This window comes from Pempheris klunzingeri, chromosome 2, assembly GCF_042242105.1.
Source record: "Pempheris klunzingeri isolate RE-2024b chromosome 2, fPemKlu1.hap1, whole genome shotgun sequence".
Taxonomy (NCBI): Eukaryota; Metazoa; Chordata; class Actinopteri; order Acropomatiformes; family Pempheridae; genus Pempheris; species Pempheris klunzingeri.
Genome location: NC_092013.1, coordinates 17,838,758 through 18,415,473, shown reverse-complemented (window position 1 = coordinate 18,415,473; position 576,716 = coordinate 17,838,758). Strand labels below are relative to the sequence as shown.

The 576,716-nt window shown below is 41.3% G+C and overlaps 27 protein-coding genes across 32 annotated transcripts in view; 15 read left to right on the top strand and 12 right to left on the bottom strand.

Moving 5' to 3' along the window:
* The window catches only part of cyp24a1 (cytochrome P450, family 24, subfamily A, polypeptide 1), a 6,452-nt gene extending 941 nt beyond the window's left edge, over positions 1–5,511 (top strand). The window contains exons 4-12 of the mRNA XM_070846746.1: positions 64–157; positions 544–635; positions 1,000–1,111; positions 2,141–2,286; positions 2,886–3,052; positions 3,624–3,702; positions 4,032–4,229; positions 4,400–4,511; positions 5,093–5,511. Coding sequence (XP_070702847.1) covers positions 64–157; positions 544–635; positions 1,000–1,111; positions 2,141–2,286; positions 2,886–3,052; positions 3,624–3,702; positions 4,032–4,229; positions 4,400–4,510 — 999 coding nt within the window. The 3' untranslated portion in view covers position 4,511; positions 5,093–5,511. The remainder of the gene's footprint in view (positions 1–63; positions 158–543; positions 636–999; positions 1,112–2,140; positions 2,287–2,885; positions 3,053–3,623; positions 3,703–4,031; positions 4,230–4,399; positions 4,512–5,092) is intronic.
* A 5,597-nt stretch (positions 5,512–11,108) lies between these two features.
* On the top strand, positions 11,109–21,468 carry LOC139219116 (nuclear factor of activated T-cells, cytoplasmic 2). The gene is made up of 10 exons (XM_070850918.1): positions 11,109–11,421; positions 12,192–13,173; positions 13,325–13,496; positions 14,067–14,269; positions 14,787–14,959; positions 15,229–15,369; positions 16,619–16,674; positions 16,991–17,123; positions 18,452–19,093; positions 20,920–21,468. Exons 1-10 carry the CDS (start codon positions 11,295–11,297, stop codon positions 20,964–20,966), a joined length of 2,676 nt encoding a protein of 891 aa, XP_070707019.1. The 5' UTR covers positions 11,109–11,294; the 3' UTR covers positions 20,967–21,468.
* A 569-nt stretch (positions 21,469–22,037) lies between these two features.
* On the top strand, positions 22,038–25,183 carry manbal (mannosidase beta like). 2 transcript variants are annotated; one of them, XM_070847896.1, is made up of 3 exons: positions 22,038–22,189; positions 22,530–22,721; positions 24,677–25,183. In XM_070847896.1, the coding sequence occupies exons 2-3, from the start codon at positions 22,572–22,574 to the stop codon at positions 24,785–24,787; spliced, it is 261 nt and encodes an 86-aa protein (XP_070703997.1). In that variant the 5' UTR covers positions 22,038–22,189; positions 22,530–22,571; the 3' UTR covers positions 24,788–25,183. The 2 variants fall into 2 exon arrangements, with proteins under 2 accessions (XP_070703997.1, XP_070703988.1); XM_070847887.1 differs by having other exon boundaries at positions 22,526–22,721.
* Positions 25,184–26,227: 1,044 nt separating this feature from the next.
* On the top strand, positions 26,228–45,393 carry LOC139208610 (proto-oncogene tyrosine-protein kinase Src-like). The gene is made up of 12 exons (XM_070838336.1): positions 26,228–26,597; positions 34,842–35,117; positions 36,380–36,479; positions 38,696–38,794; positions 39,083–39,186; positions 40,989–41,138; positions 41,241–41,396; positions 41,617–41,796; positions 43,082–43,158; positions 43,255–43,408; positions 43,597–43,728; positions 44,182–45,393. Exons 2-12 carry the CDS (start codon positions 34,850–34,852, stop codon positions 44,388–44,390), a joined length of 1,629 nt encoding a protein of 542 aa, XP_070694437.1. The 5' UTR covers positions 26,228–26,597; positions 34,842–34,849; the 3' UTR covers positions 44,391–45,393.
* Positions 45,394–76,422: 31,029 nt separating this feature from the next.
* On the top strand, positions 76,423–89,067 carry apcdd1l (adenomatosis polyposis coli down-regulated 1-like). Its single transcript, XM_070845943.1, has 4 exons — positions 76,423–76,943; positions 85,783–85,966; positions 86,776–87,295; positions 87,541–89,067. The coding sequence occupies exons 1-4, from the start codon at positions 76,859–76,861 to the stop codon at positions 88,312–88,314; spliced, it is 1,563 nt and encodes a 520-aa protein (XP_070702044.1). The 5' UTR covers positions 76,423–76,858; the 3' UTR covers positions 88,315–89,067.
* An 8,097-nt stretch (positions 89,068–97,164) lies between these two features.
* On the bottom strand, positions 97,165–121,965 carry vapb (VAMP (vesicle-associated membrane protein)-associated protein B and C). The gene is made up of 6 exons (XM_070846825.1): positions 121,729–121,965; positions 114,486–114,638; positions 105,320–105,423; positions 103,891–103,971; positions 101,485–101,664; positions 97,165–99,867 (listed from the first exon to the last, which is right to left on the bottom strand). Exons 1-6 carry the CDS (start codon positions 121,784–121,786, stop codon positions 99,712–99,714), a joined length of 732 nt encoding a protein of 243 aa, XP_070702926.1. The 5' UTR covers positions 121,787–121,965; the 3' UTR covers positions 97,165–99,711.
* Positions 121,966–123,646: 1,681 nt separating this feature from the next.
* Positions 123,647–137,243, bottom strand: rab22a (RAB22A, member RAS oncogene family). Its single transcript, XM_070837271.1, has 7 exons — positions 136,890–137,243; positions 135,334–135,413; positions 134,444–134,525; positions 129,485–129,556; positions 128,718–128,824; positions 128,081–128,190; positions 123,647–127,247 (listed from the first exon to the last, which is right to left on the bottom strand). The coding sequence occupies exons 1-7, from the start codon at positions 136,923–136,925 to the stop codon at positions 127,150–127,152; spliced, it is 585 nt and encodes a 194-aa protein (XP_070693372.1). The 5' UTR covers positions 136,926–137,243; the 3' UTR covers positions 123,647–127,149.
* A 52-nt stretch (positions 137,244–137,295) lies between these two features.
* On the top strand, positions 137,296–154,416 carry ppp4r1l (protein phosphatase 4, regulatory subunit 1-like). Of its 2 annotated transcripts, XM_070837261.1 has the most exons (20): positions 137,296–137,514; positions 139,385–139,429; positions 139,923–140,052; positions 141,637–141,743; positions 141,957–142,099; positions 142,273–142,419; positions 142,990–143,097; positions 144,092–144,157; positions 144,385–144,543; positions 145,301–145,425; positions 145,982–146,493; positions 146,591–146,922; positions 147,762–147,848; positions 147,984–148,169; positions 148,879–149,040; positions 149,283–149,383; positions 149,545–149,665; positions 150,331–150,465; positions 151,808–151,949; positions 152,274–154,416. In XM_070837261.1, the coding sequence occupies exons 1-20, from the start codon at positions 137,508–137,510 to the stop codon at positions 152,417–152,419; spliced, it is 2,961 nt and encodes a 986-aa protein (XP_070693362.1). In that variant the 5' UTR covers positions 137,296–137,507; the 3' UTR covers positions 152,420–154,416. The 2 variants fall into 2 exon arrangements, with proteins under 2 accessions (XP_070693362.1, XP_070693354.1); XM_070837253.1 differs by lacking the exon at positions 137,296–137,514 and having other exon boundaries at positions 139,339–139,429.
* Positions 154,417–154,603: 187 nt separating this feature from the next.
* Positions 154,604–156,411, bottom strand: bcdin3d (BCDIN3 domain containing). The gene is made up of 2 exons (XM_070849510.1): positions 156,207–156,411; positions 154,604–155,656 (listed from the first exon to the last, which is right to left on the bottom strand). The coding sequence occupies exons 1-2, from the start codon at positions 156,408–156,410 to the stop codon at positions 155,105–155,107; spliced, it is 756 nt and encodes a 251-aa protein (XP_070705611.1). The 5' UTR covers position 156,411; the 3' UTR covers positions 154,604–155,104.
* A 591-nt stretch (positions 156,412–157,002) lies between these two features.
* On the top strand, positions 157,003–159,540 carry cox14 (cytochrome c oxidase assembly factor COX14). Of its 2 annotated transcripts, none has more exons than XM_070847468.1 (2): positions 157,003–157,105; positions 159,051–159,540. In XM_070847468.1, exon 2 carries the CDS (start codon positions 159,061–159,063, stop codon positions 159,235–159,237), a length of 177 nt encoding a protein of 58 aa, XP_070703569.1. In that variant the 5' UTR covers positions 157,003–157,105; positions 159,051–159,060; the 3' UTR covers positions 159,238–159,540. The 2 variants fall into 2 exon arrangements, with proteins under 2 accessions (XP_070703569.1, XP_070703577.1); XM_070847476.1 differs by having other exon boundaries at positions 159,043–159,540.
* A 35-nt stretch (positions 159,541–159,575) lies between these two features.
* On the bottom strand, positions 159,576–183,648 carry cers5 (ceramide synthase 5). Its single transcript, XM_070847458.1, has 10 exons — positions 183,403–183,648; positions 172,278–172,383; positions 170,223–170,353; positions 169,862–169,919; positions 169,688–169,738; positions 167,981–168,073; positions 165,442–165,570; positions 164,976–165,082; positions 163,938–164,094; positions 159,576–160,688 (listed from the first exon to the last, which is right to left on the bottom strand). Exons 1-10 carry the CDS (start codon positions 183,573–183,575, stop codon positions 160,527–160,529), a joined length of 1,167 nt encoding a protein of 388 aa, XP_070703559.1. The 5' UTR covers positions 183,576–183,648; the 3' UTR covers positions 159,576–160,526.
* A 1,943-nt stretch (positions 183,649–185,591) lies between these two features.
* Positions 185,592–190,629, bottom strand: gpd1b (glycerol-3-phosphate dehydrogenase 1b). The gene is made up of 8 exons (XM_070846625.1): positions 190,550–190,629; positions 188,824–189,001; positions 188,590–188,730; positions 188,097–188,235; positions 187,617–187,729; positions 186,983–187,219; positions 186,778–186,884; positions 185,592–186,219 (listed from the first exon to the last, which is right to left on the bottom strand). The coding sequence occupies exons 1-8, from the start codon at positions 190,594–190,596 to the stop codon at positions 186,123–186,125; spliced, it is 1,059 nt and encodes a 352-aa protein (XP_070702726.1). The 5' UTR covers positions 190,597–190,629; the 3' UTR covers positions 185,592–186,122.
* A 1,570-nt stretch (positions 190,630–192,199) lies between these two features.
* Positions 192,200–209,991, bottom strand: smarcd1 (SWI/SNF related BAF chromatin remodeling complex subunit D1). The gene is made up of 13 exons (XM_070848009.1): positions 209,768–209,991; positions 202,993–203,168; positions 202,114–202,156; positions 201,071–201,193; positions 200,458–200,580; positions 200,162–200,278; positions 199,761–199,862; positions 199,434–199,595; positions 198,367–198,464; positions 198,102–198,237; positions 195,945–196,067; positions 194,695–194,796; positions 192,200–193,794 (listed from the first exon to the last, which is right to left on the bottom strand). The coding sequence occupies exons 1-13, from the start codon at positions 209,951–209,953 to the stop codon at positions 193,741–193,743; spliced, it is 1,545 nt and encodes a 514-aa protein (XP_070704110.1). The 5' UTR covers positions 209,954–209,991; the 3' UTR covers positions 192,200–193,740.
* A 3,825-nt stretch (positions 209,992–213,816) lies between these two features.
* asic1b (acid-sensing (proton-gated) ion channel 1b) lies at positions 213,817–364,746 on the bottom strand. The gene is made up of 11 exons (XM_070845225.1): positions 364,370–364,746; positions 356,531–356,726; positions 240,947–241,097; positions 229,909–230,036; positions 223,651–223,801; positions 222,628–222,684; positions 221,936–222,089; positions 218,392–218,483; positions 217,978–218,057; positions 217,189–217,290; positions 213,817–216,384 (listed from the first exon to the last, which is right to left on the bottom strand). The coding sequence occupies exons 1-11, from the start codon at positions 364,729–364,731 to the stop codon at positions 216,289–216,291; spliced, it is 1,569 nt and encodes a 522-aa protein (XP_070701326.1). The 5' UTR covers positions 364,732–364,746; the 3' UTR covers positions 213,817–216,288.
* A 17,074-nt stretch (positions 364,747–381,820) lies between these two features.
* LOC139219045 (elastase-1-like) lies at positions 381,821–384,191 on the top strand. Its single transcript, XM_070850822.1, has 8 exons — positions 381,821–381,929; positions 382,190–382,287; positions 382,421–382,521; positions 382,899–383,024; positions 383,133–383,269; positions 383,364–383,506; positions 383,740–383,889; positions 384,063–384,191. The coding sequence occupies exons 1-8, from the start codon at positions 381,890–381,892 to the stop codon at positions 384,072–384,074; spliced, it is 807 nt and encodes a 268-aa protein (XP_070706923.1). The 5' UTR covers positions 381,821–381,889; the 3' UTR covers positions 384,075–384,191.
* A 404-nt stretch (positions 384,192–384,595) lies between these two features.
* Positions 384,596–387,565, top strand: LOC139209206 (elastase-1-like). The gene is made up of 8 exons (XM_070838840.1): positions 384,596–384,636; positions 384,777–384,880; positions 385,433–385,533; positions 385,692–385,817; positions 386,167–386,303; positions 386,398–386,540; positions 387,147–387,296; positions 387,454–387,565. The coding sequence occupies exons 1-8, from the start codon at positions 384,597–384,599 to the stop codon at positions 387,469–387,471; spliced, it is 819 nt and encodes a 272-aa protein (XP_070694941.1). The 5' UTR covers position 384,596; the 3' UTR covers positions 387,472–387,565.
* A 3,071-nt stretch (positions 387,566–390,636) lies between these two features.
* On the top strand, positions 390,637–395,295 carry LOC139219033 (elastase-1-like). Its single transcript, XM_070850810.1, has 8 exons — positions 390,637–390,745; positions 390,861–390,964; positions 391,847–391,947; positions 392,592–392,717; positions 393,320–393,456; positions 393,617–393,759; positions 394,841–394,990; positions 395,192–395,295. Exons 1-8 carry the CDS (start codon positions 390,706–390,708, stop codon positions 395,201–395,203), a joined length of 813 nt encoding a protein of 270 aa, XP_070706911.1. The 5' UTR covers positions 390,637–390,705; the 3' UTR covers positions 395,204–395,295.
* A 4,021-nt stretch (positions 395,296–399,316) lies between these two features.
* gls2b (glutaminase 2b (liver, mitochondrial)) lies at positions 399,317–410,493 on the bottom strand. The gene is made up of 18 exons (XM_070838512.1): positions 410,220–410,493; positions 409,577–409,676; positions 409,359–409,480; positions 407,636–407,765; positions 407,183–407,262; positions 406,870–407,033; positions 406,381–406,439; positions 405,639–405,671; positions 405,463–405,521; positions 405,236–405,302; positions 404,289–404,339; positions 403,996–404,172; positions 403,700–403,831; positions 403,048–403,140; positions 402,842–402,903; positions 402,360–402,436; positions 400,612–400,675; positions 399,317–400,229 (listed from the first exon to the last, which is right to left on the bottom strand). The coding sequence occupies exons 1-18, from the start codon at positions 410,396–410,398 to the stop codon at positions 400,073–400,075; spliced, it is 1,806 nt and encodes a 601-aa protein (XP_070694613.1). The 5' UTR covers positions 410,399–410,493; the 3' UTR covers positions 399,317–400,072.
* A 1,644-nt stretch (positions 410,494–412,137) lies between these two features.
* rdh5 (retinol dehydrogenase 5 (11-cis/9-cis)) lies at positions 412,138–415,893 on the bottom strand. Its single transcript, XM_070846485.1, has 6 exons — positions 415,729–415,893; positions 414,800–414,878; positions 414,351–414,673; positions 413,977–414,235; positions 413,260–413,423; positions 412,138–412,659 (listed from the first exon to the last, which is right to left on the bottom strand). The coding sequence occupies exons 2-6, from the start codon at positions 414,829–414,831 to the stop codon at positions 412,439–412,441; spliced, it is 999 nt and encodes a 332-aa protein (XP_070702586.1). The 5' UTR covers positions 414,832–414,878; positions 415,729–415,893; the 3' UTR covers positions 412,138–412,438.
* Positions 415,894–417,050: 1,157 nt separating this feature from the next.
* bloc1s1 (biogenesis of lysosomal organelles complex-1, subunit 1) lies at positions 417,051–420,639 on the bottom strand. The gene is made up of 4 exons (XM_070845931.1): positions 420,463–420,639; positions 420,263–420,335; positions 418,794–418,926; positions 417,051–418,124 (listed from the first exon to the last, which is right to left on the bottom strand). Exons 1-4 carry the CDS (start codon positions 420,521–420,523, stop codon positions 418,014–418,016), a joined length of 378 nt encoding a protein of 125 aa, XP_070702032.1. The 5' UTR covers positions 420,524–420,639; the 3' UTR covers positions 417,051–418,013.
* Positions 420,640–421,575: 936 nt separating this feature from the next.
* On the top strand, positions 421,576–438,574 carry itcha (itchy E3 ubiquitin protein ligase a). Its single transcript, XM_070840434.1, has 24 exons — positions 421,576–421,662; positions 422,728–422,798; positions 423,127–423,268; positions 425,720–425,844; positions 426,836–426,967; positions 427,570–427,618; positions 427,778–427,956; positions 428,188–428,431; positions 428,645–428,740; positions 429,001–429,175; positions 430,061–430,130; positions 430,298–430,382; positions 431,181–431,309; positions 431,724–431,796; positions 431,967–432,038; positions 432,147–432,235; positions 432,414–432,573; positions 432,809–432,942; positions 433,777–433,917; positions 434,325–434,445; positions 434,605–434,709; positions 434,811–434,907; positions 435,244–435,316; positions 435,842–438,574. Exons 2-24 carry the CDS (start codon positions 422,774–422,776, stop codon positions 435,939–435,941), a joined length of 2,616 nt encoding a protein of 871 aa, XP_070696535.1. The 5' UTR covers positions 421,576–421,662; positions 422,728–422,773; the 3' UTR covers positions 435,942–438,574.
* Positions 438,575–439,441: 867 nt separating this feature from the next.
* pxmp4 (peroxisomal membrane protein 4) lies at positions 439,442–441,305 on the top strand. Its single transcript, XM_070848429.1, has 4 exons — positions 439,442–439,565; positions 439,805–439,867; positions 439,951–440,149; positions 440,258–441,305. Exons 1-4 carry the CDS (start codon positions 439,453–439,455, stop codon positions 440,525–440,527), a joined length of 645 nt encoding a protein of 214 aa, XP_070704530.1. The 5' UTR covers positions 439,442–439,452; the 3' UTR covers positions 440,528–441,305.
* A 3,278-nt stretch (positions 441,306–444,583) lies between these two features.
* Positions 444,584–449,740, top strand: tgm5l (transglutaminase 5, like). The gene is made up of 14 exons (XM_070837304.1): positions 444,584–444,638; positions 444,772–444,954; positions 445,050–445,283; positions 445,627–445,745; positions 446,132–446,260; positions 446,564–446,741; positions 446,997–447,132; positions 447,295–447,398; positions 447,517–447,756; positions 447,880–447,942; positions 448,037–448,246; positions 448,344–448,501; positions 448,790–448,926; positions 449,356–449,740. The coding sequence occupies exons 1-14, from the start codon at positions 444,584–444,586 to the stop codon at positions 449,507–449,509; spliced, it is 2,100 nt and encodes a 699-aa protein (XP_070693405.1). The 3' UTR covers positions 449,510–449,740.
* A 371-nt stretch (positions 449,741–450,111) lies between these two features.
* Positions 450,112–477,727, bottom strand: eya2 (EYA transcriptional coactivator and phosphatase 2). Of its 2 annotated transcripts, XM_070841190.1 has the most exons (16): positions 477,648–477,727; positions 466,962–467,041; positions 466,445–466,483; positions 465,779–465,904; positions 464,797–464,913; positions 461,027–461,103; positions 460,692–460,875; positions 460,067–460,203; positions 459,855–459,938; positions 456,180–456,269; positions 454,031–454,089; positions 453,083–453,243; positions 452,206–452,320; positions 451,934–452,055; positions 451,671–451,771; positions 450,112–451,306 (listed from the first exon to the last, which is right to left on the bottom strand). In XM_070841190.1, the coding sequence occupies exons 4-16, from the start codon at positions 465,879–465,881 to the stop codon at positions 451,226–451,228; spliced, it is 1,431 nt and encodes a 476-aa protein (XP_070697291.1). In that variant the 5' UTR covers positions 465,882–465,904; positions 466,445–466,483; positions 466,962–467,041; positions 477,648–477,727; the 3' UTR covers positions 450,112–451,225. The 2 variants fall into 2 exon arrangements, with proteins under 2 accessions (XP_070697291.1, XP_070697300.1); XM_070841199.1 differs by lacking the exon at positions 477,648–477,727 and having other exon boundaries at positions 466,962–467,061.
* A 33,540-nt stretch (positions 477,728–511,267) lies between these two features.
* Positions 511,268–526,154, top strand: rtf2 (replication termination factor 2). The gene is made up of 9 exons (XM_070844067.1): positions 511,268–511,417; positions 511,800–511,894; positions 512,109–512,202; positions 512,296–512,435; positions 512,756–512,834; positions 523,017–523,127; positions 523,323–523,377; positions 524,504–524,578; positions 525,468–526,154. Exons 1-9 carry the CDS (start codon positions 511,349–511,351, stop codon positions 525,662–525,664), a joined length of 915 nt encoding a protein of 304 aa, XP_070700168.1. The 5' UTR covers positions 511,268–511,348; the 3' UTR covers positions 525,665–526,154.
* Positions 514,997–520,538, bottom strand: gcnt7 (glucosaminyl (N-acetyl) transferase family member 7). Its single transcript, XM_070849343.1, has 5 exons — positions 520,456–520,538; positions 518,448–518,703; positions 517,383–518,124; positions 516,152–516,247; positions 514,997–515,611 (listed from the first exon to the last, which is right to left on the bottom strand). The coding sequence occupies exons 2-5, from the start codon at positions 518,652–518,654 to the stop codon at positions 515,370–515,372; spliced, it is 1,287 nt and encodes a 428-aa protein (XP_070705444.1). The 5' UTR covers positions 518,655–518,703; positions 520,456–520,538; the 3' UTR covers positions 514,997–515,369.
* A 3,036-nt stretch (positions 526,155–529,190) lies between the features above and the next one.
* Positions 529,191–540,389, top strand: tfap2c (transcription factor AP-2 gamma (activating enhancer binding protein 2 gamma)). 2 transcript variants are annotated; one of them, XM_070844553.1, is made up of 7 exons: positions 529,191–529,233; positions 533,219–533,680; positions 534,152–534,203; positions 536,057–536,279; positions 537,593–537,711; positions 539,089–539,230; positions 539,478–540,389. In XM_070844553.1, the coding sequence occupies exons 1-7, from the start codon at positions 529,204–529,206 to the stop codon at positions 539,770–539,772; spliced, it is 1,323 nt and encodes a 440-aa protein (XP_070700654.1). In that variant the 5' UTR covers positions 529,191–529,203; the 3' UTR covers positions 539,773–540,389. The 2 variants fall into 2 exon arrangements, with proteins under 2 accessions (XP_070700654.1, XP_070700646.1); XM_070844545.1 differs by lacking the exon at positions 529,191–529,233 and adding an exon at positions 532,455–532,526.
* The last annotated feature ends 36,327 nt before the right edge of the window (positions 540,390–576,716 follow it).

Below are 576,716 nucleotides of genomic sequence, written 5' to 3'. Positions count from 1 at the left end.
AGACCGATTTAAAGTTGGTTTATTGGTGATGGATGACTGACAGGCTTTTGTTTGGACATGCAGGTGTTGGTGGACTTCGTCGGCAGGATTGGAAAAATGAACGTGAATGGGAAAATTGAGGACTTGTACTTCGAACTGAATAAATGGTCCTTTGAGAGTAAGTTCAGCAGCTTTTTTCTTATTTAATCTGCTGATTATTGTCTCCAGCATTGTTTAGTCTGTAAAATCACCCAAAGAAGTGCAGATATTTGCGTTTGTTTAGCAGGAAAATCCTTACATGAGAAGCTGGATTGTGGAGATATCTGGCATTTTTGCTTGAAAAATGACTTAATTGAATTCCAAAATAATTGCTCTGTCGATTGACCAACTAATTAATTAAGTTGTATTTTCATGACCTCTAACTTCAGAAACACTGTAGATAATATAGAATGCAGAAATATTAAAGCAAAACATGCTTTAGTCAAATTCTATTCAACCTAAATGTGTCTCTGAACCTGTAAATACGTTTCAAAATCTCATTCTTTGCTCTTCCTTGTCATTCAGCCATTTGCCTGGTCCTCTATGACAAGAGATTTGGTCTGCTGCAGGAGAAAGTCAACGAGGAAGCCATGAACTTCATCACAGCTGTGAAGACAGTGAGTATATCCTGTTGTTGCTCCTCTCATAGCAGCGCTGTGGGACAGTCACGATGATCTGTGACTGACTGACTGAACCTGTAGAGACATAGCAGTTCATCAGGTTCATCAACTGAACTGCAGCCAGTGATGCAGCAGGTTACTGTATTTACTGGGGTGTACTGGGCCAGGCCAGTACATCCCACAGTCAGGAGATGATAAGTGAAAGCTCACAAAGGTCTCACAGGGCAGCGGGTGCAAGAAACAACACAAGACCCTGGAAAAGATTGCATCAAAGATTTTCACTGGGGGTGACGATGATTAGATTTGACATCTAATCCTTTCCCCCCTTGCTTTGTTCTGCCCCCGTTGCCTTTCACTGTAGATGATGAGCACATTTGGCATGATGATGGTCACACCGGTGGAGCTCCACAAGAGCCTCAACACCAAAACATGGCAGGACCACACCGCCGCATGGGACCGCATTTTCAGCACAGGTACAAGCACATTTTTGTTACACTACAAATACAACCACAGAGCCCCTCCACAGATTACTCTCATTTCACAAAAAGTCTGTCTCCACCTCTCTGTTATGTACAAACCAGCTGAGCTCAGTTCCAGTCAGACGACAGATAGAGGAGAACAGAGGGAGGGTGGGTTTGAACTGGGTGCCTCACTGTTTTTTGTGTACTTGGCACTCTGGGTAAATTATGGCCAGAGTTGTAGTAAACCGCATGACCTAAGGGGGAGAAATCTGCCAAATATTTGTAGTAGCAGGAGGTTTTGGGGGGAGGGGGGGCATAGAGGGAGGAAGAAGATCAATCTGTCACTCAAAGACACATAACTTCAAACTTCACACGAAAAAAAAAGTGCTTGCAGAGTGTGTGAGAGCGAGTGCAGTAGGTTTATCATTTTTTTAGAATATTTTTAGCAGCAGTCAGACATTAAGTTACTTCTTGTTTCTGTGTCATGTTAATGACCCTTAAGCCTTTATAAGATTTTGACTCACATAAACAGTCAGCGATTAAACAAAAATAGCCTCACACGATTCAGATCATATAGATGCACAAATTTAAAGGGAGAAATTCAATTTCACACATTATGTGCATGGTGTTACAACCCAAGGCATAAATCATACAGGGCATAGACAACCCTGAGAAAAGGACTTCAATGCTGGCATAACGTAATCCACCAGAAGAAATGCTCTTGAAAATGTCCTACAATCCAAGATGAAAGCTCCAGAGAGAGAAGAAGCAAATTTTCATATTGGAGAAGTAAATATTTAGCATTTTTACTGGATGACTCAAGTGACTCAAACAATTCATCGCTCATTAAAACTGCTGCATATGAATGTTTTGTTAGTCAACTAATCGATGAATCGATGTGTCAGCTCTAGTTGTCAGCCATAAAAGTCTAAACAGCTGAACAAACAATTTGGTGTATGTAAAAGTATCACAGAAAACTTAAAAAAAAAAAAACGTAGCATGAATATGTGATTAAATCTTCGCTGCTTTGTGTTTCCTCAGCCAAAGTCTACATAGACAAGAAGTTGAAGAGGAACGCCGACAGAGCTCCTGATGACTTAATCGGTGACATCTTACACCAGAGCTGCCTCTCCAAGAAGGAGCTGTACGCTGCCATCACTGAGCTACAGATCGGCGGAGTTGAGACAGTGAGCAGTATTTTGTACTACAAAGACGCACATTTACGGGGATTGTTTGACATTTCTATCTGTTTCCTGTATTTATGCTAAGCTAAGATAAGATACCGTACAGATACTGTATGAGAGTGATATGAATCATCTCATCTACAGCTCCCCAAGATAGCAAATAAACACATTGCAGTTATTCAGTATCCAACATTTGCTTTAACACTATTTCTATTTCTATTCTTATTCACACTTCATGCTCTTTAGATTCACACATAGCTGCAGCACATCTGCATGATGCTATGAACACAGGTTAACCTTTTAAATGTTTTACCTTTCGCCTATTTTCGTTCGAGTAGGGAAAGGGAAAAAAAAAACTGTGCAGCCTCTAAAACAAACAGGTGCTACAGTTACAGTGCTTCAAAGCGGAAAATTAATGTGGTGTGGATGTAACTGAGGAGCCTTTGAGGAACCCCAAACATTCCTCAGCACCTTTCAGGACCCCACTGAGGAATGCACTTAGAGTAGCTGCCCCACTAAGTGACATCTCCTCTCTGGCTTCTCTTTCCTCTTTTCCTCCCTCGCTCTCCCTCTCACTCTCTCGCTGTGTTTACGTTTCTCAGACCGCCAACAGTATGCTGTGGGCTATTTTCAACCTGTCACGTAACCCCGGCGCCCAGAGGAAGCTGCTGCACGAGATTAGAGAGGTGGTGGCTCCGGACCAAGACCCATGTGGAGAGCACATCAAGAGCATGCCCTACCTCAAGGCGTGCCTCAAGGAGTCTATGAGGTACAGCACGACAGGGTCAAACTGGAAAAATGAAAGAAAGCTCACACTATGAGAAATAATACGAAAAGTAATTACAAGACATAGCTATGTGGATACATGACCTACCGCCTTCCGATAAATTAGGTTTTTCTGAACAGTCCGCAGTTTCAAATCCGACTCACTGGCTGCATCATGATTTCACCCAGTACCACGGAGATTTAGAGGAAAAACTCACACACATGACTGGCTCAAAAACAAGCTTCATGAGATATGTAGCATGACCTTCAATAAGCAGTGGTCCCAGCTTAAAATCCACCGTGCGGTCACGTTCAAATCACTTCCCTGCCCTTATATGGCCCACTGTCTCCCTTCTTCTCATGCAGTCACAAGTTGTCGAACATGTTTTGTAAGGCTAATACCATAACCACATCACTCAGGGAATGTATATGACCTCTGACTGGAGATTATATCACACCTCAGCTGGCACTGTGAAAAACATCGGAGCATGTTAAACAGCTTAGACGAGTGTGTCATGCTATACTATAGCTTCACTGAGGTCATATTCCCATATGCTTTTTTCAAATTCTTACAGGTTATCGCCATCAGTTCCATTCACCAGCAGGACCCTGGACAAAGACACTGTGTTGGGAGATTACGCCATTCCCAAAGGAGTAAGTGGCTTAGTTCTCGTTACCCATACACTTTACATGAGCAGATTACATTCCTGTATTAATTTACATTTGACTTATGTCTGAATGAAGCGTGTAACAAAAACACCCTCACATAACACCCTCACAAAGTCTAAATGGAGCAGCTCTAATAGCACGTGCAATTTAGCAAATTGCATTGAGCGATCAGACTTTCAGTAACAAAGTCTTTATTGTACTTAATTCTTGTAATTTACTGTACTATATGTTTCACTTCTCTTTAGGAACTGGTGGGAAAATGCTGCCACTTGTGAGTTTTGAGTGCTTTAATTTATAATTTCATTCATTTACAGACAGTTTTGATGATAAACAGCCACGCTCTCGGCTCCAATGAGGAGTACTTTGACGATGGGAAGCAGTTCAAACCTGAGCGCTGGCTGCGGGAGAATCTCACCATCAACCCCTTCGCCCACGTCCCCTTCGGCATTGGAAAGAGGATGTGCATCGGCCGACGGCTGGCAGAGCTGCAGCTGCAGCTGGCCATGTGCTGGGTAAGATCAGATAAAGTTTAATTCAATTCATAGTTTCAATCAAACAGAACCAGCCAGATGGAAGCAGTGTGGGTAATGGGTAGTTCAGACTGGGATCTCATATCACTTTTCTGTCATATGACTCTCTTTAAGTTTTGGATCAACCCAAATTCTGCTTGTCTTTCTTCCAGTTGGTCAGAGACTATGAAATTGTGGCGACAGATAACGAGCCGCTTGATGTGATCCATTCAGGACTTTTGGTTCCCAACAGAGAACTGCCAGTCGCCTTCATCAAGAGATAAGGTCAGAAGATAACTTGAATCTCTCTATTTGTATTTCAATGTTTATATGCTCATTCTTTCTTGCCAAGACTGAAGTGAGAAGATTGGTACCACTTTCATATCTGAAGCTAAACCCAGCAGCCACTTAGCTTAGCTTAGCTTAGCATAGTATAAACCCAGCAAACAGCTGGCCTGGCTCTGTCTGGCTCGGTCCAGCCAGAAGGATTAGGGCTGCTGTTTTTTGGGGAGTTATGAGTTGGACTATTTCTCCAGAAGGTTACCAGTCATAGCCAAGAAAAAGTCTGTCATTGGATAGGACTCATTGGACAGGACCAGGCTAGCTGTTTCCCCTTATTTTCAGTCTTTGTGCTAAGCTAAACTAAGCTAGGTTAAGCTAAGCTAGCTGCTGCTGGCTGTAGCTTCATATTTACCATACACACATGAGAGTGGTATCAATCTCCTTTTCTAACTCAAACTATTGCTGCAAGTCTGACGTGTCTTTCTTGGGAAATTTGGTTTCAATTTAGCTCTCTTATTCACTGTAAGGGGACATCCAGACTGCGACACGCTGATTAATTATTTCTTCTTTTCCTCCACTCTCAGGCTCCATATTCAACTCTTCTGGACGTAGTGACAGCAAGACGATACCTCTGTTGCCATGGCCCTGATGGTCCAGTGACTCCCTGTATTGCTGCTCTGTAAATAGAAAAAAGGAAAAATAGTCTAAATGTAAATGTAAATAATACCATGAATACCTCAAACCTATTTAAAACTATTACTTATGACTGTTAATGACTGACCAAAATGCCAGTTATGTACAAATTGAATGTTGTACCAAGGCAGCTGTCCTAAAATCTTTATGTAATATCCTCACCTCAGACATGTGTATGTAAATGTCAGACTATTACTTTTTGCTTTTCCTTAACATTTATATATATATATATATTTAGGTCACATATATGTTTATTTTATATACATTGTGTATATAAAGTGCAATTATAGTATTGTAATATTGTACATTGTTTTATTTAGAGACATATTTTATTCACTGAAATAAATATATTATCAAAACATTATCCTTCCCCGTGGCTCAATGAACACACTCTATGGCTATGAAAGCCTAATAGCTTGCAAGTCTTAACATTAATAAACTATCAGACTGCTGCTAAAGAGGCAAAATGAGTTTGTTTCTCCAGTTTCATTTCCTAAAATTCACACAATCTTCCCACAGTCTTATTCAAGGTCACTGATTGTGTCGTGAGCAGTTCCCCCACCTCTAACACTGAAGAAATCTCTGAATTGTTTCATTAGAAAGGTGGAGAAGAGTAAGAGAATTATTAACTGCTCTTTGGCCACTGATATTTTTCCTTCTTATTTTAAACATGCAAAAGAAACTTTAAAGGTTAAAAAGGTTAAAGAAACCTAATTTTCTCTTTCAGCTCTATACTGTACTGTACTAAGGTGACAAATGACTTACTCCTTGCTGCAAATAAAGGTGAAAGCTCCATTCTGGTCCTGCTAAGCTTTACACCAATCCATCTTTCTCCCACACTGTGAAACTTGGCCTGGTCTAAAAGGGTCTGAGCCAACTTATTCTATCTGTCTACCTTTTCTGTTGCTGTTATAAATTCCCCATCTTTTGTTTACAAAAACAAAGAGTTCATATAACTCCTACTCTGGCCTCCTTACATTGGATTTCCCCTCATTTCTGACTTTAAGATTCTATTGCTGACCTTCAAGGCCTTACATCACCAGGCCCCTAATCATGATCTCATGAGCCTGGACACCTTCTCGGATCAGCTGTGGGTGGCTTTCTAGTCATTCCCAGAGCCAGACTAGAGAGCATAAGGGCTATCAGGCATTTGCCTTCCATGTCCAGGAGCGAATTCTATTTTGATTCATTTTATTTTTTATATGTTGTTATTTTTGTTTTGTTGTATTCTGTCTTTTTGTGAAGCACTTTGTAACATTGTTAAGAAAAGGTATATATATATATATATATATATATATATAAAACCATTATTACTGTTATTGCTGTCATTGTGTTTATTTCTCAAACTGGTGCATTTCTAAGACTTCGTATTAAAGGAAGGTGATCTGATTTTTTACAGCCTGACGAACTAAACAAGTATCAAAAAGCTTTGTTTTATTAGCTGAATGTAGGCATGTTTTTCTTGTTTTTGTTTTTTTCTTTTCTTTACTGTATTACCTCTGCTTTCTGTAGAGTTGGCCCAGTGCTGGATTTAAATCACTATAAACTAATTTGAGCTAATCTGTGCAGTTGTACATGAAATAAATCTAAATCCTTTTCAGATAAAGAAACACTTTTGATTGAATACTTTAAACAAAGCTAAATGGTCACATGTGTTTGGCACGATGTATTTTCTTTGTAGAACCAGAGTTCCCCACCTTGTTGACTTGTGACTCGTCTTAAACTGTCACCAGTCAACTGAGACCACCCTCCTTGGCGTCACAGAGGAACGCCACACTGCTAGAGCAGCCTCCCGCTCCTCCATCATCATCCTTCTGGACTTCTCCACATCTTTTTACACAGTGACCCACCAGATTCTCCTCTCCACTTTCCAAGGACCGGGTGTCTCAGGTTCCTGTTCACATCCTACCTGAAGGTCCATTTACAGGATAAATGTGTCTGAACCTTGTAGCCTCATGAGGTCCCTCAGGATTCTGTTCTGGGTCCTCTCCTCTTTTCTCTTTACACCAAGTCACTTGGCTTTGTTCTTCACTCACATGGCTTTTCCTACCACAGCTATGCAGATGACAACTCCTTCTTTTCTGGCTGACATCTGAAATACTGGAAACAGATTGATTCATTGGAGTGGTGTGGATCGTGGGTGTTAGTGGGTCATCCCCTAATCACAGAGTTGATGGTTCAATCCCCCATTTGTCCAGTCCACATGTCTAGACACTGAACCCCAAATTGCTGTGGCTGGTCAGGCCAGCATTTTGTGATTGATGTGTAAATGAGTGAACTAGAGTTAAATAGTAAAAGTCGTCATAGTTTCCCAGAGCAGATAATTATGACTCGTTTGTCCAAACAACAGTCCAAAACATATCAACTTTAGAATTACTCTTGACAAAGAAAAGCATCAAGCTTCAAGCTCTTATTTGAGAAGCTAAAACTAGGAAATATTTGGTATTTTTGCTTAAAATTACTTAAATACTTATAATTTATCATAATTGAACAACAAACTGTCTCAGAAAAATTCTCACAGTGCTGGTAAATTCTTTACAGACTCAAGTTACAAGCAAAAATAACTTGATAGGAAGCAGATTTTTGCAGTGATCTTCTGACCCCTCAGAGGCCCCCTTTGCCGGTCCTGATCTCCAGATTGGGAACCACTTGTGTAGGTGATAAATTCCATCTACAAAGTAAACAGGGTTACAGGGTTAAGTACTGTAATTATGTACAGTTATGAGGTATTTTCAGTTAACTTGAAACATTCAAATTTGCTACTTTTTTTACATCCAACATTCAAATAAAGAAATCTCGACTTTAAACCTTATATAATCTACTACCTTTGGTTCATAATCAGAAAGGGGCAGTATTTTAATACAGCGTTACTATACTGACCTAATCCTACAATCTCAAAATCATGTTACACAATATCATTGTCTACTGTTACTCTATGCTGAAGTTAACAGTGTTGCTTATGTTAAGAAAGTGAGTTATGAGGTTAAGAGCTTATATGTCATGTTACTATAATTGAAATGAAAAGTAGAAGAAGAAGTAAACTATGGCCACAACAATAAAATGCTGCTTACACACTGATGCATCAATGCTTTTAATCTGTTAAGGTGATATATGATAATACATCACTCACTTGCTGCTGGAGAAGCATTTTTACTTTTTGCTGATAATAGTCAATGATGGACTAGACTGTAACGGACTAAATGTACATTGCGATCCTGGTCTGAGTACTTCTTCCAATACTGCGTTTACGTTAATCTTAAGGATGAGTGATGCTCTTTTGAAAACAGCCCTGAGCACGTACAAACGGTCTGAAAGTCGTTGTGACGTGCCCTCCCTGGCAGTTTTACACAATTTCACACCTTGATTCATGCAACTCTGATGACTGACGCATGACTGCCACGGGACCTGAAGACTCACGTGACCTCAGGTGACATCAGCACGTGAACCAGTCAGAGGGGGTTAAAATGCCTCCAGTCTGACAGGCTTTACCAGTCAGGAGGAATGATGGAGCCTGTTGAATGAAAGGCAAAACAGCTTCCAGATGATTATCAAGATGATTTAAGGTGATCTTTGTTTCTGATCTCGTTTTTATCACTGACACAAGTAATATATCGTCTATGTTTTTAACCCTTTATGGGTAATAATTGCCAGAAAATTCTAATTTTTTGAAACTGGAGTGTTTATTGAACCTTCTGACAAACTACAAAAAAAAATTCTTTTTAAGTATAAAAAGTTTTAATTTGTATCATTTTTGCTACATCCGGCATTTTTGTGCAATTTATTGCTCACAGTTTGTTTATCTTCAACAAACAAAACATATAAAACACAGATAAAATACAAAAAAATATCCCACTGATGATGTAGAGGTGTATATATCAGACTTGGCATTCAAGGGTTAATCAATGGCTTGGTGGGATATCTGCTGATTCTTTTCCTCTGTGAGTAAAACTCCCTCCTCAAGTACAGATAATTGTATCAAGAGAGCAGATATGCATGGAACTTATCAATATCTGTCAAGGGTTTGTTATCATATCAAGGACTAGCCCAACCAAATCATTGCATTACACATAACTCCAGTGATATGGTCATACACTGAGTTTGAATTCCTTGTTATGTCACAAATGTGCCAATTATTAAGAAGTAAGGCCCCAGGGAGGAACTCATGACCCCTGGTTTACAAGACCGGTGCTCTAACCACTGAGCTATAGAGCCAGAGACAACCTCATTGGGAGTGATACAGAGAAAGTGATATAGCAGCATGGAAAGCACTAAAGGTGACTCCTTAACCACAGAATGGGGTACAGGCAGAAATCCACATGGTTTTTATACAGCTTTGTTTTTTAATTGGATGAACTGATCCTTTAAATTACAGCACCAGAACTCATGTGTGGATGGAAATTGTACAATACTGCCACCCAGTGGCTAAAAGCTGCTTGTACTGACTTTTTATTTGTGTATTTTTTATGTTAGACAAATCATGTGTTAAAACACCATATTCATTTTAAATTTAAATTTTTTTTTTAATACACAAATTAAGAGACAGTCAATATGTCACTTATGTAACTTCTATAGTCATGTAGACATGCACATACTGTACATAACCACCCAGGTATATACAGTACAAAGCAATCTATTTTTTTAAAGAAACATACAGAAAAACTTGACTTGTACATAAACGTTGTATGTTGTTAGACAATAAACATAGTTAAATGTTTATTTTTCTATCCTTGTACTGCTTTGTTGTACTTAATTTTAGCTGTATGTCTATTTCATATCTAATGACCACACAGAAATTAAACGAAATACAACTTTTATTTGTTCCCGCTTACCTTTACTTAAGTAAAAGTTCTAAGTAAAAGTCTTGCATTGCAAATGTTACTTAAGTAAGAAAATATAATCAGTATAATCAAGAAAATGTATTAAAAAGTATTCAAAGCACAAAAATGTCCCCTGTTACTGTTTATTATACAATATATTTCATTAGAAGATTATTCATGTACCTCAACTTCAGCTTTCTTTATGAATTAATCTGGTTTGTAAAAATCCAGAAAATACTGAGAAATGGCATCACATTTCCTCAGAGCCCAAAGTGACGCCTTCACAGCGCTTGTTTTGTCCAACCAACAACATTAAAATCCCAATTATTAAAATAATAAAAGGAAAATCAGCAACTCCTCACGTTTGTGAAGCTGGAACCATAAAATCTTTCCACATGAAAAACGACTTGAACGATTATCAAAATAGTTATCGATTAATATTCTGTCAATCAACTAACTGATTGATCAGCTAATTGTTTCAGCTGTACTTGTGACCTATATGCTGTCAGGTAGTTTCATTTACAACAAAACATCATATTTTATGAGCTCTTTGTGTATTTTGCTGGAAATAAATCTTTGTCATTTGTAAGGTAACCAAAGATAAGAGTAGTAATGTGAGTAAAAAGTATAATATTTCCCTCTGAGATGTAGAAACACTTTTAAAATTGTACTTAAGTGTGTACAGTAGTACGGTAGATACATACTAGGCCGCTTGGTTAGATTCCTCCATTGCACAATAGGTACAGTGAAAGAAGAATGAAAAAAAAACAGTTAATCATAATGTTATGAAACTATAATAATTAGAAATAATTACAACGTCAGCTGTGCTCAAATATATTGATTATATTCCAGCTGGGAACAGACTGCTGCATATTAGGCTTCCCCTTATATTTCATAACAGGTTCACTGTGACTCTGACGGGAGGAAATGAGGCCTGCGTTTGAAGGCTGAAGCTCTCAGTGCACGCGCACACGCGCACACACGCACACACACACACACACACACACACACACACACTCCTCCTGTCTGCTTGTCACCATCAGCAGTGACAGGAAGCGTCTGTCGCCGCTCGTTTTTTCATGTCGCGGTGCTGGATGGTTTATTTGAGCAGCTGCCTGTGTTTTCAACGTGTCTTAGGAGAGAAAAACTGTCACATCGTCCGCATCGTTTCTTTCATTTTTCATCATTTGCATACGGCTTAATTTTGTTGGCGGGTTTCAAAGTTATTAGAAAAGATATACTCGTCGAGGGAGGATTTCTACATTGAGAGCTGGAGATGACTTCTGGAGGTTTGGGCCTGGCCGAGGGTCTGGGACAGGACATCACTCAGGAGGAGTATGACTTCTCTGACCTGTTTCTGTATAATCCTCCTGGGGAGGATTTCCCTGTGGGCTGTGATAAAGGTGTGTATGCAGGAGTTATTCTGCTTTGGCAGAGACTTAACATAACCTCTCCTCTCCAATTACATCATGTTTTATTTGCAGTATTTTATCATGAGCGTGTAGAGATGGTGGCTTTATGGTGAGTTTGCAGGAGTAGGAATAGTAGTACAGTTAACATTTTAAAGTCCTCCTGCAGTCACAAAGTGTGTTACTTCACTTGTTGTTGAGCTTGATGTTTGAGCTTCAGTGAGTGTCACCAAAGAGAGGCAGCTGAGAGGGGAAAGTTTCTCTGTGATGACCATAAATCTGAGTTTAAGGCTTGGATGCACAAGATGATTAAGTGAATCAGATTGGCTGCCAAGCAGACTTTCATGTATATAGAAATGTATTTGGTCCTATGGTGCATAACATCATACAAAGACCAAACAAAAAAAGTACTTCACAAGTCAGAAATCTTAAATAGGAAACAAAAAAAAGTTACAATAGAAATTGTGAAAAATCTGTTTAAACATTTTTTTTATGTAGGAATGTACAAAATATTGACTGAGGAATGTACAAATGTGCACAGGATTTTTCACTGGAGCCGTAAATGTAAGTTTATGAATTTTTAATGGCGTAACTGAACACTTTGTGCAAAAGTTATATGATACAAGCTTTTACTGCATGAGCAGTATTTCTATGTCTTGTAACATATCCGGAGTGGATCTTGGAGTTATCTGAGGATGGTAGCAGAGGTTGGGTACTTTGCAGTAATAAACTACATAATTAATCCTCACTTTGGTTATTGACAGAAGACTCAGGTGCTCTCCTTCAGAATGACAACCAACCTCCCCTGCTGGTGGTCGACCACCACGCTGTCTACACCCCCAACCAGCCGGCCTCCACTCAGGACCCCTCCCCTCACAGCCCCACCGCAGAGCACCTGTCAGGGGCAGTGTTTGACTCTCTGGGGCTGGCATCTAGACCAGAGACCATCCCTGCTCCCAGCCCCAGGATTGAGATCACTCCATCTGGTGACTCTCTCAGCTCTCAGACCCTGGAGCCGAGCCCCGGCACCAAAGCTTTGGGGGCCTACAGGGAGTGTGTGAGCCCTGCCAGCAGTAACTCGTCCACAGGCTGGCCGGCAGAGGCGTGCTCTCCTTTGGCTTCACCTTGCGGCTCGCTCTCTAATGGAGGCAGCTGTGGCATGGTGTTGTCCGCCCTGGACCTCTGCCCGGGCCTCCAGGGCATCCACACTTCCTCGGCCCACTCCTCTCCAGGAGCTTCGCCTCGCAACAGCGTCACGGATGAGACCTTTCTCCTGCCTCAGGACCAACGCACCGCCTCGTCGCTTCCCCACCAGCGGTCCCGCTCTGCCTCGCCGCACGGAAAGCGGTCCTATGATCAGGCCCACCCCTGTCAGGGAGGCACTCCTGTCAAGCAGCGCTCCCGGAGCCCCAGCCCCATCCCCTCGCCCCACGAGCAGCAAGGGTCCTACATCCACCAATACCAGGCCCAAGCTGAGTTCCAGCCCGAAGCTCAGGCCTCCTCTGGAGTTCTGGAGGAGATGCTCAGCAGCCTCAGCTCCAGTCTACCCAGAGTGATTCCCTCTGCTGTGGTGCGAGATGCACATGGGCAGGCCCAGAGACAGGACTGTGTGTATGCAGAGGGGTATGACTGGGCCACTGAGCAGCCGAGGATGGGCAGGGCAGGGGCCGAAGTCAAGCCTGAAACCTTCTATATGCTCCCAGCTGTGTGGCCTCCTCCTCTCCCAGTCCATCACGGAGCAATGGGGTGTGTTGTTTGTCCTTTTTATTGCTAACAGAGAATTCATGTCTCTCTATTAGGCTCAAATGTAAGCTCAAATGACCAGTTATGAAGTACACCATGAAATGTGTTTTTGTCCTCCTCTACATTGTTCCGCCGTGTCGTTTCTTTTCTCCAGCGGCCTCTCCGTGGCTCCACTTCCACTTTTAGAGTGGCCGTTGCCCGGTCAGTCTGGTCAGTACGAGCTTCTTATCCAGCAACAGCCCAGATCTCACCACAGAGCTCACTATGAGACAGAGGGCAGTCGCGGAGCTGTAAAGACGTCGAACGGAGGGCACCCGGAAATTCAGGTGCTTTTTTTGTGTGTGTGTGTGTGTTTGTGTGTCGTGCCTGGAGGGTGTGGGGTGTGCAAAGGAGGAAAAAGCAAGCAAGGGAGAAAGATCACCCTCACCTCACATCCGCGTCACTGTCAGTTTTGTAAAGGAGAGATGAAGTAGCAGGAGAGATTGTAAATATAGGATGGTATTTCCTGGTTTATGCTGTGTTTATGTAAAGCCGGCAGCCATGCAAATGAATTAAAGAGCTTCATGTCACCCACAAGTCATCCCACAAGTTATTAGGACATGCACTGTTCCAGTGCTAAACAATACACCAACAGTTATGAATCAGGTAAATTATTGGTACATGTCTCTGGCTGATTTGCTCTGGTGAGTACATTTATGAGCCACTGCTGTTGCTTTTCCTGCCACTGTTGCACAAACAGACTATGCAAAGCAGTGTTCTTGCCATTCCAGTTAGATAGTGACCCGTTAAATCATCCCCACAGAGAAAAGAGATTTATTGTGCAGCCATGGACATTAATGGTATTAGTTTAATTCAGTGTGAAGCAGGCATTTAATCGCCTTTGTTGCCCGTACTAGCTCCGCGGTTACCAAGGCACAGCTCCACTGGGGCTGCAGGTCTTCATAGGGACAGCCGACGAGAGGCTCCTGAAACCCCACGCCTTCTACCAGGTCCACCGCATCACCGGGAAAACCGTCACCACTCCCAGCATGGAGAGGATGATCAATGGGACCAAAGTGTTGGAGATCCCTCTGGAGCCCAAGAACCACATGAGAGTGATGTGAGTATCCCAGAGAGACTGTGGGACACATTTCAACCAACAGTCACACGTGTGCAAACATTGTTCACTACCTCGTGCCTATTAAGTAGTCCTGCAGTCACAACTGTGGTGCTTTTACCCTTCATACTCCAGAGTCACAGAGACTGCACTGTGACATTTGTCTTCTTTGCATTTTCTATTGATAAAGTCTGAGATTCTGCCCATATCACTTTTTTTTGCCTTTTTTTGCTCCCAACAAGTTTCTGTTGCTGCAGACGGAAACATAATGTAAAATGCATCACTTCCTGTGAGCCAGGGAGTTTTTCCAAGAAAGACCTACCAGACTCTGGGTGTTACAGCAGCAAATGCTTTGATGAACTTGATGTACGATGAACCGCTGAAAAACAGTAGCAAAAACGTCATTTTTTGTCAAAATGTGAGAACAAAACCAGGTTATAACCGACTAACCGAAACAGAAGCGCTTCGGCCTGATTTCAGAACACGTTTTTCTTATGGGTTTTTTTCTGATATTTCACAGGATTGACTGTGTTGGAATCCTGAAGTTAAGAAATGCCGACATTGAGCTGAGGAACGGTGAGACGGACATTGGACGAAAAAACACACGCGTGCGTTTGGTGTTTCGTGTCCACATTCCTCAGCCTGGAGGACAGCTGATATCTCTTCAAATCGCCTCTGATCCTATTGAATGCTGTAAGGAGTGTTTGATTCTTGATTGGTTGAATTTGCTTCCTTTGGCTTAAGTCGTTACATCTAGTTTTGTAGAACTTGAAGTTTTATCTTTATTTTTCTATAATGCCACATTTCATCAGTCAATGACCAGGCAATTGTTGGCTTTAACATGGATGTTCACCAAGCTGTAGTAGTGAATATTGCAATTTCTAGAGGTAAATCATCAAAAGCCTGAGAAGCCACCTGCCCTGGAATTCTTTCCCACTAGATGTGTTTCTCCGTTTTCACAGCCCAGCGCTCAGCTCAGGAGCTCCCTGCAGTCGAGAGGCAGGACCTGGACCGATGCTCAGTGCTTGGTGGTCAACAAATGGTCCTTACTGGACAGAATTTCACCTCCGACTCCAAGGTGGTATTCTCGGAGAAGACACAAGGTGAGCACCCATACCTGTTTTTGATCTAACTGTAATCTAATTGTCCTCTCATGGGATGTTTGGCCATCTGAACTCTCACCTCACCCCAATTAAAGAGGCCTTGCCTGAGAGGTTAGAGGTTAGTAAGCTAACGTCGGTAACGTTAGTAACGTCATATTTAACGTACAAACGTGAGAGTGGTATCAATCTTCTCACTTAACTCTTAGCAGGAAAACCAACGAGCCTATGTCCCAAAATGTTGAACTGCTCTTTTAATACATCGTGTTGCGCGTCTAATTATCATGAAACCTCTTGGTGTGTGTGTTACGCTGATCTGGGATTGTTGTGTGTTTGTAGCTTTGGACTCCAAACAGGTTTATAGAATTAAGATAGACACCCAGATATGAATGTGGCCCTCTAATATCCTGCTCGAGTGTATCCACCTACTCATTTAGTATTTGTATTTTGAGATTATTTGCATATTGCCCGGGCGGCACCGACTTTCAATGACGCACATCCTTCCTTCTGCCCCCACTTTTAACTTTTAACAAAATGAGCCATTGTTTTAAACTTTTACTGTTATACTGGAGGTGACAACCTCTATTTATTTTTGCATGGAAATTTCTCACCCCTTTACTGCTCCTTCTGCCCACACAACGTTCTTTGGTTACATGGTTTGAGAGCAGGATGGGCACAGTCGACTGCATATAAGCCTCCCTGTTGCTTGGTGTGGGGTTTTATGCAACAGGATGTGGTTTGGCAGACTGATAAAGATTCAGACCCAGAGCCGAGGCTTTGTTTTTTTTTTTCGTGTTTTTTTTCAAAGCGTGGGTAGAAAACAGAAACAGCAGGTAAAAACTGAGGTGGGATTGACATACTAAACCAGACATAAAAGAGAAACTTGTTTTCCACTGTTGGTGTGTACAGTAAATGTGCTCACACTCTGTACTGTGGAAGGATTGGCGCCATCAGATTACATTTTTTACAAATTAAACTTTTTAAAAACAATAGTTTAACATTATAAATGTGCCTGGTTACTTTTCTCCCGTGAGTTTGATGAGAAGATCAATACCACTCACGCATCCAACCACCTTAGCTTAGCCCAAAGACTGGGAGCAGTGGGGAACAAGCTGCCAAAGGTTGTCTGCACCTTTCTTAATCCATCTAATCCCTGTCATGAAAGCAAATCAGTATTTCCCAACATGTTAAAACTACTGCTTTAAACTTCCACTACTTTAATGTCTGTGCACCGTATTCCTTCTGCTTTCAGATGGGCGGCAAATCTGGGAGGTGGAGGCCACCGTGGACAGAGACAAAACACAAGCTGTGAGTTTACTTCCATACTGACACATGCAGAGAGGCAGCAGCATCATTTTACACAAGCTATGATTTTTTAGCTGTATTTGATCATTTAGACAGAACAGGAAGCAAAACACTACACCTAGGACCATACTTTACTGACCTTACCCCTTTACCTCAACCAGCTTCTATGTGTATCCTATTAAAAGAATTTTATTTTTGCTACTGATTCTGATCAGAAACACACACAAGAGAAATTTGCGGCAGCCTACGCCTCTCTGTTTCGACATGACAGTTTGAAGTGTGATAAGCTTTTTCTCTTGTGCCTCATCTCCATATCCAGAACATGCTGTTTCTTGAGGTCCCTCCATACCGAGACCGGACCATTTCCCAGCCAGCCAAAGTCAACTTCTACGTCATCAACGGGAAGAAGAAACGCAGTCAGCCTCAGCACTTCATCTTCACTCCTGTGATAGGTATGTATCTGTCAGCCATCTCAGCTCTGCCATCACAGGAGGACGAGGGGGTACCTTGAATGTCTGAGGCAACTGAAAGGTCGACAGCTTAAACCCTGGGGTCAGCGAGGGGAATCAGGACTGTGGGTCTGAGAAAATATAATTCTCACCTCTATTAGTACAAACATCCTGCTGACAGACTTGACGCAACGCACTTCACGTGTCTTTGGACCTTTGCTGTTACAATGATGGCATTTAATGTCTAAACGTTAAACAGGTTGTAATGTTGCTAATGTGGCAAACAGGTACTAAGTCATCCATCCTTTGATCACATCAAACTTAGAGAAGACAGGAAATCAAAGCACTTTAATCAGATTAGATCTAATTGCTATACACCGTCTGTCTATGATTCTCATTTTACGCTGATCTTACAAGAAACCAGTCCCAATAACGAGAAATCAGTCAGTCAGTAGCTGTTAGCAGTGAACTGTAGCCACAACACAGGTTTGTATGTAGGAAGACAACTCTCACTTGCTTTTAAGCGGGAAAATCTGTCACTCTGCTAACTGCTTTTGTTTTCACTAACGCTCTCTCCACCTACATGTAATGGCTACAGCTGAAATGCAGAACAACACTTTCACTGATGATGATAAGCGTTTTAGGAAATGTCACTAACTGAAGGAGGAATAGATGAGGCAGGGTGAGGGGAAATTGGTACATGAAAGAAATGTAAATTTTGGTACTTTACCATGAAATGTATATATATATATCGGTGGAATTAAATCACAACAAAATCAGTCATTATAACAGTTTTTAAGCTGTGCTAGCAGCATGGCTCTTTGAATGGCAGTGTCGGTCCACCGCATTGATAAAGACGGAAATATCCCAACAACTATTAGATGGATTGAAGTCACATTTAGGGCAGACGTGCATGGCCACCAGAGGAGGAAGCCTAATAACTTTGACGATCCGCTGACTTTTAATAGCGCTATCCTCTGGCCACATTTTTAATTCACCCAGTATTTCGGTGTATTATCAGATTACCAGGATAACTAATGCCATTCCCATCAGACTCAGCTGCGCTCTGTGGTTAGTTGTCAGTAATAAATGTTAGCATACAGGCTAAACTAAGATGGCGAACCTGTTAAATATTACCAGCTAAACATCAACATGTTAGCATCGTCACTCATTCTCACTCACTCACATACAGTAGAGCCTCTCAGAGATGCTAGTGTGGATGCAGACTCTTTATCCTATTTCTGTATTTGTTCTCCTGTCAGTGAGCTAATGATGTATCATTATTGATCGCTCTCATCTTCCATGATCAAATAATCTTTTTTGTATTCTAGCCATCAAAGCAGAACCACAGGACGACTACCAGTTGAATTCCTACAGCTACTCAGATAATCAGTCTCTGTCTGGCCTGTCAATGAAGTCGCTCTACCATCACCTGGAGCATGACAGCAACCTCCAAGCCTGGAATGTATCTCCATCTATGTACCATCTGACCACCGTAGACCCCAGAGCGCATGCGCTAACTCCTGATCCGCTGGACAACCAATCAGGCTATTACCAGTCCAGAGCCACCACTCTGATCAACAGCCCCGTGCTGTACCACACTGCAAACCAACGTTACGGCAACTGTGGTGCCGCCCTTCCCGGTGGTTCCCCAATCGCTTCCCACTCTGCCTCCATTCCTAGCCAGTGTGTCAGTGCCAGAGCCCCTGTGGGCAAACGGGGCGAATGCCCTCAGGTCGGCGATTCATTCGAGGCATGTTTGATGTCAAGACATCAGAGTTTTGTGCAGGCAGCGCTGCCACTGGGAAAGTCACCACCTTCAAGATACATCCAAGGTCATGCTCAGGGGAAGGCTGGAGGACGGGTGGAGCCAGGCGGTCAGATCGGTTCTGGTAGAGGAAACTACGAGGAACGATGTCCAGAAAGGGTCACAGTCAAACAAGAGAACCTCCGCTATGCTTACCTGGAGGATGGTGAGTATTCCTGTTCTGTACTGCTTTCCTAAAGGAGTCATTCGTTTGAAGCGCTGGTTACCAAACAGCATCTGAGGAAGCACGCCCACCTAATGCAGAGATCAGCGAGAAAGTATTCAGGGTTTAAACGTCTCTCCTAAACGGTTGCTTTTTCATTCATCACATGATTACTTTTGTCATTTTTCGTGCACTCAAAGACCTTTGAGGAGAGACTAATTGAAGGTCTGTGTCATTTTCTCTCTAGACACCGCCTTTTAGTGCGACTCTTCTGAATAGCTCAAGCAATTTTTCCTTCAGACATGTTTGGACAACAGGTCATATGAACTTGTTTGTTTCAAGTGTACCACAGCTGTAATCAGTGAGTCTTTATGTTCTGTATTTGATAGTCTAATATACAACAGTGTCAAGAGAGTAATTGGCAGCACATTTGCATTCTGCCTCAATCAGTCAGTAACTCAGGGTCTGAATCTTGTCTGTTTGGTTTCTAATGGATCTATTTCTGTCTCTGCTTCAGCCTTTTTTTTGGTTTGAAAAAGTCCTCCACAATCCAACAGATCACTGAAATGTTCAGCTGAACTGTAGAAGATACTGTATTAACTGCTTCACAAGAAACAAAAAAAGCATTCAAACTAAGTTTGATGTGCCATATTGAAGCTTGGGGGATGGGTAATTGTGGTCCAGTGTGCAAATGCACACAAGCACACTGCAACTGTACGCTTGCAAATCCTTTCCTGTGGTTTTCTGTTGGGCTTTCTATCCACTTTCCTATCTCTCTTTCGGTCTCACTCACTCTCACACACATGCAAACAGGCGCTTTGTGAGCAGCCCAGCCTCATTTGAAATAAGGCAAATACAACTTTCTTGTGATTCCTGACGTATTTGAGGATGATCAAGGAGAAAGAGGCAACGCCACCATGAAGTGAGAGAACAAGTGGGGTACCTTGACCTTGTTTGCTGTGAGGCCATGGTTTCTGTTTACACCTCTGTGATAGAAGACCGTACAGGAAGTTTGCTTTATTGGCAAATGCATGCAGACACACCTGTGATTATAAAGAAGCAGCAATGTCCTTTGTTCTGACTGAGGTAATAGAGTTTAAGTGACTACAACAGTCTGTTTTACTGAGCATCAGAGGCAACCTAACCAATATTTAATATCATGTTCATGTTATTGTGTCCATTAGTTACAGTTTCTTGAGATAATATTTAATATGGATAATATTTTTATTCTGTGAAAAGATTCCCATGCCACAATTGTGCTTATTTTTGTTAGGAAAGAGATCAGACAGTCATCCATCCAGAAACTATCAAACATAAATCTGTGGTGAATAAAGTAGAGACATCTAGTGTGCATTAAAGTCATTGCAATATTTTACATCATCACTGTAGAGTTATTATTGTACTGATTTATGTAAATGCATGTACAACATTTTGAGGGATGTAAACTATGTCCCAGGTTCATGTCTGGCTGGGAACCTTAGTTGTCTTATCTCTCTCCCTCTTTATTTCCTTTCATCTCTTTACTGGCTCTCATAAAAGCATAAAATGCCCCAAAAAACATGACTTTGGCAACTCCAACTGGTAGCATTAAAGCAAACCCCTGTTGTAGACAGCATAATCCCCTGATCCTCCAACAAATCAAACAAGGAAGCTGAGGATGAATGAGGTGAAAGCAACAGCAGATTTGACTCATTTGACTTACGTATAAAAAAGAAAAATGTAGATGATACATTAAGCATACAAGATGATTTCCTTTAAAGTGTTACATTAAATAAGCACTGTAGCTGTGGACGTTGAAGTTTCTGACCACTATTTGTAATGTTTTCCAGTGAATGACATCATCAGAAGAGACCTGAAAGGCCACAGTGGAGAGTGATCCTGGAGGCCGGCAGCAGTCCTAATCACATTTATGTTTAAAAGCTGTTAACAGAGCATGTGGACTTCAGGAACTATGAATATAAAGTCCTGATTGTGCCTGAGGAAGTTTGTACTATTAAGATTTGCTATAAAAAAAATAAACTGGATTGGTGGCTGACATTGAAGGCACGTATTAGAACGTGATCCACCTCAGGCTTTTGTTGATTTTATTTCAAATAAGACATAGTGTTGGTGTGAAGGGTAGCCGTTCACTAGGCACTATTCACCTTTCAAACTCAGCAAGTTATAACATTATATTTCAAGAAACAGGTCAGCTCTTTGTTAGCCTTCAATATTTTCATATCTTAGCAAAGGTAGTAGACAATGTCTTATACCTTAAACTGTATCTATTTTGTCTTTATTTTAAAGTGTTTGGCCTCTTTCTGTTCATATATTTGTACAATTGTGCCTTGTGAGCATGTATAAAATATTTTATATTAAATAAACTCTGTTTATATGAATCTGTATGGTTGCATTTTGATCAGGAAAGGACTGAAGAGTACATCAAATATTCTCAATTAACACATTTCATCTCATTTCAAAGCTTTTGTCTTTGAAATGACATGAAGTTGTCTTTTATGAAAAATAACTTACTCTTCAGTAACCAGTAATACAAAAATGTCAAATTTTTGGTATATTTAAAAGGTACTCATTCTGAAAAATCATTTTTGAGTGTTGAGTTGTTGATCCAACACCATGTACATCCAGTTTTTTTTATGTCCAAATACTGAACATGAGTAGTTTAACTATTTTCATGCATCACCTGTAAGCTTTAAGTAACCAAGCTGCTTGCTACTGCTGTAAGATAAACACAGGAAAGTGAAATATAGATCCACAATATCTAACACTTTCCTCTCAAAGTAGCGAGAGCTACAGTAGACTTTTTTTCCCTATTTTTTAAGCCCCACATAACGATAAAAGTCAGTTTAATTGAGTATTGAGTAGAGTTGAATATGAACACTAGGGGGCGATGTTTTCAAACCAATCATTTACCGCACCGGAAGTGAGTCGCTGGTTTGCGGCGTCACTTCCGCTCCGTGGAGGAAGGGGTTTGTTTCTTGTGTTGTTTAGTTAAATTAGCATCTTTCCTTCTTAGTGTTTCATGGCTTTATTTTTTTCACTCTGACTTTCATGTTTTACGTTGCTGCAACAACAAAGAAGAGCCAAGTATCCGCGCCACTGGTACGTTTTTCTTCCTCACATTTACTGTGTTCATGCATATCAAAGTGTGAACTGTAACGCTAGCTAGCCACACTGCTTTGCTACGCTGTAAATCTGCCCCAGCTTGGTCTGTTGTCCGTGCTCTGTCTGCAATAAACAATAAAAAATATGCAGTGAAGCGTGACTATATGATATTGATTCTCCAGGACTGTCTTTTGTTATAAGTTACATGTCCATAGTGTGGGTGGGGCTATAGCAATACTGGGATGTGCCCCGCTAAAACCCCCTTTGACACCCCCAAACACCACATTTTGGGATATATTATTCCTGCTAACTGTGACCTTGTTGTTTGCACAGGTAGGTCACTGAAGACTAACCGACTAAACAGCCAATCCGCAGCATCATGTCTGTAGATCTGGACCTGTCCACCCCAGAGGTCCCTGAGCCCACCTTTCTAGAGAGCGTGCTGCGCTACGGGCTGTTTCTGGGTGCCATCTTCCAGCTCATCTGCATCCTGGCTGTCATCTTCCCCACATCCAAGGGACATGAGCAAGTAGGTAGACACCAAGGCAGGGAGAGGAGCAGGCCTCCCCCCTTTACAACAGTGTTTCCCATGCTTTGGGGTTGGGTGTGGGTCAGGTAATGTACTGTGACTGGTCAGGGTCAGGGCATATGTGAGAGCAGAATGAATCCCCATTAAGGGCTTGCTTTGGCGTACCTGTCAACTCGGTGCTAATATTTAAAATGATCTAAGTATTTCGATTGAATCACTTGCTCTTATGAGGTGTTTTTCCTTTTATGTGATACCTGACATTAGAGGATGAAGACATGATGGGGAGAAATAGGGTACTGATGTGTAACAAATGTTGCTGTCGAACCCAAGATGTCACATTTACGTTCTGCACGCATTCATCTACTTTGCCATAGGATGCATACAGTCAATTTACCCTGTTAATCAATCTGAATTTGTTCTCACTGTGCTGTTGTATTTAAGTAATTGATAAAAGGTCTAGATGGGGGCAGCAGTTTACAAGTCTGGAACCAGGTTACTGCCAAGTTAATAAATGACCAAATCAAATTAATATCTTTGTTGTACTCAAGGAAGTTTCTCCACGCAGATTTCTAAATCTTATTTAGACTTTTTGTGATGGGGTTTGAGTGCCGTATGTGTTTTCTAAGTGTGATAACATGAGCATTTCTCACAAACTACCTGAAATGTGAAATGTTAATGTTTACAATAAGTCAAGAGTTGCACGTGTGTGTGTTCGCTCACTGATCTAATTAGACTTTTTCATTGTCACTTGAATTGGGAATGAAAGATGTCTTACTCAAGAAGAGGTGACAGTTCTTAAGACTGCATTGACAGCCCACAGTCACATTCACTGATTAAGCTGCCAGTCCGTAGGCAGTGCAAATGACTTGTGTCTTAATCATACACTCATTTGGCTTCACATAATGTATTTTGACAATACACACACGCCTTGCCTGTTTGTCCTGAAGAAACCTTACAATTTTGACATAACATCTCAGTGGAAGACTGAATGTTTTGTTTTGTAATAGTTTCACTAACAGCAGAAGGGGTGCAACACATTATTCTCTATAGTGGCCACATTTGACATTAGAATAATACTAATATCCATATATATAAAGAAAATTAGAAGTATTTGCAGTGTGGCACAGCTGCTGAAATCAGTCTAATTAGGAAAATGGTTAAATTAATATCTTCTTGTATCATCTTGCTGACAGCTCTACTGATTCAACAATGACACCTTTTGTGTAAAAAGAATTCCGGCAGAATGTCACCACTCAGTATTTCTAAAAGACGGAGAAAGCAGACGTCAATTAGCAAGAGTAGTGCTGAATATCTTATTTTTGAAACTCCATGAAGACGGAGCCACCAAGGGCTACTCTCACAATCTCCGTGCTAACAACTGCCAGGAGAGATTATTTATAGACAAGACCAATTAAATCCACTGTCTAATTATTCTATTTTCAGACGTTGTCATCAGATGCACTGATTACACTCCACAGTATGTCGCCATTCCATCCGTCACAGCAGCCTGCCGGCGCTCTGCCTCACCACAGGAAAGAAAGTTGCACTCTCAGAAACAGTGCTGACAACAAAAGTGCTGAAGCACGTCTGAATTTCTTTTGTTTCTCGTGCGTGTATAACTCTGCTCCAAAAACTTATTCCATTCAGCCGTCCATTTAACTGAGATAAGTAGAGTCTGAAATATCTGAAGTGAAAACTGTAACAAACATATCACTTGTTATCTCTAATCATTGACCCCTTTTGCACAGTATATTGGATAAAACACAAACGGTTTCATGACGAGATTCACTTTGAAAACAATACAGTGGAAAATGCTGCAAGTGCGAGTGTCAGACAGCAAAAGCATTATTGGAACACATCTTCAAAACTTCAAAGCTTATCTAATCATGCTCATGACTCAGAGGGTTTGTTGTGAAGTTTCAGGGAATCTAATGTTTCCTGTGTTTGCTCTGCAGGAGGAGACCGAGTCCACTGATGGCAAGGCCGCTGAACAGATGAAGAAACCTAAAGGACCAGCAGCTCCAATTCGACAGAAACCAAAGAAAGAGAGCAAAAAGAAGCGATAGATAGCTGTGTGTGTGTGTGTGTGTGTGTGTGTGTGTGCGTGCGTGTGTGTGTGTGTGCGCGTGTGCATGCGTGTGTGTTACCTGCTTGTATGAATGGGTGTGTGTGGTCATGAGTGACTCAACATTGACAGTTATCAACACAGTTACATGAAACACTTATGTCCATTATGACAATACGAAATGATGCACATTTAATTTGAGAGCCTTCAGAATGACCTCGAACGATTTGTCCTTTTCATATTCAACACAGTATTACAAAGAGCGAATGGTCATCGTGTTATGCAGCTTTACATTTTATTGGGTATATTTGTTTTGCTTTTAATTTCTTTTCTAATTGAATGTCATTCATTGAATAATATGTGTATTGCATCAGACAAATAAATGCATAGTGTAGTCATTCACCTCGGCTGTTTATAGTCATTACTAAGTTTCAGTTTGGTTTTAAGTTAGTTAGATTGAGGTCATGTCCTGTCCTTACATCCTTACATCCACTGCGTTTGTATGGCTGAATACATCATGATTTCCTTGTAAAGCAATAATTTAGTGGCACACGAATAGCCTGTTTCACTGCAGGTAAAGTATATATAATATTTTTTGATAGTCAGACACAGTTGGTGATACCTGCAGTAGTTAGGGAATCCAAAAATTAAGTTACATGGGAAGATCGAACCAAATAAGATGGTCATAGTTTAGAAAAAAATAACTCCCATTCACTGAAAGTATTTGTGTGTTTGTCAGTCATTCTATACTTATGAGGGTTCTTTTTAACTGTAAAGATCAATAAATAGGCTCTAAAAGTCAGCACTGGTCAGACTTCATTATGACCTATAGGCCTACCTGGATGTGACATAATCCCGATTGAACAAAGAAAACACTGATTTGTACCGTTTTTTTAAGGAATTTGGACGAATTATTCTGGTTTTATTTGAGAAATAGAGTGATTTTTTTCGTATTTCTAAACTTGAACTTCAGATGTTTGAAATTTGTTTCCAAGTAGTCCCGGTCCTCTCCTCTGAGTGGGCTAGAGTTCTGCAGCGGATTAAAATCTCTGATTACCGGACACCTGTTCGGCCTCATAACGGTAAAGTGTTAATATTAATGCGCCAAACGTTAAACTGGCCGCTCATAAGAGGAAGTGTCTGTCGCTTAGCAACGGATTCTGTTAGCTAGCACTGAAGCTAACTTCTGGGTGACGGGAGGGATTTGTGTACATTTTGTGGCGTGTAGTTGGGGTTACTTTTCAAAAAAAAAAACCCCAACAACTTCTCCATCGTGACTCCAGGAGCTAGTGGTGCTGTCGTGCCTGCAAACGGCGTCGAGTTACGCAACACGACGTGAATCTTTTCGCCTCCGCCGCTGCTGCGTAAAAAGCGTAAAGTCCAGACTCATCATATTTGCGCTCTGGTGTTTCGTCAGTGATCCACTATCCCGTGCCTTCCCCCCCTGCGAGGCATGCCTTCTCCACACCACACCGCTCCTGCCTCCCCGCATGAACCCACCGCGCCGTCGACTCTCCCCAGCTGAACAGGCTGCCGCCGCTGCCTCCGCCGTAGGGTTGGCGTTAGGTCCGGCCCACCGCAGCCGCTCCGGCAGCTGTGCCCTCTGCTCCTGAAGCCAGTCCCCGTCATGACCTCCCCTCTCTGCGATTCTGCCGAAATGCACTAAATGGGATTCGTGGCTGGCCCGAGGTTTCCACAGCAACTGGCCGTCCGCTTCCATTATTTCTCTAATGAGGACAGCCATCAGGATTTAACACGGTTCCTCGCTGCGCGTCTCTGATTGTTGGGCTGCATCTCAAGACGCGTCAAAGGTAAGCTAATTGGAGCTTGTGATGTTTTAATGCGAGGACATGAGATTTGTTTTAAACATGTATGGATTTTTTTTATTTTTTTGCTGCTACGTATTTTCCCACACTGATGTTGCACACACACACACACACACACACGCAGCCTACGGTAGCTATCCCCCTCTCTCTGACTTGTATTTCATTGTTGCACAGGCCATTCAGTCAGCGCTGCTCGCACATTTGGTCAGTGCCCCTCAGTCTGTGTCAGGGCTACGCTGTTGACGATTTACTACACCCCGCACAAAATGCGCACCGTGTTTGCAAATGTCTTATTTCTGACTTCCTCACGACCCCCCCAAAAAAATGCTGCGGGGAGACGCGTTAGATTGACTGCGCACAGAAAACAAGAGCCAACAACCCATCGAAATTCAAAATGGAGCTGTAACAGCACCTGTTTTGATTCATCAGGCCGCATATGCGATGTATGTGAGCCGAAGCCCACGACAGCCACAGCAGCATTGTCGCCTTTTATCCCTGTTCCCATTCACAAATCCCTCTTTACGTGCCTAATGTGGATCCGTTTGGCAATCACGGACTGTTGAGGTGTGTGTGAGTGTGTTTTTTTTAGTATTATTTTTTTTTATCCCCCCTCCCATAGCAAAGAAGGATATCATCCTGACAGCTGCTACTCCTGTAGGCAGCTACCACCCCACCCCTTGTTTCTCTGAAAGCAGCTTTGCTGACAACCGGTGTTTAATCCCGAGGAAATAGAATTTTAATTATGTGGCTAATCTATTTACATTTGGTTTGGGATGCTGGATCAGTTCCAGCAAATTTCCATAAGGCTGTTGATTCAGGTTTGCTGAAAATAAGACGCATGCATCGTGGGAAAGCTCAACACAGGACTGTGAACACTGGACAACCTTTAGAGGATGCAACAATATGCTGCCCTCATGTTTATCACGGGGCTAGCATAGCTGGAGAAATGGTTTCAAAATACTGAGCTGGATTGTTGCATGACTCAAATAATGTTTTACAAGCTGAGAGCACATACAGTGGCTCAAAATATATAATGTTCCCTTGCAGAGGGCAGACACTGGCTTCACAGCTGCGCCCCAATATTATTTTCATCATCAGTTCATCTAAAGTCTTTTCTCAATTAATTGTTTGGTCTATAAAATGTCAGCAGATGTTGAAGAATACTCCCAAAACCCAAGGTTACATCTTTATATGTCTAGTATTGTAAATTCAACAGTTTAAAACCCAAAGACATTCAAGTTACTGTGAAAAGACAAAGAACCAGAAAATGTTTCAATTTGTTGAGGAATACATTTATGTATTATGTTTCTATATATTTTTTTGTTGCTGGTTGTCTGAGCAACAGACAAACTGATGAATCACTTAATTGTTGCATCTCTAGTCTAGTTATCTAGATAACAGGCTCTTGTATTCCTGTTTCTGTCAGACACACACATGCACACGTTTGATGGGGGAACTAATATTAGTTTGTTTTAATTTCCCAGAGATCACTGCTGTCATTAATAAAAGTCCTACGAATTAGTAGAGCTAATAATTTGCTAAGAGTGCGGCACCTCTAGAATAAAACATGTCCTCCTTCTCCATCCTCTGCCGTCTTTTATTGAATCAGTTGTACTGTAGCAGCTACTTCTTGTAGCCCAGATCAGCCAGAGCCACCAGTTAATGAAGGACAGAAAATGGAAGTGGGTTTTATCAGCTGAACGCCACAATCCTCCTCTCTTCTTCCTCTTGTTGTTGTTGTTGTTGTTGTTCTTCATCTTCCTCTCGTCCTCCTCTATGTGTTTGTCACTGACGAAGAGGGGACATGAGATGGTACAGCCAGACACAGAGAGCAAAGTGAGTGCGGTCAGCAAGACATTTGAGGAAAAGGTAACAGAATATCTGATTAGGGAAACGCAGCACCAACATGGGACAAGACTTGATAGTTCTAACGCTGTGCTGTCCTTTCTTCTGCCCTCTCTCTGTAGCCCAGCCCGTAGATGATCTGTGTATTACACACGTGTGTGGACTGGGCTTGTTTCATGTTATCATCCAGCATATAGCAGGATAAGACAGTGATGCTAATGTGCACATTTCCTCTTGTTTTGATCTTGAGGAACCATCATTGCCCCCACCCCCCTCTTTCCCCTTGCCTCTCCTCCCCAGGGCAAACTGTAATTTTCCCATTTGACTGAAACATTGGCTCGAGCTCCTCCGCTCTCTGCGGCACAGTGGCAACTGTTACCGTCTGTTGTGACTCAGTGAGGTTTGTCGTGGCCAAATGTGCTCATGTGCCTGACCAGAAATATACAGCATGTGTGTGCACAGCTTCAGATGGAGGATTACAAGTGCCAATTAGACAGGAAACATGAGAAATGATCAAATTCTTAGTGCAAAATGATAGCTACTTATCAGCATTAAAATGTTGTCCTTAAGTGTTTCCATGTTTTTACACACATGGAAACATAATCTTCCACTATTTATTCTGTGGAACTTCAGCGTCTTAGATAATTGTTTATTCAGTTTGTATTAAACAAGGAAAATAATCACTAGCAACTTAATTTTCTTGAAGACTATGGTGCAGGGAATTCAGCTTCTGATTATTTGAAGGCCTGAAGGAAAGTAGCTATGCCCTGCAGCACAATATTAACTGTAAATCATCAAGAATTTAAATGATAGGTTCATATTTTTTCAAGTCTTTGAAAAAGTGTTGTTATTCTGGGCTAAAATGCCCTCGCTAATTCATCTGAAGCTAATATGAGGCTTCATAGTCTAATCAAGTGGGTATCCTCCTAAGTAAATAATTTTAGTATCACATTCCCTCATTGTTCCCTTTAACAATGGCTCCTTGTGGGGCTGTGGTGGACGGTCATACGAAAACTAGGGACTACAGTCTGCAGCCACTGCGGAGGCTCTGTGAGCTGCTTTGAGCTATATGCTAACATCCGCATGCTGAAATTCTCACAATGACAAGGCTAACACGCTGGTGTTTAGCAGGTATAATGTTTGCCCTGTTCATTGGCTTAGTTAGCAGTTAACATTTGCTGGTTTCGTAGTAAATAAAACACAGCTGAGGCTTATGGGAATGCTATGAGAGTAGTTTTGCAAGTATTTGGTGAAATGGGAATTTTGACTTGATGGCACTAAATGAAAAGCCCAACACTTCATCCTGATGGTGACATGAATGTCTGATACTTTGCCAACTGTTGGGTGTGAGATTGTGATACATTTTGGTACAGTCAAAGCTGCAAGTTGTGGCGTTAGTGGAAGAATCAGGGGATTCACAAACCCAGTAGGATTCATCACCAGGGAACCATGAATGTCTGCATAAAATGTCACAGCAATTCATCTGATAGTTGTTGAGATATTTCAGTCTGGACCAAAGTGGTTACTTTGACTTGGCTTCAGATATGTTTACACCAACTGTTGATTTTGACCTCCATCACTCCCAGTGAATCGCATTAAGCGGGGATCTCTTAGCGGCCACCACAGACAGGATGAACACTTACAGCAGCTAACCATTTCAGTGTCAGCTAGTGAGTGCTAGGAAACATTAAACACCCTAAGTTCACGAAAAAACGTGAACCTATCTTTCCATTAGAGTCAGATTTGGTTTTATGCCATTTTCCAATGACGCATAGTGAAAATACTGGTTGTGATGCAGTTTCAGTACCTGACAGGTGTTTGGACTTGCCTGCTTTAGTAACTTACACTCCTTTCAGCCATCTGAGCTCTCCTCCTTTATGGTCTCTTCTTTTTCCTCCAGTATTCACCTCACGTGTGGAGAAAGTTTTATAGACTTTGTGAGATTCGGTCAACACTGTGAGGCACAGGTTAGTGATGAATGCACTGCAGAAATTCACGCGCTCTTGAGCTCCATGGTGGTTCTGAAGTAAATACCACTCGGAGAGCAGCCTTTGAACAAGCCTCTTATTTGCCATGATTCATATCTAATCCTTAAAATCTGCTTTCCCACAACAATACCAGGCACAGCTGTATTCACTCATTTAGCATGTCTGTGCATCGTGGTTGCATTTCTGACATGATTAAACCACATGTTACATAACTTTATACTCACAGTACAGTTCATACAAAAAAATACAGCTTACACTGCTTAAAATTGTCAAGTAAGTATCAATGGAAAGCATCTTACAGCGTTCATGCATGCAGTACAGTCAAGTAAGATGAGTAAAAGTGATATTAATAATGATAACGATGATCCTATTTTAAACTTGGTGCAAGGCAACAAGAGTTTCTCTTGGAGCGATATTTTGATTTGTATCGTGGAGAAAAATAGAGCTTCTTTGTAACCCCCCCCATCTCCCTCCACGCTTCCTTCCTCCCATCCCGCCCTCCCACTGCTCAGGTGCCTGTTCTTGTTGCAGTCGCTGGCAATCGCAGCAGTGTGGCGCAATCTGGTTCTCCCCCATTCCTGCAGAATGGAAAAGCTCACAAGAGACTGAAATCTCTCTTCATCTCCCTTTTCCTCATATTTTCTTTTTCCATGATTTTACTTCTTTTCCTCCTCTCGAATGTTCCAAGACGTAACTGTATCTTCTTTGGTACTTTCATTTGTCCAGAAAACTTTGGTCTCCTTCGCCCTCTTCCATTTTATGTCAGTGTTGGAAGTAGTCACATCTTAGCGCTTCTTGATATTAGGGAACTCTGACACCATATTAGGAAAAGGCGTGAGGCTCAGCTACAGTGCTAGCCCTGTTGTTTACACATGCAGGCTCTGAGGCTTTCAAGGGTCCTCTGGTGTTTGCAGCGTCCTGGAGAGAATCGGGGGGGAAAGTGACTCTCATAGGACATGGCTTGGACATGGCTTGTGCGAAAGCTGTATTGAGATATGTTTGCAGCGCTGGTCGAGGATCATTACCTCCCCTCATTGGTGTGTGCTTAAAACTGATGATTAGTCAGTTTTCCAAATCGACTTGACTTTCCTTCAACCGGAGGATCAGGGTTAAAATGGCCCGTCCTGCCAGCTCCTCGCTCTGCTGAACTGTCCAGGAGGAAGTTATCAGCTGTGTCTGCATTTGTATGTATGCTACACATGTATACCAGTGAGATGGAAGTATTAAGGCGTGCACATATAATTTGTGAACGTTATGAGTGCTGTATGTTGACGTGTAACTTGGACCAAAATTAAAAAGTCTCTGATCCATGATGTATGATCAAAACTGGGCCATCAGTTCCTTCTCTAAAGAATCTAAGGGGGCCACTTTAAATTAAGACCTCCGTAATAAAGAGGAAATTGAATTGACTCATTTCCAGCAGCTGTGATAGAAGCAGAACATTATGAGCTTCGTAAAGATGGACGTTAGGGAAGTCTGTTGTATTAAACTGTACAAGTGTACCTAATAAAATGCTACTGAGTGTAAATGTATACATTTGTCTGATTAAAATCTATCCAAGGTAAATGGGACTGCAGCAAAACCATCAAAAGGGCACCTCTGCATGGATGGTAAAGTCAAATCTTAGTGCGCAGTGCGTACCAGAGTACATTCAGCTTTACTTTTCAGTAGGATTTGATAATAGTACGTTATAACTTACAAACAACTACCATCAATTTCAGGACAGACACCATTTTCGAACTTGTCCTGGCCTCCTCAACACAAGTATCACAGTGTTTTTATACTTTCATACATCCTCACTTCAACAACCAAAGTGACCCGTCTGGGAGTGGTCACTTCACTGATGAAAATGTCAGTTGAAACTTTGCTGATGTTTTGCTGTATCTTCTCCATACTAATGCTTTTACTAAATGCTGCGCTTTGGTTCAGGTGCTCTAGCTTTGCACCATTGATGGCTCGAGTCAGGACTCCGGATCCCCCCTCACAGCATGAGAAACCTTTTCTGGCAGGCTTCTCTTCTGTGATCCGTGAGGGTCACGCTGAGGTGACTTGACATTCAGTAAGAAATGTGTAGAACAGGAGCACGTGAGGTTGTAACAGTTTGATGCTTAAAGCGTTCATCCTCACATACACATCGCCAACCAGTTTTTAAGTAGCAGTGGCTCTTTCAAGACGATCATTTTACTTTTAGTTGTTGTGTGGATTTAAGCACTTCAAGGATCTGTATGCTTGCGTATATTGACTTTGTGGACTGCTAAATATATCCGTTGCATAAGCATAATTGTTTAATATCTGCTCAGACTGATCAGTCTGAAAGTTTTGTCCTTTTTTTAAACATTTGGCTGTTTGTGATCCTCGCTGAGCTGGTGGCTGTTTGAGGCAGCAGCAGCCTCACAAGTCCATTGCTGACATCCAGACTAGTCAGCCAAATCGAGTGGTGTACTCGTCACACAATCCGCACAGGCCTGTCCACCTCTCCCGCAGGCCAAAGGGCCCATCTCTGTGTGACTCAGTGTTGCACCATGGGATACATTAAACCCCCCGGTGCGCCAGATTACATCCTGGCAGGGGTTGAATCAAAGCTTGCGTGACGGTACTTGTGTGCTTAAAATCGTTCACTCTCGTGCACATTCACACAGCTCGCACGCCCACGCATCTTCACAGTGGGATCCTTCCATAGCTTTGAGAATTCCCATACCTGTGTAATTATATTATGCTCACACATTACACTTAAAACTCCCACTAAGCCTCAGCTGTCCGTGCAGTACACAACAACCACCTACACGATCTTTTTACAGCCACTGCCAGTTCCTTCCTCCTTCTCTGTTAATAACCTTCTCTGAATCTATCGGACTCACACAAGCGTGCTGGAAACACACGGATACATGCATGTGCTGGAAAAAGGATGTGAGACGCAACTGTGGCTGAGTGTTAGTGTGCGATAGAGCCTCGTTTCCCAGAGACCAAGGAACAGCTGCTCACGCACTAACGCACACACAAAGACACACCTACACACATGGTGAATACACTGTCTGGAACTGAGAGTGCTTCTATTCACCAAGGAACAAGGCTGTTTCATGTGCATATGACTCTGTTTCAGCTGGCCTGAAATAGCTGGTCTCACAGTGAGTCACTCAGTCTGACTGGAGGGCTGGATTGGACTTGGTGTGTGAACACAGCACTCCAACGTTCTGTGGATGCACTTGACTGTCTGAGCGTGTTTGTCTTTGTCTGCAGTCATGAAGACGGGCTGCTCTTGTTGCATTTATCAGGCCATAATAGATGTGTTGGGGCATCAGGAGGCGGTGGTATAATTACCTGTTGGAGGTGAAACAGTTTCTGTCCTTGTCAGCTCACCAGTATTAGCTCTCAGTTTCATTACAGCCCACTGCTCCTTTTGTTTGAAGCTTTGTTTTCCTTGTAGATGCGTATTGATTCAGAGCAGATTGAATCAACGGATAGGAATGACCTTGAATTTATGCGTGTTGACTGTTTCAAGGTGTCCTGTTCTCAGTATTTGCATGCTAAATGGTTCTAACTGAACCTGGAACAGCTCCAAGGATACACTGTGGTGGATTAGGAGAGCACGCTCACAGCACACATTGCTAAGAGGAGGATTTTTTATTTGAGAAAGGTGAATGAATAGAAACTGAAATAGGGTCAGTTCCTGTTCTTGAATGAGCAGCTTTCATCTCCTGTCAGGTTGGATTAAAACGGTCATTATGTAGAAACGTTGCTTGAATTGTTTGCCCAGTCACCCTGAAACGAGAGTATTTATCAAACGTGTGTGTAAATGAACACTGTCTCATATTGACTGTAAGCTTATTATTTATAATTTTCCAGTGAAAAGATTTCTTTTCAGTGGTTTGTGAACAGGATGTGTGGGGGTTGGACCTGATTTAAATATTAAAACTGAGTTTAAAAGTAGACATCCACATGCCCTCCTCTAACGTTACTGCTGCCAGGATGAAAGTAGACAATGGGCATTAAAAGTATAAAATGCATCACACCTTCAATTTTACACTTTTTGAATTGGAAGAGTTCAAAGATTTTTATATAGAAATTAACAAAAATGGTCTTTTGAAACTTCAAATAATTATTATCATTATTGATGTAATTTGTTGATTATTTAGTTTACAGTATAAAACAGAAGTGGTAAATCCTCACAATGAAGAAGCTGAAGAATGATCTTCTGATTTGGTGTTTGTATTTTGGGGAAAAAAAGACAATCAATTTGATTGTTTAGTCAGTTAATTTATTATTTTTGTCGATCAACTAATTTATTGGTTCTACCCTGTCTGAATGGAAACAGAGATGACAACCCAGAAGAGCTGTTTTTTTTTTTTCATCTTTTTTAAAGTACTGCATCCTTACTCATCGTTGGCTCTCTTCCCAGGTCTGCACATGGGGGCGGGCAAGAGCAAGCCCAAGGAGCCGGGCCAGCGCTCCATGAGCCTGGATGGCACCATCGGCACAGACAGCGGGCACTTCCACCACCTGGGCCCCGCCCAGCAGACCCAAACCCCCAACAGGAGCCCTGCCGTCGGGACAGGCAGGCGGGGGCATCAAGGGCAGCACCAGCACGCCCCGACAAACACTCCTGAGCTGGCTCTCTTTGGGGGGGTGGACCACACAGGCACCATCACCTCGCCTCAGAGAGGACCTCTGTCAGGTAAGCAACCCTTGGTGAGATCAGTTAGGTGTGGTATAGTTCAGTTAAATAACAAATGCTACTCAATAAGGTTTTTTTTCTTGCTGTAAGTTCAATGAAAAGATCAATACCACTGTCATATCTGTACGTTCAATATGAAGTTGGTTAGCTTAGCATAAAGAATGGAAACGGGAAACAGCCAGCCTGGCTCTGTCCGAAGGTAACTGGAATCTGTCTACCAGCACCTCTGAAGCTCCCTAATTAACACATTAAACCTCATTTGCTTAATTAATGCAAAATCGAAGTAGAAAAACGATGAATTGCAGTTTCATGTGCCAGAACATTTCTGGCCGGGTGCTGTGACTTCCATATGGATGTCATACTCCACTCACTTATTAGTGAGAAGAGAGGTTTTGTGGTTTCCCTGTTCCTGCTCTTTGTGCTAAGCTAAGATAATGATTTCCTGACCCCAGCTCCACATTGATTTAATAGGAGAGATCAATCTTCTCATCCAACGCACATATGTATACGCACAGATAAATGTATTTTTCAAAATATTGTAAAATTGCTTTAAATGTGAGTGTAACAGCAAAGTGAATACTGTGGAAACTGACTTATTTGACTCATTTCTGAGTCGACCTACATGTTTTCAGCATGACTTCACAAAAGTCTTGTTTTGAAAACTGTTTCCTTTTCCCACCTTCAGCTGTCAAACAGACATAAAACCCTCTCTCTGACTTTGAAGCTCGCCGTCCCACACTGTCCACATTTTACTTGACATTAGCTGTAATGTGTCTAGACTGGCCAGATGGTTTAGGTTAATGTTGCTCTGCACAGAGAGCGGAGAGCCGATGGTGTATCGGCAGCAGCTCTGCCGGCCGCCTCCTGCCATGCGTCTAATGAGCCGATCGATGATTGGCTGGAGAGTTCCCAGGTTTAGATCACAGGTTCATTAAAAGGAAGGGATAGAGAGCCACACAGAAGACAGGGAGCCTTTGGTACGATGGCTTTGTCCTTCACGGGCGATCAGTCACAAGCAGTCTGAATGTCGATATTTCTCATTAGGCCTTGGTGAATTGTTTCATACAGATATGGAGCAGAGGCAAAATAACTTTGAGATTTATAGCCTCACAGTGGATGGAGCTAATTATCATCAAGGGTTAGACCTTTATTATTGAAATTTATGGAAGTAGATTTGAATAGGACTTAAGGGGGAAGTACCATTCTCTTTAACGACATTGTTCCTTAAAATATATGTGTGTGTGTGTGTTTCTTTCTTGCAGGAGGTGTCACTACATTTGTGGCGCTGTATGACTATGAGTCACGTACAGCGTCTGATCTGACCTTTAGGAAAGGCGACAGGCTGCAGATTGTCAACAACACGTAAGAATCAGCAGTCATCTGCCTCTCTCTCCCTCTGATGCCACAACTTCACAAAAATCTAAATGAACAGATTTGTAGATTTGTGTGTGTGTGTGTGTGTGTGTGTGTGTGTGTGTGTGTGTGTGTGTGTGTGTGTGTGTGCGTGTGTGTGTGTGTGTGTGTGTGTGTGCGTGCGTGCGTGCGTGCGTGCGTGCGTGCGTGCGTGCGTGCGTGCGTGCGTGCGTGCGTGCGTGCGTGCGTGCGTGTGTGTGTGTACGCAGTCAGGGCTGGTATCTGTGGAGCGATCCAGACAGAGTCTGATCCTCTCCATCTGTTCACTAAAACAGAGCAGAATGACACTTTACCAATGCATCCTGTCCCTCCTAGGCAACTATCATCATCATCATCTTCATTTTCGTCTTCAAGACACTTTATTAGAGAGCCAGACATAACAGCATCTACATAGATGGCACCTAAAAATGCGTTTGTGTGTGTTGAGGTGCAATTTAGCGAGAATGATCAGAATGAAGATTTCAGCAGTAGGAAGTGAAAAATTATGTGCATTTAAAAGCTGCTGTTTTCAAGTAAAAGCATCTGGAGCATAATTCCCACGCAGGTGTTAGAACAATGGTGTTTTCTTTTTTTTGTCCTATGAGCTCTTTCCATAACTTCCTGCCATAAGTCTGGTCTGCTGTTCTTTATCTATAGTCTGGCACTACACAGTGGGACTAAAGGATATAATTATTAGTGCAAGATGAAACCGTTCCAAAACCAGCATTACAAAGCAGTATTTTTATAATTATTTTTAACACAAATACTGAATTAAAAGTAGTGAAACTGTATTTGAGTCCAGAAATCCCACGATGATAGGATCTGATCATTTATGGATACTAATTGGGTGATTTTTTTCTCTGTTGTAGAATTATTTTTTTAAAAAGAAAACTCAAGTGCAACTTTAAAACTTAGGAAAAAAAAACGCTGCAGCTCGTGCACCCCCACTGTGTAGTCCCACAGCATACTCGGCTCCTTTGCTATCTGTCTGTGCTGTGCTGCTTGCCTCGCTGTGTTTTGATGTGTCTGCTGTATCTGTTATCTCTCCCTCTCTCCTTTCTTTCTCATGCTTCATGGTTTCTCCTAGGAAAAAGTACAGCTTCAGGTCAGTAATTCTTATTGCAATTAAAATCTCACGCAACCTTTTGTTCGCTGTCCCTTAGGTGCTGCACTGATTTGTCTGATCAAGCTCATAACTGCAACATATTTGTAAATGTTAGTGGTTTGCAGAGTGATTGGCGCTTTAACTTGCTCAGTAGGTAGCACATTGTAAGTCTCTGGATAATGAGCAGCAGTTAAATGTCTAATATCTAAACCGAGCGACTACAAGTGGAACAAAAGGTTGTCTGTGTCTGTCTTCTTCTCCTAACTGTGTGTTTTTCTTCACATCACTCTTTGTACTTAAGTGTGGGATCATCTTTTAGGTTTGCTCTTTGCTTAGTCAAGAACATTATGTGCCAAATAAAGTGGAAGTTTCAGCTTGTATCAGAAGCAGACTTTCTTATCAAAAAGCACCCTGTGGTGCAGATGCAGTAATATCTAATGGAGAAGTCTGGTAACGTTCTGTACATTTCTAATTGATAACAAATCCTATTAAAAGACCAAAACCACCAATAAATGTATTAAACTAAAAAGTATTAGCCTGGTATAGCCTGATATAGCTCCATGACATAACTGTTGTCCAAAGTCTATTAAAAACACAAATGAGCCGCACTGTTGTACCGGCTGACATCTTCCTTCATTATGATGAGATTGGGCACTGTAGTTTATTTTGAGTCAATCCCACATACACTCCTCCACTTTTGACCAAAAATAGTGTACAAAATGTATTAATCCACAGCTGAAAATAGTCCCTAATGACCACTGCTAAAACCACCACTAAAAACCACATCATTTTTTAAACAAGAAACTATTCGTGATTCGTGATTGTTCTTGATTTGATCGGGAATTTGTGGGCTCGGAGCTGGGTGCCAAAGGGAGTCACATCAATTGTTTTGATCTTTTCGTGGCATTTGATGACAATTAGAAAAATATACCAAACCGCCATTCTTTCCTCCTCAAATATATTGTGTCTTAAATGGGAATACACATAGAGATCATTGAACCATGAAATGTTGTGGTTGCGTCGGCCACTTTTCTGATTCTGGTTGACTCTCTCTCGGTCTCTGTGTCTCTCTCTGCCACAGAGAAGGGGACTGGTGGCTCGCTCGCTCCCTGACGACAGGAGAGAGTGGTTATATCCCCAGCAACTATGTGGCTCCATCCGACTCCATCCAAGCAGAAGAGTACATTATCCTCTCCTTGTTTCACTCTTCTAGTTTGTTTTCCAGTTTGTTTTTTGTTCCTGCAGAGATTTAAGGCATTTTTTTGCCTCTTCAAAGCCTGAATGTAACTTAAGTCTTGATGCTATATCTTTGTCTACAAGCTGATATAAAGAGTAGAGAGAATATTTTCTTCTATACCCTCTAGTACAGTCTTCTGCTTTTCCAGTCAAAGAGTATTTCAGCCTGCCTCCTCCAGACGCTCAGTTGTAGCTTCTTACTGATCTCATTCTCTGTGGCCCACTTTGGCAGGTGGTATTTTGGGAAGATCACTCGGCGTGACTCAGAGAGGCTCCTTTTGAACTTACAAAACAGACGAGGAACCTTCTTGGTGAGGGAGAGCGAGACCACTAAAGGTGAGAGAGCAGACGTTTGCATCACTCCAGAGGCTACAGTGCTTATCAGGATGGTCCAATTAGCTCTTCCTCAATTTTCTACATGCCTTAAGACCTGCATGCAAAACTGAAATAAGTAATCAACCAATCAGTGGCACGATTAACAGAAACAGATTTCCTTTTTCTTTTAAGCAAAATGCCCAAAACTCACTGTATTCAGATCTTCAAAAGAAAAAATGTGTTGGTGTTTTTTTGTAGTTCTTCATAATACACTGATATCCAGAGAAAATTAGAATATTCTAGGAAACATGTTTCATAGAACGTGAGCTTTTTATGTGGCACTCCCTGGGTATTTAAAATGTATGACACGTTCTCTGCCTCCCTAGAGTTTTCTTCACACAGCAAGTGTGATCTTACTTTGAAATAAGTAGATCTTTAGGGACTCAATTTGAAAGAGGCAGAACCTCGTAATTAAGTCATTTGTTACCTTTCACACAGGCCTAAAGCTCAGTGTCTTTGTTCTCTGGGCTTGTTGAAGAGTTTGCGTCTTTCTGTGAAACTCTGTCGTCAATAGTCCCTGTGACGTAGATGGGCTCTTTAGGGGGTTGTTTTGGAGGAAGTGCGGGGGAAATAGGAAAAGAGCACAGTGGAGTGGAGTGGAGTGAGGCTGTTGAATGGATAGGGGTGAATCACTCTGCCAGAACTAGGTCAACCTAGGAGGGTGCTGGATTTCCCCCTGGCTATAAGTCTCTGTTCTCCCAACATACACACTCACACTGAGAGAGGGGGAAGAACAGCAAAGGGGGAAAATAGGAGGAGCTCTGGCAGGAGGTGCGTTGGCCTCTGGGTGCGCTCTGTATTAGATGTCAAATGTGAGCTTCATAGAGTGACGGAGAGGAGCAGAACCATGATGCTCATAAGGTGTATGAAGTGTAAATCATGTCAGACTGTTCATGACTTGATCAAATGCGCGGTTCAAGCTAGAGGCACACAAGTCACAACCCACTTCAAATCCCTAAACATGGGAGGTGAAAACATTCATCTCAGCTGTTGTCAGAGGTGTTTGTGTGTCTGATCTTGTGTATATACGAGGGGAAAAGGGGAAAAATGTGGACACCTTTCATTCTGCACAAATTCAGACAATCACAGGTAATGTAGTTTAGGCTGTGTTATCTCTGCCTTTAGGTTAGTGCGGGTTGGTCTGTAAGTTGAGATGAGTCATACTAAGCTGATAGAAGAGCACTGTGGTACAACAGTTCAGTTACTGTGCGGATTTGGGAAGTGTGTCTTTACTGTTATAGATATTCTCTCTGATGAGGGAAGAAGAGGGAACATCAGTCAGAAAAACTCCAGATCAAAGAGGATTGATTTCTGATTTCTCTGTGGAGCTTATGATTGTTGATCAGTCTGTGCAGTCTTCCCAGTCACTTATTAAAACACAAGTTTGATTCCTCTCATAATGGTGAGGTCTTCAACCTTTTATTTGTTATTTTTGACCTTATGAACATTCGTTTTAATGGTTTCGTAATTTTCATTGTATATTTCTTGTCGTAGTGCTTGTGAAGGTAGTTGTCTGGAAAATGGCTGTACAAGAAGAGTCAGTGATTATCACTATTTTACCCAGTAAGATCAAACATTACTTAGTAGAGTGCCACGGACAAGGACACATAGGCTTAGTTAAATTTCCACGGCCATTCAAGGGGCCAATAGAGACTTGCCCAGCACAGCTGCTAGGAAACTCCACAGAGCAGCTGTCACACAGGCCCAGATATGCCTGGTTTTATTGTTCTAACCTGTCTCTGTCTGTTTTGTCTTGTTCACAGGGGCATATTGCCTGTCAGTGCTGGATTATGATAACACCAAAGGCTTGAATGTTAAACATTACAAGATCAGGAAGCTGGACAGCGGAGGTTTCTACATCACCTCCCGCACCCAGTTCACCAGCCTACAGCAGCTAGTCTTCCACTACCGCAGTGAGTGCTCAGACACGTCTGCTCTCTGATGGTGAAGAAATGGCAGCAGCTGTGATGGTTAACCTTCTGCACATTCACTCTCGCTTCTCTGCCCCCTTTCAGAGCACTCTGATGGGCTGTGCCACGCTCTCACAGAGGTGTGTCCTGTGGCCAAACCTCAGACCCAGGGACTGGCCAGGGACGCCTGGGAGATTCCCAGAGAGTCCCTCCGCCTCGACCTTAAACTGGGACAGGGCTGCTTCGGAGAGGTCTGGATGGGTAAGAAAGCAACTACACACCACTGCTGTTCTGTTACTGATTCCTCTCACACCATGGCAGGTTATGAATTCACTGTCCAAAATATGTGTATATCAGTTGCTCTTCTCTTCTACATCGTATCGGAAGGAGATCTAAAAGAAGCAATATAATTATATATATATAATATAATAATAATAATATATATATATATAATTATTTATTTTGCTGCGTTTTCTGACAGGCACTTGGAACGGCACAACACAGGTAGCCATTAAGACCCTAAAGCCTGGCACCATGTCTCCAGAGGCTTTTCTTCAGGAAGCACAGGTCATGAAGAAGTTGAGACATGAGAAGCTGGTCCAGCTGTTTGCAGTTGTGTCTGAGGAACCCATCTACATTGTGACAGCATATATGAGCCAAGGTAATACAGTCGACTGACCGTAACATGCACTGGGTGTTAATATTGTAAACCATCAGGTACTGAAAACTGGCATCAAATGCGTGTTTAGTGTTTGAGAAATGTGAGTTTTATTTTTGCGTCAGAAGATTTTTAGCACATCCGCTGACTCTCAGACACATATCTGTACACAGTTGTAGATGTCAAATTACGTTTCATAAAACACTTCTAGACCAGGGCTGCCTACCTGTACCTTTTGGTTTAGAGTTTTGTTTGGTATCAGTCAAGTATTCCATAACATTACCCATCTCAGAGGTCGGGGTCATCACTTCTCAACCCCCAGGAATTTTGTTTAAAAGGTCCAGCAGCCAAAGTCACAATTTTTAAACGTGTAGTATAGTCAATGATGAGCAGCAATAATAATGGTTGATCAGCATGCTTACCAACCTCCAGACATCAGTCTAAATCTGGAAACCAAACCTAACCAGAGTGTCCTGGGGGTCTTCTCTCAGAAAACTGTTCATTTCAGACAGTTTTCCTGTATTCTAGTGAATTTATTGGGATTGAAAAATTGCACTCTCAGGAGAATCTGTAGGGTTGGCAAGTAGCCACATCTACAAACAGTGACACTGAAGGAAAAGTAAATGAAGGAGCAAAAGACATTGTTCAAAGACAGCAGATCCCGCAAACTAGATAATATTAAACCAGTAAGTCAGCCAAGAAACAGAAGAGCGTAAACGAGTTCTTAGCTGAATACTTTGTTTAAATTTGTCATAGTTTTCCTAATGAATTGCCTTTGTAGTCTTACCAGTAAATATGTGAAAGCACCTCTGACATAATCATCGTCTGAGGGCTTGGCAGCTAAATTAAGCTATTAACCAATGAGCTAGGATAAATACCAATGCGTGATGATCTGTTGCAACATACTGCAATCATCAGACAATGGCCTGCCTGCTGGACTTTAACCAGCCTAAATGATTCGTTGCACCAAAGCTGTCATTTGCTTGCCAGCAGAGTTAAACTGTCAGAACTATTCATCAGGTTCATGCAAGATCACGTTTCGTCCTTAAATGTTCAGAGTTATTCATGCAGAGACTATTAACACCCTGAATCTGTCTGATTCAGTACCAAGTGCCAACATACGGTACCAACATTTCCCCAAGTGTAATAAACTCGCCATCAGAACCCCCAGATTATTTATTTACATAATTTATAACAGGTTGTTTATTTAGTTTGCGTGGTTGGTCTTTCATTTGATGTGTTATCTACAACTCTAAACTTTTTTTTTTTTTAATCTTTGCACTCACAGGTAGTTTACTGGACTTCCTTAAAGGGGAAGCAGGAAAGATGCTTCGTCTGCCTCAGCTCGTAGACATGGCAGCTCAGGTAACATGACTCACAGTTAAGCCACACTACACTATAACTATACAATATTCTGTATTTATCATGAAATCTCTGTCTCATCTTCCTCACTTCCTTCAGATTGCAGCAGGCATGGCCTACGTGGAGAGAATGAACTATGTCCACAGAGACCTGCGTGCTGCCAACATCCTGGTGGGAGACAGCCTGGTGTGTAAAGTGGCCGACTTCGGTCTGGCAAGACTCATCGAAGACAATGAGTACACTGCGAGACAGGGTAAGACCACACTTCCTCTTTCCACAACAGATTATTCTTCAACTTCTGTTAATGTGAACCTGACCAGACATTTTGTTATCAAGCGCTGTAATTCCAAAAGGAGCGACAGAATTGCAAAGACAGGTTTATTTTATTTACACCATGATGCTTTCAAGTCAGGTCTCACTCGTAGCTGTTTGGTTTCTTAGGAGCCAAGTTTCCAATCAAATGGACAGCCCCGGAGGCCGCTCTGTACGGTCGTTTCACCATCAAGTCCGATGTCTGGTCCTTCGGTGTGCTGCTCACAGAGCTGGCAACTAAAGGCCGAGTCCCCTATCCAGGTAAGGCCTGCACTAATCAAATATTTATTTGTAAATTTTCAAGCAAAGATGCCAAAAGTGTTCTCAATCCAATTCTCAAATATGATGATTTGATAGTGTTTCTCATCGTATGTGTTGGTGAACTGAATATTGTTTTGTTTTGGACTGTTGGTTTGATAAAACGAGCTATTTCAAGACATCACAATTTATGGACTAAACAAAAATAATCAGCAGATTGATTGATTATGGAGATTATTGTTACTTGCAGCCCTAAAAATTGTAAAACTATAGATTATCGATAACTGTAGATTATTTGATATTTTATGAATATTAAATGATAAACATCATGCATTCTTTACCATAGAACATATTTTTGACGTTGGTATTTTGCTAATTAAATCATTTCATCTGTCAGATTTCAATCAGTGTTAAAATTGTAAATGTAAAAATCTAACTTCCTGTTTCTCTCGGCAGGTATGGTTAACCGCGAGGTGCTCGACCAGGTGGAGCGCGGCTACAGGATGCCGTGCCCGGCAGAGTGCCCCAGCTCCTTGCACGAGCTCATGCTTTCCTGCTGGAGGAAGGACCCAGAAGAGAGGCCTACGTTCGAGTACCTGCAGGGCTTCCTAGAGGACTACTTCACCTCCACAGAACCCCAGTATCAGCCTGGGGAGAACCTATAGAACCACACGCTGAACTGAACCTGGGGGGGGGAGAACCTCAACACAGAACGATCTGCACTAACCGACCTCAGAGGAGCACCTGCGGGAGGATCTGAGCCTGTGAAACTCACCTGGGAGGAACTCGAGATTCTTCTGTGGAAGCAAAACGGAGATGGAAATCTGCAGAAGTCCCATCACGTGCCATAAAGGAACTGCTACAGAAGAACCTGGAGAACCTCCTTTCGGCAAGCACTCACTGTTTCCTGAAGGTTTTCTTGCAGAAGTGAGATTCGAGGCTGTAATGGGGAACTCCTGCTGGACAGACTCTGGCTCTGATTTGACGGAGGGACTACACTTGCAGGTGCGACTTATGTGGGAGGAACCGAATCAGGATCTACGGACGGAGTGAGAGGGAAAGGATGAGCTTCCTGCTGAAGAGAGAAAGTCAGGGGAGGATATTTCAATTGGACACGAGCCGTTTAGCGAAGCCTCCCTCTTTCCTTCTTCCGTCGTGTCTCTTTTCCCTCGTATGGTACCTTTCCCGCCCACAGAAGAGCACTGCCACTGTGGCTCAGGTGCCAAAGGAAAGTCTGTCTCTCTTAACGTCCTTTATGTCCCTTCTGCCTCTCTCCTCTTCCTCTACTTCTCCTCCACTTTCAGTATCTCTCTCCAGTTTTCTCAAGTGCTGCTTCTTAAAAGTGTCTCCAAATAACTCAGATCTGGAACTTTTCATCTTTCTTTATGTTTACTCAGAGGATAAGCGTCCTGTGGTTTAAAGGTTTTGCTCAGTGGCAGACAAACGATTCTGATTTTCCTTTCCTTTTTTTTTTTCTGTGGTTATCGGTAGGCAAGGTTGTTAGAACCACTATCATGGTTGTGCCAGGGTAAATGTACTCAACAGGCAGGTTCTGTAACACTGAAAATTAGCTAAATTGAATTTTTCTCAACCCTCCTCCTCTTTTCTCGCTGTGCTTCTTGACATACGCCAAACGGCCATTCAACCTCGATGAAGAATAGGATTTTTTTTTTTGATGCAGGTCGTGTTTGAATGCTCTCTGTTTTGACTGACCTTGATTCCAGCTGGTAAGTTTCATTGAAAATTATCAACACAGTTATGGTGGCACTAAAGAGCAGCTTTAACAGTTATGAGCTCATTCCCTCAGAGGCACAAATGGAGTTAATTTCATCAAACATTTATGTGACCTACTAAGAGGCTGATATGGCTACCAAACTACACATTACTGTTTAATATCTAACTTGACTCAACATGTGAAAACACTGAGTGTAAAAGCCTACATTACTGTGTGCCAAACAAATCACATTTCCTTACTGCTGTCCATGTATATACTGTTTTATTATCAGGGGGCGTACTCGGGGTGTTTTTAGTTCTGAAACAGGCAACTGTTTACTTACAATCTACAATAAAACTCTGCAGCATTTCCCCAGTGAACGTCCTGTTAGTGACTAAACAGGACACATAAACCCGTTACTCTTTGTTAAAGGATTCAAAAGGTGTTAACTCACTTTACAGCTGTTGTGTCCATAAAAATATGCAACCAGGCAGCCCTAATGAAACTGTAAAACTTTGATCAGGTAACCCAAATAAAACTGTGTTTATGACTTTACTGTAAGAGTTGATTTTAAAACCAGTTAGCATGCTTTTTGTGCCGTTCTTCTCTTGACCATTGGCTGGGTTTGTATTTATGCTGTACTGTACATCAACACGTGTGTGTTTACTTTACTCAAGGTTCGGGTGAGGCAAGGGGATCATAAACAGACTTCTGAACATTTGTGCCATCAATCTATGGTTCATTTTTTTATTTTATTATATCTTACCCACTGCTGCCAGTTCTCACTGTCACACTGTACATACTGTAGCTCTGTAGAGTTGGTTTTTGAATCATGTAAGCCACTTTTCAAATGGCAGGTATTTATGTTGGGTGTCACACATTTCACAGTGGTTTGGTTAATGAAGTAGTCGACGGTAAATATAAAGTTAGAGATTGTTGCCAACAAATACTATGAACCCAGTAACCAAAATATGAGCCATGCAGCCATGAGAGAGATGGTCCATGCCCACCAACACCATGAAATTATTACTATCCAGTGATGACGAACCCTGATGGCGAATTTAATCAAATCAATGTGGACGGTTCCGACTCCAAAACGAAAACGGAGTTTGGCTTGTGATAGGATATGAAAAATGAGGTCAAAGATGTAAATAGTATCTTAAACAAATGACTGTGACTATCATGTGATTTGTTTTTGTGTAGTTTTTCTTTAATTGCTCCTCCATGTTGAGGTTTTTACAGTGACGCACGCCTGCTCCCAAAATGTTTTAATAATAAGATGCTACTGTAAATGGGGCTTGAGGAATGTTTTCTTTTTTTAATATTGGACTTAATATAAAATCGTATTGTTTGAAATCACAATTGCAAGAGACAATTTAAAATTGGGCTTGACGTATATATTTCCGAGAACATATTCTCAGTGCTTTCCTCTTTTAGATTGGGAAATCCCCTGTTTGCTGTGATGCACTGAACCGCCTGTAAGTCACTGGGACGATGTGGAAGTTGATGGGCTCATGACATGTATGAGCAGCGCCAAGGTCCGATTGGATTTTCTGTGCCATATTAAAGAAGTGTCTCAGCCTTTTCTTTTTTTAATGTTTAATTTTTTTATCAATCTATGCAGTCTCGGTCTGGTATTCCTGCAACTTCATGGCCATATTGTTCTAAAGTCAAAAACGATGATCATAAACAGAAGGTGTGAGCATTTTGTAAGGACTTCTTTTGTCTTTTTTTTTTATTCCGATGTAACAGGATTGAAATGGGTATCGTGCCACTTTATGTTGATCTTTAAATGTGCAATAAATTATATTTCAAATGTGTTTTGATAAGAGTGTGTGCTGGTGTGTGTGCTGTCCTTCGACCCGGAAGGGTCATGCTGCTCGGACATGACTCAGTAGCTTCCTCTTAAAGCGACGAGCATGCTGCACCGCAAGATGAATGTTTAGAGAAGTGAGAGTGTGATGCCAGAGTCGTCACTTCAGGTCGCCAGAATATCTGGGACATTCAGGCAGGTCAAGAGAGAGTCAAGAGAATTTCATGAATGAAATGATGTGGAGAAAATGTGTGTGGTCGCTGCAGTTGAAGTTGAAGTGGCAGCTAAAATTAGAACAGGAACTTAAGTAGAAATTCAAATGGAAGTGACGAAAGACGTCAAGTTCAAACACTGAATGAAGTTAAAGTGTAAATGTTGAGTGAGACATCAATATGAATTGTCAGTGGAGGCATCGGCAATAAATAGGCCTGGAAAGTGAAGTGGAAGCAAGTTAGCAAGTGTGTAAACTGAAGGATGATATCAGTTGAAGTTGAGTGTCAGTGAGTGAGATTTAATCTGATCGTCAGATCAATTTACCAGGACATTTACGTAAAGAGAGTCCTCACATCAGATTAAGATGGACAATAAATCAATATATTTATCTATTAATTTTAAGTGGTAATATACTGTGACAATATAGTCATAAAATTAGTTTTTATGCCTCTGGCCCATTCGAGTGAGCATGATATCTTGACACAAATATCCACCTCATACAATAACTATGATAACTTTGTGATGACATTTTATATCCAAAAGGTCAAAGGTCAACTTCACTGTGACGCCACAATGTTCTACAAAAACACTTTTCTGGTCAGATACTGATTTGGTGACACTAATCGTGGGTGTCCATCTTGAAACTGCGCTGATTGTACAGATCTTCTGTGCTGCCGGGTTGAAGATGTGTTTGAAGCATCCACGTTTCAGAATTTGTAGCTTTTTTGCAGCGTCATCCATATTTGAGGCGCTGTCTCCTGTCATAGCTGTGACTTTGTTCTGTCAGAATCTGCTTTATTTTATTGGTCGAGAACAAAGATAAGTCAAATCCACTTTATTCTTGTATCAAAAATGAAAAATTTGTCTCACTGTGCTTCACAATCTATACAGCAAACAACAGCCTCCACCTATAAACCCTCGACTTGGATGAAGAACAGTCTTCACTAAACATAAGAGTCTAGACAGACATGGATACGAACTGCAACTTGACTGGATGGCGAAGTCAAACCACAGCGAGGAAGTAATTCTAGTGTCTGATGTGATGAAATAGGACACAACTGATGGTATTCATCTTCAGTCTGGACCCCAGAATAATAACTTTAACCAATGCATTTTCAATCCCTGTTGATGTGAAGGAGCTATTATGGAGGGTGAGAAACCTTGTAAAGATTATATACCCCCCACACACACACACTCCTTCAAACATTTACCTACAGTGACATCATTTTATATGTGAATTTACCTTTATTTGCTATATCATGATATGAAGAAATACCAGGAAAATATTCTTGTTATTAATTATTATGTTATTAATCATTTCCTTAAATTCATTTTTGAATTTTTACAGTGGATCTGTTTACATGACAGTGAGTGAGGAACACGTACTGTATGTCGAGGGCCTGGTTCGCCGGCCGGACTGTTTTTGTCCACATGGGGGCAGTGTTTGTCAGGAGTGTGGAGGACGCTCAGTGGCCCAGGAGCAGCAGGCCACATGGAGCTGCAGGCCAGCAGATAGTGACCCACCTGCTGTTTACCCCTGGTCCACATTAACCCTTGGCTGTCATCTGTTAGACAGTATGACGGATGGCGGCCAGTGTCACATTTTTTATAAAACCCCACTCATGGCTCCGTACTGTAGTTTATTCATCACATGTGGGAAGACCTCATTGGCACAGTATTCGCTTTTTCTCTCTCTTATGTCAAAATTCCCTGAAAGAAGCTGCAGCTGTTAATTGATTACAGATGAGCTCTCCCTATATTGGCTAAAATCTGTGGTTGTATTGAGCCAATCAGCAGCTGACGTTTCCCCACTAATGAGTAGCTACTCTTTTCCTGCGGTTTTCTGCTCCGCTGTGATTAGGAGCAAAAATATATCAGTTGATAAAGTGCTTCATTTCTAACATATAGAGTGAGTGAGTGAGTGAGTGTGTGTGTGTGTGTGTGTGTGTGTGTGTGTGTGTGGTTGTGTGTGTGTCTGGCTGTTGTTTTTCCCATCTGCTGTGCTGGAGTGCGAGTCATTTATCTCAGTTATCCAGACAGTGTCAGAGCTCCATCTGTGAAAACAGTAAACACACTGACTCACACTCTCTAAGTGACTGCCATTGATACTGAACAAGAGAGCACTGCAGATATACGCAAGGATATAGTATGTCTGCACGCACACACACATGCACACACACACGCACATGCACACACACACGCACGCGCACACACACACACACACAGGGCTACAGTTACTGTTTGTTTTCATCTCATTACAGTGACAGACGCATGGCAACCCTAGAGAGAAGCTGGATAATAGTGGTGTTTTGTTTTCCTTTTTTTCCCCCACTAATGGTCCAGGTTGCCCCTCTCCTTTAGATGATCCCTGATTTGTCTGCATACAGTTTACACAGACAAAGACATCTGAGCTCTTTGTTGCTAGATGATCCATTACAGTGAAATTACACTTCAGTATGTTTGCATCAAAGTTTCTGTTTTGTGATTTCCAGTGTTTTTGCTGTCAATCATCTGAACTTCCTGTTTAGTGAACGTTGGTGGAACAATAATTGATGCGGACGCCATAAAATGTTGCATGGCAATGCAATAGAAAACAAGAAAAAATAATAATTTAAGGCAACATCCACAGCTAAATGACGTTGAAAAACCAGAATACATTTTTTTTGACCGACATCCAGAATTATCCAGAGGGAATACACAGAAGCTAATGGTGCCAGTAACACCAGTATCCACTTATAAAACTCTGGACCAACAGATTATTGAGTTTGTAGGCATCATAGGGGCAGCTTCTTGTCTGGCTCATATACTTAATGACTGTGCTACAATATAAACAGTGGTGGACAGTAACTAAGTAAATTTAATTTTTAACCGTTGTGTCTTTGCTCCAACTTCTCACGTTTGCCTCCCTTTCCCATCCCTCTCTGTCTCTCTTTGCACAGTTCGATAGCACACTTTGAAGGTAAGACTTACTCCAGGAGGTGGAAACCGACCCACATGTTCTCCATCAACTAACTTCAAACAGCGGGAGGATCACTCGGCTGCATGTACGAGCAATCCATTCACTTCCCCCTTGTGCTGGCCCGCTCCTAATGAGTCTCGCAGACTCTGAAGGATTCACGGAGTGCAGCTCGTGAATGGAAACAGGAGATTCTTTTTGATATCAGAGGATGAACAGGTGTTTAGGCGCCCCCCAAACTTTAATCAGTCTTCCTTTGTTGTGAAGTGCGGTGCGGTGCAGTGTTGACAGAGCTGTTTGGAGCCCATCCTGCATGACCGCCTGACAAGTTGCCTGCCAAGTTGCCAGGGGTTATGGAGCTGTTTGTGGCATGAAGTTGCACCCTGCAGCTATTACTGATATCAGTCACCCTGGCAGGAGAAATGATGCCTGAGGCTCAGTTGTGACTTGCCAATGAGAACTGCACTGGGGCAGTTTTGATTTGCATGAAACGTTGTGCACACATCTCCAAGAGACCTGAAGATACGCCTCACGTTTTAACGCCGGAACGAGCAGAGGATTTAATCTCTCCTCAGCGGGGAGTCAAAGGAGCTGTTTTTTTCTTAAACTGAGTTATCTCATACTTTTTCTCTGCCTTTCAGTGGTTTGTTTTTAGAGGTTTGAAGTCCTGGATGAACAAAGAACAAATTTTTGTTTGTAATAATTTGTTTGCAGGGTTGCCAGGCAAATGTTTCTCTTTTGATTTCATGCTACTCTTCGCAGCGCGTTTGTGGTGTTGTGGAATACAGTGGATGGATTATACAGGTAATGTGCTCAATGCAAACATCCCATCACCACACCCTCCTTTCTTCTGCCTTTTCTGTTAGCTGGCAGCATGTCTGGGGATGCCAATGTTGGTCGGCCACCACAGTCATAATACTCAGAGGGGTGATCCCTTGACTTTTTATCTTGGATAAAGCTGACATTTATCGTTTCACGGAAGTATTTCAGTGAAGCCACTGGATGGATTACCATAAAACGTTTCATGTGTCACCAACATCAGCTCAAAGTGTTACTTTTTCAAGTACTTTTCTTTATGAATACATACTCACAAAATGAACAATGGAAGATGAACATGATTATAACTGTTAAATATCAGCATGTCATTCAGCCCGATGCTTGCCGAGCCTCTAGCGTGGCTGTAGATTATTGCTTGTTTCTTTTTTTTCTGGCCTTTGTTTCTTTTTTATTTCCACCCTCTCTGTCCACTCTTCTCCCTGCTCATAAATCCTCCCTCCCTCTTTCAGCTCTCCTCCCCTTGCTAGCACTTTGTCACATTGCTCCTCTCCACTCTCACTCCTTTTCCCCCTCACTTATCACACACTCTCCCTCTACCTGTCTCCTATCTCTCTCTCTTTATCCTCCCTCTCCCTCTCTTCCTCTTGTTTTTAACGTCTTGCTGCTACATTCATGCTCCGGCCCTCTCTGAGACCATCCGCTTCTCGCCTACTCCCTCCACTGTTATCCATCATCCTCTATTGGTCCATTCATCACCTAGCCAAGACGCTATTGGTTCATTCATCAACCAGCCAGCAGCCCCGCAGCTGCAGACAGCAACCAGCACACAGGCCCAGGAATGTATATGCTCAGAGTTTGGTCCCTAATGTTGCACGGCACTTGAAGCTGTGCAGTAAGGATCCTGGGAAATTTTCCCCGAGGCAAGACTCCTTTGATGGAGTCCTTTATGAAGTACACGATATTTTGAAATAATAGTCTGATAAAGAAAATAACTGTGGTTGTGATACTGCAGAACCTGTTTTCACGCTTTCGTAGGAAATTGAGAGATATGCAGCTGATGAGTTTGTCAGATAGAAAGAACCTTCCGTGAATTTCCCTGAAGCCGACGTGAATGTGAGTGTAACACTGGGTGGTGTGAATTTTTCTGTATTTATACAGTGGCTGCCAAAAACTACTTATGATTGGCTGCCAGGCATCTGTGAAAATCATATTATAGAACAAACACCTCAAACAAACTCTTTCTTCAAATCCAACTAGTGAGGTTGAATTTTTGACATGCAGAATTGAATACAAAATATGCCGGTGTTAAAGTCACCGTTGGTTTACGACAGTGTGCGACTACAGTGGCCAGAAATGACGGATTTCTTTGCTAGTTTTATACAACAGAGTGTGGTGTGGGCATATTTCTGTCTGAACCCGACCACAATCCAAGAGAGCAGCAGTAACTGAGCGCAACGAACGCAGTTATGCTAAGCTGAAGCGCTGACATTGTTACCCTACAATGCAATTGTTGTTACCATGGTTACAGCTTGCCTAATTATCCTAATTACAAGTATGGGCACCTTGTAAATGACTCCTCTATTGCAGGCTAGAACACCAGATCAAAATATTTGATATAACTGATGACCAAACTTTCCGACTTTGGTTCACATTTTCAAATCTTTTATTTAGTCGGATACGTAAGAGTCAGTAAGAAGTGCTTAACAACCTGTTGAGTTCAACAGTCATTAGTTTGGCAGGAATTTGGTCATGAACCAAAGTATTGGACAAATGTAGGATTTGACCTGATAATGGTGCTGGATAAAGAGTTAGGGGGCGCCAAAGATAGTATTCTTCATCCTGAGGAGACATGAGTGTCTGCACCAAATAACAGAGATATTTCTGTCTGGACCGACTAAATGACAGACGTAAAAAATGAGAAAGGTAACGCTGATGATGACATTTTTACAAAACACCAGCAGACATCACAGAATGTGAACACTGAGCCTGAAAGTCCCAGCAGTTCAATGCATGCGTGTCCAGTCTAACTATCCATCCAAATCAACGTACAAGCAATATCATTAAGCTGCAGGTCGCCATAGAAACACAGCTTCTTCTTTGTGCTACATTAACTGGTGCTGGTGAAATCTACCTAAAAATAACAATTAACAAAATGGATGACCATTAAAACATGCATGAATACATTCTGCGGTGTTCTGATATAGAAAATAATGAACTCTCCTCCATCTAGTCCTTCAATGTAACATGTACATGAGGGCACCTAATCATGCGTTAACTGTAAAACAGACTCATACTGTCGACAGAGAAGTTTTACGGAAGCTAGAGACCCATCCTCAAATAACCAACACACACACACACACACACCATGACATGGATCAGAGAGGCAGACTTCTGAATAAGGCACAGCTGCCTTCCTTTGGTTACACATAAATGTTTGCACGTGTTGAGACCAAACACAAACACACACATATTAAGGCACAAGTACAGAGGTTCAGGTCCATTGTGAAGGTACAGTACATACACACACACACACACACACACACACGACAACTGAAACTATTACAAAGGGTGGACACGACTGCTAACAAGCACCAACACAACCCAGTTTCACATGCTGCACACAGACTGTAAACTACCCCCTTATATCACCATGTGATAGTAATTAAAGTGTGAGCATTTTTATGCATCTATCAACAAGCGCCACTCTCAGGGGACGCAGCTGTCCGAGTCTTTTTTTGCCAGTCCCTGTCTTCTCCTCATTCTCACCGGCTAAACCTTGTGTCACCCTGAGAGCACGAACGGAAGACGGACAGAGAAATATACACTCTCACATGTGTGTGAACGTATAGTTTAGGTATTTGTCAGCAGAACTGTCACACTGGAAATTAGGCTCATATCGTCATCATCAGCTGATAAGCCCCTATAACCCCTCCATCACCTCATTTTGATGATTTTTATTATTTACCTTCAGTTGGAGCTGGAGCTTAATGGTCCACACTGAAAGCTGCCAAAATTCTTCAACTCCCAGGTTTATTAAACTCTTTCATAACTAATTAATTTTTTTTTTTAAACGTGTGGATGTGAAACTCAAAACACTTAATTTTTTTTTCTCTGCAGACATTTTGGAGTTACACAACCTTTTTTTTGCGCCCCAATGACAGTGATGTGTTTCTGTGATTACTAAATGGGGCCACAGCTGTCAACTCCATGAATGAAATATTAATATTTACAAAGTTTCAACTCTTGGTGATTTCTTTGAGCTTAAAGGGTCAATTCACCCAAATTACAAGAAAGCATGTTCTCACTTACTTTATGTGTAGCAGTGTGTGGCCATGGAGCTTTTGATTGCACCACATGATCTTCCTCAGCAGATGGACTTCAACAGCAACGTACCTCTCTCTCTCTCAAGAAACACTGACCCCATTATTTCGGAGAATGCCCAGACCTCGCTGTGAGCAGTTTTCACTGGAACTACTTTGTGCTGATGAAACAGTCCCAATAAAAACTGTTCATGCATGTTTTGTGGCGCTCACGGCAATAAAGTATTTTAAGGAGCAGTAACGTATCTTTCCGGAAACAGTGTCACTTGAAATGATCCACACCGGGGAGGAGGCAAAGAACTGTCTGTGTGGCTGGATACCGCGGTGAACTGACCCTTTAACACATTAATAGGTTAAATATTCTGAATTTGGTGACATATCGGGGTCAGTGCTTTCTTTTGACACTTGGACAGAACGCAGACTTATTCTGCGCTCGCTCCTGCGCTGTTACTCTATAGTGGCTGAGTGTGATGGCATGTCTGCTCCTATACAGCTGCCCATATATCAGCCTGTGACCACACAGCCTCCAGTGGTGCGACAGGGCACAGCTGAGATTCTGGTGCCAACGATAACAAGCACCTCCTTCAGTGCCACGTACACTCTCCTGCAGTCCCGCACCTGTTGCCATGCGTGTGTGTGTGTGTGTGTGTGTGTAAAGCATGTAACTGGAAAGACATGTGGTGCTCATACACATTCCTTCCACCCCACTCATGAATCAATCTGCCCCCACCGCTGCAGCCACCGGCCAGGGGTCCTTGGAGAGCGAGAGAGAGGAAGGGAGATGGGAGGGCGAATGAGGAGAAGTGTAGGAGGCTGAAGTATGTGGAGGGTAATAGGCGTGCTTTATGTATGTACAGTATGTGTGCTATCTGTGCTCATCTGGGTGTAGGTTCACTGCTTTGATACATGTGTACTCGTCGTTATACTGATTTTGTTTGAAGAAAGGTTTATCTGTGAGGGATGAAGAACAATCTGATTAGGGTGACGTACAAAAACACACATGTATACCTACAGTTTGAGGCTCTTAAAGGGTGTTTACTGTATGGGCTGTTACGCTGCCTGAATAGTGGGTGATGAAAGCAGATGCACTCTGTTCTTCCAATACTTCTTAAACCCCTAACATCCACTGTCCCGAATTAAATATTCAAACCCAACACTCACACTTTTTTGTTGTTGCACCAAAACAAGAGACATGCGCTTCATTTTAGCTTATTTTGCTGACATATTTGGTATGTTTGAAAACTTTGAGATCTCCCCAAGAACTAAAATGAAGTTTTGTAAGTTTGAACAGAGTTTGGCTGCGCAACGCAAGCTTGTATTGGCAGATCCGTCCACAGGAACGTGGGACCGAAGGGATTCAGTATTGCTTTGAGGTCATCTGCACCATTTTTAGTTTCATTAAGGTCATTTAAGAAATTAACAAACACACACACACACACACATACAGAATTGTAGTGATGTGCACATCCAGTCCCGTATCTAGGACAGGTACATGATGGCAGATTCAGTATGAAAAATTCTATAATATCTCCTCAACAGTTTGTAGCTCTCAAACTTTATTGGACTGAAACGTTTTAACTCTACTTCATCAGTGACACCGTGAGTAAGAACAATATTGATCACATCATGCTGACGTCATGGTCAACCAATGTAAAAAATTTGACGGTCAAGATATGATATCAAAAATAAATTCTAGCAGATACAAATCGTAAAAATATACACAGAAAATATTGAAACATATTTAATAAAAGTGGTGTACAGGACAATGTTCCAGTTTCAGAGTGACCATTAACTGCTTCACTATTTATTTTTTCCAACAATGTACCTTGAGTGCTTTCTTAAAAGTGTTTATCTACACTGTGTTGCTGGATTTGTCGACCATGTAACCTTTTATTTTCACCAACAAATCCATAATTAAGTATTGTTAAGTATTAAAAACAGTTATATTAAGGGGATTTTCTTTATGTTGATGTTTAGGATTCGTCTTCACTGATGTTTTGATCTTTTCAAGAGATCTATAATTACTAATTAGAAATATAACAATGCCAGCTTTACCCTTTAAACTCTCTGCAGTTACTCTTGATAAAAGTCATAACTCATAAAACTCCAGTCCAGGACTGTGCAGCTCGCTCTGGGAAACCCTGACACACTGACGCTGTCTCCTGTCCACTCACACTCTCCCACCGGGGGCCCGACGTGCCCAGGACACGATGTCAAATTCCTCATGGCTGAGCTACCTGGCAGGGCTATTATAGGACCACATGCCTGACAGGTCTGCAGGAGTGGGTGAGAGGGTGGAGGGGGGTGGGGAGGGAGAGACAAACGGCAACTGTGAAGCTGATTAGCGAGGTGCTGGAGACGGACAGGAGGACGGGCAGCTTCCTGTCAGGGAGGAGACAGAAGAGAGAGAGAAAATATAAAGGACGGGTCTGAATGAGGACTCTGAAATCTGTAGTCAGTGGGATCAAAGTGATACTGGAGGTCATTCAGTGCTGCAGCATCACTGTAGTGAACAGTGCAGGCATGATTTACATGTGCTGCTCTGCTGTGGCTACCAGAGCTTTGAGTCAATTACGTTTTCATTTATTTCATTAATTGATTGGTGAGAAAGGAAATGGCTGAAGCTTTATATTTCTGTTTACACCTCATTTTAAACATTTAACAATATCATTTATTGATATATTGGTATATTTTTGATTGTCTGAACCTTTTAATACGTTTATCCATTTCCACGCAATGACAGGATCCCTCCTTAGTAAGAACATACTTTTTCTTTGAATTACTTTTAGTAAAGTGTTCGTTGTTTTTGTTGGTGCTCGGTTGATTTATTTCATTTGCTTCCAGTCGTTCTTTCCACGGAGGTGGCTCCACCAGTTTCCAATAAGATTTCTTTTAAAGTTGCTATATAGCAGAATTGTTTTGGTGAATTCTTGTGGCAGGTCAGATATTAACACTTAAGCCGACCGCAATCATTTAATATTCCACAAGGAAAGTATTTTCATAAAAGCCCTATTTACGCACTTTCAGCAATGTTTTCACTGGACAGACAGTTAATTTCTCTGTGCTTCACGTGTCCAGAAAAACAAGAATCTGAGATGCAGCGTAGGACGGCTGGAAGATAATGCAGTGCCAGAGGAGCATGAGATCATCACTGAATCAGCAAAGCTATGATCCCTAATAACCACACGTTACAGCCAGACTGCTGTTTTGTTTGGACAAATATGTGACGAGCCAATGCTCTCGTTTACGCAGGGCAGCCACTTCTCACAGAGACACTCATACAGAGCCCCCCCACCCTCACCCACAGGGCCTCCTCATCCTCCTCTTCATCCCCCACCCAGGTTAAGGATCTAGGATGTGCAAGAGAGGGGTGAAACTGTTTGTGGGAGGGAGAGTCAAATGGTTTGTCAGAGAGGTCGGCTGAGGAGGAGAGGAGGGGTGAGGAGGGGTGAGGATGGGAGGAGGCTGCCGCAGCCAAACACAACAGATGTTTGGCTGCGGACGTTTGGTTTCAGCTGCAGCGGGGTGTGAAACAGAAAGATCTCAGCGTGATTTACACCCAGCCCTCCTCTCCTCCTCCTCCTCCTCTTTTACTCTCTTCCTCCTCTCCTCTCTCCTATCTTTTCTCCCTCATACCCTTCCTACTCCTCTCCTTTTCTTTCTGTTCATCCTCTTCTCCTCTGCTCCCTTCTCCTTTACTCTCTTCCTCCTCTTCCTCCTCTCTCACCTCATGCTCTCATTCTTCTCTTCCCCCTCTGCTCCCTTCCTCTTCCTCCTCTCCATCTCCTCCTCCCTTCTCTTTTCCTCTTCCTCCTCCTACCCTCTCATGCCTTCCTCCTCTCCTTTTCTCTTCTTTTTTCTTCTCTCCTCTCCACCTCCGTCCCGTCTTCCTCTCCTCCTCTTTGATCTTTCATTAGCGACTGCAGGAATCAGAAAGTTCCAGTCTTCCTCCGTCAGCGACAGCATGTTGTATTTCTGGGATGTGACTACGCTGCAAACATTTGTTTATTGGTTTTGGTTAAAAAAAGAAGAATGTTTCAGACCAGTTCATCACTGAATTGAGGGTTGAAGTTATTTTGGGTTCAGTCGGGGGAAATGATTTGTGTTGAGATAGACAAAAACTCTGCCTGCAGCTAGCAAATGGAAATCATTATGTGTGATTGGAGGGTTTGGCTGCTGGAGAAAAGAGCAAGTATCTCTGTGAGTGACACAGCGGACTACCCAACTCCTTTCAGATGGAATTTGTGATAAAGCAATCCTCCCTGTGGATTGCAAAGGCCTCTGCGCTCTCCATATCGACCTGGATCACTGTTAAGTTTCAGTATTGTGTTTGGCAGGGATTTATCTGCTTTTATCCCAAACGCAGCGATGCCTCGTGATTCCCATCGAGCAGACAGTAATGACTACATGCCAGAGTCTGATAATATCTGTAAACAAGGTAATTAGCTCAGACCTGTTGTTTTCTTGTCATGCTTACCACGCAGCCCTGCTCCTGACCTATACTTTCTCTCATTCTCCTCCATCAACCTAATCTCTGTCCTCTCCCCCCCCTCCCGTCCGTCCCCCCTCCTTCCTTTGATGTTCCTTGTCAGCATCACTCCTCCCTGTCCACCCCCAACCTCCCCAACACCAGACACCCCGGTTAGCCCAGATTACTGGTTTGGTGGAGGGAAGCACTCACACAAAACCATCATTTCTCCACTGTTGTCTATACATGAAAAAGTCAAACTCATGTTTTACTATGTTCAAAGGGCGGCTTCACTCAAATTAAAAGAAAAACTGTAAATACATATAAATATTCTCATTTACCCTTAAGTAACAAAAAGCCATGCAGATAGTTGGTTTAATTGCCTGAACACAATAGAGGTGAATGAATTTTAGTTTGTGGTGCTTGGATATTGGAAAATGACATTAAAAAACATCTCTTTCGAAGAACTATGTCCTTTTTACTTTGAATAACCCACCTCATATTCATCTTCCTCATGCTCGAAGAAATTGTTCCTTCAATCGGGGGGAGTTGGTGGTGTACAGCTGTTAACACACAGTCACTGGCTTAGGGTGAAAAGGTCACACAGGGTTGAGATTCAGGAGCAAGTGGGACAGGAAATGGAGCAGCGGAAAGTTGACTCACAGGAGAGCGTCTGTGTTTTTTCATATTGTCTTAGAATTATATTAATTGCTTACAATTTTCAACAGAAAGGTATTACAAAAATGTGTAAATGTGATCATTTTGTTTTTGCTGTTTTAGGAATCTGTTCAGCCTTTTTTTCGAAATAAAAAATGTATTTGATCCATTTTATGTCTTTAGTAGGACCTATGTGACTAAAGGCCACTGTAAGTATTTCACAAGGGATTTGCTGACAATAAGAAAAATAAAAATAGTACTATCTTTGTCTTTTAACTACAAAGAAACTTTACACTGCTGCAAGCGATATAGGTTATATACGGTACATTTAATTGTACTGTTGGCACTGCTGTGTTGGCAATCAATACTTTTTAATGTGAGATTTCTGAGAAGCAGCAGTCCCCCATCTGTCCCCAGCATGCAGGTGCATCAGGTAAAAAAAAGCTATGATCAATAGAAATCAAACAGTTATCAGGACAACGTTCACAACTTTACTGGACAAGAAAAAGAGAAACTGTAGACACAAGTTAAAGTCAACCAAGACAGACACAACCCCTACAGATGCAACTAAATGGCACTCAACTTAATACGATCCTGTTTACCTCATTCATTTTCCCCCTGTATGTTATTTTGTTAATGAAATTCCTAAAATGGGGCCACAGAAACTCTTGTTCCACAAATCCCCTTGTAATAATGCAAAGTCTTGTAAACGAACAAGTGGGATTTCTTCAGTGGCTAGACTGCTACCATGGAGCCTTATCCCCCGAAAATCCCACAAAAATCTCCTTATCTTGAAGTGCCCCCCGCCACCCCATCTCGTCTACATCATCCACTCCACCCCGACACCCTAATCTTGACCCCAGCCTGCTCTGCCCCACTCCCCTAATCCTGACCTCCCTCTCTCCCCCTCCGCCTCCCGCCCCTCTGGCCGTGTCAGTATAACGAATGCACCCCCATCCCGAATCCCAGCATGCCGCCGGGCCGTGATGGATGTGCACATCACAGCCGCGGTTTACAAAGCCTCCGTGAATACAGTGCAGCCACCCCAGATCCTGTCAGCTCAGTCCCTGCGCTCGGCCCTTTACGCTGCACGCAGAGGGGCTCCATGCTTGTAACAACTCTTAAAACCTGATAGTAGAGATGGTGGAGAACCTCATCCATAAATGTCAAACCGCCCCCACCTCCTCCACCCTTCCACCCCTCCACCCCCCACAACACCAACAGCAACCATGGAGAGTTTTAGTTCACTCAAGCACTTTATGGGGGTCCTATACGGGAAAACTCTGATGTGAAATTGAAGATGAATTGTCGTCACTTAAGAATGTGCTACAGAGAGGCGGAGAGAGTGATTGCTTATTTTGTTTGTGCTATAAAATTCTCCCTCCCTAACACACACACACACACACACATTTTCCTCTTTAATGGCGTTATTCATTTCTACAGCAACAGGCCGTTAAACTGTAAATCAAACAGGAATCCTGCGGCAGTCAGGCATATCCCTCAAACAACAAAGCCTCCATCAATAACCCTTCACCTCTGCACGAACTGGCAGAATATTACATTGACTATCTATTTCATCCCATTCCTCGCTCTCCACAACCCAGAGCTGTGCACCCGGACAGTAACCTGAGCTCTGCCATGATATTGCAACTCCCCGGACAGGAATTGTGTTTGTGTAGCTGTGTGTGTGTGTGTGTGTGTGTGTGTACAGAGTAGGAAGTGGTGGATTGAGGGACAGCGTCAGACTCTAAGCCCCAAGATCAGCCACCTGTGTGTTATCAAGGGCAGCCTGATAATCCCCCCTGCCCGGTATCTGCCCTCTTTGCTTCCACACACACACACACACATACAGACGTACATGCCGTTTGATCTAACGTCGCTGGTTTACTCCTCAACACACTCCTGCACAAAACATCACTATAACTCATCTCTGGAAACACACTGCAGATGATGAAACATGATTATCTTTGCAGTCAGGAGGTGCGGAGTCTGTTTTTGTGATCCATTTATATTGTAGGGTGTTATTATCGAAACGCAATCAAAATATTTCTCATGTGAGAATCTGAAGTTCAAAAACCTCCATCTCCTCCAGGCAACGGAGAAAATAAACCCACTTCACTTCTAATGAGGGGGAATTTCTTGCATAATTCAAACTTACAGAGAAGCATGGGAGCAGGTGAAGACCTCGAGATGCAAATCAAGAAAATGTGAGCCCGGCTCTAGACTATAATTTCCTCATCAAAAAGAAAGACATACTGTCACAAGAGCTGCTTCAATCCAAACCACATCTCAACAGGTAATTAGACATCAGCCGTTCCCTCTTTAACCGGACCTACAGCAGGGTCTTTTGGAGCCCAAAACGCAGGAGCCAACATGTCAACCGCATGCTGCACCCGCAAACCACCTCGACACTTAATTTGGAATTTTTCACTTGCTCCCTCCGACCTGTTTTTGCCATTCACTCCTGCAGACATTTGCAAAGGGGGAACTCCATTGCCGAAACATAGGTAAACCTATCCAACAAGGGAGCCCATTCTTTTGAAGGCTCACTAAATTTCGGGTGTAATTTAATTCCTGCATGCCTCCGTCCCGTATCACGGCTGCGTGTCTCCGAGGTAAAACACCACAGTAAATAATGGCCGGGGGCTCCACCTCTGCTTGCCAGGGTGTTATTCCTTTACAGTAGAGAAATCATAAAGAGACTGCAGTCATAAATATATATTGTCCAACAGCTCTATAAAGGCTCCACAGAAGGGAATTATGGCCGAGCAGAGGCGTCTGCATAGATTAAATACCATAAAGCATAAAATAGGATGCCTATTGTTATAGTGAAGTATAACATTATACAGTAGGACGGTTGCAGCAACCAAGTATGGACCAGATGGCTCTTTTACGTCTTTTACGTCAAGTAAGATGTTTGGGAGATAATTTAAAGTACGGCCCTACCCCTTGACCATAGTGATGAATGCAAATCAATTTGTTACTTTAGGGCGAAATGTAAATAAACATGAAGCCTAGCCAGTTTGCTTTTTATAGCCCCAAATCACAATGTGTTATATGGCTTTACAGTCTGACACCCTCCATTTTAAGACTGTAGGGGAAAAGTCCACAAAAAACCCTCTAACAGGGAAAGAAGAAGGAAGAAAAACTGAACATCTTTAAAGTTACAGAAAAGGTTTTTTTTAATATTTGGGACAAGTCATTTTCAGCAGATCCACACAGCTTTTAACAACAACTTTACAACTTTAAAATCGTGGGTTGGACAATGAATAAACAATACAAGGAGTCTACAGCCATGCCAGCAGCTCTGCTGTGCTTAGAGCTAAAGGATAACATCAGCATGCTAACATGCGCACAATGATAGCAGGGATGCTGCTAATGTAAGCAGGTATTATGATGATCGTGCTTACCTGTCCAGGTAAATGTGTTAGCATGCTAACATGTGCTAATTAGCACTAAATACAAACTACAGGCAGATGAGAATGTGTTTAGTTTGCAGATATTGAATTGTAAACTGTAGCACTAAACAAATTCAAATTATGACTGCAATGAAAAGTTAGAGGATCACTAAAGTTATTCTAACAGCATAAATCTCTGTGCCAAGTATAAAAACAATTGATCCAATAGTTGTTGAGAGATTTCAGTCTGGACTTCAGTTGTGAGCTGGCTGACTGACCAACATGGAGCAACATGGAGTCTCCTGCACGATTAAAAATAATACCAGTTGCATTAAAATTTCTATATGGAGGATCCTTTCATATAGTCACCTTGTATCTTTTAATAAATGAACACAGCCACTGATGATGAATATATGTCTCTGATTGCTTTCTTGAATTCTATGCAAATCGGCGAGACGTTGGAGTTAAATCTTAATGAGAAACTGGCCTGCAGATGTAACATTGCTCACTTTTGATTTTGAGTGTCCAGACGATCCAAACAAGTCCTGCATTTTGGTCTTAGTTCCACATCACATCCTCGGGCCCCACCCTGATAATCTGACACCACTTCCCCTCTTCAGGAGCGAAAGCAGGAATGAAATCTATCGTTTCCAGATCAGTGGAGGAGGGAGAGCGTGAGGTGGGGGAAGCAGAGGAGGAATAGCGTGACCTTCTTTGATCCCCTCTGAAGGTCTTCCTCATTCCCACCCTCCCTCTGCCCACCTCCTCCACCTCTCACGCGCATGTTCTGCCCTGCCAAGCACCTGTCTGCAGGTATGAAATTAGAGCGAAAGAGATTCAGGGCTTTTGTCTGCACACAATGTCTTCACTGGTCTCACCTGCCTGTCCTCATCCTTGCCTCTGCTTATCTCTCCATCCTTATCTGCTCTCACCACATCTGTCATCATCAATATCTCAAATTAAATTACAGACTTGGAGTGGCGCAAAATGGAGGCAGTGATGATTACAATCGGACAAGGCGATCCACAGTTCAGAGGCGTTTAAAAACAAACACACGCTCCCTCTTCCCTCTTTTCCAAGGGCCTAAATGACAGGAATTATGACCTCTCCTGAAAACCAGTCACTATGTTCAACAAAACTCTTTCTCCAGCTTCTTATCACCTCCTGAGTCCAAAGAAAATCCAGAGGATGGAGAGGCTTTGTACTGCAAAACTCACTCACTCAAACACTTAAACAGTCAACGGAATAATTACTGCTGGTTGTAGCTGGAAAAAAAAGACGAAAGCTACAGATAAAACTCAACAAGAAATTGCATCACTGGATCAAGATAAAGCCCTGCCAGTGTTGAGACAAATCCAGTCATATCAGTGTCCATTTATCATTTTTGACAGTGCTGATGTTGAGAGTAATTACAGCCAAAATTTGACTCCATCGCTGACCTTCACGATCAGGCCACATCCACACTACACTGGAAATATTCCACTGTAAACAAGTGTTGATTGTTTAGTGGCTTTTTGTTGGAATTGATACGGACTGAAGATATATTTGTCCACTCCTGGAATAATTTAACTCTGATGTGTTTGGACTTAAAGAAGCTGTAATTGATTTTTTGGCTAGTTGGGGGCATAAATACCACATTCATCTACTCCCACTGTTCCCAGGAACATCTGTCAGCACGTTATTCCAAAGCAACATGGCGGAGAAATCTCGTATAAATGCACTTCTGCTCTTGTGTAACCCTGCCACATATATGGCTCCACAAATTTCTACTGCCATTAAATTACTATTGGCGTAAGGTGTATGTGTTTTGGTTTTATGATACTGGAAGCTGTATATTCCAATTACACTGCACATGTAAAAGGGAATGGGGACAAGAGCTTTAAAATAACAAATAGCTATAAACCCTCTGTGCTACACATCATTTTAGTGCTGCAGTGTAAATATTTTAAACAGCATTGGCCCAATCAAATGAAATACAAATAATTAAATAACAGATTTATGCATGAAAATAAATAAAAGTATTAAAGTTATAAAATGTAACAAATATCAATACATTTGCTTTACACTAAACTGGCACGTGTCACGTGTCAAAAAAAAAAACACAGAACAGAAAAGGAGCCAGTCTGCAGAAGTGTGACACACAAAAATCAGTTCATAACGTTAAACAGCTAAATTTCCTGTTAAAAAACAGAACATCCCCTCTTGCAGAAAAGTGCATGAATTATAAATTACAACACGTTTGCTCTCATAAAAACACTTTTGGCAACAGAGAAAATGTAAAAAGGCAACAGCAGAAGTGTCATCGTGTACCTTTCAAACTAAAATCTCCACTTAATAAACTGTTCATAATTTAGCACAACATACAAACTACCACTTTAGGAACAGTTGTCTCTGCACACAGACATGGAACAACATAAGCACTCAGTTGGACCTTGTGATTTTCACTCTCATTTTAGCTTAGCACTAACTCTTTAGCTGCTAAAAGCTCCACAATGCTCACCAGCTTGCTACTCTTGGTCCTGAATTACGAAATGCATTACCTGTCCTGTTTCGTATACTTATATATAATTATTATGTGTGGATTTTGCATCAGATTGGTGATAGTCTTTGACCGGCTTCTGTCATAGAGAATCAGGAGTGCACCTCCTGACAGTAAATTCAGTTAAGCTGTATCTCTGATCGTTTCTGCACCTTTATGTCAGCCACAAAAATAAACATTCTCCCTCAGAGATTTTTCCATCCTGTTTTTATGACTGACTCATGACTTCAAACACAAGGGGAGAGCTGAAACATGATTTTTTCACAATGATTTATTTCACATGATGTACAGTCATTAAATCCATTGACGATATGTATTTGTGCAGCTTTGATGAAAAACCAGTTCCTCTTTTTTTAATAACCATCAGCTCATCGAACGCTGATGATTTTCAAGGGCAGAAATCACTGCCTGAAGCTTCCCACCAGACCACCATCGTAGGTAGTGAAACTGCTGCCGATGCCCCCAGAGGTGCTATCTGTGGTTGGGATCAGCTCTCACCTCAGACGCCGGCGTCCTCATGTCTTTCTCTAATCTCCCATAGTGGGACCAGAAGCCCCCTGTAGAGACCGCCTCTGGAATGTGGCAGGTCACGATACCGCCGCTGCCGCATCCCTCCCTCTCCTCTGTTTCCCTCCCTCTTTCATGCACAAGCTGCAGAGTGCAGCTATAAACCGGAGGATATGAGACACAATAGTAGCTGACCCGGGTCACTTGAAATACTCGAGGTGTGTTTGATTTACCACACAGGTACAATGGCATTGCTGTAAAGCATGAAGGTCTGTGTGCCAGGCAGGATAAATCAAGAAAGCCTCACATGCTGTAAATCGAAACACATGTTCATATCCAGGAATGGGCCTATTTTTAAAGTTTAAAAATGTGCTGCACACATTACATAATCATCTACTTGTGCTATTTCATGAGAGGTTGATGCTAAACGAATGTGATGATTACGTGTTACATCGCTCATAAATCATCAGCGGCAGTGGGTGGGTGGTGTCAACATCTCAAGTTAGGCTGTAACAGGCCTCACTCGGCCTGTAGATTTAATCCAACATGACTTTTGCATGTCAGGGTCCCATTTGCAGCCGGGGACGCAATCTCTTCTGCCGGCTGAGGTCGAGTAAAATAATATGTGGGCAGATTTGGGAAGGCAACTGATATGGATCCAAATGGCAGATGACAGCAGCAAGAGCACTGAGCGCTAATCTGTGCGACTGTGTGTGTGTGTGTGTGTGTGTGCTCAAAGAGAGTGTGTTTGTTCAAGTGTTTCCTTTATACGTGTCCACGTGCGTGCGCCCACACATTCCCTGTAGCAGGAGATCCATCATCTGGGTCATATTACAAAGCAGTGGGGATCCTCGGTCGATTCCGGCTGACGGATGAAAAGAAGACCAAAGATGGCAGCTATGTCAATAACAGGCGTGGCCTCTGCTGACATCTGCCAGCCTCAAACCCTCACTCTCTCACCCCATTAGCTCCATTTTGTATGCTATACCAACCAGATGTGACTCACATCTGTCACAGACGTGACCCCTCACCCTCACCAAGGTTTGGGTCGGTCAAATTTTAACTCACTTATTTATAGTTGGATTAGTTTTAAAATAAGACCGTCACTGCTTACACTCATCTCTGACTCATTCCTTCACCTTCACAGTCCCCTGCCAAACTCCTAAAATAGCAGCAGTGAACCGTGCTCTGTATATTGCTGTAATCAAATTACCTTTGCTGTAATGCTTTCTCTAAATTGCAGCTTGGACGCGCTTCATGAAAGTGTTTGCGGACAACTTGACTTGATTTTCCATTTTTGGGGGACGATGACATTGCAAAGTGTGTGCGCAAAGCAGCATAAATCAAGAAAACCTCACATAGCATAAATTGAAACACATGTTCAATCCAGGCACGGGCTCATTTAAGCATTACACTAACAAGAAACACTTGTATTCAGTTACAGGACGCTGCATACATGATAATGTATCTCAGCTATTTCACAGGGGCTTAATGTAACTTGAGATATGATGATTAAATGTTGAAGAACAACAACCTGGGAGGCTCAACGGAGAAGGTTTAGGAGAGAGCTGGGCACATTTTTGTTAGGTAGCACATTCTTCTGCAAGAGGAGGACTTTGCTATCTCTCTTTCAACTGAAAAGATACGATAAGTAAAGCCAGAGAAATGTCACATGCCACGATATTATCCCACTCTTAAGAAGTGCAGATAGCGATAGAAGTGCAAAGTTTCCACCTCCTCATCCTACTCTAAATGTACATGCTGGTACAGATTTACTCCTATTGTTGATACAGTACGCTGAGAAGAAGGGAACAGGTTTCAATAAGTAACGCATGATACACAACAAGATGACCTAATGGAACTGAACAGGGACGAACCAGATATTCATAAATCCATCACCAAGTCTTAGTAAATGTGCTTCTTCACAAAATCGTATTGCACCATTACAGCTTCAGAAATGTCCCTGTCAAATGAGCTCAGAAATGTAGGAAAGTAGAAAAAATGTAAGCAAATAAAAAGAGACCTGCATCACTCCAAAACAAATGACTCCACACTCCCTCACCTCCCGCCATGTCTCTGCAGATGGGTCTCTCATTCTTTCTGTACGCATCGCTGACTGACAATCTCTCTTTACATATTAATTACATATTACACATTAATAATAAAATAAAACACAAGCCAAATAGCACGAGTGAACGAGTCTGTTGCTGAGCAGCAGCTCTCGCTCTGTCTTGGGCTCAGAGGGTGTGTAGCCTACTGAGGGTTAGCTCACTGAGCAACTCGCGGCTATCAAAACAAAAGGCAGAGAAGAAACACACAAACACACACACACACACACACAGAGGGAGAGTGACTTCATTCACTGCTCAGGACGTCGTTAGTGGATTTTGTCAGCTTATGTTAGCTTGTTAAAATGAGTTGTATGTATTCTCCATGTCCAGCTGACTAAAGAATAAGGCTAAAGTTTAAGTTTCAGGTAATAAGTCTGCACCCACTGTTGATGAAACGTAGAAGAATTAAAGGAGCAGCTAGCATCTTGGCTCTGACACAGTGGATATTCCAGTCCTGAAATGATGTGTTTTTCTAACATTACCAGTAAGTCCACATAATATTATATTGGCTAATGACATGCCAATATAACATTATATCATATGATATAACGTTATAATATTATGACTTGCCCCTTGCCTTTGGAAGCAATACGAGGTTACTACTGTAAGTTCGGTTGTAACCTAGTAAGCAGGGCATGCTAACCATTGGCAGCTCACTTTAAAGCCAATAAACATATAATTGAATCCATTTCTCACACTTTTGTTATCGTACCAGAGCTCCATACACACCATTTGTGGCATGTGGAGAAATCTAAAGCACGATGGGCACAGTTGCTAAATCATACAGTTTGAAAAACTTGTCGGGTCGGGGGGTTTATTAAACAGTCAATTATCGATTTAGACAGAAATGAACAAATCATTCTGTTATGTCACGGTGGTTCGACTTTGTCATCATGCAAACTGTGCCAAACCATTTTTATACTTTTCACTTCACTAATGGAGATGGAAACTTTTCAGTATTGGAGTGACAGTGAAGAAGTTGTGGCAACCTGCAGCTTGGGGATAAGTAAGGCTGTGGCTGATTATCATCTGTTAGTGATCAGCACTTCTGAATATTTGCTCAACTTTTCCCCGAGTGTAAATATCTGCCAGGGACGCTCCATGTGGCTCACACAGTCAGAATAATGATGAGACACTTTGCTCCAACATGCAAACACTTAACCACCATATCTGTGTCTCAGCTGCCAGTCTTTGAATCAGTGTTTGTGGTATGTGTGTGTGTGTGTGTGTGTGTGTGTGTGTGTACTCTTGTGAAACTATTATCTATAAGTCTGTATGCGTTCATGTATGGTCCTGTGCCTTTTGCATTCCTCGCAGGACTCCAGTGACTGGTTATACTGCGGATTAACACCTGAGGAGTCCAGTTAGCTGGTCAGGGAGCTTCACTGTGACCTCCATATCTATATGATGACAGATCAGCGTGTAAAACCAACATGCAGCTTTCACAGCTGCTCCATTTGCCAACATCTGGAGTCCCAGTGGTTTGTATTTGTGTGGGTGAAGGGTGATTATTTGACAAAGCAGCACAGTAGCAAAAAGAACAACTGTGCCACAAACAAGCATCTTGTCAGCAGCTGATTGACTGACAGCTTTATTATCATCTCATTGTCCCTCAGTACTAAGATCACACTTGAAAACACTTGAAAGTCAGACTGAGCTGGTTGGCTTATTCTAGTTTTTGTGTCTCTTTGATTTAAATGTTCCTCTACCACTAAGTTGTTAGACCACTCAGAGCCAAAGTGAGTTATCTAATGTCACAAAAACTTCAGTACAATACTTGATGTGACAAATTCCACTTTCTATATCTCACTAGTTACTTTGGTTGATATAATGTTATCATAACTGATACAAATGGTGGCTACAAACTACAGAAATAAGGCCAAAACAGACACAGATGCTTATACTTACTTATGTCACATTATAGTAGGTGCAAGACGACAGCTCTCTCTGTTTTTTTAGCTTCTGCGTGTAAAACAACACTTTCATGAGAGTATTCCTGTGCTCCCTGTTTGCTGCAAGGATGGCAGAAAAGACGGCATTCCTCCTCTGGCTTGCACTGTAACGTGTTTGGACATCTGCAGCAGGGTGGGATTACAACATCAGACTCAAACACGGAGCCTATCTTTTCATCAGCACATTTGGGAAACATCAAAACATCACAGTATCTCAGACCTCACCTGGCTACACCACCCAGCGCTGTCAACAAACCCTAAGTCCATGAATGTGAACCGCACTGTTCAGATGTGGGTGACAGCTGGAGCAAACTCTGACACCAGTGCACACCAGCGCTTAAGTTTCTTCAGCAGAGTGAAATCTTACGGACAAAAGGCAAAGAATAACGTGCAAATGATGTGGGTGTTTTTCCTTTTTCTGGCTGTGTGTTTGGAGTCATGCGTCTCGCAGATAAGAGGGAGGGATGTGAATGTGAGATGATTAAAGAGCAGGGTCCTATCTGCAGCAGGATTAGCATGTGTGTGGCTGTGTGTCGGGAAGGCGGGTGTATATCCTGTTTGTTAACCATACACACACACACACACACACACACATATATATATATTTATATTTCTACACACACACACACACACACACACACACACAAAGACACACTGAACCAATGTCCAACAGCAGATGAAGAAGGCAGGTTGGTCTGTAGGTGTTTTCATTTGAAAGCAAAACAGAAGAGAACATCCTGGAAAGAGAACATAACAAAATACAGAAGTACTGAACCACACAAAGAAGCCACACCATCTGATTCTATACTACTGGAGGTTTTTTTGTATGGTTACACTCTTTTTTGGCAGTTTTGGCCTTTACTGAGAGACAGTGAAGTGAAAAATAGGGGAGAAGGACATATGACATGCAACAACCAGCCACAGCTGCGATCACGCGGTCATGAGGCATGCACTGAAACCGCTCCACTACCAAGGCACATTGTTGAATTTTACCAAAAAAGCGACCATGAAACTGCTGATCTCTTCCACAATGCAACATTTTTAGAGGGATTAAAGGGAGCTGACACGGTTGTTCAGTTATTTTGAAAAAAGCCTCAATGTACCCAGAATTAATTGCCAATTAGTCCTATTTAAAGTAGTCACCATCTAGAGAGCGGGTGAATGTACCTGTAGTCTGACTATGAGTTTCATGTAAGCCTCAGTAAAAGTCTATCTCTGTTCTTTTTTTCCTCTCTTCTTTACTCTCTTCTCCCCTCGTTTTCTCTTATCTGGTGTCTTTTTCTCTCATTATTGTTGGATGCACACTGACTTTCAGCCCTACTGGGGGCGCTATTAGCCCGCAGAGGGAGCAGAGATCGCCTTGATCCAACCAGCCCAGGACATAAAATTACCGGCATGAATGAACCCAGTCTAAAGTTCTGTGTGAATATGCAGTCCATGCGTGTGTATATGTGATTATTCAAGTGTGTACGTATGTGTGTTGACGTGTAGGATATGTGCCCAAGCAAACACACACCACACACATAGCCCACCGTAGTTGATAGCTCACGCTCAGTGGAAGGGTATTAGTTACAGGATTGAGAAATTATTTGATTATAAAATACCGTTGACTGTGGGTTCTTAGGCAACTCATGCCAACTCCTGTATGTGTGTGCCAGAGGGCCGGGGCCAGTAGTTTGTGAGGGAGTGTGAGTGTGTTTTGGGAGGGAGGGAGGGAGGGAGAGGGGAGATGGATGTATGAGTCTGTGTATTAGAGACAGGAAAGTTAAAAAAAAAAAAAAAAAAAGGGGAGTGAGGTTGAGATTAAAAAATTGTGTATGGATGCATTTACATATACACTTTAGTGCATTCAGTGATCACTCTTGAGTTGTGTGTGTGTGTGTGTGTGTGTGTGTGTGTGCACGAGCGTGTGTGTGTGCATTCCTTAGAGGACCCTGAGTGGATCAAAGCTGCGGACACCCCAGGCAGTGTCCTCCTGAGAGAGCCAGCTGTCAGATCTGGGATCAGAGATCAGCGGTGTCTGTCCTCCCTCCTCTTCGCTCTCTGTGGGGTCTGTCACAGCAAGTTAGCAGTAGCCAGAGGCACCGATAAACAATCAGATTAGACTCTCCTGAAACAATAGCTGTCCAAAGAGAGAGAAACCAAAGGACTGTTGTTGTTTCTTTTTTTTCCGCATTAAAGGATAACAGAGAAACAAAAGCCCGTCTGACAATCACACTGTAAACAAACCAACAGTTTACCTTAAGATAAATGGTTCTCTTACATAATAACTTTACCTATTAAATCATCTTATTACTCAAGCTGACAGTTGCTATTTCCTCACCTTGCCATCACCAATGTTGGTTGCATATTTAATGAGAGTTTTTAATATGATGATTTCAGTGTTTTTTTGCTTAGTTCTTAAAAACGTAAAAATTTCACAGGCAAGTAAATATTGGTCTTATGCTATCCCGTCCCCAGATAATTACATTCATACAATACTAAATCACAGCAGTAGTGTTTAGTATGTTTTAAAGGAAACATAATACCAAGGTTAGGCACCAGGTTAGGTTTTGTATCAACATAATGAGGAAAAGCTTACGTTTATCATTATGAAGTGATGAAGTATCTGAAAACATATTTGAGACCGAATACACAATTTGGCAAATCTAAACACAACCAAATGATGTCTCTTGCCACTGATTAACAATCTTAGCAAAGCTCCAGGAAGATTTGCATTACCTCCATAATCTGGCTGGTGAGCTGCAGTTGGCTCCCTGGGATGGACGGCACAGAAGCTGAGCGGTTTACTGGTGGATTTACAGAGCGGAGGAGGATGATGATGCCCTCCACTAGTTCTTGCTTTGGAGAGTTAGCTAGCTAACTAGCTAGCGGCAGTATTAATCCATTTGTCTCTGCGACAGCGTAATACTGCTTGGAAATACTGGGGGGGGGGTGAAAAATTGTCTATTTCCATTAAACATATCTGACAAGTCGCAAATGTTCACTGAAAGTTAATTCTTGCTTCCCAACAACAACTTTTGTTGGCTAAACCTTGGGATGAGTTTTTCCTGCAGTTCTCTCTGAGCTGCTTTTAAAGAGAAACAAATTAACTCGATTTGCAAGCAGAAGAATCAAACTCCTGTTTCTATATGATGTATGTTCAGTTGTGCAGAGCAAAGGTTAACCAAGAGAGTCTATCTGAGCTGTAATATTACTGTGTTGTTAATAAAGTTATTTTATTTCAAAGAGTCAGAAGTTCGTTCGTTCAGCACATATCCATGAGTGAGAGCTGCTGCTCAGCGACAGACTGTTCTTCAGTAAGCTAACATAGCAGCGCAAAGTGCACCCAGTGATGGCAATATTAATTGTGATTTGGGGGGAGAAAAGAGTCGTTTCACTAGTAGTAGGTGAACAACACACACTAGTCTTCTCATCGCTACTTTGGCGTCAAAATCCAGTGCTTTTTACATCAAATATCCACCCCTACCTGGGGTTACAAAAGTGTAGCACTTCCTTCACTTGAAAAACACTTCCAAAGAAGATCATATAACAAACAGTATAATTTCTTACTAAAGTGTAACTGGAAAGACAAATTACAATGTATAAGCATAGTTTAGGTTGTTTTATGCGGTGAAAAAATATTAAAAAGGTACAAGAAAAAAAGGAAATTAACAAACCAGCTTGTCCCCAACACTGGTATCCACTGGTCTAAACCACTTTGGAAACCATTTTTTTTGGAGTCATAACTAAGGGCAAGTGCTCCTGAAACATCCCAAAGTATTTTCTTCATCACACAAGAAAACTGTGTGCCCACAGCAACAAAAAGTATGTTATGCTGCAATTTAAGAAGGAAATCTGTCTGTAAACTGTTTGGCTGATAGGTTCAGTCATTTCTTCCTCCAAATATGTTTTCATATCCCGGTTTTAAAAATTCTCACATTGTCTGACTGCTCATGTTTCTTAACCTGTCAGACTTAAGCATGTTGCAGTCTTCCCAGACCGCAATAAATTTGGGGTGTGTAGCATCATTATTACAGTTGTGACTGCCGGCAAAAACAAAAAAAGATTGTATAAAAACAAAAAGCAGACCAGAATTATTCTTTAATGCCCGTCCATGTAGCGTTTGATGACTCTGAGAACATGGCATAAAGACTGTGAGAAACTTTGAACATGCACAGACTTAGGCGAACCAACAGTTGGCAAAAAAATGTTAGTACAAGCAAGATGATGCATGACAGATCTGCCATATAAAACACAGTACTGGTGGTAAAATTACTCAGCCCAATTGCATTGGCCATCAGCTGTGTGTGTAATGGTGTCGGGAGCCTACGCACCCCCGACTGTGTGCCACGGCTCTGGTCAGCCCACCCGTCGTAGATGTGCTGCCAGCTCTCGCTTGGCAGGCACTTTGAAACCCATCTTTACCTCTGCAGCGGTCAACAGTGTCAACAGCTCCGTCAGACCACATGTATACGCGGAGCCTATGAATCAGTGTGACTGGAGCGTTTGTGTGTGTGCATGTGCCTTTAATGGGGTGTGATATGGGTTTGTGCAAACTGCGTGTGTGCGCAGCTGCTGCAGGTTTGAGTTTTAGACATTTCTTGCTGCTGAACTTCAAATAATTTAAAGGGCTGGTACACACAAATTAAAAAAAAACAACATACTTTCTCACAAATCTACAGTGGTATCTAGCCATGTAGTTTTAGTTTTACTCAGACGTCTAGAGGATTTCTGCCTCCGCCCCAATAAAATGGAGGTGAATGGAATTTTATTTGTGGTTCACACAGCATTAAAAATGACATTTAAGAAAGTCAACAGCAGCATCTCTTCCCAGAAACAGTGCTCCCATTACTCTCAATAAGCCACAGACCTCACTGTCCACAGTTTTCATTGGTAGAACATAGCTCCAATGAAAACTCTCCACAGTGAGGTGGATTATTTAGAGTAACTAGGACGTTTAGGACACGCTGCTGTTGACTTTTTCATTACTTGTTTAATACAAACTTGTGTTGTACAACCAAACATTGTTCAAACCAACAGAACTTCATTTTAAATTCTGCAGAAGATCCCAAAGTGTCCAAAGACCAAATAAGTCTATAAAGTAACAGACAAACAAATAAAAGACAAATATTTCGATGTGATTGAACATCTCAGGTTTTAATATTCTGCTAATTAAAAAAACGTGACAAATTCTTACTTAAAGTACATGTCTTTACTACTTACCCAATAGTTACATTATTCTTGATTTTACTTTTGTTATCAACCCATCTCCATCGAAGCTTTCAGCTTCTCTAACTGCTGTGACATAGTCTGTATGTAACATAGTCTGTAGAGATATTTACTGTCCAAATCACTGGATACCGCTAGCAAGCCAGCTAGTTACGAACACACAAAATGTAAATGAGATTACATTGGTGTCAGTGGGAGGTTAACCAATAGCTCTGCATGCCTCCACCTGCCGTGACAGCTAGACCAGCAAGTCCCATGTTCTGCCAAAAAAATACTCTTTTTGTCAATGGAGTCTGGTGGACTTGAAGAGAGCAATGTTAACAGCTGTTTCTGGTTGAACAAAAAGGATTTTATTAAGGTCAAAATCAGTGTAGAGATCCTCTCCATAATGTTGTCAGACACTGAGAGCAACAATCTGAGCCGGTCAGTGGCTAAAACAAACCCTTTTAGTGGACGTTCTCTGATTGGGTGCAGTTGCCAAAATAGGATTATGTTGCAGCCATCACGGCTGCCGGCTGAGGCGATCTACTGGACCAATTCCGAAAACTTCAGGTCAAAGTCATTTAGACGCCAAAATATCTAAAAATATCAACCATGTTAAAAAATACTGGAGTTCTCTTTAAGTAAATATCATTTTTAATGCTGTAAAAACATTTCATTAACCTCAGTTTTATTGGGCTAGAGGCAGGACTCTCAAAACACACACAAATAAAAACAAAACTGTGTGAAAACATGTTGTGATATTTGGGGTTGTTTTAATTTGGGTGTACCATCACATGTGGTGTGGCATTGTGGCTGCAGTGTTAACTCCTATTCACCACTGCCCTTTTGCACCTTGCTCTAAAAGCTCCCCAGAGCCTTCACTTTAGGAAGTTTGAAGCTCAAGCCCCCTCCACACACACACACACACACACACACACACACACACACACACACACACACACACACACAGAAATTTTCTCCGTCTCTGCCCTCCCTCCATCTCTCTCTCCCTCCTCTCAGCTCAAAACTATAAGAGCCAGACAGGAGTGCTCACACACAAAATCCTCCTGCTGCACATGCACACACACACACTCGCTGCACATGCATCCAGTGGAACAGATCCACAGGGCTGCACAGTAGTGAGGCAGCGGTGTGTGATTGAGAGGGGGGTTGGAGAGAAAGAGAGAGAGAGCACTTACTCTCCCTCTCACCAACTAAAAGAAAGCACCAGTGTGGTGAAGTTGCATGAAGCGTGTGGCTCCAACTGAGGACTTTCTTATCAGACCATGGAAGCCAAGAAGTGGAAGTAGAAGAACAAGAAGAAGAAGAAGAGAAAAAAAAAGCTCCCTGCTGGCTGAACAGGAGAGCAGAGTTTCATCTGAGGGATTACTGGACTCTTCATATATGTGCTTTTGGCATGGTGATATCCTACATGCCCGTCTCTTGTTGACAGGAGCCCCTCTGTGTCTTGGATTTCCCGGGGATCAAAGTTTGTTTTCTGAGCAGAGCGTGTGAATGAAGTGCGCGGAAGCAGGAAACATGTCAAACGGACGTTTTAGTCACCTGTTGAGGGGAGTCTGGCTGCTGTGGCTGTGGCAAGGTGAGTTCAGGCACTGTCTGCAGGATGACTGTGTGTTTTTAAGGCTTCCAGCTGTCCAAGCAGCTCTTTGAATAAACAGTTTGTCCTAAATTAGTCCCATAAATTCACAGATTTCTCTCCTGTGAATTTGTGCAGATTTCATGGGAGTGAATTCGTACAAAGCCTGTTTTTTGGTTAGAAATTTTAAAGATAAATCTTTTAAAATATTGGTCTACAATATCTTGAACTGATACCAGTGTTTCATATCACATGGTCCATGATTCCCAAAAATACCTGTCAAAGCTGTCTTATTTTTTACGCTACTACTAAGTGTGGGAATAAATCTTGTGCTTAGAATCTGATTTTAAGAGACTGAAGCAGATTTCCTCCTCTAATCCAAAGCTTTTCCAGTATGAAAAAAATGAGATAACACTCTCTCATGTGAGAAATCAGCTGAACACTTGCGGATTTAGCTTAAAAGAACACATGGCAGGACACGGAGTCAAAAAGGAAGAGATTATAACAGTACAAACTCAAACTAACTAGGAAGTCATTATGTAATTTGTCACAATTGAAATGATTTGCAAAGTTCAACATGTGGATTCGCACGCTGAAAAATAAAAACACAACCTAACGCTGACGCTCGGCTTATGAATAGCCGGTCTGTGTTCCCCTTCTCCTCCTCTGTGTGTCTTCAAAGCGTCAGCTGAATCTGTGGCCAGTGGAGGAGTCTCTGGCTGGTGCCTTTAAACAATGGTTCCCTAGGAGCAGGGAAGCGTGGCCCTGGAACTAATGTTGCCATTATGTTAATGGTTAGAATAACAGGAGACAGCCATTACTGACCTTACCTCAGGCTGCTGGCTGTCCAGCCGCCACAGCCTCGATCGCAGCATTTTAGCCATCAGGGCTGGTTAGGGTGATGAGCGGCTGGAGACAGACAGGAGGAGGCATCTGCCCAGTTATAATCATCATCAGGCAACCCTACGCCAACCCCCTACGCCAACCCCGCTCCTAGCTGCTTCAGCGGTAGACTGGTAGACTGGTATCTGTGAACTGTTTTCTTTTTCACCACTCAAGTCTAGTAGAGGAGACAGGCGAGGTTGAGTCGCTGGCCCTAAACACATGCCGTAAGGAGCTGAGCAGCTCTTCAGTCCAAACAGAGCAGAAAACTGATCATGAAATTATAAATAAAACGGACCATTACATTTGTATTCAAATGGATTTTGACGTGTGTAATGTGATTTCTCTGAGCAGGAGGCTTCTCGCGCCAGTGACTGTGAGATCAGACGAAGAATATTTACTCTCTACTTTTAAGCAGCTCTCATTTGTAATTAACTAAGCACCCTTTGAACCCAAACTCTGACTTTAAAACTACAACCGCTCCGTTTTTGGAGTCCTGCCTCGCTTGATGAAGTGTTTGAGAAAGATAAAAGTGACCAGTTTGCTGAATGGAAGAGACCACACTGAATACTTGGATGAAATCTGGTGGATCCTTTTTTTCCCCCTGTGCTTCCTTAGCTGAACTGAACTGGAAGGGAACCTTTTGCGATCCCACCCTATCGCTGCTTAATTTCACCGTACAGAAAAACCCTTGATCATATTCATATAAATTAAACCTTGGATGCAGTGTTCTAACGGTCCTCTCCAAGTATGTGAACCATCATCAAGACATCAACCGGATCTGCCAAAACGTCTCCAAACCAAGCTTTTGGATTAAGGTGAAACCGATGTAATCTCAGCTCAAACACATCAATGGACCATCAACTTCCCTTGTCCGCTATCTCTTCAATCAAGAAGAGACACCACAACGCCTGTCAGGTGCTATTACAATCACAAATTCTCTCTCCTGCCTGAAATCACTAGATCCAATGGTGGAATCCACTGTGCAGTACTGCGCACGGCAAAGTGAGAAAATGGTGGAGTAGGTGGATGTGTTGGCTTGATGTGGCAGCTGTTTCATTCATGGGGAGGGTGAGAGATGCAGCAGGATAATGTGTGTGTTGTTGCTTTGCGAACAGAAGCCCAAGTTTGCAAACCACAGTGGAACTGACAGCAGCGTCCACTGGGCCAAGCCCTGTAGATCTCTTGTCTAAATAAACGAGGCCGCTGGATTAAACAGCTTACACTGTGATGAAAAGACAACAGTGGTCGTCCATGCGCTGCCCCAGGGACAGAGGGATACTCCTGGTCCTGGAGACCGCTATGAGATGCTGGGGTTAAAGCCCGAAAAGGGAAGGCGGGCTCAGGGTTAGAATAACACAACAGACCTCATGTTCTTTGAAAAACCTCTAAATCAACCTGACCTTCGCCTGACTTTGGCGACAAGGGTGGAGGGAAGGAGGCAGAAGCGGGGAACTGCAGCATGGAGGCCTGCGCCAAGTGAAATTTAAAAATGCTTTGCATGGTTTCTGTCAGACTCGGACAGTGCTGATCAGCACCACATTACTTTTCTTTAGCGACGTGTAGCGTAAAGGATTACAATTTAAATGCTATAATTACATTACTGTCACAAATCTCAGCAACAATCAAGGTTATTAAAATGAATTAAAACTAAAATAAAACTCAGTGTGAAAAAACAACCCTGTTTCCTAGAAATTACCTTAAAATATAATTTACTGGCAACAGCAAATGTGTTTAGAGGGAAACATAATGACAGATGATGACTGAATTATGTTTGTTATTAAGATAACGAGGACATTTTGCTAATTGACATATAAGACACGTTGTAAAACTGTTTATACTGAACACAACAGTAAAATGTACATCAGTACACTATCCACTCATATTGAACACAGAATGATTCGAATTTTTATGGTTATGTTTAGGCACTGGCAGCACTTGGTTAAGATAACAGAAAGATCCTGGTCTGTTAAAGTCAGCAGTCATTTGAGACATAAGATTTTTTTTCCATTTATTTAATTTATCATTTAGTCAAAAATCTAAATCTCTTCCTAATCGTAACCAAATTCCTTTTGTTGCCTTAAACCTAACCACAACCACGTTGTCCTCACAACGTGTTGTGTTTGTATTGCAGGACTAATTCTGAATTCTGAACTAATACTAAAAGTAATAAAAACTGAATTGAAAACAAAAATTTGAAAAACAAAAGGTGAAAACACAAAATTCTAATAATTCTGTGTCCAATATGATGACAGGGGCCGACATGTTTACAGAGCATTTGATCAGGTGTCTGTGTGCATGAAGGTATAAAATATTGCACCTGCCTGTGTATTGGTTGGATTGTGGGTTGTCACAGTATCATTATGAAAACTTGGTGCTAAATTTCTGACCCTGTCAGCATTTTGACACAGGCTGTCACCAAAGTCCTCGGCGTGTTTCGGATTGGCAATCAAAGGCTTTACCAAGTTTTACTTAAAACTGTCAACTTTCATCCTTCACGCCCAAAAACCTCCACAGTGTAAATGAACCTTTGCTGTGTACTGAAGGGTTAGTAACTATTTCTACAGGAGTGAGACGTGTTAGCTCGCCATAGGGGCTGAAGGAGTGGAGAAATGCGCCTCTCATGCTTTAAAGGGGTGACAGTATAAATCTGAGAGCTTGTGAGATAATAAACAAGGATAAGAAAGATGAAAAACTAGCAAAATCTTCCTAATATTTTCCTTTCATTGTGTTTTTTTTTACATTTTTTTTACTCTACTCGCACTCTCACTTGCAAAATGTTGAATAGTTTTGCCTCTTTTGGCCTTTGTTAGAGAAGCTTGGTGGAAATACAGTTTGATGAGGAGTTTCCAGTAGACAGTCCTTCAGTGTAAAAAGTTGGGAATGGCTGTCTCATAACACCTATCCAAGGACAACTCACAGACTCAGAGCGCCTGAGAAAGCAGCTGTGAAGTGAATAATGCGAAGCAGTCACCTAAATATGTGGAATGAGCAGGATCTCTGAGCTACGGTAGCAACGCACAAGCACTTCACAAATCTTGTCATTCCAGCTCATGAAGACACTTTCACCCCACCCTCATCCTCCCGACCACCTTCATTCACCTCATCAACCACTGACAGACAGAGAGAGAGAGAGAAAACGAAACAAGGACGGAAAAAAAAGAGGGGAGGAATCTGAAATCCATCCAGGAGAAATGAGCCGTAAACATCATGGCTTTTTCATCAGGGGAGGGGAGCAGTAATCAGCGGAGGGTGAGGCGGGCCAGGAGGGCACGGGCACTTCAGGGACAGTTTCAAGGGTTTTGTCCTGCTTAACAGGACACAGGAGGCAACCACACTGAATAAAATGGGGGTGAGGATGTTGTTAAAAACAAAAAGGAAGTAGTGAAAAATACTGTGACATGGAGGGATTGGTCCTGCTTTGTCATCTTTTCTCTCTCCACTTTGGCAAGTTTAATGATTGTCTGTTAAAAGCCTCCACAGAAGCAGCTACGAACCAGACAGACGTCTCTCACTAATGAAAGAGGGACTTAAACGTCAAGCACTTGATTCTCTCGGCCTGCCCTGAATCAAAAGTGCCTGGTTCTTGTTTTTACAGGATAGCTCCAAATAAAGAAGTACATAAAACTGTATTTTGACTTTGGCGCTGCAGATGAGACATGAGAGAGGAGAGTGAAGGCTGCCAAACCGTAATCACAAATACAAACAAACAAACAGGGCGCAGCCTGGAGGTCCTTTATAAATGGTATCCCTTCTGCAGTGTACTGTAAATCAATGTGTGCAGTGTGTTTTTGTGAATGTGCTTGCAAGTGTGTGTGTGTGTGTGTGTGTGTGTGTGTGGAAACGGGATGAATATGGGAGCTCAAAGACAGGTAGATTACTTTGGCCGGTCATCAGTCGGCTGAAGCGAGGGCCAGTGGCAGCAGCAGTGTTGGTGGTGATGACAGACTGACCGTCCAGACCACACGAGGGTCACAGGCTGCTGCACTGACCCCTTGTGGCAGAATTGCAGCATCGCACGAGAGCAAATGTGGATAAGTGTTGTCTCTGCATGTTTGCAAACTGTGGTGTGTGGTTCAGCTGCTCTTGAGAGTGAAATCAGGTCTGATGTGGCTGAGCAGAAAGGCTGGAAGACATAAAGAAAAGGTGGCTTTAACACCAGCAGTAATGCTCGCTTCCCGCCCACAGTTTAAGTAAGGCTTGAACGCAAAAACCGATTGGACAACCTCGCTGTCAATCAGCATATTATTAGCCAATGTCCCTTACAAGCAAAATGAGCTATCAAATATGGTTGGAACCTCTCGTTTTGTGTGCCGTCATGACAATCCAAGCGACATGAGCGCATCAAAATTCAGTTTCATCTCATTTTCCTTAAAGGAGGTTCACATTAAAATGCCTATATGAACACTGAAGCAGGTTCTGCTCTGTGTTCATTCCTCCTGTTCATACTGGCCTGTAAGAGATCCTAATGTAAGTGACAGGGGACCAGAGCAAATACCCATTTGACTTTATTAACTCAGACATCTGAAGCTTCATATTAGTTTTAAACACGTCTTTGCACAAGTCTGTAGATTTTGTCCCCCATCTCTTACACTCGAAACACCTTATTAAGGGAACTAGTAATGGCCAGTTTTAACCTGCTGCAATGCTCATGTGGGCACCTGACTGTTGTTTTAAGACAGATCTGAAAAAATATGAACATACCCTTTAATGTGGGGAGTGCCTGTAAGGTGTTCTTTATTGGCTTTGATGCTTTAGTGAACTATTCACATGCTACTGTACGTGTTGACCTTTGACCCCTATGAAGTCATGGTTTGATTTAAGTAAAACTTGCATCAGAGTTAGTTTGAGTAAATGTTTGTTGCTGCACTTTTAGTTATGAGGCTGTTTGAAGCCGATAGTTGCTGTCAGTTGCACCCAAAACTTTACAGATGTCACAGAATAAGTTGTATAATTGTTTTGAGATTTCAAATCCATAAATTTATTAGCTCTCCATATGTGTGTGTGTGCACCTGCCAATTTATTACACTTAACTTCTCTGCATTAAATCTGTGAAGGTTACAATGCTTGAAGAGGTGTTGATGCATCTGCAAGGTCATTTTGCAGTTTGTGGTGCTGTTGAACTATAGTGAGGTGTTTATTATTTAGTCTACTCTCATCGATATAAATGGAGTGGAAACAATAAATATAATAAACTGGGAACTCAGTCAGCATAAACCATAAATGTACTATTCACATCAGAGTTAAATCAGTCCTACAGTGAGTTTTATTTGTAGAAAATGCATGAAATCTGCTTCTGAAAGATGCACAGAGAACTATTTTGAGACATCAGGGAGGTGCAGACTTCATCAGGGGGAAGTTTTAGGGCCCATAGTGGGAAAATAAATCAGTGGGAACCATTGCAGGGTAAAACTAATGATATCTGACTGCCTGTGTAGGAAGTGAATCAACTAAAATGGTCCCCCACCTCCTCCAAATTGAGATGGGGGTTGGATATTATCATATGTATTACAGCATCGCCTCACTTGTGGTTGGAGTAGGCTCTTTTGTAGAAGAATACTTAAAAAAAACCCAAGATGAGCAATTTTGTTTTACTAAGCTCTGCTTTTATGAGTACTCTGTCAGTAAATGCAACCATATGCCCAACTGGAATGAGATCCAAGAGAGGGAAAGGGGCTGAATGACAAGTGACCTCAAGAAACATTATAGAAATGCTTTGGCAAAAACAGAAACTCAAATATAGCAACGCAAATGACTCCACATCACATACTCCGACTCTTGCCTCTCCGTCCATTCATTGCGCTGTGTGCGAGAAACCACTTTAGGCACCATGTTGAACGCATCTACAGAGGGTGGATAACACAAAACAGGCCGATTGGATGACTTGCAAGCAGCAGTGGAAATTAATTAATCCTGATTAGTATTCCTGCTCCGAGCACTCCTGTGGGAGCGCAGCTGGGTCCGAATGACCCGGATCCCTCGCCAGCTGCAGTGACATGGAGAATAAACAAACACATCACTGCATGGGGAAAATTGCAAACATGTTTCAAAGCCTATGACAGGAAAAAGGAGTATTAATCATATCAACAAATTGAGCGACTGCTTAAAAGAGGGGAAATGTGCCTTGAGCTTAAATCTGGTTTTGTGGTCGACTGTACAGTTCAAGCAATCCAGGCTGTGTGTGTGTGTGTGTGTGTGTGTGTGTGTGTGTGTGTGTGTGTGTGTGTGTGTGTGTGTGTGTGTGTGTCAGGTGGAAGGATGCTAGGAAATGACTGAGCTGCACACATGTCTGTGGTTGTGGTCAGCATATGGGAGGCACTCCAAGAGTGAAGGGAACAAAAAATATCCTCCCCCTGACACTAACAAGGTTAATAAACGCCCATCACTCAGCTGCCATCTTGGAGCCGTTTTCAGAAAAAAAAGGAAAAAAACCATCAGCAAGTCAATGTCACACACTTTCCTTTCAAAGTCCCCATTTTCCTTCAGCTCCATCTGCTCAGTCACAAGAGAACAAACTGAACTGTGGCTCGACTGAGGTCTTAACCGCTGACATTTCCACAACCAACTCCCAGCTCAACCGGAGGCTCGACAGGTGATGCTCTCCCCAAGTGCATCTAAAGTCAAATGAGAGAAAAGTGGAGTGGGATTACACCCATAAAGCTGTCTACCACAGATGAGCCTGAGGAAAGCTGAGAAAGTGAGAGGAAGAATGTGAAAGCTGTGAGGACGAGGTGGAGCAAGAGGGAATAAGAGAAGCAGAGAGTTAGATGAGAAAATTGATAGCACTTATATATTTATCAACCAAATTTAAGTCAACAGTCAGAGTTAGCTTAGCTTAGCATAAATACTGGAAGCAGAGGGAAACACTAGCCTGGCTCAGTCTGCAGCTCTAAAGCTCACTATTTAACATGTCATGTGGAATGTGTTCAATCCATACAGAAATCGAAGTGCAAAAACGTCACTGAGAATAAAAGTGAGTGTGCAAGAAGAAAACAAGAGAAAAACCTTCAGGGGAAAACAGGACATGGAGGCGTCTGTGAGAACTCTTCCCCCTTTTGTTCTTTAACATTTGTTTTGGGAGGATGAAACTGAAGCCATCGTTTTCACACACACACACAAAAGTGTGCACGCTGCCAGGACAGATCTCAGTGGGTTTCCTTGCATTGAAACCATGAGGGTGTAATCATAAAATCCCTGTGTTGTGTTGACAACACACACATTTCCGTGCAACAGGTGGAGGGAGCAGAAAGTGCATTTATGACCAGTGACAGGCCGACAGATTGCAGATGTCTCAGATCAATAGATGTTAAAGAGTGAATAATGCTCTCATTTGGAACAACTTAACTGCCAGAGTTTTGGGAAAACTCAAGCGAAAACATTCATCATCTAAGTGTTTTTTGAATCATATTATCAACAGATGTGTTTGGCTCGGCTGGCCTGCACTTATACATGGGGCATACACTCATGAAGGTGCTGATGTGCACACAATCACCTCCACACACACCTCCTGCCTCCAAGCGAACTCCAACAACAGCCGCTGAGTGCGCTGCAGCTGCAGGCTGATCGGAGTGACAGGCGAAAGCTGTCTGCACTGTGGCCAACATCCTGATTCACAGCTATGTATGGTTTCTATAGCATCCACTCACCACTCATTACATGGAAAACTTACCAAAATTACAGCCCTGAAACAGCTTGCAGTCAACCAGAATTGTGTTTAGATGGAACAGAGAGAAGATGTGGATATAATCCCTTATGGCTGATAATTGTTAACCTTCATTTTATGACGAAGGAGGCCGATAATCATGTCTGAACTGAAATAATTTTGATGCTCAAATTTCCTGCAGCCACCCAAAACCAGTCTGGGAATCTAAATGAAGTGTAATGGAGCCTGTGTGCAATTGTCCAATTGGATAAGTGTGATTATTTACTCACAGTTCTCTGGCTTTGCCCTCCTCTGTAGCTGTGTCTGTGGCTGGAACAGGGAGTAAACTGTGGGAGGTGCCCACAGCCTCCTTCACTTCCTCCTCCAACCTCAGTGAGACCCTGCAGCTGGAGTCCAACTGTCAGTACCGCCACCTCCAGGACACAGTGAGGATCACAGCGGACGTCCCCCCAAGACTGGATGGCACATGGGTGTCAACAAGGTGAATTTCTTTGAAGTTGTTGTAGCAATGAAATGGCCAAGGCTTAAATGATTATTGATTATAACACTATTTGATCCCGTTTTGGGAACTTTTAACCATGAATCTTTGAAGCAGCTATAATCAGTATTTCTATAGTAACAGTGGATCACATGACTGCTTGTATGTGAGGGGAATTGCTTGAATCACTTTGTTTTTTCTGGTCTGTAACTTAACTGTTTTGGTTCAGTCTTATTGCATTTATTAGTGTTGTCTCCAGCAATGGAAGACAAAAAAAAAGTGAAAAAGAAAAAAGATCAGTTAGCGACGAGCTGTTGAATGTAGTAGGCAGATATTTCCCTCACGAGCTGGTGGAGACCAAAAACAGTGAATATTGGACTTAAATTCATCAGGTGGCTGCAAACACAACTCCAAATGAATGATAATGCTGAATGATACCAGCTGGATGTGTAAATAATCAACTATTTGTCAACATGTTCCCCTTATCAACTCTTCAAGGTGATAACATGTCGTGTTGTGTTTACAGCTTGAATTCGACTCCCCGCAATGAACAAAAATGAGTTAGTGCAGATTCAATTATTAAGCCAAAAACAAGGACAGGATTCAGATTCAGCAACGTAAAAACACTATCAACAGTTTCAGAGACATAAAATGCTTGAAGGCTTGTAAGTTCACATGCACTGAGATTTGCCCCAAATGACTTAAAGCAGCTCTGGAAACTAATCTGTGCTTACTACTGCCTGAAATCTACACATACCATGACTAATCACTAATCTTTCCTCATTTTAACCATTTCACTCCTCTGTGTTCAGATGTGAAGTTCGGCCTGGTCCAGAGTTCCTCACCCGCTCCTACACCTTCCACCTCAGCCGTCACTTCCAGGCCCTGCAGCACTACTACACAGACAGCGGCTGCGAGACCCCGGCCTACTCCCTGATGATCAGGGGAAAGCTTCGCCTGCGCCAGGCTTCCTGGATCACCCGCGGGGGCACCGAAGCCGAACACCACCTCAGCAAAGTAGGCATTGTGGTCCACAGCCTGGCAGCCAAGCAGAGGCTGGCCTCCAGGCTGCCTCAGACCTGCGTGGGTCTCACCCTGAGTCGGGTGGTTCCGGGGAAGCTGTTTGAGCTGTACAACACCCGGGCAGGGAGGGGATGCCTGGCAGCGCTGGGCTTCTCCATGATGGAGATGGGACTGATGCGGGTGGAGACACAGCACCACAGCCATGGAGGGAAGGTCCAGGAGCTGTTCTTGGGGGATATTCACACTGACTGGACACAGAGAACTCAGTACAGACCTACAGGGTACCAGCAGCCACTGCAGAACGCCATGGTGAGATATTAATGTGTATTTATCAGCTTTTATTCACCAGAGAAAGTTTCTAAGGCCAGTAAGTAGTTTGGGGTTCTCTTTCCTGAACAAAAGCCTTTTAGGATCCAGAAAATATTAGTCTATCTCAGTTTTCTGACATTATAAATGATTAATTATTTAATTGAACAAATCGACAACCTATTGGCTAATAATCATTAGCTGCAGCCGTAAAAGATATTGTCTCACCTCCTCCCTAATCTGTGCAGCATCACATCCACCCCTGCCCTGTGTGCGCCCTGGTGTACCGCTCCTCTGAGCAGCGTCCCCCAGTGTTGCCCCGCAGCCCTGCAGCCTCTCTGTCTCTGGCCGGCCGCTGGGTCAGCCAGCGCTGTGAAACCCGTCCCAACGTCCTCTTCCTCACCAGAGACTTCGCCTTTGACCCTGACCAGCACGCATGGGAAGGCATCTACCGGCACTACTCAGATCCTGCCTGCTCTCAGCCCACTTTCACCCTGAAAGCCTCGGGCCACTACGCTCAGGGGAACCCCTCCGCCAAGGTCTCAGGAGCCACTGAGTTTGTCTTCAAGGTCACTCAGGTGAAGGTCACAGCTGCAGAGGAGCCCACAGCGAAGCTGCTGAACGGCACCAGGCCAGGAAAGTGCGGCCAGGCGGGGGGCTGGGTGGTTGGGGTGGAGCAGGACTTGACCCCCACAGATGGGTGCACCCTGCTGGGCATCAAGCTGCCACATAAGGAGTACGAGCTCTTCAAGACAGAGCTGGACCACAGGAAACACCCGCTGCTCTTCATCGGAGAGCGGCCGACCGACGGGTCCAGTCCAGACCGACCGCTGAAGAGGCCCACATCCTTTCAGGCTCCCATGGTGCTTTGCAGTGGGGGGGAGAAGCAGCCTTCTCATCGCTTTGGATCAGGTTTTAACAGCAAGCAAGTCCAGTTAGCAGCCAGTGGGACAGAGAGACTGGAACAGCTGGTGTTACTGGTGCTGGGATCTGCGCTGTTCAGCTGGTTCTGTGTTTATTAGAGACATGTTCACAAATCGAGCCTGTTACACAGCTGAAGTCATTGATGGACATTGTTTTCTGGCAGCTTTCTTTCACTCTTCCTCCATATAATGATGACCACATGTGTGATGGTCAAAAAAAAATCAAGAGACACTCAGGAGAGCTGAATAATTTCTGATATCTGGCTTTCAGATGCTGCCTGTAGGCTCAATTTAATGACTATTTCTACCTAAAACGAATCTATACCTGTATATAAACCACCAATATATACAAGTGCCATCATTTCAGTATGCAAGAATATATTCTTTAAACCGTGTTCCTTTTGTATGATGATCAGATGTTCTCACTTCACAGTTTTCTTGTCATGCTATTATTACAACAAAGCTAGATCTCTGTGTTGAAATGTGGATCACTTCTTTCCACATCAACACAAGGACACACCAGCGGGCTTCACAGGAGAGCTCATTTTCAGCCGAGATGCAGTATAATTAATGCACTTTGTACAGAACATTGTTTTCTCAACATATTGGAGAGAAAAGAGGCTGCAAAGTAGAAAATGTGTAATGAACACTCTAATATCTGCCACCTTTGTTTGTCCAATGCCACTGTGGTGAAATGTTCCTTTATCTCTGTCCTCTTTCAAAGCTTGTGTATTAGTCTGCTTTTCTATCAGCAGTCAATCTAAACAAATCAAATGAATATTTATTTTAACCATTTATACTGTACTTTTTGATAAGAGGAAGATTTTGGTCAAATATGTTAGTTAGTTTAAGAAGTGATTCTTTTCTATGTGTATTAAAAATGGCTTTCATAACAACTTGCGTTCAATAAGTGTTTAAAACAAGCGTCGACAGCCATGCTCAGCTCTGTGAGGCTGCACTCAGACTGCACTCAGTTATGGGCTAACATCAGCATGCTAACATGCTCACAATGACAATGCTAACGTGCTGATGCATAATGTTTACCGTGTTCACCATCGTAGTTTGGCATGTTAAAATGCCTAAATTTGCCAATTGGCACTGAAAATTTCGATCACCAAATTTGTGGAAAGTCCACATGAATTTCATGGCGTTCCTTGTCGGTCACAAAAGTCAACCTCATGGTGGCGCTAGAGGAGAGGTCAAGGGGTCACCAAAATCAGAGGGATCCATCCTCTAAGGACCACGAAGTCTGTATAAAATTTCATGGTTATCCATCTAATAGTCTGTGATATATTTCAGTCTGAACCAAAGCAGACCGCCTGACCGACACACGTAAAAATGAAAGTTTATTTGTGTGTCCCAAAGCTGCTGTTTTATTTCAGGAATCAAACAGAAAATTGGGACTGTAGCCTCAGCTGGATTTTGTCTTTTCTCTGGTGTTCATACTGTGGTCTGAATCAGAGCCCAGAGAGTTGGTGAGCGTACTGCCGTTTGATAAATAACTGTCATATGGCTCACACATTACACAAGGCATTCCAGTGCAGGCTCAACTGCTGAAAACACACGGAGGGATATCAGATTGGATGCACAGTGTTTCATGAGAAAGCACAGCCATTAGCCAACAAAACAGATTCTGCAGTCGATGTGACAATAAATGAGCCAAGAGGAGCAGCAGTTAGGAGATGATGGAGGAATATATATATATATATATATATATAGCTCCAGATTTTCAGTGTTATGACTGAAGCTAGTGAAGCGTAGTGCTCCACAGACAGATATCCTCCATTTGTAAAATCCTGACACCTTCTCCTGCAAAATGACTGCAGGCAGTTCAGCTCAACTTAGTGCTGAGTATCACCCAAAATAATCAGCTCCGCCACGACTTTTCCATTCAAAATATTTTGGATTTACATGCAAGTTATCTGTAGTTTTCAACCAGCGAGGAATGAAAACAAAATCCTGAAAGTCTGTCCTTTATTTTTCCATGAAAAGACGCATTGGAGCAAAATGTTTTAAATGCCCTGAAGACACATTTTCGTACTGTGGGATCCTACATGAGCACACAATTATCTGTCAAAGTTACAACAGTTTTGGCTATTTCACTTGACAGGATTTCTTTAGGTCTTTATTGTCTGTGCTCATGTCATTGATTTGAGGTGGGAGCGGAGGCAGTTTTTGGGCTGTTTGGTAATCGAATCTGATCAAACCACACCAACACCTCCCAATGAAGAAATTTAGCTTAGTTTTTTAGTTTGCAAGCATTTTCTTATGAACACATGCAGCAGACACAGTAAGTCCAGTATTCACTCTCTTTTTAACTCTGGTTTGGGTCTCCACCCACTCCTGAGGGACAGATCTGCTAAACGTGTTCACAAGCTGGTCACTAACTTTGTCTGTAAGACATATGGGCTTTGTCGCTAAACTGATCAAGAAGGTTTCTGCACACTTAGTTCTATGTAATGTGTCGCTTTATATGTGAGATTTGTAGGACCCTCATCAAACAACAATGGACAGGCAGGTAGAAATAACCAGTGCTACGGAGCATGCTACACACCTGTGTACACCCTGGTGTCAAAGGCTACAGTTCTTGGGCAATGTAGCATTTAAGTACTTCATTTAGATCTGTAGAGCATACAGATGGAAGCCAAACGTATACGCAAAATGCAAAAAGGGGGGAACACAGGACAAACACATATATTTATACAACCAGGAAGCACCTTACAGTGTTATCATACAACTTATATAGGAAATGGGGTTTTGAGAAGGATCAGGTATGAGTTATGATTAATCAGAGATCGGCAGGTCTATAAAAAGAAAGGATCTAAAAGACAGAACTAGAACAGCTGAAAACAGCTGCTTGCCGCAGCTGGAAAAGATGCTGGAGAAAATCTGGACAACAAAAACAATGAGCTGAAAGATTTTATAAAGCTCCATAGAGCTGAGAACTGCCAGCTGAGGCTCTGGCTTAGGACAACAATATTGATTAGAGCTGCTGAAAGATCTGAAACCAGTTTTTGTAACATTACACAATTCTGCATTGTACGCTATCGCCTGTGATGCAGCTTGAAAAGGAGGAAATAAGGGGGAGGAATGAAACTGTGGTCTCTGAGAAAAGTTTTTAAAAAAAGAATAAATAAATAAGGCAAAATGATGTTAGTTGGCTCTATAGAATTCAAATAGTGGGGACAGAAAGAAAGAAAGAAAGAGGTAGTCCTTTCCAGAGGCTACATGCTGTTCCTATTAACTCCTGCGAGAATGGTGATGGCAGCTGCGAGCCCCATGAGGTCATCCTCCAGGCTTGGAGGGAGAATATGGGTCTGTATCCCCACCAACACAACACTAAAAGAACACAGACGGAGACACAGATGAACCGGGAGCGGATGGGCGACATTTATCTGTACAATGGTGTGTAGAATCTGTCATTAAATGGATAAAACCTTTCCCCTCGACCACTGAATGCAGCAGAGAACACATGGATCCGCCCAGGCTGTTGTGTGCTGAAGATGGCTGGGTGGTGATGATGACAGGGAGGAAGGCCTGGGGCAGCGTGTAGTTTTTCATAGTCTGTTTGTGGTTTCTGTTGCGCGCCATAAAGTACAGACACTGTCGAGGCAGAGAGGAGCGCAGGGCCAACCTGTTAGTAATCAGGCCTCCTGACTTGTTGAATGCAACCATTGAACAACCGAAACAAAAAGGAGAAAAGATGAAACACAGACCTTATTTAGGTAGTAAAATAAAAAGCAAGCATGATTGCATTCTGGATGTCAAAAACAAAAAAATGATATATTGTGTTAATTGGTGCTGTTAGGCTGATTTTGTTTCCTTTAAATGGAGCCAGGCTAGCTGTTTCCATCTGCTTCCTGTCTTTATGCTAAGCTAACTGTCACCTTGCTGTTGCTTTATATTCAACAGACAGATTAGAGCGGCATCTCCTCATCTAACTCAGAAAGCCAATAAACGTATTTCTCAAAATGCCAAACTATTTCTTTAAGAAAAACAATCCTGTGGCATTTTTATTATTCTTCAGTATTTTAACAGGAAACCAAGTAAAAGCAACACAAGAATTAAGGGACACATGTGGTCAGGGTTGAGCAGAATGGCCAAAATTCCTTCAGTGAATAAGCAGTTGAAATCCTCCAGACAACAAGTTACGTCCAAAATGATGTTAGTCCAGCAACAAATGTAATGAGGAAACTCTTGGGGGCCAAAAGTGCAGAGGGAAAGCAAATATGACGAAGCTGTCCACACGTGTCAAATGTTAGGGTTTAGCTGACATTTGAAAAAAATAAATCTCTTAAGTTTGTTGATTGACTTTCCGTTGCCTTCTCTGAAGGACCATAAAAAGTCCAACCTCTTAATCCAACTTTAGTAAAAATGTTCCTATAGACTGAATTAAAAAAAAGAAAACAAAACAAGCCCTAAGGAGTTTCCTTTCAGCTAAACCAAGTTTCCAAACCACCAACAGTTTTGGTGGTTTAGTCTGACAAATGTTCTGGTAAAAGAAAAGACACAGTGCTGCTTTTGGACAGAGACTCAATAGAAAATACAGCAAAGGTCCCATCCCCTGCCTTCCCATAAAAATCTTGCATATGCAGTTAATGCACACACACACACACACACACACACACACATCACTGAGATGACATCACTGCAGTAGTACGAGTAACTTCCAACCTTGCCTCACTCATTCAAATTTCAGGCTCTGTTGAGAAAATCCCATTATTTCTATAAGACTATGAGCTGCAGCTGCCCCATAAAAGATAACATCAGCCATAAGTTGGCCGGCTCAGTTGAAACAAATGAGTTTCTATTGAAAAATGCGTCTTTCTTGGCTGTGGGACAAATGAACAAAGCGCCCTGTTTTGCCCGCCGAGCTGCAGCACGGTGCAGCGACTGCACTTTCCTGCTTGATGTCGTGCCAAACAAAAAAACTGGCTCCTTTCTGTCATGACCTCATGCTCGTATAGTTAACCAACTACTGAACAGACCGCGCCAGTCCAACACCACATTCCAGCACACAGTTTTCTCTTTCTTGAAATGAACTCCTCATCCATCAGGGCACCAGTGGTGGAAGGAGTACTCACATCTTTTACTTGGGTAAAAGTACCAATATAGCCATGTAAAAATATTACATTACAAGTAAAAGTCCTGCACAGCAGCATGTACTTTAAGTAAAAGTACTTGTTTTTAGAAAAAGGGCCCGTGAGACTGATATACCACATATTACAGTCATTACTTTACTACAGCTGTCAGATAAATATAAAATATCATGAAACAGAAATAGTGGCTGAAATTTGTACTGAAGTGCAGCACTGATATTCCACACTACTATTCCATCATTTTGTCTAAGTGACAAGAGCTGGCTAACGTGGAGCTCGTTTTAATTACTTTATTTACAGTTTGATAGTTTAGTCCAGGGGCTGTGGCCGTTCTAAAGGGCCATGAGTTAATCTGAGGGGTCGTGAGATGATTCATGATGCAGGAAATAAGAAACACAAAAGTCATCAGTGCAAACTTGTATTGATGGTTTTGTCTTTTTCTCTCATATTAGCTTTTTTGTGAAATATTGGATGATTTTACATCTTTGGGTCTCTAGCAGTTATTTAAATGGCACCATGTGAAAAGCTCTGAGGGGGAATCATTCATGTCTGAGTAGCGATAAGAGACTCCAACTGGACTCTTCTTTGGAAAAGGGTCAGAGCGAACAATGTATGTGTATGTTTCTTATGTAATCTGGACAGCTGTCGAATGAAAGTAGTGGAGTAATAAGTACAACATTTGAAGTGTGGTGAAGAAATTTAACGTATCATAACGTGGAAATGCAGAAATGTGTTGGAGTATTTTCTAAACAGATGCCAGAGAAAATCCACTACTTTCCTCTCTTTTGTCACACATGAAAACGGGAACGTGTACAGGACAAATGGACGGGAACGTGCATCGGTCAGTGTGAGACAACCTTTTGAACATATTTGTTGCCTTTGGGGCTCATTTTGACAGAAGCATTCCCCCAAAAGAGCTATCTGTCACATCTGGTGGCTTATTAAATCAGGTCATGTTTCTGTTCTAAGGTTAAGATCACACAAATGATTGAAAAGCTTTTTGCTGGACAGATCTGCCACAGACCGATTCTTCCAGACTGCGTCCCTCGCTGCCAGTTGTCCGTCCTCCAACCTCTCTGGCAAGCATGCGGGTCCTTTTCAAACAGTTACGGCCCCAGAACTCTTACAGGGACTTCTTGTAAGTAGAAAATTTGCATGAAATTTGGCTTATCTGTGTGCCAAACAACTATGCCGTGCCGAGTATTTTGTTTCACTTGTGCAACCTTGTGAAGGAAAATAAATTAGGGGTATAAATAAACATGCCAAATATGTAAAACCTGTACGAAGCAGGAGGTGGATTGTTTTCTCTGTGTGCTTTAACAACAGTGTAAAACAATTCTCATCACTTTGCCAAAAGTGATTATGGCACACAGTTAACACCAAGAATAGAGTGTGTCAGGCTGATGCGTAATTAAATGTTTTATACGTTTTACAGCACCAAAGTGCGGCCAGACATCAGGTTTATTGTACAGACCTCAATGAGGACCAGATCCACTGAAACAGGGCGGCAGACGAAGGATCAGAGAAATCCTCTGGACAGAGGTTAAAAGGACACCCAGCACAGGGGTCAGAGGTCGGTGTCTCATGCGGTCAACATGAATAATAAGAACCACCAGTTCAGGATAGTGCAGGGAAAAGTCAAGGAAGAGTTAATTAGGTCATCAGTACCTTGTTTTGTGGGGATGTCATATCATTAACGTATGCCAGGTCTCTTCTAAGCAGTTTTCTAATGCATATTTGAGCTTTGACCATTACGATATCCTTATAATCTGGGACTTCACCTTCGCCAATGAACATGTCACAGAAAAGCAGCTTTTAGCCAAAAAAAAATCACGTCTAACATTGTTTTTTTTTTTCAGCTTGAGATTTTTCTTAATCTTTTGAGAATTGCTTAAAAAATCATTCTGAGCTAATGATGGTTTCTTCAGTCTGTTACAGAAAATGATCAGTGTGGAGTCTCAGAGCTCTAAACTGTAAAATATGGTGAAACATTTTTACATTTCTGTTATTATAGTTTTCTAACAATTTGTACTTTGTTCATAAGGAATATGAATATATGGAAGGGAGTTTTCTTTTGATCTCTAATTGACCCCAAACTTTTCTTGTCTGTGGCAAACATGTATATCCCTTCATGCACTACCATAAAACAGTATGAAATGTATCCTTTTTTGATGTAATAACAATGCTTTATTGCTATTTCTGTACTGTGTGACATGTGGGGAGGACATTTTATGGCCACATTACTTTTCTCTACAAATTGGGTTCAATAAACTCAGAAGAAATGCAAAAAAATAATAATTTCTTCTTACACATATGGCATAAAACAAAAGGGCTAAACGAAATGGAGGAAACACATTAATCTGAAGTGCTGGATTTGCGCTGTGCTTTACACTCGTGACATCACATTTAGGGAAAATAAGTATGTTTAGTTTCTTGCTGAGAGTTGGTTGGGAACACTGACACCTCTCTCATGTGTGGAAGGTAAATAGAAGCTGGCCAGTTAGCTTAACGTTAGCATGAAGACTGGAAAGATGGGAAACAGCCGTCCTGGCTGTCCAAAGGTAACAATATCTGCCCACCAGCACCTCTAAATCCCCCTCATTAACACGTTACACCTAGTTTTTTTAATCCGTACAAAACCCTAAATGTTAAAAAGGATGAGAAAGTTATGGTTTAATGAGGGAGATTTGCACAGGACCATATCTTGGCTGGGAGCAGTGACTTCCTGGAGCCTCTGCTGGTTGCCTGGCAACCTAGCTGTCAAGACAAAAATGTCCATTTGTGCCTCTTTGACCTCTTCTTCAGGTGAGCAGCAAGCCCTCGTTATTTTCACCTTTTCAGTATTTCTGAGACATTCCTCCATGATTTACCTTGGAAATGGATTATTTCCCTGCAGAATGTAGAAATGTAAATTAATATTGGTTGGTTTCCACCATTAAGTTTGCAGCTGTGTCTTGCTGCGGCCAAGCCAAACAGCCAAGGAGCTACCGGGCCCAGGTGCACACCAGGGGGTTCCTGACATGAACTCCACTCCGCTGCCTCCGACCACAAGGTGCAGACAGAAACACTGTCTGGTTGTTACTGATACAATAACACTGGATGAATCACCAGGATTTTATTCTAACTCGACACCACAACTGCAGAGGTAGAAATCCAAAAGGTAATTAATTTCCCTGCAGCTATATATTTTAACACTCTTATCCCACTGCAAATTGTGGTGCTGCCAAATCAAGCAAAGTGGTAGCGACTAACAAGCCAGCGTGGCCTTGGATGTCAGTGGCAGCAGGTCTGGCTGTGATGAGAGGAATAAGAGCAGAGTAGTATTTCTCTTTTTGTGGTGGGAGCCATCAGCTGATGACCAAAAGCAACCATCAAGCCAAGAGCATCGCTGAATATAGGCCCAGCCTGCCCCTCGTGTGTATTAGCATTAGTGGTGGAGTCACAGCGGTAAACATCTGCTAATCAAAAAGAGAAATATGTCTGTGCAACATTTAGCCAGATGGACCTCATCTGGCACTGATATCACATCTATTCTTCAAGCAGCGTTTCACAGTTAGTCCATCTCGAGTTTTCCTCTCTTGTTTTGGCAGCAGCAACAGCTTTTCCTTTAACTGTTGCATTGTGTTTCTTATTCCTAATAGTTTGTTCATCCTTGGACCCGATGAGCTGAACTTCTGGAGCAATAGTTGGCTGAATTGATGCCCCACCGAAACACACGTACAGTACACCACACCTTTCAGTGCATAAATCAACCTGAACTTTTTTTTTTTTTGTCCTCCGCTCTGTGATGTCTCACATGCTCTGTGATGTCATACATATATGTGAATGGAAATAACGTCACACAGTTAGGTAGGGGCTTTATTCATTTAATTTATTAAGATGCTACATAGTCCAACCAGGTTGGGTTGTTTTTATACACCAGAGAGACTACTTGACTAGGAATATTAATCTTCTTCTCAGATAGACTTATTTATTTATTTATATACATACAAAACAGTTTCCCGACTGCTTACATTGATCACGGTGATGGTCAGAGACTCCAGAACAGGTCAGTGTAGTGCGTTTTACAACAGGGCCTGGATCAATTAGTATTTACATGTCATTATTATTGTTTGTTTAATCCTACTTGGAGTAGCACATTGGTGCAGGTTTACTGTGGTAAATTCTTACATTGCATTATAGTACTCTTTCCTTGTGTTAAATGTACTCCAACTAGGACTCAATGAACAAGAAGAATTTTCTGCAAGTACTATGTGACACAGGTCTGCTAACCCAAGACGGGACTGTAGCTCAGGTCTGCTCTGCCCTCCCTCTAAGCAGCAAGTCATCCTCAACCCAACGACTTTACAGAAATACAGTGGAAACACAAGCTCATGTTTATTTCACCCAACAGTCACAGTCCATTGTCTTCCACTCCACTCAGCACAAAAAGATGGTGGCATTTTGTCACTTTTTCATTCAGTTTACCAAAGGGGAATACTCTCCCGCTTAGTCGTCTTCGCGTGGATACAGTGACATAAAAATAGGATTTTGCTGTCAAATAATGCAAAGGATGACGCTCTCCACTGCTGTTTTTTCACTCACGCTAATTTGGAGATGAAACAATTTGAGAGCATGTCTTTTGGTTTGTTTATTTCTGACAAAAAAAAAAAAACATTGGCTCTGGAACAGTACAATGCCATCGTGTGGTCCCCTCAAGGCTATATATGCCATATGCTCCCCCCCTCTCGCCTGAGGAAAAAAAAAAAATTGTTGTATGCTGCAGGAAGATCAAAGGAGAGACACTCAATCTTAGTGCATTAAAATTGAACACGACTTCAAATGCAGTGAGGATATAACATTAATAAGCAACGGATAAACGCTGAACAAGCACCAAAACCTGAACACAAGCCCGCAGTGGAGTGAAAAAAGCAGAGGGATAAAAAAAAAAAAAGCTAAATCACCAGCAGTGGAGAGCTGGAGCAGGCAGCTTAAAACCCTCACTTGATCTCTGACATACAGTTGCCCCAAACAAAACAGAATGTCAACAAATGTATGGCTCAGTAGGAAAATATGAGAAAACAAAAAAGAGCTGGAAAAGACCAAGGTCCCTTTGTTGGGACAGTGTAACAGGACCTTAGTGTTGATGTTGTCGAGGAAACACGAAACCATTCGCCTCTAACATGCACCTTCAGACCATTTATGTTTGTTTCTCACTATATGTACGCATGCTTTGTGTGTTTGTGTGTGTGTGTGTGTGTGTGTGTGTGTGTGTGTATGTTAATGTCTGTATGTATTCCTCCATCTTGGCCTGAGAATAACTTGCCCAAACAGGTCACAAGGCAAGACTTTCATCTGAACAACATTTACAGAAATCCTACAAATCTGGAGCTCATTTCTGGTAGCTGCAATATTCTTAAATGCTTCAACCCTAACAACGAGAAAAAAAATTTACTTTAAAATCATAAAAATGCAACAAAACACAGAAGAGAGAAAGAAAACAAAACAAAACAAAAAAATCTGAAAATGTAGTTGTGCAAACCTACAGCCAAATGACATATTATTATTATCACCATTATAAAAGCAATTAAATTAGGTTCAAAAGTCCAGATGCAACACTCTGTGAACGCATGCAATCAGACGTCACCCTCTGACAACTGGGGACGTGGTGAGCACTGAGTGACAGGTGACTGAATAAGGTAGAGTGAAAAGAAAAAGGACACGAGGAAAGAAAATACCTACACTATGGTGTAGTGTTTCATACACTGATCAAGGTTGCTCTACAATCAAAGATGAGCTGATTTTACAAAGCCTCTGATTGGAGGAGTCAGTTTGATAGCCCTGTGTGTAACCCCGACTGTGTGGATCATCTCTCCGGTAAATCCCTTCCTTAAAGGGGGTTTAGCTGGAAGGAACACCTGGATAAACTGTACAGTGGGGGATTACGTATACATGTACATAGGCTCTGGCCTCCATCGTTTAGAAAAAGAAACAACAATACACTAAAATGACATTCGCACAATAGCAAACTGACTCAGTCGCACCAACACTACCTCGCCGGTGTTAGAAAATCCATTGGTCTGAATCACTAGCATTAAATCATGTTTCCATTACCCCCCCGCCCACAGAACCAGTCATCTGTATACTTGAAACTTTGAGAAGAGGGCCAGAATGATTATGTGGTGATTACGTAGAGGCAAGACCTGTAACAGTAGGTTTGTTCATAAGATGATGAATCGTTTTTTCTTCTTTTTTTCTCATACATTACTTTTGAATTTTTTTTACATAAATGAGACTGAATCAAAACTAGTACCTCCCCCCACCCAGCGGATATGGCGTTTCTGATCCAAAATCCCAGATCCCGTGTTTGTTTTCACCCCCTGAAAGCATGCTGCGGCCGACCGAACTGCGCTGCCGTCTACAAGACCAACTTGCCCACGATGACGCCCACCACGAAGAAGAGCATGATGAGGGCCACCGTGCGGGCGCTCAGCCCCTCATCTTTCTTCATGCCGACTGAGGGGTGCTGAGATGACATCATGTTACTCTTCCTCATCCGCAGGCCGTCGTCCTCCTGAGACGGGGAGGAGAAAGAGGGAGTGGAGTAGAGGTGTGAGGATGGTAAGAGAAATAACGGAGAAATAAAATGGTAGAGAGAAGGTTTGTGTGAAAGAGGAAAATAAAGAAAAGGAATGCAGAAGTGGAAAAAGAGAACAGAAGACGACAAGGGGAGAAGAGACGGTCAGTTTGTCAATCAGTCAACAAGATAAGACGTATTTATTTACTAGCTTAAAGAAATAGGATCTGCTTAAATCTTCATCTGACCCAATCCCCCCGAGGACCGCAGAAGGCGCCAGGCTTTCACACACTTCATTTCCCAGCAGCGGGTGGGGGGGCTCTCTGTTAGTTTAATCTCAGCCGCAGGAGCAGCCAACAGTCGTTCTGCCTCTGGCAAGAATTTAAAGGGGCGGAGGTGGTGGTGTTTGAAGGGAGGACGACTTTCTCTTAGCTGTCTGTGTGGAGTGTGTGTGACTCATTTCCAACCAAACCTTGACAAAACCCAATTTTAAGCCTTACTCATTGATTGTTGTGATTGATGTCATAGTCATTTATTTGCAAAATTGCCTCACGAGCTCCAAACCCTGAGGTCTGCCACTGATTATAGATATGAGCACTTAATACAAACCTCAATCCTGAGTTACCGTCTCTGTTTGAATACGGCAAAGGGTGGGGGACACCACAACGTCGTTTGTGTGGATCAAATTTCCACTTAATTTGCTTATTGTGAACATCAATCAGTGGAAAAAAGAAGAAACATGAATGTGACTCTGGATGCTCAGTCATCTGCTCATTTTGATGATCGATTTTCTTTGCTCATTCACTGTCTCTAAAGTTAGACTGGTAGTTTGAACTGAGCCGCATGTGTTACAAGATTCAACCTACAGAAGTCATTAGAGGTGAAACGACGATTAACAGCACCTTAAATGTGAATATTTAGTGGTTCTCCTGGGCTGCTGGAACAGTAAACTGAACATCTTTAAATTTTCACATATGAGGACTTACGTTAAGCATTTTTCCTTCTTCTCTCACATGTTAACCAAACAATTAGTCGATTAATCACAAGAACAGTCAGCACCCTGACTGATAATGATGACAACCATTAGTTGCAGTTCTTGTACATACTGACTGACCATTTGATGCTTGATTCAAACAGCAACATATCCAGTAAGCAAATATACTGAATATATTCAATGGCTGTTTTTAGCGTCACCTCAATAAATTTACTTTACAGTTAATGTGAACAGCAACATCTGAATGCACATCACACAGCGAAGGCCCCGTGTCACTAATGAGTGAGGCGACTGCTGACTGACGGCGGGATGAGATGCCTCAGGATCTGTGCGATTCGGCTCAGCAGGTGATTGATTGATCGTATCACCAGGTTGCTGTGCATTAATTATTCCAAGCAGCAAGTTGTGACATTGGGAGAGAGGAAGTTTGACACGTTTTAGCCAACAGAGTCAGCATCCATTTGGAGTTAGATTTAAGTTTTCTATCGAAAAGCTGTACTTGTGCCATCGACAGCTTACCACCTCTGCTGACCAACAAAGGGGTGTATTTGTGAGACTGATACTACAATGATACCTGTATGTTTACTGTCTGTCTGTGGTCCTCAGGTCATCTCACTCACCCTGATCTGTTTGTTTTCTTCCCGTAGCCTCTGAGCCTCCATCTGCAGCCTCTTACACTCCTCCATGATCTTCTTTACCTCCCCGTCATCAAGGGTGGAGCTCATTGACTTTGGGGGAAGTGTGGAGGACTCTGACTTCAGCAAGCTGGACGACATCATCTTGTTGGACTCCATGTCATGCTGTAAGTGGGTTACAGTGGAGCAAGTTATAGAGTTGTCTGTTGCTGCTTTGTTTCCATAGTGACTCTGACTGATGACTTGGCTGGCACATGGGCGCAATTTTCTGCTTATGTTTGAAGACTTGCACACTTTCATATACAGCTATGTGCACACTAGAGCGGAGCAGCTAATCAAATTCAGACCAACACTGCAATGTAGTGGAACGCAATTTTCAAATTGCTGCTGCTGTAATTGAAAAAATAAAAATAAATTAATACTACACAATCAAACCAACCAGAAAATCATAAACGCCTATGTATGTACACATATGGGAGAGTGAAAGTAGATGAAGAAAACAATTTGCTGGCTGTGCCGCCGTATGAAAAAGGCCTCGGATGAGCTGAACGCCAAAGTGCAACAGATGACTTTATGTCAAAGGAGAACAGTACATCAGTTGTCTGGACCTGTTTTGGGTCAGGTTGGTATCGTGCAATAAAATCTGATCGTCTAAACAAGCATCACAAGGACGTGTCTGACAACTACCAACACCTGACTACCAGCCTGTCCAGTAGGCCGACTAACATCTGGCAGGGATCACTGGCTGAAATGTTAAGAGAGGATAACTCTTTATGGAGAGTTAAATACGGCACCGTACCGTTACACAGTCAACAACTTGTTTACAATGAGGCTTTGAGTTATCTAAATATATTTGCAGTGGTAAGTTAGAGCCATAGTGCGTCTGCACTTTAGTCAGTGTGATTTGTTTACAACACTATCACTAACTGGAGATCAGTAAGATTCATATTTACCTTTTAATGTTTAAATGAGGGGGCAGGTGTTGAGATTTTGTTTACAAGTTAAATCAAAATGTTGACATGTTACTATTGGGCTTTGAGTTATCAAAATATGTGTGCAGAGCCATAGTAAGGTGTGGAAAGTTGTTCTTTAATGTATTTCTGCACTCAAGTTAGTGTGATTTGTTATTGAAACTCACTGGAGATTTATTTTTCATTTATTAATAATCACATCAGGCCTTTCGCTCTGCACTGCTTTGTTGCTCTTTTTACAGATTTTAGTAAAAAGCCAAGTCATGATGTTTATATGAAATGTTTGCGGGGCTAAAAATTATCAATATTCTACAGTGACTGAAGCTAAATAAAGACATGTAATTCATATCAACTCATGCATCAGTTCAACTCATTTCATCATAACACACAGGCCGCGCCTGCAGGGAAGAGAAGTTTATGTTGACAGTGTCCAGTGTTGTGTTGCTCAGACTATATAATGATTTATTGCTTGTGCAATAAAAATAGTGAAAAACACAGACGATAAGGAACCTAAACTTAAAAGAATTAAAATAGAATAAAATGAAAAATAATTAAAAAAAAAAATCAGACTGAATCAAAAGTGTCATACTGGTCTCAAAAAGAATTAAACAAACCAAAAAAAAAAAAAATCACAATTAGATTATTTTCCCATATCGTTCAGCCCTAATACATAAGTACAGGCGTGCAGGAACACAGAGGCTGTACCTCTATGCTTGTGGGAGAGTTCACCCAGGGGTGCCTGTCCTAAGTGGATCAAGCTGGTTTCTATCAGTGTTATCTCTAACGGACTCTGTGGTGCACAGTGCTGACTGGTAGACATGTACATGTATTGCTCAGCTCATAATGAATTGAAAACAACTACTAGGGGTCCTTTTCCCTCCCCGTGGTCATAAAGCTGGTGGACTCGGCTTATATCATAGCGAGATAATGTCTCTACAGTCGTGTGGGGTCTGAAAACAATCACAACAATAATAAACTGCGTGTGAGAATGAACAAAGCGGCCCTCTGAAGGCCAGTTGATGCCTCTCTCAGCTACACTGAGGCACGGGGACAGAGGTGAAGAACAGTGATGAAGAGGAAGATTAATGCTAAAACAATTAGACACTGCATTGACAAGATCGAAAGAGTGAGAATGAGAGAAGGAGAGACGGAGATGTTGAGCCTGCATCAGAGTGCAAAAAGAAGAAGAGAGATGAGACAAGTGCACAAAGCATGTGTGTTTGGTGAAAAACAGCAGCATAATAGAACAATGCATTGTGGCACCCTGCTGAGGCCAGTGAAGTGTGATTTTGAAAATAATAGAAGGAAGTACTGAGATGTATCATTACCTGTGGTTTCTTTGATATATAAAAATCTGTTGTGACAATGAAACCTGACATCGTGAGGCGAGGAGAAAAGTGGAGCAACAGCTTGTGCTTACCGTTTTTTCATTCTCCGTTGGCATCTCAAAAACACACCTCAGCTTGGAGTCCATCAGCTCGTCTGGCTTAGCCTCCTTCCACTGGAGGCACGGTGGACCAAAAATAAACAAAAAAGACATGTAATATATTATCCCTTCGTCCTTAAAAGAACTGGAAAAGGGAATGTTGCCACAATCAAATCAACAGCAACATCAATGTATTTCTCTGTGACGTGTTTAAATCATTTCTATGGGACGACATATAGACTAAAGACAGAGGGAAGGATGTTTTGAAGTACATCGGAGCAAGAGCAACAAAGGGAGTGTAAGGTGGTGGCCGGCTGCTGATAAAGGCTCTTCACAGGAGGACAGACAGCTCAGATACCTGTCCTGGTGTCGGAGGGTCTGAAGCCGTGGCCGCTGAGCACAAACATTACTGTAGTCCCTTTATTCAGTTTTTTCTGTGTGAAGTCCTCAGAATCTTAGGTATGATATGATTTAGGGATTTAAATAACAGGCTTCTGTACTGTCTGGCTCCAATATATGCAATGTTACAATTATCATTTAATGACCAATGCCCATTTTTCTCTCTAAGAGCACCCAGATGAAGGCAGTTTTAACAGACCTCATGTTTACTACTAAGCAATTCTATTCATAGTTAAGAAAAACTCTGTACTCTGGACTTAAGAGTATTGTAACTTGAGTTTGACAAACACTTTTTGAGTGTGAATGATGACGTATCTGTGAGTACCAATCTCCCTTTGCAAATACTCCTTCTGGCTGCGGCTGTGTCTTTGCATTTTTAGCATTTTCCTCAACAGCTGGACTGTTATCTAGGAGATCTGCACTGTCATTGTACGCTGACTCCACATCTCTCACGAAACAACAATGGACAGAAATTTACCACCAGGAGCACTGCAGTCTGTCTCGATCATTCGTTTTACAAGCACACCTCAGAAATCTGCTTTCAAGTCTGCCTTCTGTGACAGTCACAATCTTAGGCAATATTCCACCAGGATTGAGGCTCTGCATCAGTGCAGCATCTCTTTTGTAAACGGCGCTCAGGTTGATGAAGTGTGTCTGTATGTATTTTTATTCGTAACACTTGTTGACATGTTAATGATGTGTTCCTGTAAGTATATTGGCCAGTGATCGAAAAGATGACTTTGAGACCACACATGCTGTTACGACTAAACTACGTTCATTGTGTTTTCCATTGCTGTGTGTCAGCACTGCCTCTCATCCAGGCTGGAGACTGCCAAACGATGGCCTCTTTCCTTAAAGTTGTATGCAGCAGATGTATTTCCTGTCCTTTAAATGGTGTTGAGCACTGTGTGTGCTGTAGGAGTGGCTGAATTACATCAGTGTGTAAAGCATTTACGTTTTTAAGCATTTGCTGCTGAAAACTTACTGATGGTATCAGATTATTTTAATAATGGGAAACACTCACCACTCCCTCCATGTCGGTCATGTCAGGAGGTGCTAGCATGGACTGGACCATGAACTTGTGTTTGCTCTTCTCATTGGGATCGTAGTCAAAAGGCTGCAGCATAACTGAAATACAAAATTTGAGTCAATGTCAGCATAGAGAAGAAGAAACAGGATTTTTTCTTCATCTTTTGAGAAGAAAATCTCTGTTGCTGTTCACAATTCACAGAAACACACACACACACACACACACACACACACACACATATACATGAAACTAGTGCAGTCTAATATAACAGCCCCGCAATAAATCCTCCTTTCATAAAGGTTATAATGTTTGTTTGTATGGTCATTAAGGAGGATGCAGTTTAAGTGTACTGTGCCATACTGTCTGGGTGTCTCGACTATTTTGTTCACCCCATTTATTTCCATGAGGGTAGGCTAAATAACAGAAAGTGGTATTCGAATGCAAATTTACATAGATATACAGTTGCTTATGTGACTCAAAACAACTATAATTCACTTATATACACATAATACATACAATATGTGACCTGCGATGAGCGGTCACAAGTAAAGACTGCTTCTTTTGAAGATGTAACAAGCTTTAGGTCGGGGCACGCATGATACTACTCCTATAAGTCACAACCAATTTTAACAAGCCAAAGACTTCAGGAACATATTTTAAGGTTACTTATTTCTGTTTACTTAACAGCTGAAAATTAGGATTAACAGGGAGCATGGGGAGAGAAAAGGGGCTGATAAGATTGCACACCGGCACCCACAGTGTGAACAGGAAGTCCCCACATGATTAGTATAGTCATTTTGTTTAGTTCTGACTCAGTTAGTTTTATCTTCTGACTTCCCATCCTCAGGAGACCCAGACCAAGTGTCTTGTTAGCATCCTTCAAACTACAGAGGGAACAGGAACAGAGTATGATTTGTGGGTAAAACCTGCTGCCACAAATTCAAAACGAACACTCACTGAGTGACTAAGCCGCTACTTCTCTTTGTCAGCAACTTTCCATGTCCCTTCCTTTCACAAGTCTTGAGTCCATTCCTCGGATTTCAGAGGAATTAGTGAGTATCAAGTACCCATGTATTTGTAAAACAGTAAACTGGGGCCTCCACGTCTTCAAGGCTCTGGGTTTGCCTCAGCTGCTCGGAAAAAGTGGTGGAGATGATTTATTTCCAAGTTCGTGTTACTATGACGGCGAAACAGTGATGGATCTACAAATACCCGAGGGGGTAATCTTTCTAACAGCTTCCAACCCTGTCTCTCTCTTTCTTAACATTACATATCGCTCTAACAAAGAGCAGGTGTGGGGTTGGAAGTCTACTTTAACCCATCACCACATCAGTGCTCTCAGTCAGTGGCGTGTTATTTGATGTCATTCCAATGACTGAGGAGGTATTTTCAAGCTGTAACGATGATTTACAATGATCACTTTCTTATGTCAGTATTCAAGTTTAGTCAAGGGGGGTGGAAGTGCAGAGGGGATGAAAATGGCTATTGATTGGTGATCTTTTACTCCTCTGACTCCAGTTTTTAAATGAGGGTGTAATTGAAAGGCATATTTTGACATCAGTACCAACTATGTCTGCAGTGCCTGCGTGATTCTTTGGCTTTCATTAGAAACAAATGACCTCCTAATTTCAAAGCCGGTGTAGCTATCAGGATGGTTTTCATATATGGCACATGCCAATTCTCCCTAGAGTGGAAAACCTCAGAGATGTAGTGCACTATTACAGCAATCAGGGCAGTTCAATATCGCAAACCAGAAACAGACGGCATGAACAGATTGAGAACGTCCTGTTTGAGTCAGACCCAATTTGCACAGCCATCTACCTTAGGTCCAAGGGGACAATACGAGAGAAGGGAGGCAGGAAAGCATGTAAGTCCTTTGAGCAACAATGAATAACATAAAAAAGGTTCTGAGCCAAAGCCTGAAATGGAAAAAGCACAGCAACAGTAGGGGAAAAAGTGATTTAAATCGCCTTTGATCTACACTCTTTGAACACGCCTTCACAAAAAGCTACTTCAGCTAATGGCATGATTCAGTATTCTTACTTCACGCTTGGCAATCATTTATAAAACTCACAGAGGCTAATTGTAGTCAACACGGTCAAGCAGGATGGTAATCGCCTGCCTGCTTGTTGATGATGAATGGAACCATTAGAGGGGTGAGGGAGGGAGGCAAGAAAACTTTCCTTTCCTGTAGCTAATTAATTGTGTCCCGTGAGACAAGATGCTCACAAGCTCATTACCTATTTACCTTGAAGTGTTTACAAAGGTCCACCCATGGTTCCTGTTCCTTTGTGATGCCCATACATACAGAATACAATTATCACAGGGTCTGCACAAGGTTCTCTATTGCAGGACTGCAGCCGATGATTAAAAAAAATGCTGTTCTCTCAATTAAACACTTCATTTCTTTGTCTATGACATAGATTATATGTGTTGTTCAGCCCAACCAAAGGTAAAACCCGCTATGATGAATTGCAATCATATAAAACAGATAAAAAGCAACAAATCATCATTTTAAGATGCTAGAACAACAGAAAGTTTCGGCATTTTTGCTTGAAAAATAACTTAAATCATTAATCGATTATCAAAATAAATAAAGGGTAGATATCTGTCAACTGGCTAACTGATTAATTGATTAATGAAGTGTAAATTGATTCCAATCTCTCTATAACGTTTGGTGTAATGATTTCATACAAAACCATGTGTCATGATGATGACATGTCCTAAAATACAGGAAGAATAACCAGTGCCTGACACTGTGCCTCATATTTTCCTTTTAAAAGTATTCTGTCACTAAAAGAATCAAACTTGAGACCTCAGTGTTTCTCTGACCTATTTAATGTGAATTCTCAGCAGCAGAGCAGAAAAAAATGACGTGTGACAATGTCACAAAATAAACAAACAAACAGATGTGCCAAAAAACAACAAATCATGATAAACATGATAATGTTCAACAACCAAAACACTGCCTTGAGCAACTATTCAGAACAAGATACGAGGGGAATTCACATTAGACGTTACGACACAAAATGAGATGTGATATGACACACAACACCATACGTCTCATTGTTACACCGCTATCTATAACAGTAACCTTTTCACTCTGATTCAGACAAGCCTCACTTGTAAAAGGGCGCTGCCCGTCTACTTTGCTCAATAATACTCAACACAAAAACCTGGTCAAAGATCAGCAAACCTACTGAGACAATATAGCGTGGGAGTGAGGAAGAGAGTGAAGTCAACCAGAGTTGTTGAGATACAAGCCTGGAGGGAAAACTCACCAGGACGTAAAAGCTAACTCTCATAAAACGTTTTCATATTCAGGGCTGCCAGGATCTCACACTTTTGATTGTGCTCTCCTGGCTGGGTCCAATTAATTCAGTATATCCCAGCAAACACATTTCAGATAGAAAGATAACTCGGCAGTCAACGACATTCATTTCACCACATGAATCAGCTACCACTTCCAGCTTCTGTCTAGTTGGTGGGTAAAATAACCAACGTGGCTTTTAAATGCTGGAACGGACCATGTGTGGAGCATATTAACAGAAATGTTTCATGAATGTGGTCAGTTAAGAAGAATCCCTTGTCCTGGCATAACAAAGGCACACTAGATGTGAGTGCATGGTCAAGCTAATGAAGCTAATAACTAATAATAATAATAATAATAATAATAATAATAATAATAATAATCTAATAACTGCAGGGGGGGGGGGGGGGGTCATTTGCTTTGGTTTTGCGATATATAAATACAATTTAACTTGACTTCACTTGACTTGACAGAAGAAGCTAAATATTTGTGGACACTAGGATTTTTGAAACATTCACGCCACATATTTTTCCACTGGATGCTGCTACATAACACCAATCAAGCTCAGCAACATTCCTGTGGTCATGGCTACATTAAACATATACAGTTACAGCTGGGTTGAGCTTCAAAAGCACTGTGTGTATCCTCGGCTCAGCCAAAAAATGACACATCTCGAGTTTGTAGGTATCCTGTGGCAGACTGTTCCCTTTTTCGCCGCGATGCACGTGGAAGTCTACGTAGCTTTTGTATTGCTTTGATAAAAATCACAGACCAGAAACACAATAAAAAATGGACTGTGACACGCTACAGATCCTATGAAGTCTTCTTAGATGGAGGATAAAAACTCTGCATGACTATCCCACGTTGTCCACATTTATTTGCTTGCAGTCATCTTCTTCAGTGCTTTTGTTGTTGCATTGTTACATTTATTGGTGCATTACTGCCATCTGTAGATCAGTGGAGTAGTATTTAAACTATTGGCAGCACTACAATGCATCATCTGTATGCTTGTCCTTGTCCCCTCATAGAAAACTGTTCCATAGCGATACTAGTGACCAAAAGCTCTGCAGGCTTCACGTGAACTATACTCTAATATCACCATAACAAAACAAATGTGCATAAAAAACAAAACAATATTTATTCCTATGTCACATAACTGATACAGTACAGAAACCAGTTCCTTTGCTACTCGTTATGACTTGAAGGTTTGGCACATCCTTGTACAAATATGGCTGCCCTCCTTTTCGCCAGTGTGGCACTTGTTATGTAGAGGCAGGACCAGTTTTAGAGAAACGAGGAGATCATGTGGTGAATGTTATTTACATAATTTGACAGCTTTTAAGTTCTTAAGAACATTCCAGTATCTTAACCATTTGGATTCAGCTACCACAAGCCATGTGAAATATGTGTTTAATAGTCTATTGTTTACAATGCTGTTGTGCACGTGGTGTTTTGCTTACATGCCGCACAAAGCTGTCAGTTGTAGATGGGCATGTACAGTGTTGCATGCAGAACTGAAATGTAGCGGAAACTGTGCCCCACCGACACAAAAGTTGGAGCACACCCACTGATAAAGGTGCATTTAGTCCCACCCTGTTAGGTGCGACGCTGCGAAGAGTAGAATCAGGGAGATGTCAGTCAGTGCTGTACACACCCACACACACAGAAGAGGTCAAATCGACCAAGATATGTGAAAGCAAACTAACTTAATGTGTGCTCGCAAAATAGGATCCCACAACCCCTTGTTATCCTGTTAAATAGTCTGGTCTCTGAGTTCTCCCTGGAGAAATATTGGACAGAAAGACGTACAGATAGGTTTGCCTTTAGTGACTACATTCTCAGAAAAGCAATCTTCTTTTGGGACTCAAACCCTTGACCCCTCAGCCTAATAAGGGTGAAAAATGATGGCAACCAACAGAGAGGACTGTGCTGATGTGTCTCCCACTGCTGACTGCAGGCCCCAGTGACACAGTTTGCAGTTGTTGACACCAGATAAGGCGCGTTGTAAAATGAGTAGGTGGCTGTAAATGGCAGAGGTGGCACAGTGTGGAAACACTACCCTGTACCTGTCTCACCCTCAAAGTGCACGACTGGGAGTGCACTGTTTTCAAGATGGCGCCGCGAGAGTGGCAGCCAGTTGCAGCAGCTCCTCAAAACTTTTCTTGTTTCTTCCTTATTTTTGTGTGTTTCCCGTGTTTTTTGTTGCTTTTCAACCAACAACTGGGCAGAATTTTTGCACATCAACCACTGATGTGCAATTTACGTCGGAATCAGAATGTCTCGCACCGTTTTTGACATTCTAGAGTCCGCATCTGGTGACCCGTTCAGCCACGGCTCCATTGTTTACACCCGGGAACAGCTGTTGGCGCTGCGCCAAGCCGGGCCTCATCTGACATGGGAGAAGCCTGACATCCCCGCTGAGCTCCGGAGGAGGAAGAGAGGATGCAGAGCCGGAGTAAAGCGTCGGGAGAGGAAGAGACGGTACAAACCATCCATACCGTCTTTAATTATGGGCAACGTGAGGTCTCTCCCCAACAAGATAGAGGAACTAACGGCGCTGACAAGACTGCAGCGGGAGTACCGGGAGTGCAGCATCATGCACTTCACGGAGACATGGCTGAACGAACTCACTCCGGATTCGCTCGTAACTTTGGACGGTTTCCACCTCGTCAGAGCGGACCGGAGCGTGAGGGAGAGTGGTAAGAAGAAAGGAGGGGGACTGGTGATGTACGTGAATGAGCGGTGGTGTAACCCGGGGCACGTCAGCGTCAGAGAACAGCGCTGCACCAAGGATGTTGAACTGCTGGCAGTCGGCCTGCGGCCATACTACCTGCCGAGGGAGTTTTCACATGTCATTGCGTTGACTGTGTACATCCCCCCCTCGGCCGACGCGGCTGCCGCCTGCGAGATCATCCACAGTGTTGTGTCCCAGCTGCAGACATCCCACCCCCAGTCCCTCATCCTCATATCAGGAGACTTTAATCATGCATCGCTGTCTACCACTCTCCCCAAATTCCGCCAGTATGTGGACTGCTTCACAAGAGACAATAAAACCCTGGACTTACTGTATGCAAACACCAAGGATGCATACAGTTCATCACCCCTCCCCCCGCTGGGCCGCTCAGATCACAACCTGGTGAGACTGCAGCCCATTTACATACCTTTGGTGAAGAAACAACCCCCCACCAAAAGGTATGTGAAGAAGTGGTCGAAGGAGGCCACTGAGGCGCTGCAGGACTGTTTTCACACCACGGACTGGGATGTGCTGTGCAGCCCCCACGGAGAGGACATCGACACTATGACCCACTGCATCACGGACTACATTAACTTCTGTGTGGAGAACACCGTACCCACCAGGAAAGTACGGTGCTTCTCCAATAACAAACCCTGGGTGACCTCAGAACTGAAGGCCCTGCTGAAGGAGAAGAAGAGAGTCTTCAGATCTGGGGACAAGGAGGAGCTGAGGAGGGTGCAGAAGGAGCTGAAGAAGAAGATCTGGGAGTGCAAGGCCAGATACAGGACCAAGATGGAGAGCCACTTGCAGACTAACAATGTAAGGGCAGTCTGGAGAGGACTAAAAACCATCTCTGGTCACAGCAGAGGCCATGAGAGGGGGCTGGAAGGAGACCAGGAGAGGGCAAACGAACTTAATCTGTTTTTCAACAGATTTGACTCTGCCCCCGCCCCTCCCCCCACTCACCAAAGCACGGACCATCCCAGCACTCTGACACCCCCCTCCCCCTACACCCCATGCCTCTCCATAACAGCTAACCAGGTGAGAAGTGAGCTGAGGAAGACCAAGGCGAGGAAGGCCGCAGGTCCTGATGGCATCAGCTCCAGACTGTTGAAGGACTGTGCAGACCAGCTCTGTCAGGTGCTCCTGCACATCTTCAACCTGAGCCTGAGTCTGGAGAGGGTACCAGCTCTGTGGAAGACTTCCTGCGTGGTTCCGGTCCCAAAGACAACGCACCCCAGGGAGCCCCACCACTTCAGACCTGTGGCCCTCACTTCTCACCTGATGAAGACCATGGAGAGGATCATCCTCAAAAACCTCCGCCCCCTGGTGAGCCCACATCTGGATCCACTGCAGTTTGCCTACCAACCGAGCACTGGAGTGGATGATGCAGTCATCTACCTGCTTCACAGATCCCTGACTCACCTGGAGAACACCGGCAGCACTGTGAGGGTCATGTTCTTTGACTTCTCCAGTGCATTCAACACCATCCAGCCGTCACTGCTCAGGGTGAAGCTGGAAAGAGCGGGAGTGGACTGTCACCTGGCTGCATGGACAACAGACTATCTCACCAACAGACCGCAGTACGTGAGGCTCCAGGACTGTGTGTCTGACATGGTGGTCTGCAGCACAGGGACCCCACAGGGGACAGTACTCTCCCCCTTCCTCTTCACCCTGTACACCTCGGACTTCAGTTACAACTCTGGGAGCTGTCACCTCCAGAAGTTCTCCGATGACACAGCCATCGTAGGGTGTGTGTCAGAGGGGGACGAACAGGAGTACCGGGAGGTCGTCTCCAGCTTCGTAGACTGGTGTGAGCTAAACCATCTTCAGCTCAACACCAGCAAGACAAAGGAGATGGTGATTGACTTCCGCAGGAAGACATCCCAGACTGCACCGGTGAACATCCAGGGACTGGACATTGAGAGGGTGGAGACCCTCAAATACCTGGGTGTTCACCTCAACAACAAACTGGACTGGTCTCACAACACAGACGTCCTGTACAAGAAGGGCCAAAGTCGTCTCCACCTGCTGAGGAGACTGAGGTCCTTTGGAGTGTGCAGGACTCTGCTCAGGACTTTTTATGACTCTGTGGTGGCGTCTGCAGTCCTCTATGCAGTGGTCTGCTGGGGAGGAGGGAGCACAGAGAGGGACAGAAAGAGACTGAACAGGCTGGTCAGGAGGGCCGCTTCTGTCCTGGACTGCTCCCTGGACTCCATAGAGGAGGTGGGTGAGAGGAGGACACTAACAAAACTCAAGTCCATCATGGACAACCCCTCTCACCCCCTGCATGAGACTGTGGGGGCCCTCAGCAGCTCTTTCAGCAGCAGGCTGAGGCACCCACCCTGCAAGAAGGAACGCTACCGCAGGTCATTTCTCCCATCAGCCATCAGACTCTTTAACACCAGCATCACTGGCTGATGTTAATATACTGCCTACCATCCATGCCATTCCATTCCTGTAAATATCCTATGGTGTAAATATTTATTTCATTTCATCACAATCCATATATTTATATCTATATTTATATTTATATTTATATTTATATTTGCTATTTTTTGTCTTTTCTATTGCTTTGTTCTTTCACTGTCCCTGTTTATATTGTTGCTGCTGCAACAAGAAAATTTCCCCCTATGGGGGATAAAATAAAGAAGTCTAAAAAGTGAGGCCTGCCATGAGGGGCTGGGGCAAGAGGACGAGGGAATACTGGGTTGCAGGAGGGGAGAAGCCTGTGTGTTTATGTAAAAAGAGCAAACCCATTTAGGAAAGAGAGATACTCTCAAATACAAACAGTCAGAGATATTTAGATGGTCTCATGAGTTGCTGCTGTAGTGACTAGAGCTGCAACGAATTATCATATTCAATATCACTCGAGTCTCAACAAAATCAACACAAAACAACCCTCACATTTAAGAACCATGAAATCTTTGGTATTAAACTTGATAAAGGACTGAGATAAAATGTGTCACATTATGTTTCACATAATTTCACATATTGTTTCAGGCACCATAGCAGCTACACATTGAAGTCTCCTGTAGGTAAATAAGACAGTGAACAGAGTGAATTCACTGGCAACTTTAATGGCCCCTACTCAGTGTGACTTCCTCAGCCTTTACCTGATACGTTGATTGAGGTGCCAGCATCGATGATTCCGCTGTTTGGCCGTACGCAGTACCGGCGCGGCGCTGTCGTCTTCACCTTGAAACACACATTCCTGTCTGTTGGGTTGGAGAGCTTGAGATTTGTGGTGACCACGTCTGAGAATGGACCTGTGAAGGAGGATGGTAAAGTGGACACTTAAAAACTGTTTTTGACAGGACTGTCTTTAGGTAGTTCAGGAAAACATCTTTAAGATCTCTATGACAAAATATACTTTATATTCAGTGTCTTCCAGAGAGTGTAATCTTCATTTCAACAGAAGTAAAAAGGATCATCAAAGGCAAAGAATACAAAAAAGCAAAGACAAAACTAACTACAGTCAAATGAGTCGGATAAAATGGCAGCAAATCATAGTAACATCAATTAAAACTGGACGAAGAACAATTTTAATTTTGATGTTGGCACTCTGGGTTATGACGGTTAAATTGGTTGAGTGTCAAGTGATTGGAGAAAATGACACAGAATGATGGAGAATAAAACTGCCCCTGGCAAATAAACTCAAAGAAACTCTTAATGTGTGTGAGCTGAGCTGTCAGAAAGTGACAAAATCAAAGCGAATGAGTTTCTCGTAGTCAAGTGATAAAAAAATACTTAAAAATATGAATCTATCATCTACTGCTGCAGAAAACATCCAGCTCATATTTAAAAAAAAAAGAAGGAAGAAAGTAGAGGGAGGGAGCCTCATTTGATTATATTACCATTAATATTAAAACACTTTCCCCAAATTTAAGGAAATTTTACTAAACACAGAGTTTACCACAAGCACACTGTTATGCTGTATATACACACACACAGCTGAAACAGGCTAATCTGAGCTTTTCCTAATCATGGGAATGTTACAATAAGTAAGATGACTGAAATACCAGTGGGCAAAGCCTATTAAAAATATGTGCCATGTATGTTAACACATTTAAATGTGGTCTTTCGGAGCTTAACTGGATGTGACTCTAATTACAACAAATTCAATCTACTGCCCACAATTTGAACCTTCTGTCACATATTTTCTTTATTTGACCCGACACTTGGATAAACAGAGTTTCACTGCCAACGCAACTAATGCAGGTTTTTTATATGTTTGACTGGAAGTTGTCCTCAAGATAAATAATTCCAGTCTGTTTCTCACATTAAAACCCAAATACTATGTCTCAGTGACACCCTGGTGAGATCTGGCCCATTGTAAATATGTCAAGGATGCAAACTAAGCCATCTGTTTTTTCTTCTTCTTTTAACATAACTCTCTAGGTGGATGTCGACTACTGAAGTCTGGTCTGTCCTCTTGATTAAGATAAACAATTCTAGTATCAATTTGCCAAAACCTTTAAAGAGTAAGCTGTGTGTACAAACCTATAAATCACAGGCTTCGACTGCTGCACTACCATGATCAGAGTAGCTGATGCAGTTTGGCTTCAACTAATTACAGCTATCATTGTTGATGCAGGCCACATCTCTCTGAGGCTCTCACAAGGACTGATGCATTAAGCTGCACAGATTTTTCAATAATGCAGAAAATCCTCACAGCAAAATGACACTGTGCCAAATCTAGAAGGTTAGCGAAGGTTAGGTGAGTTATCCATCCAGACTGCAGCTCTAGACTGCAACCCAAACCCTAACCATAATCCTATAAGTCAGGCCACTTTTTAATGTCAGATTTAAAAAAGAAATATGTCTCTGTTTTGTTCTTGAACATGTCTAAACTACTTGTTTAAGTAAAGTAAACTGGTTGATTTAAGTTTAAATATTTCACAAACATAGGAAGTTCTGATTTGGCACATTTTCCTCAGATCTTAACCTCACTAAAAAGCCTTTCTGGACAGCAGCTATGTGCAAGTAGTAATAGTTTCTAATCATTTCTATTGGTTGTGAAATTATATGGTGGTCAAGGTAATGCTCCACTTTGAGTAATGTCTGAGGTTGAGGTAGTAAATAGAGATGTCCACATCACTGTGTGAAATCACTCCGTTTAGCCATGGCAGTCAATATGGTGCAGGAACTCTCAAAATACGACAAGTAGGGAAAACACATTTGTTGGTGATATACTGTCTGGGGCCCAGTTTGACAGTGTCACAAATTTGATATTTCTAAACCTAAAAGGGTCGATAATTACCTAAACAAATGGAGATATCTGGCAGGAGACTTCTCTTCTGTGAGAACCCGACTCTACACATCCCTCAGTCCCCTTCAGCCTCAGCTGTATTCTTCGATGCAGCAATGACACACTATCGTCACATTTCCATAACAATCCTTTTTGCTAAATGCATGTTCAAGAATCACGAGGAAATAACAGACTTGTGGAGGCAGAGGACTAATGGTAGCTAACAGATTAGTTAGCTAAGCATGCAGACATTATCCAAGCAGTCTACCCATCCTGTTACCCTCTGCTAAATGGACAATCCAACAGCTCAATATTAAATAAATATTCTTCATTGGTTGTCTTGAGTTAATGCCCTTCCCTTTCGTTCATTAATTGTCCATATTGTTACAGTGATCATGTCATGAGTTGTCTTGACACAGGAAACAGACTGACCCAGTGGAGGAGACTCTTGTTTTGTGTTGTGGAAATCTCAAACAATAGGGGAGGCGCCCCTATCAATGTTCCACATAATTTTTCTTTGGAACATATTCTCAACATCAACAGCATTAACTTCGATTTACTTATGATACTGCAACCTTAGTGATGTCGGAGGGGGTAGATACATCAGTCACAAGTTGTTGGTTGAAAATCAAATGAAAAACATCTGAGAATGAGAAGGTGATAATGTAAGAGGGTAATACAGGAGGTAACATATTGGCCACTCAGGCTAAATATCAGGCTTGCAGGCCAAATTAATCAGTCCCATAGTGATTGTAATTATTGTAATTTTTGGGACAGGTGGATTCACACTGACTGGATTGCATTTCAATGAGACTGAAATGCAATCTGTTTTCACTTCATTCTTCAGTCTGACATTGTCCTGCATCTTAATCCTTTAACCCTCTGCTGAGATCTGATTGGCTCTGTTGTTTTCTCCAACCTGGGAAACAGCCCTAAATGGGCATGACAGCAGACCAATCTGAGAGATGTGGGTAGCGATTCAATGGTCCAGAGGCACCAGAGTCATACGTTAAGTTATTACACTCACATTCATAAGCACCACAAGAGCAAGCAGCACCTAACACTTTGATTCATCCTACAATGACGAATGAAGCAAATGGATTTCCACTTTGGTGTAAGGTTTTCTTTTCCCTTTAGTAGTAATGACATTAACAGAAAAGTCAAATCTCTTAGATGTAGGAGCTCTTGCATGAATACAGTAAGAAAAGTACCAGAATGAGCAAACCTAATCTGGCTAATGCATTGACCCTGGAGAAAGCCAAGAGCCTAATGAGTCTTCTTTGACATTATCGGCGCATATTGTAGGGGTTGCACCGTCGCTGGTATCCCCCAGTTTGATTCCTACAAATCTAATTCTATACATTACCTGAGTGCTCTCTCAAAGAAACCACAGATGCTGTTAATTTATGCCTGTTATTTATGGCAACAGCTTCTTTATTGACACTCCAGAAACTGCGTAGCAAAATGTATCCGGATAGCTAACTGGCAAACGTTAGTCACTCTTGTGTTTTTCCAGTACTTCTAGCAAGAGCCGAGCTCATTCATAGTCAAGTGAGGGGCAGTGACGAATGAATGTATGACTTCCCAAACTTTGTGGACACAGCGCCAATACCACACACTTTACATCACTCAGACTTACGGAAAGTAAGTTTCATTTTGGAACTTTACAGTATCGTTAAAAAAACATATAAAACTAATATTATTCATAAATGATTCTGTCTGTGAGAGGGGTCCAAATTCAGTTGCAGCCAATGTTTTTTGTGACTTTGCTGCTGCATATTAAGATCTATTCAGATCATACACATCATACTTAGTGACCCACCGATATATTAGTAGACTACTATATTGGTTGGTTTGGGTTTTGAGACACTGATGGTCTGGTGATGTGCTGTGAAAATATTCGTAAGAAAACCACTACTCCTGACTACTTAAAAGTGTTGACAGTGAAAAAGTGTTTGTTGACTAACTATCAGTTATCAAATAGCGCTTTAACTTGTGATTTTATCCTATTACAAACCCAGGCCTAGTTTCCTGATCAAGTATATTTCTCTAACAAAGTAACAAATTAGGCCACTCCAGTTGGCTCTGGTGAGGCAAACCGTTGCAGTTGAAGAGGCACACTCACTGTGCAAGAAAACATGGAGCTATTTCAGAATTAGCACATACACCAGATTCAAGATAAAGTTTCAGCTCAGCAGACATCCAGAGCAACTGACACTTCCCCTCTCCTTTGAGCAAAGACAGAGAGGAAATTCAGACCCTCACAAGCTTGGCTTGACTTCTAAAGGCTTTTAATAAAAGGGACTCACGCCACCGACTACTGTACACCTGATCTACTACTTCCTGAAAGTTTCTCGGGATAGTGTCCAACTCACGAAACCACAAACAGCAGTTAAAAACTATTATGAAGAGCTGATATGTGAAGCTGTCGTCTTTCAAGGTTAGATTTTATAAATAGCAGATAAAATCTGGGGATTTTTTTGTAAAGATCTGTTAATAGTACCCCTGACGAAGATGAAAAGTAATAAAAGATGAAAAAGTCCAGAGACTAACGCTTAAGATGATTTGGCTCATAGTTGGTCTGAGCCCAGGGCTAACAAGTTGCTACTAACAGACCTACCCTCTATTTCCTGAAGTTTCACTCTGCGTGCCTACATGCTACTTAGGGCCTGAGTATTGGCATGTGATTTGTGGTATTGTCTAGTATCCTGAGAAGGCACAAAGTTCCTTCTGTCTGGTTACCACTCATGCATCAACACCTCTGATGAGAAGCTTCATCTGTATCTGTGTAACATGCTCGCTTCTGATTGGCTGTTATGACGTTCATTTGAGTCATATGGTTGAACACATCAACACCTCTGCTCTAAATCAGTGGGCAAGGTATATTAAAATACAGGTGACCATAGCAACAGTGTTACTGCTAGGTTACCAGAAAAAGGAAAAGCCTACCAATATTATCAATGAACCCAATGTAAACACCAGAGCCACAATTAACTGATCCTGTTAACAAGTATTGCCTCAATGGCCACCACCTGATATAACTTACTCCCTCCAAAACTATTTAAAATATATGAATAAGCCACACGAGTAAATCCTGGTGCTGTACGTTTACACAAACGTGCCAAATGTGTATTAATCTGTGAATGAAAATGGTCCCAAAATTCCCAATAATTGCGGATTTGTCTTTTTTTTTTTCTTCTTCTTTAAGATTAATGTCTTCAGTAAGCAATAAAGAGCTCGAAACCAAGAGCTGTAGACAGGGCAGGGACGTTGAAAAATTACTGAGACAAACACATTGTTCCTTTTGGGCCTTCCCATAGCATTTGTTAACAATATGAAAAATGTAGAGTAATTGTCTTATTCCCACACTGTCACTGGTGAAACAGACCTACCCACAGGTTGAACTGACAACAAACAGACTCGACAAACAAACTGGTAACGAACACAGCTTCTGTTTTTGCCTGGGGTATAGTAGTCTACAATGCACTCTGTCTGACAGTGGTGGATAGGAGAAAATAACAGACTTGGTGCAGCATTTTTTGTCTGTGCTTTTCCATTATTTCCACATATTAGGGCACCTCATTATATACTATTGCATATGTAATTTACAGGCTCACAGTGGACTCTCACTCTGTGAGCCTGATACAACTGAGACATTTCAATACTATCTGCAACACAAAGGTGGCTGACGCATAACGCCTTAACAGGATGAGTACACGTATAATGTGGCCTTACACTGTAATCATAGTAAATAACACAAGTTAGCAAAGCAATGCCTTAGTTGCACATGTGGCATGTAAGGGATGTTGTATTATTACAAAACTAACCCCCCCAGGGTGAAGCAGGACCCACAAAGCTTATTACACAGCTTCGTATGAAAGAGAAAAATCATTTGACTCAAGATTCTGACTTAAAAACAATTTTATTGGTTTAAAAATAATTTTACTGGTTCTGCCACCAGAACTGCGTCCGTAACAAGGGTCTGTTATACAGAGCCACAACGCTAGAATCGAGTATTCAACAAAGCTGTGCAATAAAATAATAAAATAATACATAAAAACACAGCATAACCAACTTATCCATGCTATGATCTGTCAAATGCTGAAGCTCATCACATCATCACAGCTCATCACAGCTTTTAGGGAAAACAGGGCTATACTTTTTTGAGTTGCTGGTTCTTTAAGGTGTAATTTCATGGGGTGCTTTGAGCGTCATAAACCAAACACCACTGGCCTACAGCTGATACCTACAAGCCTCATTACTATTAAGGGTAAAATGTCACTGTACTCTGAGGGCAGCTGTCCTTTAAACAAACAAAAAAAAAAATGTATGAAACGATTTAGCATTTTACTCGACATTACAAGGTGCAATATTTGAAAACAGTGGCAGGATCTCTGTAATCTGTTGCAGCACCAACACAATGGTACCATATGTGTTTATGTAACATTATTTGGGCCTAAACCAACGTGACATCTTGCAGCCAAATGCCGAGCTGACACTACAATGTCTAGTGGCGCTAGTAAAACCCAAACGATGAGGATGGAGGGCGTATTGATGACCGTAGCTACAACATATCAAGTAGCAGAGGTTGCCCAGTCAAGTCGTCCTGTGAGCTGTCAAGTTATTAAATGACAGCTGGCTGGCCAACAGAGCGAGACAGCCAATCAGAGAGCGAGCTAATGTTAGCTAGCTAGACCTGCTAAGGATGTTGCAGCCTAGGCGCAATGAAAGGTTATGAATTTAGGCGGCAATTACGTGTACACATATTCATTGTGGATTTCTATATCCCGGTGGACGTTCGCTCCGTGTCTTGCACTTGTCAAGTGCTTTAGAGGCAGTTTCTGCAGCAGAAACGTGTAACAGGGCCTGGCTAGCTTAGCCGTCGGAAGCTAATCCATTTAGCTAGCTAGCTAGCTGTCAGTTGACCCGCCGTCCTTTCAGAGCACTCCTCTTCTTCTCAAACGGGAGCAATATTGTCAAGATGTGCAGCACGGCTTCTCCCCGGTTTGGTTACTGTAACACTGGCCTGCCTGCCTGCCGGCCCCCCTCCCTCCTAACCCTGCTGGCAGCTCCCCCCTCCCGTCCAAAGCCGGGCCCTCCCCTCTTACCTCTGAATTTCAGTTCGTGCTGAGGCTCCAAGAGCAGAACCTGTTCCGGCCTGGCCATATCCCAACAGCTGGAGCGGGGTTATCGCACTGCAACCAGTTCCTGTCGGCTGTCACCCCCGTGTTAGGATGTTGTTAAGTGCTGCAGCGCCAACAGAGTTATTTTATCAATGAATTAGCTGTGGATATGCTGTCCCCCCCGGTCACTGGTGCTACTCGAGCTACTCACGGCTGTTGTGATGCAGCAGGAAGGGACTGAGAGACAGCCCGGTGACGTCACTGCCTCTGCATAGCCACCCACCCAGCGGGGAGGGTGACACAGGGTGGTGGAGGACGTGGACGAGGTGGGTGATCCTCCAGGGTGCATCCGGGTGGGGTGGAGGGGCCACCGCCTCAGCTTTCAGGAGAACTCAACCTCAAGTGAAAGTTCTGCATTTAAATTTTCCCATCATCACCTTTCTGCCTGAATGGGAAATAATCATGAAGCATGCAAACTTGCACACTCTTGATCTCCAAAGTGATATTATTCTGGTGGATCGCTTGTTTAATCGGGAATGCACATTATTTACTTTTGATCAGTGTTTATTTTAATAAAGAATCATCAGCTGTCACCCTCTCCTACTCCACTGCACACTTGTTTTTCTTCACATCCCCTGAGAAACGTAAGAAATCTTTTCCTTTTATTTTCAAAAATGTTATTACACTAAAATATTTATTCTCATACTGGAATCGCCTTGTGGATAACTTGGCATGAAAAAAATCTTGTTATCTGATGACTAACAAAATGAAGGAAATTTCTTTTAATACTCGTTCTTGCATCTACGTGAAATATATTTTACAATTCAGAAAAGATATTAACAAAAATTGGGCTTTTTTTTGTGCCTGTTGTGACTTTTTTATATAACTTTTGTGTTTTTACCAAAAGCCATTTTTATACATTAGATACATATTTTCTCATATTTGAAAAATTCACTTTTTGGCAGCCTAGAATACAACATAAATTTGAGTTGTAAACACATTCAAAATGTGTTTTTTTCTTTGATCATTTTTGTTACAAAAAATAAATAGATAATACATCATTCAAACACACTAAGTAACACACACAACTAAGTAACTGAGAGCTGTATGTACTGACATTAATGATGGCTCCATTCCGGTTAATTGGATCAATGAGACAATATACACAACAGGAGCACCCTGGGACACCAGAGCGTGACCCCATGATTAATGTTATTAGTTACACCTTTGTTTGACAGGTTAAAATTATGGCAACAGCATAACGACACTGTGAAACAATGCTTTTGTGGATACCAAGCAGCTCAACAGCAAAAATATGTAAATGTGTCCGAGCACCTTCAATTAATTTCATAAATCAATTTATTTTTCACTTGTCAGGTTATTTTTCATTGTTCTCGCCTCATTTACACAAGCTCTCATATTATTCTCTTATCACCATGTAATGACTTATTTTAATGTAGACACCTAACAGAAAGCTCGGCCCTTAATTATTACAGGTGAAATAAATGTACATGTTTTTCATAATCCCCATCAGCTACATAATTTACTAACATGCTTTATAAAGACAGTAATTTGGATTTTCAATTGAAGCAAAAGCAATGCAGAATCAAAAAGTTTCGAATGTTTGATTTAAGTTTGAAACCTACTGGGTTTCAGTACTGTGGGGGACTGGGAAGTTGTCAAAAAAGTATTCTGCCCTCTCAGCACCACTCAGAGTGCAGTGAAAAGCCCTCTGCCAGTCAAACACGCATCTCAACTGTCACATTATTATATATAGCCAAGCATTTGACTGCCAACTGAACAACACGACCAGTCACTAACAACATTGTCACAGTATCCCCAAGGAGCAAGTTAATGCATATGTCTCTCTTAGGCCTAACACCCACACAGGAGGAGGGGAGAATATATTTGTCATTCTTTTATTAGTAAACAAATTGACAATTCCCTTTTTACACATTTGGAAATACACTGCAAACAAGTGTTTTCAGGCATTTTGTTACAATCAATATGAAACATAGTAAAAAGCTAAATATGGTAACTACAATGCTGATGGAATTACTGCATATGGTGTACAAGTCTACTGTGGTCACACAAGTGGCTTGGAATAGATTATAGTCACTAATGTGTGCAACCGGATGGTATAAATCTACACTGAAAAATATACATAATATAGATTAATCACATTCCCAGGGCCAGCCCAAGACTATTGTTATTTTTCAATGCAAAACTGGCACACCATGTCTATCCATGCCCCCTGTTTCCAAATAAAGGAAAAACATTGTGTCTATCAAGCTTCAAATATTTTTAAGCATTTATGTTATTAGCACTTTAAATCACTATATTACGTCGACAATAAAAAAAAGATTAATTATACATGGTGTAGTAAAATGGCTTTGACATTATTTGGCAACATGTTCTTCATACCAAACCGAGCAAACAGTCAAAACCTACAATGACATTGATGGACGTTAAGAAGCTTTACAAGAAAGATTCATTGAATGATTTCACAGAGATAATAACAGACTGCAGACAGAGTGCTAGTTATTCATAAGGGCCACTTGACATTAATACTCAGCCAAAGTGCAGCGTTCAAAGTACCAGAGTCATTCCCTTTTGATAGAATTGCTGAAGCTATATTAAATACTAGCTAGATTTAGCATTACAATGTGGGGAAGTGTGGACTATCAAGGATAGTCAAAATCAATTGCAAGTTTAGGTTTTGACCTAGAATGCCACTCTGGTTATCAAGGGGTTTGTTTGGCCCCATCACACTGCTCATTTCATCAATGGTATATGAGCAAAACTGTCATCAAATCAGCATAAAATTAGGTCAATAGAAACCTGTCATTATCATCTGTTGGAGCCTGTAGGGACTTGGATCACATGTTAGCAGTGTGTGTGCTCTACTGTGTGAACATAAAACACTGGAACTGATTTCTAGGTCACATTTTACCTTTGTCATAATAATAACAACAACAACAACTATTGCACTCCATAGGAAAATCCTGAAAAAAAAAAACAGGCAGCACTGCTCTGCGCACAACTCATCAATAACACATACATTTAAGATGCTTAAAGGCAATTAAAGTGGCTTACGCTCACAGACAAGCATACAATCCAAATTTTGAAAATCACTCTTATTGTATGTTTTGGCAACTCTGAAAAGGAGGTTTAGGGGCTAAAAGGGCTCAAGACATACAGACAATAACAGACACAGAATAAGTCTGTGGGAGCCCATGAGTCAAATGCTGCTTAAGTTCAATTAGGCCAATTTAAGAGGTAAGAGGCAAACTACTGTAGCATAAAGTTGATAGAGCTCTGTGAAAGCAGTTGTACAGTGCAGCATACATCGCCAAGACAAAATGAAAACTGTACCTAAAATAAGTGCTTGACGTTTAGAGGAATGAAAGCAAAGGAGGTTGGGAGAAAGTCAGAAAGCAGACCTTGGACCAAAGCGCACTCAGTTATTCGGAGCAGAATGGAGACTAAGGTTCATGAAGGGGTCAGCATGTCGACACAGTGCCACGTCTGATTCTGCACCCACAACGTTCTGCTAAGGGGAGATTTAACTTTCCTCTGAACGACGTCTAGTTTCCAGATCTCTCTGTTTTCACTGCAGGCCAGGTAGTAAAACAACACTGCATGAGTGAGCCAGTGCTGATTATGTGAAGAAAAAGGAAAGAGGAAAAATGTTATGGGACAATTAAAGAATCTGGTAAGACCTCACAAATATCAGCCTCCTCTGTAAAATTGTTGTGAAGTAGCAGCAAAGGATTGATGACAGGCGGGCTCGCCACGGACACTTAAAATAAGATTAGAGAGAAACAAAGCTGAAGTATTATTGTGAGACAACAGGCAGCATACTGTGTGCAATATGGGGATCTTTCAGATTCAGGATTTAACTGTTCATATTATAACAAACGCAACATTTTCAGCCCGGATTATCATCACAGAGATGAGATTTTACAACATTGTTCCTTCTCAGGGGCAACATATAATTGCAAACCAAACAGAGAAGAACAAAGTTGACTATTAAAGGAATAGTTTGTCTTGGGAAATACTTACTCGCTTAGACGAGAAGAACGATACCACTCTCATATTTGTCCATTAAGTATAGGGCAACAACTAGCTGCTGGTTGTTGCAGCTTTGCATAAAGACTAGAAACAGGTGTAAACATCTGGGCCTTTCTTGTTTATTTAATCAGAACTAAAATAAAACTTTAAAAGCAATAACTTACCATTTTGGAAGGGGTTATGTGCTGGACTATTTCTGTTCAGAGCCAAGAAATAGTCCAGCACATAACCCCTGTAAAATGCAAAATGATTGTTTTTACATTTCTGTTCTTGTACAGATTAAAGAAATGAGATATATTGTGTTAATTAGTGAGCTTTAGAAGAGCTGGTAGGGTGTGTTACCGTTAAACAGAGCCAGACTAGCAGTCACCTCCTGTTTCCAGCCTTTATGTTATGCTGTGCTAACCGGCTTCATATCTACTGCACACACATGAAACTGGCTTCAATATTCTAACCTCACACTAGGCAAGAACATCAATATGCATATTTCCAAAATGTCAAACTATTCCTTTAACGTAAAGGAAGCAGCTTCCCACGCATCTTTCATTTCTGCATTTTTGACTGTGTGATTGCAATTTACATGAGAACACCCACTGCATCCTGATGAAAACAACAATCACACAATTAAACTTCAATTTGGCTTGCTCAGTCCTTCTTGTTTGGTGATGAATCATCAGCATTAACATCTCTCCAGATATCCTTACAAAAATAAAAAAATACTGACATGACAGATTGGTGCAAACACTGGTAACTACCATGAGCTCTTTCATCAAAATATTATGATACATTAGTGATTACTCTCATTATCTGTGTAGATGGATCCTTCACAAAGTTGAAAATCATCAAAAGGCAATAACTTAGGTAATATCAAAATAATTTGGTGAAATTTATCTTCAGTCCATGTTTTGGTTGAAAGATTTGTACAAATGACTTCTGAATCCATGAATCTGTCGCTGTACAGTTCCTCTGATCAACCTGGGGCTATAATACACCAAACAGAGGTTGATGTCCATAATAGAAGCCAGTAAAAAGAAAATATATGGGAGTCTTTCACTTACACATTAATGTATAAATGCAGGCAATCTTTTTCAATGCTCAGTGAACTTGAAGTATTTCTCCTGCAGCAATTTTCAGACAACATGACAATTGACTGTTGTTGAGTGCCGCAAAAATGCATTTGCTACGGCCTTCAGTTTGGCAATGTTGCACCGCGGCATCAGTGCCGGCAGGGTGTTTGAAGGTGTGTGGTGGCTGTAAGCTGAAGCAGGCCGGGGACACAGAGGGTAAGCATAGGTCAGGTCACAGGTCATGTGGGGACAGTCACCGGCATCATCAGCAGCACGTCCTGCGAGACTCTGAGGCCTGCCGTCCCAGTTTGAAACCTTTTCCTGAAGTCCCCCCAGCTGTGTCTGCAACGGGGATGCGCTTACCTTTGAGGAGACACACACACACACACACACACACACAGGTCCCCAGGATTCAGCTTCCGCTTTCTCTTTCAAACTCCATTTTCACACACTCATTTTCTTACTGTGTATGAATACTTTGATTTTACACACAGGTGTTAAACGATATGTGATATCGTTAAAGAGAGACAGAGAATATAAGTAATAAATATTTTGAAACATTTTGCTCTCTCCTTGTGAACTTCATATATACATTTTTAAGTCTCTGAAGATTAAAATACATATTAGAATCCCGTACATACTGGATGCAATTAGTGACTGAAATGGGGAAACAAGCTGTGTCCCAATAACATAATGAATAATGATAATACTATACTTTTGGCATTGGATGCCAAGTTTTTAGTACGCAGAAAGAAATAGGTATACTTCTGTTCTACCTGTACGACCACACTATTAATCCAAAACCTGCTTGGAATTGATGTGTAGTATGAAATTAAGACACAGCTATTGTGCATATCTCTTATCTATCTTATCTTTAGCTTGTCTCTTAAGATTTGTGTTTCAGTGTCAAGATGTCATTATTAAGTGGATTCTACTTTACTTCCAACGTGGCATTATCTCTAGTTTATTCTGAACTAACTTATCGCTGTAAGAGATCTGACACAAACACAGAGATGAATCATTAACTCCTCACATATTTAGACACTGTACCTCTACTAGACAATATTGTTCACAACATAGTGTGCGAGCTTTAAAACACAAAGGCGGACAAGATAATTATCTTAATGATTAATTTGTCACAGCTTAATGAAAACATGAGGAAGTGCAGGCCGATGGCACCAAACGCTCACACTCACTTATCTCTATAAACACCTCGTTGATGTTAATGGCATTCTTGGCACTGGTTTCTACAAAGATGGCATGGATGGAGTCAGCATAGTCCTTGGCATCCTTCTCTGGCACTTCCCTGTAAACACAAAAGGTATGTCAAAACTATTATGTTGCAATAAGCAAACAGATTCCCCAAATTCCTGAGTTACATGATAGTAATCAAATGTACTTATACAGCTGTTGTTTGGAAGATTTCCAAATTGAATGGATGATCTTATTAACAAATGTGTACATGGAGTCTTCTGTGACAGATAACATATAACAATATCTGCAAATATTGAAATATGAATGATTGTGTTCTCCACTATAGATAACCACAACACCTCATAGCCACAAGGATCAAGATGAACAATAAAGGCCAAAAGAGTCGAGGATCCTTATATTCTACAGCAGACGAATTAAACAGAATACTAATCAGTGCAGACACAACATTCCTCCTTGCAGAGCACAATATACCTTAGTTCCACTCACAGTTAATTTCTAAGCCAAACATCAGACACTATTCCAATGCCAAAGGGTCAAAATTTCCTTTCAAGGGGAGGCATCTACACACGAGCATTGTTCCATTACACAGACACAATATCATCTCTAATTCAGGGTCACCTGGCGTCTGACAGGTCACATTTGTTGCCAGCGATGGCGACCACTATATTAGGAGGACCATGCTGACGCAGCTCCTTCACCCAGTTCTTCAGTGTTTGGAAGGATTCCTGGTTAAAACAGGTAAACAGCAGGTTAGACTGAACCAATAAGCCAAAGAACCAATTAGCAGACAACCACAGTTTTTTAAGGATTAGAGTGATTTTTTAGGTAATATTCACATTTGCTTTCTTGATGAGAGTTAGATTAGATATAGTTTACATGGTAAATACAAAGCTGGAGCCAGCAGCCAGTTAGCTTAGCTTAGCATAAATACTGGAAACAGCTAGCCTAGCTCTGGCTAACAAATTCTTATACACCTCTAAAGCACACAGATTAATGCAATATATCTTTTATTATATCTTTAATCCATGCAAAAACTAAATCTATAAATTTACCATTTAACAGGGAAACTTGTTGTAAACTTAGATATTACAAGATATAATGAGATATAGGAGAGCTTTAGATGTGCAGGTAGTGCGACTTTATTACCATTGGACAGAGCCAGGTTACTCGGTTTCCAATCTTTAAGCTAAGCTAAGATAACGGCAACTGGCTGTAGCATCACATGTACCGTACAGACATGAGAATGGTATCAATCTTCTTATGCAACTTCAGTAAAGAAAGCAAGTGTGTTTGAATGAATTAAAATTAAACAATGAAATTAAACAATGAATCTATACATGATGTCCTCAGTGACTTGTTGGTTGTGGAGAAAAAGTAAATAATACCTCTTTTGTGATGTCATAAACAATGATGGCCGCTGCTGAACCTCTGTAGTACATTGGTGCTAGAGCACGAAACTATGGGAAGACAGAGAAAGAAAGCAAAGATGAGTAACTGTCCCTGCTGGACAGGGAGGAGGCTTACGTGTCTAAAGCCTCTGAATGACCCTCATCTCTGCCTAAACTATATAATATGATCTACGGCCACCGTAAAGCCTGCATGTAGCTTTGAAACCATGCGAAACTGAACATGATGATCAAGGTACAGACCAAGAATTAAAAGATCTTTTTCAGAAACAATCAGTCCCCTCTCATCTTTCAAGACTGTTTACCTTGATCTCCTTCCAAATTTGTGGTTTTTGGATACGAAAAGAGTACTAAAATATCACTGCAGTATAATTGTACATATTTTCACACCCCCATAGATTAAGACACAGCTTGTAGGCTTTTCATAGACTGTGGCTAATCAGTTACATGGGCACAGACCATGCTGATTGCATCACTCTGGGTTTCATTCAATACTCAATACTGAGTACTGACTGTACAAACTCCAAACAAAGTATATGAGCAAAAAAGATCTTAAATGGTGTGAAAATCTTCTGATGCATAACTGGGGCACATCAGTGATTTGCTCTTGGGTCATTGGGTATTTTGGGTCTAGCAACATCAGACACCCTAAGCCAGACGAACCAGCTGAAGTTGATCGGGCCGCGACCTAATCTTCCATGGATCAGCTTTCTTTATCCAGAGTCACCTGGAGGCTCCACAGAGGGACTGCCCTGCAAAGCTTCTGCTTTCTGACCTCCACAGTGAAGAACCTCACCCTCCAGCCCTGTCTGTAGCAGTCGCTGATATAAGCCAGCATCCGTTCCGTTCTTTTTTTTTTTTTTTTTGACGGCCTCCTCCATGCGTTCTTCCCATGGCACAGTTTGCTCCAGGATAGTGATTGTATCGGTTTCTTTGGACACCAGAAAAGGAGGTCAAGGAGGTCTTGACAACCTGTTGGGGGAACTTGAGTTGTCCTCCCAAGTCCGCTAACAGCTGACAGTACTGTGCCGCTGAAGGGGTGTGCCTGGCACCTCTCCCACTCTCATGATGCTGACGGTCTGTTCCTGGTGTTTGGACCGCTGGGAACTGGTGATTGGATTGCAGACGGCTTCTCTGATGGTCTTGAGCACCTGGTCCGCCCTCTAAAAATATCAGCCGTCCCCAAAAGCCTTTTGGCAGCAGGGTGTGCTTTAGGGCCCCCTGTCTGTGGTGTATCCACACCCGCATAGATCAAGACACGGTGTCTAGGCTTTTCACAGACTATGGCTAATCCGTTACATAGGCACAGACCATGGTGATGACATCACTGAGAGTTTTATTAGCCTCAAAAATACTGACTGTAACTAACTTAAAACAGAGTACAAAAATGAGCAAAAAAGACAAGTACCATTTTACTAAACCAAAGGCCCAGTGCTCTGAGCTTATAAGCCAAGTGGCTGTATTTAAAATGGAAGTATGGTAAGAACTCACACATGTGGTAGCCATCTAGAGAAAGATGAGCAGAATGTGTCAAAAGCTGTTAGCGTTTTGATATTTATGGAAGACTATACATTTGATCTTAACCCAATAGATCACAAAGCGCTGCGGAATCAAAACAACATGTGCATTTCTACATCCGTAGCTGCCTGGGAGGCCGGGGGTTCTTTTAAAACCACATTTTGGTATTTTTCTGGTTAAGTACTTTCCATTGCTACTTGAAACCTGGCTTCAGCATTTAGCCCGCTGTCATGACCAAGAAATTTGGTGCATATATTAATTTTGGCCAGAGGACAACACTTACTAACTTTGGTGATCCCCTGACTTTTCCTTTAGTACCACCATGAGTTTCACATTTATATTTTTGGTAAAATGTCAACTATTGGATGTATTTTCATGAAATTTGGTGCAAACCCTCATGTCCTCTTCAGGATGAATTATAGCAACTTTGGTGATTTCCCGACTCATATTTCAGCATCTGTGCCATCATCAGGTTACTTTTTTTTAAATTTCTCCAATACTTTGGCTTATGACCAAATACCTGCAAAGCATTCCAAGCAGCATTGCACACTAAACTAATATGGTGAACATGGTTAAAATTCTAACAGCCTAAAATCAGCTTGTTTGCATGATGAGGTGAGCATTTAGCTCAAAGCACTACTGTGCACTTAAGTGCAGCCTCACAGAGCCACTGGCATGTCTGTAGACTCCAATTTCATTACGGTGGAAAAAAAGGGGCTTGTGCATTCCATGTTGCTTAAACGCATTATTAACCTCTCTGCTATTCTCTGCTAGCGATCTCTTTTGTCAGGTCTCAGTATAAGGGGACTCTGTTATTGTCTGGAAGCACTGTGTTTTCCATCCATCTTTCAGCTCAAACAGTGGTCAACAGAGACTGGCTGCTCTCGCAAAGGTCACTGCATCACGGATTAAAGTTCAACAAACTTGAAGTTTTGGCAAACCCCTGTTCCGCTGGGCTCACTGGACTTTTGCGCAAAGCTGCAGCAGCAACAGCGCATCAACCTATTTAGGTAACGTTCTAAGGATGTTTCTGCTGAAACAAATGTGGACTCCTAGCTCTTGATCTCAATTCAGTTGAAATTATAGCAATGACTTCCAATGGGATTTTGATGTTATAACCGCTTCAAATTTTTTGTCGTGAAACAAAACCTACAGTATTTTTCAAGATATCAACATTTAAAAAGGGATTAGTTTCCCTCTTCAACTACTAACCTCTTTTTCTGCCTTCTTGCAATACACGCTGGACTGAGGCTTTTAACAGACTAATAAAACCATGTGTCATGTATTAACTAATGATATTTATTTTAAAAGAAACAACCCATGACTGAAAAAGACCTTCACTTGGAATGACCCGGCCTTCCCGCCAATTCTATTTTCCTTTACAATATGATGGAATAAACTATCCATCTTGGAGTGACACTGTTACCTCAGGAAAGCACACATTCCACATAATTATAGTTGTTACTGGCCCCAAGTCCACCAACGGGAATCCGACTTGGAGATATTTGGCAGAGGCACTGAGGAGAGTGCTGTCTGTTTCATTGGCTAGTGTTGGGCTGCACCACCACCAATCCTGTGTGGTCTATCTCTGCCTTAACCCAAGCAAGCAATCACTGCGAGGCCAGACGTCTGGCCACACAGCAGCCCAGAAAACAGCCCCAGTGATACCCGGCGAGCTCTGATTAATTGCTGAAACCACAAGCTGGGTGCAAAATGAAAGGAACCCTCGTATTCCAGTAGGATGCAAGGTTCCTCTCGTTTGTTTTCTGTGAGAGGGAACAGTCAGAGGGGGAGGCCTCGATGGGCTGTTGACAGCTGGGCTCAGATGTACTCGTAAGGCCACATATGGTCTCGAGATATGGATTGTGGATAGTGGAAATCACAGAGCTTTCCTTCTTACCCTTGTGTCTCCTTCCATGTGTATTGGCTGGCTTTGTGTTCCCCTTTCTCAACTCAACAGATTTGGATAGGCCAAAGCTCCACAGAAGTTAGAAAACAAGCCTTGAAGGGCTTCAAAATACCACAGCAGCTTTGTATGAGAATGAACCACAGACACATGCAAAACCTACCAAAGGAATGTTGCTGCTTTTTCCCACACAGATGTGAACCCCTTAGGAGGCTGAGAGGCCACACGAGAGTGAGAACGTGGATTTGTGGGAATGAAAAGGTGGAGAAAATGGAAAAGAACACAAAAGAATCACAGAAAAATACATCGTTGCCAAGAAAAGAAATGAATAGAGATAGTCCACAGGAGAAAGCACAAAGGGGGAAAAAAAAGAGGACACTGATGAGGTACAGAGACTCTCAGATAAGACATAGTAGCAGCACACGCCAGTGGGCTGAGACAGCTTGGGTTTCATCCTCTCATCTTATCTTAAACAGGGCTGCATTGATGTCCCCTCAAGGCCATGAAGAAGCCGAAGCCTCCAGGGGAAGGAGGATAAAAGACACACGGCATCTTATCTCACCTCTCTGGAGAGGACCGCAGCAGGGATACGACATTACAACAGCAGATTGTGCATGAGAAAAAGAGAAGGGCACGCACAGACAAAAAAAGGAAGTGATGTGGAGAGCCGAGGCAGAGAAATGTGTGATGCAGGCTGTGAGTCAAAAGAGAAAGTAGTTCCTTGCACTACAACAATCTGGGGGTATTTGTTGTCGTGGGCAGGCATGAATGATAAAATTCATCCATTCATCCTGTTTCATTTATCACAAGTTTCTGTCCTAACCTTTGTGCAGGTATGTGGGCTCTTCAAACACAAAGGAATGTAGATTACATAAGATGCAGCACCTGAACAAGCTCATAGATGCTGACAAAAAAAACATGCATGCAACATTGAAATAACACAAAAGGAGGTCAATGGCACTCCTTTATTTGTCTCAAAATGTATGAATGCAATGAGAAAGAGGGAGTGAGAGGGAAGGGAGAGACAAGACAGCAACTGAAGGAAACAGATGGGACAAATCATGACATACTTAGTGATGTTTCAACTAAACTAAACAGATGCCACTCACTGATCTAAAGAATACAAATCCATTACACCACACATGGCACCACACATTTCAAGTATTTAAAAGGGGACTCCTAAAACAAGAGCACTAAGTGAAGAAGGCTGTTGGTTCGGGGGCTGAGCTCCACCTATAGAAAGGTAAATGTTGCCCCCTATCAGAAGTAATGAATAACTGCACCAATAATTTCCCCCAATGGTAATTCTGGGAGTGGTAAATGTCCATGTGAGTGGCCTTCTCACTTCCTTTAAAACTTCATAGTAGGAACCAGTAGTCAAACTGACGGAGTACAATATCAAAACTGTGTGCTGTTGGCCGCGCAAAGCCAAAACACAAAGCCTGAGTTCGCCATCCAGCCCGACCAACTAAAGAGGCAACGCTGAGGCCAAAACCTCAGTGGATATTACTAACCCGCTCCTGTCCTGCTGTGTCCCAGATCAGGAACTTGTGCAGCTCGTTTTGGTATTGCACTGTCTTGGTCATGAAGGATGCCCTGGTGAAGAAAGATATTAATTACATTTTGCTGTTTTACAAAATATAGACAAAATACAGAAATGGAACTAAAGCTTACATGTTTGATCTCTTTTCATCTTGTTTTCAAGAGTCTGAGATTGTGAAAAAAAAACTCAAACGTCTTTATTTGGATCATCAGCTGGTTTAAAGATTTCTTAAATTGTCTTCCAGCTTTAGTAAACAGCAATGACCAAATAATCATAAAACATTCAGAGTCAGAAGAATACTGTACTTTTAAGGTTGTCAACAGTTAATTCTAAAATAAGATTTTGTGATTAAATATCAAAAAAAGTAAAATTGGTAAATACTATTGGCAATGCGGTTATATTGGTTGGGCTCCAATACTACTGGTACTGACTGATTATATCATCTTTAAAATGTTAAAAATAATGACAATGGCCTGTCTACAAAGCAAGGGTCTTTAAATTGTTTAACTGAGTTGATCCAACAGACAAAACACAAAGTATTTCATTTCTAATCTCATGACACAAAAAAGCAAGACACTTTTTGAACATGTGAAGATGGAACCAGCAAATATTGTGTAGTAATAATTCATAAATGAATAAAATTACTATTATCACATTTGGAATTAGAGCTTCAAATGTTCTTTTTAGTATCAATAATTGTTTATCAAAATCTTAAAAATCTAAGGCTTTCAACTGTCATTGGAACTGAATAATCCATACCGTGTTGGACAGAAGTCCGATGTCCCAGAACAACTCTAAACACAAACCAAGTAAACAGAGAGCAAACATAACTTATGGCGTGGAGAGAAAGCAGGAACTTACCCAATTGTTGGGTTGATGTTTGGGTCAAAGCTGTCCTCAACAAATCTCCAAACAATACTTGACTTTCCGACGCCGGTGTCCTGCAAGGACAAAATAAAGACAGAGCTTATGAAACACTGCCAGAAACCACTACTAGAAGTCCGATGACCATTAGAAAAACACATTCTCTGGCAGTATGCCCAGACATTATTGATGTTTGTAGCATCTTCCTCCTTCCTGCTCCTCTTATAGGCCTATAACTTTGTGATAGTTAAACAGGACAGACGTAGTTATGCTCACATTGTTTTTTTTTTAAAATGCATTAGCTAATGAGGAATGTTACATTAGGAATGTATCAATGAGATACTGGTAGAGAAAATGACTTTACGCTGTTGTTATAAGCAGCCAAGACATGCATGAGTATTGTTCCTGTGACTGATTTCTAAATACAGATTGCATCAAAGACTTTTAGGAAAGTTATGCAAGTAAATAATTAGAGCTTCAACTAAAAGTTATTTGCATCATCTATCAATCTATTTTACAAAATAATAATCTATTGATATGCAATGGTTCCTTTAGTCTATTATATATAGACATGTATGAATCTAGAATGAAATAAAAGATGCTTAATTTACAGTGATATAAAACGTAGAAAAGCAGCAGTGCGGATGTTACAACATAAACATATTAATCAGATGCTGGCAAAGAAAAAGATGCCTGTTGTTGTCTAAACATTCATAAACGTTGTTTCTGTAACGCATTTTGAAACATGGAGGGCAGCAAAAACATGTAATGTTAAGATTAGATATAAAGATTAGAGCTTCAACTAATGATTATTTTCATTACCAGTAAGACTCCGGTCAAATGCTAAGTCTATAATATATCAAAAACAGTGAAAAATGCACAGCACTAGGTTCCAGTGGCCCAAGGAGACAGATTGAAAAGACGTTGTTTTGTCAGACAAATCCATTAGAATCACATTTCAAACTAGGAATTCTTCAGCATTTTAGCTTAAAATGACCAAAACAATTGATCGATTATGTATCATATTGCACATATTTGCAGATTCTGCTGGTCTAAGGGCTGGTTTGTTAAATTGTGTTTCTGTGTTCATGTGTGAGTGTTTGTGTGTTTGGGGCTTTGCACTTTTGCTGTTTTTTTCTTCTGTTCCTCTTTGTGTGCAATTTGAATCTTCCTTATTGCCTTTTTTCTTTTCTATGTTAAGAAATGACTCATCATGTCATCTAATACCGCCACACACCTAATAATATAATCACATACAAGTATGCTTATACGTATAGTTGTTGTTTGTTATATACAGACCAGACATACAGACATGTTGCTTCTGTGACTGATTTAAAAATGTTAAAGTGCATAAACGAAGAGTAACATTATTTGACAATGAAATGTACATACTGTCAGCCTCCTGATCACAGATCTCAGCACATTTGGCTGATGTAAACAGACCTGTCTGTCAGTGTGGTGTAGCCTGATGGAGCAGAGGCTGATGCCACAGGTCCACTTAGATGTAGCTACAGTCTACACAGAGAAAACAACAAACATAGATGCTGACTTACCCCCAGGAGACACACTTTTAACTCTCTCAGCGCCATATCGATCTCCCCTCTCTCTCTCTCTCTCTGTCTCTCTCTCTCAAAATGAGTTTGTGGTGATGATCATTGACAGTTTTCTCCTCTGGCTGCCTCTTCAATATCCTTCAGGTGGTCCACGTTCACAAACGACTCCACTTCATCGTGGTCGACGGCTGCCAAATGCACATCTCAGGTTAGGTTATGACTCAGCTTTAAACCGTCCAGCAGTCCGTCGTCTTTGCCATATTGTGATTGTTGTCAGCAGCTAGCTAGCTAACAGTGAAGCCACCAGATCGCTCCGTCTCCATCTTGAACTACGGCGTGTGGTCACGTGACTGTGTCGGCTCTGTTTTTTTTTTTTTTTTTTGTCGTTTTGTTTGCAGACACACAATAGAGACACACCGGCTGTATTCACGCTCAGTTATGTCGAGTTTGTGCCCAAGCTGACCAGCGGTTGTCCGACTAAGTTAGCTGCTTGAAATAAAGTAATCGTCAGGAGGAAGTAGTTTCAGGAAGTAGTTTTCTGCCTTGTTTGAGTGACAGCTGTGCGGTGGTGACAGCCCACACGGGACGGCAGCCCGCAGAGCCGAGCCGAGACTCAAGATGGCAGGTAATGGCACTTTTAAATATAGTGTTTTCTCTCATAGTTTGAGCCTGTGTTGGCACCTATAAAGCGCCACTGTGGTCCTCGGAGTCAAAATACTTAAAATAGCGGCCTCTACGTAACTGCATTTGTGCTAATCTCAGGCGAAGAGCTACTAGCTAAGGCAACTCAACTCAAGCGAGAGGGCTGGACAAGCCGCTTTAGCACACTTAGCACCACTAGCCAGCTAGCTAGCTAGCTACCGAAAGCTTTTAAGGGATCTCCAAATATGTGGCCACATTTAAACGTACAACTGCTCACTCGGCGTAGATGAGTTTTTCAGTCAGCAGTCTCTGTTGTAGGTAAACATTATCAGACGCCTTCAGCCGTGTTTATTATCGAACTGTTGTCATAGCAAAGGCTAGCGAGTTGACCTAGCTAACGTTAGCATAGTCGCTAAAGTCATTTTCAGCCATAAGCTGACCAAATCCTCCTTTATACCATAACAAAGGGCAGATGTTGTTCTTTGCTAACATGCTTTTTGGGGTGTTGTTTCACCCATCGTAACGATGGACACTCCACAGACGAAACACCACATTTAATTCGTCTTTTCGAGGCAGGAGTTGTTTTTATATTTGGTGCACATTCCCTTGCTCGTCCAGCTGTAAACACTGGCATTAGCCGTCCCACCACATGCTTCTCCTTCTGGGACCTCTTTCTGGGCTCTTCTTTTGACCGCACTCCGTGTTATTGTCCTATATTCAGGGCTGGTTTTGAAAACAAATCCCGATAGAAAGTCTTCTGTGGTGTCGGTATGTTAAGTTATAGTGCAAACATTTGACAAGGCTGTGACAATAATGTCTAGTTTGTGTTCATCTCACCGGACTGCGCGATATCAAGTGGAGATGTCATTTTCAGCCAACCAGATTATTAGTATTCTGTTTTAGTGTCTGCTTTGTAGTTTAGTAAAGCTAACAAAATATGCCCTGAATGGTTTAATTAAGTAGATAACTATGTATTTAAAGATAAGCTTCAGCGGGCATTAGTCAATACATCTGTGGTGTTCCCAGTTTCTGGGTGAAATGCCTGCGTGGAATGGAAATACAAACTTGAAATGTAATGTGTAGCCACACACCTCAGAAGTTATTCTGGGAGAATTGTGATTTAGTACCTTAGATTTGTACTTTTTTTCAACACAGTTGTCTGAATGATGCATCAAATTTTGAGGAGTTCGATACTTTTGTGAACAGATCAAAAAGAACGCAGATGAGACGAACTTATCTGATCTCATGCAGAAAAATATAAGCTGCAGATATACGAGAGCAAATGTGTAGTGAAGATGTGAAACTTTAAGTACACATGATGAGCACCTATTATCTTCAAAATGAAACATTAAAAGATGAAAATGAACAGCGCTAACTACGATACACACAGTATACAGAAGATTCATAGATGTACAACAGGAAAGTTCCCACATACTGAAATCAGAGCATCTTGTGTGATCCCACACCTTCATCAGTGAGGTTTTGTGGATGTCCACACAGCTCTTTTGTATTATCTCTACTTTACTGACTAAAGAAACCTTGTGTATTCAAAAAAAACAACAACAACCAACAAACATAATTGTGTGAGATCCAGGAAACAAAACTATTATTTATGTTTACTGACTTGTTTTGATTTCTTCCTCTTACATGGCACCACAGAGATGATGATACATGAAGTGATTTATTGTCAATTTTATAGAAGAAGACTTTGTCCCCTCTTAGTAATTGCCCGCTTGTAAACCTGCCAACCCAGAGGTTCTTTCATTTTGTAGGGGGTTGGTGTATAGAGTGATGGTATGTTGATGACATGTTTGCTACCATGGATTTCTCCTCTAATTGCCTTGTCCTTGCAGGTCTGTCTTTATACTTTGAAGATGGCCATGATGATCTGGATGACTGTGAGTGCACTGCTTATTATATTTCGTAACGAAACCACATAAATTAATTAATTTGTTGCATACTTGTGAAGCTCTGTTTACCCTCCCTTTAGCAGGGAGGTATATGGAAGTATCATCTGCCTGGGCAACCTCGTTCACCCATGTGAAATTTAAAGCTGTCAACAGTGTTTCAGGGTTTCACACTATGCTATTATTAGCTATTATACAGACCAACAGTCCCTGTTGTCTGCATTAGCTAGAGTGATGAAACATCATTTTGATCCAGCGGTAAAGCCAGCGTGTCGTTATGGCTGGAACATTAAATGGAATAATCAGTTAGATTTGAACGTTTCTGCGGTATTCACATATTGGAGGTTCTTGATGCCTGACATTTAGTCTGACTCAGACATGGCGCTGTGACTACTGTGGTGCATCTGTCAGTCCTCATTTGAACGTTTTGTTTTTGTAGGCATTCGCTGTGTGCTTCAGAGAGTATTTCTTTTCTATCCCACAGTTGGATTTGATGACTATGGTTCAGAGTGTGACGGCATCCGCATCACAGCCTTCCTCGATGCTGGACAAGACAACCTAACTCCTCTTGGGAGGCTAGAGAAGTATGCCTTCAGTGAGAATGTCTTCAACAGGTAAGTAGAGCCGTGTGGTCAAGCTGCTAACGATCTCTCTGTCAGACAGACAATGGGATGTTCATGTGTAATTTTTGGATTGTGAAAATACATTATTAAAGAATATAGTGTGATTTAAACACATAGTCATGCATATTGTAGTGTGTAAAACATTCTGGTTTTAGTCACATTTTAGCTTGCTCTGTAAATCACTCCAACCAGAACTCTGATTAGTCTTCATTAGCATTTTCTACTGCTACTTCAGCTGTTTGTAGCTTTACTCAAAACTTACAGCTGCTGCTACTTTGATTGAGTTAGAAAATTAAGGTATGAATTCAGATACGGTTTCCTTTCTGACCATGCCCATTAAAATAATTTGACACAGTGAGGTTCAGATCAGTGTGAGCTGATCTGTTTGATCAAGATGGCCAAAAACATTTGAATGAGCACAAGCTTGAAGAAAATGAGAAAACGGTTCATGTGAACAGACCTTAATTGGCACTTAAACCATTGTTTCTAATCTATCTGTAGTTGTCTTCATGCTGATGCTTTTTATTGAAAGCATGATGTCATCCCAGGTAACCCCCCTTAGCAACAAGGAAACATCTGCAGCCTAGTGGAACTTGATATCAAGGAAACATCTGGTGAATGGCATAGAGGTGTCACTTCTTGTAGAAAAAGTGATGAGACGATGTAGCGAAATATTCAAACTACATTTGGGTTTTGGTTGTATTTTAAGCTGTTACCTAAAGTTTGATTGATTATTCACTGATTGCAAGGAAATTATTGCTAAAAGGCTTTAAACTGTATTGAATAATGGCTAGAATGCCATAAACACTGGATCAGAACATTTAGATGTCAAATAAACATATCCCCTGTTCTCAAGGCATCTCCAGATGTGTTTTGTCAAAGTCATCTGGATGACTGTCTGCGTTCCTGTGTATTTACTCATCACGTACCTGGTGTAACTCTGTAGTGCAGGAATGCCATAAAACCTAATGTTAAGCCATGGGTGGATGATGTCTGTCTGAACATGGCATTAGGCTGACAGTGCTAGTTTTAGTCTTTTGCTGTTTCCAACTGAACAAATTTTGCTTTCTGATATTTTTATACTTCTGATGTATGATGTGTTTTGCTTGACGTGCTACTTTGTGTGTAGGGAACAGGAAAAGCCTGCCAGTGCGTTTTTGCCTTAAGATGTGCTTTTTAATAGTTTTAAACACAGTGCCTCTGCAAACACTTATTACTGCTCTGCTGTTCTCACACAAACGTATTTAGTTTCTGTCTTCATGCTTTTCATGCTCTGCTTCTCTGAGTGTGTGAGAGAGAGTGTGTGTGAGAGAGAGAGAGAGTGTGTGTGAGAGAGAGAGAGAGTGTGTGTGAGAGAGAGAGAGAGTGTGTGTGAGAGAGAGAGAGAGTGTGTGTGAGAGAGAGAGTGTGTGTGAGAGAGAGAGTGTGTGTGAGAGAGAGTGTGTGTGTGTGAGAGAGTGTGTGTGTGTAATGTATTTGACAGCTCTGTCAGTCCTGGTTTTTTCGCTGTGTGCATTCAGCACTTGTAGGTATTGGCAGGCATTCTACTAACTTGATGCTCCTGTTGCTTTCTAGGCAGATCGTGGCTCGTGGCCTGCTTGATGTGCTTCGTGAGTTCAGTGACAATGAAAATGACTTTATCAGTGTGATGGAGACAGTTGCCAGAATGTCAGAAGATGGAGGTAGATGCATTTTCCTTTTCCCCCAATTTCGCTGTCAAGTTTAGATAATGTTGCGCGTTTTGACTGTGGTTTCTGTCTCTTTTATATTTCTCTTAAAAACTTCTCTTTCAGAATTTAATCTTTACATGGTTGGGATCACTTACCACTTGTTGCACTGTAATGCACTTAAATTATGTTTGTACATTATGCTTGTGCTTTAATGTCTGTACTCAGAGCCCACAGTGCGAGCCGAACTAATGGAGCAGGTCCCCAACATCGCCATGTTCTTACACGAGAGTCGGCCCAACTTCCCAGCAGCTTTCTCAAGATACTTGGTGCCCATTGTTGTCCGATATCTCACTGATCCAAACAACCAGGCAGGTTTCAAATTCACCACCTTTCTAGCTGGTGTTTTTGTGATGAAAACAACTACTAAAAACATCACTACTGGTCAAGAAGGCCAAGGTGTACTCTTAGTGCAGATTCAGTAAGACTGAGATTTTTAAAAATGCTTTTTTTTTTTTTTTAATCTCGCTCCCATCTTTTCTAGGTACGGAAGACCAGCCAAGCAGCACTGCTTGTTCTGTTGGAGCAGGGCCTCATCTCTAAAGTTGATATGGAGACTAAAGTTTGTCCAGTTCTGCTTGAACTCACAGAACCCAGCAGTGACGATGACTATAAAATTGAGGCAGTTGCTGTAAGAAACCTGTTTCTGTTTTTTTCTTCTGTTTTTTAAGCTCTGTTGTTTATTATCAGACTTGAATGAATTTTAGCTGAAAGCCACGTGGTACTAGACAAACTGGTTTTAAACTACAAGCATAGCTGCTGGCTCAGCTATTTAGTCCATGCAAGTTCACTCCAGACAGAGAGGCCCAGTGGGCTTCTTTCATTACGTTGCTGTGATCAGTCGGTGTCATCCAGCCACTAGTCCAAAATAATAATGTTTTGATGCAGCATGATTGATTCTAGCGGATATTGTTTTTGGACTATGTTAACTGTAATTTGTCAAGCTTTATTAAAGTGTCAAAGCTATAAAATGCTTTTGTTGAATCAGCGAATACAGAAATTTTATTTGAAATGTCAATTTTCAAATGGAATGGAAAGGCACAAAGGTGAATGTGATTATTGTTTGTACTCTATTTTATTTATATTATAAATTTTACTTACATTACCCAATTTGCATCAAGTGTTCTCAAATAAGGTTCAGCCCTCTGAAACACACATAACCTGCTCCTCATAACGCTCTCCCTACGTCTTCCTCTGACAGATCATGTGTAAAGTTGTCACCATGTTGAGCAAAGACACAGTGGAGCATCTTCTGCTGCCGCGCTTCTGTGACCTGTGCAGTGACGCCAGACTCTTTCAAGTTCGCAAGGTAACAACCTTCAAACCATTGTCATCTCCTCCTCCATCTCAAAGGTCAGGATACTTCTAACAGTCTGAAACCACTCGTGGTTACGAACCTACAAGATATTCTGTTTCAGTCACAACTGAGCAAACAGTTCAGTAAGATAGAGGTCAATTGTGTTCCCTCAGGATAAATTCAATAACACTGAGCCAGCCTTAATTCTGTTTAGCGCATCATCTTAGCTACACTACTCCGTTGTTTTCTGCAAGGAACGTGACCTCTCTGACACAAGTGGTGCCAGTTGGGGACGGGTGTGTAGTTGCAAAGATGGTCAAACATTGTGAATATTTTTTTGAGCTCTCTTGTAATTGTTTTTTTCCCTACTGGAGTTCATTGTTTTGCTGCTTTAGCCCAGAACCCAAAATAAGCATATGTGTTGTCAACAAAACATACAAATCCTTATTTCATACAGTTCACCTTCAGATATGCAGTATGTCTGAACATTGGACAAGTGGAATAGAAGTTTACATACGTAACATAAATGATCTATAAAAATGACCATAATGATCTGAAGTAGCAGTTTGTTGTAGTAATAAATGCTTGAATTAAATGTTTTGTTACAATCGTAACACAAGTTAGCGCTATGGGAAATGTGACCTTGATTATAAAATCTGGTCAATGAACTGTTTTAAAATCACCATAGTTTATTCTGATGAAACTCTAGATGCCAGAATATAGGGCACTTTTCTCTTTATATGGAAATTAAATTCACAAGGTCACGTAAATACTTCCTGAAATAATGCACACCAGCCTCAAGACATCTCACAAAAACAGATGTGCGTGGCTTGTGTTGCCAGGTGAGCAGTAAATGTATACTGAAACACTGAATGACTACTTTCTATTAGTGTTGTTGGCTTATTGATGTTGCCTGATGGATTAAAATAAAGATTATTTATTATTCATTTGGCCCTTAAACTTTGCCTTGTTCATTATTTTGTTTTTTTTTTATCATATATTACAGGTGTGTGCAGCCAATTTTGGCGAGTTTTGTTCCATTGTGGGTCAGGAGGCCACAGAAAAACTACTGGTAAGACACTCACAGAAAAGACAATCTCATTTATATCTTTATTGTGTAACAGAGTTTCCTGAGAGATGTCTTATAACAGAGCATTAACTTAACTGTGTGTGGTTGTAGTATAGTAAGTGCTGTCATGTAACTTCACTGTCCATCACAATTTTCTTTGCATTAAGAGGTCAACAAGAGTCCACATTAGCTTCAAGATATATTAACTTGGTTCTGTTAATCTAACGTAGATGCCCAAGTTCTTCGACCTCTGCTCAGACAGCCTGTGGGGCATCAGGAAAGCTTGTGCTGAGTGCTTCATGATGGTCTCCAATTCCACCTCTCCAGAGGTGCGGCGTGCAAAATTGTCCCCCCTGTTCATCAGCCTCATCAGTGATCAGTCTCGCTGGGTAAGACACACACACACAAGTAAAACTGGCAAATCATATGGTTGCATAAATTTACAAGCACATTTGTGTAACTTCCTCTGTACTAGACCAAAACAGAGCAGCTGTTGGTTAGAGCTAGAATCAAATATTGAGGGTTTTTTTTTTTTCCTCATCACTGTCTACATCTTCTTGTTCCTGATTTTGAGCTATGTGCTTCATCTTCATTTGGATTACATGTTTAAATAGGAAACTTGAATTCTGAAAATCTAAAAAGTGGCAAATTCATACAGAAGAACAAATCTGTATTGGTGCAAAACAAGTGGTTGCCAACTGTTTTTTTGCATACTTTCAAATTGGGTGCGAAATTAATTATCAATGGGGCTTGAAGCTTGATGGATGGTGTTTTGGTCTTAAAGGATCAGCAGACTGTACAGACCATCTGTACACAAATCCTTGTGGGTCCACATGATGTAAATTCTGGCATTTACCCATGACCCCTATATGGAATCCAAAATATATGATCATGTGGACATTTTATACCAACAAATGTGTGTACACAGACACCCAGAGTACTTAAAACAGGACTGCATGCAGTTCCACTGTAAAATAGCAGTTCCACTATTTTGGACTGTATCTGGCCGTTAAAGTGGTGTCCTGTGCAAATAACCCTGTTCGTGAATAAGTTAAGATCTTGAGCAAATGAAGATGGGCTTTAAAGTTATGAAAACTATCTGTTGTCACAATGAAACTCACAGATTTCTCTCTGCCCCTCTTTTAGGTGCGACAGGCTGCTTTTCAGTCTCTGGGGCGTTTCATCTCCACCTTTGCCAATCCCTCCAGCACAGGCCTTCATTTCAGAGAGGACGGCGCCCTACTGGAGGTCCCCAGGTGTACATTGGACAGGTAAGACTACCTGACTTTCAACACTGACATTTATTTACAGCAGCTTGTGTACTTTGATGAATTACTTGCCTCTTTATGGTAGGTTTGAGTAATACTGACATTGGCATAAATTGTATTGTTATTCAATTTAGATAACTGTATTTATGTTCAGGCAGTGACCATAACAATATGCTGTGGCACTACAACAGTATGCGTTTGAGTCGCATCATTTGTCTGATTAATCTTGTTTATAATTCACTTGTGATCAGATCAGAACAGTTTTTTCTTGCTGTTCAAAGGTTTACCTGCAGCAACAGGGAACTGAAAGACGCATGTTTGAACTCAATCCCTTTTTGACCAATAAAGTCATATTACCTTTTATAGAGTTACTTTGTAGAGTTTGAAAATTACTATTGAAAGCTTTAATTCACACTTTGACTAGGTTTTACCAATTCTGAATTAGGTTCAAGGTTTGTTTGTTTGTTTATTTTCAACTCTCAACAATGGTGAGAAATTCTGTTTTTACATGTAAGGACTTACTTGAGCATTGCCGTACATTTTGTTTCTCTCATTCCAGCGACTGCTCCCTAAACTCTCTGAACTGCTCCGACATTAGCGGCTGCCACACAGGAAGAACCATCGCTCACACACCTCCCAATCAGGATGGCCGCGCCACACCGTCCCCAGAGCACGTGTCAACAGCTGACAGCGAGGAAATGCACAGCTTTGATGACCACCACGCATCTGTTCCCAGACAAATGCACGACAGTCTCACCCACACAGACTCAAAGAGCAACGCCAGCCCCACGTCTACAAACAACGCTAAGAACACAAAAGAAACGGAGCAGACAGACGAGAACTTTAATTCTTTCCACTATTGGAGATCTCCTTTACCAGACATCAGCGGTGAGCTGGAGATGCTAAGTTGTCCAACATCAGAGGGAGTGATTGAGAAAGAGGAAGTGGAGGAGCATAGACCTGAAGATAATTATCCTGATTCCAAGTCCAGTCCTGGTAAAGCTACCAGCGACCAGATCCAGAAAGTCTTGGACTGTTTGCAACCGCACATGGATGACCCTGATGTACAAGGTGGGTAAACAGAATAGCCAGAATATGTATGATTACCTCCACACTTTTGGAAAAGCATAGACCTGTAATTGAGCTGCTTATGTGAATTTATCTCCAGCTCAAGTCCAGGTGTTGTCAGCAGCTCTGAAGGCAGCCCAGCTCGACAGTCCAGGGGACGATAGCCCGCCAGACGACTGCCCAAATGAACCCCAGCCAGAGGAGCAGTGTGATAACATCGCCGACAGCCCGTTTGTGGAGAGCAGATCTGTGGAAGTTCAGTCAGAGGCGGAAGAGAGTCCCACAGCAGAGGAGCAAACGGTGGAAACTCCCCCTGCCTCAGAGTCGAGCCCTGTCCAGGAGCAAGGAGACGAAGAGACACAAACGGAGTCCCTGGAGAACCGGGAAGAGCAGAAAGACCAGGAAGAGTCTCCTCCTGGCTCCCCTGCTCTAGTATGAGGCATTCAGATCTTTGAAGCGTCTTAAGTCAGCTGTTTTATGTTAAATGGTTGAGCAGATACACTCAGTAGCTACATATACTCAACTTCAGCTGGATTTATACTTGACACATTGGGGTTAATGTGAGTTCCACTGTAGATACTTAGAGCACCGATTTTGATTTCTTGCTCAGCTTGAGATTTCTCCCGTTGATAACACCACAACAACAACCGGATGTATCAAACATGATCGGGCCGCATCTTGGTTTGAGCACCCTGAAAGTTTGGTTTCAAACTTTTATGTATTTCTAGATATTTATTATTACATCAAAGACAATGTTTGAAGTTTGAATAAGAAACATTGTTCATAATTAAGAGCTTAACAGTAAAAACTCGGTTAATCTGCTTAATCGGGACTGTGCAAATGTGTTATTGAATAGGAGACTACAGCCGTGAAACTGCTGTATTTATGCTGTTTTATTCACTGTGTTTTAGAGCGGTGATCACGGTGAGGAGCAGTTTGTACATGTGTGTACACACTTTGTACATGTGTGTTGCTAAAAGGAGATCACTGAGCCTTTTTTTCTACTTCTTTAAAGTTCTCTGAACTTGCAACAGCCTCCACCGGGATCTGAAACACAAGCTCCAGCTCCTGCATGTTATTACACTTTTAGGAAGTACATGTCAGCCATAGTCAACGTGCAACGGCTCTGTAGCTAGGCCACAACCCTTTACAGCACAGCTATAAATCCAGCTTTAGGTCTTGTGCTTCTACAGGGAATTCAGAAGAGATGATATATTTTAGCTTCTTGGTTGTTCCCTAATGGTGGGTGTATGGATGTGTGTTTTCCTCAGGAGTCTGAACTAATTGAGAGTGTGGAGGAGGAGGCAAAGGAAGACTGTGCTCACAGCCCAATGTCTGAGGATAAGCCTAAGATCCAGGTCAGTCAGCGCTTCTATCACACATCCCTGAAATATTGACCCAAACCTTTCACTTGGTATTTACTGATGCAAACATGGACCCCTGTGCATCCCTATTCCTCTTTGATCATCATCGATCTCTTGCTCTGTCTCCAGAATGTCATCCCCCAGCAGCTGTTGGATCAGTACCTCTCCATGACGGACCCGGCCCGGGCCCAGACGGTGGATACAGAAATAGCCAAACACTGTGCCTTCAGCCTGCCGGGGGTAGCGCTCACTCTGGGGCGACAGAACTGGCATTGCCTCAAGGACACATATGAAACTCTCGCTACTGATGTACAGGTGGGCAGAGAAATGGGAAATAATGATGGTCAAATGAGTGATAAACCACATAAAGACTTTTTTTTTTTTTTTTTTAGCTCTGGGATTTTTGTCCATAAATGTTTGTATGTTTTTGTTATATATTTGTCATAAAAACCTGAAGTGGTGTACTTGTGCATATATAGATATTGACTGCTTAACAGTGTTGTAATAATGTGATATTTTGTTGGAAAATCATTGTTTAAAATGTGGTGCCAGAATTTTTCTCAACCATTTTAATAAGGAACCCATCCACAACAACATGCATGGCTTTCTTTTTAGTAATGTCCTTTGCCTGACTTTAATAGCACAGCACTTGTTGTACCAATGTGGTACTTGAGGACATGAGTAAGAAAGTGAAATGTGCAAGGGGAAGCATTGCTTCAGCGACGTAGAGACTGAGTGGTGTCACACTGTTGCTCATTACTTCATCACAGCATTGAATATCACTGTTAGCATGACAACATGGCTCTGTACAACTGTGGAGTCAGACCAGTCACTGAAGGGGTTCAGATAAATGTTTCTCAGTAACATGTTTTGGTTTACTGTTCCCGCATTTATCACTAATTAAGTGTCTTTTCATATTCAAGAAGTAACCTAAAAGGTTTGTTTTTCACTAAGATGCTTGCTTCTTCATGGCTGGGTGTTATAATCCTTTTGTGTTTCTTTTCCTCTCACCCCCCACCCCCAGTGGAAGGTGCGGCGTACGCTGGCTTTCTCCATCCACGAGCTGGCAGTCATCCTGGGAGACCAGCTGACAGCAGCTGATCTGGTGCCCATTTTCAACGGGTTCCTTAAAGACCTGGATGAGGTCCGCATTGGCGTGCTCAAACACCTCTACGACTTCCTCAAGGTGAGAGTGCAGATTTATACACTGAGTCAAGTAAGTACGTTTCAGTGTGGGACATTACATTTCCTCATTGCTATTGGATGGATGACGAAAAAGATTCACAGCTCCGTTAGGATTTGAGTGTGCTGTTTTGCAGCAGTTTTGGTTTCCACTTAAAAGAAGACTACATTACAAGACGTTACATCAGTTGCTTTGCGCGTTGTATTCGATAACTCAGCTGGTTCGTGTGTATCTTCTTTTTGCAGCTGCTGCATGCAGACAAGAGGAGAGAATATCTGTACCAGCTGCAGGAGTTCATGGTGACGGACAACAGCCGCAACTGGAGATTCAGATATGAGCTGGCAGAGTACGCATCGAGAAATAATTGCATTTTCATTTTAGCAGTGTCTCTGATCCAGACTGACTTCCAGTCGGTGTCTCGCTATGACGTTTTGGTCATTTGTATTAATATTTACAGGAACGGTCATGTTGGCCTGACTGACGTGCTCTCTCTGTGTCCCTCTCCAGGCAGTTGATCATGATCATAGAGTTGTACAGCCACTACGACGTGTATGACTACCTCAGACAGATAGCGCTCACACTCTGCTCTGATAAAGTCTCAGAGGTCAGGTGGATCTCATACAAACTGGTACGTTTATTATGTTGAATTTGTTTTGTGAGGGGAAAAAAGATGGACTGATGCATGATGTGTATGTGTGACAATGTCCTCACTGTTGGATGTATTTGATCATCTTACCTCAGCTGCAAGGAGACTGGAGATGAGTTACGTAGTCACTTTGAGGACTTACGTATACCTCCTAAATTCTTGTTTGTTTAAGGAGTATTTTGGCATTTTGTGAAACCCTCCTGCTCCATATCTTGCCAAGAAAAGCATCATTAACATGCTGCATGACAAGACTCCAGGAATTCAGCACACCCCTTTAAGAGATGTTGTGGCACATAATCATACCACAATCATTTTTACACTCTGGTTTCTGTGCAAATTAAACACACAAGATGCAACGTGTTAATATGTGAACTATAGTGGTTCCGTGGACTTGGTTACCTTTGGGCAGAGCCGGGCTAGCTGTTTCCCCCGTTTCCAGTCTGTACGCTAAGATAAGCACAGCTAAGCCAACTGGCTGCAGTTTTGTCATCTAAATCTTTTAAAAAAAAAAAAAACATGTAAGTATCTTTCTGAGAATCTTGAGCCGTTCCTTTTAACAACAACTTGCAGTGAGACATTGTCAAGCTATGCAGCAATCATTATATGTACCACTTGAAACACAGTACCATCACCTCTTGTGTTCTCAGGTTGTAGAGATCCTCCAGAAGCTGTATGCATGTGGGGCCGATGATCTGGGTCTGAACTTCATCAACGAGCTCACCGTCAGGTTCTGCCACTGCCCCAAGTGGGTGGGGCGGCAGGCGTTTGCCTTCATCTGCCAGGTCTGTAGTGCTTCTTCCACATGGCCTCAGATGAAATGGTGAAGCAGCAGCTTCCTCATTGTCTCTATTTTTCACCTCCTTAGACAGCTGTGCACCTGTTCGATTGTTTGTCTTGTGGTTGTTTCAACCGACTTGAAATGGTAAATGACGTATTCTCTGGAGCGTTGGAGCAGAGCACGTTTTTAATCTCATTTATGGTTCTTGGAACATTTTTAATGCCATTTCTCCCAAAAGTCATACTTCTAGATTTAAAATGGTCATAAGTAAAGGTAACATATCCAGATTCCTGAGTAATACTTCACACTAAAGTACAATATTAAAGATAAAAAACACTGGCTGTGTTCATGCTGTGGCCGGAGGCATTATGTGATCCATCAGTCTGTCCGATTCTTGTTATCTCAACAATACCAGGAAGGCACAAACATCCACTTGAACTCAAGGATGAACTGGTTAGATTTTGATGGTCAAAGGTCAGTGTGACCTCACAAAACACGTTTTTGGCCATAACTCAAGAATTCATACAATAATTATGACACAATTTCTGTCAAATGCTTAATGGAATGAAATGATGGCATTTGATATTTGAAGTCCAAGGTCAACTTCTGCAAATGTTCTGCAAAAACACTTTTCATGTTATGGCTCAGGATGTGACAGAAGTGACCATGTTTCGTATGTGGTTGGATACTAAATTGGTGACGCTAAACGTGGGTGTCCACCTCAAAACTGTGGTGATTATATACTTCCTGTGCTGCGTAATTGAAGATGTGACGTTTTAAAATTAGAACATCCATTTCTGAAGCGTTGTCTCCTTTCATGGTTGTGACTCTGCTCTGTCAGAATCTGCTTTTATTGTATTTGTTTCTCTCAACAGATCAAGAACAACAAAGCTTAACAAAATAAAGTCGATAGATTTTATTTATAAATCCAAAAATTTGCCTCACAATCTATACAGTAAACGGCAACCGCTGTTCATAGACCCTCGACTCGGATGTGGAACATTTCCTTCAAACTTTCCACTACACACATCACACCAGTGTAGACAGACATGGATGTGAACTGCAACTTGACTGGCTGGCGCAGTGATACCACAGCGAGGCAGTAAATCCAGTTTCTCATGTAATGTACATGTTAGACAACCAGCTGACCGATAAGAACTTATCTATATCACTGGGGTAATACTACAGTGAAAACCACTTTGTTTGTGAGCCTGTTTGACAACTTCCCTGTCTGCTCTGCTGGATCTTGTGACAGAGATTCACACTCATGAATGCCTCTTGGCTCGCCGTCTTTGACACCAGCCTGCCCGTGTGACTGTGTTAATGTTTCCTCGTATTGTCTGCAGGCCATAGTGGAGGAGGACTGCATGCCCATGGAGCAGTTCAGCCAGCACCTGTTGCCCAGCCTGCTCAGCCTCTCCTCAGACCCAGTGGCCAACGTCCGCGTACTGGTGGCCAAGGCTCTGCGACAGAGCGTCATGGAGAAAGGTAAGATGCAGAAAAACTACATGTCTGATGTAGTCTTTTAGGAACATGGCCTTATATTTGTTATTTCCCACAAATCCCTTGAAAAGACCAAAACTGACAATGCATCAACTAGTCTGAATACTTTTCCAGTTTTAGGACAATAATGGAGGTTTATGGCACAGAAGAATAAGACGTATTAGGGTTTGGCTAACAACACTTAGACTGATACACCATAGTATCATCAATTCATTTGCTGTTTTTGGTGTTTTCATGGGATTTATTTACAATAAGAAAAACACAGAGCATTGCCATCCTCTTAAACTGAGTCTTGTGTTCTGTGTGCAGCATACTTCAAGGAGCCTGGCTGTGCCTACTCTGACGAGCTGGAGGAGACTGTGATGGCTCTGCAGTCCGACAAGGACCGAGACGTCCGCTTCTTTGCCAGCCTGGATCCCAACAAAGGCTTGATGGACACGGCTCCCTTGATTTAGCCTCAGCTGGCGATTCCCATCACAGCCCACCTGCCTGTCTACCTACCTGTCTGTCTGACTGATGCGCAGTCAGCGTAACCTGCAACACCAGCACCTGACCAGATCCCCAACCACTCGCCTGCTGGGCAGACCTGCACCGACGACCACTTGAGAATCATGTCAGATGTTCAGATTACAGTATAAAAGTATGAGCATGCTCAAAAAAAAACACACAACCCAGTCTCTGGTTGGGCACTACATAACGCACATTGCATTCACAACAAAAAAATGCATTTTTCTCAGAGTTTTCAGAAAATGAGCAGGACTCAGAGATCAGCTGCTCCACTTTGTGGGAGCTGCTGTAGTTACGCCTGAACTTTTTCCCTCCCTCCTCCACACTAACATCGACTCAATCCTTCCCCAATCACAGACTTGTAAAACTACGACGGGCTCTCTCTCCAAAGCTAATTGTAAGCTTGATATTAAATTGCTGATTTTTTTTTTTCTTAATGCTTCTTTTTGTGGATTTCTTAACGAACAAGCGGGCGAAGCCTGCCTGACTCTGACGTGTGCACTAACTCAGGGGGACTCATCTGAACCTAAACAGCATTATTAGCTACATGATCAGCATTAGCAGCAGCTCCTGGATCCCTGGTGAAAAAAAAAAAGAAAAAGAAAAAAAAAAAACCTCCAGCTGTCTGAGCAACAGACCAGCCAAACCAAGTAGCTCTGCTGGTGTCTCGCCTCATTTCCTCCTTAATGCCTCTGTTGTCTCAGATGTTCTTCGTCTTCTGAGATGTCCTCTGGGTTATTGTCTGTTTCCCTCCTACTTTATCTTACTCGCTCTTTTTCTCTGCATTTCTCCACCTGGTCTTCATGGGCCACTGAAACCACTACTGCACAGAAGGAACAGTGATTCTGCCACTCAGCGTAACTCTCGATTTTAAAACCATATCTTGACTTTTTTTTGACAGAACACCTAAATGAACTGTCTCCTCTCCCTCGTGTCTGTTTACCAAAAATGTGACACAACGCGTCTCCTGAACGGCAGGAGACCAGTGAAATACCTCTGTGTGGACGTGACTGGCCAGTGTGTTGTACATGTAGAGGGACATCCGCAGTTCAAAGAGGCTCTGAGTGTCCTCGATGGGCGGTTCTTTTTGAGCGATTCTGTGGTGTTGACTAAAACATCTTAAGGGCTCATGACGAAGTGACACAGGGTGACGTAAATCTAAGAAAGAAGAGGAAGAAAGCAAGCACACTGTTGGAATATGCATGTTCCCCCCTCCCCTCCTCATCCTCTCCCCCATTGTGTATAGTCTATTCCAGCTCCTTAAGGTTGACCTCCTGATATCGAATTATGTGACCATGGTAGCTTTCAGTGGATCTGACGGACCAGTTGTACGGTAGGATGTGGGAACGGCTGTGTTATGAAACTGAAAGACCATTATTTCCCTGTCTTGGTGGAATGATTTTAAGTATGAATTGCAACTCTTGTACAGCTTAAACCTGTGGAAAACGGTGCGTGTTTATGGAACCAAGGCCAGTTTAGTCGGGTTTTCACCCATCGAGATGTGTGTGAATATTGGGAGCAGCCACCAAGTCACTTTTTGTAGTCTTTTCAAACTTGTTGGTTTTCCTCTGTTGTAAATGGTAACCCTTTTTTTTTTTTTTTTTTGGATCATAGACATAACTTGAGAACTTAAGCTGATTGTGGTGTGTGCTGTGCATCTCAAGTCTTTCTTCCTTCGAAAGGAGAGCTCACTGCGGTAATGGCGGTGTCTACTCATCTCGTCTGTCTGCAATTTGTGTCCATCTCATTTTTTTATGTAGTAGAACAGTTAATATATACATTTTATGAAAATTATTTTTCTTTTCAATTATGCACCACTGTTCAAAGATTTTATATCCTAACTTTACAAAATTTACAACCTTTGTAATATTCAATGGTTTCTTTTAAAAAGACATTTTATGTAATGTTATTTTTAGTATTCTGTAATTAAAATGATGAAAATTAATATGTTGCGCTAAGTTTTTGTTTTGTAGTTATGCATTATTGACCACTGTGGTTCAGTCAGCTCTGATACAGACCGAAGTAGCTACTTCATTATGGAAAATGTTCATCATTTAATCTGCACACATATATTAAACTGTTGTACAGCCGTATCTCTGGCAAACCTATTGTTAAAACATCAGTGTTGAGGCACAAAATGATGCAAACTATGTATTTCAAAGTTTTAGCTACAAAATATCCATTTAAATGTGCTTCAGCCTCCAGTTTTCCTGCAATGATTAGTCCACAATCACTTTGATAATCGATTAGATGTTACATTTATTTTATTTTTTAAGCCAAAAACATCAAATATTCTCTGATTCCAGCTTCTCCGATGTGAGAATTTGTTGATCATTTGTTTGCTTTCTTCAGTTTGCTTGTTTGGTCCGACCGAGAACACGAAACCCAGAGATTCTCCGTTTACTATCATTTAAGACAAACAAGTCTTCACATGTGAAAAGCTGGAACCAGCGAATATCAGGAGTTTTTGCTCGACTCAAATGACAAACTGTCCATTTTGTTGCTGATTTATGTCAATCAACTAATCAATTGACCTTTACTGTCCTCCCAGTCTGGTTTCTTTGGTGTCCTCCTGATCATGTCCCTGCAGTTCCTTTGCAGCAGATGGAAACTCTTGACCTTCTCCCTCCGCCTCACCTCCGTTTGAAGAGCAGCAGCTCACGGTCCCACGCAGTGCTGCCGAAGCTCTTGATGAGCTCCATGCCACAGTGTCTCTCCAGGTGCTCCCTGGCGTGTTCTGCCACATCTCCACGGATCTTCAGGGTTTTGAAGTGGTCGAAGTCTGAGCGGCCCAGCTTCCTCAGTCGCCGGGCCGCAGAGCGGTAACACTTCCAGGGCTGTGCCTCCAGCAGCAGGTGCTGGCTGATGGAGGCCAGGCGAGACAGCAGCTGCAGCAGGCCCGAGTCTCCGTGGTTTAGGTGGACCCACATGGTGACAGCCAGGCACAGACACAGGTGGAAGTGGGAGCAGCCGTGCTGGTTGAGGTAATCCTGCAGCTGGTTGGAGCCCTGAATGATGTCCAGAGGGATGAAGGAGATGCTGCTGGGCAGAGGGTTGGTCTGCTGAGCCCGCTGAATGAGGATCTCATCCAGGTCGAAGCCCAGGAGATGAACTTTGCTCCTTTCGGGGTCTTCTTCGCACACGGGCTCCTGCACCAGATGCTTGTAAAAAGCCACACTCAGTTCCTGCCATTCACAGGAGGAAAGAAAACAGGTACACTTTCACACCACGGCAACATTAATTCTCAGTTTAATATTCTCAGACCCAGCAGCAGTATCTTCTTCCTCAGTTTCACCCAGTGTTGGCAGCAGGAGGGCGGTCGGCTCACCTCCCAGAACCTCACACTTAACCAGTGGAGGCTGACTTGGGGACTGTCAATAAATTAGTATTTGACATAAAACCATGTTTTTTCATGCTGATTTGTCAACACTAGTAAATTATGATTAAAATATAATAAAATGATGTCATGTAGCACGCTTATTTCGATATAATTAATTTCTTCTGCATAATGTCTATATGCAGAATAGAAAATTAATTTAGTATGTTTTTTTAAAAAAACACAATTTTCACTGATATTGTGAAATCAGCATGGAGGTACAGAATTAGCATTGTTTTTGTGCCAAATGAACACTTATTGATGACTTTCCTCCTGCTGCTGGGTGTCCAACCTCACCGCGGTATGTGTCACTGTGAACCCAACAGACAGTGGTCACCCCCTGTCCCACAGTCACGTACCCCTGAGTTACACCCCACGTCCAGGATCAGTGTGGTCTGCTGCCCGTCGTTGTAACCTAAATCCCGGAGGAGTGAGGCAGGGATCAAACTCAGACGGTTCTCCGGAGGGTTGAATGTGTAATAGTTTATAAAGTTGCCAAACGGAGCGGCTCCTGGCTCATTCATCTCATCCACTGCATCGCTGCTTATCGGACACGCTGCCATTGTGCCGTGTGCGTCTCCAAAATATGTCCGGGTGGTAAACATGGGCTGCAGCCAGGTCTGGCTAGTTTGCGGTAGGTTTAGCTTATAGTAACTATTTTTTTTTTTTTTTTAATTAAATTAACTTTAAAAAAGTTATAATCAAATTCGGAGCGACATCGAGAACAGTAAACATTTGTATGTTTGTAATAGAGGATGTATCTACATCCAAAGTTAAAAATAACCACAGAAAGGCCGGATCATGAGCGGCACAGGACGTATTCAGATGGTTAATTAGTATTCAGACGCTCATGTAGCGTTAAAAAGTAACAATAAAACAGTTTCATTCAGAATATAATTTAGATCCATAAGTACTATCAGCAATATACTATACAAAATACTAATATATACTTTTAAAATATACTAAGTGTACTTCCTGCTACCTGTTAGCTCACTCGTACTGGTATATATATATATACTACTATATACTACTAAAAAGATGTGTCTACAACAGTGAAGTAAACAATATGTTGTCCTCCTGCTCAGCAGGTGACGCTCTGAAACCGGTCGCAGCTTTGTGAGCAGAGGAGAAAAGTCCCCTCTGGGTTCCCGTACCTTACGAAAGCGAAGGTGAATTAGCCGTCGTGCTAACGTCGCATGTTGATGTGCTGACATTGAGGGCAACAACCTGCGCTTGTTATCGCATTTTAAGACAAACGGTAAGAAAACAGACAAGTGTTTGCTCCGACAAGAGGCGAAACTAAGACGCGAGTTTGTTTTTTTCAAATTGATAAAATAGCTCACCAGCAGCCAGCTGTCGGTCAGCTGAGCACACACACACACAAGCTGACTAGCATGTAGTGATAAGGAGTGAATGTTTTATCTGTAAGAGGGAACAGAGCGCTTCACTTACATGGACATTAAATCAGACCGGCTGACCTGTTGAAAACAGACAGAGTTTAATAGGAGTTTAATAAGAGCGGTGACTCCTAATGGAGATAATGGTGGGCCAGCAGGCTCAGGGCTAATTTAGCTCCATTGATCTGATATCAGATTAGAGTCATCATCAGTAAATCACTGTGTGTAAAAAATCACAAAGCTCCAGTCTCCAAGTGTTTGTTTCATGTCGTCCTCGGAGAGTTTTCACAATTTGTAGTTTGAGTAGTGATGAGTAAATCAGGTGAATAGATTAGTGCCATTTAGTAACTACAGCTGTCACATATAAGATCATTTCATTTTAAATGCAATATAATAGACGTATAAACAAGTTAAAAATGTAAATTATCAAGAAAAAGATGCATGTAACTTTTTAAGTATTGGTAATATAGAGAATATTGTAATATATAGAGAGGCAATATGGAGAAAATCAGCTATTTTCTAGTGCATCATTTATGTAATGTGGAAACACTTCTTGAAAAGCCACTGAGAATCTAAATTTACTGACATTTGTTCTGATTTGATCTGATTAACAATCATTTTGACAATGACTCCAGGTTTTAGACATGTCCCACCTCTATTTTTGCCCTTTTATTTATTCCGTTGTGTTTTATTTTTCATCTGTCCATATATGCTTTGGAATGTGTGTATCCAGTTGTGAGACAGACAAAACGTGTCTGTGTGGCCTAACATGCCTGCTTGATGCTGGCTGTCCTTGAGAGACAGAGGATACACCTGAGCGGCCCTTATCTTCTATTGCCTGATCGCTGTAGGTCTACCAGATAATTAGGGTTCAGTTAGAGCTCAGAAACAACAAGGAATGATATTTACTAATAGCAGGGTATAACCTGTCTTGTTATTTTCATTATTAATTATTGCGGTCTTATCTTGTCCTTGTTGTTTATGTTTACTGTGCATGCAAAAAACACGTGTATGTATTTGTCGCCTAATGTCTGATGCTGATCATGTGGGGATTCTTGATAAGATAAGATAAGATATTTATTTATTGATCCCTCAGTGGGGAAACTTTGCTGTTACAGCAGCTCAAAGGGACAGACAAGAAAAATAAAAGCACACAGTTAAGAATTAGAAAAATTAAATAGCAGAATATAATAGAATTAGAAAAATTAAATAGCAGAATATAATATAATATATACAGTGGTAAAAACCTATGTACACAAAAAAATTTAATTGCAGAGACAACAACAACAGGGTGAAGTGAAGTGGGGTGAGAATTATTGTACAGTTTATGTTATAGTAAAGTGCACAGGTGGTGGTGGTGGTTGGTGCAGCAGACTATAATGCAGCATTGTACAGTCTGACTGCAGTCGGGATGAAGGACCTGCGGAAGCGCTCCTTCTTACACCTGGGGTGTATCAGTCTGTGACTGAAGGAGTCCTTAATTATGAATTCTTGAATCATTGTCTCTTAATTAAAGAGTTTGGTCTAGACCTGCTCTTTATGGAAAGCGTCTTGAGATGACATTTGTTGTGAATTGGCCCTATATATATATTGATTGATTTTTATTCATAATTGTTAAGAACTGTTCTAAACATTCCCTAAATAAATAAATAATCAGACATACTGTCTTTTGGAAAATCCCCCAAATTAACCACAATTAAACACTTGAGATTTTGCCACAGCATTTATGCTTGGGAAAAATTCAAGTCAGATTGCCCCTATCATCTTTGGGTAAACATAATTTGTTTCTTTCCACCAGTCCTTCAGGATCTCCACCATGGTGTCTGGAAAGCGCCTGGCTGACATTGGCTATCGAACCTTTACTGCCTCCATGATGCTGCTGACAGCCTACGGAGGCTACCTGTGTGCGATGCGAGGATACCGCTACATGCAGCGGCAGAAGCAGCTGAAACTGGCAGCAGAAAACCAGGACCCTGAAGTCATCAAAGACTGATGTCGGATGGACTGCGCTTCTTTTTGCACAGTTGTGGACATTTCCCATTCCTCCTCCTTTTTTTTTTTTTTTTGTCCATCGCTAAACCATGAAGATGTTTATTCTTCTCAGGACGTTTGAGTGATTTCACAGAGGGTATTTAAATCCTCTTGAGGAAGATGACATCACCAAACAAATTATTCAAGAACATGTTATCTGCATCAATGGCCTGAGTAAAACCCAAGTTGTCAGTGGCACCGTTTCGGGAGTGAAGGTGGCTGTAATTGTTTGTATGATATTGTATTAAATGCCTTTAACCGCTCAGAGTAATGCAGTGTTTATAAAGAGGACAACAGAGGGACATGTTTCAACAACAGAATATATTTGGAAATACGCTTTTACAAGGCACTCAAGTGAGAACGTGATACCACACATTTAGTACAGTCCTCATACCTGGATTCCTCTATAGGCAGTGTCAAACAATTTCATAAACATTTGGTCTCAGAAGAAGAAGTAAAAAAAACAGTAAAACAAACAAGTCACAAACAATTTGATTAAAGGGTAAATCCACAAAAATCACAATCGGTAGGAACTGCTGCTTTTTTTTTACCTTCAAGTGTGTTGTACTTCTGGTCTTTCTCTCTCTCTCTCACACACACGCACACGCACACGCACACACACACACACACACACACACACACACACACACACACAGAGCAGGTGTCCTTTGTAGGAGCTGATAAAATCACAGTTATTTCTATGTGTAATGCCTGCTGTGACATCACTGATTAGAAGCGCAACACACCTCAAAGTATAACCCCCAACCCCCCCGACAGTAGTGCTGCAGCAGTTTTCTTCCCTTTCGTGCTTCAGTGTGAATTTACCCTCAAAACAAAAATAATCAAAGTTCATCCGACCAATAAAACTGGGAGAGAACATTGAAACCGACCGAAATCTGGCAGCAAATAAATCCCATCTTTTGAAAAAAATAAGGCTACGCAAATCACTTGCTTCAACTCATTTCCATGTGGTTTCAGCTTTTACATGTTGCCTCTTGAGTTGTGTCCTACATGTCATTACAGGGCTCTTCAAAGCAGATGTCAGTGTCTGTAAATCCAACGTCAGTTCACCAACGTGTGTATTTGTGCGCACTCACTGTCAGTAACAAGTGACGGTAGACTCTGTTTGTGTGTGTGTGTGTGTGTGAGTGTGTGTGTGGGGCGGGTGTGAGCCTTTCGTGTCCAGGGAATGTCACAGGACAAACGTTGTGAGGGACGAACTGCAGGGGGCTCCCAGCTTCAGGCTATGTGTCACCAGCTGCTGTGGTTCTGCACCCGAGCTTTGGCGGCAGCGCAGTGGCCATTGGTGCCGTTCTCTCCCTTGGGAGTGTGAGAAGCCTTGAGGCCTTCTGTGGGCGTGTCGGGCTCTTCCTCTGAGCTGCTCTCAATGTCGCTGCGGACGTCGTTGCACACCTAGAAGGCAGATGGAGGAGGAAACGTCGAAAAGCTCTTGTTTATTCCGTCTTATGACACTTAAAGAATAAGCACAAACTTCAGAGATCAGACAAAATAATGGAAAAAACTAAATGAAAAATGTCCATCTTTCATCTATCACCATTAAAAACACTGCTATAAATAAGAAATGAGTAATTTAAAATGGGATTAGACTAGTTTTAGAATAATAAATACATGCCCATATGTACATTCTGTGTATGTGTGTGTGTGTGTGTGTGTGTGTGTGTGTATATATATATATATATATATATATATATATACTTTTTGGAGTATCCTATCATGTTCCTGGATGGGCGGGACTAATTCTGTATGGTTCACCTTTGCTGGGTGGTGACTTTACAAAAATAAATAATTAAATAAACCAGTGCTGAAGTGTTTGTAATATTTACGATTGGTGTAACCACCTACTTGCAGTTGTATCTGAATCTGTATTATTAAAACTGCATTAGGAAACCTCACATGCTGCTGAGTCTAAACTAGATGTGACTTTAATCCTTAAATACTAAGAGGTCATTCACTGTACCTCAACATCAGCCCAGTACACAGAGCTCACATTCAAAAACCCAGTTGGTCAGTGATCAGATAATACCACGATGACAATAGAGACAATGCTCGTTACTGTCCATAGTCCATCTAGCTCAGACGCAAGATGAACCATAAAATCATTGACCAGGTAAGCAATAAGAAAAAAATGCATTCTGAGACAATGTTTATTTGTCTGACTTTAGTCTTTGTTTCTTTCTTGTGACATGTTGTAGTTTTACAATGTATCTATGAACCAGCTGCAGGTGTCAGTTCAGTGAGAGCAGCCAGTCAGGAGCCACACAGGAGAGAAACTCTGTGGTGTGCTAGGATTTTATGACTGAACCGTGACCAGGATGCACTTTTTTTCCTTTATTCCTGTGACTGTGTGGAAATGCCATCTGTGGTGTGAAAACAAAGGCTTCAAAACGTGAGCGTCACTGATAAAACATGAGACTCGTAACTGATATAGGAGTTGTGTGTGAGGCAGCTGCTCGGCAGGTGCGCTGGACAGACCAAGTGAATCATATATTTCTCCTGATTGTAGGTGAGGTGTACTGAAGGAAAAACTGTGTATTTATTAGAATTAAAAAATATTTATAGATAAAAAAAAGCTGACACATCGGTGTTGAGTCTGAATATCCTGATTCGGGTGCAGTCCTGGATTGAAGCGCATAGAAATGCAACCAATGAGCAGTTGCAAGGAGGTCACAAGCAATAAAGTAGTTGTGGTTGTGAACCACTGTTTAGTCTGATGAAAGGTGTGTTTTATAGTGCAGCCTCATGCTCAAATATGCAATTCGATATGCTACTGTTGTTCTGTTTGAAATAAATTGAAACTATGATGTAAAAAATAGATATATTATTCATGCAAATCACCTGTGTTCATCATAACCACACGGTGGTGGTGCGAGACAATGTTAACACGCTCCTGCCTAATGAGAAACAGCTGGACATACCTGACATTCATGCCACTATTGCCACATTACTCATCATTTATAACTCTCCCCGTATTGCTGTCTCTCTAAGTGCTGATCTAGTGCAGCAGCTGTCAGATTAAACCCACTGCAACTACACTGAAGCCCGCAATGGAAACTGACGGGACGGATGGAATCAAGATATGTGAAGGGCATCACAGCGGAGGGAGTCAACAGAAACTTACAGCCAAAAACAGAGAAGGTAAAGGTTTCAAGTGGACAAAGCAAACGGAGAGAAGCGAGAGAGTAGCGGAGAAGGGCTCAGTGGACAAAGACAGACAGAAAGACAGGATCTCCCTCTCTCATCCCAGAGGGAGAGGAAACAAACGGCGTCTGCAGAGAGAATGAGACAGGGAGTCAGGGACAGCTTGGAAAAAAGTATAGAGGCAGCAAATTCATCACCCAAAATAGCTCGGCTGTTATGTTGTACAGTTCAATAAACATTGTGCTCGTAGATAGATGACTGGTTTGGACTAATGTTTATTTGGTGTTCTTCTTCCCTTCCAACACTCTTCTAATTATTAAAACCAAACCAGGGGTTTCGTCAGTTTTTAAACTGTTTAAAAAATGTAAGCACTTTCAAGGTAATATCAAATATTTCCAGACTCTCAGAGCTTTTATCATCACATCTCAATTTTTACTATTAATGCAATTGCAAAAAAATAAAAATCGATCTCCTTCCTGCTGGTTGGCACTACGCCTTCCTCTCTGTGGCTCCCCTCCAAAGCCATTTTTTACAATAGTTTTCATTAGCGAGCCAGTCGACATTAAAACGACAGCAAGCATGTTGCTAAAGCGATGACAAAATCCACCTCTTCTCCAGCTGCTCTCATGAGCAGGTACCATAGTTAAGTAGCCTCCCTCGATGTGCAGCATGCGCAGGGTCAAAGGTCAGAACATCTAGATGAGCTTCGCTCTGGTGTGAGACGACAACAAACAAATCTGATAACAGGAGCGTTTCCTTTTAAATATTAAAAGATTTTCGGTTTACATGAGTGATTGTTTAGATGTAACAGGATTATGTTAAAGATCAAGCAGTTTTTTTTTAACTCACCTTGAAAACATGACGGTTAAAATTAAGCCTTGTTATGTTCCTGCGAAGTTTTAGAGTTTATGTTTTGGAGTCAACAGATTTTTGTTGACACAATAGTATTAAAGTGTTGTGAAGCATTGTTTTGTTTTTTTTATTTAAGCCACTTTGGACTTTGGAATTGGAGCTGCACTAAACCTCATGAAATTACCCTGCACAGAGGTGAATCTAACAGACGCTTACATCAGAAAATTAAAGACACCTTTGTTAGAAGATACTTATTCGTATGTAGATGGAAAACTGTTGTTTTTTTGTTTTTTTAACCAAATGCTCTTTTGAAGGAAACGCTTGGATGTGTTGGATGTCAAACCATTCAGCAGGTCATAACAGTGGGGCTACAACTAATGATGATTTTCATTACAGACAAAATGAATATCCATTACAGTTTTTAAGAGCTCAGGTGGATATCTTTAAATGTCTGGTTATGTTTGACCGGAAGTCGACAACCCAAATATATTTAATTTACTATCACATACGACATCGAAAAGCAGCAAAACTTCACATTAGCGCGACGGGAACAAGTGAATTTTAATTTCAAATTGCAATTTAATGGACTAATTGTTTCAGCCCTACGTTTCGGTACCCGTCAGTGACCTCCAAGTCTGTGCGGTGACCCACCTTGCCCCGCAGGATGGCTTTGAGTGCTATACGGGCTATGAGGTAGGACCAGATGATATGCAGCACTTGGAGGACCAGCAGTAAGAAGTTGAAGAGCCACCAGGACGGGTACGGCCCGACTATGGTCCAGCTCTCAAACATAGTGGAGTTCAGGATCCTAGAAAACGAGGAGAAAAACAGATGAAGGCATATGTTGCCTTTATGGTCTTCGATTTATCCCGGCGACACAGTCAAGCCGTACTTTAATCACATCATTAAGCAGCACTTGTCCAATGAGGCTCAGTACAGATTGTAACTCCCATTTGAGACGCCAACAGCAACAAGTGGGCGAGTAACATAGATCTGCTGTCATGTCATGTGAGGGGTTGGTGAGGTCATGTCTTCCTTTAAATCCCGGTGAGTGGCAGGAGGTTATCAACAGGCACACCTCCCCCAGCAGAGGTATGGATTTCAGCCCAGGTAGCTGCACCGGCAACACTAGCTTTATCACTCATCCACACCAAGACACTGAATATAGCTGCTCAGGTTACTTTCACCAGTGACAGGTTCCCTATTGTCCGTCTCTCTAGAGGTTACGCTTCAACATTCAGGTCTCTGTCAAGGAATATTCGCTATCTAGCGTTAGCACAGATCTCTGCAGTGCTCCTGGGCTGAAGCTGTCCTGGAAAATGTCGCATTTGATTCACTAGCTGGTGGCAGTTACATCACTTTCTAGTTATTCCTAAACAACGAAGCATGGTGGTCTCAACCATGTTTACAGAGTCCAGGCTGTGTGCCGCTGACCAGCCTTACAAACTGCAGCTCCTGGATATGGGAGCACAATGTTTTTTGTTTGTAACCATTAGCACATAAAGACAAAGCTACAAGAAGTTGCTCAGCAAACATTTTCCAACCTGAGCTCAGCCACCTTCAAGATTATCATTATTCTTGACTTCACATTTCCTCCATATTGAAAATAACATAAAAGCCTTTTATTTGCCATATTATGGCAGAGTAGTTATATTCACTCTGAGGTTGGAGGTGGCACTGAGAACTCACCATATAGGAAATATAACAAGTCGTGTGATGAAGAACGCCACACTAAACACAATGAAGAGGAAGTCACACAAGCGCTGGTACTTGGCGTAGTTGGCCAGCTTTGCTGCCTGTGGGAAAAGAAAATTAAGTCTGAGTTTGTGGTAAGTTTTGTGCAGAGTGTAATCCTTTACCATCTAATACCTGGGCTCATACTAATCTGATTGGATCTGAGCCAAGAGGAAGTGACAGGAAACACTAGACAACAATCAGAATTCATCTCTATTCAACTAATGTGAAGGAAAAGGAAAGAAAAGTTGCAATGGCAATAAGACATCAATCTAAAATATTCGAGTAGGCTATGACCCAAACATTGGTCTGAGGTAAAGTTAAGTACATGCTATTTGAGTGTGTAGACAGCTGCTCAAACATGAAGTGGTTTGAGCAGTGCAACTCAAATTTCGCAATGAATGATGACAGTCGGTCTGACCTCTAGCAGGAAGTCAGAGGCATCGTGCACGCACATGACGAGGCTCCCGACTCGCGCCATGTTGTTCACGTAGGAAAAGCTGATCAGGCTGACTGTAGCCAGGTGATGGACGAACATGATCAGGAAGTCCTGAAATTATAAAGATAGAGAGGAGGTTAGAAGACAGGTTCGCTGAATGCTTACCTGTAAACTTGTGTTGCTGTGTGGAGTTTCTTTTTTTTTTTTTTTTACACAAATCCCACAACATTGCCTTTGAGGGCAGAAACTGTTACAGTAGCGGCGTCTTGGCGGTTAAGACACATACAACCACAACACCTCCGGTTTGCTTCCAGCTCTTATTGTGTGTCACATCCCTCATTCTCTACAGGTTTCCTGCCTGTACTGCCACTATTACATAAAGAAGAAATACCAAAAAAAACATTGCCCTCAGAAAATAAAGTTACAAGTCAAGAAAAACAACATATTGAACAAATGGCAGATCACTAAAACAGAAAAAAAAGGAAGTGACATAGTGATCGAGTACACAGAATAACTGCCTCTAGCCTCAGTGAGAATAAAGTGATCTACAGAAAATGTAAACAGATAGAAAATAAGTCTACAAGTACACAAGATTGTACAAATATCCATTGAAGTCTTGAACAGACTGAAGGTAGAGGCTCTGATGGGGATAAAAATTCATTGAAATTTGTTTTAATTATGTGGAGATGTTAAAGCAGTCACAGTGGAGGAGAGATGCGTTTTTTCCAGGCCAAGTGATCCAGTGTTGGGAGCAATGACAACAAACACACAATCATCTTAATCAAGGGCCTGCTGTTACAGAAGCTAGACAGACACCTGGTGGAGTGGACATAAGAGCCGCTAATCTATGCCGACACCAGCCTGTTGAAAGGTTTATGAGTGACACGTGAACTTAGCATTATAATTAAATGATGCACAAATCATGTGCGATATGACTACGTATATCTACGAGTGTTGTTTGCATCAGCCAAGCAAAAAAAAGAAAAAGAAAAAAAAAACCTCACACAAAAACAATTTATTCATGTCACAAGACTGAAAGCCAATGAAACAGTGGATATACGTCAGTGCTCTTTGCACCGGATGTAGTTCTTCTCTATAAATGTTTTATTACTGTGTCTCCTTGGCAACCATTCACGACACTCACACTTTTACAAAGTGGTAACAAAAGCCCGATGTGTGACCGGTGTGAGAGGGTGCATCAAATGTTGCAGCAGTGTGAACAAAAGTGCTAATAAGTCCTGGATTTCATCCCCGTTGTTTCTTAACAGACAACATTTGTTTTTTTAGAGGAAACAGATGCGGTTAAAAGTGAAGTGAAGTGACGCAGTGCTTGTGCCTGATTTATGGAGCCAGACTAAAAAAATTTACATTTGGTCATCAATACATTAAATGGGTTGAGGACTGATTGCTCAATATTTCCTACCAACTTCAGATAAAGTATCTTAGTCTTTACATTCACACATTCAGTTTTAATAGCCTGTTGGTCTCTACAACAGCAAGGAAACCAAAGAGTGTTGTGTAAAATACTCTTTTTAACTCCAGACTGAGCTTGTAAAATGCAACATCCATCCTGACTGACTCTCTCTAAAATATCTTCTTCAGTCGACAAGTTCCAATTTTAAAATCACCATAATGAAGTATAATGAATACTGGCTCCCTTGCATGTTTTGGAAAAACCGTCTCGTTATCTTTGTGGTTTGATGCAACCAGTAAAGTAATCACAGTGAATAACTAGACGGCCACTCAGAGAGCGCGGACCTCTGCCAAGGCCAATAGTTCAGTTTTCTATGATACGCAAACGTGCAAGCACAACCACTGTATCTGGATATATTTTAAAGACTATAGGAATTATATTAAAAAACATGTTTTGTTTGCGTGTTTAGTCACACCACACCATTCACTTTGCCATAGACACCAGTGTTACTATGTGGTCAGTATCACTGCCTGTTCGTTAGTCGGATCTGATCCAAAATCTAATGGTAATCCTGCTGACAAGCAGACAAAACTGAACTGAAAACATAACCTTCTTGGCAGAGCCTTCAACTTGATAAACACAAGCCTACTGAGACAATACAAGCTGAACATCTTATCAGAATCCAGAATCACATTCCAGATATTTGCTGTAGAAAACATCTAAAACATTAAAGGCAAGTGGCTGTAGCTAACTCCAGCTCTAATACGCTGGAATTTCTCCATATAGCTCTAATAGAGTTAGGCCGGCTCTATCCTGCTCCATCACATGACAGTGGGTGCCCTCGTGCTGAAAATACAAAGCATTCACAGACTGAGCAGCACCAGCTGTGCCTCGCCCCCTCCCAAAAAACAAAAACATGTGACCTTTCCAAAATAAACACAACTGTAAGAGCTTGTAACAAAGCATGCGTTTGAAAAACACACAGGCACACACAATCTGTGCCACAGCCAAATGAGGAACAATGGACATATTAACTAATGTCTTTACAGGGAGGCGTATCCAGTGTGGTCTGACAGAGACAGAGTGAGTGTGCTTGGTTGCTCTCACCTTCCTCTTAATGTCGGTGAACTGGGAGAACATGAGTGACCAGTAGAAGGCCAGTTCTGTCACGTAGTAGTGGTAAAGACCTGGAGTCATGACCTGAGGAGACAGACGGGACAGAAGTGTTCGTCTTTAAAAACAAACTACACAGGATATCACACAGCACTGAGTGAAAGAATGACATCCTGGCACACGTCCTGGCTCAGTGAGAGCCAAAAGTTACTTAAGCAATGAGGCGCAATAAGGCCCTACTCTTCAGTGAATCATGTCATGCGTGACGATGTGCCTTCAGTCCACACAAGCCCTCATTTCATTGGGAAAAAAGGGTGTTAATGACGACGGACAGTCTGCAGTTTGTAGTAGTGGTTTAAAATCTCTCTCTCTCTACTCCCGAAAGATCAGATGAAGCCTTTGACTGTATGAAACATGTTTCAGCTGTGGCACGTTTCCAGCTTTAACCATTATAAAATGATTTGAAACTGATTCTTTACATTTGTTGATTTTTTTTAATGGTTACTAAAATACATACTAAGCATTTACAGCTGAAAAATGTACTCGTGTGGGCTCTGATGAAAAAGTTATGTAATGTTGGAATTGTTTCTAAATTGCCTAAAACCTAACTTGGCATTTCTGTCGTACAATTTTTTGCTACTTTTCAGCCAAAATATACAAAAATAATTAAATATCTGGATATCGACCGACAAATCCTATCTACTGATTTATCAGTCAACCGGTAATTATGATATTGACATATATATGGTGATGCAGCATATTTCCTGGAAATTTAATGGAGATTAACTGGAGAGATACAACTGAAAAAAACAGAGGGAAACATTTTGTTTTTGCTGATCCACTGAATTTAAAAAAATAAATAAATGTAACTCATCACATCGCTGCAAAAATGATATAAAATCCAATATTGCCATAAATCAGTCCTGCCCACTGACACACAACATAGCCCCTAATGGTCTGATACAGCCAGAGATATTAAAGGGAAAGACTTGGAGGAGGAGGAGGCCACCACAGTCTAGTGTCAGGGGGCCAGGGAGTTTTCTAGCTTTTTATTAAAAAGGAAAACCACAGCTCTTTTTCTCTGCTTTCTCTCATCATGTAGCATCCATTTCAGAAATATTTGCACCTTTCTACTGCATACACAGCCGAGTTTTAAGAAAAGCCCATCTTTGCAAAGGTAAAATACATCTTTAAGTGATGATAATACAACCATGACTAATCATAGCTCAGCAACGTGGTTGCTAAACACTTGAGTATCTGAAAGGGTGTAATATTGATTGAACACATGTGTAAAAGCACATTTCTACTGCGCATTTTAGGGGTTAGAGTCACATATGTCTCATGAACAAATGCTAAAATCTAGCCAGCCAATCAGAGCTGAGGACCAGAGGCCCTTTTTTATAAACTAAATAATAATTGTGTCTCAAAATGATATTAATATTGCGTTTATGAAACATTTTCATTAATACAAGAACCATAAAAAGGCAGTGAGGTGAAAGCAAACGCTGTCGTCTACTCAAGTGTGAAATCAGAGAAGAAAAAAGTCAACACAGGCTGTTTTTCATCACAGCTGTTCACCAGTCAGTGACTGTTACAGTTCTTAATGTTTTTGGTTCAATTCTAAGCTAATTTGTGAGGCTGACGTTGTCGCATTGGATAGGATTGTAGACTATATAGACAGGGATCAGAATGACATCATACCTGATAGGGGTAACCGTACCAGCACTGCCTTGTATCCCACATCCAAGGGGACTAGAGACAAACATGTGTTAGTTCAGCAAACAATCAAAAACGCTACTATCCACAGAATAGACCCAGCAAACATTTTCAATGAAAGAACTGCTAACAGAAAATTTCTCCTGAAGGTTAGCTCACCTGCCACAGAAACCGAAACCCATAGGTAAATATGCACAAATAAAACGTAAACCTCCACCTGGAAGTAAAAGAGGAGTTAGCAATACATGAGTTGTCACAATCTTAACACCAAAGTGACCTGATCCTGATTCTTATTTCAAATCCAAATCCAAGTCTTAAAAGATAAGCAGGCCGTGAAGAAACACGGACCGGCCGACAAGCTCTCACTTGGATGGTCTAAGATGGTCCTCACAAAGATAGCAATTCAGGACCATACACACAACATCATACCACACCTACACAGAAAACACAACCATTGTCAAGGCAACCATACTCAAGGCAGTAGACGGGTTAAAGGTGAACACAACAGGCATTAACCTACATGCTCTCGCAGAACTTAGTGTGTGTGCTGGGTTTGTCCTGGTTCCTGCGCTGTCTGAACCAACGCTGGACCTTCCGCACCTCCCAGTCCAGCTGCTTGGACAGGCCATCCAGATGGCGAGAGTCTGGATTCTGTGCAGAGAGAAAAGAAAGATAAAAGATAGATAAAAGCCATAAGATATTATATACACACACTGTGTCCAGATCTAGCATTGGCATATTGCGATTTTGCTAATAAATCACTATTTGGGCTTTAATCTCTGAGACTCTCAAGATAACAGAGTCAGCGAGAGTATGTGAAGTCAGCAAACACGGGTTATCGGGAGAACTTCGGCACTAAAAGTTTCAGTGAAAACTGCAAGCTGCCACAATAGAAGTGAATTTTTTTTTTCTGCAAATGTTACGATCAGGACAGAAATGTGCTCTTGTATAACTGTTTCGTCACACGCTGCTCTGCCCAAGTTCAGTTCCTTTCAGGGAATTTCAACCAACCAAACAAAATCCATGTGAAATCTACTTTTCAGCTCGTTGCCAGCAGCAGTGATTTCACCTATTAACAATAAATTACCGTGCCTCTATATGTAAGCCCTCCACCCCTTCAACTCGTCTAGAGTTATACAGAATGTGAAGCACAAGAAAGTAAATTCAGCACCTGGAGAAAAGAATTCACTTAATTCTTGCATCTGATTTTATGACAGACGAGTTTGGTCTTGCTCTTGTAAAGTGTATACTGAACAAGTCTTACTGGAGGTCTGGGAAATATTATATTTTATGTTATAATATAACATCTCACATATAATGCCTGTGTTAAAGACAATTTCCATTTACTCAATAGCGCATCCTGAACTGATTCACCAAGGACAGAGAAAGAGTAAAATTAACAGTTTCAGCCCAGTGTACAGTGTTATTTTCTCTTCCGCTATGGTCGCTGTTCTGTCTTATTGCCATAGACGCCTGAGGAATGAAGCAGCCAGAGCACCTGCACCCTCACTATCATACTTTCATATCATATCATACTCAACTTTGTTTATTTTTAGTTTTTTTTACATTTGAGCAAATCTGTATCTGTGTGTCGGTACTCTATGGTATTCTATGGTAAATGTACAGTATTCTATGGTAATATATGGCAACGTATGGTGATGTACGGTAATGTATGGTGATCTACGTGTTCTATGGTATTGTACGGTAATGTACCGTATTCTGTGATGAAGTACGATAACATATGGTATTGCACAGTAATAAACGGTCTTCTATGGTAACAAATGGTAATGTACGGTAACATTTAGTGTTCTATGGTAATGTACAATAAGGTACAGTAACATGGTAATGTGGTTAATGTATAATGTATAGTAATGTACAGTAACATATAGTACTCTATGGTAAAGTACAATATTCTGTGGTAATGTACGGTACTCTATGGTAAAGCATGGTAATATACGGTAACGTATGGTAATATATTATGATACAGTAATATGCAATATGTAATATGTATTCTGTGGTAACAAATGGTAATGTACAGTATTCTACGGTATGGTACCATACGGTATTCTGTGGTGATGGATGATAATATACGATGACGTATGGTAATGAAACATTAAGCTTTTTAGACATGCTTATCTTTAGGCAGTTAAGCAGTTTTTTTGTGAATACTTTTACTATTTCATTAACTGAACAGCTGTATTACTGATAAACCTCTATAAATAATCCATAACATAAATCTCAGTAGCACATTTAGCCAAATACTGACAGTAGTGGATTATTACTAACTGTCTTAGTTACAAGTGTCCAACTTGTGAATAGGATTCACATCGGCATCCAACTTTTCTGAACAATATATGCAATGTCACATTAAAAAACAGGGAATCACATCATCCTGAACATCTGTCAGTTTAATGGATGCAGTGTTATGTTGTGAAGCCACTGTATGTTTGACACTCGTGACTCACTTTGTGACCATGCATCCATCTTGAGTTGTCAGATGATGTGAACGATGTGGTGTAATATGAGTCCTTAGGTTACTGAATGATTCTTTAGAGGAGAAAGGCAGAAGTCAAACCTTTGTGATGGATGTAAACACTTTCTCCAGCACTGCATTGGGCTGAGCTCGTCGTCCAACTCCTGGATTAATGTGGAGACTCCGGGCACATGTACTGGCAATAAACCTGTGTCAGAGGTGAAAATGGGAGAGATTAATGGTGTTGTTGAATTATGCACACAAGCTCTGACAGGAAAACATACAGGACTGGTTTGGCCCTGGGTTGAAATAGCATCAATGATCAGACAGATAACCACGGCCCCTTCACACATTCAAAACTGACAAACACGGGCCTCATGAGGGACGCGACACACGATCAGATTTCCTCTTATTCTTGTTTGCATTGTTTGTATTTATGATTTGTTTTATTTCGTTGGTACCCATTCATTTCAGGGATTCACCAATGTTTTTTTTGTTCTTCTTTTAGGTAAGAAAAAATATTACAACTGGCCAAAAGCCCTCTCAGATAAGAGACGAGAGGAAAACAACTTTGTTTTCACAATCCACAAATAGTTTGGTGCAACGCAAGAGAACATACTTTTTAAATTTGAGGAACACAAAAATAAATAAAACACATGAATATCATATTATCCAAATTTTAAAAAAAATCAGCCTCTGAATGGTTTACATACTTCCACATCAGATAGCGCTGGTGTTGACCACCTTGCATATGGTTTTGTATACATGTGGGCTTGCAAAGCCCTTTGAGACTGTAAACAGTGATACTGGGCTTTAAATAAACTTGAGCTATAAAAGGTGGTGAATAACAACTGCGAAACTCCACACAGCCCTGTTACAGTGTCACATTTTATTATTATATTATTATTATTGTAGAGATTATTATTCTCCTACGCCATCACATTTTTAGTTTTGTATACTAGAAAAACCATGATTGGCACAGATCAGAACTGGTGAACATTTCAAAGTTCAGCAGTGATTGGACTTAAGAGTAGCTATCAGGCTCCACAGGGCCCCCAAATGCAGAATCAGCAGAATCTCAAAACCTTCACGGTTTTCCAATTTGGGCTTTTGTGGAGTGGTGTGCTGTGGCAGGGCAGGCAAATTACATGTTTTGCCATGACAAAGGCAGCTGCTGTAACTTGACTTAACATTTTCCAATCTGCCCCAAATATCACATGCTGGATGGAAGTCCAGGCCTGACGACATCTACATGATGCAACCCACTTGTAGCGACTTCAACGAACAAGAGACGCTGAGGGACTGAGGTTGGGCCTGTTTGTCTGACGCGCGTAACCAAAGAATTCACTGGGATTTCAAAGAATAAATTTTGCCTTTTATTTGACAGAAAAAAAGATGATCAACTCATGATAAAGTGCATAAACTCATAATCAAAGTAATCACAGCGATCACAGGAAAACAGCGGTCAACAAAAATACGGCGACCCAGCACACCCCCCCCTCTCTCCCTCAGACATTCCCAAGTGAACAGGTGAGTCTATTAGCCTAATATCCCCTCCCATATCCATGTGAGTATCCAATATAATCAATCACAAAATAATATCATAGCCAAAACCTAACAACAATCAATATGCCCCTTAACCTTACAACAAAACAATTTACTCATGGCTCCTACACCACTGATTAACAAGAATATTAACACGGTGGGGTCTAAATGATACACAGCAAAATGATTAGTGTGTTCTATAGCGCCACATAGTGGACACAAGAGTCGATATTTATCACGTTAGTTCAATGTCCAACAGTCTTGAAAATTCAGAGCTTCCACCTCCACTAACTGTGCTGCAGCCGTGTGGGGCGACGGCCCCTTCATCACTGCTTGCCGCTTTAATTTAGACTTTAGGCTTTTGGGTGTGTCATTAATCCTTTCAGGATTTCCAGTTATGTTATTTACCCCAGAAGTTAATCAAATTAAAGTTGTGTAAAAATCTGTTCTTGTTTTTGTGATGTGTTGCATTACCCTGGCTGGTTAAATGTCTTCCTCATTATGGGAACATTATGACCCCGTATGACCCCCGCCTGCAGTACTGTTCTACATTATGACATAACTGTCACGTTCAGCTGGCAGAATCTCTCTTAGGTATCATAACTGTCTATCTGACCAAATTTGGGAACGCTGTACTGTGACTAACAGGTAAGAGAAACAGTTTATAGTGTCATAAGTTAACCGTCTTAAATTAGCTACTACCACTCAACATGTACATGTAAAAAAAGACTGATTAGCTATTATAGGTTTGTGTTTTGTGCTGGTGGATTGCTTTGTGACCATGTAGGCTTAATATGTACTATGATCATGCATATTATATTTATATTTTCCATGTCCACAGCAGCCATTAATCCTTCTTGTAGCTCAAATATGAGACAGGAAAGAACACAAGTTAAAATTTCGTAGCAACCTGTGAGTCAGGTTCGGTCAGGTTGCGTCTTGCAGACAGGGTATGAGCCAGATTTTGTGCAGATCATGTGGCTGGAACAAATGGGCCTTTGTGTATAGTAATATACTGACCTTGAAAAACAAAGCCTTACATCATAAAGAAAAGAAAGTACTTTTAGTGTTATATTGTGAGTAGTTAGTTCTCTTTGAGACCTCTGAACACATGTCACAACCACCAGTGTAGCTAAGTATGCATTCATTTCACTACTAATGAATAACTCATATCTTCTTCTGTAGAAAAACAAAAATAGATTATTTCTAAAACAACTATCCCTTTAAATACCATTTTATTGTCAAGCAGAATAAAAACAGGCTCAATAAATCATTCAAGAGGTTGTGCACTGTCAGTGTGGCTGCTGCATTTCTGTGGTCTTAACCTGAGAAATCTAGATGTGTGAGCATGAACATGTAAAAGTGAGGAAAAACAGACCCAAAACCTTCTTTTGTCAGACAAATATGTGGAGCTGCTCCACTTAAACTGACCTCACAACACAAGCACTGTGGTACTAAGTCAGTAAGTAACCACAGTGATGTTACACGCTACAATAAAATTAAGATTTGTGGACATAACCAGCTCTGAGTCCACAAGGTCAATATCACATCTGTTTCTGCAGGGCAGCTCAAGGTTTAGTTAGCTGTTGATTTAGAGTCAAATAGTCACGCTTGCCCTTTAAATGAGGCTATATAGATAAACAAATATGCAAGTAGGTAAAGAAAATCCAGACCTTCTCATTATTTTTAATGACTGTCACAGTGTTTCTAAAATCACACCATTCATTTTCTTATATATTAGAAGCAATGAAAAATACTGTGCTGCAAACATTTAGGCCAGTTTGCAGAGAAATGACTTGTGATGATGACAAGTGCATGAAAACAAGCTGCAAAGTAAATTCCAACGATTCCCTTAAAAATCCCACAATACTCTTGAGATGTGTGAATATTATGCCCTGTGGACGTGTAATAGCACAACTCTACGACGCTGCATTATAAATTGTAGTTTGGGCTGAACTATCGACCTTTTGGCTGGCCATACCCCTCAGTGTTAAGGAGGAATGCAAACTATGTTCATGCCTCGGAGAAAAGTGTAGACTCGTGAAGGAACTTTGAGACGAGAAGTGAGTCAGAAAAAAACTTGAAATGTCACGGTATTACTTGATCATGTGATCATACATGTCTCAGAATACAGCTGAAAGAGTTCTCTGTCTGAAGCCTAAAATAAAAATACATATAAAAAGCACAGTTTACTATTAGTTTTGCTGTGGCTTTACTATTCAGGAGCCTGAGATGAGAAACTCTAATTCACAAATTGCAAGTGCGTACTATAACCAGTTTTTAAAAATATAATCGGTTCATCATGACAATTTGTTCTTTCTACAACCATTTTATCTCTATCTGTAAGTGCTGATCATCATGCCAGCAAGATGTAATCAGTTTTGTGCCCGTCTGCTGTCTTGCCTTGCCCTACATGTCACCATTTGCTGAATGGAGACCTACAGGATAAGATTGTTTCAATTCAATCAAAGTCCGGAGGCTATAATCCAGTATGCTCTGCTTTTGGCTTCACTAAATATAATATTCTGAAGATGGCCTGAACATGGTAGATTATTATTATTATTACTATTATTATCAAACACAAGATTTGTACAACTATTCTGTATGTTCACTCTGTGGCATAAAATGCTGGTGAGCCAAATTTTATCTAAACAAAGTGCTCACTTGCTCCAGAAGACTATTTCACTTTTTATACGTTTCTATGTAACGAGGGCAAGACCAAATGCCCCACTGATGCAGAACTACTTGTGGTGTGGGCAGATTAAAACTGCTGCATTTTACCTTATAAACCTCACCTGGTGCCCAGTCAATAATGATATAATCAGGTGCTTCAGGTAGTTGCTCAGCAGAATGAATACTAACTAACTAAATACTAACCCGTAGTAAATTCCCTGAAACCTCCATTGTGTAAGCGGTGTACAAGGAGAGTTACTGGTTGTGGGAATACGACACTCACCACAAAATGCCTGAGCCATTGTGTTTCATTCTGAGAAAAGCAGGAAAATAAAAACTGAAAAAAAACAAAAAGTCATTTGTCTGATGTAAAACCACTTGGACTTCTTGTCCTCCCTGTTTTTTTATTGTCTCCCTGCAAAAAACAGCTTTACTTCTTAGCACTTTCCTCCTTGTCCTGACGGGACCTTTAGAGTAATGACATCAAAGTGGCTGGTAACACAATGTTCACACCATCCAGACTACCAAAAGTTATTTATAGTGATCATACACTCCAAAACTGTGTTTCTAAAAATATGATTGCTGATTTAGGTTTTGAAGTGGCCTATAAGAGCAGTTTCACTTCACATTTTTAATGACTTTCATGACACTGAGAGTAAACTGGTCCAAAAACGTGGTGTAGTGATCGCTCTGATTCATGTGGCATGATGATGATCCAACAATCCATATTTCACTGCTTACGTGCACCTTGAGCTTAAAACACTTCTAAATTTGCAGCACTTCACAAAATGAAGCAATCAGTGTTCGGCATTTTGATCCACCTGAAAGATCAAGAGCAGCACGGCTCTGAATGTGATGCAGCGTGTTCACCCTGAACCTGATTCACCCTGAATTGACTCCGTCAGGAGGCTTTGAGTGCCGACATTAGCTCTCTAACAATCTCTCTATTAAACTGTTTAAACATCAAACATGGGTGAGCTAAGAGATGAGCTGATGTGGCACAGATTCAGGCCACAATCTAGGTTCTCTTGAAAGCACAGGCCGCTCGAATGTGTGACAGACAGGAGGCTGAACCGACAGAAATAGCCCATGCAGGCCCGAGCCTGCAGCGCTAATTGGTGAACAGCAGCAACAGGAGGGAAAAAAGCGAGACACGCAAGCTAATCTATTTATGTAAAACGTCACAACATCCCTGTTCCTCCTCAGAACGTGATCATCCCAACATGCACAAAGGCTGACAGGCTCAGTCTGGGCTGTGCACACGGACGCTGGCTGCCCTGACGGGAGGGCCGCAAGCTGCCCACAACCTTGACATTGGGAAAAATTCCCAGTCCCAGGGCCTAGGCTCTATTCATAGCAGGGCACTGGATGGAATTGTGGCTTTCGTTTGATGAGAAGTGGCAGCATGTTTTGAAACTGACAGTTACGTGGAGGAAACGTGACTTCAGGAGAGACAATGCCAGATTATGTGGGTGATAAACAGAGCAGTGAACAGGGAGGATGTTTAATGCATCACATCAACACTTTGTTCCAGGTCCACCCTCACTTTCATAACACTAGAACGGCCATGACGGTCACTTTGACCCTTTTCAAATTTATATGTGCAATGAATTCGTTAAATTGAGAAATACAATGCTGCTGGTATCTGACGTTTACAAAAAAGTCTGTATTTTCTCTAGCAAACATAAAGGTCTCTTTACCAGCCGTCCTCAGTTTCATTTGCATATGCTATTTCTAAAACAGGTGAGCTTCGCTGCCCTGCACCTGCTATGCTCTGCTGTCCTGAGCTGTGATGTAAGAAGCAGGACCCAAACTGTCGGGATGCTACTTTTAAACGTTTAAACGTTGCTTTTTACATCGAGAAAAGTCATAAAAACTTTTTCACTTTTTTACAGCACATTAAAACACCTCTTTATAAGCTGTAAAACCCAAGAATGTTCCAGAGTCTCCAAACCATGCCCCCTACAAACAGTTCCCATTTCAAACCAACTGTCCCAAAGCAGACACCAAAATGGAGGCAGTGTCAAGTTAAAAGACTGAAAACAAAACAGATAACACCTGCTGGAAATGCAGCAAACCCCCATGTGGAAATCACACCAGGAGATCAGTCACTTGCATGAAATATGTTATAAATGTTAAAACAAATGTCTAATGATCTAATAGCTGATTTCTCAATAAATTGAATTGTTATTTTCTCATTTGGAGTAATGCTAGAGTAATCAAAATGTGAATGGGATCTCTGATGGTCATTACCCAACAGAAAAACACTGCTGTGAATATGTGCAGTGATTATGGTTTACTATATGTGATGGTCTGCATATTCATAAAAACATAATTAAACTTTTTAAAATATATCCTAACAGACTAAATGCATTAATGCTTAACTGAGTAATTATCACGAGAGATTATATCATTTGAAGTACAGTGAAGGCTAATGGCAGCTGTAGAAAATACCTGGTAGGTACTTTATGAGGAATCTGGGCCACGACAGATTTCATGGCAGGTCAGGCTTCTCATAATCTCATACACATCACAGTTTGTAGTCTTAACACTGTCAACTCATGACACGGCTTAGAAGGGCCAAGGCCTGCGCACACACACACACACACACACACACACACACACACACACAACAGCCTGACTGCTCTCATCCACAAAGTCACTGCCAGCAGCAAAGCGATGATTACGATCAAACAAGAAGAAACTGGTCTAGAAGGGGAGGAGTTGACAGAAAGAGGAACTGCCTGTAAGCAGAGGTGGAATTCTGCAGACACGCTTGATGATTATGTATGAAAATGAGAGGACAAAGGCAAACATGTTTGTTAGTGGCATCTATCTGGCTGTGAGGTTGCAGATTGGGACCAAATGGACACCCCTCAGCTCACCTTTACCTTCACAAGTGTGCAGGAGAAGCTACGGTGGCCAACAAGATTTCATGCTCCTTTGCTTTTTCTTGTGCAAAACAAGTACAATCCTCCACTGGTGGATATTAAATGTTGTCCCCATTCATATTAGTGGAGGGCTAGCTGGCTTGCCAGGATCGAGACGCTAGTACGCACGCTCTGTGGGCCCAACGATGTGGAAGATTAAGGTACTTTAACACCCAGGAAGTCAAACTTTTTTTGGCTTCATGTGCCACTGAGCAACTATCATAGGAATGAACAGAGCCCCACCTCAAACACTGCATCAAGTTCCCTGTGTACATCCATGGAAACAAGCCTCCAGGAAGTCCACTGGGCTTTTAAGCCAATTTGACGTACTGGCCAAATCGTGTAATTAGAACAATGGCATCCCTCATGTGATACCAATGGGCCCAAAAGGATTCTTTCCCATGAACTTACTTGGTGAAATAGACGTCAGTAAAACTGTGGATATCAACCAAAATGTGAAATGGAACGTTTTGCTATAAGAATTTGATCCATTTGGTCTGACTACATTTAGAAAGTCGAGGAGAGGAGGAGCCGCAGAGATACATCATTTTATCCCAATTCAAGTTAATGGAGGGTTAAACCAACACAAAAGGGCTCATTCTAAACTTGTGAATATTATATAAATATGATCCTCCATTTCACCAAATAGATCCCCCGTAATCCAGCACACTGCCCACACTGACTGATCCAGCACAGCACAAGATCATGTGTGCCTGAAACAATCCTACCTGACTGATAGAAGTGATGAAATATCTGATTTATCACATACTGCAGGTGTCGAAGATAAAACTGTAAGACAAAGACTGAATAGGATACACTTCAGTTACAACCTGAACATTTTGTGTGAGAGGATTCACGTGTGTTCACTGCTGAATTATTCAAAATAGTTGAAACAGTGAAACAGTGGAAGTTGTGGTTGGAGTGGCAGTCGAACAACACAAAATGAAAGGAGTTGAAATAGCAGTTAAACTGGAAGTGCTGCAAGAAGATAAAGTTTCACTTTATGGTCAGTGTCAGTGTCATTGTCAGTGTCGGTGTGTGCGCTGGCCGCAGCTGTGGTAAAATGTGTAGGAACAGTCAGAGCGGTTCAGAGAACATTTTTTTATGTTCAAAGACTCAGACCTGAGCCCAGATAGAGCCAGAAATGAGGCTGCAGCCAGCGATTATTTTCATGACTAATTAATGTGCCGATTAATTAATTGTTTCGCCTAGAAAATGTCAGTGAAAAATGGCTGTTAATGTGTTGCACTGGCCGAGACGACACATTCACATGTCCAAAACCCAGAGATATTCAAGTAACTCTTATTTATGACAAAAAGTGTCAGTGGAAAAAAAAACGACTAAAGCAACGAATCAATTATTATATAGTTACAGGTTATTTTTTTGTCGATTGAATAATCATTGCAGCTTTAACTGGAAACGCCAAAGTAAAAGCGCTGAAAGGAATGAAGCCAGTTGACGAGTGAGTGATGATGAATGCAGCTGAATTGTCATTTGATGAGAAAGCCGGTGTTGGAGCACTTCTGCCGACTGGATCGGCATGAAACTCCTCTAGTTAAATCACAATGTTGAAATATTAAAAACTATGTTAGAAAATATGTGGTTCTAGTTTGAAGGTGTAACCCTGCGTACATACAAACTGAACTGTGACTCCCAGGGTGCATTTCAGAAAGAAGCATCCAATCTCTGAGCCTAAACTTCTGTTACGTGTGCTAATAAAGGCGGGAGAAAAGTAAAGATTACATTGTAGAAAAAGCTGAAAGCGTAATCTGCAATTTGGTTTTAGATTCCAGGTCAATTTTGGACTAATTCAACAACTCTGGCACCAAGTTTTGTTCTCAACTGCACCGATGAAGCGTTCTGTATTCGCCAACTACTTGATTCCCCACAAAAATGTATTTTTCATTAAAACAGGTGGCCCAATCATCAAAATATAGGATTGTTACGTTATCCAGGAGAGTCCCACGATTAAGTGACATCGAGGCTTTTGTTTTAAGAAATAACTGAAATGGGAATACAGAACTAAGAAAAAAAACAGGATCCACTCCCACTTTGCAACTTCATGAAAAAAAAAAAAGGTCATAACTAGAATTAGGTCACGAATCAAAAGCAGTCTGTGGCAGCATGTTTCTGAGAGAACACCCCCATCAGAGCTCAACCTCATCAGTGTGTGACCCTCTCACTGTCTGTCTGTCTGTGTGTGTGTGTGTGTGTGTGTGTGTGTGTTAGATCAAGAGCACAGGCTGTGTTTAGTTTCTGCAGAAAGAGGAGCAGGAACTCAAGCTGTGGTGTGATGTCTTTTTAGTGATAAATAAATAAATGAAGCAGGCAGGCGGTCGGCCAGCTCACAGTGTGAGGCGGTGACAGAGTAAATGCTCTCTGATAACATCAGGAGGAGGAGGACAGCATCGCGTTAGAGAGGTCAGCTTTGGCACCTGAGACAGGTGGCACGGCACTATGTGAGCATCTTACTGATTGCTCTGTATTTGCAGCCACTTGACCATTTCCAAATAAGACAGACAAAGCCTGACACCCTGCACGGGGCGGGCCCTGTAGGCGTCAAGTCTGTCTGCAAACCATGCCTGAGTGACAACGAGCCACCTCCTGCCACCTGCCCAATTCAGATTTACAGGAATATTTATTACTGCTGACTATCATCTATACCGGCAGAGGTGTGTTTCTGTTTGTTGTCAGACAACTATAGGAAGCAGTGTGAAGCACCTCTATGATTCTATCGTGTTATACGGTATATCTAAACAGTAGCTGCCTCGACCTGGACATTATACAATCTCCAGACACATTCCTTTTGTCATGTTGCTCAACGCTGACTGAAGCTGTGCACTTTTCTTTTGTCCTGTCTCACAATGCCACAGAGATATCCAACTATTATATCACACCTCCCGTTGCTCCAAACCTGACCTCCAACTGGCTTCGACGCTGTGCAGGCAAAATACTGCAGTGATTTTTAATAATGCATTGACTGAATGAAAAGTATTAGATAACAAATGCAATGAAAAACTAACGCTGGGTGTAATTATAATAGTAATATTCACAAAAGTCGCTATCTGACATTTGAGTTGAGGACTGTGTGTATACTCTGCTGTCATGTCCTATTTACTGGATGCACAAACCAGCACTTTCATTATGGTTTGTCAGGATGTAGAAAGAGGAAACCGCTGAGGATTAGAGAAGGCATCAGTGGCTAAACAAACACTTTAATGAAACTTGTATGGCCTCGATATCGGCTGTAACCACTGTGGCAGGTCTTTCGGTCTCAGAGAGTTTCAGAAACGAGTGACAGTGTTTTCCCCCTTTCTGACATCTTCTAACAAGCTTGTCAGCGGAGCAGCCTTTACTTTAATGCCTCTTTAATGAACTCAGGGGTTGTAAAAACTCGCTCGTCAGCATCCTCATCATCCCCCCCGCCTGCCTGCCTGCCTGCCTTCCCATAACATCGAGCTGAATAAAACATCAAAGCTTTCCAAAGAGAATCTGATTTGATGAAGCAATCGTGGGATCGACGTCACCTCCCTTCACCCTCGCCTGACCCACCTACAACTGCATTAAAGTGTAATTGCACTCTTTCCCTCCTCGTAAAGTGGTGTTAGAGCAGTAGGCTTGGCCCTGCGTATCTATGAGTGAGGGAAAGGATCAGGTCAGTAATAAAAATGACTTTATGAAATCTCAATTATGCAGCAACAGTGAAATGAATGACACCAGGACATCTTCTCTTGGTTGTGTGGCAAGGCCTGCAGCTGGCTGGCATCCAAGTGTGTATTAGTATGTATTAGTGTGTATTAGTGTGTATTAGTGCGTGTTGAGTGCCATGTGATCACATTATTACCTTCCTCACTTTTGCAGGCGGAACAAAAAGCACAGGGATGGAAGTCTGGTTGGACTGTGCTGTGCAGGCACAACAAGTGACACTGAGGGAAATAATGGTGTAAAAGTTTGGGAGAAGCTGAGTCACCACACACTGGTCCTCTCACTGCCACCAAACCATCACTGTGTGGATGTGAAGGAAGGGGGGAAAAAACTCTTCTGCAAAACAACAACAGGCATGGGCGGCAAATACGAACCTTTCGAACAGTATCCTGACGGCGAAGATCCCCAGAGCCAGCGGCAAGGCAGTAAACAAGTGTCCAGCTTTGGGGTACTCCACCCCGGGAGCTGGGTCTGCCAGGTCCGCCCAGGTTACATTGTGCGGCAGCCAGAACCTCTCGTTCCAAAACCAGGCTGAGAGAGCAGCCATTTTCCCCAGAGCTCGGTCCCCCGGAGCAGACAAGAAAATCCGTTTCTTTTCCGAAAGAAAGGATGTGTGAGAACTTGCCTCTCCTCCCTCTGGGCTCACTTGTATGATGACTTTCCGCCGTCAACTTTCAGCGCAGCGCCGTTAAGACGTACGGAGGAGCCGCTGCACTTCCGCTTCAGCTTTTCACAATAAGAGCGCCTGGACGGTGATCTGTCCATGTGGATGAAGCTTCGAGCCGCTTTACGGAGCGAAATTACTTCAATGTCTGCTCAGGTTGAATAAATAATCACTGTTTTCTTCAGCTGGGTTTTTAAGATACTGGTCCTGTTACTTATTCTCAAACCCCAACAAAGCACATTTATTCAAACTGGCCTTTTTCTCGCCTCCTGCTGATTAGTGTGTTTTAGATCTGTTCCTTCTTTTTGTTGTTCTTTTACTGATTTTATGATCTTACTTGTGATTTTATCACATATGTTTTGTTTTTCTTGTTCTTTTACGCCTGTGAAGCACTTTGTGACTTTGTTCTGGGAAAAGTGCTACACTAAATTAACTTTACTTGCTTATTTCGAGACTTGGCTCCTGTCTGACTTGAGTCGCAAAGGGGTATGGCAAGTCTAAAGTGTCAGAATTAAATATATAGTCGAAGGTTACCTCCCGATCTTAGGTTAAGAAATATAGCAAAAACTCATAACAATTTATCCTCACACACCCCCACGGCTGTTAATTTTACTCTTTTATTGTGAAGGTCGGGCACAGCAGCTTCCTGTCTTATGCGGCTGTCACCGGCCAGCTTGACCAATCTTGGCTGCCGCCCTGAGATGAGGACAGGAATTGAGGAAGTGAGGCGAGTCCCTCCTCTCTCAGTGCTGTTATTACATTAGCCTGTCACTCAGACACTGACACATGTTTCACTTGTTTAACATTATTATAGATTTAACAACTTCCGCTCAGTGACAGTAAACAGACAAGTTAGTCTCGTCTCAAAGGTGCCAAAGGAGGATAAAGTGAGTGATGGGCTTGTGATTGATGTGGTGGCACAGCCAAGTGGTCAAAGGGAGTACTGCAACTACAAACAGTCCGAATATTATGCAACACCTTGACCTATGCAAGTACAGGCTATGTCACTTCTCTAAGTGCTCACACACACATTGAAATTCACCATAAATGTTTGTAATCATTCATTTAAATTTATATTTACATTGTCTGAAATATGACGGTCACATTCTGATCTCTGAAGGCACCACATCGGTGTTTTCTTTCTAAAGAGAGGCATCCTTCCCTCTGTGTTGTTAAGCAGCTGCATGGCTGTCTGCTGTCTAATAATAGATGCACATTTGCCCCTTCGGAGCGCGTTATTATTAGAAGTAGCACAGGGCAGTTGACTCAATAACTATGCAAGGGATTTCAGCGAGGGAATCAAATTTTAAACAAGTGGCAAATGATGTAACTTTGTGGTCCATGACATAACTGAGCAACGCAGCCGATAAGGATAAAGAATCAACACATTTGTGGAGCATGTATGGAGAGGAGCTTTTTGCTCATAGTTTCAGGTGGAAAGTACTTGCAAGGCAGGGAACGTACTACACCACTGCAAGGCCAGATGAATTAGACTACCCCCTGTCTTGGGACTGAGCATTGATGGGATACACTGGCGTATGGTGATGGACAGATGGCCAGTAATGAGCACACAGTGCTTTCTTGCATTTTAACAGGATCCAGACAGCGTTTGAAATGAACCACCAGAGTACAGAAAAGCTGTAAATCAACAGAGCTGAGAAACAAAAGGACAGATTGTTTGATGCTGAGGGCAATCGATGAGCCATACTGAGGCAGGACGTGCCCTTAATGAAAGGTTGAGGCAGACGCTCTAGAAAATGGTAAAGGTGAAGAGTTTAGAGTGGCAGCCTGACCGAGCTCAGGTCAGATTACAGTGAGGCTGGAGGGGATGTACCAGTGAGTGCTGCAGGCAGACACCAGCGAGTGATAAAGAAGGCATTACGCATGAACACAGGCACAATGAGTTCAATAATTTATTCCAAAATAAATCTCGTTAGGTAGCTGGCTGCATCATAAGAAGCCCTGAAGTAAAAACAACACAGTGGGAGTCGTTACCAGTCAGTGTGTGCAGTGCTTTTGTTTAACACTGAAAAACATACATGTCAGTGAAAAGGCAAGTTGAGGCACTTTTACCCAAGAAATTATGCAAGATTTTGTAACACTCAGGTCGGGGTTTGTGTATTTTTAAAGGCAGACTCGTTCAAATTCTTCAAACTTTTAAGACTTGGCAGATTAGTGCAACAATTTGAGACATGTATGTTTATGCATCAGTAGAAATTCTTTTATCGGTAAATAGAAGCAGCTCAGGTAGAGAAGGCAACTCTGCTCCGCCTGTTTTGCTTTACTGACGTTCAAACATGGAAGTAGTCAAGATCGGGCACAGACTTCACCCGTCCTCCCCCCTCCTGTCATCACCTGGGCTACACAGTGGTTTCAGTGTAAAAGTCCATTCTCATCTCCCGTCCGTTCACCCGTCCTCACGTCAGCCCTTCACATGTGCTCCGGGTGGTTCTGCAAACACTTCATGAACTCTGTGACTGGGTGGCCGTTGAAGCAGATCTGGTAAACAGCGGTGAAAAGAGGAAACCTGGAGAAGCACAAGAATGGTTTGAAAGTGAGGAAATGTATTAAAGGAATAGTTTAACATTTGGGGAAATATTCACTCCCTTTGCCAAGAGTTAGAATAGAAGATTGGCAAGAGGAGTAGCCTCTAAAATCTCTTGCATTTTTGCATAAACCTGGAAAACTTTGAGTATTCTGAAACATATAAAAACACACTTTGTACAAAAGGGGGAGTAGATCAAATCCACCAAGTGCTTCAGTGGATACAACCCAAGCAGGGAGTACAAAGCACAGAAGGGCTTTTCACAGATTTCCTCAAATTTAATTGCAAGAAATCTGTCGCAGAATCTCAAATATTTCCTCTTCATTTTACTCATGTCATAATGTTGTGTGTTTTTACATGTTTCTGAATCCTCAAAGTTTCTGATCATTTCCAGGTTTCTGTGAAAATATGTGAAAGACTTCAGCAGCACCGTGCCATGTTCACTTTTGATGTGAATGCAATCAAATCATATTTTCTAAAGACACCAATCGAATCCTACTTCAGATGCATTCAGTGAATATAAATCAGGGAAAAACTTACTTTTCCACCATGTTTTTCTGTTTCAAGACCTGGTGCACCTCAGCTGCAGTCGCTGGGCCTTGAAGCTTCTGTCCGTTCAGCAGCTCATTCTCTAACTGCTCGATGGTCTAAACACAGAGACGCATTTAATGTCACCTCATCGTGTTTTCATGACAAGGCAAGTGACAGAGAGCATACGAAGGGAGACACGATCTGCTCCTCCTACTTTGCCTGTTTTGGCGAAAGCTTCCCCGATCCTGCGGTTGCGTCCGCCGTAGCAGGTCGTGATGAGGTCAGCGATGCCGCAGCTCTCCAGGAAGGTGGCGGGGGAGACCGGGCAGTTTGTGCAGAACACCTTGGCGAAGGCGATCATCTCCATCAGGCCGAGACGAATCACAGCTGCCTTGGTGTTGTCTCCGAAGCCCAGGCCGTCGCAGAAGCCTGCTCCCACAGCCACAATGTTCTGCAGCAACGGGGAGGAAGAGGCGCCGCTGTTATTGTGATGCACTTTTCAGATATCAGGGGTTGGACTGATGCATGTGAGGAAGATGAGGAAGCAGTGCCTCCAAGTAGATCCTTTCTGAGTCACTCTTGCCTGGTGTCTGCCAGCAGATTCAACTAGGCTCTTTCTCTCGTGGTGAATTTGAAGAGAAACAGATGTCTTCAGCAATATACATTTACAAAAAATGATCTTTTAAATACCATTATTTTCACCAATACAACATTTGACAAACTGCTGATCTGTTTAATAATGTATTTTTCAGGACTTAAGCCCAGAGATGACACTGGCATTTCTACAAGTGCTCAAACGGTCGTGAAAACCAACGAACAAACGTGTTTGAACGAGGAGAAAGGCCAACCTTGAGCGCCCCGCAGATCTCCACAACGTCTGACTCCTCCACCACAGTCACACGGAAGTTGGTGGTTTGCATCAGCTCCTTCAGCATGGGGCCGAAGGTCTTGTCTTTGCACCCTGTGTCCAAAGACAACAAACACATCACGAATCAGTTTACACAGAGCAGGAAATCTTCTGCACAGGACAGTACAAATAACACTGTACTGTTCTGTCAAAACATTTCAAGATAAGTTGCGTATGTGTCTGAAATACTAAGGATTTCATTTTTGTGAGGTGGGATGACTAAATCTCAGGTTTGACAGTACATGGGGTTTGATGACAGACACCAAAAACCATACAGACATGTCCTTATTAACTACAGCTTGAGCCTGTCTCAAAGCCGCCGTGTGCATCTAGTTTCACAGCAGGTCATTTGTCATTTCGGGCCCCGAAATTGTGGACGTCGAACTCAAGTATTGTCAAACGTCCATCTGTTCCCTCATACCGATGGTTGTTTCACAGAACTTCTCCTCGGCGACCTCATTGGCGATGTTCGCTCCCATGAGCACCGTCATGGTGATGCCCAGCTTTCCTCGGATGACCTCGGAGATCAGCTTCAGGCCCTCTGGACTGGCATCCACACCCTGGAAAAGGTACTTTTACTTTTGATATTTTAAGTACATTTTCCTTATGATACTTTTGTACTTTAAATGAAGTAGAACCTGGAAAGAATTACTTGTAATACGTTGTTTTACTTTACTTTACTTGAACACTGTCGTTCACCATCTCTTATGCAGTAATGAACCTGATGGGATCATCTGGTTTTGCACCAAACATGAAAAAGCCCATCCGAAGAGGCCTCAACAGGTTTCAGATGATTTCTGGGTATCTTATGTTACTTTGACTTTATTTTTCTCTTTTAAAATAATCAGCAAATCAACACAAATTTCTGTGAAGAATGGATACAAAGATGCTTTGCTTGAACAAAATAGTGTTACCTTGATGAGAGACATTCCTACGACGTCCTTCTTGATGTGATCTTTAATGGTGTCGCACACTCTCACAATGAACTGGTGAGGGACCACAAAGATCAGGATGTCGGCTCCTTTCACAGACTCCGCCAAGTCTGGAACAGCCAGCTGAGGAGCACAGAGAGGAGATCTGGTGAGACTTCAGTCAAACGGTGGCACCCAAACGGGGACAAGACGGCGTTTGAGTGTGTTCATGCTCACCACGTTGGGGGGCAGCTTGTGACCGGGCAGATATTTCACATTTTCATGGTCTGTGTTGATGATTTCTGTGAGTTTACGGTCGTTCACCATCTCTTCAAACACCCACATGTTCACCGTGGTGTCAAACGTGTCGTACTTGGCTGCGTTGGCACCCACAATCTTGGCAATGGCAGAGCCCCTGTGGACACGGAGGCACACAACGATCATCCTGACTGGTTGAGCTTAATGTTTCCCACAAACGGTTAAACGTCCTCTGTTTTTGTTTTTTTTTTTCTCTGATAAGTTAGTTTCAGGTGGACTTCAGTGACTTTCATAGTGGCCTCTGGGAGTTTCTCAGCTCTGGGATGGAGCCACAGTGATATCAGAGGAGAAAAGGATCACAAAGTTGTCATGCATGTGGCCTGGAGTTAGACAGCTCATACCGACTCTCTGATGCTGCTCCTGCTCACACTGACAGTTTGTTTATCTGTGAATTTGTTTTACATAAAAAGTTTTAGCATCAACTATTGAAGATATGAAGGAGGTCACACACTGACAACATCTACAGCAACTTGATATGAAAGCTGATTCTAAATATTTCTGCTGTTAAACAACTTCTCATGGTTCATTTAAAGACAGCGATGCTTCTCAAAGCTTCACTAATAGTGAAGCAGATGTCATGTTGACCTGTGACACACTGAACTACAGTGAAGACATTTCACAGTTCCTCAGAGGCTTTTCCTGAAGACAATGACACTGAAAAACGAATACCAGAGGACCGTAATTATGTAATGAGAGTCTCACTTAAAGACCGGCTATTGGATACACACATAACATTAACTAGGGGCTCTGACAAATCCCCTACATAGGATCATATGTCAGTATGTGGTATGTGCTACCTTATACGGCCTTATTACACCACATCTCACAGGAATATTGTACTTTTGACTCCACTGCATTTATTTGACAGCTATAGTTTCTCTGAGATTTAAATTAAGATTTATTTAAGAAAATGATCTCCCTGACGACTGCCTACAGGAGAAAAACATGTTAATGCGTGAATAATAATTATACATTTTAATATACATTTACAAGGGACACACTGTTACTTGATGAGCACTTTTACTTCTAAAGGTTTAGTTACATTGCTGATCCTAGCACTTCCTTACTTTACAAGCACTTTTCTAAATGACTTTCACAAGTAATGGAGTATTTTTATGTTGTGGTGCTGCTACTTTAACTAAAGTGTCATCCACCTCTGACTGATCTAAATGTCATGCTGGCTGACAGACATCAACACCACACGAAGGCTGATTCAGCACAAACACTGCTGAATAATAAAAGGCAGGAGCTGCTTCTTTAATAAAGATTTCAGGGTGTTGATGCATGAAATGTTTATTATAAACTCTCAGACAGTCAGTGCCAGTCTCAGCGGACCTCCACTCTGCGAAGCAAAACCCACTCTGCAGTCTTGCAAAACAGCAGGCGAGTTTATTAACTTTATGAATTATTTATCTGCTGTTAACAAAAGCTAAAGTTGCCTTCTTTCCTCAGAGTTTGCCAACTTTTAGACAGCATTCACACACACACACACACACACACACACACACACACACACTAAACATCCTATCAAGAGCACAAAAATACAGATATGGTGCCTTTAAACTCACTGTGCACACTCCCCTGGGAAAACTCTAGACTGGAAGTTGGTTCAAGTTCATTCAAACACCCTAAAACCTTCACTCACCAGTTACCAGAGCCAACCACACAGACTTTCTTGGGCGCTGCCATCATGTGTTTGACCGTCCAGACGGAGCTGCTGCTGCTGCTGTGAAGACGGACTGAAACCAGGACAAAAGGTATTTATACCAGACACACAGCTGAGGCTCGGGAACACCCTCTGCTGTTGGTTGGTCTGCTCTGCTGCCTCTCACACACAGACTCTCTCTCTCCTTCACACACACACACACACACACACACACACACACACACAGAAGCAACAGGATACTTTATGTAGCCAATGTGTCACAGTGAAATATAAGTATCAGTAGACATTAAGCAGACATTTTACCAACTTGAAATACTGATGAATTGATGTGATGATTTAAATGATGGGGTTGGTGAAATCAAACTGCCTCCGACTAATGAAGCTCTCACAGGAAATAACACATTGCTCCAAATACATTACAAGTTAAAGCTGAAATCATTAGTAGTTGATTGATGAATCAATTAACCCGCAACAATGTTGATGACCAGTTAATCATTCAGGTCATTTTTCAAACACAAATGCCACATTTTCTGGGTAAAGCAGCTCAAGCGTGAAGCTCAGCGGTAGAGAGTTCATTTATTCAGGTTCTGTGCTTCAGGAGCAACTTTGAGACACTTTATTTTCAGTTTTATGCTACTTTATACTTCTACTCCATTAAGGTGAAATATTGTGCTTTATACTCCACCACATTTATCTGACAGCTACAGTTACTTTACAGATTTAGATTTCACATAAAAACATGTAAGCACATAAAATACGGTCCATTTAAAAAAAAAAAATTAAACCACAGGTTTCCAACCTTTTCTGCTTGTGACCTCTTCTCTGCAAAAACACAAACAAAAACAACAAAAAAACAGTGAGTGAGCCTCATTTCCACTTCTATGAGTTAATAGCAGATTCACTTGCAAGACATTTTCCCCTCTTAACATCTCAGATGATTTCACCTAAATGACTTTTCAGGGTTCCAAAAGTTAAAATAATTCATTATCCCACAAAAAACTAAATATTTACCTCCATAAAACAAAAACATGATAAACATAATCATGTCATGAGCCCCTAGATTTATCTTATGACCTTTAAGAAGGGTCTGAACCTGAGGTTGACCCCAATTACTGAACTGTATATGTAAAGTGTGGCTCCAGCTGCAGCAGCTACAGCAGTAAAATACTGATTACAGCCTGTTGCATCAGTATTAACAATCTACTGGTGCAACATTTTAGCAATAATAAGCAGCCTCAGGGGGCATTTTTCTGTGGAAAAAGTACTTTTACTTTGGATACTTTAAGTACATTTTGCTTATAACTTGGAAATAATTACTTGTAATACATGGTTCTACTGGTACTTTTACTTGAGTAAATGTTTTCTTTGTCTTATGCAGTAATGAACCTCATGGGTTCATCTGGTTTTGCACCAAACATGAAAAAGCACCTCTGAAGAGGTTTCAGATGATTTCTATGGGCACCTTACGCTACTTTTTTCCCCTTTTAAAATAACTGCTTGATTTAGACAATAATTATTAGTTGCAGCCCATTTGTAATCCATACAGGATTATTGAAAAGTGTTTTTTGCATTATGTAGAGTTAAATGCATGAATGAATCACTGGCAGACAGAAACTCCCATAAACGTGCTTGTTTTACATATCCTTTATTATAACATAATAAGAACATACAGAAAAATAGGTTTGGTCCATGAAAAAGTCTGCAGATAATACTACAGTTCCCCCAGTGTTTTACACCCCAGAGGTTCCCACCGCTTGTTCCAAATCACGTACCCGCCAAACCCGGATTAGTGTATTCTAGGAATTCATTAATGAAATGCACACTCAAAAGTTTCAGCCAGGACACTCGTCTTCACCTTCAACTGAGAGACGACGAGTAAACTCAAAAAGGTGTCAGATCTTCAGAAGGTGTACGAAGAAGCTACGACTCTTTCAATCTGCTCGGCCGCGTGTGTGACCGAGGTTGTTCAAGTGTTTATGGCTTCTCTGCACGTAATTAAAATACACAAAACTAAAAGCAGGAGACTTAACTTTTCCCAGCTTGCAGGTGACATGAATGCTGTGTGCACGTCGTCCTGCAGAGCAGCGGCCTGTCGATTGGGACTGCCGCCTTCATGTCGTGGAGAGCTAAATCACTGCGCTCTGACAACCAGGGCCAAGTAATAATATAAATACTGATTCAACTATCTGAGCATAGACAAAGAGTTAAGAAAAACATCTGCAAGGATAAGAGATACAATTTTACTTCACATCCATCTTCAGTTTTTTTCTGCTCGGTATTTACAAAACTATATAGACTAGAGGTACTCATACTAGCTACTTCCTTGATAATCCGTACTAGCTAACAAGACAAGTACTGATATAATACATTTTTTTAAAACAAAGATCATTGATAATAACAAAAAAAGAGAAAAAAAAAAACAACTTCATTCTAAATGCAAACCTTTACAAAACATGTATATTCTGCCATAATTGAGCTTTTAAGAGTGTCTCACACAACAGACTGTGGCACAAACCGTCAAAACAAACTAATGAGAACTTAAGACAAAGTGACAGATGGAGAGCCAATGTGCAGCAAAAGAGGCCTGATTGATTACAAACACAAACACAATCAATATCTAACTGAACAGGCAAGCGTTTAGGGGCCGGAGTGTAGAATGTAAATTTACTTTCCAAAAAAAGGGAACAAAGAGCCGGGGCAGAATCAACACATTCCAGCTGATGTTAGATATTTTTAGATCCAGGGTCAAAAATACATTAAAAAGGTACAATCGGCCCTCTGCGTTTCATTTGTGTACAATCTCTACTTTTGTGTGGGCACAATGTATTAAAAAGAAAGGAATGCTTCCAGGTAAGGCTTAGACATGCAAGAGAAAATGCATTGTGCTCATGGAGCTCTGGTGTGAGGACAAAAAAAGTGGAAGTAGCAACCAAACCGCAATAGTAGTCGAGCTGCAAGGTGATGATTAAAACAAAATAAACAAACAAAAAAAACAGAAGGACATCCTATATGATGTAAAGCCATCTAGTATCTACGTCTCTAAGTTTGTCAGAAAACTGTGGGATGAATTTTGAGCTTCCCACACACTCGTACTCACACACACACACACACACACACACACACGCACAGAGTCGTCTCCAACAGCTATTTGCCGCCTGTGGACTAATTGTTTAGGTGTTCCTGATGCCGAGCGCCTGCTCCAGCTCCTGTCGCCTCTGCTGGACCTGAAAGATGTTTTCACATGGAAAAGATTTAATTACCAGAAGTCAATGCTGTGACAACACAGCTAACATTTGCTCATTGGTGCAAGAGATGAGTAATCGATTAGTCGATCAACAGAAAAATCACCGCCGACTATTGTGATTATTGAAGGTAATAAATTAAATCTTCATGGTACATAATGGTCAGCTGAATACTTTTGGGTTTTAGGTTGGTTGGACACATTAAGCAGTAACTTACATCATCTCAGGCTCAGGAAACAATGGGCATTTATCACTTTTCTCACATTTAATGAAAAACAATTCATCAATCAAGAAAATAATGAGCAGACTGACTGATTACAAAAATATTTTTCGCAGGCGCAGAAGTGACTGATATATTATCAGTAGTGTTTCTACATCAGATAGCAAGAGCTGGAGATATTTTCATAACAAAAAATCCAGCCAGTTTTTTCTCTTTTATAGGCAAAAAAAAAAAAAAAAAAATCAGCATCAAGGTCAAATGAGCACTTTTTCTTTGCTGTTTCCTGACATTTGACACAGTTACACAAGAAAATAATCAGCAGATGTATCAATACTGAATTATAACTAGTTGAGCTCAATTGGCACTGAACACAAAAACACAGCTGAGCATCAAAGTCATTACAATTCATCCTGTGGACTCCACCAATGTCTGGTCCAAAGTTCAGGACAATCCATCCTATAGTTGTTGAGACATTTTACTCAAAGCCACAAATGTCAACCTCATTGTGGCGCCAAAGCAGAAGTCAGAGGATCACAAAAATAGATATGATTTATTCTCTGGCAAACAAATGTTTGTACCAAATGTCATGGTAATTCATTGAATAGCTGTTGAGATAATTAAGTTTGGATCCAAGACGAATTTGTGGAGGAAAAACAGATTACCTTGGAGTAGAAGTAGCGACAGACGGCCTCCTGAGCCCACGGCTGGTAGTAAAACTCGGCTCTTCGTTCCTCCTCTGGGTTTCCAACCACGTCTGTCATGGTCTGGAAACAGAAAGACATGATCAGACAAAGCTCCATGTCAACTACAGCAGAGAAATTAAAGAGCTCGGGTTCCTGTGAGGATAAATAACACCTATCAAAGCGGCTGAATCAGGCGCTTTTTTGTTGATAAAGTTGAGCGGGCTGCAGCTGTGGAAGCAGCCGGAGTGTTTTGCACTGAATTTGTTCAATTTCACAGAGACTCAGCTGAATAAACACTGCAGGTGGGTGACAGCTGGTCAGAAGTTAATCTGCTCATGGACAGAGGGGAGTCGAGCGTTGCATCCAGTCAGACACATCATTAAATGTTTCACACTCTACTTTGACTCTGCCCTCTGGTGTTTCACCTGAGTGAGCAGCTTGGGCCTTGTGTTTTGACGGAGATCGATGTTCACGCAATGAAGTCCTCTTGTTCACGCAATGAAGTCCTCTTTTCCCACACTTGAACCTTGAGTTGAAACCCAAGTTACCGTGTCACAACTAACCCCTGCAAGATAACCTCTAACTTGCCCTTCAAGGAATTTCCTGAACTTGAAAATTAGCTCAGCTCAGAAATGTTTATGATTGTTTTGACATTTGATATCTGAGATGAGATGTTAATGCACCTTAAGTGGCTGTCGACAGTTCAATAGAGAGTTTCCTTCATTCTGAGATGCTCCTCTTTATCGTATCCACTTTCCGGAAAGTACCTCAGTGTTTTTCTGCAGTCCTTAACGTCTTGGCATAACGTCTACAGAATGTGCTTATAGCTGATGCATTCAAATGCATTTTATGGGTTGTCAAGTCAATTTTATTTAAATATCCCAAATCTGCCTTAAAGTGCTTCACAAATCTGTACCGCAAGACATCCTCTATCTTTAAACCTTCATTCAAATACAGAAAACTGATACTGCTTCCTTTCCCTATTTGTACCCATGATGGATTCCTCTCTGAAGAACTGATGAACAGCATGTTTACTCTCCCTGAACTTTTACCAGTTTGAAACATATTCTCTTGTATGCATGTAGGGATGCACAATATCCATGGTATACTGCACAAGCGCTTTTTTCTTTGTGTGTTGTCTAGCAGAAGCATGGTATCTGTGGTTATACTGAAACCAGATAAAAGTGATCCTGGAAGATTCAGTGCGAGGTCATGACGGACGGACTCACCTTGAGGTCTCTGCACTGGGACTGCAGCCAGTCGTTGATAAAGCCCTGAGGATCTCTGGCAAAACTCAACATGAATTCTCTCTGGGTCTTCAGCTGGTTAATGGTCTCAATGGTTTCATGGATCTGAGAAGAATTAAAGAGAAAAGAGAAGGGGCAATCAATTCAAAGTGAATAATGAGGTATTAATTACATGCGGTTAAGTAGACGCACAGACACTGAAAGAGTGAGAACACGTGCCCCCTTTTATAACCATCTTCTGTCAAGTAGTGATAGATCAGTGATTCTAAAACTGCTCTAAATTATGACACCCCTTCATGGTGATTTTAATGGCACCACAAGACGTTTGAGCACTATTTATAGCGACACATCTTTCCATCACTTGCTCTGACATTTGTCATTTCTGACTGTACTTGGAAAACCAGAAAGTGTGCCGTGTTACCACAATAACAACCAGCTGTGGGGAGCTGTCACCAGTCTTTCATGTAGTGTAATTGCATACATTTACCAAGCTTTCAGGGCAGTGATTCTGATGCTAATTGCTAATTTCTTCAGTTTTGATCATTTCAAAATGTAGGTAATTTAAATATCTCCTATATATAATTATCTTTGGCCTGTCCTTAGAAGTACACTAAGATTTTTTTTTCTTCCAGCAGTGATGTGGAGCACAAACGTAAGAGTGCACTGACAAAGGCAGGGAAGAAGACAACTACTAGCAAGTAATCATGGATGTTAACAGCACAGGTTTCAAAATGTTGAACATTTACAAATGTTTTATGAGGAAGAAAAAGCATTTAACATCTTTGTTAGATCTTAACGATATACACATTACATTTTGGTGAGAAACACTGAACTTTTAGTTGTTTATAAGAAATCTTCACATGGAAACTTTGATGCACCTTCTTTGGGAAGTGTAATCTTTGATGTAAATATTATTATAAATCCCTCCTCTCTGGTTTAATGACTCTGTAGCCGAGTGTGATGCATCTAAACTTCTCTGCAAAGTGACATTTATGTATGAAAGAGCATCACTGCAGTAACAGAAATAATGACATGGTCAATATCCACTCCATGCCGTCATGTCTAATATCGTTTTACGACAAGCTTGCTACCATATTAATTGTCAGGTAAAAGGAGGGCAACAAGCATGGCCGACACGCCTCATAATCAGGGTCTGTCCCACATGTGCAATGCAGGCTAATCTGTCTAATAGGGTACGGGACAAGTCCTTAACTGACCCACTACAAAACTATGATGAAGTATTCACTGGTTACATAGCCTGACCACAGGGAAACTGCAGGTCATTATGTCTGGGGTAAAAGAGCCAGCTCCATGTTGGAAGAACAACTAAACAGGTACAAGACGGACATAATAGGAATCTCTGTCCTGTCCCACGATTACATGGATCTGACTTTTTCTGGAGCGTCAAAGGACAGAAACTGTTTCTGATATCAGGCTCGCAGGAACTGGGTGTATATCAGTAATCGCCACCAAAGCCTAAATAAAACAACAAGATGAAAGGCGACTATAAACTAAACAACCTCTCTGTATTTACATTGTTGACTTGTCTCAGAACAAAGGCGACACAGGAGGACGTCTTTCGGTGGAACGGCTCTGTGCCTTATCAATGTGATTACAGCCATCCCAGCCAATGTAATGGCTGCTAGCAGGAGGTCAAGAAGACCTGACTGACCTCAAAACTGGCTAGAAAGAAGGCAATAATTCATGGGCAACAATTTGGAAGAGCAGACATGTGTGAAATTGACCTCAGCAGGCTCACAAAATGGCAAAAAAAAAAAAAAAAAATGTACACAGTGGCTCAATGGAAAAGCTGCCCCTTCACATTACATCTAAATTGAGTGTGCTTAAAATGGCATTTACACAGCAGTTGGAAGGTGTCACAAAGAATTAAGTGCCATTTTAAACTACTTAACCAAAAAAAAAAATTCCTCCTCTGTGTCACGTTGGAGTGCAAGTTTTTCTTTTACAGATGGAAAGAATTTAATCATTTAATCCATCAAAACCTCACAAAAAAACACAGAAATATGGCAGGAAACAGGAAACAACTCCCTTTCATTACACCGGCATGGGATGTGCCTGTCTGAAACCCCCTGGGACAAAAAGAGAAAAAGGGAAAAACAGCTGGTGACTTGTTTGTACCTTGTTGTCCAGTCCTGCTATTTCCTGCTGACTGGCCGTGGAGAGCAGGAAGGAGTTCATCTGGGTCTTCAGCGTGTCGTCCACCTCCACGTCAATGTCATAACAAGCAGTCTTCTTTTGATCATTGGGGTCCACACTATAAAGGAAGACAGTAAATTTAGTTTTAGTAGGATGTGGACACGTCGCATTAGCAGCATGCGATGAAATAACCCATGGAGACCTGTGCCACCGATGGGGACTCATGCATTCACTGTAATGACGTTACCTGATCACATGGTTGATGATGATGGGCTCTGGGGGCATCAGGAGAGCATGCAAGCGCTGTGGGATCTCAGAGAACTTCATTCGCTGAGTCTCAAAGATCTGCAAAATTAAACCAAAGCACTTAATGTAGCAAATGCTAACTGGACAAACGGGGAGGCCAAACAAAATTACAGTACAGCCTTTCAGTCATCCAAAGTTTTAGCTTGAAAATGGTCTTTGGACTCAAGTGGCGAACAAATGTGGACCCTCCAATTATGAAGGCAATTAAGCTAATTGAGCTACTTTGCTTAATTCATTTATTTCATCAGGGGCGACACACATTAATCATCATCAATATAATGGAAAAATGTCAGATTTAGCCAAAAGGCTAATGGGGCATCTTTATGTTCACAGTGCATTGAATTGCCCTTTTACGCACAATACATTATATTCCAGCTGCATTACCTATTCATGAATCACTAACAACTGAGCTACTTGCATGTGGCAGCCCTGTCTTTGCTTTGCAACTCAGCCACTAATGTGGCAGTTACTTTGTTTATTTTTAGAGAGCATATCGCATTAACCAACCTAACCTCTGTACAAACATCTGCTATAATCCACTCTGTCCTCTCTCCTCTCTTGTCCTAGGGAGTGTTGTCTCTCCCATATCAGCCTATTTTTACTGATTGTGGATACAAGAGCAAAAAAAAAACAATCCCATCTTTAGCACAATCCAAAAGCTATTAATTTAGTTAAAAGAAACTGTGATCTAATTTATTTCATGTGTTAACTTTGAAGAAATTCACTGTAAGCCTTTCACAAGCCTCTGTTTATCTTGACACAGTAGAAAAGAAATGCACTGGGAAACCAGTCCGTGACCCAGAAAGCACGAGTCTCCTTACAAGGACAGCGAGAAGGGTAGAGAGACAGACTGTACAACATGAGCAGGAATGAACCACAACAGTTATGTGACTGTCGACCATTCCAGCTTCATGCAGCTTGAATTCAACAGGTTTACAGAACGGAGAGGCCTTGTTTGTTGTAGAGTAACAAAATGGATCACTTGTTTTACAGGAGGACTCCTCTCACCTGCTGCAGATATTTGTCACAGTTGATGAACTCGCGCTCATGGGGGTCTTGAAGTTTGTGGGTCTTGACGTACTGCCACAGGGCCTGAATGATGACTGGTCTGGTCTGGGTGTGGATACCCAGCATACGAGCCAGCCGGGGGTCCAGCTTGAACTGAGGGGGCTGTTTGGTTCACAGAGAAAATGCGGGAATGTAAAGTGGACTGATGCAAGGCGAAACTACTGAAGCTTTGGGTCTCAACAAATGTTTGAAGAGCACTTCAAGGCAACACTGCCACATTACAATGACCTGCCTACCGACAGGCAGAGTGAACCCCTGAGCATTTACCTGGTAGTCAAGCATGAGCAGGACGGTGCAGCGAACACCCACATCACCGGGCCTCTTCACCTGGAAACCATCAGTCTCCTGGGTGGTGGCAGTCCTGTGCCACTAAAAGGACATCAAAACTTTTTAATAACACATAGTTATGTACTGATCAATCTACAAATCCTGGTATTAAATTACCAATAAAGTAAATGTGATGAATAAATCATTTGCCTAATTGTTGCCAATGTTGTTTTAACTACAGTAAAATGTTTAGAAATTTCCAAATGAAGGGTCAAAAAATGCACAATAAATAAACCTAGAGGGGTTAAACATGTGCAGATATATATATATATGTATATATATATATATATATATATATATATATATATATATATTCAGAGAAATAAAGTAAGCCATCTTACTTCCACAAGGTGATTATCTGGGCCGTAAAGGTCCTTGTCCAACTCAATCACCAGAGACTTGAAGAAAGAGGAGAACTTCCGCTTCTGCTTGGTGGCTTCATACTTGGACACGGCCGTCTGCAAAGCAAATTTCAAGCAATTCTGTTAAAATATCTGTATAAAATTTGTATCAGTAAAACTTTAAAACTTAAGTTTTAAGTGTAAAGATGCTCTGTTGCCATAAATAAATACTGCACACACAGAAAACATGAATATTTTAGAGAATAAAACCGACATATTTCATTAATGAAGCTTACATCTTCGAGCAGACGCCCTTCAACACGCAGCTCCCATGATGCAACTGTGCCTTCTCCATCCTCAGCATCTGGCTTTGCTGGGTTGAAGGTGTTTGATATGAAGATCCGGAGCTTCCTCTTTTGCTGGAAGTCAAGAGAAACTTTAAATTGATGTGCTTATCATCCTTAAAAAAAAGTCACGTTCTGTTTCATTTGACAAAGTCTACTGTCAAGGGGAAAGATGAGATATCTGAACTGTGACAGTGTATATTTAAGGTTACATCAATTCAATGGTTTGCTGAACATGAACACTTAGGAAGTGCATCAGTCAGTATAACAACATCTTCTTGTTCACTACATGAAAACAATCGTCATTTATCTTCTGCAGAAATGAAAACATAGTAGCATCAGTATCTTACGCCACAGTAAAATCACAAAGAAGAAGCCCACCTTCACTGGATTAACAAGGGTTAAAAAAATGACTACTATTAAATGTCAATTTACAGGGAACATGGAGGCCTCTTAAGGGTTCTGAGTGGTTTTGAAATAAATTTCAGGTCTGAACCGCATTGACTGAGGAAATCCATAGGTGAGGACTTTATTTGAAATCCCTTAAAATGAAAAATTGAAATACCTTAATGGGCCTCTTGAGAGCCTCCTGAATGTCCAGCCTCTTGCGCATGATGGTCTGGTCCAGCTTCCTCTCAAAAGCCAGCAGATCCATGTAAGCCTGAGACTCTGGGACTAGTTCCCTGATCTGGGACACGACAAAAAACACTGATGAGCACTGGTGCAACACTCAACAAATATAAACAGAGAACGCTAACAGGAACAAACTGTCAATTTTCAATTTTATCTCAATAAAGTGCTCTTCAGTAACCATTATAGCACCGGTTTTGTTGACCTGCCCTGTTGTAGTGACAAGAATATGACAGTGAGCAGATCTTTGTTTTTTTGCCACAGACTAATCTGTACAGTACCGTCCGGTGACTACGCAGGATTTCACTGAATAAAACTTGAAAAACTACCAAACAAGCAGACAAATAGTCACGACAGAGCTCCGTACAATGTTTTTATCTGGTAGAACCCTCCATAATTACCCAATCGGACTTAAGTTAAACTTTAGAGGACAAAAAGTTAAGTTTAATGGATGTTCTATTGTTCTGATTGTGGTGCCGCTACACTCTCGTTCATGGGCTCTGATTATCCTCCAATCGGAGCAGCTGAGTTATGTGTGACGCCTAGTGGTACAACCCAGTACTACTGTTCGGAACTCGGGTTTTATAGTAAGTAGAAAACATCTCTTATCCAATAAAGGGTAAATTTGGGGGGATTCAGTTCAAAAACAACGTACAGGAAACATTAAAAATGGAGCCAACGTGCTCAATTATGATAAAAAAAGCCACAAAATTCTTCGAAAAATCTTTCCTGATGTTAGAGAAAAGTACAAGAAAATTTTAGTTGTCCAGTTCTAAAATGTCAAGTAAGTAATCTCAAGCACTCAGTCAGTGCACTCTTAATTCTAGTACTTCAAAAAAGGGCCCTCTAAAGACCAACTTCCCTTTGTTTGGAGCCACCTGAATTAAAATTCAAATGACCAAGCAAATGTAATCTCTCCAACACAATGATGGCCAGAATTAATGGATGTCCATGGACTGCTGTTTGCTTAATGCTCACCCTCTGAGGTAGAATTTTATCAGCCATCTTCTTCTTCTTTGTGCTGTAAAACAAATTATTAAAACAAGATAAGTTAGTGTGAGTCAGTGAAGCAATACAGCATTGACAATATTTCAGTCCTTGATCCAAACGGCTGGTGGGATCACACAGGTGACAAATGTTTCTCTTGTGCACGAACTATCTGATAAGTCCGTTACATAAATCTAATTTAAATGCAAATAAAAGGGCTCCTGCTTATTAATCTCACTAAATTTATCTATTCATGGTTTAGTCAACAAACTGTCAGAAATACAGCAAAATACCTGCTAGAAGTTTCTAAAGTCCAAGATAATGTATTTAAAAAAGCTTGTTTTGACAAATCAATGGGCAAAAATCCAAAGATATTCAATGTATAATTACACAAAACAGAGAAAAGTGTGTAAGAAGCCAGAGAATGATTCGCATTTTTGCTCATAAGAAACCTAAAATGAAAAATTGATTAAACTATCAGGATGGTTGCCTATTAGATTTCTGCTGTTTTGCTTTGTAATTGTTTCAGATGTAATCAATAACATTTAACAAAATCTGGTTTGAGGTGATCACAATTTCATCCACCTATAGGTCCCACTGCATCAAAGCTTAAGTACGTTTAAAGACATTTAATAAAAACAATTTTCAGTTTCCATTTATCAAGTTACCGTTTCTTAACTGTAAAATCTTTTATTAAAAAAGCTTCACGTCCCTTTTTCAGTCTTTGGATTTAAGTACAGGCTGATAATCAAATGCTTCTGTTACATCAACTGTCGTGTGTAATAAAGAAGACAATCAAAGTTTAGCTCCACATATTGATCTTGTTCTCTTTGAGGTGCAGCACTGCTTCTGCATGGGGTGCGGACTTACTGCTGGTTGCGGTTCTGCTGCTGCACCTGCTGAATCTGTTGGGGGGCAGGCCTCTTGCGAGACGGGTCCATCACACCAGGCATTACAGGACGAGACACTGGGCTGTTGCCATATCCTGGGGGTCCCATGGCTGGTCCCTGCGGGGTCATTCGGCTGGATGGAGGCATGCCCGGTCTCTGCATAGAACATATGGAGACAATTCATTTTCTGAAAACTTCAGATATATTGGACAGAAAGATTTCTAAGACTTCTATTCTACAAGTCACTTTACATCATGCATGTCTGAAGCATTGAAGATAACTGATGGCCATTTGCATTGCCAGGTTTGTTCAGTCAGCAGGAATCTGGTCTGTGCACCGACGTTATGCGTTACAACCAGACCCAGTTTTAGTAGGTGTACTGAAAACTAATCAACAACTATTGTGATAATCAACTGATTGGTAAAGATGTTTGATGGGTTCATCCTCTCAAATTTGAGAATTTGCTGTTAGTCTTTTTTTTTTTTTACCGTTTTCAATGTAAACCAAATCACATCAATGTAAACAATGTACAACATTGTAATGTAAATCCATTGCCAAAGCAGATCAAAGAATATTCCATCCCTGTACAACATGTCGACAGTCACTAGGACACGACGCCTCCCTGGCTTCCTACTCAAACACGGACACTTATACCGCTGGCAATGTAACCCCAGGAGTCCTGGTACCACCCCTTGCACAGCAAACCTGGATTTCCTTTTTTGAAGAAACAGATCTAGTGCTGTGGCTGCAACTAATGCATTGCATCTTAATAATGTTTCACTGAATGATGCTAACTGCTGTTGCAAAAAAGAAACCGCACACCCCGTTGAAACGCAGTGTGTAAAAAGCCAAAGAAAACAGATACACATCAGTCACAGATGCAAAGTATTTAGGAAAAGCAAGTAAATACTTCGTCAGTGACATCTGTGGACATCATCATCACTCAACTGGGCAGACAGGCCAATTATGGCTGCAAATCAGCAGATTAATTAAAAAATAATGTCTGTATTTTTTATTTACTTTTCGGGTCCATCAGTTGTTATGCATCAGCATAACACTGGTTGGCTTGTCCAGATAAAATCTGCATTACAATTTGTTTTAATCCCCCCCAATGAAGACATGCAACTGTCATTTCACACACACAGATCAGTAGACCCCTCCCTGCCTTTTAAGACTATGCGTGTGACATAGTGATTCACTTGGTGTGTCAATCACAGCGTTTATCGTACTTGTTATGTCTAATTTAAGTGGCCAGAGAGGGGCAAGCGACGAAAATAAATCAAACCCCTGCAGACATTCCCACTGATCAGCAGCTTGTCATTGGTTATTGGCCGATCGGAAGAGCAGTTGGTGGGAATGAAGGCTGAACTGCTGGTCGTCCTACCGTTGAATCATCATCAGTCTGACCAACGTACCACCCGGCTGTGCACTGATGATGCCACACCTACGGCCATATTGCCTGTCTGTGTCTTTCTGGTGTACGACAAAATGCACTTCTGTTAAAGCAAATCCTCTATGCTCCCATGCTGTGTAAAGTGGGATTCACATACTGTGCTGGATGCTGAAAGTTTTTTTAAAAGGCTGTCACCAAAAACAAATGTCACTCCTATGTAAAACTTGGCAGCCATGTTCTTGAAGCATTTCATTACATGTAATACGACATCTATAACTGCGTACAAACGTGTGTTGAGCCTTTGGTGTGTCAGCAGATGCCCTGAATATCTTCAGGTGGCACAAAATAAAACATATGCTCTTCTGCACCACTGCTGCAAAAAATAAATAAATAAATAAAAAAATCATAGGGGAAACACAAACATTCTTAAACATAATTTACATTACACACCATGCCACACATCATTCATGCATCTAAAACACTCAAGATGCTAAAAGTGCAAAGCCTCCTGATTGGGCTGCTGTCAGACACAGCAGTTCTTTTCTGAGCCAACTGCCTGCGATTAAAGGCTGATGTCTGTGATCAAAGTCTAGAAAGAGCTTTTGTGGAAAAAGCAGATCAGTCTACCATCCTGTTGTCCTTTCATTTTAGTCTATACGGATGTTGTCTCATGCGATGGTTATGTTTACTGCAAGACATAAAATTAACTAAATACCACACAGATTAGTTTCAGAAATGTCAACAAAAATGTGGCAGCAAAACATTGGCATACGATCTCCAGATGTAAATGATTAATTCTAAACTAATCAAAAACTGTTTTGCATCAAGACATTGTTGAGTACACGAAAAAATAGCTCAGCAGCACATAAGAGCCCTGTACCTACAATGCAAACCTTGCTTTTTACCATCAAATCCACTTCAACACTAATAAAAAAAGGTAGCAACAATGTGCATTTTGACAACTTCAAACAAGTTAATACAGAACAACCTCCACTTCCAACTCACCAAGCCAAGCGCCAAGAACTCAAACAAGCGACTTCGTGTACCTGACTGCATGAGTGCAGGTGAGAAGAACAAATAAGTCACTGATTGCAGCGTTCTCTCCAGCAGTCAGTTCGACAAATGAGAGATGAAAGCAAAGCACACTCTCTCCTCAGCCTACAGTGGAGGGTGGAAGGGAGAAAGAGTGACGGACATCGATGTTTCAACAATAAAGCCTGGATGAATGTGCTCTGCCTTTTCCACACAGCGCAGTGTGGGCAGTAATCTCCTGCGTGTTGATCATTAAGTGCTCTTTACGCTATACATCAGTACAACCTTGGTTTACTTGACAACAACTGGAGTTCTGTGGTATTCAGAGTATGAAGCCTCTGACTGTGTTGTTAAAGGCAGTTTGTGTGAGCGAAAGCAGTCAAGGACGTCGGAGAAAAAAATGTGTAACATCCTTTCACTGAACCATGTTTCTGGTTGGCAGTAACTAAGCAGCAAGGCACTGTAACTGCTGTGGACCGGTGATAAATGATGGATCATTTTTCTCGATAGATTTAACAAATGTGCCATTCTAAGGAACATTGAGCATCTAGAGCTAATTTGTTATTAGCTTGAGCTCCAAATCAACAGTAAACTGGTAAAAAAAACAAGCATTAAAACAAAGATCAAAATATAAAAGACCGCAACAATCTGCTAGATGAAATGACAAGAAAATGGCGGCTGGCAACATTTTCTCAACGACATGAGTGAATCGGATCAGTGGCCGTGTGTGTTAATTTACCAATACCAAGTCTGCAGCCTTGATTATTAAGATGATAAGGACTGGCACAGCAAGGGCATCTACATCCCATTTAAACCTGATATTAAAGTGCAACCTGTATCTTGACTTTGCCTTTACATGTGGCATTTTGTATGAATTCAAGTTATCCACATTGAGACAGCTCCAGAGCTGGAGTGGGGGAGGGCAGCGTAACCCTTTTTATTAACTTTGCCAAACTGAGCAGTGCTCTGAAAGTGGGCGAGTAAACATCTGAGGAGCCTGTGTGGACACTGCCAGTGATTAGCCCTCCCTGCCACTGTGAGCCGAATGCTCGCTCTACACAGCCCATGGGAGGAAACTACTCTTTGTGAGGTGGTTCAGCAAACAGGTCGGACCAGGTGCAGGATGGATGCCCGCTTCTGGCAGAAAAGTGGTGCAGAGCATTGGCTGCTGGAGAAGGATGCTGAGCAGGAGCAGGGTGAGACACAGCAACAGCAGTGGCGGGTTTCCCCATCAGAATAATAACACGGGCACAGGTGCCGGCATGCCGTGCAGATTGTGTTTACATTAGGGCTGAACGAATAATCTAATTCAAGCCAACCATGCCTTGTAATAGAATGCAATTTTCAAACTGCAAACGCGGCAATTAAAACAAGCTTTTTTAATGAATGCCAAGTGTTGAAAACACACGATCCTGTGGACTTCACATGCACACATGCTGCTGCCACCACGCTCCACGTGACATATGAGAGAGCAGGTGAAGAAAATAACTTGTATAATGTGTGGGTATGTTTTGATTCTGTATTAAAAAAAACAGCAGAACCAAACAGCAAGAGATGACTATTGTCCAAGATGAACAGGATGTTATTTATCTGGACTTGTCTTGACCTGCATGTCAAGTAGACTACCACTCGTGTGTGGACATTTGTTCTTTTGTATATTTCTGCACTTTAGTTTGTGTGATCTGTTACTGAAACTGACTGGAGATCATTTCTATTTTTCATATATTCATGTTCAGATTAATATAGGCCTATTTTTTTTTTTCACATTAAAAAGTTAAGTCATGATAATTAGTGGCTTTAAGTTATCAATATTCTGCTGTGATTGCTTTACAAATCAGTATGTTGTTATGTCAATTCATGCATCAGTTTCATCATAAGATGTAAGCCTGGCCTACAGGAAAGAGCACTGTATCCAGTGTTGTGTTGCTCAAATTACAGAACGATTTATTGCTTGTGTACAGTGAAAAATACAAAAGGGGGAAAAAAACACTGAACCTCAATCACAATACCAGTCTGAAGAGACGCAATCAGATCATTACCCACAGTGACTGAGATAGTGAGGATGGGAACCCCCTCTGTGCAAGATTACTTTTGGGAATGCTCAGTGGTTTTTTTGTTTAATATTTTTGGCATTTTTCCCCCTGCATATAAATGAATCATTTTCCACGAGGACTCACTCTGCTGTGCAATCAGCTGTGATGACAGACACGCTGCTAACCAAACAACTGAGTCTCAAAGACTGGGGGACAACAGAGATTGTTACTGGAGCTGATTTGTTATACATTTGTAAATTATTTAACAATGTGAAAATGTCTGTCCATGTGGAAAACCTCTTTTAAAATAGCTTGAGACAAGACAAATGAAGGTTGATATTTGTTGTAGGTTAATAACTGTGACTCATTTTCTAAATACAGAAAGGCCGCTGGTGGCATCAGGCTGATTATGAGCTTAAAGACGAGAAAAGTCACATCAGCTAGTTTAATTTGGTTTAAAGGAGTAGTGACACCAATCACACACTTGTTTCATCATCAGAGAGCCTGCAGCGTCTAAATAATTTAGCACTCCAAGTTCTGCCATTCGTTTGCAGTTTATTGGATATGAACAAAACTTGCCGGGTACATTCAAGCTGTGTGGGATGTCGCCGGTGACTTTCATCTGGACTGCTCAAAGACATTTTGAGTTATGAGCAATGATGTGATAGGCCACGCCCACTCGCAACAGTCAACTGGCCATTGCAGATTTTGGCACCCAGAAGGTGCACACCAGTTTAGGTAATCTAGGTTCGTGGTGCCCCACAAATGCCACATACGGGTCGGGCTTTGTTTTGCTTTGGCAGACCTATTCCCACATGAGTTCTGAACATATGTGCCAAGTTTCATGATGACTGGACCAGTGGTTCATGAATTATTTTCTGCCACCTCCCACCTTTTGCAAAGATGATGTTTTAGGACCAATCTTGTTAATTTATGATAGAAATGTGTGTCTCAGTCCTGCAAAGGTGTACACCAGAACTGCTGTTGATCCAGTCAAAATATAAAAATATATGGGTAGATGTATATGGGTATGTCACTTTCACATTATGCCAATTAACAAAAATCCAACATGGCAGACTTTAGTGATCCAAGAAGCTTTTTGTAGAGCCCACTGTGCCGGACTCGTGTGTCAAATTTCTAGTCAATCAGAGTCACTGTGTGTGAGGGGTTTGGCCTTTCCAAAGAAGTGTTTTTGGGCCTTAAATACAGCGCCACCATGTGGCCATTTGGGCTGTTGTTTCTTGGGAAGTGAATGCACATCATGTTCAGATACCTGGTCAAGTTTTGTGTTTGTAGCTCGTTCCAGCTCACAGGAATTTGAGTTGAGGCAGAAGATGGCAAATAATACTAAATCAACAGGAAACAACAGGTTTCTGCCTCATGAACCCTGACTTACAACAGGGACATAAAAGACAACTATATGCCACGTTCAAGTCCCTGATACAAAACACAATACATTTGGATTGATGCATGTAACTGGAAGCATTTTAACAAAATGTACTCAGACTCGTGGCAGCTTAAAAGTTACAGCACGTGTCCACAGTGAAAGCTTTAAAAGTTCAGAATGAATTTTCTGTCTTGTAACCATCTCAGTCCACCCATTTTATTGTATGATACCTTTACAAGCCAGGCGATAGTGAGTTTACCAAATGCGGGCACTGGTGTTGCCCACAGCTGAGTGGAAAACAAACAGCATGAACTATCTTCACACACAGAGAGAGACAGTTCAGTCTGGTACCAGTTTGAGCCTCAGCTGAAAACCGTCGTTTTTACTTGTGATAATTTGCAGGGACACAAGCTGCAGCTTAATGCAGGCTATTCATTCAGAAGTGGACAGGGCATGGTGCCTCTTCAGCAAATCAATGAATCAAACGCTACAGCTTTAACTTTCTGAAGTACGAGACAAACACTGAAGGCTTCCTTCATCGCGGTGTTTAGAAACTACTCAAACAAACTTCATGTTATTTTAGCAAACTGAGCGAAGCAGAGTGAGCAGCTAGCAGCGCTAGCAGGCTAAGCTAATTGGCCACCGTGACTAAGTAGCTAACCTCACTGTTAGCGGGCGGGAGGGTCAACGATTCAAACAACAAACAAACTTTCACGGTCGCTCAAAGTGTCCGGATAAAACGCCTCTACCGGGGGAGCACAGTCCGGCGGGGCTGCTGGCCGCTGTGGGCCGCGGCCCGCACCGGGGACGGCTGCTACGGTTAGCCGCTAGCAGTGACAAAGCAGCGGTGAGAGGCTTTGTTCTAGCGGACTGGCTAACGCGTCAGCTCAAAGATGGAGCGATATCTCACCGGGTATCCAGGCCCGGGCATCGGGGAGCGGTACATGTGGTTCTGCGCGGCCGACGACGGCCCCATCCTCCCAGAAGGAGTCCCGGGCCCCATGCCTGGTCCTGCGCCCGGTACCGGTGGTCCAGGTCCCATTGCTCCACCACCACCTCCCGTCGGTGCCGACTGAAACCCCCCTCTGGCCGCCATCTCCTCTCTGAGTGTCGCCGCCGGTGGAGGCACGGAGCTACCGCGAGAGCGGGAACAGAGGTTTGGCGGTGGTGGCGGTCCCCCAGCGACCCCTGCGGCATGTCGGTGGTACTACAGCAAACCTGTGGGGGCTGGGCGGTGGGTAGGCACGTCTCCTAGTAGAAACTAGTAGAAAACATAAAGGAATCCAGTTAAAACAGTGTAAAAACCCCAAACAAGCCACAGCAACGCTATTCTGAAATACAGTAAGCTACTGCACAGAAAGCACAGCACATCAGAATGAATTATATCCACCGGATTACAATAAAAAAACATCAAAATTAGTAATCAAACAAATTAATAAGGATTAAAACATATTCATCCCATTGCTACTTTATAAACATGCATGATTATGTTTATATGTATACAGTATGTACAGCGCTCTGTTACATGCACTTTATTTGAACATTCAGATGCAGCTTACACTTTTTTCATACCTTTATTTTGTTATCCTAACTTTGTTTGAGACCCAACTCTGGTGTCAAATGATGTTATACATATAAGAATGACAGTGGGAAAGTTAGTTGATAAGTTTGCTTCCACAGCATGCAGTATGACTTTACAGAATATTTTTCTATTCCCTTGAAATATGACTTAAATAAATCAGTCTGCTCAGTGCCCGCTTGATCTGTTGATGTAAAGCAAAGCCGACCCAGACAGGCCTGTCTGGGTTTGTCAGAGGAGCACCAAGAGGTTAACCTTCCTCTGTTTGTAATGTCACCGAGCACACCTGTCTGCTGAACCCAGCAAAAACTGAATTACAACCAAACCAAACAGCTTCTGAGGCTCTCACAGACACCAGTAGAAGAAATGTTCACCTCACAGGGGATATAAGGGGGAATACACTGAAAGAAAAATGGTTTTGAAAGTTAATTCTAACATGTGACATCTTAACATTTAATGGACACAGAACTTAATGACAAAAAAGGAAAAAACATGACAGTAAGTGTCTTTTATTTATTGCTGAGAGGTACTGAGCAAACACAACCGAAATGCCTGATGAGGAGGAGGAACACTCTGAACATGTGGAGTGTTTATTTTATTTTTGGTTTCATAACTTGAATGTCAAGTCACTTGTATCAACACGCAGCCTGAGTCATCACAAAAATCACAGACATTATATATTCTGGGGAGTTAAAATCAAAACTTTTTTTTTTTTCCCATCACAGTTGGGGATCATACATTAGTACATCAGCTCCTTTCAGGATTATTAGCTGATGTAAATCACAACCGCTGCACCTCCAGCCTGAAGTAAAACAGTTTTACACGGCAGTCTTTGAATGCACATCATCAATATTATGTTTATGGAGAGAGACACCGAGGGAGGAAGTTGGTCCTCTGAAGTGGTTTATGCATTAACAAGTAAACAACAAGCTAAGAGTGGAGCGACTGGGGTCCTGTAAGTCAGCCACAGAATCAAACACTTTCTTGTTTCCAAACTTTGATGTCATTTCACTTCCCCCCAATTAGTCTGGAGCTACAACAGTACAAAACATGGCAACCCATCTGGTTGCATAGCCCTGTTTGTGTTTGATCTGAGTGTGCTTGTGTGAGTGTATACGAGGGAGGAGGGGGGGATGCATTATGTTTTTTTGGAATTAGTAGAAAAATCCTCATTCCAGGGACAAGAGAGAATCAGATCTCCTGCATTGTGCTTCAGATCCCCAGAGAGGATTTTACATCCTGTGTGTGTGAGATGGCTGATCATGTCTACTTTGTACAGGCCTCCTGACAGCCTGTATATTAAACAAATTAACAAGGGTTCATACTTTACACAAAGAACAACCATCGAATCGAATACAGCGTCTTTCAGCGCTGAGAAACTTGACTGCGCTGTAATTATTAATCCTCTTAACGAGCAGAATGTTAAGTGGAGCCCAGAGGAGCTGGCCGCAGCTTTATCTATGACAAACGTCTGAGCATCCTAATTGCACTGTGAGATCTGACAGGATAAATTTATACCAGAAACGTGACTCATCTGACATGCTGGCAGGAGTGAGAGTGAAAGCGAGCCGGAGAGTCTGCTTTAAGAAATGATTACAGATCCAGCAATATGATGCATTTAATGTACAATATGTCTAACACACGCTAAAGATCATTGGGTCAAAACTGGCCATAGTTGGCCATAGGGTCAATGTATAGGTTAACTTTACCCGTTAACCATGGGGAGAAAATGGGTTGTTTTGATCCAGTGTTAGCATTATTTAAAAAAAAAACTTAAGTTGTGGAACAAATATTCAGAAATTTTACTAATGTAATGCAGTAAAAGTGAGGAAATAGTATGTTACAAGTCAAAATACAAAATGTACATGAGTATTAGTATAAAAATATACTTAAAGTACCAAAAGTAAAAGTCCTCATGCAGAGTAGCCCAGGTTGGAATAATACTGTATGTGCTTATTATATTACTGGTTTGTAATCACTGGTAAATGAATGTGTAAGCGACATCCTGTTAATGTTGCAGTTGGTAAAATTTGAAGTAATTTAACTATTTTATATACTGCCATGTAGCTTAATCTATGATGATACATCCTAATCTATTTGTCGATTATACTTGGTCATAATAATCTAAAGGAGCAAAATAACTAAAGCAGGCATATACATGAAGCAGAGTCTCGGTTTTCACGTCTCAAATGTAGTGGAGCAGAAGTATAAAGTAGCATAAAATGGAAGCACCCAAGTTCCTCAAAATTGTACAGTACTGAGTAAATGTCTATCCAGTGTCTGCACATTGTGTTATTCTCATCTTGTCGGTGGTTATTAATGATACGTGTTTGCACTTTTGAACGCCGACAGTGTGAAGGTAAATATTGAGCTTGCTTTGTCTAACGGTGGGTCAAAATGGTCATATTTTCTGTTCATTCTAAAATACCAGCAACAGTAAAATAAAAGATAAGACCAACGCTGGGTCACAACAGCCCTTTGGTACTGGGTAAACTGGCTGACCCAGTATTGCCTCAGAGCTGCAGTATAATGACACAAAACTGGACCAGTGATTTTTAGTGTGTGCTCGTCTAGTTACTGAAAATCAGGCAACACTGTGCAGCACATTAAGAAATTGTAAAACAAGAGCATAATCTCCTTGTTGGTGTAGATAACAAGGTGTGATAATAGGATTAGCAGGAAATTACCTCCTAAGATCTTGAGTGTGAGTGCATGTTCAGTGACAGCAGAAGGCATGATTAAACTGATGGATGCGAGAGCAAACATGCGCACAACAAGACTCATTAAAATATAACAAACATTATAAGTTCACTGCATGAAAACAGCCCCCTGTAAATCACATCCAGCCGTCTGAGGTGATTAGCGGAGGGTGTTAGAGCCATTTAAGAAGGGCAGGCAGTTTGGGATGGATTTCATTACGGGAGCGTCTCTCTTGTGCTGTCCGCACATTGGCTGTGTGTCAACCAGCAAGGTGAAAGCGAGCAGGGTGCAGTCATCTCTGAGATGTTTACTAGGGAGCTGAATGAGGGCACGTAATGATTTAACCTCATTCAGAGAGGAAAAGTGGTGCTGCCAAAATTTTTGGATCTGCTAACGACATGCGGAAACTAACAATTAAGATCAGAAGACTGCAGGAAACCCTTGCAAATCCAACATTTTTGGAAAGATTTCCAGTGGTATTGCCACCTCCAACACTTATAAGGCAGCAGGGGAAAAGCAGGTGGGGTCCTGCTTTGCCCTGCAGCCTTATCAGGATGCAGCAAACACCTTCTGCAGGATCTCTGTAAGTGGGAGGCAGCTCTCCTGTACTCTGACCCTCCCCTGCAATCTTCTGAGCCGCAGACTGTCGCTCAGACAAAGACACGAATGCAAGCGGGAAATAAACAGCATCATCTTTTATTTCTTGATTAATTTGTCTTCTTGGCAGGTACAACAGAAAATAATAAAACCATTAGGGAGCAAAATCATGTTTCAGACATTCAAAACAGGAAAAATCTTCATTAGATGCTGGAGCTGGTGCCCAGGAAATTTAACACTTATATTAATGCGCGGCTACCAGCTGAGGTTTCTCCTCTGAATAATAAAACATGAATGCACGCTCACATTTGATGAACAATGTTGATGTTTGGTTTCCCACTTTGAGAAACCATGAAAAAATGATAAGGCAAAAGTAAACTTCTCGTCCTAGAGTAACCCTCAGTGTCTGGTAGCCGTGGACTGATGTGCAGCCGACTGAGCAACAAACATGATTTCGAGGCAGACCATGTTTCAGGGCGGATAACTGGGCTCTAATATTCAGAGTCATGCATCACCAAGCTGCTTTTCTAATATGAGTGAAGCAGTTGGCAGCACCAGATGTACAGTGGAATACGAGAGAAGCCGTCCATAATGTGCAGCTGCTGACTGACAATCTAGATAAACTTGTATTGGCTTTGCAGGATATTTCTCATCCATCCTTTTGTCATACAACAGCTGAAACTGTAATTACATTTTAAGAGTGTGGAGCTCCCAAACACCAATGTTGTGGCTTGCAGCCCAAATGAAGGGTTGAAGAAGATAAGTAATATCTATTTTAATGCCAGGCTCCTGCCCCAAAACCTTTCGCTTAATGCTGATTTAATTCCAAGAAAATGTCGTATGAAGCAGAACAAGAGATAACATGTTGATTAGTGAAAATAGAGATAGCAAAATGCCTTCATTGAAGGGCAGAATGCTTAAACAGATTTTCTGAGAGCTACTTGTGATTAAAAATGAACATTTGCACAGTATCTGGTGTTGAAAAATACATTGCTTTGCCTCTGTTTACCTATTACCAAACAAACAAATAAAGGCTTCGGCGAGGAAATTCACTGATAAGAATAAAACTTCAGAAGAATAACAATTTCCAAAATGATATTTACATTTTATTTATGCTTTGATAACTAAATAGACCAGCCTATTACCTGGAAGATGGAGACAGGATTATCAGGCAATATCCAGTATGTTTTATATGAAAGAAAAAAACAACCAAAAAAACAGTCGGATCAACACGATATTAATTATATGACAATATATCAAGAAGAATAGTACGTTGTCTTTTACATCACCTCTACATACTGGCAATATTGTGCTTTGATAAAGACTTTTGCAACTAGAACACAGATACAGAAATTTTTTTTTACCAGCCCCACAAAACTCCAAGGATTTCACCAATCAGAATTCACCTCAGCTCATCCCGGAGTCGAGATAAGAGAAAATGAAGTTGAATGAAAACTCCTCCACTCATCGGGCACGCCGGAAAACGATCAAATGAACGGATGAGAAATTAAATTAGGTGCAGCTCATTCATTTGCACAATCAACAAACACGCGCTGGACCTGCTTGGGCACTGATGTTTGGCACCCATCAATACAAGTGAGTGCGCACGCAAACACACACACACACACACACACACAGATACTCACGTCCACAGAAATATATGGGATGTATTTTCCTTTTCCTGTATATCATTGAGGCAAACTTGGTAATTATAATATTTATATATATATAGATATATATATATGTGTGTGTATTTATGAAAAAACTAAATTATAAATGAAATGAGGAACATGCACTGGACAAATACAAGCATGCATTTACATGATGAGACCTGAAATCATCACCAGTACATTTCAAACGGTAGATGATGCACCTCTACCACTACCACTGCCGCCACGACGCCCCGACCTTCTTCCCAGCACACCCGACTACACTCATTGCGAACATTGATACATTCTCTTACGAACGACACAGAGTCCAGCTGTTGTTTCATGGAGCGCTGCAACAGTTACAGATGTTGCTACATGTACAGTGGAGTAAGCAAGTATGAATATTTGTCCCACTAGCAGGCCGGCGTTGTGTGAAACCATCGTGTGTTGCTGTGTTATATAAAGGCATGGGGGCTCTTTTTCTGATCTGCTGTCTATGGTGAGATAACTGTACATTTTCCCTTGTTTTTTTTTTAATACACTTTTTTTAGTCTTTTGAAACAGAGGTCCGTGTTGGCAAGGTTTCTCCATGAGCATCCTTTGCGGCAGTATTATTCCAGAGGGAAACACAGAGACAGAAAGAAGAGTTTAGAGTGCTGCGTGAAATATTCTCAGAAAAATTAAGAGATATTTTTATTTTTGGGATATCCTCTCCACTTTGCCTCTGGTGAAAGTTCTTTCGCCGTATTTGTCGTATTTGATTTGTCTGCTTTGCTCCGTTTCTATGTAAAAAGTGCCTCTGTTAGACTTTGTATCAGTTCCTCACACTCCCCGTGTTGGATAGTTCTTGTTGTATGGTTGGCTTTGGTTGCATAACACGCACTTTGATTCTTCACCCCGGTCTGCTCAACAAGTGAAGTCTTCAAAGTTGCCCTGGCCTGGGTGATGAGGTAGCATGTTGCCAGGATATGTTGATGGTGTACGCAGGTTCTCGCAAGGAGCCTGAGAGAGAAATGAGGTGAGAGAGAGAGAGAGAGAGAGAGAGACAGACTGTAAAAAGGCTGTTAAGATAAAGTAGAGAGGAGTATACAGACAGAGGAGAGAAATGATCACCAGGAGAGGAAACACTGAGATAGATTGAAGGCAAATGCGCAGAGGGGGAATCATCACACCCAAAATAAAAGAGAAAATAAAATGCATTCGAGGAATCCTTGAAGTCACAAACATGACATGAGCAACAAGCTGGGCCAGAAGGCGAAAGGAAATAGATTCCTAAGAATCACTCAAAAAAGCACCTCACGAGATGAGAATAATGAAGGTGGAAGGAGACAGTAGACTACCAAATAAGTCAGTAGAGGAGGAGGATCTTTGCCTTTTTCTCTGCCCGGGCTCAGGCTTACAATTAAAGTGAGCTGACTTCATTTACACTTGGAAATAAGTGAGCTGTCACACCTTCCAGAGCTCTAATTCCAGCCTGTCCCTGCTGGTCCTGTCCCCCAGCTTTGATTAAATTCAAGCCACTTTCTGCTCTCCAGCTTCTCTCTCTCTCTCTCTCTCTCTCAATTTTCTCTTCTTCTCATCCCAATCTTTTTTTTTCGCTCCCTTTCGCATATCTCAAGTCTTCCCCTTCCTGGCCTCCTCCGTCTCTATCTCTTCCCTCTCTTATGCTTACTCTTCCCAACCACCACCGTCTCGTCCTCCTTCTCCCCGGCTGCAGTCGAGACAGTGAAGACAAGGAAGAGAGTGTGCCCCTGTCAAAGCAATGTAGCCTGACACAGTGAAAGTACTTAGCAGCAGCCTACTGACATGGCGTTTCACATCATCCAGGCTCAGCACAGCTCCCCGGTCATTGTTGTTGCGGCCTTTGTGTTTCTTCTTCGCGCATCGGCACAGCTTGTACTTGATCACCTGAAAATAGGCGAGGACACACACTGCTGACCTTGTGCGATCCAAACACAATATTCAGATTCTTCTTTTTTTCTTGTCGAGAGCAACAGAAAACTATGAAAGATCGGGCAACCTCAAAAGCAAATTCCAATTAGACTGATTTTATGCATCTAAAAATATGTCCATTGATCCTACACATGAACAGGTGTTGCTTTTTGCTCTATGTCTCTCTCTCTCTCTCTCTCTCTCTCTCACGCACGCACACAAACAAGCACACATGCACACACACATCTAAAATCAAGGACTAACAGACACATGAAACGTCTTTCTGCATTGCTGGCAGTAGCGAAGGCACAGAGGAAGCATGCAACACAGAGTTATTCTAATGAGAACAGACAGAGACATCCTGACTAATCTAAAATATAATACATCCAAAATGTTAATGTATTCAGCGTCGCTGTGGCTGAGATATGTGTGTGCGTGTGTGTCGCACAGAGATGGGCTGCGGGGTTGTGAGGGACAGAGCGTTCGTCACACTCACTAGAACACGTCCTTGTGCGGATGGTAACATTGTGTGAGAAACTCCATTTTGTGAGCAAGTAGCGTTAATTCCATAATATTGGAGCAGTTTGAATATCCATAAACAAGACATTGCACTGGATGTTGTGTCTAAGCGAGAGGCTCCCACTGAGAGGAGAACTATTTTACCTCATATAGATAGTCAAACAGTTCGAGAATAGTAAGGATGCTGGCTCCGATGAAGAGACCCATCTGACCCCCAATATCACCTGGAAAGATAAATGAGAAACCACAAATTCTAAGTTAATACAAGACACAGGCCGAAGGCATCGCTGTACTGTGAGGTCAGCTTTGAAACCTCTCTTTTGTATTTATTAAGGTCTGAAGGTGAGAAATGTAACAAAAAAAAGCAGATGTTTGCAAAAATGTAGTTGAAAAGCCACAATAGATTAAAGGGGCAATTTGTTTTTTGTCTTCTGGGACCTGAAGACTTTTGAAAATGCAAGCACTTGCATTACTGTCACTTTGGATACAAAGCATCTGTCATGTTACATCTTGCATATTTTCTACTCCCATGAAAACACTTGACAGCCATTTCCTTACCCAGAAGGCCTGCCAATTCGTAGGCTTTCTTTTGCTCAATGGTTTCATAGTTCAGCGCTTCAAAGTAGATATCCAGAACCAGAATGTTATCACTGTAAACAGAGAGGAAAAGCATACAGTCTTATGGCCACATATTCAGATGTCTTCTGTCTTTATATCTTGCACAGCTTTCTATCAGAGTGTCCTCAGGCGGTGAGTGACTGGTGAGCCTGCCACTTCCTGCAGATAACAGAGCAGACGCGTCAAGTTGAGCAAATAACCTGCCGCCACCGACTAATTTCCCTTAGGTGGGTCTGGTCATTGAGGAAAACAAGGGAAATGATTACAGCTTTCATGATTATATGATTTCATACTGTGGTAATGTCTAAAACTCGTGACTTAAGCAGAGAGAAAAAGGCTGAAGGCAAGGCAGACTATTACTTTGATTCCTGAATATCCTCTCTGTGGGCCGAATCAGACTTCACATCCCATTAGAGTTGAGATCAAAACCGTAATTTGACTTTGCGCTGTCTTTTTGTGTACTCGGCGCACTATTTTATTACTTCATTTTAAGTCACGACAACGATGATCTCACAGTATTAAAAGAGACTCTGGTAAAGCCGAGGGCTCAGTTTAAACGACTTAATTCAAATTGGTAACGTAGATGGAGATGCACTGATACAAAATGAACACACAGCATCTGCTCGTTTCATGTTAAGTGTGGGGGATATACTTGCAGCTCCTGCAGTTTGACTGCGCTAACTGTATTAAAAGCACATCAAACATTCCTAGTAAACACCATGAAAAGCAATCATCATGCACTGAACTCCTCGCGTGGTTCAGTATTTTTTGTTCATAATCTTTTTTATCACACGCACAGCCACAGACCTGTCAGATGAGCTCGAGTAGCCCTTTACGGACATGTTGACATATCATAAGAGGAAAAGCACATGTGGAACAACCAGCTTTAGTGATGGCTCTGCTCCAGCGAGTGTCCCAGGAAACCTTTCCATTGAGCCAGCATGTACAATACCAGGACCCTGGACCTGGCTCACCTAAATGGCATTCAGTCCTCATAAATGCTAATTACACCTGTGTATCATAAATGTGCCCGTTTGTGTTAAAGTAACACTGGATGTAATTTAACACTATTAATTATATAACAGTGGATAATTAGTTGTTTTGATCATGTTTGCAATCGTAGACTTCTACTTCTGGAAGCTGATGCTTCAACCATTTATTCATACATCATTTTTATCCATTTCAACTGTCTATCCTCTTGATGAAGTAAACAATTTAGCTAACTTTTAGCTATTTTCATTTTCATTTTCAATTGTTTATCCAATACATTGTTATTTTACATTTCTCACAGTGTTTCTATGTTGTAATGTTTTTGGTTTTATCTGATATTTTCTGTAAAGGACTGTAACCTTTTCTAATTATTATTACTACTTTTAACATTAACTAACTATTTCAACTCTTTATGCATACATTTCAGGCATTTGAAGTGGTTATCCATTTCTTTTAGCTATACATTTCTACTGTGTGTCCATTACTTTGAGCCAACTGTTATACTTCTCTCTGTATACCTCTCTCTGTTTGCTAACTAGTTTTCATGCATACAAAATTGCAGCACATAGTGTTCAGGTGTTACAAGCTAACTCAATGCGTGGATATATTTTTTAAATGAGCTGAGCTTCTCTACAGTCTTTCCACGTACCCCCTGGCAGCTGCAGAAGTAGTTACCCTCTAGGTACTAGTACCCTGGTAGGGAATCACTGATCTAGGTGTTTTTCATCTTGTTATTACTGACATTCCTGAGTCTTTTCTCCTGATTTGTGGGCCCACCTGTTGTGAGGTGTCAGCCTGCAGCTTGAAGTATGCGTCCTCGCTGTTTGTTGTTCTCATTGCTTTGTGCATAACCAATATGTCTGATCAGAACTGCTGTCAAAGAGCAGATGAAGCTGTATGCCTTTGTGCCTCTTTCTCTCTGGCTGTGTTTATGGTTCCCGGTAGACAGGCAGACGGACAGACAGACAGTCCACTGTGACAGACTTCAGCTTCACGCCAGTAAACCCTGTTCAGCCCAGATACTCCCTGCTAATGTTCATCAGACTGACACTGCATGGAAATATGGCCAGTCAAAAAATGAGCTGGATGGACTCATCATCTATCCACAGGGAATTAGAAAAATATTCTGAAGGGAGAAGTGAAAGGTTTTTGCACCACCATGACTACATATGGTGTAATTATCTTGTCCTCAAGAGCTCCGATGGGAATGACAGATAAAAGATTCAACAATTCTTCCACCCTCTCGTTTCCTTAAACTACTTCTGATTTTTTCCTCAAAGAAACACTTAATATTTGGCTGATTAATCACGTTAAGCTCTGACTGGAAGCTCCTTACTTTATTACCCCACCTCAATAAAAAAAAAGAACAGGTGAACTGGTTACAGCAGTTACTGTGCAACCATTAAGCAAGTTATTTTAAAGGAAATCAACCTAAAAACACTTAAATTCTGTTATATAGAAAATGTGTGGGGAATCTAACTAACTGGTGACTGACAAAGATGTGGTTTGACGCCCTTAAAACAACAGTAAACACCAGGTTCCTCAGGCTACATTTGAGATTTGTCAGCACTGTCTGGCAGCAAGTGTGCAGCATTAACCCATAATATGACGGAGCCTTAACAAGTTACATATTAAGAACAACCTGTTTTTAAAAAAATAATTATTCCCCAACAATGAAAAGCCAGAGAAAAGTACATTTTCTTAAATCTCTTGTGATTTGTTTAAATCACATTATGGCAAATGCATGGAAAACAACACGTAAAATGATCAAATTGATACAAAATAGACTGAACACAGTGTCCCAGTATCATGCATTTAATCTAATAAATTCATTCATCTAGTAAAGCCATAACATGATAGTACAATATTATCACAATATGATTCCACTGAAATTTGATTAACAATAATTAACATAATTAAAGTCCCGCATTACCCCTCTGCACTAGAAAAGGCAACACTTCACCATCCACTCAGAAATGTGTTCTGTTTATTGATACTTGGGTGTTTGAGCTTCATGGTGCAGACTAATGTGTGTGTGCAGAATTTGACACTAACAGGCCGTTTTCATCACCTCAAATCTGAGTTTAAGACGTGGACCTGCGGCTATGACTTTGTAACATCACGACCAGTTTGGAAGCCAGTCGAAGTCTAATATGCAACTTACACAACAGCGATGTGGAAACTTGAAACCTCAAGGAGACAAACACTGAGAAAGGACTTTTCAGTGACAAAAAATATTTGCATAATCATAGATTCTGGATTTTTCAATAGTGCTTTTAGGAATATTTAACAAGGCGCAAATTATTATTCATATATATATAAGCAGAGTATTTTTATACTGTGTCATGTGTGGCAGCTTAGCAGCCAGTAATACAAGACTGGTTACGCTGAGTAGCACCAAGCTGATAATATGTAAAACTGGGAAAAAAAGTGAAGCAGTGCTGCAAAATTCAAGCTCTTCATTGGATAAATAAGACATAAAAATGTGACTTACGCTATGTACTGCTCTGTCTTGTTGAATTTCTTGGCAAGGTACTTGGCTGACGCTTTGCTGGGTATCTTGACAAAGGACATCTCTTTACCGTACCGTGTCAAGTTGCATGGCGTCTCACACACACAATAGTCATTGTCTCTCTCGACAAGAAAGTCTGGAAAATAAAGCACACAGACAGGGAGAGAGAAGGAAGATGGAGAGATTGAAAGAGAGAAGACTCGGGGATGGATAGATGTATCGTCACCCGAGGATGACAAACGAAATGCCAAGCAGAGTGAAAGGCGTCAAAGAAAAGTTGCGGAAAGACGCCGTGAGGAGACACCCCAGAGACCCTTCAAAGAAATACAAAAGATATAAGACACACATTGACAGAGCCAGAGAGACAGCAACAGCCGCAGGCTGACACGTGAGTCGATGTCATGAAAGAGCGAGCGATTGCAAGTTAATAAGAAAACAAGCAACAGACATGAAAGGCCTGAAAGGTATCAGTTGATGGAGAGACAGGGGAGTGTGAAAAGTAGAGCCTCAGTCTGAGGTTTACTATTTGAGAACGGCTATCATCAGGCTGAAGGCTGAAGACTATTATCCGTTATCAGCTTGGATCAGGGGCTCTGAACAGTGGGACATACACATTGGGCAGTGTAGACACACACACATGCACACACACGCAGCATGCTGGGTTATCTCCTTACCCAAGGCAGGATCTGCACACTCCTTGTACTGCTCCGGGGTGCAGTATGGGGCATCTCCTAAGGACAGGCAGAAGATACACAATGTTCTCAGCCTGAACAAAAACAACCAGCGAGGACGGAAGAAGATTTCAGAGAAGCACAAAAGATCACCAGATCTGCACTTATAATTAATTTTGTCTTAGACTGTCATTACGGTCCTTATCGCGACTGGATATTTGTTACAAATTAGATTCCATCTCGTGATTGGTTTAATTAACTTTTGTACTTTCGCTGCCTCTCATTACCACTTTCAGTTCAGTCACCCTTGTATCCATCCCTCTCTCCCTCTCTCCCTCTCCCCCTCTCTTAGGACAACACAGGAAAAACACACGTCCTAGATGTAGAGAGGATTATTCCCCAGATGCAATGAATCACTGCATTTTAGTTCATACTTGTGAAATCACTCTAATGGCAGGGAGATAGGGGAGATGAATAGGAGCAGAGCCCAATTCACTGGGCAGAGTATTTTAGCGGGAGGGTTCTCTATAGACTCACATTAATCAACTGCACAATCACTATAAGATAGCAGCTAATCCTGATTATCACACAGAGACAGATTGTCAGGCTATTAATATGCAAACACAGAGCTGAAAGTGACCCCGACTGAAGTGAGAGACATTAACAATCATTGGACAGGTGAGCGCGGGTTAACGGAGGCCAAATCCAAATGTTTCCTCTGTGCCAAACTCTGTTTCAATTTGATGCCACACAGTGATTAAATGTAGGAGGTAGACAGAAAACACCAGCAGTAATCACAGCACAAACACAAAGTGAAAATAGTGGAGTTTTCCAATTCACTGGAGTGTGAAAGTGTCTGATTTTCTGCAGTCTCTGGCAAAAAGTTCCTTAAGGACTGTTATTGTCGCCATGATTTTAAATGAAAGCACTTCAAACCGCAACGACAGGCACCATAACATCTACATCATCATTAGTTCATGCAGATACGCAGTGTTTCCAACACTGAGATGCCCTTGTGGTTCCTACCAGGCATGTGAACCATCCTGCAGTTGCAGTTCTCCACCAGGTACCGTGTCTCACAGTCAATCCGGCAGGCTGTGATGCTGTAAGTGCTGAAGAAGTCTGAGTCCATCGGCGTGGCCTTGCAGTCCCCCCACGGTGGAGGCAGATACGTCAGCTGAGAGAGAGAGAAGCAAGAACGCAGAGCCACTTTAGCTACAGAGCAAAATATCTGTTGAACGTCCTCTCCGGCGCCCGCTTTAATGGAGCCATTTGACCTTTTGCTTTCCATCAATATGATGATAAACTTATTACTCTGCCTATATCAGCGGCCAATGTACATTTATTGAATTTGGCACAGAAAAGGAATCTCGTTCTTACTCCATGGCGAGTACATGCGCATAGCAGCGCTTATTGTGGGAGCTTCTCTCCTACGCTTGTACTATTCTCCATCTGTGGTTTCATTGTTCTGCCCACTCTCCATGCAGGAACTGAATAGTATCAGCTGTATAGAGGAGCTGTGATGTGAAGAAGTTACACTCTTGCTTTGCCGGAGGACAGTGCATTTCTTCTGTTTTGATTCAGAAATGTACATCTTCTCTCACTTTTGTGCAACCTGTACAATGAAATATTCGTTTGATGTAGACAGTCCAGCACAGAGAGGCTCAGAAAAAGCTTTTTCCGTCAGAGTGGACACGCACTCCAGGGTATATTACACACAGTTTGCTAAACAACTGTAACATAAATAAAGGTAACATTTTTATATACTGAAAAACAACAACCCACTTACAACACCGGGCCAACATAAACTCTAGCAGTTAAGTTCTTTGTCTTTAAATTTTTATTATAATATTAAATTTCAGAAAACAGTAAAAAATGCCCAACATATCTTCCTAAGGCCCAAGTCGACATAATCAGATTACTTGTTTTGTAAAAGCAATTGTCCAAAACCCAAAGACATAAAACTATAAAAGAAGGCTCAGAGAACCAGCAAATATTTCCTTTTGAGAAGCTGATACCAGCGAGTTTCTGGCATTGTTGTTCAAAGAATTACTTATAACAACTAATAAGATCAAATAATTGATTCATTGTTTTAGCTCTTCATGTTGGAAAGACAACTTTTGAATATATTTTTTTTTGTCCAGTTTTTACAAATTTGGCCATAACTGGTAAAGTTAGAATAAAGCACACAGAGACCCACTTAAGCAGCATATATTCACACAACCAATAAACCATTAACAAAAACTAATAGAAGTCTGGGCTAGAAAACCATCCAAAAAATGGAGATGGATAATGAAGAGCATACTGCTTGACCCCTGGAGAGATCACAACTACAGGCACCAAAAATCCCTCACCTCCATCATCAGGGTCTCTGTGCATGGTGCGAAAACAGGGAAAAAATACAGACAATAGCAAGAAAATAACCAGGTAAAGAATTAATTTAAAAAATATGTTGTTATCATCATATATGCAGTAAGACATATATAAAAATATGTACCTCCTACTCCAAAGCAAGCCAATGAATCTTGTTAACACATGAAGTTGCAACAGAGTGATCATGTAGAAAAAGTAAAGTCCATTTTTTCAATTTGCATATCACATTAAAATATTGGCAATATTAATTTACAGTTCGGCTGCATTGAACAAGAAGGGCAGATTTTGATGCATTAAATGAAGTACGAGGCTATAAAACAGCCCCTGTGTGTTTCCGTCTCATCAGTTCAAACAGTGCATCACTGAGTGCTCACACAGCAATAAATTAAAGGCCACTGTCATGATTTAGAGAGCTGCATTTTACAATTTGTACTGGAGTGCAGAGGGCAGCCACGTGTGTCAGCACACTGGATCTGGTTACTAATAACCCACGGCGATGTTCAACATGCACATACAGTCTTCATACATGCGCACATGCAGACAAGCACGCTTAAGAAGACCAGATAGCTTTGACTAAAGTCTAATCAGGAGACTGTAACGATTCCTCTGCTTATTTTCACATCAAGGACGTCCCACAAAGTCAAACAGAACATAAAAACCATCAGAGCTGGGTAAGATGTGGTAATCAATAATAGGAACTTGTATATTTATTCACCTCATCACATGGATTAGACAAACGGGAGGAGCTATATGAATGGCTAATGGCTCTCGTGCTCAGAGTTCAGCTATTTCGATTTGTCTGCACTTTCAAAAGCTCTACTCAGCCATCCTAAGCCACCTTGTGGGAACATTACGTACCACTGGTTAAACCTCTGTGAAAGCCTTAATTCTGCAAGTGTGGACAAAAGTGAATCTCCCGCAAGAGACTTCAGGACATGTTAGTGTTAGCTGTCTAACGACCATGAAGATGAAAACAAGTCATGTTAAGATAGTCGCCTCAGTGACAGTTTGGCTTTCTGAAAAGACCCCGGCAGTTTTACACTACAGGACTGCTGAAGCGGGGAGTTGAATGAAACTGCATTAGATTAATGAAGAGTGAGCCTGCCAGCAAATGAAATAAATAGATAAATAGAGACAGACAGACAGAGATAGAGAGACAGAGACGTGGAGAGAGAGAGAGAGAGAGAGAGAGATAGAGAGGATAATTATATTAGAAGAACTGTATTACAGGAATTGTAATGACTGTTGGAGGGGAAACAAGTAAGGGAGCGAGTGAGAAATAGACAAAAACAAAGAGGGACAGTTTCCTGCAGACGCGACATTGGCAGCATGCAAAATCCTGCTGCAGCCCGCCGACACTGGAACACACTCTCTGGTAGGGTGGACGTGGAAGGACTGAGATCACTCCCAAATCCATCTCTTTCTCTCCCCCGTCCATTATGCATGGTTCTGTAGCATATTAGGGGCAGGAGTGTATGATTTGTCTGGCTGTATGCTCGCTATCACACCCGCAGAATTATTCACATTTCAGTGGAATTGATTCACTGAGCACGACAGGCTTCCGCGAGCTGACTGGGTAGAGCTTGTGTTTCTGTAATAATGTTGAGGCCCCAAGTGTGTAACTATCAGAACTGCATACAGGCCAAGGTCTCCAAGGGACTCACAGTCATGAACAGTCCCTTCAATTGTGCTGTAGGATTGGTAAATTTGTGCATATGTCTTAACAGTAAAGGCTCAGCGTTCAATTTCCAGCTAAAAAAAAAAAACCCACCCTTTTCAACTGCCATCATTTTAAAGGACAATAAAAAGTAGCAGCTTGCGTTATTGATGGGCCTATGGCAGACTTTTTTGCCTTCTATGTGAGGCACTGATTGATTTCCTACCAAAATTATGTTTTTAACCTCCTTTGTGTCAAAGCAGACTAGCATTTATCCTTAAAAACACGGCATAGTGCAGTGCCGTGGGACACCTCATTTCTACTCCCTGGGGTCCAACTAAAGCTTTGAACATGCCAGCTTCTCTCCTGGGTGGCTCAATCGTTGAGGCACAAGCACAGTGTGACCTGACCACGGTGAATACCCAGATTCAGGAAAGTGGTGAAAAAAGTATTCAGATGCTTTACTAAAGCAAAGGTATCGATACAGAAACAGTAGCAAAAGACTCCCCTACAAGTAAAGTCTTCAGAATCTTGTCACACGTGTCACAAGTAAATTATGTGTGTGTGTATGATTACTATATATTACACTACTGTATTGCTAATACCGATGTAATAATGTGTAAGTAGCAATTTACTTTTAACTACTTTATGCATCATTAGGCAGTTTAGTCCAGTGGTTCCCAGCCCTGGTTTTTGTCCCTCTCCATTTATTCACAAAATAAATCGGAGGGCTTGTGAGATGATTAATGGTGAAGGAAAGTAGCAAAAGCAAAGTTCTGTTGCACAAATTTGTATTCATTCTTTTGACGTTTCTGTAATCTTTGCTGTTTCTGTGAAATATTAGATCATTTTAGCTCTTTGGTTCACAAAACAGCTATTTAACTGAACCCATCTAAGGAGTTTAGAAAGGAAATCACTTTTGGTGGAACTGCTAACAACCGACAGATGTCTGATATGAACCACGGGGGCTGAGCTACGTACTGCATTTAAGATAACAGGTCACAAGCCAAAAATAGTCTTCTAAGCTTGCCACCAGCTGTAAGTTAATTGTAGTGGAGTAAAATGTACAACAGCTGCCCGTGAAATGTATATAATGGAGGAAAAAATCCTTAAGTTAATAAGCATTGTCACTGACAGTGTTTTTCATTTCAGCCCTTCTAAATACTGCCAAGCGTTCGGTTCATAGATTACTTGTTATATGAAAAGTGGTTTGCAGTCAGCACCAACAGCCTGCTGTTTGTGTACACTGAATGCAGCGTGTGTTCAGTGTAGAGCAGAGAGTTGGGTGATAGGTCTCAGTGGTCTCAGCACTAGCTCCCCATTTCAGATTACAGGGAGTCATTAGATTGAATATTTATATAAAAATATCACTTAGGGGAGCTTTAAATAATTCAACATGTGTCCCATTTGCCTTGACATTGTTAAACCCACAGAGAGGGGTTCTGATAAGCTCACTAACTGAACAGCTTGAGCTCACTGTTTAGATTTCAAATGACTGAGATGCTGAGAGGCCTGTGAAAGTTCAGCAAAAGCCATCAGAAGTACCTCAGGGGCAGCAGAAAGATCCTCCAGATGGTTGTAGATGAAGGGGAATGAGCAGTCAAGTGAGTGCTACTGGGACACAGGCCAGGGCTTGATCAACCCTGGCAGGGTTACCGGGGCAGTGCAGGATGTCTGACATAGAAAGCCCAGAAAACCCCCAAATAATTGTGGGATGCATCAGTGATGATTAGCAAGTGTATGTTCACTGTAAACAAGGGGTTTGCACGTGTAAACATATACAGATTGTGACAAACATCTCTGGACGCAAGATTTAAAGCTGAAGACTGCAACTATGCAGCTGGTGGTGTCACGATCTCTAGACAGGTTTGTATTGTGAAGACTTTGCTCAAAGACGCTTGGCAAAATATTATGCAAAATAATTTCTTTTCATTGCTATGCCGATGACACACAACTTTATGTATCTGTAAAATCAGCATATGCTCGGAGAAGAAAAATCTGATATGATCCTGTTTGGGTCTTTAAACTCACTGAAATGTAATGATAAATTTGCTTCTCTCCATTAAGCCTGGAGCCAGAAATAATTTCTCCTACCTTTGTTATCATTATCATATTAAAAAGGTAGTCTGTTTTATTTAAAAAAAAATCAGCTACTTTTTTTTTCAATTCTCTGAAGTCTTACTCATTACTTTTAAATCACTCCATGCTCCAGCATACATCTGTGTCCTTCTGTGACCATATGTACCAGCACTTAAGCTCAGATCATGCAACACAAGTCTGTTCTCTTAGGGGACTCCCATCATCGAGACTAAACTTAAAGTGACTGTGCATTTGCTGTCAGGGCCCTTAAACTTGCTTGTTGAAATGCATCTTACTACCTCAGTGACTTCAATTAAAGGTTCCATATATTGCAAAATGCACTTTTTAATGTCTTTTCAACATAAATGTGTGTCCCTGGTGTGCATAGAGACTGGCAAACTCTGACAAAAGGTCATCTCTCTCTCTCTTTCTCCTTCTCTCAATTAACGTGTGTGAAAATGCTCCATCTAGATTTGGCTCCCCTTGTGATGTCATAAGGGGCTCTGTTGATCATGTGACCTCCTCTAGCTCCACAGAGGGTTGACTATCCTTGCCCACTGAAAACCTCCTGAATCCACCTCGAAGTCCACCACTGTTATTTCCTCACTAACGCTTTCTCGCGGTGACATGAAGATGTAGTTAGTTTAGTTAGTTCCACTAAAACGGAGCATGAAGACTGAAAACAGCTGCAGTAGCCATGTCTGATACGGGAAAGTTAATGTGTTTTTTGAACATTAAACCAATTAAACCTGTTCCAGTAGGACCTCCATGAACTTTAAAATGAGCAGAACATTGGACCTTACAGATCTACTACTAAAAACTCAGGTTGTTCAACTTGCTGCAATAATCTTTACTCTTTGCCACATTAATGTGTGGTATTTTTGGATTTGTGAGTTTGGTTGGTTTTGTAAAGCAATTCGTAACATTGTTTTGAACAAAAAAACAAACTCTTACAAATAAGGGTTATTGTAATTTTTGTTGTTAAAACAGGAGTGGCATTTTATGTTTGCATCCTTTTGTCAATGCAAGGGGTTATTTGATGTATAGACAACCTCTCGTAAATCCTTAAAATAATGTGCAACTATAACAACTTGTGGATTCTCTCTGAGAAAATGTGCTGAGACGTATTTTTGTGTTTTCTGTGTTTCATTTCTGTCATCTTTCCGAAGACGTACCCGTTGTTCCTGACAGGAGACAAAGGTCTGAAACCCCGGCGCCACTCCAAATCCCAGCTGATCTATGAACGGCGGCTCGTCCTGGGTGTGGATCTGAACTTTGATCCCAGCTTCAAACGATGTCTCGTCTGTTGACAAGAAGAGGTTAGGACATTTACAACAGGGATGATGATTTGTATGCAAACATTGGCCTACATGATCTACCCTGCAGCAGTTGTTACTAATCAAATAGAGAAAAAGCTTTGCAGTGGTGGAATATCTTTACGCCAGTGAGAAAAAAAAACAAACCAGAAACAGAGGCTAAAAAAATAAATGAACATGAGAAGGTCTCATTTGAGCTGGATGGGACCATTCCTAAGGGACAACTGCTTATTCATTAGTTATGTCGATGGACTTCCAGGGAGTGTTATGGCCTGTGAGGAGTTCAATAGCTGGAGCGAGGAGTGAAAGGATAAAGAAGATGGACTTCCTAAGTATGGCGGTTGATAATATGTGCAATAGGTGTCCCACAGGAGTCTTATTTACTGCGGGGGGGGAATGAAAGTGAATGGATAAATTAATAAATAAATGATGATGAGGATAAAGGAAAATCAATACAGCTGACAGCTTCCTTTGCTACAGCAGTCTGCTGTATAGATTATAAATGAAGCAGATGGGTCTGTTTGATACTGAGATTGGGAGAACGTCACAATGACACGGTGACTCAAACCTTTACTCACTATTACTATACTAAACATATTTCTATCACATATGCAGAGACCTGGTACTGCTTATCATGGTGATGGCAGGTTGGATTCAAGAGATTTTGTTCCTTTGAGCGCTGGCTTGGGGATAAAGTAGGATGTCTGTTTCCTGTCGCCTTTCCTCCTGGCTTGTCACTCGGTAACGTCTTCTAAGTGCCAGGCTTTCTCACGATTTTCAATTAAAGGGCTCAAGGATGCGACTAGGATTCAGCGAGAGAGCTTCGACAAAGAGCGACAGACTTTAACCGTTACACGTTGCTCTTCTGAGACTCGATACAAAGCCATTTTCTGTTGCTGCCAAGACAAATGCTCGAGGCTTGGAGCAGCTACATATACATAAGTAGTGCCCAAGCTCCTGCTCGTAAGAGCGCATGTCATTTTTAAGCCATGGCCATCTGTCATCCTTAAAGGATTGGAACAATGATTTTTGGGCTGAACCTTGGACTTAAATGAAAACTGGATCATACTTACAATATATAAGCATGCTCAGCTGCATCAAAGTTCACTCACTGCCTCTGCTTTGTTGTGAAATCATTTCATGTATGCAACAATTTCACAGAAATGTTCTCATTAAAATAGTCGATATAACCTCAAGACATACTATAGCTATCAAACTGAATCATCACACGTGCCCACTCGCATTGTCTAGGGTTTCTGTTTTCAATTTCATCATCATGCTGAGCTCTCTTGGTACTACTTGATCAGGACAGAGCCACTGTTGCCTCTCAGCACGAGGGGTGTGACGCTCCCAGTGGTGTTATTTTTGTGAGTAGTTTGCACGTTCTCCCTACGTCTACCAGGGGTTCCCTCTTGCTGCTCCTGTTTCCGCCCATAGTCCATACAGACGGTGTGAAACTGAATTGTATGTGCTAGACTGAGACTTCCATTGACTGACGTCCAGTCCGGAGAATAACTGACCACTCACCTTATGCATGCTGAGACCTTGTGAAGAGGATATGTGGGCATAAAAATTGGAAAGGATGGAATATCCAGGATTTTTTCATTGGCAGCTATTCAGACCTGGGGGCTCGTCTATCAGCTGTGCAGACTCACAATTTTAAACCACGCACGCACTCATTTCTACACACAGAGTCTGATTAATCAACTTTGTCTTATAGTGATTAAGACCGTGCGTTGGCTTAGAAACACTCCTGACCAGGCATACCAACAAACCCTTAGTGGTGCAGAAGTGTAATCATGGGCAAACCGACTCTTGAATTAAGACGCACAAACCCACAATCTATTGTCAACCATGTAATAATAAATAGATTGTGAAAAAGATTTAGAAAACAAGGTAATCGCTTTTTTCTCTACTACTGGATCAATAAGCACATATAATAAGAGACCCAGAGGATCTGTTAGTGAGATTCAATTGTAAAAAATTTGCAATAATGATCAAAAATCGTGTTTTGATTTTAATTATTTTAACTAAGCAAGGTATATATTCACTTATGTATATTTTCTGTTACAGGGTACAACATTTAAAAGGCAAGCTAAGTGCACATTTGTGAGTGTTATCATGTCTAATGTCTAATTTGCATACTGTAGCATATGTAAATGAACAATACTTAACTTTTCTCTGTGGTGGCTGCAGCCAGAGCTCCCTGTAGCTCCCCACTTGTTGTCCTCGTCATCTGGTGGTAATTTACCAGCTTTATGGATGATTGAATAACTGACTTAACAGAAAAGTAACATCCATATTTATTTTGTAAACTGATTATTCAATCAACTTCAATCAATTTAACAACCCTAAAGCTGGTAAATGTCCGCCAAAGCTGGATGACGAGCAGGGAGCTCGTTAAACACTGTTCATTTGCATATACACACATATTGTAATGACACAAAGCTGATTGAAAACAAGTTTCCCTTTAAGGAGCAACACTGCTCCTATAAAGCAAGTAGGTCTTCATACACTGTTAAAATCATTATGAGGCAAAAGCAGCGTGTGTATATATTCAGTATACCTTCAGTAGCGAACATAATGTTAGAATTGAAGTGCTGGAAACTAGAAACATGTGTCTCCTTCCTCCTAAAGGGAAGTCTGAAAGCATAGCATGAAAGTCTATGGAACACAGACGTGCAGTAGTCGGACCCTAGTCGGAGCTGGCTGCTGTTACATTATGCTTAACTAGTCTGAGTAATGAAGGGTCAGTGCTGTAGTTTGTAGTAGTAGTTTGATTTACTACTTTTCATCTATACTTGTGGTTATCTCAGGTTCTCAGCCACGAGACGTCATGTAAATTAGCCCGTATGTACTGAATGAATAGGTGAGTGTTGGGCTCCACTATACAGTGAGGACCGCATGTTTCTTTGTCCTTAAAACTATTGGGCTCCTTTCCCCAATGCCCCCCAGTTTCACAGATAGGTGTGAAATCACCCCCGCGCCCAGCTCCACTGTCACCATTGGCCGGAGGGGACACATGATTTTACGACCGCAGGCCCACAAAACCAGTTCACCCCCACTGAGCTCTTCCCTGCTCCCTCTCCTCCTGCAGAGGAGAGACCAGCTCTCTTTCTCATCGTCTCTCCTGAAGTGGAGAGACCAGCTCTCTTTCTCATCGTCTCTCCTGAAGTGGAGAGACCAGCTCTCTTTCTCATCGTCTCTCCTGAAGTGGAGAGACCAGGTCTTCCCTGCTCCCTCTCCTCCTGCAGAGGAGAGACCAGCTCTCCTGATCTTTCCTGAAGAGGAGAGACCAGCTCAACTCAGCTAAGCTCTGCCTCAGTGTGGTCTGTCCAGAGCAGCCACCTCCTTCATGGTAGCGACACAAGGTCCTGCCTGAAGTAAGCAGATCAGCGCCAGCAGGCACGACCCAGAGTCTGCCAGCTGATAACCAGAACCAACAACAGGAGCACACCAGCAAGTTAGCACAGAGCTGCTAACTAACAGGAACAAAGGAGCGACCGGATTCCTCCAGCCTGCAACCACAGCACGGACACGAACCACACCTTTCCTCCAGCAACAAGCTGAGAAAGCAGCACCCTCAAGGACACTTCTCCTACCCCTTTAAGGACTGGTAACAAACTCTAACTGGGCATAATTAGCATAGCATTACTGCATACATGGTTTACCCTTGTTAATGTATTGACTTGTTTTAATGTTCAGTGAGTTTGATTATTGTGATGTGTTGTAGATTACTGTGCATCCATTAAGTTTAGTTGATGTTAGCCTACAAACTAACCATCCTGTCTTAACCTGCACCTTTATCTCTCTCACACACACAGTCTGGCAACAGGCCACTGAGGGACAAGGCTAAGCTAACAGCACTTAGCTTTCCTTTGTCTGCCTCTGACCCACACCCCAGGGGGTCTGGCCATCACCATTTGGTCTCTCTCCCCCACCTTTGTGGGACCCATCTCACATTCCTCAGCCTTATCACACACACACACACACACACACACATACACTCTTACACTCATATTATTTTAGTTTAGTCATAGAGATTTAGTTAGATTGTTTGATTGATTTTGTTTCTGCAACAGCAGATGTCTTCAACACCTACTCTGCTTCAGCCGTACTTACAACCGAAGTACAAGTCCTTAATGCATAACAAATGATGTCCCTGAATTTTGCTCTGTTTTAATAAATGTTTTAATACTTGCTGTCTCCGTTAATGTTGTACAATTGTGGACACTGCCAACCTCTACACTGTCAAGAACTCCAAAAATCCTTCAGCTAGCTATCAATGTGGTAATTTTGGTAGTAATTATTAAATTAATTATAAAACATAATTCCAAATTGATAGTTTAGTATTTTTATGAGACTAAATCAATTAAAACGGCTGTCTTTTCCTCGTTTTTCGAGGTGGTGCCCCAATCGAGGTGGACTTTAATCAAAGTTCATTTATTTTAATAATTATTAATTATCTTTGATAATTATTAATTATTTCTGATAGCCAAATTGAACATTACCACTTGTTAAAGCACAACAAATGGTGCCCCGTGTGAGGCAGAGTACTGTTGGCAATTGTTCATATTTGTACAATATTAATTTTCAGCAAAATTTTGGTCAAAACCAAAATTTTTGAAAAAACTTTAAAACGAGCAAAATTATCATTTTTAACCACTAGTCAGTCACAGAAGTACTTCCAGCTGTACTTTCAAGTGCATTGTGGTGAAAATCAATCTAACTAAATTAAGCTAAAAGCAATTTGAAGAGTTAGTGTAGTGTACTGTGAATTAAGGCTAAAGCTAATGCTAATACTGGTGCCTATGTTTGAAAGCAAACATTGAAAGCCCCATAGTGTTACATTTAGAGCTTGCTACTGCTGCTAACCTTTCAGGTAAACCTATCCTGTAGGAAGAATTTGGTTCGGCATTTGAATGTCACACATTCAATGCAATCTGTCCATTCGCTGTTAACTAAAGTGCTTCCTGTTTGTTAAGACACAGCGTGCCACCGGCCCTGTGAACTTAGAGCTTGAACCTGGCTGTTACTGCCGTGCATTTCAGCCTGATTAAGAAATAGAGCCTGAGAGAGAGCCACAGTGTGCTATCAGCCCTGTGAAGTTAGTACCTAGCTGCAACTGCCACGTGTTCCAGCTTGAGTAACTTAAAGAGACATTCCTGACTGTTACTGCCGTGCATTTCAGTTAGAGAGTCATAATTTTGGTGAGTAAACTTATTTTGTGTAAATCTACATTTACCTTAATTGGCCTCAGTTTGCTATCCCCACCAGTTCCACTAGATAGTGTATAGCTACCTTCTAGTGTAGGCCACCACAGTGTTAGGCTAGTAGTATTCCCCAAGCTACACTTCAAGGTGTCTGCTACCGCAACACCACAGCCAACCACTTTTAAAATCATCGCATTTTAACTTGTTTTACCTCACCCCTTTTCAGGCAACAATGGAGAACCCCTGTGTAGAACAGTTTATTTCTTCCCTAGCACAGAGCCTAAAGCCTGGCTACCCCGAATTCATTAACAAATTGAATTTCCGTGAGTGTACAGAAGAGATAGACTCCCTACTAAACGACAGGTGTGATGCACAGACTGCATCCAAGGGCTCCTTGTTAAAATGCTTGCTTTTGACTTTCCACAGGCAAACCAGCCTCGCCCTTCAGAGCAGAGCAGCCATAGAGAAGGAGGTAGAAATCCTGAGAGCGCAAAATGCTAGCCTCTTCCATGAGGTTCAGATGGCTAATAAGAAAGCCCTGCGCTACTTAGAAGACCTGCACACAGCAGAGTTAGATCTCTGTTCGCAGAAGGAAGAAATGTATAGACTGAAGTCAGAACATTTGGCCCGACCAGAGTCGATCAGCCAGTGTGATTCCGGTTACTCCGATTCACACTCTTCTATCAGTGACAGGTTCAGTTTTTCTCCAAACAGAGGACATGAGCTATTCCCACCTGAACACAAGTTCTTGGGAATGAAGTCAGCTCCTCAGCCTCCGCTGAGAGACCGAGCTCAAAGCCACCTGACTTCCCATCCCTCTGAAACAGACATAGAGGAGTTGTCTAGCATATCTTCTAGAAGATATTCCGTCCCAAGTCCCTCATTCACATCATTGCACGACACATTTCTCCATGCTTGTCCCTCCAAAGATGGGACTAGAACAGTCCAGGACTGCTCAGCCTCCTCTCTGCATCACCGTCAGAGTGGCCGCTGTTCAGCCCCTGTTCTTCCACCACAGAGAAGTGTAGGGCATGATTTACATATCAATGACACTAGCTTAGTCTCGCCTTCACAGAGTCCCCGCCTTGAAGAGCTTGAGCTTCTAGCTAGAAGCATTGACAGGTTTGATCCAGATAACTGTGATCACCAAGTTGAGGACTATTTCAGGGAGCTAGACTACAACTTAATTGACTTACCCCATGCAACTGAAAGGGAGAAAGTTAGACTTGTGTGGAAAACCAGCTCTAAAGCGGTCCACAAGTTTATACAGTCACGACCTCCCAGTGTCAGAAATGAGTATAAATTGCTACGTCAAGCACTGACAGAAGAATTTTCCTGTGCTACTGACGACACCACAGCAATAGTTGCAGCCCTACAAATTAAGCATGCCCGTCGTGAGCATCCAAAAGAGTACTACCAACGTTTGAGACACGCATATTTCCAGGGAAAGAATGCACCAGGCTTAGAAGAAAGCTCCACCTTCAAAGCTTTATTCTTGAGAAACCTCCACCCATGTGTGCGTACTCACGTTGTACTCAGGACACAGGAAGGTGACCCCTCATTGCAGGAGATCCGGAAGATGACACAGGTAGTCTGGGAAACTATTGTCTCTTCCAAAGCAAGAGGGGGGACAAGTGAGCCACCCAGCTCACACACCAAGGTGTCAGACAGGTCAGCTGCCCCAAAAGTTCACCCTCACAACAGACGAAAGGGGGGTGACAAAAGACCACATAGGGACACTGAGCGTAACCACCAGGTCCATCCACTGCCCAGGGATAGACACTCCCAGCATAGGAGCAGGAGACTGCCATACGCAGAAATCCAGGCAAGGAACAGTGACCAGGTAGCGTACGGGTCAGATGATGACTACAGCATCTCTGACTGCAGCTCAGAACATGGTAATAATCTTCCAGACACTGACAGTGACTCTGAATGTCTCTCTCCCTCTGGCTACCAGGAGCGTTACAGCCCTGGGCCAAGAAAGAATAAGAGCTCTAGAGCGCACTCTTTTTGGTCATGGCAGCACTGACCTGATGACAGACACCCAATCTTGCATCTCACCTTCACTACAGTTATTTAGGCAAATTTGAATTTGTTAGCAACAGCAACAAACTCATTTGAGCACTCAGTAATAAACAAACATTACTGAAAGCCTAAATTCTGATTGGATTCAACACCACTGCTCAACTTCCAAGTACACTTGGACCAACTTCATATTTTGTCAGTAAAATCATACAAAACACACGTAGGACACACTGTTATGACTTTGTCATTTTAGGTGCCTCTATCTCTGCTACATAACACACTGACATTTCTTGTTCCCACTAACCCTCACTAACAACTGAGAAACACAGGTTATTAGGATGCAGTATGTCATTGTTGTGTATAAAGAACTGTTTTGTAACGTATGTCTGTTCTAGCTTAGCCAAGATAGATTCAGCATATGCCCAGTTGGACAACAAACTGCCCAGTAGTTACCAACTTGTTTCACCTGGACTGACAAAAATGAACAATGGCCGAAACATGCACAATTATCCCATCAGCATCCCACATCAGGTGACATCCTGATGGCAGGGGGGATGTTGGGCTCCACTATACAGTGAGGACCGCATGTTTCTTTGTCCTTAAAACTATTGGGCTCCTTTCCCCAATGCCCCCCAGTTTCACAGATAGGTGTGAAATCACCCCCGCGCCCAGCTCCACTGTCACCATTGGCCGGAGGGGACACATGATTTTACGACCGCAGGCCCACAAAACCAGTTCACCCCCACTGAGCTCTTCCCTGCTCCCTCTCCTCCTGCAGAGGAGAGACCAGCTCTCTTTCTCATCGTCTCTCCTGAAGTGGAGAGACCAGCTCTCTTTCTCATCGTCTCTCCTGAAGTGGAGAGACCAGCTCTCTTTCTCATCGTCTCTCCTGAAGTGGAGAGACCAGGTCTTCCCTGCTCCCTCTCCTCCTGCAGAGGAGAGACCAGCTCTCCTGATCTTTCCTGAAGAGGAGAGACCAGCTCAACTCAGCTAAGCTCTGCCTCAGTGTGGTCTGTCCAGAGCAGCCACCTCCTTCATGGTAGCGACACAAGGTCCTGCCTGAAGTAAGCAGATCAGCGCCAGCAGGCACGACCCAGAGTCTGCCAGCTGATAACCAGAACCAACAACAGGAGCACACCAGCAAGTTAGCACAGAGCTGCTAACTAACAGGAACAAAGGAGCGACCGGATTCCTCCAGCCTGCAACCACAGCACGGACACGAACCACACCTTTCCTCCAGCAACAAGCTGAGAAAGCAGCACCCTCAAGGACACTTCTCCTACCCCTTTAAGGACTGGTAACAAACTCTAACTGGGCATAATTAGCATAGCATTACTGCATACATGGTTTACCCTTGTTAATGTATTGACTTGTTTTAATGTTCAGTGAGTTTGATTATTGTGATGTGTTGTAGATTACTGTGCATCCATTAAGTTTAGTTGATGTTAGCCTACAAACTAACCATCCTGTCTTAACCTGCACCTTTATCTCTCTCACACACACAGTCTGGCAACAGGCCACTGAGGGACAAGGCTAAGCTAACAGCACTTAGCTTTCCTTTGTCTGCCTCTGACCCACACCCCAGGGGGTCTGGCCATCACCATTTGGTCTCTCTCCCCCACCTTTGTGGGACCCATCTCACATTCCTCAGCCTTATCACACACACACACACACACACACACATACACTCTTACACTCATATTATTTTAGTTTAGTCATAGAGATTTAGTTAGATTGTTTGATTGATTTTGTTTCTGCAACAGCAGATGTCTTCAACACCTACTCTGCTTCAGCCGTACTTACAACCGAAGTACAAGTCCTTAATGCATAACAAATGATGTCCCTGAATTTTGCTCTGTTTTAATAAATGTTTTAATACTTGCTGTCTCCGTTAATGTTGTACAATTGTGGACACTGCCAACCTCTACACTGTCAAGAACTCCAAAAATCCTTCAGCTAGCTATCAATGTGGTAATTTTGGTAGTAATTATTAAATTAATTATAAAACATAATTCCAAATTGATAGTTTAGTATTTTTATGAGACTAAATCAATTAAAACGGCTGTCTTTTCCTCGTTTTTCGAGGTGGTGCCCCAATCGAGGTGGACTTTAATCAAAGTTCATTTATTTTAATAATTATTAATTATCTTTGATAATTATTAATTATTTCTGATAGCCAAATTGAACATTACCACTTGTTAAAGCACAACATGAGATTCATCACTGTTTATTGTGTTCATGTCTAATAGATGCCATTTTTCTGGTTCTTATGCCAAGATTCAGAACTTACACGCTTTGATAAATGAGGCCCCAGGTGTTTGAACTACGTGTTGCATGGCACCCAGCCAGATTAAAGGTAATAAATTATGTTATAATAGGACTAATCAATGACTAATTTGCACCATTTTGGCCTTAACAACACAAGATGGAGGTCTTTGGAGAAATAATAAAAGTCTGATATTCAAGGAGTGAGTGGTTGATACTTTTCCTGATCTGAAGACAATAACGTTTTGCTTTGTCATTGAGCGTTATAAACAAAACATATAAAAAAAACTGCCCTCAAATCCCCTCGAAAAAAACAAAACAAAAATCTGTGAAAATGATATAAACAATCATGAAACAACACTAAAATAATATATATATTATCATGTATGACAGTGTGTGTATTGTAGTTACTGATATTACACTCGGTTTCTCCACATCTCCATCCCATCCACAGTGTTTAACCATTTAATGATCTTACATAAAGAGCATTACTTATTAATATTATTAAATCATTTAGGCTCAGAGCAGAGGCAGCTTTATACTGCATTTAAAAATTATAGTTACATCAAAGCTTTGTGCTTCATGTTTAATGATGATCGTGAGCAGAGTGTTTCAGCGACCATCGTGAACTGTCTCTTTACAATCATTGCCCCGTGCATATAAAATATTGATGCAAACACATCAATGCAGCATATGCAGCTGCATTAAATTCAGAGTCACAGGGTCTCCTGGAGGAGCACAGAGGAGAGTCGACGATGTTGATGAGGGGTCGGCCCTGAATGGAGGCGTCTGTGGGCTGTATTGATTTTATATCTGGCAAATAGTTCTGCTCTTGTTTGATTCATGTGGACTTGAAGCCTCACTGACAAGTGACACAATTATATTACAATGAAATAAAGTTTTCTTGATCAATATCCATCTGTTTTTATACAGATTAGTCGATAACATTCCGTGGACACAGCAGGTGCATTTCAAAAGATCAGACGGTGCATTTTTCAGGATCATCACTCATAATCAATTAAACTGTGGAGAGCATTTCATATTTTAGTTGAATTTACGATTTGGTCCAAAGTGTGCACATGCTCACTACATTAAATGGATTTCGAGGTTCACAATTACATCAGAAGTGCCTGCATGAGTGCAATCAAGCTTGTGTTTCTCTATCTCAGGGGTAAGAAGGGGATCTCTGTGATAGGTTATATCCCCTAAGACTTCTCAGAGCACTGGCACTGAAATGAACAGGCTACTTTCGTGTTTAGTTGTTTTTAAAAAATCTCTCTTAACTCCAGTCTTCGCCTTGGGGCCAAAATAAACTAATTTTGTGAGTTTAGCTGAGGTCTTCAGAACCGGGAACGGGTGTGTTTCATGTGATGCATCCTCCAGGAAAAGCTTACCAGTCTCTCCCCATACGGGCAAGTATTCATCCTGCTGGATATCCAACATCAGCTCCAGGCCGTTGCCCATCCCACCCTTCATCGTGACAAGGAGGGGTCGTCCATCTTGGCCTGAATTAAAGGTGTAGCACTTCCCATAGCGTGTGAATATCTGAAACACACAAAGAGACAAATACAGGGATTTTAGTGATCGCTGATCGCAACAAGATGAAAGGGAGCGTTTGGGCTGCATCTAAGTCTGAATCTCAGTTCTGACCCAAAAGGAAAGTCTGCAGCTGTACACATTTAAGAAGAGGAGATAAAGGTATTACCGGGCAGGGGATTGCTTCAAAAGCAGCTGTAAAGCACCTACAGTAACCCGTTGTTGTTACGCTGTCAGCCACAGACCTCAGAGGTCTTTTTGTTGAGATGCTGCTGACAAACTGAGCCTTCACCCCTGCCAGTGATGCATGATGCAGGGTGTGCTTAAGTGAATATGACATGACTTTTATTTTAGAGTGGGATATCCTGTGCCTGAGAAGTCTCACGCACAACAACAACTGCTGGCAATAAGGTAAATCTTGCAAAAAGTGAACTTCTTTCTTTCTTTCTCCAGATATAAACTATCAATATATTAGAGATTGTAATCATTTCTACAATATAATAATAATAATAATAATAAGAATTATTATTGTTAGAGCTGAAGCTATTAGTTGATAAATCAATAGCAACTATTTTGATAATTGATTAAATACATTTCAAGCAAAAGTGCTAAACATTCTTCAATGTGCATTTCTTTGTCACATATGACAGTAAACGCAACATTTTTGGACTGTTGGTCAGATAAAACAAGTACTTACAATACATCACTTTGAGCTCTGACACATGAAAATCTAACTTAATTTTTTAATATTGTGTGACATTTTTATGGATCAAGTGATTGATCAACAAATCAAGAAAATAATTGCCAGATCTATTGATTATGAAAATAATGTTTTGTTGCAAGACAGATTATCTCAAATGCAACAATTATTTATATCATTATAATCTGTTGATTTTTTTAAAAATGTCAGAAAATAGTATGTAGTATAGTATAATGTCCTGCACATACCCAAGTCAACAGTTATTATGCTATAAAACAGCACGTATTCACCCTCAAGAAGCTGGAATGAGTGAATTTTTGGCATTTTTGTTTTAGTTGACTAAATGTTTCAGCTCTAATCTAACAATCATAGAATTTACCATTTTTCTCTCCTAGCTGGATTCAAAGCCTCTTTCAAAAAAAAAAGGAGGCAGATCAAGCGAGCTCAACATACTCCGCTTTCACTTTTATCTCCACAGTGTGACACAAATCTGCAGTTCAATGAACATGGTGCAGTCTTGCCAAATCCCAGCTACACCTGCCCTCAGATTACATGCCTGTAGGGTGTTCTGTCTTTTTAGCTGATCGGGTCACATGCTGCACAGTAGTGTTTGCTACTGTAGAACATAGCAGGGAACTGTGACCTATTGACAAAGACATGATTGCCAGTGAACTAATGGATATGTAATCAAATCATAGACATTAGGAAATGGAAAAACATGGCAAGGATCCAAAACAAACCGTTCCTCTAGTGATTGTGAGCCCTGTATCAAAGCATCCTAGCTCACAATTAACTTATTATTAACCTTCAACATTTTGACATTCATATCAGGAAATGGTAAAAGGAAGCGGAGAAGGCGTGCGCAGAGAAGAGATGACAATAGGAGCAGAAAAATAATAATAAGTGAGTAAGTCTCCCTCTTTTTGTCCTCGTCTCTTTGTCTTCTGTGCTCACAACATACAATAGAGGCATGGCTTTGATGTAAGATAGCAGTACAAATAACTACATCACAACACAGATAGTTTGTACAAAAGGCTTTTTTTTTTTTAGCTGAGACTGCATAAAAGAGTCGGAGCTTTATTTCTTGTGAATGCATTACGAAGACCTTGGGAACACACAAGGAGGCGTTTATCACTTGGGTGACTTATGAGTCTGACGTTAGCACCTCATGACAAATTATTCAAATGTCACAAACACCAGATGCACACAGCCTGGAAAATTGCAGCCATGTCTCACAAAGGAAAAGTTAGTATAATGTGAATCCTGTTCACCGAAGTGTGTGCGAAATAGGGGTGCACAAATCATTCGATCACACGATTGCCTCCCAGGACGCAATACAGCAGCTTTTAAGACACAGAGTGGTGAAGGGTATTACAAAGCCTTCTGATATTCGGACATAATATAAGATGTGACCTTTCAAGTACTTAAGTGGCAAAACTGAGTCAAAAGCGGTGCCTGCAACACCCGCCTATGTGCAGTGACTCCAGAGCAGGATACAAACATCAATAAAACGCCCATGAAATCTATCTTAGTCCTGCAGTCGCCTCTCATCATAATCACACCTATGTTCATCATTACTCTTTAGGATCTAAGGCAGGGAAATCTTGTGATAATACGGCACCACCAGCATCAGCTGCATAAAATGTCTCACAATAAGAATGCAAAAAAAGGTCTTTGCTTTTATTCTGAAGCCCTTTAGAAACACAGATGTTCCCAGTTAGACCCCGGAACAGCCAAACACGACACATTTCTACATAAAAGTCTAAAACAATTTGTTAGGACAATTTCTTTCCAAGGTTTTGTCCGTTTGCAGCTTACCAAGACTGATTTTTCAGGAGACAAGTCTGAACATTCAGAGACAGAGGCAACGCTGCTCACGCTGAAAAGAGAATAGCATTTGCAGAGATGCACATCAAGAAAACAGTGATAAGATTGTCCGTGATTGTGTGGAAGTGTGAGCATCTGTTTCTCAGTGTGCACGCGCTACATCTGAACGAGAATTTCAATGGGCGCGCTTACATGGGAGAGCGTGTGTATTGTGTACAGTATTTGCGTGCATGTGTGCAGCCGCCCCTTCTTGCCATATGTGTGTGTACGTGTTGATAATGTTGTGAGCGACAAGGCCTGTAGTCAGAGTTGCTGTGGTAACCAGGAGATTGTGCTGGCTGCATTGAGTGAAAAGTAGCAGCAGTGGGTGCCTGTGGTGACCTTGGGGAGTCGGGATCTTCATTGTGTTCTGTAGCTCTGAGGTTTGCACAAGCCTGAACATGCTTCTTCATGTCTGTCTATTGATTTGCTGACTCTCTTATTTTGGAGAAGTGCAATATTTGACCAGAGGCAGAAACCCCACCCCTGCTAGTTCTAACATAAGTGGAACAACCAGGGCAGTATTAAATAGCTTAAATGGCTCTAGACAGTTACAGCAAACATTTGACACTTGTTGCTGTTAACTGCGTTGCTTGAGGTTAGAGGTTAGCATATATTTGTGATGCCTAACTGGCTTTTCTGAGGGGATAAACCTGGTGCTGCATTTGGTTCTTACACTACTCATAACTGAGCCCTATATGTTTCATTTAAAACGAGAACCACCGGGTCTTCTTAACTTGTAAATGCAGAAATCAAATATTTAAATCGGTTCCACCTATGGGGAAAAAACATTGAGAGAGATATTACCCTCTCTCGTTATAACAGGGCGTAGAAATGTCATCGTCTCTCTCTTCGATAAATAATTCACAGACAGACAGCCCGAGACTGTTGAGATGGCCCTCGGCTATCCTTCACATGACAATGTGACAAGGATGCACAAGCTGTTCCCTTAAGTTGCCAGGGAACCACTTCCCCACCCTCTCCATCAGAGCTGAGCACAAAGGTGCAATGTGTCATGACAGCTACAAAAACACACACCTATGAACATTTGTGTGGGTTATACTTGCTTTACACAGAATCAACTCAGCTAAAAATAGGAACGACAAGTTCTAAAGGTGCTCAGAATCATGGGAGGTTGCCAACACTGTCAACATGTGAGAATGTGTGATACTGCAACAGCTTCGAAACAGCTACTAAATGGACCACGAATTGAGAGTGTTTTGATACCTTTACGAATACAATTTCACATATTATTTACATTATATTATCGGGGATGATTGAGTCCATCTGTTGTTCCACACTCTCCAAAATGCCTCTGAACCCCCACTGAGAGTAAAGAGGGATTTTTTCCACTCAGACAATCAGAGGAACCACACCTGTTGAATAAAATGTGCATGGTTGCACCGCTTTATGGACTAATTATGCTGCTGCTGGTAGATACGAATATTGTTGCATTTTCCTCTTCAAGGTCATTAAAAGTGCAGTGTGCACGATTTAGTGGTGACGTTGCAGATTGCAATCAACTAAACACCCTTCCAGTCACCCCACCCTTTCCAAGTGCTTAGGAGAATCTACGGTGTCCAGTTCACGTTCCCGTTGCTTTTTCTTGTGCTAAACAATAAGTAGGTTCCTTCATCTGTCGAAAGTTGGGCTCCCAAACTTTTCACAGCACAAAATGGTGCTCCTTTTCTTTTTTTCATCTTTTTTGTCTTCCAACCGCTGCATTTGCACCACCAAAGTTAAGCTGCTATTTCAACGTAAAAGTGCAAAGGCTCTGTTTGCCCCTTCTGGGCTGCTGTAGAAACACGGTGGTTCAACGTAAACACAATGATTCTTAGTTTCAGGTGATTATACACAATCATGACTATAAAATTTCTATCTGCCAGTAGATCCCAATAAATCCCACACACTGCACCTTTAAAACTGCACTGATCAGTGAGCTAAAAGACAGGGAATATTGGACTTACAGTCATCAGGTGGCCAGAATCACAACCCCCAAATGAACGTTAAAGTTGCTCTGTGTGTAAATACTGTTTGAAAACAACCATGACAGCTTATTAAGATGATAACACGTTAATGTTGTGTTTAGAGCTTGTAGTATTGCCCCCACATGGCAAAAACATCAGCTGATGCAGGTGAAAGAAACTGATGTAAACGTTTTTAGACCTGTTTGACACTAAGGAAAATACCTGATTGGACCATTTACACCAGATTTTACTGGTGGATGTCACACATGACTTTGCCGACCCTGAGTGGAAGATAATGAGAGTCCATGAATGTCATTGTAGTGCTGATTGTAGTAGTGCTAAAGCTGCCCCTCTTTTGTTGGGGAGCTCCTTGCTCCTTGTGCAGCAACAGAGGCATGGCATCAAAGGTGGGGATGGAAGTTAGATGTATTATCACCTTTTGCCATGACTTTTTTCATGCAGTGTTTATTTGTTACCTCGTTTTATGTATTTCAGCTCGCCTCTTTCGTTGGCTTTGAATCCAAAATGTTGCCATGTTGGTTTTCTTTGACATTAACTCTGCCATGTCAGATGAACTTTCTAGTAAAAAACACACTGTGCCCTGCGCATAGTCATGTTTTTTTGCACTCAGACACTAGTTGCTCTGTTTATAGCCTAAACAAACAAAATATTATGTTAATCACGTTGTCATATTGCTTATTGCTAATACAAAACAAGTTGCACTTAGTGCCGCTGGCAAAGGTTATAAGTTACTGTAGCTTTGAATTTCTGGCAAGCTACTTAAATCAGATAAAGACCAAAAAACAAATACATATCAAGCCCATGAATACAAAGTTGTTGCCAGTAGCTGTAGTTTTCCAACAAGGCTTAAAAGTTTTAGGGTTTTTCTCTTAGCATTTCATCCAAAAATCTACAAAGAAAGCATCCATTACACTGATTACCCAGACAGGAAACCAACCTTTCGTTAGACCTCACAGTGAGATTTAGTGAGAACCTGTTGGTCAATCAATAGGCTGCACAGGAGGGACAGACACTGACTGCATGTTCGCAGATGGGTTTTGTAAAAGAAGTCAATACATGACACCTGCAAGTGGGAAGAGGCCTGCTCGATGTGAATTAAACATGTGTGCTGTTAAAGCACGAATAAAGAAGGTTCGGGAAGGGAAGGTTTGGTTGATGAGACCAGTGGACCAAATTTACAGAGTTTCAGGAGAGACCCGGGAACATTGGGGGAAGGGCTCTGTACAAAAGTCAATACATCCTGAAACCTATTGTATGAAGACAGGCTCACCATCCTCCTCCACACCTAACTTCTCAAGTGTGACTGATTCTATTGGTCTGACTCATGCCAGCGACTCGTCTTGCCTGCCCTGAGGCCAGGCACGGCGTCATCGATTATCTATGCACTAGCAAATATCCCCAAAACTCAGACCTCTGCATTATGTTTACCTCCGAAATATGTCGCTGCTGCTCGGTCGCCGTTTATAAGACTCTGCACAACATGAAGCGTTCCTAAAGATGTTGGTAGCAAGAAATGTGTTTGACTGTGATAACTTGTTTTATGGTTCTAGATGCGTTGCGTTCAAATTTGTTAGGAAATGAAAGCATCTGTTTGATGCATTATCTGGAGATATGGATGGATGACACAGAGACTGAGGGCTGCCACCGAGGCAAGCGGTTTCAGATTAAGAATTTCCCTCACAACATAAAATAACCCTCAGTCATGCCAGCTGTAAATAGCAAAAAAACAACAAAAAAAACATTTTCCCAGCATCAAACTGTGTTTCTAACACCAGAAGAAAATCTACTTAACTGAAAACAAATTTGGGTAATGAGGTGGGAGAGAGAGGACTGCTGCTTTTCACATTGTTCTTCAGGCGATGATGGGAGTGTAATCAATGGGGCTGCAGTTTACCAATGAGGCCAACGCTAACTGTTTTCCATCACAGTGTCAGGGAGTGTTGTAAAGCGATGCTAAATGAATCAAAACTCTTCATTAGTGGCAGACTGGTCTGTGAGCATAGGACTGTGTGCACATTGATCCAGCAGTGATGGACGACAGCGGAGGGACCCCTTCAGACCATATGGTGAACGCAGAACACTGCTGGCTTGTGCAATCATCGCCAATAAAATCATTCAGCCTCTGATATTGTCTGTTATTCATTTCTGTGTTTACAATCATAGTTTCTCCACAGTGTGTCTGTGGGTTGAGACAAAAAAGAGAATGTAAATGAGCAAGAGAGAGAGAGAGAGAGAGAGAGAGAGAGAGTGAAGAAAGAACAGAGCTAATGAAATAAATGCCATTCTGTGATAAATTTCAAATGCAAATATCACACCGACACCAGTGTCTTCAAGTCAGTCAATTTAGCAAAACCATAATAGAGCAATATTATGGAGATATATTGTGGGCTGAAATCCAATTATATAAGATAAACCACTTTGGAGTGCAACACAGCATTTTTATATTTATAAGGGAGAGCTTCAGAGGTGGAGAGAGAGAGAGAGAGAGAGAGACAGAGAGAGGTAGAGAGAGAGGTAGAGAGAGAGAGAGAGTTAATTGGAGTACTGAAGCTCAATCAGCGCAGAGGAATGCGCATTCTGTGCAGCCCGGTGATTGCATGTGTTCAAGGAAAATTAATTACATTGAGAGTTAATATCTATCTAGGCGACACGCAGAACATACTGAAAGGCAATTACGAAGAGTCCCTCTTCTGACTCAGCGAAATAATTGAAAAAAAAAAAAAAAAAAAGCTGCATCCGCCTCTAGAAGCTGCATCAACCTGTTGGGAGGGGGTGGGGGAGTTAAAACAAAGAGCTGAACTTTGGCGACACACTCACGGTGCTGAAATTGCGCGGCCCGCAGAGCTCCCCCTGGTACCGACAGTACAGCAGCATCTCCTCCAGCTGGTGTCCCAGCCGGTCCAGCAGCTGCCTCATGGACGGCTGGGACTCCCGCGGAGGAGGAAGAAAGTGGTTGAAGTCCAGAATCCGTGACAGCGGGGACCAGGGCGGCTCGCCCCCCGCGCCCCCTCCACCGTCGCCCCTGAGAGGCGTGAGCGCCTCCCTCGCAGCGGGGGAGACCTGCCAGTTCCTCCCAAAAAGTCCCAGCCACCTCCCCGCGCTGAATATGTCCGTCTTCTTCATGCGCCGCGGCAGCAGCAGGTTCTGGTTGCAGATGGTGACGGCGGGGAAAACCAGCCGCTTGGCGTAAACCATGTGCGCCTTGGTGTACACGGGCGAGGAGAGCAGGTACCGCACTCTGTTCGAGGACCAGGTGAAGAGCAGAGCCAGAGCCGCCAGGAAAGCCAGCAGCCACGCAACTCTCCGGGGGTAGGAGCCGCTGAGGAAGATGTGCCTGAGGCCATGCAAGGTGGTGTGTTTCAAGAAGAGCTTCCCGGCTTCGGCGAAGGAGCCCTGTCTCGGTTTCGATCCAGATGAGTCGCTCTGGCACATTTTGGAGGAAGCCTTTTGCGCGCTTTCAACATCGGTCCCGCCGTGGTCACAGTGAATGAGCCCAAACTCGCCTCTGCGCTCTCAGATGGCTGCTGTTTGTCAGAGACTTTGGAGAGGGAGAGGGAAAGAGAGGGAGAGAGAAGGAGAGAGAGAGAGAGAGAGAGAGAGAGAGGGGCGAGCGGAGCGCACGCAGCTCTGCGCGGTCCTCTCGGGCGCTGAGCACCAGCTTGTGGCGCTGATGGAGGAGTATTTTGTCAGTCGCACAGCGCTCCCTGAGCTTGTCCGGGGGGAAGCGAAGTTATTCCGAATGATTTAATGCACAACTGTGCAGCAACAGGAGTCCTGGGGATATTTCATCAAAATTAAAAGCAGTTAGGCTCTGGAAATCCGCAGAAATGCTCCAGAGACGATGGATTTGGTTACAATCACAGTCATTTTGTCATAACATGTTCATTCTGTTTGCCTCCCTATCTTGATTTTATAACTTTCTCCGCCTCTCCCTCCACCCTCAATCCACACACTCACACACACTCTCTCTCTCTCTCTCTCCAGAATATCCTCAGTGCTGTTTGCTGAATGAAATCATTGGCCTCAGAAACTACAGAACATTTGTCTTCCTTTTAAAGCCTGTCGCACACACACACACACACACACACACACACACACACACACACACACACACACACACACACCCACAGTAATCCCTCCTGGCTCGCAATTTGTATTCTTTGTCAAAATTGAACACTGCATTAGGCCTGTAGGATGTGGTGCTGCAGAGACTATAGTCTCTTTCATTACTGTTCCTCAAGTTGAATTTTAAGTATTGCAGATTCAACGAGAAAAACGTCCACTGGCTACCTAACATTTTATTGACACTCAGGTGTGAGCTAGTTGACATTCCCCGCTGTCTATTCTCCGGTGTGTTTCGGTGGAGGATGTTAAATGTTAGGGAGAAAACAAAAAGGTCAAGATTGTGCTGATTAATTAATGCAAATCATGCTGCACGTCTTCAAAGCATCTCCCGAAGTCTCGAAGAGCCATAACTTGGATTTAATGGGTTTTTTGACCCTGCGGTGCCCCAGTTTGGCTGTGATTAGGGAAACCTGTTTCAGGCAGGCGACAGAGGCTCGAATGCACCATTGACGAAGCATTTTACGAACACCATCCCTCTCTCTGGGGGTGGTGTCGGTTAAGTGGTAGTTCATGCTTGGTTGGTTGTCATCACATAGTGGTCCAGTCCAGAGTAAAAAGTTGGACACCATGCACTCCTGAATCTCACTCTCTGCTCCCACTTATGAGGACGGTGTGTGAGTGTGTGTGTGTGCGACTGTAGTTTACTGTGCGACTGAGGTCGAAGAGGTGAGAGGGAAATGGTGTAAATGAGAGGACAAAGGGAACGTGAATGACATGTACTTAGGGAATCAATTTTTCTTGTCTTTCTCTCCCTGAAATCTTAATGGCTGAGGCCTGAGGAACATGGTGACATCTCTACAAAGAAGTCAGGCCGGGCAGTAAAGAGTGAAGTAAGTCTGCACACAACTTCTTCGACTTCGCTGGAATTTGACCCACAAATTTGACCAATAGCAAGCTGTCGTCAAAGTTCTGACCTTGTCTTTAACCTCCTCTGTCAGACTAGAAACTGCTCCACAAAAGAACAAAGGCTTGCAGACAGTTATGAGAAACACACCACCAGTCAATGGTACAGGTAGGTCTGAATAAACTGTGCTGACTGATATCCCATTAGCATTTGTTCCATGAGCGACGGAGCCCACAAACGGTCAGGTAGACTTTATTCTCAATGACTTTTCATTGAATAAAAAGATGAACCAGTATTGACCAAAATGTCAGATGGAGTAAACAGAACAGGACGGAGGAAATAGAGAAGCTCCGCGAGCTGTTGTTACTGACTAGCGCTAGCCCAGCTGGCGGGTGAGTTAGCTCAGCCGTTACAACAGTTTACCGAACAGCCCTGCAGGTATGATCACAACTGATAATTCCTGTAAAAAGGCTCATTTTTAGTAATGTTGCAACATAAAAAAAAAAAAAAAGACTACAAAAATAAGATCCAAGATATAAATAACAATACGGCTTTGGTGCTACACCTGCACATGGCAACTATGGCAGGAAAAGGCTGTGGTTATGGCAAAATAAGCCGTGATTAGGGTTTGACAACTGAACCGCTTGGTTAAAGACGGAGAAAGATGCTAACTCCAGTCTCCTACATGACTCACACACAACCCCAATCTCCACACATAGAGGTCACACACTACCTCCTACATTGGTGTAATTCCTTGGAATACCGGGCTGCTTTTGTGTCCAGTCGATACCTCACCCACTCACAGGCCACATGACAGTGCACACAGAGCGTACATGATAGGAGAGTCAAGCACTACTACTAACAGATGAGATCAGGCGACCACCAGCAGTGTAATATCTCTCTCTCTCTCTGTGTTTCTGGGTTCATACAGGGACCAGCCTGCTTACTCGTACTTTTCACTCCGATTCTCTCGCTAGCAATTTACTGTAACGCCCGTCATTATGTCCCTTCTGAGGACAATCAAGTCTTCTACAGGGGTCGTCACTCATGTTTTAATGAGCGAGGTGTCATGGGGAATGTGGGCCCGTGATGGCGTCATTCGAGAGTCATACCATGGATATCAAGATGTGCTGGACTGAGTGTGGCTGTGTGCAGAACCTGCATACCTGTAAAAAGGAGAAAGTGAGGGAACATGACACACAAAGAAAGATTTTTTTGATTCGGAGCAAATTTAAGACTAACTGAAGTCTAAGCATAAACGTTTGGGGCAAGTATAGATTATTCAGTACCTTAGATTTAAAAGCTTGGTGGGCGGTGCATCAGAATTGACACTTTGGACACTTTTGGCATTTAACTGCATTTGTTCTACCCCGTTTCCCCAGTCAGCTCATCAACAGAGAGACATATCAGAGCAGAGGCTCTGTGCAACAAGCTAATCCGTCTGGGTGAAGGGATAATGATGTACTGCCTTGACAGAGAAACACAATCCCACGACAAGTGTAGCAACAACAGAATAACAAATGCATGCTGCTGTGAAACTGCGGTTAAGAGTTTCACTAATGAAGCCATTATAAAAGCAAACAGGGATATTCGTTCAGGGACCTTGGGCACATATCTCGAGTCTATTAATACTTAAACATCTGAGATGTAAATAAACTTTGTGTTTGATTGACTGGTTCCCAAAATGAACTTTGAATTTATTAATGGATAAAGGGGGCACACTTTTTCAAAGAGTGAATAAAGCCAAATAAAAAATAAATCCCATTTAAAAACGGCAGTTCCCTTGATTAGTACCGAGAAGAAAAGGGCAGACGTTTGGCTAAAAGGCCATTGATTTGCCAGTATACTCCCCTAGTAGAACTTTTGAGTCTATAAAACGCCTGCTTGCGTATTTCTTCAAAGACTAAAGAGTTCAGGCATCCCAAGACTGCTGCCTTAAAGGAAAATACACATATGACATTACTAATCACAGACAGCCCAATCTTTATTTTAGACTACGAATCTCTCTCTTGCAAAGTAATTTCGACGATGTTGTTGAGACAAATCTTTGAGCTGTTAAACGTAAAGCTGACGGGGACTTTCATTAACACACTCGCACTGCACAGCATGCATTTATGGACACATTTCGGAGTTCAGACCTGTCAGCAGCACCACAATGAAACAAAAAGGCGTGTAATTACGGAAAACATTCTCACTCCACAAATGTCAGTATCCATTTCAAAGTGATGCCACAAATTTCCATTGCAGGCTATTGAACACCACAGATTATTAGTTGCTTGATCGCTGGGAACTCGTGTGAATAAGAGTAATCAGTAGATGGCTGTTTTTTGGGTGGAGTTTTGCTTTGACAGTTCCCCTAAATGAGAAAAAGACTTCGGTTTCAATCACTGAAGCCAGTGAAGCAGTGAATGCTTAAAAGCCAACTGGAGATGAATGAAAAGGCACAGTCAAGCACAGAAATGTAATAGCTGCCACTTGACGTCATATCTTATCAGTCATTTCAGCAATCCAGCCTGGATTACACCTTTTAGCATGCAGTGTGTGTCATGCTAAGAGCAGAATTACATGCTGTATACTTTTCTTTAAATGCCACCTTCACGCTTGTGATGCAAATTTGAAAGTGACGCACATCACAGAACTACCTGCTGGACAGTTGTCACCATTAATGTATTTACACGTAGCTTTACACGCATGCAAGATTCTCTCTCAGTCTCCTTAATGACTGCCATTTCTGTCTTTTTGTTAGCTTCTCTCTCTTTTTTTAATCATTATCCTTTTTTTCTTCCTTTTCCGAGGTCTTCAGGTATACATGCACGCATGTCTACACTGGAGTGAATGTGTTGGAAAAAGCAAGTCATTAGCGTTGTGCATTGTAGATGCTGACACGAAGATCACGACTGGTGCATATATACATATTTTATTCAAAGGGTTTGGGAATGAAGCGATAAGCAATTTGCTGAAGTTATAACATAACGTAATACAGCCTGCTTACGTGGTATATTTAAGTTCATAAATTTACCGTAGTGCTTATTAAAGTGGATTATGTCCAACTGCTAGAAATAAAGAAATAACTGCATAAAAAGAACTACAACAAATCAGTGTATAAATGTGGATTTTTCATTAATAATTCTTTATCAGAAAAGGGGAGTGACAGGAGCGGCATGAATATCCTGCCTGGTGTGTGTGGGCGTTGAGGGGTAAATAAGTCTTTGGGGTCCACGTTGCTGTGTGTCTGACCGCGTGCACTGATGACAGAGGTTTGTTTGCCAGAGCTTCGGGATGTCGAAGCACTCGGCAGTTAATCAAACTGTCATTCTGGGTCCGTATGGGGGTGGGGGTGGCCAGCCTGGACCTTGACATGTGTAGAGTCAAACAACCTCTTTCCTTACGGCTATCTGTTAAACCTACTTGGTCGTGTAAACTCTGCCTCTGTCATTACCTGCATACTGTGTTTACATGTGTTTACCCTCAATACTTACAGTACAACCCTTCTGTCTGTTTACTAGGGCGAAAACAAACTTCAACCTCTCTCTGCCAATTCTCCATTGTGTGTTTTAACATTTTAAGTCAACCCTTCTCACACATACGCCTTTGTTCTCCACTCTGCCCCCCTCTTTCCTCTTCTCTTTCTGTGATCTCTGTATTCTCTCTGCTTCTCTCGGTTGCCGCCGTCTCTCTTCTCTCTCTCGCTGGGAATGTTTGGCGCCAAAGCATCCACAAGGGAGCATGCAAAGAAGAAGAAGGGAGGGAGGTGGCGAGGGACAGAGCAGAGAGAGAGAAACAGGCTGAAGACATGGGGAGCAGCAGCAGTCAGGCTCCTGTAGCCGCGAGGGCTGACAGAGGAGCAGGTGGTGATTTACAGAGACAATTTTGAGGATAATTGTTTACATGATGTGCTCTAAGGGAGAAGTGCCACAAAGGCCACAGCTCCAGCGGCCTCTCAATCTGCTGGGTTATAAGGGTGAATTAAATTCTGTGTCAGTAAGCGCCCCACTACTGTAAAAACTATGTGACAGATGAGAGTCGGTGGAGGGAGCTCAGGACCTCACTGCATGCTTGTGAACACAGAGGTAGTGACATTGAATATTGTGTGAACACATGTCCTTGGTTTCTAAACAATAGTAATTGAATCTGACAAATCTGAACACAGCAAAGTCCAGGTGTGGAGACAAACATGCTAAATTGCTGTATTTAACATTACACAGCCTCATTAAACAGTACACTATAGATAGAGGACAATATTTATTGGTAAATGGCTTTCATTGGCGGAATTATTGTACTAATCAAAACCTGTGAAACTTCTACGTAAAGGGGCGCTCCACCAATTATACACATTTCAATACACCTTTCCATCTACAACTAAGCCTGTTAAAATAGCTATATAATGTCCTCTGTAGTTCAGGGGGAGCTTTCTGAAACCTGACCATTATCAAAGAGACATATTTGCATTATGGGAAATGTAGTAACAAGCATTTTTGGAGCACGACCCATGCAATGTCAGAATACCTCAGCCTCTACCGCTTGGATTTTGACCATTGTTTTATGTAATCTGTCTCTTGAAGGTCAGACTAATTTATGAACATTTCTGGAGTAGCCCTTCAAATATTGCTAAACCAGAAGAATCATTGCTATAGTTGTTGTTATACTTACTTATATTTTCACTGATTTAAGACAAGACTTTCATCACTATGCTGTGGCTTATACATTTTTGCTAATATTTACAGTACTCAGCAACACTTATTCTACGTCTAATGTGATGTGATCAGTTGTGTTTTTTAATATACATGCTCATTGGTTTTTAGCGGCAAAAGATACACAAGCTGTTTCAGAAGTTTTTCCATCCTGAATGTCAGAAAAACACACTATTAGTATGTTTTTGTCACAGAAATTTGTTACATTTGCCAACGCAGAATATAAGCAAAACATATTGGGCACAGGCAAGCTGAGTATAAAATATTAAAATTTGTATCTTTAAAAGCCCATGTTGACCTATTTTACAGTGATAGTGCACTAGAGAAGCTATAGGGCGGTTTTAGACACAGTGTGAAGCCTTTGAGCTGTTTAAAACTAGCATGTAAAGCACTGCCTTGGGAGACACAGTGCTGCACTGAAAACTCTTGAAAAAAATAAACTACAGTAATATTTCTCCAGTGTGCACAGGCCAGCATACTGTGTATAGCTGGCATGTGGTAACAATAAATTGGATACCGAGCTTTGTTAACCTAAGAACACTGTGAGAGGATGAACTCAAAAGCCACTTTATTTCATTTCATGTTGTGAAAGGACTGAGTGTGGCAGCATCACCATGTACAGTGTTGGTACCATGAAACATCAATGCATTAATCTGAAAACGGATTCAGGAGTCTTCCTATATAAATATTGTGACTAGATGAGGCAGATTTATATTTACAGCCCACGGAGCAGTGTGAGTATCCCTGCCTGTAGAGGGAAACACAGGATGACACAGCTAATTCATCCTGGCAGCATCATGACAGCTGAGCTGGGGAGAGTTTGGAAAAGGGGAAATGGTTCTGATGAATGACTTTCAGAGTACGGACGCTAGCTATAGCAAACAGTCTCCCAGTCCCCACGGGCCTGATGCCTCCTATTTGCCGCTCAGGGAGGAATGAATGAATGGCCCTTTGTGAAATAAACGGCCCTTTTCTGTCTGACATTCACAAATGAATCCTTCTTGTAAAACTAAATCCGACCATTTGTTTTATTAGTGGTGGAGGTGTCTGTCCTGTGCTGGCGCTCAAAATCGTGAGTTTGTTATAATCACACACAGCAGTGGTAGTTTAGGAAATGTACAGGTGTGGTGGCCAGGGGCTTTTGTGGAAGGGTCCAAGACTGAGTGCGTTACACATTAAAGCTTTATCTCTCAAGCAAACATTAAAAAACCCAGATATGGGGTAGTTCAACATTTTTGTAAATGTTCTTATTTGCTTAGCCTTCTTTTTGAACTTTGGAGAAAGCCACGCTGCTGTTTCCTTCTGCCTCCAGCCTCGATGCTAAGCCAAGCTAAACATAGCCTGCCTTCAGCTCTGTATAAAACATGGATGTCTATGGGTGACGTCACCCATAGTTTCTGAAGAGCCAAAGTGAAACTCAGTGGGCAGCTCCCACCTTCACCATCATGGAAGTGCCCGACTTTGCCTGACTCCCAGCTAATAGAAAAATGGGCCCACGAGGTGGAGCTAAGGCAGGTAACTGGTACACTCCCACCTGACTAAAAGCTATGACAACAGTAGTTTATGAACTGTGGGTTTTATTTCTGTGTAATCTGAGAAGTGTTCTCAGTGTGCTATAAAAATAAAACTTGACTGATTGACAGAAATTAAAGCATTTGACAGTGTTGCTGAATTAAACTGAAAAATCCTCATCAAAACATTTTAATGGCAGGAGAGCATGTATGGAGCTTGTTACAAGAGTGACTGCAGACCCGGGGCTTGACCTTGCGAGCCTCCCCTCGCTGCCAGTCAAGGACAGACGCCCCAGTGGCTGGGACACAGTGGAGCAGTCAACACAAAACATTGTAATGCCGGTTATCGAGGTTGGATTTACTGCAGCGAAGAAGACTAAACTTACAGCGTCAGCTGCCAGCAAAATCAAGAGGGAAGAGCCACCTATATGAAAACATTCTGGGTATCAGGGGTAATGGCCATCCCCATGGCTTTGCCTTTTACGCACACATGCAGCCCTCCCGTAAGCCCTGCTATGATTAAGCATGGAAGGAAAAACATAAAACACACACTCATCCTGTACTGTAACTAGTGAGCACACTTTTGAACTGACATCAAACTGAAAGAGCACCAGTGTGAACAAAGTTTCCCTCTTCTTCTGCAGATATACATCCTTTCAATCAAGTTTCCTTTAAAGGAAATAAACGCCTTGAGCGCCTTCAACCCCCTCCTGAAGGGACAAGTTGTATCATACAAGTCTTACCCTTTTATAATATTAAATTGAGTTTTCTTTTGAATTTTAATTCGGCCCGAGTACGATCAAGAACTTCTCAGCCAGTGAGATCCTCAGGAGATATCCTGTCACGTCCTATTAATTTCAGTCCCTACCCAGCTTAGGAACAGCTTACAGTCACAGACTTATCAACTGCTATTAAACAGCATATTCTGTCAGACGGAAAAACAATCAAACACTCAATTTTATTCAAAATGCTCAAATTTATTGCTTTTATTCAAGTTACTTTGCCAGATTTTACACATGTGCATGTAACAATTGTATTCTGCCTTTGTTCTCCTTTACCATTCTTTTGCACCAAACAGATAGCTGCAGGAATGAGTCCTGAAACACAAGCTTCAAGTATTTTCACTATTTTGTTCTATGACACAAAATACGTCATGAATTCGACACGTCTTAAAATAGGTGGTGGCTAACAAGTGGCTACGTGAGACTACAGAAGGTGTCAGGGATGTTTCCAACTTGCAGATTTATAAGTTTATTGTATTTTACAATCATTGTTTTTTGAAATTGCAGTGTAGCTTAGTGGTCATGAAACCGCGGCGTAGTTCATTTATAGCCAAATCTCAGCTTTTTACCTCTGGCGATTTCATTTCAGTTTCAAATATCATAAAAGTACAAAACATGCGGACTCAATATTATAAACCTTTGCTGATTTTCTACAATAATCCAAAACCCGAAGGAAAAATCCCATTGGCTTTTTGTCGAGGGAACCAGGGCGGTGCTAATTTCCGGGTTGGCCTCCAAAAATCTGTTATAAAATCCCTGCAGCACTTTACACACTGGCAGCTTGTTAAACTGCAGGCCAGAGGTGAGTGTGCGCGAGTGCATGTGTGTGTAACACCTCGTGTAAGGGGCTGTCAGACATGCCTTGAAAGCAGGACTAATGAAGGAGGGTCGATGGTAGTCCGACTCCCTTGAAAAACTGACATGCTTGTGCACACACAGACACACACAGATGAAGATCAGACTGCCACAGAGGATGAGACAGACGGTCCAGAGCCAGCTGCATGGTGGGCTGCACCTAAATGGATCTTTCATTTTGATTTCATTTCAGTCTGCAGTATAATGGTCCCGCTGGAGATACATTTACTGAAAGCAACATGACGGATGATGTCTTCCATGAGAGTGTGTTGTGTATATGTGTGCTTGCGTGAGGGTGTGTAAGGTGAGTAGCAGACACAGCTGCTAATTGCTGGCATAAATTATTTGCTTTTTTCCCCCCTAATAACTCCTGGTCTGCAGCAGCCTGAACCGTAATGTCCTGATATAAACCTGTGAACAAAAGAGGTGGGGGGTTGAACCGAGAACACACACCTCCCCGCTGATGTCTGTAATACTTTGCTACAAATGCAGACGTTACTGGTGTTGAGATCTGCATCAGCTGTGATTATTAGGTTGCAGAGGTGAATAATACAATCAGCCCCATCTCTAGTGTTGCCCAAAGGCAACAGCACTAGACCTGTGAGATTGACTCGGAGATTCTGGGATGAAACAACGACCGCTCAATCAATACACCTTCCACTAACATTAGCTCAGGGCAGGCTCATTTACAATTTTGAACCCATTTACATTTAAGGCCGCTGCGCTTATCCAGACCATCTCACAGTGACTGAGCAGATATGTGTTCAGAGTCTCAAATGACAATGTTTGTAGAGTGCAAATGTTTGCACCAGTGGTTAAAGGGAGCCTGCGATATTATGGTGTGAGAAAGAGCAGCCCCTTGAGCCCTACGCCACTCTTCCACCTCAAATCTAAATCTGCATTTAAGTACAGAGTCTGACATTTGTATGTGGAAACAGACACTGTTTGCTGTAACAGTTCCTCCTGACCATACTGGCTGTGAAGAGATGCCTCTATTTTTCCCCCACTTTTCTTACAGCCCACTGCATCCCTCTGTACCTACCCAACAGCAAACAGCACTTTATTTGTCAGGTGGCCAGAACATTACACCCATGGGATGATAATGTTGCTCCATGTCTGCTGATGGGTAAAAAGCAACTGTGTTGGCTTGCCAGCCCTGAAAAATGTTTAAGGTTTACCTAGTGGCCTAAATCGGTGGTAGGAAGTAACTAAGTAGATTTCCTCAAGTAATGTACTCAATTACAATTATGAGGCACTTATACTTTATTGAGCATTTCTATATTATCCTACTGTGTACTTCTTCTACACTGCATTTCAGAGGCAAATATCATACTTGTTACTTGCTTCTCAGCAGCACATTAATTAGTTCAAATTAGCCATATCTTTACCAGCTGCAACATAAAGCTTCTACCATGTACTGACAATTATAATCCAATGATATTATATATATTACCCTAAAGTAAGCCATTATGCATGATGAGTTCTTTTACTTTCAATATTTTCATGTTAAAACATTAACATCTGCTAATAAAATGTTGAATGCACGACATGTATGTATAACAGAGTATTTCTACACTGTGGTAGTACCACTTTTACATAAGTAAAAGAGCTCACTTCCATCTTTGCTTTAAAATGATGAATGCAGCTTTTAGTTCTTCATGGCCTCTGGTCCATATAATCGCTGATCAATACAAATTTTTCATTAAATCTCACTGCAGTGTTACCGAGCAAGAGTCAACTACTGAGAGGCACATTTGAGATGATACAACTGGTATTAAGTCACACACAGACTATATAGGCAAAAACATTATACCCTTTGTCTCTGGCTTCTCTCTTGTGCCTCTTTTTCTTGCACACACACATTCATAGACCAGCACACACATATCAGGGCTGAGATAAGGCGTCCTGCTGATTCCACATTCTGCTACAAAGAGCCACTCACGTCCTCATGGAGTCCTGCTGACCTCAATAGACGCAGTCATCTGAAACTCTGGAGAGGAGAGGCAGCTAACACCAGTTCACACACACACACACACACACACACACACACACACACACACACACACACCTCTTAAATATCTCGTTTCTGTACGTTTCTATCAAATTGAACAATGATGAAAATAGATTTTTTTTCAGCACAGACAGTAATATATAATTTCTCAAATACAGAGATTGTTAAAGAAATGTGATGGTCTGTCTGCACATTCATGCAGGCATGTGGACACACACACACACACAAGGAGTTCGGAAGAAAGACACACAGGGCCGCAAAGAAAACGAATACTAAGCCAGAGTCCGGAGCTCTTAAAAGGACACACCACCTCTCTCCTTACAGCTCCTCTGACATCCATTCTGCCATTTGGAGCCAAACGTTTTACTTCAGCTCTGATATTAAGTACCGGGGAACACTCCTGTAGGAAGCCATTAAGGCCCTCTCATCAGCCTAATTAGCTTGTAGTAAATGGCTATTGGCCCTGCATAGAACACTTGTCATATGTCTTATTCATATATAATTGCTCCAACAAGACTAGTATATCCCTCATTTTCACATCATTAGGCGCCATTTATCTTATTCTCAGAGTAAAGTGAAAGTTCTATTATTTCATTTATGCCACTTTGATGATTAATTAGCATCTGCGTTATGAAGTGTTGGCTGATACTGCAGAGAGGTAGCAACGTGCGGTATCATTACATTTTAACTGACCCAGTCTTTATATGCCATTGGCCTCATCTTAAGAGGGAGTGAGTGCTGCTGCGTGTCTCGTCACCATCCTCCCAAGGAGACTAATGAGAGATTTAATTAAAACGGCTGCATTTGAAAACACCGACCCGTCACTTGGATAGAGACAGAGATAGGACATAGTGACAGAGTGCCACAGTGTCTCTCCTTCTGGGCCTAAGTCCCTCATGTACAGAAACAGTGTGGGATCTGAGGAGAGGGAGAGAGAAGAGAGAGAAGAGAGAAGAGAGAGAATGAGGGACGGGTTTCTGCCAAGGCCATCCACACTGAACAAACAGCTCATGTTTGACTTGTAATATTTATTTTTTAATCCCCACAACACACAAATAGAGTTTAATCCCTCCGGAAAACAGCTCTTTCAGAAAAAAAAAAAGCAACCACTGTGTTTCCACTGGCAGCAGCTCTGCCTCTACACAAAGCTTTAACTGGATACTGGTCATTACATCTCAGATGGTCTGATGTTGTACCGTTGTGTGAATCAAAGGGGTCTTTAGAGATGGGATTAAGAAAACATTTTGGGCGATTTCTCGTAAACAAAAAGAGAAAAAGAACAGCATGCAGCATCTCAGTGCCCAGACCCCCTATGACAGCCCTTTTAGGTTCTGAGATCATTGTAAAACACTGCCCCCTTGTGATCACTGCTTGATATAAGTGGAATTATTCATGCTGGCAAGCAAAATAAATCACTGGAGAGCCTTGAAAACAAAACAGAGATGAGTATCTATGAGAGGTACCAATTTCACTAATTAGATAATCAGACTGTTGGAGATTAAGAGAAGAGAAGCCTTCCTGTTATGCATTATATATTATATATATACATAAATATGATATAATGTAAGTGAATGCAAAATTATTCTTGAGCTCTGCACTCTGCTCTCTTGCTAAAATGTAAATGTGATAAGCTATAGATATACATGAAAGGTGGCACCTCCGAACTTCTGATCTGAAAACAGCTAATAATGGCAGCGAAGATGAGAGAAAGTCGCAGACATCTATGTGGATTTCAGTGTCACCATAAATATTTAACGACCCGGTGCCGTCACCTCTCAGAGGGGAGGAGGCATTTCAGCAGCGCGAGCTTTTTCAAACACAGACACCGTAATGGCCATTTTCTGACAGAGTCTATACTTAATCTAGCTCATTTCCATAACCTGAAATTTGAAATCCATTACTTCAGGGCCAGTTTGCTCACACAGGGTCAGGTGTAGCAGAGGAAGAGAAACAACTAAACCGACACATTAGGCAGTGTTCGGCACTGATGCATGTACTTCAGCAATGTGGGCAAATGTGCTGCTGTGCTAGTGTCACCTGATGGATCTGGACTTCAAACCAAATCGTGAAACGGCAAAAATAAAACATAGATCAAGCTCCAAAGAATGCGTTTGGGTTGCACAATGGAAAATCAAATAAATCACAAAATGACTACATATTGCAAACAGAGGCACAAAAAAATCAATTTCCATTTGAAGTAGTGACAGTTTAATTAGCTAAATTGCACAAGGTGTAGAGGAACTGTTGCTCCACAAATGACAAGAACAAATTGAGTTTGGCACACACTCGGCATTGGCGGCACTATATTCAGTTAATCTTTGTTCTTTGTTGGTGAACACACACTGTGATCTACTGTGCTCCTTTTTTTTAAAAGATCATTTACTAACAGCTAATTCATCATGGCATATGTTTGAAGATAATTACATCACACTTTTCCTGATACAATCTCTTCCCAGTGGCTGCTTAAAAGAAGTGCTAAACCATAACAAGTATTTACAGCTCAGAGCCAGATGGCTGGGCCAGCTCTGGCATTTCATTTTCCTTTCTCTGAAAATATTCCCTCGCAGCCCGTCTGCCTATCTGTCTGTCTGTCAGAGCCTGAGCCCGAGGTACACAGACTGATGCTCTTGAGGAGACAGGAGAAGGGCGTAACCAGAGCCACTGGCTGATTCTGTTGACAATGCTGAGCTTGGGAGAAAGGCAAGCTGTAGCTAATGGGCTGAGGATGGAGCAGGAAGCAGGGATTTGGATCACTGCGCTGAGGGGGGCTCACATTCTGCTCTGGGACAGAATCGCTGCAACCTGAACCGCGTATCTGCAGGACGCTAGCCAAGCATCGCTATTGACCCGTCCCTGAGCCAGACAGACTGAAACATACTTTCACATGCACAAACACCAGACAGAGATGGCGGACGGAGAGACAGACAGAGGGGGGGGGGGGGGGGGGGAGTGAAAGCCCCAGAGATTAAGAGAAACAGAAAGCAATCAATCAGCTCAACTCCGTTTCCCTCCACTTCTCAATACACCAACAATAGAGTCTGCGGGCCATTAGTGGCTCTTTAGCTGATATAATAAACAGGCACTAGCAGGAATTCAGTGTTCTCCACATCAGGACCAGTGCCGCTGCCAATTACCACATTACGCAAAATAAGTACACTATTGATTTACTGTTCAGAGGAAAAGTTGAGCGGGAATACATAATGTTTGCTATAGAGTGAGTTACCCTGCCCTCTATACGTAACTAAGCCTTTCCTAAGTGCCACAAGAGAATAGCTCACCTAGCCTCTCTTTTTACCCTCAGTTGCTTTATTGCTGTATCATTCCTCCTCCAGCTTATCTCATCTGTGTCTACTTCAGTTTGTGATTTCCCAGACTGCCCTATGACAACTCCCAGGTTTAATATGATTAACTTTGATCAATAATTGACATATTGGGAGTATGCATCCAGTATGCTAAGCTATTTAACGCCCTCCTCAACACTGAGGTGTATCTACTGTACAGGTACTGCTACACCCTGCACTCAATATAAAACATAGTTTGTAGTTGGAATGCACCTGTCTGTAATAGGTGGAAAAAACAACGCAGATTAGATGGAAGTCAGAGCATTTAAACATCCCCTTCATCTATAAGTACTGAAATCTAACATCACACCTGATCTACATTTCGTAACATCACTTAAAATATCACAGCGTGCTATTGCGTAATCAGTGTCGACCCAGTTTATACCACCAGTACACAACAAAATGGGCCAGAAAGACGTCCAAAATAGCTGTTTTTAAGCTGTGGTTAAGGGTCTTACGGCGGATGTTTTTCTGTAAATAGCCGGTTATCAACCTGTTATTTAACATTTTTCAATGCGATGCAGAACATGTTAGATTTGCTTTGGTAACAAAGCAACAGACCAGTGAGACAGCATTGGTTTATAATTTCTGCATGGAAGTGCGTCAGCTGAGGGAACAATCAATGCAGTGGGAGGCTGTGATACAGAAGGGTTCAAGTTAAATTGATAGCGGCTATAATTAGTCCCATTAGGCCCGACAAAGAAATGATTACTTGTCGTTTGTGTTAGTCAGGTCTTTAGCATTACAGCAGTAATAACTACACCTGAAACCTGCCGGCATGCACACGCCTTTTGATTCGCAGTGTTAAACTTCTCTTTAACAACATTTTTTAATGAAGGCACAGTCAGGTATTAACAGATATTGAAGATATACGTATCAAATACGCTGCTAAGAGACAAATGTTTCACAACATACTCCTTATAACCTTATAACCCATTCTGTGATTATTTTTTATGGACTACTTGAGGATATTTGGGCTTTTAAGTTACTGCTGATTATAATCAAGAATCTGTGACAACGTGTGCAAGGTGATAATGTGATTTAAGGAGCCCCACATCCAGCACAAGGAAGACATTATGAAGGCAAGAATGGATTTTGAACTGCACCACGGCAGTAATGTCTGTCATTGAATAAAGCCTGGTCACTGCCTCGCTCACATGCTAATAAAATGGCAGACTGCACTGCAGACACAGTACTTTGTCTTTTAAAAAGCACATCAACAGAGGATGACAGCTGGCCCTATTTCACCTCAAGGACAGTGGCCATGTACCCCACTTCTTTCATTTATGATTGCCCAAGGTGGGCATTTTTCGATTTTTGCCTGGATAAGACACTGAAACCTGAATAAAAATATGTAGAGTAAGATCTACAGTCTGCTGTCGTGCAACATTTTGCTCTCTCTTCTCTTGTAGTATGAAGTCCAGCTGCCTTTTTGTACCATGTGTCAACATTCACAGTGCATGGCCTCACAGTGACAGCGAATTTAAAAAAAACTCAGAAACTGTGCTCAAGAGAATTCCTTCAAGCCAAAAAGACCTCTGTGTTGCTATGATGGAGACACTATTTTTAACCTTCACGCTGTTTGTTCTTCACTATATCATATTCTTCACTGCAGCGATGATTGTATTTCACCGCAGGATCATTAACATCATCCTGCTTGCACACACTGTACTTAGTAAATACAGACACTGTGATTTTAATTATTTGCCCTTTCACATGAGGATCTGCCCCGGCGTGATAAAACACGTTCACAGCTCTTATTTACTTTTACACGCTCACAACTCCACATCCTTCATTTCACTTTCCTCAAACTCAGACTCCTGTGTTTTGGTTGACAGGATACATCTCTCCACTCCAGAAGCTCCCAACCCCGTAATGTCAGAGCTGCGTTCATTGCTGACGTTGTGAAAGCCCTGATGAAAAATCACCTGTTAAGACAGGCTTTTAATGTTGAATGTCATGCCACTCTCTTTTTCTCCGCCTTTTAAACTTCCCTGTGACATATAAACAACATTTATTATAATCAATCTATAACTCACGACATTCATTTTAAATTCATACCTATAAAAAGTGAGTAGGGCTGCAACTAAGGATTATTTTATGCTTATTTATTTATTTTACTCAGTAATTGATTACGGAAAATAGTAAAAAGAAAGTGCATCATAGGTTGCCTAAGTTGAAATATTCTGATCCCTTGTTTTGTCAGACCAACAATCTGAACCCCCAAAATATTTAATCAACCATCAAAGAAAACTAATAAAACCAACAAATAAAGACATCTAAGGAGCCACAACCAGTGTATTTTTAACTTTTTGCCTAAAAGACGACTTAATAAGTAGCCGATTACCAAAAAAGTTGCCACTTACTGATCATTTAGGCACTAAAACCTGCTATCACTATCACTTGTAACTACAACTTCCACTACTGCTATTCTAATTTGGTACCACAAACCCTGCTAAAATGAATCGTACATTAACAAAGACATAGTGCTATCTGGTTGGTCTAAAACGCAATAGTGTGCCACGCACATGCATTTAAACTCTGATGTAATTGCAGCTCATGTAACTTTAGTACATCCATTAGAAGTCCACACATAACTATCCATAACTGTGCAAAGGTCAGGCAAATCAATAGACCGATAGCTTGATATCGTGAACACTGCTTGGTAATTCAGTATTCCATTCATGTGCTGTCTGGTGTGCACACTCAAGGGAACATGGGGCAGCAGACGCAAAACCCCAAATACCAAAAATTTAGGGAATCTGTGTCTAGAAAGAGGCTGCCCACAAGTTTCCTCTGAGCAACGCAAAGATTCCTTAAGTGCCTGTTTAATTCAATAACAACAGCTGTACGCCAAGTATGCCACTTTAAGTAATGGAATGTGCTTTTATTATGTCTGCTCTTTTTTAAATTTACAATGGGTTCATTAAAGCAGACATGCTGACTGCGAAAAAAAACGTTTTTATTTACAGCAAAGACTTGGGACTGTAAGTAACTGAATGACCTCACAGCAATAAATAAACTCTTTCTTTCCTGTCAGTGATTTTCTACAAAGTCCTCGTCAGTGAGGACTACTCTCCAATGGCATTACAGTTTAGATTTTAGAATTAGGGTTAATTGGATGTCCTCATTTCATCACAATGAACCTGACATCCAGCAGCCTCCTCTCTACATTCTTTTGGGCTACATTTAAATTTTAGATCCCCATATGCAAAATGACCAATCAATCAAAACTATCAAGTCTACATATAAAACACCTCTTGGCTATATGGAATATATATGAAGTGCCAACTTGCACCGGCAGTTTCCAATTTAGAATCCGAAAAAGATCAAACATTTAAAAGCATTTCGAAACATATTCCTCGCTGTGGGGTCTCTGTGGTACTTACCTCTCTGAAGTTCTCGATGCCACACTCTAAGCCTCTGAAGTCACACTCCAGCAGCATGTCCTCCATGCGGTGTCGAGTGCGGTTGAAGAACTCATCCAAGCTGAAGCGAGAGCCCGGCGGGCGGTCTGGCTCTGGGGCGAGGGGAAACCCCGGTGCCATGCCTTCTTCGAAGCCCAGCAGAGGGCCCATGAAAATCAGGTCGCTGTAGCTCATCTGAGACTTCCGAACAAAGTTGTAGTTACATATGGTGACGGCTGGAAAAGTCATGTTTTTGGCCACTTTCTCATCCAACATAGTGATGCGATCATATTGGAGATAGTACATGATCCTGTCGGCTACCTGGAACAAGAAAGCGGACAGGGCCATTACGAAGACCACTGCCCATAACCCCTGGCGAATACCAAACTTCTTGTCCTCCACAAACACGTGGTTGGCGCCATGGAGCGAGCAACTGCCAAAGAAACCGGCCAGGTCGTCCACTTCGCTGACGTTGTCCTCCTCGTCATTGTAATCATCCACTTGACTGCACCCATCCAGGTATTCCTGCGAGTCCCCATCGCCGTAATTCTTCTTCACCCGCTTGTAGTGATCCTCAAACCCGTCTTTACCATATCCTCTGCCGGGCTCATCGTCAGCAGAGAAGGAGATGGTGCACATGATCCGGACCGGCATGGTGGCGGGATGAATGCGCTGATGACGCTTAGAAATAAGATGAAGCCAGAAGTGCAGTCCTGAAACAATCAGAGTCCAAGATCCAGAAGCAATGAAACCATTCAAGAGGAGAAGTAGTGCTAAGCTTGTTTAAATCTTCCTGCTGATGCAAAACCATCGGTCGAAATAATCTTGGAATTCAGAAACTATACAATAAGAAACATCTAAAGAGAATCAATTAAATTAGACTGTCCCTTAAAGTTAGTTGTCAATCAAAACACTGACCCAATCCAGCACATACCGTTCTGGACAAATTCAAATCACCATCTGAAGCAAAGCGCAGAAGGTGAAAGCCAACCACACACTGCTCCCTGCCATTCATCTACTCTGAGTTGGACTGAGATGCCTTGCCTGGGTTTGTCCTTGTGTCTCGGGGGCAGATCCATCCCTTGGAGCAATTTCGAAAGAGAGCAGAGGGAGAAGAAGAAGGAGAAGAAAAAGAAAAGGAGTAGGAGGAGGGGAAAGAAGGTGAGGCCACGAGGAGTATGGGACACAGAATACTCCCACAGGGCCCCGCTACAGGTCACCGTGCAGGGGCAGAGTTTCACCCTTTACAGGAAAAAAAAAGCGAGGCTTGACGCAGTGGAATAGAGAAAATATATGAGAAGAGCAGCCAATGCAAAAGCACTAAATAGGCTGTTTATTTCTGCTGATTTCACTGTTCGGCGTGACCTCACTCCTCCCCCGAAAGCACAATGATCTCAGCACAGTTGTATAATCAAATGCAAATAATACTTAGGTGTTATTGAGATGACTAAAGACTGGCAACTGGAGAAGAATCACACACTGGAATATATAACACAACCTTACATGCAATAGCTTCATTACAAGATCTGCTCTCATGATGAGTTTTACAGTACAGACAGCAACATCAAAAAATTAGATGTGTCCTTTTAGAAAATTCAGAGAGAAGAAGTTTTAAGTTCACGCGTGATGTCTAATCAAGAAATAGCCTATAACAGAACAACCACCAAGGAGAATAGTCAGGGAATTTAATCAAGACTTCCATTTGCTCATTGTTATTTCAATCTAATGGCTCGTTTTACCAACAGATCTCCTTCAAATTACAAACCCTCCACATAGCTGCAGGCAGTTCTGTGGAAAGCAGATTAACTGAAACCAAATATGTGCAAGTAGTGGAGAGAAGACATAAAAAAACATCTTAAATGGATCCTCTCATTATTGAATATAGAGATAAATGCAGATTCCCAGAGGTGGTGTTGGTTGTGATATGAAAAGGAAATGTAAGAGGCCGATCCATCTGTATCGATCCACCTCCATTAGACTGCTGAGATTATTTTCAGAAACACGATGGTGCCAGAAAATGAAATGTTAGATGCACTAAAGGGGATGACAGCACTCTTTACAATAAAAACCTACAGCTAATGAGAACATAGGATACCTCTAAGGTCCAGCCACGTTAAACCTGCAAACCCAATAGAACCACATTACCCAAAACGATCCATCGTGTTGAACTCTTAAACTATCACAACCCGTCAGCTTGTTTTCATCCAGGGGGAAACTCTAATATCAAGTGAGAGAGTGAGAACGGCAGTAGACTTGGTCAATATGTGTTTAGCTGCAGCTGTGAAGATTATCCATCACAGAAAAAAAAACTGCTGATGATAAGAGAGCAAACCAAAGAGTTGTGGCTTCGCCCTGATCCTGCTGTATCTTGGAGCCTGCTTAACAGCAGCGCCTGATATCCCCGGGTTCTTGAATATGTATAAGTGATCACTGGATAGCCTCCGGCATCGAGCCTGACCTAACAAGAAGGTCACAGAGCTCCCTCAGCTGCAGTCCCTTGGCCGTCTTAGAGGTACTATTGCATGAATATTCACATACGCTAACACAAGACGACAAGTTGGGAAACTGCTGTGGAGGAAATTAAGCATTGCAAAACAGTGCAGTGACCCTCTGAATAAAATTAGATGAATGAGTTTTTGTACTTTGTGCCAAAATATCTTAATCGCATTGTCAGTGCAGATTTATTGATGCACACAGGTTTGCAATAAATCTTTGTTTGTTTTGGCATCTATATTAAAGACAAAACCCCCCCCAGATAAATCCAACACCAAACATGATTGTCTCGCTCCATTCTTCTCCGTTTATCTCTCCTTTTATAACTTTTAAGCCTCATCCCTTTCCTGTCATCACTCATTGCTCTCCCACATCATGTTCACTCGTCCTCGCTGTGCACACTGAGATCCACGAGGGGGCAGCAGCAGCACATCTACACTTGTGGCCTCTCCTCAGGACTGAAACTGCCATGACAAAGCATCAAAGGACTTAAAAGGCAACGTTTTGAGAGAGCGAAAATGCCAACTATGGTGACAAAATGTCTTTTTTGATAAATGTTGGTCCATGTGTCTCGCAGAATCATATTATTTCTTTCTTAACATGATTGAGTTTAACAAAGGTATTGCCCCTGGCAACCAAAATCAAACTTGATTAAGCAGAAACTGCGGAAAAAAAGAGTGGAAACGCAGATGATGAAACAACCATTGATTTTGCACAATCACAAAAGAGTTTAAACTAACAGTTCATTGTCCTGAAAAACAAATTAATAAAACTTTTTGAAACAGAAATCTGACTTCACTGCCATGAAATTACCCTGAACAAATTGAACAGCTCCAGCACTTAATTCTTGGTAAAATCATCCTAAAAAGGGGTGCCGCGGTGGCCTTGGGGCCTCTTCACATTTTCCCACTCACTTCCTGTCATCCCTCTGCTGTCAACTCTCTAAAAAAGGCCACTCTCCCAGAAAAAAAGGGGAATAGCGTCATCCTGAAAAGACTCTGTAGGGGTGCTTTTATCTTTAAGGATAATCATTTGTTTGTCTCTCCAGCAGAACCCTGAAGTCAGTGAGAAAATAGGAAATAAAACAGCACGCCACTTTTTTTGAGAGTACATTTTCGCATCAGGTCAAAAGGTGGCAGTGTTGTGATGTGCGCGTTCACGGTCGATGCTACAGTATACAGCCCTGGGGCTGGGATTTCAACAAGGCAACGCATTTCGCCATGGTCAGAGTGAGAGGAGCGCAGGGCAGATGAGAGGAGAGGTTTAACGCTCCCTTTCAAGTCCCTCTCACCAGCTCACAGCTAGGATCGACCTGGCGTTGCCATGGATACATCTTGGCCGTCAGCTAGAGAGGATGCACAAAACCCATTTACTCAGAACATGCATATAGTCACACATGCACACACATGGAAGCATTCATAAACACCCAGAAAGAGTGACAACATGACAGTCTCTGTAGTGCTTCTCTCTTTCTCACACACACACACACACACACACACACACACACACACACACACACACACACACACGCCCACAGACTGAATGGACGCTGGATTCTTTGACATAATTTATGCATACCTCATAAACCTGATTTGAGTCGGTATTTGAAGTGCAGAGAAAAGGACAGATGACAAAAAAGAGCTGACACACAGTAATTTTACTTGTTCAGAGGCAGCGTTCAATCAATAGCGTCGCATTCATATTTTTAGATTGTTGTAGATTCAATGGATTACGCCTGTACAGGAAGAACAAAGAGCAAGTAAACAAGAACTGAGCTCGTCCATTCCCAGAAGATGCTGTGGTAGAATGAGGCAGAGGCCAAAGGCAATGATGCTGTTCTCCAAAACACAATATGCTGTCCTCACCTTTCAAAGGCAGCCGCTGCTATCTGATACATGGAGTGTTATAGCCAGAAAATCCCCTGCTGGGAGGAAATAATATGGAGAGAACAATTACCTATTTCTTAAGTGCGTTGCTGTAGCCAAACAACACATTTCTCATTTATAGCAGTGCAGAGGTGATATGCAATTTCATGATCTGTCCAATGATAATAAAACAGGCTTTACCACAGTATTCTCAGGAGGCCAGTTCCTCATGCTGAAAGACAAACATCTGGATCCAACATGTCTAACAAATTCTTTGGTTGAGACAAAGAAAAGATAAGTTTAAAAGAAAAAATTTGAGCCATGTGTCATGTTTTGGTGTCTCGCATCGACTACAGTCCGTCAGTCTGTCTGCAGGAAAACCTTCATCACTTCGAAGAAGTTCATATTTAGACAGGAGGTAGAGTGACAAGTTCAAAAGAGACTGGTGCCAAATGACATTTTTAAATGAGTGAATAAAAAGTCTAAATCAATTTTCTGTAAATGGTGCCAATTTCTACACCATTATCCATTCCAATTTTCCAGGTAACAGGTAACACTGAAATGCAAATATTTCAGCCACACATGTCTAAACATAAGTGTTTAGGGTCATGTAATTGTGTCACGCTTCAAGGCTTGTCACACTGCATGAAAAAAATGGGGAAATACTGGTGTGATACAGCCATGACAGGTGAAATAAACGTCAAAATAAACACACTAAACGCACTAGCAGACAGGTTTTAAAGTATGACTCTCCATGCGCTCAAAAGATCTATGAGGAAAACAGAGTGGCACCCGACCACCTCCTTTAAACCTGACCTTTTCTAATAGCAGATTCAGGGACAGTGATAAAAATGACAGAATCACGGCGGTAAATTCACAGTCCTGTGTGTTGGCTGGTGAGGTTTCATCAGAGCCGTAATGGGGAGGTGCTGCTTCTTTGTGTGCCGTGTTGTTGTGATTGTACATGCAGACCGAAGGCCTCTGTGGCAGAAGACAAAACCTCACATAAACATCAAGTGTTGAAAAGTCGATTTAGCATCAGTCAATGACAACCCAGTGCACGTTTTTATCAAAATAGTTAAAACATATGAAAATGTTGTGAATCTTTGATTTTATTTTATTCTTTGCTGCTGACTTGTCTGTTAGTGGAGTCATAATATCTACACTGGGTGGTGCTGAGAAGAGCTGAGCAAAGGGGGAACCACCATAGCACCACCTCTCTCCTCCGGAGCTGCAGCTAACAATTATTTTCATTAGCGGTTAGGCTCGGGCTATGCTTGAACAGAACAGGTACACACGGCAAGTTTTTTTCAAACCCTCTCTCCCGAAATAATTGTGTGAAGTATGAAAAAAAAAAAAAAGAGCCAGAGCTGGCCAGTCGTGAAGTGGATGTGAATTGTCGGTTACAGAAATGGTCGGGTTCAGACCCTTTGATCTAATGTCAGAAAGGTGAGAAGGGAGGAGGTTGCTATTTGTGCATCTGACAAGCACTTCTGGAGAGGCATACTGGTTGAAAATGCTGGTTACAAGGTCCTAGAGGTTAGATTGCTTTTTTGTCCAAACAACAACTTACTATCATGTAGACAAAGAGAAGTGGAAAATTATAACATTTAAGAGTCTGGAACCAGTGAAATTTCAGCATTTTTGCTTAAAATCGATCAACTAATTGATTAAAGAACCACTTTTTTTTCAGCTCTACGTTCTTCTTTGTCATGAAACATCCTTTTTAACAAAAAAAATCTTCAGTCAGTTCTGCTGGAGCCAGCATCCAGTGGCCACTAGAGAAACAGCAACCTAAAGGTTCTCTATGTGATATTGTGGCTTTGGCCCAGAACTGCCTGTTTTATCCCCACACTTTACCGATAGTTCAGTCTCTCTCCACTTTGAACTGTTATCTAAAAAAAAAAAAGCATAAAATTCCAGGAAACAATCTTGAGAACAAAACAAAAATGGCTGCAAAGAATTACTCATCTAAGCCTAATCATGGTCAGCACATGATGTCAGAAACAGTGTGTGGCTGGTTCATTTCTATAAAAGCCAACAGTCGTGGGGTAGAAACTATTCCCTGAAGCAGCTGGTTTGTGTCACTGCCTGTTTAAAACTGCACAGCAGATCTCGCTTTCGACGCACAGACGCTGCCAGCTAAAGCCTTCAAAGAAAGATCTCTTCTACAGCAGAGGGTTACTTTCTTCTCCAGGTTTCAGCCCAGCTTCACTGAGCGCATGCCTTCTCCCGGGCTCCGATAATGCAGCAATGCAGCCGACTGCAGATGACACAGGAGAACCGAGGGTGCTGCTCTGTAGACAGCAGGACGTGTCTAAAGAGGGATTTTAGCGTAATGCAGACTGATGCTTATGACATGTTTGTTACAGTATAAAATGTAGTGATGGATATCTAATGATGATGTGCAGCTGGCGGCAGTCAGGCTGCCAAGCGCTTTTAGTGTAAAAAAACACAAGACTGGGCTGAAACAGAGATAGTCGGAGAGCTAGATGCTGTTAAGGTCAGAGCAATTAGCACTGCACTGGGGATGGAGATGGATGCCAGATGGGATTTATAGCAGAAGAAGACAGATGAAATCAATGGAGATATCATATGTCTGCTTTAGAAATCAATAGAATCCATGGAACAGCCTGTTCAGATCAGTCAGGAACTTGAGGGTCTCTTCCTCTCTCCGTCAAATACGAGCAGAGCTGGGTCAGAGGCCAGCAAATGGCCACTTTTTGATCTGGTTCTCTGTCCTGCTGCATTATACAGCAGCACTGGCTCCCCTCTGAATGTGATTATCGCTTAGTTCAGCCCATTACCTCCACGGTGAGGACTCCTCTATCGCCCGTCTTTCTTTTCACCTGTTTCAAATCAGTCCTATCTCTGTTTGATTCACTGTGACTTTATCTCTTACAGGTTCTCTCCACTCTCTATTACTAAGATGAGTACCGGTGGGGCAGCAGGCTGCCTTTTAACACGAGAGCCAACAGGGACACAGTTATCAAGCTGAATGGTTTAAATATGTCGCTCTGGGCCATTTTCATAAAGCCAATTCATAAGGGCAGGACTGGAGTCACGCAGCTTGGGGAATCAAACACAAATATCAGTGATTACAGAGTCTGCTCTCAGGACCTTCATCTGCAGCGTTTCATACATGCCAATAAACACTAAGCAAGCTCCCTCGATATGCATGCATTCATTCAAACCCTTTAAACTGACAATAACGCTTGTGTTTGCAGGTTTTAACAGTCATCTTGGGTATGCATTATAATGCATGGACGTGCTGAGGCTGTGATTGGAAAGTCCATGGTCTTTTCACTGGTTCAGACATAATAGGTTTTTGTCTGTGACTTGTCATTATTTCTGTCTGACACCAATGCAAATAATGCACAAGAATTACGTGACAATCATGACATTTGCTGTACTGCTCCCGTTGCCAGACATTGCCACATTACATTTTCAGTACATTTTTCAAAGTCCGTCAAAATTATGTTATATATTCAGCAAGAAACTCTGGTCTCAATGTATCACTTTCATTGCAGTTGCCGGACAAATAGCATTCAGTTTACGCTGCTCTAAAATAAGACCGGAGCTGCTTGAAACTCAGCGTGGCTTGTGACTTTCCTTCTAGTCACACAGCATGAGCACTTCCTCTGATTTAAAGGACGTGGTAGAGAATGAAGCTTTAAAAGAATATCAAGGAGCTCTTTTTTCTTCAAAATTTAGACCTTGAGAAGCTTCATCCACAGATTGTTTTTATTAATAAACTAGGGAAAACTACATGCCTACATTTGTTAGATACAGATTTGAAGTTGCATAGTGTTTACACCCGAGCAAAATCCATGAGATATAGCATATCATGGAATAAGCATGTGCAGTTGTGAAACAACACCAAAATACCCTGCTGGTGTATATACATCAAATAAATTATATTAATTGGACATTTTTGGAAATGTTTTTTCATGCACAAAAAGATCATATACGGAGATATTGATCATAGCTGGCGACATTGGCAACCTCATGACAGTCCTATCACACTGTGACTCTATCACATAGTTACTCACAGTTTATGGGACTATGATAAAGTCAGATAATTTGTCACTGTGGCTCGACTTTTCCCATAATTGCAAAGTTGGCTGTTCAATCCCTTACTCCTCCTGTCACATGGCAAAGGGTCCGTGAGCAAGAAACTGAACCCAAAATTGTTCACGATGGGCAGGCCAGTGCCACACGTGGTGGCTTGCGCGTGTGTGCGTGTGACAGCCTTGCAGATCTTTTATTATTTAGCATAATTTATTGCACACAAAGTCATATATCAAGTTCAAATCATGTCATCTTGCATTTTGCAAGTAAAAAACGTGTGCGATCAAAAAAAAAAAAAATCATCAGATTTGACTTTTTAGCCATCAGCGTCACAAGGCAAATCGATAATTTCGGCTGTTGAAATGATCATGCCATGATGATTCAGAGCTTGGCAGTCACCAACTCACACCGACACTCTCATCAGTTATGAGCTGGAACACATATCGCTGCTGCACCCGAGGCCAGAGGGCTAACAAGGCGGGACACTGTAGCTGCGGGACACATCAGCGCGGAGTTGTGCACACACATGACAAGGCTGGAAGAGAGTGTGTGCACTTTGTAAAAGCACAGTCAGTTCCAATTTGGGCTTTTTTTCTGTCCATCTGTCCTTCGGTTACTCCAGAAAGACGCGCTCACACACATGATGCTCACACACACAGTGATGTTAACTACTCCATCACTGCCACCAAATGTTCAACACCCTTTCAGGTGGCAAACAAACATTTTCTCTTGTCCCGTCGCCATTCCCTGACAGATGATAGACGGTCAAGCGAGACCAGATTCACCAGTCTCCCCACAGCCAATCACACACGAATGTTTGAGCGAAAGCATCTGGTGCATCTCTGCTCCCGTTTCAGTATTCAGCGGTGCTGTATCCAAGGAACCCTCAGGAGAGCAGGGGGAAGGGAAAGGAAGGGAGAGAAGGTGCAAAGGAGGAGTAAAGAATGGGCGGGAAACAAGACAAGAGGAAGCATAAAAGGTGGGAGAGAGGGAGGGAGCCGGATGCCTGTGCTTGGGTCTATTTGTCATGTCAGATAATATGACAAGAGCTTCAAGGGGAGAGTTTATAACTAGATCATTGAGAGTACCTCGATTTATTTGCAGGGCTAAGAGAGCCAACACTCACAGAAGCCTCATGCACTCATCATTTTTTTAAACAGGATTAGATTTTGTTCATTTGCCAACTGAATTATATTGTATCTTTGAGTAAAACTAAAAATTTATCAGGGACGTGGAGAGTAACTGAGGAAGCATCACACACGGCTGGTGTTCTCTTCTATTTCACTGACAGGGCTGCTTTAATAATCTTAGTCCTGAAGGCTCATGTAATGGACGCGTTTCCTCTTCTAGCCATCCATCCATCCATCTCTTGGCTGAAAGACGATCACTAATCTGTCTGTGGCATTTTGCACACTTGCATTACAGCATTTAGTATGGTTAATGCATGCAGGCAGGTCTAAAATTCCCAAAAAAGGTAAATAAATTTCCATCTCCCAGAGGAGCAGGTGGGTGGTATTTCAGTCAGCAATAATCACAGTGCCCAGTAACTTCAGAATGAGCATGTCCCCTAATGACTGTCTGTTCCTTTAAATGTAACCAACAGGCCCAAATCGGACACAAAACCGCATTGTAAAGAGGAACTGTGGTTGCTAAGTCACAAGAAAGTGAATTTTATTCTTTTCTATCTTCATATTGAGTGTGATGATGAGGTGAAAAAAAAAAAAAAAAAAAGAATATGGTCTGCTTTGGCTTGCATTTCATACTAAAAAGAGTCTTTGCAATGTTCGGTTCAGTTATATCTGATATTAACAGAAAAATGAGTCATGTTGTCATTGTGTGCGCCTGGCCTTCAACATCCAAAATGAAACCGAAGCTACATTAACAGCTTGTTTTTGCTACTGATTTCATATAAATGTGAACAAACTCTTTCTTTTATGAAGTTCCAGAGAAAGTCTTGGGAATTAATGTGATGTCTTTATACTTTACATTTACCTCCTCAGCCACTAATGAGTTGTAGATGGCAAAAAGATTAGAGAGCTATCAACTAGTGAAGATTAGGATCTGAAGAGGTCTTGACAGGGGCTCACTATATGAGATTTACCATTTCCTCATCCCAAATAAGGGCTTGGCTGCTGATGAGAAGGGGGCAAAATCAATACGCCCTCCTCGTTCCCATGCTCAGTTGGAGCACAAGGCACTAAAAGAGGGTCAATGATTTAGCGCATCTCTCGCTGAAGGAAATTAATAAACATGAGAGTGCGGGTTGTGCTGTGGCTCATAAGCTGTTCACATCAGAGAGGTGAGAATGATGGGGAAAGTTAATTCAGCCCGCTAAGATAGCGAGCACGGAGAGATGGAAGGTCACTTCTATTTCAAGTACACAGTTCTACCTCTCTTCTCCTTTAGTTTTGTTCTCTTACTACATCACTCTGCGCCTTTCCTGGGGGAGTGTGGTAATTATTATTATTAATCTGCATGAAGACCTTTCTTCTTTGCCGCATTATCTCATTAAAGATTCTATAAACGAAATTCAGAACCACTAGATGCCACACTAGAGCACCAGCAACTCAGACCAAAACAAGTGTTGCCATGCTGTCGCTAGTTTACTGTGCTAGTGTTAGTTCACTGGTGAGAGTCTGTTGCTGAGCAGCAGCTCAGTTCTTCGGCTCAGTGGGGTCTTATTGACTGTCATTCACTACCTTGCACATGCAGCCAAAACAAAGGACAGAGAAGCTCGGATTACAACACACAGAGATGGAGTGGGACTATTCACTGCTCAAGAACTCATTACTCCACTTTACAGAGCACATAGTTGTTTGCTACTATATTAATGCGCTGAATGCCGTTTAAAGGGGACCTTTAAGAATGGGGCTGTGATTCAAATCTATCCAAAGATTCAACACATTTGTAGATTCACCAACTTGCAGCCTCTTGGGGCAAATACACAGATGAAAAAAATAATATGTTGGGATTCACATGGGAGGGAGGGAATACAATCAAATCTGTGTATTCGAAATAGCAGTACTTGCACAGTAAACCCACGTCTACATCAACAATAGGCAGTCATTAAACTATGTCCCGAGGAGGTGCAGTGACAGCTTCAAGTAGCTTGGTATTATAGCACCATGCACAATTTACAAGCCAGATGATATTTGCATCAGAGGCAGAGAAATTCCTTGGTGAAAACACAGCTTAGGGAAGAAAGCATCTTCTGTTATCTGACTGATAAGGACAGAGCTACTTGCATCTTCGTTATATTTTTTCTTTTGCTAGTTTTTTTTTTCCGCCTCTAGAGTAAGCTCCTTATACAGTATGTTTTTCTTCCACTGAATAATGGATCTGAGAGCCTAAAATTGGCCATGTGTCTACACTTTATTTCAGTGATTTCAACGATCCAGGGCTTACGTAGCTTTGCATTTACCCTTCCGAAGTCTGCATTAATAAAACTGTTCTTCTTCTAGTATTTACAAACACTATGCTACTTATGTAAGGAAACGAACCGACTGCCCTCTTCCTTTTCAAGTAACTTTAAGACACTTCACTTAAGGGATTGAAACCCTGCCTATACGGGATGGTGCCTCAGTCCTCTTTGATAAAAGCTGCAGGCAGCTACCTGGCTGGATGCTTTTAAATTCAAAGAGAAAAAAAGGCCATACTGTACAAGAAGTCTTGGTTCATTAGGGCTCTGGCTGAAAAAGCTGGAAATTATGAAGAGAAGCTTGCTGCAGCTGGCAGAAATATAAAGCCCGAGCATGTTTTCCATCAGGCAGTGTAAAGCTCATGCTAACCAGGAACTTTCAAGTCAATGACTCTGTGAAGCTACTTTGATGTAGGTGACAAGGAGCCGGTAATGAGGAGGTTGACTTTTCTCTCACTGGATCCCCCCCTAACTAAACCTCCTCTCTTTCAATCAAATGATTGCAAGCCAGAATGCAGATCCTGCAGGACTGTCCATTTGTTGATACCCCCTGTCTGTTCGTCTCCCCTGCCACACACCAACTGTCACTGTTTGAACTGGAGGGGGTCACATTAGCCTCCTGCTCGTGACTGAATTCCTCTACCAGCTGGGAGAATATGTGCAGCCAAATTAAATAAGACATCTTCTAAGCTAACAAATAAAATTCAACACTTGACCCAGCTCTTGAGCCAGGCACGTAACCCTGAGCCTCTCTCAAGTTGAGCTGTTGACAGTCAGAATGCATTCTTTGCTTTCATTATCACCGTCGCCTTGACAGTATGTTCACTCGTGCATCTTTCCCTATTTTGGCACCCTTGGCAGCTTGACTGAGTCAGTCTCAGCAGTGAAAACAATGAGACGTAGCACAGTAAAAAAAAAAAGCAGCACACTTGAGTTTAGTTGAGAAAGGACATGCAGTGTAACTGAAATGTGTTCAAAATAAGTGGGAGAAGCACGACGTGTAAGAAAACAAATTGTGATGTTTTTTTTTTTGTTATGGCTGCTCTCTTACTTTTTTGTCAGTTTATATAGTATCAGATATGGGTCACATCCTGAAATAGATACAATCAGTCATCCAGAAAAAGAAAAAGCAAACATGAGCAGCAACTCAGAATTGAGCATGAGAGACTACAGTGTGAACACAGCCTTAGTAATAAACATAACTCTGTGCTGTTAGCTTGCATTGCAGTGTGTCAGTAGATATTGTGAGCAATGTTCAACAGCAGCCAGCCGACGAGACGATTTATCACTAATGAGAGCAAATTGCACCAGTATTATTAGATGAAATGGGGTATGAATGCCTTTGGTCTTCGCTGGTTTATAGTGGTTTTGACAGAGATAAAATAAAACAAAAGACGCCTCAAAAGCAAAACTTCTTTCTACCTGCTTAAAAGTTGTGCCGTAGGAGGAAACGAAAGACTGTGATTAAACAGGGACCAAAGTAATTGATATTCCTCGCAGGACCCCAGGGCTCTGCCAAAAGAGAGATGGGGGAAGACGGAGAAGAGGGGAAAAACGAAAATGTATTACTCAACGTCAGTAATGACCATAAACATATAAATCACAGGGCACTGAGGCTGTTGCTGGGAAAATGAATCAGGCACCGCTATGAAGGAGAAGGTTGAAGGGAGTGCTTGAGGGATGAAGGAAGCGATGAAGGAGCGGAAGCAGTGAGGAAATAAGGGGACGCTCGCAGGCTCAAACAACACTGCACTGCAGGGTGTCTACTGGTGTTACATCACCACTCACTTATAATTACTGACACGTCTCGGCAGAGGATTTCTTTTGATAAGGCTTGATGCATGATATATTAAACCCTGACTTAATTTTTCCTCAGATACACTACTGTAAAACCCTACACTCATCATTTTTATTGCCTTAGAATGGTGTCACTGCACGTCACACGAGGATTCAAAAGTAGTCAAACCATTTAAGGGACCTTATATGTCATTATCAAATAGGAACAAGCCGTCGGACAGTTCACTCCCACAGATGTCAATGGAGCCAATCAGCTGACCAGCAGCAAATCAATCATGATTACCCAGCTTAAAAAAAAGATCAATGGAGTTAATGACCGGTGTGACTTTGTCTCGATCCACACGAGAAAACAAAGCCACATACTGTGCACGCGGGGCAACACTTACACCGCACCTTTGGTGGTCTGTGAGGGGTAGAGGTTTTCTCCATTAGTTAATTAACCCTTTAAAGCCTGAACCATGAAATAATTGCCAGAAAAATCTATTTTTTTGAAACTGGAGTGTTTATTGGACCTTCTGACAAAATTACAAAAAAAAAAATATTTTTTTTAAAGTTTCAAAAGTTTTAATTTGTATAATTTTTGCTACATCCGACATTTTTGTGCAATTTATTGCTCACAGTTTGTTTATCTTAAACAAACAAAAACATATAAAACAGATAAAACACACAAAAAAAAATTCACACTGATGATGTAGAGGTGTGTGTATCTAACATGATACACTTGGCGTTCAAAGGTTAAGGGCTTCTCTCCTTAAAATATCAGACAATACTGACAACCATCCAGTTCATCCACTATCATAACAGCTAATAGTTGTTGGGTGTTTTGCTCACTAATCCTAATACTTGTGTGGCTGTGCCTTTCATTTGATGGTGAAATTAAAAGTCGTGCAGGCAACATCATATCTGAAGAAGATTTTAGCTCTTTGAAGAAGAATTTGGTTGGATTAGTTGCCCATTTTCAACATATGTCATAAGAACACCTGCTGTGATACCTGCTACCTGCAGAAAATGGCAGCAGCATAAGAGAAATTCGAAACAAGCAGACAACAATATATTAACCACAAGCAGATCTGCGGGAGAGCAATGAAACGGTGCTGGCATCCTCATAGCTTAACAGAGACACCAACTCTTGATATATATGTTACTACAAGCAGCAAATATGTAGCTTAGTGAAGTGACACAGTGATCTCTGGCATCTCAGTGGAGAGAAAACCCTGAGGGAGGAGCTGCCATGGTCCAAATCTGCCTACAGTGGGACAGAAAAAGTCTGCTTCCAGCTTGAGAGCTGGCGTGACAAGAGGCCGACAAGCAGATCTGTGGAAGAAGCAGGTTTCTGCAGCAGTGTTACATGACAGAACCATACAGCGGGCAGCTTTAATAGATACAGACCAATTTATGGTAAAGGCTATGTCAGATTCACGGTATGTTGCAGTGAGTACTGCATGTCAGTTGCATTTTAATAGACTGCTATAGCAGCTCACAGACATCCCTCCATTTATTCAAAGCCTGTTTCATATCTGTAGGCAAGGTTGGGATGTAGCAATGTTACTTAAAGTGATGGCACTGATTTAAGCACAGGTAGAGGAACCTTTTTCAAAATCATGCGGCGTTTGAGAAGAAGACCAAAGTCATGACGTCCGGGCTCGTCTCTGCTCCGCTAGCTTCTGTAACTCGTTGAAATCTCTCGTTCAGCATTTCTTTCTTTGACTTTCTGAGGGAGATGAAGCGTGCTCCCGGGGTTTACTGTCCAAGTTCTAGGACGACGAGGTTGTAACCTTCACAGTTTTCACAAACTTAAACAACAATTTGTGAGCATGCAAAGAAACTGCAGCGCCTATTAAAATTTTGTCCATATCCATTAATCTCACCAACACTTTTTGTTGCGCTCTTCAAAAGATAAAGTAATTTAAAAGTAATTTAACTGACTCAACAGAGAAAGTGAGAAATAAAGAGAGAGACTTTAACTTTATTTGGTAATTGTGTGTAGAACTACAGACTGGAGTCCCTCAGGACAACATCCCAGATAGAACTGTAGGTAAATCACGGCTTCAAATGGATGTTTTTGTGTTTAAGGTTTACTCATTTGGATCATATTTCAAACTAAAAGCTGAAGCTAAATGACACATCAGAGAAAAGAGTCTACAGCAACTTTGTTTAAAATGCAAGTGTTGTTTACTTTGGATTAACCATCAGCTCTGACCTAGATTTAAAGAAGAATTACTAGTGGTGAGGTGCGGAGAAAACATATTGTGTTTAAACCTCAGAGACAATCTTAGAGTGACTGTGTTCATTCCTGACCTTGATTTTAATCTCCAGGCAACCTTTAAGACTTGTTTTTGTCCCAGACACCTAATACGATTTTGCCTTGGCTTCATCTAACACATTTTTCCTGTTAAGTCTCATACCTCTGCCAGAGGCCAGTATTGCTAATATACCACCAAAATATCATGCACAAACAGTAAATGGGCCGTCTCTCCCTTTGTTTTTTGTTTTGTTTGTTTTTCACGAGTGTGTCAGTATCGCTGAAACATTTTCTAAAGATTATGCCACTGCTTTGGTTTTTGGTCTCAAAGGAGTGGGGTCGATTCTGCATTTATAAACAAAACTCATTTCCTTGCCACTGGGTAGAGGGCAAGCTGAAGTAAAACATTCTCGACATGATAGTGAAAAATATGACTGTTTTTCACAACACTGACACCATAATTTTATGTGGCCTTGATTTATTGGACCTGACAGCAAATCAGGATTGAGTTGTAAGAATATTTTTCCTCCACGCCTTCAACAATTTCAGCCAGAGTGCAGCTCTTCCTTGAGGAAATCGTTTGAAGATATTCTCCTGGAGGAAATCTGTTATTCTTTCATTTTGACTCTCTGGTGGACTTTTATCCACTTTGCTCCATATTTTTCTCTCATTCTTTTATTTAACAATTTGCTTTTTTTTTTTTATCCACTCTCTTCCACCTCCTCCATCTCCCTCATACCACACCTTCACCATCAGCCTCCACAGTTGTTTCTTCTTCCATTTTCCTTTCTCTCCACCTACCCTTTCCTCTGTCTTCCTACATGTCTACCCCTATTTTGAACCACACCCCAAGGGATGTAGCTGTCCAATCTGATTGAGAACTGGCCATTCACGGCTGTTTTTTCTTGCAGAGATTGTGATTAGATGTGTTTTTTTTCTCTTCCATCTCTTGCAGTTGTTGTTTTTAATAGAAAGACCCCCGTGGCTAAACTTCCTCATTAGCCATCCTGTGGAGTAGCGCAGTAGAACTATACCTGCACCAATATGTCTCCATTTAGCTCTCTCCCTGCCTGCAAGACTCGCAGCTAACCCACTGCTGAGTCTCACCTCGCTAACCACAGGTAGTAATACACATTTGTATTTTGTGCAATTTATGTACAAATGCACACAGACACATAAATGTAAACGGAACATACACAAACAGTTAGTGCATTTCACCAACCTCCACCAAATGTTAATATATGAGTTTGACAGTCTGAGCTTGACTGAACAGCAACTTTCCAGTGAGCACAACCTAACAAATCCAGATATCTGTACAGCATCGCTCCAAGATACTGACATGAGCAGGATAGTAATCATGTACTTTTAACAGACTACCTTATGGCTCACCTCAGACCAAGATAAAATTAATTTGTCTACTACGGGAGAACTATTCACAGTAATCTGCTTCATTGGTTGTTAACAGATCGTTTTTTTTTTAAGAATAGTGAAAAGTACAAAAAGGAGATGAAGTTAACTAGAGGCAATAAAAGCTGCGCAGTTCAAATTAAAACAATTATCCCCAAAGAACAGCTCTGTCCATCATGAAATCATTCAATTTTTTTTTATGGAAGCTCTTAGTTCATTTGATTTATCTACGTAAGTTAAAGCAGACATCTTCCACACATTCAAACTAGAGCACACATGAAACACTAACTCATCAATTTTGAAAATTGCTTAATTATTTTAACACGTGCTACAGCTTCAGGTTCTCATGTGGGAATGTGGAGTTGCTGCTTTTTACAGTTTATATCATTGCAAATTGAATATATTTCTGGCATATTAATGACCAAACGGTGATTTGATTAACTGATTTTGTCCAGTTGTTTCTATGGATTATATAGTGTATATATTGTTTTTCAATACACAAAATAAAAAGGATACATCCTTGATTTTTCATTTCTTTAAAAAAATATATACCACACAAGCTAATCCAAACGTGTAACACAGGTTTGTAGGCAAATGAATTCTCTGCATTTTGACATTTTCTATATTTCTTTCTTTCTTTAATTTTTTGTCAAGTTTTACACAGTAAACTGTTAGGCACCAGCAGCGGGCACTTGATATATTAGACTTGACAGCAAAGCAGGATTGAGCTGTAAGTATACTTTTCCTTCACACCTTCAACAATTTCAGCCAGAGAGCCGCACTTTCTTAAAATTCTCCTGGAGGAAATGTCCTATTCTGTTATTGGTAAGGTTTTACACGGTAAACTGTTAGGCTGCAGGCACATCTTTGGATGAACGTCACACCTCTATTATAACAGTTACCTAACAGGAGATACCTCTTGGCCCCTGTGGTCATAGCATCCTAATTTAATACTGCAATACATGACACAGGCGTGTGATTCATCTTGTCATTATTTTATAATGACATTTGATGTGTTAGTTTGAGTCATGCCTGACTGTGACTCATGTAGTTCACTGGTTCAACAATGAGCAGTCATTCCTCCCTAAGCTGGACACTTTATTCGAACTGTAATACATTTCAGAGTTACAAATAATGTTTTATTAATCTGTGTAATTTCCCTGTTGGGTTTTTGACTCTCTCATGCATTACATTATTATTATGCACCTGACAAACTTAAAATCAACTTCTAAATGAACCTTTGGAGCGCCGTGCTCCAACAAAACACAGTCTTGTTGTCACCTTTGCATTGCTGTAATGATGGCTGCAACATTAGATGCAGACAGATTCTCCAGATTGCTTTAGAAGCGTATGGAAATGAGCCTCTGTGCTACTTTACTTTACTTGGTCTTTGATGTGTGATATCACAAATGGCCCTGCTCGTGTTTTATTACAGCTGGCACACAGAAAGAGAGCGGAGAGAAGGGGGCGATGAAGGAATACCTCTGATGAAGGCTTTCTTGGGTTGCTGTACACGGTGTAACCTATCTGATGAGCATTATGCATTTATGCCTTCTTTTGTTCTCAAGAGATAGACTCGCAACATCATTCATGCATGTATTGTGTCAAAGGCAGCCAGTGGGTGCAAAAATCCACCTTTCCAGGGAGGAATAAGTGCCTTAACCACTTTCTTCAAACCTGAAGAGACTAGAAGTGGTGGACCAAGTTAATAGATCCAGCTTTAATTCTCACGAACAGTCGGACACCAGCTTTTCAAGCTCACCCACTGCATCAGTGACAGATGTCTGTAGAAACACTGTGTGATTTTGAAAAGACAAATTTACTGTTCAGTGAAGGCCAATTAAACAGCCAAGAGCGATGCCCCCCTGCCTGGCCGGTGTACTACACCACTTGTCCTGAAGTGCTTCACGTTGCATGTCCTTATTGACTAAATGCTCAGAATCACAACTGACTGACTCGGCAGGCCAGTGGGTGTTTCATATTTTGGAAAAAAAAAAAAAAGGGTAAATGCTGATCCAGCATATACCCTTGGTAACAAAACCTCCTGGGGAGATAGCATCAGAGTGAGAGGGGGGGAAATAAATCAGAGCAGGGGAAGGAAGTCAGAGAGGAACACACATAAATGTCTAATAAAATTTACCCATAAATGTATGTTGAGTATCCACTGCTTTGCTTATACTGACATAAACAAATGGGAAAAGTAAGAAAATAAGCCTATGCAGTTCATTGTATTCATTTTTGTTCATTTTACTGTGATAAACAGTCACTTTTAACTGGGGAAAAGGTAACTTATTTCTTGCATATGTGCAGACAAATATACAACCTCAGGAGTATTCCTAGGAGCTGGAGGAAGGCTCAATCCCTTTTGCTTGTATAAGCTTCTCTAAAGCCCCAAACCTCCTATTTGGGCAGCTGCATTCTATGCGTGAAAATGGCTTAGACTCCTGTCAGGCTTGTAGGTTATGCAAACCACAGCAGAGAATTATCTCTCTAAACACGGTGAGTGGAAATTCATTACCTTGACTGTCGTGTCTCTTAACAGAGAGTTCACAACTCAATTTAAGAATACAATGGTGAGTAAATGTTGTGATTTAAATAAGAAACCTCACATGGGAGCAGGGGTGGACATGCAGAAATGTCTTGGTTACTGGCTTCACATAGAAAAATTCTCTGGAAACCCTCAATGTTATGACGGCTTTACAGAAAAGAGCGAAAAGCAGAGACCCATTGAGTATCTAAAGATCACGCTCACACTACAGTTATGTATAATTGGTAAAGGCAAATCATCATTCTCTCTCAATTATGGCCGCCTGTGTACACAAACTTCCATATATCAGTAATTTCACAGTAACTCTATGACTCCCTCAGTGATAACAGTGCTGTGCTGTAGTCTTTTGTACCTTTTGTAACCAGCAGTCAGTGTTACTACGATTTAATGACTCTATACGCATTTATTCATCTAACATCATCAGAGACAACAACCTGTATTGTGTGCTTGGCTCTACGAGAACGTGACCTCTACACAATGTTTTCACGTTTATCCAAACTGTTGCTGATTGTGGTTGGGTAATGTAGTCATAAATTATATCTCAATAACGCCGTACCTCATACAGAATATGTCACTATCTAAGTATTTTCTCTGGAATGGCATGATAAAACAACAAACAGTAATTGGCACTAACCAGACATTATTGAGGGTTCATTAGATTTGCAGGGAGCAGCACAAACATTTGTTTGTTTATTGATGTTTAACAAATGTTAAGACAACATCCAATTAAAATGTGAATGTACAGTCAAAACAAAGAGCTCAGATTGTAGCTGTAAGTAAAAATAAGAACTAAAATAGTACTAAAAAAAACAAACCTTCTTTTTCAAATTAGATTACAATTACAATATATTAGACATTGAAAATAAATAGTGCTTTGAGTTATTACTTGGTGTTTTGTTCCTGCTTTGGTTCACTGGTGAATTTACAGAGTGGAGGATGAAGTTGATGGAGGGTAAAACCAGGGGTTGGCAAGCTAACGGCTATCGCTCTTAGGATGGACCAACTAATGTTAGGTGACAGGTAGGGTGAGGTCAACACTCAACAGACTCAAACCACCACCACGGCTGTCTGCTGAGCTGAAGAATGAATGGGAAGAGAAGCCTCTGATGCTCCCCTTTCAATCTGCTACGTTACTGACTGCACTGACAAACTACCTGTATATCACGCTAGCTACCTGGCTAACATAGTAAACAGACATGGCAGCTGTCAGGTACAGGCTTATATTAGATATACTACTTGTGTATTAACTGTCCAGCAATGTACACAAACCAGTGAGAAACGTGCGTTACTGTGAAGACACCACTTGACACAGTATTGCAAACAATGGATTTGAACGTGCTCTGCTGGACAAACTCAGTGATTACACCATTTCTAAATACCCCAAGCAATTTTTTCTGCATTATGTTCTGTAAAGAAAAAGTTTTCATATCGGCACATATCTGACAACATATATGCGCAATATCTGCCGAAACCAGCTGACGGTCGGTCTCCGTTATTTACACTCTCCTGATGCCAAAAACAACAATGTAGTGCACCGTCCAGTGTCGGAAAATCAGCAAGGAGACAAAAAGAAAAAAATCAAACACACCTTCTCACACAAGTAAGTAGCAGAGTCATGAAAGCCCATGGAATTTAATCATTTCTTGTATCTTCAAATAAAATAGAAGATGTAAGGGTGCCTCTTGTCTCTTAAGACCACCTCAAGAGTGGCACTACAACAATTCCCTGTTGCTTTCATACACAATCTTAAGCTGTCCATGGCATGCCTGTGTGTATTTGTGCACAATTCAGTCTGTGCATGTGTGCATTAGTCTTTATGTTTATGTGTGTCTACGCTCCTTTTAAAGCATGTGGAGCAGCCAGGGAGTGGGAGCCGGTGTGACTTAGGATAAAAGAGTGCCGGCATATGAAAGGAGGAGGAGCAGAGATGGTGGTTGATTCTGTGGGCGGCTTCTGTTGCACAGAGATACAGAGGGAGCGACAAACAGACTCAGACTGACATTATGCTTCAGCATATGGTGCTCTATCACTCCGTCTCCATGTGACGCCAGTAAAAATACATAGGTTTAACACGCTGCTGTGACTTTTCCTCTTTGCACCTGATCAAAGAGCTGTCACACACATCCACTTAAACAAGGAAACAAATGGTGGGGTTACATACGGCATAACCGGTATATTCATTAAAATTCAGTTCGCGCAAGTAGGGAAGCTTATGCAAAACATAAGATGAGAGGCTTTTGTATTTGTCAGATTTCACAGTTCTTTAATAGGTTCTTAGCACAATAATGAGCAAAAAAAAAAAAAAAAACTTCTTCGCTTTAATGCCTGGCAGAGACAATAGTTTGGGGCTAAAAGGGGGCTAAGCAGAATGGAAAGGTCAAAATGTACTTTCAAGAGCACCTAAAGGGTAGCTACGTGTGTTTGTGTGCATGTGATAGGAAGAAAAAGGCAGGGATAAAAAGAGAACAACAAACCAGACCAGACAAACAGAAAGAGGGAGAAAGAAATCAAAAAATGAGACAACAGATGGTTGGAGGTTGATGGTTTGGGTTGAACACGCTTCTGTGTGGCCAGCAAAGGTGTGTGTGTGATGTCTGGCTGGATTACAGATACAGTGTGTCTCTGTAATTTGCAGAGCGCTGCAAAGGAGATCAATGAAATGAGCAGTTGTAGCATCCAGTCATGCAGCAGTACACCACCTCCAGTCTGACCGGTGACTGATCCTTTTCTACCAGTCAGCCGTGATTGAAGGCCGCTGTGGCAGATATGCTGCTAAAGGTCATTGTACTCATCAGCTGCCCACTGCCTCCGAGTTTGATTGAATGCAGTCTAAAGATCAAATGTCTAGCTGTTAGGCCAGATGTTCCAACCTCCACAGCCTAACCGTTCTCATTGTGCTTAAAATACTACCTGAGAGGTGCTAAGAGTGATTGACGTTGTTTGCTATTGAAAAAGCATGTGAAAATTTTAAGTTGTTTCTAAAAACTGCTGAGGAGGAGAAATGTGCTGATGTGTCTGAGGTAAATGTTTTTTTCTGTAGGTGGAAGGGCGCTGGTTGTAAGACTATACTCCCCATAGCTGCTGTGCTGCTAGCAACAATGATTGGTAAGTAATAGCTTCTAGTGTCCAGAGTCCAGTAGAGGATGCATTGGTGGACTGGACACCTCCATCATTTAATTTTTAATCTAAGACGCAAAGGAGATTTATAGGGAGGGATAGAGGAAAAGAGTGCAGAGGAGAAGGAGGAGGAGGAGAGAGACAGGAGAAGGCAGAAAGAAGCAAATGCCAACAGGTCAGTAGTGGACAGCCTCGGGCTAAGAGCCACAGACACAGAGCTCATTAAAAACAGACTGACTTTTCTGAGCAGGAGGACTATATGGAGCGAGAGAAACCCAATGGCACTGGTGTTTTCTGTGAAGATGGATTGTAGGGGAAACAGTCAAAACAATGACAGAGAAAAGAAGAAAAATGGAGAATGTGGAGCACAAACACAATGGCAGGAGGAAACACACAAATACAATTTCTTTCCTCTCGAGAGGCGATGAAGGGCCGAGGAAGGAAAAGAGGAAGTCGAATCCTTCCTTAAGAGAAACATTGTGTATCATACGTGCCTCAAAGATATAAATCAGTTTGACCACAGGAGTGACTTACAGTGAACTGCACAAGAAAACTGTGGCGGAGTGTGAGGATTTTGCTACCTGTAGGGGAGACCGGGGTTTGTTGGCACACTTTTTACTCTAATGTGATTTGCTCATAAACAAAACATCTTACAACAGCCATTCCTACATTAGAGGGAAGCTTGAGGTATTGGGTTGAAATAAGTATCTCTTTCATTCCTGTAATTTATTTTAACAAGAAGTTATTAACTATCGTATTGTCCCAATGTATAGGATTGGTTGTTCCTATAGTTATCAATGGGGTCTCAGTTAAAAATGTGATTTTATAAAAAAAAAAACATCTGTCGCATTTATGTATTTATGCTAAAGACACCAAATAAGTTTTAAAAAGAAATAGAATCAGTTTCTGGAATTGTTAAAACTATGAATCATGATTTGTTTGAATTATTCTCTTTAATAAGAAATAAAATGAAAGAATTTACAGTGTTGACAAAATTCTAGCTTTGATTAAAGCCATAGTTTCATAACAACTCCTCATGAATATAGCATCTAAGGGATGCCACAGGTGTGACGACCAGCCCCACATGACCTCATGGCAAAGGTTTCATGCTAGCTACCACGTCTTTAGTTACCAACTGAAAAGTTGACTGAAATTAAAGCTATGACCTTTTAATAAATGTTCGCGACTCTATAATTGCCAGCAAGCTTTTATTACAAAAAACAAAAGTAAAAGTAAAAATTACTCTGATCCTTAAAAAAATTTGTCCTGTTCAATGTTTCGTGTGTCTTACACAAAATGACCAGTTAGAAATGAGCATGACATCCCGGCAAATATAAAACTGCGTCCTCTAGTTTGGCTGTAATAAGAACTGTGACAACCAACCTGGGAGACAACAAACCCTGTTCTCTGCAGCTGCTCCTTTCTCTCCTGATCTTTTTTTTTTTTTTTTTTCATAGACCTAGTGAAAGCATTTTTACAACCTGTACCAAAAATAGAAATAATGTGAAAATGTTTCTACATGACATATTTTGTGTGTCGGCATAAAACAGAACTAAAAAGGTAAAAAACATTTCTGTCACAACCGTCATAAGTCAGTACGAATAAAGAAAAATCTAACTCAAAACCTCCCTCTGTAGCACACAGATTTTTGCCCACTGTCAGAGATTTTCTCTGTTCAATCTATAGCCTCTTTTATCGTTTTCAATGCCTCTGAAGGTGTCTGTGTGGACACCTTTGCAGCACCAAGACAAGCATACAAGATGGAGTTAGCAGCCTGTCAGGCCTGCAGATATGCTGAAGGTTAAGACGGTGATTAGAGTGGGAAGATGACTCTTTGCCCTTTGGTCCTCTGCCTCTCTATTGATTGCAACACTCTTTGAGTCACAATTGTTTAAATGAGCCTTTTTTGCTCAGTTACACGGGGAGAGGGTGTCTGAAGACACGCGCACACACACACACACACAAGCACACACATCCCAGGAGTCTCCTTAGTTTTCTCATGACGTCTGTGTATTGAAGCACAGGACCTAAATATAGACGATGAAATAACTGAATGTCATCGCTTTCCCGGAAGACCATCTCTCTAATTGTGTGTTTTCTCTTCTGTCATTTATTATTGTGTGGTGGAGCTCAATGACTCCTGATGAGAATCGGGACAAATATTGCTTTTATCTCACACCAGGCGATGTGGGGAAATTTCTCAATTATGACAACTCACTTAGATAATGAGATGAGCATGAGAGACATAATTAGGGTGGAGGACTGCACAGAGTCCAAGCCCTCTGATATTAACTTCTAACTGTAATGAAATACACTGAAAAAAAACTACCCTCCCCAACAAATAGACAAGAATAGAGAGTGACAATGTGAGATAACAGACACAGGGCTATTCCTTTTTCTTCATATTTCAAGTTTTGTGCAGTGTTTCTAGAATAACAGCAACATCAATAATGCCTGACGTAAGTCTCACATCATGTTCCCGCTAGAAGTGACACATCAGCGGTGTGTATGCGCTCTGGAAGCATCCATCCAGCCAATCCACACCGACTCTGGACTCCAATACAGCTGTCAGAACCAGCTGTCCTGTCTGCAGCACAGCTCCTGAGATTCTGCTGGCCAAAAATCTGGTGTACCATATCATAATATTGTAAAAGAAGTCTCTTGTCTCTTTCCACTATTTATTTTATTCAAAACATAACTCTTCTGGGAGATGGAAAACAACTAATGCTTCCTAAAATGTTGTTGTGTGAATTCCTCTTCCCTCTCCAAGTTTTAAAAGAGACTTTGGGATGTTGGATTAGTTTGTGTAGACTAAAACAAAAAAATCACAACCAGTGAAATTCATTAGAGACAAAGCATGGCTCTATATTTGCATAAATTCCAACATGAGCACAAACATTTAGACTTTGTTTGGCTTCCACACACTCAATCCTTTGCATGAACATGCATACCATTGACATATTAACTGAAAGCTACCACCAGGTGACCAAATGGAGGATAAGTGGTCACTTATATTGTAGAAAACACGTTGACTTGAACACTTCCCACTTTGACTTTTAAAATAACTCCTCTGGATACAACAGGGAATAATTATCAGACATACCTAAACCCGTTACTTTGAAATTTAAGGTGTTTGACAAGAAATGTGATGCAGCGGTGTTAGCAGGGCTACTGTAGTAACTGTAGGACTACTGTAGTTAGATGGACTACTTTAGTAAACATGGTGTCCTTCATGGCTTCCATTTGTAATATGGGACAAGTGCAGCACATAATCACAACCCAAACACTGAGGACATGCCATTAGAGGGAAAGAGATGTAAAATGACAGGCACTTGAGAGGTTGTGTCAGGCTGGAAGATGATACTAATTGCAAATTTTCCACCGACCATCACTGAGATGACATGTCCATGTAATCTCATAACATCATACATGTCCTTTAAACGTCCACACAACTGCTCAGCGTTGTGCTCAGTAATATACAGTATTAATGCAATGTGAGCACATCATTGGGAGTAAGTGTAATTCAGAGCGTTCAATTGGCTAATACACCATCCAAATTGGGGAAATATTAGTTCATTTCATGTCACATGAAAAGGATTTTATGGCAAAGTGGTGCCATTACATGAGCTAATGTACACGACGTTCAGTACAGAGTAGAATACAATTAATCTTGGGAAATCAGTTGCACATTAGCCACATTTGCACACTTCCTATATCATTATCACCATCTTAAATTTATGATGAGCGTACATCTTCATCCATAGTTGCTTCATTGCCGTGGATCAATGTAACACCCGCTGTCTAATTAATGACAATCTTACTAGTTTATCTAATAAAAATCCTGAGTGTCTGATGTGTTTAAATGAATGTAATTTGTGAATTTATCAATGAGATCAATTGATAAAGGCAAAATGGAGACTTGTATTATCATGCCCATCTATTGGTCTAGCAGTCTACTATGAGCTCTTTCAGGTACTTAAATTTGCACTGTTTACATGGGGAGAGCTGAAGGAATACGCAGTCTATTGATAGATAGTTAATAAGCAACTTTTTGGCTAATCTGCAAATGGTTTAAGTAATATTTCAAGCGAAAACATATTCTGGTTGGTTTTAGCTTCCAGGTGCTTACTTTTGGTTGCCAACTAAACAAACATGTCTCTCCCTATTGTCCCTACTTCTATGCCACCAAACTCTTTCAGATTTTGACAAGCTAGGCAAGACCTTTGTAGACCCGTGTTATTCCAGTAACACGCCCCACTTTTAGGCTAACATTAAGGTTTAGCACTCAGAGTGAAACAAGTGCTACCAGTTCATTAAGACTGTCTAGACAGCCCATTAGGGTAAGATGTAATGTAGGTTCCTTCTCCGATTCCCACGATTACCATGAAGCCAGCAAATAAGCTGATGGGTGGTGGGAGGAGGTCAGGGGGTGGAACCACTGTTTATTTGGTCAGACACGTACTGGCAACTGAGAGTGAAGCTGCCTGAAACAAAGCCAAGACACGTAGACCTTGGCTATTCTGAGTGTGCTGAAGGTGATGAAGCAAGGTTATGATTTAAAAAAAAACACTTAGAAACAGGAAAAGTCCTATTGGCATCTGGTTGTTTAAGCCACATTACTGCAGTGTTGAGCTCCTAGTTACTCTTTAAAGAGAATAAACACACGTGCTTTTCACTGATGGATTTGTCATCAACGATTTAGCATTCAATTTCACTCCTTTCTCTCTTTTCACCTTGAATATTATCATTAGTTCTTTGCAGCTTAATTTCATCCAAAGCACTTGCATTTCAATAAATCTCCAAACAATTAAGCAAAATTAATGCAGTCACTCTGAGCCAACAATACTACGTGTTTATAATACTGGCAAAATACCTTGTGTATTGAGGCAAACCCAAAACCCTTGCAATGAAATACCTTTTTCAAGTAATTAAATTTATCTTAAGGTAAGCTGGTGCAACAAATCAAACAGCATTAGTCACTGGCTATTAAATTAAAATTAAGTTTGCTCTAAATCTTACTCATGCATGGTATCAACACCTGTGTCTCTCTTCAATTTTCAATTACCTTAAAAAACAGAATGTCTCATTCATCAACGAAGGTGACACTATTAATCATATCCCAGCTCTGTGAGCAATGACAAACCTGTTTTTCATCGAGCAGTTGGGAGGTTTTATTTGATGAATGAAGATGCATCTAATCAGTGTAGTTCATTGCTTGAACTGTAAATCATTGTACCGATCGTACAGTGACCTTTTCACCGCAAAGACAACTCTCATGTTTTAGTATGGATGTCCTATGATGGGAGAGAGAACATGTGATTTTTTATGAGATTTGAGAAAGAGGATGGAAGTAAACATGAGTGTCTCAATCAGAAGCTCGACAGTTTGATCTCCTGCTCCTCCAGTCGAAGAGCTCTTGGCAAGAAACAGATGCCCAAATTGCTTAATGGTGTGCGAATGAGTGAATGTAAATGTGATCGCAAAGCACGTTCGTGACAAATGCAGTGAATGACTTTAGTCATCAGTGTTCGTCCTCAAGACAGTGTGCATCCAGTAGATGTGGAGATATTTCATTGGATGAGTGAAAACTTTTACCAACTTTTCTGCTGGTGGTACTGGATGAAGCGTCAGAATCACCACAGTCATCAAGGACCATGGATGATCATTAATATCACCTCAAAACATTTTTTTAGTCTGGACATTCAGTTGTGATTGTAAGGTGAAATATAGTTGTGAGTGGTTGTAGTTGTGAAATAACCATGACCTCAAAGTTTCTGGTATAAAATATCAAGAAACTTCAATGATGCTACATAAGACACAGCACTGGAACAAAGGCTCTTGTCTCCCATCATCAATAGCATAGCCAGTGGGGAAAAGACCTCCTGTTGTGATTTTTTTTTTCTCACTTTAAGCTAGGCTAAGCTGAGCTGACAGGCTGTGACTGTGAGTGTAATTCCTCTGGTGTCTGTCTCACTGCTGCAACTCCAAGGTGTGTGACAGATATTGTTTTAGTTCAAAGCTTCGATGTGCTTCATTGTCAATCATACCTACAACACTTCTACCTGCAGTGCGCTCTCAATGAAGTCAGTAATTGTTGAGGACAATTTCGAAAGGGAGCGTGTGGCCAACTCCTGTCTGTATCTACAGTAGAAGAATAAGAGAGGGAGAGAGATACAGGAAGAGGGATTACACAGATCAAGTATCAAAAAGATTTTCTAAGGAATTGAATAATGAAGCACGCAGCATCCTACCATTTGAGAGTGGGAGTTCCAGGCATCTTTCCAGAGGGGATTCAGACTCCAGTTATGGGAGGGCAACTGTCATATCAGGCAGGGAGTTTTACCTCCACAGTGTACTGTATGCCTGCATGAAGTTTATACACCGTGTAAGCTGATGAAGAAAGAGCCTGATCACTGCTCTGAGGTTGTACAAAGCATAAACCAGAACTCATATTTATAGTTTTATATTTTCATGGAGTATAGTTTTAATCTGCTTATATCATGGCACAAGGTCAAAGCTACCATAAGGAGTAGAGCCAGATTAGGTGTTGTGAAGCATGTTGTACTGGCTGAATGGAAGTCTGTTCCTAAGTTTGAGTGTGAAGTCACTACCTGCTGCGATGCACCTACTTAATTTTACTAAACTTTTTGGCTGCACCATTTATAGTAATGCTGATTCTATCACCCAGTGCATTATTTGGATAAGATGGGAGAGAAAGCCGCTATTAACTAGTGATTTAAACCAAAAGCCCTACTGTGCAATAGACTAGATAGATAAAAAATTGGCTGGCGTATTACACGATGCTTGTTTGTCTTTTACCTCATTAATAATTCAATGATCCATTATCGATTACTTCTGTTGTACTATGATGTTTTTTGCTGAAGTGTGAGGATAATCAATCCTGGCACTGTCTATTGGTGTCAGTACTTAGCAGTATTGTCGGTATCAGTACTCACGGTATCACTCACACTGTTGCCCTCAAGTTATTCACATGTTCACGCAGTCTTTGCTATGTGAATATGTTTGCATTCAAGTTGAAGCCCATTCAAGTTAAAGCATTCATTCCAGCCTGTGTGCAGTTTGCAGTGTCATCATTATGTGGGAGAAACTTAAAAAATAAAGTAACCACAGGCAAACGGAAAAATGCAGAATGTTAAATGACGCTCAAATACCAGTAGTACCGCTGAATGCAGCAGGACCTAATCTGTGTTACGGCTCTGACCAATCAAGAACTGGTCCCAATTTAAGACCAGTCCTTTTCATGAATAATAAAAACATCAACAAAAGTATTTGGAAATACTTCCATCTTATCAAAATGATTTAATTGAAGTCAACACATCAAAAAAAAGCTACAGCAGCAGTTCCCATCTCGAGTGAATGCAGCATAAAGTCACACAATACTGTGCGTGCATGTTAGTGTCATCATGAATGATGAAAACATGAAGTCTGTCAACATCAGTGTGCAACAACTGAAGAAAAACCCAACTTCCAAACAGCTGGTCCAACAGCCTGCAGGATCTCCATGTGTGTTGCTGCCAGCAACCTTTAGCCACGGTGCAGCATCTAAAGATGGAGTCAGGTCATTCCTTTAAGCCATCCACTCGGCTCCTGTCAGTGCAGAGTCTGAACCCGGTGTGATCTACTGCCGAGTCCCCATGTCCAGCGGTGTTAGTGCAGTATCAGTGATATATGACGGCTAGGCAGGGGCAGTCAGAGTGGAGGGGTCAAAGAACAACACATTTGAACACGACTATATAACAGCAGAGCTCTCTGACTGATTGGCTGGCTGACAGCACCTACTGCATTAAGTACTGATATAGAAATCATACTAACTGCAGTGTTGAGTGACACTGACAATGGGACCCCTGGGTTGCGATACAAATATGTTCAGTAAATGATAATGTAAAGGTGAGAGGAGAGGCAGCATTCTTAGGAATGGTAAATGGACAAATTCCCACTAATCTCTTAATGGCAGTTTGACCATACTTTTTCAACAATTTACACGTTCCTAATATTCTTTGGTTTTACTATTTGCCCCCAAAGCAAACACTCACCCACCTTCATTCCTTCAAAGTGTAAACAATGGCCTACTATTTGTTCTTTGATGCAAAAGATCACCATGTCTGGCAGGACAACAGAATGCCACAGTTTGAATGTACCATCCAAGAGATGTGCCTCCAAAAGCATAGTTAATGGTGTTATTTCTCAAATGTAGGTTGTATATTGTAGATTCAGAAAAAAAGGGAAAAGAAACACTACTGCTTCTTCTACTAATTACTTTGTGGCAAAATGCCCAAATCCACACTATGAATAACTTAGCTCAGCACCAGCTCTGCATCTTTCTGCATCTTTTCAATGTGTTAAATAGGTGAATGTACAGGGACTGTTGGCATAATGAACAGCTATGGAGAGCGACTCTGGAAATATATTTATCCCTTAATTATGATAGTGGATACAAGATGAGAAATTTGTACACTGCATGCATGTTAGGGGGAGAATTAATGACTGTTTTTGATTAACCTTTGTCTGTTTTTTGCGCCGTGACTTTGGAGCACATGCCTGCAGTGTCTCAGAGTAGCAGTGCACATTTTTAGAAAGCACCTTTAAAGTCACTTTTCCTTGTTTTTTTATGATCTTGAAACTTAAGACTTTGAGGTTAATACTGTACACCGTTGAATGTTTTTATACATTCTCTCGGCTCTCTCCTCTATTTCGTCTCTTTATCTTCACCCTTCCGTAAAGCAATTTGTAATAACTGTTTTGAAAAGTACTACAAATAAAGTACCTGCTTACTTACTTTTCAGTACTTCACATTCACCAAGGTCCACACATTCATGTCTACTGTAGGCTATGACACTGTAGGCTCAAGACGCTTTACGTAAAGAGCAGGTCTAGACCAAACTCTTTAATCAAGAGAGAGACCCAAAACAAACAGCAACCAAAATACCAACAGCAACCATAGTGCTGACAATATGAATAGAACTAATAATTAGCAATATGGTAACATTGAAATTTATGCCTTCAAAATTCCTTTAATTTTAAACAGACTGAATGTCATGGTAGTTTATTGCTATTAAATACAAAAGGTAAGTAAATGGAACCCAGATCATATGAAAGGTCATGGTTCAGGAGCTTGGTACCTCTTTACTTTGGCGAAGCGGGGAAGAATGCAGTTGCCTGACTTTTACAGATGCCTTGCTATATCATTATTGAAAAAGCAGAAGAGCTATTATTGTTGCTCTCTAGCTGGCCTTTTCACAAACAAATAAAGATCATCAGTCCCCATCGACAACTCCATTTCATAAGGTCAACCTTTGCTTGGCTTTGAAATGTGTGCCACTTCACATTAATGCACTCTAAATTCAAATGTGAGTGGTTCCTCTCAACGGCACAATACCATTTCCTGTATGTGAACATCACAGGGACCAGGACTGAGATTTTCGACGAAGTATATTAAAACCAGAGGAATGAATGAATGATAATAAGGCTGACAAAAAAAATACAAGAAGAGAAAATAATAGCAATGTTTGCTGAGAACGACAGAATTAACTAGAGACCACAGGCTTTGGCGCTATGGATCTCAGCCGCAGGCCGATGTGTGGGGTGGCGAGAAGGGCCGTGTCCAAGGGCTGCAGATTCTGGGATGGAGAAGGTCTGATAGGTACTGTGGGGCAAGGGCATGGAGGGATTTATAGGAGAGGACGATGATTTTGTATGAGATATGGGAGTTGACTGGGAGCTGGTGAAGGCGGATGAGAGTGGGGATGATGTGTTGCCACAGTCTGGAGTTTATCAAACCATATCTCTGCTGTAATACTAAAATTATTAGAACCTTTTTACTTAAGAGCTTGCTGTTGGGTTCTTATACCAATAATAGATAAGGACATTTCACTGAATGCATGTAATTCACATCATCACATTATTTTGCTTCTCAATGGACAAACAGCTACTTGTGCCACCTAAATAGATAAGAAAAAAACCCCCAAAAAATCATACATGGAGACAGATGTCATCCAGATGTTCAACAGGTGTGCATGCCAATGGACAGGCCTCTGAATGAACAAGGCAAGGACATATTTCACTAATTAATCACAGTGACTGCAGGGTAGTCATTGCTTACACTACTGCATTGTGTTTCATAATTTCTTAGAAGTCACCTTCCTTTTTCTGTGTATGACACATTCATTCTTGCTGAAGTGGATCACAAATAAATAAATAGCATACACCTTAAAGGTGGTATTTTTCCACTAATGTACATACTGTATATCTGTTTTTGTAACCTGAGGTCTACTTCTGGGGCGATAGCTAAACTAGCTGCCTGTTAATCTGCAGTATATCTGTCATATATGACATGATTCTATTTCATCAGCGTTAAGCAGGTATAACAAAAATGCTTCTGACAGGCTTTGATCGCTTTGTAGGGGTCGTAATTTTCCTTCAAAGGACCATATCAGTGTTTTTACAAACCTAACAATGTATTAGCTGTGCACGTTGAAAATGTTTCAACATGAGTACAAGGTTTGCATGTTTACTTGGGCTTTAAAAATCTACTTCATAAACATACTGAGGTACAATGAAAAGGGAAAGTTCTGATATCAGTCTAAGTGCATGCAATTGTAGCAAAGTTTGTCCAATCTTTATTTTGGCTGTTAGTGGGGAATAAACACAAACTGTATAACTGTACCTGAGAGAGCAATAACTGTACGAGGTGTGGCCTCGTTGTGTGAGGAGAGTGTGACACGCTGACTGTGTAGCATGGATGGTGACAGAGAGCTGACAGTCAGAGCTAACCTGCCACAGGCAGCTGCTGTCAGACTTTCCGTTTCTCCTGTGGACAGACAGGGAGTCTGGTGGAGCACTGACGGTCACTACAAGGACATTTATGGCTTTAGAGAGTCACTGTGGAGACACCTGTATATCTGGGCTAACAGCTGTACTACGGCTCTTCACTGTCTGTGTCTGTGGGGGAGTGTCAGTACGTCAGTACACAGTCCATAGGCATAGCCATGTTTATTGTGGTTACATTTTTTTTTTTAATGTGTTTGTCAGGCCTAAATATCTTGTTAAGCTCTGAATACAACACAGTTATGTGTTGAATTTAGAGCATTTGCAGGGAAATATATCACATTCGTGTAGAGGTTGTAGAGGTTGCTAATGGTAACGCAGCGGCTATGTTCGAGAGGCACTTACATAATGGACCTTGGAGTCTTTCCTACAGGGCGGGTTTGAGCAGAAAAAAAAAACACTCAGCGTGTACATTGTTGGAAAAATAACCTGTATTAACTTCATATGCCAATGAGAATCTACAGCCCCTTTTACACTGCCTCTTCAAGGCGGGAATGCTGTGTCGCTATTCTGCTTTTCTGTCTGTTCAGTGTCTGAAAAAGTTCAGTGGATGGGGGCATTTTTGTTCCGCCTCGGTGTAAACAATCAAAGCCACCTTAGCTGCAAGTCTTCTTTATGGAAATATTGTATGATCTCTGTGTAAAAAGGGCTTATGTGATTAAAATTTAGTGTGGAGTTCTTCTTTAAAGGGTTGAGAAGACGAAAAATTCTCTTCACATAAACTGCCACATTTGATTTCATTATATATTCAAAAATGTTGGACAATTTACACCACTGGCAATGTCTTCTTCTAATATGTTGCCACCACTTTGTAATTTGTGTTTTCGAGGGTGCTACTGAACATGACAGAAGGGGTGCTGGAGTGTGGGTGGGAGCACACGAGGAAATTGAGTACAGGGGGCAAAAAAATATCCATAATGGCAGAGAGGAGGGACGTTTCATTTTCCACCTACTTTACCCTATCAAGTATCTTACTGTATCCAAAATCTCTTAATTACTTGATTTTCGTGCAAAAAAAGGTTTCTTTCTTCCGCTAGAACTGAAATTTGGAAAATAAATAAAGTTTAATTCTTTTATTTCATTGCTAACATTTTTAAACATACTATTCTACACTTTTTACCACTATTCCTCAACATTATACGCCTCTGTTGTGTAGGCATCCACTTAAATTCCATTTCATATAAACTGGTTCTTTCTCCACACAGGTTCACCTGTTCATTTATCTGGTTCTTTCCTCCCAGCAAGATCAGAGCAGTGCCAGAAGCTGTGGGACCACCACCATCTGCCACAAACAGGCTGGCAGGACTAAGGGCATTTTGCTCGAGTGTATGTGTGTGTCTGTGTGTTGGTGTGTCAGGCCACCTCTGCTGTGAGTAATGACACGGATGCAAAGTGTTGCTTCACTAACTTGTTTGTATTTATGTACTGTATGTTTTCCAGCTGGTCTGAGAGAGGGAACTTGGGATGAGATAACACAGAGAGAGTATAAAGTGTGTTTCTGTGTGTGTGAGAAAGAGAAAGGGGGAGTAGGAGAAGAGGCAGGAAGTGTGATGCCACTGCTGTAGCAGATTGATGTTAAAAGCAGCAGAGCATCTCTGCCTCTGCTCAGCGTAAACAATATGAGAACAGCTAATGAAGGCTTGCATGAGGATGTGTGTGTGTGTGTGTGTCTAATGCATCACATCACATGTATGTCCATGCATGACAACATATGTGAGTGTTTCACGATCTGCCTAAGTGTCAAGGGGGATGGTAAATCAAGAGGAAGTACCATAATCATTGTTCTTCACCATCTCTACCTCTGTATTTATTTCCTTGTATTTATCTACCGGTAATATCTTTCATCCTTCGCTGCCAAAATTTTCTCTTTCCCTTCAACCACCCACCCACCTGCTTTCAATCACACTTACTAAGAGAGGAAATAGTTGGAAATATGGAGAAAAATCATCTATTAAGATATGTTACTTATCTTACATCACAATATTGACACATTAAAGTAACATTTACTGGACAATCAATTAAGAGATAAGATAAGATAAGATAAGATAAGATAAGATAAGATAAGATGAATGCAGACTAGTTAACAGTAAGGTGCAATTTCAAAAAGCTATGTAGGGACATATACACTTCAATTTTTGTATACAAAACTCCAGTATTGCCTTACATCAGTCCAGAGTCTAATTCAACCATTTAAAGGATAGCTATTTTTCAGTAAACAGGTTGGTAAAATACAGAAAAATCACTATCAGTAACCTAGGCAATTGTTGTTCTTTGTTAACCTAAAATGTGGGACTAACTGTATCACCTGTTAGCTTGTTACTCAGTTGGGCAGCAGAGCCACAACGTCAGTTCTACAATTTATTTTTGGGAATAACCTACTTGAGTTGCGCTGTATTTAAATGAATACAGTAAATGCTAGTTCTCATTCGTTCAAACTTGATTCTTTGAAAAGGAGACAGCAGTAATTACACTCTGTACAACTTCTTGTCTCAGTGAATCAGGCAGCAAGATCTGACAATGAATGCATTCTCTGTAGGCTCACGGAGTGGCTGACGGTCTGGCTGACAAGATGCATGACCGGTGGACTGTCTGTTTGAGTGACCTGATTTACTTGATGGCTGTATGGTCTTACAGTAACTGGCTTACTAGAATGGTGTCTGGTGACTGGCCATAGTTCCTGTCTGCATTGCTTTACAGATGAAATCAGAGTAAGCTGAGCTGGGCTGATCCGTGACCCAGTGCCAACGTGTGATGCTCTATGATAAGAGTCTGCATATGTCTGTGTTGGGAAGATAAAACTGTGTATGTTGTTTGTTTTCTTTACACGAGAGAGCCTTCCATGAAATGCTATTTTCCACCAAGGGAAGAGAGAGATGTCTCATTAACAAATGGTCTCTTTAAACATTGGGAACCCAGCAAATGAATTCTAGAGAAATCTAGATTAATGGGCAGAGTGATGGGTAAGGGAATGTGTATCGGTTCCACCTAAATGGCCTGCCTGGATCACAGTAAACTGAACCAAACTCTCAAATAAATTGTGTTAAGGAGGCAGTCTGGAGTAGGAGCTATCCACCAGCGCTATCCTCTCCTCCCCTATCACTCAGATAGTCATTGCTACTCCAAACATGTCTCAGCCACTTCTTCCAAAGCTGTTGCCAGCACTGAGTTTTTCATGGCAAAAACCGTTTTGAAGACACTTGCCAAAGTCCTCTATAAATAACAACCTGATTCACACAGCTGCCACTCATTCATTTGGGGGGATTCGTATGTGAGGTGAGCCAAATGTCCCTCCACCACAGCCATTTGGCATTATTCATGATGGCATTTCAATTAAAATAAGTGCAATGAGTGAAGGTGGATGAGGGAGTGAGCGGTTTAACATGAATGGAGAGACTAATAAATTATCAATACAGCTCTATGGCTTTAAGTGATGCTCAATCTTACAGAGAGTGGGAATTAAGAGATTTTGTAGTATTTTCAGGTGAAACACAGAATAAGAAAAAACACCACCACTTTGGCCAGTTTTGTAATGTATTTATGTACACACTTTCACTCACTTACCACCATGCATCTTAAGATATGATACCCTCTCTTCTGATGCTTTTTTCATTGCACAGAAGGTTCAGAAACAAGTAGGGCAATCAGCCCATGTGAAAGCAACTGACAGCTTTGCTGAGTCTAGACTTCTGCCAACATGAGCTTTCAAGATAGTGTTTCTTCTCTTTGATGAAAAGACTTTGCTTTGTGAAACTGCTTGTTTGCTTTCAACACAATGTTAACTTTCATCCGCATCCCTGAAAGCTCGAAAAGATTTGAACAGAAATAAACATATCTCTGACGGTAATTGTGAGAAGAAGATCAAGACGCGACCTCGGATTGTCTTAAGGAAGCAAAATGCCTCCTTTGAAGGTTCCTTTTTCGTGACGGTTGAACGTTTTCTACATCAATAGATATACCAGTGATGAGGACACTTCAGTGGGTACAGTTACAAATATTCCAGGCTATGTGTTGTTCCATTGGTTAATATGACTTTTTCAGTTCGAACAAACTCTTTCACTGCTTTCACTGATGACAACATTTGCCAAGTGAGCTTTCACTTGTGTGAGATTCATTCTTCAAGTACTTTTAAAAAGTAAACGATACTAAAAGTCTACAGCCATGTTTGCGGCTGTAGGAGGCTGCACTTAAGCACAGCTTTTTGCAGTGAAATGCTAACTTGAGCATTCTAAATTACCTTTAAAACACAAACTACAGCTGAGGCTGATGTCATTCGTTTTGTAGCTATTTGCTTCAAAAATAAAAGTTTGACCTGAAAGTGGCCCAAGATGAAAGGTTAGGGGAAAAAACAGGCAATGCATTCACTAGTCATTCAGCTATGTCAATAAAAACAAAACTGTCTACCTCTGTCATGGTGGCACAAGAGGAAAATGTTAGTAAACAAATTGAAGACAAGAAGAAATATGACTCGAGATATCTCGAGCTGGGGCTACTAACAATGGACGTTGGTGGTCAATATCAATGTTGGTTTGAGCGACACTCTTCCTTTGTGAAGTATTAAGCAACATTTCTGAATCTAAATACCCCCCTCATAGGCCTTGTTCAAACATATGATCACTAGTCTAGTTGGCAAATGAGATTGAACCCCACATTTTCAATTCCAAGCATCAATCTGCATCAATATTTAGTTGGACTGTCCTTGATGTTTCAGGGTTACTCACTTGTTTCACTACATTCTGTTCATTTGGCACATCAGCATCCTGATCTCTGTTTCACTGTTGCGATAGCGTCAATGCTACAAGCTACTAAAGGGTGATGAGACAGTAGTTATGCCCACACTTAAGTTAAATATGGCTTCTCCTTCTAGAGGGAGTGCTAAAACCCATTACTTTCATTCATAGGTCAGAGTGTCACAGTCTACACTTAAAGTGATGATGCTTTTTTCCAGATAGGGTGCCATTTCAGCCATTCAATGATGGTGTTGTGCTCACTGACATCTGTTTCCCTGGTTGAAAAAACAACTGAGCCAAATGGACTTTTGTAGGAAGGAATAACAATGGAGATATCATTGTCCTCTGCCAGAGCCAGATTTATCATAGCCAAAAGGACGTATAAACCCACAGTTTTTGTTGCTCAAGCAAACAAACTAGCTCAGATAGTTGTTCTAAAGCTGCTTAAGTCATAAGCTTGAGTTTGTATCTAATAATGCAACGTCTAAGCATTCTTCATCATGTTCATCTTGAGAAATATAGTCTTTTATACCAGTTTTTACCAGTGCTCATTACACTTCACTCTTCTGAAATATCTGCAACACAAATAGACCTTTTGACACTAGATGTCTTGACTGTCATGGCAACAGTCTAAATCCTTTAGTTTTACTCAAGGCTACAGCCTTGTCTGCTTACTACTACTAAATGTTACTTACTCACACTACCATTGAAGTTTAGGTAACACAAAGAAACCTTTGTTACCACCTGCTCAGCCTCAAAAAAATAAATGCCGTCAATTGCCTGAAACAACCTTTGTGTACAATGTCAGGTACAGTGTACAATGTCAGGTACAGGTCACTGTTTACTGTACACACGTATTAAGCTGCTAAAGAAATCAAGGATTTGACATAAAATTTTGATTTGAAGATTTTATTTATTTAAAAATGATTGTATTGCTTCTATAATCAGAACGGTGTCCATAGCTGTGGTATGATATACAGAAATAATATCAATAATTGATTAATTGACTTAATGATTGACCAATCATAAATGAGTATTCAGCAAAGCCGTGTAATAAATACAATTTATACCACACATTTGTGCAATTCAAGTTAGAACTTGCAAGTAATTGCAGGCTTGCTTTGCTTTTAACAAATTGATTAGCAAATATTACGAGACATCTCTTTGTTCCTCCAGGGAGAACAGATACATAACCACACTGTCTAGACTAACACCCCTGTGGTAAGAAGAAATGGGTGTCTGGATGTATTGCATATTGCCTGCTGTCAGTGTTTTTATTTATCACGACATCTTTTATCTTTGGTGTGTCTCTCAGTGACACATGTGCCCACCATGGTCCGACACTTACTCGGGGCCAAGTAAGTGGCCTGGCACTTGCTCAGTACCAGACAGGGGAGTGTCTGTAAAGAAATGATGAATGATAATCTCAGCACGACGGGTCTCCCTGGCCTCTGTCACTGTTCATCACACTGGCCAACAGCAATGACTGTATGAAGAAACAAGGAACCATACATCACTGTGTGCAGACCACGGTTATCTTTTCCTTGGTTATTACAACAGTATTGTATCTTCAAGGCACAGTGTATTTGAGGCTATGCCTCTTCTTCAGATTATTTAGATGTAACCTTATCTCTAGCAGAAAAAAAGCTTGGCATGTCTGCTTCTGAGATAACATCCTCAGAGCTTGAAAAAAAAAGTGCTATGAAAACAGGTGGATCGTATTTCACCAGTAATAGCCAAAGAGGAAAAAGAGGGACAACAGTGAAAACAGGTGGCGGATAGGAAGACATGGAAGACTGGTAACAGGTACCTCACAGTGCCTTGTAGTGTAACCATACAATTTCTGGAGCAGGACTTGATGTGTGACAAATCAGAACTGAAAAGTTGGCCAACTCAGAAGCTCTGTAGAACTCATAAACAGTGTCAGTCTGGAGGGCCTGCATCACTGGGAGAGGAGATGAACAGATTGAAATACTCTACTACTCTAATTAGACAGCAAACTGCAGTGTCCGTGAAACTGAATTTCTTTTGCAGCCAGAACCCCTCTATATACGTGTATTATCTGCTGCTTCTATACGGTACCTGCACTATTCAACAAGTTCGAAATTTCGTTTAAATTTCAGATTTATCTAAAGACAGGCTGTTCTTGTGTTCACATGTCCTCTAACTAAAGAGCATTGTCACAAGTAATGTAAGATTTTAGAAGACTTCAGATTGTTTATGTTTAATAAACAATCTGAAGTCTTCTAAAATCTTACATTCAACATTCATTGGAGGAAGTAGAAAGGAGTAGCTGGACCCTTCAGGCTTTCCTCCAAAGCCACTCCCCCACAACACATGAACGTGCTGCCTGACTGACGTTACTGCTGGAGGGAGAGTCCACGAAAGTAATGAGAAGACCAGCCACTGACGCTGCCGGGTCCCTCGTTCAGTCTGTACACAACAGTTTTTAAGTGTGACAAATTAACAACTCTGTTGAATGCTACAAGCAAAACCGCCTTCATAAACGTAACGTTACCTTTAGCTCAGTGCAACTACTCACTCCGCTCAGAGGCTGTGATTTGTGCTGTTAGCTCATAATTGAAAGTAATGGCCACTACCAGCTCTTTCTTGTTCTTCAGCTCAGTGGGTGTGCGCTTCATGCTGGTAAATCACGGCAGTCTGTTGATGAGCCTTAATTTAAATTATGGCCGCACTTCTTCTGCCATTGTTTGCAACTAGCTCAATAGTTTCAGCCTCGTGGAAAACTTTGTTTGTAGACAGGAAGGTTGGCCGTCCTGTCATTATATTTGGTCCAAATAAAATGATTGGACGAGTTTATTATAGTTCCCTGACAGCCACAGGCACTGGAGTTTTTTCTTTTTCTGTCAAACTATTTCGTTTATTGATTGCTGTCATGCTACTAAGACAAGTTGCAGACCCTGCCTTTAAGTAGCCTTCAGCGGGACACCATAGCCCTATAAGCATTAACATATATCATGCTAAATGCATGCGTGGCTGTTGCGACAACCAAACACAAGTAGTGGGACACACACATAGTGGGTGCAATTTCATTCTTTACTCAGGTCGTCATTACTCTACTCTATATCTTTACATAGCAAACACTTGTTTGCTATGTAAATGCTCTGAATCTCGTATAGATGACCTTTAAGCAGCTTCTATTAAAATATATCCGCTCATACCACTTTTAAGTGTTTTGGATACAAAGACTCTCCAAGAGGGTGTAATTTTTATGCGCCTCTCCTTACTCTCTCCACACATGCAACACCAGACGTGCATGTATTTAGTTGTTTGTTGAACTTCCAATAATTAACACTGAGCACAGACCTCAGGGTTGCCTAACAAACCAGCTAAAATTGGGTGAATCCTACCTTTGAGGCACAAGCCTCGATTAAAATGCTCCATTTGCATTCAGCACAACGGTTTCATTCATTGTAAGGGAACAATGCAATCGAGAGTGAGAGGAAAGAAAAACAAACACTACGAAAAACACAAATTTATCTGCCAAAAAAAAATTCTATGAAGAACAGCCAGAAGGGATGTTGCTCCCAAAAACCTGTCTTCCTCCCTTGAGTCTCCTCTTCCAACATAATGAGGCGCCCAGTGAGCACTGCCGCCAAACCTAGCATTCTGGGAAATACGCCCACACAGAGGGGGCTCATAGGTCAATTCACTTACAGCGCTGAACCACCCTGAGCGGAACCAACAGAGGTGAGCCAGAGACACATGGATGCATGTCTTTAAATGACTGCCTGCAGGGGGACATGAAACCAAAAACAAGCCAAGCCGAGATGCAAGTGGAACATGTGGAGAACAGATGGGCAGAGGGAACTCAAGCTGCATAATATTTCAAGTTTGCGTCTATGCACACACACCGCACACAAGACACACACACACACACACAAATACATACACCGCCAACGAGCTTTCAGTCCTACCCCTATCCATATAAATGTTGCAGACCTCAAAGCTCATCTCTCCCAACTTCTGGGAACAAGCAGTACCGACTAAAACAAGTGAGGGATCCTGCAAAATTAGCCAATGAAAGCTTTCTCTGGCCAAGATCCTCATTAAGTTCGCCCCCTGGCATCCTCTCTTCCCCTCCTCTCCTCTTTTTAATTCAACACCTCGCTTCTTTACTGATATATTCCTCAACATTGCACGCCACAATCCTTTTCCACTTCCTCTCTCCTCTCCCTCCTCGTCTCTCCTCTTACGCTCTCCACAGAGAACACATCATTCATTACTTTGGCAGGCAACAATCTACCAAGGGTCTCAGCTAATGAATGTACCAGAGGGATACTCACTCATTCACACACAAACACTGTCATGCTTAAAGACACACATTTACAAACAAATGCAGGCCGGAAACTCAGCCAGAATTAGCTAATCAGAGTCAGATTTCTGTTGATTAAAACTGTGGTCCCCAGACCAGTTTGTACACCACGCTTCTTCACATTAAAACGTGAGACCCTTTCACTGTTACAAAGGCAAATTGTGAGCACAGCTGATATGGGCCTCATGAAGTCTCTCATAAACCTTGGCAAAAAGGGATTGCCTCTTCCTCCCTCTCTCTTCTCTTTCCTAAGATTTACAACACCATCAATGTATGACAGAGCTTTTTCTCTTGAAATGTCAGTTTGGGCTTGGGTGATACAGAGTTTCATGGTATTCAAAATGGCACAAGACATAGTGGGTCCTTAATCAAATGTTACAGAAAAGCAATTCTCTCCAAGGTGACCTACGATGCTTTGCACCAAGTCACGGTAATGAGCACTTTAAAGCCAAAGCAGAGACAGGTAACCCTTGTTCGTCTCCTCAACTGTGTGTCCATCACACACCCAGCATCCATCTTAGAAAAAAAAAGGAACAATCTTTGTTCATAAAGTTCCATAAATACTTCAATGAAGTGTACATTCTGAAATGCATCTGTGCGAAATAATAGAAACCTGTAACCTCTCGACAACATTTCGCTATTTTGTCCTTCCTGTTCAAACGCAGTTAGCAAGAAAAACACCAAAACTCTCATTTCGGAACAAGCCCGAGGTTGTTTACTGAGGAAACACAGACACACACACAGTGAATCTGCTGTCATAAAGAATAATAGTCATTAGTTAACCGAGAAATAACCTAATCACATTGAGCTGCCTTCAAGCCTGTTTTGATGAATATAACACCGATGCTAAACCGCTGTGGCGATGCCAATGCAATAATCATCGGGGAGCTCTTTCCCAGATAGCAGACGAACATGACCTGGAATATTCGGGATCCATTTGTCTTTCCTCGCTCTTTCTTGCTCACTGCAGAATCCTTATTGAATAAATGTTAAGGCGACCTAGGCACAGATGACACATTGCAGTCTACAAAGCAGGGCCTTAATTGAAGCCTATTTATCACTTAGGATAGCTGTGTTGCCAATGTGGGGGATGAGAAGGAGAGCTGGAGGGAAGCAAACCACCAAACTGAGGCAAAAGCGACACTGAATGGAACAGAGGGTGGATGCTATAATAACAGCTTTTTAATAGTGCTTAATAATGATATTTGTTTTCACTAACCAGGATAAATTGCTCGGTGCATTGTATATTTGTTTACAATGTGACTAATTCTGTGTGATAGTGCACTGTGTTTTGAATGACGCCTCTCAGCACTATAGGTAGAGATATCTGAGTTCAAAACACTGAAACATAATTGCTGTTTACTGGCCCACGGGTGGATTGAACGGCACATGGTTGGCAACATGCATAAAGGAACACTGTTTGTTTGTACTGCACACACAGTACACGTTCTCTATGTCTACATCATGTGTGCATGGGCCTGCAGGCCAGTTGCCATGTGTGAATATATGTATTCTGTTGGAATATCTGCTGCCTCCTGACATCGACCTGGAGCATAATTAATCAGGCAAGCTAGGTAGCACATCAATCACCGCTGTCTGTGACATGGTCATACTGAAATTCACACACAAATGCATGCGCACAGACAAGCAGACACACAGACACTCTGAGGCGCTGTATCTCTGGCATATTCACCAACACCTCCCAATAGGTTTCGAAGAACAGAACAGAACAGAACAGAGCAGCAGACAGACAGCCAGCCCGGCAGTGAGAGACTGCCAGTCCAACAATCATCTGTAGTACACAAGGGTACTGCAGGACTTACCAAGTACATCGGAAGATACAAACTCTCCCTCCTTGTGGATACGTCTAAACTGTTGAGGTGATTTTTCAACTTCTCAGTGACTTTTTACCATTTCAGGTTTAAAAACTACAGAAAGGCCACTATTAGAAACACACGTATTAGACACTGCGCATACTTATGAGTTGTGTTGTCCAGAAGACAGGTTCAAACAAAGATGCTCTACATACCCTTCCTTCACTGATGAGTGAAATTAAAAACCCATTTAAGTAATAAAACACGCTAGATAACTTTGAAGGAAAAGTCTCATATGTTTTATGTCAACAATTCCCATTAAAATACCAAAACCAACACTGCTTTAGCCCGTCTCTCAGCACTCAGCTTCAAGCCTTTGAACCTTTGACAACAGGTCACAAATACAGTTTCAATATATTAAGTTATTTCCTGAAACAGCTGGGGATTGGAGTCTTTAGCAAACATGTCAACGACTTGAATATCACTAGTATTTTCCTTTGATAGCAACTTTGCTATAACATCCATGTCAAATGTGTGATCCCTCATGATATAATAATAAGACAGTGTTTTGATGCACCACAGTCCCACCACTAGTTTTCAAAAGACGCCCCAAAAAAAGCCACAAGTTGTTAACACATTTTCAACATCATGAGGAATGATGTTTAACAGGAACGACTGGACTGTGTGTTGTTACCCCATGTGTGAATGTGTAAGATAGGGAATGAAAGAAGGCAGAGATACAGATAACTGCTGTTTGTATGTGTGTGCGAGACACAGATAGAAGGAGACAGTGTGGAGATGACAAAGAGAGAGGAGGGGAAGATATATGAAGAGGAAAATCAGGAAGACGGACAAGCAGCCCAGAGACGGCCCAGCACTGAGGCATATGGCAGTGATGGAGATAATACCCAGCAGTGGGCCGCCACACAGCCAGTACGCTGAGGCTGGAGGGATGCAGACAAGCCAGCTCCCGGCTGCCAGTGAAAGGAGCCATTGGACTTAATACGTTGTTTATGTGGATGTTTCCCAGCTTTACTGGCAAGACAAAACAGTGGGACTATAGTAAATCACTGGCAAAGCAGACAATAGTAGATACAGCAACCTAATGGTGGTCGGGCTTAATGTACTCTCACTTTATCAGATATGATTGCAGATTTTAGAGGCAATGCCGCTAATACGCTTGTGAGAGGAGGGCTTTTGTAGTGTAAACTAAAAAATCTAAAGTAATACTAAAACTCCTAAACTAGATTTGGACATTTTTGCTGTTGAGTTGAGTTGAGTTGAGAATTTACAGCCTCTTCACGTTTTTGTGCTATATTTCAGCAGTGCTTCGTTTCCATACTGCATTGCTTTTTTTTTTTTTTTACACACAAGCGGTAAGCCTTACATTTGATAGACAGGGAAAGCCCTCCTCCAGAGGGTAAGCTGTTTGTACTCTATGCACAGCAACTGTGTGATCACTGAGATCCAACATGGGACTATAAGTAACTAAATTAATGTCTAACAAGGCGCCACTGACAAAGACCCTGCCTGCTCAGATCATTCAAGTGTATCCACTCATCCAATATTCAGTTGCAATCCAACAGGGCTTCAGAAATAACACAATTTAAAACAATTTATTAAAAGTGCAAAGCCTGACCCCAGATCTTCAACCTTATAGAAAAAAAATTATGTTGGATATTGGACAATTTACCATAAACTATCTATCTAACCTGGTACTGGGTCTATCGAGGTCAATGACTGTAAATATGGATGTAAATTTTTTTTCCTGTTCTACATGATAGTGAAGAGTGAAGTGAAAGACCAGACTCCCTTGGCTGCAAGTGAACACATGCACAACTTCTACTTCTACAACAGTACAGTATTTGATTGTCAGGGGACGTCTCGCTTTAGAGTTGAGCTAAGGCATCAAGTTAAAGCCAATATTATGAAAGGGAGACAACTTGCCTGGAAGCTTGCTGTGAGGAAACTGAGTTACAGTAATCACCAGGGTGATTACAGGGTGGAACCTGTAATGCGATAATCACTGCACTTGACTTTTTTCAAGTCACAAACAGGAAAAACAACCGTGGAAAGGAGGTGATAAATAAATACTCCCACACATGTTTTCACTTACTGACTGACAAATCAAGTGAAAACATTCTTGACTTGACTGACTGTACTTGAGTGACATCTTCCCGAGTCGCTGCACCTGTGAGGGGGGAGGCAACTTATACCTTCACTATTCTTTTCATGAAATGGATTTTGGTGATCTCAGGTAACTTCCAGACTAAATCCATCTAACTTCAACCTGAGGTCCAATCAGCCAGAGTTAAATCAAACACGTGTGAGTGTGCTGGGACTTTAAAGTCCAAATTTGGCGAGTCAATAAAGACCCTCCTCGGAGGTTTATTTAAGCAGCACCACTGGCATCCTGACATATTACTCCACAGCTAACAAAGTCTGGGCACAAGATTGGTGTTTCACAATAACAAACTAGTGGATTGTCGACAGTCTTACTGCAGGGTAACTGCTGGGAACTGACTTTATATTCCACAAGTGCAATTTCATGAAGGGAGTTTTCCTTTTCCAAGTCATATAACTACAGACATATAACATCGCGATTATAAAGTGGTGGTGGTAGTTTCTGGATGACAATAACATAATGCCGCAATGCAAATACGTGCCAATGATGCACTAATCTAAAAACTGGGCTGCTATCTGCACCTATAGTGACCTTACAAACACTGGGTATTGGCCATCAATTCACTTTGAATAGGTTTTGTTTTTCTTAAAGTTGCTTTAAAATTGTAACAGCACACTTTCAAAAACATAAATGAAAGCTTACATTGCAGTTACACTACTCACAAAAAGTTAGGGATATTCGGCTTTCAGGTGAAATTTCAGTTAGAATTGATATTTAAACAGTCCTCCTCATCATGCTGTTCACATTCTGACATCATGAGACCAAGACGACACCTAACAATTGATCAACAGCACCTCGCCATTGCGAGGCTTCAAACAGGAAGTTCTCAGACGGAGGTGTTCACTGAGCTTAGAGGGTCACAGAGTGTCATCAGGAGGTTGTAACAGTGATACAGAGACTGGAAGAGTCACAGAAAGGAGAGGAGTGGACGTCCTTTGGCCACATCCCAATTTATTGAGACACTGAAATTTTTTTGTTGTGGTATACCTACCACTGTTGTTAGATTTTCTTCAAATAAATTGTTTAAGATGAAGAAATTACCATTGCATGCTTCTACTTAAATGCCCTACTTTCATGATATAATATCACTATAGCATTCACTTTTTACATTTTCCATATATTTCACCTGAAAGTCGAATATCCCTAACTTTGTGTGAGTAGTGTATATATCATAATTTGTGACTGTTAGCCATAGCCTCATACCATACAGTGAGAGATGCAGATTTTAAATTGAAAAGGATAAGGAGCAGAGATATTGCCTTGATACTCGGTTAGTACCCTAAGTTTTAGCATTAAAATCAATTTCAGAAAGATAAAGAGGGATTTCTGCATCCTGACTGCAAATCAGTGGAAGAAGAGGGATGGAGCAAGAGGGATATAAATATAGAATTTTGCTATAATCATTGCAAATTAGGACAAAAATGTGTTGACAGTGATCTGCCTCTGTGAGAAATGATTATAAAAGCCTAATTCACCAAACGAAAAATGGTGATTCTAGCTGCTTGGCCTAGTGAAAGAAGATATATAAGAATTTAAAAGAACAGCATAGTTAATGATGTTGACCGAATCTGCCAATTATACCAGCCACAGCTTCATCATTCTCTTGTATTATGGCATAACATATGCTTGTGCATGATCACAACAGTTTCACCGCTTTGTTATTTAAAGGATCAAACTCACACATTTACAGCTGTGTGAGATTTAAAACATTATGGTCATTACAGTGGATGTCTGTAACTGGTATACACGTATTCAGTTCACGCTGCACCGACAAGCAGGTACGCACGAATGCACACATACGTACACACACACACACACACACACACAGATGCTGCACATACACTCTGCTCTGAGAGACATTGTGAAACACCTACAAGCACAGGTAAACAAGCATTAGAACACAAACACAACAGGGGACGCATCCAAACAAGATACAGTGTATCGATACCACACACACACACACACACACACACGCACACAAACACACACACACACACACACAGATGTCCTTCACGTAGGACATCAGCAGGTGGAACACCCCCTCTGTCTCTGCCAACCAGTCGTCCTGCAGTAACCTGTCTGGTCTCAGCCCGTCAGATTCCTCTGTCGGCCCAGTTGTCTGTCTTCCGTCTTTCTTGTCAGATTTCTTTCAACCCCTCTCTATCTTTCCCTCTCCTCATCTCAGTCTACGTCTATGTCTAAATCTGTCTTTGCGCCTGTCTGCTTACTTTCCTCTAGAAATGTAAAAATGTACCCAGTGTTTTACTACGTTCACCAGCTCCCATCCCTCTTGAGACCAAGCTGATATGTTCTAACTACATGGTGAGATATTAACATATAACAGGAAAGGTTAATCAGTTGACCCTGTTGAGATGCATGACAAAACTTTCCAGAGGACAACAGATTGACTGTGTGTGTGTGTGTGTGTGTGTGTGTACGTGTGTTTCCCATCCTTGCTCTCCATCTGTTTGTTTTAGTCCATCTCTTTCCCTTCCTACTGCCTCCCATCCTTTCACTCTGCAGTCATCAGTTGTTTCTATCCCATCCCACCTACCTTACGTTCTTATTCCTCTGTCTGTCCATCCTCCTGCCTCCCCGGCAAAGTAACTGTCATTTCAGTCTGTCTGCCTGTCTGTCTGTCAGCTTTGCTCACACGCTGGATTCTCATGAGGCTGTTAGTCCTTCAACATGTTTTCTTGTTCAAAACTCATCTGCCTCATCATCAGACTTAAAACCTCCTGTAGTACACAGAGAGAGAGAGAGAGAGAGAGACACATACACACACACACTCTCACACACACCTTTGTCTCTCTTAACCCCAGTTCAGACCAAAGATTCACAGTGAGACAAGTCAAAACTGGCCTGCAATGTCCTGAAACCTGTAAGTTCACACCAATGTGACTAGACGAGACGGTGTACCGTCTCCATAACAACGATTTTGTACTTCCGTCCAAACCGCCCACTTTTCAGGCTCTTTTTGTAGTTGAATATAATTTGTAGCATCTTGAAATATTTTGAGGCTCATGTCATACAGACACAGCTGTTCCTCAAACAAACTGATGAGGTGATCCCCTCCGTCCTTCATTAGAAACTTCGACCAGCTGACATTTGTGTAAGCTGACTGGCTGTTGAAACAGGCGATGCGATCAGCCGGCTTGAGTGGAGCTGTGGCAGGGCGGTTTACACCACTTCAACTTCTGCAGCGTACTAAAAAGGTTTTTGTCTCGTAGCAAATTTTTTGCTCTGCACTGGGCTTAACACACACATACGCAGTCACTTCAAAAGGCACTGAAACTGTCAAACAAGCTTTCTGGCTTGATTGACCCTATAAACTTGTATACAGTTCCTACGTCATTTTCAGTCCCTCTTGTTATAAATGCTACAAACCCAGATTGTTCCTGTCTGACTGGTAAACGACTTTATAATGAAACAATGGAGAAAGAAAATGTTCCCTGCCTCAGATACACAAACTGATAACAAAGACAGAGGCCTAGTGGATGTCACAGAGAAGCCAAAATCAGCAGTATCTCCAAAGCGATAACACTAGTGATAGTTTCAGGGGAGACTGTCCACTTTCAAAAATTATACATACAGTGATCACTATAATCAATGAATGTGCTCTTGCTTTGGACAGATGGTGTGCCGCAGACACAATTTTTGCTGTATTGAGCTGGAAATCTTAAACATGTGCCCAGTGGGCCTGATCACAGAGAGACGGGTCTCACCAACAACCCACAGCTCATCAGAGAATCTTTCTTTCAAGCTTTAATTTTTGTCATCACTTTCACGGCAGACAAGACACTCCTGGAGCACTTTGAGAAAACAGAATTCTCAATCAGAGCCTGCTCTTTGGTGGCATACCTGAGTTCTTGTTGCAGATCTGGAAGCACTTATAAGTTATCAAAAGTGAATTATAACTTATCTTGGATGGATTCTAACCTGGAAGATGTCTCCTGAAGTTAGACTGTAATTAAGTGCTTATACTTGGTCTTGTCTAAAACTTTTGGAGCTCCTAAAGGGTCATGGTGGGAACTTGTGTTCTTGTTGTGTTGTTTTGGGTTTTTTGCATCCCCCCCTCATCCGTAGGGCAATTACTATGTTGGTCTAGTCCAGTTCTAATGCACGGCCAGTTTAGGCAAACGCTCTGCAGATACTACAGACAGCAGGGATGATGTGACACCTTTACATTATACATTTATTGCTCATTACACCCATCAAAGGGCCGAGCTCCGACAGTGTACAGCCAAAGAAAATGAATGCCCACAGTTCTGGGAGAATAAAATGAAGCAGAGATGAAAGAGTTTTTTTTGTGTTTTCACAGAAATTGACTTATAATATAGTAGGATGAAAGTGACCAAAGTCACATTGAAAATTGATGTGAAAATCAAAAAATGCTGCACATGAACACCACAGCAAGCATCTTTTCCCCTTTCCCTCCCTTTTTGTTTATATAATATATCATGTTGGTCTGAATCTATTAAACACTATATTTAAGTGCTCATTTTTAACTCACGACATATGGATTCATACTGAATTTTAACCCATAATGGCCAAAACTAGATATGCAGGTCAGGTTTTCAGCCTGCAATAACAAGCAACAATTGAGAAGACCTGAGAAACTTTAACCTTCCATCGAACTTTGCGGTTCTTTCCTCTCCACCTAGATGTTGTCTTTCTCTTGTTTGTCAAGTTCCCCTTTCTTTGCAGAGCTGTCTCACAGTCTTCCCTTCCCTTCCCTCCCTTTCCTTTCCTTTCCTTGTCATTTTATTTCATCACCGCCTCCTTCCCTGGCCACCTAACCTCATCTACTCTCTCCTCCTTTCCTTCCATCTCTATCTCTCTGCTGTCTTTCATCCTGGTCTGTCGCTGACAGTGAATGAGAGATGGGGGTCAGCTTGTTGATGCTGGTGTCAGTAAGATGTTATCGTCTCATCGCAGCTTTGGGAGCACAAGTTGCTGCAGAACATCTGTAATATTCCCTCTCCGCCCCTCTCAGGACAACGCTTGACAACCACACATTTGAAAAGGTGACAGATCAGCTCAGAGTCTGGATCTATCTCTTAATACCATCTGTTCTTGGACTGCATTTATAAATTATATTGTTCCTCTTTGCTTCTATGGTTTTTTTCATGGTTAATAATTCTGACATATATGTATACAGGTATTGTGTTCAAACCTACGTATTCAACATCACTGACAGTTCAGGAGCACATCCAACACTGTTTGAAAGATGAAAACACTATGATAATGTTAAAACATTATTAAATATGTGCACAGCACAGCACAGCACATTGCCAGGCTTCACCAGCCCATTCTGGTGCTGCCATTTTGCTAAATGCATAACAAAATAAGAAGAGGCGTCAGCTCTTCCGGTATATATGGAAATTAAACTTTCAGAGCCTCTTGTAGCGGTGGATCAAAGTAAAGGCCTTGTGGGAAATCACTCACAATCTGCGACTAAAGCACCAAAGATTCTCTTTGCAACAGGGAACAACAGTGCTCCTACTTTCCAGGAACACTGTTACAACTGATGATTACCTATAAAGCCTAAAGGGCACTCAGAAACCCAATGTCTCTCCGCTGTGTGTAGGAGTGTGGATCATCTAACAAGGCAAGGACTATCTCTGGCACCGCAATGACTCCAACAGCAGGCATCTGAAAACTATAATTACCACAGGTTGTGTAGAAAATGTTCTGCCATGTATCTTGTCCACCACTGTACTTTTAATGAGTTAATGGGGTAATAGCCTCATGCATTGTACCTCTATTACGATGCTCACCAAATAACATGGGCTGTTTTCTTGTCAGTGGACGACTGGGAGATGTATTTAATAGTATCTTTTGAATTAAATATAAAATCACATATCTGATATTACAGAATGCTGTGTGCTGTTTCCATTCTGCTTTTACACCATAATCAAAAACAAATACATCAAAAACATCCCAACAAATGAAAAAGACTTGTCTTGTAAAGAACATATCAGCACTAAGCCTCACCATCAAAGGAGCTTCAACTCACAGCTACACAGCACTACTGTACTTACTGTAAAGGCTTCTATTAAAAATGAATAAACATCTGTCTTTGGATGTGCCTGACACAGCCACAGTGTCTCCGCTCCTTGGAGAGCAGAGCTGAACAGGTTCAAATGGCCCCACTGCTGCTCTGGTCTTGCTGCTATGACAGTGATACATTATAATGGTGATACTTTCTAGCCATTACCCTTTTATCCTGTCTGTCCCCCAGCCGGACGTTCTTTATCAAAATACTGCCTTGTTCTCAATCTCTCTTCAAACATTCCCGCTGTCTCTCTTTTGCTTTCCAGTTTCGCTCACTCCTCTCTTCTGGACATCTCTCCGGAGACATGCAACAGACTATAATGGAATTTTTCTATCGTCAATCTACAGAGGGGTGATGCATGGCTCCAATTTCCCCCAGGCTGGAGCCACCTGAGCGGTTGAATCACTGTTGGGTCCGGCAGTGGTGCAGGATGGCCTTCTGACCCAAGAGAGAGAGAGGGAGAGAGAAAAGGAGGCGGACGATAGAAAGAAGAAGGGGAGTGAAAGGAGAGCATTTGAGGAGGAGAGAGACGCAAAGAGAAGAAAGGAATGAAATGAAGAGAGTTTAGAGGAAATGGAGAGAGAAAGGCCGTCTCAGTCCCCCACACAGTCACTTGTTCACATGAACCATTATTTCTCATCAAAGTGTAATCGACAAATGTTGTCTATTACGATCCCTGCTGAGCCAGTTGCACATTGAGTTTACACCGCTCACTGTTCGTTGCCCTCACAATCACCTCTCTCCCCCGCAAAAGTTGGTGATCACTCCACCAGGCGTGAAAAAGTCCAAAATCTAATGGGCCGGTGGCAGCTGAGCCAAGATCAACACTTAATTGGACACAGAACCCAGCAATAACAAAACAACTGTTTAAAGTGTGAGAGAGTCAGAGAGAGAGCGAGGAGCCAGAAGGTGAGGTAAATGAAAGATTGGCCACCTGTGGGTTACGATTCCCTCTTTGCTAACAGAGAGGCCCTTTATTAGCCTGTCACTGTGAGTGATCGGCCAACCCTGCTGAGGAGCTTGAACCCCTCCGTACTGAGAACTACAGTTAACACCGCGCACGAGTTCTCAAAAGTCGAGGTGGTTCGTGCTGAATGGTCATACACAAGCGAGCCACTTCTGAAGGGCATAGGAGGCAATGTCTCCAGATTGTTTATCTCTTTATGTTATGTCTCCTCTCCTTGGTGGGCCATATCTGGTACAGTTTGTTTCAACATCTAGGTTTGGCTGTTGGCTCGCGGCGACAGGCTTCAAAAGAGTAAGTCCTTCACAGTGAAAAACAACCTGCGCAAGGCAACATCTGGAGGCTAGTAATGACATAAAGAAGGATTGCACTTCTGAAGAGGGCTAAACAGGAAGATTTTGTTTGCAGTGGGGTTGAAGGGATATAAAGAGGGTGTAGTTTTTTTTCATGAACAGAAAGTGCCTGGGGAGGAGAGACACACGCACAGATAGAGGGAGGTAAGGATCTGTGAGGAGAGTAGGGGTAACGAGCCCAAGGAAAACAAGGTGGAAATTATTCATGAATTAAACTGACACAACCTTAACTGGGACATTCAGGATTTCAAATAACCAATCCATTATGTATAGGGTTGTTGCAAAGACACCTCCCAGGATGGTGAAGGCGGCTACACACAAAGCACAAATTGAAATTAAACTCGCTGCCGTAAAGCGTACTGGACCATTGTTTCCTCACTCAGATGCCTCTATCAAACAAGCTGTAACATTCTCTCTGTTCACTGTTAGAAAGGGTCTACAATTACATTTGGTAGGAAGATGTCCTTCTTCATTCTCCGAGCATCAATTTATTATAGTCGAGGTTAAGTGAGGTAGTCTGTCTGCCTATTGCCAGACATTCAAGGGGAAACTAAAATGGACATGTTATACTGATAACTTTGTCTGAGTAGTCAGGTTGGCTGCCAAAAAAAACAAAGCAAGCTGCGCTTCCTCTAAAACCAGTTCTTCAAATACAGGTTTTTTTCTTTATTTCACTTCCCTCTGATGTCTCTTGTCCTGGTTAACTTTTCTCTCCAGGCCAGAGAACACTTTGCATGTCTTATGCATGCTAACAAGAGCCAGGAAAAGGTCATTAAAAAATAAGTGATTCATTGTCAAAAGCCTTCATTCTCTCTGTATCTGGTCTTAAGGATTGAGAAAGATGTATATCTCATGTCTGGAGACACCAGACATAAAATTACAAAAATGTCATTTTGTCATTGCCTTCTATAGGAGGTCACACCGTTACTCTACTTCCATTGTATTTCCAAGACAACAGTCATCATTCGTAAGGCCACAAGAGGTTGCATATCAGTAAAATATAAACACAAGTAACTTTTAAATGACAAACATTGTCATTTTTCTACCTTTGGCAGTCTGTGTATACAACTAAAGATTCCTCTTTCTCTATCTTGACTTGTTCTGCATGTGCACATGTGCTTTTGCCTGGGTAACAAATTAAACTGACAAAAGGTGCCAACAGCTGAGCGACAGCTGTCCACTCAGGAGGGGGGAAAAAAATACTCTCAAATCCATCTACTATCTAAAGGTGGGAGAGGATTTCTGTTACATCCTAGATGCCAGTCAGCTTTTTTTTTAGACGTTAATGTAAAAACATAATTATTAGAGGTGCAAAGGGGCATGTCTGTAGAGAAGATGAGAAATCTCATGGGTGACCCTGTATTTGGCTTGTAATTATTCTCCAGATAGCTTTTCAGGCGATCAAGGCCTTTGTCGGGATCTGAGTTCATTGACACACCGACACCTTGGCAAAATGGAACAACACATCCATTCCTTTTTAGTCCTTTTTTCTCCAGCTTAGTTTTTGCCCACAAACACATACATGTATTTCTGTTTCCTCTGTCTGGTCCACAGCTCACCTTTACTCGTAGACACACAACATAAAGCAGATTCAGAAAAACAAAACAGATATTGTAATTTATTCCATTCCTTCACTCTTTCCTATTCTAATGCCTGTCTGAATCTAAGTTAAAGAAATAAATGGAAACCTGTGTGGAAACCACCCTGCTTTCGCATATTTTATCTAAGTGATCCATCTCGCTCTGTCCAGGTGTTCAGTCTGGCATAGAGAGGCAGGCACTCATTTACATGGAAATATGAAAATCCAGCGTGCTGAAGTGCTGACACGCATTTACACACAAACACACACACACACAAACAAACACCTACTGCACTGAGGTGCAGAGTGCCAATAACTCTCAGTTGGCAATTCCACAAAGTGAGAAACAATCAGTTGGATTATTGAGCGTAAATAAATGAATTGAGAAGAAGATCGTCACATCTTTTTTTCGAAGGGTTGCAATAACAGTGAAACAAATAAGGAAAGCTACCTTGAAAATATTACTTTGAATGAATTAAATTCTATCTCAAAAAAACAAAAATTAATCTAAAATGGAGACATTACATTACAGCAAAGAGGTAGTTATTACTTTTCCTCCTCCTCTAGCAGAAAACATTATTACACACTTTTTCCCCCTCACTATTTCTCTGTATAAACTTTATAAACCCTGTATAAACGTATCTAACGGCTCTTTAAGTCATTAAAATATAAACAATAACTGGTGGCCAGCTGAGAAAATAGTTATTGTTAGTTTGTTATACGCAACCCTTAATGGTAAAGAGTGTCGGCGTGCTGTAATGAAAAGGTACCAGTTCATCAGGTTCATGATGACCAGCACCACATACCTGTAAGTACACACACACACACACACACACACACACACACACACACACACACACACGGCCATCTGGCCAACTGGTGGTTCAGCTGGATATATTCCCAAGCTCCAGTGTACAGCACCTCCTCCTCTTCTGCATCACTCTTTCAAGTTTTAATAAGATAACTTTCACCATTTTCCCCGCTCGCATTATTTATTTATTTTTTTTCTTTTATATTTAATCTCTGCCGTCGGGACACTAGTTCAGTCTGTCAAGTGAGACAGAGTGAAGGAGAAAAAGAGTGAGGAAGACAGAGAGAGGGGCTCAGTGATCCCTGTCCGGTGCAATCTTCTGCGCTTTAATGAAGTCCAATCTGTGAACACACTGTGGTCGCGTACCCTAAGGCGATCATCGCCTGTCTGCGACACAGAGGAACACATAATAAGCGAATAGCTCCACTGGTGGATGTATTGAGAGAGCGTGATGCCTTTGAAACATTCCAACTGTACGGACATGAAAGGGAGTCGGCTTGTTTCATTTTCTTTTGTGTGATCAAACACAGACCTCTTAAAGGTGAGAACTCTCTCTGAGTCAAACACAAACCAAGAAGGTAGTTAATCGTAATCTCAAGGTCCATCTGCTTTAGTTGAATGATTTCATGTCATCCACAGTATTGTCTGTAACTCGAAAACCATATGCATAACAGAAGTCACTAAAAGCCCTCTGCATCGCTGTGCAGTGTCTCCATCGGTCCAATGGTTGGTGCTGGAACCGGTCACACAGAATAATAATAATAATAGTAAGTTCATCTCAGGCTATCTTTGAAATACCACTAAGGGTGTGATGATTAATTTGTAGCATTTGTAAATCGTTCATTGATGATGCGGATATAACTGCACTGATTTATTGAAAGAAAAATGGCTTCAGTATTTTCGTATGTATCTCGAGTGCCGAAATCCAAGACTCAAAATACTGAGCCTATCGTTATCTCTCATCCAAACATTGAGGCCAAAATGCCCTTTTTGCTGTTTCAACATGATGTCACTTCAATTAATGGGCTGACGTAAAGGATTTGTTGAATTCATGAACAAATTTTCAAGATGAATGTGCTCATGGTGTGTGATAATTACCTTTATTCTTTAAACCTCGACAGAATAATTGAGGCTGGTCAAATGCTTGAGCACACAATCAAAAAAAAGCCACATTCAGTGAACCACTTATGTCAAATAAAAGGCCCTTCAAGCTATGACTTTTCTTTTAAGCTCTTGCCACATAGCATGTGCATGTGCACCCATCAGTCTGTTTAGGCACCCGGATGCCTTGACGACCTTCTGATTGTTATGTAAGTCCAGTGTGAACGGTCAGTCGCTGGAAGAATATTGAGACCTCGCAACATTTTATCCATCACAAATAAAAGTAAGATGAATGAATAGAAGATGAATACTTTCTAAGATTTTGTAATGAGGTCTTGCAATCGACCTACACACTTAAATTATACAGTGTGGCTTGCGTGATGTGATTTCCCAGTAAAAAAGACGCATTTCTTAGAGAAAATTTTTTACTTGTTGCTGTAACTGCATCACAATAAGATGTGATTTAAAGTTACATTTTAAAAGTAGCTCAGCTTGGCTCTGTGAAAGGCAATGCTTCCACAGAGCCACTTTGAATTGAACTAGTCTGCTGAGGTCTTAAAAAGGGATGGCTGTTTTTACACGTCCAAGTTGATTTGTTGAAGCACAAATTAACAAAAAACAAACTGTAGTTAAGTGATGTGTGGATTGCAGTTATAGTATTGGTCAATCAGAAAAGGTCATAAAATGAACATTGTGACTGATAACAGATGGATTGGACATCATTATTTAGGCGCTGTAAAAAAATCTGCCAGACCGACTTATGAGATTTAATAACATCTCTGTAATGGACGCATGAAGCAAGTTTCTTTTAAAACTGCCTCGTAGAGCACCGTTCAGCTGTTACATGGAGCCGTCACTTGTTCTTCTAATCCATTCAGGGGCTTGACATTCCATCAAGCAACGACTGCATCAGTTTTGGCTTGTTGCCAATTTACAAAAGTGATTGGAGAGATCGGTCATTTGTTCTGAGTATTTAGAAAAGTCCGGCAACGTGGAAGCGCCATTAAGAGAGAAATAATGTGTCAAGAGGGTTATCTGGAGTGTACTGAGCTACATAACGCCATGATTTATGCATACATGAGGATTTGGATGATTTCAGAGCCAATCTGCACATTACGAGTACAGCACCGTCGGTTTGCTGCTCCAGGTTGAGGCTGAAGTAAAATGCGGCGGGGACTCGGCCAATCAGAAATATTCAGCACTTTCTGTATTTCTGTACTTCAGCAATGACTGTGGGGGGTTCAATAATGTCTCTGGAACTAAATGTAGACCCATGTCACTGTGGTGGAAATGCAATGAGTGAATCCGAAAGTTCTGTGTTCCTGGGGAAAGTTCCTGCGGTGGAAACGAGGCTTTATTAACCATTAGATACGCTGAGCATGCTAGTATTGTATATGTGAACATGTTAGCTTTTAGATAAAAGCACAGCTGTGCCTACAGTAAAGCTGTAAAAAAGAGGCTCAAGACTCCTTTTTTTTTTTTTAATTAAGAGGCTTAAGAATGAGAGTGTGAGTGGGATTTTGCTTGAAGATAAATGAATAGATACTTTATCCCCTTTATCTTTGCTCTAAAATGAACTATACTCTGAAAAAACTCCTTTTTTTATCTTTCAAATGAAAAACAAAATGATATCATGTTTTCTCTGCAATTCAATGCAGAAATGCTCACAGCTGTCCCAGCCAACCAAAATAAAGTCTGTCCCTCTTTAAAAACACAATACACAAAGCCACCAGGATAGCTGCTGTCCACATTTCCTAATCTGTTGAAGTCAATATTTGCTGTGCATTGATATGTTTTAAATTAAAAAATAAATTAGCATGAGTACACGCGAGCATGTTTGCACAGAAGCAGCAATATCTGTGTGTGCACAAAATTATTATTAGTCAACTTGTGAAATTGAAAAACCCCTTGCTAATACATACAGTCTGAGGAATGTATAAAGGTAGGTAAGGTGATATGTGTGTGTGTGTGGGTGTAAATGGAACAGGTTTGTGTCTGAATGAATGCAAAAAAAACACATCTGCAGAGTACGACTCAACTGTGTGATCTCAATATTGGGCATGTTTGGCAAAGTACAAAGAGGAGGAGGAATACAGATTCTCAAACACACACACACACACACACACACACACACACAAACACAAACACAAACCATCTGGAGAAATGCCTACAAGCATCCATCTATGCAGCGTCAGTATCATGCATGGGATATTTTCCTACTAAAATATAGTTGGATGTAATCATCTTTCCTCTCTATATTCATCTTTTGTATCTTTACTGCGACAGTCGCCTGAAATGTTCACATCTTAAGCGCTTTGTTAGAGTGAAAAGCTTTCTTTAGGTGTGCCTTTTGTTCAGCAAATCACAGCTGTCCTCACACAGCTCTAGCAGGCGTGTTACTACTTGGAAAGACGGACGAATCCAAACCTTGGTTTCAATATGTCTTAGTGTGGTTGACACTTGTCTACATTCACTTACGTGCGATACCTACTCACTACCTACATCTACCCCCTTCTCCCTTTTGGTTCTCCTAGCTTTCGTTGCACCAGCAACGCATGAAAAAAAGATGTGAAAGCATATGAGATTTGATGTAATGTTCTCCTGTCTTCATCACTGCCTCATGAAAAAAGGTGCAGGGAAAGATGAATTAATGTCAGGATGGAGAAAAAAAAAGGCGGGGAATGATGACAACAGTGGCAGAACAGCAGACTGGAGAAGAGTTGAGAGACGGGGCTCCATGGCATTTCTCTTCTGCCCTCTCTTTTGCCTCGGGCCTTAAAAGCACAGAGGGATATACCTTTTGCACTCAAGGAAGCAGTTTGCCACTTTCCCTCCATTGATAGGTCAGTTCAATTACCTTCACCAAAGGCCATCTATCTAGCTGCAAAACTGTGTGCCATAATTAACTGAAGAAATAGTAAATTGCTGTTCAAACAAGTAGGAATTTTGAAAAGCCATTGGAGCCAGAGTTCACCTTTAACATAGAAATGAAGTTCCAGAAAACATTGCAGGTTGCCAGTTTTTACTCATCATTAAGGAAGAGAGTAAGCTTTGGTGATGAGCTGCATGCATTAAAATTCATGCTGAAATAAAGAGAACCAACCTTTGGACTCAGAAACGGTGCCTATGCCTGCTTACAGATGTTGAGCCATCCACCCCCCCCCCCAATCTGAGGCTTTTATTATTACACTGGTGTTTTCCAGTCATCAGCTCCTGTATCATGATATATATAGCGAGAGACAGCATGACATGGTCTCGAAAGCCACCTAACCACCCAGCAAATAAAAGCCACCCATCAGCTTTTTAAGAGGTTTAGAGAGGATTCACACGCTGCTCAAAATAAGCTGCACAAGACGGATTGATACATGTTGTGTTTGTGTCACATTTATTCAAGGGAACCAGGGCTCTCATCACACCTCCCTAATGAGATGAGAATTTTCTTCTGGTTTGATATACATGTGAATGGACACTTGTGTAGCTGATGGGAGGATGTTCTTTTCCTCTGCTTTGAGAGGCAAAACTGGATTCACCATAGAAATTTCAGCACCTAGGCAAGGATTTTTTTCTAACAATAATAAAAAAAAAAAACAAGGATGTTAACTGGATGATTTTTTAATATTTCCAGTCTTACTGAGCAACAATGCTTAACACGCTCCTGAGATGAGTGTCAGTCAATAGTGTGGAGAAGAGTACTTTCCCATTATACCAGAAGCCTCGTTTCAAAAATATCTGCCTTGTGACCTTTCAAATGATTAAGCTCATTATTGCTCTTAAATACACTTTACTAGAGGCATATAATCACTCGTCACTGGTTATATATAGCCAGAAATATGTATTAATGAAGATAAACTCGTCTAACTAATGTTCTCTATTTCTTGCCCTTGTTCCTTATCTCCATATGCAAAAATCTTTCTCATCGTGCAATACACAAATGCGATGGTCTAAGCTCTTTCACAGCATAGAAAAACTAACCACTTTACCATGTATTTTTATAGGGCTACAACTTTTTGCTTTAAATACACGCACTTGCAAAATGTCAACAGCAATCATTACTGTTGGTGAAGTGTTTGCCAAAAGAGGTGCAGTTTGTGTTCAGTTTTCAATTCTAAACACCATCACATTTGGGCTGATAGAAATAAGTGGAGCATGAAGCCTCCGAGAGCAGCAGACGACATTTAACATGCTTATAGGAGATAATGCTGCAAATTCCTCTCTTTGAAAAACTTTTTGATATTTATCCCATCTCAGAGAGTACGAGTGTGTGGGAGGGATGCATTTTCTCATGCTGACCTCTGAGAGTTTGCTGACACAACCCTCGGAGGGTGAATACCAAATGCTCTTGCTGCAGGCAAGGCTCTATAGGTCCATGTCCTCCAAAGCACATTTCCAGCCTCCTCTACCCCCTGTTTCCTTCCCCTGCCACTCCTGTTCACTGTAACACAAAGACAGCAGGGTTTTAGCCCTGCAGATATGGCCTGGTTGTCGAACAGCTTCTTACTGACCACTATGCTGCTTTTCTTATTGCCTGTCTTACCATTTTTAGTGTCTCAGTCAATGTGTCTGGCAGTACGCCAGAACTCTAACGTGAACGCAGACACGGCACAAGCCACAAGTACCCTCTTAATGCTGATCCCTGTCCTGCGCCGCTGCATCTGTGGTGTTACTCGTGCAGGGTGGTGTTGTGACAGTGGCTGAGAGCTGATGAGGGGGGACATCCACAGCATCCCTCCAGGGCTCAGGCTGCAGCTTTATCTTTGCCTAAGGCAGAGCGGTTCAGCCGGGAGGATGTACTCGAGCAGCCAAATGAAATAAATCACTGGATATTGGCTTTGGCTTTACAGACATGGCCGGGGCTGAGCGCAAGCGTGCTTGTCTGAAAAGGTCAGTGGCGCAACTGCTGTGGCCAGGGGGGGGCTAACACGTTTCAGAGGTCTGCACAACTTGTCCTCCTACAACTCTGAAGACCTTGGGATCAAAAGGCCATGGTTGTATCACAGTTTACTAGCACTGTGAGATGTGAGTATTTGTGTGTGTGTGTGTGTGTGTGTGTGTGTGTGTGAGAATAGATAAATGGGCATGTGTGTGTCTGAGATGTATTCCCAGCAGCGTGGGTGTAAACTAACAGTTCGAGACAGGAAGTGCAGCATATTTTTCAGACACATGAGCAAAGACCATCTCCCTCCTGTCATTATAATAAAGAGGTACAAAAAAATGTGACAAAATGAACAAAAGGTGTAATACAGCACCCACTCAGAGACACCGTGAGGCAAAAAGGGGTAAAGGTTCAGTCTGGTTCAGTCTGCAGGAAGAAATCGCAAATCCACAGTAAAGCCGGATCAAGTGGCTTCGCCTCAATTCTTTCTCAAATGTGTTCTTTTCTCAGAGGGTCAAAACTTTCTTCCAGCCTAACACAAGTTCAAGAATTAGAGTAGGTTTAACTCATCCTGAAGGCCAAATTATCAACTCTTTACACTCGACCAGCGGTCGCTGCAGGATGACAGGCAGAAGGTTTTTGTAATGTGGTGAGGCTTGGAATTACTCGAAACGGACCACAGAGCAAGGATGTGTCTAGATGGGATGTTATATGTTACATATACTTTAGAATGTAAACAGTGTGTAAAAGCAAAAGACAAGATCGTCTTTCCTTCCTTCCTTCCTTCCTTCCTTCACCAGGCTCAAGCTGACCTGAGAACAGGTCATGATGTGTTCTGTGGTTAAAACTGGTGATTATAATGTGCCTCACATAGACAAGATGTTGCAATGCAGGCACAAACTTGGTTATACAACCTCAAAGAAGCAGCGGTTCTACCAGAGCAGGAGAGGAGGGGAGGATGAAAAGGTGCAAAAGGTGAAAAGGAAACAGAAGAGAAGAACAAGAAAATGACCTCGGACCTTCCAACTATCTCTTTTGCATCTCAATCATGCAGCTACATGAATATCAAAGCGCAGCTCTTGATGGACAACCAAAGCGAAATTAAAGAGAGGTAGAGGGAGGTCTCCGAGGTAATGATGAGGCAGGAGAGAAGGAAAATAATTGCAGATGCATCTTTTTTCAAAGCTCAGGGGACGGGGAGATGAGCAACCTCCTGACTGCTTCACCAGATCCATGTAAATGTGAATGATGATGCTACTGACCAGACTCCTCCCTGAGAACAGGTACATGCAAATCAACTTCATTATCACTGATTGCATCTGCAGTTTATGATGTCTTTTTAGCAGTAAATGAATAAAAAGGATGCATCTTGGTCTGCTTCGCATGATCAAAAGACGGCGGATCTAAATAGGTCCTGAGCGCTGCTTGTTGCAACTGCTTTTTGTCTTTTCTCTTGTTTTTCCAGGAATAGCGGACTGAACTCACTTCCTTGTTTTGTGGTGAATCCCTTCATTTTGAGCAATAACACACATGCACACCCAGGAGCTTCTTAATGCAACAACAGCCTACTGGTGGGCAGCTCTGTTGGATTAATTATGTTTAGTGCCTTGCTTTAAGGCATTTCTGTGGCAGTTGATCAGTTAATGGAGTGTGTTTCTCAGCCAGACTAAGGATCTCACCAGTGACCACAAGCTTATTATCCGCACCTCTTGGCTACCGCTGCCTCGTTATTTTTGTTAGAGAATGAAAATCCCAATTGAAACCAACTGACTTTCCCCTGGGGAGCGTTTTTAGCCAGACTCCTCTCCTGTTAAATATCAATGACTGAATGCTGGAATGCATATAGAGAGATGAAAATCCACTTACATGAGTAATAACAGCATTAAATTAGTGATGGTGTGGGTGAGATGTCTTTTCAGTTCACCTTTCTCCACTCAGCCATCCTTGCATGACCCATCATCCCTTTAATAGTAAAACCAGCCTCATCATTCTCTTTTTTGAAAGAAAAGGATGAATAAAGACGAGGAGCAGAGGACCAGTAAATATTCTCATAAATGAGATTTGATTTTGCTCTCCCCTCCCTCATTCTTCTCTGTTAATTAACATTAACTTCTTCTCCCTTTTCTTCCTATTCCTATCTCACTGTCTCAGCTCCGGCTAGCCCGTGTGACACAAAAGGACACCATAAAAAGTCCAGAGTGTTCGCACCAGTGCGCCCAAAGATCATATCGGGCCGCACCATAAAGAAAGGCACCAGCACCAGGCTGTCGCTCTTGTAGCACCACAGCCCAATGCAATTATCAGTCAGCGGTGATAATAGAACTCATAGGGAGGTATAATGGCTTTTAGATTTGCACATCATCATCATCACCCCAGCCAAGGCTACAGACAAGCCAACTGCATTACCATGAACTACTGTATGTATATACTATATATGTAATATATGTACATCCTACTGCGAGAATATTGGTTTCTTTTCTCTTTTCTTCAGCAATTTCAATATAATCTTAGATTGCCTTTTTGGCACATAGTTGCATTGCCATACATACAGAACAGTTGTAGCTCACTGTGTCACACAAACACACACACACACACACACACACAAGTACATTATCTGACTTCGTCTCTCTAATCCATACACAGAGGGCATAGTGATATAATCATCCAGTTTGAATGCATAGGCTTCGGTGTGGTCAGTTGATAAATGCTGAAAACATGGAAAATAAATTATGCTGTGCGCAAGACGCAGTGGCACACAAATCTGACCTTGGAGCAGTGTACAGAATTAAGACATTCTCACAATGGGCTTATTGTTTGGCCTGTGTTTATCACTTGTTCATTTGTAACAGAGTGCATTAACTGTAATGTGGAAAATGGAAGAGAAGCTATTTGCCAAAGTGAAAATCATAATAATTATTTCGAGGGATTATGATTTATGTGTCCTGTCTTTTCTTTTCGGTTTCACCATGTGATGGAAATTATACAAACAAATTGCATGTTTGCCACAACCAAGTGATGCTTTCGTGCTCTTCGTAATGTGTTCAAAAACGAAATAGGCTGGTTATGTATCTATCACAAAACTCCCTCACCAAAAATGAAAATCCAAGAAAGCATGTTTATATGGTGACTTTATTTAAATGACAAAGCGCTACATAATGCATTTGCAACTAAAAGTTCCCTTATTGTGGATGTAAGAGCAGCACTTTTCACTGTAAATTAGTGATCACTCAATATCTGCTCTCTGTTTTGGTTCACTAATGGTGCTAAAACCGATGGGATAGCAATGACAAACATTGTAAATGTAACACCACCACAACTGAGTTTAGTCTAATGATCTACTGTGTGTAAGCCACAAGTGCAAAAAAGCAACAAGTACAAAAAGTAAACAGAAGAATGAGACAGTGAAAATGAGTGAGAATCAAAAAAGAATGTGGAAAATAAACATGAAAGTGCATTTTCAGGAGAAATGCCGTGTGATTGCTGAGAGCCCTGAGTTGCTGCTTGAAAAGCTCTGAAAGAAAAAGCAGCTGAAGTAGCATCGAAGGAGTAGAAGTGTTACGAGAAGGTTGTAAGGAAGAAAAAGAAGAAACGGTGAGAGAATTGAAGAAGGTAGGGGGTAGTGAAAAGGAAAAGAAAAGAGAAGAAAGGAAATGGATGATGGACAGAAGGAATGGACAGGAGAAAGAAAGTAAAGAGAGTGGACGCAGATAGAAATTGTAGCACGATATACAAGAATGCAGGAAGCATTAAAAAGCAGTTGACGTGAACAATTCCCCATTATGAGAATAAAGGGGTAAAAAAGTGAATTGGTGAAATTGTATTTTTCTCAGCACTCAATCACCAAAAACAGAAGAAGCTACAGCTTGAATTCCTTTCTTAAATACTGATTTAGGAACTGCTGTGGGTCACCTCTTGCCACATCACCTCCAATAATGGGCACTCTAAAGCATATTAGTGGTCCTCAGGGCCAAAATACACCAACAATAAATGTGACTGAACATTTTCATTACACTGCAAAACATTAGGAGCCCTTTCACCCAAAAGACAACCTGCAAAACATTTGCTTTCCTCCATATAAATGTCACCTGACCCCAGAGCGGTCTGGAGTTACATACAGCCATAATAATGAAGTGTTGCTTCTATATGGGTTTCTGAAACCGTGTGGCCACATGACAACAAACACTCCCCAGCCTGTTCTTCCTCCCCCTCATCTTGGAAGTGGAAAAAAATATTCAAGATATTGCAGGTTCATGTAAGAGCTTGATGATTCACGTGGCAAAGTCTGCACGCAAGTCTCAGAGCGTAAACGGTGGGAGCTACAGCTGCATGGCCAGTAAATATCTAAACAAAATAAGCTCCTGGTTGTTTCTCAGCTCGAGAGGCTGGATTCTAATTACAGGAACATGGCATAAACCTGGTCCCGGTTGGCTAATGATGCAAGGCTGTCGGTTTGAGGATCAGCTGAGGAACAGGCCTCAGAGAAATTGTATGTCTAAGCCATGGTTTTATTCATGTACAACTATTTATAGGTATGAATACTTCGGTGTGGGATTGTGTTACAAGCTTTACTGCTTAACTAACACTTTTGTTTAAGTTGTGACTTTGTCCATTTTTTCAAGATATAGTTTCAGAGATAATTTACGTTATTTATTGTTATTATAGATTACATTGATCATGCTGTCAACATATTGTAATGTGTTTGGCCGTCAGCTTGTTTGCACTGACCTATTGGGAAACCTATTTCCCCCGGCACCAAGAACACTATCATTAGGATGGATGACTGCGCTCTTCAGACCTACAAACTTCACTACCTGCTCCAACATAACATGATTAACAACAATGGAGGAAGAGGGTTCAATGAAATGCAACACAATATACTTTTTCAATCTGCAATGTGCCATCCACATAACCACTCATCAGCTGCCAAGGTTCAAGAAACAAGAAACACGGCATTGGCTCCATTCCAGATCCAGTGTTAATTACTCTGCCTCTAAATGCTCCGCTCCTTTTCATCAGCCTTGTTTTGCTTCCACCGGATGAGCTGTTTAATTGCCCATTATGGTGTCTTTTTATAGAGAAAGGGGGATGCATATTTTCCCCGAGTGTATTGGGTGAAGTGCTATCGACGTGCGCGTTTTGTGTGAGAATACTGGATCATGTTTTCACTACCTGACGCTCAATAGTTCCAGCAGACAGTAAGATATTAATGACACCCATGCGAACCACACTGTTTCCGCTGGTAACATTTTTGCTGTTCACGCATTTCAGAATTCAGGTTCAAAAGTTAACAGCATCACTTTAAGAAAATGCGCTCATTCCACTATTTTCCAGGAAAAGACAAGCAGATGTGGTCGGTAAACAGAGCAGGCATTCGGTTAGCCAGACCATATACATATGTGTTTAATATCAGGACAGATAACATTCAATATATTGTTACGTTTCTAGATCAGGGTCTCCAAACCAAAGTTGGGAGACCTCAAGTTTCAGGCCATTTCTATTGACTTTTGAACCTGACGAGTACCTAGTAACTATATCAGTTCTCTTTTTTATCAGTTCAATTAGCGATGAGACAAACAGTGTGAGGCAGGTTTAAATTAAACCGAGTAGTTAATGAGACAATTCCACTGCTCAGTACATGTGTTTTACTGGCTCATCTGGTGGACAGCCAAAGTATTAAGGCGGAAAACTATCTACTCTTAGTAATTAAGTGTGGAGCACAAATAAGAGAACACAATTCAATAAAGTCAGCATATCATCTGAAACCAAAGAGGAAAATTCAATCACATTTCCCTCTGCTGCCTGACAGATCCATTCATTTTGGCCACTTAGTTTTCAGTTCCCACCAACACTGCTTATTTTGTAGTTCTCACAGAGTTCTCTCACACTATTAAGCTTTTTAAAAATTGTGCACTCCGAAAAAATCTGTCATATCCAGTGTTTCTTTCTTAAAGGCACAAACAATAACAACAGCATGCCAAAAATGCTCTGCGCTTCAGAACAACAACATAAAACAATTTGCAGTAGCTTATACATATTAGTAAAAGCAATGCTGCATGCTTTTTTTATGGCAACAACTAAGGAAATGTTTATATTGAACATATCTGCAAATCAGAGGAGAGGTAGCAGAGGCAGAGGTGGTTAGCAGTGGTTAGCACTGCTACTTCACAGCAAGAAGGTTCCAGGTTCAAACCTGCTTGTCGGTTTGCAGTTTGAGCATGAGGCCCTTATGTGTGGAGTTTGCATGTTCTCCCAGTTGCTTGCAAAGACATGCAGGTTAAGCGGTGACTCTAAATTGGCTGCAGATGTGAGTGTGAGCGTGATGGTTGTCTGTCTCTGGTTGACTGGCGACCAGTCTAGGGTGTACCCCGCCTCTCACCCAGTGTCAGCTGGGATTGGTTCCAGGCTCCAGTCGCTCTTTCATGACACTGGCCTGAAGGAGCATCAAGGGTTTTGGAGTACCTTAAATGCCTCTATGAACTGTGAGTCACATCCAACGCTAAAACCCCAGCTGCTGACCATGTTGATACAACAACAACTACATTTCCTGACCCTTTCATGTCATGCAGTATCCTTCTCTCACATCTCTTCTTCCGCAAGAGGGACATGCATTTCAAGCAAAATCACTATTCAATAGTCAATGTGAACTATTCATAGATTCTTCCAATATTGCCCCACTCAGCCTCACTGCCGCCACCAGATGTAGCAGGCGTATGAACATCTCAAGACAAAACCATTGTGTACTCTGATCCTGGCATATTGAGTTTTCAGCATCTTTCCCTCATCACGTAGCTCAAACCCCACCTGGGAGATGCAAACCCTGATTTCCAGATGTCAAAGTAATTTGCTTAATGCGACCAACCATCCACCCCGGCCCACTCACTGCAACGTTCAGCTGGGTGAGAATGTCACACTTCCTGCAGAGAAACAAAACTTAGTCGGTGAACTTAATCCAGACCACAACATCTTCTTCAAAACATATACTGCTCCGTATAGTGAAAGGAAAAAAATGGGAGTTTTAAGCATCTGGCCGTCTGAATTCTTTTGATACCACAACTACATCTCTTTTCAAACATCCTCTCTTCTCAGCCTCTTTCATGTCACCAAAGCTTCTCGGCTGCTCCCAACAGAATTCTTGCATATGCTTTGTTTTCCTCTTGTTTCCTTTCACATTCATGTCATCTCCTCTGAAAAGTATCATGCCTCCCTGACTTTGTTTATATCTTTGCATTATACTGTGTCTTCAAAGTCACAACACCTGAAGTACGTAGATTTCATTCATCAAATAAAGTGAGAATGCCTTCATTGTTTTTTTGGGCAGCTTAGGTTCTTGCAGTAGCCAACTTGTAAAATTATCTATCTATCTATCAAATAATCGGTTACCACAGGGCAAAATAACTATGCTGTGCCTTGTATTGTTTTTTATACATCTCCTTATTGGCTTTCTGTCTTATGTAAAGTGCTTTGAACTGCCGTGCTGATAGAAGTTGCTGTACTATTAAACTTGCCTTTTTATAGCTTTGCCTTGATGTAAAGTGGATGAAATTCAAATTTCCAGACAACTCTGTCATGAACACAGAAGCTCAAGGGAGCCGTATTAAGACTTTACTCCTGTGCACATCTTATGTCTAACTATTCCACAGAGGATTGTGTGTGAATTGCTCCTTCATAGCACTTTTAACACTTGTCAGGTATTACAAATTTCTAATTATCAATTGATTCTTAATGTCGCACAAGATAATAGCTAGAGTCTGGAGAGGTCTAGTATACTAAATGTTGAATAAAGTGCTTGGAGCTTCTGGAAATACTGAACACCTAGGAGAAGACACTGATTTCAGTAACATTTGAGTTTTCTTTATTACACTGCTCAGAGCCGCAGAGGTAATTATACACCGACAAAATCATCTTGTAAAGTACCTCAAGCGTATTTTACAAATGCAATTCTACACAAATCTACTAAAATATTGATAATATTTTTGGTTTGAAAATCTCTCTATTCGTACAATAAGGCTTTTATTAGGCCTCATGTAGTGCTGTGGGTCCTAAAACCACGAAATGACTTGGCGTTTTTGCTGTTCTGGTTCCCTTGTCTCAAAGTCAGTTGGTTTTTTTGAATGGGTTTTTGGTTAGATCTTAAAAAAGGTCAAGACTGTAAGAGATTTTCACCTTTGTTGTAGTCAATGCCTCACTCATGAATTTTGAAACTTTTACATGTCTTAAAAAAGGTGGTGGCTAACATGTGGACAAGTAGAGTCCGGTTTTACGGCCTCCAGTTGTGTTTATACTTGCGCTCCGGCAGACTATTAAAACTCACACTTTCCAACAAAACTCACACTTTCCAATAGCTTAAAAGTCATGAGACCACGCTGTAGTTAATTTACAGCCTGACATTAGCTTTTTACCTCTTGCGATTACATTCACGCTTCAAAAGTGGTTCAGGTCAGCTGTGAAAATGATCTTGCTAAACAAACCAGGTAAGTATCGTAAACTTGCTACATTGTTTGTGATACTTATAGATATTCCATCACAATAATTTGGGAAAATCACATAACTTGAGATGAACTGTGAAATGGTTGGCATTAAATTGGACCAAAGAGGAACTGGACAAGTTATAAACACTGTTGCCCATAAAGTTGGAATAATTGTTCAATACCCCCAATTTTGTTAAATACACAGTTTGCAAATGTTAATTGTGGTTTAAGTTTCACTGTGATATGTTTGGAAGAGTTTGATCAATAAAGTTGAGAAGATATACACTTTATTTATCAAGAATAAATCACGTTGTCACAATCATTTCATGAGAAGAGGTAAAAAACATTTTATTCCAACTTTATGGGCAACAGTGTATGAACAAGTTATATTAGATTACCAACATTAATAGAAGAACAGCAAAAATCTCTGGGGACACTCATTCAAGTGAAGGAAGCATTAGAGACAATAACCCTTCTGTGCATTTGAAAATCCCCAGGCCCAGATGGGTTTCCAGGGGAATAGTTTAAGGCTTTCACTCCCTACTTACTTAGAACCTACATGTGCGACTACAGTTTCAACATTGCTTTAACCAGAAACAATGCCATTAGCCACCTAAACAGGGACCCAGAATACACAGCACCTATAGGCCTGTATCGCTAATTAATGTAGATGCAAAGACTTTGACTGAGGTCTTGACGTTGAGGCTTGAACCAATATAAATAACAGTCAAACCTGATCAAATTGGCTTTATTAAAGAAAGCTCCTTTAATAGGCTAATAGGCTGCAAGGCGTATGGACAAAGCCAGTGATAATTATGTGCAGAGTTTGGTAGTATCTCTGGACTCATTAAGAGACTTACTTTTTATGCTATGGAAAAATTTAAAGGGAACACAGTACTAACCTACTCAGTTCATCAGACCATTGAACCGCATCCGGCTGTTAGCTCATTAGAAGTACCTCAATGATTAGGTGCTTTAATGTTAAAGGCACAGTAGATAACATGTCTTTTTAGGCAGATGACATCCTGCTGTACTTAGTCGAGATAGATACTGCCATCTAATGTCTGCTCGAATGATTACAACAATTTGTACACGTCAGGTTTTTAAGGTAAACTAAAAACCGAAGCTGTATCTGTTGGTGCTATGGCAGGCTCTGCTCCATTTAATGCCTTTTCTTTGCAGTGGTTACCTAAGGAGATAACATGTGGTTGAATAAGAAGTGGTCCCTCTCTTAAAAAAACCAAAATGGTTTTGCTTAATCCTAAAACAATCATAAATGCATTAAGAACAACATATTAGGTGGGAACACAACCTGTTTCCTTGTTAGGCAGGATAAGCGCTCAAAATGAATATATGACCTACATTATTGGTTCCCCTACAGATGTGGCCAAAACAATTCCCAAAAGCTTTTTCAGATAAAATATTTACACAATTTATTTGGCAGGGTAAATTACATTGAGCCAAAGAGCAAGGGGAACTGGGAGTCACCCCTTCAGCATGTTATGGCAGCTATAGTGGAAAGCATGAGGAACAACCACGACCATAAATTCACTGGAATACTCTTATATATTAACAAGACAGACTATACTGTGTTTCTAAAGACACCTCTGCACCGGATGATTGGTATAAGGAGGTGCTGAGAATATTCCCTCAGGTAAAGCTGATCTATACCCTTCATGAAAATGTCGAAGGACTTGTCAAGATAAGGCAGCTACCCATGGACACAGTGGACCCCTTCTGGTCTGGCTTTCGTTGCACCTAATTAGTAACACTGGAACTGACAACACCTTATCCTAGCAATTTGAATGTATTTATGTCAGCCTGATGGTGTGTGTGTGTGTGTGTGTGTGTGCTGTTTTTTTTCTTTTCGTTTTGTTTAGCATCATGTTTGTGAAGTTGTGACTCCAGCATTTTTCAGTTTTGTTGAAAAAAAAAAAAAAAAAGACTTTGAGAAGGAAGTATTTGTATTTTTTGTCAAACCCTTAATAAAAAAAAAAAAATGAGGGACTCATGTTGGCCTCTGCCATTCCAACTGAGAAAAGTGAATCAGGCCCACAGAGTCTTTGTAACTGTGTTATCTTTACCAGAAAAAAGTCGTACCCTGAACCGAACAGTCTCCTGTATGTGGCTCGTGTAGCTCAGCAGTGAGCATAGAAAAGACACTGTGTTTTCCACCATATTCAAATATCCACTGCTTTAATAACAATGGGATTAGTTGTTTTTTCGGGACTCCACCACCGCAATAGATTCTAACATAAAAATAGAAAATTACATTTACATCTGAACCCTTACTCGAGGCAGAAATGTGCACTTTAAAATGGTCTGAGGGTGATGACATCCTGTCATCAGGGATGACATTCTTAATATAAATGATAAAACCTTTTCGTCATCCTCTATCCATCTACTTGTCTTCTCCTCTTATTTCACATCTTTCCCCTGTACACTGTAGGATTACAAGCATTTTACTGTTGGTCGCTGAGCAGGTTTTGATTCACTGTCTTGCTCAAAGGCAATTTAATGGCAGATATGGAGGAAGCAGGGCTTGTTTCACATTCATTTCCTTTACCCAAATTTCCCCATCTGGTTATTAAGCCAGTCCTCTGCTTACTTGTCCAGTTGTCTAACCTTCATTCCACCATCCGATTGTTAATGCCTTGCAAAGCGGAGGCAGCCAAGATGAAGCAACTAGCTTGTTTTATATATTCCACAGCAGTGTTAGTGAAATAATAAAGCTTCCGTTTCCCTCAGCTAATGATCGCTACTGAGACACTGACTCATAAAGCCTGGTAAATTGATGGGTGCAAATGAATGATACATGTATCTTAGCCATGTCAACACATATTTCATTATAGTGGATGATTCATTCATGATGTTTCCTAATGGCTTAAACCAAGACAGCCACAAGCATGCAAAAAGCTCGTGTAGGTTTATACATTAATTTATTTTAACGGTCGGATGCCTACTGAGAGGCATGAATGTACTGAAAATTACCCCCTTTCCTCTTTGGTTCTTTTGTTGTAGCAAGAGGAGAAACATAATATGTACATATCATGCTCATGGTCACCCTATGCAGTATTGATGTGAGTGAACAGAGGGAGGGAATAATATGAGGAACAACACCAGGAAATGGAGCCTATTCCTAGTGACAGACAAGGGCAGGTTGATGACAGAGTGGACTCACCAGGCGCTGCCAGTTGCCATGTTTGCTACTGTTCCTCTCTGCCTCATGGCTGCCCGCCTCATTACCCAAACGGTTCATTAAAACCTGTTTAACTGCAAAAAAAATGATGCCTTTTTGGTACCCCACATTTTAATATATGACACTAATGGCTAAGCAGATCCACTTGGACCAAAAGACAGGCAGTTATTGTGATGTGGGTTCAGACTGTGACGGTGCATAGTAATAACTGTTTACTGCCACTCTCTTTACTCCTGCTAAATACGTGAGGTCTTGTCTCTTCTAGAAAATCTGTGGCGCACTTCAGGTGAAAGTGCATTGACCTGTGGCACTCCTACTGAAAGCTTTTGGGATGCGCATACATGTAATCATGCATATGACTGCACACATATAATTGTGCATTCACACGCTCACCCTAAGATCTACTCAAGCATGTACACTCACAGTGGACTATACGGCATCAGTATCACATCAATCTTTTTTTTAGGCGGCACAACAGTTCTTGATATGGACCACAGCTATTCTTTTTTTCATTTGACATTAAACAAAGAGCAACCAAAGTGGTATTTTTATGCCACTCAGTTTGCAATATTTTGAACCAATCTAACCCTACTGTTCACAATAAATAAACACAATACAGGCTGAAAAAACAACAGAGGCAAAGAAAGGCCAAACTATCTTGCTGGGCTCAATTTAACATTACAAACAGGTTGACATGGTTACGGCCAAGAAGCAACTTTTCAACACAGAATGTAATCTGAAAGTTTAAATAGGGCTGGTTGGTATTAGTATACTTTTTAATGCCATTCTCAGTTTAACATGAAAGTTTTAGTGCCGATACGTCTTGATACACAAATTAACTGAATATAAACATGTTCCTGAATCTATGACATTATTGCTGTGTGAGCGCTAACGGCCACACTCTCACTCTCACATTATCTGGAAGCTTAAAGGACAGTAAAATGTTGCATGGCTTAGTAAGTTATGTCAGGCTCATCATATTTAGAGCCTACATGTAGGATGTGAAAATAACCAATGTTGGTGTTATCGACCACGAGTGTAGTGGCAGTAGTAACAGCAACTACCTGTGCCAACTTTGGTTTACCTCCATACTGTATTACTTGTGTTTCACAGGTTGTAGGGACCAACTTGTTTCTACAAGCTAATGTTGTCTAGTTGTCTAGTCTGATGTCGGACATCACAACTACATTATGTATGATACCGTCACCATATCAGAATACATACATAGAGAAAGCAACCAGGACTATGGTTTGCATTGTCAAGGTGATTGTAAACTGATGCGCGGAAGAGGCATGATACTCCCTCGCTCTCTGCGAAGAAAGACTGAAATAGTTCTTTGTTTCAAATCGGCACATTGCACACCTTTAATGCATCCCTGCATACACACACTTGCGCCATATGGAGGCCTGTGTGAACCAGAGGGGACACGCACTCATGGGAGTTCAACCAGACACACACTCCCATGTTCACATGCAGGTGGCAAGACAAGCACCTGCCGCTCTCTGCGACACACTGACCCTTGCTTCCTGCCTCCAGTCAGTTGAGCATAATCTACGGGATGAAGTCATGCACAGCGGTGTTAAGTGGAAGCTTTTTATTTCTTTGACACATGGAGTTAAGCTCTACGCCCCGACGAAACTTGGCTTTGAACCAGAAAACTAAGGCTGTCTATATTTTGTGTCTCACAAAAAAGGCACCGAGAGACCCAGATATGACGAGAGCAGGACTATCACAAAATAAATAAAAGAGCGTGTCCCTCCTCTCTTAGCATGGACCAACCACTTCTTATAGCCTGCTGGAAACAGTGATTACCTTAACTGAGACTCTGTGCAGACATAGAAAATTGAGGCTTTGGTGTTAGTGTAGTAAAGACTAAGTGTTGAAACTAACGTGAGTGGACAGTGGCAGGTTTTGAGAGCCTCAGGCTGATAACTATCTAGGAAATGTTGCATAAACAAAAGGACCAGCAAATTAAAATTGTGTTACTGCACTGACCACTGACCTGACAAACAGATAAGTGATTTTACCTGTCAAATCCAAAAAATTCTACTCTCTTTCCTAACTGACACACACTGACAGTTTCAATCATAATCAAACACAACTGGGTGCTATTTTTTCGTTTTTGTCTATCCAGGGGTTACTGTGCACCCTGAGCGCTATGGATTCTAATAAGCAGAGGGTCAAACATGAATGGGGCGTTATGAAGCCAGTACCCGTCAAGAAAAAACAAGCATTGATCAGCCATGACACAAGCTGCCGAACTACGATCTTTGTGGATCTACTTGTGACATGATTACTAATCTACTGTATCCATAATACAATCAAACTCCTTTCTACCACTGTTGACAGATAACATGAAACACAATCATAGCATTATGAAACTTGGAGTAATCGAGCCAATATCCCATGTCTGCAATGCTTCCATTCTGAAAGCTGCTGAGAGCCTGCAGACACCACGGGCTGCATCTTAAACAACATTCATCATTTGTCTTCTACTTTGATTAGCATCAAAAGGCCGATACCTAATGTGGCATTCCCAAATTAGAAGTTTTGACCTTTCATTATAGTGGCATTATCTGGCCAATCACTTAAATTTAAACTTAAATACCAAACACCAGAAAAAAAGAGTAGTTTTTCAAGACACTGATGTGTGTGTGTGTGTGTGTGTGTGTGTGTGTGTGTGTGTGTGCGCACCACTTTTTTTTAAGGAAAAGCTGATGAGTCTCTTCCTGCTCTTTCAAACAGTCACAGAGGTGAAATGAGATGTTAGAAATGCTAAAAAGTCAGAAAATGTGCGAGCTGATGTGATCAAGGTGACCAAGCCGAAGCGCGAGGCCTTTTGGCAACTGAACAAATAGCTACGAGGTTAAGATGAGAAAAAAGAGGGCACAAGAAAATGAGGCCATTACAGTTGGCTATTTGCCGTTTTATGTTTATTGCGACACAGGGTCAGGCCTCAACATCTATGATTAAGCCAAGAGAAACACACCCCAAGGTTACATGAGTGGAGCCACTTGTCAGGTCCTGCGTCTGCTATTTAGGTAATGCACTGTTTCCCCTACCATCAATTTTAAAATAATGAATCAATATATAGATATTAGGAAATAAACTTGACATTTACTGTTGAAATAATGTCCCATAATGCTGTAGGGTTCAAGTATAGCATTTTTGAATGTTGTGGCGTTGGTTAAATTGACTGCTCGCTCTGTCAGTCGGTTATCAGTCACCCACAAGGGAGCCTGTTTACCACAAGGGTAGATTCACACTCCTGTGGTACACGTAAGCAAGTATAATGTGTTATCTAATTTTAGAATCATTCACTCTTTAATACTGCTTGGTGATGTATAAACATCATCAACATTATGTTCAGTGCACGCATTTCCTGTTTTTAGTCTGAGTCCATCAAGCTAGCAGAGACATGGAAAAGCAGCTAATGTATTCAAGTGTTGCACCCTTGACAAGCAGAGCAGGGTCCATAATACTTAGATCTAAAGAAATGTGTTATAATCTCTGGTATCAGGAAAAATCACATTTGCTAGTTGAGCAGCATTATTCCTTATTGTTAATATTCATGTGTTGTGTTATTCAGAGCTGCACAATAGGTAATTTAATGTGCAGTGTATAAAGTGTGTAAATGCAAATGATACTTATTTACAGGATTTGTTTACAACCTTGTGTGTTAATAAGCAGCAATGTTTGTGTTTATTTTTAGTTTTTCATGAGGCTGCATGTGATGCTGATGGTGCAACTCACCATGTACCCCATCCATAAACAATAATCTCAGTACTTATCTGCCCAGCTGTTTGCTTCTCGGGGAAGCAGGAGCATAAACTCAGTGACAGAATAAGGGTGCAGCGGCAGTATTTTAGCTGTGTCCACTCTGCTGCCACCTCCCATCCACTGATTTGTAACCGAGGCCTGGCACATCCATTGCAACTGACAGTCTGGCATTAGGACAAAATTACTTTCCCCATATGAAAAGAAAAATGCTGCAGCAGCCACGGTTGCAGCATTACATGAATGCCTTTTCTTTGACTATATGTCAAACCTGGAGAATATTAATGTTTAGAGTTAAGGACAACGTGTGTATAAATGAGTACTGTTATATATTAAACGCATATTCAAAAACACAAATGCATATACTACACACTTACACACACACACAATCACAAGGGAAACAGCAGAAGAGGCTGAGCTGCTCTAGTTCAGCAAATTGCAACCTAAGAGACGAGCAACTTTTCTGATAACTGTGCAGCCTATGGAGATAAAAAGACCATGTACTTTGCTTTTGGGAGGTTTAACCAACAAAGCTGCAGGTCAGCATTTAACTATATAGCAGAAGCTCTTCAATCTGGATATTTAATTTGGAGCTTTTACAGAGTGTGACCTGTTTGCATGCGCGCACGCACACGCGCACACACACACACACACACACACACACGGCCATGTACACATATTTGAAACTGAATAGAGCCATAAATTAGACGGACTGCGCAAATATGCTGCCTGCACCTTTCTGAGGTCTGCACACTGTGAACTGGGCCGGTGTGAACTGTACACTCAGCAATCTGTAAGTGATTTCTGATGCTTTTAAATTCCCACACCAACCCCCACAGCTGGGAAAAAAGAAAATCCATTGCAAGGGAATAGTGAGATAAAGAGAGCGCGAGCTGAGGAAACATTAAAAGGAGTGACTGACAGTTGTCTTCAGCACGGAGGGAAAAAGTTAGACAAGAAAAATGTATGATGCATAACCAGGGTGACAGAGGTTAGAATTCATGTATTTATGCATGTATTTCATTAATTGCACAATACTGTTAATTAAACATTAAAATGTGACATCCAGACAGCATATAGATGAGAGTGAGCAGAGGAGCAGAGCTTGGGGTCCTGCAGGCAGAGGCTGAATATTGAAACATTGCTGGAGGGCATGTAGGATTAAAGTGCTGGATCTCTGATCTAGCAGCTACACACTTCTGTCCGCTCACTAAAGCACTGAACCGGTGTATTTACTCAGGACAACTCAGGACTTTAAAACTGTTCCAATTATGGAAGTTTGAACAACAGGGCCTGAAGCTAACCTCTGGTCCTTAACATACATTTATTCTAGAAGGTCCACTGCAGTTCAATACAAAAAAAAAAAAAGTATTTTTAATGTTTAATAGAGATTAATTTCTTATCACAGAGATTAAAAGAATAAATGAAATCTTTTAAAGCTGAGAAGTTGCTCTGAAAAATAGCCTTGATGATCTTTATCTACAAAAATGCTCATGTTAACTAAAACCACTTTTCTCATAGAGAGAATTTCTGAATCTCGTCTTTCCTTGAAACTTTGCCTTTGCCGACAGTCAGAGGCAGATGACTAAGATGCCAATATTCCCAATGCCCCATTTTCACAAGGTTGCAACTCTGAAACTGTATACCAAAATACTGAAAACAAATGCAGCAAACAATGGATGAGCTGTTGCCTTCAGGCCCTGGTGGGTGAACAGATGATAACAATGACACGTGGAGGTTGTTTGAGCCTTGAGTGACAAGCCTCTTTTTTTCATGAGGAAGGAATCCAAATCGTCTTTTATTAATTCAGTCGACAACTGTTGACTCGCCAGTTAAGACGAGTGAGTGCGGGCACATCGAAAACCAGATCGTTACATCACATCTGAGCGAGGAAATCATCAAAACAACGCTAGATAAGAACTTATCCGTGTGGGGACGCCTTGTTCTGAATCTTATGCATGGCTGCTCCATCGCCTCCCTCCCACTTCTTTTCTTTCAGATAGTTTCTTGTAAATGAATGGGTTGTTTCACTCTGAAATATGCCACTTGTTTTTGCACCATCTTGCCCCAAGGATCTTCTACAAGTTAAAGAGTCATCTGCAAGAGTTAAGAGATTTAGCCATTATATCATTATTATTTTCTCTATAGTTCTATTCCTACAATGTGTCTCTTAATCAGATATAGCCCTCGAAGCCACTTCTTAGCAGGTTACTGACTTTCAGAATTTAATTACGAGGATTACCTCAGCATAGGCTTTATCATGTTGAGTTCCTGCCTACATGTGTGGATGTATTAGGCATGAAAATATTCAAATGGGATTGAATGATTTGTTTTTCTGAACGCTAACAAGAACACAGCCATTACCGTTTGTTAGTGTTCCTTATTTCGAAGCCCCAGTGAAAAAAAAAAAAGAGAGAAAAAAAACACTGAAGTCAAAAGGAAGTTGACAGGGTATTTTTAAGGTAGTTGATGCACCCAAGAGACAAGGAAAAGAAAAAAAATAATCAAGGCAGTGGCTGGTAAGATGAAAGCACAGCATCCCACAGGGACCTAGTGTTGTTCCAATGGCTTTTATCACTCTTTCTATCCCCAGACGCCAGAGCACAAGATGACAGCAGCGTCGTCTGCGAAATAAAGAAACATCTTTGGACCTGTTTGTCGCTCGCTATCCCAAGTGTCGTACTTAATAATACATTTAAGACAAAAGCTACATCATGCAATCACAGGAAACTGTGCACGCTCTTGCTCGCGGTCATCAATCAGCTCATGTAATTATCAGAATCAACTTGAAATGCCAAAACCATTAATCACGTTTTCCAGTAATTTATCTTTAATGAGTTCAAAGGTGTTAATGAACTGGAGGGAAGGACAGAATTTGCCAGATGTAATGTACCAAGGCCAATGTAACAGGTTTCCTATAGAAATCACTAAATTACAAAAATGATGAAAAGTGGGAAAGAGAAGGGGAAAAAAAGCTAATACGAGTCTAGATGGTAATTAGCTGACTAATGCAGCAGTGAGCCACCTGTCAGTGCTATGTGAATTATCACTGAGACTGAGACTGTCTGCAGAATCTAAGCCATACATCCGCTGTTTGTGCCGTTGAGTGGAGTGAACTGAGAGCTTCACACACTGTGTGCATGCAGGGAGGACGTTAGCACAGGGAGCTCAGAACACGCTGCTTCGCATTCAGCTAGTGCACTGCTGGTCTCCCTCAGTGTCTATCAATCCCCACCTCTTTCTTCCTTCCTTCTGTTCCCACTGGCTGCCTGGCACCACTAACCCAGAGCCAAACAGAGACTCCCCCGCTGGCACACACCGACGCTCTTATTTCAGGACAGTTTCCTGCCCCCACCACCTTCTCTTCCTCTCTCTCTCTCACTCCAAAGCCCTGTGCAGCCATCCGTTGCCTCTGATCTCAACCAAAGTGTTGATAATTGATTCTTTAAGGGATAAGTTCTCTCCCTCTCTTTCTTTCTTTCACTCCCTCCCCCACTGCGAATCTCCCCCATCCAATTCATTATTAAAAATCATTTTTGCAAGGGTTGGAGCAGTGACAGGGTCACACGGAATAAATGGATTTTCAGATCTCTTCTTGAATTTGTCCTCATCTATGTCCCCCTTTTCTGTTCACTTTTAGTCCACGCTGCACTACAAACATCAGGAAACTATATTGTCAAACGCGTCATTCTTTCATTGAGCAATTAAAAATCCAATTAAGAGGTCATGTGAAGGGGTAGTGTTTTGTCTATGTGTGTCAGGGGGTTGAAAGGACATGCTTGGGGTTTTCAAAAGCCCTGTGGCAGGAAGTCTAGTCTTATCGTATCATTCCCTGCTTCTCTGCTGAAAAAGCCAGCATACACTAGGCTATGAGGCAGCTGGCCGGATGCTGGATTTACTCTTGTGCTTCTTTGCCCCATCGCTTCTTATTTTAAAAAATTAACAATAGTTACTGAGAGTAAAAGCACTTTGCCACTTCATAAAGACCACACACCTAAATAAGTGTTATCTTTGCCAGCACTATCACAGTCTGCTATGTCTCAGAAGTGATTCTATCCCCAAATAGCATTAAACACCCATTACATAAATCAATATATGTCATCAACATATTTCCATTTTACCCAAGCCATACATGTTAATAAATTTGCTATAAAAGTTGGCCAATTTTATAACAGCATACACACAGACACACACACACGTATATGTGACAGGCAGAAGTACAAACTGGTGTGTGTGACCTTAAGTGATTTGATGTGTCACAGCCACCAATAACCAACCAGCGACGATGGGCTGACAATATTAACTTTCAGACGGGTAAAAACCACAGTGGCAATAAACGGGTCCTTGAGCTCATTCGATGGGGCTGCGGTGGTACATCAGATAAAAAAGGTTGGGAACAAGAGATATATTATATACTAGTATTATTGTCCCACTCCATTACTGTGTTCAGTGTCAAATATTTGATTCGGAGCTTTAGATGGTTTAAAAAATATTTTGAATTGACGCATTAGAAAATCCTTATTCCTTATCACAATTCAATTTCTAATTTCAATCGCCAGATGATGAAAGTAAAAGACGAGACTGTGTCATTCAGAGTCACTGGCCTCGTTACACTCAAAGAGAAGGCGTTTTTTTTCCATTAGGGATGCATCCATTACTCGGTAACAACCTAATTGATCCATGTCTTTGAGTTCTACAGTAATAGCAAATTGATTGATTTATCCTCAAGAGAGAAAGTGGTGGGAATTGTCCGGCCAAAAAGAATGGCAGAATCATCGGCTTTGAGCTGATGGATGAGACTGGAATAGCGATGAGTAAAAATAGGGTGGAACAAAGGTGAGCTGTGTCAAAAACAGTTGATGAGGAATGGGAGATTAAAGCGTGTTTGAATTGCTGATATTACAAATGGCAGGTACCTCAAAAGACTCTCAGTCTCAACGTCATTACATTTAACAGCTAATATAATTAAATAAGATTGCATCAGGAATCAAGCTAAGAAATCAGACGGCTCGAGCTGGCCCCGGCTCGAAGCCTACACACGACTACCAGCATTTTTCCCCACCAGCAGTGAAACGCACTCCCCTTGAACACAAAAGAAGGAATTTCACACTCTCTGTACCTCTCTAAGGAAACACTTCATATGGGTCATGAAGAGAGAATTAGATATAAAGACGACTTTTTAAATAATCCCAGTCAATCCTTCAGATTGATTCAAAGGTTGTTTGTGAAATGTGATCCATGGGCAGGTGTCTCAGAAAGGCTTTCCTTATTGATCACATCTCATTAGCGATACTTCTCTGTACCACCAAGAGTGGACCCAGAGGGTCAATGGACAGCGCTGAAATGGAGCCAATAACTCAATAGAATGATCATGGTAATTACTTAAGAGTCTGGGTTACACAAAGGTGGGGCCTGGAAGGTGATGGGGAGGGGTGCTTGTCACAGATTTGACAGGGGGACTGTTAATAGGCTTATAATGTTTTCATACTGGCTGCTTTATATCTACTTGGCCAAATAATGGCCTGTATGAGAGGTTAAATGTCGTCATGGATTCGTCTCAAAACAGGTAAAGTTGTTGTTGAAACGTGTTGTGAACAATAAAGTAGTTGTCCATTACATTCAAATAAAAAAATGTTGTCCACAAATAGGGATCATTCAAACATGAACAAATCCAAAAGAAATAGATTGATAAATGCATTGTACATTATATCACCTCACAAATATTTCAGTCAAGTTGTCTGCTTAACTTTCTCAACCTATCTGACAGGCTAACAGTAAGACATGTTACACAACAGTGTGATGCTGTTAGAGATGAAGGGCTTTCGGGGAACGTTTGTGTTATGTTGCTTCTGGTTAGTGTAGATTTGCTGTGAAGAGATCAGCGCAAGATGCTTTTAAACTATGTGTCCATGGTCGGTGGTTTTATCAGTACTTTTCTCAATTTAATTACATTTTAATGGATTAAAATGTCAACTAAACTTGATAAAATGTCAACTAAGTGACTGCAATTGCACTTTGACACAAAAAAATTAAATTCATAAATCAGTGGACATCCTTGAATCCTCCGAGATTCTTCCGCAATTCTTCTCACTTAGCAACCAACTGTAAGTCCTTTTGACATTTTGTTTTCAACAATCACATAAGAGTGGAAAAGAGAGACCTGTTGCGCTGCCATACTTCATTGTGCCTGGGCACACAATTGGGCAGCTGGAAAAGGGAGATAGAGTGCAGCTCTGCAGTCTCTGAGAGGTTAAATGGGCACCAACCTGTGTGTCTACTGATAGTACTTCTATTGCGGCCACTGCGGTGGCAGCTGCTGTTTTGTGTCTTTGTGCCTCTCTGCAGCACTTGACCATTATGTTCAGTTTCATCCCAAGGTCTTTGTTGTTACCTGGGCCTCTCTCTCTGAGTCTATCTGTCCCTCTTTCTCCTTTTCTTTCTTGTGCTTATTCTCTCTCTCTCTCTCTCTCTGTCTGTCTCTTACACTCTCTGCCATCCCCCTTAGCTTCAGTTTTGAGTCTAGCAAAGATACAAGTCTGTCAGAGTTTTCCCCAGCGATTGTAGTCAGACGTGGGTGTATTGAAGTGTTTGAAATGGAATAACTTATAGATTGTGACATCAATCACATATCAACTTATTATCTGTGCAGGGCTCCTTAGGGATGCACTAAGACAGACCCAATAATTTCATTCTTAAACTGAGTCTGTATATTTAGGATTTTTCCACGTGGCTACATATGTGTCTCTTCAATTAAACACAGTATCAGGAAAAATCAAATTATGGTCTTTGTATTTCAATCACTTCTTAGTGTTTTCTTATTATCTCCAGCAGCTATGGTTCAGAGACTGTAGGCCACCTATTAATATTAATTGAGGGTAATTTTTCTATCCTGCTGTTCTTTAATCAGCTGAACTAAAAGACGTAAGCCCAACCTTCTGCATTCCTAATTAGCAAAAGTCTTTCCAAGGAGAAAGTGCAGACAGAGACACAATGAGTGGAACTGAGGGAGTCAGAGATAGGGAGTTAGCAATCTTTACTATTTCCAGCAATATTGACTGAAACTTGGTTGTATGACACTGTGTCCCACTAGGCAGTGGGACCAGTGGCCATTAATTGATGACAACATTGGCCTCAAACAAGGAGACACTGCAGCTCTGATTGAATAATGGCGGACTCTACATCTGAATGTGAACCTGAAAACAATGTGAAATCAATTCTGGCAAAGCAGAGGCTGAGAAGCATCTAAGTTCTTTTATCCGTCAGAACATTAGACAGTATTACATTGCGGATTCTCACCATCCCAGTGGAGATAGCCTGCATTAAGCGTTACCATCGCTGCAGTCTAGACTGCTTTATTTTCCATCTTTATCAGAGCACTGACAAAATGATGCCATGCATCTGAACTCCCAGATGCCATATGCAATGTAGACCTTTTGTGTCTGGCTATCTTCCACGGCCAGGGAGCAGCTAGTGATGCACGCTGCCGATGCTGGGGGTAAACAAGCAGAAGCTGCCGACAGTGTTAATCACAGTTTTACTGCTTCCACGCTCTGGGGTTTGGAGCCAGAGGCTGGTGGGAGTGTTCTTCATGCTTTTTTTTTTCTTTTTCTATCACACTGAAGATTCTTTCCACACCATTAGTGCTCTCTGCTGAGCTGTTCTGTCCAGGTCCACTACTGTACTAATACAGTAGAGCCCTGCAAAGCACCATCTGCCATAAGCATTACTAACTATAGTAAATGTGGACACATCAGCACATTAGAGGAGCTGCACCATGTGGGCCATGTTTCAGCCACTGCTGTACTACATAGTATTATGAGACACTGGGGGGAAAAAAATCACTCAGAGCATGAGATATTCTACCTCAAAGGACCACTGAAGGACACGGGGAGAGGACCAGATTTTCTAAGCCTTTTCTTGCCTTCTTTCGGACATGGCCTCTGCCTACATACATGCATGTTATGTATCTGGAACAGCAGTTTGCTGGTCATCACAGGCTCTCCCCAGGGCTGTGTCCTAAGCCCACTGCTCTTTACCCTGATGACCCACGACTGCAGCGCCAGGTCCACGACCAACCACATCATCAAGTATGTAGACGATACCACGGTCGTGGGCCTGATCAGGAACAATGATGATCAGGCCTACAGAGAGGAAGTGAAATGGCTAGGGGACTGGTGCAAGATGAACAACCTCATCCTGAATGTCAGCAAAACCAAGGAGATCATTGTCGACTTCAGGAAGCGGCAGACCCAGTACATGGCACTAATAATTAACGACACAGCAGTGGAGGTGGTGGAGAGCACCAGGTTCCTGGGGGTACAGCTGACAAACCGCCTCTCCTGGGCACAAAACACAGCGGCCCTGGTGAAGAAGTCACAACAGCGGCTTCACTTTTTGCGCAGGATGAGAAGAGCCTACCTCCCCCCTCCCATCCTCAAAACCTTCTACAGGAGCACCTTAGAGAGCGTCATGACCAACTACATCTCGGTCTGGTGCGGCAGCTGTTCAGCTGCAGACTGGAAGGACCTGAGGATGGTGGTCAGAAGTGCTGAAAAGATCATAGGGGGGCCTCTTCTTTCCATCGAGGACATCGGGCTCAGTCGCTGTCTCACCAGGGCCACCAACATTATAAAGGACAACTCCCATCCCCAACATGGCCTGTTCTCCCTGCTGGCCTCGGGCAGGAGGTACCGGAGCCACAGAACCAGGACAACCAGGTTCAAGAACAGCTTCATCCCCCATGCCATAAAACTCTTGAACTCAGGCCCCATGACAATCGAAATGTTTATGTACAGATTTTAAAGTGAAATAATTTATCTGCAAATGTAAATTTTATTTATATAATTCTTATAATTTTTATATTCCTTATTTAAAGAAAATGTCGTTTTGGAGAACAGATGCAACAAAATCTCGTTCATACGTGCACTGTGTGTATGTTGTGAATGACAATAAAGTCTTTTGAACTGAACTGAACTGAACTGATCTGAAGTGCCTGTAATGTATTCAGTAACGTGATTCTCTTTCTTTTGGCGTATGGCAGACTGGGCAAATAAAAACAGTAAATGATTTGCATTTGCATTGCACCTTTGTAGTCATTTACTACCACTATGACTTTACTACGACTACTCAAAGCGTTTTTACATTCACACATCAGGAATCTAAGTTGGAGGAGACTATTCTTTCACACAGCTATGCTTCAGGAACGAGTTGGGGTTCAGTGTCTTGCTCAGGGACACTGACATGGAGGCGGGAATCAAACCACCGCTCTTCTGATTAATGGACAACTCACTCTACCGCTGAGCCACAACCCCCCAAGGGGTAAATGTAGTTAACTGTGTACTTCACTAGACTTACAAAGGTTCATGCAATTTGTGAGGGTCAGTTTTGTGTGGAAATGTCTTGGCCTCTAAGGAGCTGGTCCGGTTTATTTCACAGAAGGCTGTGACAGTGATAACTTCCTTTACAAGTGACAGGAAATACAGGGTGAGTGCATCACTAAATGGTGTGTGGAGGAGCTGCACTGAGTTAGTTTAAGAGAAAAAACAAGCATTTTCTAACAAATTGCACCAAAGAGGAGATATTTGGTGATCTATGGCGACTGGATTCTTTACGAGACATTTACTAATGCATATTAGGTCACAATTACGGGATTCTCAAGACATCAACCTTATCAACACAGTGCCATCATCACTGGCCACCTGCTCTGGAGTGAGCATCTGCTGGGTAGTTCTCCGTCTGGACCAGCTCCCTCTCCCACAGCCGGCTGCCACTGGTTGCAATGTGTAATATTTCATTGTGAGCCCCGTTTCTCCTGCAGCCTTGTTATGTTTAAAAGAAAAAAGGGGCAATATCTTTTTTTTTATGATTTTCACCTTGAACTATATTTCTTTGAGTTGGAGTTGTCTTGTTTTGGTGGGGGTTTTTTTTCTGTATTTGTTACTAATTCCATTTCGTTGTCCATGAATCGATTATTTCAATTTTTAAATGGGTTAAGGGCTTTGCATTGCAGAAATTTCCCGGCATCGTTTAGAATATGCTGCACGCACAGAGCAACAACAAGGTGGCCCCCCTCACTACTGTCACAATGATTCTAACTGTTCCCTAACTAACTTAGTAAGACAATAAATAGGAAGAAACATTAGGAAAATGAAAATGATAACCTAAACAATTATTCTTCATAGCGACAAACACACAAAGAAATATCAGTCATTGCATAACATTAGTCCAAACGTTTACTGCAACCCTGTTTCCAGCAGCAGTAAGCAGCCTTTGTCGGCAAACAAGCTCTGATAAACACACTGTGTGCTACGTGCCCGACATTATACGCCACCAAAAGTTAGGCTGTGACGAAGCTCAAACATTCAGCAAATAGAAGTGAAGGAATTGCTACTTTTCTATGTTTTTTCTGCAATAAGTCAAAGACAGTTGCTATGTTTGTAAATTTCCTGGTGTCAGCAAAACGCATGTCGAATTACCAACCAACTGTTCTTTTGTGAGTGTGCTACCTAGAGAATAAGATCAATAGTGCAGTCAGTGTCTCCATAAATATAAACAGGTGTTTTGGCTGTTATTAGACAGACAGGACAAAAAATGTACAGTAACTGATGACAACCACGGCTACACTGTCAGGACAACAAGGTAAAGCCTGTGTGCATCAGACAGCTTAATATTTTCTGCTGCTGCTGTATCTGATGACTCCATACAGTGTACAGCAGATATAAAGGTCACACAGGTTCCAGGTAATAACTGGAAGACCGTAACCATCCGATAGATGAGAAAAACAAACACTCCTAGAAAATCTCCCAGAGCGACACATTTTTTTAACTTCTTGCTCATAAAGCAAGTGTTAGGGCACTGACCCAGGGTTCAGCAACAGACCGAGCTTCAACCTTTTATGAGCTAGAACATTGCTCTACCTTTTAGAGTCTGTAAACTATCACGCTAAGGGCCAGCATTTGGGGCCTTGGAGCAGACTTGTACATAGAGTGTGCCATCATAATAAGATGTACACTCAGTGGCCCTTGTCCTTGGCGTCAGCCACAGTGTACACAATGGCTCCTCATCCCATGATGAAGCCCCTCAGATTGAACGCCTTATATATCCAGTCATGTAGTTTCCCAAAAGCAAACTCAAAATCAACGATGATTGCTCAATAGAGGTCCTGTTATAATCAACAATATCAATGCTGACTATATTGCATCAGCTGGCCGTCGTTTTGGCAGGCCTCAGCTGGCCCTGCAAAAGACATTCAACCACTGGCGCGCTTGACTCACCACTTTGAAGTCTTCAGCACTGCACTCCATGCCTCGGTAGTAGCAGGAGAGCAGCATGTCCTTGATGTCGTGGCCCGTTCGGTCGTAGAATTCGCGCATGTTGAAGGGGCGGGGCTTGTAGTTGTCAAAGTCTGCCCTCTCCTTCAGGATCTGCAGGACATGTTCCTCCACCAGGTGTGGGTCTCGGATCTCATACCTGGACGAGAAGGTTCTGGAGTTAATGAGGACACGAGGAAGCATATTCATAAATGCACATAGATGGATAAACCACTCATGTCTAATCTGTTCATTTAGATACAAAGCCAACTTTTTATGAAGACACGACCATGCTTTGTTTCTGTACTACTGTTTTCACCAAGAAACAAATGTAATCTAAAAAATTATCACAAATTACACACAAGAAAAGGTATATTTGCCGTACTCACTTACAAAATTATTGTATCCTAACAATGCAAACAACAGAGTAGACAGCAAAACAGTACAATGGATTTTCACAGACTGTAATTCCTACCCATGAAAGAGTAAAAAATAGACATAACTTCAAGGAATTCCCTGAGAAGGTAGAGCAAGACAAAACTTAGCTCTACCTGAGTTCCATTTTAAATGTGCATTTAAGTTTTGGCAGGCAGACAGGCATTTTTTGCAGGACAATGGGGACGGGAATGTAAAAATTTAATGGAGAAGCAGCAAAATCAGCCTATTCGCCCTCAGTCTGAATGAAAGGTACATGCCAGCTCTCCCAAGCCTGCAGTTAGTAAGCTCTCACAATATTATCCACATGTCTGGAACTGGCAGCCTAGCTGTGGCACGTCAGCCGCCACAAGTGTTGCTGAGTGGGAGAAAATGGCTCATTATTTAAAGGATGGAAGGATTTCTTTTCACACAATCATGTTAATCATTCTGTCAAATAATTAGGATTAACTGTGCTGGCATAGCGCTTTCACATAGCAGGCATAACAATGTCCATAATGCTGTAATTCAGGTGGATGATGCTGCACATGCTGGAAAAGAGGATGTAGACTATTTGAATAAAAGCAAAACGACTTCAAGTAGCATCTGGTGGATTTTTTTTGTGCAAAACTTAATTAGGTGCATCATATGAGGAAGTATAAACACTGACTCTTTCGTTCTGTTTCTCTTTCCTCTACAAACATTCGCATGTATCAACACGCCAAAAAGAAACTCAACTTCACTGTCTGCACTCATAGAAAACAAAAAAAAAACAGTGGAGAGGTGATTTATGACATGCTTCAGCTTGACAACCGCCATCAACCTCCAGCACCTGCTCACAGTCATTCACAGATATAAATTAACCTCAATTAACTAGCGTGGCCCTGCTCGGCAAAAAGACGGGCCATTGATGACCCCTGCTGAGCCATGGGCCATCAACGGTACAAGCATCCAAATTATGGAGTGCTAAGATTAAGCACTACTGACAGACACTTATGAGAATAATTTTTTGACACAGAATCCAGTTTAATTAACTGAGCAGCAAGGTAGTAATTTCTTCCATTTCTCCCAAATTACAGAACTGGAAAAAGTAGACAGGTAATATCAATACAGAGTCCTGAATTTGTGTGTGAGGTGACAGAGGAGAAGTCATCTTATAATAGGGTTCATGTATTGTGTTATTGTAATCATTTTGGACAGCTCAATTTCCTTTTGCAAACATGAATGAGTCTGTCCCAAAGCTGGAGAGGCCAGAATTAGAATTGAAAACCATGAGAGGCAGAGAGAGACAAAGGCGTACCCTTCTCCTCTGACAATAAATCTGTGAATGACTTTGTGGACGCTGACAACGGAGTTATTTCTCATGGATATGGCCACTATTTCAAACCATAATTGGTGGTAAATCTTAATGGATTTTTTTTTAATTCTACAAGGTCATGCTTTCTCTGTGCTCATGACCAAGATTTTATCCCTTGATGATGGGAATAATGTAAGTAGTAATGTTGATCCATGAATACAAAATGAAATATTACATTATTTCTTTTGTGAGCGCTGCTTTAATATTCAACTCGCAATGTATCTTCAATTCGTGTCCCAACCAAATTACAAGAAATGTAATATGTTCCACTGCAGCACGAGTGTTGTTTACCTGCTACAAACAGAATGAAATAAAATATTCACCGTGTGAGCCGGGTTGTGCCGTAATTTGAAATGAGGACTTCCTCTCTGCAGTGCTCATAACACCGAAGAGAGACGGGAATCTGTCGTGCTTCATGTTTAAAGCGGAGTTAAAGACGGAGTTAACAGTGCCACTGTTATGACCACGAGTCGAATTGAATTCCACGCAGTATTGACATCAAATTCAACACTATAACATCAAAGATCAGAAGCAACAACACTCAAGACCAATTAAATGTATATGATAAATATTTCACAATGACTCTAACAGTGACTATCCCACCTAGTAAACGTTTAATACACAGCTTTATCAAATAATCACTTCTGATTGGTCAATTACAGCATTCTACAGACTGTTATTTCTGCATAGCAGTCCGTTGCTATGAATGTAGTTCTGATAGCATAAGCAATAAAGTCATTTTTAATCAATATTTTGAGTCAAATTATTGATTTATTTAGTACAAAGCCATGTAATTAGTAGGAACCCATTGTACTGAACCCATTAGGTCCTGCATCACCCTGTCAGGCTTCGTTTTGCTTCACCCTGCAGTGTTTGACATCTTTGCCTCCAACTTTCTCCACAACTCTGTTAACAGTCAGTAATTATGATGTTTAAGTTGTATTGATGTAAGTGTCGTATTTCACACTTCCATTAGGAGCAGCAGTGACTATCATAGCGTAACAAAGACCACTTTGGTCATTAGTTAAATAGATGATAAACCCAAGAAATGTTATTCAGTAGTTTATATTTTGTTCTTACTGCACCTCGCTTGAGAAACTAGATGAAGACATATTAAGGTTATGCAGACTTAATGCTTAACTGGAGCTGTTTGTGTGAACAGATCCTGTGCTGTAAATATGGACTCAGTTTAGTATATTACATTAGATTATTTTTAAACGTTCATTACCAGGAGATGTGTGTGGGTTTTAGGCAGCGTTGCAGCAGCTCTGAAAAGAGCCATTAACACCTGAAATCAGACTAAACTCACACAATCACAAATTACCTTTGTCCTTTGGGAATTCACAGAACATTAAGTAGTTTATTTTAGGGGAAATGAGCTCATAAATTACAATTTCATGTGACTAAGACAACTACACTACAATTACAATGACTAAGTTTTTAGCTTGCAATATTGTTCCAGTGGACTACAGGTGGAGAACAGTCACAAGGTGCTTTGAAATGGTTGGATTCTGTAGCGAACGACCCATCTTATATGTTAGAGAGAGGCAGCATGTTCATGGTAGAAATGATTGAGAATCACAACTTGTGTATAATGTTTCCAATTTCCACAAAGTCGTCATTGGAATATTCAAAGCTCTAACCCTCTCACCTACTTTCATTTAAATCAGCTAGATAAATGAAAAGATACAATAGAAATTGAAGTGAGTTTAACACAACTGCTTTACTAGATAATTCCAGTGCAGGAATGGTAATGTTTGTTCATGACAGGCCATATGACACAGGCCCGGTACTGACTGAAAAAAAGTTGGATCTTGTTTCTCTGATGAAAACAGCAGCTCAAAACTAGTTTAGTACTCCGGGGCCACACAGTGACTACATCACTACATTGTCATGCTTTATTGTAATAAGAAGATACAGCCTGTTGTGGTATATTCTGAACTTAATTGAATTGTATCCTGAGTCTCTGTCTTATAAGCAACACAAAGCTGCCAGGAGAGCACTTAAGACGCTGTGCTCAGATCCCAGAGTCAGGAGGCTTTAGCCGAAGCGCATACAATCACAATAATATGGGTAGATTTTTAATATTGCCCTGCCACTGCTCCCTAAAGCAATCACAGCAAACTCACTACGTAGGGGCGGGGGAGACTAAATTGGATTATGGGCCACAAGCACTTTAATTTTCTTGCGGAGACTAAAACGAATGAAGGAGCATCAGCATCACTTTGCCGCCTCATGAGAGGGGTGAGTAAATACTGGCAACCACTGATTTCCAGAGTGAACTTTGACAGTGAGACTGTCTTCACAAAGCTGTACACTCAGGATTTAACATCCTCAGTAAAAAAAAACAAAAAAAAAACAAAACAAAAATATCCTCCTCTTTAGGAGTTCGTACTCCCATTGTTTTAAATTGGTGTTAATACCACAGGCTGTGTGACAACAATGAACTCATCTTGATATGATCTCAGGTAATTATCCAATTAGCGCTAAGTGAACTCATACACTAACAAGGACTGGATTGTTTGTGCAGTGTCCTTGGTAATGAATAACTGCTAAGATTCCTGGTTTTGCTAATCGCATCTTAATGACGGCGCACCTGTGACAGTTGTTACGCCACTTTGGACAAGATCATAGAAATGCAAACAAGGGCCACAGAGAGGTGACGCAAACCCAAACACATCTCTATTTCACTGAAAAGCAATCACACACAGCAGACCAAAGAAGAAAATACAGTAATAACAATTTTAAAACCTTGACCTAATACTAAATTGCCTACTTATGTCTCTCCAATGATAATCTTCTCCGTGGTAAACAATCACAATATAAATGCAAATGAAGCCACTCTCAGCTTTATAAGCCACTCTTTGATTTTGTTTTGTTTTTTCTGCATGGTGATCTGGTCTCCCAATGTCCTCTCCCAAGCACTTTTTTACACCAGTCAAATCCTGATTAGCAGCTGTGATCTTGCTGAGACAGATAGCAGGGTCAAAGCTATCGAGCATTACATTTTGCAGGCGCTTTACTCGCCGCCTGCGTGAATCTGGAGCATGTTTGCAAGCTCAGGAAACATGTTAAAGCTCGATAGCGATGTAAGCAGAAGACTCGCTTCTCTGACTTTCATGAGCTGATCCAACACTTTTTGGCAGCGTGCGCCACATAACCCGCACCCATTTCAAAGTGACCTTTCTTTTGTTAATTATCATATAATTGCCTTTGCGACATAATAAAAATAAAATTGAGCAATTTACTCGTAATGTTCTGCGCTGCCAAGTGTGACTTCAACCTGCATAAACACAATGTGAAAGTGATTGATTTTTTTTTTGGTACAGAAACTGCTGGAGTGTAGTTAAGGTGAAGTTACCAGTAGCTCAGCATCTAAGACAGTCTGGCATCTCTGGATTGTGTCTGCTGCTTCCTCCAGAGACAGTGATGGACACACACTCACAGCCACATGACACTTTGTTAGCCATTCTCTAACAAAACCCACAGCATGTCGCTCAATATGAAAAAGCTTTCCACTGAAATGTTTTCTACCCAATTAATATTTAATTTAAAAGCAGTGCCTACAGGAAACCCAACCAACTTTTTTTTTTTTAATCTGCAAGTTGGGCTCAAACTGTTTCCAATTCCTTTGTTTTTCCTCCAAAGTCCTTATCGCACAGTGCCTTTTCTACCTCTGTGAGATTGTCAGAGTGGAAGGCCTGCTGACGAAGCTTCGCTTGTCATCTTTTAAGAAAGTGTCACACACTGCATCAACCACAGTGTTGGCAAAAGTTAAGGGGACGACACCCCCCGCCCCCCTCCCAACACTAAGTGGAACAGAGGAGGCAAGGAACAGTGAGAAAGATGAGAGGGTGTTAATCAGCGAGACAACTCTGTAGCTTAACAAACAGCACTAATTACACAGGGATAAAGACTTGTTCATCACGCAGCTTACGAGACACGAGTTAATTGCCTCTGCTTGCTGTCCCCCCCCTCCATCTAAAATCAGCTTGCTCCAAAGTCACATGGAGCAAGTGCCACTGCTTTGGTTATCTGTTTTCATCTCTCTTGTTCAGTGGGCGCCCTTAGTTTTTTCAGGTGCGTCTCATCTCTTCCAGGAAATCTGGCTCAACCTGCTCTAATAAATCAAAGAGGTGGAAGCCTATGTTGATATGTAATGGCAGTACAAACACAGAGAAACAAATCCACGTAGGATGTAGGCACACTGGTTGAAATCTACACCCTACAAAGCACTAGGACTGCAACCCCAAGCAATGGAATCTATTACTTTCCTGTAACGTTATCACCTGTTATATGGATTCATATACAGTATACAGGTCACAGAGCAACTATATTCAGTATGAAAACAGAGAATTGGATCTATGTCATTCTAGCATGTAGCACAAAGGTACTCTCCAACTGTGTCTTGGGCTGCACAGCTGTGTGGACCAATACGCTAAAAACACAAGGACTAATGTGTTCAAGATGGTATTTAGACGTGTTTGTGTGTAGAGATCTTTTACTTTTGTGTCTGTGTGTGTGTGTGTGTGTGTGTGTGTGTGTGTGAGTTTAACTGCTGTAGCTGTGAATACTGTGAGTCAAGGACATTTAGCTGTATTGTACTGGTAAACGTGATCAGAATGGGAAGAAAAACTGAAGAATTGTAAAAGTCAGAAGTTTCAACAGCCGACGGAGAGCTTGTCATGGCTGCCGAATCACTAAATGATCAAAGCACAGCAGAGAGAGCAACAAGTGTAAAGGGAGGGGACGGCAGTTGTGAATCACACACACATCTCTCCACACGTTGTCGGCAGGGGATTTAAAAATCTACTCCTCTACTTATCCAGTATTGAGATATTCGTATCACATGAACTGTAAGATGATGAGACAAGGAATTGCACCAGCGGCATTTTCTCCTTCATCATTTTATATTAACCACTTAGAAACAGCTCATCCATTATCTGTTACCTGGGGGATTCACATGATCTGTGATAAAAACGTGTTCCTTCTCATTTTTTTTTTTATCAAACACTGTATCAACACATTTCAACAGATTGATGTGTCAGAGGTGTATTTCATGTTGTCGCGCACGGTTTCATAAATACAGCAGCTGGTGTGCAGTGTGGATTTCAGCTGACATGATCAGTAATGTCGCTGCATTATTAAAAAACCAACCCTAATGCCGAGTCTTTTCCCAGCTTTGTAGAAATTACATTTCATCCACACTCTTCTTTTTTTCCCCCTCAACTACGTCCGGCTCAGGTCAGCCCAAGCTCGTATTCGCTGAGTCTTAAAAGGTATTGCATGCTTTGTTCGTGTTGTTTGCACATGTCCCAGTGGCCTACCAGCGACGACTGGTTAGACAGGTGCTGAAACACTGTTTTGCACTTCCATGTGACGTATAAAATTTCACTTGAGACAATTCAGACCTCAACGCAACGCTGTGGTTGTGTAATCCCACAAGACTACTGAAAACCAAAAGGAAATTTCATAGAAGTTCACGAATGCTTCACAGATTTTAACTGCGGGGCCTAACAAGTTTAAGCCTCTGCACTATTTCCCTTTACAGAAGCGGGTTCAGGGATTTGGTGATTTAATGGGTCTCGGTTAATTTTATTGGAATGAAAAATAGGCCACTTCAGTTTCATGATAACTTCACTAGTACAAACCCCAGATGAGAGATGTTGCGTTTCAGCCAAATGTTTCATTCTTGTGACAGTTGTCTTATATTGTGAAGTGGACACAGTCAAATCCGGAATAAACAACCACAAAAATCCTCACAGATGGGGTTTCCCTCAGGCGAAAACCCCATCATCCAAGCAGGTTTGTTTGGGAGTCTGTGTGCTGAATGTTTGTTTTAACAATCTGACTAGTGAGGGGAAGTGGGCTGCTGAATGGCAGGAAATCAAAGGTCAGGAAATGTCTCCTGTAAAAGCACCTAACCATGGGCAGGCAGGTAGACCTGCTGCAGGCTACAGGCAGCCCTTGACACACAGGTAAAGCAAATGGCAACCACACACACACACACACACGCACACACACACACACACCTGCCATTGAGCAAGGCAAGGAGCTCCCCAGCATGGTACAGGTCGTTGCGTGTCACCCGGCTGAAGCGGAAGGAGTTGAGGTTGCAGAAGGTGACTGAGGGGAACACCATCATCGGAGTCGCCACCTCGTCCAGCTTGGTGACGTGGGGGTACTGGAAGTAGAACTGCACCCGGTCCACGCACACCATCACCAGCACACCCAGGGAGCACAGGAAGAACAAAATCCACAGGCTGCGCTTGATACACATCCGCTCATAAGTGAACATGTGCGAGATGCCGTGCAGCGTGGACCTGCTGGCGAAAACTTCAATAGGAGCCGGCTGCTTGTAGTCCATGTCCTCCGAGTCCGCTTTGAGATCCATCGTGTCCCCGCGGTGAGTTCAGATGGATGAAGGGTAGTGGGCTGCAAATGGAGGAAGCTGGCTTTATAGAGAGGTGGATGTTTTCTTAATGGTAAAGGGGGTTAGTGTCTGCAAGTTCACGCCCTTCTACGCATGTATTCCTCATGCAGCTTGTGTGAGATGTTGCGTCACTGACAGCCGGCAAAAACAGCCCGACATTCAGAGCATTTTAACCGAGGTAGGCTGAAAACACCCCGTCCTTCACATGAAAACTAAGTACAGAGAAAGTACAGGTGGGGCGAGCGTGTGTGGTACCTCGGCTGGGGTCACAGCTCCACAATAAATAGCCCGGTGTGGAGCGCGCATGGACAGATGCCAACGCTGTCCTCTCCGCGCACACTTCTGTATTATCACCGAGTTGAGATTTGGGTTCCACGCTCAAAACAAGGAGCAAAAGCACCGGGCAGGTCTGCAGGAGAAAAAAAAAAAAAAACAACATACACAAAAAAAAAAAAAAAAAACAGTCCGCGGTTGAGGAGAGAGAAAACAAGAGGATAAATCACCTCGGCGAGGAAAACAGAGACATCTGAATTAGACAATCAAAGCGGTGGTGTGTTCTCTCTCTCTCTCTGTGTGTGTGTGTGTGTAAGGCAGAGTAGACTGGAGACATGGCTTCATATGCAATCCCAACACGTGCAGGATAACAAATAGCCGCTGATTTCTCGCTCGTTAGCGCTCGAGCAGCAGTCGTCGGGGTGTCCTGTGTTTTTCGCAGCCGGCATAAACAGCTGCATCACAGGGGAGCTGGGTCTGTCAGGTAGCTGCCTCGGTGCGCCTCTGCTCGCCTGCTCGCATCCATCCCCTCCTCCGAGCTGCCTCCACAACAATGCAGGGATAATTACTCCGCTTTTATTTGCTTTCCCAGCTGGCTTATCCTTGAATTGAAAAATATAAAAATAAAATATGTGTGCAAGTGGTTTTAAGAAGAAGGTTATTTACCGGCTGAAATGCTCTGCGTTGTGGACTGAGGGGAAACCACCTCAGAGGCGGTCGCGGTTTGCCCGGATCAATTAAATTCGCCCCAAACAGCAGAGCGCCAGGATAGGACGGCATGCGTTTTACACCGGGTGACGGAGTCCAGCGTCGGTGTCACTTCAGCAATGCCATTAGTTCACCCAGAAGCAGGCTAAGGCTGATGTACTGAGCCTGGTTTCATCGACCATGATACGGTATGACTCCAAAATTAGTCACCACCGCCTGATCACTCACTGTTGTGCTCTGCTGCCTTCGCTCCGAGCTAGCTTAAAACACAGCTAGCATGAACTTTTACTGTCTACACCGGAAAGTTTGTATTATTTTAATTTTATAAAGCACAGCAACGGCCTAGCTTACCATTTAAAGGAGGTGTAGAGTGAGTTACTTTACTCGTTTTTTAAGGGTAGGTTACTTTAGCTAGTAATGTTAGCTAATGCCAAACATTAAGGTGTAAAGGAAAGTAACGTTAACTACCTGTGTGGGTATTCTACGGTAGCCCGTAAGGGCGAAACAGCAAAACATCTCCTTTAATGACCTCGTAAATCACATTCTTTTTTTCTAACTTATTAATGTTATGTCGCATTTTGTGGTCACGATGTTTACCGTCAGTTGCAGCTGTTAAAGAATATTATTTTTGTGGTTTCCTACGTTTTATGTTAATAGTTACTTACAAACCAGCAGTAGTTACCAGGGGGCTCCAGCAGGGGGCGCGCAGGGCTGTCGGTAGCTCGTGTCCTCCTTTCCCTCATGCTAATGTTTAATAGTTAATAGTTAACAGTGATGCATTTATGTGCTCAGGGAGCTATTTGCGGTATGTTTGAGTGTTGTGAAGTAATGAAGCTACTTACCTGACAGCTACAAAGCTAGCTACATATTAACCTCCTGCAGTGCTAATTAGCCCTACCATGGAAAAAACCATCTAAGTGGTGCTGTTGTTTGTTGGCTACTCGATATTTATGTTCGGCAAAATGGCTGCATCACTGATTGAGTGTACCCACCTAAAGTGTAGAGTGGCCAAATGTTATCAGTATGCTAGAAGTGAGTTGTGGTGCATTTGGTGACATGCTGCATCTGTTTATCCTGTGTTCCATGTCTACTATTGGTATTTACGTTGCTACTACAAGGGTATTTAGGTAATGTTTGGTTGACATTTCACAAAACATGAAAACAATACCAAGTACACAATATCTCAAAAAACACAACTTACTTATTGTTTCTATGTATAAAAATGTGAATAAAAATGTAAACTTTAGTTTCATAAAACACACACCAGTCGGTTGAGATACAATTCAGAAGCACATTTTGCATATTACAAAACATTTTAACATATTTTTGCACTCACAAATGTCTCCTGAATTTGTCAGGTAATAGTTATATAACGTTGCCAGACATGGTGTTACATTTTGCATGGCTTGTTGAATTGCTTGCGTTCATTCGTAGGACCTCTTAACTAAAAGATGAACACATTTTTTCATTCATCATGCTGAGGGCTTAGAAATGTTCCTCAGGTTAGAAGGCGGTTTACAATTTTTAGTATTCATTTGACAAAGATGTTACTGCACTTACACATGACTTAGCACACTGGGATTTATTTGTATTCATTGCTGCTGCTGAAGAGGTCTGAAGCGTGGCTTTTGAATGTGTTTATCTGTCATTTTCAAGTGGACAAGCTTGGATAAATCGAGTTGCTCATCAACACACTGCACTGTTTTGGGGTAAATTCAAAATTGTAAACACTGAGTCAGCCAAGTGACAAATTCTCTAAGGAGTAAGAATTAAAATAGCAAAGTTAGAGCAGAGTTACAATAAATTTTTTGTTTAAAAGCATAGCTGACAGTGTCGGGCACTTTAGCACTGAACAAAAAAGGGCAGAGGTCCACATGAAGACCTTACTGCACACAGAAAGTGCACCCCATAAGAAAAAGATAAGTAACGCATTACTTTTTCATCAGATATGCCTTGGAAACATTACATATTTGTGACTAATTTAAAGCATCTATGTTATTTAATAGAAAACAAAGAGAATTTTGAAAGTGCTCAAAGAAATATTGTTTCTTTTTCAGGTTCATACACGTTCACTACATATTTGTACACAAATGCACATATACTGTACACAGAAACTGAACACATACTGTATGTATGTAGATTCAAGTAAACATTCCCTTTCTAAACACCGTCATTTGTAAACAGCATTCAAACATACATATATGTATTCATACTTATGTATGCGGTCAAAGACGGATAAGCTTTTAAAAGTGAAATTTTGTTAAAAAAGTAAAAACTTAGAAGCGTATTTAGATTATTTTTAGTGTTAGTTTTGCATGTTTAACAGTGGACCTCAAGAATAATGAAGATACGTTTTTCTGCTGCTGCCTAACTTATTAAGGCAGTGATAAACCAGTAACTCCGGTTTTCTGTGGGTAAAATTACTGTTCCTGTCAATGGAGTTTGGTGGCTTTGAAGAGAGCAATCATAGAGAGAACAGCTTCAGTTCCCTGTTGGAAAACGCTGCCTGACGGCAATGAAAAGCAGTGAAAAGATTCTGGATATGGCTTTAACTTGAACTAATATAAAAAAAATTGTTGGGGTGGTCCACTTTTTTTTTTTTTTTGGTTAAAATTTGATGTACTGCTGCCCCCATCAACAGCAGTACGCTGTTAAGCCATCCATATTTTGGGACAAAATATATCACATTTTGCAATATGTTTTTTAACAATATCACAAGAATGCTTTTATATGTTGTATGTGTTTGTAAATCTCCAAAAATCCCATAATTTATAATGGTTCATCATTAATACATTACTGTGTCAACATGACCACAGATAAAGATTAAAGGTTAAGATTAATTGTCTTTTTATTCTATATATATTCTTAACAGAAAATAAATACCCCACAACAGAAAACGCACACAGGTATGTGCACATATACAGTAGTACTGGCAAACATGTTGTACACACACATGCACATTCTCAAATGTTTATACATGCATGCATACACACAGTCATAGACAGGCTCGCACAAATCCCTGAACAAATCTATTTTCTCCCTTGACCAATTCTCTGTAGTTGACTGAATGGAACATCCAAATATGTCAGAGTGAGTGAGTGAGCCAAACACAGGCAATAAGGCAGATGTGTCGCAAGACTGCCAGTGCCAAATCTGTCATGGACACCGTATTGCCAAGAGGCGAGGGGAGCTCACCCATGAAATTGTTCATAATTTGTCCGTAATTGCTATTTGCCATAGTATTGACTGTGACAATGTGGCATCTTATATTGATCCGTGGTGCTGGGAAGATGAGCCATGCTCCGTTCCAGTGAGATGATGTGAATTCTGGACAGAGACACACATGGGTTTGATATTACGGTAGATATTAAATTACTAAAGCGCATTTTGATAGTAGGGAGATGTTAGGACTTACACTTTCCCAAAGTTAGCTTTTATCGTGGTTGTCTGTTAGTGCCACAGTGATGCTGGAGTAGCTTACTGAGAGGATACTTCTGTCCATATTCTGAAGAATATGATGTGTAATGCTCCTTAGAGCTACCTGGATGAATAGGCCTCTCTGACAAAGTGGTTTTTCAGCGCAGCTTTCTTTGCAGGTGGCTCTTTGGTTCAGCTCTGCCTAGACTTCCCTGCGGTCCAGGCCTGCTTATGAATATATTTCCATCCATTGGCACCATGAAAGCTGGTCTTTATTTTACAAATCACACTGAAAGCTCAGAAGTTGAGCTCACATTTGTTATCATGTTTGGTGAGTGGAACACCGCATTCACCAAATCAATCACACAGATTATCAAAAGGTATAGTGTAAAAATACAACCAGTGTTCATGCACGACCACGCTACATAGCAGTTATCTTTATGCGTCAGAAAAAGCATCTGTGCAGTGTTTATTTTATTACAAGTATCAGGTATTACACGCATTAGATCTGACATTTTTATTTCTAAGGTGCATTATTTGCTTGGTTTGATGGTCAAAATGTTAGATATACAGAAGTGGAATTTGCCACAACTACCAAACTGATTATATGGTTTTAGACTGAAACGAAATCTGAGTTATTGGTGTTGAAAAGTTGAAAGTCTGTAGTTTTTGTATAACAGGAGTAATGCAGCCCTATATTTTTTCAATAATTGTCAGTTGAGAAAGACACAGTATGCTTTATTATAATTCATTTTTGTTCTGAAAGTGAAACTTCAAATATATGTGACTGCACTCGCAACATAAATTACTGATTGGGCCTTTGAATGCAAGAGATGGGTCAGGAGGGAGGAGGGATGTTTTCATTGAGCAGACAAGCACTGAGATACACAGGGAACACGACAGTGAGCATTTATACTTCCATATACAGTATAACATACAGTATAAATATTAAAAGCATACCCATTATTCCCATAAAATTGTCTTTCATTTTGTTGCGATAATTTCTGTTGTTGTAAACAATGATGTCAACAGCCTCTACTGTGATTGGTCAGTTCTTAAAAAGTGCACATGCTGATGAGCTCATCACTTTGAAGGCTGCCTCAAGGAAGCCTTTTTTTTTACAAAACCTCTCCCTCAGAACATGATTGTCCAGTCATAGATTAGTAGTTGTGTTTTTAACCTTTCTAAAACCAAAAGAACACTAACGCCAAAGTGTGAGGAATTGGATTAAAGTGTGTGTCTATCTGCTTTAACATTAGCTGTGCTCCAAATAGCAGTAATGTAAAACTCACCAAACACATTGTTTTGTGCAATTAAGTTAATGAAGTTCCCGTTTAAGACCGGAGCACCCACTGTGTGAGAGTCAAGATCTTAGTGTTGACACTGATGTTGTATGCCTTCAAATTCTGCTAGAACCTTCCTTCCCAGCATATTTTACAAAACTACAACAGAGCAGTGAGGGATGCCTGTAGGATCAGTGGCCTTGTTTCCTCTGTGTATGACGTGGAGGTTCAGACAGACTGACCGCTGCTCAGCGCAGCACTGACGCCGTCGTAGAGCTGGTAGTCACAGCTAATCAGCTGTGAGCTGCTACTGTCAGACTCTGTTTCTTCGCTGGAAATACAGGAAGTCTGCTGGAGCTTTGACGGTCACAAGGAGTCCATTTATGGCCCTTTGAGTCACTGTGGAGGTAGCTGTGTTGAAGCTCTACTACAAGCAGCTCTCCAGTGTGCGTCTCTCTGTGTGGGAGTGGTAGTACATAACCGTCCTGTTTGTTCATCAGCTCTAAATATTATCTAAAGCTCTGAACGCAGCGCTGTCACCGGCAGGCCCATGTGTTGTGTGTAATGCCACTGCAGATAAATAAATCTTACTTATGTACAACATTGTTTGGCCAAATCTTATCTGGCTTGCTAATTCTAACATTACTCTATATCAGAGGCTCACACTTGGGCTACAGCCAGTCAGTCTTCTGCTTTTTATGTCTTTATTCTTGGCACAGGAGATGCTGCCACAGTGGGGGTCAACATATATAACAGACCCCAGAGGCTTGCCTATTTAGTTACGGTGAGGGAGGGACCAGAGACTTTGGGTGAACCAGACTTTGAAGTCCAAACAGTCAGGCACATGCTAGTTTTGAGCAGCAACAATAAAATACAGCATAAACATAAATCTAATATATATAGTGTTGCTTTTCCAAGACCAATAAGTTCACATAACATAACCAATGAGCAACAGCCGTTTCTCGTCTGATAGTAAGAGATATTATTTTTGTAAGCTTTGATACATAGTTCATTAGTACCCAATCTGTTTGAACCAATAGTAAGATAGAGGTATTTGGCACTTACATTTCAGCGTCCATGCAGAATGAGTACGCCTTTGTTGTTTTAGTTATGTTATCAGTAGTAAAAGTCTCGTCTAAAGAAATTAAATGTTAGCACATGGGAAACAAGAGGTTTGTCTCCATAACACTCTGTGAGGTCGGGTCTTCTTTAATATTTTATTTGGATTACACTGGTGAGAGTAGGTTTGCACACATGGGAAGATTATCCAGTATCTCCACCCGCCTCCTCTCCTCTCTCTTGTGGTCTCTTTTCCTTTCAGCTCACTCCATGCAGATTGGCTTTTACTTTGGCCAAGGCTACATGGAGTGCCAACCAACTCAGAGGGAGCTGGCAGGGAATATGAATACGCCCTGGGGTCCCATTGACAAGTCTCTTTAGTTATCATTGAGCAAGCAGGACACCGAGGGAGCAAGAGGCTCTTGACCCTGATGATTTTTAGTCTGTTTCCAGCCCACGCGTTGAACCTGCTTCCAAGGAACTGTTGCCTTGGCGCTGGCCCAAGGCATGACGTCATCCGAAGGTGGTAGACAAGGTCTTCATAGACAGATGGTCGTTAGATCTAATAATGAGTATCTGCAGGTTCCAGCCCGGACAAATGCATACTACCCAAGTGGCCAATGATCATTATCAGTCAAGGACGCCTTTATCGACAGCAGGGGAATCCATCAACAGAAAGCCTCGATACCCATAATTGTGCCGCGGCCATTTGTGATGCGGTTCACCAAGATGCCTTCTCCTTGGAGTGATGTTATACTTATGCATGTGTAACATTGTAAGGGTGATGCTTCCCTACTTCCCTCTCCATGTAACCTGTTATTATGTGCCTACTAGGTGTTTCAAGAGCAAATCATTGCCAGGCTAATGCTGAGCAGAAACAACTCCACGCATCTATTTTTCATGTAAGCATTTTCCAGGTCAGGCTCTTTAGGGAATTGCCTGCAGAGTTCCTTGCACACCAAATGATGGTAATAGTTACTCAGGTAGAAAATAGCCTTTCTTGCTTTGATTCTGGAGTTTGACATGTGCCCGTTCGGTGGCTTATTCTATAATAGGCTTTTGGAGCTACTGCTGAAAGGCCTAGCCATTATACCTAAAGCCAGTTTGATGTCAGTGTCTGGTTAGCGCAGCTGAAGGACACTGGGAATGAAATGTGTGAGTGAGGAGGTAGTGTCATCTCATATCTGCTCTTCTGCCCTCTTAGATTGGTTGATTGTGTCTCCACATGGGTTATTCCCAGTTTATTCTCCAGTTTAATACAGCATCAGATCTCTCCACGGCGAGATTGATGCTGTGCCCCTGGAGGAAAAGTTTTAGAATCATCATCCACAAACTTTGTGCGCTTACTGCCTCAATCCGAGATGAGTTTAACGGGATATTTAGAGAGCTAGTAATGTTAGAGAAGTATTTTGGATCACAGGCTCACAGATTCTCTTTTACCACCAACATCTAGGACAACACAGCTACACTCATGTTATCTATGATATTTTATAAGTAAGGTAAGCCAATGATCGTGCTTTTCATGAGCAAAACAGGCTGCTCAGAATTGCTCCAGTAAATGCGTATTTGGTGTTGACTTGTGAGCTCATTGCTGCTACACAGTTTTAACACCATTATGGGACAGCATGGGAACTCCACCTCAGTCCCTCACATGCACACTTCTACTCTCATGAGAAGTGCAAAAGAACATTTAAATTAGCCTTAAGGAGGAATTAATCCTAATGACTTCTTTTCATTAACAACTAATTAAATATTCACATGCAGGCCTCACCCTAACCCCCCCCCCCCCCCCCACACACACACACACACACACACACACACACACACACACACACACACACACGCACCCCCTCTTTGTCTCTGTCTCTTATTTCATTGGTGGTCTGCTGCACACTCCTCTGCTGTGCTTGAGAGGAAGGCAAAAGTAAATTGTATTGTGCCACTGCATGTATTAGATATGGGCTTAGCAAAATGGGCACCTAGTCTATAATATGACATGAAAGGAATTAGTTTTCATTGAAGAGATAATTGAAAATTAAATGGCCAGCAATTACTTTTTTTTTTTTTTTAGCTGTCCACGAAGAGTGCTCATAAGGATACTGCTTGAGAATTGAGTTTACACTGATTTTAGTTTTTAAAATTTTCAAGTGCTGTAATGAAATTGCTCGTGTGAAATTCTAATGAACTTTTTCAACTGAATTAATGGAGAACCTGCTGTTTTTTGCTTTAACACAATTCTGAAATAAACTCAAGGAATATTCTTGATATAGACATTTTGAGATTCTCTTTGTATAATGCACCAAAGAGCTGGAGGCTACATGGGCCTGAATCAATAGCATTAACTCATATTGTTTGCTCTGTAGGATAGAATGGAATACAGAGGCAAGAGCTGTGTAGAGCCCTCCACCACTCTTAAGAATGAATCAGCATCTATTTTCAGTGAATCCAGATGAAATATCTGAGTGTGCCAGTCATGGAGAGAAGGAAAGAAAAGCTTTTTCATCCTGTACTGTACCAACAAGGTTATGCACAGTTTACCGTTGGCTGGATGCATGTATGCAGCATTGCTTTACTGACAACAAGTTAAACACTCGGTTTCATACCGCCTTAAGGCGGTCCATGTGGCAGCAGCTAGTTTAACATCAAATATAAATTCAAAGCTTTTAAATGTAGAAGTCTTCTGATTGTGTGCATTATATGCAGTAGCGAGAACAACAGCGTGGCCATCCATACACCCACCATTTTAACTTCCTTTCCTTTGACTATTCAAAATGATTGAGATCCCAGTTAATTTTTTCCTCTCTAACTTCCACTCATAGTGTAGACGGTAGTCATGCATAAAAGTAATATTGCACAGGCCAGTGAAGCTCTGAGATTGCACTCTGTCTCCCTGTACTACCAATTGTCAGTGGTAAAAAGTGATTGGCAGAATACAAAATAGCTTTGGAAATCAGAGGTTTGCTTTATGTCAAAACTGAGACATCATACAGGCCAATTTCACAGCAAACCCTCTCTGTAATATATTCATAAGGTAACTCATATGTTACCTTTTGGTGGTTTATTCTGTTATTAGAAAGAAACTTGTTAATGGTATGAAAGACTTTAACAATGCATGCAGTGGCACACTGGGCTTCAAATTAACAAGTTACTGTTATCAAAGCACACTTATTCAAAGTGACTGATGCTCTCTGTGTTAAACTGTGCTAATTGACATACAGTTATTTTCTCCCCTTTCCCTCAGGGAATAATTATGTTGACAGCCAGTGACAGGTATAAATGTGCAGTGCAATGAAAACATGCTTGACAAAACAGCTGCACAAGCTCTCCTTACTGTATGTGGTTGTTTTAATTAGACTTCTGTGTATAGTCAAGTCAAGCCAGATTTATTTATATATCCCACAATCACAATTTGCCCCAGTGGGCGATCTGTACAGTGTATAGTACCCTCTGTCCTTCGAAAAACTCAAAAAAGCATTTTAAATGGGGAAAAGATCAAGAGAAGGGGGATCACTCTCAGACAGATGTTGCATGTACAGAACATATCAACAAAATCACAATATATACAAAATGCAATGTCAACATTTCTGATAAATGTAGATTATGTGATTATAAAATGTGTGCAGAATGTGGATCATGGTGAATACTGAAAACAACCCCAGGTGCAGTGAAATGGGACCCAGTCATATGACCTCCTCTCCACAATGGAGACCTGGAGGAGAACAGGCCACACAAAGAAAGTGAGAAAGAGAGGGTAATAGAGACTCACACAGCATGGAGGCTTGTGGGAACAGAACAAAAACAGAGGCTTAGAGAAATGTAGCAGTTATTATAAACTTTACAGTTTATTCACGTCAGCAGAACAAAGATGGTCTGTAAGTACGCTGAGAGAGAGAGTCATTGAGACTGAGAGTAACCCACCAAAAGGACAATGGCAACAGGCGCAAGGCCTGAACCGCAGAATAAGCACCAACCTAAAGTGAAGGCGAAAAAAACTGTTTTATGGTTGGATTTAATGGAATCAGATTGTCTGATGTCAGCAGGGAGGTTATTCAGGAGGAACAGGGGACAACAGAAAAAGATCCTGCAGCCTGCTGACTTCGTTTTTAACTCTGGGGACCAACATAAGTCCCTTATTCTGAGAGCGGAGAGCACAAGATGGAATATAAAGCAAGAATAATGAAATCAGACAGGTATGAAGGGGCAAGCCCATTTACAGCATTGTAAGTCATCAGAGGTGCCTTAAAGTCTGATCTGACAAGGAGAGAGAGCCAATGGAGTGAAGCTAAAATTGGTGTAATATGATCAAATTTTCTGGTTTGTGTCAGAATTTTGGCTGCAGCATTTAGAACCATTTTAGGATGTCTGGATGAAACAAAGGCATGAATTAAGATCTCTGCATCAGCCACATACAGAAAAGGCCTCATGAAAAGAGAGGGTAGGATCAAATGCAAGATTCTTGACTGTCAAACTTTGTGAAGTTGCACAGTTGTTGAGCGTTACTGCTGATCAAACTGGTGTCTGTGTTGAACAGGGCTAATGACCAGCCTCTCAGTTTAATCAGCATTTAGGAGCAGAAAATTATGTGACATCCACATACAGCGAAATGTCGTCAGCATAGTGGAGGAAATCTATTTCCTACCTGTGTGTGATTTGGCCAAGAGAGGAAATGTATGGAGAGAATATTCACAGATATTTCACAATTGTTGAATAGTGATGTATTATTATTATGAGAACACACTGTTCTTTCAGATAAGCAAGACTTGAACCATGCAAGAGCCAAATTGGCTTTCGAGCCGGTCTAGGAGTATACAGTGATCTATGGTAAATGCAAGTGCTGCACTGGGATCCAGTAACAGAAGCACCGAGGTGGCCTTTGAGTCAGTACTACATAAAATACAGTACAAGATAGAAGTGATAAATTTACAGTTCAGTTTATTCAGCGTTGTAGGCCCCAGAAATGGCCACAGATCCTTAAAAAGTTTAGCCGGCATGGGGTCAAAGAGGCAGGTAGATTTCAAGGCTGAACCCAGATTATAAAATACCGGAAGAGTCTCAAAATGTATATGATGTGACACTAATTAGGAATTACCGTATGCATATCGTAAAACTGATGATGATCTGCAGATGTAGCTGGAGATGAGAAGGTAATTCTTTTTAATCTAATCTCATCTATTTTATTACAGATAAAAATCTAAGAAATCCTGAGCCATAAAGGGTGCTTACCTTACAGATGGTAGATTTTGACTAAATTCAGCTACAGCATCAAAAACAGATCTAGATCTAGGATTGTGTTTACAGTTACTGATTAAGTGAGAGAAATAGACTTTTTGCAGCAGACAGAGAATGTTTATAATTCAATAAACTCTCATGCCATGTGAGGTGTTACAGTAACACCAGACTGTAACACTCATTTCACAATAAATGCTGCTTAGCATAGCACTGTCCAAATATTTGATACCCGGCTCATACTAAAGCTAATTTCACCTGTTTATTTCTTGTAGGGTAATTTATTCCTGTTTTTTTTCCCAATATAATGAGCATTTCCAGTTCAAGTGTGAGTGTCTCATCCTGAAGTCTCTCTAATGACCCAGACCAAGCATGAAGCAATATGGTATGTCAGTTTTTAATCACCTTCCTCTTCCCTCTATCACTCAGTGAGGAAAGCTTGGAGCAGCAGCCTCCTTTTCCACTCCAGTAGACCCTATCACTGCTGCAACCGAGGGCCAGCAGCACGGCTGCAGCTGAGACCAGGGCAGAGGGAGCACAGGCGAGAGGGGGAACAGGCAGGCAGCTAGAGGTGAACGCAGCAGCAGCAGCCGCAGGAGGACGGAGATGGATGAACAGTACTCCACAGGATCAATCAGGCACTCACACCCACAGCAGATCATCTTTCTCCAGCAGCGTGTTAGTTAAAGTACTGCTACACCACCTTGTCCCTGCCCCCATAAACCACATCACACCGCAGCCTATATGACACCTTTTTGCCACATATATGGAGAAGGGGAGACTGGAAGAAGAGCGAGGAAGGAAACATGAGAGGGAGAGTGAGCTGGTGAGGAAGCTAGACAGAAAATGGGGGGTAGCGCAAGGATATATTGATTGTTTTCATTGTAGTATAATTGCAATTAAAGCTTGCAAACAGCCAAGTGGATCAGTTTCGCTGCTGTCAACCAGCAGGACGCATGGCAGCGCTGATGCATCCCTACACATTTTGTTGGCCAGCAGGGAAAAGTGCTAATACACTGTTGGCGCCTGTAGACTGTGTAGATTAGTGGCATGTTGTGCTGTAATCTAGCGCTGCACCTTCATGCCCATCATATATAAATAAAGAGCCACAAACAGATGAAAGGAGAGGTAGCAGCGTTATCGTCTTACATAAGAGGGAGACTAATTTTTGGATTAGACGTGAGATGCTGATCAAGAAAAGTAACTTCAATGAGAATTTTGTCCTCGTCTTAAAAATCCAAATGTCCTTATCGCCTTTTCGTCAGTGCCATTTTTTTCTGATGTTGAAATTGTTAAAGGAGGTATTGCTCAACTTCTCCTCTTATTCATCATCTGTGGACATTTTGTCCGTGTGGAGCAGAGCAAATGCTCATCAAGAGCAAGACTGAAGAGTGCTGTGGACTAAGGGGCTTTTGTTGGTGCTGCAAGCTTCAGGGAATTTGTTGTTTTCTTTGGCAATCTAGGGCTCTTGAAGAAAGAAAGCAAAAGAATGGATCGCTTTGTAAGTGACCGGAATAACCATGTAGAGGCCTTATGAGAAACAGCTGGCTCCATGAAAATGTCCATTTTGTTGAACTTGAGCCATTTAAAAGCCTATACAATACGGTTTCAATTAAACTGCTATTCTGCACTCTACAAATCAAAATGATAGTATCTGAAGGATGTATGAAGAATAGATGTCATTGCAGATTAAAGCAGCGTTTTTATGTTAACAACTGATGACTAAGTGCAATGTGAATGGGCTCATTCCTAGCGAGGAACCCACTGACATTCAACACCGGATTCTAACGTTCCCTCAGTTTTACAGATTATTTTGGTGTCTTTCAGCTCATTGTTTTGGTTTTACAGCCTGTCTCTTTGCTATTTTGATTCACCTTCACTATTATCATCAACCTTGTTTCAGTTTTCAGTGAAAAAGCTCTAATAAAGCCACTGTACTCTACCTGCGTAGCACCAATCAGCAGAAGGACAAAATTAGCAACTATGTGGCGAACATAGTGATAGAGAGGAAAAACACGATGAACCCGAGAACTTACATTCATCAGGTGGCCTTGGCACCAAATGAATGCTAATGTTGCTAATGTCTCTGCTGAATGTGGAAATAGGCAACGGTTTGCCTTATCAACTTTATGAGGCGATAATATGTGAGTGTTGTGTTAACAGCTTGTTTTGCTTCCCCCTAGTGGGCAAAAAATACCAAAAGTAGCACTGCGTTAAAGGCATCTTGGTTCCTGATAGCATCACATGGCAGCAACTAATACCAGAAGATGCTGGAATGAACGACTGTGTACTAACGTTAACAGCAGTTTCCAATTTGAATGGGGTTTAAATCTTTTTTGCGCCACTCTGGCAGCAGTTTGAGCTTTTCAAATAGTGTCACATTGACATAATCAACAGTTACTCTGTGATAACCCTCCCAGACTTTCTATCACAGCCCCAATCAGTGCATCCCATTAATTTTTTTTGGAACCTCAATTTCCTGCCCGTGTGTGTGAGACATCTTTATGGGAACCAAATCGACTATTCATTAACGAGGGGAAGCTGTATCAAGAGCAAACATCTTTAATTAACACATCCCCAGCACTTCCTGTCTTTGATCTCCCCATTTGATTCATGCCTCTGCAAGAAAAGGTTGGGGTGGTGGAGGGGTACACTAGGAGTTTGGAGAGGACAAAGACACTATGAGAAAATAGTGAAACTGTGGAGACCCTGTTGACCAGGAAGTCTTGCAGCATTAGGACCTTTTCCCTGTGCCTCATGAGGCCAGCTCAATTACCCGTCAGCGTGGCTATCTCTTTAATAGCCTGATAAGGCAATAATCCAAAATCCACCCAGTTTTAATGACTTTCTGTCTAATTAGACTGTTTTATAAAAGAAGGACACATCAGAGGCCTTGCCATTGTCCTGAAACCTATTGTTGAAAATATCAGCGTGACCAGTGAAGTAAGTAAATGGCTTTTTAAAAGTATTAATATATATATTTTACATAGAGACGCACTGTGCATAAATAATCAAGAAATCCATCTATGATATAATTATGCAATGTCAGAGAGGTCAGAGCGAAGTGAGAAGAGAGAAATCTTCTCCAATTGAGTTCTCACACTGGATTTAAATCTTTCCAGTTGGGAATGCAGATTTTGACTTTGCCTTCAAAGGTTTTTTTCTCAGTTTAGTGTTACACACAAATCTGTATTTAAAATGGATTTGTATGAAGATTTGGATGTTTAAACAGAAATCCCAAGACAACGTGTCATCTGTCTGTCTCTAGTAAAATACAGATGCCTTTATAATGTGCATGTCCCTATAAAACCAAGTAGAGAGTATGTGTGTGTTTGTAAGTCTTTAGCACCATCTAGCGTTGTAATCCTATGCTATGGACAGTGCATACATTTGAAAAAAATTTGATAAATAAAATGAAAACCACTGTAAGCATTTTAAATGCTATATATGTTATTATTGTGATTAATTATATAGTTATATAATTTAATTAAATTTAAAATAATAGTAGAAATAATGATAGTTAATATAGTCATCCAGTCAATATGTAGGAATTGAATATACAGCTCCCATCTTTCACACTTTTATTCACTCAGTACCTGAAAAGTAGGATTTATTTTTCAACCTCTCTGATTTTAAGAATAACCAAAACAAATCTACATAATATTCTGTTTGGAAAAGTATTGTAGAGTATTTTCCCATTTTAGATTTTAGTTTTTTTTTTTAGGCATTTCGAGTAGATTTTCAACTTCTCTAATGTTCATTGGGTGCTTGAAAGAACCAGTAACAGACAAAAACATACGACATACAGAAAAACAGAATGTGTCATTTAACAACAAAGAGAGGATCTCCCCCCTTTTTAACAATCATTGTACATTTGTTGTCTGTGTCTACAAACCGCTTGTAATTTTGTATGTAGTGCTGTTTTCTTTGTCTTTGCTTCCCTTCAGATAGCCACTTGGGACAAGAGATGGCACAGAAACATGTTTTCTCATGCTTCCTTCATAATTCATGCTGGTTCAAATGGGCACGTGATTATTTGCTGATGTAAATATTCACAAGAGCTTGCACATTATTACGTCAGATAATTCATTGTAAGGTTTCATATTGGAGACAGAAAACCTGTATGTACATAAAATACATTAAAAGGAAACTCTGGGTGAGAATAAAGACTAACAAAATATATAGCACTGTTCAAAAGTTTGAAATCAGCTGCTGTCTTGATGTTATAAGACAGAAACAGTATAATTAAGACATCAAATGTATGTTTTGTATTTGTCAGTCCATAGTATGTTCAGCTGGTATTTCATGATCCAACACCAATAGTGTTAATCCAAGATTAACCCTCTATTTCTATTTTAAAGTTTTAAAGCAACGCCTGTTGATTCCAGCTTGTTATTGGCATTATTCTGCACATGGCATTGGAACAGGAACCTGTTCCTGTTTAAATCTGACCATATTTCATTGCCAAGCTTTCAAGTTCTCTTACCAATAGCTTACAAAAAAAAAAAATACTTTATTGACTCACAAAGTGAAAACAGAATCAGACGGGTGATTTCTTTTGCAAATCCTTTATATGAATAACATCTATACCATCTTTTCTACAACCTAAAAGCATGAAAGACCATTCAGTTCGTTAACTGTGCCGAGCTTTTGTGACAGGCGATTCCAAACTTTTGAGTGGTGTTGTGTGACAAACTTGTGATGTTTGTCTTCATATCAGACAGCTTTCACAGTCATAAGGTCAACCAGCCTTCAGTACACTTCTCCACTCCAGGCCAAATTTCTGACATAAATCAGTTTTTTTCCTCATAAAAATTGCCCAAAATATATGTGGTGGACTTTATCAAACACGATAACTACATAAATACCCTGCCAAATCCTTGAAATCACTGTGACTCATGTCGTCCAGTGATATACTAGTCAGTCTACGTGTCAGTCTTTTCTACTGGCCAGAGCAGGAGGTGTGTGTGTGTGTGTGTGTGTGTGGTAATCGACTGTGATAACGGTGTGAGACAGACCACAGGTGCATACTTGGCGTTTGTCGTAGGGGAAAGAACAGCTACACTTTTCCGCACCAGCAAAGGTTGAGTTGAGGTATAAAAGAAGGAGGAGAGCATTTGTTCTTTGCAGAATCGTTGTGACGCACTGCAGACATGCTCAGGTTTCTGGTGTTGACGAGCCTCGCAGCCGTGGGTAAGAAAATGACAGCACGCACTGCACCGAATAACCATTCATTATTGATCTCATTCTGTCTCATTCACTCCTTTACACGCTATCAGTCAGTCACTCTCTCTGTCATCCAGTCAGTCAGCTCCAGATACTCTACCAGTACACTCGTCATGTCCTCATTCCACACTTCCACTTTCTGTAGGTGGAAAGCAAATGATATTATGAGGCCTCTGGGAAACCATGCATAAATCGGGGCTCGTGGTTTTATGGGTTTTTTTAACCAGTGCTGGCTGAGCTGGAGCCCCAGCCCAGGTACCTGGAGGACAGCTTTGAAAGGGTCATCGGTGGTGAGGTGGCCAGACCCAACTCCTGGCCTTGGCAGGTAATCTACTGCAGCACAAAATCAGAAAATAAATGCACCCACGTGACCCATCAAAACAGAGCCACCACATCAGATTGATGAATAACAGTTACTAATGTTTTTCAGAACTCTGATCTGTTTTGTCCCCTCATAGGTCTCTCTTCAGTACAGATCTGGCAGCAACTACTACCACACATGCGGAGGAACCCTGATTGAGAGAGGCTGGGTTATGACAGCTGCTCACTGCGTGGACAGGTGATGTAATGATTAGCTAGAGCACAGACTCAGTGTTCTTTGGCTGTGTTAGTTCTATTGGTGCACATTTTTTATGTTGACTTGAATATCCACGCCCACTCTTCTCACAATATCGAGGTATGATTTATTTCAGTGTTTTGAAATGTCACCGGCATGAGGAAATTTCACACCAAGGGGATTCATTTGTTTGATTGGGTAGAAAGAAAAGCCTCCAAACAGAGGAATAAAAACAAACAAAATCAAATGTCATTTAATGTTGTCTTTATTATTTTTTTAAAATCAGTCTAACAGTTAGTCATCTGATTCACAACTATATTTAATCGTTGAACAATATTGCGTTTCTCTTTGCTTTTTTTTTTTTTTTTCAAATATTGCAGCATTGGGACGTGGCGTGTCGTTCTCGGTGAACATAGCCTCAATAGCCCCAGTGGTAGAGAGCAGATTAAGAGCATCACCCAAATTCACATCCACCCCAGATGGGACCCAAACAGACTGTCCAGTGGGTGAGGACTATATTTTTTCTTACATTGTGCTCGTAAAGGGAATATCTTTGGACAAACCTGTATGTTCTAAGGTGGTATTTTGTAAGAATCCATGGATCTCCACCTCAGGTTTGACATCGCCCTGCTGCGCTTGTCCTCTGAGGCCACCCTGAACTCCTACGTCCAGCTGGGCTATCTGCCTGTCTCTGGCCAGATTCTGCCCCACAATAACCTCTGCTATATCACAGGATGGGGCCTCACCTCCAGTAAGTTTATTGTATGATCTCTGTGGCTACCTGTCAGGTTCAATACCGTGGTTGGGTCTTTTCTGTAAAGCTCAGTGTATCCTGCCTTTTCTAGCTAGTGGCAACCTGTCCCCCGAGCTGAAACAGGCTTACCTTCCACTGGTCGGCCACGAGACCTGTTCCAGCAGTGAGTGGTGGGGCAGCACTGTCAAGACCACCATGGTGTGCGGTGGTGGTGGTGCTGAGTCTGGATGCAATGTGAGTCTCCTCTTGCGTAAAAAAAAATACACTTATTAGGATTTAGATGCACTTTTTTTCATAGTGATAAAGATAAGTTGGTGAAAAACGTTAAAAAACACAAAGAAGAGAAAGTAATCCTGAGAGATTTATCTGCAGTGAAAAACCTCTACTATGTGTTTTTTATATTTTACATCCACCACTGAATCATTATGTCCACAGTACTGAAGATGCATTCTTTATTCTCCTCTCAGGGTGACTCTGGTGGCCCTCTGAACTGTCTTTTTAATGAAAAATACTACGTCCACGGTATTGCCAGCTTCGTGTTTGCTTATGGATGTAACTATCCCAAAAAGCCCACCGTCTTCACCCGTGTCTCTGCCTACATCGAATGGATGGACTCGGTCAGTATAAGGAATATGTGTATCTATCATAAATAATAGAATACGCCATAAAAACCTCTTCATAAGTAAAAGAATGCTAGTACGGGTATGGGTTTTATGGAATTAATGAATCTTATAACATCACTTATGTTGCATAGGATGTGTAGTCATTGTTTGCTTCTTCTGTTTTCCAGATCATGATGTAAACAGGAGGAGGTGTCCACGTTACAGCACATACACACAGAGACTGCATTTGACCATGTCTTCCTTACTTGTCTGGTCTCCTTGTACAAAAAAAATAAACTTAATTCAACTTCTTGTGATGACTAATTTCTCATTAAAAAAAGTTACGCACCCACAGTTATTGTATGTCATTATGAAGGTCATGTTCTTTTGCACCTAAAATACCAATTGATGGGTTTGTTTCATGCACCATTCAGCTATATAGATTAAAATATAATTATTATAAAATATAATAATTAAATTTGCCACAGGCTGTGAAAACAAATGCCCAGCGCTCTCAGAAACACTTCTCATGTTTCAGTAAATCGAGGGTGACGTGGCAACACACTGTCACACACTATCACAAACTGTGATAAAGTCTGAGATGGACCACAGGTGCCTCTCTGACCACTGCCAAGCTCAGCAGACGGCCCTCCACAAATGAAGGTCAGCTCAGGATATAAAAGAGCGAGACGCACAATTAGAAAAGTTGAGTTGCTGCAGACATGCTCGTGTTTCTGCTGTTCACCACTCTCACAGCCACGGGTAAGAAATATCAAGACTTCACTATTCTCTCTCTCTCTGTGCCTTTCTTGCTTATTAACTTAGATAGTGGATACAAGTAGCCTCATACAAGGGGGAGCCATGTTTAAATGGCACTGTGATGAGTTTCCTCTGTGACTCAGTGCTGGCTGAGGCGGATCTTCATTCCAGTGACGAGGAGGTTATCACTGTAGGAAGAGTAGTGGGTGGTGAGGAGGTGCCCTATCACTGGTCTTGGCCCTGGCAGGTACAGTACCACATATACAGCACACATACAGCACAGGTAGAGGATGAAACCAAAATACTTTTTTTAACATGGGCATTTCTGCATGTGCCAGGTCGGTTTTTAAGCCAGTCACAGGTCAGCTCTTGCACTATTTCTCAGCACAGCCTTTCTTTTGTCATCTCCAGGAAAATGATGCTACAAAATAGCTCTAAAGGGAGTAGTTTGGCATTTTGGGGAATGCATTAAGTCGCTTTCTTGCTGAGAGTTTTTGTAGACGAGAGGATAAATAGCACTTTCATCAGCTCTCCTAGAGCCCTCCAAAGATAGCAAACGCTTGCATGTTGATTTTACACTTTGGTTTTTGAACACATTAAGCAAATTTGTCAATTAGTCAACTATTTCCCAAAAAATGGCCATGACTCTGTAATGCTTCTGTAAGTGCATCTGCCTGATTTATAAATTCGCAAATTTCATATAAGCTGCTTTCATCTAACAAGAGTGAGGTTGAGGTAAAGATACTGTGTGTATAAAAGGAACTCAATGGAGGAGAATATTATGTGAATCCTGCTTTAGGTCTCTCTGCAGTACTACTCTGATGGCTCCTATCACCACTTCTGTGGAGGAACACTGATCAGGAGAGGATGGGTCATGACCGCTGCTCACTGTGTGTACAGGTAACAGATACAATTGCTTTTGTAAACCTTCTGTTATTCTAATCTGATATACAGTTACTGTTATATGCGTGTCCCTGTTTCCTTTCTTGTCTTTGCATCTTACCTCACTTGGAATGATTTACTGTGGGAAACAAATGAACTAATCCAAGCTAACACAGTTCCAGCTCTATACATGTGGTCCTCGGTGATCTGATCCTGCACCACAGTAATGGAAAAGAACAATACAGGAGTGTCATCAATGTTTATATCCACCCTGAATGGAACAATTACAGCATCTCCTCTGGGTGGGTCTACTTGTCATTTCACTCTAGTATGTCCGTCTAAGACTCCAAGACTACATGCACCAAACATTTTAGGTAAACATTTCTTATTTTGACCCGTCATCTGAGTTTTACAGAAGCTTTGCCTTACAGTATTTGATAGATTTTGATTTGATGGATTTGATATAATGAACTGACTTTGCATTAAATCATGACGTATGATGTGTTCTGTTTTTACTTAAAAGTCACTCTGATATATTAAGTTGGCCTGATTGTGGTGATTCTCAGTCCAGTAGGGCCATTCTGTGTTGTGATCAAATGATGTACTTACACTAGAGGAATTTCAAACAGTCCAACATTGTTTGACCTTTAGTAATGACATCGCTCTGTTGAGGCTGTCGTCTGAAGTGTCACTGAACTCCTACGTCAACCTGGTCTATCTGCCCCCTTTTGGCGAGATTCTACCCCATAACCACCCCTGCTACATCACCGGATATGGAAGTACCTCCAGTGAGTCAGATGAGACTACTCGCTGTATACTAGCAGCATACACCACAGCACAGTATATACATATAATCATGGCCTCTGCGCTGTTTACATTCAGCTGGTGGAAGTATGCCGACCAGAATGAGGCAGGCCTACCTTCCAATCGTCGACCACCAGACCTGCACCAGCTCTGGCTGGTGGGGCAGCACCATCAAGACCACCATGATCTGTGCCGGAGGAGGCACCCAGTCGGGATGTAACGTGGGTCTGCTGATGTGAAAACATGAAAATACTACAAATACGCAGAAGAATAGATTTTTAAACCATGCACACAAATATATAATGATTTTACCTGCTGAATAATAATAATGCAAATAGTTCCATTCTGGTGTTTATCAGTGGCTAAGTTTTCCAAACCGTAGTCAATCCCATGATCAATCATATCATTTTCACCTGTTCACCTGTTTAACAGCTGATAATACACCTGTTCAAACAGATGCTGATACTCAGATAGGTGTCTGTTAAAGTTAGTAAAATGTGTAGTGGTGTAATGGTCACAATTTTTTGGATTTTTGAACTGACATATGTGAGATGTTACAATTTAATACAAGATCAAGCAACTAGTTTAAGATAATTTAAAGTATAGGTCAAAGTGTACTTTTTTAAAACACTGTAAAGGTACAACACACTCATTCATATCATTATCATTATCATCATTATCACAAAATGTATATATATAGAGGAACATCCCACCTCAACTTGAGAATGTCAGCCAATAACTCCACAAAGCTTGTTTCCACAGGGGAAAAAAGACCTTTATTCGTGGCTATGCATGCGTTTACCAAACAGTCCTCTGTTTCACCTTAGGGTGACTTCGGTGGCCCTCTTAGCTGCAGTGTTAACAACAGTTGGTATGTCCATGGGGTCGCCAGCTTTGTGTCCGGTATGGGATGCAACGCGCCACAGAAGCCCACCGTCTTCACCCGTGTCTCCGCCTACATCACATGGATGAACTCGGTCAGAACACAGACAGTAGAAAGACTCACACGTTGTATGAGCTGAATTTACTTTTGACAATAGGCTCTTTTAAAATCCTGTACTTCACCAACTCAAATCATTTGAATTCATCTGCAGTTGATGATATATTGAAGATGTCTTATTTCATGTTTTCCAGGTCATGGACAATCCTTGAAATGGGTCATTTTCTTTGCAGAAACTATGCTAAAGTAAGCTGTTTCTCCATCTGCAGCTAATTTCCCTGCTCAGATCGTCTACAAATAAACTTGGCCATAAGCAGTATTTGTGTTTGGAAACTTTTTTAGCTGCCTGGTCTGTATTTCTTAGCACTGACTGCTTTTAGGTCATATTTTAGTACTTCTCTGCATCATCAAGATAAACCTTGAAGTTCAGATTAAAAAAACACCTAACAAACCACTTTCTTAGCCTCCTAAAACTTTCACCATTTTCACATTTCAGTGCAGCATGTTAGCATTGTCAGCACTCGGGAAGTTAACTCCGTGACAGAAATGGGACAAATACACAGACAAGCAGACGGTGCACTGAGGGGCCATATCAGGGACACGGAGATACACTTTTGTTTTGTTTTTTGACATAATGCAAATTTGATCTGAGTCCTGACAGCCAGCAGTCCTGAGTAAACGCTGACATTCATTTTGCAGTCTTTTGTCTTTTGGTTGGCCTGTCTTTTTCTATTATTCCTCATATTTTTCAAATTAAACTGGTTCTCTTTCTGCTCCCACCAGAAACTGGTCAGATACAATTGTGTTTTACAACCAGAAGGTTCATTTTAACCCTTTCTGTTGCCTCTCTGGTGGTTTTGTGACATTTCAGAGGAAAATTGCTGCAGTGAATTCTGAGGCCCTGATGGAGGGTACAGTACATGTATGCATGATAAGTCTGCCTATAGTGGGAAGTGCACACATGTTGTGCCCGAGCTATAATCAGAATGGAAATAACTCAGACAGATGGACTGACTGACTGTTGTGCTCTTGATGTGCACTTAACCACAACCTTCTCTCCAGAGGCCAGCACTCGCTCTGTTCTTCAGATGGTAAATGGTGGCGAAAGTGCAAGCTTATTTTATTGAATGTTTCATTTTGACCTTAAACACTAGAGTATCATCCAAAGATAAATTTAAAACAGGACCTGCGGAGAGGTTATTGTAGCCATTATTTATGTGGATGAATTAGTTACATCCTCCCAGCTATAATTTCATTACAATCGGATTGCTATAGTAGATATTTTTAGCAAGAGTCTTTAAAGATGAAAAATGTGCTGTAAATACCAAACGGACACTCTTCTGTTTATCGCGTGGACAGATCTGTTGTTAAATTTAATCACAGAAGCCATACGATGGGTTTTTGAATAAGAAGAATAAAAGATAAGTATCATGCAACAAATAGGAGTTAACACACAAACAATAGTACAATAGTTTATTTAAAGGAATAGTTCAACATTTTGGGTAATACTCTGGGCATTTTGTGGTGAAATATTTCTTGCCAGGAAAACAGCGTAGACTCCAGGAAGAAACTGGTCTGTGGTAAAATGGTGGATGTTTTTAGTTGATGTCCAGATATAACATCTTCAATAGTGAACTTAAGAGGCGCTCGTAAGTGGATTTTGATATGTTTGGTCAGAGCAGGGCTAGCAGCTTCCTGCCTGTGTCTGTTCTTTATGCTAAGCTAGGCTAACTGGCTCCAGATTTATATTTACTGCACAAATATGAAAGTGGTATCAATCTTCTTATCTCTCGACAAGAAAGTCAATAAGCAAATTCTCCAAAATGTCAAATTGTTCCTTTAAATCAGCGGAACATCTTTAATTATAGTGATAGTAATTAACAGAATGTTCAGTGGGTTAAATGCACAAGTAACACGTATTAAGGTCAAGAGCAGATCACAGACCATCATTCTATCTTGCAGAATTCAGAGTTCAAAGCATTTTCATATTGTTCTACATATAGTAATTACTTAATATCAAATATGTTAAATTTACTTTAATTTCAAGTTTTTCTAAAGAGTAAACTTTTTCCACATTTCTTTTTAGTTTATTTCAAAACTAAGTTTGAGTTTGACTGAAACCCCCCAAAACCTGAATGAGGACAGTTGCCTTGAAATAATGAGTTTTCTCTCTCTCTCCCTCTTTTTTAAAATTTCTTTATAGATATCATAGATGAGTTGTCAAAGTGTTGCTCAGCAGCTCCAGGATGTGTAACTGGAGTCATTTTTTGCACACTGCTGCCAAAATGAAGATCTCCTTGTTCATGTTGCCTAAAACAAAGCTTCCAGAATCAAAGATGAATTTTATATGTTTGTTAATGAAAAAACCATATATACTTGTCTGTCTCTCATCTTAAAACAAATCCTATGTTGCAGCAGCTCTTTCTACTGTATGATACCAACACTGGGACACACAGTTATCATATCTCCTACACTGGGCCTCATGAATACTTATCAAAGGCTTGAAGGGGGAAACTGTGCCGTAGCCTCGGGCTTATTACTGCAAGCTTTAAACACGGATCTTAATCTATATTAATTAACAACTTGTAACTTGTAACACACATCATAATCTCATTATAGTACCACTACGTGTTCGTTTCTACCTTCTGCATAGCTGGAGCTCAGCTGAAGCAGCCTGGTGTTGACTTTAGAGCAGCTTTGGCTGGAAAGTGAGACAACCATTTTTCATGGCTGATGAGTCTGTGACCCTTTCAAAGACATACTTACATGACATGCTGTGTGCGCTCTGCAACCTGATCTACTCGTATAGCACAATTTCTGCTCATTACATGTAACGGTAAAGAAACCGTAACAACAGATGGCTGTTGGGTATAAATGCTAATGTTTTAAGTCAATTAACAATTATACTTAAACTCCATGTCAAGCTGGCCACAGGCACACATGGATTCCTCTTTGAAGATCCATAAGCATTGGTTACATGTTAAGTGTTTATTGATGGTTCTAAAAGAGCACTATTTGAAACACTAACTAAAAAGGTCTTTGTTTCCAGCTACTCCAGCTAGTGTGAAAATGCACATTCATTGAAAATAAAAAATGTATGTCCATGTATGGTCTGTGTGCACACAGTATCTACAGTCAAAAGCTGCTTAACTGCAGCATAACATGAAAAGGTTTAGTGGTGAAAATCAGAAAGAAATAGTACAGTCCAGGAAAATCTCATTCCTGACTGTAGTTGCCAAAAACAGGTGATTCCGTCGCTGAGTCAGCTCTTCCATAATATGATTCCCCCCTGTCCCTGTAGTGATAACTGTGGGACAGACACAGGTGGACATGTGCTGAACAAGTCACACACACATGCTCACACACTATCTGCAGAGGAAGCCCTAAGGTATAAAAGACTAGTGGGCAGAAGTCTCCAGAGCAGAACATTTCACGAGACTACAGCCATGCTCAGGTTTCTTGTGTTGACCTCTCTTGCAGCCCTCGGTGAGAACTGACTCTTCCTTTCCTTTAACCATTCGGCACACACACATATGACTGCTGACGCACTTGAATACTTGATGTCTGACTGTAATGCTTCCTGTGACTCCACTTTGCTCAGTGCTGGCTGAGCTGGAGCCCCAGCCCAGGTACCTGGAGGATGACAATGTTGAGGAGAGAGTTGTGGGAGGCGAGGTAGCCAGACCCAACTCCTGGCCTTGGCAGGTAATGTACTCTTTGTCTGACTCTACCTCTGTGAGCCAAGAAGTGCCCAGATTTAATTTAAGTTAAAGCCTGACAAGGTGAAAATACTGTGCTTTTACTCAAGTAGGATTTTAAAAGCAGGAATTTTACTTGCAACTAGGCATTACCTACAAAAAGTACTTAAAAAGTTTCAAACCTAAAAGTACTCATTATGCAGAATGGCTTTTATATATAATAATCTTATGTGCATAAGTTATAACTCCAACATGAATATCAGCCACATAACTGATATATGCAAGGCCTATAATAATGCATCATATTTTATGTATATACATAAAAAACAAAGTAACGTGTAACTACAAGTTTTGATAAATAGTGGAGTAAAAAGTACAGAATTAAGTATAGTATATCATCTCTAAGTATAAGTATAAAGTAGCATTAACTGGCTATACTCCAGTAAAGTAGACGTGTTTCTAAATTGTACTTGTGTACACTACTTGAAGAGGGCTTTCATCTCTCAGGCATCATGTCTGATTTCAGGCACAGAGCAGTTTTAAATCCATATAATACTTACACATAGTACATTGCACACAGTTCCTCCTGGACGACTTCTCAGGCTCATAAATGTTTCTTGCTTTAATCCCTGCTTGAGTACACGTGTTTAGCTACTACCACTGCTCCACAACCGTGTATGTCACAGTTGTTGAAACCTTTAAAATGTAAAAGAGGTCAATATAATCTGCATACACACGTCCAAAAAAGGTCAACAGCTGCATTTAATTCTGCACTTTTAACACCTTTTTCAGCATCTTCCAGTGGGGAATGATGCCACGAAGCATTTGGCAAAAATGTGACTGGTTCAGTTTCCTGTGGTTGTAATGCTCTACCATGTTGTTTCATCAGATCTCTCTTCAGTACAAATCTGGCAGCAGCTTCTACCACACCTGCGGAGGAACCCTGATCAGGAGAGGATGGGTCATGACCGCCGCTCACTGCGTGGACCGGTAGGAGTTCGCGGAATTGCAGAATAGCTGCTGTGCCTCAAACTAATAGAGATTTGATTGAAGTAGCAGGATATGTGCTCTGACAGAGCTGAACATTAACATCTCATTCCTTATTTCCTCGTGGCATAAATGCATAGCCAAGATATCTCAGGTTGACATTTGACTGCGGCATGTAAATGGTAAATGGTCTGTATTTGTATAGCACCTTTCTAGTTAGTATTTCAACTACTCAAAGCGCTTTTACATGACATCCTCATTCACCCATTCATACATCATTCATACATTCATGCAGGAGGAAATGTAATTTGGAGGAGACTATTCTTTCATACTCATTCACACACTGAAGCCAGGAGCAGGAGCAAGTTCGGGTTCAGTGTCTTGCCCAAGGACACTTAGGACACATAGGAGCTGGGGATCGAACCCCCGACCTTCTGATTGAGGGTCGACCCACTCTACCACTGAGCCACAGCCGCTGGCCTTTGGGCATGTCAGTCCAATAAAAGCTACAGTTCCTCTCAATATGTAGTTTCCATGCAAAATATTGATTTTCAACAGACATCCTTGACTGACTAGAGAGTGTTAACTGCCAGACCGGATAAGTACAAGTGGAAGAATAAAAATTTTCATTTTTTGCACGTCCACAGTTCCAGGACTTGGCGTGTTGTTCTTGGAGATCACAACATCAACTCCCATGAGGGCAGAGAGCAGTACATGAGCGTGAGCCGCGTCCACATCCACCCCAAGTGGAACTCCAACAACGTTGCTGGAGGGTGAGTGCTTACTGCTCATGTTTTGACCCACTTCTACATACAAAAATAGCACATGATGATAAACTTACATCACATTCTATAAAAACAAATGCCGTTGAGATATTTGTAAATATACAACATTTGCACGTAACGTTTGATACAGCCACATTAGCTGGAAAATATTGTACAAAAAATATTATATAAATATTTACAAAATTCCCCTGAAAAATCATTGACTGACCTTACTAGACTTATTACTCTGAAAATAGATAGAGAAATTGCATCCAATCATAACATAACTATAGCAGAAAAACACAAAAACCATTTTCATTTTTCAATCAAAACTGGCAAACATTCTCTGCAGCTTCCCAAATGTTGAGATTTGCTGCTTTTGCTGCAAATGAATCATCTTTGGCTTTAGGAAATTCAAGCAATTGTAAGATTAATTGAGGATATTAATCAATGATGAAAATAATTGTTAGCTGCAGCCCTTGACATAACAACTCCCACTTAAAGGCAAATAACAGCCCACTCTTCAACAAAACCATTAAAGTGAGCTTCATGAGTACAGAGAAAAGATTTGTTACTCACTGGCTTGAGGAAATGTTGGTCTACTCCCTCAGGTGGGATATTGCTCTGCTGCGTCTGTCCTCTGATGCTTCTCTCAACAACTACGTCCAGCTCGGCGCCCTGCCTCCCTCCGGCCAGGTCCTGCCCCACAACAATCCCTGTTACATCACCGGATGGGGTCGCACCCAGAGTGAGTCTGACGCAGTGATAAAACCCAGTATTTAGCTCAGTGTTAACACACTGTGAGAAAGTAATCTGCACATAACATCAACTCTAGAGAGATAGCAGAGTTTGATCCTGCTGTTTCAGGCTTTATCACAGTGCTGTGATGTGTCTCCTGTCGTCCCCAGCTGGAGGTCAGCTGTCTGCCCAGCTGAAGCAGGCCTACCTGCCCGTTGTTGACCACAAGACCTGCACCAGCTACGGATGGTGGGGCAGCACCGTGAGGGACTCCATGGTCTGTGCAGGTGGCGGCAGCGACTCTGGTTGCCAGGTGAGCCTATGGGGTTTTCGAAAGGACTGTGTATGCCCTCAACTTTAGTTTCTTTTTTACTGTGCCCTTCAGCCCCGAACGACGCTGACTCATGTGACATTACTTGTGGCAATTAATCAGACTTATGCAGCTCCCTCTGGAGCCACAAAAGGCTCTATACAGCTTTTTTCATACATGCAGTAGTACACCCCAAAACCTATAGACAGATTTTGATGTGTAAAATCACTGGAGTTCTCCTTTGATTGATCCCATTAAGCCAGAACAGCACAAAAGCATCCCATCCCCAGAGCTTGAAAACAATCTTTCTACCCTTAAAAATGGTTTATAAATTGTTACTGATGGCCTTATTAAAGGATAATAAACGATTTATCAAAGTTTTATAAATCAGTTATTATCCATTAATAAGACAAAACATTTGGGTTGCCAGGATGGACCAAGATCCATTTATTAACAGCTTATTAAGCATTTTTTGAGTGGATAACTAACGTTTATAACTGTGTTAATATAAAATGGATAAGCACTGTTTTTTTTTTCCAACCTGGCGACACAAAATGTGTTCTTGTTAATAGCTTATAACAGCGCTATTAGACGTTAGAGCCTGGTTTATGAACTCAATCATGAAGCCATTAGTCACAACTTATCATGTCTTTATAAAGGATGCCTGTTTCAGGATGACCGATTCTTCCCAGCTCAGATTTTGAACCCAGCTCCTCCAGTTTTGGAATGATTTTTGCGTATAAGCAGACTGGGGGAAACACTGTGAAGAAGTGGTCAGAATTCAGTCCCACTCCCCCATGACAAAGTGAAACTGAACGTCTGACCCTTCCCTGTCAAGGAAGATATTTTGGAGGACACATCAGGGATTACTTGCAGCATCAGCAGGGGCATAAGTCACTTACAGTGATCCAGGCTTGTGCTTAAGCTGCACAAAGTGTCAAACTTTTGCAAGTTCATGTTCTGAACAAACTTCTGAGATCTGAAGGGGATATGAGAAGTGAGTTTCAACAGGTTAAGTGCAGTGGAAAAGGGGATTATACACTCCTTTTTGACTCTGACGTTTGTTTGTCACATCTGAATCCAGGGTGACTCCGGCGGCCCCCTGAACTGCAGTGTCAACGGCAACTGGGTTGTTCACGGCGTGACCAGCTTTGTGTCTTCCTCTGGCTGTAACGCTTACAGGAAGCCCACCGTCTTCACCCGTGTGTCTGCCTACATCAGCTGGATGAACGGCGTCAGTATTATTAATGTTAATGCATGTTCTGCATGAGTCGAGTTCAAGTATAGTAGTGCATTCATAAATACATGCAGTAACCAGAGGATTTCATGTTTTTTTCATTCATTCATCTCCACAAATACATGTCTATTTCCACTGCATTTTGCTAAGATTCTTGTGGATAATCACATAATTATTCATTTGTCCTTGCTTTGCCAGATTATGGGTTGAGAAGAAGGACGATCTCCATGAAGACAAGGAAACACTCTGGATTCATCTCAGTTTCTGTCCGACTCCATCTGAATAAAATCTCCTATAATGTGCATCTGAGTTGCTTCATTTTTTGTGTGTGTGTGTGTTTTGTGTGGGACACAACAAGCATTGGACATCTTGGGATTTATAAATGCAGTTACTTGAAAAGAAGTGTAATTAAGGTGCAAAAATAAAGTACAGTAGATCAATTCAGACAGCAGTGCTAATGAGGAATTTTTCATTTCAGGGAATTTGTGTGAGATGACCTTTGGATACTAAAGTGATTAAAAAAAAACTAGAGCAGGGATTGTTCAATATTGCTTGCAGTGAAGAGGTGGACATTCTGCAAAACAGCTCCTTCTTATTGTAAAGGTGAGATTAGATTGGTAAATTTGGAATTCCTGAGACTTTGAATTGAGCTGCCTTCAAGTGATGAAAAGAAAAACACTCTAAAACTGTTAAGAAAAGCACATTACTCTGCAATAATTGGTCGCAAAACATGAGACCAAGTATAACACTGGCTTTCAAAATAAAATTCAAGATGATTCTGTGTTAGGAAGAAACCTTGGAGCAGACTCACTGTATCGCTCTAGAACATGTTTCTAGCCCACTTACAAAGCCAGTTGCATTTACATTTTATAATTGCACAAATGTGTTTATCAACATATGACAAAATGAAAAAAAATTAATGAGCTGAATTTCAATATGAGCATACCCAGGTGTTATATAAACAATAATCAGGGTTAATTCAATCATACTAGTGTGAATTAAGTTAAATGAAACTGTTGAAAATCAGAAACATTATGCACATCAGATACACACACACACATAATATCTCCTTAGAGGGTCACAAAAGTAGAAAACTTTCAAGTTTAACTCTCATGCAGTCTATCTTTATAGAGTGTGTCCTATTATATATGTGTTTCCGTTTAAGAGTTATGGGTTGTATTATTATATTATTCTGTCACAGAATAATCTTACAATAAAAAGGTCAAGAATAAATCCATGGTAACCCAAAATCATACATAAAATATTTTAATTGTCGCGCTACTCTGAGAGTTTTGAAACATTTAAGATGGCTGTATGAATGGGGGTGAATTATCTTTCCCCTTTTACCCCAGCAGGTCACTCTGTTCCTCTTGTAGGTATTTCTGTCATGAAATCTTGATTATGTCCATGCAGACTGTCTGGTCATTAAGGTTCACAGGGACATATTATGTGTGTGTGTGTGTGTCTGTGAAAAGTGTTGTCATGTCTCTGCAGCAGTGTGGCCATATGGTGGCAGTTATGGCTTTACATCCTTCAGTAAATGCCCGGCATCTTGTCCTGCTGTAACACAGGCATCTGGCGTAATGTGAAGCTAAGTGAAACACCAACTGCATGCCAAGAGGAACAAGAGGTTCATTAGACATGATTTTAGCTGGTTTGACTGGAGGTATTTTTAAGCACAAGCACAAGTTTTTATTTCCCACAGATATCCACAAAACAGGGAGAAATCAGATCATTTTTAAGGTAAAATGTTTTTTTTTATATATAATTTGAAGGAAGCTCTAACTGTTATGAGAAGTTTTTATTTTTTCATTAAACATTAAATCTCAGCACAACACATTGAGATTGTCAAGAAACTAATCACTCACTGTTACATGAGTTAATCAACACAAAATAAATGGCTCACAACATTGTTTTAATGCTTTCTCGGCTGATGGAACCGAATGAAAATGTTAATGTAGCCTATCTGTAATATCTCTGTGAGGAGCTTATAGTCTCTGCTTTAATGAGAAACAGTTTACTTGTAGGACTGATTACGACTCATTCATCATTTTTTATCCTGCCTGATTAATCATACTGTGGTGATGAAAAACGTTCACCTCTCAATTCAATGCGCTGTCAGGGGTAAGCTACTGAGAATACAAATTCTACCTGATATTCTCAGAAATGCTCTCACAATTCTTCTGTATTTTTTATTTGACTCATGAGTTTGTCCACTGAGGTCTTATCTCCCACTGCTGCCGGGCTCACTGCCAACTGACCACATCTTGTCCCACAACAACCTCCGCTGAATCACTGCACAACAGATAAATCGTCGCTGATGTCAGGGTGGGAAATGAGTAGGAACTAGCAGAGTAAACACTAATAAGATTTCGGCTGTGTGTTGGAAAATGTGCTGCTTGATTACATGCTGCTATTGGCAAGTAACTGGAGGTCTTCAGTGCTGTCGGAGAGCACAGTATTTTTGTAAATTCTTCATGTGAAAATAGTCGAACAATTTCAATACCAGCGGGAAAAATCAGTTACTTTATCATGAAAGCACAGAGAGTCTACAGCCTAGCTAGCAGGCCTGTGAGCCACAGAGGTGATTTAAGCTTGGTGTCGCTAAAATGATCGCAATGTCAATTCTAACTTGCTGATATTTACCCGGGATAGTGTTTACCATGATTATAGTTTTAGTTCGGTGTGTTGACATGTTAAAGTACACTACAGCTGGGACTGGTGGGAATGCCACTGATTCTGACAAGGTGATGAAAAATCAGGACAAGTTTTTACAGTTCATCCTAGGGAGGACATGAATGTGTGGAAATAAATAAATAGATTTGAAAAAGTCATAGCAATCCAGTATATAGCTGCTGTGACATTTCACTCAAACCTCACGGTGGTGCAAAAGATGAAGTCAGGGCACCACTAAAGCGGTTAGGATTCATCCTCTGTGGACCACAAATCCCTAGAGCCTTAATATCAATACAATTATTCAAAAAAGCAACTTTCTCTCTGACGGTAAACAACGACTGATTGGCAAAATGCAAATGACACACTAAAATATGATAATAACAATTTTCACTTCATTCATACTCACTCACTCAGAGTTTGGCCTTTTTTTTTAATCCTCCTTAGCTTGAAAATGCGGTAAACAGTCTGTTGGGTTACATTTCATCCCAAATCCAGCTCATAAAGGGTATCTTCTGTTGTTCTGTCATGGTGATAATGAGTACTGGCTCCAAGACTGCAATTACTGTGGAAAGCAACATACCACGAGCAAACAGCAAACTGTCTCCCCTTCAGACAGAACAGACTGATACTTCAGCTGCTGTTTTCCTTAGGGCAGAAAACAGCATGAACCCAAAGCTTCCACAAGGTAGTGATTGGCCACATACGGTCGATTTTATTGAACGCATTTCGAGAGAGAGAGAGAGAGAGAGAGAGAGAGAGAGAGAGAGAGCACCACACACACTGATGTGCTCTTATCAGAGGGCTCACATCACTGAGGAAATAGATAGTAGATTTTCCCCTTTAAGCATTCAAGGCGCTGGATGTCTTATTGTTGTGCCAGACTGCTCATGATCCAGGCCTTTCCCATGCAGGGACAGTAACAGACTAAATTATCATTGTTAGCTGATGGTGTCTTGTCTGCCCGGCTGTAGCATTTCCTGCCTGTGGCTGCTGTGTGGAGGAAGGTGGAGGATCTGTCAGGACCACCGCAGGCCTGTACAGGTGGCAGCTGCCTCTCTGGGTCAGCCTTATATAAGCTCTTCTCTGCCCCGTAATGTTCTTTTCCTGCAGGGACATACGCAACTGATGCTGTGGGTTTACTTGTTGAAATGACAGAAATGTCTTAGATGGGGGCACAGTGCCATCTGATGGAAGCTAGAAAAACTGATTCACATGTTTACTGATGCTGTAGCTACCTCCCGCATCTCCACCAATTTAAGATACATGAAACAGGTCAGTAAAGGGGCAGTCTGTCAACAATGATTAACTCTAAAGAGGGAAAGTGTGTTAAAATTAGTTGGCCATGACTCAGTGTACACTAGCTTTATCACTTCTAGTCACAACTCAATGTGTCTTATTACATATTTTTTTAACTGCTTGTTTACTAAAACATATAATTAATATGCAAACCACACTCTCAAAGTAATGACATTTAAAACAATTCAGTACCGACCACCTCCTGACAACATCAGACTTCTCCTGCTGCTTCGTCATCACGTATTCCTTCATTCATCTGATTTACTATATGCTGCTTAATATTTAATAACAATTACCTGACGGCAGGAAGCATTGAATACCTTAATAAAATCAAAACAAAAGGAAACTATGGGAGGCCGAAGAATAAAATATGTTTAATGGATGTATTCAATGTCAAAATAATCCACAAAATAAATTACTCTTTGGAATTTCTTGTTGTGTGTAGAGTTAAAATATGCAGAAATGTTATGACACTCTGTATAATCGTATCAGGAATCCAGTGTACTTATTTACAGCTGAAGAACATAATATATACAATATATCCAACTTCAAGTTTATTGGGATCGTGTGCAATTGCCTCCCTTGTGTCCAACTTACAATGCGCCAAATTTGAGATTTTGCAATTACACAAACCCGATATTTTTACATATTTAAAGATTTCAACACGGCAAAAATAGATGAGTAAAAATATACTGGTGCAAATAATGAGAGGCATTGTGGGGATAAATATCCATATTTTGAGTTTATCAAATCCCTCTCTAACAATAATGTGAGCCTCCGCTGCATATTAGCATACATAAATCTTACAGCAACATGAACATTGTGTCAAGGCTGACGATGTATTCCAGCAGCACTGATTTAAAATTAGCCCGAGTCTGTCTGCAGCAAATGTAACTCTATTTGCATGTTCCTACCATTTTCCTTTTCACTGATAAATCTTTTTCCTTGAATGCACTTTGCAAGGTTAATTTATGTTTTTATAGCCATATTCTGTTCTTTGTTTGTCTTTTCTTTTTCGCGCTACAAAAAGGACCTTCATATTTTTAAACTTGACAGATTGCACAAATGCCCTGACATGTTACAGCTTGGGAATTCTGTTTGAGGACATCACACCATGCCCTCGATGGTGTCCAGCTTCGGGGAATGCTCAGCCTCTGTGTGCTGTGTTTCCTGCTGCCTGCAGACCTGCTGGTAGTCTTTCAGCACCTTCACAATCTCGTCGTGTCCAAACTGCATGGCGTCATCGACTGGTAGGTTCCCCCACCTACCAGGACAGAGAGAGAAATCAGCAGATAAATTATGGAGACGGATTTTTCAGTGGTGGACATTTAAGTATTCTATAATAGATTCAAATAGAAAAGACAATTTAAGCTCAAAGGTTAGTCACACTTTGGCATTCATCCATCATGTTATTAATTTACTGTAAGCTCCTATTTCTTAACAAGGTAGTGGTTAGAAATCACATTTTCAGGAGACAAATGGGAAAGAACATGCATTAAAATGTGCGTAATTCTCAGCAAAATTAGCAAGAAAACATAAAAACAGACTAAAAGTTAAAATATTTGCTCACAATCAAAGGCCAAACACATGGAACAGTGAAGAAATACAAAACTAAAGGAAAAAAAAACAAAAGTTACAGATCTCACCTGTCCTCTACAAATGGATGAACTTTGCAGGTTTCAGTTAGGAACTTCACCACATCTATGTGACCTGAGCAAGAACAGAAATCCCAACATTTTATAGTTTCTCATGAGAGAGAATTAGATAGAGACAAGCTTTTTTCTCGTGACTCAGAAAACACCGTTTTAACTTTGGTGCTGATAAAGCAATGCAAGACCCCTTAAAATCATACAGCCCCAAACTAGCAAGCTGTTCACAATTTACAAGTTTGTCTAATAGCACGACACATCGTGGGTGGGGAAAAGGTTGCTAAAAATATCAACTACATGGAAAAAGTAAACTGATGTATGATTATTGCCTCCAGAGTGCAAAGATCTGCCCCATTTCACTTGAAAGAAAACAGTTATCACCCAATTTTTACCTTGTAAACAAATGACTTGCTTACAAGGCTCTTTTTGAAAAATGTTAGTGTTGGAGGCAGCGCATTAGAGCATTAAATCTGTGCTGTGAATAAACTTAGACCACAACAGAAGACAAATAATCGGCCATATGGTGCTCTGTGAGGGTATGTGAGCGGATTCATTTTGTATAATGTGAGACAAAGGTTGCTTTGGTTCAACAGTTAATCATGAAAACAAATTAAGAGAAAACTAACTGAATACTAATTACAGCTGTGTGTCAAAATAACAAGTGTAGATATTTTTCCAGATCGGCCACCGATGAACACAAAACCTCTAATCTTTTAAGATAAAAATACAGATAGGAGTAGAAAAGTGTTTTTTTTTAAATGAAAAACTGCACCATATGGATGGATTTCTATATGCAAAGCAGCTGCAATTATCCCTTTAGCTAAGTTGGATTCAAGCTTGTGTGATAAATGTGCTCTTGGGTTGCCATGTTGACTGATTCTGATTAAAAAATTTAAATTAAAAGTTGTAACTTTCTGCCTGCCGTCACCGTAGAACTACAGCGAGCATGCCGGAGCGTGCAGTGACAGCCTTGTTATGTTCTCTCACCTCAGTGTTGTTGGTATTCGGATAACTCGCAGAGTGGAAATGTCATACATGCCACACGTGTTCCATCAGCAAGGACAAGCCATCAACATTTCCCAGCAGAGTTTACCGTCTCCCCCAGGAGAAAATGTGCCTGGTTTAGCATTTTAACTATGAATCTTATTTTAAAAAACGTTTCAGCAATTTCAGCTTTGATAACACACAGTGACAAAAATGCAACTTCTACCGCCTGCAGCAAATCAGGCAGAGGTGAAAACACTTACGTGGGTCAATCATACTGAGATGTTTTTAATAGGTGATAACTGGTATTTTTAAACCTGGGCACAATTTTTACATATTTTGTGTTTGAGATGTCTGGTGCAACTGCACCAAAGGATTGCATTTCAGCCATTACAGCCCATTCGCCACTGGTTCTTGGCTGCTGGAGGAGGTGATTTGCTGGTCCAATTCCAAAGTTTTTCTACCTACCAGTCATTTCAAACCCAAAATATGTAAAAATTGGGCCCAGGTTTAAAAATACCAGTTATCCTTTAAGTGTTATTTTCTGCCACCGTCTCATTGAAGTACATTTTTCCCTGCTTTTTATTGCCTTTAGAGACCTGTAAGAGCTAAAGTTGTCTTTGTGCTAGAGATTTTCTTTTTGCCCAGTGGTTGTACAGATTTGTGGCCTGACGATTTAATAGCTTGCCTGCGGAGCAGATTCAGTGTTGCTCATTTAATGAATATCAGGAGCATAGAGGAAGAGATCATGTGGAGCTCACCCTCTGCTGCAGCGATATGTAGTGCTGTTCGAGAGTCGTAGTCTTTCAGGCCCATGTCCATGGATGAGAGAGCAAACCTGAGGGAATAAATAAAAGCTCACCAGTATTTGTTTGATACATAAAATAAAAATGAAATGAAAATGTGGTTTTACCCACACAGCGATGTAAATATAACTATAAAACATGTTTTAGCGTAGTACATAAATTTGATCTATGAGAAGTAAGTATTTAATTACACAAAGCTTATGACATATTTTACATATGAATATAGAAAATTACCCTTTACCATTTAGAAAAAGAATACTTCTAATAATATACAAACAGATACAAAAAATTAGGGAGTATCTTGCAGAAAAAAAATGGTTTTCATCTTGGAAAATCTCTGCCAACCAGCACCAAAGCCGTTTGCCACGCTTTACTAAGATGTCTTAAGGCCATCTGTTATACAAGATGAACAATAATGAGGTTTGCTGGTGGTGTACCTTCTCAGGGCAGACACATCTCCGCTGTAGGCGGCGAACATCAAACTGAAAACAGACTTATTCTGCAAATACAAAGAAGTGATATAAACATGGAGGCAAAAAGCATCAGAAAGATAAGATAAGATAAGATAAGATAAGATAAGATCAACTTTATTCATCCCGAAGGAAATTATTTCCTTCAAGAACAATCTGACTAAGCAACAAACCCTGTCGTCTCCATCCTGCCTGCGAGGGTCCAGCTTCTTCACAAAGTGCCTCAAGTTGTCATAATTGTGGAAATTGAAGAGCGACACAAGCTCCTGAGGATTATAAGATATGATATGATAAATAGAGCAGGAACACACTGGACTGTATGTTTTACAAAGAGGAAAACTGTAATGTGAACAAAACAAGCTCTTTATCAGACCAAGACAAACAAATTATTAAATTCTGAAGCTGCTGCATCACAGGATACTGACTTCACTTACAAGCCACAAAATGACTCATTGTCAGCACCTTCCACATTTTGTTCTCTGTCAGGCAGCTACAGAAGTTACATCTTGATGATACTGACTATTTGAGCATAAACTCTGAGGTTTCTGGTTTTAGAAAAGTTGTTCACCAACTTTAAATGTCGAACTAAAAAATGTCAAACCCGCTATGTGTAAGATTTTGAAATGTCGGACTTTGGCTTAATCTGGTGGCAATATATATATATAAAAACAGAGTAGTGTGGCAAACATGCGCCATCAGAATGATTTGATGCTACACAATGCCCACAAAGATTCTGCACACAGTGGCCTTAATTTGGCATCTTCTCCTTTACCACAAACAATCCAAATGCAAAGGAACAAAAGAAAAACTAATTCTTGGTCTTGCCTGACAGAAGTGTATTCCCCGAACACTGTTTCCAACTCTGTCCAGTGGGGGAGACCAACACATCACTCCCATGACGTTGGGGATTACCAGCAGTATTGCACCGGACACCCCGGACTTAGCCGGCAAGCCCACCTGGGAGATGAGAGCGAGAGACTGGATGTGGGATTTGTTTGAGATCGACAAACGAAGGAGCGTTTCCTTCACAGTGTAGGTTAATTGATCACATTGATCCATCTTTTATCAAATGTTGTGTTAGATTTGCGGTAAGATGGTACAGTCGCCTCCTGGTTACTCACATGAAAAGCCATCTGGCCAGAGAAGTCATACATGCCACATGAGTGCATGAGACTCAGAGTGTTTCGCACTGCCTCCGCGCTCAGGACGCGCTCGCCTGTGATTGGACAGATCCCGCCGTTGGCCAGAGTGGCAGCCATGATACTTCCTGATTCGCAGGTCACCTCGATGGAGCAAAGCTGAGGCAAAAAAAGGATCAGCTCATGGTCAAAGCTGTGAAACTATTTTCGCTACAGCTGAATAAATATCAGGCTACACAACAGCAACAAAATTATTCTTTGGCAGAGCAGTTTACCTGGAAGTAGAAGTCCAGGGCATCGATCATGTCCGCTCCCGGGGGAAAACACTGGTGAATGAAATATGATCATCATGACTAATCGACTGAAGTATGCTGGCCTAGCACCATTCAGATATAGTTTTTTTTTTTCTCAACCAGAAAATCAAGAATATCTTGGCTCTCTATGAGTCTGCCTCCTCATATAGGATTGGATTTTCTTGAGAGAGATTTTTCCCTCAACAACACAGCTTCCAGGCTCAATCGTAGCCTCTCTAACACAATGAAGTGGTGACTGAAAAGTGGACATAGCTGATGGTAGCAGAATTGAATGCAGGGAAGATTTTTTTACATGTTTTTTTATATATCACAAAACCTTTTCAAACAAACGAAAACAAAACTAAACAAACTATAATGAAAGTGGTCAAGCATGCTTTCTATTGTATGTATTTTCCTGACAATACATTTTTACTGGGAAACAAAATCTACGTTTTAATGACATTAATTAATCGCCGCAATTGTGCAATTGTATATTTGTTAATTGATTAGTCAAAAAAAAAATATCAACATTTGACAATCAATCAACAACTATTTTGATAACTGATCGATCATTTAAGTTGTTTTTTCTTTGCAAAAAGGAAAATAAAAACACAATCTTTTTCACATTGTCCAATGTGAGGAATTGCAGCTTTCCTCTGTTTTATAAAAGTGCTAAAAATTGTTAGAAACTGGTACAATTTCCCAAGTTCCATGGACTAAATAATTAATCAGTTGATCAGTGAAGTAATTGTCAGGTTGATCCATAATGCCAATGCAGAAGTAGTTTGTTGCAGCTCCATTTGCATGTGCCAACTCTTTACATAAACATGTCACAAAAACAAACACCGAGTTAGAAGTAGGCATGCAAACCTTAAGCGTCATCTCAAAAGCTGTTATAAATCCACACATTTCAGCACTCTGTGACTGACCTTCTTCTCTTTCATGTAGTATCCAATGGCAAAATTTCTGTCACCCGTTTCTTTTTCTGACTGGAATCTGAGAACGAGAGGCAGAAGGGGTCAATACTGAAACATCAATAATGCAACAGGGCAGTGGACGGGCAATTCGCCCAACACTGTCCTTTGTGTTTTTTTTAAGTGTGCTAAACAAAGATATTAACATAAAATACCTCAGATTTATTTAACAGGACACTCACGTGGCATTGTTGAATCCCACATACTCTTGACCTGCCATCTTTTTCACAAACTCCATAACCTGGGCAAGCAAAGCCAAAATGTGTGTACGTGCACTGCAGTTTATCTGTGACTACTGAGATAATCACCAGTCAGTTTTGCATTCAGAGGGGAGACAGACAGGAGGCACACTACTCACATAGTCAAACTTCTCTGCCTTATTTGTATGGGGCTGAAAACAAAGGAGAAGTCATTTGCTTGCGTTAAAATATGCTGATTGTAATTGCCCCGTTCACTCCATTCAAACAGCATGACTTCAGCACTACTTATTACACAATGTGAAACAATACCTGAATGTATCACTGATTGCATAATTTAGTGTCCCATTATCAGCAAGAGGAGAGATAGGCAGCAATCATAAAGCACAGAGCTCAGGGGGAAGTTCACAAAACAGGATACAGGCGAGTATACATGATCCACATAATCGGTCAGTAAGATAAGATTCCTCAAAATATTTCATTAGTATATTTCAGTATTTCATGATCATAACATCAGCAGACTCCACATTACAACATATGAATAAATCATCGATCTTCTGCCAAACAATAACAAAATGAATATTTTTCCAGGATCAGTTTGAATATTTGAAGTGTTCAAGTGTTAAGAATAATAGAAATAACATTGTGCAATAATTGTTCATGCAGCAACCATGAAACATCTTATTGTGATCAAATTATGTGACCTTTTATAATCACTGACTTCATTGACCGCTGGCCTTCATGTGCACTATTTATTGATATTCCACAAACACATTGACCAGTGGGAATCCTGTTATTTACAGGATATAAAACATGGACGCAATTCAGTGTGAAAAAGGAGTGATTTACTGTATGTGCTGACTCAGCTATCACACACCAGGCTGTGCATGTCCGCCCCTTTACCTTGATAAGAGAGCTGATCACTATGGCTCCAGCGTTCACCATGGGGTTGTGGGGCTTCTCTGGGAGGAAGGACGGCAAGATAACACACCGTTTCAACGGGGGGTTCAACACTTGATAACAGCAAATTGTCAAAAAGGTGTTTGAGCGCATTGATCAGCTAATTAATCTAATTTATTATTGTTATGATGATAATCATTATTATCTTACTTACACTTATTTTTTTAAACAATAATAATAAACAAGATTATTATTTGGTTTAATGTATAATATCAGACACCAGAAAACCAAACATTAAAATAAATTAAAAAAAATAATCATGAAGCTTCTACTAATAAATACAGAAACAAAACATGTTGTCATGAAGAATGTACATCTAAAAAATACATAACAAAGAATATATGTGATGTGATGTGGTGAAAATGTGACGACGCAGTTCTCAGTGGTTTAGATTTCTTTCACATTTCCTCACAGCGATGAGGCCTCACACACCTTCATCATCTAGTGAGAGCATGTTGAACTTGAGTCCGCTGGGCTCCATGCCGACATAGCGGTGAACCCTCTCTGTTCCCGCCTCGTGGACGGCGATGGCGTACTGCAGGGGCTTCACACAGGACTGCAGGCAGAACGGCTGCTTGGTGTCACCTACTGAGTGCCTGGGGGAGGAAGACAAAAGAGACCCTGTCAGAAGAGTAGGGCTACAAACAGACACAACTGTAGTGAAAAAACCAAAAATTGTGGGACAGCTATTAAAGGGACCTTGTGCTGAGACAGTTTTTGCCAAGTACAAATCTGCAGTCCTCACCTCTGGCCATCCACCGTACACAAAGACACTCCCCACAGCTCTGGGCTAAACTTGGCCAGCTGGGGGATGTAGTCTGCCACCTAAAACCAGAACACACATGAGAGAAGAGAAAGTGTCACCACTCAAAGAGCTGCAGCAGAGGAGGTGTTCGTCCAACATTGTTTAACTTGAGCAGGAACATGGAGAAAGGAAGTAGATTCCAACTGCGCGCATTTTCTGTCTCATGCTTCCAGACGTCGTCACTATGAAATCGGATGTAGGCAAATAGTGGGAAGGCATGTCAACCTTTAAATGTGGATTGTTTTCAACCGTATATAGAGTACATATCACAATATGTGCCATAGCTAGTATTTATTTAATGAATATATTTATTAATTAATTGCTTATTCAATTAATTAGAAATTGTACATGTCTATGCGACAAAGAAGAAAAAAAACAACAACAAATGTCTACCTTCCCATCAGTTTGGTTTTGCACTGTGTTGTAGATCTCATGAATCTTTTGTGCAAACACGTCAAACTCAGGGATGATAAATTTCTTTCTGAAGGCCTGGATCAGCAGGACGATGTTTCCACCCACACACCTGAAATGAAAGAAAAGCGACACATAGAAGAGGAAGTGAGGAGCGCCTACTGAAAATTAAATACTTTGATACTACAGCTTTTTGTCTCAATACTTGGTTCACTTTTTCAAAACTCTTAAACTCACGGAGAAAGACTCTTTCCGAAGTGTATTACAGGAGAGGACATAAGGTGGGATGTTGATGATAAGAGACAGGGTTGACTAACACTGTTGTATTCCTATAGCTCTCCTATAAGATACTTAGCGATACACAGTGCAATGCTACCTGTTGTTAGTGTTTGTAGGTCACTGTGTAATGAGTGACACTATTGAGTGAATGAGTGATACTACTGACAGACAGACAAGTATTGTCGCTGTTTGAGTACATGAGTTGATACTGAAATGTGAATGAACTATTTTGGGTGCATTAGTGCATTTTGGACGTTACATATGAGATCAGATAGATAGATAGATAGATAGATAGATAGATAGATAGATAGAAGTAATGCAGCATGCACAGGATTAACACTACAATAAACCAAAGATAAATAAACCCAAGAGTCATATAAATAATTGAATGAATAAAAGGTGCCAATAAAAACTGCTACATAGTCCAGTTGGTTGTAAATTTAAGTGGTTTAAGTGGTATGAGTGTGTGTGTGTGTGTGTGTGTGCGTGTGTGTATGTGTGTGTGTGTGTGTGTGTGTGTGTGCGTGTGTCTGTGTGCGTGTGTGTGCATGTGCGTGTGTGTGAGTACATTCTGTGAGTGGAGAGCAGCAGCTGCCAGCTATCAGTCTAAGCGACAGGCTTCTGCTCTCATCAGCATGACGGTGAATAAAGTTGACATGTCCTGACAAACACCACATAACACTGACTTTCACTTGTCCGGCAACCACATGTAGTGCAATTTATGACCGTCTCTGCACATATGTTCGCTTTTACTTTAGTCTTAACATGAATGATTAATGACTCGCTCCGGCTGGCTATATATTAACCCACAGAGACAACGGCGATAAGAAAATATGTATTTGTAAGGTTTTATTATCTATTTGGTGTTATTCTATCGCATTACTGTGTCCCCCTCATCCTTCACATCTATCTCACTGTTTTATAAATCTAATGACTAAACTTCTCATAATGAGTAATGTAAATATGTGGGAAGAAAAAACAGAGACACAAAGGGGAGACAGGCAGAGAGACATCATGCATTCAGCCGGTCACATATAACAAATCCTTCATTAAAATGGATTGTTGCTGGAAGGTCAGACTAAAAATAGTTTGGTCTCATGCCTGCACCAGGTGGTGAGCGGAAAACAAAACACGATGAGGCAATCAGTCCGTTCAGAGTGCCGTACATGAGCAGGAACAGAAAGAGGCGGCAAAGTGAGAAACTTTGGATGAAAATCTACCAAAAACCAGCGCACGAGTGCCCGCGTTAAAGCACTGTGTTTATGATTTTACCGCTGGCTCAACCCTTGTACTGAAAACACAATGTATGATGTGTGTGTGTGTGGCCCTCAGGATGAACACACACCTGGACTGAGAGTTACTGCCACAGCTGCTGCACGTTGTACTGACGTCTGGAGAGACTGTTTGTTTTTGTCCACTGTCTCACCTGTGGAAGAGGTCTCTGTCCATCATCACCTCACCAACGGACTCCTTCACCGCCTGTCGCAGCCTCTCCATGCAGTCCTTTAGACGAGGGTCTGACGGGTGAAGGCCGGTTTTCTTCAGGGCCTGCAAACAACAATGGAGCAGACAGAAATAGAGGCAGATTGACGGATAGATACTTGGTTCTGTGGGTGTTGGAGGGTGTTTCTTTAAGCTACTCACTGAGGTAAAGTGTGAAATGGGGATTTGCTCTTTCCCCTCCGTGATGGTGTAGAAAAGCATGTCTTCCACTCCAGAGCTGGGGGACTTTGAATTGAAATTCCTGATGAAGTGAAGAGTAAACTTTTGAAAGCGATTATTATGATATAAATGAAGTTATCTGAACCGATCGTTGGATCAATCAGTCAAATTATCTTAACTATTATGTGACCAATACAAGAAACAACTAGATCACCTTTAAAAAAACACTGATGATGATTTAGAGGACTTTCTCTCTTGACATATTATGCTAAATACTTCTTTTTTATATATTTATCCTCATTGTTTCTGCATTTTAAACCTGCAGATCATACAAAACCTGACATCTCATGCTGCTTTGAAAAGTTTCCTAGTATCAAAGTGCTGACTGCCCCAGTCACAGCTGCCACCAGACACTTGGCCTGACATGACCACCTCTGAAGCCACATTGAATTCTGGGCTAAATGCGTTTCCATTATGTGTTTACATAAGTTATAGTAGAACTTTTCTGTCTCCTCTGTTGCTGCAACAAGTACTGCATTTCCCCGGCGTGGGATAAATATAGTCCCTCTTATCTTAGCACGGCAGAGTGTTGATGACACGCATCACACACACAGAGGCTACCTACACTTTGAGATGGAAATTATCCAAGTGTATCGGCGTTCGTCTTTGGGACGCCGTGGTGGGTTCTGTGCTCAGACAGCATGCTGCTGGCCGGATGATGAAAACCTTCCTCGCCGCGTCTTTGTGTTTGAGGATCAGCTGGACGGAGTTCGGCAGAAGCAGCGCTCTCACGGCCGAGATCATGGCTGGGCTGCAGAGTGCGGTGGATCCCAGCAGCTGTTTGGAGCTGTTTGCCAGCAGCTCCTGAGGGGTCACTGACTCTCAAGGGAAGTTTTGCTGCCTTCACGGGTCATCGGGAATTTTGTCCTGTCAACTCATGAGCAATTTTTCCCACCCTCCCACCACCAAAGCTGACCCAAATATAGCTTTTATTCTTAAAATGACCAATTATGTATCTGATATTTAACATATTATAGAATATTGCTGCACCACTTGACTTTGTAAAAAGTATTAAGTAAAGGAAGTGATATCACAGTGTAGACACACTCAAACTTCCAAAACACAATGTGCTTAAATAAAAGTACAAAAGTATTAGCATCAAAATATACCTAAAGTACCAACATTTAAAAAAGCCGATATTATAGCCTATATTATTGCTTATTAGACAAATTATTGATATATCAAAGTACATATCACTTTCATGTTGCAGCTGGGGTGAAGTGGGGATAGTCTTAATTACATAATCTACTGCTGTGTAACCTTATTGATAATTTATCCGTTTTTACTTGATGATAATATCAATGATAGTATCAATAGTTGTGTTAGGGATTAATGAATCTGTAAAGCATAGTATCTAACTTTTTTCCCCTCTGAAATGCAGTGGGCTAGAAGTGGTTTAAATTATTCAAGTAAAGTAAAAGTGCCTTAAAACTGTACTTATGCACCTGAGAAAATGTTATTTCCACCACTGATTATTATATGGTCTAACAGTAATTGTAGTCATTTAAAACCAGGAAGTAGCACTTGAAAGCAGCAGGGGGCTCCACAATAACACACAGGCACACTATCTCATGTGGCAGCTGCCACTTGACTGACAGATGCAGTAGCCAATCAGGGGTTAGAAAAATACTCAACCACATGTCCATCACCCTGGATGAATTTAACCTTTTGTTACCACAGAATTCAGTTTTATGAATCAAGCAGACTCAGTAGAATGAGCCCATTAAGCAGAAGCTACTAAGTTAAAGTGAAATCATAACGTAACCCTGCACCTGTCGTTACCACACCAGGTTTATTAGAAAGCCTTTGACCTATTGTGTAAGATGATCAGCCATCAAGATTCTCAGTTTTTTATCAATTATTATGGTCGCCAAACCGCTCACCCTGTTCAGTACATTCTGTCAATCGGTTACCTGATAATAACTGAACTGATGGTATTAGAGCTTGTATAATCTCAGTAGTGTGGGACAAAGACCGTGATATTTAGATACAGTACACAACGCTTCACACTATAACATACTATTTGGAGAATAACACATAAAATGACTTCTTGTGTTTAGTGTTGCTTCACAACTTTGTGGGGAATTTTGTCGTACCACCTGGTAAGATTTCCAGTCAGAGGATTTCAGTGTTTCAGAATGTAAACTGCTGTTAATTATAAATCCTAATCCGTCCTAATGCTGGTGAGGCACTGTTTTGTGTTTGTTCTAGTGTTTCTCAACATGAGTCTCCATATGAAAATCATTCAAAATCAATAAAAAAAAATGTGGCTGCACGTCTTTGTTAGATTTTAGACACTTTTTCAGGGTAAAGCTTTTAGTTTTTTATTTTATTTGTGTCCACAGTAAGCTTGTCACTACACTCTGAGTAACCCTGTTTTTTGATATTAAAATCCTGTTTATTTATATTAAAATACTGTTTATTTAGCCTTTGATGATCATTATCAAGGAACATAAATAACACTGTCAAAAGGCACAGCATAGTGTTAACAAACGAAACAATGATAAGACAGTAAATTATATAATACAGTTTCATAATTTTCTGTCATATTGTCTAAATATCTCAAGCAGACATTAGACAGGATAGAATAGTTTTACATGGCAGGTTGTGCATGTATGAATATAATAACTGCAATATCAGATCACTGCATGGCCAATGTAGATAAGGATTATGGGTATTTTGTAAGGCAAAAGCTTCATTTCTTTGAGTCAACCTCCATACTGCATCAAAATGACACGCAAAAGGCTGATAACTATGAAGACACTTCCTGGATGTCATCATGAGTTACACGCTCTTTGAAGGACGAGGCAGCACCAGCCTCAGTCCGATATCAACTACACAGGAGGGCATGTAAGAGAGGGGGATCCAGATAAGTTTGGCATCCCAGCCGGCGCTGTATCTGGCGCGTGGGTAGGCAGCAGTCAGAGCGTGCTCCATGCAGTTGGTCACCTTGGTGAGGTCAGAGTCGCAGACAGCAGTCATGATCAAACGCTGGACCTTGATGTCTGAAAACGAGGATCAACAAAAATATACTTAGTGCATAAAACTTAATCATTTAACCTCTAAATGTATGTATCAGTATGACCACTGAGTGAGATCAACAAGTCACAATGAACCTGCGTATTCACAGTGTTCTGCAACATTAATTTTAATGTATTTATGATGTATATATCTTTAAAAATTGTTTTGTGACTTTATTATCTTTTATGGAATTTTTATGTTGCCCTTATGTGCAGGGTAGCAGCTTTTCTTTTATAGAAGGATGTAAAAATAATATATGATTTTTATACAGAAATTTAAACTAAAAAGTACATTTTTCTTACATTTTGGCATTAAGTGCTAAACAGGGCACATTTTCAGGAAAAATAAGTCAAAAACCACATTTTATTGTGACTTTAAAGCAAACACTATAATTCCCAAACACAATAGTATATGACTATAAGATTTTTTGTGACTCTTAAAATCTTTTTTTATGACAACCGAGATTGTGATTGCGATCAAAATCTCAAACGTAAAACAGAAGTCACATCTCATATAAACCAGTGAAGTGATGCTTATTCGCGCTTTGCATCAAGAGTCCAAATAAAGATGAGCAGTCGACTTACACTTATCGAGGTACTTGTCTCCATAGCTGGCTTGTACTTCAGGGCTCAGCTGGTTCCACAGGCGATGTAGCTCCCTCTCGAGGGGGTCAAGGCTCGTCACTGCAGTCTTGAAAAACCCCGGCTCAATGATGCACACATTGACCCCAAAGTAGTTTATGTCTCTCCTGAAGACAGAAATGTCACAACAGCTATTGGTTTTATATAAATATACACAGGTTTGTGACACCGGCTGCAACCTCTTATATTATAAATGGGCTTAGCAGCTCAAGTGTAGGAAATGAAAATAGTATATCTAGTAAGTAAAGGTATATGTTTGTACAGTAGGTACAGCTAAATTAAACTGAGAAGCAGTGAGAAAGACCAATATTCTTCCTTGTCTGCTCTTATGAGCCAATATTTCTCTGCCTGGCACAGCTGAGACAGTGTTTTTGTGTATTACTGCCATTTGTTGGGTGGAATGTGTTTCATTGCTCTAAATGTGCCTTTTTTATGTTACTGAAAATGTTAAATAACTAACGAAATCTAAATCAAACAAAATCTGCCCCATGGGACAGTGAAGGCGGGAAGACCAAGACTTGAATGTAAATTTGTCTTTAGAATTCTAAAGGATAGAAAAAGATTAACTGGCTCACACAACACTTTCTTTGTGCTCAAGAAAGCACGCAGGTCGTCACAGTGCGCATTCATCTAAAGTCGATGAGGCCGTTTAAGTCTTACCTGAGGCAGTCAGAGAAAGACTCCACTGCGAACTTGGAGATGCAGTATCCACCGCCGTTGGCAGCCACCCTGCCCAGCACTGATGCTACGTTCACAATGCGGCCGCGAGCCTTTTTGATGAGGGGTAGGAACGTCATCGTCATGGCAATCACTCCATTCATGTTGACTTTCAGCGTGCTGTGGTAATCCTCCACTCTCATCCACTCTGAAGGACCCATGGGTAACGAGCGTCCGGCATTGTTCACAATACCCCAAAGTCCTATAAAGGAAATGAGAGAGAAACGGAGGAAGAGCATATTTTGTGTTAAAGATCAGCCTTGTGGAATCTGAGTAACTGAGTCGTCTCATATTCAAAACCTGCAATGACCTCTCACCCTTATCGCCGACCTCCTTCTTGGTCCACTCCATGGCTTTTTGGATGCTGTCCTGATTGGTCACATCCAGCAGGACAGTCTTCAGATAGGGGCCAGCCACCCTCTTCAGGTCATCAGCTCCCTTTTCGGTGAGACAGCCAGCCAGCACGCGGAAGCCTTTGCGATCAAGCTTCTTACACAAGAGGTTTCCAAACCCTGTGTCGCAGCCGGTGACAAAGACGTACTTGTCGGTGATGTTCTCAATCTCCAGGCTGTCTCTGTACAGCCACACGATAATCCACAACACTACGAAGGTAGCGCTGATGTACAACCAAGCATTTTCCCTAAAAGAGACCAGACAGGAGACGTTTTGTGGAGGAGAAGGCAGGGATTTGACTTGGAGGTCCAAAGGTTTGGCTACGGCTGACAAATTATTGGCCAAGATGTAGTGCAGCATTGGTTTTTCTTACCCTAAAAGGTCGTAGACAAACTGCATATCCATGCTGCCTCCAGGATTAGGAGTGGGTTTTTGGTCACCTGGAGGACTTTCTGGTTGATGGAAAAACACGTTGAGCAAATATTACTAGGAATTGACATGGCAAACAGCCAAATCTGATTTTTCAGAAGTGGAATATAAAGTAGAAATATACAGAGATATTTCAGGAATCTCAATAACAAAATCCCTACATGATTTTCCTAATATATTAGATTTTATTGGAGTATTGTCCTGGTTTATTGAACTTTTTTGATAACCATGGGATACAATGATATTGTTCACAGTGGGCCTAAGTAGAGGTGCTTGTAATAAAGAACTGCTTTGGGCACATGAGAAATCTTTAGATAATACGCTTATGAAAGAAAGGCAGGCATTTGTGAGGGTGGGAGACCCGAGGAGGGAGGGCTGCTTTGTTTTGAAGCATAAATTTAATGCCCGTGACGGAGCTGCCTAAGCTGCTCATTGCTCAAAACCAATTAGTTTTCTGGCTTATTAGCCAGAAAAACAAAATAAAAACATACTTCTATATGGTATGCTATCCATGACTGAGAGCAGATACTGGAACCATAATGTTGTTGAGAATATTAATTAAAACATTAACGAGAAAGTAAAGTAACAACTCAGGTTACGGAAATTTGTTTCACAACACTAGTTGATGTAGACTCAGAAAAATACTGCAATGCCTCAAATCTTCATATAATTCAATATAATTTGATCAGGGAAACTTAATCAGACTGAAACCTCAATTACTGTTTGTTGTAAGATTTGATTAGACAAATGTAAGCTAATTATTTCATGGATTAAAATGCACCAAGATACAATAGCCACAGGAAACTGTGATCATCAGCAATATTAACAGTGGTCGAGTGGAGAGATAATTCTATAAATACTACATTATCCTACCTTTTCCTCTTATTGAGAAGTGATGGGTCTCCACAAGCTATGCGTCCTCTTCCCTTTCCCTTTCTGGTTATTCCTCTGTCTTAACTCAGAGAGGCCGGTTCAGAGAGAGACTTTATCCCTGTGGTTGATCCCTTAAGACAGGTCCGCAACTGGTAATCCGCGATCCGTAACCATTTGGTTTGAACATGTGTGTGTGTTTTAGAAAAAACAAAAACTGTGGTGAGAATTACAGAAAACACTAAGAATATTCTGTACACAATGTGAACTTTTAGATATTCTCACATTATCTTCTTTCAAATGACGCCAAGTAATCAACAAGAAATCTTGCTCATTCTTTTCTTTTTTTTTTTAAGCTGGTGGTTCTCAGGATACACAGCCATAATAAGTACTTCATGTTTTAAGAGTGTTAAAACAAACTTATAATAATCCCACAGGTTAAAGCCTTGTGCACCCTCAAAAACATGTGTATAATCTCTTTGGATCACTCAGTTCACTGACCTATTATGTGTTTCAAAGCATAAACAGTATGTGCAGTGTACTCTAGCTGGTTGTCTGTATTTGTGATGCATGTCTTGAGACTATTCAGCTCATCATCCTCCATGAAAAACTGCCCTAAACTTGCTCTAAGGACATTTTTATCAAAGAGTTGGCTTAAAGATATATTCATTTATACACTGAGACTATGAGTGTGGAGCAAGACTCCTTTTTAGGGATATTTCTATGCCATGCGGAGCGCAAACTGAAGGATCAAGTGTGTTACCAAATTGTTCTTGGCACTCGTTTTCTATGCTAATAGTACGCAATGAATTGAAAGCGTGATTGTTACCAAACACGCCTGCAATTACACGACTGAACGGTCATGTGCATTGTGACATTGTGACATAACTTTCCTTCACGTCACAAATTCCATGCATTGTCCAATCAGCCTGGCCAGGCAAATGTTTATCCAGTTCTTAAATCTAACGGCTTACCAGTGGTCATGTTGCACAACTTTGTCCCTAATTTTAAGACCTTGAAAATCTAAAGTTATTACTTTGTCATTTGGTCTTTTTCTTTTTAATAGTCATAATTAAGCCATCAGCCAAAAACCAATCCTTGACCCAGAAGTCCCTAACAACTTAAAACACCCCCTCCTAATTAGCCTGCAAGGAATTCTGTATTCAATACGAGGTTCTTCATGCAATTCTTTCCGTGTCCTTCTTTTCAATTACTTTTTGGAAAACAGCTGCTGTTTAGATTTATGAAATCTATAAATACACTTTGGTGGTAGATGACATTTATTTTGTCCTTGCTTCATAAGAAAAAAGAAGAGTGAATTTTTTTAACTTTATTAAAAATAATTATCCATCACTGAATAGTAACAAAATTTTAAGTCAAGTTGTACAACTGTACACAGACAAATAATACATGAACATAGGCATAAATAATTCAGGTGGCAGGTGCTAAAAAGAAGCATTCCTATAAAATGCTTTTAGGAGACAGATAATGTGTCTGTGGCTCCTAAACCCAATGTAAGCAGGTGAACTAAGTTTTACATGTGAGAAAACCATACGAACAGGGTTTTCCCCCCCAATTATTCAAATACCTATTGCCATAATGTTATTTGTTAAAGGTCCCATATTCTGCTCATTTGGATGTCCTATGAATACATTTACATGGTTTAATGTTAAAAAAAACACACACACAATATTTGTCTCGTACCAGATGCGGCCGCTGTGGCCGTTTTCAGAAACTTTGTGCACACTCAGTTTTAGAGGAACAGAACAATGTGTGTGTTTTGCTCTCGCCTTTAACACCGTTGTGTTACTGGGAGCTGGTGTCAGTGATGTGGATTCAGGAGGGTTTCAGTGGGTGGGAACAGTCAGAGAGATGATGGTCTTTTCCCAAACTCCGAGGTTCTCTAGACACATCGGGGACACACATTTATGTTGAAAAGACATTAAAGTTATGTGCATTTCACAAAATATGGGACCTTTAATTGAAGTCACTACTGAATAGATGAGTGATCCGTTTCATTTTATACGCAAGCTTGATTTTTGGACAACTCCAGAATCATTGAGTGCTTGCCTTAGTTTGTATTGTTGCTCACACAAGAACTTTAGCAGTGATGCAGGAAATTACTTGTTAAACGCAACAGACTTTCAACATTTCTCTAAACAAAGTGACCATCAGCATTCCCCCGCTCTGAGGGGCTTGCAGACGAGTGAAGTCATCTTTGCTGACACTGGATTTCTGTTTCATTCCAGTGTATTCAGTTTCAGCTGTAAACCTCCCACCATGAGGTTTTACGACGAGGCAGACTGCAGCTGACCCTTGTGTACGTACTCCAGAGCTGTGGCGATGGTCCTCATATCCATCTCAATACTGCGGGCCCAGTTCTCCACATCCCCAATTTCCTGATCAGAAGAGAGCGTAGAAACAGAGGTGGAATCACCAAAGTGTACATCTATAAATGTAACCTGTCACAGCAGCAGCAGAGAAGCTTTTAAACATTCCCAGACATCCTCTCACCCTGTGTAGGTGATATAAGCTGGATAATTGCAAAGGGAGTAGAAACTCATTCATTAATTGCTTTTCCCACCTGTCAAATCCGGTAAGACATGCATGTGATTCTAATCTGCTTTAAGTAAACCTGATAAAAGGAAATGGAAGTTTTGATGAGCCACTACGCTCAGTGTTTGCTGCAAGACAATTTTCTGTGGTATTCTTTTTCTTTTTTTAGGTGCATCTCGAGGTAAGAGATTAGATGCGGTTAAATCTGCATTAATCAATATATTTTATGTTAAGGCTGAACCATACCACTCAATATAATGTCAGAGGGTCATACAAAGCGCTGACCCCACTCATAATATGTCCAATATTTAACTTGTCTGCAAATGCTGCTACCAGGTATATGATATTCATATTGTACAGAATCTAAAAGCGTACCGGCATTTGATTGATTTGACAGCTGTAGGCCGATAAAATGTTAAATCTTAAACAAAGTTAATATTGTATATAAACAGATTACATGACAGAAAAGCCTTGTTTTTAGACTTATTTCTCGCAGATACAGCGTATCCTACCTTTAGGGCCTGATTGAAACCCTCCACCATACTGATCCACTGAGCAGTTTGTTTGGAGAACTGGCTCGCCTGCACTTGGAGAGTCTTCACCTCATGGTCGAGCTTACGTTGGTTTACGTACGCCTGGGCAACTCTAAAAGTAAAACAGGAAACAAGAATGAGAAATGCTCCGGTATTGCTAATACATGAAAATATAGCATTGTGCATCATGTCCACTGTGGCATGGGAGAGTGACTTTGTATTTGATAATCCAAAGTCTACATCATTAATTTCTCCATTTATACCGAAAACAGACTGTAACATTCAAGCTAGACTAAATCTTACAAAGTCACTAAAGGATTTTGGCCATAATCTGTCTAATAAAGGAACAGCACAACAATGGCCTTTACATCCCACTCTTGTTCTTCAAGCTGATTGTCGGAGTTTCATCACGGCTTTCACAATGCTAGCAATCTCAATGCACTATTTGTGGTTGTGTCACACACTGGGCCAATTATATCCTGCCCTGAATGGAATGATTTATATTACTGGCTCAGAAAAGGGTGTTGGTGGTGGGGAAACTCGGGTGGGTCAGTTTCTCTGAAATCTATTCAGGCACCGACCTGAGTCGCCCGTGGCTTGATGGAACATGTTTACAATGCGGAGGATCTACTAAAGAATTGTTCATAGCAGCAGGAGCAGGAGGACAGTACTCCTCCATCTTCACTGCACGAACAAAATAAGAATTTGCTGCATAACCTGTTGTTAATATTCAGTGCCAACATTAATCATCCATCATCACATACTGTGATGTTAAAATGTCAGTCAACTGAAAAATAATCTCAAACAATTTTGCTGTTCCATCTTCCTGAAAGTGAGGATTTCCTGCCATTTTGGTTTAAGAATATTACTTTCAAGTTGAATACCTTTGGGTTTTGGACTGTTGTCCATTTAAAGATCACACTGAGCTTGGCATTTCTCACTGTTTTTATTAACTGCTCCTACAACACAATCCAAAAACTAACCGACAGAACCAATAATGAAACTAATCCTTAGTACAGCCCTAATAACATTACAGCTGACACCATTTGCTGATGAGTCTGTTTATTATTAGTCCCCAACTTTTTCAGTACTTGATTAATTGTTAAGTACTTGATTCACTGTTTCTCGTAAACTGAATATATGTGATGTTTGGATTATTTGAAGGCATCTGAAGACATCACCTGGGTCTTTAGGAAATGGTATCAGGAATGTTTCAATAGTTTCTGTCCTTTCTCAGACCATATGACTACTCAAGAAAATAATTGCCAATAAATAATGACTTTAATTGTTAGCTGTATCCCTATTTATCATACCATTAAAGCTACCTGTATAGGCTATTCCAGTTGATTTCCAGATGTGTGTGCCATGAAATGTGACAGCAGGAGGTCTGCTAAACCTCGGGAAACAATGAGAAGCACAGCAGGGGGCAAAGAGCTGAGTTTTCATACCCAACATTGAGGTGGTCTACCAGGGCTTCAGTCAGGCAGGTGGCTGCAGCGATAGCTTCACGCCTGCGTCTCTCTGTGCATTTAAAAACAGACAAAACAGAAAACCAAATCACCAGTTATAAGGTTGTCTATGGGCCCTCTAGCACAGTCAATCCACTTTGTTTTTAGCATCACGACAGCTAACCAGCTAATCTTCTCACCCTGCAGCTCCTTCCGCTCATTTTGCTTCGCCTGGTGCTCCTTCAGCAGACGAGACAACATCTTGAGTGGTCGTTGAGATGGTTTAATAAATGTTTTTTGTTTCTTTCAGCTATCTAAATGTCATGGCTACAGCACAGCCGTAAGAGAAGAGAAGAGAAGCTAACAGCTGACTAGCTTCACCGCTATCACGAGACCAGGCTTGTGGGCGTGCCCCAAAATGGCGGCTCGCTCGTCGCCATTTATCACCATTAATGTAACGTTATGGCTGTTGTGCTTTTAATTAACCCAACACACATCGTAGAAATCAAACCAAGTAGAAGACTGTGTGGTAACACACAATTTAAAGGCATATAAGCGCTCTTTATTCTGACATTTAATTGTGAAAAGTTGTCTCATGATGATGTCAGTGTCAGTTGCTACGTCACACCGTTTCAGCCTTCAAAATAAAAGTGCAAATGATTATAAATAATAAATCTACTGTTGCAACTCCAGTACTACTACAAATAATAATAATAACCAGTAACCAAAAGTCGAATAATTATGTAAAAAAACAAGGATATTCAAAAAAATAACACATGATTAAATAAACATGTGAATTGAGGAAGAGAAGAGACTGAAACATACACATTTCATTCATGTCATTAATTGTGTCCGATTGGGTCCAGTGATAATAAAAGACCATCTGCAATGAACTGCTCTATATACCATAAAGTCTGGCAATATTTAGATGATAAATATAAGTTCAAAAAGAGAAAACACTTGCTTTACTTGACTAAACATTCACAACCTGGGGTCCAGTATCTTTGCTTCGCTACTGAGCTACTGGACTTTCTGGTCAGATCCATGAGACAATCAGTGACCACTGAACAAACCATCTGCTAAAGACTCTGTGGTTTCGTGGAAAGATCCAGAAAAACATATTTTAGCAAGTGTTTTCATGTTTGAATCGTGCAGAATTTATGGCTGTATTTTAAAATCGAATTTTTAGTCATAGTATGCTACAAAAAAAATCTATAATCAATAATCCAAATCTAGATATCGTAGATATGCCAGTTTATTGTGAAAAACTCATACCGGAAAAGCTGGGCAGGTTCTGGCTAGCGGAACACAGCCCTATGATGGCAGGCAGCTACCTGTCAACAATCTAGGCAAAGCTGAAACTAAAGTCTTTGTGGCCCTTTGTCGTCTGCTTCTGTCAGGTATGGGCTTTTAGCCTTCAGATGAATGACAGGTGTTAGATTTCCTCGACTAAATGACCGAAGCGACTCCGGGAGCCGGGCGGCGTTAGTTAATGCATGGTTAGCTAAAGCCACGGTGCTCAGGGCGAACAAAGTTGCTCCAGGTGGTGGAACTTCTCAGTTTCTACGAGTGATTCACAAAAATAATTGACATTATAGCCAACAATGACCTAAGTCGTAGCAATGCCACTAACCAAAGCGTTACTTTATGAGAGGCTCTTGTTAGAAGTTGTCTTGACAACAGATCTCCTGTTAGCTAAGCCCCTGCTAACAGATGAAGCTAACAAGCTAACTGCCTTCATGTTGCAGACAGGAGGGAACACGTCGCCTCTTGGACAACTTTTATCTTACTACATGATTCACTCTTAGCATCCCCCTGTCAAAATATATTAACGTGTCCCCTTTCTTAAGCATTTAAACCACCCTCTGGTCCCGTCAAATGCTACTGCCAAAGATTAGGAGTGGGGGTTTAGTGAGACTTAATATAGTTACGGATGGGATTTTCCGTTATGAAGGGCACACGGTGGTTTCTTGAAATAGCAAAGATTAGACCAAGTCAGTGGGTGATGTGCATGTCAGTGCAGTTTGTATGTGTGAACACACTCCGTTTGACAGACACAGAGTTGTGAAATAATATTGTAGAAGGTGAGTTAGACAGAGTCAGCTGATGATAAAATACAGCTGCCTGTTAGTGGGATTATAGACAGTTGATGTTATGCTAAAACAGTTTTTAGTTTGAATTCATACTGTAATGGAGATGCACCTGAAATATTTAGCACCTTTTTTTTTGTGGAGATCTATAATTATCAGTCTTTTCTTTGACTTAGGTCCATTATAGACATAACCTGTTTAAGATGTCCAGAACCCTTTGTTTTACTTGGATATCCTCCTTAATCAATTCTTGCCATTGTATGTAAAGCCAGGCTATATTTTCCACTGACTGTGGCAACCTAATAGCCTAATCACTGTTAAGTAGGTTACCTATATAGAGTGTCCCATGTTTACATACAATGCTGCTGGTTGCAGGTCCTTTCGGTGTAGCCAAACAAAGCTGCAGTGTTATGGATGAACCATGAAGGCCCAATTGCAAGTCACAGGTGAGTTATTGTTTCAAGACTTGTAAGCTTGCCTTTCAATAAAAAGATATAGATGCAAATTTGTAATGTCTAGTATTGTTTGACATTGGGAATAGGAAGCCACAGGTTCCTCGAGTAAAGTAAAGTAAAGTAAAGTTGCCCATAGAGCTGTCTCTGACTGACGTTGTTGAGCGCTCGGTGGCTACAGGAAGTGGTAGTTTATAGTCATAAGTTAATAGTATCACCAAGTTTTAGCATCTTTACCAAATGTAGGTTCTAATAAACTCTGTTCAGATTTGCTGAAAGTCACTTAACCTGCAGTTTCACCGTGGTGCTCTCTCCTCTCTAGTGCTTTCAGCCAAGCTGAAGGAAAACAAAAAGAACTGGTTTGGTCCCAGTCCGTATGTTGAGGTAGCTGTGGGTGGCCAATCAAAGAGGACTGAGAAGTGCAACAACACACACAGTCCGAAATGGAAGCAGGCTATCACAGTGTGAGTATGACTGTTGTGTTTGTCATAGGAGAGGAAGCAGTTTAACAACTAATTGAATTATCAATGTTATTAATTTGAATGATATTTAGTCTACATACAGCACTGTGGATGCTAACATATATGTTTTATTTGCATGCTGAAAATGTAAAGTCTATCTTTGTTGTCTTCTTTCATCTTGTTGAAACAGGCCTGTGTCTGGTGTTAAGTTACTCAGCTGGGGTAAACTAAATACTTTGTGGTTTTCTTCAGAATTAATATTGAATGTACCTGAATGAAAATAGCAGCTGAGTTCACAGTCCATGTGCCCAACACTTACTGCTTGGTGATTGGGGCATTGGAATAGAGTCAAGTGTGTACACATACAGTGGGGCAAAAAAGTATTTAGTCAGCCACCAATTGTGCAAGTTCTCCCACTTAAAAAGATGACAGAGGCCTGTAATTTTCATCATAGGTACACTTCAACTATGAGAAACAGAATGGGGGGAAAGAATCCAGGAAATCACATTGTAGGATTTTTAATGAATTAATTGGTAAAATCCTCGGTAAAATAAGTATTTGGTCACGTACAAACAAGCAAGATTTCTGGCTCTCACAGACCTGTAACTTCTTCTTTAAGAGGCTCCTCTGTCCTCCACTCGTTACCTGTATTAATGGCACTTGTTTGAACTCGTTATCAGTATAAAAGACACCTGTCCACAACCTCAAACAGTCACACTCCAAACTCCACTATGGCCAAGACCAAAGAGCTGTCAAAGGACACCAGAAACAAAATTGTAGACCTGCACCAGGCTGGGAAGACTGAATCTGCAATAGGTAAGCAGCTTGGTGTGAAGAAATCAACTGTGGGAGCAATTATTAGAAAATGTAAGACATACAAGACCACTGATAATCTCCCTCGATCTGGGGCTCCACGCAAGATCTCACCACGTGGGGTCAAAATGATCACAAGAACGGTGAGCAAAAATCCCAGAACCACACGGGGGGACCTAGTGAATGACCTGCAGAGAGCTGGGACCAAAATAACAAAGGCTACCATCAGTAACACACTACGCCGCCAGGGACTCAAATCCTGCAGTGCCAGACGTGTCCCCCTGCTTAAGCCAGTACATGTCCAGGCCCGTCTGAAGTTTGCTAGAGAGCATTTGGATGATCCAGAAGAGGATTGGGAGAATGTCATATGGTCAGATGAAACCAAAATAGAACTTTTTGGTAAAAACTCAACTTGTCGTGTTTGGAGGAGAAAGAATGCTGAGTTGCATCCAAAGAACACCATACCTACTGTGAAGCGTGGGGGTGGAAACATCATGCTTTGGGGCTGTTTTTCTGTAAAGGGACCAGGACGACTGATCCGTGTAAAGGAAAGAATGAATGGGGCCATGTATCGTGAGATTTTGAGTGAAAACCTCCTTCCATCAGCAAGGGCATTGAAGATGAAACGTGGCTGGGTCTTTCAGCATGACAATGATCCCAAACACACCGCCCAGGCAACGAAGGAGTGGCTTCGTAAGAAGCATTTCAAGGTCCTGGAGTGGCCTAGCCAGTCTCCAGATCTTAACCCCGTAGAAAATCTTTGGAGGGAGTTGAAAGTCCGTGTTGCCCAGCGACATCACTGCTCTAGAGGAGATCTGCATGGAGGAATGGGCCAAAATACCAGCAACAGTGTGTGAAAACCTTGTGAAGACTTACAGAAAACGTTTGACCTCTGTCATTGCCAACAAAGGGCATATAACAAAGTATTGAGATGAACTTTTGTTATTGACCAAATACTTATTTTCCACCATAATTTGCAAATAAATTCTTTAAAAATCAGACAATGTGATTTCCTGAATTCTTTCCCCCCATTCTGTCTCTCATAGTTGAAGTGTACCTATCATGAAAATTACAGGCCTCTCTCATCTTTTTAAGTGGGAGAACTTGCACAATTGGTGGCTGACTAAATACTTTTTTGCCCCACTGTAAGTTAGTAACTGGTAAAATTAATAACCCACCTCAGCAATATTTTATTATTATAGCTCTATAGCATAAATAATTAAAGATCCATACCTCAGACTGCATACAATCTAAAAATATACTTATTCTTACCTGCACAAAGCCCAGAAGTTATGTTGTAAAATTGCTTTCAGGTCTCAACAAAAACATGTTCAACTGCTCTGAACATAGAAAAGAAAACAAACCTTCACAATGAAGCATCAAACAGCAAACATTATGGGTTTTTACCTCATGAATGACTTGAATGATGAATTAGATAACAGAAATAAAAGCCTTATAAAGCATTATATAGTAGACCTGCCCCCAACATAAGAAAGAAAACGTTACCAAAATCATCATTGATTGATCATCTCACAGCTGATTTACTCGACTGTAAGTCCTTTTAGCGTAAGTGTAGATCATCCTCAATTTTCATTTCTCAGGTGTTGACTTCATCTCATCATTTTTCTCACTTTGCTACAGAATTGTGACCCCGGTTAGCAAGCTGATCTTTCGTGTTTGGAGCCACCAGACACTGAAAGCAGACATCATGTTGGGAATGGCCACATTGGAGATCGGTGAAACCCTTAAGGCTAACAACTTAAAATGTGAGTTCACACCACTTGCTTTTCTGTCTCCTAAGTGGTAATGTTGTGTTTTCTTTCAAATATTCTAAGTCAAAAGTATTGCGCTCCAACTTTCCACTCACTCCAACTTTCCATTTACTGGCATAAGACAGCTGCAATCTTGGTGTATATGCAAGGCTATTTAAGCTATTTGCGTGTGCTCATATTTGGCTTCTCAGTCTTGAATATGAAAAAATGTGTTGCCCAAGGAGCTGAGCATGGAGCAAATATTTCTAGGCTCTGGGGGTTGATTCCCACAGAATATTGTGAAATATTCAGGACAAAACTCCCACTGCATCTTTCATTTATCTAAAAAAATAACAATTTATATCCCCTGTAATCTCACTTTCAGTATTAATTTTCTGGGTCTATGCCTGTCAGCATCATATTATAGTTGGCAGATGTTGCACACGCTAGTCACTATGCACACTTAATGTGTATGAGTGCATATCTGCCTTGTTTGTTATGAGAATATTTTATTGCTTTTTGATAAGCTTAACAACCAACATGCGCTCCACTCGCCAGGTTTTTTTCTTTTCCCTTGGAGACCCCACCTAAGATTATGATCTTTGGCTTGCTTGGAGTGTGTTTACAATCTAATACAGTGACTCCCCCCAGACCTGGTCAGCATGGGGAAACCATGTGACATAAAAGTCTGGACCTTATTCCTTTATAGAGGCCGTGGTGGTTGTTGTACCCCATGTGACCTGAAGTGGTTTCAGCTGACAGTGTGACTGACGCTACCATCTGTAGAGCACCAAACTCTCACTAACAGGGTTGAAAACAGTGACCTTGAGAATGAGATTATTGTGAAGGGCCAGTGAGATATACCCTCAAAGGAAACGTCTCTTAATTTTGATAAGTGCATATATTCAGTGGTAGTTCCTGCTACCTCAGTGCAGCCTTATCAACATCAGGCTCATAAATTATAAGCACCTACATTCACTAACACTGTATTCTGTGCCTCTCCCAGTATGTGAGGTGGTGCAGACACTGCAGCTATGCTCTGAAAGAGACCCCAGGGATGTTGTAGGTGACCTGTCAATCTGTCTGGACGGCATGCAGGTAGACCCAGAAATCTTCGCCTCAGCAGAGAGAGAACAAGGTAAGGAGCCACGCACAGTCACAAACCTGCTACAGAAGGTCAACCAGAGAGCAAGAGTTCTATTAATTTAGCTATTGCTAAGAGATTTCCCTTCTGTTCTTTTCACAATCTATTTGATAGTTATCATTTTGAGTGAAAAAAGTAACTGTAATAACTGCATATGTAAATTTTTTTGTCTTCTGATCAGAGTTCTTGACTGATACATGCAACTAAGCCTATGACATACATATAGAGATCTGTGTAAGTTGTTGAGTAACAGGAAATTGTAGCTCAAAAATGCGACAAATGTGATTGAAGTAATTGTAAAAATCATTATTGTAAAATGTCTCTCTTGGTATATAACTTCATCACAATTATTGTATTGTATTCAATATTGTATTCAATTATATTATCAAATCTAAGGGATCCTCATCAGAAGGGGTTGTGTATGTCTTGTGTGCACATTAATTAATCACTTTCAGCTGGTGTATTGGTATCAGCAATCCAGTGTCTGCAAGGCTCTGGTTCTCTAATACTGAGTAAATGCCAAGTTTTGCTATTGTAACAGCTCACATTACTTTACATTAATGATGTCGCTTGTGGTCTTTTTCTTCTGTCACTAGTTACTATTCCAAATGGAAATGCAAGACAAAATGGAGACACTGGCAACAGGTTTAGTACACTTTTAATATTCTATTTATAGGCCTATACATGTTTGTCTGTGTAAGTCTTCAGTTAGGGGTTTGGTGAGACAAAAATATATTTCTGACTGATGTTTGTGTGTTTACTATTTTAAAACCTATAAAATCATTTTAATATTTTGATCGCCAGGTCAAGCAGAGACACATCTCCCTCCAGTGACTCAGAGGAGTGGGTCATTGTACCTAATGGTCATGCCGTCAATGGCACGGGTTCTCCTTCCCGGTCTCCAGGGGGCTCCAATGCCTCACGTCCTCCCAGACCAGCCCGGCCTCCTCCTGCTACACCCCGCAGACCTGCACCCTCACCAAGTAGGAAGCAAGACAAAAGACTTAACAATATAACTTTAACTTGCGTATAATTTTACATTTCTGTCACGCTACATACCAATCATTTAGCATTCTTACATACTTTGGATTGTCTTTGACCAAAAGATGTTTGCACTGTGTCTACTGACTTTGATCAAAGCAATTTCACCTCTGCATCCGTTCAACAATTAAAAGGTTTTCTCTCCTGTCTCTGCCATCCTCACCACTCCCCAGCCTCTTCCAGCAGTTCCTCCCCCAGTGAACTGAGTGAAGGTCCGGCTTCAGATGGCTCCTCTCAGGCGTCAGCTAGTGGGTGTTCAAATCAGCAGGATGACTCAGGTGCCGGAGCAGCCGGAGCAGCCACAGCAGCTTCCTCTCAGACAGCAAGTGGCCTCACACCAGGGACCTCTGCCTCTACAGCTCTGGCCACAACAGCTCCCAGAATCACACCCATGAATAATGGTCCTTTACCACCAGGGTAAAAGAGCAAGGCACTAAACAATATAATAATTGTACAATAACAATACAATAAGCTGCAGCCATAGAAATACCCCTTTGTGTTATTGTATTATGTATTTGTAAGTGGTAGGGATTTAAAAAATCCCTCTGCTCTTTGCTCTGTAGTTGACCTCCATTCATATCGCGTCTCCTTTGCTTTACCTTTGCGCTCTCATTTGTATTGTCTCTGCAGGTGGGAGCAAAGGGTGGACCAGAACGGACGGGTGTATTATGTGGATCACATTGAGAAAAGGACAACCTGGGACAGGCCTGAGCCTCTGCCTACAGGGTACCAGCACACTTGGTTCATCTTTTATACTATGAATACACAAAACATGCTTTTTGCTCTGCTCTGCATAAAAATATCTGATTAGAATAGTGAACTTTTTTGTTATTGAATGTCAATGACAAAGTCAAAGTCCTTCAAGAGATTACAACAAGTTGTGTGTCTGGTATTCGTGGTATTCAGTTAGAGCCCTTAGGCACATTTACATTTGGCCTACACGGTCTGCCCAGCACTACCTTCTTTTTATTCTCCCTTTTCTGTAGGTGGGAACGCAGGGTGGACCCGATGGGCAGGGTGTACTATGTCGATCACATCACCCGAACTACTACGTGGCAACGCCCCACGCAGGAGTCAGTGCGTAATTATGAGGAGTGGCAGCACCAGCGCAGCCAGCTGCAGGGCGCCATGCAGCAGTTCAACCAGCGATTTATTTATGGGGTGAGAGTTGCCACATAAAAACATTTATTTGCTTTGATTTACACAGAGATCCCAGACATGATATATGGATTATAAAAATAGCCTCCTTTTGAATAATAATTTGTATCTGGTATAGTTTCTCCACAAAAATTAACTTACGTTGATATAAGGTATTCTTAAAGTTACATTTGCTCCTTTTCCCCATAAAAGACAGAATATGTGAATATGATTAAACAGAGATTTAAGATGAGCACAGAGAAACTTTCCACCTTCAGCAGATGAATGTAAATGTAAGAGACAGAGAGATTTAAGGCTGGTTTACTTTATTCCTACAGGCTGTGCATGTGTTTAAAAGATAACACAGATAATCATTATTTTGTTTGCTTGATTTGCATTTTCTCTATTCTTTTCTCTGTTTTCCAATCGTCCTCCTGGAGACCCACTGCCCTGCATGTTTTAAATGTTGCCCAGCTTCAATACACCTGATTCAAATGACATCATCTATCTTTTGAATCAGGTGTGTTAGAGCAGGGAAACTTCTAAAACAAGCAGGGCAGTGGGCCCCTAGGAGGAACACTGCTCTAAGTCATCTCACATTAAAAATATAATAAAGCTGCAAAGGAAACATTATTGTAAAACCTTTTTAGTCTTTATCATTTCTACTCTAAGTTTACATGTGTGACATCGCTGCTGCTTCTCAGTCTAGTTTGGCTCTCAGATCTGAAATAGGCTCAGATGAGGCAGACTGTGCCTCTGTACCATCCTAATAATGGATAGCCATGGCCAACACGCGTTAAATGACACACGCTTGATGATGCATTTTAACTACACTACACTTGTGACTAAGGCAGTTTGTACATCTTGTCAGACTTAATCAACATGTGTCCCTTTATCTTTCTGGGGCAGCTCCAAGACCAGTTGGCAGCCACGGCAAATAAAGAGTTTGACCCGCTGGGACCTCTGCCACATGGTTGGGGTAAATATTACTGGGCATTTATTTTTGCTGTTGTTAATGAAATGGTAGAAAAACACTCACGATAAAGATATTTTCTAGGACTATGGCTGCGATCTTAGTATAGATGTATGGCAGTGAATTGTTACTGAATTATACATTTTAAGAAAATGCTTTTTTTTTTATGTCAGAAAAGAGAACGGACACCAATGGCCGAGTGTATTTTGTTCATCATCCGACTCGGACGACACAGTGGGAGGACCCCAGGACGCAAGGGTGAGTGTATGCCTGTGTGTGTGTGTGTGTGCGCGTGTCATGTAATGTGCATCTTGATGTTGTCATACATTTTTATGATACAGAGCATAAAGGTCTCTGCCTTACTTAGCTGCACTTTTGTTTTAATTGCCTGTAAGAGGCGCTAACGTATCAGCATCTTGCAACTATTACTGAAACACTTCAGACTGGAAAATCAGTCCTTAACTCGGAAAATTGAGTGATATAAAATATTTGGTCCTCCTTACAGGCAGATGAATAAAGGCAACTTCTTGAAGTAAGAAATTCCCCCTATCTGCCCTTAGACTCGGCAGAGGAACAGAACTGTCCTCACCTGTAATGAGTTAGCTGGTGGATAATGCAAAAGTGGTGGAAATACAGAATGGAGAAAGTTTAACATAACTAAAACTTCTTCAAATATATTGGTTGTATTGCGACATTGCTGTTTTTGTAGGGGACAGAGTCATTAATAAACTTTGACTGACGTTTTGTGTGTACAAAGGAAAGAGTATCGGATTAAATGACTGACTATGGACCTCTTCTGTATTCTGTTTTCAAAAGAGAAACTAGCCATTGAATTATATTGATAGATATATTTAATATTAATATCACTCTGCAGTTATGTCTGTATATCAGCCAAATACCCCGTGACCTTGTTTATATCAAGAAAGCCTCTGTGTTTTTAATGCACATTTTCTCCTGTTCTTTGTTTGCCAAACCTCACCTGCAATGCAAATTTTGTGTGTATTTTTTTTTTCAACGATTATGTAGATGATATTCATGTGGACTTTCTTTGTTCAGGCTGCTGAATGACAAGCCCCTGCCAGAGGGTTGGGAGATGAGGTTCACTGTGGACGGTATTCCCTACTTTGTAGACCACAACAGGCGAACCACAACCTACATTGATCCTCGCACAGGGAAATCCTCACTGTAAGCCCATGTTTGAATGTCGGCATTAACATCTTTAAGTTAAATACACACCTTACAGGAGGTGCACTAACTTCAGGATATGTGCCTTTTTACAAAACTGATACTTGGCCATCAGTTGTTGTCCAATCATCCCGAAGATGCAGATTCATGATTTTAAATTAAAATTAATTAATTTAGCAATTGGATTTAAAGTGAAAATCTTGATCAGTGCAGGTTTAAATGCATTTAAATCAGAGATTGGTATAATGTCAGGTGATCCTCATTACGATGGTCAGTGATTATTAGCCTGAAATAAAACCTAAAAGCAGAATACTGTAATACACTGGAAGCATAATTACAAATCACCTTTCAAGTCATGGATATAAATGTGCTTGATGAATGGGCAATTTTTGAAAATCTTGTTTTTTTCCACAGTGAAAATGGGCCACAGATAACCTATGTCAGGGACTTTAAAGCCAAAGTGCAATACTTCAGGTTCTGGTGTCAGGTAAGTGCTGCACAGATTGTCCACAAGAAAATTGTTGGATCTTTCTTTACCTTTTATGCTGCTTGAATATGCACAATCGTGTCTCTAGAGTGTGCAAAGATAAAAGTGTGTTCACTGGTTTTCAAATTGTCTAAATTGTTCTGATTTGTTTTTTTTAATTTCCCTCGCAGCAATTGTCGATGCCTCAGCACATTAAAATTACCGTCTCCCGGAAAACTTTGTTTGAGGACTCATTCCAACAGGTGATGATTTCAGTACACTGTCTTCTTTTCAGTTCTCCGTCTGTCAGTGTTGTCTTGTCATTGTTTCGGGTGTGTTTTTATTCTGTAATTCTTTGTCTGCATTCAAAGATCATGAGCTTCCACCCTCAAGATCTGAGGCGTAGACTGTGGATCATTTTCCCTGGAGAGGAAGGCTTGGACTACGGAGGTGTGGCCAGGTAATTTTAACTGAATTTTCACAACTTAAGTCTTGTTGTGTAACTCATAAGGTGTGTTTTGTTCTCATTTGTAGGTTTTTGACACCACCCTTGCCTCACAAAACTTAAAACCTGTTACTCAACCAGTTTGACCACTTTCGCCTAATTGTTTTTATTTGTCCTCTGCGGTTATTTTCAGGGAATGGTTCTTCTTGCTCTCTCATGAGGTATTGAACCCCATGTACTGTTTGTTTGAGTATGCTGGCAAGGACAACTACTGTCTGCAGATCAACCCTGCCTCTTACATCAACCCTGATCACCTCAAGTACTTCAAGTTCATTGGGCGCTTCATTGCCATGGTAATTGCACTATTTCTCAGCACAGTTAGTGTGGCATCAACAAACATACATGTGGGCTTATGATTATGTCTTATAGCTCAGGAGGGAATGAATTTACGTAATACAGTAAATTTTATGACCGTATGGTCAATCTCCTTTTATATTATTATAGTATTATATTTAGTATTATAGTATCATGTCTGGCTCTTGTTTTTGTTATTTGTTCACCCGACCATCCTGCATTGTCCCTTTCCAGGCCTTGTTCCATGGCAAATTCATCGACACAGGTTTCTCCCTCCCCTTCTACAAGCGTATTCTGAACAAACCTCTGGCCCTCAAAGACCTGGAGTCCATAGATCCAGAGTTTTACAACTCGCTCATCTGGATCAAGTAGGTCGAGGGATACAAACCTTAATGTGTGAACTTGGTGGGTGGGTAGCCGCTGGACATGTAGATAATGGACAAGCGAGAATGTCTCTGCCACTTCAAATGGCGCGGTTCTTGTTTGCTGTGAAGTTACTGGTACTGAGGAATAATCTGGCATATAGCCCCCCATCTTTATACAAAGCTAAGCTATGCAATACTTTACCATACAGTAGTGAGAGTGGTGTTAATGTTCTCATCAAATTATTAAAATATATATATATATATATATATATATATATATATATATATATATATATATATATAAAATCAGCTATTCCTTTAAAGCTATATCATTTATTTATACCTACAGCCTACAGACTTATTATAAATTTATAAACTATGAATTGTGCTTTTAAGCCTCTGAATACAGCTGACAACCATAGAGTCAGTGTTTTGTTGTTTTGTTTTGTAATGGTGTTTATTTTGAGAGGTTATCGCCTCCAGATGGGAGTTTTTTTATTTACATCTCTCCTCCTTCACATTCCATGCAATCACCACCTTGCTCTGTACATAAAATTCTGAATAATACCTAAAAATCTTACAGTTAGATGACAAATGCACATATAAATCTATTTCACTTGGACTTTGCAGTGTCTTAATGTACCTGTTCAGGATTGGGATATACTTAAAGAATTCTCTTTCACTGTCTGTATCGTGAGGCAGATCCCGACTCTTTCTGTTATTTATGAGAAGACTTAAGATGAGTGTGTCGCCTGGTACACGTGTGTGCTCTCTGCTTGCTTTCCCGCATTGCTATTTTAACCGTATTTATAATGATAATGATTCTTTGGCTTGCAGGGATAATAACATAGAGGAGTGTGGTCTGGAGATGTTCTTTTCGGTTGACAAAGAGATCCTTGGGGAGGTCACCACCCACGAGCTGAAACCAGACGGAGGGAATATCCAAGTAACTGAGGAAAATAAGGAGGAGTACATCAGGTACAGCTTCATCTACTGCAGCTTCACATCCACCATCTGTCCTCAAAACCCCACATTTACATTCACACATTACAGACTGCACTGATAGGCTTACGCAGACTGACTTGCAATAACTGCAACAGTATAATAAATACCACATTTCCTGTAATGTGTAATGTTTTATACAGTACATGTTAATGGTGCAGTGATAAGTAATAAAGAGGTCATTAACTAGTATATATACACATCAGCATTCAAAGGAGAGTTAACAGTATTACTTAGTTCTTTAATTTAGTTTCTACACTTTTCATTTGATGTAACATTTAGACCATTAACTTATAGTTTAAGCATCCATGAATGTCAATTCCCTCAGTATGTTTCATTGTTTTGTTTTGTTGCGTTTATCCTCTGTATATTTCTGTATACAGATTGGTGGCAGAGTGGAGGCTGTCCAGAGGTGTGGAGGAGCAGACTCAAGCATTCTTTGAAGGCTTTAATGAAGTTTTGCCGCAGCAATACCTTCAATACTTTGATGCTAAGGAATTAGAGGTATTGAAGTAACTACACCTGTTCTTTACAAGCTTTCCCAAAACTGGACAGTTTGTTTGGTCTCGTGTTGGTCTTTGGATGAGCTGTTGGTCTTTGATTCTGCAGTGGAGAAAAATGTGTTGTCCACACAGTAATGATCTTGCTTCGCCTCACCTGTAGGTGATGCTGTGTGGGATGCAGGAGATTGACCTGGTGGACTGGCAGAGGAACACAATCTACAGACATTATGCCCGGAGTAGCAAACAGATCCTCTGGTTCTGGCAGGTTGGTACTCACTCAAAATCAAAAGTGACTGGGTCAACATTTGTCTTTGCTTCAGATACTTCACTGGATGCTGCTATTAACACAGAATGATCTGTTGACAGTTTGTGAAGGAGATGGACAACGAGAAGAGGATGAGACTGCTGCAGTTTGTTACAGGAACCTGTCGTCTTCCTGTGGGTGGCTTCGCCGACCTGATGGGTACGCAAAACAACACACACACACACACACACACAGTATGTGTCGCTGGCTTTGTGGTGACTTCCCATAGACACAATGTATACTGTAACTAACAAACACTAACCTATCCCTGACCCTGACCCTAACCATCACTAATCAAATATTTTGACACTTTGCTCTCCTAGTGGGGTTCATCCAAATGGCCCCAGAAAACACTGTGGTTCCCATACTTTGGGTGTTCCCCCAGTTTTCTGGCCTAATTAAGTAATGCAAGAGGACACACACACACATGCACATATGTCACATCAGTATTTACTTTCTAATTTCATTTTCTTTGTGTGTTATTGATTAATATAGGAAGCAACGGCCCCCAAAAGTTCTGCATAGAAAAGGTGGGAAAAGAGAACTGGCTTCCACGAAGCCACACATGGTAAGACCAGTTAATCTACTTCTACTTTTGTAGTAGCCCTCAGGCTTCAGGTATTTGACCGGTGCCTGGTTCAAACTGATGCAGGATTACACTTTCATGACAAAACCCTTTTAGTTATTTCTCATTTAACCAGTCACCAGCCTTTCTTCATTGTTAGTCTTTGATTTGATATTTAAAGTTACATAATACTGTGTGAGGATCTGTTGTTGTTGTACCGTGAGTAATATAATTTACAAGTGTTATATAAACATTTACTTAGCAGATGCTGTTATGCTGCAGTGCAGCAGTAAAAAGAGTCCACATTTGTCATCAGATCAGATCGGAATTTCATAAATAGCACTGAACAAGAACAAAAGCAAAACATTCATCAGCATTTATGTCAAAATCTGTCCATTAAGCATAATTTTAAGTACTTTGTTTCATATCTGTGTAAAGAGATACAATGGAAAAAGGTTTGAGGTCAAACATTGATACAATATATTTCTGTGAAGAGTCATTTAGTTTCTGTCTCTTTTCTTCTTGTAGCTTTAATCGTCTGGACCTTCCTCCTTACAAGAGCTATGAGCAGCTGAAGGAGAAGCTCATGTTCGCCATAGAGGAGACAGAAGGTTTCGGGCAGGAGTAATGCAACAAGAGCAGGAGCTGCAGGCTGGGTTGGAGGAGCCATATTCATTTCAGACAAGAGCACTTTTTAACAGATTCTCCTTGCAGCCAGGAGCTGCTTATAAACTGGTAGAGTGACGTACAAATCTTTCTTTTCTGTCACACGATCATATGCAGTAATAACTGTTTCTAAGGTGTTATTATAAATTTGTTTTTTTCCCACAAGAGACTTGTGAGTCCTCCTCACCCTGTTTCACTTCTCACCTGTATGACCAGTTACCCTAATCCAGCTGATCTCGCTTAGCCTTGACCAGCCCACTATGAGGTGACGGAGGCCGAAGAGATGCCTTTCTCACCCTGTCATGTCTGCACTCGCTGTACGTTGCGCAAGTGCAGTTTCTACACGTACATCTGTGAATCTGTGCAGTAGTAACTTCTTAAGAGCCGCCTTGTCGGGTCTATGCACTAGTGATAAGAATTTTAGAGGAAAGAACCATATTTGTGCATTTTGAATTAAAATAAAAAAGGTTCATATCTAAAAGCAACATCAGAGGCACATATATGGTTTGGGGTCTTTCGGGCTCAACTTTTATTTTGTTCGTTGAAAGGATGGATGAATGGATGATTTTTTTTTTTTTTTTTTTTATCAGCTGACTGTTTGGACTGACTTCCGTAGCACATGTGCAGTTTGTTTAATAACTTTGATAAAGACGATCATACTAATTGAAATAATAATTTCTCTTATTTTGACAGCTTGATTACTTAACTTTCTAATGAGTTGAAACTAGTTTGCACATAGTTAAGTGAATAGTAAGGCGGTTGTGATTGTTCTTAAGAGAGGTTGTATTTTTATGTGCAATAGTTTTGTAGAAAACATTTTTGCCAATAATAGAGCCAAACAGTGATTTGTTTGATCATTTTATAACACTTTGATAAGTTTCAGCATATACTATTGATTTTAATTCGTAAGATGAAGTAGAGAACATTTGCATATTTGCAAGCGTATGTGGTGAAACTGGTCTGGCTGTGTTTTGATTTGATAAACTTTGCCTTCCCCATATTGGTCTGTGCTGTGTGTAATATCAGCCTGTTTGAACACGGATAGTCACCTCCTTCACCAGTCAGGGAGACTGAGAAGTCTTTTCTTGATAATTATGAGCTGTTACTAATGACGTGGGACTGTTAGGATGTTGTGTGTAGTAGGTAACAATGATTAGTCCAATAATGACCTATTCCCACTGAATGGTAGCCAAGTATTATCCGAGATCAGTAATGCAGATACTGAATCCTGTTATTGTGTTAAGTGGCTAATGCAGTTAATGTAAATATACTTACAAAATAGAAAATGTGTTTAATATCTTAATACATTTACTTCAAACAAGCAGTGGATCCCTCTGAGTTGCAGGCATAAGCTGATAAGCAACATTTGAATTAATGTAACAGAAAATGGCCCTAGTTTTATAGGGTGTTAGTTATTCCGATTTGTACAGGCCTAGTGTATTCCATGTCTTTTCCAAAAAACAGCTCAGCTATCATCAAAACCATCAAAGTTTCTTTTCAGTGTCAGGTAGAGTATCACTTTAAGAAAATGACTATGAAACGAGCTACCAAAGGACTATATTTACTCATTTTTTGCAAACCATTTGGACTTGAAAGTCCTAGTTACCAACATCCCCCAAATGATGTCATTTCACATCAGATGTCACCACTTAGCTGTTAGTTGTCCTTTATTAGATTAGTGGGTAACACTGAAGTACAAAAATGTAAACAAAGTTTACTCTGCTACAATTTTCAGTCCAGAATATGGACAGAATTTCAGTCTTAAAGTGATATTTTTTAACGATAAGTCCAAGCATCAAGCTGTGTGCTGTTTATGTGTGTGGACAGCGTGGTGTAAAATATGTGGTGTCATTTCAGTGTGTATCCCAGATCATTGACAAGTTATTACAAATTCAGTTTCAGCAAGTTCCCTTTAATTTCACAGTAAACTGACGAAGGACGTATCTACACAACTTACTCAGAAAGTCATTGCGTAATGTCAATGCTGGTTGTTCTCGAAGACTTGAGCTCTGCCTCACTGACCTGACAGGTATATTAATCCTCAGTTGATACCATTTACTTCTTTCTTTATACTCGGTTGTCACATGATCTCACATTTTCCTCTTTACTGGCAGTAATTCAGCACACGCACACCTACGAAACTCACCGTGTAGCTACTGGTGTGCAGACTTGTGAAGAGATAATTGTAAACACAAAAAAAGAACCTTGATTTTAAAAAAACAAAAAAAAAGTTTTGTGATTCAAATGTTGACTGTTGAATATTTTAACAGATTACAACTTATAATAAAGCACCTTGACACTCCAGACTGGTTGAATTAACCACTTCACTGTTTAATCACTGCTATGTTCCAGATCATGGGGCAGTTAAATGTATAGAAATATGCAAGATAGTGTTTTAGTTGTACCAATTGCATTGTAAATCATGTTGATAGTGTAATCACTGTTTGTTTCTTTTTTGAGGCTCTGAGTTTTTAGATAAATGGAAGTCAAAAGTTGAATACTATTTATTTGGAGGAGGGGTTTCATGCAACAATGGACTGGACTGATTGAGAGAAAAAAACAGTAATAAAATGATTAAAACACTGGGCTCCTGCAGGACACGTGTGTAGTGCTCATTATTTTTCATCACCCCAACATTTTCCACATTTGTTTTACAATGTCCTACACTCAGTTCATCTCTTCTTTTGTTTCTTTAATTTGACAACAAATGTTTTGCCAATTGTCCTCCTTCACTTTCCCAACAGTGTCTCAAGGGAATTGAAAATGGCACTGTGCACCCCTCAGCCATAACTTCTTGATCCAGTCTTATAATCATTCCATCTCCGTATCTATTTCCATAATCTCTCCAAATTTTGCCTGATGATTTTTGACAGTTATGTCACTACAGTGTTGCTGAGACAGCTCCCCAAGACGAGTTTAGAGGAGGATTAGGAGGAGAAAGAACCCTGCTTCTCCTGTGTTTACTATGAAAACAAACTCCCTCTGTTACCAATTTCATATTAAAATGGGACTAAAAAAAACTTTAAAAAAACAGTATCAGACAAGCTCTATCTTTTATAGTTAGAAGGGGCAGATTGTTAGAAATACGATACTCTTATGAAGAAAAGAAAAGGCCACATGGTTCAGGAAATGTTCTGAAACATGTTAAGCATGTTAGCCAAAGAAAGAAAACTGACAGAGCAGCAAAACACTGGTGAGACGTGTGTATCTGTCAGGTGAGGAGGGATGGTGGGCTGTTAATGCCATCACTACTATAGGCTTGCATACTTTCATTTATATTTTAAATATATAGATTTTTCATTTTTGTCATAGTCCCAAAAACACCACAATAACGTACAATATAATTATTGTCTTCAATTCACGTAGGAACTCAAGTCTTGATGTTGCACTACGGCGACTTTCCGCTGTGACGCATCACTCCGGAATTTGTGTGTCCAACATGCATTTGTGTCCCCTCGGCTCCACTGAAAGTCATGGCAGGTCCGGACCTGATCAAAACTCTTCTGTACACCGTCAACAACCTTCTGCAGCAGGAGAAATACAAAGCGGCCTTGGCAGTTGTGAAAGGGTTCAGAAACGGCGCCGTGTGAGTAAAAATATTCACTAAATGATCCTACTAGCTAGTAAACTAGTTCACCATAGTTTACTGTCACAGCTGTTGTCGTTAGCTAACAGATGTTTGGCTGGAGCCACCGTGGAAGCTTATGGCAACAACCATTGTTAGCAGCAGATACTGTTGACTAAACCAGAAGCAAAGTTTGATGTGTGTTTGTAGTCACTTTGCTTTCTAGGCAGCAGTGACTTTACACTGTGCTTGTTTCTCAGATATGGGGCCAAAATCAGAGCACCACATGCCCTGGTGATGACATTTCTATTCAGAAGTGGCAGGTAAGAATTTGGGTATTTTCGCTATTACACCAACACTCTCCATGTCTTTTCACTCCGAACCTGTTTTTCTTCTGTCTTGATAGTCTGAAGGAAAAGCTCAAAGCCATTTTGAAGGCCACGTACACCCACTCCCGTAACCTGGCGTGCTTCGTGTTCACATACAAAGGACTGCAGGCCCTGCAGGAGAGGATCCAGGGAAAGACTTTACAGTCTCACTCCTTTCTGGCCGCCTGTGTCGGAGGATGGTTAGTGTTTGGAGATAACAACAACATCAACAGTCAGGTATGATGAGCGTGTAGTGCAGCCGTCCCCTGCTGTCACATTGCAAGACTGGCCATAATCGCTTCAGTAAATGTGTTCAGTACCTTAAAACGCCCTTCTCTTCTCCAGATCAACATGTACTTGCTGTCCAGGATCCTGTTCGCTCTGTCTCGACTGGCTGTGGAGAAAGGATTTATCCCCCAGCCGAAACACGACCCTTTCCCACTCTTCGCCACGCTGGTGTGGGGCATTGTCTTGTGGCTGTTTGAATATTACCCACACACCCTCCAGCCCTCGCTGCAGTCCTCAATGAACTACCTCTACCACGACAGCAACGTGTGGCACGACATCTCTGACTTTCTTGTTTATAATAAGCCAAGGAGTGCTCCTTTGAAATGATGTTTTAGGTTTTTTTTCAGTATGGACCAGATCGCTACAATACAACAATTGCATTATTATTTTTATATAATCATTAATATTCCAAATATAATTGAATGTTGCCTTTTTCACTAGATCATAGTTTGTACTGTGCAAAGTCTTTTTTATTGTTAATATTTAATTTATTGACGTGTACTCTCGAGAGTTCAACACACTACGTAGCTACTAGTGTTGTTTGATGCCACATTACCATCTTAAGAGCTACATGAGCATATTTGCATATCCAGTATGATTTTCCTGCTGATGTATGGGTGATTGTACAGTTGTCCAATGGCCACTACAGCTGCCACAGAATAAAAGACAAAATACATTTAATGCAAAACAGGTTGAAATGTTGTCAGTTGGGAAACTGGTTTTACAATGTAAGCAATATGCTTGTCAACCGATTTGTTTGACAGTTGAGACATTTGCACATCCGTAGGGTTCTTCTGTAACTATAATAATACACAGTGAATAAAATATATGAACTAAAGTAATGACAGCTTAGTATTTAAAAATGGCAGCTGTTCAAGTGTAGTGCTGTTGAGCATCTTTTTATGCTGGAATCCTGCACCTGTACAAAAGATACTGGATGTGCACAGTGAAGAATCCTTCTCACACATTAAAGGCAGGGTCTGCAATTTAGAGGCACTTTTTGTTATATTGGCTGAAATACTGATTACAGCCCACAGCGATAAATAGTTTGACTAAAACAAGAAAAAAAAAAATCTGATGTCTTTGACCTCACAGGACTGTAATAAACTTGGCCAATCAACGTGACTGGACTGCCTGTTTATCAAAGTAACTACCTATCCGCACAGCACATAACCAGAGTCTCCAACCGGCTCGAAGCACACACCCACTGTGAAGAAGAGCGTGAGAGAGTCGCTACTGACCACGACAGATTGTCAGATCACAGCCTCAGAGCCGAGTGAGCGATTGCAATGGGCTTAAAGTTACGTGACATTTGTATATACAGTGGGGCAAAAAAGTATTTAGTCAGCCACCAACTGTGCAAGTTCTCCCACTTAAAAAGATGAGAGAGGCCTGTAATTTTCATCATAGGTACACTTCAACTATGAGAGACAGAATGGGGGTAAAGAATCCAGGAAATCACATTGTAGGATTTTTAATGAATTAATTGGTAAAATCCTCGGTAAAATAAGTATTTGGTCACCTACAAACAAGCAAGATTTCTGGTTCTCACAGACCTGTAACTTCTTCTTTAAGAGGCTCCTCTGTCCTCCACTTGTTACCTGTACTAATGGCACCTGTTTGAACTCGTTATCAGTATAAAAGACACCTGTCCACAACCTCAAACAGTCAAAATGATCACAAGAACGGTGAGCAAAAATGCCAGAACCACACGGGGGACCTAGTGAATGACCCGCAGAGAGCTGGGACCAAAATAACAAAGGCTACCATCAGTAACACACTACGCCGCCAGGGACTCAAATCCTGCAGTGCCAGACGTGTCCCCCTGCTTAAGCCAGTACATGTCCAGGCCCGTCTGAAGTTTGCTAGAGAGCATTTGGATGATCCAGAAGAGGATTGGGAGAATGTCATATGGTCAGATGAAACCAAAATAGAACTTCTTGGTAAAAACTCAACTTGTCGTGTTTGGAGGAGAAAGAATGCTGAGTTGCATCCAAAGAACACCATACCTACTGTGAAGCATGGGGGTGGAAACATCATGCTTTGGGGCTGTTTTTCTGTAAAGGGACCAAGACGACTGATCCGTGTAAAGGAAAGAATGAATGGGGCCATGTATCGTGAGATTTTGAGTGAACTGAAAACAAAAGTTTCAACCTCATGGAAGTACTAGAGGAAAAAGTTATCAGCAAATAGTTAGGATTCATCCTCTGGGACCAAAATGTCAACGAAATCCATCCAATAGTTGTTGAGATATCTGAGTGTGGACCAAAGTGGCGGACCAACCAATCGAAAGACTGACAGACGGACATTGTCAGCTTTAGAGCCACTCAGCTAAAAATCTTTATATTGACCATTGTGTGATTAAAACTTTGCTTGCATTGAGTAACCAAAATTGGTCCTACAGTTCTTTAATACGGAGACACCTGATAGATAAAGGGATAGAGCATGACCTCTGTTGCGACTTAAAATCAATGTTCATTCTCCAAAAATGCATCCTACCCAAATACACTGTGCATACCTGTCATTGTAAACCGATGACTGCGCTACCACTTGAAAAGGACTTGCACAATAAAACTTTTCTCTTGGAGGCAACATCAATAGAAACATTATTTTGCTCCAAGTGAACTCCCACCCTTTTTTTCTGGGGCAAAAGTAACTGTGCAACACTGTCAAGGCTGAGGGCAGTGGATTAAGGGGCGTGTGTGCAGGGAGAGGAAGATAAAACATACTTGTGTGTGTGTGTGTGTGTGTGTATTTTCAATCTGTAATCTATTCTTTTTCATTATGTACCAATATTGTATTATTGTACTATGATGGGCATTTTATCTTCATGTTTTACTTTTTCTTGTAATTACTTCTGCTTACAGACCAGAACATGTCGGTCTTTAATTGCATTTAACAGTAAAGTCACACACAACACTAGGGCCTACCATTGTACCTGGTGGAGTGCCACAGTACCTATCATGAGGTACAATGGTACTCTAATGTACCGTTTGTATCATGGTTCATGTGGGTTTAAAACAACAGTGAAGAATGAGATACAAGCAGGCCCACCACACTATCTGAAGCTAACCACTACTGCAGTTTATTGACCAGACAATATTTCATTCGGACCAGAATCTAACTCAGGTGTATGAACAAACACTTAGCTCCTCTTTATATAGAAGGTCAGTAGATTTGTAGATTTATTCAGTAAAATAATGGTAGGAGGTTAATCAACAGGCAACCAATCTAAATCAATCAATTTTTGGCTAAGACCATTTCTAGAAGCGTTCTTATGGTTTTTTATAATATTTATTTTACAGTATTGTACAGTTTATGTTTTTATACATATACGGCAGTGCCAATTCAATGATGTTGAGAATAAATCAGTCTGGAGGTGAAGAACATGTAAGTCTGCACACTTAAACTAAGTTTGAAAAACATTAAAAGTATTATTAAGTATTACGAAGCAGTACTAAGTTGGAGGTAAAACAACAAAGCCCAGGTTCTTGTTTTGTCAGTTTACATGGAACAAATGACAAAATTCTGTCACGGTTGATTTGCAGCAGTGATTTAAGAGATGATTGTTATCTGGCCATTTACGTTCCTGGCTGGCAGGCACCTGTCATCAAAAACCTGAGTCACCTCTTACTTTCCAATAAAATTTTGCAACACCTTCAGCTGAAATATACAATGCATGTGGCGTCATGCTGAACTTGCGCTCGACATGCAGCAGTAAAACAGCACATTTGAAAAATACTACACTGTTGCCCATAAAGTTGGAATAATTGTTCAATACCCCCAATTTTGTTAAAGCCTGAATACACAGTTTGCAAAGGTTAATTGTGGTTTAAGTTTCACTGTGATATGTTTGGAAGAGTTTGATCAATAAAGTTGAGAAGATATACACTTTATTTATCAAGAATAAATCACATTGTCACAATCATTTCATGAGAAGAGGAAAAAAACATTTTATTCCAACATTATGGGCAACAGTGTAGAATAAAAGTCTGAGAGCTGTTAGAATGGACATTAGCCAGAAAAGGCCATTTGATTTACCATCCACTTTGCTGAAAATAGTATAACTACTCCAGCTACAGGTCTCATATCTATGTTGCAAAACATAACAGGGTGTTGCAAGAGTTCCCACCCAACAAGCAAATGTCACGCAGATCTATGTCCTTCTGTTGAACTGGGTGAGTCTGATAAATCAGGTACGTTTTGCCTTACGCTGATATCGTACATCTGCATCATTGTCAAAAAGGAGGGGTGTCCAAAATAAGTGAGTGTTTTGTTAAATGACTTGAGGCCCTTAGAAACTACCAAGGAAAACCTGTTCACACTATAGCACTTGGGAAATTCTTCCAGAGGGTGGGGCAAAGGTTTATATAGCTGAAGAGGATGACAGCAGGAACATACAGCATTGCTTTGAGAAAGCGACACTACCAAATGGAAGGTGAGATTTGTCCTCAGAAATGCCAGATCTTTTTAATTACTTAACTGTGACCCATCTTTTTATTCTTGATCTCTTTGTATTTAACTGCTGAGTGCATGTTTTACAGCAATTCCTTCATTTTTTTTTTTTGCAGACTTGAGGATACAATATGTCAACCTGGAAAAATCTGAAAACCTTAAGAGACACAGGACGGAGGGCTTCAGCAGCACCAAAGACCTGGTGGTGCGAAGAGGAGCCCCGTTCAGAGTCAGTCTGCTGCTGAAGGGCCGACCCTTCAACCCCAAGAATGACTCTCTGAGGATCAAAGTTATGCTAGGTAATCTAGAACGCCTGTTTGGGGGCGGACTTGTGTATGCAACCCATCTGAACCACAAAATTCCTTTGACCTAATTCCCCCTCTTCTCTCCTCAGGCCGCCTGTATGTGATAATGCCAGTCACTTTTTCCAAGAGGGTTTCGTCCACCCATTGGAAAGCCTACATGGACCCAGAGAGCCTGAATCTCCAGTGCCCCTCCATAGAGATCTCCTCCCCTGCCTCTGCCTCTGTGGGCCGCTACAGATTTCAGCTGTTTGTGTTCACTCAATACAGCCAGAGGATCTTCGCGTTTGGCAAATTCACCCTGCTCTGCAATCCCTGGTGTCGTGGTGAGTGCAAGTCAACCCAGTGAAATGATCATGAAGCTCATACAAAGTTTTACAGGCTCAGAGGGTTAGATTATACAATCGTGGGCTAACCAATCCAGACATAGTTGCAGATATGATTTGTGTGGTTGAATGAGTTCCTTTATCACCTTTAGTTAGTTCTTTTAATGGGAGTCAGTACAGTGGTGATGTAAGGTAAGGATTCATCATAGCAAATGTCTGGCACCACCTTTGCAAAACAGAGACATAAAATCTAAAAAAAAAAAAGTCTTAAACTGTCTCTGGTGTTTGGTGTTTTAAAATGTACACACTAGGATGTGCTAAATGTCGGGTTTATTTCTTGCAGAGGATGCAGTGTATATTCCCTTTGAGGACCAGAGAGAGGAGTACGTCCAGAACGACTCTGGGTTGCTGTACATGGGCACAGCTGTGAACCTGTTGTCAAGACCATGGTCCTTCGATCAGGTATGAAAATTATATATGTTGGTTTGAATTTTTGTAAATGTTCATTAAGAAAAAAAAAAGATCAGGTTATTTACAGTAGAGGTGCAGACTCAGATCTGTGGCAGCTCCTGCTGTCTGACAGTAAGCCTCACCATTTATTATAGCTGTACAAGTAGGCCTACTGCTTGTATCCACTTGTAGTAATACTTGAGTTGGATTAAACACTGGCAATGGCAAATAGTAACTGCGTAGTCAAATGTTAACAGGTGACAAGCACCCAAATCCCGACCTCAAACATCACATATTGGTTACTGGAGAGCAAGTTAAGCACATATTTATTAGAATATGTTTCACGTGTCATTAAATGTTAATTTAATTCTGCCATTAAATTCTCTCCGCCTGTAAAGTATGAGCCTGGTGTTCTGGAGATGTGTCTGAATCTGCTCCAAGTCAGCCCTCAGCACCAAAAGAACACAAGACTGGACTACCTGAACCGAAACAACCCCGTCTACATCGGCCGGGTCGTGTCCGCCATGGTGAGTGTGAACAGAATCAAAGGTTAAAACGCAACCTGATGAAGTCACCGTCAAGATAGGATTAAATCCCTTACCACCAAATCTGCTTCGTTCATATTTTTTATTGGCTTTGTACGACAATATGCTGTGGTTCGAACTTGGACACTGTGTTCTCCTGGTTCAAAGCTCGGAGCACTGAATGTCACATGCTGGGATGCTGTAATTATCGCAGTAAAACAGTTGATCAAAGTAACAATTAAACTGTCACAGTGAACGTGCTTTATGATCTTTGCGAACTGAGGTCATCGTCTCTTTTATGTTTAGATCAACAGTGAGGACGACCGTGGAGTGCTGAAAGGGAAATGGTCAGGTGACTACAAACAAGGAGTTAATCCCTCCACGTGGACAGGGAGTGGGGACATCTTGAGGCAGTGGGCTGAGTCCGGTTACAGACCAGTCAAGTATGGACAGTGCTGGGTGTTTGCAGCTGTCATGTGCACAGGTGATTATATCATGATTATTCAAAACTTTGGAAATGAAATCATTTACTAAAGTATCAGTCAAGCACTCTTTACTCTTTACTTCACTATACTCTTGTGCAGTCCAGCACCAAACCCTTTGAAGCATGACGTCGTGATTGTTGTCTTATCTAGTCTTGTTCACATACTGGATCATTTTTTTTCCATGACGTGACGTTCACATACTTTCATCATCAGCATGTAACCGTCTGTGTCTGTGTCTTGGCTTCGTCTGTCAGTCATGAGAGTTCTTGGCATTCCTTGCCGTGTCGTCACGAACTTCAACTCGGCTCACGACACCAACGGCAACCTGGTGATTGAGGAGTTCTACACTGAAACGGGGAAGAAGCTGAACCACAGCAAAGACAGCATATGGTCAGTTGTGATTTAACTTTTGAGTCAGTTCACAGATCAAAAGTGTTTGTGACAGTTTTGGGAGATTTTCTAATGCAACATTGATGACATTTATTTAGTTTAGGCAAAAGAAAGAAACCATGTCTATACTGCTTGATATCCTATTCTGGCTCTTCTTAACAGGAACTTCCATGTGTGGGTGGAGTGCTGGATGACTCGCCGCGATATAGGACGTGGAATGGACGGCTGGCAGGTTCTGGACCCGACCCCCCAGGAGAGGAGCGGAGGTGTGTGAGAAACTTTGTTGTTCCTGTTGTGAGAAATGTCTCATTTCTTTGGTTATCTGAACTTGTTTTTCTGAATAAACATTTCCATAACCTTCTTTTCCTCCTTCTTTCATCCTAGGAGTGTTTTGCTGTGGCCCAGCCCCAGTCAAAGCAATCAAGGATCGGCGTATTGACCTGCTTTATGACATCCCCTTTGTCTACGCCGAGGTGAACGCTGACGTCCACTCAATCGTAGTGAGCAAGGGCCAGGTCCTCAGCCACAGCAAAGACGAAGAGAGAGTGGGATCCCTCATCTGCACCAAAGCTATTGGCCTCCCCAGACACCAGAACATCACAGGAGACTACAAATACATCAAAAGTATGAGCCAAAAACAGAAACTTTGTTAATTCATTAGCTGATTTAGAGACTTGCAGTAATGTTCCCTCTAATGAATAAGTAGTTATTCTGCTCACATCCTTCTTTTGATCTTCACAACATCAGGCCCAACTTCAACACTTTCATCAAGAAGCTCCACAATGTCTGAAGACTCAACGTTAAGGAGAGGTAATTTTTGAATTTTGAACACAGTGATCAGATGTGTTGTCTGTTTAAATACACATCATCTCACGCACTGGCTTTCCTTACGGTTATTCAACAGGCTCATCTGCTGAGATGTCGGTCGTCCTGACCCTGGATAAAGCTCCTGTTGCTGGGGAGCCTGTCCGCTTCACAGTGAATGTCATCAACAAGCAGAGTGTTGCCAGGATGGTGACAGTGCACCTTAATGCCCAGACTAAAGAGTACAACCACAGCCCCTCAGACACCTTCTGGAAAACCCACGGTATCATAAAACTGGCACCCATGGAAGGTAAATTCACCTTTCACTCATCTATAGATTCAAATGTTCAGTTCTGAGGGACGCCTGTGGTTTAAATTTCTGTCTCTTCCTCCCTCTGTCTTTCCAGCAAAGGTTCTTCAGAAGCAGATCCTCCCAGCCGAGTATGAAGACGTGGTGGGAGACGACCTGATCAACCTCGCAGTAGTCGTGGAGGACATGTTCAATCAGAAGTGTGTCCTGGCCTCAGAGGAGTTCAATATCGCCAGCCCACAGCTCACCATACAGGTACTTGAGAATCAGAGAGACTCTGAATGTTACTTAGTAATAGTTTAGATGGCAAATGTGTGGAATTAGGAGAATAAAAAGTAGGTATTAGGTTCTTTAAATGTGTGATTGTGTGATTCATAGTTCCATTTCCACTTCCATTCATAGTGCATGCCAATTATTAGAGTAGCAAATACGTGATGTTGAAGAAAGGGTTTATGGAAATAGGAAACAAACAGAGAGTATTAAGTTATTTGGGGTAGTTTGAGGGAATTATCAGGGTTCACCAACACATGTTTTGTCCTTCAGATTGCAGATGAAGACTCCATCGTGCCTCACAAAGAGCAGACTGCCACAGTGACCTTCACCAACCCGTACTCACACCCGGTGAGTGGAGATCTGACTGTGGCTGGGGCCGGGCTGATCCAAGGCAAGGTCCTCTTCAGGTAAGAATGATGGTCTCATTTTTATTATGTTGTGTGTTGATTGCTTTATGTTCTAGGTGCCTCTGTGATTTATGCACGTCATGAACGGCTGCAGAATGAATGATCGAGGGAATGTTCAAATATAGGAGTGTTACTTTGCAGTACATTATATAACAGTGTGCCTTTGTTGAAGGAACGCAGGCTTGTTAAACTAGTATTGTTCTGCTTATGTTAGCTCAGCCAGGATTATCAATGAAATGTTCCACTGCTTTGTGCAGATGAGACAGAAATAATATTAGCTTAGCTGTCACAAACAAAACTGGTTGGATGCAGTAAACTCAAACCAGATCAGGGCAGGTCACAGTAGTTTTTGATGAAAGAGTCAGTGTCAGCGATTCCCAATCACTGCAGTAGTTACTCAAAAAATATATTTACTCTGTCTTCCTGCAGGATGCTCCCACTGCAACCAAGAGGAAGAGTGGAGCAACAAATCACCTTCACCCCCAGCGTGGTGGGAACAAAGATGCTGCAAGCCAGCCTGACACTCACAAACATCAGGGCCACCATCAGAGGCTTCAAGATGGTCTCTGTCAACAGGGCTTAGATCCGGTTTTGTTTTATTTGCCTTTCGTTCGGCTCAGGTGTCACTTTTGGGGACAATATTTGCAGCTGATGTCAGTATTGTGTCGCCTCAGAAAACCCTTTTTATTTATGTGTCCCGGCAGATGCCATGAAGTTTTTTCTACTGCTATGAATCATGTAAATGTGAATGTAAATTATATTTATTTATTTTATATTTGCGCGATGAGATCCCTGCACTGCTGAAATCATTTTACTTATTCTAAGAGATTATTGTACTTTCTGCTTTGTTTGTAAAATTAAAAAAAAAAACGAATTTAAATCTCTGTATGGGAATTTTCCTCTGACTGTCAAATTCAGCATGTATTTATGTGCAGTTATGTTATTGCAGTTTTCCTTTTTACCCTTTAGAGGGAGACCTTTCCCCAAAAAAGTTCAGTTATCAGTTCAGTCTGCATGAAATGCAGCCTCTTGATTATTACATGTAAGTCCCCTAAGGGTCATTTATGATTCACTTATTTGCCATTTAATCCTTCTTGTTTCATAATCCTCAGGGCTCAGTAACTCTGTGAGATGAAATGAACCTCGACTCACCTTTCCCCACAATGCAATTAATTTATCTTTATTAATCTATTTTTACTGTCTGTCAAAACAAATCGACAATAAAGCATTATATACATATCACGGCTAAGCTGACAGGCAGTGTAATCAGCACATGCACAACAATACCAGTTCATCTATATTACAAACGGGTTATTAGGAAAATGAAACAAGGACAGAAAAGAAGGAGAGTTAAAACATGACAACATATACAGCCCAGAATCAAAAGTAAGGATACGAGCACCAGCCTATAATACAGCATCTTCAAGACAACTTCTTATCAAAACATCTTTACATGAACATATTTTTGGCCTTTGAGGGGGATTTTTTAATGCCAAGCTCCCAGACTCTTTCTACCTCATTGTGAATTTAACCAATAATAAATAGCTCACATTTTAATGGTAAAATACAATCAGACTATTTTCAATAGCCTCTACCTATGATATTATCTGACATTTATCTAGCCAACATGTGAATAAAACATGGCTAAAATAACAGTGATGGCAAAATCTATCCCACATATTTTCATAACTTAAAGTTTTGTTTCAAATTTTTTTTCCATAAAATAGCACTGGTCAGCTGGAAAAAGGGTTTAGTCTCACAGCAAATAAAAAAGACACAGCAGAACAAACAATCTTACAACAATCTGAAGTCTTCATTCATGCAGGCATACTCACTGTGTTCAATAAACAGGATGTTAAATTTCAGTGTATCACTTTTTCGTGAACAAAAGTGGGACACCTTTCATTAAGCTGAGATGAACGGAGTTTAAAAAAAAAAGGAAAAGGTTTTTATAGAAGTATTTGAAGTATCAACTATAGTTCCCTGGGGTTAGTTATGAAGCTTTGGTCCCTTGTTTTACTTTGGTCTTTTATTTTGATCCAGCACTCTTGGCTTTGTGTTTTTGTGTCGCGGATAGACTGCAGCCTTGCTTCGAAATCCTCACAGTTCCTTTGGCATGTCCCATCCGCCTGAGCTCAGGTGCTCTGCACGGGATCAAATGTCTTGCACTAAACCATGAAACAGCCACACCGACTCTGAATCAGTCTCTAGGGTGCACCTTCACCTACTGGCTCCACTCAAAGGTTCAGGAGCTTGTCAAGATTTGGGTGGAGGAGTAGAGCGTGACAACTGGCGCCATCTAGAGGTAATCCAGCTCCAGTGCATGGCTCAGAGCCTCCAGATCGGCCCGGCAGGAAACCCTCCAGAACGGCATGTTCTTCTGAGAAAACAAAAATGAAATAAAAATGAAATACAGGTTTAATGTAAAACATGCAAAAACTTGTGGCGGGCAAACTGCAGCAACTTGCAGCGCTCCTGCAGATGCAGTGCAGATGTGAAATATGGACTGTGGTTTGAAGAGGGATTGTAATATGTGATAAAGAACATGTGGACGACATGTTAGCCTGTAATGTAAAAAAGCATAACACAAAAAAAAAAAAGCTGAAATCCATGACATTTCACTGCAAAGGCAGAACAAGCTCAGATACAGAAGCTGCAGAAATCTAGTATGTCTTAAGGTTAACTGATTAGTTGAGGCCCATTTTTCAGCAGTCAGAGTCATAATAAAATAGATTGAGTTATACCTTCTTGGCCACGGCCTCTTCTTCGGCTCCATCTCCTATAACCACATACACTGCTCGCCGACCAAACCTCTGAGAGACACGCTCGAAACAGCTCTCTTTGCCTTTGGAAGGAGGAAAACATTATGGTTTAAATCTCAAAATAGTCCCTTTAAAGAAAAATTCTCAAATGAAAATGCGTTTAATTTATTAGCATTGGAAATTAACGAGCGCAGAGAAGAGTTTAACATTGATTTGGTATTTTTGATCTGTCAAATTTTCCTCACCTATCTTGGTGGCACTGTATATGTTCTCTATGGGGAAAGCAGAGCCCAGACCATACAGTAACACCTTGGAGAGGGCTGGGATGAGCTGGGTGGTGGTTACCAACACATTCACACAGTTAGGCCTGGAACAGGACGGGACAGACACATACATAAGGTTCAAGGTTAAGTTATGACACCTCAAATGACACATGCTATAACAAAATATTGTACAGCTAAGAGCTAATGTTAAGTGACCTGCTTGTTTGGAACAAGCCATGGTAGCATGCGCTGACCTTGAGTTGATGAGAGCCAGGGCTTTGAGTGCTTGAGTCAGCCACAGGTCAGTCAGGACCTCCATCTCTCTCCTCAGCTGTAACCACTCCTCCCGCTTTGGGCTGCCCACCAAACCTGCCCACCAGGGAGAAGAAGCACGAGCTTGATGGTCAGACATTATACCAAAACAGGGAGGACGTGAACCCTTATAGCTCGAACACATAAAACATCACATTTACTCAGAGGTTGCAAAATCTTATTTTGACTGTCAGTCTGGCAGTCTTTGGTTTGACAATTCTCACAAGACGTCCTCTAGCCAAAACCTCAGACACATGGTTTCCAGCGGAGTTAAAGCAGCCGGCAGTAATCAGCAGTGCACAAGGGTCCATAGTGAACAGCAACTTATTATCCTAGTTGACAAACAAACCTGCCTCCTTCCTTTCAGCTTTTTCATCACATCATGATTCAATTAATTTAATAGGTAATATGTCACTAATGAGCCTTTTTTTTTTTTTTTACAGACTCTTGTTGGAAGGAGCAGGTGTTTATCGACATATGCTCAACACATTTTCATCCCTAATAGACGTTTGGCTGATGGAGCAAAATGCACTTTTCTGAGGCACCTTTAATAAGTTGATTCGAGCAAAAACAAAGACAAAACCCAGACAAATCACTGTTGTTGTGAAGCTGAGCTGTGTTCAAAGTTAACTCTAGCTTGTGGTCTAGCAGCAGGTAAATAATTATTATTAATCGCAACAGTGTCACACTGTTTGTGACAATTTTCTTTGCTAAAAAATACATGTAACCCATATCAAACCTGAGATAAAAATAAGCTAATCTTAATGTTTTTCATTGCCTTTACACAGCAGTGTTAAATAAAAGGACAGCAAAGCTTACCCCCAACATTATTCTTGTATGTGTTGTAGATCTCCTTGACTCTGCGGTATCGGAAAGCCAGTTTCCTCATCCAGTCCACCCCTCCGTGGACACCTGAGCCCAGGCACAGAGAGCCAGCCCCTGCTGGGCTCTGGAAGCCGTCCGACCCGAAGTTGTAAGTGCTGGCGGGTCACAATGCAGGAAACAGTCAGGATATAGATCATAAAGATACAAACTGCATTTTTCCAGAACATCTAATAGTCGCACTATCATCAGCGGTTCAGAAGGGATGCTCTAAGAAATGCTACAAATATATTCATGGATATATTTTCTAGCTCGAGGAATTGATTCAGACTGTTCTGGTTGGGAATAAGAAGGCAGCGCTTAAACCATTAATCAAATTTAGGGAGGTGCGCCAGCACAGCCACAAAAATTTCATGGACAAGAAACGTTTTAAAAATGAACATTGTAGACATTGACTTTTAGCCGTGACCGAACCTTTGGCAGTAAGAAATAAGTAAGTATATACATTCAGCACAACTTGGATAGATTTATAAAAAATTGTGAATGAAAAGGGCCAAGTTCAATAAAATAAATACGTCAAAAAAAAGTACTCTGGTACAGTTTGGCTCTTTCTCAAATCACTCTTAAAAGTATCCTAAAGTGCTTCAACAAGTTTGTGCAATAAAATGTCTGGACTGAGGGAGACAGAGGGAATGATAAAGAGATATTTTGATGAGAAATGAAAGCGTTGGATAATCCTGAGACATATTATATGACTGTGGAAGTCGGGAAAATAAAAGACATGCACATGCTTGCATGCATGAACACACACAGACGCACACACTCCGCGTCTCATCTCCCTGCTTTTTTCCTCCTGTGCACTAAAACCCAGAGGGCAAGTCTGGTTCACGAGCCACAGCTGAACTGTCAGAGTCTTTAAGCACAGTAACACGGTAGACGCTTTACCTTAGGTCCTGTCCGTTGTCGTCTGACGCCACGTCATCAATATGAACCTGGTCACATTCCTGGGAAATGAAGAGGAGAGCGGATATATCAAGAGATCACTTTCAGAGTGGAGCCCTGCACAGGCAGGTCTCTCCTCTTTAGGGGAGCCTGCGGGAGAGATAGCAGCTACAGAAATAAAAAAGACAAAAAAAAAAAGGAGGAAGGAGGAAATAAGGTGTCGGGATGCGGGACAGTGAGGCGCCGGAGATACAGGACAGTCAACATGGCTGTGCCATTCTAGTGTAACCACGCAGTAAATTACAGTAAAGTAAAGCTGTATTTTTTATAGTGCGTCCAACATTTTGTAAAAGAAAAAAAAAAACTCCACTGATGAAAGGCCCATTGTCTTTGACGAGCGCACTGGTGTGCATGTTGTTCCTCTCTATTGGATGTTAATGCAACCAACCAAACCGCAGGGATTAAAACCACGCTGTATCTTAGACGTGCGGCTACAGCCAAAACACCTTCAGCAATATGCAGTTAAATCAGAAACTTGAAAACAGTTATTAAGATTGGATATGTAGGACAAAAACAAAAACAAGGAGCAGATATCCATCATCATAAGCCAGGAGAAAATACACAAGTGCCTCAAACAAAAACGGTCTCCTAAAAAAATCCTAAAATCTCTCTTATTTCTTTATCTGGACACACGATACACATGTGGTAACACACACACACACACACACACACACACACATACACACACAACCATGCACACACACATACACACACAACCATGCACATAACGTGCAAAAACAGAATCCTAGTATAACTTCTAGTTGTCACACAGTGACCCAGGACAGACAGGGTCTCCTATCACCTTTCAGCCGTCTTGAGTCAAATGGAGACGCTACCTCATCTTCCCTCCATCTCCGCATAGCTCAACTCCCAGGGGCTGCAACTCACCCCTTACTCAGGTGCCATCCACTGCTACTAACCATATAACACGAATGAGCCTTTAACACTTCACACATACACTGAAACTCAGAGTTTACGGAGCATTCTCATTTTATACCCCTTTTAAGAGCTGGATATTTTGTTTTTTTTTTTACAGGGAAATTTAAACTGGAAATTCTGACTTTGATTAATCAGGCGGCCATGCACGCCAATTACAATTACTGCATCTTCTGGTAGTATTACAGTTATGACAGCAGCGATTACGCTCGTAGCCGCTGACATAGGAAGGACAAGATAATTGTACCTCAAGACTTAACAGCAGTTGTCAGCCCGTTGTGGCCTACTGCTTTAGAGATTTACTGAGCCCTGACAACAAAAGAGGGGATAAGAAGTAGGTTTGCAAATGGCTTTGTTGGCTCCTTTCCCTCCTCTCCACTGTTCCTCCTCCCCTTTGACTAATTTTCCTCTCACACACTCAGACACACACCTATAATTACAGCACAAAGTGTACTTGTTCTCTCTCTCCGTCCCTCTTTAATCTTTTTCCTTTGTCAGAACAAGGCTGGGGAATGCAGGACGAAAAACCTGAAGGTTTTTGTCACTAGCAGGTGGTAAAAACGGCATTTTAATGACCACTTTTGAGGAGCCATCCCTGTTAGAGGTTGCATCAATGTCTGTGTTAACTGCGGCAGAGTTTCAGGCAGCAGGTTAGGTAAGAGCACTTCTGCCAGCAGTTAACAACCCCTCCTTTTAATAATCTTACTCAACTGAGGAGGGCAAATTGTTTGGAAAATGCTGTAGTAAGAATTAATACAGGATAGATGTTGTGTGAGGGGATTTGCACAATGACAGCCACTGTGCTTTATGCCAGGTAAAAAAACAGCACCAAAATGTCAGCCCTCTTGCAAGGCTGTTGCAGGGAAGGTTTTCTGGTCAGCAGTATGCCAACTTATAACATTGAATAGGTTCTCACTGCTGCTATTTTCCAGCTTACTGGAAAAAAACTCTAACTTTCACAATTATTGCCAAAAAACTGAGATGCCGAAGGTTGCAAGGGGAATATGAAATAACTACGTAGTGTGATTTTTGTGTGAAGTCAGGCATAATGTCCAAGATGCCGGTTTAATTCTAAAATAAATCAAATAATTTTTAAAAACACGCTCCCAATCACACTTTTTCACGAGACGATTATCTCTCAGATTTAAAAACTCACCTCCAAGTCATTGAAGAAGAGTCTGGAGTCGGCCAGGTTGAAGATCATCTCCTCCATCCACAAACCAAGAGACACTGCCTTTGAGGAGTCCTGAACAAAGCACACACACACACACACACACACCCTAGAATTAATAACTTGCTTTAAAAAACACACTACGCACTTTTACTGAGGGGAGTACTCTTGTTTGTAATGAAGTTTTAAATTCTATTCGGCCTCTTTAACCAAAACTACGATCAATTAATCCTGTAACACAATTTATTTCTTATCAATCGACTGTGTGTTTTAGCGTGGATGTGTCTAAACTGTAGTAACACATTTCCCCTCAGGCAAAGCGAAGACTCTAATCTCTCTCATCAAGCAGAGTCACACACGCTTCAACATTTAAATGACAGAAAACTGGTCTGTGAACTGCAGCTTGTGGTATGACCTAGTTAATATGAATGAACGACAGCTCTGTGTCAGTTAGGAGGCTGCAGCTTTATTAATTAGTAGATGGAAAATAAAATCACGAGCTCAGGCTGAGATTGGTGGCCTAAGAGGTTTGGTATTTAGATTATAGAACATCATTACTCTTCATTCATCACACTCATCATTATTCTCGCCTTGTCAGTGCAGCCGCCGGCTTGTCTCTCTAAACAGCTTTCCTTTCACTTCCTCTCTAAACTCATCAAGTGGACTGACATGAGCGGGTTTCAGGGAGAGGTGAGGGGGAATATTTATCTCTCAATCAAACTCTCTGCTGATTCTTATCTTCACTATCTCTTTTCCAACTTATTTGTTCTGGCTCTCTTTTATCCAGCCTGCCAGTTTGCCCCAAATCTCTCCACTGAATCTTTTTCCTGAGCCATTATAATAAACTATGCACAGCCTCGAATTAAATTAGATTATTTTAATTCACTGCAGACCCCTAGGTTATACTTACTGAAGAACATCTAGGACCACCTTTTTATTAAACTCAATTGCAGTCCATGGCTTAAACAACCCTATCAAATGTTTTGCTCCTAAACTGCAAATACTTTTTTGCTGGCCAATGGCTTTTAATAGGTTTAGGAAATGTAAAAAATTTGACCAGATGATGGCAGCAGATGAAAAGCAATTCATCTTGCAGGGACCATGAATGAATCAGTCCATCCGAAAGCTGTTGAGTGTTTTCAGTCAACAGCAGTCAATGGCATTGCCATCCAAAGAGCCACGCTGCTAACAATTACTGCAGGCTTTATGTCTACTGAATTAGACATCTCTATCTAGATCTCCTATTTGGTTTTCAAATAGAAAGTCACATAAATGAATGGAAATCATTGACTGGCAATGGGAAAAATCTAAAATAAAACAGCAAATCTATCTAGTTTGTAGTAAATGGGATAAAAACCAGCTGATATGATCCTTAAAAAAACATTCCTCCTTCACTTTATTTGCCCTACATGACTCTTCAAAAACAATAAAATATTGCAGATTTCACCTGAATCCTCCCGGTCAGCTCTATTAGTTACAAAAGAACAGGTAACTTTGATATAATGGTTGTCTTTGGTTATGTTTTTACGCAGGTCTTTTATCACCTCCTTTCAGCGTTCTTTCTTTCTATCTATCAACACTTCACAGCACCCAGCCCCTCTTCTCCTGCTCTTTTCCCCTCGTTTGGAAAAAACACATACAAATACGGAGGTGTTGCATTACACCAACTTCAGTTTTGTTTTTTAATAGGCAAATTATAAATCATCACCTGGAGAAACACATACTTCATCATAATGTGCAGGCAGACGAGCTAACAAACAGCACGGGCGTGTTGTTGTTCAAGACTACAAAAGCAGGTGTGTGTGTGTGTGTGTGTGTGAATGTGTGGTGTATTGTTTTGATGGCAGCGATGGCTCGTCTTTGGCAGCGAGACGGGAGGAGCAGAGGAGTGTCAGCCAAAGGTGAATGTTAGATTAGTGCGTCTGAAGTGACAAGCAGAGCTGTCTTCATGATGCAAAATGGTAGGAATGGGCTTGATGACACAAGTGGGGTAAATGATGACAATTATAAAAAAATACCCCCCTCCAAAGAAGGGGTGTAAAGAGAAAACGGTAATTGAGGACAGGGGGCGTAAAGAGTTCAGTAGGAGGAGTAGGGAAAAATGACGAGGGGGACGATTGGGAAATACTGGCCAGAGGAGGAAGAGATGAATGGAAAGGAAGAAGAGGGAGGGGTTAAAGGCTTAAGCAGCAATTGTTCTGCTTGTCTAATAATTGAAATAATGATCTGTAATCACCTGCCTCCAAAAGCAAGGGCAGGTCTATACCGAGGGGCAAATTAAAGCCTCTTCTGATAATCCCAGAAAAGAATTTAAGAAGAAAGACAAAAACAGGCGGAAAGGGAGGACAAAAAGCATTCAGTTCCCACCTTTTGTCTTACGCAGCGAAGGTTCGAGATGAACGACAATGCTTTTGGGGAGAAAAAAAAAGCATACGCCAGAGGACAGAGCGTTGTGCTGTATGATAGATGAGATAATGGAAGACCTTTAACAGGGGAGGGAATCAGCTCCTCATGTGGATCTCCATTCACCTCTGGCTCACCAAGCTGGTGAAAACAACTGTCTTTCAACACACCCATTAGTCTTTCCTGCACGCTGGGCCCAGACTTGCCTTTACGTATAGATCCAAACATTTGTTTATGATAAGACTTTAATAGGTTGACTCTAATGGGAAGAGCCTCGGCGGTTAAAAGTGGAAAGAGAGCACGACAGAAAGCAGTGAATTGGAGATAATTAATGTCAGAGAAAAAAAACTGCATTATGGGTGTCGGAGTAGAAGGAGTTCGCTGCAAATATAAGAGGGAGAAAAGAAAAGGAAAAAGCGTCTCTAGCTTGTAAACTGTCTTGACGCTTTGGACTGTTAATCTGTTTTTCCGCTGTCACTCATTCGATTCCTCTGCTGCATGTCTGAGTTTTGATGTCAGAGTCTGTCCAACTGAGCTTCCCTGGATCCAGCAGCGGGGTGTTTGGGTGGTGGGAGGAATCAGGAATTTTTGGCACATGAGTCACATTTCAACACATCCACTCTCTCACTCTATCTCTCTCCCTCCTTGTCTCCTCCTCCCTGTTTCTCTTCACCCCTCTCCACCCCTCCCTCCTTGGCAGAAAAGAAAGAAAAAGAAACAACGGCATGCATGGCCTGCCGGGGGCTGAACCGATCAGAAACACTGCTCTCAAACTCCCATCAGCCTTGTGTCAACCCGCAGGGGGACCGTGAGAATTCAAAACACAGATCCACGGCCAAAACCAAGAAACGCACCACTGTCCGCCCCTTGTCAGCTGCCTGTCTGTTATGTAAAGGTCCCGCTGGCTGTCAATCACGCCGCTGGATGCTGGGGTAGCTAAACAACCCCGGTGCATTATGAAAAGAAACAAGAGGGCAGAAAGGCAAAACAGTCAGCGTGTGAAAATGCTGGGGGATGAGACCCAAAGGTTGTGGAGTCGACTCGGGCAGCCAAACCTTTGACTGTTAGTCAAATAAGCACTTCGGCGCTTAGACAAAGGGTGATTTGACAAAAGCAAGATTACACTGGTTTGTTGTTGCGAGGGTTTTGTGCCAGACTGTGCCTACCTGCTGCATGACTAACTGTTGTCAAAGTGTGATGAGCTACAGCACATACTTCTTACGGTAAATGACAAAGGGAGAGGCTGTGTTACTGTACCTTGCCAAATCGTGAGGAGAAGGTTCCTGTGAGCAGCGAATGGAAAATGATGATGGTTTCATCCAGGTCCCAGATAAACACACGCTGCAGTGAGATAACAGATATGTAATGTAAGCCTCATGAAAGTTTATGTGCGTGAGCGAGAGAGAGAGAAAGATAAATACTGTAGAGAAATACTGACAATTTTCAACACTGTGTGAGCGTGTGTTTACCTCTATATCAGAGTCCAGAGGTGGAGCGGGGTCACTCACTCTTTTTCTCCCCCTCAACTTCCCATCTGACCCCCTTCGTGCTGGGACCCCATCCTCTTTACCTGGCGTGGGGGGGCTGGGCGGCGGGTGGTACTCTCCTAGAACAACACACCCACAAAACAAAGCTGCTAATCAGTTTCTATGAAATAACGATTTTTTTCAGATTCTGATTTGCATGTCAGTTTACTTGTCATGGTGAATACAAAAGATGCTGCTGGGTTGCATTATGGGAAGTGTAGGATCCAGGGTTTTTGGGACATAACAGAGACTAAAAGTTAGGATATACCAGTCTGCTGCTGCTGCTGCGGCAAAATCACATTGAAATGTCATTCAAATAGTTTTTAAAACTATTATTATTGTGTGTCTGGTCCTTTATTGGTAGTCATACTCTACATGACTTCCCTTTGTCAGGCCCGGTACAGTCCATGTTAAGTGTGTTGCTGTTTAGGGAAAAGCTAAGCGCACTATAAAGTTTTAAGTTTGAAGATTCAGTAGGTTGGTAGTGCATAAGAATTGTTTGCATATGAGGCATGAAAAACAACAAATAAAACAACTTCAACATCATAAAAATCCCGTCAGATCTTACCTGTGTGTGACTCCGGGCTGTGATTGGGCAGCATGACCGGGTGTTCTGTGTGCTGATAGGCTAATGGAGACGTGATGGCAGCAGGGCTGATGTTGCTGCTGGATAGGTAGGGGCTGTTGTAGTGATGTGAGTTATAATACGGAGAGTACTGACTCTGACTATAGCTTGAGTACGCTGAAAACTCCTGTCGACAAGAAAGCAATGACTTTAATTAGTCAGTGTCATTGAAATATGATTGACATAAGACAGCTGTGACAGTAGCTAAATTATATTATATTTATCATTATATTATTTGTCTTGGCAGTAAGAATTCTTGCTTGAGTTACATAACTCACCTGCTGGGTGGGGGTGAATGGGGTTGAACTGGAGATTGCATGGGTGCCTTGAAAAATTCCAGGTGAAATACCACCACCTGAGAAATGATGTGAAGACAAAGGTCAGACTGAGGTAACAACATCACGCAGCATCGAGAACAAACTCACTGGCGGATCTGCCTGCGTTAAACCTTATATTGATGAATCAACTGCGTATAAAATTTCACATCTGATCTGATCTATGACACTGCGGAGGAAGTAATGAGCAGTAAACTTTGACTCCTTCCTCAGTGACAGCTCAATGCTGCAGGGGCTTGGCAGTGAGATTTATGTTTGACACAACAATACAGGTGGGAAAGACTGCTGCTGCTGCTGCTGCTGCTCTGGGAGTCTTCACAGTCTAATCAAGCCAAGGCAGGAATGTGTTTCTCCGAGCGATATCCCCATAAGTGATGCTGCCTCACCCTGCATCTTTCTGTCAAGTCTGTCTGTACTGTTTATTTGTCAAATTATTTTTCTTTTTTTTCATTCCATTCCTTCTGTGTCTCAGTTAGCTGGATATTTAAAAGTGTTACAAGAGAAAATGTAGCAAACTCAGCAGAAAGGCTAGCCATACGGAGGAACAGAGGAACTGTTGACATGAACTGAGTGAGTGTGAATTGAGGAGTGAATTGTGTGTGGCTTCTCATACAATGGCTTAGCAACGGCTTCATGTAAGAACTATTACAATACCACAACTACAAAAGTATTAGCATCAGAATATAAACAAGGCACCAAAAATCAAAGTACTCATTATGCAGAAAGGCCCATTTCAAAATAATATAATGACAATAAATTACTAATATTACTGATACACTAATGTGTTCATTTTATGTATTATCACAACTAACTAGTAACAAAAAAAACAAATAAATCAAATAAATGTAGTGGATTAAAAACTACTATATCTCTGTCTGAAATGTAGCGGAATAGAAGTATAAAGTTGCATCAAAAGGAAATATTTAACTAAAGTACAAGTAACTCAAGATTTTACTTAAGTACTTGAGTAAATGCACTTATGATCCACTTATAATAAGCATGTGCACATTCAGATATTGGCCGCATTGTAGGGCAGTGGTTAGCCTCTGGAGTTTGCATTTGCCTGAAATTCCCCTCGGGGGTGAATAAAGTATCTATCTATGTTCTCCCTGTTTAATTGGGGCCTGTAGGTGTGTCCTGTCAATCACAGTTGAGTTGGCAGAGGAGGAGGTACCCTGCTCCCTCTTATCAGCTGGGATTGGCTTCAGCTCAAGGATAAGTGGGTATACATAAGGAAGGATGGACATCTAGATAGGCAACACTTTATTATTGACAAGATATATCTTTACAGTTCCTTATGCAGGTGACTGTGTGCACTGCAATAAGAGCATCTGTATCCAAACAGGTCAAATAACATTTGCAAATAATTGCGAAGGAGGGAAGCACAAATAATTCTATGCAGTTTAAGTACTTGGAGATGTTGGTTTTGAAAAATCAATATTGGTGTTTGTTTTGACTGCTAGCTGTGCAACATCCTGGACCTGAACCTTGCTGATACATTTTCAAGATTCACTTCCTGAAGTTTACTCTCCATCATTTCATCAGTCCACTACTGCTCTCACTTGCTCCCCATTTATTTTTCTCCTCTACACAGTGCATGACAAACAGGAGAATAATGACTCAATGGAAGAACCACACTGAAACCTCCCCGGACAACACAACAGCCTTCAAAGCAACTAAAGGAAAAATACAGGAGGTCTCTCGAGTAAACACAAAAAGGCTCCCATAGTCCCCATTTGGTTTCAGTTGTGCACACAGTGTACAGTACGTGTTCGGTGGCTTTTTGTGGCGTGTGTGCCTGTGTGTGCGTGCTTGTGTATTGTGTACAGTATAATGGATGACATGGAAACATTCAGAAATCCTACAAACATTTGGTTGTTGTGGCAGTTTATTACCGTTTGAAGTTTGCAGTTAATGATTTATGCATAAAAGTATTCAAACAAACTTATTTTGTTTAGGAACAGCGTGTTTCAAGCTCAAAACTACACTGTCGCTCCAGTGGATCGCAGTCACTGAAGGCTTTGCAGTTTGTAAGATCTTTCACCAAAAGTGTGTTTACATGAGTATTTACATTCCCGTATAATGTCTGACATGTGAGTATTCTCTTAAAGAGGAAGAGATATGTAAAAACTGGAGTCATCTAGGACAGGCTGAAAAATGACCGACAAGGAAAAAGGTCGACGGGGGCATTCGCATCAAAGAGCATCCCAGAGCAGACACATGGGTTACGTTCTCCCCCCCATGTGCTACTACATGTTATCACATGACTAAAGTTTCATACTTAGGTCATGTGATGACAGTTCAACCATCTCCATGACAACTGAGCAAACGTCTTCTGGATGAAAGCTCTGGAAAAGGCTGGTAAGTGGATGTTGCGCTGACATTTGTCAATCTACTATTCTCAGGAAAAGAGGGAACCGTAACGCTCAGTAATTCTTTAGGTGGATTTTGAAGTTCTTCCAGAATATTAAATCAAATTATATTCCAACCTTTTAAATTTGGGGTCTGAGTCAGGCTGGCAAACTACTAAATTTGGTTTTTACTGTATATCTGGGATATCGTGAAAGGGATTTAATTCAACAACACTGATCAGCAGTGCAACCTTTGCTTTGTTTCCTGATTCAGCAATTAACTTGGTGAGTATAATTCTGTTATCACTGAGCAAATAAGCTGGACTTATTCATTCAAATTCCAAGTAAGATCAGCTTGTGGTTGGTGAGCAGCTGTGGGAATGACATTAGTTTTGGTGAAACCCAACAAACCTTAGTGAAAAAAAAAAACAACCAAACATCAGTGGGTTTCATAGACATAAAGCCACACCAGTGTGTGACAAAAGTAGGAAAGACTATCTCTTGAAAGAGTTAACAGATGGTATGAAAATGCATTGGCCCACAATAAAAATTCTCATATTCCAGTTATTAGAGTACTTATAAAATACCTAAGCCTTTTAAAAAGCTGTGATATACAGTATGTAGCAAAATGGGGAAAACAAAGTCAGTGGAATACAGTGGAAACAGGGTCAGCCCACCCCCCCCCATCTGCAACTTTAAACCTACTCTCCCCTCCTCACCCCTCCTGCACCTTAACCTCTCCCCTCTCACACACAAGGTCAATTTCATGCTGCTTTCAAAGCCATAAAGTCGCACTGAGCGAGTCATGCTTTGGGCGCTGGACAACTGAGGAATGTGTACAGCAGAGATACGCACACACACACACACACACACACACACACACACACACACACATGCATACACAGCCATGCGTGGGCAGCTGGCTGCACACACTCTCAAGCATACCGCATCTTCGTTTAAAGACCCTCTGTCTATCTCCTGTGCTCTCCGTTATCATTGTTTCCTCCATCCTCTATATTTCTGTTCCTCTCTGCCTATATGTTTTCTGTTTTTCTCTGTGTCTCAGACACAAGCGCTTGCATGCTGTGTTGTTGGTCCTAGCGGAGAAAGGGGGCCTGACCCCGAGAAAAGAGGAGGGGTGGGGAGACTTTTGACGCCAGGAGTCCAGACCGCAGCTAATGGGGAACAGGTGTGGCAGAGAGAAGGAGAGGAAAAGAGAAAAAGATGAGGAGACGAGAGGAGAAAAAAGATGGATGCTTCTTCCAGTAAAATTCAAATCAAAGACGGTGTATATGACATTTGTGTGCCAGTGTTTGTGATAGTGTGTCCATACATTCAGTGCATACAATGTTTCAGACTAACCATGGGCGTGTGAGTAGCTGTAGAGACTCTGACTGGGAGGAGTGCTGCTGAAGTTTGAGTAGCCCAGAAGTCCCGTCTGTCCTGGAGAGTGACTCAGGCCGTCTTCTGTTTTGATGTCTAAGTATGGAGAGAATGTCAGTAAGAAAACTGAGGATGAATTTGTTTGGTCTCGTGAAGGTGAGCTGCAAAGAAGTTTTGTCTTTGCATGTAAGTTAATTATATCAAATTACGAAGCCATGACAGCACATTAATTTTGGATTGTGCATAATGTGTCTGCTCTGGTTATCGTGTACTTTTATTCTGTACTCTACAAGTTTTAGGAAGTGGCTTCGTCTGTTTCTTGAATGTGGACACGTCAGCAACTCCGATCATACGCTTTGAACTCAACATACGTACGTTTGACACTTCTATGTGTGTACGTGTTACAGAGCATCTATCATCGGTCTCATTCCCCCTTGTGTCTACCTATTTTGTTTTGTAATGTAACAGTGCAATGCAGCTGAATTCCTTTGCAGTTCAATGTTGTTCAGCGTTCTGTACTGTTATTGTGTCTTGTTGATTCAATAATACAAAAGACAAAGTGAACTTTTTTGTACAACCAACATCTCTTGCATGTCTGTCCGTCCTGAGAGAGGGATCACTCCTCTGTTGCTCTTCACGAGGTTTCTTCCTTTTTTCCCCATTAAAGGGGTTTAGAGGGGAGTTTTTCTTTATCCCGATCGAGTGTCTAAGGATAGAGGGTGTCCTACACTGTACACATTATAAAGCCCTCTGAGGTAAATTGTGATTTGTGTTGTGATACATAAATAAAATCGACTTGAATTTTAAGTTTTAGAAAAATAGCCAGAGCGACACAAACTTGTAGAATCTGATGCAAAAAATCAGATATTTAGATGTACCCATATGCCACTTATTACAAACACTCTTGCTTATGAGATTATTGTCAAAGTAACTCACAAACTTAAACTTAAATTGTACTTACTGTAGGATGGCATGCTGTAGCCCTGCGTGTGGTGAGCGTAAGGTGTGTATGGCCCTGCAGACTGGAGGGCGGGGCTGTACTGAGTCTGTCCATACGCAGCCATGACACTTCTGCCCGTCAGCTGATCTTGAAGCAGGAAGAAATAATGAGGAAACTTTTTGAGACAAGTTCTCCTTCTCTTTATCTGTTACAATGGAACTTCTGTTTTTGTTTTCGTCACAGGTAGGTCTGAGTGTGAGGAGGAGCGTACTGGTCTGGCAGAAACACGCAAACATGCCTCTTTCTTTTACAGATCAAAGCAACTAACGCTGCAAACAGACCAAAGAGAACTCCACTGGGATACATACACCGGTAAAATCAGAATAGATGGTTTGAATTTTTGCTACTTCTACCATGAAATGAAGAAGAAGGACTTAATCATTAAAAGAAAACTACTACATGGAAGCCTGCAGGTCCCATGCAGGTCTTAGTCTGCTACACTTAAATGAGTGGACATTTAACATCACACAGTTTAAGGTTAAATCAAAAGATAGTAGTAGCATTTCCTTTGTGATAGTGCTAAATGTTAGCTGGTGGTAGCCGGAATTATAAATGTTGCATTGTAGTACAATGGAAGCAATGCAACTCCACTTTGAATTTCTGTGGAAAACGTCATTGAAACCTCACCTGCAGTAGGTCTGATGATTCTGAAATAGATAAGGAGCCCTGTGGATGAGGCAAGAAAGGGCTTTGTCAGGAAATTAACAGTGAAACCAGCCAGGAAACTAACAATGCCATTAAAATTAGATTAAACTTTAATCTAATGGAATTGTAATTAAGTGCTTCTCTCATATTAGCATGACATAAAACAGATTTTTTTTTTTTACAAGATTATTCCCTAATAATCTAATCTGACAAAATGGTCAATTCGAAAACTGAATGCAGTTTTTATAAAATCCAACTTTGAAAACTTCTAAGAGCTACAAATATTCCACCTGCACTTAACAATATTCAAATCATAATATCCATTAAGGTATAATCAAAACAAATCTGACAAAAACAAACAAATAAATGATCAGTCCTGATGACTGGCGTTTATCATTTTGCAAGGGTTTATTTCGAGGGCATATAATCTGTTCTGTCTGCAGTAACTCCAGCAAGCCAACAGCTCTTCACTCTCTCCTTTGTAGTTTTGCTCTCTCACCTGCCTCTGTCGAGAGAGCTTTATCCTCTTTATCCCGTCACACTGCTGTTAGTCAGGTTCCCCTTGAGCTGTCAACTCTCCTGTGGAAACAATAGCAAATAGACAGCATCAGGACACAGGTATGCAGGTGACTGACACATGGCGACACACCTCGGGCCCTGCTGCAGCAGGATAAGGAAGGGGGGGAGAGGACATTTCCTCCATGCACACAGTTCAAAAGGTGAACAGGTTTTAAAATGGACAGAAAAAAAAGAGAAATAGAGACAAATGTGGTATTGACATGGAGAGTGTCGTCATAACAGACTCTGGCAGCCAAATGATGAGTTACAGGAATCTACCAGGTAATGTTTCTTGGAAAAACGCCACTGCTGATTCACTCTGATGTTTTTCAAAATGTCTGTGGGATTTCAACATTTCAGATAGATAGATAGATAGATAGAAATACTTAACTGATCCCCGAGGGGAAATTCTGGTGCTACAGCAGCAAAAGAGCAAAAGCGAGAAAAAGTGACCACCACCATGAATACAACAATAAATAAGCAGTTAATAAATAAGCAGATAAATTGATACAAAGATTAAAACCAAAGTGCGAGTTAAATAAAATAAAATAAAAACTATAGTGCACGTTAAAGAACAGAAATACATATTTGTTAAATAGCAGAGGGTGCTGAAAGCTCTCTGCCAGCCAGAGCTGACTTGTTAAAAAGTGTTATGGCAGTTGGCAGAAAAGATTGTTGGGTGATATGATGAGACGATGAGACGGGAGAGAGTAAGAGAGGATGACAGGATTAGACAGGAGAGATTTTGCAATACAATTCTTACTGAGGTTATCATCTTTTTACTGCATTTCTGTAAAAATATGGTGTATTATGTCATTTATTCATTGGATTCACGTAATTTGCAGAATTAAACAAAACTTGGATATTTTATCTAAATTATTATTCTTCATTTGAATATTCTGAGAATCAAATATATCATAATAAATCAGATTACATATACTTTGATAACAGTTTTTTTTATCACTGTATAGTAATGGAAGAATAAAAGAGTGGAAAGGGTGAAGAGAAGAGAGGGAAGGGGAGGTCCTGGCTCAGTAAGCTGGAGGTCAAAAGGCCAATGCCACATGAATTAGTCGAAGCAGGAAGCTGAACGAGGTCAGTCTGTTCGACAGCAGATCCTAAAGCAAACTCACACAAAGTACCAGTCAGTCTGAAGCAAGATTTACTGTCGGTGACTAGAGCTGCACTTAGGAGGTTTTGGGTAAAAATGTCATCTACACTGTGTGGCTGAAAGTATGTGGACACTGTCCACACTCTTTGTCAGGGTTTGGGCTTGGTCCCATTATTTTGTATGAAGGGATATCTTAATTTTACAGCATCCACCTATATTTCAGACAATACTGCATTTTAAACTTTGCAGGAACAGTGAAGGAAGCCATCTTCTGTTTCAACTTGACAATTGACGAAAAAAAACAAAACGAATCAAGGATGGTTTTCTGTAGTTTGGTGTAAAATAATTAGGCTGACCTGATACAGGGCTCTGACCTCAACCCCATCCAACACCTTTGGGATAAACTGTAACACCGACCGCCAGCCAAACATAACTGATGCTCTTGTGAATGCCCATTGTTTTGGAAAGAAATGTTCAATGATTAGATTTGGGTGTAATGTTCTGTTTTGGAGCTAAAAACAGGATGAAAACAGCACACAGAAAAACCTGCTTTTCCTTTAGCAACATTAGAACTCCTCCTGTGTATTTGTGCTATAAGACAACAGGCTGATGTGTTTTTATCAATTTCATCTCTTTCTCTGTCCTTCTGTCTCTCTCTTTGCTTCTGGGCCATTCCAATCTGGCAAAGCTGCAGCTAACTGCCTGACCCCTGACCTCGCTGACAACACAACGACAGAGACAGATGACAGTCATGAATTATAGGGGCAGCGGGGTTTTACAGCAACAGAGAGATGAAGGTGAGGGGGAGAAAAAAAGTAAAAGCTGTCTGAGAGAAAGAGACTAAAGTGACAGAAACTGTGATGGTCCGCTGATCAACAGACGCTTTACCGTCACTGGCATCACAAAACCTGAGATGGCTTGAAGTAACTTTTGTGTTGATCTCATGTCATCTAAAACAGCATATCTGACAGAACAGCAGAGAAAACAAATCTCGTGCCATCTCAGCTCCATCTGATGGAGCCGCCTGCTCAGCTTTGAAAACATCAAAGACAGCTCACAGTGTTTTCTAAGTAAATAAATGTATTTCTACCATGAAACGGCCATAAAAACTCTACAGAAAAAAAAACACCCGCAGATCTGTGTTATTGACCGTGAAATAAAGATAAATAAAACAGACTGTAAATGTGACAGCAAGGAGGGGATTTAATGTTCGTCATGTCACTAGTAGCCTCTTGTAATATAAAAGAAACATGGGTGAAAAAACAAGATTTTTTTTTAGCTTCAATTCAAGTTTTAATCTATAACATAAGTTTATCATTGGTTTCCTGTAATTTTTCCCACTTCAGAAATGACCCTTAAGACTTTGCAGCCATCAGAGACCCTGATCTGACCTTCATCACAGGCAGACTGTGAAGCTCAAGAGAATAACACTGATCCCATTCACCACTGAGGAAAAATAAGGAAAGTGCCGTTGTGCTTTGCATTTCCTTGTACTTTCCAGGGATCAAAAGTGAAAGCGACGCCTGTTCAGAGTCCTCTTGACTTCAGCTGCATCCCTGCAACAGCCATGTAGGCCACGCTCACACATGCACAAACACACAAACGCGAAGACTGTGCGTGATCGTGAAGGCACTTCCTGGTTCAGGGTGAGGCCTGGGAGGAGGGCGCACAAGGCCATGGGAACCGCAGGACACCGGAGGGAAGATGAGCGGAGCTCAGCAGAGATGTGGAGAGCCGAGGGCTGAAACTAAAGCTAAAACAAACCCAGCGGGGCCACAGGGGGCCACGGGGCCACAAGGCCAGTCCCACCAGCTTCACCTGGGACCCAGGGTTCTGCTAGACCACTGCTTCTTTCACGGATATCAAATTCTAGCCTTTGTGCTGATGGATTACATCACAGGATGGTGTATTGTGCTTTAAGTTGAAATGTCATTTGATACAGTCAAAGGAATACGCTGAGTTTATGCAGATTTACCCTTTGTTCAACTAAACTGTTGAGTGAGGAAAAGATGACAAAACTCATCATATGTGCCAACTTCATTTATCAAGAGGGTGTCATGTTCAAAATAAAGTGTTGTCCAACCACATCTGAGCAAAGTGTTTATAGCTGTTCCAAATGGCCACATGCTAAGGTGGCCACCATAAAGAGAGGAGAGAGATGTGATCATCATTCAAATTTATAAAAACCCTGCTTACATTTTCAGCTTTGCACTGCTTAAAATGTCTGACAGTCACAAAAATGGCCTGACCCCCCCCCCCCCCCCCCTTAATGATATTAGAAGCAACTGACAACTATGCAACTAACTGCAACTATAATTCATACAAAAATGTGTTTAGTTTAGTTTAGTTTAGTATCTATCATAGTATTCAAGAGTTAATATACTGATCACTTTTCAACAACTTCGGATCAGTTACTCACCGGTTGCTGGACGTCTTATGAAGGGTGTGTGCCGTTTTTTATCTTATTTACATCAGTCATGAATTATTTAAATATTATGTCAGGTGTCTTGTGTGTGTGCGTCTGCTCAGACGTGTGTTTACAGTGTAAATATGTGTGTCTGTCTTGGTAAGACATGTGAGAGCCTGATCCCATGCACTGCGGTGACCCTCTGATGGTTTGACCTTTTATCGAAACATTGTGCTTCTCAATCAAAGATCTGCCTGACGAGATGACTTGCCGGTCTGTGAGCGTGCCATATGGGACCCCACCTGGAGCCCTCAATTTGCACAGCCTGCCAAAGTGCCTGGGGCAAAGTTGGGGGGTTGAGCCACTGCTGCACAGAAGCCCTCTTTCTAAGTTGCTGATAATAGACACAGAACAACAGGCCAGTATTTGTGTGACACTATCAGGGGCTTCGTGGTGGAAATCGGTGCCATCTGCCAGCTACTGCCCTCTTTAACCACCTTTGGCACACAGCCGACAGTTCAACCATGCAGACTGCGATAAAGAGCATACAGCAACTTTTAATTCAGCACTGGTGTCGTTTTTAGCATTATGGTTAAATATTTTTATCTACATCCTGATTCAGAAGTAAACACCAACAGCCCCACCCTAGTAGATTATGTACCCAACAGGTGAGACCAGTCTCCTGCTGTTTTACTTGACAGTTTTTTAAAATCTCTAATAACTAATGATAAAAACAAATTACCAGCCTTTTCCGATCCACGACAGGGCCCTCTTAGTCCAGTAATCCTTCAATAAATCCTTCAATCCTTTAATAAACTGTATGCAGACTGCACAGATAATAACTCCCATGCACAAAACATATTTCTATGCCCAAAAACAAATACAAACTGCACACAAACACAAACAAAGCCCCTAGCTGTTTGATCATTTTGACATTTTTCATCCGTGCACAGAGCAAGGGGCAGGCATGATCATTTCCCTTATCGATTATTCTACAGATCATTTTCTTGATCGATCATTTGATTTATATGTGAGAGAAAAGCGAAAAAAATGTCCATTACAACTTCTTAAAGCCCAAGGAGACGTCATTAAATTGCTGTTTTGTTTGATAATTCATTTTTCTAGCACATAAGACAAAGAAATGATCAAAATAACTGCCTATGAATTTTCTGCTAATCATTTTAATCAGACATTTCTCAGACATTGCCACCATGTCGGATGTGATATTACTCATCACTGGAGTTGTTCAAAACAAGAAGGATATCAGGAGAGCGGTGTAAGACGCACAGCCTCGTAACACAGAGAGATGTAGAAGATCTGAGTTTTCTTTGGCAAATTGAACCTGGCAAATTGTCTGTGCAGAGACGGAGACTCAGACGTGCCGGTGGTCCGCTGACAGATGTTCAGGATTGATAATCTCAACCCACCACGACCTCGGCAACCAGAGAATTCATTAAAAGGCAAACACATTCCAAGTGTGTGAGTGTGAGTGTGTGTGTGTGTGCGTGTTCAGTCGCCACATATTTTAGCAGCATGTAGGATGATACGAGAGCAGGACTCAGCCAAAGGGTGTTATCACTGCCAGTAATGTCACTGCTGCATGTACAGACCATGAAGGATTCTAATTGAGATGCTATTTCTGATAATATGTTTATACTTTATACATACTTTATACGTTACAACTCAGTGTTGTTACTGTGCCTAAGTCAATTAACAAAAAAAAAAATCTGTTTACACACACACACAGACAAAAAAAAATTAGCATCAGCAAAAAAACAAAAACAAAACAGAATAAAAAACTTGGCAACAGTGGGTTACTTTTGATGTTGGGAAAAACGCTAATCTCAACAGTAACCTGCCATAGTTTTGTTGACTCTACAAATCTGACATTTGCTGAGACAGTAAAAAGCAAAAAACACAGGAGTAAGATGTTTCCATGTTTCAGTCACCTGTTTACTATCAGGGTGACCCGTCTCAGTGAGGTTTCCCACAGTCAACATGAAAACGTGCCCGACTTATTCTCACTGAGCTATAATGTTTATATAACCAACCAAAAATTTGGAAACTTGAGCAACCTGTTTAGAATTAATCCCTTTATTGACAAGTCCCACTCTCACAGGAGGCTGCAACCACAGCACACACACACACACACACACACACACCTGGCTAATAGCGACATCAAAAGTGAATGAACAGTTAATTCACATAATGACAGATATAGGACTCCTTTGAAAGAAACAGAAGTCACTCTACGAGAGGCTCCAATTAATCTCTGGCAGCAGGGAACCTGTTGCCGACTCTGTCTGCACTCTGTAACTCTACCTCCCAGACATGGTGGCCTTTCCTTTCCACTTGACTAACCCCCTGCAACAAGACTGCTTTAATGCCAGAAGCTGCCCCCCCTTCTGTCCCTCAGTAATCAAAACCTCTTTATTCAACAGTGCCAGTGTCTTTATCTCTCTGTTTTTCTCTCTGTTCTCAATTAGCTCTAAAAATTTCTGTTTATTTTTATGCTTCCATATTCTTTTTTTCTCCTCACTTTCCTTTACTGCCCATATCGTGGCACTCACACAACGATATCCTCAATAATTGTCCTCAGTAATATTGCCAAATCCAAGGAGGACCACCTACCCCAAGGCCCAGTCTTTGACTCCCACAGAACCAGTGCCCCGGGACGGGGGTCAGAGTGGGGGACAGCTGGCAGACCTCCCAGCAGCCTGGAGGAGCGGGTGTGGGGTTGGAGGACTGGGCTGACCCCAGTCAGATGGTGGTCTGGCTCCCAGGTAAAAAACATCTGGTCCAGTGATGGGAGGGTGGTCGCACACGCGCTCACACACTCAAAACTGACACACGCCTGACTGCACGAGTGCTCCTGCCTCCTCTAATGAACTCTCACACACACACACACACAAATACACACACACACTCTCAGACTGGCTGCTTTATTAGCCATTAGGACAAAAATGTTTGCCCACGATCAGTCTCCACAGCAGATAGCGGTGAGTGGCCGCCCTAGTTGCTAACAGCTGGCCAGACAGAGCTTGCTGGTAGCTGAAGCTCACAGGCGTTACAGACGGACTGAGGTCCAATTACTTCTTTACTGGTAGATTTACTATGTAGTATGTGTGTGTGAGAGAGAGAGAGAGAGAGAGAGAGAGAGAGAGAGAGAGAGAGAGAGAGAAAAAGAGAGAGAGAAAGTGAGAGAAAAGAGAAAGCAAGAAAGTGATTTATGCCTTTTTGGAGAGATAAGACTGCAAAATAAATGAGATATTATGAGAAAGAAGTAGGCATTAAAAGACGGAAAATGGTGGAAAAAAACACCTGACACCTAAAAAAATACTCCCAGAGCCGCAGAGAATTATTAAATTCTCTTTTCAGTGGAAAGTGTCCAAACCGTCATTATTAAGCACGAAAAAATGAAATATGGTCGCTGCGGGCTATAGGCTGCGATGTGTGTGGCTTCACCACTCTGAAGATGAGATAAGGAGAGTGGAGATGGCCAGAGAGACAGCTGCTGTCTGCTGACAGTCCACAGTTTAATACACACACATGGACCTACACACACACACACACACACACACATATCAGCACAAGGCCTCCCCGGGTGCTCTCTGGGGTTTAAGGGAATTAAAGTGGGGAGGGAAGAGTGGGAGAGGAGAAGGTATTTAAGGGGAAGTGTGGCTACTTATGAGCCTCAAACTGTGCGAGAGAAAACAGAGCAGCCAATTGTGTCACAAGCACCTCTTTTCAATCCTCGTCTTTTTTTCACGAAAGATACTGACATACATGTGCAGATGTAGACACACACTTCCAAAGTCTCACAGCGCAACAGATTCAGTGGATTCTTAAAGGGTTCTCTCTCTCTTGGAGCACACACACACACACACACACACACACACACACACATGCAAGTTAAAACTTAACTGTAGAAAACTAACAAGTTTTCACTGAAGAAAACTCAGGTGAATTCACACTGAGAAAAACAGATTGGAGGAGAGGGAACAAAACAGTTTTTTTTGCTAATAATTCAGTAACTCTGTTATCAGAAATTCTCATCTTTTTTGTGTTGTCTTTCTTTAGCAGCATTACCTTCTGCTGTTTATTCAATAAAGAGCTTTTACAAAGGATAGTTGGGAGAGTTTCAATCTAGTCAGACTTGCTGTTTGTGCAGACAGCTGCACGTATCGGGCTACATTCATGGTCGCTGCTTCTGAAGACTTCATGAACTGAAACCGAGAACTTAGTTATGTGATTTTATTAACGTATAGTTTGATTTAAAAGACAATAAATTAACCTGCATCTTGCTGTACTTCTTTGCATTACAATTATGCCTCAGTTAGACCCAAAACTAAAGAAATAAAAGAGCTGGACAGTGACACTGGTTGCTCAGTGATGAGCAAATACAATAGAAGAAATAAAGAAGAAGAACAATAAAGAAGAAAATGACGAAATCAACAAATGATAAACACCTGTACAAATAAGCAGACAAGTGCACTCTAAATAAATAGTACTTGTAAAAGTAGACATTATTTTAACAAACTTAACAAGGTTCACTGTTGCTTCACTGGTGCTTGGTCCTATAATGTGTTTCTGTCATTATCAAAACAATGGCAGACCAATATATAATGATATATATAATGCTCCTGACCTTGATCGCCTGTCAGACACAAAAGAACGCAAAGTTTCAACACAGTCACGCAACAATGTCTTGTTTTGGCAGAAATTGGCTGATTATCACTCTTAGGCTGAGACAGATTTGCTCTGGACACAAAAACACTGTCACAGAACAAAAAAAACAGAATCTCACCGAGTTTAAGACTAAAATTTGCGTTCACCAAATATTGAACACACTCTCTTCAGTAAACTGCGATAATCTGCTCAATGCAGACTAAGAGAATATTTTCCGAGGACATGGGTCGATATGAGAGCTCTGGTGTTACCCTGAGTTCAAGTCAGCAAGGCTGTGACTCCCAGAGAGAGAGAGAGAGGGAGAGAGCGAGAGAGTGTGTGTGTGTGTGTGTGTGTGTGTGTGTGTGTGTGAGGGGGGGGTTGTGGGGTAGAGACGTACAGAAGCTAATAGACATCAAGAAGTGTGCGGCTGTGAAGAAATATAATGAAATTGGTGCAGATAAAGTCAGGAAGAGCAGAGCTTCCTATGAAAATATTTATCATTCCACAAACGTTTGGCTACAGAGAGGTTTGGAATTAATTTGTGTTTTCTTAGGAGGGGGTGCCTTGCGCTACAGGATGGGGAATTCTCCACAGCCCGGGACTTTTCGGGCTGCCGCTTATTCACAATTTATTAGAGCCAGTAATAGGAACCATGAAGGCTGAGGAGAGAGAGGGAGAGGGTCCCGGCCCAGTCGTGGAGAGAGGGTCCAGAAATGGGGCCTAATGTTATTAAGAGACGAACCGCAGTGTTAAATCAAACACGCCCGAACACACACCTTCGGCATGTGGTCTGAGCACACTTCCCACCCCCCTCCATCAAGACCCCTGGATGTGTGGGTTGAAATACAGGTATATAAAGGAGATTTACTGAGATTTACAATCTGCCACAGACTTGAAGCTGATACAGCAACTATCCAAAATAAGAATCCCACTTTGGCATCACCCCTGCGGGTTTATTTCAAATAACTGACACTGAAGAGGACAGATACACGTCCAGTCTACTCAATGAAGTTCAGAAATTAGTGCCATTTTCTGAAAGCTGATAGACGGGAGCATTTCATTATTATTAGACTTTCTGAAATAATGCTAATTTAAATTTAATTTGAAAAATAAATTATATCATGATGTCACATGTCTCATAATTAATCTACACGTTTTGAATATCAGGACAAAAATTTCACTTATTCTAAGGTCCTAAGAATTACAACAACAACAACAAATGCAGTGTCAGATTTCTTTGCTTTATCTATTTACATTTCTTAAAAAAAAAAACAACAAAAACCAAAGGGCCCATTAATCCTTGCTCCTCCAACTGTGCAGCTGATAGAAATGTTTAAAGGTGACTTAAATGGTTGGCAAAACACAGTGGGTTTCTAGTCTGGAGCCATGAAGGGGTCCTTGAAAAATATGAATGCCAGCCTTTGAAAAATGCTTAGCGAGGCTCCCCTAATTTAGTTAATGAGGGTCCCTGCATGGCTGCTGAGGGGGTGTCGGTGATTTGGGTGTAATCTTCTGTACTTAGGCCGAGCAGAAAGCGTTGCACCGATTCAAGCAGCACCAAGAAAAACAAAGTAGCTCAATCTAAGAGAAGGTGCCTCACACGCTCACTCCTCCACGTCTATTAAAGGGCTCAGTGAGACACAAATAACTGATTTGTTGATGGTAGATTTTTTTTGTCGTTGCTGGGAGTTTTCTGTTCTTATTAATGACTCTCTCACAATGAACAAAAACAACAGAGAGCAGAGCTGAATGGTGGAGTCAAAAATTGATGTCACAGTACCCTCAGCTGACGGTGTTTTCAACTACACTGAAAAATACGATTTCTGTCCATAAACATCTCCATGAATCCCAAAAGTGCTCAGCAAGCATTTGGTGTTGTGTGAGGCCTCTGAGATCTGTCTTCCACCAAGTAATACCTTAATAATTAAACACATTTATGCCTGCTATTGCTGTTTTCTCAAGTACTCAGATACATTACATGAAAATAAGCCTTTTTTAAATATTGTTTCATCATTATATATCACACATTGCATACGTTATAAAGCCTGACTGTAAAACTAATTTGAGACACAAATTTGAGTTACACTTTTTTTTAAAAAGTGTAGAAAATGAAAATATTTTACAAATAAAAAATATATTTAGGCTTGTGCTTTTTTTTATTGTAAATTTGTCATGATTGAGATTTTTAAAAAAAACTGCCAGGGCTTATTAAAATGCCATTATTATCATTCTGATAAAACCCTAAATTAAATGTGATGTACGTTTAGAGGATCATCTGAGTCGAACCCAAACAGAACTACACCTTCAAAGAAATACTTATCGGACGAATTGACTCCACGTGTTGTTTCATTAAATGTGACGCACACATGGAAACCACGCACACGAAGTCACGCACGCAGTGACAAGAAGTAAAGCAGGCTCCAGTGTGTCTCACTCACCATACTTCAGAAAGACCAGCGTGCAGGAGAAAAGTCCGGCTATCAGTCAGAGCCGCTGCCTCTCCATGCCCGGCAGATCAGCCACAAAGTCAGCGCTCCGGATGAGGAATAAGAAGAAGAAGATGATGATGATGAAGTAGAAGAAGAAGAGGAGGGAGAAGAAGCACGAGCCCTGCGTGCCGACAGCTGCCAGCCTTCAGCTCACATCGACCTCACTCCTCTTCCTCTGCAGCTCCGGGAGCCTGTTTGCTTTCCCGGCGGTGGGGAAGTGATGTTAAGTAAATGAGCGAAGATTTCAGGTTCCTCCTCCTCCTCCTCCTCCTCCTCCCCGAGAGGTGCGCGCGCTGCACTCCAACCGTGTGTGTGTGTGTGTGTGTGTGTGTGTGTGTGTGTGCGTGCGTGCGCCCTTATCTCCACCACTCCTTCAGCTCTCAGCTCCTTCTTGTGCTCTATCTCGCCCTAAATCTCTGTTTGGTGAAGGGCTTCACTCCGCGTCTGTTTACACAACGACCCGCAAACTATTGAGGCCGACCCTCTGCAGGAGCAGATTCTCTGTATGCACTCCAGATAGGAGGATTTCTCAGTTTGTGGTAAACAACAGCAGGCTATTGACAGGTTTATCAAGAGTGTTTGTTATCTTTTGCACTGTGTGAGAGTTGGATGTGTGTGTGTGTGTGTGTGTGTGTGTGTGTGTGTGGGGTGATGGTTCATTATTTCCCCTCTCTACCTTGAGACTATGTTTTTACAGGTGATAACGGAACAGGTGCCGTTACTTTTTTTTTTTTTTTTTAACGGGCTTTTTATTCAAGTTTTGTTGTTTGCTCCACACAAGTAAAAGTCTGTCGGAACAGTTATCAGATGTAGTAAACAAAAATGTTCTTACAATTTATACAAAAAGTGCACAAGTATAATACTAAGCATTAAAAGTAAAAGTGCTCATCCAGACTCATCCATTTACAGCGTCTTATTATTAAAGATATATATTATCATTGTAAAGTAAAAGTAGTCGAGTAAAGTATTATAAAGTACAGTTAACTGAACGCTGCATACTGTTTCACATATCAAATACTGTAAAATTCATTCTAGTTGCTCATGAAGCTTAATACATGTTAATATGATAATACTGACATCTAGACATTTGTGTTGTCTTTCCCACCATTTCCCTCCAACATTTCTTTTTGACATTTACAAAACAAAATAGATAAAATGATAAACAAATAAATGATCAGGCATTGAACCCATTTAAGTTTCTCGTTTTTTAACCCAAGGCCTGGAGCATATCGTCTGCTCCTGGTTGTGTGTATGGGACATGTCAAAGATCTTTCAAGGTTACCAAAACAGGTCATGTAGATGTGTTGTCTTAACAACACCTGCTGAACTGAAAATCAATATTTGACACTCTGCTCTGCAACCATCAGAATTTCCCCCGATGGTTCCCTGGAAACGCAGCAGACACGATGCAGGTGTCTCATCCATGTGCCTGCCTGTTTGTTTAATATAATCAGACTATGTGTGTGTTTGTGTCTGTTTTATGTGTGCCCAGCGTGTGTGCCATTGTCCCTGTGTGTGTTCTGTAACATGAGGAAGAGTGTGTCAGAGCTGGGAGCCAAGACTGAGGAGGAAACAGGTCCTCCTGAGCGCAGACAACAGGATGCCCTCGCTGACACCATCTTTGCACCCGCAGACATGGATCCGTGAGGGCACCTGGGGGAGATTCGTGCTACTTTACATGGGCTAGTGTCTGCATCGCTGACCTTTCCAAATAAAAGAAAAGAACATCCTCGAGGGTAATGTGGCTTTCAGAAAAGGCGGATAACAACACGTGTCCTGGGTGAAAAGGTGTTTTTTCTTTTCATCACTGTGTAAGACGAGAACGACAAGACTGAATTCCTGATCGCTACCACATCTCAAGTGATCAATCTAAGGAGAAAAATGGTACTGAAATTGTACCACTCTTCTCAGTTTAAAGGGAAATTGCACTCTCTTATGCTCTAATGATAATGTGGGTGAATTATTTTGTGCTTAAATGCTGACATTTACTCCTCCTTCCTTGAGCCAACTTATCAAGCATTACCTCAGTAAGCCATTTCCTACTTTACTGATATTTACTTCCAAAGTCCCCAAAAGAATGTGCCTCAGCCTGCTGCATTTGTCACCTGTCAGCCATAAGACTGATGGTGACAGCAATAAGGAAGAGAGAACAGTTGCTAGTCAAGAAAATGATTTATGGCCTTCAGTCATTACACAAGCACGGCTTGTAGCAACAGCAGTGGTAAACTGGAGGAACTGGTATCCTAACTCAACGAGCGATGACAATTATGAGTGTAGAAAGAGGCTCTTGGTGTTTGATTGCAAATGAATACAAAATTGTAACGTTGGTCATTTCAGTCCCGTCTTCAGTACGACTCTGCATCAGTGATTTACGTTTAATGACAGTGTTCGGAGCCAATGCAGGAAGTGATGAGATGTCACAACGCAGCACAAAGTAAGTGTAAGGAGGTCAGGTTTCTCTGTCTGTGTTATCAAGCACAGGGTTGTAAGTTCATGAGCTCACAGATGTTTACTTTATCCTCAAAATGTTTAATTTAGTTTAAATTCAATGTTTCCACAGACTGCACCGCTCACTCTACTTGTCCTCTTCGAAGATCGTCTGTGGAAATATTGGGTTTAAAAGTTGGTTTCAAACATTTTATCTTTCTGGACAGACAGAAAACCTGTGGGGTTTTTCTGTGGGGTCGTGAAAACTTTTGTTGGTTAACAGGAAAAAAAATAAAGATTTTGATTTTCCCGCCGAGGGTTGTGTAGGAGTAGGTTATATATGGAGTTCTTCTTCTTATTATTATTATTATTGTTAGTAGTAGCATTAAATAGCGAGACATTGTGATATGGATATATTATTTCATATATTGTTATATTGTCAATTTTTACAAAGAACAAAACCATATGGGTTATTTCACATCCTGAACTTAGGTGTTTACTATTACTGCAGTGAGAAAGTATGTGACAAATTTAGGTAAAATTGCAATTATGACTCAATAAATCAAGAAAATATACCCCATTAAATTATTAAAGTTAGGTTTTATTCTTATATCACACTGTAACAAAACCACTTTTGTTTGACCTGAATATGAATAATACAGATCAACAACATTTATGTCAAAAATCAACAAAATGCACCCAGTAATGCAAGATACATTGGCAGCAGCAGGTTTGGTTTACCATTTTTTATGCACAAAAGAATATATAACTCTTAATAATACAGGTTATTGTTTTTTACGTGTGTTATTAGCATCAACAGCTGTGACCTTATGAACTCAGTTTGAGTGATGAGTGATGATCACTCGTGCACTGGTGATGTTCTGTTAATAACCACTACTTAACACTTTACACTTTGCCAGCGATACACTTGACTCCTAGCAATTAATAATAATGATATAATTGAGGGGAAATTTGGTCTCATGGAGGTTATTGAAGGAAAAGTACAACACAAAATATACAGACACATCGGAAAAATCCATCATTGTGACATTACAGCACTGAGGTACGAAATGACAATGACTCTGGGAAGTACCGTGACCCAGACACGATGAACTAGTCTGCCTCAGGTTCAAACAGCAGGCGGGCAGCCCAGCTTCTTTCTTCCACTGGAATGTGCGGTGGAGAAATAAAAGCTGCTATTGTCTCTCTCTTCCTCTGATGGCCTCAGTTGGCTGTCTGTCCTGCTGCCAGCTGGTGGTATCCGCTGACACAGTTACTGTCACAATGTGTCATCAGCGTTCCTGTCAGGATGCAGGAAAATGCCGCTTCTCTGCATTTGCTGAAGTACGTTTTAATAACAGAGAGGAAGATGTCAGCTGTGATTTTTAACTGACGAGAAGAATCTGTCTCGAAATGTAGCTCAGCTGACGGAGACTCTCATGTGATGTGGTTCCAGTTTAGAAGTTGAACATTTTGTTGTGTGAAACACTGATGCGAATGTCACGTAAGCATTATTATTCCCATGCTGGGGGAGACTGAGAGACCTTGGAAAAGGGAGGGAGAGAGAATATAAACATGAGGAGAGAACGACTGTAATATTATACTTTGCAGGGCTTAACGCCATGTGAAAGGAAGCAAGAGCCCTACAATAACCACATCTGCGTTTAGATGCCCCCCCCCCCCATTCATCCCTCAAAAGTATGAGCCTTAGCTTGCTCAGGCCTATACACCCCTTCTGCCCCCATGGCATCACCTCCACCTTCAAATTCAAGCACCTCTCTTGCAGAAAAGCTCCCTAAAATCATATAACCATCCAGCTTTCAAGGCTTCTTGACTCCACAATGTTGTCAGCATCTGTTTACATGTTCCCTTGAATCCCCATCTTCCCTTTTCTCCCATGCTTAATTTTATATTTTAGCGTATCACCAATCTTTGCAGTCAATCAATCTTTTACAGTTTTTGTTTGCTAAACTCACTGGAGGACTCGCTAAATAACCTGTTAGCATGCATGCAAACTGTTTTTTGACTATGTACAAAGCAATCATGGGACCGTTTTACTGTTTTCTGTCTGTTTATTTTCATTCTGCAAAAAGAAAGTCTTTCTGGGTAACGTGGTTTAAGGCGGACTGGCCGGCAGATGCAGATGTTGCACAAAATGCCCGATTATGGTAGAAAAGAACTTGTTCGTACAATGTCTTGTGGCAAAAGTGTTTATTGCAAACTGCCACACGCCGTCAAAGAGAGGGGTGAGACGCGACATTGTTTAAAAATGGTGATAATGCTCTTTTTCACAATCGTTTGGAGAGCATTGATAGTGTTGCTTTTAGTAGTGGACATGAAAAGTAACCTTAAGAGAACAGTTCAAACCTTGCTTGCTTACTCATCTCTGCTTGAGTGGCCGATCGCTGTGCTAAGTGGGTGTGCATGTCAGGTGCCAGCCCCGCTTGTGACAGCGAGTGTCACAGCATGTGATTCACATCATTGTTACACTCATCACACCATTAAAGTGACCCCCCTGTGCCCTGTATGGAAGCATCTATATTTCCTATGTTTCGCCACTCAATCAATCAATTTCTTGCACATGACTTCTAGTGTCCAATGGATTTGAATCTCACTAGTGACATTACTGTTATACAATTCTTTAAATTTCAAAAGATATAAAAATAAAACCCAAACACCTAAAAGCTAAACATTGAGGTACAAGTACAGAGTTTACATGGAGAGAGCAGGAGGCCCCCCCCCCACCCCATACGATCTTCTAAAAGCACTTTTCTCTCCCTCTGTCTCTAATAAACACAGCCAGCATCCCTCCATTCTTCCCCACTGCGACCAGTGATGGAGCAGCCCTCCCTCCCAGTGAGACAGCTCTCACCCAGGCTGGTTATATGCTGCTCGTGTTATTTAGCTGACCCTGGCCTCTAACCGTACAGCGAGGAGGCCCATCAGGAACACACGCATGTGCGGGGCTGGGAAGGGGTTGTTTTTCAAATGTGATGTACTTCAGATCTCTATCTGACAAAATACTTCAAAAATAGATAGCACGATCCAGTTTTTGAGACCATTAATAGAGCTTTAACACTTAATTCCAATTTAGCAGTAAGGAAGCACAAACTTTTTAAATAACAAGTATATTTTCTGACATTTGGACAGCGTCCTTTTATTCAAATAAGTCAGGTGAGAAATAAATATGAATATTTTCGATGAATCTGAGTTCTAATCGCTGTATAGACAACTACAGAATGTTCTCTTATATAACCAAGCAATTGTAAACCCATTACGTGCAATCCATTCCCACTCTGCACTGGAATTTCCCTATGAGGAAGTCCATGTAATGTATGCATGCATGCACATCGCACACACACGCAAAAGCACACACACACACACACACACACATATATATATATATATATATATATATGCGCCCCCTTCTGCACCTCTCTTCGCCCTCCTCAGTGCCCCCCATGTCTCAGGAATGTGGGAATGATTGCCTTAATTTTATAAAGCGCACGGCTTCCTTTGGTTCAATTTTCACCAACACCATAAAAAAGAAGCAGTTGTAAGGTCAGCAAGAACCCATCTGGTTTTGCCATTGCTGCGGCTTTAATGACCAGGTAATAAAAGTTCAATTTGACAGAAATTACAACAGATGTTTCAGGCTGTAAGCCTCAGACAGACTTGGTTCCACAGCGGGATGAAACCCCAGCCTGCAGGAGCTGCCCCACTGGCCTGATATACTGCATAAAATGACCAGTGTTTATACTGCATGAGATAATATGCACATGTACCAACTCAGTGGAGAAGGTTCCCACCTTTGTGTACGTCTTTCATTCGTATATTCAGGTTTTCTAAGCAATCAAGACAAGTTTTTTATACAGCACCTCTAAACAGCATTGCAATACAAAGTGCTTAAGGCGTTAAGACAATATTTGAAAGAAACATAAAGCGATACAACATGCTTGAGCCTTGATTTTAAAAAAATGAGAGTTTTAGCAGATCCCAGGTTTTCTGGGAGTTTGTTCAAGATATGTGGTGAATAAAAACTGAATGCTGCTTCTCCATGTTTATTTTTTACTTTGGGGGCAGAAAGCAGACCTGTCCCAGATGATCTGAGACGTCTGGCCGTTTCAAAACAGAGCAGCAGATTGAGCAAGACATCAGTGAGGGTAGACAGTGTATAGAGTAGATAATGGCAGATGAATTTAACATGTAGGAATGTAACTCTACTTATTAACACTAATTTAATTTCTTTATTTAGCCCTACAGGGGTTGGACACAATAACCCTCCAATAAATGCTACCTTTGTGTTAGTGAGGTGATGATTCATCTCCTGTCAGCTGTGAGTCTGTGGTTTGTGGTGTAGCTGTGTTGGCTTGTACTGTACTACACTGTAAGGTGTTCATGGTATTTTGTCCGTGCCTGTACAAACACCACAAAATATGACCTCTAAAACCGCCATCAAGTTGAATCACCACTTTGACACGGGTTCAACAATAGCCGAACCCAACCTTTGCCTCACAAATGTAGAACACAATGGAGGGCTACTGCATTGTGCTGCACAGGTGTTCATACTATTGTGTCCATCCTCTGTACCTCCAAGTCAATGGGAAATGGAATAAAACTCTTTTTAGGTCATGCTTTTGTAATCGATTCATCATTTATGGTTTAAAGCATTTTTAATGTGATAATAAACTGAATCGCTTTGGGCTGTTGGTTAAACAAAACAAGTTACATTGGGTTGTATTAAATTGTTAACAATTTTTATAAAACAATGAATATATTTTATCTAAAGTAAATTTTTATCTTTATTTTGTTAACTTGATAAAGCAGTACAGTATAGCAGGTGAATACTGTGTGAATACTGCAGTTCCAGCAGCTGTCACTCAGTCCCATTCATATGCTCTGTTTATTTACCCAGTAAGTAGAGTAAGACAGTCAGACTCATCCTATGTGCCAGCCTCTGGGTTCACAGCTCAACCGTGAGAAAGTGTTTGGTCCGTTGACACCTTTCTCATCGAACTGTAACGCGCAGCACTAAACTTTGAAAGGAATGTCTCAGCGGATATGTGAATTTGAACATCTTGAGGGCAGGTATTCACGTGACTCCTCTGAGTGTTTTCCCATGCATACAAACACAACAGTGGCCGTGTCAATCTGTGTGAAAACACCTTACATTTCTGCACCATGTATTACACAGCATGTGAGTCAACAGTGCGTCAGCAAGGTGTCACTTTCATCAGTTACAGTTGTTATCAGTGACAGAAAATCACTTATTACAAAGAGTGCGACCACCCTAAAAATGCTAGAAACTCCTGTCAGTCAACAACAAAACTAAACAAAAGTTTTTTTTGAAAAACACAGCTGGTGTTCAAGCGACAGTTTAGACGATTGACACTTGTTCTTGCCTCTGGTGATTTATAATTCCCTCATGAATTCAAATAAAGCAAAACCTCAGCCACTCTCGTATGATGGATGATCTCCTGAGAGAATTCCACAACCTCTTGCTTTTTGAAACCCTCCACCCCGCACCTCGAACCTACGCACAAAAACACACTTTCAAGTCTTCCATTTCCTGCGCGCAGACCCAGAGGTGAGACAGATACATTCACATGCAGCTTTACAAGCTCCCACGACGGAGCAGAAAGCATCAGACTTTAGGATCCATGCTTGAAAGCTTAGGGAGTTTTTAAGCTCTTTTCCTGACAGAGACAAAGACGAGGCGTGTTGAGAGTATTGTATTTCTGTCCCGTCCATGTGACTCGAGGAATGGTGCGAAGCAGTTTCACAACAACACGGCCTATTGTTTTGTTGACAATGTAGGAGTTTTTGGTTGTTGGTGATGACAGAGGAGTGACATTGCTGGACGACGATACTCCTCTGAGTGGTTTTCCTTCGGGTAATGGTTTTTAAGAAGAACCGGGGTAAAGTCAGAGCCATGAGTCAATTACACTTCTACTGTAAAGGTGCAACAATAGCAACAGATGAGGTCAAGAGGCTATCAGTTTACAGTCATTTACCGCTAAAATCATAACGTGAGCTTAAATTTCAAGAAGTTTGGTGGAATTTTCACCATGTGTCAGTCATTGGCCCTGCTGATGTCTCTCTGAGCGCTGGCTCATTCACAAGCTGCTGTTGTTTTTGCTGACCTCAGTGTGAAAGGGAACTATAAAAACTACGAAAACTTCCTTATTGAGAAAAATCAAGTATCATGTTATTTCGTATACATTTTTTTTCCCATTAAATCAACTCAGCTTTTGATTCACAGCATTCATAACCTTCAGAGGTTTTCATTTAGGGAACGAAGACATTGTGGCTTCAAAGAGTGACAGTCAAGCAATTCTGAAGATATAAAAATATACAGAAAAGGTTCAAATTTGTGGTTTGATGTGTTTTCATGTTTTCATCTAACTATGGAGTTCAAACAAGACTATCAGCATCATGCTAGAGGATGTGTGAGGGTATGCAGAAGCGCAGCCATGCCTCTAGCTAAATGCTAACGCCAGCATGCTCACAATGACAATGCTGACATGCAGATATTCAGCAGCAATGTTTACCAGGTTCACCATTTTAGCGTAGCATGTTAGCATGCAAACTTTTGCTAATAAGCACTGAACACAAAGTATAGCTGAGGCCAATGGGAATTTTTTTGCAAGCATTTAGTCAAATATTGGACAAATGTTAAGAGCTCACCAAAGTTGTTACAGTTACACTACACTAGCGTAGCTAAATGTGAAATAATGAGTAGACTCTACTGGTCACTGTTTAAAGTCATCTGTTCACTGAAAAAAACAGCAGGATAAATCTGAGCACGTTTGCCATTTTGAATTGAAGTGCAGTACTGCGGCTTCAGTAACACTGATCTATAACTTTATACAGTCCCAATAATAATCATGTCTATAGTAGTTCAGTAAAGGGAGGTTCCTGTGCGTCAAAAGAAAGTTCATCGATCCACTTGTCTCATTAGATATAAAATGAAGGCGAGGATGTAAGTCACTCCTGCATGATTCTCATTGTAATTTCATAAAACGCGTATCTCACAAATATTCGGTTTCATTACGCGTAGTTTTTATAATTGCACTGAGATTAGCTGCCCTGTGGCGGCTGCACTGAGCATGACAAAGGGAGTATTTCTTCATTTGATCCCCTCTTATTCCTCACATCATAATGCAATGTAAAATATTGCCAAGTTCAATCACATAACATCTGCTTTACTATAAAGAAATATGACTATTATTAAAAACAGTGCCAACTGGCTGTGTTGTGGCAGCACAACTGAAAAAAGCAGTCAGCAATATGATTAATGTGCTGCCAACAATAAACCTTTAATGACAAACATCACATGCACAGAACATCAGCGGCTAAAAGACATTTAAGGAATAATCATTTCATTAATTCATTTTTTGCTATTCATTTTTGTTGCACAGTGCTATACATTGCAAAAGTTCATGATTGGTTACCCACAGAGCAAAAACAAAACTTTTTTTGTTGATTTGTGAGCCTGTTATTACAATGATAAGGGATTATACTTGATTTTTGAGGGTGCTGCATGATGTCATTTCTGCCGGCGCTGTGCTTTATCCCCATGGCTGGAAGGCTGAAGGAAGCAAGAGTTCATTACACGACCTGTATGTGCATGTCTGCGTGATATCTGCCTTTCAATTGGGTATCAAGCAAAAGTTTTCATCACTGTCAGCAAAAAGGAAGTGAGTTGCAGAGTAATAAGATCGGGGGAGGAGGCGAGACAAGGTTAGGAATGGAGGAAAGAAAGAAAGAGAAGGACGCGTTTTCAGTTGTAAAACGAAAATGTCATTAGGTGCTAGAGAATGAGGACACTGAGGACAGAAAAGATTCTCTCTTCTTGATTTCACCTGCTCTTGGCAAGACTGTCAGCAAGACAGACCTGGTAAAGCATCTCCTACACGCTCCCTTGTAAATCCCGCTCGTGAGACAACTCACATCTTCACTGAACAAAGACAAATGGATAGAAGGAACACAGACAAATAAGGTAGAGTGGAATAATAAAGAGTGGTTGAAAATACCAGAGTGAGCAAAAGTGAAAGATTACAAGCAGAAGGAGGTACGGTGTGTTTTTTGTATGAAAAAATACTTTCTCATGGCTTCCTGAGTTACAGGAGCCCCGCTGCCTCACAATCTGAAACAGATTTGAGACTTAAAACAAGAGAGAAAACCAGTGAGGTGCTGTGGGACAACAGCTCCTTCTCTCCGCTGGCTCATACTGTACCAAGGTCAAAGGACAAGGAAATAATTAAAAACCATAGGTCAAAAATAATATCAGAGCAGCGGCTTATTTACTATACGCGGTCATGAGACACACCCTGAGATGTCATTAACTTTTACACACTTTAAAGACGTTGCTGTGTATGGCGCACAGTATTTCCTACCCACCATGTTGAGGTTTAATGCAAAAATATATTTTTGTTTCATGTTCTGTCATAACAAATCTTTTGGAGCTTGTGGTTGAATTTCACCCACATGCAATTTTGAAACAATCAAAAAGTTAGAACTATAATTCAATTTATTTCCACATCCCTTCGGCGTACTGGAGCCTTGCATAATGAACTGTACTTTTACAGTGTGTCGGTCTGAAAAATATGAAAACAGACTATTTTAATGAGGGAAATAAAAACACAGCACAGCGTCTGAGACGGATGGATCACAGCCTACATATCAGATACACACTGAAAAGGACACAAACAAGGAAAATCAAGCTAAGAATTTCATTTCTAACGCAATGTGGTGGTTTACACGTAAAATTGCTTCTAAGTCTGATGTTTTTGAAGAAGCTCTCTTTCTATTCAATATGTAGTATAGGGAACAATATCATAACACCAAATAGGACAAATTGCTGTCGCTGTTTTACCCGCCTGTTTTAACGGTGTTAATATTGATTGAGTCCAAATGAAATGTGGGAGGGTGACCTACCCTTGGCCTTTGACCTTTCATCCTTCCCACCCAAAGCTTACGCAAAGCCACAGAATTTGTCGCTGCAGATCAATGATTTGAAAAGCGTTAGCTGGACAGGAAGCTAATGGATGAGGGTGGAAATTTGTAGCGCAAAAAGACGTCTTTAAAGCTGCACCATTCATGATTTATTTATGTTCCGAAGCATAAAACGCAGAGAGAAGAGTCCCACACACAAGTCCCTGTTGTTGCACAACAGAAATGGTGGTTTTGCGCAATGACACTGGCAGGAGAACTTCTCTGCTTACAGGAAGCTTAACAGCAGTGATTTCATTAGATTTTTTTCTGGTCTCTGTCTTTACTCTGAAATGAAGAATGACAGACTTTGACACTAAGCATGTTGCATGGAGTTCAAACATGACATAGACCTACTAAGTCGTTACGATAGAAAATAGTCATAATAAAATAATGAAGAAATCATAAAATGAGCACTGATTTTAATGAGTCCTTCCCCTTTTTGGTACATGCAGCATGTATTCACCATCGTAGACATTGCTTGTTTTTCTACTAAATTTTCACAGACCAGGCAACAATCAGCTGTGTGTTGGCCTTTATTTAATGAGATGCTGAATGATCCGTGTCACCTTTTCACCTTTGTGAATGGAGGGTCTCACTGAACAAGGAAGTGATGTGGGAGAAAAATGTAATGAAAGGAGGAGGCACCTTTCAGTCTCCCAGAGTTCCCTGCCCCGGGTCATCAAGATTGAAACTCCCTCAGGCTCTTTTTTTTTTTTCTCATTGTGGAAGAGAAAAAGATGGGAGGGGCGGGAGAAGGAGGCCACAGGTGACTTTTGGATTATCAGTTCAATGCCTGGGGTGAATGAGTGTGAGAGAAAGAGAGAGAGAGAGCAGAGGTGGGGACACGTTGGGGTAAAGGTAAAGGTGTGAAGAAAGAAGCAATGTGTTCATTTCCTCTCCGGTCTGCTTGGTGGCTCCAGGCAGTGGATTTTCACTGAGGCCTCACCTTGTTGCACATTGCCTTGTCAGTGCAAAGTGTGTGAAAACTCCGCCCACAAAGAGAAGAAAGTGAGGGAGGCCCAGTGTTAACACTTTGTGTAAGATGCACAAAATCTGAGTAGTTACCAATGAACCAGTAAACAGCAAATCAGGACCCAACTGTTAAGAACAGTATGAGTTAAAAATAATAACTCATATAGTAATAATTAAAAATAATTACCAACATGCAGATTTGCAAATACACTGTTGCCTATAAAGTTGGAATAATTGTTCAATACCCCCAATTTTGTTGAAGCCTGAATACACAGTTTGCAAAGGTTAATTGCGGTTTAAGTTTCACTGTGATATGTTTGGAAGAGATTGATCAATAAAGTTGAGAAGATATACACTTTATTTATCAAGAATAAATCACATTGTCACAATCATTTCATGAGAAGAGGAAAAAAAACATTTTATTCCAACATTATGGGCAACAGTGTATATGAACTTATCATTACATACTGATCTGATGTGTTCTTACACCAAGATCACATTCTTGCACTGTATTTAATATTAAGTTCATCTGTTGATGAAGCTCAGGTAAAATGATCGAAAGCGAAGAGAGCTGTAGTTCGAATGTGATATGTGTATGTATATATGTATGTTTTTGGAGAATGTCAATCTTTATTTATATCAATCTTTATTGATTGATTGAATGTGTGTGCATGTGTGTATTTGTCTTCTGCATCTCATTTGTAGCCTCCTTATAGCCAAGGTTTTCTTCATATTTTTTTTTTCATAGAAAAAGTAATGCAGACCTTTTTTTGGGTGAAAATGAGAGTGAGACGTCTCTGCTTTTCTGTCACAATAATGTTTTGATCTCCTGGCTGTCAAAATTATTTGTCTCTACATAGAGATGCTTAAGATGTCTTTATTTTATGACTTTATGGATCTTGTAAGTGCTTAAAAATGTTTTATGGCCATAAACCAAACATTGGCTGAGGACAGTTTGTCATCGTGTCAGTTCAAAGCTTCAGTCCGCTGTGTCACTTTGTCATTTTGCAGACCACATGAAAACCAAAACCACACTAGTCATTACGATGCCACAGATTGCACAAGGACACCAGTCAGCGGCCATGATTGATCTCCAGTTACATGTATGTACATCTATTCTTTTTTTCCAACTGATTCCCTTTAATGTTGGGAGAAAGAAGAAGTTATCACACAAATGATCAGAGAAGTTGAAAATAAGACAATAATGTATATGGGCCTCTTTGACAAAAGTTTTATGACTGTTACGCTCTGTATTATTTTTTGTTCCTCCCTTTGCACTGTCTTCCTCTTTTCCTCAACATTCCCTTGTGATTGTTGTGTTTTCTTTCCTAAGGGCCTTATTGGATCCATCCCCGTCTTGGGGACTGTGTCGCAAATCCACAGAGCGCCGAGGCCCAACGTGTTTATGGTCATGTCTGTGAGCAGTCGACAGGCGCTGGAACACCACACACAACCACACCTAATTAGAACAAGACTGTTTGACTTACTGCATTACCCTGTTATTACTCAGACTGGGTACTGAAGGACACAAGGATTGGTTTTAATAACTCTGCACACATCTGAGGGAAAATTTCAAGCAATCAAAGTCAGGCGTGCTTTCATACTTCATACCATATCCCCAAATGTTGCTGCTGCTTTTGGACTACTGAAGGTTTATGAGGATGTTGGACTCATGGATGGATGAATGAAAGATGGATAAATGAAAACACACACACACACACACACACACACGCACGCACGCATGCATGCATGCACAACTACAAACAGATTAATGCAGATGGAGTATATCAATTATTAATAACCCCCAGAGTCCCTCCAAAGACTCCATTGGTTCATCAATAATTCACGTATCTGATCAGGAACAGGTTCTCTATTGGCTGATTTAATTATCTGACAAGTAAAGAGGCTTTTAAAAGGCACTGTTCTTTCTATTAAGGTAATCACTTTATTGATAAACCACAAGGACGGAAAGTATGTCAACTGTCTTGGGACCACGACTGATGGATCCTGAGTGTTTTTTTTCATCCATTATGACCATCCTCCCCCATTTCTGGTTTTAACAAGTCTAGTCTTACCACCGTTAAGCAGTGGGGTAGGAGAAATAAAGCCTGACTCAATGGTTAAGTCTACTCCATTTGAAAAAAAAAAAACATTCTTGGCGCACTATGGCATGCATGATAAGTTAAACGACATAGCAGCCCAACAACAGTTCACACAGTTTTGGTTATGTAACTCTCAACAGCAGATCTCAATTCAGCATTTAAAGTAGTTTAGACAGCTGAACTTCTTTAGCTGATACAACAACAACCCAAATCGTATTTGTCATTGGAGCACAACACGTTCCCAACCCATCATATGCTCAAACTGTCATTGAGTTGTACTGGTCCAATCCATCTTTTCTTATCTCCCTTTCATCTCGACTATCCAGAAACGGTTTTCATGCTGTGTTTTCACTCTTGTTATTTGGTGCTGGCCACTGTGAATACTGATCCTGTCCCTCTCAGACAGAGATGGTGGTGAAATCACACAATGATTTTGACATGTTTGAACAGTTTTTGGAAACGATGTAGGCACAGTGGAATAGTGGATATTAACCCTGACTCACTGGGCCCAGTGACAAAGCTTTGGAGAATATGCGCCTGTTTCAGGCTGGAGGGTTGTGATAATGGGACTTTTGGGATCCATAAAAACTGACGGCTGCAGGGGTGTCTGCATGTCTCAATGTGTGAATCATGTTTTCTGCTTCTGAACGCAGCATGAGCTCCCCTGTACGGTTTGAATTTGTGAGAAATGTCTCAAGCTGTCTCTGTCTTTATTGTGATCTTCAGATGGCCTCAGGGAGCTCATGAACACAGGATCCCATCTCTTGTGCTATATGAATTATTGGAAGATGTCTTATTAGTCGTAGTTAATTTATTTTTTACAAATTTTTTTATGTCACAATTGCTATTGTGACCCCTTTAGGAATAAATCTGGTGATATTTAGACTTTTTTTCTCGAAAAAAAGACCATAACTAACAATTGTTCAGACTCAAATATTGCCTGTGTAGCTCAAATCGGATATGGTGTAGCTTATCTGTCTTTACCATAGACTTTCAGTGTTTTTCAAAAACTAAATTATAGAATTGATTGTTTCATCAAGGACCCCAAAACAACATTTGTTTATGTTCGAGTGACAAAGCCCTTTAGTAGCCCTGCAGTAACTGTAACGAGAGCAAAAAGACTTTTTCCAACCACATGGCAGCATCAGTAAACCACGACTACCACTGTCCCATAACCTTTACCACACCATTATCATAGAAACTATGACGACGAAGGTCCCCCGACCTTGCCCATACACGATTGTGTCCTAAATCTAACCATGTTGCATTTGTGCCTAAACCTAACCAAACCTTAACCATAGCATTGTCACATTATAAAGCTGATTTAATCCTCAACAGCCATTTTATTCTAGGTTTTTTGACAGGCAAAGAAAATGATGTGGTCCTGCTGATAGAGCCATCACATTATATGTGCTGTTTTAGAGTGCACAGATGAACATTGTGTGTTGTCATTTAATTCAAAGGACTCCAGAGTGCAGAGCTTCAAGGAATTATTTAGCCTTTAAAAAAAAAAACAAGTACACATTTGTGATCAATTTGTACAGATTTACATTTTCAGCTGGAACAAATAGGGTGGGAAATCAGACAGTATTTACACATGGACTGATGCGTTGTTGGTTTTGGTTTTTTCAAGTGATTTGCTGACGGTGGAAAAAAAAACTTGCCACCTTTTACATGAGCAAAGTGACCATATGTTAGACCTCAGTAAGGAATGCCTCTCTACTCTTTGTGAGCTTTGCAGTTCATATCAAGATTGAAGCTCTAAACAGCTGCTGCTACACTTTCTCTCTGTGATGTAGCTGGGAAACCTGAGCTGTGCTATTGATCAGACTTCCACCACTAGGTTATTAGCTGGCAGCCTGATGTCTCCACATTTACTTCATGACCCTCTCCTAAAAGACGGTGGGGGTGTGATGAATGAGACAAAAATATGCCACATAAATCATCCCAGTAGGATTTCAGCATTTAGACTCTCTGAGGGACTGTGTCCATCTTAAATACCTTCTTCTTAAACACCAGTAATTCTTTTAACCCTCTCTCTGATGTGACCATTTATTTCTTCTTCATCATGTATATTTGATCATCATCACCTGATTGCTGTCTGCATGTTCTAAAGACAACTCACACCAAAGACTTCTACTAATATACTATAGAGAAAGGTATGCTTTCTCACTGTCACTTTGAATGCTCGAGCACATTAATATGCCTTTCGTGAGATTAACCAGGCAAGCTTGGATTTATTATTTCATACTTTAATGATTATCTGGCTCGCTGTATTCAACATAATTTTACTAGCCTGTCACTCCAGCATGGAGACATGGCTGTTAAACTTGGCCTAATCCTGCCTAAGGAAAAGGGGAAAAAAAAGAAAAGCTAGTCCAGTGAAAAGATAGGCATAGAGCGGGGGGATCCTGAAGAAAAATATCTGAACGGCATTTTGCAAAAGCACCTCTTAAGTTAAGAAAACATAGGAGTTGAGGAGAAACAGCTGTGTGCACTGAAGCCTGGCATCCTGAGGATGAAAACACAGGCCGTTAATAATAAAAATAATAAGCCTGCTGAGTTCCTAATAAAAGGACCCTGATGAGATAATTCAGTCAAGTGAGGGGCCCTTGCTGCATCTCAGGCTGCCCTTGTCGCCACACCAGCTCCACCACCACAGAAGAAGAGAAAAAGGAAGGACTTGGCAGGGGCAGTGGGAGGCTGCTGGCTTCACTCTGTGGTGCCACACACCAGCTTTACCACAGAGGAAGAAAGTTGGCAGGACGACTTTCTTACTCCACGGTGCCACACGTGGGTATGGACTATACCATGTTAATATTGGTTCAGAGCCAGCAGAGTCAGAGTCTGGACTGTTACTTCAGCATTTATGTGTGGGTTTATTTGTGTGTGTGTGTGTGTGTGTGTGTGTGTGTGGTTTGTGTGCATGTTTATATTCCTAGCTGAATGCAGAATGCCAGGGGAACCCCAAACCACCCAGTTTTTCATCCTCTCCTTTTCCTACCTTATTCCTTTTTGCCGTTGCTGTCATCTGTCTCTCTCTCCCTCGTTCTCTCTTTCTGCCATGTGGCTTCAGTGAACAGACCTCCGACAGAAGCGCTCAGAAAGCTCAGTCACCCTGCTCTGTGTGGTGTTAACGGGGCTCATTTTATTCCCCCAAATCTCACTGCAAGGACCTCAGTGAGAGCCTTGCCAATAAAGAGTTAGAGGGAGGCAATAAATAGTTACAGATTTCTTATTCCTTTTTATGAAAAGGGAAGAGTACAAAGAGTCTTAGCTCATCAATGATTGTCATTGAATTTAATATAAAAGGAAATGACTGGATGCTGATGATGTGCAGGTACTGTTGGATTGGTTTTTTATGCCCCACTGTTTTTAAGCCTCGCATGTCCCTTGAGGAGTGTTTGCTGTGGCATGAGTGGCATGTAGCCAAGCTTGGCTCCATATCCGCACTGATTTATGGGAACCCAGGGAGCAGGAATAAATGAGGGAGAAGCGTATTAGAACATAAATCATCATCATCACAATAACTACGCCATCATAAAACATCAGCCAAACCTTTGGTGGAGGCAAAAGGGAAATCCGTAAAGACGACAGTAAAATGAGACCTGTGAGAAAAAGGAGAGAGACCAAAGACCAGATATGGCCAGTAAACTAATACTGCCATGATTAGTCATGCCGTCAATGGCCTTTCCAAATTACCCTGCATGCCCTGCGCACCATCTATCTACTAGAATAGTGTGATTTTTTTTCATTCTTCTAAATTAAAATCAAGCTACCACATATCATTCCTTTGAAACAGAGCACTTGTGAATTAATTGTTTAACGCTCCATTATAATAATAATGGATCAAATTACTCAGTCTTTATGAACCCTGTAGATAATTACCACCCCACTCTGTGACTCCCCTTCAGCATTTCAGTTCCTTTCAGCTCGTTGTTTTGGCATTCAGACACACAACTGACAAAATGAGGGATTTGTGAATATAGTGCAGCATGTAGAAACTAAACAGTGAGATATTTCTCTCTGGAATTCAGTGCAAGCAAAACTGTCAAACCTGTTTGTAAATAAGCAACTGTGTGGTAACAACTACAGTTCATATCGTGTTACTGCTGCCCCAGAGTGGCCAAGAACGGTCCCATTAGAGCCTTCACTATCAATAAAGATGCATATTTTATATTAATGCCCCATTCATTGTTTAATATCACAACTAGGTTGTGATATTAAGGTTTAGTCAAGGCTGATCACCTAAAGCTGGCTTGTAAAAATGTCAGATTGCATTAACAAATGAATATTGTTTCCAATCAACTATCTCTTTCTCTCCTCACTATCAGAATGCAATGTAATATCAGTTCATTCCTGTCCACACCATTCAGCTGTACCAAAACTCTCGGTGTACCAAAAGTCTCGCAACAGTGGGTTAACCAGAGCATTGTGGATTCAGAGATGGGAAGATTAGGATCTATTTTCAGCTTAAATATTCAAGGCTGAGAGCAGGATTGAAGTTTTGACAGACTGAAGCAGTTACACTGCAGCCACAGTTTGTACAGAAGTTAAGCTTTAATTAATTTAAAAAAATCCTTAATTCCATTATATAATGTTGAGTTTTCTACTGAAAAATACCAAACCATGATTGTGAGGTACTAGATGTGTGTTTGCTCGATATTTGGATGCTCCACATTTCAAATGTATGGTTCCATTCAGTGTTACATTAATGGTTCGATGAAGGTTTTTCATGCTTGAGACATCATCAACCACCTGACAAGTAAAGTCACTCTAAATTTAAAGCCAAAAGTTACATTAATTGTAATGAACGTCTGGGAAACAAACAAATGCTGTGAACATTTACTCATCCCCGCCCTGATGTAGAGCTGGAACTGATATGGCAACAGTGGAGTTGAGCGCCCAGTTCAGGCTCCGTCCTTGGGCTGTGTTGGTAGTATTGTTGTGAGGACAGTACAGGGAGTTGGCCGAGGAGGAAGTGAAAACAACATCCATCCACACACACGTGTCTGTACATACGGTATAAAGCCACACACCAACACATGTGCGTTGTTCTCAGGTATCTGTTTCGTGATGTAGAGTCCACTAACCAGCTGGTTTGTAACAACTCAAAGGGGGCGGGGGAGAGGGTGTTAGTTAGTTAACGCTGTTTACCGTCCCCGGGGCAAATTCTGAGACTGAGAAAGAAACATGGCTACTTTTGCACTAAGAAATTCTCAGTGTCATTTTACGGGTAATTCAGAGGTAACAGACTGTCCGCTGAGGATTGTCACTGTGTTGCTATACAATGATAACAAGGGGAAGATGTTTCAGTAATGTGTAATATCTACTCACATTCTTGTGTACCACACTGTAAACTGTTACCAGTGTCTAATAATTTGGTGAGTTGACTTATTATTTCCAGTGTGTGAACATCAGTTTTTCTGGCTGACATAAAAAGTCATGGCCGCAGATTGAACATTTTACCTCAGACTTCCATGAGTTAAAATGCTCTTTCCGACTGACTTTTTATGTTTCCATCTCACGAGTATTAGAATGAAAACCCTGCACATGAGGTGTTTTATACGCACTTTCCGGCCATGTGCTGTATGAGTCAGCATCCTCACCAGTTGATGGTCCATGTATAAGATATGCAAGAGCAGCATTTCTTGTATTTCAGTGTAGAGCTATGTAGTCCTAGTATTTTAAAGTATGAAGAAAAATGTAAGATCAGACTGTTATTTTGTTCTAACGTTACACCGTTTGGCTGCTTAGCCGACATACTTGTTGGTATTATCAAATAGTGTTTACACATTTAATGTTACAAGAGAAAGGGCTTTTAGGATGAGGACTAACCAATGTGTTTGGCACACGTAACACTATCTCAGGTAACTTTGACTGAGGTTGCTGCAATGTAAACTTCCCCAAGTCAAAAAAAGGAGTGAGCTGCTAATGATAGCACACAGGACCAGCTTCCACACAGTGGGGAAAGAGTATCGCTCTTACTACAGCCCCATGCACACCACATGTGGAGATATCCAAAGCTGGTCATACCTGCTATGCCTATAGATGATTGGACAGTAACTGAGTGCTCAGTTTCACATGATTCATCAAAATCATAGCTGAGTGAAACATAACAGTCTCTTCCACTGTTTATTGTTTATCAATCTTGTTAACCTGTAACCTAAATGTGAGCAGCTATCGGCACACATTAGTGCAACACATATTTCTCCACAGGCCCAATACATTATGATAATGTCGTGTTGTTTCAGGGTATAAAAACATATCCTCAAGCTCAATGTGTTTCGTCTGATAGCACGAGCACAATGTGTGATGTCAGTGTTTGGAGAGCTTAGAGTGGAAACCTGTCTGTCTCTCCTCCCCCTCTCTGCTCCTTCATCCTCTTTTTCCCCTTCTTCATATATGGTTCATGTGTTGCTGATTACCCCAAAGTCCAGGTCTGGACCCAGAGCTTCCACCTTCTCCACTCATATGGTTTGAAGCAGCGCGGCTCCCTCACAGGATATCCCCAAACGGACTCCCACCATACAACAGCCTGTACCCACATGCATGTGCACAGGTATGTGATGTTTGTGGTTTGTGCACGCAAACACATATTCGATCCTGCATACTGTATATGCAAACATACACACACACACACACACACGCACACACACACACGCGCACACACGTCCTCCCCTGTTTTCCTTCCCTGGGGTCCTTTTGATTGACAGTGCCCGCTCCTGCAAGGGATTATGGTGGAAAACGGGGGGTAGAGGGCGTGGGGGTCCCGGGGAGGGGTGAAGGGGTTTGAGGCCGGGGCGAGGGAGAGTGAGAAAGAGGGCTGGGGATTAGGCCCACTGAGCTTCATTAACCTGAATGTTTACATAAGCTGATCTCTCGCAATGAGACCCTTTTCCTTCCCACAAGTGTCCCCTTCAAGACTCTGCTGCCCCTTCCTCCATCCACTCAATCCCAGTGAAGCAGTGAAGCGCCGTCCACAGTCAGCAAGTCAGGCGTGCAGCCCAGCCTGATAAGAGCCAGGATTAGGGATAATCATTGTGAAGTAATGTTCATCAGGACACTCAAACTGTTTGTATGTGCAAATTCACTCATTCAGATCAGGGTTTTATTCTGCTTTTGCACTTCTTTCAGGATTAAAACACTCATATTTATCAAAATTGAAATATGAATTTTAGATGCAGTTAAATTTTCTAACTTTGACAATGTTTCCATGGAGTTTTGCACAGAAGGGTGGGGTGGATAAAATGTTATGGTTGTTCCACTATGCAGAAAGTCTGGAAATGATAGAGAAATAGGCTGGAGGAAGCCAATCTGCTTGTATTTTAAATGGCCCCCATCAGTCTGTTTCCTTTTCCAAGGCCAATACTGGTAATACACTGTATTCAACATTCACTTTAATAGTAAGTAAAAATATCTGAAGGGCACAAGTGACCTGTAGAAATCTACTCCTTAATGTTAACTGAGTGTAAAATGAAGCTATTACTATTACAATGGAAGTAGTATTCAAAAACAAAAACAATCTATATTAAATGTTTGCATATATTTTTTAAATCAACACCCTGACTAAATTCGTACTTTAAGTAATTGTTGTGGTTTTGCACTGTAAAGAAAAGAAGGTAGAAAATTATATTTTTGGATCCCTTTTGTGCTATTAAGAGCAAAACGTTGAGTACTTTTGACAAAGCAGTTACCGCTTTTCCAAAGCAGAATAAATCACAGCAGACTCTATAATGCATTACAACATCATGCAGTACAAAAGTACAAAGGGGGTGAAGAGCCAGTAAATTAGTGCCAATCACGAGGCAGACTTCAAACACACCGACCTGTGCTTTTGTTGCTTCTCTCCAAGGACCCATCGAGTGGTCCAGAGTTGTGCCTGAGCTCTAAGGACAACACTGGGGGCTATTTGCTTCCCAGATTAAAGAGGTTGAGCAAGATAGCCAGCTGAAAGCCGCAGCAGTAGGAAGAGGAGCTCCAGAGGTTTCCCCCCTAAAGAGCAGTTAGCCGAAAAGGACTGACTGTATTGTTTAGCATCTCCGGGAAAGGGTGTTTTCTCTCGGCACTGAGGTGGAAAAGTAAATTAGCGTTCACTCTGTGCCTGGCTCTGGCTCAGACACACTGAGAATGGTGTGTCGACAGCCACAAGACTGCTCTCTTCAAAGAGCTGTAGCTAAAGGGACATGGCTCATGCTAAAGTAAACAGTGAGAAGTCTAGAGCTCTTAGTTAGACCGGCAGGCTGTGGCATGTATTTCAAAATTGCCATCACATCAAACGGGCAGGAAGATCAACTGGAAGTTATTCTGCAAGGAGCACTTCTTTGGCAGCATCTGCCATGTGGGTCTAATTTTTCACCCTGAATGATTGTGAATGCTGTGGAGGGTCAAAGTAGGTCCATGCCTGCTTGACAAGATGCTGATTCTAGAGACAGAAAAGAAAAGAAAAAGGAGGGAAAGCTTGGGAGGGAGAAAAAAAAAAAGACAGAAAGACAGACAAGAGTGCCAAATCACGACTGAGGACCAGCCGTCTACACAACCTCAGACAGGAAAGGGAATGTGGGGGGAAGAGGAGGGGAGAATGAGCGATTGGAGAAAGGGGTGCAGTGAGGAAAAGAGAGAAATAGTTTTTGAGGAGACATCTGGCTTTGATTAAGAGGGGCAGTGTGGACAAGCCAGCCTTTGCCGCTTGTTTTGACTGGGCTCTTCGGTGGACGTTGATGTTGCTTGCTTTTGAATAGCAAGTGGCTTTGTAATTGATGCACGCAAGCCACAGACACAATGACTGAGCAGAGATGAGGCATTTGAGTAGTGGTGGTGTTTACCTATTTTTATACTTATGTGCAGTTTGTTCATGTGCGCGTTCAAGTACGCCGCGTATTTGTGGGATAGGGTGATGACTGCGGGAGAGGCTGGAATATATACAACGCATACATTTTTCCTTGAAGTGCCAAACCTTTCTTCAGAGTTGGCTCTTTGAGAACAACATGAAAAACATATATTTGTTAACAATTCTTTTCCCAGGCTCTTAGAAGCTCAAAAACCACTAAAATCAAGGAAAGCGATGCTAAGAAAGAATAAAGAATAGAAACTGAACTGGGCTGAAACACTAAAGACAAAAAGAAATGAATGAAACTGAAGAGAAAACAAACATTGGAAAAAAAACATAAAGAATGCAGAATATGACTTAAACGGATTAACGCGACTAGATGCAGAGAAAAACAATAGACACAATAGAATTATTCTAAAAAATCCTTGTTTGACAGCTGTAAAACATCTGCATTTCTGGTGAGACATAGAGAAATTCTGTGGCGGTGGTTGACTTTGAAAGCGATCATTGCGATCTCAAGACGATAGCAAAACATTTCAAACGCCCATACAGCAAAACTGGGATTCAGACCTCCTTTCTGTTACTTCTTCGCAGACATATTGAGTGCGAGAGGAACCTCATGGCACAGCGTCCTGCACCGCTGAATATGAATAAACCATCAAGTGCAGAGACTCAAGCCAAGCCAAACTCAGCACGCAGGCATCACAGCAGAACAGAGCAGGAGGCCCTGGAGCTCTTATTGGCAAGCACAGACGAACTCCACCAACCCTCCCACCTCCCACACTCCTCTACCATAAACCCCCGTTCCCAAAGTCAATTGCCCATCAAAAAAAGATAATGGCTACAAAAAAAACCAAAACCCTGCAGTGATTTTTTTTTTCTGTTCTCTGATTTTCAATTATCGTTAGAGAGGGAAGACATGCATTCGAGATACTGTAGGTCAGAGGGAACGAGAATACTGGTGAGGCCGGTGGGGTTTTGAAGAGTTTCAGAGGTGAAACTGGAGACCTGGAATCGGACTGCTTGTTCTCTGAGGGCTCTGAGCTTGTGATGATGATTGGAAGTGATGGCTGCTTGGTAGCTGCTGCTTCTGCTTCAAGGGCAACTGCGTAAATGTCAGAGGGGTTTGGACCTCGGTCTCTGGCACAGTTTGGCGAACTTAAACCCAAAAGTGTCTGAGGAATTGAAGAACGATTAAGAGTGGCGTTTATTTGCTGACGCTGTCTTATGGGGAGCCAGGTAAGAATACCACTTTAACAGTGGCATCAGACCAAGCTGCAGCGCTGGGTTAGGACGAAACTCACTAAACACATATTTTAGACGGAAGAATATAATAGAAGTGTAGAGTATTTAATAGAAAAATAGGAGTGAACAAATTTTTCAAAACAATAATTTTGACTGAATTGAAAATTATTCCAAAATTCTCTACCTTTTATCTTTTTATATTCATGTATTGATATTTCAAATACAATTTTGTACCATGAAATTGGAGGGATCACACACATATGACATTAAGAATATTAACACAGCAGCAAATAACCATTTGCATATAGTGGAGTATTGGTGTCGTGAGCAGAGTGAAGTCACACCCCCTCTACATGTGCTGTAATCAGAGCTTCCCTGTTCCTCCTTTTGGTAGCCGGCCTGGCTGCGCATTCAATGTTTGTGCATGTGAGAGTTTGAAGTGTTCAGCTGAAGGCCACCTTCCAGAACTTATTCCACTGAACAAACCACAATCTTCGGTTAAAAAGGTCTCCGCTGCTTTCACAGGAGCTGCCCCATCCGTGCACCTCAGCTGCTCTGCCCTGGGATCCTCCTGCTTCTACTGCTTCGTCCTCTTCGCACTTGTCCCCGAGGTGGCTGCCACTGGCCTCAGCCACGGGATCAAAAGCGTAAAAACCAATATTCCAACAAACAAAATGATAGCCAAGATGTGCGTCCCCTTGCTTGCCTAGTATCCTCACCTTGTCACCTGACATTGATCACAAAAGGCCAACTTGCTGCTTAGCTTTGCCACTTGATGCTGGCGCTCCAGTGGGACAACTAGTGGTTCTGAATAGTGGCACATTTTACCGCTTATGGTCATGCCAAATATACGTTAACAGTAAGCAACATTTGGACTGCGGTCACATTTTATAGAAGTGCTAATTTGTATTGTGTTGTGTACTGTACTTAATTAATTTACCTACAAAAGAGCTGATCCCTTAAAGGTCAACGAACGCCAGCGGTGTGTTAATTCAGAGGTAATTACACAGCCATGCTCTGGGAGGAGACATGATTGTGATTGGCTGCGGGGCGTCTATTAAAATGTGATATAGGAAACCTGCTAATTAGCTCCAGTGAAACTGTAGGTTCACTGCTCTAAATTAATGTGCTGGGTACATTAAATGAGTAACCACAGAAATATGGATGCAATCAAAGCCTCTGTTTACAATTTATTGCATCATCATCATCATCATCAACAAGCTAACTCATTCCCATCAGTGAATGTCCTCCTCCAGGTCTTCATGCTCTGAACAACACAGGATGGAGACTGTAACACTCGAGCTGCAGGATGCTGTTCAACTTGCTACTTCAGGCTGTTGACTTTGAATCTTAGCATAACGTTAGCTCTCTGGTTCATCGGGTATGATCCCTCACATAACTAATACTGAATAATAAAGTATTTTTATATAGTATTATAAAAGTATTTCTAGATTGTGTGTACAGAAATCTAAGAAACGCCATGAAGGGTATATTAAAAGATGACAAATTTCAGTTTTTAAATGACTTTCTAAGGAACTATTAATCTTTCAAGTGTTAAATTACTCAATTACTTAATGTTATTTTAGAGTGCTTTCTATTGTAACATCAGGGTTGAAATGTTAACACCTCTGGCAGTCTATGAGCTTGTTTTCTGTAGTCTGCTTAATTGTCTTCGGGGTCTTGAACCTGTGGCCACCACACCTTGGTGGCAGCAGTGCACTGTGTCAGGGGATCAGTGAAACATTATCCACAGGATGGAAAACCAGCTGGGGAGAAGAAAACAGGAGTGATTCGAGGATGTTCCCTCGGCTTACCAAACAGAAACTCAAGAGGATCTGTTCCAAGCGAGAGGAGGAAGGTGTCAAAGAAAGTATCAATATCCTGGAACTTCTCCCATATCTTCAGGGCCTTCTGCTACGTCTGTGGTGGTGTGTGAGCCTGTGTGTGCAATTGTGTGTGTGTGTGTGTGTAAGACAGAGATTTCCTGGTTTTAGAAAAATAGCCAGCACAAGACCTAGTTAGAGCTGATCTTTGCCATGTGAATATGCTGGTGAGGGAGAAAATATAGTGGAATTGAACGCATGCTTTTTATTATTATGTCTGGGAGGTCTAAAAATTTCAATTTCCTACAGTTGTTATTAACATAGAGAGAAATAGTTGAAAATAGGTTCACCACTTATTACTGTTATTGTTTAATTTTCACCCCAGATGTACTGAATTACTTCACCCCATCATCTAGGTACACTCCGCCTTTTAACATAGTTTTTGGTCTGGAATTATAATCCAACGGTTTGCAAATCCAGCATTTATCCGCTGTGAATGTAGTTGACATTCAGTTTGCTAATAGAGGCGAATTAGACCTGTCAAGAATAGTAACGCTGATTATTATAACAATATGGGTCAAAAGGTAACAGTGTCAGCATAACACACTTCATGATTGCAACTTGAGATGACAAACCCATGTAAAATTTTCATCACAACTTCGTCCTTCTTCACTGTAATCTTTCTGTCAAGTCGACCTTTTCTTTCAGAGGCTTCTGGAGGATCCGCCTTACCCAGACAATTAGCCAATCAGTGTTGGAGCACAAAAACAGGCGACTGCAGGTGAGACCTGTGGCTGTCTGTCATTATCTCATCAACCCATCAATCACATGGAAGCGCCGCCCCAAGGGGAGCATTTGCCAATAGGCACACAGGTGAACACTTAAATCAGCTTTAATTGGGCTGCTGAGTAACAAGCCAGGTTGAAAGGTGTGGGAAAGTGAGACTGGAGTCGGAGAACTTTATGGGGATCTGACAGACTCCCTGCTAACTGCAGAGGCAGAGCTGGTGATATTGCTGTCGCTCTTTAAGTAGAGAAACAATGGCTATACAGTGAGAGAGCAGAGTCAATCTCTACCATCTCCAACAGTCACACTAATTATCCTTTACTTAAAAAATCACCACAGGCGTTATGACAACAATCATGCAGTATTAGTATATTTTGATCCATGCCTTGTGCTGTATTACATGAAAATCAGTTTCATTTTTCTCCAAAGTCAATACAGAAATACAGCAGCATATGACTTTATGTTCTATTGATATACAATAAATGACATTTGTCATGCCGTCAGTATGTTGACAAACAAGGTGATTTTAAATTCTGGTAAAGATTTTGCACATTTTTGTCTCATGCACCAGCACTTTCTTTCAAACAATACTGTGGCACTCAAGCTATAGGCTATTAACTGATAGCTCTCGCAGACAAGCACCCACCCAGCACAGAAGCCCAATCACCCTGGCTCTGGCCGTGAATACTTCTCTCAACTCAACACTACAAATTTATTGACAGCTTTTAAAAATTATTTACTGCCCCACTTCCTCTCCCAGCAGGCACCTAGCCTGTAATCTCCCTACCCGTTTATTAGATCATTTGTCAAAGCCTCAAGCTTTTCTTCTCTCTCTTTTCTTGTTGTCATCATCCCCTCCTTTCACTTTCTGGAAGGAGTGTGCATGTACTGCATGTACATATGTGCATGTGTGTGTGTGTGTGTGTGTGTGTGAGAGAGAGAGAGACACAGAGAGAGAGAATAAAGGGTGAGACAGAGAGTGCAATGGGCCTTGGAGATTAACTCCTTCCATGCCCTCCTTTTCCTTTTTAAAACAGAATTTACAGCTGATTAGCCTCCACTGTAAAGACAGGCCCCAGTTCCCATAAGGAACGCTGCTAAACATTTATGCAAGGCCAGACATAAAGGGCCTTATTAAAAACATGTGTTCTTCCAAAGACCCCTCAGAGAGACATCTCGGAGAGGACTGAATAATAATGCTGCAGACTGAAGGCTCACTTTAAGCACATCATTGAGGGAATGTGTGTTGTCCCTAAACTGGACACATGGATATGCCAAAAAACGTATATCCTTCATTCTGTAAAACATCAGAACATAAGCTCAAAGAAGCCTAGAAGGACACCAAATCCTCTACTATTAAAGGAATAGCACACTTGCTTGCTTGCTCTCTCGCTGATTTCTCATATCTGTCTATTCAATACAAAGCTTAAGCCAGCAGCTGGTTAGCTTAGTTTAGCAAAAAGACTTGAAACATAGACACAATCCACCTACAAGCATCTCTAATCCTCATTAACATTATAAAACCCATACAAACTCCAAAAAGTAGAAGCAAGTTGTGGCTTTACAGGGGAGTTATGTGCCGGATTATTTCTTGGCCCGGACCAACAACTTCCTGAAATCTTGTCGTCAGGGCAAGCTTGACAGGCAGCCAGCAAGATTTCAGGAAGGTTATCGCTCCCAGCCAAGACAACTGTGGCTCATAACTCCTCATAAAACTACAGCATGTCATTTCACAATCCAGTTTTTTCTTTTTTTTTATGTAACAGGTCATTTAGTGAACTCTGCAGGTGCTGGTAGGCGGATACTGGTTGCGCTCACACAAAGCCAGGTTAGCTGATTCCCCCGTTCCCGTCTATAAGCAAACCTAATCGAATGCTGGCTTTTGCCGTGCATTTATCAGACAGGCAGTCGTCGGTATCAATCTTCTCATCTAACTCCAAGCAAGAAAGCGACTAAGGCTATCTCCCAAACTTTCGAATTATTCCTTTAAAGACTAAGAACACTCTGAATTGAAAGCATGAAATCAGGTTAATAAACTCAAAATAATAACTCTACTCCAAATGGCTTTTTGGTTAACATTCAAAGTTAGCGCTGAGCTCATTGTGGCACAGTGGTGCACAGAATCACCCACTGTTTCCCCTCATGTCTGTGTAATGTGAGTGTGTGTGGGCAGGAGAGAGTGAGAGAGGGCATGAGACGGTGAAAGTGAGAGACAGAAAAAAAAAAAAAGCAAAAAAGTGAGAATGACTTTTATTATTGCTGAAGACGTGTACGGTGAGGCGGCGGCTGGCGTGGACCCTTTTCTACCGACACTGCCAGGCCTCCGCTGCTACGTGTGCTTAGTCTTCACCGCGTGCCCACAGAGTACACAAGGCAGCCACAGGTATGTCCCCATCACCCCGGGCCACACCAGTCACAGCCAGGAGGCTGTCAGAACCTTTTGGGTATCCCGTCAAGCTAATGAGATGTGACTGAGTCTCTGCTGCCAATGTACAAGCAATTGTTCCATTCATATAGCTTCCACTGATGTATGGAGACTTTCCTTTCCCAGTCAGAGCCATCAGGGAGGGACCCAGGATCATGTGTGTGTCATATGGTTGTCTGCTTATACAGACTATGAATGTATATGTATCTGAGCTGTGTGTGTGTGTGTGTGTGTGTGTGTGTGTATCCATTTATCTGTTAGTGGGTTTGTGTCTGTGGGTGCTCAGAACTGGTTTGCCACAGTGGAAAAGATAATCATAAACTGGCTGATGGTAAAAATATGTCCAGGTGGACTGTGTGTGTCTCTGTGTGTGTGTGTGTGTGTGTGTGTGTGTGTGTGTGTGCGTGTGTGTGTGCGTGTGTGTGTGTGTGCTGGTGCATGGATCTGTGTCTCGGCTTGGCTGGGATCATGAAAGGTCCCAGTGCCTCATGAAGTTTGTGGTAAATAAAATGTTGAGCTGTACACTTCAGTGCAGCCGATGGATTAAAACTGTCACACAGCAGGCTGGTGCAACAAGGAAAAATGGTCCGCAATCGTCTGCTGGAGGAATCGTGGCAACACTGAGCATGTTTTTCTTCAGTAGTCATATCCTGGAGGCTGAGAGAGCCTCAGAGATACAGACAAAACCTGATTTCCTCGCTGCTGACTCATCCTTAGTGTTTTCAAATCCAAGTGGAATCCCCTAAAATAATAGATCCTAATCCTTTAAATTTGGATTTTTAACCTGATCATGTTATGAACAATGACAATAGAAATAAAAGTTGAGTTTTGTATCCCTGTTTATGACTCACTACATGGGTTTTCTTTTTACAGTAAAAGCTATCAAAAATCTCTATCTGCATGTGGCAAAATCTCTAGTGGGTTAATCACTCTCATACTTGCTCAGACCAAGTGGATAGAAAAAATTAGTTATGGGCAATGTTTCCAGCTGACATAATTTTAGCTATGTGAGTTTCAACATAAACAGAAAAAGGAATGAGAAAATAATTGTGGTCGACTGGTGTGTGTGGTAACCCGTTGCAGTCTTCATGTTGGATGTGGTGTGCTTTTTCCAGGGTTTTGGATTTCTCATTATATGTTAGGTACATGAACTTGCACATGGCTCGATACATAGTGTTAGAGCTGACTGAGTGCAGCAGTGTTCCCTATTCGCCCTAAAATCGCAAATAAAAAGGAGCTTTATCGAGGGGAAATGTTGCGGCGGCGGTAGAATTTGCAGTTAAGATCTTGACCTGGGACTACTTGCACATGGTATGGTGTCACTTCATCCACTGTAGTTGTTACAGGAAATTATGAAAGGCCCTCACAAACTGCTTTCATAATCATATAAAACTTTTTTGGATGACATTTCTTGTAGTGAAATATTTATTTTGGGCGGAGAAAACTACACAAGATTCCTTCACTTTGTGGTACTACCTTGGCTAACACTGATCAATGTTGTGACCTATCAAGGCAAAAGGATTCACCCCCCCTCGATAAATCGGAGAAAATAACCCCCTATCCTGCTCCACATAATTTCCTTCCACCTCTGTCCAGAGAGATTTCAGGGACCAGGCATTTTGGTTTTTCTCCTTCAGAGGGCTTCAGCTCAGTTGGCTGGAGGGCTAAGGGTCCAGCTCTATCAACCAGCGCCAATGTAAACACAGCAATTCCTTCCCAATTAGAAACGCTAAATGCATTGGACTCGGTGCACTACCAGGGCCGGTCCATGCAATTAATGCAGCCTTGGTCTCCACTGGCTGCTTTGGATGGCTGGGATGGTTTAGATGTATACAGTTTCAGTTCAAGGCCAGCCAGTGGAAGTCTGATTAGGCAGGTTGGGCTCATCATGGAAGTATAAACATGAGGTTGGATGGGCGCTTAGTGGTTGGGGTTTTCTTTAGGTCAGCCGTGCTGGGTAGCACCACAGCAGGCCAGAAGATATGTGTGGTGGGGAGGTCAGTCAGAGGGGGGAGATTTGGGGAAGAGGAAGCTGCAGCTCCTCACATTCAACTGTAAGAGTGGATAACATGGTGATCAAATCAGCACAGATCAATAAGTACTTGCAGCGGCACATCCTGGCTTTGGATTGCAGTCAGATCAGTGAAATGACACGCTACTTTGCTATTAGGGTGTTTTAAGTGTCGTCAGATGTACATTCATTGAATTAGGCCTATTTTTTTTTTTACACTGCACTCCAAGTGTCAACGTATTTTAACAGATCAAGATCATGTTCACTTAAACTAAACATGTAGTCTGCATTATGAAATCACCTCTACATTTTTGCTACCCATAACTAAAACATATTTAGTTTTAGTTATGGGTAGCATAAACTTATTTTATTGCCATTTCATGGCACCTCTGCGACAACACACATCCTTTGGTTGCACGGAGGCTGTGATATCTGGACTACTTGGTTAGAGTAAACGCCAAGAAATGAACAATTAACCCTCCAACTTTTATCCATCCAGCTCAAGTGACTCAAAGCTTCGACACAGGCATTTTTAGATCACTTTTTGACATGCCAAAATACTGTGTAATCCCTCCAGAGCTGTATGGTTGTGGAGATGTGCATGTTTAACATACTGTCCCTAAATTGCTGTGTATAGCTAATTAAGAACTTTTCCTTTATCCGTAGTTGGTTTCTTTATGATTAGGGGCATCAGGTACGAGGCAGCATTAATACACAAAACTATCATACATTGTGGAAAACAACTCTATCTGGCTCTGTGGTTTTGAATACAGCAAAACATGCAAGACAGAGATAGAAGACCATTGTTCTAATCTCCTTTTGTCCAGTGGCCATTGTGCATTGTGTGTTCCTGAGGTGTCGGTTTGCACTATCAGCCTGGGGCGCTCCACTCTCTCAAAGATAGTTTGCTAACAGAGCTTTCACTCCATTGCCTCTAATGAAAATCCATACTAAACATTAAGCTCTGTGTGAGAAAGGGGGGAAATTCAATAAGACACATAACGCAATTTATAAATTACAGGAAGAACCAATCGAACCGACAGGCAAAAAGGAGAAATGTTTTTTTGTTTATATTTGTTCATTTTACTATATTTTCGTGAACCGCAACAGCAGCCGTCTGTGTGTGGGGAATGTAAAGAGGTTGAAATCTTATTTTCTCAGCCAAAATGAAGTCCAGTGCTGTGTTTTTATTCACTCTTCTTTTTCCACACTGATTATCAGTCATGCCGCCAGAGCTGTCTCCACTGAGGTATTCCCCAAACTAATGGTCGCTCTTGGACAGCACCATCGATAGTAAACTAATCTGCAGCCTGCAAGGCACAGGAAACAGATCTCATTAGCACTCATTGAACTATCTTCCAAGGAAACTTTCATCTTTAGACCACTCTGACAGCCAGCCTGAAAGCAAGACTAATGTCACTTACTAGTTCTGGGTTTAATGGCTGACTGAGAAACATCTAATAGATGGACGGGCAGTAAAAGCGTGGAGTCATCTGTGTGAAGCTCTTTTTTCATGTTTACATGCATGGTTACAGTAGTTTACGGTGCTTCAGACAACTAATGCTGCATTACCTGCTTAAACAATATTATTTTCCTAACACTGGTAAAAAAAACAATATTGATAAAGCATTACCAAAAGTTCGTCTTAATAATTAGTTGCTTATGCACATTTAGAATGCTCATCTTTCCACATCATTTTGTTAAATTATAGAATAGTTTTTAAGGCAAATGGTTAATTTCCATTTGCCTCAAAAACAATTTTTATTTAAGCTCCTCCGTGAGCTGCTTGTGAAAGAGAAACTAGGAGAGTGATCTTTGGAGTGATGCTTCCACACTGTGGCTGAAGCTACAGGACACACCGGTTTGTTTTGTTCATTCAGCCACTAGAGGGCGACTTTAAATTAATCGCACATCCCGCGAGGTTTGCAGATCTCTCGTTGTTTGTTTACAACCTGGCAACTTCCTGTCTGCTAGTAGCTTTGTCCATAGTAAGCTAACTGGATAACTAAACTTTTCAAGTCCGCTTTCCAAGATGGGATGTGATGGAGGCACGATTCCCAAAAGACACGAGTTGGTGAAAGGTCCCAAAAAAGTCGAGAAGGTGTGTTTCGCTTTTTTTTTCTTCCAGTTGCGATGTTGTCAGTTAGTTTAACTGTTAGCCAGCTAACAAGCTAACAGAGTATCATTAGCTTGAGGCTATTTGTCTTGAAAATTGTCAAGTAACAAATTTTTATGTTTTTACATAAGCCAACGTTACTAACTCGTCAAGATACCTTTGCCACTCATGAGTTTTGTCATTTGAAGCGTTAATGTACAGGTCGGTTTGCTAACGAACAGCTAACGATAGTTAGCTAGCGTTAGCTTTCAAAATAAAACTGCTGCGCCAGTATTGGTTTATTTGCCTCCGACTAAAGACGAAGCTAATTAGCTAACTCTCATTCTATGTCTCTGGTGTGTCCTTACATACTCGCTCATGTGTCCAGGTGGATAAAAATGCAGAGTTGGCTGCCAAGTGGAAATACTGCGCCTTGAGCCAGGAGAGACTCAGACGCCCTATTGTTGCCTGTGACCTGGGAAGGTGAGAATTGGCTTTCTGTTCAATCTGACAGAAGTAGCTGTTCAGGCACAATGATGGAGACAGGACTGCTTGATGCTGTGACACTGAGTGAACATATTGTTTTAGTGCCACGGATCCATTTCAACTCGCAAACTTATGAGCTTGTCATGACTTCAAAACACCTTCTTAATACAGCACAGCATGTTCTAAAAGTCCGGCTCATGTTATGTTTCAGGCTCTACAACAAAGATGCAGTGATTGAATACCTTCTGGATAAGTCTGCTGAGAGACCCAATGCTGAAGCTGTGGTCCACATCCGTGGGATCAAGGTATGTTAACGCTGTCATAGTCTACACTTCTGTATATTTATCTTTAGTCTCAAAGTGGATTCTTTGCATGTTTACCATCTTCTTCCTGTACAGGATATAAAGGAACTGAACCTGACTGATAACCCTGAGTGGGAGGGAGAGAGAAGAAATGCGAAAGGAGACAGATATGAGGACATGCACTGCGGCATGTTCATCTGCCCTGTTGTTGGGTTGGAGATGAATGGCAAGCACAGGTAACAAACAACAAGTAAAGGCCCACAACTTTAGAATAATAAAGAAGCTGGTGCTTCACTGTGTCAAGTATAATACATCAAGTGCAATCAAAAAAGGCTCTCCATTCAATTTAATGACCTATTTCTGTTGATCACATTATGTTATTAAATTCTTGTGTTCAATATATGTTGCAAAGTAATCTGACAGAACTCTGTTCCACTCACCGCTACTAAATCCCTTTTTAAAGGTTTAGATCAAACAAAGATTAGAAAAACACACCTCTCATAACCTACAGGTATTGACAGTTTAACCCGAAATAAAATTATGTTTTCATTTTCAGGTTCTGTTACCTGCAGAGCTGTGGCTGCGTCTTTTCTGACAGGGCCATGAAGGAGGTCAAGACAGAAATCTGCCACAAGGTGAGAAATATTTAATGTTTTTCCCAATCATTCTGTTCCAAATTTCTTTGATGGACCAGATCTGGACATTTTCCTGATAAATTTTTAATCTTCCCTTTCAACAAACTACTCTCTGTTGCTGACCTTTGAATGTTTGGCACTGATTCGGATTGCTTAGTTCACAGACAGAGATCTCTCACTGCTAATGCTTTGTAAACAAGCAGCCTTGGCATTAATGTAGATAACACACTAACACTCTGGCGCTCTAGATGTACAATCTGTCACTTAGATGGGAACGAATGTGTGAAAAATCTGAAGTGTAATATTTTATTGCTCCCATGAGAGATTTTGAAGTCTCAACTAAAACAGTATACACTAGTTGAATAAACTGTTAGCCATTCAGAGAACTGTGTAACTAAATTACACATTTACACAATTGAGGTATTTCGAAAGACCACAGATACTCAAAATTGTTAAGCAGGGAACAGTGCAAATCAGTAAACATACTGTGTATACCTGAAGAGACAGTGAACCACTGTGGCAGACTATAAGCTTAAGAGTCTCAAGTGTAGTGAAGGAAAGTAATAAAAACATAACATTTGCAAAGACTTATTGCCTCAGTTTTCAAAACATTTACTTCATGAATTGATGAACTCAACAAAACAACAACAGTTGCATTTACATTAAAAATATATCACTACTAACAGTCCAAAAAATAACTTTTGTTATTTTGTTCCACAATGACTCTCATATTAAAAAGGGCAACGCAGAAGTGGCTTTAATCAGAGTGGCCTTTGTAATCTGCTCATACCTGCTACATATTCCTTTGTAGTTGAGTAGGAAGCATATGGCCTACTCTAATTTGACCCTATTCTGATGTGTAATTGTCTTACACTTTTAGGAAAAGTTTGGAAATCTGATTATGCATACACTTATCCAGTGCCTCTGTGTGTTAATAGATTAAGTTATGGTTGGTAGTGTTTCTGCCAACATTGTTCATAGTGGAACCTGTGGACACAGACCTGTCTAAGCTGAGGACCTCACATTTTCATCAACACTCTTTTTTTTTTTTTTAAATCAATTGTCTAATACACATCTGTGGGGTTACTTTTCCTGTTTTCTAACTGTGTCTGACAATGACTCAAATGGAGCCACATAGGAATCTCACAGATGAGAGCCTCTGAACCATTTTGGGTTTTGATCTGTTAGATTTAAGTAACTTCAAAGCTCTGGCCATAAATTCTCATGAACAGGCTGTTGTGAGATGGCCAACAGCACAGCATGGAGTCGCTGCAACTTGGCACAGATCAGTTGTTTGACTTTGCCAGAAATAGGGGCTGAATACATAAGAAAAACTCTTTTTAGAAATACACAGTTTCTTGAATTTTTAGCCTCTGACATTTAGGCTGATTGTGCCTGTGTCTTAATTCTTCTCTCATTTGGCTGGCATAGTGTGACGGTTATTGCCAAATTTGATGAACATGAGAAAATAGTTATAGACTTAGACTTATTAGCTCCAAGCAAAACACATAAAGACACAAGACTAACTTTTAACCTCAATTAAAACCAGCTTCAGTGAAGCTAACTCTAGTGACATTCAGTCAATGCTTTCATTTAAGGGTTTTACAGTAAAAGCCACAATGAATTCTCTTTTATTTATTTTTAGCCAGTCTGCGTAAGTGCAGTGGTCGGTTGACCATGATGTCATAGATAATCTCATGACTGGGAACTTGAAATGTTTTTTTCAAAGTATTTTTAGGAACAAGGAGCGTGTACTTCTTACTTTACTTCACGTTTCTGAGCCTCAAATGTACTTTGTGTTTTGCGGCCAAATGCAAATGTTCGTGTGTTTATGCACTAAATCGAGATTATAAAAGGTAAACCCTTTTAACATTAGCATGTTGGCATTGATAGTGTTAACATGATAGCATGCCAATGTTAACCCGTTTTACTGAAAGTACAGCCTTAGATATGTATGTTTTTTTTTTTATTTAAAAAGGGAAGAGTGGTAGAGAGATTTTTTCATCATTATCTTTATTTGTTTGTTTACTTGTGCCGCTTCCTTTTCATTAAAAAAAGAAAAATAGCGTTTTATTAACAGGTATTTATTTAAACTGAACCACACACTGAACAACGTTAGATTAAATAATATTAAACATTTAATTAAGGTAAACAGTATTACGTACATATTCAGCAGTTTATTTAATACTTTGTGCTGTGCAGTCTTTTCAAATATTATCTTGTATTTTTTTAAATGGGAGTCACTGTACTTTTGCATTTAACTGCATTGTTTTACTGTAAAGATATTTGAGTTCCCTGGCTTATGAACTTGATAGTCTTCCGACTACCAGAAAGCGCAGCCATGTTACATACATAGACAAATACATCTGTGAACAGTAGCCACGCTATAGAGTCTGGAAGTGCACAGTGCATCGTCCTGCCGTTCTCAGTTCAGATTTTTCTTCCTCACATTTGTGACATTCACAGCCACTGATGAAGTGCAGTTAATCTGAACTGGGTGTAACCTGACTTCTGTTGAGGATACCAACAGTGATTTCATGCTGCAGCGCTGCTGTTGGAGTAGATGCTGCTTGAGTTGCTCTGTGTGGCCAGCAGCCATGATGACTCTATGGGAACAGTTGCCTGGTTCAACACCTTGTTTCTGTGCCACTGCTCCAGGCAGTCCAGTGCCTCTGGAAAGGTATTACTTTCAAATTTATTGGCAAACATGGTGTTCCTGTTGATGATCCACGGCAGGTCCTCCACTCCATAGATACAGATGTCTCGTACGTAATGCCCTGGAAAATGAAAACAACAATTTTGGTCTTGTACTTAACTATTAGTTTATTAAGCCTGAGTCTGTGTTGCCTCAGAATTTTGTATTTCAAACCTTTCACGATCCTGTTGTGTCGTCAGGTAGGTTTGTGTGCTACTGCACTGATTTTGGATGGTTAGATGTGCGTTTTTCATCTTTAACCCTTAAAGGTAATATAAACACAGACTAAACCTATTGGAGGCAACGTCATAATAGATTAAACCCTCATATTAGTCCTCTTATCATATTTTGAGTACATTTTGAGTTACCTAAGCCAGTAATTGGTCATGACAATTTTTACTTCATAAGACAAGTGTAGTATATGCACATTAAGTATCTATTGTAGTGAGTTTGACTACAAGAATTTAATGTAATAATAATTTGTTTTGTAAATGTTGCAATAACATTTCCATTGTATTAAGAACAATACACAGTGTAATAAGACTAGGGCCATAGATAAGCCATGTGGTGCAGTAATTAATCAATAGCACTGCTTTATTATACATGACCTTCTGTGCTGTACCTTTGCAGCCATTGTGCGCCCTTCCCTCTTGATCCCTCCATTTGATTGCCCGGATGTCTCCTGCCCAACCTCCATCTATGTGGCTGCCTGGAGCTTCTTCAAACACATAACCAGATAAAATGAATCAAGATTATGCAGCCAAATTGAATTATAAGAGTTTACTTAGCCCTGTGTGGGACTGGTGCATCCACTGTGTGGGAGATCTTTCCGGATGCTACACATGAAGAAAAAAAAAAAAAACGGAAGAGAGTGGCTGTGTGCTTCCCTATTAAGACCATAAAAACAAGACTAAACCAAACAGTTCCCAGAAGTATATCTATCTTACCTGAAGTCAATTATTTACAAGGATTTTTAAGGAACATTTCCACTAAATAATCAACGTCACTATTGATATCGGTTAAAGTCTGTGAGGGTTCAGTGCAAAAGCTCCCCCCTTTTTCTCTCTCTCTCTCTCTCTCTCTCTCTGTCTCTCTCTGACCATGTGACCCTCTTTCTCAAGCTTCATTACCATCTTAGGACAGATATGTTGACAAAAAAATTGGTTTCCCTTTTGGGAAATAAACCCATTGCATTCCAACCCCTGTCTTTAGGAGCACCCACAGGCTAATTTCACTTCTTAGGTCAGTTCCTCGGTCCAAATCAATGGTAGCATTTCCTGACAACTAACACTTGTGTTTTGGTGTCGGAGTAAAATTGTCCGTTTATCACAAATTTGACCTCTTGAGACTTTGACTCCTGACTCGAGTGTGAGAAACTATAGCAGCCAATGATGTGTAAAAATGTTGGGAAAGACTGGAGTGCATAGGGACTTGTGTGTGATACAGTATTTTCCCAATGTGCCAGTGCTACAGTGTGATGGCTTCAGACGTGCTCTCGCTCACATTTAGGACAATCCGATCCACAGATGTTACATTAATGACGCTGCTGCCAGTAACTTTTCCCATCACTGACTTCAACAGAAAATTTTGCCTCGTACAAAAATTGCTGTTTTGTACAGCCAGGTCTTTCTCCTTACCGTCACACTGCCTTAAATCAGCCCATTTAAATTTGAAATACTGACTGTCCATGTTAAAAGTTTGTTAATGATCAAATATGCTGTTTGACCTTGTTGCATCGGTTGGGTTGTGTAAACATTGTTAAAGATTTGTGCTGCAGACCCTAAAAAAACGGTTGTGTTGGCTGTAGTGGGAAGCTGCTGCATATCTGAACCTATTTACAACGGGCTGTTTACCTTTGATGTGGTTGAGAGTCACCCAGTAGTGCTCGTCTGGGCTGAACGTGTCTTTGGACCACTCCAAGAGGTCCTTGGCTGTTTGGCTTTTCAGAACAAAGTCTACAAAAGCCCTTGTGAGAGCATAGTAGGCTGTGCCAAAATAAACTTGCAGATTGTGTGGAGGAGGCCCTTTCCTCAGCCCCAACCCTTTCAGAGCTACATGTGACCCCGTGATCTCCTGGTGCTGGAGCTGAGTCCTGTGCCTCATAGACAATGGCTGCTTGACCCCAGGCGTCATGTTTCTGTCCCTCCACACTTTACTCTGCATGTACCGCACCAGTTCCAGGTTGCTCTTTATGGGGAAATCCTGTCCACAAAGGTTCACTACCTTCCTCCAGCCCACCTTGGACTTTGCTAGATCCTTCATGCAGTTCAAGTCTGCCTGCAGGCGGGAAAACCCAGCATAGGTCACTGTCTCACTGTGGCTGGAGAGAAAGGTATTCTTAAAGCAGCTGACCAGCTTCCGCACTGCTGCCTGGTACTCCCATGGAGCCTTAGCATCCACATGGATGCAGTATACATTTTGTGGCATGTAAATGGAACGCAGCAGGCGCACAAAAAGCTCCAGCTCCTTGTGAACAGTCACAATGAACGCTAAAGGGTAGTCCTCCTCCTCACGGCTTAGAGGTTTTGTGATGAAGTGTAGGTCTCTGGTCAAATCGGAACACTGCGGGTGACTATTCAGAATATAATTCTCCACCTGTAGACAGAAAAACAGATGTATTAACACCACCACTGGTTAAGAAAACATAGTTACTCATCTAACTTTTTTATCAAAAAAAAGTATTAATCTGGCAAATTGCTTGTGTGGCTTGATTCATTCTTATTTTATATATTTGTTTTTAGCATAGCCGTACAGATAACAACAACAGATAATGACCGATAATAATGAAAAAATACATTGTTCCTGTCCTGATTCACAATTTTCTCAGAAAATCTCCTGTGTGATTAGTTTAGCTCGGTTACACTGTTTAACTTAGATTTGAAGTAAGAAATCGCATGTGTATAAAAACCCAACGTTACCTGGCAGTCACGGCGGTTCCAGTCTACTCCTTCCTCCATGCCAGGCAGAAAAGCTTTACATTCAGTGGAGAAGGGCCGGCAACTTGGATGCTCTAGGGGCTTAGGCTCTGTTGGCATCCTGGTCCTTAAGTAAATGACTGAACAGATAATAATACTCGTCCCCAGGCACAACAGGAAGCTGCATTTCGTCCCTTCAAGCTGGCGCATACTAGCCCAGCTTCACCGTATCCAGACAGCACCACCACAGATAAAACTCCTGCAATAAAGATATCCAGACTGGTTATTTTGCAGTTGGGTCCCGGAGCCCAGTGGGACATTAAATAGGGTTAAATATGTAGGTTAGCACTAATTGATGGAGCCAGTTTTTAGCTAAATGTGATTTAGTGTACCAAATTTAGTCTATTTATAACTGTTATGAAACTTTCTGAAGTGTAGAGGATTTTAACTCCTCTCCATGTAGTCACGATTTAGTAATCACACAGAGTAATAAATTACACCTGTAGAGAACTATTTGTGCCAAAATACAAAACAAAACCTTTCAAAGGGGAACTCTTAAGCAGCATTTGGAAAAAAATATGGAGGCAAAGTATAAAATGAGTTGATGGACAAACTGGCAAACATGAATGCAGCCATGGAAAGTTTCACTCCAGCTAGGAACATGAATTGAAAATAGTGATAAAATGATTGTCTAGTTGATTAATCAATTACTTGCTGAATAGATGTTTTACTCAAACAGTCATTTATTATATAAAAATAACAGACAATTGCTGGTCATAGCTTGCTGCCTTTTGTTTAATATTATTCTGAAAGCGGCTACAGCATTTTACAGACAAAAGAGGAATGTGCTGATACATAGTGTGTGTAATAATCATTTCATTGGTTCAAGTATTCATTTACATTCATTGTCGTTCACTGAAAAGCACTCATAGAATAATTGTTAGCAAGAATGACATCAGCTGAAACTGAAAGACTTCTAAGAGACTCACTGAACAAGTCTTGGCGGATCATCTGAAAACTCAGGAATTCTTACGAAGCTACATGTACAAGGTACAGCAGATAGCATTATTTAAACAAACATATGGGGGTACCTGAAGCCTTCAGACTGACTGGAGAATAGTTAAGAGAAGGGCACTTAGTAATAAGCTTGATATCCTGCAGTGTGTGTCGTGTCTGGCAGTTTGTTATTTAAAGCACATTGTTATTTTTTTTAACACATTCGAGTTAATATTCATAAGGACTGTTTGACCTCGCTAGGCTACTTGGTCGTATTGAATATAGAATTAAAGAGCCCGCCACTTTGGAAGGAGAATTATATTTGATATTGCAGACCATATATAAATACCTCACATCAATAAGGTCTACACAGTTTTACTCGACGCATTGCCTGTGTTTTTGCATCATCTAAGTTACTGATTGATGTGTTATTAGAGTAACAGCTACTACAAGCTTACTAAGGCATGTTTGCTTTAGAAAAGTTGGCTGCAAGTTGCTCTCAAGAGTGGCGTTATTTGGTTTTATTCAATATTATGCGATCTTGATAGTTAAATATCACTCAATGCACTCTATAGTTGAACCAGTAAGGTCTTGGCCTCGTGTCAGTGCAGAATATTGTTTAATGAGCGACTAGAGAGTTTTAGAGAAAGAAATTATTTTATACTCCATTACCTCTTCAGAGCAGAGAATGTAACCTCAGGGGACTATAATTTAACTATAACTTAAATTTAACTTAATCCCATGTCAGTGAACCTCACTAAAGATGCAGACATCCATAGAGGGGCTGCCATGGTAATGTGTCTTCTGTCACACCGTCTCTTGCTTTTGGTAATTATCTTTTCACATTTCTAACATTCATCTTTGGATTATACCTGTCTTTAATACTTATGTTTGGTGACTAGATCAAACATCTTAAGCTTATATCAGTGCAACACATATAAACACACACACACACACACACAGATACTGTATGTAAACACAGAATGCCAAAGACAGGGCAAGGTGAGCCGCTTACCTTCGAGGCAGTTCACTCTGTAGTCCTTATGGTGAAGAAATAAATCATTTGACATCAGCGTCTGTTCTGATCAGTGTTCCTCAGAGCTTGTTAATGCAATCCATCCAGAGTCCGGCGCAGAGCACAAGTCATTTCCATCGGTGCCATCATCAGCAACAACGGGAACAACGGCAGCAAGAGCTGCTTCTTTTATATGTTAGAGCTAAATTTGGTTGTTAGGATTGTTTAGCTGTTGTTCCCAGCAGTGAGTGACCTTGGAGGCAGGGCACTCTGAGCTTAGACCATGTCAGAGCGAGACTGAGCTTCGCCTATGTGTTTCATCGCTGATTAAGTCGCTCCCCCCACATCCCCACGAGACTAGGTCTGTCCCTGCCTGGTTACCGTCAGTAACACCCACGCACACACCTGACACACAGGAACACGGTCCCACCTCACACACACACACACACACACACACACACTTTCTCTCTCTCTCTCTCCCTAAGGTTTTTTCCACTCTCCTCCCCCATACAGTTTCCTACTCACTTGTGTGTTGCATCTTTCCTTTTTTGTCCTCTTACTTTCCATTATTTTTCCTCACACGCCTTCATCCTGGGTTCTTTCTTTTCTCCCTCAAATGGGTGTTAAATCCAGTTCATCTCTCCAGTTAGCGGTGCACATATTAAATTGTCCTCATCTCTCTCCACTGAGCGCCGAATCTCTGTCTTGTTCACCTTCTTGTTGCCTGTCAGGCTGGTTTAGTGCTGAAGCAAGATCCTGGCTGATTTGCTCACTGACTTGGTGATAAGGTGCTCAGCTCACCGGTGGCCTGGGCCATTTGTGGTAATAGCAACAGCAGAGCGACTGACTTCAGAGCAGCAGCCACAGAGTTTGTTTGCCGCTTGGTCAGCTTCTGAGATTATCCCTCTTGTGTTGAACAGAGCACATGGCCAGAGTTCACACCCACTGAGCCTGCATTACGGCAACACAATAGATCCCCTGCTGGTTACTCAGGGGTTTAATATTTGTGTTTGTATATGGGTGTGTTTTCCCTTTTGTTGAGGCAGTTATGCTGCTCATGCTGGTGTATTATTTTTGATTATGAATCAATAGAGAATCAGCCTGTCCAGGAGAAATGCAACAATGGTTGATGCTGTTTTTTCAGAGAGTGTGTTTGCCAGTCGGGTTCATACAGTGTTGCCTTGACCCTCTGCTATGTTCCGCTCTGTAAAAAAAAAATGACTAACTGTTCTGGATATATCAAACATGGTAACACGTCGACCATTTCAGTGCTGAATTAACATTTATGGGGACAACTCATGTGAAACGTGATAGATTAACAACCTTAACTTTGACTGTTTACCTAGTGTGTCAGTTTCATTTTCTATATGAGAGAAATTCATACTGAACAAGTTAAATCATGTCACAAATCATTAATTCAGGTGGATCATCCAGGTAGTCGGATACAAGATAATATGTTGGTCCGTTGAACTGGATTAAACATTATCACACACTTTTATTTTTAGGCGGTAGAATAGACAACATTGAGAGACTGCCCACATGGATGAAAAAGTCCACCACCGCTGAGAGGTTTTGAATACTGCAAAGAAGCAAAATGACACAGGCTGTTCCACTTTTCCGTGTTCTAAGGTGATAAATGACATGTTAGGACATCAAACAGCCGACATCCGCAGTATACACAGCTGAATGTCAACAGGAATATTAGTGGAATATTCATTTTCATTAGCCATATAAAAAAAAAAGCTTAGTAGGAATATTGTCTTTTTTGGGATGAGGGCACAAACTGGAAATGTGCCTGTAAACATAGTCATTATGATCATTGTGGTCAGAATTTTTGAACATATTTAGTTTATCCCTTTACATCACTGATTTGCGTGCCTGTCTGACTGAGTAGTTGAATTTGCCTGTTTCCACATGCTTCACTGTGTTTTGAGTTTGTTTTTCCCGTCAGAGTAAACTTAACTCGCCCTGCATGCAAATACACAGAAATGCAATTTTGAATGGAGATTATTTGGATGCCAATCTCTTATACGTGTCATAAAAGTGTTTAGGGCAATGTAGGTTATGTCTACGTATTTATGTTTTACAACAAATTTATTTATTTATGTTTTGCAACCTGAAACAACTTTACCGTTTGCCATTTCCTTCTACCCATCCCTGCCAAAGATAACTCACAAACATTTTAAAATATTTTCATCAAGCTAGATGAACAAAACATTGCTTTGCAAGCCAAATCATCTTCATCTTCTTACCTGTTGGAAACATGAATCTTGTGAAAATGGGGTTTTCATGTTATGAGCTTGTATGTTTTTAAAGAGGTTAAAGACGTCAGTGACAATTGAATTAAGTTTGTTTTGTTCATTCATTTTGACAACAGATTAAAAAAAAACAAAAAACAAAAACAACACAATATGATCACATCATTACGATATGACACCTCTGACAGTTGATTAATGGACATGTTGTCTTACGTTTATGATTAGCATGAACTGCATTTATATTTGTTAGTTGTTTTTCTACAGTGTCAGTCATTATCTCTTACCTGTACCTCTACGCTTTAGTGTGGGGACCCATTCAAAGAGGACGATGTTATTGTGCTCAATGGCACTAAGGAGGAGGTGGAGAAGCTGAGGGAGAGGATGGAAGAGAAGCGGAGCAAAGCCAAAACTAAGGTGGGCTTTAATTTAAACAAAACTACACTTAACACCCAATGTTGATTTTAAAGATTGGCCTTGAGAGTGATAGCCTGATTTGTACTCTCATTCATTAGAACAGCATCTGTATTCTTTGTAAACTGACACGCCCTAGCAAACATTTGTCATTTTAACAAACTGAAAAGCTTTGACAGTTTTCCCCTCTTGTTTTAGAAATCAAAGAAGAGCAAAGCAGCTGAAACTGTGTCCACACCATCAGAAACAAAAGGTTTGTCTAAAGCCTGGTTTAGGCGTCATAACTCTGGACAAATCTGTTTAGCATTTACATAAACAAACCTAACCATCGACAGAACCTTTACTTCTTCATTTGCATAATGTTTTGAATGTGCTGTAGCGTAGTTAAATGACTTATTCAAACTTCTGGCTTACTTGGGAATTCAGTACATTTTCTCTCCTCCCACGACCAAATTTCCCCATTACATAACTTCTTCATCATATTGCAGATTTGCAGTGTTGATTCACGTGTGGTTTTCCAAGGTAGTTTGGTCATACTTCATAGACTCACTGTGTCTGTGTAGTAATTGTGTAGTAATAGGAAAACAACACATCTATTATGTAGTAACGCAAGGTTTAGAGGAATTTTACTGGACTAGCCATAAGGTTTAGTCTCTTGCCCACTTTTAGATACAGTTTCTTACAGATGTGAATATACGTATTAATCCTATTCCAATTATATTTTCTTCCATGAGTATAAATAAGGAAGCCTCTGAGGTATCACTGAGAGAAAAACTTATTTGTGCTCTAAAGCCGTTCACATTGTGACCATTGCCTTGATTGTAAAAAGTGTGTGTGTCCTGTGTGTGTGAATTAAGTAATCCATGCGCACTAATTATTAAATCGAGAGTGCAAATTATTAATTTTAGAGCATGGATTTGTATTTTCCCACCACACCTCCTGGGCTCGCTACACGAGTAGGCAAAGAAATACGAATCCTAGAAATAGTGATATTGGTACAGGTACAGCAATTTTACATGGTGTCCCTCGGATCAGACCCCCAGTGTTGTGTGTCCTTATAGAGAATTGGTGTGGTTTCCTGTTTAGTTCTCCAGGACAGCACTGGGCCCTCACCTCACAAGAGAACAAGGCGTTGGCTGAGAAACTCAAATCCAAACATTAAGCTTACAAGAAACAATAAAAAGCTTGTCCACCTTTTTCCCGTCCTGCTTGTATAAAGCTTATTTTAGATCATAATGTGATGTGACATATCAGATAGAGCGTTGTTAATATCTGTCTGTAAATACACAGGCTCAAGTTGATTTAGAATAAATATATTCTTTTGGGTCTTCATGTCCTGTGTCTTAATCAAACTGTCTGATTCTTTTTCCCTCCTGCAGATGACACAGAGTCTCTTCGAGATGATGTAGCAGAGAAGAGCTCACTACAAAATGGTGATGAAAGCAGCCAGTCAGGTAGCTGACCACACTTTTATTTGATAAAGACAGACAAACAAAGACTTAACGTGAAAATGGCATTAGAGCTGAGCAAAGTGTGTCTGTCAGAATGACTGTAAGGAATCCTTGCTACCTTCAAACGGCATGGCAGTCACTCTGAGAGAGAACATGTGCAGGTTTTGTATGTTAAATGTTGCTAGATAATTTAAAGGATGGCCCAGTACTTCATATAATCAGTTGGGCTTCAAGTTACAGTCACTCAAAATTATTCAACCCCCATTAGCAATTTAGGTTTATTGGCAAAATGTACAAACTTTCAGCTGTGTGTTCAATGAGCAGCTCAAATAAGAACAAATGAAACAGCTCAACTCAGCTAACATTACAGATGGTTTCTCCAAATTCAACACAATGTGCCACTTTTACTGACTACAGCAGTCAACCCCCTCTTGACAAGCATCTTTAGTGCTCAGCAGAGCACCTTTTTGCTGTCATGACCTGCTGCAGACGTGATGCACAGCCAGACACCAGGATCTGACAGCGTTCCTCATGAACAACAGCCTCCAGCTCTCTAATATTCTTTGGTTTGTTCGCTGCAACTGCCATGATAAAATCCCACCAGAGATTTTCAGTGGGCTTCAAGTCCAAAGTATCTTCCAAAGCTAAACCTTGGTGGACTTTGAGGTATGCTTGGCATCTTCGTCCTGTTGCCCAAGCTTCAGCCTCCTCACAGACCACATGACATTTTCTCCTGAGATCTCCTCCTCAGAAATGTGGAGGCAGCCGTTGACAGCTTCCTCTTTCTTCCACGTCCGTTAAAATGATTTCATGGCTTGCTTGGTTTTTTTCTTTGTACTTATCCTTATCTAGCTGCTTTGCTTTCCTTGACATTTGCCTTTTTACCTCCTAGGTGTGGCCGGACCTTCTGGATCCTCCAGTTCCTCTAAAGCCACCAAGACTTCGACATCCTCCGCCGCCAAGCGGTCCCTCCAGGACATGGATGGGAGGTCGGAGGCCTTTAAATCTCTGTTCACCACCCACAGCTCGGCCAAACGCACCAAGGCGCAGACATCCAACTGGGTCACCCACACCCCGTATCACTTCTAGTAACCGTATCAGTCAGAGCAAACATCACCATTTTTAGATTGCTCCAGAAAGTGTGACCCATTAAACACCCATTACTGACGAACCCAGTTCTACACACCGAGCTCCAGCAGACGTAAAGACCCACGCAGACACACATTACCCACATGACCTCTAATAATGACACCAACGTTGTAGACTCATTCCCAGCTCGCCTCTTCAGTCCCCAGTAGCTCAGTGTTTACATGTTGTGAACATTTTGTTAATCGCTCCCCAGGCTGTTCAAACTCTTTGTTTTGTAATCTAATTCCTCCCCCATGTATTCCCCTGCATCTCTGCGTTCTCAGTCACAGGCGCTTTGAGAATTGATGCTAGGGTGACTTTAATCATCTCTGTCACTCTGCTGTCTCCTAGTGGACAGCTTTTAATATCGATCTCTGCGTGGTAGAAACTCCCCACTGTGGTGTCAGGTCATACAATAGCTGGATTTCACTGTTCAGTTAAGATGGAAAAAGTGCAAAAGCTCTCAAGTCTCTAAAGCAGGTCAGTAACATAGTCATTATTGCCTATGAATGAACACATGTAGATATTTTTGCCCATTTATAAGCTCTATCAGTATGAGCTTGGTCCAAATGTCTTCTTAGTTAAATATATTAAACACGTGTAGCAGGGGACTTTCAAATCATTTGTGTTTTTTGTTATGGTTATTTGTAATCTCATAAAGGGGGTTAAAAAAATGACAACAAAGATATTTGGAAACATGCGGCTTATTTATCGAAGCTTCTGATGCTCAGATTTACGTTTTATTTGGAAGATAGACGTGAAAAATAACAAAATATGTTCCGGTTTTTAAAGCAAAATGCAGAATCATGTTTTCTACACACTTACTCAGACACTTGGGGTTTTTTTTAACAGAGATTAAAAATGTGTTCTTCCTGTTTGCAACTTCACAGTCATTTCTTTTTTTCCCCTTTTTGCATGTAATAAGCAAATGTCAAAATAAATTTCTATTCAGTCCTATTGAGCAGATTTTTTTTTTTAATTCTTCACTATATATTTGTGTATTGTGCCACCTGCATTACAAGTAAAATGTGCACATTGCCGTTTATTGTGTGTTTTGCCTGTAATACGGTTGCACAATACTATATGTGCAATAATGACCTGTGATGACAGCAGCAACAACAACTCCCTGTGGTGCCCTTTGAGGATAAATTCACACCAAAAACAAACTATAAAAAGCTCTAATACACCAGCTTACACGTGTTTACATGTTCGAGGTGTGAAAATTACATCTGCTATGAGCTCTGGTGTTCAGAGCGTTGATCGGGACACCCAGCTGGCAGCATCTGACTCCATAAATATTACTAAAACAAACAACATGCTGTTTCTTGATTGCTACCACACATATGGTCTCGCTCTAATGATGCAGAAGATCAAAATGACAGCTTCAGATCAGATAGTCCAGTGGTGCAGGAAGTAGGCTTCACAGATGTTTACTTACAGGAAGTAAAAGTAGCACTGCAAGACAGTAAAAAAATACCCAGTTACAAATAAAAGTCCTGCAGTCCTGAAATGTTAGCAAAGGTTTCTCTCTGGTCAAAAATGCTTTTTTTCTTCTTGAATAATGTATTTGCAGAGTTTGACACCAGAAAGCAGCTTTCACATTCATCTGAAGGAGGAAAGTTTTCTCTGTGGTCACCTTAAATTTCACTTTAACTTGTAAGCAGGACTAGTTGAGAAGCCAGTCCTGGGCCACTGTGCAACTTGGAGTGCGTGATGTGAAAACTGGAGACCTCTGACAAAACACTGAGGAGGGAGTTTTAAGCAACGGAGGAGACATCATGTGTCCAGCAGTTAAACTTTTGAGCTTATTTTAACTAATTTATTTACTGTCAAATAAATGCAGTGGAGTAGAAAGTACATTATTTTCCTCTGAAATGTGGCGTAGAAGTATAAAGTGGAAAAAGCAGACACTAAAATGACGTACAAGTACTTTGAATTTGTACTTAAGCACAGCACGTGAGTAAATGTGCTTCTTTATGTGCCTGTATGGACATTTCTGCTCACTGTATGAGTTCCACTCCCTGGTCCTTTCCCGGTGTGGTAGTACGAGGATGCAGCCACAAGGCGGCAGCAGAGGCGTCCGTAGCGATCAATCTCATTTACACACGCGTGCTGAGGTCGCCGTGTACAGAAGAAGAGCGCACACCGAGGAGTCAGCCTGCTTCTTATTAAATGTAAGTTACACCATAAGTAATCCCATCACTGTGGCTAAAAGTTTAGATAAACTCTGCGCTCTTTTGCCCTCATCCAGCGGTGGCCTGTGGTTTTCTGTTGTTATCCTCCTGCACGTGTCAGGTCACTGAAGAGATGGTTTGCAAAGAAATAATGCATTAATAATAAGAACCACATCAGCTTGTGAGATTTGCACAGGAGCAAAGACAAAAGCGTTTTCAGTAGCATTTTATTCTTTCAAAGCACAGTTTTTGTTTTATGCGGCCTCATAAATTTGGGAGCACCAAGAATAATTTTTTTCTGATCTGACTGGATGTTTTCTAAAGGTGCATTTACTATAAACTGCAGGAGCAAGAGCTGACATTTGAAGGTGCAACTTAAGATAGATTTATATGAACGTTTGCCCACATTATGACAGTGTAATAAATTATTTTAACATTTATGCAACAGTCATGTTAAACTTTCATTCATTAAGACCATATAGCATAAATACATGGAAGAGCTGATCTTTTGCAAGTATGACATGATATGTTCATAGACACTCGACATGAAGAAATATGAACATTTTATAAGTGTATATAAGTATATAAAATGTGTTGCCATTATTTTTCCTGACTGATTTGTAACCCTACTGTTAGATGAGGCTTTATTTCACGGCAGGTGCCGCAGATCAGAAAGGTGAGCTTATTTCCTCAGAACAAGGTATGTAAGCTACATTCTCAACCACATAGTGAAGACACTTTGATCTGTTCATTAGTTTAAGCTAAAGTATTCGGCAGATCAGATAACAAGAGCCATTTTAGGCCTTAAAAAGCTTCAGTGGCTTTTGAAAGCAGATTCTTTAGGTCAGCCTGAGGCGATGTGACTTTGGGGGTGGAATTACCTCATCTGAAAATTTCTCCATGTCTTTTTTTTTTCTCACTTTTTCTTAAACTTCAGCCTGTATTTCTTCTTCTTCTTTTATTTTAGCAATAATACAACAGCAATAGTAAATACAAAGGCACATAAAAATTAGATTAAACATCATTTTACTTCTGTTTTACCAGTTGTAGATTCATCTTACTATTATTTAAAAATAACTTTCAATAGGCTGCATGTGTGCGCACCCTCCCCCACCCTAATTTATTTTAATGTGCATGGCACAATGCATGCTGCTTTGTCATCGAGGAACTATAGATTGATTGTTTTGATTTATCCCATTCAGGTGTAGCTCATTGCACGGCGCATGCGCACTGCACGGCCGTCAGGTGTGGTCGGCAACGTAAACCTCTGGTGGTTTCACTCATTCTCTGCGTCTCAGTGGGATTGCTGCGACTGGAGCCGTGCAGATGTCTATGCTGGAGAGGATAGACTGGAGGGTGAGTGCACTCGGGGATTTTCCTCTTCCAGCTGACTTAGTTTAATTCAGCCTGCATCATGTTTATCGCTTTTGCTGCTGAGCCTGTATTTGTTTTATTACTTTCCACCATAATTACCTGTCCGCCATGGCGCTGCGCCGGGTGCGCTTTTGAATAACCACTGATTAATGCCAATAATGTCTTATTCTCTCTCTCTCTCTCTCGCTCACACTCTCACAACAGGCAAACCAAAAAGTAAATAAATAATAAAAAAAAGAACTTCGACTAATTTAATAGAGGCTGCTGGATTACTGAATTACAAACCAGTGATGCTGTTTATGGTCGAAATTAAACTATTTGTTTTTCCTATTTCACGATTTCTACAAAATAACCACAACACAATACATGTTTTTTTTTTTTTTTTTAATGAATTTTAATCAAATGACAACATATATAAATATAACACAAAAGAGTCCTGTAGACTGAGGCGTATCATGGGGGAATCACATGCAGTAAAAGTCACTGTTCTCACCACTGAACAACGCAAACACAGTCTAATATCCATGTAGGCCTATATAACGTAATGTGGGTTATATACCATGATATGGATAATCTATAGTATATGAATATAAAGTGCATGGCCTATAGTGACCTGCATATGGGCCTAGTGGTATTTGTTGGTGTTCAGTATGCATACAGGGACAATTTTGGATTTGAATTGGTTTGTTGTGAAAGGCCACCTCATAATTGACCCTTAAAATACTATTTCTTATATGGCAGTGCATGTGGACACTAGAACTGTAGCAAACCAAATGAAAAATCAAGCAGCAATAAACAAAAATAAGCAGAACTTCCTCATTGAATTGTGTGATATGTTTTTTTTTTTTTTTCTTTCCTCTTGCCGGGGCCATGGATGCATTTAGTCTTTACACCTGCCATCAGCTGAGCTGTTGTCACTGCGGTCGACTGTCATCAAAATGACAAGCTGAGCATCAGGATTGTTGAAAACATCAGCGTGCAGGCCAAGCGTGACTAACTTCCTTTGGGTCTGCTCTGAGTCTCTTCCAACGTAAAGTAACATTTAATCAGCGCGCATTTCACTTCTGCTCCGCATCACAACAAGCCGGGGACCACCACGCAGGAAAAAAAAAAAAAAAAAAAGATAATCCTCAGTCGCCCACGTCCTGTTGTTCCCATGGACAGCAGACCAGCACAGCGTGGCTGGACGGACGCCACAGGCTGTTATCCTAAAAGACAAAGGTCTGTCCGATAATCTCACAAATTATAATCAGACATTTAGCACTCGTCAAATGATACAAACCCAATTAATGAAACAACCCCAAACAATGGGCATGCAGCATATTACTTTCTTCTGAGCAGGGAGATATTTTATTATGCTGAATTTAAAAGGTTTAGAAATAAAATAAAATGACCTCAAAACTAAAACAATTCAATGTTAGTTAAGTCTTTATGATAAAAAAAAAAAAAAAAGAAAGGAGAAAAAAAAACATCTTTTGTCCTCACTTCGGGATTTGATGCATATCAAAGCTTCAAAGCAGCCTTGTTTTGGACACTGCAAAGCTCCACCAAAAATGTAAATGAAGTTAAGAAAGACTTGTTTGTTGAGATCCTTTGAGCTTTGGAGGGTTTTTTTTTTTTTTTTGGGAGAATGATGCCGCTGAGCCCTCGGGCTCTCTGCGGTTTGAAACAAGCACTCAGCCACCACTGTGAAACACCGACATCAAAATGTCATGGGTTCATTTCAATGCCTATTATCCTAGTTGGGCATTCCGATCAGAGAGCTGGAGTGTCTTATTGGTTTTCAGCTCAAAAATTACGCAAAGTCATTCTGAGTCATTTAACACGAAGAGAGCATGTTTTTAGTCAAGTTAAGTGGTGTGCATGGAGAACACAGTAAACTCTTATTATGATTATTAGGTTTTTATTATTATTATATTATTATTGTTGTTGTTGTTATATTGTAATTTTTATTATTATATTAGTATAACTGTTAATAATAATAATATTAATAGGCTAATTTAAAAAAGGACGGATTAAAATAATACTTAGCATGATTATATGTAGGCTAATTAAAAACACTTGCAATTCGTCATTTTTATCGGTATATCCAGACTTTAAAATCTGTAAAAAAAAAAAAAAATTAAATAAAAAAAAAAAAGATTTATAGGTTTTATTGACCTCATCACCGCCGCTTTGTGAAAAACTAGTGCACCTTTTCTGTCCTAATAAGCAGAACAGGATGTCGCTTCTCTTCCAGCTAATCGTTAAGAACACCTCGGCATTCTAGAATATCTCGAACCGAGCAATGTGATTGGCCGAGAGGCATTCTAGAGCGTCACAGCCTGATCATGAGATACTCCGTAACCTAGCAACCCCGTGACATGACTTCTTCCGAGTCCTGACACATGCAAAAAAAAAAAACATAAAGAAGAAGAAGAAGGGACAAGAGAAATGAGTTTTATCCTCAATAAGTGGAAGAATCTCTTAAGAACAATCACTTTGTTTCGTTCTAAGTATATCAGTAAGGAACGCCCTCCTTAAACCAGAGCCCACAGGTGTCCTTCTACGCATCTCACAGCCTGTCTGCCAGCTACTGGTGGGGCTTGAGGAGTTAAAAACAAACACAGTTAAACAAACTAGACCAAACTCACTGGAAGCCACGAACAGTCCGCCGCAGCGAAGTCAACGGGTTTAAGCAGTCTACCGCTGTACACACGGACAGAGTTGTGATTGGACGGCCGCCCCGCCAATCAGCAATGCGTCCATGTTCGCTTCTCCCTGACATCACCGGGCAGGGTGACGCCCACCCGGAGCGGCTGTGCAGATATAGTACAGTGCCCATGCCCCGCGCCGACAACACTGAACATCGCTGTTTTGTCCATGAGAGGGAGTCAAGCTTCTCATATGCGCAGTTTTCGCCCACTTCAACAACAGAGCTGCAGAGCGCGCTGGCCGGAGAGGGGGGGAAATATTGCTTGACGATTATTTTGTCTTATCGTGGCTGCGGAAACTCATATCTGTGGTTGGAGAGTCAGTCGGTCGGTCACTTCGCCCCTTCAGCCTTCACCCACACGCTTCACCTCCGAGCGCCAGCAGCTGAACACCGAAGGGGGGTTCATGATCTCCGGGAAGCTCTGCATTTTTTCATACCTGGATTAACTTGCAGACGACAATCATTTTTTTCTTTTGCTTTTAGTCTTTTTTTTTTTGTTTTCGGTAACGGAGGGCCCCTTTTCTCTGTCACTATGTTGTGGAAATTAGCCGACAACGTGAAATATGAGGATGACTGCGAGGTGAGTGTCGTGTACAAAAAACAAGGGGAGAGGTGTCTGTAAGATGCACATGGAACAAAAGTTTGCCATTCAAGTGAGTGAGATTAGGTAGATTTCGATTATATGCTGATGATAGTGAGAAGATAAGATTAGAGGAGATAATAAAAAATGGAAAACAGGCAGCGTAACATTCAACGACAGGGGGACCAAAAATGCCAAAAAAGTAAATTTTGGAGAAAAAAAAAGTTGAGAGACGTGTACAACTTTACAAGCAAGAGCCAGTTTTCAGAATGTTAAATTAAATAAATGTTGGCCCATGATAATAATTTCTATAACAACGGTACTAGACAAAATAATAATAACAACAACAATAATAATAATAATAATAATAAAATTTATTTTCCAGATGAATTTGGTTCATTACTAACACGTGAGAACATTTTAATATGATTTCAATAACCAACTCAATTTAAATAATAAGCATACATAGTTTTGTCTTTCTTTTCCACACTAGAGAATAATAATATAATATAACTGGTATGAAATTAATAAGCTGAACATAATGATGTTTGAACTGTTATCTTCAGTGGACATCATGCCAGGGGGTAACAGACACTTGAGTCCCTTGAGGGCCAAATGTCACCACTACCTGCCATCACGTTGCCAATCTTGTTGACGTCTCTCACGGCTGTCCTGTCTCCTCCGTCCCCCAGGAAAGGCACGACGGCAGCAGCAATGGGAACCCGAGGCTGCCTCACCTGCCAGCGGTCAGCCAGCACCTCTACAGCCCGTCTCCCTCCCTCTCACACTCGGCCAGTTCGGACTTCCAGCCCCCGTACTTCCCGCCTCCCTACCAGCCCATCTCCTACCCGCAGACCAGCGACCCTTACTCCCACCTCGGCGACCCCTTCAACATCAACTCCATACACCAGTCGCCCTCGTCGAACCAGCAGCAGCCGTGGCCCGGACGGCAGGGCCAGGACGGGCTCGGCGCGCACGCCAGGAGCGGATTGGCGAGTCAGATCCTGGGCCTGGAGGGAGGCTCGTCCGGGGTGAGGAGGGAAGGGTTTCGCCGGCCGGAGCTGCTGCCCCCACACACCCACAGCATAGAGTCGTCGGTTATTGGTGATAACATGGGGATGCACGACATGGGGCACGGACTGGAGGATGTTCAAGTGAGTGGATTTGGTTGACATGAGTACTTGTAAACCCCAGGGCGCTGAGGTGTTCCTGCCTGCCTGCCTGCGTGCGTGCGTGCGTGCGTGGGTGCGTGCATGGGTGCTGCATGAGTTCGCTTAATGACAGGTACCAAAACACCATAATGCATATTCAGGATACCGTTCAGGCAGGCAGTGAAACTATAGTTAATTCTTTTGGCAGGCCTGTATCAGACAGGGGCATTATTTTGATCACATAGGAGATTAAAAAAAACAAAACAACCAAAGGTCACTGTTATCAACTCATAAAACATCTAATTTATTATTTATCTTTGCTTTGCATGAAAGAGGCAACTAGAGAAAGAACTGCTTGGACCAACACTTAAATATTTTGGCAGAAATTAATTTCGGCTTCATCATTGCAGATTTTTATAAAAAATAAAAATGCATGTGATTGCTTATTGCTGCTTCTGCTCTTTTTTTTATCAGCATGTAGATGACCACAGTATTATTATGGCAGATCAGACAGTCATCAAAAAAGGTGAGTGTACTCCGTGTTGATGCTTAATCTAATTTTGGGAACCGCTATTATGGCCACTTGAAAAGAAAAAAGGGGGGATGGGGGGAGTTTGGGGAAATGCTGCCTGGGGTACATGTGCCTTTGTACAACCAAATAAAGATGCAGTAATTAATGGCAAGGGCTGAACATTTACTGTAAGGACTGTACTTTTTTTTTTTTTTCACTCTTTACATACTTGGAATTGTCATAACAATTACTTCAACAGTGGCATGTCAGGGCACTCAGTGCAAGAGCACAGCAAAGGAGGAGTCTTCTATTTGTACTTGCACTGCATACACTGATAATCCCCATAGCCACGAGATGCACTTTATCTAAGCTTGATATGATCCATACCCTATTCTGTTGGTGAAGGTGCTTGAATGGATGCCCAGTGGGAAAGAACTGATCCCTTTCAAAAAATGACAGGCTACTGACAAGACGTGAAAATTGAGCAATCTCTCGACCTCGGCGTTGAGTGTGAGAGAAGAGGAGCGCACTGAGTCGTCTTTAGGCTGTTTAAGCTCGCAATTGCAGCTCTTTTCAGTTCACGTTAACAGGAAATTACGGCGTTGATTTTGAAGCAGCGTTTGGCTCTGCAGAACCAGCTTTCGGCGGGGTGTGGCATTAGGCTCGCATGAGAAGGACAGTTTTGTAATTTGTTGGGACATGAACTGTTTTGAGGGAGAACTTATTCCCCCTGTTTTGTCATCAGAGCTCCATTTAACAGACTTTGTCTCAGAAAAGATCAGCTTGAGCAACGTTATAATACTGCTTAGCTTCCTACATTTACTTAAACCATAGATAGATAGGTTAAATTCTGTAAAAATCACTTTGATATAATATACAATCACATGAACACAGGTTTTGCCTTTCATTTTCTAGAATATAAACCTCATGCTTAAGCATCTCATTATCATGCCTGACCAATTTCACAGTGGTTAATTAATAAGTGTTTTTTTTTTGTTCTTTTCTAAAAGCATAACAGTAAAATGTGTGACAATATTACAATGCATAGTTACAAGCAGAAAGCCATTTGTGCAGCACAATAAATCAGCCAGTCTCCATTTGTTCCAGAAGTCAGAGTTGGCTCATTATATTGTTCCCATGCTCAAGGGCACGCTATGGGCAATCTAGGTTTCCCACTTGTAAACAATGGCATGTCATTCCCAGCCATGTGCCCCAGAGGAGCCTTAAAGTACCCATGTGACTCTGTGATTTTTGTCTCAGTATTAGGACTACGAGGTGGCAGGAACCTTGATCGCTTACAGAGGACTTATTATCAGGGGGGCATTCTTGCGGGTGAGAATGAAGATAGCTATGTTTTGTAGTGTGCTGTACTGTTTTGTTTGTCCGATGCCTGTCAATGCTTTTGTGGGGGTGTTAAAAATTTCGTTCAACCTTAGAACCAGCAAAGAAAACCCCAAAAAAACACAATGTCTAGAGCCTGTGAGACCACACAATAAACAGTACTTAGGTGTATCTGTAGCTTAGATGAGGGGCCGTCTGTATGTGTGTACCTGTTTGTGGATAGTGTTTGGCATGAGGACATTTTAGCTGTTTAACGCATCGAATGTTTGGAAAACCCAAACAATATTTCAAAAGTCTTACCCACAGCAGACAGTGGTTTTCTCAGTCGTACAGAGTATCATACACTCTTCCTTTTAACTACAAGAAAACGCAGATTCCCTGTTGCACAGAAAGGATTATGATGATTAGAGCTTATGTACATACACAGGAAAAGTGTGTATATAAACAAATTATATTGCACAACCAGAGTCTTGTCTTTTGTACTTCGCACTCTCCAGCTTACCCACGTATTTTTCCTCACCCTCTAGGACCTGTCACTCTACCCAAAGGCAACGCGCTGGGCCTTCCTTTCCAGAAAGAGTCCCTGCTGGGAATGGTATCAAACCCAACGGAGGTCTTCTGCTCCGTACCGGGTCGTCTTTCCTTGCTGAGCTCCACGTCCAAGTACAAGGTTACCGTGGCTGAAGTGCAGAGACGTCTGTCGCCCCCTGAGTGCCTCAACGCATCGCTCCTTGGAGGAGTTTTGCGCAGGTCAGAGCTCAGACGCATTCAACATGACAGCAGGACGGATTTAATGTTGTTGTTTGTAAAAGTACAGGCTAGCACAGAAAAAGAGCAGCACTGATTCACCAAAAAAAAAAAAAACAGGGCAACTAACCCAATAATTTCCTTGTTTTTTAATCAATATCTTCATTATCTACAAGCTGTCGGCAAAGCTGTCTAATTGTCTCAGATATGAATAATCATCAAACCGAGGAGTTCCAGCTCTAGTGATCTGTAGACTAAAGCTCAGCAGCCCATGGGAAAGGCTTTTTCTAAGGCACAGCCTTGCTCAGTTGCTCTGGCTCATCAGTTTTCTGTGTAAGGTTTGTCACATTCTTTGTGTAGGTCTGCAATTTTGGTTCTGTTCTTCCTCTGGGGATAAGTTACATCAACACCGTTAGTACCAATCTAAAGACTCTGTGGGTGTGTGTATCTGTGTTTGTCAGGGGCTGCAGCATAGACAGCTTTATCTGTGGCAGAGCAGTTGACCTTATGGCACATATGTTTGTGTGGCAGTCTGTTGAGGGACTCAGAGGTTACAGTATGCGCTCAACACCCCGGACCGGGGCATTTTGTGCTTGGAGTGCACATTTGCCACTTCCCATGTGCCTGTGTCAATGCTGACATACACATCCACAATCACAGACATTTTTAAGTAGGTCATATAGCAATAGGAGGGGGATCGTTAGCTGAGGGACAGGGCGGTGGGTGAAGGGGGCGAAGGGGTGGGGGTACTCGTACACACACACACACACACGCCTCCCTAAAGATTCACCCGCCATAGTGAGGGAGAGCTTGCCCGCCGGTCATGCGGAAACCTGAATTGGCCGTAGCAAGTGAGGAGCTGAAGTGTTTCTGCAAAAGTGTGTATGAGCGAATTCTCTGCTTGTTTTTAAATGGAAGCATCAGCTATGTTAGTGGTTTTTAGGTCAGAAGAGCCTGTTTGTGTGTTATTTATTTGTTATGAAGACTTCGCAATGAGACTTTCTGTAGAAATGAATGCAAGTTCTCCTCTGACGGAGTATTCCTGCAGCATGTTCTGCAAGCTGTGGATTTTGGGTGAAAGCACAATAATTATACAAAGCTATTCTGTTTGTTCCTCCTCATTTACGGTTTAAGTGTCTCCAAACAGATTCAAATGGAAGGAAAGTAGTTGTGATAATGTATGAGGAGGCTAACGAATGCCATATTGAATTATTAATCCTTATTAAACAATTTTTCCAGAAACTTTAACGGATTAATTGATGCATTAAACTCAATAAACTTAAACTTAATGTGCACTTTTTGTTCTCCTTCTGCAGGGCCAAGTCAAAAAATGGAGGTCGTTCTCTGAGAGAAAAGTTGGATAAGATTGGGCTCAACCTGCCTGCAGGAAGAAGGAAGGCAGCCAATGTCACTCTACTTACCTCACTAGTAGAAGGTATGATCTGTCACTCAGTAGTACATAACACCCTCTCAGGTGTAATTGCTGTTTGCAAAGACCGGAATGTTTCTCTAATAGTGTGAGAACGTTAATCTCACATTCTTTAAGCACCGTAGAGCATTTTAAGCCAAACGCCGTTCATTGTTGAAATACTCCATTATACAAAGATGGCGTGAGTTGTGCAAAGTTTTTAGGCTTTCATTTTCACATTAATTGTCCTTTTGTCTCCTTCTTTCAATTCATCTAAAACCTGAATGAGCTGATTGTCATCAGTCTTGAGCTGTCGATAAAGACTTGATATTTTCACGTCAGTAAGTGTCTGTGTAACACTAATGGATCAGCAGAGTGGCAAGCAAAACATTTCAGCGCCGCTTCTATCACTGGTCTGATTGCATTGTTCTGTATTCCACTGTACACAGTACTGTAAGCTGTATCGTCTCCGACATGCTCCTCCTTTGAATGGCAGCATTGTGTAACTTGGCAATGACAGATGACAGATGCGCAGTTGTTTGATGTAGTTCTGAGGGTAGAAAAAAAAATGGCGACGCAACACACATTCCCATGTCAATACTTTGAATTCTAAAAAAAAACAAAACAAAAAAAAACATCAGTCATACCTCACCCAGACAGTGATGCCTTACCATGAACACGTTATCGCTTTAATCACATCTACCTGCTGCAGGCGAAGCTAGAACATTTTTTTCCTCTCTTGCTCCCTACATGCCTAATTTTTATAAATGGGCTGATGATTCTGTGCAGGAGAAAGACCGGAGGCTTGTGTTATTTAGAGACCTTCAAAGCTGAATTAAGCCTTGTTATCTTATGTTCAGCTCGCCAGGAGGGCCTGCTGACCTTAAAGCTTGTGCTTCTAAATAGCTGCCCGTGGCCTCAAGTGATGTGCGTATCTATCAATAAGCAGTGCTGTTGGCGCCCTGGGCACTCTCTGCTAGCATTTATCCACATAAGCCCATTATGACCATGCAAGTCAAACCACCCTCAAGACGGGAAATATATTCATCTCAGTAGCTCTTGTTCCCCCAAGCTAGAAGACTGAGTACAGCTGATTATTCTGTAGTTCAACTGCTTCACTTCATGTGCCTTGATGCTTGTGTGTATCAGGCCCGAAATGGGGCCGCTAGTACAATGCTTCAAATTGATGAATTGCTCAAACCGGCTGGCTTACCATTTGATCTTTGCCCAGTATGTCAGAGGGCATTCTGATATAGTGTCTGCGAAAATAATGAGAGTCTTTATATTTTTATAAACACACAGTGTTTGTTTGAGACCACAGTCAAATTCAGTGTTGTCTGACTTGGGTGTAGAGATGACTGTCTTTTCTCTAACCTGGTTTGTTTTTCGCTCTTCATCTCTCAGGCGAAGCCGTTCATTTAGCAAGAGACTTTGGTTACGTGTGTGAGACAGAATTCCCTGCAAAGGCAATTGCTGAATACCTGGGCAGGCCACACGTGGAACGCAATGAGGTTAACTCTCGCAAAAACATGCTCCTTGCTGCCAAGTAAGTGTCTTGTCTGGATTTTTATCTTTAATTTGCACAGAAATATATGTCTAGCAAAGCAGGGCGTAGCAAGCTGACACATCTAGAACTTTTATCTACCTGGGTGTTGTAGTTTTCATTGATTATTGGAGGATTTTGCAGATTGAATTTCCCCGCAAACTTCCCCCTCAGACCACAATGAATCAGTAAACGTAGTTTCTTGAGGTATTAGCAGCCCTCCTAAATCACTCTGGTTTTCTACTTTCAGGCAAATCTGCAAGGAGTTCACTGACCTGCTCACTCAGGACCGCTCACCTCTGGGAAACTCTCGGCCGGCCCCCATCATGGAGCCTGGAATCCAAGGCTGCCTGACCCACTTCAGCCTCATCACTCATGGCTTTGGCTCTCCGGCCATCTGCGCTGCCATGACCTCGCTGCAGAACTACCTGAACGAGGCGCTCAAACAAGTGGACAAGATGTACCTGAGCTCTGGTAGCGACACCCAGGGATCCTCAGACAGTGGAAGCAAATCTACCGACAAAATGGACAAGCACAGGAAATGAGAGCTCAAAGGAGAATCCTTCTGAACTTGAGAACCCCTGAGTCCCTTAATCTTGCTGCCCTGTCTGCCCTTTTTGGACCTTTTGTAAAATCAATATTGATTTATAAGTATTGTCATTTTGAGAGCTGAACTTGTGCATGAGTGTGTGTGTGTGTGTGTGTGTGTGTGTTTACTCGCACTGTTGAATTTATATCATATAGTTTGAGAAGTTGATGATATCTATGAACTTGTCACGGCTGGCTGAAAATCAGTTGCCGTTGGCGCCTATGGTGAACGCCCGTGTATACCGGCCCTAATGGGAGCCCACCTTGTTGCGAACGCGATGCACACCATATCACACCAACCACTATGCAGCTCCACACAGTTACCAATGTGCTGATGCTACAACCATGAGACCTGCAATCTGTTGACAAGAGGACAAAAAAAAAAAAAAGAACAACGTGCATACTGTTTTTTTCTCCCTAGAGGACATCATTTCAAGATGAGTTGCTGTGGCTGTGAATTCCTCCCGGCCCCCCACCCCCTCCTGCTCTGTCTGGAGGCAAATCCACTGATTTCCTGTGTCTCAATGGACTTGCAATGGACAATTTTTTATATGAGAAAGAGAGAGAAGAAAATCCACTTCATTTTTTTGTGCGTTTGATTTGTACAACCACTTCAAAATGGCTCCAGTGTTATTGTGCTTTGTTCATGAGAGATGATTTGAATCTTATGTAGGCCTGAATGAGAAAAGACGATTTTTGGTTTGTCAGTCTGTCTTCGGTCAGAAACCAGAGACTTTAAAGCCTTTTCAGTGTTCATGTGGATTGCAGGCGTAGCAATGCCTCTATGCCTCTATTGTTACTCTATCTTATAAGCCTGGCAGCAAGAACATGTTATTTTTGTGACCATGTTAGGTATTCTTCATTTTTAGTATTTAAAAACCCAAAGTTACCATCAACCTAGCAACCAGTTCAGTCCTGCCAGAGTGTATGTATGTTGTGAGAATGTGGTGTGTAAATGTATATATTTCTTTCTTTAAAAATGTTTTTAATTAGACATTAAATTCCAAACATAGAATTTTATCCAGTGTCTTGTTCTGGATGTAAATATTTTCTAATTTATGTTGTAATTTAATGGGCTTGTGTAAATAATGGTATCACTCTGGTGTATGGTTTCACTTTTTATGATGACGTGTTCAACTTTTATAAATGGGTTAGTTTTTTATCAAGTAGAGGTTAGGAAGTGGGCATGATATACTTTTTTGAAAATATGTTTAAAAAAAAACTGTTTTAAAGTTTCAGGAAAAATAAAAAATAAAATGAAAGACTCTAGTCTGATTCAGTGAGTCAGTGATGTTGCTCAGGCCACACAAACACACAAGTACACACACGTTTTGTGCGCCATTGTTGTGTAGCCTCCTTTTCGGCCGCACTTCACTTAGGATGGTTAAGTCATGTGTTGGAAGATGTTCCTAATAATAAACGGCAAAGAAAAATCCCCAAACTAATGGGAACAGTAGCCATCATTATCTGCTCTGACTTAGCTTCACAAATAGGCTGTGTGGTTCAGTGAAGGCAGAGACCTCAAAAGTACATCATGTGAGGAATAAAGATGCAGAGCTGAGAGAAGACAAATGGCTTGTTTATGCTTAAAACTATTTGAAATCTATTGACACATACTGAATAGATGGTTCCAAGAGTTCATCACTTAACGGCCCCTTTGCTCCGGCTTGATCCGGTCTGTCTCCTGCTCACTGATATTTCCTCTTTCTTATCTTATTTCCTGTGTTTGGAGCAGGTGTGCCCCCGTGTGAAATGTCAGTCTGCTTTTAGTTTCAAGGTGTATTTCATCTATGGAAATGTTGTGCTGCAAGTTTCACATTCAGATGACAATTTCCTTTGATGTCTGTGAGAACGAGATGTGGTGCAAAACTGCAGATGGGATTTACATGTGGCGCAAGGTTGCTTAATCATCACTTGCCTAGCCAGTCCCTGCTGATTCATGTGGTCTGTTTATGCGTGTCAGGAGCTTACTGCAACAGCGGCACGAAACCCGGGCTGCTTAAAACATATTTGTGCTTCGACGTTGGACCCATAAGTTGATTTATGAGTAGTATCAAGCGTATTTGTATTCCACAACAAAACGTTGCACCGACATTTCTCCTAATTCGCGCTGTATTAATCATATATCCTGCTTTAACGGTCAGTGGGTGAAACCAGTGTTTCTAAAAGGCTAGGCAACATTTTTGGGAGGCCTCCACAGCAGCAGGAGTGTGCCATACCTAGCAGTTAAAACAAGTATCAGCCTCTCCCCTAAGAACCTGTTTAACCAGACCTGTCAACCTGGTGGCTCACTGCTCTCACAGCGGTTGACTTTAACTTCCTACAGTTACTAGTGTTAGCTTGGCCCTGAGAGAGCAGATAATGGGGGGAGGAGGATGTGGTAGAAAAGAAGAAGGAGGCATTGGTGAAGACCGGTGGAGGGAGAAAGAGGAGGTGTGTTTTCGAGTGTCTTTGATGACCGGTTAGATGCACTTGAGACGACTCGATCCGGTGTCTCAGGCTTTGATTGGAGGTTATTCACCCTGTCGCTTCTCCCTCGGCTCTCTGTCATGATGTTGCTCTGTCAGTGTCACATCGCAGGCCCTGAGCTGTTAAACACACACACACACACACACACACACACAGACACACACACACACAGGTCCCATTCGCTTTCCTCACCTTTATTGTTTGAGGAGGAGATCCTGTCTGAGCAAGTGCGCTGAGGTACAGCTTGTCAGATGACTATCTAAAGTGGCAGATCTAAAGTTAGACACAGCCGGTCGTCATTTTATTTCTAAATGGAGTCTCAGTCAAAGTAAACCAGGATGAAATTATGGTTAGAAAAGCACATGGTGGAACGTTATGGGTAGATGTGACATTCAAACAGCAATATCCTGCTGGAAAATGATCATGTTTTTAATCGAACAACAATCCACCTGTTTAATATGTGTCACTTCTTATCACATGTTTTCCAAAACTGAGGCATCATAGTAACTGGCCAAACACTTCCCTCTAAACTGTGAGACATGATGAGTAATTCACCTATGACACACCTACTAAAGCTGGGAAAAAGGAGGCAAGCATAGACTTGTTGAGCTTAGTTGTTACCTTCGCCTGTTCTACTTTAATGAAAAGAAAAGAAGCTCATATACTTCTCTTTTTGTCAGAGATTATATCTCCAACATGCTAATATAATCGTTTGATCTCATTAGGATGCCCAGGGCTACTTGTCAACTCCAGATTCACTGAGCTGTAGTTGTATTTGATGCCAGCTCTGACTGAGTGACCTTTTCTATGTAGGTCACAGCAAGTCACATGACAAAGCTGTCAGTAAAGAGGAAAATGAAAAAGTCCGAACTTGACTTGTTTTTTTTATCTCATTTATTTTAACTCTCATTTGAATCTGGCCTGGATTCCTTTCTCGGTTCTTCATTGTTTTTAGCACTGAAATGACAACGACAGTAGTTAATTAGCTTATCAAAACTGACAAATTTAAGAGGAAGGGACACCAGGACAGCGTAAATTATTAGTTTCTAATAATAATCTGAAAATGTGTTGACTTTAATACACAGCATTTTGCCCAACATGTTCCCAGATACTTAGCACTTTCCTTTGACCCCTTCCATTTAGTCCAACCACTTCCCTTCAACAACCGCCTTTGAAATCTGTTATACATTAAGGCTCATTTGCAGTCAGACTAATCGCTTGGTTGCAGTTCCCAACCACTGAGACCACTTTATAAGTTAAACCATAGTCTTAGCATCCCATGTCACAAGTGACAAGTCATACCGACGACAATAGATTCTCATGTGTAAATCAGTGAATCCAGTCATTCCCAGCTCAGTAAACACAGGAAGCAGATGATCACTTGAATTCAAAATATGCGTCTCTCATTTGGAGGAAAAAAAAGAGGAGCAATATGATCTCCGGCTAATTAAATTTGGTGCCTCAGAAATTAGATTTGGCGATGAAGAGAAAGATAAAGAATGAATGAAATGAATAAGGGATGAAGCAATGATTGCAACTGTATTAGTTTAAACCAATAAGAAGTTCAATATGGACTGCATATTTATTAGTGGAAGAAAAATACCATGATATCATATTCAAGAAGAAGTGCTTTCTTTTTCTTGACTAGTATCTGGGAGTAAAATAGTTTGTTATGAAAATCACATTCAGTCTTCTGAAGAGCAACTTTACAGCAAGAGGCTAAGAATGGCTGATTTGTGACCAAAAAAATTGCAGTATTTAACTTTAATCATCCCCATTCATTTCCGCCAACCATACAGAATGAAAATAAAACAAGACACTTGTATGTACATGACATGTATGTACATAACATTCAGCAACTTACTGTAACTAACTATATAGCTATTTTCAACACAGATGTTACAAAGTGTTTTTCAGGAAGAATAATGGAAAAGGGGGATGTAAAGGAATAAAAGAGACAGAGAAGACCTAAAAAACTAAGAAAACAAATGTATTCCAAAACATGAGCGACGTGATTTGTTTCCTACATCTCCTTACTTCACTTTCTGATATTTATATTGATTATTCTAGTGTTTCCTTGTTGTTTTGAGGAACTTTTTGAGTTGTGTTTACTTCCAGCGTGACTCGCTCCTGTGTGGCATTAAGCTAACACACCTGGACTGGCAGTGAGTGAGCTGTCCTGGTATTTACCCGCTGTGCTGTGTTTTACAGCAGTCACAGAACATGGCCAGTTAGATTTTGTCTGGAGGGCACTGCCAGGCTTATTTACAGCATGCTTACTGTCGCACCCCAGCAAACATTTCAGCGTCCCAATCCAATTCAGCAAAGCTCTCAAAAGTGGTCACCACCTTTTGTTTGTCAGAGAACCTGTTGGGATTTGAGGGAAAAGAAACAAAATGACATAAAAAAATCCATGTGATTCTCCATAACAGGCCACTTAGGACAACGTTTTCTGCCATTTCAAAAGTCTCATTCGCTCCATTCATACAGGAGGAATCTAATTTGGAGGAGATTATTCTTTCACACACACACACACACACACACACTCATTAAAGCTGTGCTTCAGGGGCAAGTTGGGGTTCAGTATTTTTGCCAAGGACACTATGACATGATGACTTAGAGGAGCCGGGAATCAAACCACCGACCTTCCGATTGATGGACAACCTGGTTCTGACGAAGACAATATTGCACAAGAAATATTACAGTCATACAATCAGTAAAAGAGCAACACTCATCATAGCTAAGAGTCTTGTATTTCTAAGTGTGTGTGTGTGTGTGTGTGTGTGGCGGTTGGGGGTAGGTTGGGTGGGTAGCTGTGAGGGGAACGTAGTTCAATAATGAGCGCATTAAGCATCTATGGTAGGGGGTGAGCTGAGTGTGCGTGAGTGGGTGTGTGTGTGTGTGTGTGTGTGTGTGGAGGGGGGGCTGGGTGGGTCGCAGCCTAATCCCTGAGGAAAATGTGGAAGAAATTAATCTAAATTACAAGGATGAGGCTAGTCTGGAGTCTGGGTCTGGAAGGGCTACAGAGGGAAGGGAAGGAGGGTGAGACAGGGGAGGAAGACGGGAAACAGTCATTACTCTTGTCCTTTTCTGTATTTTGGTTGCTGTTTTTTCTTTTCTTTTCTTTTTTCCTCACCCTGTGGGAATGAGGTGGCCTGTCCTCCTTCCTCTCTGGCTTGCCACCCAGACACCCCTCCTTCACTCGCTCACGCATAGGCCTCTTACCAATTAGCCAGCAGTGTAGCCTCTGCCGGCGTGGACAGGACTGTAGGGACCACTCAATCCCTGCGCTCCTCCCAGTGCTCTCTTCTCACAGACAACAGATGTCTTGGTTTCTCAGGGAACATGCATATCTTTGCTGGCCTCTTGCAGCCCCTGTTACAAAATATAAATCTTTCCCCGTCTCTCCAAACCTGCCACATCCCAGACCTCTTAGCTAACTGGAAAGAGATTAACCATTGGAGATGCCAAGATACCCTTGAACGCACGAATTTGAGCTCATTTGCACACAAACACAGTCCAACACCAGTAAGAACCTCATCTTCTGTCTTAAAAACCCTGACACAAAAACAGATAAATTACACAGGATGGTTGCCGCCGCTGATCTATCTAATGAAAAGCATCTGGCGTCTCCCCCTGCTAACCAACATACAAGCAAGTCTTGTTCACCTAGGCCTGAGCACAGTAATGGGAACAAGCTGTTTGGTCAACAAACAGGCCTATAAACACAAAATGTATTGTGCTTTACACACAGTACTTTTTTATTGATTTACCAAAGTCAGAAATCATGAGGATAGGGGTACAACAACAAAAGACTACAAACGTAGTGTCACTCAGGTTTGTTTCTCCGAGGCTTTAGCACAAAGAACATCTATTTAAGTCTAATGTGGATCAATAGAAAATGGTTAAGTCTTGAAAAGTAACATTTGCTGCCTATTGTTGTTACTGTTAATGGGATTATGGATTAGCGGGGATTATTGATCTGTCTGTGTTTCACTGTTCATCAGTTCTTAGTCTCATCATTGGCCCACACATGGCTGGTTCCCAAGCCCAGTGAATGGTGTGTGTGACTGCATGGCTAAAGTTGGGGTTTGTGCCGCAGTAACAGCTTCGCCACAATGGTGAAGTATCACAGAGAGTCTCTCAGGAACCACCTGCTGCCATTACAGTGCTGCTCTCACAACACATGATCACATGTGTCCTCTTAATGTCAGCTCAAATCAAGGAAATGCTGAAGGAAAGATACGAGTGCAGGAAGCTTCTGTAAGTTTTAATAGCAATATTTGCTCGCAACACAATACATGGCGTCCTCCAGGAAATTGTTTAGCAGAGGCAGAGATTCCAGCACATCTTGTCCTCAGATCAATAAATTAAGTAGATGGCAGCTTCAAGAACAGGCAGACTCATTAAATACCTGGCGGCATTTGCTGTGTGCTCTCTATTTCCTCAAGCTTCTTTTGCTGTTTATGAAAGTGTATTGATTTTTTATGATGTTAGCTGAGGAGGTCTTTGTTTCACCTGAGGCATTCCATCACTGCTATAAAAGAATGCATAAACTCCTGAATAAGCAGAACAACTTTCATGCTTTCTAAGTGGAAATTACTTGCAACTGCTTGAAAAACACAATAACAATCACAAGACTTGACTGTTAATGTTGCACCACTTCAGTCATGCTCTGCATGCTGAACTCACTACTTTCGGTACCTCGGCCCCCAAATAACATTTCATGCTCCACGCAGCTTGTGGTGCTTCATCTCCTACTGTATGTTATCAGACTGGACAGCCCCATGTACCCTCACTGACATTACAACATCTCTGAAGAGTCTCTTGAAATTGCAAACACTGACCCCTGTCAAGACTCAACAACTTGTGATTCTTTGCAAAAGTCATTCAACAATCAAAAAACCCCCAACAGTATCTCAGATCTTCTTGTTTTCAGCTGCACATATTACAAGGGAACATTTAAAACTGGAGAATGGACGTCGTCACAACAAGATGAGACAGGGCGTCGAGCGTACGCGTGCATGTGTCTGTGTGCTGTCCTCACTTCAGAGCAAGAATGCCCATAGGCAGGCACCAGCCTTTATGGTTCAGCTAAAGGTAAAGCTCATTACTCTGGCTCACAGTCCCTAACCAGCTGTACTGCATGGTTTAAGCTCTGGCCTCAGGCACTTTGACTTTCCACTAATAAAGATAGCAGAGCAGAAGAGAAACATTTAGAAAAGTAGGATTCTGCAGAGAAAGGGGGATGAAGCAAACAGAAAGAAAAAAAAACACAAATAATAACAAGACCTTCGACAAAATGAAAGACAGACAGGCAGAGGAGGGATGTGATTTTTTTTTTTTTGCATAATCTTTGTTGAATAGAAACCATTGAAAATGTTACTTGTAAAAATCCTTTAAAATGCAGACACAACTCTCCAAGTCAGAGGGCAAAAGTCATACATGGTAAGGTGCGTTTTAGAGGTAGGAAATAGCCAAATGAAAAGATACATATCTGCCAAAGCAAGAGAAAATAGTAAACACGTGAAGCCAAAGCTGCTTTGAATGGATTTCTTTGAAAGCAAATGCTTCCAGTATGGGGTGAATCATTGTAAAACCACATTCATTTCCTGCCTGTGTTTATCCAAAGAGGGATGAGATACAAAGCTGTCCAGACTTGTTTGCAGTGTGCAGAATCGTGTACAGAGAGGGAGATGCGCTCATCTCAGACAAGGAGAGGCCATATTTAAGCAACTTGTAGAAACGCTTAAAGGAATAGTAGTTTGACAGCCTCATAGCTACTGGATAAGAAACTAATTTATGGCAACAGGCAGCTTTCGATCCAGGCTTCATCTTTTAGAATTAGCAATTTCATTTCCAACCAAAATTAAAGAATATATACATAGAATCGTTATGGGCATCTTTCTTCTTAGATTGAAATCAAAGAAAAACTCTCAAGATTGATTAAATCAAAGACGCAGAGCCGTTTTCGCCTTTCTTCCCTCTGCTTACTACTTCCCTCCCAGCAATTTATCCAGCCCATGTTTGGCATATAGCAGCCACAGACTTGCATGCCTCAATTATGTTGGACGCTATTGTGTTGGAGGGAAGGAGAGAAAGGGAGTAATGTTTACAGTACCTACCCATGGCATCCGGCCACGATGCTGTTTTTGCATAAAGAGGGAAGGTGGTGATGAAAGGTGTCGGTGTCCACTGTCAGACTGCCGTACATCCTCTTTAAACAACACAAAGAGAGAGAGAGAAAGACACAGAGACACAGAAAGGGGAAAAAGTGGAGCTATTTTATGCTGTGGTTTTAGTTGAGAGGCATCTAGTATGAAAAATGATATTAGATACTGTATCTCAAACCTGTATGCCAGTGATCATGATGCTTTTTCTCATTTCAAATGGAGAATGGAGACATTAAACAGACTTAATTAACTGCAGTGAAAACTTTCACAAGTCAAGCATGTTGGAGGAAAAGAGGTACATGCTGATGCCATAGATGTGGAACATGAATGAAACTGATGTCTCCAGGCTGTAGTTGAGTAAAGAATGAAAGAGTTTGCGTGTGTGTTAAATCATACAAACACACATTTGAATAAAATCTCCAATGTTTGAACTAGCTGATGAGATGTGCTTGTTTAAGATGTTTGAACAGTGTTAGAAATTGGTAAATCAATTCACTCCAAACATAATTATTTAAAAAACACAAAAAAACATTCACTGCATATTCTGCTTAGTTATGTGTTTCTGTCTTTGTGTATGGCAGTTTTCTGTGTGTGTGTGTGTGTGCATGTGTGAGGGAGCGAGGGAGCGAGAGCACATGTGTGTGTTTGTGTATACACTAACATGCACCTGCCTACCCAGGAAATAAAAAAAGAGGAGACGCTAAATTAGCGTGACTGCCACGAACAACGTTTCTGCTGATGCAGCCAATGCTGCATAAAGGAACAAAAAAGGAACATAAAGGGGCACAAGGGAGAGAGAGAGAGAGAGAGAGAGACAGAGAGACAGAGAGAGAGAGAGATCCCAGATGTAGGTGATATGTGGGTGATAAAGCTCATATCTCAGCATGTTTATACTCTGAGAACTGCTGCTGTATACTATCTGATTGTTTGGTGAGAAACAGAGGTGTCACACTCACCACGGCATCCCTCTCCCTCTCAACACCCTTCAAACCAACAATGTCCTCTATGTCCCTTCAAAATGCTGATGAAACTGACGTTTACATTTTATAATTTTTGTTAAGTGTACGTGTCAAACTCTCCGTCACACCTTTCCACATGAAACTCCTGTTTATATTAACAGGAAGTAGTGTCTCCAAAGCAGGGAAAGTAAAATAGAACAATAGTGACACATTTAATTGATCATATTGAAAGAATGACCCGTCACAGTGTTGGGAAATGAGATACAAGGAGTTCATAAAACTCTGCCGTGTGCACATCCTGGTTTGAGAGCACCTGTTTTGTGTGTGTGTGTGCGTGTGTGTGTGTGTTTGCGCAAGTGTGTATGAGTGCGGTATGAGACACTAGATATCTAGTAACATGCCTTTCATACAACATATCATAACAATCTGACAATCGGTCTCACATCTTGGATAACAGTCGTTGGCAATATTCTGAGCGCTGATATGTAAATTGTAAATTCAATTATTTGCTTTATCTGTTTATCTGTGAAAATATAACACTATGCAGAATAACATACAGACTAAGATACAGAATACTAATCTCTACAATATAATGTAATATAGATAGATGTAATATGAAAACTCCTACAATAAAACTATACCATAGTATCCATGTTGTGTGTGTGTGTGTGTGTGTGTGTGTGTGTGTGTGTGTGTGTGTTTGCCTTCATCGGTGCATGCATGAGTAAGCATGAATAAGCGCCTGTGTGATTACACAAGTATGTGTAAGTGTATAAGTCTGAATGTATGCATGCCTGTGAGTACAGCTGTGTGTCTCTATATGTGTGTGTCTCTATGTGTGTGTGTCTCTATGTGTGCGTGTGTGCCTGTGTGTGTGTTTAGTGCTTTGTGCAAACAGACAGACAGAAGTCTCAAGCAGGGAGAAAAATGTGCAGCTTGGAAATATCAGTCTTGTTCTGACATGTCTCATCATTTTCGGCTCTACACCAACTGCCTCACTTAAAGCACAGCCACGTACTGAACAGCCTGACAGTAGCAGCAAATTCACACCACCAGCGGATCAAAAAAAGACAACTTGTAAGTTCTTAAAGTTTCTTCAGCAATCATAGGATCTTGCTGTTTATAATTTACTCTCATTTAGTTAGTGTAGTTAAACATTTTTACTTAGATTGTGCAGGAGCTTTATTTTTTTAATCAAAAAAGCAGGATAAGACAAAGAGGATAAGTCTGATTTTAAATTATGACATCAACGGTTTCTACAAGTGATAGCAGAGAATATCTGACATCCATCCAGAATATAATCTCTATAAACAGAGAAGATAGCCGATAGGCTCTGAGATTGAAGGCAGTAAGGGAAGGACTCTTAAAAGTATCTGTCACAAGTCTGTTTCCTCTGTTCACAGGTCATCGGTGCTGTGAGCCATACAACACAGTCCCCCCTTTACCCCCTGTACTGTCCTTTCTACTTTATTGTCTAATCTCCCTCTGCTTCCAATTTCCTCCAAGTGTCCTCCTGATAACAGTTTCCTAAAGCAACGTTTCTCTTTCCTCTTTTTTCAGCCAAGAACCCTTTAAAGGATATAATATACTGGGACTGGGACTGGGACTGGGACTGGGACCCCCCCCCCAATGTATGTCCCTTGGAATAATTTGACATTGCCTTTCTTTTACAGTCTTAGTCCTAGTTATGAGAAACAATTAGACATGTATTAAAAATATATGCACCATCTTTACACAGAATATCCATAAAACAATGAAAACAACATAAGTTCAATTGGCAGCAAGTAACAACGTACCTAAATAAAACACAAATACACAAGTATGTGTCGCTTTCTTAGTTGGGACTTCCCATAGACACAATGTATTCTGTAACTAAAAAACACTAACCTATCTCTAACCCTGACCCTAACCTTAAGCATCACCAAACAAATATATTGACACTTTCAGTTTTGTCAAAAAACAACACCATAGTTCAGAAAAACGTTGTTCTCCCAGTGGGGGCCATCCAAATGGCCCCACAAAACACTGTGGGCCCCATATTGTTCAAAATTGTTATTCAAAATAAAAAATAATGTGGATGCTTGGAATCGAGGTGCAATTTGTCATGCATCATCGCCTCATTGGCAGCACTCTGCAGACAGTTTGGCCTTCTGTCCAATTCAACAAAGACATCATAGATTCTTAGTTTTGTTGACTCCACTTCAAGAATCACTGGTTAAAATGATTCAGTTGTATCTCTTGACAAAAATGTTATCTGTTTTTGCTTTTGCTTCCTTCAAAATGCGAGAGAGGTCATATTATAATGCCATAACAATGACGATAATAATGTGAGACTTGAAGTTATATGTTCAGTCGCTCTGTATGGTTAGATCAGAGCTCAGGTGAGTTACAGAGCAGCATCCCTGTAGCTAGCAGAATTCAATGTCTTGCTTAAAACACTCTGGCAAGGTGGGGATGTTTTCCCTGAGCCTGTGGACCTGCATCCTCAAGCTGAAAATTCTAACTTTGGCACCCCTCTCTTGCTAAAAATCTGTGGAGCAGTAACATTTGGAACCACACACGTGTCCTTGCTGACCTGTGATCAGATCCCACTTGTGCTTTCAAACATAAAATATGGTTAAGAGCTTCCTGGCTTCTCCCACTGGCTCAGGATTGAGTCCTGCCAGTTCTTTCGCTTCTGTGTAATTATCGTTCTGGGAAGATGCCATGATAAAGATGTTGGTTCACCCTGGGCGAGGCTCAGGACAGCCTGGTTTGTGAGGTTAGATTTCCTTACAGGGGATCCCCTACAGATGTAAAAAAGGATGAATTATGCTTCCACATCTTGGTGTTTTGTTGGTGACACCATTGAGGCCTTTTATTGTTGCAACACAACTGCAACTGTAGACTGTGGTGCATTCATTATACATCCAAAGTGTATACAGTCTCTAATTCAGTTTAAAATAGAGAGAAGCTTTAACAAAATTAAAATTTGTCAAACATTACTGAAAAAGATAAAAATACAAGTTTACCGTAGGAGTACAAAGCAGCCTGAGGAGACCAATCAGAGTTTTTGTGGTCTGCTATTGTCTATATAGCTCCAATGTACATTTTTGAGAAGGTGCACATCAACAATGGTGGTTAAGATACAAAATACAAAACCAAAGTCATTTTGTGTATTGGTTTTGCCTGTATATTATCATGTTTCAATATAAATGCGATTCTGTTTCTCGCTTGTGTGCTACTTGTTTTTCTTGTCTTCTTTTGCCCACACTGCAAATTAATTTCCCTTAGTGATTCTAAAGCTAAACAATCACACATCTGTAAAACAAAACTATGTATCTCTCTGGCCATATGGCACATTTCACACCAGGTTATACCAATTAACAGACATTGCATCACACATTAGTAGATTTGAAAGACATTTCCTGCTGTTTTTAAACCTGAGAGGCCATCTGGAAAACCTGCTGTCTTGTAAATATCATGTAACAAACAGCTGGCTGAGCCACTGTTAATGTGAAATGAAACTGTGCCATAGGGCTGCTGCTGTCACCAAATCACTCTCATGTAGTCTCGCTAGACTATAAAAAATGCAATATGACGTTGTCAACCTTGTAATTTACTGATGTTTAAATGGTCAGATCCACTGTGGATCACCCACATCCTACACTGTTCTCAGCCCTTAGAAACACAGAAAAAAACAAACTGGAATTTTATTAGTGAACCTTGGTGGAGAGGGAAGGGGTTACAAGGCATACTGTATTGCCACTGCTGTTATGCAAGCATGCACATGCACACAACTACACAAATGCTGGCATCCAAAGCATGGTCATAAAGTCACCACGTAAATGCCTCTGTGTGCAACATGCACACAAACATGCGTAAATATACAGTGTTGAGGAGTGACAGTAACATATTTCAATAGCACATTACTGCGTAGCAGTGCATAGAAAAAGCTACAGTGTATTACATTAATAACGAAAATGTATAATATGATGTATGATATCAGATTACATTATACTTTAAAGTGAGACCAGAGAGAAGAAATGACACAATTGTCCTCCTATACATGAAAGGATTAATTGATAAACAATAGAGCGAAAAGTGATTTTTTTTGTGTGATTTCTATGTTTCAGATATCATCTCAGTATAAAGTATAAGAGAACAAGTGGGAATGCTCAAGAGAGGCCAACCGCAGAAACACTAATGTGCACGTGCCACATGACGCAGGAGTAAACCAGGAAGCTACAAAACTTTTTTGTTTTACGCACTTGGTGAGCAAGTGACTTGGCTTCATCACTGAGTCTGGTATCCACTGCTTATTCATGCATACAACTCACTCTCACTCAGGTTGCGTGGGGACGATGTTTTTGAAGCAACTGTTCCAAAAGAATCTTGGGAAATGAAGGCAAAAATGAGGTGTGCCACAAGTGAGCTAGTCAGCGAAAGTTGGTGAATCAGCTTTAAAAGTTGCGAATCACCTGGGAGTGAGTGAAAACAAGACATTAGGTAGAAATGTCGACAGAAGTGCATTTAAGAAAATGAGTACGAGAAAAATATGATTTTTCTGCCTTTTTCTGCTTTTTTGAAAATCTGTAATGTAAAAGTTCTCTATTCACCTTTTGCTGCGAATGTAGTTGTGTTTGTCCTTCTGGTTTAGTGCTAGAGTAGTTTGCTAGCTAATGGTGTTGTCAACAATGAATGACATCTGGGAACATCTAGCAATCAGATGATTTTATGGCTAGTTAAAGCAAAGTCACTCACTCCTTGCTCCAAGACCCTCTGTAGCTTCTTAATGGCTATTTCATAGCCCCGAAACTCTTCAGGAAAAAGGTGTTAGCCTGCCAGTTTCACATCAACAAAGTGAAATGAACAAACATGTGGCTGCTTCGGTGGATTTTTTAAATTCAGAGTTTTTAGCCAAAGCCGCAACTTTTCTTTGACGCTTGGTGGTGGATGCAAATTATAAAAGGACTCCACAACGCTAGAGAACAATATTCAAAACACTCTTCTTTTAAACACTGTTTTCTCTTCCTCCAGCTGTTATGGCATCTTTTCACAGGGCAAGCTGTGCTACACATGGTTTCTTTTTTGGCAAGTAAAGAATGATAAAGCTGGCGACGCTAACATGGAAGTAAGATTACAAAATGACGTAATGGAACTCATGAACCTTTCAAAAATCAAATGAGGAAAAATGAAAGTAAACTGGGAGCAACTAATCAGACTAAATGTTGTAATCTCCTGCATTATCTGTAAACTTGATGACGTACTGCAGGTTAACTGCGGAAGAACACACTGTGTTTTCAAAGTCACCTCAATCTGTTAATGTGAATGTACCTGCGAGCGCAGACCCACACAGCCTCACCCTCATATTCTTCCTATGGCCTGTGAAATGACATCACACAGCAGCTGTTGGCACTTATCACCTGGCTGGTCCACAGACACTCAAATTTGTCACACACACACTGATGAGGGCTCCTTAGTGAGGCAACAGGTAACAGTGAGTTAAGCTGATAACAGGCAGACCAATGTTGGTGATCTCTTTCTGCTCAATCTACTGTGTCACACTGAGCACAGAGGAAATGCAGCAGAGAGTGTGTGTATTTAAACTCACACATGCTCACATACGTGTGTCAATGTGTGTTGGAGTAAGGGGGGGGGGGGGTTAGAGCAGCACATAAACATCCTCCAGGCAATGGGAGTCATCCTGGGAATATTTATCTTTGCTGGTAACGCAAAGAGGCAGCCAACCTCTAATCTGGCCCTTAGCTATTTTCTCTGAAATCTCCGAGAGGGAGGGGGGGGGGAGAGAGACGAGAAGAAAGAGGAAGGAAGGAGGGAGACAGCGAAGTCAGTGAGGAAGGAAAGAATTCTCTGAGAAGGTGGAGGATGGAGAGAGGATAAATGGGAGAGACAGGGCTTGTCTGGTGCATGTGCATGTGTATTAAATGTGTGTGTTTCTTGACATCCCTGTGTGTCAGTGTGTGTATATAGAGATTGTAGGCGTCTGTGTTTATGTGCATGTCTTTTGTACATGTGTGTGTCCAGGCAGGTCAAGAGGGGTGGCCAGGGGCTGGGTGATGAGGCGTGGTAGGGATCTTGTGTTTGGTGTGTCTATGAGGCAGAATGAGGTGGGGTGATGAAGGTGTGTGTGTGTGTGTGTGTGTGTGTGTGTGTGTGTGTGTGTGTGTGTGTGTGTGTGTGTGACAGTGGCCATGCCCCCCAGGCTGAGCTGGATCTCTCAGTGTGCGACTGATTCGAAGTGAATGGCAGCGTGCCGTGTGGCTCCATCGTGGCCAAATGACTTCTGACACTCCTCGCCTTGTTCTCTGACGTCTAAGGAGACAAGATGACACACACACACACACACACACACACACACACACACACACACACACTGTGTTGTGTTTCCATCACTTTGGCAGACATTAGACTGACTTACATTCACTTCCTGGAGATTATCTTAACCTTAACCATAACCACTACTTGCCTAAACCTAACCCATAACCTAACCTTAACTTAACCCTCACCTTATGATAATCTTAAACCCAGGCTTTACTCTAAATTTTGATGGTTTACATTGTGCATTTTGTCTCCAAAGAGAAGGCGAGTCCTCACAGTGTGACAGATTTGTGTCCCTCCAACATGAGTAATACATGTCCACACACAACGCCTTAACTGACACATCTGTTAACCTCAACACACACTGCACACATGAACAGATACATGCGTACAAACACACATGTGCGCAGGCTCCAGCGTCTTCTGATGGAAAATTCAATGGAAAATTTGATGCTCCAGTGTTTCCCAAATCAGGAACATGACAGTTGGTTGTTCTGTTTGCTTTCATTTACTTGTATCTATTTACTCTACATGTGTTTTACTTTAACATCCCTGACCTGAACAAGTAATGGCCTGAGGGAGAAGGACTGTCAGGGGACAGAGAACACACAGAAGGAACAAGACCTTCGCTTCATCTTTCTGTGATTATATTCTACATGTCTACATGTAACATATGTGCGTGCATGAGCATGTGTGTATCATTTACTGTTTGATGACTGCCACCATAACCACATATGCACATACACAAACTATTTGTCTGGGCAGTCAGTGTGTGTCCATTTGGGTTCGTTTGAAACTCTGTCATGTCACATACAGTCTGCTCTTGTCCTTGCCTCAGGGTGGACTCGTCCAAGACAAGCACTTGATTTGACTTGGGCCATGTTTTCTAGTGCACAACCATGTCTCAACCTTACTGAACTCTTTGGATCTCAGCTACGACCGACAAGGGTCCTTCACTCATATCTTAATGTCCTCGGGAGTAACCGAGAGGTTTATACATCTCTTTAGCCTATAATAAAATTAAAGTGTCCTGGCAGCAGAAGAACACTGCAAACAAGGGTCTTGAAGTACAGCTGAGCGGCAAGCAATACTATAGCAAAAAAAAAAGTGTGATGCTGCGTGTCGAAAGAAAATAGGGTTACAAGCCATTCACCCAAATAAGACCAGAGTTGTTATAATGTAATAATTAATATACTGATTATAATAACCGTCATTGCAGCTATTTAAAAAAAATGTATGTTGAAATCTTGCCCGTAATTGCAGTGTAAGGTGGTTATGCATATAAACCATTATCCTGACTTTGAGTTGAGTAAATAAAGGTGCAGTAGATACAGAGAGATACAGTAAGATTTTCCATGTAACTGAAGCCTCAAATACCTTATATCTGTGGGGTAAAATGAAAAACAGTATCGTACGAGATGTTTAAGTGATGGTTGATTTATGGTGCCACAACAGCGATGAGCGTGCCAAGGCCCGCGGGCTGCACATTGTGTCACACTGCATTCATGACCTGGGTGGGAAAAGGAAGATCTGGGTGATGACTGAAAATATGAAAGTCGTCGTTTTTATGGGCAAATTAGTGGTTTTCTGCTGAGCCCCACCCGAAGTCTCTCTCTCTCTTCCCAGACAAACACGTGCACACACACACACATTGTAAGAGTTGTTGACTTTAAAGTTAAAAATAGTTACATTCTTGATGATGCAACTGTTACACTGCATAAAACACAACTTTAATTAGATTTTTAAACAATTTCCTTTCAACTTGGAGATACATGTATGTTGTGCTCTTGTATGCACATGATGGTTTTGAGATGGTTTTTAACCTTTCCACTCCACACCTATTGGGTAAAAATATAGCTAAAGCAAAATACCCCAAATAATATGCACATAGCTCTTGAACCACACAGATTAAGCATAAACTTGAACAATTAAGTCACTGATCAGTTGATAAAAAATTAGCAAACAATTTCATTTTCCTTTAATTTTCCATTTGTAATCCAATCTTGTTTGAACAGTTTAAACAGTGCAAGCCTTTGCACACCAAATGCATCACGGTAATTATGCCTCTACTTGAGTGGGACTTTGTGGTACTTACTGATGATATACTGTCCCCAGAAATGTGCAGCATATCCATCACTTTGTGTATGCTCATAACATGTTGTTTGTTTTACCAGCAGCTTGAATGGGATTAGAGAGTGTGTATACAGGCTCCCTCAGTCATCAAACCCTTTTAACTTTATTCATTGAACCTGCTCACATACACAAGGCTGCATACAGCCTACATTCCCCAGTGAGCATGAGCATGTGTGTGTGTGTGTGTGTGTGTCTGACAGAAATATTGTGCGTGGGTTCCATTTTCCTGTCTGCATTTGAACCTCCAGTGCGCTGGTTTTCCTTCATTGTGTGTATATGTGCTTTAGCGTGCATGTGAGTATGTGTGTTTGTGTGCACAGGTGTGCATTTGTTGACTCCAATTCCCTCTGTGCCAACGTGAAAGAATTTTATACGGTTTGAGCAGCGAACACAAACATTAACTGGATGTTTTTTTTTTGAGGAATTAGCACTAGGTGGTACAGAACAAGGACTCACGGAACACAATTAATTGCACTTAGAAAATCATCTTGTAATCCTGTATGAGATGCTCGGCTGCAAAACAGTACCATTGTAATACTCAGAAGTTTTTGTTTTGCTAAATACAAAAGTCTTCCTTGTAATGAAAAAAGCTCTCAAATGTCAACAACTGCAGGTCAAAATTTAATAAAATAAACCCATACACATGTTTCTGGGCTAAAAAATTCATAAACAAAAGTCATAACGCACAAATGAAAATAAACACAAAGATCATCATACAGAAGTCCTCCTTGTTATAAAAAATGTCCTCCCATCTGAATGACTGCTGGACAAATCCATGAAATAAACACATATCAATTTTTTGTGTGCAAAAATGCTCTTTAACAATGAAGTGAAATGCTTTGGCCAATTTGTATCACTCCTACTTGAGTGGAGCTGTAACACATATACTTGACAATCCTCATTTTACCCTACGTAACCAGCATATTATGCAAGACTGGATTATGTGTTGTGTTGCATCTAAGGGCAAATTACATACTTGTCTCTTTCAGTGAGTATCATCCAGACAAGCACTATACATGGCTGCCCTTCCCTCCAGCCCACTGTAACCCTTCTCTGCAAAACAGAAAGAAGAGGAAGAGATAGAAGGAAAAAGAGACAGAGAGGGGTGTAAGGAGAGAAAAAAAGAAGTGAAAGGAGTTAAGGAGAAAAAAAAGTTTGCACTGCTGTGATCAAAACCTAAAAAAAAAAACTCAAACCTGTCAAAATGTGGAATCAAACAGAGATCTCATAAGGGAAACAGATTGTTTCAGACTTAGTGAGAAACATGTGGTGCTTTAAGGGATAATATCCGCTCTGTTGCTGCTGATGTCATTGTCAAACTTGCTCTCTCTCTCTCACACACACACACACACACATGCATGCACACACATGCGCACACACACATGCATGCACACACATGCGCACACACACACACACACACACACACACACACACACACACACACACACTCACCCATCTCCCTCCAGCCCTCTGTCCTTACCTCTCTCTCCCCCTCTCTACGCTGAGCGCCCCTGGCCCTGTAGACGAGCTCTGTAAGGATTAATTAACCAATTAGGAGAGGAGCCCCTGGGAGGCGTTCGAGGGTCCCCTTGTTGTCATTACACACACACACACACACACACACACACACTGAGAGACACAGGCCTCAATTAGGCTGTGCTGTGATAGGCCTCACTGACTGGAACAGTTCAGCCCCCCTCCCTTTAGTGACTGAGTAGGTGAGTAACCTTTTAATTGAATTATGATTATTATCCTGATGTCCACTGTTTCTGCTCCTGCTCACCCCTCCTCTCCATTCCCCCTGAGGTTCTGCTTGATCAAATGATGGAGGAACCCCCATATGAAAGATATGGAGGCTCACCCTCCTCTCATCTCCTCCACTCATCTCTCTCTTTCTCTCCGCAGAGATCGGTGTTCATTCCATCGCTCCGAGCAACAGGCTTCAAAGCTTTGTGTCTGCAAATTTACCTGTAGGGGATGTCTGTCTCTCACTCAATCAATATGTTCTTATGGGGGCGTAGACTGGAGAGGCAGTGATGGAGAGATGACAGGAAGCGAGGACTTCAAATGTAAATTAGAGGAGCGAAAGAAACACCCAGAATCACAACATCTGTCCCTACGATGTGTCAGGTATGGAAGGGTGATGTGGTTGCTTTCCTGCCCTCCTGCATAGACTGACAGGAGCTGGGATGCCGGTGGACTGTGGGCCGCGCAGAGCAGCAGTACAGTATGCTGTGTGTCAGCGCTGACTGGCCTGATTAGGACAACACCACAGACGGCCACAGACACAGCAGGGGAGGGAAGGGCTGATGCTGCTGCAGACAAGACAAGACAGGACCCCCACTTCTCATCAATTTCCTCATTTGTCTGCTCACTTGGCCAGCCATCACAGCCGATCTCCACGCCAGCATGTGACCTGGATAGGATGGTATGCAGATACATTCATTAAATGATGGCCTGACCTCTTGGTTCGAGACACTTAACCTCTGCGGGAGGGCCGCGCAAGAGTCCGTCAGTGTGTTGACCCCCACAAAGCATTTACGTGCAAAACAGGAGCCCTGGGGCTGGTCCATGAGGCTCCATTACACTTGTTAATGTTTTCATACATAATGTCCAGGCCTGCAGTGATCTGTGATGGAGATGACACTTACATACTCAATCATGGTAATGTTCTTTGAACTGAAATTATTTTTGAATTACACCTGTCTGTTCGCCCTGGGTTTTAAAGAGTGGCTGCAATAAAGAGGCTGCCTTTGCCCCAAAATAATAAATCTGCCATATATACTGCAAAAAAAAAAAAAGACAAATTTAAATCAAAAAGCTTTAAATCAACGATGAAAAGTCATATCAGTCAAGAAAAACGTGGACTACATAGCACAGAATTTGCTAACCTTGAGTGTTAATGGTTACATTTTTCAGATAGTTACCATCTGCTGCTGGTGGGGCTGCCAAGTTGCCTCAGACTTATCTCATGCATGCTGTTTATGTTCACAAATTTAGTATTACGTTTTTACAATTTTATGCCTGAAGTGCGATCATATTTGGCTCTGCATGAAGACATTGAGAAAGCGTACATAAAAACCGCATATTGACTTACAGGACGATGGCACAATACTACATTCCTCACACTTCATTGTCCTGCTTGTCTCATATCTTTGCATGATTATGAGTAGGATTTTATTGAACAGGAAACTAAAATACATCAGTGAAAACATCCGACAAAGACAGCAAGAGGGTCTCCTCTTTGTCGCTAAATGATCTGCCTCTATCTCCTTTCCATCTGTTAGTGATCTCCAAGAGTACCTTGTGCTGTGAGGGAGCACAGGGGAGAAAAAAGGGGAAGCAGAGGAAAGGAAAGTAGAGGTTTTACTGCATCCTGGTACATCCTGCCTTAATGAGGCCCCCCTCTCTGTCTGCCCATCTGTCCCCAGCGGGATTGGCCGCACAGGGCCCCCATGTTAGTGGGGAGGTATGTTTGTGTGTGTGTGTGTGTGTGTGTGTGTGTGTGTGTGTGTGTGTGTGTGTGTGTGTTGCAGGGGAGATGTGCTTGGGAGTAATTGATTCAGCCAAGGTAAGAGCAACTGCATCTTCTTTAAAAGGTAATAATGTGCTTGACTTTGCCATGAGCAGCATGAGCATGTCTTTCTTTGTCTTATTTTGTCACTTTCTGTGTATTTAGTTCCTGAAACATGGGATGCTGTTCAGTTACAACAACACGTGTTTAGGATTCCCCTCCGTCTCATTTAACTCCTCAGTCGGAGAGGGACTGAGTCATCCATCCTCAACTCCCCCACCCCACCTCTGATGACCCCTCTCCGTGGTACAGTCTCATTAGCCTGAGCTGCAGCGGCTTGTTAACCCCACTAATCGAAATGGGAATGAGCATAAAAAAGCCCAAGAATTTACTGCCAGGTCCACACTTCAAAGAGACAGTGGGGAGGGGGGCATCCTCCAGCAGACTGAACATTTGTATAGGCGTATGCGTGCACCCAGAAGTGTGTGTAGTTTGATGAGTCTGTCTCGGTAACACTTTAAGATTTGCTTCTCAGTTCACATTATGCATAACTAGCTTCATGGTTGTCAAAGCGGAGCGCTACAAACTCTGCACCCTGGCCAGTTCCGCAGGTTTCATCTTCACACACACTCAAAGTTTGACACTCAAAGCTGAAGTTTTCTCAACCCAACTACAAAGAGTGTGCAGTGCAGTGGGCAGGATCCTGTGTCAAATTCCCACAGTTCTTTAAATAATGTATGTGAAACAGGGGCATGCCTCAGCGCGCCCTGCTCTTTCTCTCTAGTGGAGCTGCCAACATTGATAGACTCCCATACAAATAATATCTCAACTTTATTACAGCAGGGTCAATTTGCATTGCAGATTCTGCAACTGCTAAAATCAAGGAGCTGTCATTTTTAACTATTTCAAGCAAGTTTATCATTGTGCTCCATTCAAATCCAACCAATGGGCAACGGCTGAGGAAGTTACTGTGAACCCGACTCTTGCAGGGGAAATTTTAGCAGTTGCATTCTAGTTTTGGAAACACCAGAATGATGCAACAAGCATTCAATCTGACAACAGTCACATAAAATAAAAGGAGTGTGATGACCATTTTAATGTTGGAAACAGTGACTCTGCCCGTGACACTTCAAGGATCAGTCAGCACACCCCCTCTCCCCCAAATCTATTCACTCGACCGGGCGTGGCAGTCAACACTTGGCAAACTCCAAAATCCCAGAGGTGCAGAAAGCTGCTTTGTCAAGGGGAACATGTAATCCATTTATTCAGTCATACGTGTTTATCTTTTGGATCCTTTGTGTCACTTACACTGTGCTTGTTTGCTTTATGTCATTTTCAGTGTCAGCACAAACTTCTCGTTTTATATTATTCAAACAAAGTGAGACACTGTGGTTTAGTTAGGTAGGACCGGAGAGGGATTTGGCTCGTCCCGATTCATGGTGCACCACAATAGCAGGTATGAAATCTGTTAATACCAGCCCACTCGCTACTATCTGAGCCCCTGTGTGCTTTCAGGCGCAAGGCTCAGTGGGAGCAGATAATGTGCCAAAGCAGTTCTCAAAGGATGATTACAAGCTTGTATAGAAACCCTGGCGTATTCATGCAGGAGCTGATTGATAGAAGTGTATCTACAAATCAACACTGAGGTCAATCATGATCCTCTGCTGAAGTCATCTCGGATCCAAAGTGCATGACTGTATCAACATTACCGGCAAAACCTGTAAAGTGGAGCTTTATCCGTCTTTATATGTTGTACTTACACATCTTATCTTATACATTTAGGTATGTTTTTGGAAAGTAGAATTACATCAGGCCTGTGAACTACTCTGCTCTCACTCCAAACTTCTGACAGACAAACTATTAGCAGCTCTGTCTCTGCCTTGTTTGTGTTTTATCCTGAAACCCACCAGAATGACAGACTGAATTCGTTTGATTTACACTGTGAAGTAGACAACAATCAGTTGCACTGGCGGGTGTTTAGCAGACGCCAACTTTGAAGGGTTTTGTACAAATTCGGTTTGTTGGGAAATGAAGGACAGAGAGAGAGAGAGAGAGAGATGGTAGAGGAAATAGTGAGACACGTGTGGTTTGTCTGGTGCTGATTCTGTACGCTGCATCTAATTTTCACCACATGCTATTTACCAACACATAAGAGCTTCACAATAGGAGTGTAGTTTTGCCGCAATGGCAAGCTTTTGTGGTGTTATAGAATTATACACTTGTGTGTGTGTCTATTACCAAAACACTGAAGATAGTTTAATGCAGGACATGTTCTTAATTATCTACAAAACCAAAGCAAAATGTGTGCCTCAGGTTTCCTTCTTGACCTCGTTAAATTAAAACTTTATGCAATTTCTCTGTTGTGACTTTTTGTGCAGACAAACTAACTACTTATTATTCAAACAGCGGGCATCTTTATGTGAAAATCTCAATGTCCCCATCTGCAAATACACACACACACACACACACACGCACACACACACACACGCACGCACGCACTAGCATCTCTGAGAAAAAAAAGAGAAGCTCTGCTTCCCAACTATTATTCAAGTTGAGGAGAGGTGTTTTTTCTTTTGCTCAGTGACTCTCTGAGATGTTCATGATGAGCAGAGCGTCATCTGATCATTACTCTGGTACATTTATATAAATATATGAATAAATGAATTACATTTCAATAAATTATGATTTAAGAAAATGTTGTACCTCATCTCACCCCGTGATTCTGGTTGACAAAATATTATCCAATCACTCTGTGTTTAAAATTGGCACTATATAAGGTGTGTTTCAGACCAGAATGTGACACTGAAGTAACATTTAAATGACAAGCCAGCAACTGAACAAATAAAAAACTGCTACACTGACACATAAGAAGGTGTGTTGATTGTACCACTTCTTTGTATGAAATATATTTTCAACAAAGTTTGATTCGGCTTGACAGACCATAATAAAATGGAAAGCCACTGACAGACATCAGTGTCAGATCTGTTGTCGACAAAGCAGAATTATCAGAGAGAATCAGTCAAACCAAAATGGCTCTAGTTTGTTGCAGAAGGAGACCAGAAGTGATATTTTTAGAAGTCTATATGTCTGTCAACGGTCTTTAGAGGCAATCATGTGGCTGTAAACATTAAACCATGAGAGATGTTTTACATTTTTCTGAGGATGTTTGTGAGGACAGCTTGGTTAGGAGGGATCAAAAGGCAACTTTGTGGTCCAACAGATAGATTGATTAAGAAAGAGGAAGATGTCGATCATTACTACTCCTGTGGGCCGATGGCTCTAACGCTGCAGGGAAAATGGGGGTTCACTGGAGGACAGTGAAATAAAACACTTGCAACCCAGACCTTACACATATTTTAGAGGGCCCAAGTAAGTGGTACCATGTTATATTCATTATCGGATTTTGTTGAGTCAATGCGAGCTTCCATTCCTTCACTGTTTCCCTCTCTCTGATGGAAGCCACACAAATATGTGCGGATTGCGTGTGAATATCAGCCGATGGCCGTGGTTGTCAGGTAGGTTGTATTTGAATAATTTGATGAGACAAGGAAGCAATAACCATCAGACAAAGCAGCCCCAGTAGGAAGTGACAGCCAAAGAAAATATGAAGCAAGGAAAACGTTTCACACCCATGTTTGGGTCTTGTGATGAGTTCAGTGCGCTCTGAAAAAAAAAAAAGGGTGTATTGTTTTCAAGGTTTGTTATGCGGGGGACAACATTTGTGCGGATGATAATATTCACTGTCCAAAAGTAATTGTCCCAGAATACAGACATACAGATGGGTTATTATTTCAAAGAGTGTGAAACCTGAGGCTGATTACGAGTTTATGTCCAAACGAGTGAAATCCCTCAACAATGCACATAAAAAGGCCCGAATGAATTAGAGTAATGAATTAAGTCAAACTCTCCATGGGCTATGTATTAATGAGAGGGACAATTGGAACACATGAAGTATATAAGATTAACCCGCTGAAGCCCAGAACATCTTTCAGCATCATCTTTCTCCCTCTTTTTTTTTTTTTTTTGCCTGACTAAAAATATATAAAAAAATCTGTCATTGCACTTGTCACTTTGTGGCATGTCAAGAGCAGAGAATGTATTCAAGCCTTTGGCAAAGTGTGACCTTTTAGGGGAGCCCAGGCGCAGTTTCCCTAATTAACCCGTCCTCCTCATGCATGCAGACATTCATATCCACACACCACGGTGCCTTCTTCATTAGACAGACACGGAGATCAACAGATTAATTTAATCTGCATAAATGCAAATGTCCTCTTGAGCGTCCTGAGCGTGCAAGGAGATGGTTAGCGACAGTGTGCGGGAACACTGATTCACTGATGCACTACAGATCCAAGTAAAATTGCGTCCACTGTATAGAAATCGCGCGGATTTACTGTTCTGGCGTGGGGTCCACTCTTCATAATCCTCATCTATAATTAGATAAAACAAATAAATAAAATATATAAGACAAAATTCAAATTTTGCGAATATATTAGAAAAGCGAAATCTTTTTTCTGTCTTTTTTTTTAATAGGATATGGAGAAATTAAGCTCAAAAAAGTTTACTGTAAGTTGACTAATAACATCAATAAGCACATTAGTCGTTCCAAAAGTTGCCAAAATGACAGGAGTTTCCTCAGCCTGGCAGTTTTTCAAGATTTCTTTCCTTTCTACACTCAGTCACGTGAGACAGGGCCGTCATTAATTACTTTGAGACAATGAACAGTGGAGGTTTACGTCAACAGCCCTCATTAGGACATTAAAAATGCCCACGTTATTAGTGCAAATTAACCTACTTCTGGAGGTCTCCTATAAGGGGCTTTAGCAGCCGGAGATCAAAGCAGTGCCAAGTCTGTGACAGAGTCCAGGCGTGACACACGGGACGGAGCTGCGTCTTCCTGCAGCGCTGCACAAAGTCAACCGTGAAAAAACCTCCCGTTATTAGACATGCAAAATAACTAAACACATGTTTACTCTCATAGACTGCATCAATACAACATTTTCAGTGAAAGCAAACGTAATCTGAATGAATATCTTCAGTGAATCTGTCAAACAGAGTTAGGCGTTTTTTGACATTTTTATTTGGCTAGAAAAACACGAGAAGAAGGGGGGGGGGGGCATTGTTGGATTTCTGGAACAATAATAGGCTCAATTAGAATTTATGGCGTGGATTTTGCATAAAAACCGGTTAGTATAAATTTTTTTTGGCATTTTGAAGAGGCATGAATTAATTGCGTTTGGTGAGTGGTGAAAATGTCACTGGCTGTGGTGTTAACTCACTGTCACTTATTCATGGGAATTGCAAGAAAATGTAAGGCAGATTGAGATGAAAAAGACCATAAAATACTGGGTTCATTTCACTTCATGAGTCCTCTGTGGCACTGAGGAAAACGTGCAAATAAGGAAAACATGTAAATAAGTATGGTCTCTTTAATATTTAACTAAATAAGCCACAGAAATAAACTGCGTGGAAAGATGTTTCATATTAAGTCTATTATCATAAATAAATTAATAAATAAATAAAAGAAAAGAGGGGGGAAATAAAACCGTAAAACCCCTCAAAACATATATCATATCACATATAGGTCACTAATCCAAGTAAATAAAATATAGTAATAATAATAACAATAATAATAATAATAATGAAAACACATTTATTTCACTGACCGCAAATGCCACTCATCAGTTGAATACAATGACTACACACACACAGATCTGCGTTAAAGAACTTTGGTGCCATTTAAAGTGGCTTTATGAAGCGCCTGAGTGGCAGTGATACCTAAAAAGGCCTCCAGCAGCCGCCTCGGCTCGGCAGCTTCACTCCCTCGTGTTCTGGTGTGTACAACGGGGCCATACGGTCCTGCATTTAACAAGTTCCCCCCTCGCTTTTTAAAGACATGTTTAAACAAACACAGCTCTTTTCCACATCCCCCCGCCAGCCTCCCTTTGAGCCCGGCACAGTGTGAAAAGGTGGAACTGGGCTTTGGCGGTTTGTGTGCCGCAGCGGGGAGAGCGAGCACAGAGGAGTGGTGTGTATACTGACTGACCGCAGGCTTGGCCTTCGGTATATACATTGGATTGCGCAGAGTGGATGAATGGGAGCTGCCCTCCTGGACAATAGAGGTGCTGGACCTTTGCTCATTAGCCTCCTCGAACCAAAGCTGCAGGATAAAAGAAGGCAGGGCAGCCCCTGTTCTAGGCACAAAAGAGGGTCTTCATGAGCATGTGTATCCCTGCTGGGGTCCCAGTGAGATGGAAATGCAGTAATTGCCATGATCTGATGAATGGTCAGCTCCTCCCCGGCCGTATTGGACTGCTTTTCCTACTGTGATCACATCATAGGGGGCTCAGGGGCCCTTAGGACAGAAAAAAATGCAGAGGTTTGCCCTCAACAGCTGATCCTGCATTAGATTTACCTGCTAATAGTAAACAAACTTCTAGCCAGTTGGACTGTTTGATAGTTGTCTCTGTCCTAATCTTAAACATAAATACTCCGCCTGTCCAGCACCAGACTTGTGAGTGAAAACATCACAAACAACAAAACATTAGTTGATTGTTGTTTCTAGATGTGATCAGCCCTCCTCCATCCTTCCCTGCTGCATCACATGCTAAGTGTGAAAAAAAGCATGAAAGCCCTGTGATCTCACATGACAACAACACAACCTGACATAACAAGCAATGTCTGGCACTAGAAGCAGCGGCAACAAGTCCGTGCTGTTTTTTTACAATTAGTTTGGTTCACAAAGCCGATTGTATGCCTTTCTGAAAAGCCAACACCAGGCCATGTGCACTTAGAAACACAAACTACTCTAATTGAAGTTGTTTGGTCGTCATTTATCATCGGACTAAGACTTAAAGGAGTGTGAACAACCTCTCTGCACCCGGCAAAGCCTTTTTGTACATCATGTTAAACAAGATAGACGTGCCTATGAGTTTCTTCTCCCTGTTCCTCCGGCACATCTAATTTACCCACTGCATGGAGGAGCTACAGGCTTTGTTTGCAGTGTCCCTGCCCTAAGACAGAGCAGCTCTCCCGGACTACACTAAACTGGCTTGGCAGCCGGCGTGTGTGTGGTGCCAGGCTTGAGGGAGTGTGTGTGTGTGTGTGTGTGTGTGTGTGGATTTGTGCACATATACAACCATATCTAAGTTTGCCTTTGCAGGAGTGGAGATGTTCAGACGCTTTGCATCACGGACATGCATGTGCTTCCATCTGCGTGTGCTCATGCTGGTGTCTGACACACACACACACACACACACACACACACACACACAGACACAGACACACACACACCAGTGTTAAGGGAACACAAATCGGGCAAATGAATCCTCATACCACCTCTTTTGGCACTCATCAGTTCGTGACTTGTGAAAAGCGCCAAAGTGAGGATTGTAAGTGAGCAGGACACTCATCACAGGTCTGCCCATGAGACTCAGTGACACCTGTCATCACAGCTTACTCTGAAGACCTGCTACACACCACCTCCAGCCACGCCTCGCCTCTGCCACCGACAAATGGGGGTGGGGTGCGGTGGAGAGGAGTGTGGTGCAGAGGGTGGATTTATAGATCCCCTCTTTCTCTGTTCTGCGTACTGGTAGCGAGGTTAGAGGGCACAGAGCAGGCGGAAAGCAGGGTGGAAAGGAGGGAGAGGGATGGAGGGAGATGAGGAAAGTCTGCCCGGTTAGCGTTTGTCCTTCAGATGAGCATGCTTCTCTGGCCCTGTGGCAATAGCTCGCCTTCCCGCCTGACTGCATACTCGGGACAAAGAGGCTGTGTGTATGTGTGGGCATGAATGCAACATAGGATGCTCCATCTACTTAGTAGTTCAGTTTTCACTTTGCTAATGAGTCGATTTCCATGTTAACATCCCTATTAAATGTATTTATGTAGATGAATAGAATTTTTAATGGGAAGTTTCCCCATATTTGTTATTATTTCAGCGTGGAAATGTTTATTTCCTCTCCTCCAGCTTTATTGCTTGGTAGTTCATTATTGCATACTAAACACAACGGGCCTGATTGTGGGCCCCGTATGAGTCGCCGTACGAAAAGTAGCCGAGAAAGAAAAGAGGGAGAGAGAGGGAGAAAAAAAAAGGCTTGTTTGGTTCAGAAACCATTTAACAACTTCCCCTGGAAATTGAAAGAGGAAATAGTTTTGGGCTGGATTGCAGTAGGGGGGAATGAAGCCCATATGAGGACCAGATGAAGAGAGTAAGCAGCCAAGCAGGACTGACAGTGGGAGAGAGAGAAAGAGGGGATACAAAAAAGGAGGGAAGGAGAGTCTTTTGATGTCCTTCATTTACATCTCACAACAAAACAGGGGAAAAACAAACTGAAAGCATTGTAAACCAGTGACAGGGAGAGAGAGAGAGAAGGTGTGAGAGAGAGACATAGAGAGACAGAGGGAGGGAGAGTGAGAGAGAGAGAGAGAGAGAGAGACAGAGGGAGGGAGAGTGAGAGAGAGAGGAGGGGGGGGACTGGGTGTTTATGAGGTCATTTACCAAACTCGTGTTTTCAACATTTCCTCCCCACTTTAATTTTTCAGCTTTGTTCTACTCTAATTACTTCCATCCACATGTGAGCGTGTGTGTGTGTGCATGGTTGTGTGTGTGTGTGAGCCATGGTGTGTGTGTGTGTGTGTGTGTATGTGTGTGTGTGTGCTCGTGTATGGATCCTTGCGCTTGTCATTGCAACTGCACATATTGCAACATAGGCAAGTATGAAAACATGCCCATTTAACTTTCTTTCTTTTAACATTAACCCCTGAATGTTCCCACAAGACGCGCTTACAAATTACCAGCAGCACATAACGAGGTTTCCGGAAATCTGCTGCCATAACTAATGGGAACAAACACAGTAACATTTCTTTCTGATGGTGATGACACTCTGACATGTGATGACCTAAATGGAGTAAGCCAGTGACAAGAGACTCAAAAGATTCATGTTCTTGTGGGAGGCTACCGTATTTGACATTTTAGTTAGTCAGTTAAGAGAATGAAATTTATTCACACTTGATACTTTGGAAATTAAAGCAAGACAATTAAAAAAAAAATGCAAACACAGATGTCATAAGAAAAATATTTAATACATTTATAGGTTCTCCAAATCTTCATCTTCAATTATTAAGCCAGTTGTTTTAGATACTTTCCAAGGAATTAAGTCGTGTTTTACATAAATAAAACTTCATGTAGCTCATGAACAAAATAAAGACTGTCCTCACAAGATAAACTACAGCATTGGTAGTTTGTTAAAAAGCCAGATTCAGCCTACAATATGTTTCCAGTAGTTTGACAAAAAGACCTCTTGTAACCCAGCCCAGTATGTAAAAACTACGCCCATGGCAGACGAAACGGTACCTCACGACTTACATCTAATTCCAATGTTCTGTGCCAATAGAGGAAGCAGTGTGACCTTTGTGCTGCAAAGTCGATAGTTAAGGGTTTAGATAGCTGTGAGGTGCGTCTGACTTTCATGCAGGAGACGGGAGCAAATATTTCATTTTTAACTGTAACCACCACCTAAGCTTAATCATACTCTCTGATCTTTGGCTTTTTGGCAGTTTAATGAAAATGGCAGCATCCCAGGTGACTCATTCCTAAGAACATATTTTAATGCTCAATATTAAATCCAGCAATTAAGCAGTCAAACACATTCATAGTTAGTTGTGCTAGTCATCCTGTGCTTCATTACCGTCAAGAACCACAAACAGAGAGTTACGGCAGGTGTGTCCCTAAATCGCGGTGCTCAGACCTGTCAGCGTTACGCAATCTGGCACATCGCGGTTCTCCAGGTTAATTATTGATGCTTTTTCACGTAGCGGGTTAAAAATTGTTACAACGAAGGAACTAGAACAGGAAGGCCTGTTTTCAGGATGATGGGAAATGGGACGAAGAGGTCCAGAGGGGATACACTGATGGTGATGATGATGAATCTGTTTTGCCAGAGGCCCATGACATGGGTGAAAGTCTGGCCCTTCGTGCTGGAGGGGGAGAATATGCTAGACCAGGTTTCTGTCTTTTTCTTGCTTGTCTTTTTTGCCTTGTGTCTTATACTTTTGCTCTTTGCTAATCATTTTTTGATTTATTTCCTACTTTCTCAACACATACAATGTGTTTACTCTCAAACAGAAACTCCATGCCTGAAATGACATTTGCAAATCCCAAACCTGCACGGTTCTGGCCAAAAGCTCTAATCTCTCACTTGTTCATTGTAAAGCTCGTGGACTTCAGGCATCACTGGTGCAGCGATAGCTGCCTGGCATTCTGGCTGCTCTTGGATCAGAGCATGACTAAGGCATGTGTTATGACATTCCATGATATTTGCATATTCATTTGTGACATTAAGAATTCCTCCCTGCTGCCTCAGGTGTTCCCGAGATCCTCGTGGAACACTATAAATGCAGTTCCTCATGTTCCTGCTAAGTGAACCTGACTGGGCAGCCCAGCTGATAGTATATCTTAACCCCTTTTAGATGTTTCTTGAAAGAAAGAAGAGGAGTTTTCAGGGCAGAGAGGCAGGGTGTAGGCACACAGAGTAAGTCTGCCTCTGACTCACTCTGGCAGTGGCTTTAATCAGGGTGGAAAAGCTGCAGTGTTCTCATGCGATGCAGAGTCAAATACTCGCCCTGAGGTCTGCAGGGGGTCAACCACGGTGCACAGAAAGAGAAAGAGAGAGAGAAATGCATGTCCCTAGACTGCCTGAAGGACATACATTCCACACTTTCAATCACAAAAGGCATTAATTATATCAGAGCCATAACATAACACCTCTGTGTAATGTAAAATGATACTCAGGTATTAGTGGCTGTTTTAGAAAACACTACAGAAAAAAATCTGTATAGCATTTGGGCTCGAATGACATCAAGAACTTTATTGTGAGTTTTCAACTTAGCAGGTTTTCAAGACTTCGTTAAATTCAACACAGATTTCAACCGGGACATCACAGAAACGTAATTCCTGGATGTACTAAATTTAGCTCATTGCAACACCAAAATAAAAAAAAATAAAAAAAACAGTCTCCTCCGCAGGGTTAGGGGCATCACAATGAACTATATGACATTGTGTTGTTGATAAACAAAAGCAGTGGGAAGTGATCTGAAAACTGGCCGGTGGACAGAAAAAGGTTGAACCATGGGTCATTTTACAGCAGCAGAGCACAGGAAGATATGAAGAGGAAGAGAGAGAGAGAGAGAGAGAGAAAGAGAGAGAGAGAACCTGAGCTGGAGCTCGTGGTTTTCTGTGTTCGCAGGGCCTGTTTGTGAAGGCTGCGTTCAGGGTTACAGGTCTCGCCCCGAGCGCCAGCGCTGTCACTGGGAATTACAAACAGGCAAAGTGTGTAACCTGCCCTAACGCTGTGGCAGAGAGCCCGAGGGGGCACAGAGCTCATGCTGGCTGGCTGGCTGGCTGCATGCAGGAATCTCTGTTTGGTAACTGCCTGCTCTCCCTTTTATTCACTGTGCTGCTCCGCGGAACAACAAAAAGTGAACCGATTAGTTGACTTTTTACAGCTTCTGTGTTGCATGGATCTCTAGCTGTTGTTGGTGAGTTAAGCCAAGTACATTTATAATTATTGTATGACACACATACACATTTGTGCAGCAGGTCCTCTGTAATTTCTCCAAGAAATGTCTCATTGGCTCTAACATTACCTGCACTAGGCTTTCACGACAAATTACATATTTGCTGCAGGAATTCAGAAATGTGTTCGGTTTTTTTAAAAAAAAAAAGAGAGAGAGAAAAAGATATTACTGTGACAACAAATCAAAGGTGAGGAGAAGAAACAATAAGCTAACCACTGCGGTACCGACCCCTGCCTTTCATCATGTGAACATTAATGGCATTTATCAAAGATGACTTGGCTTGCATGTCACTGGCTTCAAACGGCTTGCTTTGATATCCAGCACCGCTAGTCCAAGTATTCTTCAGTTTGCTGTGGTAATTGTTATTAAAGCAGAGCCCAGGGCAAATATTTGCTCCATTCATTATAAACTTTAATCAATTAACCTTGGCCACAGGGTTGCTTGGAAAACGCTCTAAGCAACCACGAAGGCTACAGTTAGTGTCCTGCTGATGAGTTCTCTGCTCCATTTTCTTTATGTGTTACATATGACACATTACTTGGATGTCATCATGAGATATTCACCCCACCCTCATTGGTTGTTGACTGCAAGCAGAGTTTTGACAAAGAAAAATATATTTGAAAATGAAATGTTCAAATACATTTAAATAGCACCACATTTCAAAAGTGCCTTTATTCCACTTCTGCACATTCAAAAAAGCACACACACATATTTATACACTGAGTACAGTGGAACTAATGCTGACCTGCTCATCTGGTGCATTTTTGGGGCTCCGTGTTTAGTTCAAGGACACGTTGGGAGGAGCTGGGAATCCAATCACTAATCATAAAAAATATATATAAAAACAAAAGGTAACTGTTGAAATATATGGACAAAATCTTGATTACCAATCTTGACTAAATAGTTCTATTTCAGTTTCTTCCTCTGCCATCACCTTGAATTTACTTTTGTTGTTTATCACAGCCATTTAAGGCCTGTTTATTGTAAATAACTTTACAATATGTATCAGAATTTATCTCTAAATGTGAATTATTTAGAATCTCTGTATCCATTTGCCCCAAATATCTTAATTTTTCAAGTGGTGCCCATGAGCAAATAAACTGGAGAGAAAGAGAGCCCTCTGGTGTTAGTAACGGCCACAAAGCCTCCTCATCCTGAGCACTGCTAAGACCAAAACAAAGCATGTCTTTAGTAGGTCTCTCACCAGAATGTGGCTGTCAACAAACATCTGTCATCCATTTTTTGAGTAATTTAGCATCAACTTTGCAAGCTGATTAAAACAGGAGAATTTGTTATTGTTTTGGTTTCCAGTGCAATTCATTTATTGCGACACTTCAGGGTTTCATGAGAAACTGGCGTTGGGAATACCAGCTTAGCGAAAAACAAACATGAGTATTGCGCTTTCAACGAGGTACAAAGCATCTAACACAAATACTAATATTCATGTGACAATAATCAAAGCTGGTGTGGAATTCCCACAGCAGGTAAAAACAGGGTCAGAAGATGAGCTTAAAAGGTTCAGAAAGTTCCTGCAACATCTATTTCTTTTCTTCTTCACACACACACGTGCACGCACACACACACACACACACACACACACACACACACACACACACACTGGCTTTGTGACCCTCTCTATTGTCATGTATACGGTAGGGCAGGGCTGCTATATGCAGACAACATGCCAGGCTAAGTGTCGGGTGTGGTGAGGTCACAAAGATCACCATCTACTTTAATTACCCAGGACCTGGCCATCCACTGACATTTGGACTTACCTGTGTGTGTGTGTGTGTGTGTGTGTGTGATGGGGGTTGGGACAGAGGTCTTTATTTCAATAGGCAGTGTAGAGACCACATTCATTCCTGCATTCCAATGACAACCTGCCACAGGTAAATCTACAGCCAACTCCTTATTAACATACAAACCATGGTTTGCGTTCTCCAGATAAATCAGTTTGGCCAAAGATGTGAGCTCAGGCGGTGTGGGGACACCTGCCTCAGGGAGGGGCTTTCAGCAGGTCTTATACCACGTGCTAACTTAATGGCTCTTCTTACCTAATACTTTCTCTTAGTGCTCAAAGGCAAAAACATGGACCTTTGGAACGTGAGGGTGTTACCCTAAAGCTCTGTGCTAATTATTATGTATGTGGTGCGTCAGCTGTATATAGAAAAGCACAATATGGCCTTTTAAATATGGTGGTGTATTACAAATTTCAATTGCACTGTATATGTCTGATGATGTAAACTGAATGTTTCTGACTTCATATGTGCTGCAGCTGATTCCAAAGGAAAAAAATCTTGACATTGATGCTTGATTTGAAAATGTAGAAAACAACGTCACTTGCGTGTGCTATATATGCTTCTATGAATTAAGTTTATTTTATGGTGCTTTATTGCTGTGCTATCTGCCTTTTGCTTTCCTTCTCCTGCTCTCCTCCCTGAGGGGGTTCACCTGTGGAACCTGCTCTGTCATTAGACTATAGGAAGAGGATTTATGCAAAGCAGAAACACACTGAAAACGACATCCTCTGAGTCACTCCCATCATCTGCACGATCAGCGACTGCGGTATTGTCAGTGGATATGAGATTCATTTTGCACAGAACATGTGCATTTCTCAGTGCTTGTAACACTTGCATGCTGGAGAGAGAGAAATAATGTGGCTTTTATGTTATGCTAACTTTGTGCAGTCCCCCCCTCCATCCATGAGCAAACCAAACTAAACAAGAAATGACAGAACACAATTGAAATCAGCCACTTTCTTTGTCTTCATGCATGGCCTCTCATGAGCGAATACTCATCTGGTAAGGATTGCTTTGAAATTTAAAATACATAATTTGAAAATGTATAAAAGCAAAGCACAAGAAAGACTACACTGTGCAAGAAAACAATAGTCTCCTGTACGCAGTTTGGATCGTCACTGTTTTAGGTTTGCCATTATATCTGTCCAAAACTGGTCGTGAAGTGGGGGCAGGAAAGAAGAGGGTTCGTCCATTTTGTTTTAATCAGGGAGAGAGAAAGACAGCAGAATATGAATAAAGACTAAAGAGACAAAATGACACACTTCTTCTTCCTTAGAGATGCTCTCATGGGACTGTTCTTTTGTTTTCTTTTTTTCATGTCACATCTAATCAGCATTGTCAAACGAATGCACCGCGGCTAGATACAATCCTTTTCAGCTTTTGTTTACCATAAACAACATGATAGCATCACAGAGGAAAAAGGCCTCGGGCAGGAGAGTGTAGGGTTAACAGAGACCAAACCACTCCAAACATTGCTTAAATTACGAATAAATGACCTGTTGAATACCTGCATGACTAACATCTATAGTATTGATGCTGGGCTCACTTTGTGCTCACTCTTTACAGACCATATGGCATGATATATCATGAGAAATACACTGTGCTTAAGTCAGATGTTAATATTGCTTTTTGATGATAATGTTTCCTCATGATTTAACAACTCCTGCAACTACAGCAGATCTACTGAAACACTAAACTTAACTGCACCATTATAAAAAGTGTGCCGTTATAAAAAGTGAAAAAAGTGTAAATGAACTGACAAATGAATAAATTAGGGGTCCGTCATAAGTTCAGCTGTGCTGCAGGCCATCGCGTGACTGGCTAGGGTGCTACAGAGGGCCTGATTGACAGGCTGACTACGTGGATGCTCAGTGTGAGCAGGAGATATGTACCATAAGTTGGATATCTGTGAGAATCCCATCAGCCTGAGCCTCCTTATCTCTCAGATTGGCAGCACAG

What these genes read in the sequence shown, in the direction of transcription:
- LOC139219116 (XM_070850918.1), top strand. Translation starts at nt 11,295, where the DNA reads ATGACTTCTGGAGGTTTGGGCCTGGCCGAGGGTCTGGGACAGGACATC. An exon ending in GAGGGCACCCGGAAATTCAG is followed by an intron (nt 13,497 to 14,066) that starts GTGCTTTTTTTG and finishes TGCCCGTACTAG; the next exon opens with CTCCGCGGTTACCAAGGCAC. An exon ending in CTCTGATCCTATTGAATGCT is followed by an intron (nt 14,960 to 15,228) that starts GTAAGGAGTGTT and finishes CCGTTTTCACAG; the next exon opens with CCCAGCGCTCAGCTCAGGAG.
- manbal (XM_070847896.1), top strand. Translation starts at nt 22,572, where the DNA reads ATGTCTGTAGATCTGGACCTGTCCACCCCAGAGGTCCCTGAGCCCACC. An exon ending in CATCCAAGGGACATGAGCAA is followed by an intron (nt 22,722 to 24,676) that starts GTAGGTAGACAC and finishes TTTGCTCTGCAG; the next exon opens with GAGGAGACCGAGTCCACTGA.
- LOC139208610 (XM_070838336.1), top strand. Translation starts at nt 34,850, where the DNA reads ATGGGGGCGGGCAAGAGCAAGCCCAAGGAGCCGGGCCAGCGCTCCATG. An exon ending in GACAGCATATATGAGCCAAG is followed by an intron (nt 41,797 to 43,081) that starts GTAATACAGTCG and finishes TTGCACTCACAG; the next exon opens with GTAGTTTACTGGACTTCCTT. An exon ending in TGAGTACACTGCGAGACAGG is followed by an intron (nt 43,409 to 43,596) that starts GTAAGACCACAC and finishes TTGGTTTCTTAG; the next exon opens with GAGCCAAGTTTCCAATCAAA.
- apcdd1l (XM_070845943.1), top strand. Translation starts at nt 76,859, where the DNA reads ATGAAGTGCGCGGAAGCAGGAAACATGTCAAACGGACGTTTTAGTCAC. An exon ending in GCTGCTGTGGCTGTGGCAAG is followed by an intron (nt 76,944 to 85,782) that starts GTGAGTTCAGGC and finishes CCTCCTCTGTAG; the next exon opens with CTGTGTCTGTGGCTGGAACA. An exon ending in AGCCACTGCAGAACGCCATG is followed by an intron (nt 87,296 to 87,540) that starts GTGAGATATTAA and finishes TAATCTGTGCAG; the next exon opens with CATCACATCCACCCCTGCCC.
- vapb (XM_070846825.1), bottom strand. Translation starts at nt 121,786, where the DNA reads ATGGCCAGGCCGGAACAGGTTCTGCTCTTGGAGCCTCAGCACGAACTG. An exon ending in CACCTCAATCAACGTATCAG is followed by an intron (nt 105,424 to 114,485) that starts GTAAAGGCTGAG and finishes TTTGTATTTCAG; the next exon opens with TTATGCTGCAGCCTTTTGAC. An exon ending in CAACGGAGAATGAAAAAACG is followed by an intron (nt 101,665 to 103,890) that starts GTAAGCACAAGC and finishes ACCCACTTACAG; the next exon opens with CATGACATGGAGTCCAACAA.
- rab22a (XM_070837271.1), bottom strand. Translation starts at nt 136,925, where the DNA reads ATGGCGCTGAGAGAGTTAAAAGTGTGTCTCCTGGGG. An exon ending in TAAAAGTGTGTCTCCTGGGG is followed by an intron (nt 135,414 to 136,889) that starts GTAAGTCAGCAT and finishes TTGTCCTTGCAG; the next exon opens with GACACCGGCGTCGGAAAGTC. An exon ending in AACATCAACCCAACAATTGG is followed by an intron (nt 134,526 to 135,333) that starts GTAAGTTCCTGC and finishes TTTCTTCACCAG; the next exon opens with GGCATCCTTCATGACCAAGA.
- ppp4r1l (XM_070837253.1), top strand. Translation starts at nt 139,339, where the DNA reads ATGTTTGCTACCATGGATTTCTCCTCTAATTGCCTTGTCCTTGCAGGT. An exon ending in GACTCTTTCAAGTTCGCAAG is followed by an intron (nt 143,098 to 144,091) that starts GTAACAACCTTC and finishes CATATATTACAG; the next exon opens with GTGTGTGCAGCCAATTTTGG. An exon ending in ACAGAGCGTCATGGAGAAAG is followed by an intron (nt 151,950 to 152,273) that starts GTAAGATGCAGA and finishes TTCTGTGTGCAG; the next exon opens with CATACTTCAAGGAGCCTGGC.
- bcdin3d (XM_070849510.1), bottom strand. Translation starts at nt 156,410, where the DNA reads ATGGCAGCGTGTCCGATAAGCAGCGATGCAGTGGATGAGATGAATGAG. An exon ending in ACGTGGGGTGTAACTCAGGG is followed by an intron (nt 155,657 to 156,206) that starts GTACGTGACTGT and finishes TGTGAATGGCAG; the next exon opens with GAACTGAGTGTGGCTTTTTA.
- cox14 (XM_070847468.1), top strand. Translation starts at nt 159,061, where the DNA reads ATGGTGTCTGGAAAGCGCCTGGCTGACATTGGCTATCGAACCTTTACT.
- cers5 (XM_070847458.1), bottom strand. Translation starts at nt 183,575, where the DNA reads ATGGCTGCTCTCTCAGCCTGGTTTTGGAACGAGAGGTTCTGGCTGCCG. An exon ending in GTCAGGATACTGTTCGAAAG is followed by an intron (nt 172,384 to 183,402) that starts GTTCGTATTTGC and finishes CCTCTGACACAG; the next exon opens with GTTTATTGCCAGTACATGTG. An exon ending in CCTCTGACTTCCTGCTAGAG is followed by an intron (nt 165,083 to 165,441) that starts GTCAGACCGACT and finishes CTTTTCCCACAG; the next exon opens with GCAGCAAAGCTGGCCAACTA.
- gpd1b (XM_070846625.1), bottom strand. Translation starts at nt 190,596, where the DNA reads ATGATGGCAGCGCCCAAGAAAGTCTGTGTGGTTGGCTCTGGTAACTG. An exon ending in AGATCTGCGGGGCGCTCAAG is followed by an intron (nt 187,220 to 187,616) that starts GTTGGCCTTTCT and finishes CCGTTGCTGCAG; the next exon opens with AACATTGTGGCTGTGGGAGC. An exon ending in CAGAAAAACATGGTGGAAAA is followed by an intron (nt 186,220 to 186,777) that starts GTAAGTTTTTCC and finishes GTGCTTCTCCAG; the next exon opens with GTTTCCTCTTTTCACCGCTG.
- smarcd1 (XM_070848009.1), bottom strand. Translation starts at nt 209,953, where the DNA reads ATGGCGGCCAGAGGGGGGTTTCAGTCGGCACCGACGGGAGGTGGTGGT. An exon ending in TGCTCATGCTTGACTACCAG is followed by an intron (nt 199,596 to 199,760) that starts GTAAATGCTCAG and finishes TGAACCAAACAG; the next exon opens with CCCCCTCAGTTCAAGCTGGA. An exon ending in CCCAGTGCAGAGACCTCAAG is followed by an intron (nt 194,797 to 195,944) that starts GTGAGTCCGTCC and finishes TTCTGTTTCCAG; the next exon opens with ACCATGACAGACGTGGTTGG.
- asic1b (XM_070845225.1), bottom strand. Translation starts at nt 364,731, where the DNA reads ATGGATCTCAAAGCGGACTCGGAGGACATGGACTACAAGCAGCCGGCT. An exon ending in CTTGCCTTGCTCAATGGCAG is followed by an intron (nt 356,727 to 364,369) that starts GTGTGTGTGTGT and finishes CTTCTCGTCCAG; the next exon opens with GTATGAGATCCGAGACCCAC. An exon ending in CGAATTGGCAGGCCTTCTGG is followed by an intron (nt 218,058 to 218,391) that starts GTAAGGAAATGG and finishes TTATCTTTCCAG; the next exon opens with GTGATATTGGGGGTCAGATG.
- LOC139219045 (XM_070850822.1), top strand. Translation starts at nt 381,890, where the DNA reads ATGCTCAGGTTTCTGGTGTTGACGAGCCTCGCAGCCGTGG. An exon ending in CCAACTCCTGGCCTTGGCAG is followed by an intron (nt 382,288 to 382,420) that starts GTAATCTACTGC and finishes GTCCCCTCATAG; the next exon opens with GTCTCTCTTCAGTACAGATC. An exon ending in GTGCTGAGTCTGGATGCAAT is followed by an intron (nt 383,507 to 383,739) that starts GTGAGTCTCCTC and finishes TTCTCCTCTCAG; the next exon opens with GGTGACTCTGGTGGCCCTCT.
- LOC139209206 (XM_070838840.1), top strand. Translation starts at nt 384,597, where the DNA reads ATGCTCGTGTTTCTGCTGTTCACCACTCTCACAGCCACGG. An exon ending in CACCACTCTCACAGCCACGG is followed by an intron (nt 384,637 to 384,776) that starts GTAAGAAATATC and finishes TCTGTGACTCAG; the next exon opens with TGCTGGCTGAGGCGGATCTT. An exon ending in ACTGGTCTTGGCCCTGGCAG is followed by an intron (nt 384,881 to 385,432) that starts GTACAGTACCAC and finishes ATCCTGCTTTAG; the next exon opens with GTCTCTCTGCAGTACTACTC.
- LOC139219033 (XM_070850810.1), top strand. Translation starts at nt 390,706, where the DNA reads ATGCTCAGGTTTCTTGTGTTGACCTCTCTTGCAGCCCTCG. An exon ending in CGGATGGGGTCGCACCCAGA is followed by an intron (nt 393,457 to 393,616) that starts GTGAGTCTGACG and finishes TGTCGTCCCCAG; the next exon opens with CTGGAGGTCAGCTGTCTGCC. An exon ending in GCAGCGACTCTGGTTGCCAG is followed by an intron (nt 393,760 to 394,840) that starts GTGAGCCTATGG and finishes ATCTGAATCCAG; the next exon opens with GGTGACTCCGGCGGCCCCCT.
- gls2b (XM_070838512.1), bottom strand. Translation starts at nt 410,398, where the DNA reads ATGATCTCGGCCGTGAGAGCGCTGCTTCTGCCGAACTCCGTCCAGCTG. An exon ending in AAAACCAAACTGATGGGAAG is followed by an intron (nt 407,263 to 407,635) that starts GTAGACATTTGT and finishes TTCTGGTTTTAG; the next exon opens with GTGGCAGACTACATCCCCCA. An exon ending in GTGGGATTCAACAATGCCAC is followed by an intron (nt 405,303 to 405,462) that starts GTGAGTGTCCTG and finishes TCTCGTTCTCAG; the next exon opens with ATTCCAGTCAGAAAAAGAAA.
- rdh5 (XM_070846485.1), bottom strand. Translation starts at nt 414,831, where the DNA reads ATGGATATGCAGTTTGTCTACGACCTTTTAGG. An exon ending in TTTGTCTACGACCTTTTAGG is followed by an intron (nt 414,674 to 414,799) that starts GTAAGAAAAACC and finishes GGTCTCTTTTAG; the next exon opens with GGAAAATGCTTGGTTGTACA. An exon ending in TCTTTCTCTGACTGCCTCAG is followed by an intron (nt 413,424 to 413,976) that starts GTAAGACTTAAA and finishes TTCTGTCTTCAG; the next exon opens with GAGAGACATAAACTACTTTG.
- bloc1s1 (XM_070845931.1), bottom strand. Translation starts at nt 420,523, where the DNA reads ATGTTGTCTCGTCTGCTGAAGGAGCACCAGGCGAAGCAAAATGAGCGG. An exon ending in TGAGCGGAAGGAGCTGCAGG is followed by an intron (nt 420,336 to 420,462) that starts GTGAGAAGATTA and finishes TTAAATGCACAG; the next exon opens with AGAGACGCAGGCGTGAAGCT. An exon ending in GTAGACCACCTCAATGTTGG is followed by an intron (nt 418,927 to 420,262) that starts GTATGAAAACTC and finishes TTTTACTTTTAG; the next exon opens with AGTTGCCCAGGCGTACGTAA.
- itcha (XM_070840434.1), top strand. Translation starts at nt 422,774, where the DNA reads ATGAAGGCCCAATTGCAAGTCACAG. An exon ending in GGCCCAATTGCAAGTCACAG is followed by an intron (nt 422,799 to 423,126) that starts GTGAGTTATTGT and finishes TCTCCTCTCTAG; the next exon opens with TGCTTTCAGCCAAGCTGAAG. An exon ending in TAAGGCTAACAACTTAAAAT is followed by an intron (nt 425,845 to 426,835) that starts GTGAGTTCACAC and finishes TGCCTCTCCCAG; the next exon opens with TATGTGAGGTGGTGCAGACA.
- pxmp4 (XM_070848429.1), top strand. Translation starts at nt 439,453, where the DNA reads ATGGCAGGTCCGGACCTGATCAAAACTCTTCTGTACACCGTCAACAAC. An exon ending in GGGTTCAGAAACGGCGCCGT is followed by an intron (nt 439,566 to 439,804) that starts GTGAGTAAAAAT and finishes CTTGTTTCTCAG; the next exon opens with ATATGGGGCCAAAATCAGAG. An exon ending in TTTCTATTCAGAAGTGGCAG is followed by an intron (nt 439,868 to 439,950) that starts GTAAGAATTTGG and finishes CTGTCTTGATAG; the next exon opens with TCTGAAGGAAAAGCTCAAAG.
- tgm5l (XM_070837304.1), top strand. Translation starts at nt 444,584, where the DNA reads ATGACAGCAGGAACATACAGCATTGCTTTGAGAAAGCGACACTACCAA. An exon ending in GAGGATCAAAGTTATGCTAG is followed by an intron (nt 444,955 to 445,049) that starts GTAATCTAGAAC and finishes TTCTCTCCTCAG; the next exon opens with GCCGCCTGTATGTGATAATG. An exon ending in CAAGGCAAGGTCCTCTTCAG is followed by an intron (nt 448,927 to 449,355) that starts GTAAGAATGATG and finishes GTCTTCCTGCAG; the next exon opens with GATGCTCCCACTGCAACCAA.
- eya2 (XM_070841190.1), bottom strand. Translation starts at nt 465,881, where the DNA reads ATGGCTGCGTATGGACAGACTCAGTACAGCCCCGCCCTCCAGTCTGCA. An exon ending in CTCTGGACTCTGATATAGAG is followed by an intron (nt 459,939 to 460,066) that starts GTAAACACACGC and finishes ATCTCACTGCAG; the next exon opens with CGTGTGTTTATCTGGGACCT. An exon ending in TCTTCTTCAATGACTTGGAG is followed by an intron (nt 454,090 to 456,179) that starts GTGAGTTTTTAA and finishes TTCATTTCCCAG; the next exon opens with GAATGTGACCAGGTTCATAT.
- rtf2 (XM_070844067.1), top strand. Translation starts at nt 511,349, where the DNA reads ATGGGATGTGATGGAGGCACGATTCCCAAAAGACACGAGTTGGTGAAA. An exon ending in GTCCCAAAAAAGTCGAGAAG is followed by an intron (nt 511,418 to 511,799) that starts GTGTGTTTCGCT and finishes TCATGTGTCCAG; the next exon opens with GTGGATAAAAATGCAGAGTT. An exon ending in GGAGCAAAGCCAAAACTAAG is followed by an intron (nt 523,128 to 523,322) that starts GTGGGCTTTAAT and finishes CTCTTGTTTTAG; the next exon opens with AAATCAAAGAAGAGCAAAGC.
- gcnt7 (XM_070849343.1), bottom strand. Translation starts at nt 518,654, where the DNA reads ATGCGCCAGCTTGAAGGGACGAAATGCAGCTTCCTGTTGTGCCTGGGG. An exon ending in GGAACCGCCGTGACTGCCAG is followed by an intron (nt 518,125 to 518,447) that starts GTAACGTTGGGT and finishes TTCTGTCTACAG; the next exon opens with GTGGAGAATTATATTCTGAA. An exon ending in GACTCTCAACCACATCAAAG is followed by an intron (nt 516,248 to 517,382) that starts GTAAACAGCCCG and finishes ATGTGTTTGAAG; the next exon opens with AAGCTCCAGGCAGCCACATA.
- tfap2c (XM_070844545.1), top strand. Translation starts at nt 532,479, where the DNA reads ATGTTGTGGAAATTAGCCGACAACGTGAAATATGAGGATGACTGCGAG. An exon ending in TCAGACAGTCATCAAAAAAG is followed by an intron (nt 534,204 to 536,056) that starts GTGAGTGTACTC and finishes CTCACCCTCTAG; the next exon opens with GACCTGTCACTCTACCCAAA. An exon ending in ACTTACCTCACTAGTAGAAG is followed by an intron (nt 537,712 to 539,088) that starts GTATGATCTGTC and finishes TTCATCTCTCAG; the next exon opens with GCGAAGCCGTTCATTTAGCA.